At 37.5% G+C, this 477,135-nt stretch overlaps 14 protein-coding genes and 4 long non-coding RNA genes across 35 annotated transcripts; 7 read left to right on the top strand and 11 right to left on the bottom strand.

Annotated features, from left to right (window-relative positions):
* Positions 1-1,564: 1,564 nt before the first annotated feature.
* Positions 1,565-7,198, bottom strand: LOC117983312 (lipase member H-B-like). Of its 3 annotated transcripts, XM_069499308.1 has the most exons (7): positions 7,104-7,198; positions 5,089-6,386; positions 4,479-4,654; positions 3,835-3,965; positions 3,059-3,240; positions 2,390-2,542; positions 1,565-1,927 (listed from the first exon to the last, which is right to left on the bottom strand). In XM_069499308.1, the coding sequence occupies exons 2-7, from the start codon at positions 5,174-5,176 to the stop codon at positions 1,581-1,583; spliced, it is 1,077 nt and encodes a 358-aa protein (XP_069355409.1). In that variant the 5' UTR covers positions 5,177-6,386; positions 7,104-7,198; the 3' UTR covers positions 1,565-1,580. The 3 variants fall into 3 exon arrangements, with proteins under 3 accessions (XP_069355409.1, XP_069355410.1, XP_069355411.1); XM_069499309.1 differs by lacking the exon at positions 7,104-7,198 and having other exon boundaries at positions 4,864-7,053; XM_069499310.1 differs by lacking the exon at positions 7,104-7,198 and having other exon boundaries at positions 5,906-7,053.
* On the top strand, positions 7,119-35,452 carry Hgsnat (Heparan-alpha-glucosaminide N-acetyltransferase). Its single transcript, XM_034969813.2, has 10 exons — positions 7,119-7,510; positions 11,116-11,246; positions 13,817-13,932; positions 22,514-22,670; positions 23,604-23,808; positions 26,506-26,673; positions 27,791-27,912; positions 28,365-28,534; positions 32,778-32,964; positions 33,819-35,452. Exons 1-10 carry the CDS (start codon positions 7,325-7,327, stop codon positions 34,111-34,113), a joined length of 1,737 nt encoding a protein of 578 aa, XP_034825704.1. The 5' UTR covers positions 7,119-7,324; the 3' UTR covers positions 34,114-35,452.
* LOC138402434 (esterase FE4-like) lies at positions 19,381-21,561 on the bottom strand. The gene is made up of 3 exons (XM_069499054.1): positions 21,346-21,561; positions 20,022-21,256; positions 19,381-19,627 (listed from the first exon to the last, which is right to left on the bottom strand). The coding sequence occupies exons 1-3, from the start codon at positions 21,529-21,531 to the stop codon at positions 19,399-19,401; spliced, it is 1,650 nt and encodes a 549-aa protein (XP_069355155.1). The 5' UTR covers positions 21,532-21,561; the 3' UTR covers positions 19,381-19,398.
* A 4,606-nt stretch (positions 35,453-40,058) lies between the features above and the next one.
* CrebA (Cyclic-AMP response element binding protein A) lies at positions 40,059-173,886 on the bottom strand. Of its 2 annotated transcripts, none has more exons than XM_034969815.2 (7): positions 173,493-173,886; positions 65,198-65,396; positions 50,156-50,346; positions 49,094-49,241; positions 45,599-45,783; positions 45,201-45,344; positions 40,059-45,002 (listed from the first exon to the last, which is right to left on the bottom strand). In XM_034969815.2, the coding sequence occupies exons 1-7, from the start codon at positions 173,553-173,555 to the stop codon at positions 44,814-44,816; spliced, it is 1,119 nt and encodes a 372-aa protein (XP_034825706.1). In that variant the 5' UTR covers positions 173,556-173,886; the 3' UTR covers positions 40,059-44,813. The 2 variants fall into 2 exon arrangements, with proteins under 2 accessions (XP_034825706.1, XP_034825707.1); XM_034969816.2 differs by having other exon boundaries at positions 45,599-45,780.
* A 1,546-nt stretch (positions 173,887-175,432) lies between these two features.
* LOC117982778 (TBC domain-containing protein kinase-like protein) lies at positions 175,433-188,528 on the bottom strand. Its single transcript, XM_034969180.2, has 13 exons — positions 188,172-188,528; positions 187,502-187,754; positions 186,745-186,961; positions 186,020-186,282; positions 185,228-185,471; positions 184,579-184,740; positions 183,384-183,561; positions 182,672-182,878; positions 182,147-182,334; positions 180,125-180,208; positions 178,211-178,335; positions 177,591-177,762; positions 175,433-176,607 (listed from the first exon to the last, which is right to left on the bottom strand). Exons 1-13 carry the CDS (start codon positions 188,362-188,364, stop codon positions 176,482-176,484), a joined length of 2,412 nt encoding a protein of 803 aa, XP_034825071.1. The 5' UTR covers positions 188,365-188,528; the 3' UTR covers positions 175,433-176,481.
* A 2,588-nt stretch (positions 188,529-191,116) lies between these two features.
* On the bottom strand, positions 191,117-192,601 carry LOC138402498 (uncharacterized). Of its 3 annotated transcripts, none has more exons than XR_011236868.1 (4): positions 192,315-192,601; positions 191,983-192,099; positions 191,734-191,808; positions 191,117-191,243 (listed from the first exon to the last, which is right to left on the bottom strand). It is a non-coding gene; the product is annotated as an uncharacterized lncRNA (long non-coding RNA). The 3 variants fall into 3 exon arrangements; XR_011236869.1 differs by having other exon boundaries at positions 191,746-191,808; XR_011236870.1 differs by lacking the exon at positions 191,734-191,808.
* Positions 192,602-199,960: 7,359 nt separating this feature from the next.
* LOC117982777 (uncharacterized) lies at positions 199,961-205,458 on the top strand. Of its 5 annotated transcripts, none has more exons than XR_011236854.1 (8): positions 199,961-200,087; positions 200,168-200,367; positions 201,296-202,665; positions 202,733-202,941; positions 203,014-203,208; positions 203,286-203,735; positions 204,090-204,336; positions 205,168-205,458. XR_011236854.1 is itself a non-coding variant. In XM_069499259.1 (7 exons), the coding sequence occupies exons 2-7, from the start codon at positions 200,175-200,177 to the stop codon at positions 204,193-204,195; spliced, it is 2,523 nt and encodes an 840-aa protein (XP_069355360.1). In that variant the 5' UTR covers positions 199,961-200,087; positions 200,168-200,174; the 3' UTR covers positions 204,196-205,458. The 5 variants fall into 5 exon arrangements, 1 of the variants encoding a protein (XP_069355360.1); XR_011236857.1 differs by lacking the exon at positions 204,090-204,336 and adding an exon at positions 203,908-204,018; XR_011236856.1 differs by having other exon boundaries at positions 203,908-204,336.
* Positions 205,459-206,470: 1,012 nt separating this feature from the next.
* LOC117983094 (synaptotagmin-5-like) lies at positions 206,471-272,015 on the bottom strand. 6 transcript variants are annotated; one of them, XM_069499287.1, is made up of 9 exons: positions 271,645-272,015; positions 228,811-229,166; positions 222,670-222,813; positions 217,203-217,435; positions 211,755-211,984; positions 210,557-210,764; positions 209,930-210,156; positions 209,086-209,231; positions 206,471-208,555 (listed from the first exon to the last, which is right to left on the bottom strand). In XM_069499287.1, the coding sequence occupies exons 2-9, from the start codon at positions 228,964-228,966 to the stop codon at positions 208,409-208,411; spliced, it is 1,491 nt and encodes a 496-aa protein (XP_069355388.1). In that variant the 5' UTR covers positions 228,967-229,166; positions 271,645-272,015; the 3' UTR covers positions 206,471-208,408. The 6 variants fall into 6 exon arrangements, with proteins under 6 accessions (XP_069355388.1, XP_069355386.1, XP_034825449.1 ...); XM_069499285.1 differs by lacking the exons at positions 228,811-229,166; positions 271,645-272,015 and adding exons at positions 254,912-255,246; positions 258,327-258,345; XM_034969558.2 differs by lacking the exons at positions 228,811-229,166; positions 271,645-272,015 and adding exons at positions 254,912-255,246; positions 255,652-256,040.
* On the top strand, positions 263,472-308,751 carry LOC117982780 (venom dipeptidyl peptidase 4-like). Its single transcript, XM_069499333.1, has 18 exons — positions 263,472-263,717; positions 285,368-285,434; positions 291,698-292,022; positions 293,393-293,487; positions 295,234-295,311; positions 296,551-296,818; positions 297,638-297,807; positions 300,498-300,589; positions 300,893-301,025; positions 302,024-302,116; positions 302,816-302,955; positions 303,788-303,995; positions 304,776-304,957; positions 305,442-305,636; positions 306,627-306,784; positions 307,257-307,342; positions 308,058-308,183; positions 308,596-308,751. The coding sequence occupies exons 2-18, from the start codon at positions 285,390-285,392 to the stop codon at positions 308,689-308,691; spliced, it is 2,490 nt and encodes an 829-aa protein (XP_069355434.1). The 5' UTR covers positions 263,472-263,717; positions 285,368-285,389; the 3' UTR covers positions 308,692-308,751.
* Positions 281,303-282,316, top strand: LOC138402453 (uncharacterized). Its single transcript, XR_011236830.1, has 2 exons — positions 281,303-281,396; positions 282,221-282,316. It is a non-coding gene; the product is annotated as an uncharacterized lncRNA (long non-coding RNA).
* Positions 281,390-283,382, bottom strand: LOC138402452 (uncharacterized). Its single transcript, XM_069499081.1, has 2 exons — positions 282,762-283,382; positions 281,390-282,181 (listed from the first exon to the last, which is right to left on the bottom strand). Exons 1-2 carry the CDS (start codon positions 282,969-282,971, stop codon positions 281,867-281,869), a joined length of 525 nt encoding a protein of 174 aa, XP_069355182.1. The 5' UTR covers positions 282,972-283,382; the 3' UTR covers positions 281,390-281,866.
* A 44,436-nt stretch (positions 308,752-353,187) lies between the features above and the next one.
* Positions 353,188-365,650, top strand: Tmlh (Trimethyllysine hydroxylase). Of its 2 annotated transcripts, none has more exons than XM_069499303.1 (8): positions 353,188-353,351; positions 359,933-360,032; positions 360,600-360,712; positions 361,310-361,530; positions 361,914-362,089; positions 363,444-363,668; positions 364,599-364,732; positions 365,275-365,650. In XM_069499303.1, the coding sequence occupies exons 1-8, from the start codon at positions 353,270-353,272 to the stop codon at positions 365,409-365,411; spliced, it is 1,188 nt and encodes a 395-aa protein (XP_069355404.1). In that variant the 5' UTR covers positions 353,188-353,269; the 3' UTR covers positions 365,412-365,650. The 2 variants fall into 2 exon arrangements, with proteins under 2 accessions (XP_069355404.1, XP_034825087.1); XM_034969196.2 differs by lacking the exon at positions 353,188-353,351 and adding an exon at positions 359,513-359,586.
* Positions 365,651-384,080: 18,430 nt separating this feature from the next.
* Positions 384,081-384,740, bottom strand: LOC138402500 (uncharacterized). Its single transcript, XR_011236872.1, has 2 exons — positions 384,593-384,740; positions 384,081-384,272 (listed from the first exon to the last, which is right to left on the bottom strand). It is a non-coding gene; the product is annotated as an uncharacterized lncRNA (long non-coding RNA).
* Positions 384,741-427,591: 42,851 nt separating this feature from the next.
* Positions 427,592-437,298, bottom strand: LOC117983180 (cytochrome P450 CYP12A2-like). 2 transcript variants are annotated; one of them, XM_069499051.1, is made up of 11 exons: positions 437,164-437,298; positions 436,445-436,469; positions 436,275-436,377; positions 434,938-435,068; positions 434,384-434,505; positions 432,526-432,642; positions 431,578-431,856; positions 430,412-430,583; positions 429,899-430,111; positions 428,197-428,368; positions 427,592-428,047 (listed from the first exon to the last, which is right to left on the bottom strand). In XM_069499051.1, the coding sequence occupies exons 1-11, from the start codon at positions 437,220-437,222 to the stop codon at positions 427,893-427,895; spliced, it is 1,548 nt and encodes a 515-aa protein (XP_069355152.1). In that variant the 5' UTR covers positions 437,223-437,298; the 3' UTR covers positions 427,592-427,892. The 2 variants fall into 2 exon arrangements, with proteins under 2 accessions (XP_069355152.1, XP_034825550.2); XM_034969659.2 differs by lacking the exon at positions 436,445-436,469 and having other exon boundaries at positions 436,275-436,396; positions 437,164-437,237.
* Positions 437,299-439,308: 2,010 nt separating this feature from the next.
* LOC117983332 (cytochrome P450 CYP12A2-like) lies at positions 439,309-446,149 on the bottom strand. Its single transcript, XM_034969846.2, has 10 exons — positions 446,046-446,149; positions 445,422-445,543; positions 444,594-444,724; positions 443,946-444,058; positions 443,498-443,614; positions 442,953-443,231; positions 442,436-442,592; positions 441,732-441,944; positions 440,105-440,276; positions 439,309-439,469 (listed from the first exon to the last, which is right to left on the bottom strand). The coding sequence occupies exons 1-10, from the start codon at positions 446,105-446,107 to the stop codon at positions 439,309-439,311; spliced, it is 1,527 nt and encodes a 508-aa protein (XP_034825737.2). The 5' UTR covers positions 446,108-446,149.
* A 5,141-nt stretch (positions 446,150-451,290) lies between these two features.
* Positions 451,291-455,084, top strand: LOC117983333 (carboxypeptidase Q-like). The gene is made up of 3 exons (XM_034969847.2): positions 451,291-451,561; positions 453,455-453,584; positions 453,687-455,084. The coding sequence occupies exons 1-3, from the start codon at positions 451,359-451,361 to the stop codon at positions 454,776-454,778; spliced, it is 1,425 nt and encodes a 474-aa protein (XP_034825738.1). The 5' UTR covers positions 451,291-451,358; the 3' UTR covers positions 454,779-455,084.
* Positions 455,085-458,865: 3,781 nt separating this feature from the next.
* On the bottom strand, positions 458,866-468,113 carry LOC138402468 (uncharacterized). The gene is made up of 3 exons (XM_069499160.1): positions 468,104-468,113; positions 460,210-460,291; positions 458,866-459,295 (listed from the first exon to the last, which is right to left on the bottom strand). The coding sequence occupies exons 1-3, from the start codon at positions 468,111-468,113 to the stop codon at positions 458,866-458,868; spliced, it is 522 nt and encodes a 173-aa protein (XP_069355261.1).
* Positions 468,114-469,902: 1,789 nt separating this feature from the next.
* LOC117983335 (uncharacterized) lies at positions 469,903-476,895 on the top strand. Of its 2 annotated transcripts, none has more exons than XR_004673675.2 (2): positions 469,903-470,011; positions 476,120-476,895. It is a non-coding gene; the product is annotated as an uncharacterized lncRNA (long non-coding RNA). The 2 variants fall into 2 exon arrangements; XR_011236851.1 differs by lacking the exon at positions 469,903-470,011 and adding an exon at positions 475,433-475,567.
* Positions 476,896-477,135: the final 240 nt, after the last annotated feature.

Raw genomic sequence — 477,135 nt, 5'->3', positions numbered from 1 at the left:
AATCTCATGAAAAATATTGAAGTGGGATTCCTGAGTCCTCCTCGTGCGAGAGAGACAGACTCTTTTATGGAGTGGAGTGGACCAGAGCAGAGTGCAACGATTCTTTTATTTATTTTATTTTATTTATTAGGGCCACATACAATACATTAATTTAACACAAACTACGACACTTATAAACAATCACAGGCTGATAAATATATTTATAAAATGTGTACACAGCATTTGCAAAATATATTGACAAATAAAAAGAACTTAACTAACTACTTAACTAAACAAAACTTTTGACTTGATAAATACATAACAACTTATCTATTCCGTACAAAATGACTCCTCACGTGCCATTTTAACTCTATGGGTCAACTGTCGTGTCTGTGAAAGTGCAGCTTTATTTAATTTGACATTCAGTTGAAATTTAAAGAGAAAACATATCATGGAGGAAATTTAAAGGGTGCGTGCAGCGGCCAGCTATGTTAAAGTAAATACAGCTTACTTAAGCTTATAAGAAACTACGAGTTGTTCCAGCCGTGTTAATAAGTGTTGGCACGTACAACACATTCGCACATTGCGCTTGTGTAGTGTCTATGATTAAGCGCAAGTGTCATGATAGTGTCTTCGTCTCTCTCGCAAGCGGTCAGCTTATAAGCGTGACAGAGAAAGTTATTGTTTTGTTTTTATTGTAAAATCGGCATCCGGATTCGATCCGAGTTTTCTAGATCTGAATTTTATCGGTTTTGGATCGGATGTAGTGTGTTAATAGCCTAATAATCGCGCACGCAACCTAGTTGTACGTACACACTCGCATAGTTAAAGGTAGACTGAATGTTTAAAAAAATCTTGTATATAAATAACTTTTTAGATAGTTTTTGTATGAAATACCTAGCATGAATTATATCCTCTAACAGAAACATAATAAGCTATTTGTTGTATATTAAACTTATATATTATTATAATAATTATTATTTGTATTTGTACGTTTAATAAATTTCTGATGTATGTACTTCTCGTTTTATTTTTTCGCAGCCAAAATTTTTACATCTGCAATTTTTCTGTAGGGTTACCGAGACTGAGATGGCTCGTAAGGTAGGGCGCGAGTTGCGGGAGGGCGACAGCGACGTGGAGATTCTTGTGAGTCCACTGTGATCCTCCCGCAAGGATCCTATCTCACGAGCCATCTTAGTGGTACTGTATAATTATAGGTAGTAGTTGCTAGCGGCATACAGTCCAGCTGGTTTAACTTTGCATCGAAAGGTCTGAGCAGTCGAGGACGTTACACATCTCTTACGAATTCTATATACATATCATATATCCATATTTCAATGATATTAATTCCATTTCCAAATATAATAAATTATGTATTTTTTTTTGTTAAATAAATCTTTTTTTAAAAAGGCTTTCGGTTGAGCCCCTACACTCGCAATGCAATAATGGCAGCGCTAGCAATGCGATGTGCGCTCTTAAAACGCGGACACATGACAACAATTTCAGACCTTAGGCCCTTAGTTATCTTCAAATAAAATATAAGGGCTCCTTTTTTTCTTCTGAGGTACGGAACCCTAAAACAGCATAAATGTAAGATTTACTCATACAACAATATCCTCATCAGGGGTGAGGTTCAATAAATAATGATTTGCGGCAAACTTTCTCGGTTTTAGACCCTTTTCCCCCAGATAATACGGATGCGATTCCATAGTAGGTAGATAGTAAAGTCCTGGTCTACTGAAGTTCGTCTTTGGACCTAGCACGTTGGTTTCTATGTGTTCCTGGTAGCAGTTCCCGCGTCGCACGTCGGCCAAGGACGAACAACGAACTGCTAAGAATTTGTCTGTCTCGTGATTCGCTATGATCCAGTAAATGGCTGCTCGTACATGACTGCACAGTTGGAGGCAGGGAAGTAGGTAGTTCAACTCCATTGCAGGCTGGAATTCGCCTGGAAGAGAAACAGAGATATTGAAGTCTTAAAAGTAGCTAAAGTACCTTCTCTAAGGACTGACAAATACAGACGGAGTCGAGTGGAACTGATTCTTTATGATATCACCTTAAACTCAGCTTTATGCACTTTGACATACGGTTGAAATTAGTATGCTAAAAACTAAAGACGGAAGAGACTGAACGCGTCGTCGTTATGTTAAAGTGAATAAAGCTTAGCTTGAGTTGTTATCGAGAAAAACGCTGCACTTAGCTCTATTCTGCTCTGTAGGTAAAGTCTTTTACTTCTGGTTGTAAATTTTAGAACTTGAGAAGACTCTAAAGTTCCAAGGCAAGGCAAGGCTTTTCAAGAATTTGTTGAAATCTAGGTCACTTTTATACTTTAATAATTTCTTGTATTACTACAACTTCTATTAGCCGCTTTGTACATGCTGCTTTTTGTTAAGTTTCACCAAGTCTTTACCTCCATTGATATAGAAATCCACGTGCCCGACAGGTTCAGGCAAGCCAAATCCGTCGATGTTGGTATGAACCGCGTCCACTTTATGAGCCACGTCCGAGTGGATCCGCTCTCCGCGTGGCAGGGTGCGGAAACATGGTCCAGCTGGGTCAAGACCTGCATGATATGTTTACATAAGGGACTTGATAGTTTTGTCAATAAGAAAATAGACTTGATATATTTTATCAATAGGAATTTTTAACAATAGGTTCGTCATTATATTCATCATTATCAACCAATAGACGTCCACTCCTGGACATAGCTCTCTTATAGGGATCTACACGCCCACGGTCTTGCGCCACCTGAATCCAGCGGCTTCCTGCGACTCGTTTCTTCATCTAGTGGGGACTGGGGACCCTAGGTGGACAAATTCGCTGCTTGAGTGACGGCCTCGCTTTCCGGTGCGAGGTGGCCATTCTAGCACACTGGGACTTCAACGTCTATCGGTTTTCCAAACTATGTGCACTGCCCATTGCCTCTTCAGCTTCGCCACTCGTTGAGCTATATCGGTTACTCTCGTTCCACTACGGATCTCATTTCTTATTGGATCACGTAAAGAAACTTCAAGCATTAGCCCACTGGGTTAATCTGAGCTCTCTTATGAGGATTCTTTTATATAGGAAAATTACTGACCAGTTAATTTAGCAGGTTTGTAATGTGTCAGCTCGTGGTACCGAATCGCGGCATATGAGGCGATGTGTGCGCCCAAACTGCCGCCGAGCAGTTCCAGCTTACGATTTGAGAGGCCTCTTGCCGTCAACTCGGCCAGAAACTCTCCTAACAGGTGTCCTAGCGGCTTCGTGAGGCGAGCTGCACTGTCGACGAGAAGAAAAGTTAAAGCCAGGTACGAATCTAACGGAAAATCACGCTCGAATATCCTCTGGTAGGTAGGTACTTTTAAATACGGTTTTTAAAAACTAGTTTTTCAGTTATAGCCAAAAACATGGGAATTTAAAAAAATGATCTTTTTAAAAAATAACGTAGGACTAAGGTTATAAGTTACTTTTTAGTTTGGTCCTACGAAGCAAGATTTTTTAGAAACATCATTATGATCATCAACCCATCGCCGCGCCGGCTCACTACTGACCGCGGGTCTCCTCTCAAAATGAGAAGGGTTGGCCACAGTCCGCCACGCTGGCCAAGCTGAGAAATCTAAGGCATGCTGGTTTCCTCAAGATATCATTCTTCTATCTCTTACCACCTTGCATACAATCATTTTTTTAGTTTTAGTTTCTTTGTTTTTTGTCATGTTATGTATTATTTTTTGTGTGCAATAAAGTATTTCTATCTATCTATCTATCTATCTATCTATCTCTTAATTCTTCTAGTTAATCTCTTCTTTCTTTCTTCCTTAGTAGATTTCTTGTAGTTAATCGCTTTTTAGATAGAGAACGGCAGTATAGAATTACATAGGATAGCTCCGATGAAGGATGGGATAGATTTCCACAATGATGACGTTGTTGCCGCGATCAACGTAAGTGGTAGCCAATGCCCTCGAAATTGGTGAGAATGATGCGTCTAAGTAACCGCTTACGAATACCTGAAATTAAAAAGAAAATATTAGGAAACTAAGTAACTACCTAGGTACCTACCTACTAAGGTTTTGAAAAACGGTCTAGTATATTTTTATTTTTCCTATTAAAAGTGAGGTTAGGTAGGTACTAGATTTACAGTATCGCTCCACATTTTGGTTTTTAGAGCCGTTAGCACGTATTCGGGAACGCTAAACGTTGATACGTGCTTTCGACTGCCCGGTTCGGGGCTTCGGGGTTGAATTACTATAGAGCCAAATTCCATAAACGTCAATCGTCATCCAGAACAAACTATAGATAGTAGGTTCTTAAGTCGTCCTATTTGGGTTCCTAAACATTTTTCGGTAGTAGATAGGTATCTCCGTATCTACCTAAATAATATGTACGACAAAAATAAATGTTCTTCGCATACGTCGATCTGATCAGATCGATATTGGGACCGGATATTGAAGCTACGATCAATATAAATTCCTCACGAACTTGCCTAGTACTAATTAAACTAATTTCCAAATCGGGCTAACCAAGGTTTTCCTTTTTTTGAAGTCGAGGTGTTTCGCCACACAGCCTGCCCCCTGGTGGCTCAGCGGACACGTCACTTCCTTGCTGCCCAGCCAACCGCTGCTCGGCCATAGCGCGACAACGGTTAAAGAATTTCTTGTTTTTTGTGATAAGGTGGTGTTTTTCGTCATTCCTGGACCTGAAATTATGGTAGGTAAGTAGTTTTCTTTAATTATGATAATATAATCCTGATTTTATAATATAAACGCGGCTCCTAAAAGTCCGATCCACGACAGTAAACAACCGTTTATGTAACTACGTGTAAGAGCTGACCTAGCTCTTACTGCTTTTTAAGGTCAGAGTTTAATTTTGAGTAGGTATAGATTAATAAATAATATCTCATCATACGTCCATCGCTTTATAACGGTCTCTTGAAGAGACTACAATTTGCGTAGATCTGTCTTTGTGCCAGTTCCGTCCAGTTGCTCCCTGCGACTCCTTTGATGTCATAACATGTCTAGTCAGGCTGGTGGGTAAGTCTCTCAACGTTCCTTCTTCTGATGGGTTTTGATATTTTCACACCAAAAAGAACGCTATAAAAACTAAAAATATTACAATCACATCAATACATACATTCCGCGAGAAGGCCGGTAGGAGTTCCCGTGTCGGTCACAGCCAGGATAAACCGACATAACCACAGAATAACAAAAAACGATTTCATAACGCTGATATAAATAAAAAATCTCAAACCGCGCGATCTTTAACGCACGGTACGCAAAACTGAGCATCTAATGAATGATGAAGTTTCTTATGAGAAGGTCATGAATAATTTTCGTAAGGCCTGCGCCTCTAGTTGCATGTAGTTGGGCTAATTAGGCCCATTCACACGCAAGCTGTGATCTGATGAGATTCTAATTAAGTACTCCGTTCTTCCCTACACCGACTTACTTAAACTTTTGTATTACCATAGGGCCGCAATGGCTTCAAATGACATTGCGCCGTTTTCCAGCTTATTGTGAAATGAAAGGCGTTCTTGAAGTTGCGTACTACGTTGCCGTTGCGCGTTTTTTATCCGACTGCGCAACGCAAAGGTGTGGTTATGTGTTCATCAGTTTTTATAATATGTACCTACTTGTTCCTTTGTGGCTCTCTAGAGGCAGGGTAGATCGATTTTAATGATTCTTACACCAACAAATCTTGCGAGTGCTACTAAAGGTACCTATCAAAGCAGACCTGATGCAGTGCAAACCGCAGATTCAGGTTTAATAACACCAGCAATCATGCGCGTTGCGCTTTATCGATACTTTATAAAATGAAAAGTTTCAAAAAATTGCAGAAGGTTTTTCTCCTTTTTCGTCCGTGTGAAACGCAAGTCATGCTGACAGCTGCAGCTCTACCTCGGGTTATATACAACAGCTTAGCTTAGTATTCAAGTCAGACGTAGGTATACCTATGCGTCAAACTGCGAAAGTTTCATCTAAATTGGTCCAGTGGTTGTTGCGTGATGCACGCACACTCCAGGTACCTTACCTACCTATTAATTTAATAATAGGTAGATAAGTAGGTACATTGAGTTTCATGCTGGTTCTTCTCGGTAGGCACTTAGCATACCTACAGATTTCCGAACTAGTTCTGATTCACTTGATTCAGAAGCACTTTGTAAAAGTTTATTTCTACACAGAGTAGAGAAATGGAATGGCGAACCGCGAATAACAAACCCAAACTGAGTAACTCAATCTGGCTTGGCACGTTTTTCTATCAAGATCAACTATTCACTAATGACAAGTGTAACTTGAATCTAGATTGATTTCCACCGCTCGCGCTCGGGAAACTTGCATCACGCGTAGGGTTACCAGGCGGTAGGAATTTTCCTGATTTGCCCATGATTTTGGGATTATGTCAGGAATTTGTACAGAATTTCAATATATCAGCTAATATTAAAAATAACGCATAGCATAATAATCTAAATTATATAAAAGGAACAGGTGACTGAGTGACTGACTGGAAATCAACGCACAGCTCAAACTACTGGACGGATCGGGCTGAAATTTGGTATGCAGATAGCTATTATGACTTTGGCATCCGCTAAGAAAGGATTTTTAAAACCATAAAGGGGTAAAATAGGGGTTTGAAATTTGTGTATTCCACGCGGACGAAATCGCAGGAATAAGCTAGTTTAAGTATATACTTATTAACTTAATATATTATAGTACTAAGCCACATGTAAAAAATATATATTACATTAAAAATATATAAATATATATTTTTTGTCAATATATATATAAATATATATATATTGACAAAAAATTGAACAGTGGCATGAATGATGATTGTTTAAAGTTAAAAGCGCCTATGACTCTAATGAATGAATCTTATTGCTTCCAAATGTAAAATATGAAGACAACTGAAAATCAGGATTTAGTGATTAAAAAATCAGGAATTTTTCAGCAAAAAAAAAAACGGGAATTTTTCTCAGAAATCCTCTTGTTATTATTGTTACACTTTATTTGTGCCACCACAAGAAGGAAAATAACAGGACAAAAACCGTGTTCAGGGATATCTGGTTACCCCAACCGCGAGCGAACGGCGAACCTCATCACAATGTGCAGTGATTTTTTCCAGCGAGTGGTAGAAAGCCAATTATTTACTAATGTGTAAGCGCGAGACGCGGGCACCGGTTGTACCGGGCCGGCAGTACAAGTCCGAGCCTCCACTCACTAAGACGCCAGGCAGAAATGCAACCTGCTAATTGCAAGATCGAATGATGACTGAGTCGCCGATTCATTTCGAAACTTAAGTGATCCGTGTACAACTGTGATAATATATGACTGCTTTTCTTTAAAATAATTCCAAAGTTGAACTGAAGAAAATGAATGAAACAGTGACAGACGCTTGGATGTGGCTTCGGGAAGTGATGGGATCGTGGCTCGAGGACTCTGGTGCGGAGGAGCACCAGGGTCTGAATATGAGCACGCTGAAAATTGACGAAGCTTACATAGTAGGAGTTTCTGACCGGGACGTCGGCGTCTATTCAGTTTCAGATGATTGTTTTCGAGTAAGTACCTACTGTAAGGTTTAAAAACAACTGTCATTTTTAAATGAATTGCAAGTAATCGTTAGCCGTGGCCATGGTAGTGCTAAAAAAATTACGAGACATCATCTAGTTAAGGCTTGGTTCATTTTTTGCGCAAAGGATCAGCCTAGTTGTCTAGCGCGGAAAGCAGCCAGTATTCTTGGCACCACTCCATGAGCGAGCATGATTTTACAGTAGGTAATTAGATAAGGCTAGCTTTAGGTTTTACTGTAACATTTTCAGTTAATTAGAATATTACCTATGATACTAACCGAAATACCTACTATGAATACATACATACTCACTGACTAATTAATAACAAAATCATAAGACTTACGAGGAGGTATGATGAGTCTTACGTACTTAGGTAGGCTAGTAGGTATATTTTGTAAAGGTTATAGGAATCCGCTTAGAGCTAAGCTTTAGGAAAATCCACACTTAGGGAGCAAAATTGAGCCCGAAATCTCGTTTTTAACCACGGGAAAATATTCTAGTTCCAAAAGCTATTTACCACCGACAAAGTCGCCGGCAACCCCTATTAGATACAAAAGTATTGCTATAATTAATAATACCTATAGTTAAAATACAACATCTACAACATACTTATTACTATACTAGCTTATGCTCGCGACTTCGTCCGCGTGTACTACACAAATTTCAAACCCCTATTTCACCGCCTTAGGGGTTGAGTTTTCAAAAATCTTTTCTTAGCGGATTTAGTCATAATAGTTATTTGCATGCCAAATTTCAGCCGGATCCGTCCAGCAGTTTGAGCTGTGCGTCGATAGATCAGTCAGTCAGTCGGTTACCTTTTCCTTTTATATATTTAGATTAAATTAAAGTAGTAAAAGTTTAACATTGAAAGTTCGCACGCAAATAACATTCGAACTTTTGGACGCGCGTGCAAGTGCAAGGTCGGCATGAGTTTATATTTTTGTAAAAGCACATTCTCAAACTTAAACAAAATAACATTTAATAAAATAATATTTTTGATAACCGTGAAACCTAACTTAAACATAACATAATGTAATATTGTTAAAGGCATATGTTCTTTCAAGTGGTTACGAGTAGAGTACCTAGTAGATAGGTACATTTAGAATCTAGTCTCTAGAGGTAGGTAAGAAAGTCTACATACATAGATAGCATCTTTCGATTAAAAACTTGTCTAAATTGCTAAAGCGATTTTGCATTTAAGTAGGTATGTAGGGTAACTTAGGTAGATATAATATAAAACTAGGTAAGTAGATTTTATTTATAAGAAGCGTATTTTCCTCATGTGTCCTTGGCGATCTTTTCCTTCAGGCGCAAGGAAAGAAAGACAGTCATTATTACCTAGTCCTGGGTAGTAGGTACCTACATTTTTCATTAAGAGTTTCGCTAATAAATCATCTGATATTTTCCTCGCAACGTACCTATCTTTTAGACAAAGGCACTCGAGCATGTCAATATAACGAGTCTTTTGGAACATGCCACAAACAAACATGTTAGTCAACTCTCAAGTGGCATTGATAGAGGCACTAAATCGAAGGTCATAGGTTCGAAAACCTAGATATAAATAATTGCGTAACGGATGTTTCATTTTCTTCATTAAATGAAAATGCTATAAATAAATATAACGTCACTCAAAAACAGTTTCACGTATGAGTAAATATCTACGTAGGTACTTAAATTTTTCAGCGAAGCTGAAAGCAAAAACTTACAATATAACTAGGTACCTACTACCTACAGATTTCTGGCCCTTCCCTGTACGCGTTCTAAAGTCCAAATCAGTGCAGTTGGTTGGTAGATATTTCACCAACGAGCTTTTTAGTGAGGAGCTGTTATCGAATTAACTAGGTAGTAAAACTTTGCTTACAGTAGATAGCTTTAGCTAGGAAATCTTAATTTTAAATAAGTAAATCTAGGGACTCCAAGGAATTATCTGTGCTCTTAGATATTTCATTAAGACTCTTGATGCAAAAATCTAGCGAAAATATTAAATAAGGTCATATAAAAAAATCAAAATAAACCTTCATTTTAATTTTTTCACATATTCATGATACATTTAGTTACTCAATTGTTGTTGTGTAGTGTATGTATATGTAAAAGTAAAAAATATACTATGCTGTACTCTATAGGTAGGTACATTACCTAAAATCTACAAACGTGTACCTACCTAGTTTGTAGCAATTATTCATTCGTAAATAACGATTTCTTAGTCCTTCATCACGCTTGTGTGGTTTTGAAAGTTTTATTAGTGTTTGATGCACACACGCACCGCCTATATCATCATAATTCTAAGACCTATGTTTATCAACATTAGTAACTACTGAAAAGATTAATCTTTTATTAGGTAGGTACATTTCAAAAAAGGCTTCTAATATAATCTTGTACAATATAACGCAAAGTCCTATTTTCTTGTTACTTAGATACATAAGCTCAAAGCTTTTTACCCAAATACCTATTGCAAATAGATTTTGGTTTCGTGTTATTAAGTAATTAATACGGCTAAGTATATTTACCTGACTATTTTGTAAATCCTTGTATTCTTATCAAATAAAGATTATGATTCTGACTATCTTGATATCAAGGTTAATAATTGCGATTCGAAATGTATTACAGGGCTAGAGGGCATCGCCCTCAATTACCTATTGCGTGCCAATGACGACGTGTCACGGGAATACCAGGGGAAACAGACTACATTTTACAACCCCCCTACATTGCGTTTTGATTTATAATTTAAGTAGCTTATGGTCGCGACTTCGTCCGCGTGGACTACACAAATTTCAAACCCCTACTTCACCCCCTCAGGGGTTGAATTTTTAAAAATCCTTTCTTAGCGGATGCCTACGTCATAATAGCTATCTGCATGCCAAATTTCTGCTCGGTCCGTCAAGTAGTTTACTGTGCGTTGATATATATCAGTCAGTCAGTCACCTTTTCCTTTTTAACCGACTTCATATATATTTAGATTTAGATGGTACGGAAACCTCCGTGCGCGAGTCCCATTCGCTCTTGGTCGGTTTTTTTCGTATTTGTGTCATGCATTGCGATCACGCTATTGTTCTCGTCTGGGAGAAATTACTGTGCGTTATCGAGATACGTGCAAGTGATGAAACGACCGACTACCTAACTGTTACAATAAACTCTATAGACAAACATAGAAAATTTTCAATATTCGATGAGATATGATACATCATCATACACGCCCAAGAAATTAAGCCTGAGCACAAATTATAAATTTCCTAATTGGTTCATCAGGTAATCGAACCTGGGACCTACATAAAGAACAGCCTATAGCCCTAAGCATAGCCCCCAAAACCCCCCCAAAAATACACATAAACACAGAACCATAAAAAGAATGTTACCCATCCCAAACAAAACTACATTAAAGCTTTCATAACACTAGAAGAGCTTTAATATTTTGAGACCCGTTATTGTAAGCATACCTTTTAGGTAGAGGCTTTTACGTTACCTTTGCAATATTAATACCTAATCAAATGTTCTAGTAGGTAGTATAAGTAATTTGAACATTTTACGCGTCGAGGATGTATCTAACGCCTGTGTCTAACAAACAAACTTTACTGGATCACTTATTTTTATTGCAGTGTCCATTTGAGCTTCAGAAAAATATATCGGCCGGATCAAGAGGATGGTGGGTTGTGAATACTGCAAGACGATCTACGTTGAGGGTGTACGAAGACGTCACAGACGAATACATGACTGTTAGAAATACTTCGTAAGTTGAATGATTATTATTTATTTATTTAAAAATACGCCATATCAAAATCATCTGCTTAAGAATAATTAATTAAAAAGAACTCTTGTAATAGAATAGACTCAACTCTTGAGCATAGGCCGTAGGAGATCATTCTGAAATTTGGTGGTCTCAAAATTAGGAGCTTCCAGTATTCCTTAGGAATCCATGGTATTACTTAAGTGTATGATGTATCTATTGCCTTTTCATGGCTCAACCGCTGTTCTGATCATGCCGAAAGGCATAGACAGTATGCGTCCTGGAGACGGTTTAGTTTCTTTTTAAGTTACCTTAAGTTGCTTTTTAACTAAAAACAACCAAAATTACCTACTTATTCAGTAGAAAATAAATAGGAAAAAGTTTTCACGCCGAAGAAGTCGAGGGTAAAATTAAACTGTACATATGGCTTCTTATGATACAATCTTATTAAAGTGATCCGATAGTTCACATTACATGAGGTACGATAATCATAAAAACATCACCACCATTAAAAAGTTTATTATTTTGTAACATTGTAGTATTAAGCACTTAGATGGAAACGATTGATGAAACATAAAACGGTAACAGAATGCTGAGCATTGAATATGTAAATATAACATGTAAATTGAAAAACTTTCATTTCTCAATGTAAACAGTAAAAGACGTGATCTTTCGGTAAAATCTTAGGAATGCCAAGTTACTGGACAGCTGTTACGTAAAGATACAGAATTGTGGGTAAAAAATAATTATTATTTATGTAACTTTAAATAATTATTATAATAGCTGTGACTTCGTGTGTATGAATTACTTTTTTAAAGTGTCTTCTCATGCCAGTCCTTTGCTTTTCAGGGATAAAAGTATCGGATGCGAATTTATTACTTATACTCGTTTTAACTAGTAGGTACGAGTAAATGTAAATTTGTATAAATTATATTAAAAAAAAAATATTATCTAGTTTCAATACCAGAATTCTATATTAGGTATCCCTACTACCAGTAGGTACATAAAGAAGTTCCTAAACTTAGGTCAAGAGAACTCAAAAATAGGCAAGTAAGTAACTCCCAGAATAATAGGAAAAATTCTGACTCACTCAAGACTGACTCATCAACGCCCTGCCCAAACCCTTCGACTTAGAAAGCTGAAATTCTGCACAAAAGTTCGTTTTTTATTGTAGACCAGGAATAGGGCCGGATTCACGAGAGCGAAGACGCGGGCGGTCACTAGTTTAGACAAAAAGATTTACATTATTTTGATGTTAGGTATTCTAAACTCAGAAAAAATCTAAATAGATTTTTCAATTGTCACTGGTTTACCATAATATTTTTTTACTGCCGTAAACTATTACTCATAAGTATGAAGAAGCTTTTAGATGCTAATGAATTACACACGGTCATTGTCTTCATGAACAATTAACTCGTTATAATATTTAGTAGGTAGAGTGTTTTTTCCCAGCTCTCTAAGGTCTTTGGTCAAGTGACGCTGATATTTTCCACGATTAAAGAGTTTATTGGTTACTTAACTACCTACTTATCTAGTCTTTCCTAGTTCCTGTATAATTAAATAATTATCTGCGCTAAATGGCAAATCTTGCTTTATTGCCGAATACTTCTCATTATTATGAATACAAAAGAGTGTTTGTTTGTCCTTCAATCGCTCCGCAACGGATTTGAACGAGAACGTGATTTTTTTGCAAACCTTATGATTGACATTTATACTTAGGCTACTTTTTGTCCCGCAATATCGCAACAAAGAGTTTTAAAAACCTAAATCCACGCAGGCATCAGCAAATTACATTTAATTTTTAATCCGCAATCGAATTGTTGTTGCTGTGCTCGACATGGACGAACTTGCTGTTTGAATTCAACGTTAATGCAACTAAGTAAGATCACTTATTTCCTTACTTCCACTTATGTCTATAAGTAGGTAGGTACTTAGTGAAAACAAGACTATGAGCTTCACAGGAGTCACAGGGAGCTTTGACCGGTTACGTTGCTTCAGTGTGGGTTGACAGGTTTATATCCAGAATATTAACCGATGTACAAGTACTTGTTATATCTGTAGTAGTACTGGCACAGAGATCTTTTGATACTATCTTCACTGAAGAAGTGCAATGCTTATAAAATATGCTAATAAAACTAGAATTTAAAAATATAAATAATAATTAATAGTTTAGTCTGATGTAGAGTCGATGGATTATGATATTTTTATGACCTGCTAGGACGATGAGTTCTAAGCGTTGCACGTTGTTTAATTATTATTAAAGAAATCTATGATATTGACCTATCAATATTTATTTTTACCATAATTAGGGCCCTACAAAGTCCTTGTTTTTACTCAAAACTATAATAGTGACGTCGCGATATAGTTTGTCTATTCATATTATGTTGTCTTGCTTTAAATTAGGGCGAAATTTTCAGCCTATGCTTTTAATGAGTGTCAATTATTATTATTAACATGTAGTTTTCTTAATTGTTAGTCATTTAATAAGGAACAGCACATTTATTTAAGTGGTTTGAATTTAAAGGTCGTTATCCTATTTGTAGGAATTTTTCTAAACACACTTTTGTTTGCAGAGGTTTGCTATGTCAGCTGAGACCGAACCTGGGACAATTCGGCGTGTACACACTGAACGCGACCGGCGTAGGCTGCGACATACGGACTTCCAAGGAACCTGTCGATATTTATATGCGTGAGTATTATTATAAGTAGATTTGCCCATTATTTCTTAACGAGTTTCCAAAAATCTTTCACGAGGTATATGTGGAATTCTAACTTCTCATGCATGCAAATTGTGGATTCAGCTCCCTTCAGCGCTGTTCCCGCTAATCATTGATACTTATGGGGTTATTCAAGGGGTTGATAAACGTTAGCAGATTACAAGGAGCCTACAACAATCGGCAATGCATTGGCTCCTTTGATTAACCACTGAAAAAGGTCGTGTAAATTATATGTGCAGAAAATTGTTGGAAAAGTTTTGTATGGAATTTTGTTTTGTCAAAATTTGTATTTCCTTACGTAAACGTCCAATTTGGTACCTATATTTCTGCATACTTTTCTTTTAAGAAAAAACTGTAAGGGGAATCAATGAAACTTAAGCTTTCAAAGACGGGAAACTTAAAGTTTGCGGGTATAAAAGAAACTGAAGCTTTCCGTTTTTCTAACTCTATTTTAGGTACGTATAAACATATACCATAACTGCAGCACAAGTCAATCGATTATTTATCGATTTATCGACGTGAACTCAAAATAGTTGACCCCGATAAAAATGAAAGAGATATGTTTGACAATAAAATATATTTTCCTGCCCCATTTGAAACGGACAACCATGACACACTAACAATAATCGGTGTCCTTCTTTTTGAGCTCCGATATAAGCACCTGCTATTATCTTATACGAGTATCGCTCTTCTTTGAAGAGATTTACCTGAAGGTTAGAGCAGTTATTTTCAACATGTTCATATAAAAATCACTGTATTAGGTACAAAATATAAAATAAAGCAGGCACTCCCGACGTGTATGTCTATTTGAAGCTATAATCTCAAAAACATCGAAAATTATTTTATTGATATTTAACAATACTATTTAGCTGCATTATTAGTATCTATGTATATTAATAGCTGCTAGTGCAGTAGTAGCAATAGTAGATTTTTGGTTTTTATCACTAGAATATTAACTTATTTGCATCGTGGGTTAAGTAGGTATAGGACCACTTCTATTTTTCAAGAAATAGAAATTGAAAGCTTTTTTGCTCAAATAAACTTTGACAAGTAAGTACTTTTATGATTCACGTGCTGGTAAATCGATCCTGTCCTAATTTAAATAGTTATAGATATTATAGTTATAGATATTTTACTAACAAATAGGTTTAAGTTTCGTGTAATTACTAACACCAATATGATCCTTGTTGGTCGAAATAAAAACATTTTTTTTATTTTTATAATTTTATTTAAACCATCAAGTGATTCTATTTCTAAAAGAGTTTGGATTTAAAGGTCACAATTATTCATTTATACTTACCCTGCGGTAGTAAAGATTTACTTAAAATCAGCAAAAAACATGACATTGACATATTTGCTGATTTAATTTGGCTTTACGAAATAGATACTTTGTCGTGTTAAGAAAAAATTCTGGCTACAATCTTTGTTCAATAGATAGTATTGTGTAAAAGTAGCTAAATGGCTCCTTTTTCTTGGCTGTTGTCTCATCTGTTACTAGTAGGTATACTGTCTTAATTACTATCTTCCTCGGCCAGATTCCGATCGATTTCACTAGAGCTCAGCGATTAAGTTTTTCTCATCATAAACCGGTCAGTGCTATAGACATAAATCTAAGTTTAAACTTGACACTAAGTGCGGTTCGTTGTTTTGCAGATGATTTAGTTTAATTTTTAGGCCTCGATGAAGGTGAAACGACTTTCTTAGTAGCTCGCTGATTGTAGATTAAAATTCGTAGTTGATCAAGGGATTGAATACACATCCATCTCAATTATTAAGCCTCAATAGCTCAAAGGTTATAGGAGCGGACTGAAATCCGAAAGGTCGGCAGTTCAAACCCCACTCGTTACACTATTGTCGTACCCACCAAGCACAAGCTTTACGCTTAGTTGGAGGGGAAAGGGGAATGTTACTCATGATTAACATGGCTAGATACATATGGCTATATACATATATCACACACCGGCTTTACTCACGTATTTGGTCGACGTTAGCCCGACTAGACTAAACACTTGAGTTAGCCAGTGTGTGATATAGGTATGTTTAAACACTAAAACGGCTAATATTGTTTAAAAATCTATCTAGTATTATATGTCCAGTCCAAAAGTGTGTCTGCATGTTTGTCTTCGCCAATTAATAATTAATTTTAATAACCGATTTTTAGTTATAACGAAGCAATAAAAACTCTGAAACTAAGTAAGTATATTTTAAAACCGGGGAGGATATAGAACTTTCACATAATTTAAAAACCTTAGGGTAGGCAGTTGTTTTATGCCTCTACATTTGCATGCCACTGCTCATAGAAAAGTTACAGAACTAGAAATGAGTAGAAGTGCCCAATAGATGTGCGTGTAGTTCAGCTTTACCTATTAAATTGGCCAATTTATTTCTAATTTCAATTTTCATCTACAGTTAGGTAAATTGATCAGATGAAAACGTTTATGTGCACGATACACTTCTTGGCTTAAAAAACAAATAACCTACTTTAAAAAGGAACACAATGTTTTCATCAATGCCATTTTAATAACAGATTACATAAAATGCCGTTTTAAGCTTGCTCAAGTTCACCAAAACAGTGTCATCCAATCCAGCTGTTGATTTACCATACGACTGTATTGTGTACCGTTATTTCTGTATGCAAATTAATCCGGCCAAGGCACCTCGAATATAGCTCTGGCATATTATTATGTTGACCTTCAGTTATATGAACTTACACAGCGGTTCATAAATAAGTCCTTTCGTTGGAGATGTTTACAAAATGTGTTAGTTTCCTGTCAATAACAAGAATACCAGGCAAGAGTCAGACTGTAAATCCTAATAGATTATAAATGTAAAATTATTGGGGAAGTCTGGCTGAACACTGAGTGAAGTGGAAGCACTTGGTTCAGTAGAAATATCACAGAGTTTGAAGGCAAAAGAAGCATTGAACTGGATGTAAACTCAAAAGAACTCAAAAGCAGTCCACCATCTAATATAACTTACAGTAATGTAGATGGTATCCTATCATGTCCTGTGGACGCTTATTCCGCGCCAAAATAGGGTAACTACATCAGCCACATCAAGGCACATATGAGCGAAACCCTTAATTGTAGATAATAATAAATTACTTATTAATATTATGAACAGAGATTCAGTCGCTGTTGCCGGACTCAAGAATGGTATCATCAATAATTATGTGAAAGTTTGGAGGTTTGATGTTTGTTGCTGTTTCACGCCACAATGACAAAACCGAATTGGGTGTTTGAAATAGGGGTTAGCTTATACTCTGAATAAGAGCTGAATACTAAGAGCAAGCTTAACACCCTACTATTTATCCCGAAAAATCAAAGAGTTCCCGATGGATTTTTAAAACGCTGATGAAGTCACGAGCATTATCTAGCAAAATATAAATTTCCAAATTGCCCCTGCATGGGATTCTAACCCGGGCCAACATCTCACTTTTATATTTATCAATACCTACAACCTTAATAGCGTACCTACTCTTTTCGCTTCATCTCCAAAGAAAATCACTAAAAAATCTTGTTGCATCGAGAAAATTAGAACACTTGCATTATGTTAACCATTTTTCTCACATGACGTATAATGATGGCTAGGTATCGTAAGTATTTATCTAAGTACTTAACTACTTACTGATGCGCGATGAAATAATATCATAAAAATACCAATAGTAAGTACTTCAATGGGTATTTCGCACTGGATTGCAAGTTAAAGATGGATTGAGTCATGTTGCAGAAACGTTGGGTGCGTATAAAACAATAGGCGTGTTTTGTAAAAAGTGATTCCAATGTTAATGGTCTCAAGTCACGCGCTAAGGGTCGGAGAAAATTGTGAAAATCTGGCGGAACTAATACCAAACATTAGATCTAGTGAAAGTACTAACTAACTTCTAGGCTGTGATATTGTTATAAAATCTTTTCCAGCTTCTTCAGATTGTAATTTCCACAGAATTCTAAAAATGGTATCTCATGTGTTCAATAATAGGGATAATTGTTGTCAATTTTTGGCTTACTCATAGAGAAATATTTAGGAAGCATCTAACTCAGTTCATAAGTCTCAAATTAAACTTTAACTATGCAAATACGTCTGCACAAGCTCACGCTCCTATAAAGCACTATACTACTCGTATGAAGAAGAAAGAGGAATAGGTTATTATAACAAATTGCAATTCTGTCATTGCTATTTTTGTACGGAAACAATTACTGCTGTCTGTGAATCCAAATGATAAGCGGAATTCAAATCATTATAATGATTATACTTTCGACATTATGAGGTCAATAATGAACTATTAATAGCTTCCAACTTCCTACAGGAAAAGCGAACGCTAACCATCTAACCAATAAATTGATTTATCGCTCTTTCGCTTGTCATCCAATTCAATTGTACAACTCTTCGAAAGAATCCAATAACATTTACAGAACAATGATCGATCCATACGGTTCATTGTCAATTGTACTTGGTATCTGATATCACCATACTAACGTTAAATTGGCTTACAGTTAAAGGGAGGTACGGGTCTCGTTGTCCTAAATCTTTTGTTCCGTCGACTTGGAATTATTTGATGAACATCATCCGTTAGATACGGCCCAGAATACTAAGGAACGCTTAAGTGGTTCACATTTATTGAACTCATCACTTGAGGATGTTTTCATTAATTCAGATAACGATAGAGACGACTTAAGGTATTACGCAGTAATAGGCGATGTGAATATAAGTTCCATAATTCGACTCTTAGATCGATTTGGGAATATTAATTTATACATGAACTGGCTTCGGTCTGGTCTACGTCTACTGAATACCCGGCTGAGTTTGTTGTGGGCTCTTCTCAGACCTGGGCGCGTTTGGAACCCTCGTAGCTTTAGTTTTAAGTTTGCGTTATAATTATCACCACTATATCTTACAAATCTAACACTATACCAGACAATCAATAATAGTAATTTATTACCTATTTTGAATAAATCATTTGACTTTGACTTTGACTTTGACTTTGACTTACTACCCTACAGGCAAAGTCGTTATTCCGGTACAAAATACGAGTAGATAATAATATCATGGTTTTACTAGCTCTGGTGTAGCCCAATACTTACTTAGTTTGTTTTTAATTTACTGCATAGTACCTATTCTTCGATGAATGATATAGTAGTCGTACACCCGTTCCAGCTTTCAGGTGCTTGCATTTTAGATTACAACGTCATCTTTACTGATTGATTGATATATCAATGTATACTAGGTAAACAGCTGTACCCGCCGCGCAGTTGAATCTAAAAACTTGAGATTTAGAGTATAGGTAGGTATAAGGTAGGTTTTCTCTGTGACGTAGTCCCCCACTAAGTACGGATTTTCAGTTTCACTCGTGTAGTTTACCAGAACAAATATTGGTAGGTAGTAGGTACTTAATAAAACGGCCGACAACAATCAGTCAGTTTATTATACAGGCTCGTAAATTAGTTTGAGAGGCAATTAATTGTTGGTGAATTAATTAATTTACACTGCCGCAAAAGTTTGTTGTATTTTCCGTAAGCTAAATAGAAGAGGTCCCAAAATGCCATTCTGTCGTGGTTTATTCTACGTTCGAGATGGATGTTGGAGTCAATCACCATGTAAGGTCTGGCATCGGCAGTAACGGGGCTCCATATTACCGGTAATAATTCGCTTGTCCGTGGCGTGGGATTCCTAAGACATAAAAATCAATAGTAAAATTGTAAAGTGGTAAGTAGGGTTAACGATATAAACTTTAATTTGGTGCATAGTAACGTTTTTCAATGATCTACATTAAAAGTGAGTAGAAGAAATACCATTTGTAATTTTTAAAAACATTGAATGTAGGTCAGAAACCACTAAAATATAAAGTGAAATCAACCAAAAAAAAAAACACTCAGAAATATTCCATCATCATCATCATCGTCAGTCTGTAGACTACCATTGTTGGACTGCCTTTCCTAATGAGTGACACCTCAGCTTTCATCATCAGTCACTTCTCACCACCCTCGTCATAATAAAATGTTCCATAATAAAGTTGAAATTATATCTTAATTAAAAACTAAAAACTTAAAATTTTATTACTTACCCAAATTTTATGAAATTTCCCCACAACGTTGTTATACGATCACTTATCAATTGATTGTTGTAATTCATTTCAACTTTAGTATTCAGCATTTGGAACAAGAAAGGTAATTCTTCTGAATTTCCAGCACCAGTTTCTTGTTCATTTTCAACGAAACTAAACTCGTATTCATACACTGGACTCGCATTCTCCTTTAGTAAATTAGTGATTGTTCTCTGCACAGGATGATTGTACACTATATCGGAATCAAAGATTTCCAAATTCGATTCTACTAGTTTTGAAACAGGCTCATCACCGATGTAGAAGCGTTTTATAATTCTTACAGCTTCTTCTAATTGATCTTCATCGAAATTAAAAATATGTCTAATTACTGCGTCAAATGGATCGCCTTTGAAGTAATCATCACCATAAATGCTTGATAACTTCAAGTTTTCTCGACTCGTGTGTCCAATTAAGATTGGTGTATTACGCACTTTTCTCTGATTGGTCAGCGAATATGGGTCATTTTCAACGAAATTATCGATCCCACTAAAAGATTTTTCTCTGCAAGGTTTCAGTTGCAAATTCAGATCCACTGCAGCAGCAGTAACTAAATCGTGAGACGCTTGTGTAAGGAAACTCAAAGCTTCATCATTATTTGTTGTATTTAAACCCAAATATCTGGCAATTTTGATTGCTGCATCTACATCAGCCTCGACAAACGTTCCAACATTTTGAGGGGTACCGCTCTGTGCTATAACTTTGTTAAATACTTTTTGTTTGTCCGAATATAGATGCAGTAAGGCAGATGTTGCGCCTGCTCCTTGGCCAGCTATCGTTATGTTATAAGGGTTACCACCAAATGATGCGATATTTTTTCTAATCCATTGTAAGGCTTCGTATTGATCTTTTAATCCTTGATTCCCTGGCACAGCCGGAATATCAAGACACATAAAACCGTAAGGTCCCAAACGATAGTTGACAGTTACCACTACAATGCCTTGTTTCACGAAATTGTCTGGACCGTATTCTCCACCAAAGCCCACACCAAAGTTACCTCCGTGTATCCATACTAAAACTGGCAGAGGATTTTGTGAGCTTGCGGTTATTGGTGAGTATATGTTCAGTCGTAGACAATCCAAAACTTCAGTACCCAGGGACAAAACGTTGGGATCGTGAATAGTTAATTGGGGACACTTAACCTGTCCGTAGTAAGCGTTATACACATTTATTCCGAAACCTGGGTGGGGTTGCGCTGGCTGAAATTACGTGAAAATGTAGATATATTAATATATAATTGGTGAAAAGTAACAATTGAGGGCTCACTTTAATGAAATAAAAATCTTACACCAAAAGGGTTATTGACATCCACTAGAGCGTATGGTATTCCTAGAAACGATGAGTAACTTCCATCGCTTGATTTCGTACCTCTCACCAGTCCTTGTCCTATTATAACAAGTGGATCTATTCTATTGTAATATATACAATTAACACTAATCACTAAATATGAAACGTAAAATAAAGTAACTTTCATTTTTAAAGAGCCATGAGATTACAAACAATATTAGGCAAGTGCCACTTTCGTGGACAGCTTCAAGAATGCGCTATCTATAAAGAGTTTTGTGATAAGTAGTCAGATGAACTTATCTGTCACACCTAAGATCGATTTTCATCTCCGTTATCAAAAGAATTGATGATTGTTGTAAGTAGGTACTCTTGTGATGATTACAAAGGTATCGTCATTGATAACCAAAAATGATAAGCAGACTTTATTGATATTATTAAAAATTACATAGGTATCGACGCAACTAATATTTCCTAAAACAACCCGTGATATAAACTCTGGTCTTTACCATCCGTCCGCGCCGTGTCCGTTGCCGCAATCGATGCACGTTCTTTTACTCCATAGGTTAGGTTTCTTGAAGCCTCAAGGTGCTTGTGTCCATGCATTGATGTTGTCTGTTCTTAGTCATTTTACCGTCATAATGTGGCTAATTCCATTGTACACAATCTCTAAACTAAACTAAAATGGCATGTCTAAATCTAATGCTATCCCTTTCATAATGTTGCTTGGGGAAAAGGATGGCACTAAATTTAGACCTGTTAATTTAGTTTAGTTTAGAAATTGTGTACAAGAGAATCGGCCCCACTCTACACCCAATATGCAGCCACTGTTGGACATAGGCCTCTTTTAAGTAGCGCCAAAGTAGCCTTGGTTAATTAATTGAATTTGATTTCTCATAACAAGTAGCTGGTAAAGTTGATTGATAACATAAAATCATAACCAAGTAGTTGGTAAAGTAATACCATTTTTATAGGAAGGTACCTCGTATATTAACCGGAAACATGCCGAGGAATATTGAGGATGTAGAGATACTTACTTGAAAAAAGCTGTGATGGTGAAACTATATCCAAGTACCTAATTACCTCCTCATCCACCAGATCAAGGGGCTAATATGTCGTACATACTCTCTTCTCTCTAAATCCATAAACTTAGTTCGTGTGTTTGGTTTCAGCTCTACTCCTCCTGCTGGGAGTGCTGATCGGGGCATGGGTACTATACGGAGTGCTAAAGCTCATCATGTCCAGAGTGAGGCGTTCAGCCAAACTGCGCTATGGAGACAAGGAGTTAGCTATACAACAGAGATTGCGAGCCTTGGACACATTCAGAGGGTAAGTGCTTGAAGGTCATTCCAAAAAACCTTTTGCCTAAATGCGTTTAAACATCGTAATAACTACCAGAGTGTTCTGCAAAAGTACTTGTAAGTATAAGAAGTACGTACATCATAGTTTGAAATACCGACACACCAGCAATCCTAGGATACACCTACTTACTGACTCAACCAGGCAAAATTCGTTTTACTAGCTTAGCATCACAGAGTACTAACTATTACGGAAGTAGATGTAATTATTTGTAAAAATTAATAAAAAAATTGCTCTCGCTACTTTTACGGTCTATTACGGAAACCACCAAAGTTTTGTCCATCCGATCTTTCTAGTTTCTATACGTGGCTGAGACGTGAACCCTCAGACACGAATCTCAACGCTCTGGAAATGTGGTGCTATGCTCACTGGACCTCACATTCGTAACAACGTCTCCATACTCAAAGAGTTAGAAATAAATCAGAGGCTTTCGTTGCTTGTACTTGTGAATGCCCAATTTCTTTGGGCACATTACGAGAAAGAGAGGTGTCATCGAACACTTCCTGGTACAACGTGCAAGGTCGAGTAGAGGGCACACGTCCACGTGGTCTTTCCCCGACTAGATGGATACATTCCGCAACACTGTCTCTGTGTGCACGTAATGCCACCAACAGAAGTCGCTGAAGCCGCAGTGAAAGAGAGTTCATAGCCACAACCACTCTTCCAAGAGGAAAGATTGGGAAGATCTAATGATCAGATGTTTTTTTATTGAGTGTACCATACTATTTTACCGCTAATTCACTAAGGCATGACTGTTCGTCAGAAATATCACAACTCACATTCAACATTTGCTTGAAAAAATTTGGCATGTTGTTGGTCAGCAAGGTTCGCTGTCCTGAACCACCAGTTGTCCTATTTATGCCTGAAAAATGAAAAAAAGAATTGATTTTTTCCTCTCCTTAGGATTGCAATAGTGTTCATGATATTCGTTAACGACGGAGCCGGTGGATATTGGTGGATGGAGCACGCCACTTGGAACGGTTTAGCTGCGGGAGACCTGGTCTTCCCGGCCTTCCTGTGGATCATGGGGGTCTGCATCCCACTCTCGGTTAAAAGCGCCTTCGCTAAGGGCGTGCCGAGGTGGAAGATTGTTCTACATATTATCAGGGTAAGTTTTTGTGGCTATAGTCAGTAACCGAACTATTTTAGCTAGTCTAGTGTTAGGCCAAAAATCTTTCTGCTCTTGGCTAATTTTCTTATATTTATATAGTACTACCTACTCTGTGGCTAATACTACATAAAGCTTTTAATTCCGGCTTTTCACTGGCCTACAAGCCACGGCGTGGCGCGAAAGCCTGAAAATTCCCCATGAATGGCGCGAAACAAACATCCACTCTCGTTGTAGGAACTTTGACATGCTACGGTTTGCGCCGCCTGAATTCAAAGGCTGTGAAGAATAATTTATTTATCAGGTTATTTTATACAAAATTCAAATAAGTACCTACCTAACGTAGATTTCTTATTAGGTACGTAACATTTAACAAAAAATCCCTAGAAAACCTCTAGAAATCGCAGTTGTATACCGGACACATCAATAAAAAGCCAACAATTTTTCGAAACTTCACTTTGCAGTTTTTAATTGGGTACTTAATCTTTTCAGTGGATGATTAATAGATATTAAAAAAATCAATGAGCACATTAAATATATAATATAACTACATATTTATCCAGTTGAATAAAATGGGGTAGGTAAGTTTTCAATATCAAGGGAGGCCTTGGCCGTGTCTATAGTTACCACCCTACCGGCGAAGCCGTACCGCCAGGCGATTTAGCGTTCCGGTACGATGGCGTGTAGAAACTAGAGGCGTATGGGTTTAATGAAAACTACCGTACCCTTTCCAGGTTAGCCCGCTTCTATCTTAGACTGCATCATCACTTACCGCCAGGTAAGATTGCAGTCAAGTCAAGGGCTAACTTGTATCTGAATAATAATAAAACAACTTCCGTTTAAAATATTACGCATAATACTGACGTGGACTGACGATATTCACGGGCCGCTGCGTTTATGTAATAAACTGGTTCTGAAAGGTTAACCGACTCGTCTACCCTTATATTGTAAACAAAATAAGCCGTTGAACCAGTACGCGAATCTCGTCCCGTTTGCGCTTATGTAATATAAGCGGTTACTGCGGTGCACTCCGGTAATGATTTATCACAAACTCCTCTCATAATATCATCGATTTGAGAAAGTACTTACTCACTTTCTAGAAAACGGTAACGTTTACCAGGAAATTGGAGTGGTAATTTGTAACCATCAGTTTACAGTCATTTTGCAACAAATCAATGGCAGATTTCTCATCACAATAATTTAAAAGTAGTGACTTCTCCAACACTCTTCCTAGGTACATAATATATTACATATCTTCTATAACATACTTCTGCTTTAAATATTATATACTTACCTACGCGAAACGCCACAGCTATATTACACAAACTTACATGCTTAAATTGTGTACATGAAACCTCAGGAACAATCGAGCATATCAGGTGGGCAGTGGCGTGCACATAATTCGAAGCTAGGGTAGGCAGTTAAGTTACCTTTTTACTGAGTGTCATGATGAAAAATGCGGGCGGAGCTATTTCAACTTGGGTAAGCAGTGCTTTTATGCCTCTATGAACTGCTCGCCACTGCAGGTGGGTTAAGTATAGGGTGTAATTAATCAAGCATTCCTACTTCCGTGGGTGTAATGGTTCAAGAGCCCGTAAAAGCCTTACCTAAGTCATAGTAAAATAAAGGTTCTTAGCAATTAAACTACAGGAGGTGAAAACATTTAGCTACCATGAACCCTGAGTCGCGACGGCTTTGAAGGACTCTAGAAAAATGCATAATAATATGTTGTGAAAGATTTTCTTATGGGGGTCAAATGGGGATCGAAAGGTTGTTTCATATTTTTGAAACGTGGAAAAATCGAAATTCGATGCAGACAAAGTTAATGGCTGCCATTAAGTTTATTCATCTTCTTTCATTTCTTTTGCGGTTTAGGTGAAGCTACCTAAAATATTCAAGTCGAACAGTCGTACAATAGTTAGGTACTTACATTATAAAATTTCGTCAACCTATTTAAATTCCGTATTTACAATCAAATGTCTCACGCAAGTACCTACGCGTGTTTCATACAACGAGCGATTTTAACTTTTCGCAACACATTATTATTTCATTGGAAATTCTGCGCTTGCGTGCATACTATCGTGCACTCTCACAACTACCCTTGGCGATTACGAAGCGATTATTTCGCATCGCCTTTCATCCATTACATTATTTGCTGTTGTAGTTAGAGATGAGAGATTACTTTCTTCAATGTATATCTTACATAGGTAATTTGGAGACGGCAGCGACGGATGCATTATGACGGTCATCCATATTGACCTAGAGAAATGAGTGGACTTGCCTTGGTTTGACTTTGATTGGGTAAATAAGGCTGGTCTGGTTATTTTAGACTGACGGTATCAAGAGAGATTCTTGTTGTATCTTCTCGGTAGGAAAGGCATTTCGAACCGATGCGATGTGATGCTCAATTTTCGCTCGAGCGTTGCATAATTAGCAACTAAGCTCGGGTCAAACCACACGCGTGCAAATTTTAAAAATAAAGCCGGATTAAACGTAGGTACCTACTGTTGGTTCGCACTACGGTAGGTTCATGATTTTAAGTAAGGCGGCTAGTGTTACACATGAAAATGCTTTTCAAGTGATTATTCACATGCTCTCTGTGAAATGATGGATATCACTACTATGTAAAGTTTTTATTTATGTTGTTGTTTTTTTATTGTAGAGTCAAACAAATCATTTACAGGAATTTGTTTCCAGCGTTCCTTCATGATGTTCCTGCTTGGCATAAGTATGAACACAATCTACGGGTCGAACATGCTCGGCGAGCTGCGGATATTCGGCGTGCTGCAAAGGCTGGCGGTGTCGTACCTCGTCGCCGCCGGATTCTACGCGCTTACCGCGCCCAAGTATTATACACCGCCGAGGGTGAGTATTTATTCGGTCAAACTGGCTTAAACTGAGGAGAAACCCGCATTACGCAGGAGGAGCCAAATAGCACGTTTGTCTAGACTCTAGATCCTCAGTATATGACGCACGATGAGTGTATCCAGGCAGGTCGATTCCAGAAAACATCCATCAATCATTATTACACTCGCAATTGTTGTGGTTGGCTAAGTTTATGGTATTCTTCCAATCACTCATACACATGTAAATTCAGCCAATCACAACCATTGATATTGTAATAATAATTGATGCAGTTTCTCCGCAATCAAATAGTTACCTAGTAGGTGTTTGATGGGAGTGATGTGCGGCCACAGAGTTTCGTACACCGCACAGGAACTGCAGAATACCCTGAAGACATAAAGGTGCTTCAATTTTTATGAATAAAAGTCGTAGTCTATTGCCAGGTTTGTCTGCAGCCGACAAGTTCATTCCGCTCTCCCTTATAAGGCCAGTCGTAGGTATGCTCTTCCGCTATGCGATTGTTTTCACTTTTCCCTCAATGGATTTTCCTTGTGGTATCCACTCTTTCAGGGAATAAGTGACACAAGGAGTGGCTAATCCACATCCACTTGTGACGTCATGTTTTATATCAATCCAAATCATATTATCATGATAGGCAAAAAAAGACTTTAGGGTGCATTGCCACCGAAGCGGAGGACAGTGCAGCTAAGCGGAGACAAGTAATTTCGATTAGATTATTAATAAAAATATCGTTATCCAACTAAAACCTGATTGAGTCATTTGAACACATCTCCGTTACATTCCACATCAGTTGGAACGCACCCTTGCGGAGATATCATCATCATCCTCCTGCCGCACTACAACTCTTTGTAGGCCCTTTACTGGCCTCCTCCACAGTCTTCTTCCCTTTATCGCGGTCTTTCGTCTCCTTCTACATACTCGTATGTTAAAGGTGATCTGGAATTGACTTCTATGTCGAAATTCATACCAGATGATTTTTTAAGCAAATCCAACGATGAACCGTCCCCTTTTTTCCAGGCTTGGGAACACCCCTGCAGTCAAAACAGATCTTGATAACTATTGTATTCACCACAACACAAAATAGTTACGGAAATATGCTTAATTATGATGTTTCCAGGGTGCATGTGGCCAAGCCCTGAAAGATGTTTTGTCGTGCGCTTGGTGCTGGGTGCTGGCCGGCGTGCTGATCGCGGTGCACAGCGCCATCACCTTCATCATGCACGACCCTGACTGTCCCACGTGAGTATTGCTATTCGTAATGCTACTAAGTATAATAAATCTATTCTGTGACGCAATCTGCTAAGTATCCTCTTCTGTTTTTGTTATAAATTGTTGAAACTGAAAATCACATATAGTTTTCATATATTTTTTATGAAAGCTAGTCTTGCTAAATGGCAATGCCTTAGAATACGACAGTGGTTTTGAAATTACGCTGCGCACGCATGAAACATTATAAAGGTTCAAACGCATTTGCGCTGCGCCGCGAGACGCGGCTGCGCCTTGCCCCATACAAACTCATATAAACTATGTTTGCCGCGCGCGCTGCGTCACTCAAGTGCGCTTTGCTGCATACAAACTCTATATGCCGCGCCGCGTCGCGCAGCGCAGCTCAAGTAAGTTGTCCCTGACCGTAGCGCACGTCATATAAGTACTTAGGTTGTAAAATACTAAATAGCTGTTTTTTTTTTGAGTGGATACCTAGGTCCTGGCGGTAAACATGACGAGTGGGTGGCGCCGAACTGCAGCGGCGGTGCGTCGGGCTACATCGACCGCTTGCTGCTGGGCGAGAGTCATCTCTATCAACACAGTGACGCAAGAAACGTATACGGTGGACCACCGACGGACCCGGAGGGATTGTTAGGTACCTATTAGTTTATTGATGCCGATGCCATCGGCTGATAGTTAAAGTAGTTCCTGTTACATTGCTCGATAGCTCGGCATGTATCGATTCGTCATCGATCCACGATCGATAGCTTTTTAGGAAGAATGGACCAAACGATCGTCAAGAACGCGAACGGTCGGTGGATCGATCATCGATAGTGGATCAAATTATTGTATCCATCGATCGATAAGTCAAAGTTTCCTGATCAATGGTAGGCCGATCAACATCGGTAGAATGGATGTAGTAACACCCAAAATAAGTAAGGACATACATGTTATAACCCGTGGATCACCGATAATGTTGGTACGGATGTGGGTAGATGTCTTCTCTATAGAATGTTTCTCTACATAATCTCAGACCAATGAATAAAATCTACCTGGTCCAAGAGCATAAGTTAGATAGGTACGCCTTGACCAGCCATGTCCCCAGTGGCGTGCACAGAGTTCGAAGCCAGGGTAAGCATTAGTAAGATAGGCCTTTGATACACCTTATATAGACCTACTGAATGGCAGGTCATAAAGAAAAATGGGCACTGGTCATTTCAACTAGGGTAAGCAGTACTTTTATGCCTCTATGAATTGCACGCCACTGCATGTCCCTGAGTGAGCAAATATTAAATTAGCTCCATCATGTGTAAGCGGTGATAGCCTAGCTAGTGGTTATGATGACGGCCTCATAGTCGAGGTTCGATCCCGGGCAAGCACCTCTAACTTTTCAGAGTTACATGCGTTTTAAGCAAATAAGTAGGTATCACTTGCTTTAACGGTATGAGGAAACCTCATTCTGTGAGGAAACCCCTGCTCAATAGTGAGCCGGGCGATGGGTTGATGATGATAATGATGATTATTATTATTATGATTTATGTAACGTAACGTAATATTAATAAGAGTAGGTATTAAACATCCATTATTAAGTGTGTAGGCGTGTCAATGTTATAATAGGTTTTACTGTCATAGATTCCGTGAAAAGAAACGTTGCATGAAGGAAGCTTTACTCTGTGAAAAGAAGCCATCTTGGATTAGCCGGCAGAGTTGGATTTTGACAGACACGCGTAGGTTGTCTGATTCAGAATTCACTGTAGCCTTTTTATTAGAATTCAGATTAGCTTAGGTAATTCGAGATAGGTAGCTTTTAGCGTGAATAATAATGATATTTAATTCTGTGATTGTGATAATGTAGAATGTTTGTGTTAAATCGTAACCTTAAAGTAATTCTAACCTTTAATGCTATCCGGTGACTTTGTCTGCAAAGCACTATTAATAATGTTCGCGTAGTTGTTAGACGAATATGGAGTATTAATTATATTGGTGAATATTAGAGTAATTCGTGAGTTAACGGTTGGCTCAGTGGATAGATTATTATAATGACATCCGTTAAGGTTATTTCTGCAAACGCTAGTAATTTAGAGTGTAATTGGAGATATACCGGCAGTTGAGATAATAATTAGTTTAAAGTGATAGTTTAGTGTGATAGTAATTTGCAGTTAACTTTGATAGTACCCGCTTTAGAAACGTATAACCCGTTTGGTTAAGAATCATTGATGACTCTTGTGTAGGGTAGACACTACCCTACACAAGAGGTAGGGTAATCAGACAATGAGTTTCCCATTAGATCGAATAGCTTGCATTCTGGTGGTTTCGAGGAAACCGGGCACGAGCTGGCGATCCCTTGAGTGGGATTCGCGTAGGTATAGTGTGGCGATTGCATACCTGGATGATAGTGTTCGAGGCGCCGTAGCGCACGATGCTATGGCGTTCGGTATGTAGACGCGCATAGAGTGGATAAGGTAGAGCTATTGCGATATTGCGAGTTAGTAAAGAGGAGTCAAAAATATGATCTGGTTTAGATAGTGAGTGTCAATGCAATGATTATTTTAAGAGTGTTCATGAAGTTGAGATTGATGATTGAGCTAGTCGCCACGCGAGTTTCTTGCTGGCTCTTCTCGCGGTAGGCTGTAGCATTCCGAACCAGTGGTAAATTGTCTTTAGATGATCAGATAAAGAAATGGCTAGTGATTTGATTCAGAGGTTGCAATAGCAATTGTGCCCTAATCACATGATGCGATGATGCTATGATGATGATGATGATGATGATGATGATGATGATGTTGAGATTAGGTTAGAGTGAGGTGAGGGGTCGCTGTGAGGGGTGGTTGGAGGCGACCTAGGTAGGGTTAGGTTAGGTTTACCTCGTTACCTTGCGTTGATAGTTTCCCTGTGCTATACATGAGAGTTTCCATGATAATAATTGAGGATAGTCCATGTAATTTGATAACACAAGAATATCGTTAGTTCACATATGCGGCCTGGTTCATTTTAAGAAAGTAAATCCCGACTCATCCAATAGGTTGTTTAAAGTGCTGAGAACTAATTGTAAAGATCATTGATTAAAGTACCTAGTGGGTAATTACTACGTTCTGATACGTTCTGATGTCGGCTGAGGATTAATAATAATAATTATCGGTCATTCTCCTTCCTATTTCTGATGTACGTGCCTAGCGCGCCTACAAGTGTTATGATAACAAGAAGGCCGGCTAATTTTGGTTGTTTACTTTTCCTCCACGCTTCGGAAGCATTTGTTTTTTCGTTGAACGCGGATGTTAAATAATGTTCGAACATTTGTTATAATATAATTTAATTTAATTTAATTTTTTATTACACTTTAAAGAGCTAGTAGGTAAAATGTTCAATTTCTTGGTTTGCTCAGATTTAGAAAATATAAAGATACTAGTTGAAACCAGTAAAATGCAGGTCAAAATTCAAAACATGAATGTCATCTACTGTCTCCTTACTAACTTGCGCATTTACTTTTTAGGGTTCCGTACCTCAAAAGGAAAAACGGAACCCTTATGGGATTACTTTATTGTCTGTCTGTCTGTATGTCTGACAGAGAAACCTATAGGCCTACTTCCCGTTGACCTAGAATCTGAAATTTTTTAAGTAGGTCGGTCTTATAGCACACGTAAGGGGAAAAATCCGAAAACCGTGAATTTGTGGTTACATCACAAAAAAAAATGTGTTCATAAACAAATAATTTAGTATTTTCAACTTTCAAAGTAAGATAACTATACCAAGTGGGGTATCATTTATGAATAGGCTTTACTTATATGTACATTCTAAATCAGATTTTTATTTATTTTTCTGCATCATAGTTTTTGATTTATGTGCAAAATGCAGCAAATGATAAGCATTTCCAACGTAACTTAATTTATGATTACTTTGTAACTACAATTTTGGTACATGAAAAAAAAAATGTCGAAATAATACGACTGCAGTACGGAACTCTCGGTGCGCGAGTTTGACTCGCACTTGGCCGGTTTTAAATATTGATACCTATCTTCATTGCTAGTACTATCGAGATAATTACGATAAGAAAATTGACAAGATTCCCAGACGTTTCCGTAGATAAATATTGCTGCATTTCATAAATATGACCTCGCTTCGATAACATTTCTTTAGACCACACCCAGTGATCATACAGTACGCGGCCAAAAGTGATGAACATCGATCTTTAGAAGGAGACAGCAGATTTGTAGAGCACTGTCTCGGTCGTTGAGACCGAAAAAGCGTCAGGGTATGAGTGACAGAGACAACGCTCTACAAAGATGAAATGTCATTCTAAAGGCCGATATTCATCATTTTCGGCCACGTACTGTACCTACGAGTAGGTTGGTCTTTAATTTTATTTCAATTTGATGGTTAGGTAAGTAGAATAGTAGGTACGCGACAGTCGGATGGCAATCGGGGTATGGGGTAATCGCTCACCCGCACGTCACCCGCGTTCGCCCGCACTGAGTTAGCGCGGGGGCTGTGTGGGTGTGCGGGGTGTTTCCTCCCAATTGCCACCTCGAATTGTAGCGTACTATATATTGCCATATAATTATTATATTGATACGTCATCGTCATCATCATCATCATGATCAACTGACCGCCAGCCCGCTAATGAGCATGGGTTTCCTCTCAGAATATTGGTAAAATCTTTTTTTGGACTGAATGACTGACTAGGGTAAACAAGTAGCTTCTCTTGCAAAAGTCTATCTTTTTTACCGCGAACTTACACTTAAGTAAATCATAAAATTACTTACGACTTACGAGTGAAAATCTGACTCCAATGCGCCTGGCAAATCGCGTCGCTGGCGCGTTTCTACTGGGATTCTGCGATTTGTTTATCTTTCAAGTCAGCTAAGGAAAACTAAAGTGTTCATGCTTTCCCTTATTTTCAGGTTGCCTGACCTCAGCAGTACAAGCTCTGTTGGGCGTGCAAGCGGGAGCGACGGTGTTGCTGCAGCGGTCACACAAGGCGCGCGTGTCTCGCTGGCTGGCCTGGGCACTCGTCTTCGCGCTGGCTGGGGCTCTACTCGCTGGCTTCTCGAGGGAGCATGGCGTGGTGCCTATTAACAAGAACCTGTGGTAAATATCACCAAGTTGCTACAGCGGTCACACAAGGCGCGCGTGTCTCGCTGGCTGGCCTGGGCAATCGTCTTCGCGCTGGCTGGGGCTCTACTCGCTGGCTTCTCGAGGGAGCATGGCGTGGTGCCTATTAACAAGAACCTGTGGTAAATATCACCAAGTTGCTGCAGCGGTCACACAAGGCGCGCGTGTCTCGCTGGCTGGCCTGGGCACTCGTCTTCGCGCTGGCTGGGGCTCTACTCGCTGGCTTCTCGAGGGAGCATGGCGTGGTGCCTATTAACAAGAACCTGTGGTGAATATCTTAGTGTTGCTGCAATATTCACATAAATTTCGTTTTACTGACCGTTATTTACTTCATCATCAACCCATCGCCGACTCTCTACTAAGCATGAGTCAACTCTCAGAATCAAAAGCTTTGGCCATGTCTACCACACTATTCAAGTTCAAACTGGCAGACTTTACATAGGAGGACATAATATAGGGAACTCTCAGGCATACAGTTTTCGTCACGATGTTTTCCTTCATCGTTGAAGAAATTGATATTTGATTGAAAAAAATGCCTCTATGCCCCTATGCCCTAATGGAGGCATACATTCAGCATGCTTATTACCGAGATACAAAAAACTAAGAAGATTATCCTATCTAATCCAATTCATCAGTCTTTCTGCGTCCACTGCTGGACGTAGACCTTTACAAGAGCACGCCACCAAACACCAAACAAACACGCTTCCCGCCTCTTTCTTCAAGTCATCAGTCCAGTAGACTGGAGGTCGTCTTACACTGCGCTTACCGGTACCTACGCGCTCTCTAAGAAATGAAGAATATGTAAAAAAAAAATTCGTTCTCTTTTGCAGGTCTATGTCTTTCGTTCTAGTAACAACAGCGGTTTGCCTCGCGCTACTCAGCATCTGCTATACATTCACGGACGCGTGGCGCCTGTGGGACGGAGGACCCTTCAGGGCTCCAGGGCTCAACGCTATCGCGCTGTACATCGGCCACTCGGTGTGCGCACACCTATTCCCCTTCCACTGGAGAGTGCCAGAGATGAGCACGCATGGAATACGCCTGGTAGAAGCGGTGTGGGGAACAGCGCTGTGGGTTATTATTGCTCATATAATGGCGAAGAAGAAAGTTTTTATCTCACTCTGAGTTATAGTTATCCCAGGTGACCGTGGGGCAGTTTGCGTGAATAGTAAGCTCTTGCGGGTTTTAAGGAATTGCAAGAAAGACGCCCGGGTGTCTCCTAATCAAGAGCGTCTGCCAAAGGTCATTGGACAAATTGAGCAGACGGACGCGCCCGCTAGTCGCCCCACTGTCAGATGGACCACAGCCTTATAGCTTCTGTTGCTTTAATACTAGGTACCTAACCACTCGATGCCTTTAATTATGTTCATCAAGGATATTTATTTATTTAGGACACCGATTGTATCATAAAGTTTCATACATTAGTTCGAATTTCGAAACAGGGATAGCAACGTTATTTATAGCATTGCTATATTATAAAGCTTGCTCGTCGAGCATGTATTTACGTGGAGACCCAGCCTAACACTGCCAGGATAAAGTGCTACTACACTTTTCATCCAAGATTTTAATGTCCTGACCGAATCCCGCCTAAAAAAGGGGGATTAAACATTTAATATCCATATTCTCTAATTCATAAGTTAGTTGGTGCTCTTATTTTGGTGCCTTACTTTAACTTAGGTACAACGGCTTGCAAAGTTATTTAAAATTTTTAGTCATTCACAGTAGCACACAATCGAGCAATAAAAAAAACTGCGTGACTTAAAAATTGAATAACTATTTTGTAATGTCTATGTCCATATTGTACGAAATAGACAATTAATTTGACGTGGCGTGATTTGAGAAAAGTATATAGGTCATAGAGATATAGGTATTGTAATTTTGTTTTTAAACATTTCAACAAGAAATGTGAGAAATGTCGCTGTAAAATATGTGGACTAGAGACTCTTCAGAGACAACAAAATCTAAATGTAATATTACTTAGGTCTATAGTTAAGAGACAGGGTTGTCGACATTGTAGATACTTAAAAGATTTAGATTAGGAAGTAATAGGATTTTAATTTAAAAGAAATAGTATTTTTAAACTAAATCACAAAATGACAACCCTAGTTTAGATTTTTAACTATAAGGAACACTGTATAGTCTTTGACGACACACACAGTAAATAATTTTACACAAAAGACTGAAAGTTATTAAAAAAAGGCGTCCTAATTAAGTCTAAGAAAAAAAATTCTAACTAGCGAACATGCAACTGTCGTGCAAAATACGTAAATTGCTTAGCTAAGTTTGTTATTCTTCTACAATATATATCTAATTATTGTATTGATAAAGATCTAGTCTAAATTAAATATTTTATACCTTTCAACTATAAAACTATTATAATTTGTAAATGTAAAAAACATTAAAGCGTGCTATTAATAAAAATAGTGATGATTTTAGTGCCTAGGTACCTACTTTGTTATTTTTTAATCCTATTCTTTGAGTTGAGTAGGTACTCCCGGGACGCGAGGGCCAGTTTTCATCCAAACGGGGCGGAGCGGAGATGGTTCAGTCGACCAATCAAAAGCCTCAATAGCTCAACCGGTAAAGGAGTGGACTGAAAACCGAAAGGTCGACGGTTCAAACCCCGCCCGTTGCACTATTGTCGTACCTACTCCTAGCACAATCCTGACGCTTAGTTGGAGAGGAAAGGGGAATATTTGTCATTTAACATGGCTAATATTCTTCATAAAAAATCAATAAAAAAAATCAATATCTTTAAAAGTTGACGTGATATTTTTCCACGTTAGAATCTGATTGGCCTACGGGTAAGCGCAAACGGAACTTAGCGTAAGTTTTCAAAAATGAAACTTGGAAGTGAACTTAAAAAAATTCAAAATTTGTTAGAGATGTCAAAAATTACTTACGACGTTTGAACATCCATTATTCTGATTATACTAAACTAGATGATGCCCGCGACTTCGTTCGCGTGGGTTTAGGTTTTAAAAATCCCGTGGGAACGCTTTGATTTCCTGGGATAAAAAGTAGCCTGTCACTCTCAGTCTTAAACCCATGCAAAAAATCAGATCGATCCGTTGCTCCGCTGCGACGTGATTGAAGGACAAACCAACAAATAAACACACTTTCATGGTAGTGATGATAATAGTTTACGCAATAGATGACTGATATACCTACCTGCTGGGCGATTCCAGAAAACCGAGAGCCCTACCTATTTTTTTTATATTTTATATCTAATTAGAACGGCAGTGCCACTTACACTAACTAGATGATTAATAATAAATTTAAATACAAATAAAGGTACAAGAAAAAAGACATAAAATACAAAACGATAAAAGATCAAAGAATTTTGAATATGTACGCTGAGAACATTGAATGACATATTCATGCAATGCTCTCAGCGTACTTCAGTAACTCCCGTACCAGTATTATAGACCCATCATAAAATGGGTCCCATTGAGCATTATTGTCCAAAAGCGCGTTGAATGATGCTAATGAACGGGGTATAGGTGATATAGATCTAGCAACAGTGCGATGATGTGGGACCACGAAAAGTTTATTTTTTCGTGGACGAAGATTACTGTTGGATTCAGGGACACGTATGCGACACAGTTGGTCATGAAGTTCTGGAGCATTAACATCTCGCAAAATTTGACACATAATTTTCAGTTGGTCACAAATGCGTCTGACCTCCAGGGAGTTGAAACCTAAGCAACCTAACAAAAATTTGGTTGGGTATAGGAAAGGGTAATATCCTTGGACGATCTAACCTAAGGACGCGCCTCGCATGATTATTCCCCTCTGTCAATAGTAATGGATTTTTAATCCACTGCGTTTATAAACACTGTTTGCGGAATCGATTTTGTCATTGTCAGAATCGTTTTCGATGTGTGACGACGTCTTACACGCTGGGTGAAAAATGCCTGTTTGTGCCGTTAGTGAGTGCAAGAACAAATCAAACACATCAAATTTACAAAAAGATGGAATTTCATTTCATAAGTAAGTATTTTTGGTGTAATAAACGCTTTCTATAAATTAAATTACATAAATTATTATAATAAAATAACAATCGAGAACTTTACCGATTCAGTAATTGAGTACGTAATAATTCGGTAGAAACGAGTCACACTTCTCACGAGACTATATTTTGTTTTTTCTAAACAATTGCAACCCTCGTTATATACAAATTAGGTTAAAATTTGAATACGCGTGAACAGCATGAAATTACGTAGTAGTAAAAATAACACTAGTCTCGTGGGAAGTGCGGTATACTAAAGACGGAGAGCCAGCGCCCAAAAAACTGTTTGAATTTACTAAGGCTAATTTTTTGCGCATACTGACCAGCTCTGTCCCCATATTCTGCTGACTAACCATTACAACTTTTATTATATGCAATATACAAGTTATATAACAATTTTCAGCCTTAGTAAATTCATTTTATTACCTCGCAGGTACGACACCTTTGATAGCGCACCTGAGTCACTGTTCTCAGGTTCACTTGACTGACCGCAGTATGTTTGTGTACGCAACCATTCTAATGAACTATAAAAAAATTAGCCTTAGTAAATTCAAACAGTATTTTGGGCCCTGGCTCTCCGTCTATAGTATACCGCACTCCCCACGAGACTATTGTGTTATTTTTACCAAATTTTTCAGTATTAGATTTAATTGCATAGGACATAAGGTTCGATTTTTAAGAATCATGTGATAGTGATTGCGGTTCGATTATCGATATCGATGAAAACATTTTCTTTATTATTAACGACTAAATTACCGTCTTCAAGTCAAGTAAAGAATAGTTATTATTAATTACCACAATTTTTTCGCTACCTATACTTGTAATAAAACTGGTCGATTTCTGTGATTTCACGTACTTAATACATTTAAAAAAATATTAAAGCAACGCAATTTTAGTGATAGGCGAGAAACGGGGTAGGGTGTCTCTGAACTGGGTAATTTGTAGCTAAAAGGTGTACCTTTCTCAAGGATGAGGATTAGGTAATAATTTATCATAATCGTTTTATTTTTACAGATTTCGATATTTTTACAGAGAGAATCGCCAAGAATATACATAACATTAACCTAATGGTAAATAATGACGTGTTAAAAATAGAAGAGGCCACCGTGTGTGTTTACTAATTTATTTTCATAGTATCATATATGTCTTATGGAATTTTGCTGTGGGGTAAAAGCGGCAGGTATTGAGAAAATTTTTGCATTGCTAATTTGTAAGGGCAATACGTGTAATATTTAATAACTTACATTTAATTTTTTTGGACAAAGAGTACACCATATTGGAATTACCATGTAAACCCAATGTGCAATAAATAAATGATTGATTGGAAAGAAAAAAACATTTTATTGATTGATATACCTACTAATTATGTTTGGTAGGTTTTTGCGCGGTCAGGTTTATTTTGTATTATATAATAATATAAGTCATTAATAAGCACATTTTCACTATCGAAATTTTAAATGAAAATTTCGTTATATAAAAAAATACAAAAGATTAAAAATGATATAAAATAAGTAAAAAAGTATGTGCATATTTTTTAAATAAATATTTTTCTTATTTTTACGTTGCATTATTAGTTTTTGGGATAATTACCTATTAAGTGAGGTGAATGTATGCAAGAATACGCTACGCTGACCAAACACTGGTTTTAAGTAATTAAATACGAGTAATAAATTCTTACTTCTACTTTTGTTTCTGAAAAACTATCGATATATTTTAAAATATCGATACGGTAGCATCGCAAATCAATTTGACTGTCTTACACTCGTAATGTCTTTGTATGTTGATGTATATAACTTATTAGTGTGCGTAAAATGTAGTAATGTTGAAGATTTAGATATGTGTGTGTTAATAATGACACAAAACTTTGTTGAGTCAGTGTGTCAAGTTGTCTATGTAGTGTTTCCTCGTCCCGCACCAAAAGTGACAGAAATTTTTATTCGTAATATTAGGCGCGTTACAAGTCCATAGGTTAGATCGTCCAAGGTAATATCCATAGCAACGTTTATACAGGTATCTTAGAAAGGCCTTTTGTACTTTTTCTAATATAAGTCCGTACTTTGCCTCGTACGGATGCCAGACACAGGTGCTTGTTTCGAGCTTGCTTCGGACTAAGGCGTAATATAGTAATCGTATTACCAAAGGACTATGGAACTCCCGAGAGTTGCGTAGTACAAATCCTAATCTTCGAAATGAGTCAGCTGCTACGGTGTTAATATGGTCATGGAAGGTCAATTTTTTATCAAAAATTACGCCTAGGTCTTTCACGTTCTGTACTCTGGGAATAGGGATTCCATCCATTTTATAATCATGTATCAAAGGATACCGAACTTTACCAAAGGTCATAACTGAACATTTGTCACGATTGAACTCCATTTTGTTCGCTTTACTCCAGTGATATACAGCTGTAAGATCGCATTGCAACTTGAGACAATCTTCGATAGAAGTAATTTCGAATATAAGTTTTAGGTCATCTGCATATAGCAAGCATTTTGCATATATTATATAGTTTGATAGCTTCTAGCTATATGACGTGATCGCAATCACGTCTGATTGGTTGATTACAATCGAATCGTCACACTGTCAACTGTCAAACTAATGTGGTAGGGCCCCAGATATCTCTGAGTTCACGCTATCAAAACTTGAAAAGTTACCCAAGCGTTACCTACCCTTGGCCTTAGAGCGATCTCGCACCCATCCGATCCGACTCCATAAAAATACGGATATAAAACATATCTACGTCATATTATGTCATTAAAGCTAACATACAAATAGATCTATGACAACTTCTCTCTCGACTCGGATCGGATGAGTGCGTCACCGCCGTAGCCCGTAACGCACGCTGCTAACAGTGAATGCCCGTATAGTGCGTAAATGAGAAAGAACTCGTCATATTTGCCCTATTTTTCAACTGACATCTCAAAAGTAAGATTTAGTAAGTAAACCGTACTTTTGTCATGAAAGTTCACACATCTAGAGCAATTACGGAAGTCCTTTTTCAAAATTTACGCACTATAATTACTTCGATAAAGGTTGAAAAAACAAAATAAAACGATCGATATAAAATATCCGACGCTTTATTAGCTCAAAGGTGACAATAAAATCCGCAATGTCATTGGAAAATAAAATAAAACCATCGATTCAACAAATCTTGACTCAAATTAACAGTGAATAGTTTTAAAACAAATAAAACTATCCATAAAATTACACCTCAATATTAACAAGCCGACACGGCCTAACAGTGTCTATAGGACTGAGGACTTATTAGAGTTTTTGTAGCATCCATTCGAAACTATGACCCCACAAAAATATTGCCGTATTACCTAATAGGTCTGTAATCAATGACATGGTTATACCACATACATGTTATTGTTACGTTTAAGGAGTAAGACAGAAGATACAAAACGCGTGAAAGAACTTGTGGACGAAAGCGCTCTATCAATGTAACCCAAGTGTTTAGATACGTAGAGGTACCTAGTATGTAACATAATATTATGTACTTTTTTCATAATATATACCTATAATATCCTTTCCTGCAATATACTAATATAATTAAGCACATATAAGATCATCGTCAATCGAAAACTTGCTATCGATAAAAAAAAACCGGCCAAGTGCGAGTCAGACTCGTGCACGCGACGGTTCCGTACTACATTCGAATTTTTTCGACATTTTGCACGATAAATTTAAAATATTATGCATAAAAATAAATAAAAATCTGTTTTTGAATGTATAGGTACAGCCCTTTCATACGATAACCCACTTGGTATATTATCTTACTTTGAAAGTTGAAAATACTAATTATTTGTTCATGAACAACATTTTAATTTTTAGGGTTTCGTACCTCAAAAGGAAAAAAGGAACCCTTATATAATCACTTCGTTGTTTTTTGTGATGTAACCACAAATTCACGTTTTTCGGATTTTCCCCTGCCTTTCATGATTAGAGGTCAACTGGAAGTACCTACCCTATATGTTTCTTGACAGACAACAAAGTGATCCTATAAGGGTTCCTCTTTTCCTTTTGAGGTACGGGATCCTAAAAAGAAATCAATCGCTGTAAGTATATTTTGTATGAAGAAAACATTATTGCATTTATCAAATTTTTATTTTACTAATTTTTGCAAATGTAATATACCTATAGATTTTTATCTCGAATAGATGCTACGATATAGTCACCCAGCATGCGGAGCCTACATACTTAGTAAATGTATGTTTATTTGTTTGGCATTTCTTTTACATTAATTGTCTTATATCGTAGGTATATCGATTCACAAGAACGCGAACTGATTACATAAATTGATAAGTTAAACATATCATCTAATTTTAGTAAATTCATGTATAAGTAGTTTTCCATTTAAATCACTCTTTTGTAGACGGTAAATGCCATTATAGGAATTAAAATACATTAATATAAAAGTTAAATATTTTCTTCATTATATCGTTTTAAATATAGAACTTCTTTAAAACCGCAATACATTATTTTACGTTCGATAAATCGATACTTAGTATATTAAGGTTAAATCAATCAATAACTGATAGGCAGGCACGCTTTGCTGTTTCCATGATTAAATTTTACAGTTACGCTAACTTATACGGCTAATCTAACATACATATACATAACTTACGACAGACACATAAAACAGTGTTTATATTATAATATATATTTCAAAAAATTTATTAGAAAAAATCTCTTAAAATATATCTCAATAAATTCTTTTAAAAATCCCACTTTCGTGCTGGGAGCGATATATGATAATATATTTAGCACAATATAAATATATTTATTATTCTCTTAAGTCTAAATAGGAAGAACTTCTAAAAATGTAAAAGAGAACATAGTAATTGCACACATAGTATATAAATACTGACACGAAAATATGCCAATATTCAATGAGATGTATAAACATTATTTTTGAACATTAAATACGTCGCCGAAATTTTCCCGACGTCGAATAAGAAGCTAAAAATAAATAAAGTCTAAGTAGAAATATGGAAAGTTTTATAGTAGGTACTTATAGAATAGGTACAATAGGTTAATTTAATTGAATGATCCAATAATTTATCCAAAATACAATTTCGGAAAAATTTCGGCAATGGGGCCGATTCTCTTGTACACAATCTCTAAACTAAACTAAAATGACACGTCTAAATCTATTGCTATCCCTGTCAAAATGTTGCTTGCCGAAAAGGATAGCACTAAATTTAGACGTGTTAATTTAGTTTAGTTTAGAGATTGTGCACAAGAGAATCGGCCCCAATACCTATTTATCTCAACGACTAAGTATAATAAATTATGCTTTACGATAAATTCTTTTAATATGAGACACAAATATAAATACAATTTTAACAGGTATGGTTTGTACAGTGATTTAAGATACGTTAAATATCAGTATAAGTACTCGAGCTCACTTTAAGTCACTCATCGCGAAATGAAAGTATGGAATGTTTAGTACACAAGAATGTTAGTTCACAAACATGGCCGCGCGCTGTTACAAAAATTAATTAACTTTGCATTATATTCTGGCAAGACCTTAAACAATTCAAACAAACTGCTTTTAGAGATTCTATACATAAACTATTTAAGTAATGTAATGGACTCCTAAACCAATTTAGGCGCTTAGAATATAATATAAAAAGTGATAACATTAAATTGTCATATAGTAGGTAAGTTGTATAGTGTTACGTTATTTTCGCCAAAGGCATGCCATTATATTTTGTACTCGTATCTATAGAGCGCAATTAACTTGAAGTGGATACAGCTATCGTTTCATTTCGAGAGCCTCCACAAAGAGACCTCGACCTGTTTCTATGAAAGACTAGATATTACCGAAAAACATTTTTCATAAAAATCGGTTTCATTAGATGCATACAACTAAACGTTATCTTAAACACATGATAAAATCTCTAGGACGATACACATTTCGCTATAAATGCAAATTCATGGAATTCAATATTAACAGATAAGACTCGCGCATTGCGATCGTCTTAAATAATGATTATTATGCTACTAAGATTCCCGACAACATCCTGTCGGGATGATACGGCACGCGATTCATGTAGATGTTTCGATCACTAAATAGTGAATAAGGAGGAAACTCTACAGTTTTGCCGCATGCCTATTAACTACTGTTTTAAATCACAACAATCGATATAAAATTATAAGACCAATAACAGTAGCGTGATCAATAGAGCTCTAGGAAATTATTATGAAGAAAGCGAAACGCTCGCCACAGCAGCGATGCGCGGCTTGAGCCGAGCGTCCAATAGGAGCGGTCGAAACGCGTCGTACCGCTAAATCCAAATCTAGATTTGCCCAAAGGACGCAAGACAAGGTAACAATTATAATTCCTTAACCTAATTGCATATTTTAATAAAAACACGCATGAATTAAAACTTATTAATATGCCGTTTGGCAATTTTTAAAATATATTACGAGATTTCAAACAACACGCGTAAATACCTAGCGACATTTATCTAAGACCCAGTACTGATCCCTGTCGAGTCACCCGAAGTGATCGAGGACGAGCTGAGTTGTAATAAAAATAAATATCTAATGTGGCACTCGAACGTCGGTATACCTAAAACCAAAATGTAGGTATAGCATGTCATATCCAGCACCACAGAGTAACGATTTACTAACAATACAATGAGCAACCATTCAAACTAACAATCCTTTGGATACCAACGCAACGGGTCGTGGTAAAATGTAAAGTTACATCCAAAATATACAATCGATAAAATATACACTCCTTTGTAGGGGCATCATCGTTGTCACTGTTCGCTTCACATAATATAAATATAGGAACTGTGAGAATTCATTCCTACCAGTTCTCACAGCCGTTTAAGCTTACTTTCTGCAGTTGTTCGACCACTAGAACCGGGTATAATACTGTTAGTAGGTCCAATTTTGAAGACTGAATACTCTGAATAAAATGATGTTACAAAATCAAAACGTATTTCTAAACAAACATTCTTCGCATAAGTAATAATTTAAATCATTTTTGAAAATGATATTCATATAATGAAGATTGATTACTTACTAAAGTTGCCGGTTCTAAGGTGAAAAGTGATTTAGTTACAGCTACATTAAAGATAGGGGTTCCTTAGTGCGTATAAACGTAATTCATAGACGCTTGGTACGCTAAAGGTATATATAGTAAACGGCACGGATCTCGAGGCATTGGATACTTGCGCTCATGCCCCTGTTGCTCTATAAGGGGTTGGTGTGTGCGCAGCAGACTGTATGAAGATGCGGGAGGCAGAGAATGACATAATATTACATCCAAGAAATTGCATCACAAAACGAGGGAGAGGATGCAAGAGATTGCGTGCATTATTGCGTGTACCACAGGATGATGCATGAGCTATTGCCAGCGAACATGAGGCATGCACATTGCACACAGGCATACGTCTGGGTAGTTGGCGCATGCCTCTAACGTAAGTTGAAAGCAACTACACTAGTTAGACCTATTGAAAGTCAAAATAATATGAGCTCTGCGCATTCTGGGTCATGTATTTAGTTTCTTGACGAGTACTATCGCGTTGGTATAACGTGCAGTGCGTTTGTACTTACGAGTAGTACTACATATTCAGCACACTATATGTCGACTTCTGCATTTGTACTGTGTGTATGCTCTGCGTTTATACGCACCAAGGAACCCCTACCTTTACCAGTAATATCGTCAATAGCTATCATCCATAGCAGAGCGAGGGCAAGTGACGTCAGAGTGTCTGCCCGTTGGGATGTATCCTGCAGATTTAAGTCCCTGTGCAAGTGCGAAGTGGCGTCAAGCGAGTCGCTTCGCTTGAGGCCGTCACTTTCGAGCGCCCCGAGTGACGAGCGCCTGCAAAGCTGCTAGTTGGCTCAGAAGATTCGCATTCGTCTGCTCTAGGGAATCTACCCTTTTCCTGTAGTCTGAATTCTCTGACGCTAATATTTCTACTTTCCTCTCTAATTGGTCCATGTATTCCTTCTTCTTGCGTCTGCTTTCTTGTGCAGATATCTGTGGTTAACGAAAAGTGACGGTTAGATTGTTTTCATCCTAACAAGTTCCCTGATAAATCCCAGGAATTACCATTATTTAATAGAATATCAGTTAAAATATCTATCACCCAGTTAAGATTTTTTTAGATGCACTTAAATGAAAATCTGATAATCTTGGCATCGTCCAACCATTTTAACGAGGTATGAAATATTTCACCTTATTTTTTATTTTCCTCCTGATCTTCTTTAGAGATTTCTCCTCGGCCTTGGTGAGGGGTAGGCGCGTGGGCACGGGGTAGCCTTCGGCCAGTAGTGTGCGTTTCTCTTCCTCTGTTAGAATGAGCGAGCCCGTTGAACCTTTCTGTAAAAAAAATTAAGAAAAAAACGTAAGATGACGACAATCATGCCTGCCGGCAAACAAGCACAATTATATAGAGAGGATATATATATTTAAGGCAAAGGTTTTGAATGTCCAACAAACTACTTAACATCTATCTATTTACTCGCTTCCCTGTTTCTAATACGCTTTCGATATGGAATGACCTTACTGCCGTCTGCCATCCGTCCTTCATACAACTTTATGCGCTTTAAAGGGTCTATGGTCTGTCCACTCACCGGCTGGCTGCTAATGAGTGGTGTGTTGATAGGCTGTCGCGAGTGGTGCGACACGTAGAGGTGGTTGCGTCGCGTCGGAGGTGCGGGCGCGGCGGGCGTGGCTCCCTCGTGTGCGGGCGATAGTGCACCTTCACTGTCTGATGATGACAAGGAGGACGGCGGCGTGGGCGGTAGGTTGAACCCTGCTGGCAAAATGATTCAAGCAATTAAATGAATTGCTGACTTAGGTCTGTTTTTAACGCCGCGCAGGTTAAAATGCAGCTTAAGCTTAAGTATTGGTTGTTCGTTGAACATACATTATTACATATATATATATAACATATCGCACCCCTAGATGTAAAGGTCACTAAGTCAAAAAACCAAAATGTTCAGAAACGACGAAAAACTGATTTTAGGATATCCATGAAAGATACGGAAAATCTAATAATACATTCGTAAAAGCAATATTTCCTAAAGCTTGTTCAACTAACTTATTTGTATGTTATCTGTTAAAAACCCGAAATAATCGAGATTTTTTAGTTACTCTAGTTTTGTAGCGGTAGTGAGCAAGTTTTTTGTGCAGTAAGTAGAATTAGCTTACTTTATGTGAAATGAAAATGAGTTATATTACTTTTCACCTCAAAATTGAGATAACTTTTTGTTGGAGAGTTTTGAGTTACGCCATGAATGGGTGATAAATTTTAATTTTTATGCAGGTGCACTAGAATTAAAATGGTTGAAATATAGCAGTAACAAATGTAAAGAAAAACAAAACTGTTATATTTTTACTGAATGAGTAATAAAAGCTGACTAACTGACTATCTGACTGATTGACTGATCTATTAACGCTCAGCTCAAACTACTGGACGGATTGCGAGCAGGTATTTTTTTTAGTTGATCCTGTGACTAGTACAGCTTTCCTGAAATGCTCGGAGTTTTGGTTATATTAACCGTCCCTTTCTCCAGTTTCCTTAGTTTCTTCTTACTCTGGACTATTTGTTCTTTTGCTAGAGTTTCTACACTTGGAACCAGATTGTGATCCTCATGATCAGGGTGGGTAGTGTTATTTTCATTGGGTCTTGAAGCAATATTATTTTGGCCTAGATTCTGAATTTCGCAATAAGATCCAGTAGCGTTCTTTCATCATTTGAGCTACTACAGCTTGAGGTTGAGCTGCTGCTTGAACTACTGCTGGAGCCACTACTTGAACTTGAACTGCTAGACGAAGATGAAAGGGAGCGAGTTCGTGATATTATTATTGGTGAAGTAGAAGATTTACGCACATGAGAGAAATTTTTGAATTTGTATGAATGGTGTAATGAATGAAGATAAAAGGAAGCGAGTTCTTGACGTTGTTGGTGAAGTAGGGGACTTACACAAAGGAGAGATACTTTTTTCTTTTGGGAATGGGGTTTTCGTAGTGCGGGTCTGCGTCAGAATCGTCGAAATGAACTGGTGAGACAACATACTGATGTTTCAACTTTTCGTCGTCCGTCAGCGTTTTTAGGCTGCTCTTCAAGATTTAAAGAAGATTCTAAAATGCTCGGCGATGAAACTAACCATTCTTCAGCTGGCGACTCAGGCTCTTACGCTCTATTGAGCATTTCTATATTATTATGAGGGGATGAAATACTTCTTAAAACATCCATTACTACTGGCAACTCAGGTGCATTACTCTATTTAGCATTTCCATACCAGGCTACAAAAGCGTTCTTGGAACGTCCAATGGAACTGCCAACTCAGTCTACCCTACCCTATTCAGCACTTCTATACCATGAGATGGAAGGATTCTTCTATCATCCAATGCTGCTAGCTGGTCAAGATCCTGTTTTTTGTGTTTATCATTTCTAACATGAGTTTACCTGCACTTTTTTGTCCTAAAAATGAACAATCATGTAAAGTCAACCAACTCAAAAAATCCAAAAATATCACGTCCTGCTTTTCGAATCTTTATAACGAATAGAAAATCTAATTCTAAATGTCATAATGATAACCTTTTATCTATTAAAAGTACGTTTTTGACTAACCAGGCCAAGATAAAGGAAGTTAAACTTTCCTTCAACAAAACTACCGTAAGTCGGAATTTGATTTTACTGTCATGTAAATCTCAGTAACATGAAATATCAAAAAAAAAATCGCAATAAAATATCACCAAAACAACGTAACTCAAAATGACCAATAATTATTATAAATAAAATTTCAGTAAAACATAATTAACTCTAAATAAAAACGAATTTAATGGTGACTTACATTAGTAAATTTCACGTAAACTCCTGTAACTCAAAATGAGCCACTATTCAAACGTCATCCACCTTCGTCGACCGGAAGACTACTCAAAATGTCGGAGTATGTTCGCGCTGTTGAGGGGAGGGTCATTCAAGTAAACCTACGTTTTGGACCATTATTCGATGACGGTTGAAGGTATAGTTACGTGAGTTATATCGCCGTGTAGGTATTCAAGTCAGGAGTTTGAAAATGCCACTAACTCAAAACACGCACTTTTTGACTTAGTGACCTTTTCATCTAGGGGTGCGATATATATTGAAGTAAGTGTAACGTAACTCTGTGACGAAAATGCACGTTCATTGTATGACAGTGTCGTGTGGGCGGTACTTAGGTGCACGTTGGGATCTCCTAATTTACTCGCGAAAGAATACTCATGCACTAGTAAATGAACGCCGAATACTCACGAGGTATTTAAGTATTGCACTGCATTCACCTTGACTAGAGTGTGCTATATTTAAAACAAGTAAGAAACGTACTCGCCTTACACCTACTCCTTAGTCCTACTCCTTACTCCTAGAAACTTATGCTTTGTGAAAGTCATGAAAAAGTCCAAATAAAATCAACTGAAATCGCGATAGGTCGAGATGGCAACAGGGGAATGAGGCGGGGGGACGCCCCGCTCACCCGCACAGCACCCGCGTTTGCCCGCACCAAGTTGTGCGTGTGTGCGGGGCATTCCCACCCCGATTGCCATCTCGACCTGTCGCTTACTATACAAAGTCGTCGAGCGTTCTCGATGGCGTGCTCTAATTAAAAAGTCTTGTACCTGAAGCGCGACAACGCGGACCTTAATGGAGAACTTGTTATTCAGAGTTGCCGATCAGTAGCTACTTATTGCAATTTCCTTTAAGCGAAAAGTTTTAGAATTGTTACCAGAGACTTAACTTACCGATTAACTATCGATAGAGCTAAGTTGAAATTGTACGAAGCTATAAGCAATATTAATGTTACTGAAAAATGTTTAGATAACGTAAAGAATAACGAAAGAAAAAATGGGACCTGTCTTTAGTCTTATTCCTTATATATATATATAGTATAAGTCCCGCAAATTGCTATTGCGCTGGAACCATGTCTCATTAACTTCAGTCTACTGCTGACGTCACTAAAATGGCGGCCACGCGCCTTAGCAATTTACGGGACATATATTATGTAGCAAGGCTCATTTGAGGATGTTGTCAGTCGCGAGAATAAATAGTTGCCTATTATCTTCAAAGAGAGATCTGTAGGTACCTGATGTGCCTGACGACGTGACTTTGATGGAGAGCTTGTTGCTGTTGAGCTTGTTGGCGATGCGCGGCGCCGCACTGAGCAGCAGCTGCGGCACTCCTGCTGCCCCTACCTTTTGCAGCACGGCTTGTGGCATGTGAATTGTACCGGTCTGGAAATGAACAACATCGAATTAATACAAAACTTTCGTTGTTCCTTTTTTAATGTGTGTGTGCGTGCGTGTGTGTGTGTGTGTGTGTGTGTGTGTGTGTGTGTGTGTGTGTGTGTGTGTGTGTGTGTGTGTGTGTGTGTGTGTGTGTGTGTGTGTGTGTGTGTGTGTGTGTGTGTGTGTGTGTGTGCTTAAACGGAAGGCCGATTTGAATGCGATTTCTTTCATATTCGAAAGATTATTTAATCGAGACGGTCAAATTAGTAAAATTAAGTGCATTTAAAGTTTAATTAATGATTGCAAAAAATGGATGCCGAAAAGGGTTGTTAACATACCGTCGATTCTCGCTTGTCAGACCACATTTTCGTGAAAATGTAGAGCGTGTTACACAAGCACTGTATAATTACAACGGATCTTACAGGTTCCATAAAAATTTGCGCTTTTTAAGGTTGATTTACGGAGAAAGTCGCGAAGTAGTTGGCTATTTGAACCGTAGTAACCTTTTCCGATTTCGTCAAGTCATTATGGGCCTGATGGAGATTGGGCTTGGAATCACGACTGCGTTTCACATGTCAATTAAATGTGAAATCATCTTCAGTTTTTTTACGCGCTAGGTAGGTACCTATTTATTTTTTCTATAATAGATGGTGTGACAAATCCTAGAGGATTGTAAAAAAAAATTGCATTTTATTTGTGGCATTACATTTTTCAATCAATAGAAAAGAATCAGAAGTTGTTGCTACCTACTTATTATAAGCTTAATCGTGGGCTTGGCTTTTTAATTCAGCGCTATAATGGACTTCGAGGTTCACGCTTCCGACTCTGTATTCGAGTGTCACTGCTGCTCTACCCATCGTGGTGTTTGGTAGCCAAGCTTGCTAAGTTTCTGTAGAGAGCAGGGGAAGGTGGCTACCTACCGTGTGGTCAATGACGTAATCGACGTGTGTGACAGGCGTGCCGGGGGTCGGTGAGGGCGGGCAGGAGGAGGCGGGCGACTCGGGCTCGGACTTGGGTTCAGCCTTCACCTCCGGAGGCGGGGAGTCACTCGACCGCCGCCTGCTCCGCCACGCGCTCGCTGGTATCGCTGGGTAGCATTCGTCTTCCATGTCTGCAAGGAAACGAAACACGAATAAGTTTCAATAATCCTGGAAATCTGATAGCACTAGCCTGTAAAGATGGGCGTTATTGGCTATTTCTGGTAACAGTTAATCATCAGTTATTTAGTTTCAATACCAATATTGATAACCGTTGCCGAATATCGGTATCAGAGTTGTGTTTCAACTAATTTAATATGCGCAACGCGCAGCGGTTTCCGTAGTAGTAACTAAGCTAGCTGCCGCATCAATACCGTCTGTATAGCTAGCGCGCGCATATTCACTAAAATAAAACCAATTTTACTTTCATGAATATCGTGAAGTAATCACAACCTTAAGTTCATAGCAGCAAAGTTTAATTATAATGATCATTGACATAGGTCAAACTATAATGGACGCCTGCACGAATAGTTTGCCACAATCCAGTTAACCAAAAACATTTCACGAAGATTGATAAACCAAAGAGGACCTTATCTCTATTACTCTAAGGCTAACTGTATTAAAATTGATAGATCAAAGTGTAATGGACAAGTACTTGTACAGTTAAGCCTTAGCTTAATAGAGATAAGGTCGGCTTTGGTTTATCAAGTTCTTAGTTACTAAGCCGGTAGCCAATAACCGCTCCTTCTCAGCTTTCAGTGAAAAAAAGAAAGAGAAGGCATAATTATTGCGTTTCTAGTTACCAAAAAACCAAACAATGCATTGTCAGTTGCCAGTTGGCAGCGTTGCGTTGTCAGGTGGTTCGTCATAGATGTTAGCTGATAACCGTTGTTAGCTACGACAATAACGCTATGGTACGCTATAGGCACGGCAGCGGTTTTCAGTTAAGTTAAGCTATAGCGGACACATGTCTACTAGCCTGAACTAGGTACTTAATTGCGGAATTGTTTTTGTTGAATAAATAAAAAATGTCAAGTCCAACTTATAACATAAGTATATAAACGCAAACGGAGCAAAAAAAATTTCATCGATATGTTGAAATATTGGCCATAAAAGAATGTAGATATATACAAACAGTAGACGTCCAGTCCATGATCCTATCGCTAGACAGATTGACCTTAACCTCAAGAAGCCAAAGTTAGTTAGCAGAACTGAGATGACTGACGTCCACGTATCAAGAGTTGCGCAAGAGTTTTGTTACGAGACCTGATTCGGGTCGGTCATTGGTCTGGGTAAAGTCTATTTCTCTTCCTGGGAGTAGACATTCAAAAATCCTCCCATCTATCCTTCTTATATGCTGCTTTGTTTTAGTCCGAATATCTATTAAGGGGCCAGGGACTATCAGGAACTGTAAATGACCAATATTTTTTGACATTGATCAATTGATCAAGTTTCAAGAACCAGTTACGAAAGCTCAATATGGAAATTTTGTATTCGACGTTGAAACAAATACTAGGTCATGAGTATTACGTACGAAAAATTCGATCACTTATGAAATGTGCCGCTAACAGCTAACTGCAAGACCTGCGTAGAAGTTTCGGTATCGAATCGTGTAAGTAACTTCCTCTTGATACGGCTTAAGGTCTGGACACACAAAGCGCGGCGGTAGCAGCGTGTCCAAAACGCATTTGAATGCAATAAGCTAACTCATAGTTCTATGAAATGCGTGTGTGTTTCGCAGGTTATACAAGGAACTGTTGGCTAGACAAACTTTGGATGTCGCTTGAGCGTCTAGCCTCTCTAGCAGAAAGTGTATCTCAATATAATATCAAGCTTTTCTAGGGCAACGTTTGTGGAAGCATTCGGACGACCAACTTGCAAGACATCTCAGAGTGTCATGGAAGCCTAAGTTGCTAAAAGTCAGACGCTTGGCTGCTGAAAAAATCTAATCGCTTAAGTGATAGGCGATAGTAGCTAATAGGCGTTCAGCTTATCAAGCGTCAGTCTATGTGATCTTAGCCGGTCTCTACTGTGAACACTGAATCAGTTCCTTGCATTTCTACTTCTAGGAACACTTATGGAAAGATCTATAGAGCGCACTCTGACTTTGCTTAGACTTAAGACAGAGATAAAACGAGACAGATCACAGATGTATATCTCTCACATAAATCTGTCTCGTATTCACTCAATCTTAAGTCTGAGCAAAGTCAAAGTGCGCTCTATAGATTTTGGTCTTTAGTCACGTTGCAATGGCGCCGCTGCCGTCTCATGGTTTATTTGTCCAAGCCTTCAAGTTTCTGAGTTATGCTGTGCGCCTGCGCAATCACGTGGAACTCATGTTGAAACGTTTCTGTCCAATTGCATGCTAAATAATACTTTTTGTGCACGTTACATGAATAGGACAGTCTGAGCGTCGATGTCTTCTTACCGTTTTTACAAAGTGGACCAATTTTTGAATTTAAAATATCTTAAGTGGTAGGTAGGTAACTAGGTACTCATAATTTCTTTTTACTTTCTTTTAGAGAGAATATTACTTAGCTATTGTACCTCAGATTACTATTTATAAAGAAAAAGGTGATTGACTGACTCACTGACTGACTTACTGATCTATCAGCGTACAGTTCAAGCTACTGGACGAATTGGGTACGTATTATGCATATGCATGCAGTAGCTATTATGACAGTGGACATCTGCTAAGAAAGGATTTTTGAAAATTCCTAAGTGGTTAAATGTGGGTTTAATGTCGTCCACGCGGACGAAGTCGCGAGCATAAGCTAGTTTACACATAGCTCTTGAAAAATCAAGCTGGAACATAGTTGAAGCAATTTGTCTTGTTCGAAACTAGAGTAATAAAACCGCCCAAGTGGCAAACCTGTCCATTGTAACAAACGATTATACAATTAGCAGATTATGGTTAGTCAGTAACAAAACTACATAGTTAATTAATGAAGTCGGTTAATAAATGAGCTACTCAGTCTAGTGACGTAACTGCGAACATTACGCAGGGCCACAATCTTGTCATTCATGCGGCCGCTTTGTGCAATGCGACAGAAACTAAACCATGTATAATAGTTATCTTGTTTTATTATTTTATATCTTTTTCGCGTATCTTCCATTTTCCGGGATAAAAGTAGCCTATGTCACTCTCCAGGTCCTTTACTATATTAATGCAAAAATCACGTCAATCCGTTGCTCCGGTGCGAGCGACGTGCTTGAAGGACAAACGAGCAAACCAATAGACCAACAAACAAACACACTTTCGCATTTATAATAAGGATAGTGATAAAGTCTTCAAAACATAAATAATAATATTGAATGTGTGATGTATTTATTTATGCGTAACATGGGGCTTGTCTGAGATTCACCAGGGCAAGCGTAACTGAATTGGTTAGAATTAAGAATACTGTACTGTTGAAGATGATATTGTCGATAAAGCACATCTCGCGCTACGTGTGGTGCACTATTCTCGGTGGTTGATGGTGGTGGGTACCATTCTTATTTTAAGCTATAGATATAGCTTTTTTCATGTATGCGCAATTATTGTCGCGACTCTTCTCGCATCGCTTGCCATGCTCCATGACTCTTGTCGTATCGCCACAGCCGTGACCCCGCGGTAATGACAAATGCAACTGTTTGATAACAGCGCGTTATATTCAATTACAGATAGAAACGTTCCCGCAGACATTCTGTTGCATCATTTAGTACACTAGTACCTACTGCGAGTTGTAACTTGTAGCTGGTACAAAAAACAGGAACGTGTGGTTAACTCCTCCAACATAAATACACTTGCCATAGAGGATATGATAATAATATTACAAGAGATTCGACCACAGACCATCACCTATAGACGCCTATTTCAGTCTATATTACTCTATGGACGCCTAATAGCCGGACACCCCCGATCGCAGCTTAGGCAGTTGCTTAGCATAAAAGTCGGTCCATGCCCGTTCAGTACCCTCATTTCGCACATTGTCTTGATTTCGTGACTTTTGAGTCCACCAATCACAACAAAGCATTCTCCCCTACCCCCGCCAACATTTTACGATTTTATTTTCATGCAAAACCTTGTATATGCGTACTCTTGAGGTTGAATTCTTTGTGGGTTCGACCAAGGATAGACCCGAACTTGGTCTATGTAGTTAGTAGTAAGTAGTAGTAGTAGACCTTTCAACATGGGCCGTCGTGGTCATCATCTCTTTATTCTGTTGCATCATTTAGTATACTAGGTAGTAGGTACCTGTTGCGCGTTGTAGCTAGTACAAAGCAGGAACGTGTGATTAACTCATCAAACTTAGGTGTACTATTAACAACTACCTATTTCAAGAACGATGATTACCTACTTGATTAATCTGTTAGAAAGTGTAAATCCTTGATTGTAACACGTAATGAAGTGTACTGATGCGCAAATTACCCGACTACAGGAATCGCTATCAATAGTATGAATGCGATAGTGTGTCTGCTTGTCTGTCTATTGAGTACCTTTTCACGGCTCATCCGTTTAAACGATTCGGACGAAAAATACACAGATAGCCTGTAAGCCGAAGTCAGATTGTCAAAGATTTCCCCACAGGGTTTTTAAGAATTTAAATTCACGCGGACGAAACAGCTTATATAGTAAGTAGGTAGCTGATAAGTTTAGCAGTCTATGCATGTCTGTATGTTGCATTAAGTAAGTATAGGTATACAATAAAGAAACATACCTACATGCACACTGTACGGGCTGTGCAGATCCTTGAATTCTTCAAAGAAGAAAGAAAAGAGGTAAAAATCTAGGATTGAAATTAACAATATGACTTTTACCATTAAGACTTGGTTTTACTGCGAAATCCTAGGATTTACCATAGTTCAGGTTTTAACAGTAGCATAATGATGAAAACGTGTAGAGTATTGACTGTATCTTATGTCTATGTATACTGGATCTATGTCAATACATAGACCCAGTTCATTGACCGCATATCGCCAATAAATACATCACAGTCGTGTCACGAGCCTAACGAATCTTAATATCTATTTAGGACCAACGCCAGCAAGATGAATAGCTATTAGTTATTAGGTGGCTATAATTAATGTTATTTTGACATACTGCCTAGTAGTGGTCATTGATTTAATAGACAACATTCTTCATAGATTGGGCAATCTTCAAAATATACTACTTAAATTAATCGAAAACTGACTAAAAGATGCATGGGTCATAATAAATCTAACACTGTTTTCAAACCACTCCGAGCGCTTGCGCTTTTCTCTAATATCATACTAATATCATAAATGCGAAAGTGTGTCTATCAATGTGAAGAAATTTGGTGCAGAGATACCTAACGTCTACCCCGGAGACGGGTATGACTACTTTTTATCACGAAAAATCACCGAGTTCCTACGGGATCACGCGGAAGTTAAAAGCATTATCTAGTCTGCTGTCATTATATCCGCTCAATTTTTGTTGATAAGAACCACTAAGAAACCAGAAGAAACCACGCCACTCCACTATAATGTGTCTCTAGCCATACTAAATGTATGAAACCGATATGTCAGAAATACCTATTATAGACCATAAGTTATACCTAATTGGATTGAATCTGATGTCTTGTTTAGCCAAGCTACATCAAATCTTGACTAAAATCGTCGCTTTACGAAAATTTCGCGCTGCAGACCATGGCTGCAGAATGTGACTTCGTTGCTATAGAATTGCATCTAGAAATTGGCCCGTTTATGAGCACTTCATAACATCCCTTTACCTTGCAAATTGCAACTCTTGATCTTGCATAATATTGTATTTGACATTCGAGGCTGATGACTTCAATGATATCGCTTTCATCATGCCTAGATAAACGCGTCGTCTCGTGTCTCGTCAAATGGGAGACATCACTACATCGAAGCCCCCAGATTACGTTACCCAAATTGCTGTTTGCAAATTGCGCCAAGAACCTAATATTACCTACTGAAAACCTTAGCAACCCGAGCAGTGCGACCAATCACAATGTTTTCTCACGGCTGTTGCATCGCTTTGTCGATGCAGAATCTCCAACAGAGACCAAGCCAGCCGCTGAATAAGCCAAGAAGCCGTGTTCGCCAAGGTACATTCGTCGACCGCGGTGGGCCAACGTTAACGAGAGGCTTTACGCGTTTCAATAATTTGCAGTGGCATTATCAGAGGCAATAACAAACACTCCGCTTCTATAAATAAGCCTTCACGAGTAATACGATTTATAAGTGAATATGAAACATAATATTATCCGAGTGTCTAAAATAACTCGCCTAAACTAAAATGAGGAGTAGCGTCTGTATGTAATGTTTTTGTGCAAGCGCTTGTATAGATCTGAAATGAGGTGTCATTGGCTTCGTTTTAGAACTCCTCGTGTCAGTCTACAATACCATGACGTCATGTCAATTCCAATATGGCGAATGTGACAGACCATGACATTCTAGTCAAGTACCTATAGAATAAACCTTCAAAATGATATTGAAAACCCACCACAAAAACCGCATTCATACACTATTGAAGTTTATTCTGAAGATCGGGGCGGGGGAGGGGGGGGGGGGGCGACACGACGACAATAGGTGGACGCAGGAGAGCACAGTCTGGTGTCCACACTACAATTAACGCGTCGCCGTGGCAGGCCCCGCACGCGCTGGCGCGCAGATCTGGAGGAATTTGATGGCCTTAGTGCGCTCTGGACGCGTCTGGTCGCTAACAGGGATTGTGATGACCTCTGAATTATTAGAGCTAGGAATACCTTATAAGCAATATTAAACAAAAAAAAAGGTACGCTTTGTTTTAGCGTGCCTGCCCACTGAAGCGGAGCGGAGATGTGTTGAGCAGACCTTGGACCTCCAGATAATCAGATTATCGGTAATTTACATGATATTTTTATTCCGTCATCTGATAAAACTTCTTATTGATTAAATATACACATTTCCACGCTCCGCTCCGCTTCAGTGGACAGGCACCCTTAGTATGGTACTTACATATACCGGGTACTTATGAATTTTATAGAAAGGAAAGAATTTTATAAGAGGAAAGTTTATTTATACAATTCAGGTTTGCTATTTCATAGTAATTAATTATTAGCATTATAAACTTGCTGCCGTATTAAGAGGCCTTTCACCAAAAACGGGTGTAATATACGTCTACTTAGTAACGTACCTATTCATGATCGACAAGTAAAGAGTAAATATGTGCGGGCTTCTTATTTCGGCTGAAGTTTATTTGAAAATATTGCTTCCCTTCTCCTTTAACCTTTTCCTCCTTTCTTCCTTATAAACGGTATCTTAAAGTAAAACATACGTTTTGTAAGCATGTTACCTTCGTAGTAGAGTAGGTAATTAAAGTAGTAAGAATGTAATCAGTTTAGTCGTAACAAAAAACTCTTCCGATTTCTCCTACACTTAAATAAAATCGATTCATGAAAAGCAAAAGCGTTACAAATTTGAGTTGATATCGTTCACTTTTTTAGCACAAAAACTGTTAGGAGATGTCGGAATGTATCCAGTATCTAACCTAGAGTGGGAGGAAATGATAATTCGAGAGTTAGCTGTGGATGTGTAGTGTAGGTACCTACATAAAAGCAAAATCATGTTCAAATGCTATGAAAAATTGGTCAGATCGTATATCAAAATAACAACATTACAGCTCGATGCATAATTCGCCGCGGCGAAAAAATCAAGCTGGATTATGAAGCAATGAATTACCTAAGTGTACAGTACTCAGAATTCTCTCATAACAGCCAGTGAAAAAGATAAGTGCACAGGGAGTTAAATTTCAGCCCGATCCGTCCAGTAGTAGTTTGAGCTGAGCGATGACAGATCAGTCAGTCAGCCAGTCAGCTTTTCCTTTTATATTTTTTATTATTTATTTAAAACATTGATTTTATAAACAGCTATTTGAATTAACAAAGATAGTAGTCTGGCTAAATAGGTTCGCCACGTGATTTAAAGTTACGAGGTGTAGCCTGTAGGTCACGTGGATCCACCGTAATCTGTGCCAGGTACCTACCTATCTAGATTCTAGAATAGATACGTAATTCGGATGCATTTGCCTTCAAAAATGAAAACTCTTTGACTATGCCTTGCTTGCTGCCGAAAATCGAAATTAATAATCAATCCTATCTGTCATCTGCCGATATGATTAGCAACGTACGAACTTTTTTGACAATTAACAACGTCGCTAAGTAACTTATCGACAGACTAGCTTATGCTCGCGACTTCGTCCGCGTGGACTACAAAATTTCAAAACCCTATTTCACCCCCTTAGGAGTTGAATTTTCAAAAATCCTTTCTTAGCGGATGCCTACGTCATAATAGCTATCTGCATGCCAAATTTCAGCCCGATCCGTCCAGTAGTTTGAGCTGTGCGTTGATAGATCAGTCAGTCAGTCAGTCATTCAGTCAGTCAGTCACCTTTTCCTTTTATATATATAGATTACGCACAGATTGATTATTATTATTTTGATCAACCAAGGAGAAGAGATTCGTTCTCTGTAGTGAGCCGGTGATAGATTGATCATGATGCGATGATTGTGAACCAAATGTAAATTAAACCTCATGTAAATTGTGTTCCCAGTAGATAGTAGATTTCAATATAGCATTTCAGCATTGCTCTGAGGGTTTGATCCGATGTCGGAGTGAGACGTACGTTGAGTGTATTTTAGATAATTTGTATGGGGTTGTGTGATTTGATTTGCTTGCCCTGCATGATTAGTAGTGTGTTAAAATATTATTGTTCCTTACCGTTCCAACAAATAGCTCAAAAGTTGTAGGAACGTGGTCACGTTAGCGTTATAGCGATATGACGTTTGACATTTATGGGCACTAGGTAGTTCCTGGCTGAGGAATTCCCAAGGAACAATGCAGTCATACTGGTATCCAATCCGTGAAGTTAGCTGAGTCATTGCCTGCAAATATAACATTAGGTACCTACTAAGGCCGCTAAGCATGGAAATGGTTGGAATCCAACCGCAGTGCACGAAGCGCATTGAATTTTAATTGAAATCCAAATTGAGCCATCAAAATGTTTGTACTTTTAAACCAAGGAATTCTCCATGCCAATTTATTTCTTAACTTTCAACGAACAGTAAATTACCTTTGACCTTAAGGTCAAGTACACAAAAATATAAGATGTAATGTATAAAGATATCCTAGCTACTCATACAACCTTTAGGAAATTCTTAAACCAATATAGTCGTTTGCATTTTTTGTTAATTAGGTACCTACCCAAAATTTAGTGGGTACCTCTACCACTCTTGGTCGCGCGGCTCTGTCGTTTCTATAGTAAACGACAGGTCAAGATGGCAATCTTGGTACGAGGCGGAAGGACCAGGTTAGCGCGGGGGCTGTGTAGGTATACGGGGCGTCCCCAACCCCCATCTCGACCTGTCGCGTACTATATTATGTGAATGTTACAGATAAAAACTCTGATTTAGTCAAAACTACTTTTAACTGAAAAAAAAAACCAGTCAAAACTAGTTTGACGAACGACTTGCCTCAAAAGTAGTTTTGGTTGAAATTCCGGTAAAAACTCCTCGCTGGAATAATTCGTCATTAAGTTCATAAATAATGCATATTATAAGCATAAAAATGTGGCCCAGAACGAAATCAGAACTCCTCGACTCCACGCAGTCTTGCCTGTTTTATTTACACGGTCTAGTGTTTTTGTAAAGCGCGAAGCCAGAAGGAGAATGAAGGAGCTACGAAGTGAGTCTTCTGGCGTAGCTCATTTAAAAACAATCTAGTTAGCGGTAGGATACGACTGCGTAGGGCCGGGGGACACAAGATTTAAAATCACTTTGACTGTTTTTAGTGAACCGTACTTTTATCTAGTATTTTTCAGTCAAAACCGGTTTTAACCAAGGTCGTTTGTCAAAACTAGTTTTGACTGATTATTTCAGTTAAAAGTCGTTTTGATGGTAACATAATTATTTATCTGCTAGATGATGCCCGCGGCTTCATCCGCGTGAATTTAGGTCTTGAAAAATCTTTGCCCGGAATGCAAGCTATCTGTACCAAATTTCATCGAAATCGGAACGGGTGGGCCGTAAAAAGCTAGCAGACAGACAGAGAGACAGACAGGCACACTTTCGCATTTATAATACTAATATGGATTGCATATTATTGTTATTATAATGCAATTTTGAAGAATAATTAAATTATTAAATTAAAAAAAATTATAATATCTCTCTAAACACGAGGAAGAGGTCAACTACTAATTAGCTACGGTATGACTTCATCCATTAAGTTTCAACCTCTAAGGTATTGTCATTTCTCTTTGGTGGTTAATTCTTTCTAGTCATGCAACATAAGTTGTAGCATTTCCTTCCCTGAAGGGCAGAGAGCACTTAGTGGTAAGGACAATCTACGGTAAGTACCTATTGTTTAGAATCCAACACCTTCTATAAATTAAAAAAAACCGATAGGTTTAGGGTAGGAACTAACTTTAGACGTACTTGTATTATAATCAATCCAAGCATGATCTTGCTCTGCAAGATGCCAAGCTATTAACGGTTGGTTTTTTTTTAAATTCAGATACAAGTTTGAAGTTAGCCCTTGACTGCAATTTCACGTGGTGGTAAGTGACGAGGCAGTCTAAGATGGAAGCGAGCTAACCTGGAAAAGTATGGCAGTTTTTAATAAACCCCTTGCCCCTTTGGTTTCTACACGGTATCGTACCGTAACGCTAAATCGCTTGGCTGTTGCCGGTTGGGTGGTAAATAGCCACGGCCGAAGCCGCCCACCAGACCAGACCAGAAATTTAGAAATTATACAATTCCAAATCCCTGCCAGGAATCGAACCCGGGAACTCCCACTATTAAGACCACAGCGCTCACCACTGCGCCAGGGAGGTCGTCGAAAGGTTTCGATTTAGACCATAGAGCAGAACATAGCTTTGTTTCTGCTCTATGATTTAGACTCATTACAAGCGCTTACGACAGGGAGGTCGTCAAAATTACGATTTGGTCAGCTCAGTAACCAATATTGTTTTGTCGGCCTCACTGTAAAATTGTAAATGGTCCACGATAAATATAAATTTCTGTTATCGTTTTAATTGCAATAATATCATTTCAAGTACTGACACCGATAATATTATTGATACAAGGAATTCCTGAATTTAAGGAAATAACCACTTTTTTTTTTTTTTCTTAAAAAAATTAAGTATGGTTTTTCCCTTCCATCCAAGATAAAAAGAGATAGAACATGAAGCTTATATAAATAGATGACGACAGTAAATATATTTTTATACATATTTGAGGTTTTTAACGAGACTTTCGGATACGAATCTATAGAAAATCCCGGAAATAACTTTCTTGTGACCCCACAAGTTTTAAGTTGCTTATCAAAAGCTCTTTGTGTTGAGCTCCACAACGGTAACTTATCTAACGGTTGTGGAGTGTTTTTTCTCAAAATATTTTTAAACAATGTTATCAGTGTGTGGAGCCCCTACAGCGCAGTGTGAATGCACCCTGCGTGCTACACGAATATTATTTAAGCATCCATAGACATACCGACTTCTAATTATAACGGATTAGATTGGCAGCGGACTTGTCTGAATGGCGGGGTGATTACGTATCTCGCGACAGGCTTGCGTGAGGGGTACATCTCGCGATCATTGCTGTCAAATATCATACGTTACAGCGGCTAGAAAGAGAGAGAGAGAGAGAGAGCAATAGCCACAAATCAAAATAAGAAGAAGAGAGACAGCAAATGAACTGTCGCATTGCTACTGCTGTCGCGTTGCTGTCGCTACTGCAACGTTTTACGTAATCACCCTGCGTGTCAGTTCGATTCAGTCCTGCGACTATATTACTAAGTAGACTATTCATAGTGTCATGTCGTTATCGAACTTTTTCAGAGTAACGTCGGTATTTTGATTGGTTTTGCAAAAATGGACTTCTTCCAGATAATCGTTACGCGGAATTAGGTCACACGAGCTCTAAATATACCTACGATATGACTTGATAATGTATGTTTTGCACGACGTACCTAACCTATACCATTTCTGACTAAGTGTAAATCTTGTAGTTTTATTATTAGGCAGGGCACTATTGCAACTGGTACGATAGGAATCTACAACTTTTCGTATTTTACTAACCCACTTACACGTTGAGCTAAATCGAGATTTCAAAATGTATAGATATGAAAAATGTAAGTACATACGTAAATATTCATAATATTGTTACTTCTCATTTATTTCAATGACGATTTACAAAGCTTCAATAGCTCAACGGTTAAGTGAGCGGACTGAAATCCGAAACGTCACCGGTTCAAACCCAACCCGTTGCACTAATGTCGTACCTACTCCTAGCATAAGCTTCACGCTTAGTTGAAGGGGAAAGTGGAATATTAGTTATGGTAAACATGGCTAATATTCTTTAAAAAACAAAATAAAAGCAAAATATTACACTTCGTAGGTTGGCTGTTGTCTGTTGGAGTTGGAAGTTGGTACGTCTATAGAACGTTATAGTAACACGATCGACATTGTGCCTTGTTCACACGAAAGTTGCGCTGATACGAGATAAACACGATGTCATTACCGTCATTGTGTGGCAGTTATTATTGTACACGAACGAGAAGAACTACCTAATTAAATTGTTATTTATAACTAGCTGTTGTACACCGGTTTCGCACGAGTAGTCTTACCTATGCGATTATTGCACATATTCCTGATATTTCATGTGCATATTCATAAGTTTTTTTTAAATAAAAATGGCGAGCAAACGAGCAGGCGGGTCGCCTGATGTCAAGTGATTACCTACCGCTGCCCATGAACATTTGCAGTACCAGAGGAACCACCAACGCCTTTCAGGAACTTGTTGGTCCGCCCCTTGAATAGTCCCATGTTATAATCTAATGGGAACACCACCGAAGGGAGTTGATTCCATATATAGTTTGCATAGTTCGTGAAAATGTTCCAAAAGATAGAAAAAATTAAATCGCCATGCAATCCAATAAAAAGGAGATAGTCCATTTCGGATATTCTTGTACCAGATATAGGTACCGTGAAAAGCGGAAAATATAGAGAGTTCATTAAAAATAAAATCAATTAGAAAATCATAATAAATACCCAGCTAAAATAAAAAATGTGATTAAAAGTGGCGATAGCCTAGGCCCTAGTGTTTAAGACGTCGGTTTTTTCGAAAGGTCTGGACTGGAGTTCGCTCTCGGGCACACATCTCTAGCTTTTCAGAATATGTTTTAAGAAATTAAAATATCAATAAGTGCTTTATCGATGAAAGAAAACATCGTATTATAAAACCTGTATTCCAGAGAGTTCTCCATAATGTTCTCAAAGGTGTCAGCATGGTGGACTATGGCATAGCCTCTTCTCATTCTGAGAGGAGACCCGTGCACAGTGGCCCGGCGATAAGTTACGATGATGATGACGATGATGATGAAGCGAACACAATGCGCATAAATTCCTTTTTTACACTATTTTCTTCTTATTGAAGACTTGCGATTGGCCAGGACTTTGTTGGCGCAGGTAAATAAAATTTTGATGAAGAGTAGGAGTATGTAGGTATGTAAGAATTAGGCAATGATGAAAGCGAAACGAATCTAGTGACGCCATGTTAGTTTTGGATCATAACAATAGCGATTTAGTTTCATAACATGAATCTGTGATCAGCTGATCACTTTCTACTGGGATGAATCATTGTATGTAGGTAGTATAATCATTTTTTTTAGCGAGAATGCAGCTTATACAATCAATTGCAATGATCGTTTAGCCATAAATGATACTGAGAAGTTTAATGTATGGTACAACTTGGTAAAGCAACGTTGACTAAGCTCTGTTGTTGGAAGGGTGAACCTATACGATAGGTAGGTACTTATACCTACATATTTGGTAATTGTAATTAGCTAAATTTTTCTTGTGTAGGTACTTTCTATTACTACCTGCGTTAGTTTTCCTTAAAAATTAAAATAAATTTAGTGTGCCTCTACGTCTTATTTTCCTATTATTTCAGTTTCGGGAAATCCAAGCATAAATTCACAATAATAAGAACAATACAATAATAAAAAGTCCTTGGTAAGCCAGGAAAATTACCAAGTTTAAATTAGTATTTTTCCTAGCTTTGGTAAGATAATTTGATATTGCACGTAAATTCGTTACGAAAAAACCGTTGAATAAACCACTCGCTAAGCAAAACGTGATTAAAATAAAATGACGTCTTTATTTGATCGATGCTAAGAAAACACCATTTGTTTCTGCATGCACTCACGTAACGTAGTGTGCAGCGAATTTTATTGAATGAAACTGTAAAACTCACGGCCTACGATACAACATTTTATGATCTGCCAACTGATTCTCTAACTCAGTGTCTAACGTTTAATTATAGCCACCGAGCTCATTTGATATTTAATTTTAATCCGTTGAAGGTTTTCTACGAAAAATATTTTAAAATTACTCAGTGCAGCAGCAATGTCAAATGAGCTCGGTGGATATCAGTCAATGTTAGATACTGAGTTAGCGAATTACCCCGCAGATCAACCTGTGATTTATGTGATCGTTAGATACAGCCTTTTCCGGGAATCGAACCCGGGACCTCTCATTAATGAGACCACAGCGCTTAACCACTGCGCCGTCAGTTCTCTATAATGTTCCATCAAAAGTGTGTGAAGTTGCCAATCATATTATAACCTAAACACTTCTCATTCTGAGAGGAGGGAGACCCGTGCTCGGAGTGGACGGGTGACATTATTTTAAGAAACCGGCCAAGTGCGAGTCAGACTCGCGCACCGAGGGTTCCGAACTACAGTCGTATAGTATCGACATTTTGCAAGATAAATTAAAAACTATTATGCATAAAAATAAATTAAACTAAATAAATTAAATTAAATACCATAATATAGGTTTCTTGACAGACACGACAGACAGACAACGAAGTGATCCTATAAAGGTTCCTTTTTGCCTTTTGAGGTACGGAACCCTAAAAAGGTTATAACAGTGTCGTTTGTTAGTGGTCTCCACACTAGGTATTCAAAGAAATTGGCATTCACCGTCAACTTTGGTGTTTGGTGAGGCAGGTGCGGACTCGACGTCTGAGTGCAGGCTGTACGAGTGCTCTGTCTTGATGGGCGCCGCGCCCAGCGCCGCGTCCGTCATCAGTCTGTCGTGCAGGATCACGCCGATCTTGGAGTCGCGCTCGATCAGCCAGTCGCTCATCTCTGTGTCCTCGTCTATCACATCTTGCATATCCTGTCGATAAAAGAAAAATCATTTTAAAATGTCTGATTGGAGCCTTTTGGACGGAAAACGTCATCAGGGTTAGTGGATATAAATATAGCATAGCACGTCCCAGGGAATACCAATTCCCACGTGCTGTCTCGTTAACTCGTAAAGACGTCTTCGTACGCGTGGATTATTAAAAATCCCGTAGGAGATTGGCAAAGGCTACTTTTTATCCCTAGAAATCTCTTCGATTTTCCGGGACAAAAAGTGAAAAAAATCACGTCAGTCTGTTGGTCCGTTGCGGCGTTATTGAAGAACAAACCAACAGACAAACAAACTTTCGCATTTATAATAGGTATGGGTAGTGATAATTTGACTACATAATACCATTAGCAGGGAGATTTCTTCTTGTACCCCTATAAAGAAGTGAACAGACTATAATAAAAAAAACCAGCAAAGTGCAAGTCGGACTCGCGCACTAAGGGTTCCGTACCATTATCTATGGGATCCCCGTTAAATATTTATTTTATTCTGTGTTTTAGTATTTTGTTGTTATAGCGACAATCTGTGAAACTTTCAACTGTCTAACTATCATGGTTCATGATATACAGCCTGGTGACAGACGGACGGCCAGCGGAGTCTTAGTAATAGGGTACCATTTTACCCTTTGGGTACGGAGCCTTAAAAACCAAGCTTATGGTAGGTATTAATTATAATATTATTATTTTCATCCTAACTTTTCGGATGGGAGTTACCCGTAGGCCGCGTAGCACCCGCTTACTCGTAACCGTAAGTAAGCTTTAGGAAACTTGTCTACCGTGTAATTTCAGGAATTTTGAGAACTAATTAAATACTCGTAGGTTATGGTGGGTTATGATGTAATCTAATGCTAATTAAGTACATACATCAAAGAGATCGTAACGATATTCCTACGAAATTCATCAAGTTTTAATTAGACGAGTGATTCGAAGCTGTGTGAAATATCCCATGGAATTTCAAACGTAAATAACTATTGAAACATACCCAATAGGAACGTACCTAATACCTACATAGGTATTATTATGTAATGGCGGAACCACACTTGATCGTAAATTCGCATTCGGATACCTATGACATTTGGGGTATTGACAATTAGAATTAGAATTTGTTTATTAATCACTTGGTACACAATCAATTAATTTACAAAACCACTATAATAATTAATAATCAGTAAAATAATATGTGTAAACAAAAACAACACAATCGATAGAACTGCATTAGGGAAACACTGCGTCGCAATTCTATCGCCCATCCCTGGAGTAATGAAACTTGACACAATTGATTAAAGTCTAAATATAACTATTTGCTAGAGATATCCAAAAAATAAATAATAAAACAAAACATTAAAATATATAACATTCATTAGATTAATCAAAGTAAGAGCTAAAAATTGAAGAACAAATTAACATGCAACAACAAGTAAACACAAAACAATGTAAAGGAACAATAGCGGTAATTCATCATTATCATCATCATCGACCCATCGTTGTCTCACTACTGAGAACGGTTCTCCTCTCAGGACGACAAGGGTCCATCACGCTGGCCAAGTGCGGATTGGAGAACATTATGGAGAACTATCAGCGGTAATTCGGTTATAAGCAAATCTCTAAGCAAAATTAAGTTGACTGGTTCTACCTGGTTGACTAGTAGGTACCTAATTTTTATAACGATAATAAGCTCGTTCATGGCGTCAATAATGGGCCTGGGGCCATAAATAAACTAAAAACTGCCCTTATAAAGAAGGTGTTAGGTGAAGTCAATCCGGGTAGTGATTAACGACCAAATGTAATTCCCCCATAAGTATGACGTGAAAAATCTCAGGCACGCTTCAAAACATACGAGCACGAGGTCAATAGCACGAGCTATGAATTCGCGCGTCTCTAACTCTGATTCGCTCGACCCTCACCTTGGCCGATTGTAAATAGGAGCCGCTCAAATAGTGGAGCAAAGACTGGAGGTAAATATAGACGGAGATCTCGCGAACATGAGTGAAGCCAGCGTGTGACAGACAGCAAAGTATAACATAGACACAAATCACATTTAAATTGTATCTCACTTACGCCATGCTTTCTTATATAATACTAGGTGATGCCCGCGACTTCATCCGCGTGAGTTTCGATTTTTAAAAATCCCGTGGGAACTCTTTGATTTTCCAGGATTAAACGTAGCCTATGTCCTGCCCTGGGATGCAAGCTATCTCTGTACCAAATTTCGTTTAAATTGGTTAAACGAACGGGCCGTGAAAAGCTAGCAGACAGACAGACAGATAGATAGACAGACAGACAGACGGACAGACAGACAGACATACACACTTTCGCATTTATAATATTAGTGGGTAATAGGTATATAAGTATGGATTAGTATGGGTGAAGTAGAGTCAAATTTGACGTCATCACAAGATTATTCCGCGTGTATTCCAAGTCACGAAACTGCCCAATTTTCATAATTTGAAAATATTAAAGTAGGCAGTTTCAAAGCTGGCTGTGCGGCAGTCAAGCGGAAAACATCGGAACGACAGGACGTGTGAACGGAGGGCCGTATTTTCAACTTAAATCAATCGACTACTTCCTCAGATTCAACTGTCACGAAAAGAGCTGAAATGTATTTTCACATTGTCTTTTAAAATTTATTCCCCATTTAAGACCATGACCTTGTGGCGACTCTAAGTTTTAAGTCATTTGTAGGATTGCTAAGCGTTTGTAATTGTGGGTTTTAATTTTGAATATAGGAATATAATTATAAATTAAAACATTGTAAACATTTGTAACAAAACGGCATTGCTGCGCCTGCTTCATATTCTGACGCCCCGTTTAGGTGCAGTCTATCTTTTATCCTTAGTTTGAGTAGTCGAAGCGAATTTAGTTAAAGTCAATGTATAAACGCTGACGCCCGCCAAACACGGTCGCCGACCCCTGCCAACGCCCGCGGACTTCACGATGAGCCAAACCACTTGATAACGCCTAAGGTGGACGACCACTGCCTTATTTGTATTGCCGTTTAGATTGGTTGGTAAAAGCCTTATTGGAATGTTTGTTAGATTCTTTGCTGGATTCTTTGATCATGTATAACTAAACTAATAGACCCTGCGAAGGCTACGAATAATTTTTTGTGTTCATAGAAGGTTCGGAATGCGGACCCGTCGCGTCAATGTCATAGACCTACCAGGCAAAAAATGATTATAGAAATGTTTGTAAAGAACATAATTCTATAGAATCAATAGATTTATGTGGAACTACTCCACAATGAAAGTTTCCTTCCCTTTTTTTTTTTAAATTTTATTTATTTATTTACTTAATACTTTATTGCACACAACACAAGTAAACAAAATAAAAACATACAAGGATTTTAATCTAATAGCTGTAGCATGCAAAGGTGGCCTTATCGCTAAAGCGATCTCTTCCAGGTAGGGTTGCCAGACGTCCGGATAAAGCCGGACATAGGTAGGCTTTTTGATTGCGTGTCCGGCCAAAATAAACGGTGTCCGGCTTGTCCGGCTTTTGTTGGGCTTTTTACATTTCGCTAACGAGCGTGGCCGAGCGCAGGCGAGTCGACTGTCGGTCGCTCCCGCAGGCGGCAGTGCTGCCTGACAACAAGATTTATGACAATAATAATAAAAAAGCTTGATTTGACATACAATTTTTTTATCGTCAATAATACTAAGACACAAAATCCTCAATAATGTAGGGTGTCCGGCCTTTCTACCCAAATGTCCGGCCAAACTGGCTGGTCTGTCCGGCTATTAGGTTTGGCGACCTGGCAACCTTACTTCCAGGTAACCTTTGACGGAAGGAATCACGAAAGCACGGGTTGGTGCGGCAATCGAAAATGGCCCTAGGTATATTATATTACTATAAATTAGACTACATACACACTACATACTAAATAGTACACAAATATATATAAATATATACCTATATACATATTTCTACCATTACTATCTACCATTGTTACATGTATTCTAGCAAAATAAAGGATTTATTTATTTATGATTAAAATTTTCAAATTCGGCGTATTGCTTACCAGTACATAGGGGGTATTGTCCTCTTGGTCCACGCCTCTTGGCCACCGCTTGTGGGAAACACCGACTTTTACACTTAGGAACGTGATGCTAATTTCAATTACAATCGCCATGGGGACTATTCTACACTGTTGTAGAATAGAAATCAAAAGGCGCTTTAGTTAAAGTGAGGAATTAGAATCACAATCGTATTATGTTGTATACCTAAATGAATATATATATATACCTAATATGTATAGTGTACACACTTATATTTATTTAGAATGTTATACGTAGTCCAGAATACTGGTATTGGTGAGATCATAGTAAATTCTAACTTGCGAGCTAGTCTGGAAGGGGCATGGCCGAAACCTACTTACCTACCTATATGTTCTTTACTGCCTGTGTTCACTGCATTAAATTCACACCCCAAAAAGTGACCCCAAACCGATTTCTGTCTCTACGCGTAATTGTACCGGAACTCTAAATCGTTTGGCGGAACCTCTTTGCCGGTTAGATGGTCCTTAGCCACCGCCGAAGCCAGCAGCAGACCAGGCAGCATTGTAAGCATTTAAATAACTATATTAAAATCAACCACGTTGGAAACCCGCGATATTTCATAAGGATCAACGCTGCTCTGATCACAATGTACCATATAATAAGTATACGTATTGAATCTATTGCTGAAGTTTTCAGTATTAAGTACCTATTGAAATAACTGTCACAAGTGGGTATGTATTGTTGTTATTTCTACCTCCAAATTCCTAAGCGATTCGTAACAGTTTGCAAAATAATGCTATGATTCACCAAAGACAATTCGTAAGAGGTCTACATTCATGCAGTGACTATGTTTGGAAAGTTACAAAATTGGTGAATTTTTAATAGATAAAAGTTTTTTTTTTTTTTTTTTTTTAAAGTATGACTACAGAGTCAATAGGGCCCAGGAGGGCTAACATGGAAGATGTGATTTTTACAATGTGACAATTGCAAATTGTTGTAAAAGTAAATGTCTGTATTTTTTTTTATTTTTTTATGGTATCCACTACTACTGTGGTTGCTACAGATGTATACAGTGCGACAAGGCTCTCTTGGCATTTGAATGACATTGACAGGGGGGCGCTGTTGGAGTACAAGGTTTAGAATATTCAAACAAGAACAAAGGGGACACTTGAAGGCAACAGTTAGTTCGGATTTTCGCCATGCGCCAAGATAGCCTTGTCGCACTGTACATAAGCTATATTGAGAGAGACAATGTCAAACTTTGGTGACACGTCTTTCAACAGCTGATCTCTGATAATACCCTTATAATACTACTTATACATATTTATGTAATACATCCATGATATTCTTATTATGTACTTACATAGTATTATAGAAGATCACTGTGGCTTTTCGATAGATATAGAAATAAGAAATACTTACTCATGAAATCGTGAGATACCTACTAAGTGAAATGCATTTTCATGCAAGTCTTTGACAGCTCTTCGTACAAAACTGCAGTTAAGAAATGTCTAGCGTCAACGAAATAAATGAGAGCAAATAAAAGTGATGCTAGCAATATTAAACAATAGGTAACTAATGAATCAGTAGTTTAATGTAGGTAATGAATAGTTTAACAGATTTTATTCGATTAAGCACTAATAAAATATGCTTATAAGTTGTATTAGGTTTTACATAATATGTAGGTACTTTACTTATAATATTTATGTGTATGTAATATTAAAAGTAAACTGGTAGGTAATTGAATCTATAGCTATTGAATTATAATACTAAACCTCAGTGTCTACATATTATAGCCGACATCGACTTAACATGCTCTCCGAGTAGCGAAAAACTTTAAATCTGGTAGCACAACACAAGTTAGATGAATTATTGCAATATACCTATGTGTTGTCTATCGAACACCCCTGCATATCGATATATGCAAGGATGTCGCAACTTACATAAGTCAGCAAACTAGTTTAGCGCCGCGGCGGACCTTGCATAATAATAGCACTGCCGCAGATAACTATAATGTCACTACAACCCAATTTCTGCAAAACTCTCACTCAGAAATGTTTGCAATCGATTTAATAGCAAATACGCGGCAGAAAATAACATACATCGACCTTTAGAAGGAGAGCGGATTTGTAGAGCGTTGTCTCTGTCACTCATACCTACATATATGACGTTTTGTCGGTCCCAACGACAGAGACAATGCTTTGCAAATCCGCTATCTCCTACTAGAGGTCGATGTACATTATTTTCTGCCGCGTACTGTAATAGATCAATTAGATCTCATCATCATCATCACTGTCAACCGATAGACAAGCCATGGTCTTGCGCCGCTTGAATCCAGCGGCTCCCTTTGACATCCATCTAGTCCGTCTTCCAACGCTGCGTTTTCCGGTACGAGTTCACCGTTGTAGCACCTGGGGACCCCGACGTCTATCGGGTTTTCGAACTATGTGCCCTGCCCATTGTCACTAATTCAGCTTCACAACACGTACTAGATCTTATACTAAAAGAGAAAGCCCTGATTCACTCTCTGACATAATATCAATGCCAAGCACAAACCCTTGGACCTAGAAAGCTGAAAACGCGGGTGGTCGCTAGTTAGACAATAAATAATTTAATCGGTTGAACATCGGTCTGAGAGCAACAAACGTGGAGTTAGTTGAAAATTGGTTTGAGAGTAAACAATAGATGGATTCAAATGAATCGATTTAGAGCAAACAAACAACGTTTTGTATTTATGAAACGATACAGCTGAATATCGATATTTTAGTATAAAGGTCAACAATTTTCACAGTGACCTTTTAAAAACCTATTGGCATATTGTGAAAGTCAATCCTTTCAAAAAAGTTCAAAAATCATAAAAGAAAAACAAAGAAAAAACATTTTCTGAAATTAAAATGTACGAAGGCGCAGTGAACTTCTGAGAAACCCATCAACTCAGTTGATTTTATAGGATTTCCTGTTTCTCAAGAATAGGTACCTCTATACAAGCTTATTTATGGTTATGAATGCTATAAATTTCGTACTTAATATTATATGATATACGACCTGTAAATATTGCTCGCTAGCATAGGTAAGTATTTAGAATTTAGTTAGTCTTCTAAAATTAATTTTGATTGCTGACTTTATATTATATAGGTACACATTTTGAGATGACTATTTTATTAAGTACTTGTTAAGCAAATAACCAATTGGGGTCATATTGTTGCATTAAACACAGAAAATCTGCTAACACCTATTTGTAAGTTGTAACACAGATTTTCTGTTAACTTTTAATTCTTGAAAAAATAATTAGTTTTTTTCAATTTTTAAAGTAAGATAACTATACCAAGTAGGGTATCATAGGAAAGGGCTTTACCTGTACATTCTAAAACAAATTTTTATAAATTTTTGTGCATAATAGTTTTTGATTTATCGTGCAAAATGTCGAAAAAATACAACTGTAGTACGGTACCCTCGGTGCGCGAGTCTGTATCGCACTTGGCCGGTTTTTTACCGGCGGACAATATTAGTAGGTAGGTATATATCTACCGTCTCGGTTCAAAGGAATGATTGTACCAAGAATAAGCCGGAAAAATTCAATAGATAGATAATTCGCTCGTTAGTTCGAATTTGAGTCAAATCTTAAGACGGGCGGATAGCTATCGACATTATAATCTGAATCGAGCTAAGAGATAGTCATTGTCCTTTGTTACTTTTACTGACCACGATGGCCACACAAAATAGACAGTACCGTTATAACAAACAGAGCAATTTAATCAAAATATTTCATCGATAGTTCTCAACAGTGCTCAAGATTCGCGAAAATTCTCAATACTTAGCTAACTCCACAACAAGTCGTAATTGAAAACCACGACTGCCACCAAAAACAAATTAAAAAGTATTTTTCACATTTGAAAATGGCGCCCTATTGAATTTTTTCCAAAAAAATTATACGCAGTGTCACTCGGGATGATGTGGATTTTAACGATAGCCCATGCATATTAATCTGTTCAGGCATTTAGTTATGGTGAAATAAAGAAACTAACATACATCACACGAACCCTGAAACATTACACTCCTTTTTTTGGGCAGTCGTGTAAAAATGATAAACATTTGACATTCTAAAAACAGACTTGCATCGACCTACTCGCCTTCAAATTAAGCAATGCTAATTAAATAAAACCAGTCAAGTGCGAGTCAGACTCGCGCACTGAGGGTTCCGTACTGCAGTCGTATTTTTTCGACTTTTTGCACGATAAATCAAAAACTATTATGCATAAAAATAAATAAAAATCTGTTTTAGAATGCACAAGTAAAGCCCTTTCATATGATATCCCACTTGATATAGTTATCTTACTTCGAAAGTTGAAAATAGCAATATTTGTTCATGACCACAATTTAATTTTTTTTTTGTGTGATGTAACCACAAATTCACGGTTTTCAGATTTTTCCTCAAATGTCTGCTATGAGACCTACCTACCTGCCAAATTTCATGATTCTAGGTCAACGGGAAGTACCCTGTAGGTTTCTTGACAGACAGACAGACGGACAGACAGACAACAAAGTGATCCTATAAGGGTTCCATTTTTCCTTTTGAGGTACGGAACCCTAATTAAAGAAACAATAATTATACACTATCATTCCTTTGCTTTATGTCTGAAATATACATCGTCAATAAATACAAATTACTTGTGGATTCTCTATCGAAGTCGTGCGAGAAGATTATTTCAATACATTTTGAAGTAATATTTAATTGGACGGATCCGACCTCTAACTAAATAGCTGGAGGTCGTACAGTAATAATTACTATGCTATTTCACAGTGCGCCAGTATACGTTGCACGTAAAAAATTGAAGGTTAACTTGATTGTTTACATGCGTTGTGTTGGGATAGGTCTGCAACTTACATTGATGTTGGAATAGGGCAACTTACGACCGAAATAAATAATCAATCTAGATATAATCTGTAGTAGCCAGTAGGTAAGTTATTTGGCAACGTTGTTCGTCAAAAATTGTAATTGTAAAGTAACTTATCGATAGATTATAGAGATTACAGATTAATTAGTTAGTTATATCAATTGAGTGTTAATCCGTAATACCTATTTTAAATCCGATAATGTATAGTCTATTTGTTGTTAGTGTTAGACGGATAAAAACTAGGTGATTTTATTATCTGTAGCAGGCTCTGCGGAGTAGCATCTAAGCGAAACGACACACTGAACGGGCGCGTAGAACGTGGTGTTTGCTCTTGTGTTGATATAAATAATAATTACTATGTGAACAGTGAATAAAAGCCTTCTAAAGTATATCAAAGTGGTTTGTTTCCTTTCTAATATTAGTTAAATGGGGACAGAATAGCTTGCGTCCTGGAGAAGAACAAGGAAACAAGTCTGTTTACATGTGCGCTACTTTGTTATTGTTCTTGGAGATCAAAATGTCTTACTTGGAATAGGGTCAAAAAGGCTTTAAGAGCTTTCTCATTACGTTCAAACAGCGGAATCTTAAATAAGGCATATCTGCTGTTCTGGAAAGCATATCGCTGCTTTTTGGCAATTCTCTCATACAGTAATAATTCGAAAGCACATAAATTTGTAGCATCCAAAGCAACATAACATGAACTTTAATGCTATGCGAACACGACTGTTTTTACAATAACGCATAACTGATGCTTTACTAGTCGCGGCATCCACACATCCTGCTCACGGTCCTTTATCACCTCTACACAAATTCTGGATTCTGTGATTCAAACCATGCCCTTTTTGGACGTCTATTGGTAGGGGAGCCCAAGAGAGGATTTTGGGATTTACTCGAGCGCGTCAGATTAAGACAAGGTAAGCTAATTAGATGCAGAAAAGTGTGTATTTCATTGATCTGGCAATTTGAGCGTGACTAAGGAAATGGGAGAGTCACAAAGTTTCAAAAATCGCCCATTTGATTGCGTTAATTTTTTTTTTCTTTTCTTTTTTTTTAAATTTATAGACTCGCGCTTGGCTGCAATTAGACCTGGTGGGAAGTGATAATGCAGCATAAGATGGAGGGACCCCTTCTACACCTTCGCACGACCACCGCCACTATGCAAACCGGCAGATAATTAATATTTTTGCGATAAAAAAAACACGTGGGGCGCATTATATATCTACTATTAATAAAAATTTAAAATATTTCTTTGTGAATTTTTTTTCATTTTTGAAAACCTGTACGCGCTCTCCCCACTAGTGAAAGGGGTTACATCATATTAAAACCTTTTTTTTCTGTTTAGCACCTAATATTCACAATCCAATAGGTCCCCACGACGCTCGAGTAAATCCCTGTTCAGCCTCTTGGGCTCCCCTACTATATTTGTTGCCGGTCTCAAGTGAATGTCTCGTGAAATATCAACCGGCAAGCGCAAGGAATGGGAGCATTTTTTATGAGATCTACTTTCACCGTCCGATAGTGGATTCGTTTATTTCGTATCCGGTTCAAGTACCGTTTGTATCGGCTATTATTTTGACAACCTCTCTCACGCTGCAGAGCCTTCAAAGCAGTCTTGGATTCGATTCCCAGTAAGTGTCTTGATTTTCAAATCGCAGATTGCCTGTGCTTTGGCTGCGACTCTTCCATGAGATCTGGATGGAAAGATGTTGGAGGATATATAAAGCGAAGGGTGGATGCCCGATTACGGGTGGATATACCCTGCGTGAAGTGGCAATGGGCAGGGCACATAGTTCGTAAATCCGATATACGTTGGGGTCTCAAGGTGCTGGAATGGCGACCTCGCACCGGAAGACGCAGTTTTGGAAGACCTTCCACTAGGTGGACGGACGACATCAGATGCGTCACGGGAGGTTTCAGGCGGCGCAAGACCGTGGCGCGTGGAAGTCCCTACAAGAGACCTATGTCCAGCAGTGGACGTCTCTTGGTTGATGATGATGAGGTAGTTTGGAAAAAGTCTACTTTGCAGCGAATTTGAACCTGAGGGCGAGGCCAACATTGCAAAGAAGCCTGAAGCTTCAATGATTCTCTAAGAAAGAAGGACAAATTCTTGAGAACACGTTCCTCAAATTACCTAGCAGCGCGCGGCGACCATATCGGCAAAGCTATACAATACAGCTAAACTAGCTAACTTGCCCTAGCTAGAATTTCTGAAATTTTCACGCAAAAAATCAAGGTTTAATCTCAGCAAGTATGAGCTGTGTATGTCTTCTTTTTAGATATCCCAAGCTTCGCGTAACACTAGGTGTGAAGTAATAAAAGGTCGAAAAAAGGTCAGCGAAAAGTCAACAGAAGGAGGTAAGCGGTGAAATTTTGCATGAATTGAGATTCGAGATGCGTTTACTGTTAGGGACATCAGTGATCACGATTTACATTTTTATGTGGCAAGTGTGCAGCGATTGAATTCTGAAAGGAATGTGAAATGAACATGGTCATAAATATAGCCTAAATAGCTCAATGGTTAAAGGTGCGGACTGAAATCCGAAAGGTCGCCAGTTCAAACCCTACCAGTTGCACTATTGTCGTACCTACTCCTAGCACAAGCTCCACGCTTAATTGGAGAGGAAAGGGTGGAATGTTAGTCAAGGGCCATCCACGGCTAATATTCTTTTAAAAAAATTGTGATGCTCGCAACTTTGTACGCGTGGATTTATTTTAAAATCCCGTGGGAACTCTTTGATTTACCGGGATAAAAAGTAGCCTATGTCACTCTCCAGATCTGTAACTATACCCATGCAAAAAATCACGTCGATCCGTTGCTCTGTTGCGACGTGATTCAAGGAAAAGCCAAGAGACCAACAAGTGATTGTAAAATACAAAATTTATTTATCCCTTGTCCCTCCTTTACCGTACTACCACCTTGGATGAATTAAGATTACCACAGAAAACAAGAAACCTTGAACGTTGGCACCCTAGTGTGGTCTACATCTAATCTACTCGTACGAAGCGTTTTTCCTCAACGCTTCTGATAAGAACCGTTAAGGGATGGAAAGCTCTTCCGGCGTCCGCTTCAAGACAAGAGTGAATACTGAATAGGCATCTTCTAGGCAAGCTCACTCCAACCTACACCACATCATCGCTTTTTTATGAGGCATGATTGTTGTCAAACACAAGCCAATCTCACAATTAAAAAAAATCTTCAGCCAGTCTTCTGAAGTTTGTCCTTTACCTCTTTAAATGTAGATAGTATGAACTTACCCTACGTAAGCGAGTGCCAGTTTTGTTATCAACTCATCGCTGGCTCACTACAGAGCACGTGGGCTTCTCTCGGAGTGAGAAGGGTTTTGGCCATAGTCTACCACGCTGGCCATGTGCGGATTGGTAGACTTCACACACCTTTGAGAACATTATGGAGAACTTTCAGGCATGCAGGTTTCCTTACGATGTTTTCCTTCACCGTTAAAGCAAGTGATATTTAATTAATTAAAACGCATATGACTCATCATGAAAGTTAGATTAGGTGCGTGCCCGGGATCGAACCCCGACCTCCGATTAGACGGCGGACGTCCTAACTTTACAGTTACACAATTCATCGAAGCTCATCCTAGAACGCTATTCGTTTAAAGATTCCATTGTAGAACACCATTATGCCTTATTAAAGTCGCACCGTTGCATGCATAGTGCATATGCTATCGTGTGATGCAACTTGCAATATGTGGACCATTTCATGCACTCAAAATAGGTCACAGAATAATAGAATGGCTTGACTGCTTGAGAAATTCTCAGTACAGTGTACACACAAACTAAATGTGTTTTGTATTGTGCCAAGCGATTTTGTTATTTGTTCTTAAAGCTTAAGGCATATTTTCGCAATGTTTATAGCTAGACTATTAATTTTGACTGTATTTTGCACGCTTCTTTAAAAGCATAACAGTGTCCGTTAGTTAGTTATAGAGAGGGGAAAATGTTTGAGTTGATTGCCTTAGTTCAATAATACCTAACGCTACTGTTTGATGGATTTTTTGTATGTCATTTTAGCTTTAAGTTGACATAATTTATTCTGCGTATGTACCTACTAGGTAAAAGGTATTTAGATCTTAAGTAAATCGTAGACTACTGTAGTACAGTAGCCGGCAAGAAATATTGTACATCGATCTTTAGATTGAGATTTCGGCTTTGTAGAGCGTTGTCTCTGTCACTCATACACATGTGACTTTTTGTCGGTCTCAACGACAGAGACAACGCTCTACGAAACCGCTATCTTTCTAAACGTAAATGTACAATATTGTACATGTGTGTATAAGTCATGCGAAAAACTTACTAAAGTAAAAATAAACCAAAAAAAAAAATAGCCTATCAACGTTGAGCAGTACCGAAAATAAGATTCCCTCGAGATATTTTATTGAGTTAAGGCTACACACAGAACTAATTTAGATACGATATAGAACTAAGGCTTGTCTAGACAATATAGACTGGAGGAATAATTATTGCTTTAAACGCTAAACAAACTCTATTACTATTCCATATCGGTAAGTACTTTCTTATGAAATTGTCCTTGAAGACGAAAGCTTTCCTGAAGTATATTCAGTTGTAGATCAATTATCGATTTTGCCAACATAATAAAATCAAGACTTACGGGCGGTTACGCACTCATCCGATTCGAGTCCGTGAAAATACGTTCCTTTTTGTTTTGTAAGGGAGCTTATGACATTTATGTCGTAGATAATCGCGCTGGTATTCTCACGGTTGACGGATAGAACTCGGATGACGGAAGTGCAGTGTTGTAATCGCTCTTATGCTTGGTGATGAACTCTACGTGATGAAATCAGGAATAAGGATTAAGGACATCTATCTGAGAGCCAGTGTAACCGACATAGTTCAACAACTCAAAGTTGGCGATAAAGTGGCAATGGGCAAGGCGCATAATTCGAAAATCCGATAAACTGACGATGTACACAATTTTAATGGACATATTTTATATTTCAGAGCTTACCTACTACTCAGTCGATAATACTTAGGTCCTATTTGTGATAGATTTAAGTTTGTATACGACTTGACGTGTCTCTATGTCTTATACTACGTTTGTATAAGACAGAGACACATGAAAATACCAAGATAATATACCAAAATAAGAATTGAAAGCGAGTATAAAATTACATATTACCAGGGTGGACAATCCTTGGACAAAGCAGTGCCAACCTTTTATCAATAAATAAAAATTATACTCGTCACGCGCCATTTAATTTTTTTGTGTCAAATTTCATGTCAAAAGTACGATTTTAGTCCTTACTTAAAAGGGGTACCGTACCGTTGTACGGACTATAATTATTGAAAAATAGCTTTATAAACAAAGGTGGGTATGCCGCAATTTTTAGCGTTTTGATAGTCTGGTTATGTATTGTACAAAAGTCATATTATCTCTCTGCATCTCTGTCTTTTTTTATGGCAAAATATTGCAAAAAACCAATTAAATAAAATTCGTTAATTTTTAAAGATAATTATTTTTCAAGAAACTAATCGTTAAGGTAAACACTAAATAATCTTTAGGTTACAGTTACGCCACAAGCGTAACTAATTTAATGTAAATTAGTTATATGTAATTACATTCTAGGCAATTAATGGTTTTCAAATATTCCAATTAATTGGTATTCATTGACAATGACATCAAAGTTATTCCATGAGTGGAAGCTATAGTACGCGACAGGTGAAGATGGCAATCGGGGTGGGGACGCTCCGCACACCCGCAAAGCACCCGCGCTAACGTGACGTGCGGGCGTGCGGGGCATCCCCCCGCCTCATACCTCGATTGCCATCTCGACCTGTCACGTACAATGTGTATATATATATATATATATATATATATATATATATATATATACACACATTGTACGTGATATATATAGGGAGCGTTGGATGTGTGACGTCACACCGTGAAATTAGTCTAGACACCTATGACGTCACGAGCGTAGCACCATCTATTAAAATGGAAATGTGAAAATTACGTAGGTGTAGGGTAGTGAATAAATTGTGCTAAAAGTGTATTTTGCTTGTCCGGAAGAATACCTAACGAGACCTAACGTCATAAATTAATAGAAATTTATGTCTAGAGCCTAGAGCTAAGGGGTGGAAAAATTATAAAGTAGGAAGCTCATCATCATCATTCCAATCCGTTGCCGGGCTCACTACTGAGCATAAGTCTCCCACAATATGAAAAGGGTTCGGTCATGGTCCACCACGCTGTCCAAACACGGATTGGTAGACTTTAAACACCTTTGAGAACATTATGAAGAACTCTCAGGGGTGCAGATTTCTTCAGGATGTTTTTCTTCACGGTTAAAGCAATCATGCATGTTTCCTTACGACGTATGGCTTAATATTATTGTAAATTAAATATTTGAAAAGAGCAGCCGCCGAGTTTCTTGCTGGTTCTTTTCGGTAGGAACAGCATTCCGAACCAGTGATAAATTATTTGGTCTATTCAAAAGTGTGAAATGAAATAAGTTGGCAAAATTGGGCAAAAGCGCATCACTCGGTCAAGTCAAAAGGCAGCATGGCGGCACGTCTACGCCATGAATCTATTATTATTCATGGTTATTCATGGTCTACGTCAACTGCGCTGGTCTCTCCGCGTAGTAGAGAGTCTACAGACCCTATATACTTCCACGTTTCATTGATAAATCGAATCTCCTTCACTATATCCAATTTTCTAGATAATCCAGTTGCCTTCGCGGACGAGAAACACCAATGCGGTTTCTACGCCTGAACCAGAAAAGCTATAGAAATTCCGTAGCGGAAAATTATTTTAAATGTCACAGTCGCGTCGCTTGTATTCCGTAATGGAATTTATTCATGGAAGATATCCTCATCTTTATTCCAGTATGTCGATTAAACTGCGCAACTTTGTGTTTCATATAATACGCATAAAATCAAACTTTCTGTACCGGTAACAATTTTATTATAAGAAGAAGAATTTATTTATCTCTAGGATTTCACTTGACTGTAATTTCAGTTTGAGAACATTTGAATCGTGCAAAATACAAAAGTTGACACGTATCAAATTCACAAGAATCCAATAAAAGTCGCTTTATAGAATTTTCTATATTTATTCGCAAACACAGAATAATATATTATATTTTCAACTATGTATGTTCCAGCTCGTGTTTGAAGTGTGACTTCTCATTAATTTCAGTGAAGGCTACTTGGTCCTTTCTTTTTCCTTAGGGGCCCTTGGCACTTCACTACTCATATTATAAATGCGAAAGTGTGTCTGTTTGTTGGTTTGTCCTTCAATCATGTCGCAACGGAGCAATAGATTGACGTGTTTTGGATGGGTATGGTTAAAGACCTGGAGAGTGATATAAGGCAACTTTTTAACCCAGAAAATCAAAGAGTTCCCACGGAATTTTTAAGCACCTAACCACGCGGATGAAGTCGCAGGCCTAAGCTAGTCTTATATGTTTCGAGACCTTTTTTACTAAACAAAACCTTCCAAATAATAGAACATCGATACTAAAACTAGATCATTTGGTCCGGCCCACGCTTTCGCACGATTCATTGATAAATTAGATCCCATTCCCATACAATTTTCCAGCTGTACAGTTTCCTGGATGCAGACGACGTTACGCCGACGCATAATCTAAATTGCCCTTTAGATAGTAAAACCACTTTTTAAATGTCACTTGGTACAGTTGCGTAGAAACTATTAAGATAATTAACTTAAATCCATAAAATAAATCTATAATGATATCAAGAGCTAGCAAACAACATTATTTATTTGTTTTGTATGTATTGTTTTCCACTATGGCCAAACCCTTCTCACTCTGAGAGAAGACCCGTGCTCTGTAGTGAGCCGGCGATGGGTTGATCATCATGATGATGATGATGATGATGATGATGAATTGTTTTCTAGATCTAACTACACTGTGCGCCTTCAACTTGCGTTTCAACTTCCGCTAGACGCATGCGCTAACCAGAATCTACCTACGCCTGTACGCATATTCACTGGCAATAGTAACGTTAAACTTAAACCGCTGATATCAAAACCACAAAACTTAGTGAAAGTACTTTTCACCCCGAGCTTACACCAGGGCCAGCACGGGGCGCGACGTGACGTCATGCGGCGCCAACGTCGGTCGTCGCGGCGGGCGGGGGCGAGGTTTCGGTTTTCAATTTTCCACGGCCGTGCCGCCGTCCGCCGCTGCGACAGCCAATAAGTACCAACGAATGCTTCTATTCTACTGTCTCATCTAATTCTACGCTTAGATCTTTTAAACTACGCAACAGATTTTAAGACGGTTTTCACTTATAGATAGTGATTTAAGAGGAAGGTTTATAATATATAGTCTAGTTTTCTGTTAATTTGTTGAAATATGACGATAATTGTTCAAGATGTCGTAAGAAATCAAGCCGACTGAGAGCTTTCATTGAAAGTGGTGTCTTATTCTTTTGAAATGTAACAAAATAACCACACTGACACCACATTAGTACATTTTACCCGTTTAGGTACATTGCATTACATAGCACCCGTGCGTAGCCGGGGCGGGTCGCTAGTATCTTACATATTATCATGTAAAGTACTTTTCGTCCCGAGTGTACACCCCATAACCCTGGCACAGGGCGCGACGTGACGTCACGCGGCGCCGGTGTCGTCACGGCGAGCGGCGGGCGGAAGGCTTCGGTTTTCAATTTTCCGCGCCCGTGCCGCCGCCCGCCGCCGCGCTGTGACAGCCGATAACTACTGTATCAACTTTAAGTTCAGAGTTTGCTTACAAACAAGTGACAAAACAGATAAACACACTTTCAGTCACACCTGCACCTAAGGTTGATACAAGTAAAGGCACTGATTTTACGAAAACAAATAAACAACTATGTTACAAGTGCGGCAAGGGTAACCATTCCTTTAAATTTTGCAGGACAGTTCCGAAATTTATTAGATGTTTTTCGTGTGGACGTCAGAACTTTACAGTAAAGACATGTCCAAGTTGTAGTAAAAAGGCGATTAGTAAACCCGCTCCGGACAAAAATTCAAAAAACTAATTAGTAAGAACTGTGCAGAGACACAAGTAAAGAACTTGGTCATTAACAACAAAACATCCCTTTTACCTGACACAGTTCTGTATTCAGTGGATAAACGAGACTTTAGGCCACATTTAAAGGTTTTTGTTGACGGTTTTGAGATTACAGGTTTACTAGATTCCGGTGCTTGCGCGTCAATTTTGGGTAACCAGGCGCACAAGGTTTTTTGAGATTCGGTTATAAACTGCATAGCAGTATTGATACCACATTTTCAGTGGCAAATGGAGACAAACTTGATTGCATGGGTTATATGTTTATTCCGATTACTTATAATTCCGTAACTCACATAATAAAATTTTTTGTAGTACCCTCTATAATAGCGGATGTTATTTTTGGTTGTGACTTTTGGAAAACATTTCAGTTAGCCCCTGGCATTTTTGATAATTTAGAATTAATTAAGGCACCTTCTCAATTTTACAATATTTGTGCGATTGATAATGAACAAATTCATACCATCACTTCTTTTGAAAACTTATCATCTCAACAGAAAGAATTAGCCCAATCTGTAGTAAATAAATTTTTAGATATTTCTTCAGAGAAAATTGGATTGGGTAGAACAAAATTAATTGAACATGTTATTGACACCGGTGATGCCTTGCCAATAAAAATAAAACAATATCCACTTTCTCCCGAAAAGAAGGAAGCTTTAAGTAAAGAGTTAGATAGGATGCTGGAAATGGACGTAGTTACTCCGAGTGAAAGCCCTTGGAATAACCCAGCAATTTTAGTGAAAAAGGCAAATGGAGACTGGAGATTTTGCCTAGATTGCAGGAAATTAAATTCAGTGACAAAGGGGGATTCATACTCAATACCGTACATTCCACAAATTCTAGATAGCTTGAAAGAGGCAAGGTTTTTATCATCGATTGATTTAAGTTCAAGTTTCTGGCAAATTCCATTAGCTAACGACTCTCAGGAAAAAACCAGTTTTACAGTTCCTGGTAGAGGGTTATTCAAATTTAAAGTCATGCCGTTTGGCCTATGCGGTGCACCAGCACGACAGCAGAGGTTAATGGACCAGTTATTTAATCAAAATTTTTGTAGTGATATTGAAAATGGAATAGTATTTTGTTATATAGATGATATTGTTATTTGTTCTGCTGATTTTGAAACCCATTTAATTTTATTAAACAGAGTTCTGGATAAACTAAAAATGGCTCAACTATCCATAAATTTTGATAAATGTAATTTTTTTAGGAACTCTTTGAAATATTTAGGGTATATAGTAGATGAATTTGGTTTACGCACAGATCCTGGAAAAGTTGCCGCAGTTTTGAACTTTCCGACCCCAAAAACTGCACAGGAGGTAAAGATTTTCCTAGGCACTTGTTCTTGGTACAGGCGCTTTATTAGGAATTTTTCAACCATCGCTGCACCACTCAATAGACTAACGAGTAAAGGAAAGAACGCACCTAAATTTGAGTGGAGCGAACAGGCAGAGGTAGCATTTAATACATTGAAGAATGCGTTGGTAACCGCACCTGTTCTTGCGGTACCGAATTTTGAAAAACCATTCAAAATACATTGTGATGCTTCTGCATATGGTGTTGGCGGTATGCTAACGCAAGAAACCGATGGTTGCGATCATCCCATTGCGTATGTCAGTAGGAGCCTAAATAAAAACGAAAGGAATTACAGCGCGACGGAACGCGAGGCTCTAGCTGTGATTTTTGCAGTGGAGAAATTTCAGGCTTATTTTGGTTCCAAGCCAGTCACAATTATCACAGACCATGCATCCCTAAAGTGGTTCTTAAATTTAGAAAATCCCTCAGGACGACTCGCCAGATGGGGTTGTAGATTATCACAGTATAATTTTGTTATCGAACATAGGAAGGGTTGTGATAATGTAGTTCCGGATACCTTGTCGAGACTCATACACGTAGATGTAGTTGGTGATCGTAATGATAACTCTAGTCAACAAGTTTTGGTAGATGACTGGTATGACAAAACATTTAATGGCTGTAAAATCAATCCAGCAAATTTTCCGAATTTTTGTATTTTGAACGATAAACTATATCGTTACAGTAAATGTAAATACCAGCTTCTCAGTGAGTTCGACTGGAAAGAGGTAGTCCACAAGAACGACATCCTTAGAATTATGCAACAAAACCATGCAGATGCAACTGCAGGTCATTTTGGTGTGTTCAAAACTCATCGCAGATTATCCCTCAGATATTTTGGCGTGGTATGTATAAGGACGTGGTTGAGTACGTTAAGAATTGTGATACTTGCTCTGCGTATAAACACACGACATCAGCCACTCCAGGTCTGCTAGGGAAGCCTAAAGTCTGCGAGAGACCTTTTCAGGTCATTTCGGCTGATTTAGTCGGACCTTTGCCTAGGTCTAAATCAGGATTTACATTTCTTTTTGTGGTGACGTGTTGTTTTTCGAAATATACAATGTTGTTTCCGTTACGGCGTGCCACAGGTGCCGCTGTTGTTAAAGCGCTAGAGAATTTTGTATTTTTGAACCATAGTGTTCCAGAGACTGTGATTGTGGACAATGGGTCCCAATTTACAGGATCTGAATTCCGTAATCTCATTAAGCGTTATAATATTCCGAAATTACACTACACACCACTGTACACTCCGCAAGTTAACCTTGTTGAGAGGTACAATAAGGTTGTTATGACTGCTGTAGCCGCTTTTGTGAAAGATAACCACAGGTCCTGGGACGAAAACCTGTACAAGGTCCAGTTCGCCATAAACAGTGCGGTTAATGAATCCACTGGATTCTCCCCGTTCTTCCTTGTCCACGCTAGAGAACCGGTTTTAAATGGTTCCTTCTATAAGGACACGGATAAGGAGTACGAGGCCGGAATTCCAAGGGAGGAATACGCAGGAAAGTTTGGAACTTTGGAGGACATATTTGGTCAGGTTAGGAGAAATTTGTTTCAGGCTCATGCAGAGTATGCAACGCATTACAACTTAAGGCGTAGGTCTGCAAGCTATTCTGTTGGGGATATAGTGTGGAAAAAGACCTATCCACAAAGCGACGCTACAAATTTTTTCGCAGCTAAGCTGGCACCTAAGTATGAAAAGTGCAGGGTTGTCAAGGTTTTGTCACCTTTGGTTTACGAACTAGTTAGAGTAGCTGACAACCACCCAATAGGCACTTGGCATATTAAGGATATTAAGAAGTAGATATTTGCCATTACTTAGTTTGGTCTAAACTGTTTGAATATTTAAGTTATCAATATTCAATTAGGAATTTGTATGAGTGTAGTGATGTTCTGAGTTAACAGTTACATTACCATGGTTCAGTTGAGGATGAATGTAGTGGATGTATGTAGGGATGAATATGTGATGATTGGAATGCTTGTGGTAGACCAACCGGTTGAGAAAGTAAAAATGCAAATATCGTACTTTGGGGATAACGAAAGGGGGGGGGGTTTTGTGTTTTGTTTTCGTTTTCCTTCTAGATAATGGATCATTTCTGTTATTTTTCCGATTCTGTTCCGAGATCTATTTTCTAGGAGAGTTATTTCGTTTTTTTTTTCTCATATTCCGATTTTGATTCGGTTTTATTTTTCCGAATGGGATAGAGAACGGTTGCCATATAAGATGGACCCGTTCACAACCAGTTTTTCCGTATTTGTTGAGTAACAAATATTAAGATGGTAGTTTAAAAGAGTGAACCACCGTAGGCCTAGACGCATTCTGTCAGTCAGCTGAAGAATGATGCCAAGATGTTTCCACTCAAGTGTCTTAGACACCATGAAGTTTTTTTGTATATATTCTTTTTAGAAGTTAGGGTTGTGTAGTTAAGTATAAGGTATAAAACCTTACACTGTTTTCAGTATATTTATTTTGTTAGACAATTTTCCTTGTTAGTAGTAGATGTGCGTTCACGCGTAACTTCTGTGTTTTTTTTTGTTTGTTTCAGGCAAATTGTTAGTAGTTGTTGGATGACGCTGAGGGCAGCGTGGTTCAACCTGTTGAACCTTTTCGTAGGAGGGGAAGTATTGTGACGTTGTAAATTTTGAACTACTAATTAGCGTTTCGCTTTTAATTAAAATCTATTTTGTTCAAAGTATGTTGGTGCCACCTAGCATCAAGGTGCAGAACTACGCGTGGGTCGATGTTCAGAGTTCATTCGAGCCACAATAGATGGCGTTTGCTTCGTTGTCAATTGTCGTAAAAATAAAACAAAATAATTAAATAAAACCATAATATCATTTGTTTATTGTTAAGTCATTAACAAAACGGTTCTTATAATATATCCTTAGGTTCCGCAAATATTCAAAAATGAATTGGCTTTATGATCAAACTAACTGGGAGCGGCCACACTCGGGTTGCGTCTGGCAACACCGATAGGTGAGATTTAGAATTTTCCTGGAGTCAACATGTGAAGACGAATTTTTTTCGTTCCAGGAAAATCTCACTTCTTTTCGCCCATGGCTTCGCCTGGAAAAATACAATAGTCATAAATTTTAGTCATCCTAACGTATTTTCAATGTTCCATCAGTTATGGTGAGTGAGAAATCAAGTAGTGTGGATTCGACAAAATGGCGGTTTGGTTAGAGAAAATCCTAATTTTATGATTTCATTCCAGTTCCAGTTATTTTATCTTCCCAAATAAATGAGGATGATGGGTTGTGGGTGGACTTCTGAAAGCCATTGGTGGCCAGGAGTTCAATAGGTGAGTTGTGTTTGATCGGGAAAATTCCACGTGTCGAAATTTTCACACAGCACAAATTATAATCTTGTTTTTCTTTGTTGCAGGGTTTACGTTTACGTTTTTAATTTTACGATTTAGTTTACGTTTACGTTTTTAATTTTACGTTTACGTTTTTAATTTTACGTTTACGTTTTACGTTTAGCTTCAGTTTTCCGTTTTAGTTTTCCGTTTGCGTTTTCGGTTTTCGTATTTATTTCTTTTGCACATTCACGTTGACAACTTAATTGCTATGGATAAGACTTGGTGAAAATCTTTGTAATGAAACATTTCGGTTGTGAAGAATCAAATAAATTGAGTTTTGGATCTTGGCCGATGCCGTCCAGCTACCTTGCAGTCTTCGCACCTACAAGTAAGCAAATGTTTGTATCCTGCAACAGTTTAGTGAACCTTCTTAGTGTATGTGTACAGTAAGAACCCTGTCTTTACTACTGAGCTTTTATTTTGAAACAATTTTATGAATTTTACTGTGTCATTGTCTATTCCATGCCAATGGCATCTTAAATTTAAAACATAGATTTTATGTACTATCTACCTAAGGCATTCTAATGTATCTAAATTAAGTCTTGGCCTTAAGCTAGAATAACTAAGTATTATTAGCCATCACTATGTATTAAGCGACCCCGGTAAAGGTTACATTAAAAACAATTTTGCCTAACATCTAGCAAATTTCATTTATAACACCTCATATACATTACAAGGGAGTCGACGGCTAGCTTCTATTCTTAACTAGGTAGATAGATCAAGTAAAATTATTTTTTTTTTCCTCTAATCTTTGTAAGGTGGTAGATTATTCCGTATCCGGGTATATTTCTATTCCGCCCAATTTATCACCCTTACAAATGGCAACTCAGTTAAGCAATGTTTATTACTAAACTGAAGGCAAGATACAAACATTTGCTTACTTGTAGGTGCGAAGACTGCAAGGTAGCTGGACGGCATCGGCCAAGATCCAAAACTCAATTTATTTGATTCTTCACAACCGAAATGTTTCATTACAAAGATTTTCACCAAGTCTTATCCATAGCAATTAAGTTGTCAACGTGAATGTGCAAAAGAAATAAATACGAAAACCGAAAACGCAAACGGAAAACTAAAACGGAAAACTGAAGCTAAACGTAAAACGTAAACGTAAAATTAAAAACGTAAACGTAAAATTAAAAACGTAAACGTAAACTAAATCGTAAAATTAAAAACGTAAACGTAAACCCTGCAACAAAGAAAAACAAGATTATAATTTGTGCTGTGTGAAAATTTCGACACGTGGAATTTTCCCGATCAAACACAACTCACCTATTGAACTCCTGGCCACCAATGGCTTTCAGAAGTCCACCCACAACCCATCATCCTCATTTATTTGGGAAGATAAAATAACTGGAACTGGAATGAAATCATAAAATTAGGATTTTCTCTAACCAAACCGCCATTTTGTCGAATCCACACTACTTGATTTCTCACTCACCATAACTGATGGAACATTGAAAATACGTTAGGATGACTAAAATTTATGACTATTGTATTTTTCCAGGCGAAGCCATGGGCGAAAAGAAGTGAGATTTTCCTGGAACGAAAAAAATTCGTCTTCACATGTTGACTCCAGGAAAATTCTAAATCTCACCTATCGGTGTTGCCAGACGCAACCCGAGTGTGGCCGCTCCCAGTTAGTTTGATCATAAAGCCAATTCATTTTTGAATATTTGCGGAACCTAAGGATATATTATAAGAACCGTTTTGTTAATGACTTAACAATAAACAAATGATATTATGGTTTTATTTAATTATTTTGTTTTATTTTTACGACAATTGACAACGAAGCAAACGCCATCTATTGTGGCTCGAATGAACTCTGAACATCGACCCACGCGTAGTTCTGCACCTTGATGCTAGGTGGCACCAACATACTTTGAACAAAATAGATTTTAATTAAAAGCGAAACGCTAATTAGTAGTTCAAAATTTACAACGTCACACTACTAGCGATTGCTTCCATTCTGTTGGCTGATCTAATTCAACAGGACCTCTTATAACGTTGATATATTTTGTTAAAAGCCATAAATTTTTGACCAAATAACGTTGCAAAGAGTAATTTATGAGAAACTGATAGAGTGACTTAACAACGTACATCTCCAATCTCTCGGCTTAGAAACTTGAGATTTTGCATGTACCTACAATAGTATCTCTCTGTGCTACAGCGTAGATCTTTCCTCCAGTAATACTGAGATCTATAGCTTAGCTCAAGTTTTACTCAGTGTTAAGTTCGTTTTAACTAAGCCGAATATACTCTATAAATTTCAGCCTAAGAAAGATTTTTATGAAATTCCAAGTGGATCTTTAAAAAACGGTAGTACATGTATGTTTTTTAAATAAAAATAGCCATCAAACAAGCAGGTGGGTCACCTGATGTTAAGTGATTTATTTATTGTATAGTACTGCTGACCCTAGTACCTAAGTACTTAACCACAGAAAAATTCCTAGAACTATAACCTAGAATATGTAAGTGCAATAAAAATATTTAATACTAAAAATATAATCTACCAACTTAAACGAATATTATACCATAAATTATGGTATTATTCATTACTCTAACCATATAAGTAAGTAACGTCAAATTAAAAATTATTATAAATAGTTTACTTAATTTGTAACGAATACCTTTACCGACCCTACATATACCTTACATGAAACATTTGAAGCATTTTTTAATAATTTAATATTATAGGTATTGAGGTGTGTTTTTGTCCTAATTGAAATATTTTATAAATTCACTAAAGCTAGTAAGTATAAAATAACGTGACTTCGTCCTCGTGGACTACACAAATTTCAAACCCCTATTTTACCTCCTTAGGGGTTGAAATTTCAAAAATCTTTTCTTAGCTATGTGTACGTCATAATAGCTATCTGCATGCCGAATTTCAGCGCGATCCGTTCAGTAGTTTCAGCTGTGCGTTGATAGATCAGTCAGTCAGTCAGTCAGTCACCATTTCCTTTTATATATATATACATAGAAAACTTTCATTATAAACCATGGGGTAATTTCGACACAAACAAAATGTTAAAGGCCAGGCGACAAGGGTTGTTGATTTTTTTTAATTAGTAAAGTGTTTCTATCGATGTTGATTTAAACTAAATAAAATGGGTTATATTAAATTAAATTAATCGAAAGTATAATGTTACAACTTTACGCTCTTATTTTGTTTTGACTTTTGATAAGTTTATGAAAAGATTATTTTCTGTTTCGCTAAGTTTGGAAGCCCTTAATTGTATTATGTATAAATCCGACTACAAGAATTTTGTGACAGGTATTATAAGTCTTTAATGCTCCTACAACTGTGTAATACAACACTCATAACACATTTACATTATTTCTTAAATATCCAGCTTGATATTTCAGTTTCGCTTCTATTTACCTACTCTATTTTACTTTATTATTGAATTCTTACACTAACCCAATATACTAAACACTTTCTTTGTATAGTCCGCGACAGATCAAGATGGCAATCGGGGTATGAGGTGGGGGGACGCCCCCCTCATCCGCACGTCCCCCGTGCTCGCCCGCACCGGTTCAGCGTGGGGGCTGTGCGGGTGTGCGGGGCGTTCCCTCCCCGATTGCTATTTCGACCTGTCGCGTACTATACTTCTATTCTATCCTATCTTCTGCACAAGGTATCTATATACCTAGTACAGAAGATAGGATAGAATATCTACTACTACTACCTACTACTATCTACTATACTACTATCATATAGGTAGTAGGTACTATTTACCTATAGATTATACAGATTGAGCACAAAAGATTTAGCCACATAACAGCTGAATTTAGACGATGAGAAGCGACACAAAATAGGGGTCTATTTGTGAAAGCGATATCCGATTTTATACCAACTCACCCTACCTACACCATTTCAACACCAAAACGATAAATAAATCGCGTTATAAGTAAATGTAGGTATATTATGCAAAGTATTATTTTAGAGCCTCAATAGCTCAACCGGTAACGGAGTGGACTGAAAACCGAAACGTCGACGGTTCAAACCCCGCCCGTTGCACTATTGTCGTAAGTACCTACTCCTAGCACAAGCCTGATGCTTAGTTGGAGAGGAAAGGGGAATATTAGTCATTTAACATGGCTAATATTCTTCGAAAAAAATAAAAATATTATGTCACCGTTTATACATAATAGAAACAATGATAACGATGGTCGTAGCACGTAGGAAGGAAACTGTTTTATCAACGGAAACACATCTCTGAAAGTTTAATTATGTAAATTATGTAAACGTGCTAATCTTAGTCAGCGCACTTAACTACTTATTTATAGACTAGCGACCGCCTTCGCTCGGTAAAAATATAGCTAAATCCTCTTTAGTTCCTATCATGTCGCAATTTTGGGAAATCCGGTCTTACTCTTTGTCTACATTTTAAACGGAATTCGGGTCCAAACGGCTTGAACTGGGCGTTGATCATCAAAACCATACTGTCAAGCGATTTAAAACTCCCAATATGAAGAATTTTAGAAAATACTTAGGTCTGTAATATCTAATCTCTTCTAAGCCTGTGTTAAATATATACTAACCAACATTGTATCGCGCAAAACCAGTATGAAATACAAAAACTAAAACCTCCGGCACACCTAATCAATGCTTGTAATAACATAGTTGCACACCTAATCAGAACTGTTTCTTGTCAGTGTGTCATACATCAATAATATGCTATGTCCCGTATTGCAATGTGAAATAGTTGTCCGCCTAGTATTAACGGTACCCGCATGCCAGCCTGACGTAATGCGAACTCGTACGCGACAATTTGCGTGAGTAGCATGCACGGCTTTTCAATCAATTCAAGTCAAAGCACACACGATATCCAGCATCAAAGATCAACACTTTTCAGTTACCAAAGCTTTCGATTTAGAAACTTTCTGCGATGGATCATGGTTTCAGTATAAAGTGTTGTAGGAGCACATCGCAGAGGATAATTTTGCTGTACTATTTGCGTGAGCCGCATACACGGCTTTCAAAGCACATAGTATGATATTCAGCATCGGCAATCGGAGCTTTTTCAATAGCGATAGTTGTCGCGTTCGCAATCGCGTTGACATCGAGTGTTTTCAACTTGAGCCACAAAAAAGTGAAATAGTAGTACAAATTGAGCTGATCAGCCTTACTTTTGTTATTAATTTTGGCATCAGAAGACAAAATTGTACATTTGCCCCTAAGGTATAACTTATTGTGAAGGCAATGAATTTCAAACTCTTTGCTATCATGTAATGCCCCATTTTCTTGACCTCTTAACATAAATTCACGCGAGTATCTACACGAGTTTGAGATAGCGGGGCAATTTTGTAATATCATTATTATGACAACAACAGTAATATAATGTTTGCGGCAATTAAGTTTTGTTTATATAGATTATAGACTTTTCACAGTGCAACATTGAGGCGTGCCACAGGGCCGCATGCTTGAATAATTTATCATTAGCAAGAAGACCGGCAGACTGTTGTCAACTCTACAGCACGCTCTTGTCTCTGCGGCCGCATTCTATTTGTAACATGCCGCATTGTCGCATGTGTTGCTTTGGCGTAAAACAGCCTTATTTACCGTTAAGTCACGTGGTTTATAAATATTTTTACGGCTGAATCTTACAGCTCATGGCCCGAAATATTCAGTTTGAAAATTACGCTGTGTTTCTGGTCTTAGCTCAGCATACACAATACAGGGTCATAGAAACAATCAATTATTAGGTAGGTACAGAAAGAACAGGTTTTTTTTTCAACATTATTCAAATGAGTACTAAGTACGATTCCAAAATTATTAATTGGTAGAGTCGTTAACCTCTAGTGTATGAAAGTAAATTTGAGACGTTGACTTTGATCGATCATTAGTTTAATTATGTCTTTTTCACGTGTGGTTAATGGTACACTCTAAAATACCTACCACAACTAAGAAAATAAGCCGTTTATCATTTAAAAAATAAAACAAAGTATTTATTAAGTGCTGTTATCTACATATTATATTATTATCTCAAACACATTGCGTAACCCAGTGAGGTGTTACATTACTAGAGATCGTGATGTCCCACAAAACGGCCCCCAATTTGACTTGTCATTTTTTTTATTTAGATACAAGTTAGCCCTTGACTGCAATCTCACCTGGTAGTAAGTGATGATGCAATCTAAGATGGATATGGGCTAACCTGGAAGGGGTATGGCAATTTTTATTCAACCCATAGGTACCCCTTTGGTTTCTACACGGCATCGTACCGGATCCCTAAATCGCTTGGCGAGTGGCGACACGGCTTTGCCGGTATGGGTGGTTCCACCAGACAACAAAGCTAGATGTGCTTTTTGTCATACAGTAAATTGGCGCTGCTTTTACTCTGTCTGTCAATAATATCTCTATCTCGGACATACAGAGGATGGCCAATTTTTTAATGGCCGTAAATAATAAAATCAATCCTATCTGTAATCTGTCGATAAGTTGGTAATGTTGTTATTTCTAAAAATTGTACAGCTCTTTTTGAAAAATAACAATGTTGCTAAGTAGTTTATCAACAAATCGGTTGTTTTTTTTAAATTATTAATTATTTACACCCGTTAGTGTGAAAAAGAAGCCAGGATAAAAGAAGAATATTAAGCAGCTTCTCAATATTTTTTCTAGGGCCGTCGATATGGCTGGTGCATAACAAGTTCCATAATTATTCACATCTGCTCACCACGCTCTGTCCACAACCTTCCTCATTCTTCATTACGTCTTTTTATAATTCGGTGGAAACGGTTTTTGACACCTGATATTTTTGGTCTCTATTTCCAGATAGCTCAATGGCGTAATCAATACAGAAAGATAACACCGATATAAGTATTTACATTAAACCCGAGTGAAAATAATGTCGCAAGAAAGGTAAATGCTCAATTGCCGCGACCCGGTTTCGAGTATGCATACATAAATAAATAATTTACGAGAATATAGTGCACAAGTGCCCTTATGCATGTGTTATGGTGTTTTGACATTTATAGGGTAAATAATAGGGAGTAAATTAGCTTGTATTATGTATCTGTTTATAGCCGGAGAGGCGGTGATTGACTTAAGTAGGTAATTAAGGAGCTCATTGGCAAGAGCTGAGAGATGTAAATATGATTACATTATATTATCTCTACTACAGGTAGATTCGGGTTTTTAAAACATAACGGTCTTACAACAAAAAACCGGCCAAGTGCGAAACAGGTTCGCGCACCGAGGGTTCCGTATTTACTTTAGAATTTTTTCGACATTTTGCACAATAATTCAAAAACTATGATGCATAAAAATAAATAAAAATCTGTTTTAGAATGCATAGGTGAAGACCTTTCATATGATAACCCACTTGATATAGTTATCTTACTTAGAAAATTGAAAATACTAATTATTAGTTCATGACCACAATTTAATTTTTGTTGTGTGATGTAACCACAAATTCACGGTTTTTAGATTTCCCCGAATGTCAGCTATAAGATCTACCTACCTGCCAAATTTCATGATTCTAGGACAACGGGAAGTACCCTGTAGGTTTCTTGACAGACCGACAGACAGACAGACAGACAGACAGACAGACAACAAAGTGATCCTATAAGGGTTCCGTTTTTCCTTTTGAGGTACGGAACCCTAAAAATTAAGCAAGGTTTAAGTGGTTTAAACAGACAATTAAAATATTTTTTTACAAAATTTGGTACTGAGTTACCTTGGATCCCGGGGACGGGCTACTACAGATAGGCTACTTTTTGTACTGGAAAATCAGAAGTTCCCACGGGATTTCTAAAAACCTAAATCCATGTGGGAGAAGCCGCGGGCATCAGCTAGATTAAAAATAAATCTGAAGAATGGGCAACAGAACAGCTGAGTTAAAATTAAAAGAATCGGACATATCGAGGTGCATCTGTGTGAGTTTTCTAATCTGTAAATGTGGTTGTGGGCACTGTCGCTATGCGTACAGTTCGCGACAGATTGAGATGGCAATCGGGACATAAGGCGGGGGGACGCTCCGCACAACCACACGTCACCCGCGTCCACCCGCACCGGGTTGGCGCGGGAGCTGTGCGGGAGTGCGGAGCGTTCCCTCCCCGATAGCTATCTCGACCTATCGCGCACTATACATAACAATCAAAAACCCCGATAGCCCACTATCATCATCATCATGATCAACCCATCGCCGGCTCACTGCAGAGCACGGGTCTCCTCTCAGAGTGAGAAGGGTTTGGTCATAGTCTACCACGCTGGCCATGTACGGATTGGTAGACTTCACACACCTTTGAGAACATTATGGAGAACTCTCAGGTATGCAGGTTTCCTCACGATGTTTTCCTTCACCGTTAAAGCAAGTGATATTTAATTACTTAAAACGCACATACTCCGAAAAGTTAGAGTTTCGTGCCCGGGATCGAACCATCGACCTCCGATTAGAAGGCGGACGTCCTAACTACTAGGCTATCACAGCGCACTATATCTTGGACTATGTATGCGTGCTCGGTATGTGTACTAGGTGGCCCAGATTACCAGTCGGTGACATTGCGCCAGTTGCAGTTGTCTGTTTAGTGTTTACTATTGTGATAACGGCCGTCATTACAAGATATTTATTTATAGTAGAGATGCGCTGAATGTTCGGCCGAATTCGGTACATTCGGCATATTCTTCATGTTCGTATTCGGCCGAATATTCGGTAGATTTGCCGAATAATTACCGAATATTTAAATTATTGTAAATATTTAAAAAAGAACATGGAACCCTCACTACACTACACTCACTCAGAGTGAGAGGGGTTTTGGCCATAGTCTACCACGCTGTTATTAAGAGGCTTTATTCCTGGGACAACTAAGCAACTTTAGGCATTCACCCGAGGTTTTTATTTGTTTACCTGAACGGAACATACTGAGTGCAGTGTAGTTTAAGAAAATAATTTTGATCGTAACCTAATTTTGAAACGGATTATTTTAATCAATATTTTTGAGAATGTGGTGTTAGTGTTAGTAAAGTTTTAATTTTTTAAACATTAATATATACGCATTATAGATTAAGTACGAGTAGGTTAACTAATTACTAAAGAAGTGTGGTATATTCCGAAAGTTATATTACAAGCTCCCTTACTAAACAAGCGTTTTGACATCTGATTCAAAGTCGCTGATTTGACTAGTACCACAGAATAATATAATAGTGCTAGTACCTAGTCATCAGTGAGTCAAATCATCATCATCATCAGATTCAAAACCATGACTTTCTGCCCATTTAAAAATATAACATGAAACAATACATAACATAATATGAAAGTGCCTTGATTGTTGTTCTTCGTCTTACAAATCAATACACGAGGAATACACAGATACATGGAAATTACTGTAAGTCGGCTTTACGTGTAATCGGATTGAGTGGTCCTTACGTAACGAAAGGCAGAAGTAGAACGGTCACCTATAGGTATACAGCTTAGTTTTTAAGTTATTATTGGAATATTTTTTAGAATCACGTATTTTCTTCGAAGTCGCGGTGATTTTAGAAGAGAACATTTTGAGCGTCTGATGGTAGTAAAGTAAATCATAGGGAAGAATAGAGTACAAAAGAAAAATATAAACGAGAATACTAGTGTATATATGTATTTTAAATATGTTAGGATTAAGTATGTATCTTTATTTTCTATTTTATATTCAAAGCAAAACGGGATAAATTTTATTCCACTTAACTCAAATTGGATGGAATTTCTAAAGCGTGTTATTAGAAACGTATGCAAAATCTAGTTATTCGATAGAAGTTTAGAGATTGTCTCGTAACGATAGGTATTTAATACATTCTCTTCTGCCCTTTCACAAAAGACACATTTAATCGTTACTCAATTTCTAGGAAAGGCTGCTGTTTCTCTTGATATTTCAGTCGTGAAAGTCGGGGCTTATGTAATCTGTATGGTTTGAATTCTGAACCAGCCATTGTGAAAATGACCGTTTTGACTTAGACGATTCATTCCGAACAAAAAGTTAGAAGCAAAAGAATCCGGGTAATCGAACCGGACTGATAAACGGTAAATAAATCGATCAGCTTGAAGGCTGCTTTGTATACTTTCTATCCGTCTATATGTGCGTTTTTTTAAAAGAATATTAGCCAAGTTAATTGCTGACTAATATTCCCCTTTCCCCTCCAATTAAGCGTAAAGCTTGTACTAGGAGTAGGTACGACAATAGTGCAACGGGTGGGATTTGAACCGGCGACCTTTCGGTTTTCAGTCCGCTCCTTTAACCGTTGAGCTATCGAGACTTAAAGGAGGTTTTATGCATACTATGAAGCACGTGTCAGAAGGGCCGAGAGAATTCTGTAGCGCATTCCTACAGTTCGCGACAGGTCAACATGGTATTCGGGGTATGAGGTGGGGGGACGCCCTGTACACCCGCACGTCACCCGCGCTATCCCGCACCGGGTTAGCGCAGGGGCTGTGCGGGTGTGCAAGGCGTCCCCACCCCGATCATTGACATGTCGCAAACTATACTACATACAGCATATTTTGGCTAAGAAGGAATACCGACGACGACGAATAAAATTCATACAATAACAAGATTCCTAAGAGCCATATTATAACATTAATCAAGCAGATTTAAGGAGGGTAGGTATAAGTAAATAGCCAGAATCTGAGCTATTTAAAAGTTACACGCCTTTTCTCCGCTCTCTTTTAAATTCCACATATTATGTACCTTGAATAATAATTATAATAATTTAATATCTGACGAAAAATAATGAGTTGCGCAGTCTTGATCTGAATTACCCAACTTTTTGCTTTCTAGAATTTCAGATTTTAGAAATCTGCAATGTTAACAGTTTTTTTAAATAATATTAAGTAGAATAATATTATTTATGTGCTACTACAAAAGCGCAAACTACGGTAAATGCTAGGATTTTCCAGTGAAACCTAAGATTTACCATATTTTTATGGTAAAAGTGCGAACTGATCTGTGTTAATAATTTCGGACTTTTACCAGAGTGCAGGTAAAGTCAGAAATTAACGATTATATCACAGAAAAGTTGGGACTGTTGCCATTAAGGTTTGGAAAATCTGAATTTACTGGAAAATTCTAGGATTTATGGTAGTTCGAGCTTGTACAGTAAAATAATGTACAGAATCGTATAACGTATTGGCACTTGGCGAAAACCCTTTAGTTCAAATATAGGACGTCAATGTAAAACCATGTGTAAACCTCCTTATCCTAGTTCGCTAAAGAGACTTCCAGTTACCTAAAGGCAAGATGAATATAATTATATTTCTTCAAATTTAACATAAATCTGCTTATCACTACTACAAACAATCGAATGCATCTGAACAGGCAGCATCTATTCTCTTAGACCAAATCATTCATAGCGCATCACCTGCATAACTGGTATGGCGAAAAACCTGTTAGATTCGAGCTTTTCTCGTCCCGTCCCTCTTTTGCGGGGTATTCCACAGGTGGTTGTCTGTGATCCGTCTCTTTCTGGCATGGTATTTGTGTTCAACGGGATGTCAGGGCCCATCACTGACCGTCTCTTATGAGATTCTGAGCACGTACACGCTCAAGGCGAACCTTTTCTTTGTCAGGGTTACCGCTATTTCTAAAAATAACTGTCAATGCTAAAGGTACTGTTTCTTTTTTATCAGGAGATTCAGGGGAAGAAAACAGGTTATAATATCGGACTTCTACTCATTTAGAACTTTCGAACCAAAGGTATGTTACACTAGTACTACATAGGTATCATATCGCCAGTCCACTATACTAAACACTGTGGCCCTACCGCGGTTGTTTGACAGCTACAATGTCACGATCGCAATCATCTCTGATTGGTTAATGCTCGCTCACTATTGGCCACAATGCATTGTTGCAACAAGAATCGCACAAATTCAGCCAATTAGAACAATTGAGATTGTAATAATGATTGATGCAGGTTTTAGACAATCGCCCTGCAGGTCTCCTCTCTTAATAAGAAAGGCCTATAAGGCCTCGCTGGCCAAGTGCAGAGTGGTAAACTTCACTCACCTTTGAGGACATTATAGCGAACTTTCGGGCACGCAGGTTTCCTCACGATGTTTCATATCTGATAGTTTAATATTCTCAGTATCGTAATGATTTTAAGCTTACTTTGTGGTTTAACGACATATTTCGGTCGTGCTCACGACGGGGCCACACCCCGTGCAATTGGGTTCAAATATCGACAAATAAAAACGCCAAATTAATCGTGGTATGTGCCCGTTATCTACATTAAAATATGTCTTAGGTATCGTTTTCAAAAATGAAAGCTCCATTCCAACTTTCCATTTATTTATGCATGTGACATCCCTGTTCTCATTGAATAAGACATTTAAGGACGGTAGAAGGTAAACATACACTATAATTAGTTATTTTTTCACCGTATCTTTTTACTGAACTCAGGCTTTTCGTTCTTCCGCCCTCCTTCTTAAAGGTTAACAAAAATGCACGGTATTTTGACCTCTACTTTCGTCTATAGCTGCAACGTATTACCTATATTCTTAAAGACTAGACTAGATCCATAAAAATATGTTTTCTTAAAATAAAACTCAATTCGAGAATATAATCAGGGCGCGGGCGTCGTCGTCGCGTAGTCTTGCTGGTTATATACTTGTACTCGCCAAAGAATTTGAATCTTTGTTTAAAATTACCATAATATTTTATTAATTTTAGTGAATCATAATTATCCCAGTAAAATACATAGGTACCACTCAGGTTATCATTGGCACCACGCCCAAGCCACTGGCTATTTCCCGTATGGATTAGGTACCAGGCTTAATCGTAGGTCTAAATAAGTGCCAGGTAATGGGTCCCCTGGTAACTCCTGATGCGTCATTATCTAAATATATAAAAGGAAAAGGTGACTGACTGACTGACTGATCCATCAACGCACAGCTCAAACTACTGGACGGATCGGGCTGAAATTTGGCATGCAGATAGCTATTACGACGTAGGTATCTGCTAAGAAAGGATTTTAGAAAATTCAACCCCTAAGGGGGTGAAATATGGGTTTGAAATTTGTGTAGTCCACGCGGACGAAGTCGCGAGCATAAGCTAGTTCATTAATAAAATAATTAACTTTTGAAACAAACCTGACAAAAATGCAAGAATGCTAAGCATTGAAATCTAGAAATTTAAGACAAGTTTGATAGGTATGCGAGGTGTATGCGAGTCTGTAATAATAAATCAATGTTCGAAACGCATAGGTATAGTAAGCGGTGCATTCACTATAGAGACTGTAGAGTGTAGAGTGTAGAGTGTAGAGTGTAGACAGCCATAGATGCAACCTGTTGGCATAGTAATTATATTTAGACACGGCCTTCGCCTTCTGTTACTATAGCGGGCGATTCCACTTTTTGCCCGAGACTGAGAAAGCGAGGTTCCCAGAGCCTTGTAGGAAAATAGTCTCATACATTGTTTTATAGTCTGTGTTACTTACATAGGTAAAACGATTAACGGAGTATTTTAATGTTAATTTTATTTGAATTCACGTGTTTTTGGGTTTTTGCCTTATTTAACAGTTAATTTCTCGTCGCTTTGAAATAAAAGGATTCCTGATTAACGGATGTACATTTTATGCTTCACGGTTGAACCGATTTTGGTAGAGAAGATTATATTATATTAGATGATGCCCGCGACTTCGTCTGCGTGGATTTAGGTTTTTTTTAAATCCCGTGGGAACTCTTTGTTTTCCCGGGATTAAATGTGTGGTGTGTAAGGCTATGTCCTTCCCAGGGATGTAAGCTAACTCTATACCAAATTTCATCAAAATCAGTTAAGTTGCTAGGCCGTGCAAAGCTAGCAGACAGACAGACAGACACACTTTCATTTACAATTTTGAATAAATTATTTGACTTTGACTCTGTGGAATGATAATGTTATGCACCTAGCTACGGGTAGAATTATGAAAACGAACAAAAAAGACGTGTAATGTATGGTACGAATAGGCACAAGCTGTGGACAACTTGTGATTTAATAAATTACAAATATGTAAGTATAATTATGTACTTACGAATTTGGAATTTGCGTATAATCCGTATTTAATAAAATAATCAAACTGACATAAACTACTCAAAACCAAATAAAGGCCACACGTAAAAAGACGTAAAGTTGTAAGTAGGTGGGTAGACTATTAGGTGCTTACTACAATTTTTTGGTTATCTATTTTTTTTTAATTAGTGGCCTTAGATACCACACCTATACCTAATATGAAACATATTAGATAATTTTACCAATAATCTGTACTTTCTTTTTAATAAAAGTTTATTGACTTGCCAGGACCTGATGTTGTCAATTTTTTTCGAAGCTAAATGATTGTCAATTAATTAATTAAATTGGAATGAGCTGACAAGTGGTACCGACCGGCGTTTCTCAACTTGTTACCTAACTCCTGAGGCGGTGCTCGGCCAATTTAAGCGATTGAGCGAAAAAAACGTCTAACAAAAAGCGATCAGCCAACTCGCAAAGCAAATCGTGATAACGTTTAACAGTTAACCGCTTATTGAAAGTGTAACGGTACTCACTCGCGAATAAATGCCATAATGTATAGACCAAAAAGCGGTTACTCCCTTGAAAGGGGAGACGTTACACTTTTTAGGGTTCCGTATCTCAAAAGGAAAAAGGATTATTGGATTACTTCGTTGTCTGTCTATCGAAAACCTATAGGGTACTTTCCGTGATTCCCAATGGGTTGATCATGATGATAATTTTGTGATGTCGCGTTGAAATACTCAATTTTCCTTTTTTTTGGTTGAGGCGTCTACTCCTCAGCGTGATGCTCGATGAGTTGGGACGAAAGAACTGTTGAACTGTAAATAGGAGAACATGTGGGGGGGGGGGCTACATATACGAATTTGGAAAGAAATAACGTGTTACAAATGACTAGAGATGTCGGAGAGTTATTCAGTTATTCAATTGGGTGAGTGATCAAATAGAGAAGCGTGTAGGACGTAAAGTGTTAATCTGCTCCGTCATGTATTTTTAAAACAACTAAGTATTCTGAATGTTTACCTACTTATTTTTTTGCGTGACAAACTGAAAAGTAAATAACGGAACACTCATTGTATCTATTATTATTTTCTCGGTACTCACATTTAAATAATTAATTAACACCATAAAAACCTTTTAAAACGAAACCAGTGTTTGTTTTATGTACCTCTGTTCTGTACCTCAAAAGAAAAAAAAGGAACACTTATAGGAGGACCACTTCGTTGTCTGTTTGTCTGTCTGTCTGTCTGTCTGTCGTGTCTGTTAAGAAACCTATAGGGTACTTCCCGTCGACCTAGAATCATGAAATTTGGCAGGTTTTATAGCACACTTCATGGGAAAAATCCGAAAACCGTAAATTTGTAGTTACATCACAAAAAATTACAATGTGTTCATGAACAAATATAATTAGTATTTTCAACTTTCAAGTAAGATAACATACCAAGTGCGTATCATATAAAAGAGCCTTATACCCGTATATTCTAAAACAGATTTGTATTTATTTTTATGCAAACCTAATAGTTATTGATTTATCGTGCTAAATGGCGAAAAAATATGACAGTAGTACGGAACCCTCGGTGCGCGAGTCTGACTCGCACTTGGCCGGTTTTTATTTAAGTACGAGTCTGTGTATTAAATAAACATAGCATAATAGGGAAAACTTACAATGTTTATTTGCATTTAGCGCCGACCAACGACCCAGGACGTTCGACGCCGTGACTCACACCAGTAACTTTGTCTGTACTTACCTGCAAAAAAAATGATTTATATTACTTTACTATTATTATGTATACTAGATAACACATAATAACAAAACAGATAAGGCTAAGTAAACGCCCACACATCAAGAGAGTTATCCTATTTTAAGTCTTCATTACATGGTTGTTGTGAACTACAAAACCAATTGAGATGTAATTTACAGTGTAACCCTGTACAGGAGATCAAAAATTTAACAAATAGCTTATAGAATAGAATAGAAATCAATATCTTTATACCACATAGGTACCTATACCTATTCATTTTACATGGCGTATAAAATTCGTGCTCGGAGATAATTAAGACACCATTCCACGCGGGCATGATTTGTATAGTAATTAGATAAGGCTAGTTTTAAGTTTTATTGTAATATTTTCTCATAAAAAAAGTATAAATAAAAAAAAAGATGCATTCCATCTCACAATGGTAACTTTCACTGATCTAAGTTGCGGTAAATCATTGTCAAAGGACAACTAAACCAATATTTTCCACTTTCACACGCTTTACGCTCAAGCCCTTGCGTTCCAATTGATTTAGAACACTGTTTACAGTAGGTACTTAGAAAATAAATAATTTTTTTAACGTAAACGACCTGAACTGTATCCGCTCTTGTGGGAACGCGTAATTGCATTTTTACCAGCGGAAAAAAGTTGTAAATCTGTTAAACATTTAATTAGAAACCAACTGCAAGTCGGACTCGGAAAAAAGTGCTTCGTACGATGACGTACGAACGTGATTTTTTTGCTCGTTTTTGCTATATCGATAACGCCAACAGGTAGACGCTTGAAATATTCACAGAATATTTAGTTATAATAATATATTCACTTTAAAAATAAAAAGTTGAATTAAAATAAAACAAATACTTAAGGGGGGCTCCCATACAACAAACGTGATTTTTTTTGCCGCTTTCATAGATAATGGTACGGAACCCTTCGTGCACGAGTCCGACTCGCACTTGGCCGGTTTTTTTAAATTCGCATGGCAGCCATTTTGAAATTCGCCATCATGGTTTTTTATTATTTGTTGTTATAGCGGCAATAGAAATACACACTGTTTGGAAGTTTCAACTCTCTATGTATTACGTTTATGAGATACAGCCCGTTGATAAACAGACGGACGGACAGCGGAGGCTTTGATAGGGTCGACTATACCCTTCGGGTACGGAACTTTAAAAACTACAAAATGATTTATCAACTTCACTTCAAAGTCAAATTATTTATTCAGAATAGGTAACATGTTACGCTTACTGATAGTCAAAATTGTTAATTTGTAAGATGATAATTAATTACGTACTTCAAACAAAAGCTACGAGGGTTCTAAACGCGCCCAAGCCCACTTTAAAACAAATATAATAATGTAAATATTATAGAGCGTGCCCCTTACTTTGTTCACTCTGTGCGGATTGCAATTAGCTAGCAACTTGTACGAGTATTATTTCCAACTCTATTAGAGATAACTTCTTAGTCGCAAAGTCCGTGTAAACACAACATTACAAGTCTACATTCAGTTCGATGATTCATCAAACAATGTGACCTATTGGTATACTGTAGTGTGACCATAATATTGTCATGTAAGTATAAGTTATGAGATATATATTGCTCCGTATAGGGTTTAAGTATTACATTTGAAATGGGGTCAGTATGTAAGGTCAGAATCGCAAAAACTCATACAGGAAAAATAAATGCTTTTCTGTGGTTACTATTACGCTGTTCCGGCATACTAAATAAATCCATATTATAAATGCGTGTGGCTCTTACACCTCTCTTAGTATGTAATACATATTCTTGTGAATTTCAAGAATACTCAGAACGACGCACTTTTGCGACGCACTCTTTCCTCAATCGCATCTGTCATCAATTTAATACGCTTCATCAGAAAGATCGACAGCTAAATATTTTTAATTCTACGACAACCTGCTTTCGTCGTAACGTCATTATCTCCCTAAGAAAGGGAGCTAATTAATCAGTTTGTAATGAGACGTAACCGATTTAACGTGCTAATTCCTTATTACATTTTGCTTTACTTTACTGCCTTTTAAAGTCATAACATCATTGTACCTAAATCTTTTGTACTAGCCAGTTGTTAACGTTTATGCTATGTGTCCTTTAGTTATAAATCCTTTTGTATGTAAATACTTGTGTATGTGTAAATGTTGTTGGTTAGTCAAATAAAAAAAAAAAAAAAAAAAAAAAAAAAAAAAAAAAAAAACAGAAACACTTTCCTCAACGTCTATCGGTTTTTCGAACTTAGCCATTGCCCATTGACACTACAGCCAACAGCTTCGCAATTCGTTGAGCTATGTTGGTTGCTCGGATTCCACTACGGATTTCCTTAATATTTCTCATTTGATCACTTAGCGATAGTCCAAGCATAGCTCTCTCCATACTAAGTACATAATAAAAACTTTTCACTGACTCATATTTTTCAAAAATGGGATCCAGCGTGTGTTTATTTTTACTTCAAGGTAACACGCACTTATGTTGTATAGAAGCAGGCGTTACTTTGCGAAAATCCATGATATACAATGAACCAACACAAATCCCAAAACACACTCCGTGTTTTGTGTGTTAATTTAAGTGGTGCTGCGTGGTGGTGGTGCGTATTGCTTGCCTGGTGGCTGCTTTTTCCTGCATATTTAGAAGTGGGAGGGCGGGCGGTGCATGTCGCATGCTGCATGTTGCACCATACAGATTCGACCTGTTTCAGCAGATTTTGGCAAATTAAGCTTTTGGTTCATCGCACTTATATTTTCATGACAAGAAAAAGTGTGCGTTTGCGAGATTTCTACATCCAAAGCCTCAAGTTTACGGAAGTATTATTGTAAGTGTAGTATTGTAGCACATAGCGTGTACACATTACATAGAAGACGGAGATCCGGTCGATTGAGAGCATTGCTCAAGTGACCGCTGCACTTGACAGCCGCAACTATTTCTAATGCATCTGGACTAATGACTACGCATTCTGATACAAATAACGCTTTTGCATAACATCCTAAAGTAGGCACAAGTGTGTATAAAGGTATCAAGTATAAAGAAAGGCAGGCAGTCGGTTTGCAGTGTGGTAAACTCAAAAATTACCGCGATTTTTTTCAAATTTCTTCGCTAGATGTTGATAGGTAAAGGTAAAGAGAGAACAATCTCTACAATCTAAATATCTTAGGAACGGCATGGACAACATACCTTATAGCTATGATTTTCGGAAATAATCACTAACCGTATTATAAATGCGAAAGTGCGTTTGTTTGTTGGTTTGTCCTTTAATCACGTCGCAAAGGAGCAATGGATCGTCGTGATTTTTTGCATGAGTATACTCGTAGTTACAGACGGAGAGTGACATAGGCTACTTAACCGGAAAATCAAAGAGTTCCCACGGGATTTTAAAAATCTAATTCCACGCGGACGAAAGTCGCGGGCATCAGCTAGTAATACATATATTATGGATTATTATATATAATGGATAACATGTCTGACACGAGGGGGAATGCCGTCAAGGCGCGGTGTACGGTGTGAAGGTCGGCCACCTGTAGGACGTCCAGTCGCTGGCCATACTTTCTACGATCTTTATATGGTTATATTATATTAATCATTTTTAGGGTTCCGTACCTCAAAAGGAAAAAGGATCCCTTATAGGATTACTTCGTTGTCTGTCTGTCTGTCGTGTCTGTCAAGAAACCTACGGGGTACTTCCCGTTGACCTAGAGTCATGCAATTTGGCAGGTAGGTAGGTCTTACAGCACACGTAAGGGGGAAAACCCCAGAACCATAAATTTGTTATCAACATCACAAAAAATATTTGTTCATGAACATATAATTGGTATTTTCAACTTTCAAAGTAAGATTATCCTATACCAAGTGGAGTATCATATGAAAGGGACCTGAGTACAGATTTTTATTTATTTTTATGCCTACCAGTTTTTGATTTGTCGTGCAAAACCGCTTTGAGTACCTATTCAAGTCAGTTAGTTATTCTGACCTATTAACCCGTACGGAATACCTGCGATAATATACAAGCATAATCGTAATCACATTAACAACAATTGTCTGTTATACACGTGTCGCGACTATCATCTCGTATTTATCTGGTTAACCCTTTTAGTAACCAACCGGATCCAATTGGAATCCAGGTAAGTCCAGCACAAGCACCGTTTTGTCACAACCTGCTAACTAAGGATGGCGGATGTATTTAAAAATAAGACGGCTTATAACTAGTTTTATGAATGAGATCATACCATAGACAGTACAACTGGTAGATTGTAGATGTAGACATGTGGCTTTGGCAAATAAATTTTAAGTACTAATTCAAGAATTATTCCTTTCTATATCGATGGGCATTGGTTAAACGAGTTTACAAATCTTTTATATAATAAATTAAGTGGGCTCTTCTCAGACCTGGGCGCGTTTGGAACCCTCGTAGCTTTAGTTTTAAGTTCGCGAAAAAATTATCACCACTATGTCTTCTTACAAATGCAATAACTGACTATCCAAAAGTGTAATTTATTACCTATTTTGAATAAACCATTTGACTTTTGACTTTTTTTAAAGGAAAAGCTTACTGACTGACTGATTGACTGACTATCTACTAACGCACAGCTCAAACCACTGGACGAATCGGGCTGAAATTTGGCATGCAGATAAGCTATTATGACGTAGGCATCCGCTAAGAAAGGATTTTTGATAATTCAACTCCAATGGGGGTAAAATAGGGGTTTGAAATGTGTAGTCCACGCGGACGAAGTTGCGGGCATAACCTAGTATATATTATAGTGATGGTTTCCGTTATTTTCGATTAGGGACGAAGTCAATGGGTACGAGCTGCGAGTCTGCCTACTCGGGCTGTTACCTTCAACTATTATATGTATAAAAGGCCAAGGCCTTGACCTCTTGCCTAGGGCCTTGCGGTGATGAAGTATCAGATCCATAATATTATGTCCTCTCACTGCACTTTTGGCGATTCACTAGCCGACATGCCATTTGATATTTCACAAAGTTTTCGCTGTTAGCATTAACCATAAATATATTATGGAGTACCCACTTCTGTTATCTATGGGAGAAACACATCGATATTGTATTTACACAAGTTTAAAAATCTATTAAAAGCATGCTCTTAAAAAAAGCATATTATACAGTGGAAGACTATGTAAATGATAAGAAAGCTTGGATTTGACTCGCTCCAACAATGCCACGGGGCTGCAATTGCTTGTACAGTATGGTATAATAATATTGTAAATTGATCACTCGAAAAGAGCAACCGCCGAGTTTCTTGCTGGTTCTTCTAGGTAGGAACGGCATTCCGAACCAGTGGTAAATTAAACTAGTTAACGATTCAAAAGCACTTGTAATAAGTCTACTTGAATAACATATATTCTATCTGTCTGTCTATCTATTGAATATAGCTTTCGGAAACTATAAAAACTCGCATTAGAGTTAGTGTTATCGAAAAAGAAAATAGGTTTACAGTGACCCACAACTAACTAAAGGCTTCTCATAAGATTATGAAGCTTACCTTTGTGTTATGGAAAAAAATTAATCACAAAAAACGTGATTGTTGTGAAAGTGGCATTTATTCTGTTCAGTGACCTTCATGCCATATAGGGCCTGAAATACTTGAAACATGTGGGTAATTTACATGTAATGCCGTTAAATAGGTTGTAAAATACATAGTAACTACATACGAATTGAAGACTTCGGGTTATGCAGATTTGGTGAATGTTTTGTTTAGCGGATAGTGAATTAATTATATTAAGCTTGTTATTTACCTAGGCAAATTTCAAATAAGATATTCATGGAGCTTACAAAGTTCAAGAATTTTTAAGAGCTCTTTTTTTTATATCTACGAAATCGTGATTTAATAAAAATAGAGTTCTTTCAGGAGTTAATTAAGCTAGAGAACAATAGCAAAGCCTAAATAATAGGTAGGTACGTCCTATTATTAAATAATTGAAATTACTAAACTATATTCATACTATTACCCACTGCTTGAAATCGAAAGAAAGTTGAGGTGTAAAGTAGGTAGGTACTACAAAAAGCACTAACACTGACTTGCACAGGGTTCTACTTCTATTCCAAGGTAAAGTAAAGTTCCAAGAAAGATATCTATTTTTCTTTTCAGGCAGAGCACAATGAAAACTGAGCATTAAGCAATTTCAACATAGGTAAGAAGTGATTTTACACCTCTATGGTTTGTTATAAATCCGGAAAAATATACAGCTTAGCTATTTCCACGGGATTTTAAAAATACCTTAAAATACGAGGACGAAGTAGCGGGCAAAGCCTATAGCGCTTAGAATCCGGCTATTTAATTATGCGGTAACAAATAAAAATCAAGCTTAGACAATGATTTTCATCATAACCTGAACATAATACTTAATAGAATTGACAGTAGAAGCATTATTTCTCACGTTGCTGATGTAAGCCAATACGATAAATTTCACAATCACCAAACTGGGTTAAATAAATCGATGCACAAGCTTTGATTTACCGAACAAACAAAATTTTGTGTATCGCTCAGCACCTTGCAAATCTGCAGGCGTTACGAAATATTTGTAATATACAAAAAAAAAAAAAAAAAAATACAAATAAATGCCCCAAAAAAATTGCACACAGTAGGTTTGTAGGTAACAAATGCGGCTAATTCTATATTATAAGTAAGTACTAGCTTACGCTCGCGACTTCGTCCGCGCGGACTATACAAATTTTAAACCCCTATTTCACCCCCTTAAGGGTAGAATTTTCAAAAATCCTTTCTTAGCGGATGCCTACGTCATAATAGCAATCTGCATGCTAAATTTCAGTCCGATCCGTCCAGTAGTTTGAGCTGTGCGTTGATAGATCAGTCAGTCAGTCATTCAGTCAGTCACCTTTTCCTTTTATATATTTAGAAGACTAGATGATGCCCGCGAGTTCATCCACGTGGATTTAGGTTTTTAAAAATCCAATTGGAACTCTTTTATTTTCCGGGACAAAGTAGCCTATACCCTTCCCCGGGATGCAAACTATCTCTGTACCAAATTTCGTCAAAATCGATCAAAATTTTGTAATAATACATATTGTGAACCTATTTGGCTGCATTCTAAAATGTAAAGGCTCCCCCACACAGGCGCGTTATTATAGGTCGATCATATCGCATGCGTTATTGCGATATCTGTTTTCAGTACATTTTGTATTAGGATGGTCATGTAGTTACACACTGCTGCGATAATAACGCCGCAATGGAAGTAGGACGTATTATCGCAGCAGTGTGTAACTACATGACCATCCTAATACAAAATGTACTGAAAACAGATATCGCAATAACGCATGCGATATGATCGACCTATAATAATGCGCCTGTGTGGGGGAGCCTTAATGGCTTCAATAAGCGTCGACTACACTTTTACCTTTTTATGACTTCGCATTTGCAACTCTGCACGTTTGACCTCGATCCCTGATGGAAAGTGATGATCAAGTCGACGACACATTCAGAAATCGTGCATTAAGTTCACAATTTATTTAATTTCCTCATTAGTTTAAGATGACTCATAAACAAAAGATAACCAAAAAATAAACAAGACAACCAGTAAAACTAGTATAATCCATACCAATATTATAAATTCAAAAGTATGTCTGTCTGTCTGCTAGCTTTTCATGGTCCATCCGTTTAACCAATTTTGATAAAAGGTCAGAGTTAGCTTAAACTCCGGGGACGAACATTACTACGGCTACTTTTTATCCCGGAAAATCAAAGAGTTCCTACGAGATTTATGAGGGGGTTTTTTAATCACTACCCATATAATAAATGCGAAAGTGTGTTTGTCCTTCAATCACGCCGCAACGGAGTAACGGATCAGCGTAATTTTTGGCATACATATAGGTAATTAAAGACCTGGAGAGTGACATAGGCTACTTTCTATCCGAGATGGGATTTTGAAAACCTAAATCCACGCGGACGAAATAATAAAACATTTAATTTTGTTAGTTTTGTTTAATTTTACCAAACAAAATTTTTATTTAATTTTACCAGGACCACCTACAAGTATCAGGTGAAGTTTTAAAAACGTTATACGCTTTGAAGTAAAAAAAGAAATTCACTTTCACGTGTTATAAGCCCGTCAATATTTCAGTCACGCCACGGCAACACGTGCACTTAGCGGTAACGTGCACTATTGAGGCGATTATGTTGTTATCTGCACTGTAAATGTATCAGTGCACTTCATCATTACCAATAAAAACCAGCCAACTGCGAGTTAGACTCGCGCACTGAGGGTTCCGTACTACAATCGTATTTTATCGACATTTTGCACGATAAATCAAAAACTATTATATTACCTAATATATAATAAATAATAATCTGTTTTAGCATGTACTAGTAAAGCCCTTTCATATGATACCCCACTTTGTATAGTAATCAGCAATATTTGTTGATGAACACATTTTAATTTTTTTCTTGTGAAGTAACCACAAATTCACGGTTTTAAGATTATTCCCCTCATGTCTGCTATAAGACCTACCTTCCTGCCAAATTTCATGACGGGAAGTAAGTGCGAGTCAGATTCGCACACGAAGAGTTCTGTACCATCGTACAAGATTAACACTATAGATATACCTACGTTTTAATTTTATTTTATTTGCATGGCGGATATTTTTATATTTTTATTAGGTAAAGTAGGTTAGGTTTGGGGCAATAGAAAAACACACTCTGTGAAAATTTTAACTCTCTATCTATTACTGTTCATGCGATACCTACAGCCAGCTGACGGACGGACAGATGGACGAACAGCTTAGTTGGCAACCTTCGCGTACGGAACTCTCTGTAATTTATTGTTTTTGTTATATTATATAGAATTTGCAAGCAAATGATCAGGTTGTTAAAATATAGGTCTTCTATTGAATGACAAGTTAGCATTTGATTTTATCTCATAATTACAATGTGCGACATCAAACCAACGCGGCTCCTAGAAATTATGTTAATACTAGCTGATGTCTGCGACTTCGTCCATCCAATTCAATCTTCGGATCCAAACATCCACACTTTCACATTTATAATATTAGTAGTATTAGGATTGTTTAGTGTTTACACTACATTTACTACGAATACCTATGCGCACGTGAGTTAATTATACAACTACGCCCTTTAAAATAAGTACTTACATGTAAGTAAGTCTGTCTATAGTTGTAAATATTCATGTTTTCACACCCGGTCACAGGCCTATTCGCATACCGTGAGCGTTCTACGTAATTTGCGAAGAATTTTTAATCACTGTTTTAAATACCAAGGCTCCCTAGTTATGCTTGAACTGGTGTATAATTACCATTATCTATAAATACTAGACATAAAATTTTATTATTCATCAATCTTTCAATTTTCAACATTTCCTAAACTAAAATACCTCTTACCCAAATTGTAAATAATGCGAAAGAATGTTATTATGTTGGTTTGTCCTTCAATCCGCAACGGAGCACCAGATTGCCGTGATTTTTAAAAACTCGGAGAGTGACATACTCCTCCGGAAAATCAGAGAGTTCCCACGGGATTTTTAAAATATAAATATATGACCAGCATATTTTCTTAGGGAATTTTGTGCAACTGCAACTTCAAAGCCAATCTCAAATAGAAGAATGAAGTTCTTGCACAGTTCTTCATACTCATCATAATCAGGCTGTGGATCTCCCTGTTGGACATAGGACTTCCCTACTGAGCGCCACCACACTCGGTCCTCAACTTCCTTCCTTCTCCTTCTCCTTCTCCTTCCTCATCCAGCCACTTCCCTTCTTCTTACTCAGCTCAAATATCGTGAGTCCATCGTGCAGGGCGTGTCCCACACTACGCTTGCTTATATTACGGTCTCTACTCTAGAACTTTTCGGTTCCAATGACCATCGCCCCTTGCGGATCTCCTAATTTCGGATTCTCCCTCTGGCGAATTCCTCTTTTCTTAATCAGAAGAAATCTCGAGTTTGTTTAGTTGTACTATCTTCAAACCATACCTACAGACATACTGAATGGAATCTTTACCTACTTAAATTGTCATCCCCTTTGTAACTCTGATATCTGTACGGAATTTGCATGCAGTGTTTACTTTTAAATGATTTAACATAGTTGTGCATGATAGAAAAACCTATGTATTTATTATAGTTAGTAAGTTTTATGTTAAAATCGCTAGTAAACCATTCAATAAAAAAAAAAAAAAAAAAAAAACTTGATGATGGTTTTGGTAACAGCTTGTTAAAACAACTCATCTAGCCATTCCATCATCACCCAACAAAACCACGGACAATACAATCGATCTCAATCGAATTCGATTGTCTAGCTAGTGAGACTGCATACAATTAAAACATAGGAATTCTGGGTCGATTGCGTCATGTAGAAAGTACTGAGTAGGTGATAAAATATACAACGAATCACCGACTACTACGTATGAGGAATTCTCAGAGCCAAGAATGAAGAATTTATGCGTCAAGATGCAGTCGATACGCGATTGTTGGCAGATTGTTTTATCGAGATTATGTGACGAGACGATTAGAATTCCGAATATCTGGCCTAAATAAAAACGCAGTCGTTGCTTCTTCGTAAGTCATACGACTAATGATTGCAATGATAGGCAATGTTATTTATAACTATTGAATTCAAGGTGCAGTAATTGCAACGCATTTTCAAGATTTTATTCTCGTCACAAATTGATTTTGGCTACTGTAAAAGACTATCTTTCTGACTATCTGATTATCAATCTTAATTCTTAACTAATCTTTGACTTAAATTGATAGTAGTTTGTTTTGTATAGTAAAATCAGGAATGCCAAGACAGCATCATTGAGTATTTTGGCTGAAATAAGACCGATTATGTTTTCATAATAATTTCCAAATGAATTTTAGGCGCAGTTTAAGTTCAAAAGCGCAGAATAGCAAAACCAACTGTTATTATTTAATTGAAAAAAAATCCGCTCTAGCTAACATTCATTTCATAAACGTTGTCTCTTTGTACATAAATTACACTGTTACAATAAATAATAGGACAGAAATATGTATACGCTCTATTAATTAGCAATACAGTTGATTTCCATCCTACAATGTTGGCGATATAATCAGATATTCATTACTTGGTCTACAATCTACCCGGCCGGACATAATAAGTTGCAATTTACTAGGTGGTTAATATATTACATAAGTTAGAAACATTAATGAACGTGTTTAGCATTAAAACACGTTTATGCATACTTTTATGAAATTGATTAAAATAATATTAGACATACAACCTCATAAAACTATGTTGATATTTCATCTAAGCAACATTTTACTTATTCCATTAGATTGCCTATGATTATGTGATTAAGAGTTTTCTCTATTCCATAATTATCCGAATCCGTGATTTTTTTTAACTCGACTCGGATATCTTATGTGATAACTGATGGCATCTATGTGAAGGTATTTCGAACTAGTGCAGTGGTAGATGCATTTGATGATTTAATTGGAGTACTTGTAACTTGGTAACTTGAATAAAAAACCTTTCTTTTCTATTTATGATTTTTAAAGCTTGTTACGCACTGCATCCGATCCGAATCCGAGAAAATTCAGATCTCGAAAACTCGGATCGAATCCGGATGTCAATCTTACACTGCGTCCGTTTCAACGGATATTGCTTGTGTATTTTTGCAACTATCGCGCATATGACGCGCATATGACGATTCGGATTCGTAATGGCCGCAATACGCTAGCGTTTTCATACAACTATGAGAGTATTACTAAAAAAAAGTTTTATATGAGAGTACGAAATATACCATCGTGTGAATTTTCACCCTATAGCCGTGAAGCTATTGGGGTGCCAATAATACAATTATATCGCGAACGATTGCCTATAGGTATACAATTTCCGTATTAGACTCATTAATCGCACTTTAAGCCGGATCGGACGCCGAGCCGGATTACGAGCAACCATTACAAATACAATACAGAAGTGGTTGGCATATAAATGTATATTATGAAAATAAATGAGTAGGTAAAGACTCTTATCATTTGACTTTAGTTTCAAAAAATGATATTTTTTGAAACTAAAGTCAAATTATTAACGTAGATCCAAAGTTTGGCACAGAGATAGATTGGGGTAATAATATTATGCGGTATACTATACCATAGTCCTTAGTTTACCAGAAAGCGCCAAGTTCCAAGGTCTTTTTTCCCCGCTGGTAAAAATGCAATTACGCATCCCGCACAAAAACGGGCATGTGAACTCACTGGCAATTACAGCCTTCAGTATAGCCACTAAAAAACTCAGCGGTATCGTCCGCGTCAAGTATAGGCGGCTCAGGATCCCGGATATCGGATGCGACTGAGACGTCTTGACGTTGAACCGGCACAGGTTTACACCCAATACCTAAGGCGGGAGAAGGTGAGCATAATGTCTCCTTCTTCAACTCCCAAGGTCATGGTCGCACTGGTCCACTAATTGTGCCTTTACCCTAGTTAGGTACACCACGTATGAGTAGCATATGTGCTATAGTTATTCATAATTGCAAAAGCCACGCTCTCAATCGTGAGCGGGCCCCGAATGCTTGCGCAAGAGACTCAATATTATTGTCTGCCAATATTAACACGACCAAGTGACAATAGTTTACGAAATAAATGGATCCGTAGACTCGTGCATATCGTTAGATCACACATAACAGACGTGAATGCGCTGGTGAGAGCTTCGACATTTAGAAGCAAAAATTGCCAAATAGATACATCATCATCATCACCAACCGATAGAATTTCACTGCTGGAGGGGGGAGGGGGTGATCTAGCTATGGCACATTACACAAGTAACTTAGTAAGTGCTCTGCTTGGGCGAGAGGGACTATAGGGGCCACGCTAGTTGCATATCTGTAGTTTTAATATATATCTGTGAAAAAAGTCAACCATTCTCTAACAATAACTAAGAGGGTCATTCAATAAGTAAAGAGACAAATTCTATAATTTTAAAACTATTCAATGAATGTGTACAATCTTTTCAGGGGTGTTAGTTGATAACCTTGGGATATGCTCTGATCAGCTATTTCATCATTTTATGTCAACATAACCTCAAAATTTTTAGTTCACCATGGCAAGTCCACTAGAAGATTGCACCTTAGATGAGTAGCGCTCAGTCATTAGATTTTTAATCGCAGAAGGTGTAAAACCAAGTGAATTTTTTTCTAGAATGTTGATACAGTACGGTAAAAGTTGTATGAACCGTGCGAATTTTTACAAGTGTAGGTGATGAACCCCGATGTGGACGTCCAGTGGAAGTTTCTGATCCCTCGTTGGAATCGAGGATTGACGGACTTATTCGTGATAACAGAAGAATTACTGTTGAAATGATAGCTGAGGAAGTTAGTAAGAAGTAAGTGTTGGAACTGTTCACAATGTCATTCAGAACAATTTCAACCGTTTTTGAGCTATAGCCATTAGTCTATTTACTTATTGAATGACCCTAGTATAAAGCATAGTACAATAAAATGTAATTCACATTTCACATGCGGAGCGCGGATGTAGCAGGCAGCAGCACGGTCGAGTGAGCAGATCGCTATCAGATGAGTTTCTGATAAGATTGCGGTAAACGGCTCAGCGTGGGAAAACGTGCCACCACCGTTTGGTGGAAAGTGGAAAAGTGTGTGCATCACACGCCGTGTTAAATTAATTATTACGTAATGCACTGATCATAAAAATTTAATTGGTAGTGCAGTTAAGGGGACTCAGTTCAGTGCTTTCTTCATACAAACGTAGGAGGGAAATTACAACAATATTCGATATTGTACGCACAAAACTAAGAATTATATCGATTTATCTCGTCATTATCTAGGTTTATTGATATATAAAATATTGAAAAAAATATTGATTTAAAAGTTACGAGCCTCAAAAGATTCCTATTTTAACACTAAATTAATGACAACTTTGGGCGTAAATAAATAAGATTAGGGATATGAAAATTCTAAAACAATTTATCATTAGACGTAGTTTATTTATTCATTAGTTGAAATAATTTTACTTTGCAAACATAAATTCAGCAGTTTTTTATCAAAAATACTTTTCCTAAACCCTTTTCGCGCGCTTGATTTCAGTGAAAATCATCGTGCCTCTCAACTTTCTCATATAATGTCAAGTGAAAAGCAAACATGTTACCCACGTGCGCTGCCAATTTAGGTCAAGCGTCCTGCGTCACCTTAAATGATTGAGAAGTTGAAGAAAATATAGCATATGGAATTGGAAACCTGCAGCCACCGTGCAGCATTCCGTACCATTGTACTTTTATGTACAACACTGCAAGTTAATGATGGACAGCACCATCTACATGTGCTTTAATAAGCTAATTATTTGTTTCTGAACACCTTTTTTTTGGTGATAGTAACCACAAATACTTGTGCCTAAGACCTAGGTCATGATGAGTAACGGTAAGTACTCTATAGGTCTATAGGTTTTGATTCCCTTGTCTTGATAGACACGACAGACAGACAGACAACAAAGTGATCCTATAAGGGGTACTTTTTTCCTTTTGAGGTACGGAACCCTAAGAATGTATTACGTAACTCGTATTTGCGAACGAGATTGACTCTTGAATTGTAACTTTCAAAATGTCAAATAATTTATTCAAAATACGTAATATATTACACTTTTTGATGGTCGGTTGTTGGATTTGTAAGATGATATAGTGGTGATAACTTTTACGCGAACTCAAAACTAAAGCTACGAGGGTTCCAAACGCGCCCAGGTCTGAGAAGAATCCACAACAAACTCAGCCGGGTATTTATTTATTATACTTTTACTCGAGTAGTAGGTAGGTAATTAGGTAGGTAAAGGTGTGAATACCATAGAATTTGCCATTGCTTACATTTCCAGTTTGAAGTTCTGGCACGATGGCGGTCGTTGATCTCCAAACATGCGGGTCGGTTATTCGCCATGGTCGGACATTATGTCTATTGCCAGCTTCAAATGGGATTTTATGATTGTATACCTATTTAGAATTCAATGCCTTTTGAAATTAATATTGTAGCTTCAATGGAAGTTTTTATAAATATGTACCAATAATAGATTTGTAATAAGGAATAAGGATTTAGGGATAAGGAAGGTTTATAAAATCTGCGGCGAAGCACAAAAGGATGGCTATGTGTTTGATCTATATGTGTGTCCGTTCCTATGTCCAATCGTAACTGTTCAACCGCTCAACAATTTTGATAAAATGATTAGATTAGATTCGTCTTGATGGATAAAATTCTTAAAAATCAAAATGGCGGGTTTATGCGTTTTAATGTGCGGGCTAAAAAGATGCATTGCACACCGCAGTCAGGGGGTATTTTTTGAAACTTTTTAAATTACTTGTTTGTTGCAGTGAAGTGATAAAGTTTTTCCTATGTTCTCCGGAACGGAACATTCCGCATTCGCAACAGCGGGAAAGCGTAAAATATCTATCTATCCAGTTTCCCGGCCGGCGTAGTGCGTCACACGCCATTGGTAATTACATCTCTCTCATATTATAGCTATTGAAATAAAAGGTGACATAAAATTACAGACAGTGAATATCTTTAGTTGTTCTTTAGGGTTCCGTACTCGAGGGGTGCCAATTTATAGTATACTAGCTGCTCCGGCGAACTTCGTACCGCCTAACAGTCGATTCTTTTTCAGGATTTTTTTGAATTTTTCTCTCCGTAAGAACCATCCCCGCACTTCAAGGAATATTATCAAAAAATAATTAGCGAAATCGGATCAGCTGTTCTCGACAATTGCGATCAGCAACACATTCAGCGATTCATAGACAAGATGAGTTTATATTATCAGGAAATCGAAATGAAATTGCAACTACGCATTTAGGTATGTGATTTTTTTATTAATATCAGTGCAAGCCAAAACCGTTGTTCGCGCGGTTGCTACTCTGTGATAAGCGAAAGTAATGCCTATTGCAGTTTGCATGATTAAAATAAACCGTACGAAATACGAAAATAATTGAATTTTCATTACTTATAAATTATTTACCGTGACAATCTACAGGAATTCAATATAATAATTCTATGAATAATCCTACATCTGTGGACCTGTATGGTACTTCAAGAGTGACGACATACTACAGAGCACTTCGTATCACATATATAAAGAAGATTCCTCCTACATCAATGACGAAGAGCACATAGAAATACACAAACTGTAAATCATCAAAGGTGGGACAGAAAGTCTAGTAGGTATAAGTACTCACGTTGATTTCTATTAAACGGTTACTTTTACCGTGCCTTGTTGATTACATCGATTCGTGTGAACTCTACACTTGAACTTTCTCCTAAAAATTTGAGTACCTCATCATTATTAACTGATAGTGTGTATGTGCTGTGATAGCCTAGTGGTTAGGACGTCCACCTTCCAATCGGAGGGCGGGGGTTCGATCCCGGGCACGCACCCGAGTATTAAAATATCACTTGTTTTAACGGTGAAGGAAAACTTCGTGAGGAATCCGGCATGCTTGAGAGTTCTCCATAATGCTCTCAAAGGTGTGTGAAGTTTGCCAATCCGCACTTGGCCAGCGTGGTAGACTATGGCCAAAACCCTTCTCACTCTGAGAGGAGACCTGTGCTCTGTAGTGAGCCGGTGATGGGTTGATCATGATGATGATTAATTGATAGACGTCCACTGCTGGAGATAGGGACTTGCGTACACCACGGTCTTGCTACGCCTGGATCCAGTGGCCCCTTGCGACTGGTTTGATGACGTCTGCCCACCTAGTGACGCTGCAGCGGTTTCTGGTGCGAGGTCGCATTGCAGCGGAAAGTCACTCAACGTCTAGCGGTCTTTCAAACGATGTGTCCTGCCCATTGCTACTTCAGCTTCGCAATCCGTTGAGCTATGTCGGTTACTCTGGTTCCTACAGATTTCCTCCCTTCGTCTTCGATTTAGTTTAATTATAAAAATCTACGATCCACGGGGTAGACGAGTAAAAAGTATTTTTTAGGAAAGAAGGGGCTATAAACATAAACAAGCACAACTTTGTGGTTAATTCAAAAATGGTACTGATTCTGATCATAACAAAATTTTATAGTATTCGCGCATCCTTTTCTTACTAATGTAATACGAAAAGGACAGACACAGTTTGACAGGTTTAAATTTAATTTAAAACTGTCAAACTTCGTGATCTTAGCTGCCAGTCGCGAGCCTGTTGTTTTTGTAGCGTGCACTAAAACTTAGGGTCTTTAAATGTAAAATTCATGTTTCGTCCTTTTTTAGCAATATTAAGGAGAAGGAGATGCAGATACCTACTCTAAATTTAGTTTAGAGAAAGACAACAGATTCGGCGCCATCTGATTTAAAGGGAGAGACACTGCACAGTGCACCCCCTGCCTCATAGATACAGTAGACTGATACAATAGATACGTAGAGGAAAACAAGGAAACATAAAGACCGGTAACAATGTGTTATGTGCAATTGTAGTGTCGCGCGTCCTTGAACATAAACGAGCAGATAAGTGTTCAATTTAACGGAGGATTCCGCAAATACATTTTTCATAGCTTGACATAAAAGTAACTGGTACGCATACCTGGTAATCAAAAAGAAATTATTTTGTATCGCTACTTAGACACTTGTCCGAATGTCGACAATTAGAGCCTCAATAGCTCAACTGGTATAGGAGTGGACTGAAAACCGAAAGGTCGCCGGTTCAAACCCCGCCCGTTGCACTATTGTCGTACCTACTCCTAGCACAAGCCTGACGTTGGAGAGGAAAGGGGAATATTAGTCATTTAACATGGCTAATATTCTTTACAAAAAAAAAATTAGTGTGAAACCAGTTGGGCTAAAAACTAGAAACGAGTTGGCGAGCAACGAGAAGCGAATATGGTAGTTTTGGCGCTGGGCTATATGAGTGTTTAACACCCAAACAAATGCGAGATAATTCGTAAACATACATTAGTTTTAGGGTTCCGTACCCAAAGGGTAAAACGTGTTACGTGACCCTATTACCTAGACTCCGCTGTCCGTCTGTCACCAGGCCGTATCTCACGAACCGTGATAGTCAGACAGTTGAGATTTTCATAGAGGATGTATTTCTGTTGCCACTGTAACAACAAATACTAAAAAATAGAATAAAATAGATAAATATTTAAGGGAGCTCCCATACAACAGACATGATTCTTTTTTTACGTTTTTATAGATAATGGTACGGACTACGGAACCCTTCGTGCGTGAGCCCGACTCGCACTTGGCCGGTTTTTTTTAATGCTAAAGCCGGTTACTAACTATACGTACATCACAACAATATGGTAATGGCATTATCAGCGATATAACCAAACAGGTTCCACTAAAAAGGGTTATTCACCTCCCAATTCTTGAACTATGGAGTTTTTAGCAGTTCAAATTCTAACTAAACCTGTGTTTATTTTATATACCTAGGTATTTTGTTAACTACCGTAACAGGTCCGATTACATTTTACGAAGCGTATATATTTTCAAATTGAAAACTAGCTGACAATACCTAAGTAAATAATACCCGGCTGAGTTTGTTGTGGGCTCTTCTCAGACCTGGGCGCGTTTGGAACCCTCGTAGCTTTAGTTTTAAGTTTGCGTAATAGTTATCACCACTTTATCTTACAAATCTAACACCATACCAGACCATCAATAAGAGTAATTTATTACCTTTTTTCAAAAAATCATTTGACTTTGACTTTGAATAATAATATACCTAGTACTTATAAGTAAATATTTATAGGTATACCATTATATTTAGTAGGTAAGTACATTTTAGTCCAAACTTTTTGCGTATGGGTAGCGTATGAGTAACAGGGAGAACGCTCTACAAATATGAAACGTAATTCTAAAGAACAATGTTCATCACTTTCGGTCGCGTACGGTAGTTCAATGCTTTACGTATTTCAATTATTATCGGAGTGAAATAGCAATGCTAATTTACCTTTTCACCAAAATTCAAATTCGCCAAAGATTTAATCAAGGAGGGAGAGCGGTACGTGTAAGTTACTTTAGAAGTTTAGAGCAATATCCTTCGACAAACAAAACACGTTTGGTTTGACTAAACTAACTCATATTTACCAATACCTACCCAAAGAAGATTTTTAAATAAAAATGGCGAGCAAACGAGCAGGCGGGTCACCAGATGTTAAGTGATTACCGCCGCCTATGAACATTTGCAGTATCCGAGGAACCACCGATGCCTTTCCTGAATTTGTTGGTCCGCCCCTTGAATAACCCCATGTTGTAATCTAATGGGAACACCGCCGAAGGGAGTTTATTCCACAGTTTGCATGTGCGTGAAAAAAAGGATCAGGTACAACGGGCGGTCGAAGTGCACCAGGCACGCAGGTGGTGAGGGTGAAATTGCTTGCGGTGGCGTGCGGTGCGGTTTTAGAAAAAGGAGGGTGGAATGAGATCAAACAACTCTTCAGAGCACTCCCCATTACAGAGGCGATAGAACACGCATAGAGAGCTGGGCTATTTCATGGCTTTTTAAATAATTTCAAACAAGAATCGTCCCATGAAGCTGTCTAAATTAGTATGATACTGGACATCAAGTTGTAATACAAGCAATATGATAATGATGATGGATCTTGTTTAAGCCAAGCTCAGCGGCTTAGGGAGCAGACTGAAATCGAACAAAAAATCGAAAATACGTAAATGGCAAATTCCTACGGACTTTCCCAATGCCCGTCTGCCTACGTCAATGTGATTTTACGAATGGTGCACACAGATCAGAGTTACTGTGAACCGAGGGCGATAAACATGATAATGAGATGCCACGAGTCACGCCCGCATGTGTGATACATAATGACTGATATTATTGTGAGCGAATTGCTTTGCTAACATTCTACATTGTAAATTATGTGATTTGAATCGTGTTGCACTTGTAATAAGCCCCACACTGCGAATTTTTTCCGCGCGATTTTTTTCTGCAGAATTCTGTGACATAGAAGTGGTATGAAGGCGTTCGCGCTTATTTTTAACCGACTTCCTTCCAAAAAGGAGGTGGTTCTCAATTCGGCCCGGTTTTTTGTGATTCAGGAACTGCGGATGATATAATATTATTTTTGGTGCCTAGCATAGACTTCACCACCCAAATTCGGATCCCAACTCCTCAATCCTGATGCTGCAAGGTACAGCACTTCCAAACTATAGATTCAGGAGCTTTTCCTGGTGAAACAATATTGTAAATGCCGAGCATAGACTTTGTTATTAAATTCCAAGTCCCAACTCTTCAATCCTAATGCTGCAAGGTACTGAACTCCTAAGCCGTGTGGATTTGGAAAGTTTTGCTGGTGTTTTGTTGATATTTTAGATACCAAGCAACTTATAAGCTTGAAAAAAATAATTAATTAAAAAACCGACCTAAATACCTTCAAATTCAAAGCAAGAGTGAATAGGCATCTTCTATAAGCAAGCGTACTCAAACCTAGCCTAGACCTCATCTTTTTAAGCAAGATTATCGTAAAGCGCAACCTGCCATGCAATAAAAAAACTGTCGTGTCACGGAATTTTGCGAAAAAATCGCGCGGTGGAAACTCGGAGTGCCGGCTTTCCCTTACAGTGTTACGAGCTTCGATACATAATTAACAAGATAATAATATAATTATGATGATCTCTGCCAATCCTCACTTGGCCAGCGCGGCGGATTATAGCCTATTATAATGAACTCAGCCGTCAAAAAGCGCCATGAAGAAGTATACTTATGCTGCCGACTTTCTCAGCGTGGATTTGGGTTTAAAAATTCCGTGGGAACTCTATGACAATAATAGACCTTTTATTTTCTATGACTTTCAGGGACAAAAAATAACCTATGTCATTATCTAAATCTTTAACTACTTCCATGCAAAAATCACGTCGACCCGTTGCTCTGTTGCGGCGTGATTGATGAATAAATCCACAAACAAACACACTTTCACGTTTATATTATCTAATAAATAATACGTGTGATGATAATATTTCTCGGAAAACGTTTTATTGTAACATACATATTAATTGATTATAAATATGTTTACTTATCTTTGACTTATCTAATTAGTAATTATAATGTATCTACATAGACATTAGTTCCGATAGAATGTACCTATCAGGATTTTATCATAATATTTATATCTTTTATGGACATGAAATTCGCCGCAACTGTGGTATTCGCCTTTTTTATATAATAACCAAACGAGATTTTTACATATTTTGTCAATCAATTAAGCCAAAAAAACTATCAAATAGTGTATCAATCATCAAGTAGGTAGGCTATACTTATTAAAAGTTTTTAAACGTAAATGCAGTTAGACGTTTTTACGTACGTGGAGATTTGCGACAGTAAAATGCTTAAAAACGATTGTAAAGGTTCCAAGAGTTTAACGATGGGTAATTAATAATATAGTCCCAAATAAAATACCTATAGCAAACCAGTAGGTATCTACTTTGCAATTAAGATGCGTTACGCGTTCGTCGAAATTTCCTCGAGGTCGTTGACCCGAAACGTGACGTGCCAACTATCGGCGTGACATTGACATTGCACATAACTACCGACAGTCTATAGTCATGGTGATAACTTAGCACCTTATCGTTTCGACATAGGTGTTACTTATCTTTGGCTAAATCTGCTCATTTGCTCAACGGTAAAGATCGGAGAGAATTCCGAAAGACTACAAGCTTTAACGTCAACCAGACTAGCTCTATCATCTAGTCTAGACTATCATCATTGCCGGCTCACTACTGAGCACAGGTCTTCTCTCAGAAGTGAAGAAATGATAAGGGTTTGGCCATAGCCACGCTGGCAAATGCAAAAACTGGCAGACGCACACCTTTGAGAATATTATGGAGAACTCTCAGCCATGCAAGTTTCCTCACGAAAACGCCCATAATTCCGAAAAGTTGGAGGTCACCGGACTCTCCAAGAGGAGGCTGACGTCTAATTAATGACAAAAAAAAACAGTATTAAAGTACTTACAAATTTTTCTTTTGCTAGAACTACTTAAATCCATAAAAATGCTGCGGCATTCATACCACTTACCTGAAAAAGAAAAAAAACAACATTTGAAAAGAGAACATCGCAAACAATTCCAGCATGAAAATTGAAAACTTATCGCTGAATTTCCGCCATTCAGGGTAAACTTTACTCGAATCGAGTAAATGAAAACATTACGACGTACAATGGGCTATTTTATTGTTCGCAATGTAATAAAACACGCAAGCGACATTTTATCACAATAGCTGAAGCATTGAACATAAATTCGCGTGCGCTTTTTTTGTGCCATCGTAAATTCTTGGCTGTTTGTACGCGAGAGCGTACAATGGCAGGCAATTAGCTGCTTCTCATGAATAAAAGGCACGCCGTATTGAGCTGTATCTCAATTAATTAAGATCGTATATGGTGTGAACTAAAAAGATAATCAGTTTGTTATTGTGTTTTTGCATGTAATTTTGGCACCTTTTTACGTGACATGTACATATATGCAGGGTTTTTACACGTGGAGAGATGCGATGTGAGGCCAAGTGTCTACTAGCAAAAAAGTTGCAGAAGTCGAATTGCAGAACTTATTTTCTAACTAAAACTAGCAGAATGTGACTTGCTGCGAGTGTTTTGTGGCTGAGTGCAAGTTGCCAGAGCTGACTTTTATTCACTTTAAAAATAAATAATTAAATTAAAACAAAACAAATATTTAAGGGGGCTCCCAAACAACAGGCATGTTTTTTGCTGTTTTTATAGATAATGGTACGGAATCCTTCGTGCGCGAGTCCGACTCGCACTTGGCCGGGTTTTTTCGTGGGGAAGTCCACATGGATACTTCTCTACTCTTTCCGAATAAAACCCCAATCCCAACCTCTGTCGGATGAGGCTAGGGCTCTGTTACAGTTGTACAAGAAGGCCTTAAAAAATGTAGTACCTAATAATAATAATTATAACAGCGTAAGTGTATAAGGACATCTGGTGACATTTAGCCGAATTAAATCAAGTGTGACCTTTTGAAAGATGACCCTGTCTCGACTCTCGACAGCGCATGTCCTGTCTGTCATCTCATTTATAAGATGAGTCGTCACAAACAAAAACGCCATACTTTAATAAGCAAGGGTTCCGTACATTTAATTTAATTTATCGTAGAGCCAGCGTTATTATTTTCATAATTATTTAGTAACAAAACATTCGAAAAGAGTTGGAACTTGGAATGATTTAATACATTACTCGATCACATAGGTAAATACGTACTAAGAATAGGCAAAGAAAACACATTCGCAAGATAACCAAAATACAAAAGCCATTTTCTACAACTTTACTTACAAGATTATGAATATGGTCATGAGTCATAAGTGATAACAGCCGATTAGATTATACTCATAATACAACCGTTATTAATTAAAGATTCTCATAATTTATCATGCTGGTTCTTATTTATGATTATGAGATGGATCGCCCAATAAATTCAATCTTGATAAATACATAAATATAATTTATTATATTAACAGAAAGACATTACTTTTTCCAACGATAACGACAACTCATAAGTGACAGACTTACAAATATAGAACGCTTTTTTATTCTTTCTTTACTTTAGATGTAATGAGTTTACATACAAGTATATCACGTTCTAATACGCGCCCTTAAACCATTACATCGCAAACAACATAGTGTGCCCGTAACTTATTACAGTGTAATATAAACACGCCCTTACATCGCGCCCTTAACCTATTACATTGTAATATAAACACGCCTTTACAATTTTCTATCAATCAATAAGATTAAATAAAACTCTCGAAAATATTTGATTATAAAAATAAAATAACTATAAACTAGTTCTACGGCAAACACACAATATTCCTATTAGGTATATTATGCCCTATGCCCCCTTAATCAAATATCTTCTTCAGACATAATTCTGATAAAAATGTTTCATTTTAGGACCATGTAAACTTTTTGTTAAAATATCTGCAATGGCATGACATATACAATTATTTACATCTGGTTGCTTACGTGATCTAAGGTTATAACGTGGTTCAACCCTTTCCACAACGTTTTTGGTCTCGTCTTGAATATCAAACATTTCTTCATTGTTTTCAGTATCATTGTTATTATCAACTGTCTTAACAATGGTATCAACTTTATCGTCTTTATTATCATCCTCTTTAGGATTCTCTTTTGGCACAGACTCTTTTTGTCCCTCGTCCAGATATATAGGAACAACTGTGTCCTTTGTTACTATATTATCGTTATCACCAGGAAAAGTATTCTCTAAAAATTTAACATCTCTATATACATGAACGGTTCTCGTCTTTGGATCCATCAACCGATAACCTTTAGTGTTATTAGGATATCCAACAAAAATCGTAGGTACTGTTTTACTGTCCAATTTTTGTCTCTTTTGTTTCGGTATCAATCCGTAAGCTAAACAACCGAACACCTTAAGATGACTTAGATCAACTTTCTTTCCTGTCCATAACTCCTCCGGAACACTATCTGTTACAGCCTTAGTAGGACTTCTATTTTTTAAATATACAACAGTATTTACAGCTTCCGCCCAATACTTCTTATTTAAATTAGCTTCGCATAATAATGCTCTTGCCTTTTCTATAATCGACCTATTTGCCCTCTCAGCAACACCATTTTGCTCAGGTGTGTACAGGACCGTCGTCTGGTGCTTAATACCTTCAGACTTTAAAAATTTATCAAATAATCGATTACAGTACTCAGACCCATTGTCAGTCCTCAAACATTTAATTGATTTGTTCATCTCTTTCTCTACTTCCGCCTTATATTCGCGAAATTTCTCAAAAGTTTGACTTTTATTCTGCAGAAAATATACATGTGTTTTCCGAGTAAAGTCATCGATAAACAGTAACATGTATCTCGAACCACTGAACGACGGCTCTTCCATCGGACCGCAAATATCGCTATGCACTATTTCCAAGATATCCCGTGCTCTAGTACCTTTGTTCTTAAAAGGACTCTTACACGTCTTACCTTCAATGCATGGGATACATGGTTCTATCAAATCATTTTGTTTAAATTCAATTCCATTCACTAGGTTTTTTAACTTATCCATATATTTTTTACTCAAATGTGCTAACCTTCTATGCCAAAGATTCGATAAATTTTGACTTGACAATGTCACGTTCAATGACAAGTTTTGATTTTCTTTTAATTCGAAAATTCCACCAACATCCTGACATTTGACAATTTGTTTATCCTCTTTCGTTATGATACAACCTTTTTTGTTAAAATTCACAACATAATCTTTTTCAGCTAGCTTGCTCACAGAGATTAAATTCATGGACAATTCGGGAACATGCAAAACATTATCCAATGCAAGTTCTGTATTTGCATTAATCTTAACATTAGCACTCCCTTTACCTTGGATTGATAATTCTTCCCCATTTGCCACTCTTATTTTCTTATCCGCCTGCTTTTGATAATTGGATAAATTATTTAAATCGTGGGTCATATGGTTTGAACATCCACTGTCAATGTACCAACTCTTCGTCTTTAATGGCTTCTTGTCTACTGTAGTCATGCAAATCGACGCAAAATTATTTACAGTTCTAATTTGCTTCTTTTCATTGCATTCTGATGCTTTATGGCCTGGTTCATGACACTTAAAACATTTAAAAACTTTTGACTTATTTACCTTCGAACATCTATTCGATTTCGATTTTTGGGAAATCGTGCCCGATTTGTTCGCCATCAAAATATTCGACGATGTATTTCCACTTGACTCATCTCGTTGTCTATTCGCCTCTTGTATCAATTTAGTTTTAATTTTCTCAAGAGTCAGTTTTTGTCCACTGTTGTCTACAGCCATTATAAGGGGATTATATACTTCACTCAACCCGCTCAGCATAATAGACACTATCCAGTCATCATCAATTGGAGCATCGATATCATACAACTGATTAGACAAAAACATTATTTCCGAGATGTACTTCTCCATAGACTCGAAATTCTCAAGTTTACATTGCCAGAGTTTCCGTTGTAACGTAATACGTCTTCCCCATCCCTTGTCTTCATAAGCTTTACATAGGCAATCCCAGACCTCTTTTGCAGTCTTTGCTCTATAAACATGCGTGAAGCAATCGGGTTCAAGTAAAAGACAAATTGTTGCTCTTACTTTTGTGTCCACTTCTATCAGGTTTTCTTTCGTTTGTGTACTCGCTTGACCTTCATTCGCTACGACCCACCACCAGCCTTTCAATTCAAGATAGTTCTTTACCTTAAATTTCCAATAGGCAAAGTTTTCTGAGCCTCGCAACTTTTCTATGTGGCCGCACAAACCTGAATTAGACTCATGTCTTTCTACCATGATTGAATTTTCAGAGCTTCTAGTTTTAGATGTGAAGGCTCATAACCTATTTATGATCAGGAGGTGGATCGCCCAAGAAATTCAATCTTCGTAAATACATAAAATATCATTTATTATTTTAACAGAAAGACATTACTTTTTCCAACGATAACGACAACTCATAAGTGACAGACTTACAAATATAGAACGCTTTTTTATTCTTTCTTTACTTTAGATGTAATGAGTTTACATACAAGTATATCACGTTCTAATAGTTCTCCTAAAATATAATATCATCCAACCACAATAAAACAACAAAACATATATCTACCAATTACAACCCGGGTATCTTTAAAACAAGAGTGAATAGGCATCTTCGAGGTAAACGCGTCCCATCTTAGGCCACATCATCATTTTCCATCAGGTGTGTTTGTGGTCAAGCGTTTGCTTATAATGAATTAAAAAATATATAGGTATATACCTACACGAGTATAGATGATGGTCGCGACTTCGTCAACGCAGATTTAGGTTTTTAATAATCCCGTGGAAACTCCTTGAATTTCCCGGATAAAGAAAGTCGAGGTGTATCCATCTCCGTGGTGTTAACTATGTACCAAATATATTGTCAAGATCGGTGATGACAATGGCCGATGGGAGCGTCAAAAGGTTACAGACAAACAGACAGACAGACGCTTTTTCGCATTTTTAATATTAGTATAAACTAGCTTATGCCCCCGACTTCGTCCGCGTAAGCTAGACCAATTTCAAACTCCTATTATATCCCCCTTGGGGGTTGATTTTTCTAAAACCCTTTCTTAGCGGATGCCTACGTCATAATAGTTATCTGCATACAAAATTTCAGCCCGATCCGTCCAGTAATTTGAGCTGTGCGTTGATAGATCAGTCAGTCACCTTTTCCTTATAAATATTTAAGACTAGATGATGCCCGCGACTTCGTCCGTGTGGAATTAGGTTTTTAAAAATCCCGTGGGAACTCTTAAATTTTCCAAGATAAAAAGTAGCCTATGAGATGCATGCTATCTCTGTACCAAATTTCGTCAAAAACGGTTGAACTGTTGAGCTGTGAAAAGCTAGCAGACAGACCAGACAGACAGACAGACAGACACACTTTCGCATTAAAAATATTAGTATGGATATGTATATAGATAGATTATAAAAATGTCAAAGGATCTCCAAAATGTCCTGTAGCGTACATCCGTTTGGGGTATAATTGACCTCACGACAGCGGTGTCGGGTTAAATTATTCTTTCAACTGATAAAACTCTCGCTTACCCACTAATATGCAAACATGAATATTATATAATTTAAGATAATATATTTATCTTTTCTTTATCAATATCATTTATATATTTATTTTTGCATTATCAATATATTCAGACTTTTTTATCGCTATAATTTTTGTTATAGCGATCTTGCTTGAGTTCGTTTACGAAATAGGTACGTAGAGTATAAAATATTATATTGTGGATATAGTTTGGCCGCTATTTATTTGAACCTGCGTATCTTACTTACTCAAGTACTAAATCTACTCTTATTACAAGTTCTCGAATTAATGTCATGCATAAATGATAAATCGTAGTTTCTCTCAAATTTTATAACTACGATGGAATGAAGATAGTAAAAGGGAAAGAGTTTGTGAGTGCATGTTATTCATTTTCCTGAAAATTTACAAAATTTCTTGCAGTAGGTTCACTTATTAAACATTATTTTACGATTAGGCAGGGCATCACTCTGCGGTAGTCAGTTTTTAATTTTTCTCTTGCAATTTATATCGACAGGACAGCAAATGTGTACCTAAGCTAATAATATCTGCGAAATTGTAATTTTTATTTTTTATGCTTCTAAGGTTTTCCTCCTTAGCGCCTAGACTGTGTAATGTGGGTACTTACGCTAATGCATATAATAATGTTACTTAAAAAGTACTAACAAGTGATATAGATTATATAAGTAGGTGTCTGATTAATGCATTTTTACTTTTCCCGATATGCTCAAATTTTACTTAATGAAACGAATGAAAATTTTACTAATTGAAAACGAGTCCTGCAGCGATCGTCATGAATATTATATAAATTAAAGCCGGTGTAATAAAGCACTATCTAGAAACAAGTATACATATGTAAGACTAGTCAACTAGTCAATATAAATTGACGCTTTAAAGCTATTCCACTTTCTTAGGACTCTGACTCTCCCAAACAAGAGCTACATTCCGTTCGCAATTTTGCGAACAGCATGTACCAAGAACAGATATAAAAATAAGTAGCATACCCGTTCTAGGTAAATGTTAAAGACATCAGCTTTGGTTTTTGTTTTACTAAGCGTAAAGCTTGTGCTAAGAGTAGCTACGACGAACGGGTGCGGTTTTAACCGGCGACCTTTCGGTTTTCAGTCCGCTCCTTTAAGCGTTGAGCTATCGAGGCTCTATGATGGCTCTCATGTTTGCAATGATGAGAAGCCGGTGGCCTAAGACAACGAGCAATGGCTCAGATGATAAGTATATGACTTTGGTAATCGTTCACGCCACAGATAAGGGTGGTTCACGCACACGGCGAAATAAAATTATCAACATTTAAAAAAACCTTTGTTCAGTAACAACGCTAGTGAGTATTTTTTATTAAATGAACAACGATAATTTACTTTTTTTTTAAATTCCAAAACAAAGGATTCTAAAAAACTCTTTAAAACAACTCTTTAAGTATAAATTTTTTTTTTTTGTTGTTTTTCAGAATTTTTAAAAATATTTATTCCGTTTAAAAACCGTTTTGCAACATACACTTTTTTACGTTTATCCGCAAAAGTGGTCCATTACTTGTCATTCAATTCAAGTTGAGCAGATACTAAATTCCGGAATTAGCAACCTTGCGGTGCGTAATCCTCAAACAGTATTTATTGTGCGAGACAGTGTCGACGACCTCAGGATGTCGTAATCGTAATTTCAGGTTGAAACAGTTTACAACGTCGCATTTTTGTTACATCGCGCAATGTTAGCAGGTAGGTGCCCACCTACTCAAATAACTAGTTTAATAAGTGTAAATTAATGGAAATTCGTCTAAAAAGACTTAATTTTGTCCAAACTTTAAAAATCATTTATTTGCCAGAATATTTGTACAATATGATGATACAAACAACAAACTTGTCGCACTGTAGTGTTACTCCGTAGGCGAACATTCAGCAAATCTTCGGCAAACATTCGTTGGTGGGGCCGGCGTCAATAGTAAAATTCGACATTCGCAAAATATTCGCCAAATTTTCGTGTTAAGGCGGCAATTTTACAACGGAAATAGGCAGCAATTTCGGCCGCATCAAAGGAAAAAATTCACTGTAGGTAAATTCGCCAAACATTCGCCGAATCCCGAATGTGGTGGCTCCACTGGCAACGGGCTAGAAGATTTGTCGTTTGGCAAACTATCGCCAAACTAGCTCAAACTCGAAACATTCGCGCAGTGGAGCCACTCCGTTATAAAAATGCATTTACAAATCACTGTTAAAATAAATAACTGCAAATAAGGAAAGAAGAAATAAACGTTGACAAAGCGCCTGTATGTATTTTATTTACTCTAATTTTATTTAATCCATACTAATATTATTACAAATGCAAAAGTGTGTGTGTCTGTCTGTCTGTATGTCCGTCCGTCTGTCTGTCTGTTTGTCTGTCTGTCTGCTAGCATTTCACGGCCCATCCGTTTTACCGATTTTGATGAAATTTGGTATAGAGATAGCTTGCATCCCGGGGAAGGACATAGACCGAAAAATCGAAGAGTTCCCAGGATTTTTAAAAACCTAATTACTCTAATTTTATTTAATCCATACTAATATTATTACAAATGCAAAAGTGTGTGTGTCTGTCTGTCTGTCTGTCTGTCTGTCCGTCCGTCTGTCTGTCTGTTTGTGGGTCTTTCTGCTAGCATTTCACGGCCCATCCGTTTTACCGATTTTGATGAAATTTGGTATAGAGATAGCTTGCATCCCGGGGAAGGACATAGACCGTAAAATCGAAGAGTTCCCAGGATTTTTAAAAACCTAAATCCACGCAGACGTAGTCGCGGGCATCATCTAGTTGATAATAATTATTACTTAAGTCAAACCAAGTGTGTAAGATAAGAAATGAACACAACAGCTCTAACGTATTATCTCACAATGTTGCATAAAACTGCAGCCCAAGCAGAATCAATGCGGCACATGTTTTCCACGGCTTCGACAGTGTTGCAGCACAACAACATTTATATCTAGCTAGCTTATGCCCGCGACTTCGTCCGCGTGGATTACGCAAATTTCGAACCCCTATTTTACCCCCTTAGGGGTTGATTTTTCAAAAATCCTTTCTTAGCGAATTCGCATTGGGCAAGAGCGTGGCGGACTATAGTCACGCCTAAAACCTTCTCATTCTGAGAAAAGACTCGTACTCAGTAGTGGGGAGTTGATCATGGTGATGATGATGATACGATGAAAATAATACATTACAATGCTACGAGCATTTAATGTACCTACCTACTATTTTAAATAGATAAAATCAGCCAACCTTCACCTCGCAGGGGTAAGCGTTCTTATAAACTTTGGTAAAGCCGCGAAAACAAGTGTACCTAATTTGCACGTGCAAAATAGCTGTTTCAAACAACTGATAAACTTTATTGTAAACCGTAATTTTCGGAACTCTGTCTTTATCTTATCTACTTCTTTTTTGTATTAATATTCCTTTAAAACTATACTATATAACTATATTTGTAAGAACCTACTATTATAATTTTATTTTTCACTGTGCTACTACGCTAAAAAAACTTTAAAATAACCTCTAAAACCACCTTCGCGTTATTGCCTTTCTAATGAATGTTTGGGGCAAATAGGTTGGATGGTTTCAATGTCTATAACGAACAACGGTAGAACAAATCTGCATGCTAAATGTCAGCCTCAGTCAGTATAGAAGATTGGAGACATCATAACCTGAGCTTGAGTTATGCTGCGTCTCTACAAATCAAAGTAACTAGTAATTATTGAGCCTCCTCAATTTTTTTGTAGTTGATAGCCCGTTCACATCCTGTCTGCTGATTTTCAAATATGTTTAGTATTGTAAACAAGCTAACACGGGCTGAGACGTCCATTATTAGGTTATTGACGTCGGATCACGGCACGGCCTAATCACCCGCGGGCTGGCTAACGGCGTAGTCATTTATCACAATTCACAGATGAAGAGATGACTTTTTCTTCGAAAGTTGGTGGCATTTTTGACGACCTAACACCATAGTGAACTAGAGTGAGTGAGCTATCGGTTTGATCCTGAATCGATATCTGTCAATCTGTGAAATCAAAGATTTAAAAATATTATAATATTTTTAAACTCTTTGTCATACACAAACTTCAAGAACGTTTTGAGGAGTTCCTCAAAATATCATCAAGGGATGATGAGTAAAGGAAACCACTTAGACCAGCCATACACGGACAGCTTGAAGCAGTCAGGATGGACTGCTTCAAGCTGCGACTGCGTATTGAACTACAGATTTCTACGTACGTACATACACGAACCGCTCAAGCAGTTGCAACTGCTTCGGGCGGTTGGGCGGTCAAGCAGTCACCAGGCATACACTGACTGCTCGAGCTGTCGACCGCTCTCGCGCAGTTACCTCCGCCCGCGCTCCTCATTCCACATTGAAATTGCTTGAAGCTTGAAGCTGCCATCGCTTAAGCAGTTATGCTAACTGGTCGATGGCAGCTTCAAGCTGTTGACTCTGACTGCAAGAGCGGTCCGTGTATGTTGATCACTGGCTAACCGCTCGAGCAGTCCGTGTATGGCCGGCCTTAGATTTGTGTGTACAATTCAGTGTAAGAAGTTTACAAGTGGCTGAATTATTTACGCATTTTCGATTGATACTCAGCTGTAACACTGAAGAAGTATTAAATCAATATGTACCTACTGTACTGTTCTACGTCTGTCTAGAGGAGACTCGACAAAACCTTTCACACACGTGTACGTTCATTAGAAACTTTAGCGAAAATTTCTATTCCATTTATAAGGGACCTTGACCTAGGACCTTGTTTATGGAAGGAAAACGAAGAGACGTAATAGTTTAGTCTCGTGTTTAGAGTGAGGAGGGAACTACTACTATTACTACTACTAAGTGCGCGGTGCGGCTGTGAATCCTTCACAAGGGCGCGAAATTTCGGGTTCTTTAATTTAGCGTCCAAAGACCAGAGTCGAGTTGGTCAAAGACTAAAGTCTTCAAACAGTGCGCGTTGCCAGTGATGACATATGGATCCGAGGCATGGTCGCTAGCTATGAGCCTCATAAGAAAGCTCAGAGTCACTCAGCCGGCGATGGAGAGAGCTATGCTTGGAGTTTCTCTACGTGATCAAATGAGAAATGAGGAGATCCATAGGAGAACTAGAGTAACCGATATAGCTCAACGGGTTGCGAAGCTGAAGTGGCAATGGGCAGGGCACATAGTTCGTAAAACCGATAGACGTTGGGGTCCCAAGGTGCTGGAATGGCGACCTCGCACCGGAAGACGCAGTGTTGGAAGACCCCCCCACTAGGTGGACGGACGACATCAGACGAGTCGCAGGGAACCGCTGGATTCAGGCGGCGCAAGACCGTGGCGTGTGGAAGTCCCTACAAGAGACCTATGTCCAGCAGTGGACGTCTATCGGTTGATGATGATGATGATAAAGTAAGGAGGCTCGGCAGTGAGACATCAATATGAACAGGTACTTTACTTACAAGCTACAAGTTATAGCTGGCGCTTGACTAAGTAGTTGCACGGATGACATCATAAGAAACAATTCTGATAATATCCATTATTGTTTTTGTATCACCACCAGGAAAATAGGGCTTAAAACCGCGGGGAAGACCAATGTTACGAAGAATTAAACAGGCAAAACGATCGTAATTGATAATAATGCTAAAGATTGCGAGTGGTAAACATCATGAGAAGGTCGGTGAATTGAATGATAACCGACGAGTTTTCAAGTTGCTTTCGCACGAGAAGATTTACATACTAGGTGATGCCCGCGACTTCGTTCGCGTGGACTACACTTTCAAACCCCTATTTTACTCTCTTAGGGGTTGAATTTTTAAAACCATCTAGCGAACGATCCGTCCAGTAGTTTGAGCTGTGCGTGTGCGTTGATACATCAACGCGTCATATAGCGTGTAATATAACGGAGAAAGTAATCGATGTGAAAGGTCTTGAACTTGACATGGTATTTGAGGCACTGTATGCGTAATTTAGTAAAACTGCCATGGCACTGTCTTAGCTCGCTTCTACATAATATGTTAGACTGCATCTTTAGGCACTTACTAATACCATGATTAACATGATGTGAAATTGCAGTCAAAAACCTTGTCATTTTAAACATCCATGGCTCTCTAGATCCAGACAGTTTCGATCTAAATTTTTGGGTGACTTTTTAAGTGGGTGGAAATTAATAGCAGCCTATTTGATTGTTTCTATATTTTTCTTTACTTTAATAGAAAAATTACAGTTCGCCGTCTGTCTTAGAATATGTTGCCTTATGACTGATTATTTATTTTCCGAACTTGTTTGAAAAAATGCGTACCTATTCGACATTGTTCAGCCAATCTAATTTCGAATAATGTAATTTCTCCATTAAATTCATACCTACTAATATTGTAAATGCGAAAGTATGTCTGTCTGTCCTCTGTCACGTTTATTAACTAGTATTATATTTCTGTTGAATTTCTTTGAAAAATCTTTTTGGTCTTTTACGATAAAGATCTGGACAAAACAAAAAAAAAACTCAAAGTAAAAATCCACTAGTACCTAACAGTGAACTGTTAACATACTTATGCTAAGGCAATATATCAGGCATGTTATACGTTGTACATACATTTCTTAGCACAAATAATTTTTTTGCATGTGCGTCTATATGGGAGATCTTCGCTATAATGAATGGCATTTATTCACATGTTGCCGCTAATGTTGGAGAAAGTAAAGTGAAGAGAGGCAACGATCTAGTACAGGTGATGACTGCGATAAGATCTCTGTTGCTATCTGCATTCGGCACTATAATATCAGCACAAATATTCAGATATGTATATATATCTCTTCTCGAAATAGAACAAAATTGCAATCCGCATTTATCAGTGTCAGCTTTTAACAAATTCTGAGTTAGATATACGAAATATCTTTTTAATTTAAATTAACATACAATAATGGTATTCACACTAATTCATGATTAGGACAATGATATTTAAGATCTCATTTTTAAGCAAAGTCAACTTACTGTTGCTCTACGATATTCACACTTTATGATTATGACAATGATACTTTTAATCAACTCGCTGTTGCTACGAAAATATTTAGTTTGGTATCTTCTTATATAAAAGGAAAAGGTGACTGACTGACTGACTGATCTATCAACGCACAGCTCAAACTACTGGACGAATTTGGCTGAAATTTGGCATGCAGATAGCTATTATGACGTAGGCATCCGCTAAGAAAGGATTTTTCAAAATTCTACCCCTACGGGGGTGAAATAGGGGTTTGAATTTGTGTATTCCACGCGGACGAAGTCGCGAGCATAAGCTAGTTGTAAATATAATCAGCACGGCAGAACTGCTATGAAAGCATTGTAAAAAAAATAAGACAAAAATTAACCTTCGTAGTGTGTGCAGTGATTTTGTGCGGGTAACGGTGATCTGAGAGTTGGAATGCCGCTCCAACAGGTGGTTACAATGTATCCCATTCAGACACACCGTCGACTTGGCGATATGACGCTTTTATATGTATAAGAAAACAGCTATAACAAACTTTGATACAACCTTTGTAGGTGTTAAGCAAACAATAACCCGTTTATTGCCCGTGGTACTACCAATCGTACTACGAGTAGTAACACGGGTAATGCGATTGCCCGGGGTGCTACTGCAGTTGATAGTAGTACCACGGGAAATAAAAAAAATCCCGTGGTACTACTTTGAATCGCAAATTGAAAAAAAATAAAAACACAATCACAAATCTTTTCGTTTTACAACGGGCTGGACTTACTTGTACGTTTAAAAGAAAATTACTAGCATAGTAACAATAGTAGTAATATAGTTATAACATAGGTTAAGATGGTTACTAACATAATATTGTGGGCCTTTGTTGTCCGACAAAATAAAGATTATTTATTTATAGTAAACCAAGACACCCTTATTCATAGTATTTATTATAAGTATAGATTATTTTCATGCCTGTCTGTATGTCAATAATTTTATACGGAACTAGCTTATGTCCGAGACTTCGTCCGCGTAGACTACACAAATTGTAAACCCCTGTTTCACCCTTTTAGGACACTCCCTAAAAGGGACCCTAATTTTCAAAAATCATTTTTAGCAGATGTCTACGTCATAATAGCTATTTCAGTCAAATCCGTCCAGTAGTTTAAGCAGATAGATCAGTCAGTCAGCTTTTCATTTTATATAAACAAGGAATATACGTAAGGTGAAATCAGCACAGTTATAAACACAGTCACAGCCGCGGCGCGTGCGAGAACTGACTCCCTTGAAAAAGGACCCCGGATGGGTTCGAAACTAGTCGGGCTAACGTCGACTAGACACGTGAGTACAGCCGGGACAGATATGATTTATAACAGTTATAAACACTTATAGCTATATACTTAGGCATGTGTTTAACTTATGAAAATAATCATTATGTTTTAGGAATAAAATTAAAATTTCGAACAAATAGAAGAAATAAAGGATAAAACTCCAGAATCTTAGTATTATTAGTTCAATGGTTCTAAGAACATAAATTAAAAGATCCTAAGTTAAATTAAAGTACAGGGTACATAGAGTTACAGGGTAGTATGACAAATGGGTTCATAAAATAATTCTAGTTTCTTACTTATTCAGTACCAACCTATAAAACAGAGAAATCTCAAAAGCAATTTATTACTGAATACAAATTACAGATATCTACGTATAAAACGGGTTTTATCAAAGCAGTACGGGGAATCGATAAACACTTTAATTTTCCACTTGCTGCTTTTGATTGTAAATCAAGTTAATTTTAATACAAAGTATTTGAAACATGGATTTTGTGATGAAAAATTATGTTATAATGGATTATTGAAATAAAGAACATTTTAAGAAGTCAATAGCACAGCGATAAAGAAACAGATTTTGTTCCTACTTAGGACGATTGTAGACTGTACTATCTGATTTTGCAAATATTGTAAACTGAATATTTGAAAAGAGTAACCAGCGAATTTCTTGCTGGTTCTTCTAGTAGGAAGGAGGGCATTCCAAATTTATTTTATTTGAATGAAAAATCTTTCTATTTCTACTGTGACACTCTTATAAGTAGGTACCTACTAGGTAGGTATGAACGTGCAATGCAAAATTTAAGGTACGTGGTGTTAAAAATATTGCCATAATTGATTATTAGAGAAAGAAGTACTTAATAGAAGGTAATATAGGTTTAAAAGTAAAGTATCGAAACTACGAGTACAATTTAATGCACTTGAATCGAAATAGTATAATCAAAAGTGTTACTTTCTTATAAATATTACATTATCAAGACACATTTACTGTCGCAATTATTCGTATCAAAAAGATAAGATTAAACGTTACGAAGCTTTCGACAAATCGTGACATACTTCGATCAGACAGATACCTACTTTCCGCTTACCTACCCAAGGGCAAACTTGTTAACAAAAAAGTAATTAAAAATAACAAAAACCTGACAGCATAAATCCAAAAGTATAAAAGAAGACATAAACTGCAGTAACTATTTCGATCGAAAAAACAATATGGTGCCTAGTGAGCGCCATATTGTTTTTTCACAATTTTAACATATTTAGTAACCCTCGGAAGATTGAGACAAATCGTTTGGTATAAGAATCATCAAAATCGGTCCACGCGTTTAGTCTCTAGAGCGCCGCAAAGGAACAAACAAACATTATATAGACTGACGACTAGCGATCCGCCCCAGCTTCGCATGGGTGCTTAAAATAAAATAGGCATAGCCTATGTCACTTAGGAAGAATGTAGCTTTCTATTGGTGAAAGAATTTTCAAAATCGCTTCAGTAGTTCATACAAACAAACTTACAAAATTTACCTCTTTATAGTATTAAGTATAGGTATAGATGAATACATAACACTCTTCGCGTTGCGCATTCGTGTGAAAATAATACAGTCTAGTGTTATAAGAACGAATTTCCAAAGATTCGAGCATTTTCTTAAAGTACGCGGCCGAAAGTAATGTAAATCGACCTTTAGAAGGAGATAGCAGATTTGTAGAGCGTTGTCCCTGTCGTTGAGACCGACAAAACGTCATATAGGTATGAGTAACAGAGACAACGCTCTACAAAGTCGAAATGTCATTCTAAAGGCCGATGTACATCACTTTCTGCCGCATACATATAGAGAGAATTATCATTGTAAAGGTTTAAAGTGAAGGTTACACAATCAAACTCAAGTGTTTACGAAATTGGGAGTTTTCGATTACAATCCTCTTCTTGTTTCGAACTCGTTTAATTAGGATAGGTTACTAGCCTTCGACATTTATATCCAAGTCAAGTTTTATTTTCCTCATAATTATTTCCTGAACCGGCCTAGCCGCTATTTATTTGAATCCCGTCAGGATCAAGGATGTCTACATCATTATATGGAACTTACTTGCCAAACTTTGTGTTTATCTTTGTATGCGTTATAATTTCGAAGATTTTGTTTCGATATTAGGTAATCTCCATTTCTTAGGAAAATTTCTTTATGTAGTTGAGATACGCACGCTAACCCAATCTTAGCCTCAAAAGCTTCAATAGCTCAGCGGTTAAGGAGCGGACTGAATTCCGAAAGGTCGGAGGTTCAAACCCCTCCCGTTGCACTATTGTCGTACCTACTCCTAGCACAAGCACTACGCTTAGTTGGAGGGGAAAGGGGAATATTGGTCATAATTAACATGGCTAATATTCTTTTATAAAAATAAAAGTAAACTTTGTCTGTTACCTTTTCACGGTTCATACCAATTATAGAGCTTTCATTCTAGAGTCTAGACATATTATTGTACTTTTTACTCCATAAAGAAAAAAGGGTTTCTACGGGAATTTTCAAAGTTAGAACTGACGGGCATAGCTAGTTTTGTTCAAAGATTGCCTATTATAATTCGCAGGCAAATAAACATAATATAGATAAGTCCACTCGATGCTAATGTAACCAAGTGGCGTCATATGATTAAAGGTTTGAGTTAGAAACCGGAATCGATGGCTGCTTGCCGTGATGTACCAGTCACGAAGAGTGTAGAAATATGAATACAAAATGCCTGTCTATGGTTTTATTGTATGTATTTTGATATCTGATGCCGATAGTCGATTAAACTTTTCGGAAGAACAAGCATTAGGTACTCACGTACGACGCAGGATATTGATATTTATCTTTGAGTACAAACTATAGGGATCGCCAAGTATCCTTGACTACATTAAAAGGGAATCTCTGTGCAAAATTTCATCTATGTCTAAAGGGTGGACGCTGATGAGTTAGGTCAACAAATCAGGACTTTACTTTTTATTTATTTATGTACTAGCTGCCCCAGCGAACTTCGTACCGCCTAAAGTTCGATTCTTTTTCAGGCAATTTTTTAAATTTTTCTCTCCGTAAGAACCATCCTCGTACTTCAAGGAATATTATTAAAAAAAAAATTAGCGAAATCGGTTCAGCGGTTCTCGAGATTTGCGATGAGCAACACATTTAGTGATTCATTTTTATATTATAGAAGATAGAGATTTAGATCAGAGATAAATGTTAATATTTCCGGCTGAGATCTACATGTTCCTATGATCGCTACAAAAATGTAATGTTTTTTTAAAAATTCACTTAGGTTTACGCCTCCACAGTAGTTATCTTAAACAAATCTTCACTTTCGTGATATTTTACCAGTAATCCTTTTACTGATATCTACAGAACGTGACAGTTCACAGTATACGTAGTATTCTTACTAGATCTAATCACATTTACATCAATGTATAGTTATTTTAAATTTAATCACGTAAAGGGCTAATTCACACGCATTAGCTGCATCGCTGCGAGTCTCTTCCGGGTACATTCTCCACTTACATACTAATGAGGACAAGATTTTGATTGAAACATGACTCGGGGCACGACAGCTGTGTGAGTTATTCGAGTTAATTCTAAGTTAGTTCCTTCTAAGTTAACCCACTTCTATCTTAGCATCATGTTTTATCACCAGGCGAGATCATAGTCAACAGCTATCTATACATTATATAAAAAGACTGGCTGACTGATCTATCAACGCACCGCCTAAATAGCTGGGGTTAAAGCTTTTAGCTTGAAATTTTGACAGCAGGCCACCTCTAAGGGGGTCAAAATGGTGGATGAAAGTTTGTATGAAAAACCGTAATTTTTAAGTTTTACCAATGAAAATCAATGAGCAGAATTAACGAAGTGTGTTTCAGGATTTTTGTAACTTTCACCCCTTCACCGATTTTCCAAAATTCCACTCGAGCGAGGCCGGGGAATAATACATAGTAGTAACTTACTGAAGTCAGAGATGAGCTATTTTAAAAGCGGTCAAAGATGATTGTAATTTAATTGTACCTTCAATTATTGTCTTCCATTCCAAGGGAAGGTTATTGCGGATGTCAGTATTTTTAGACTTTGATGTCTGATCCTTTTGTTTTCACGATATTAAATTCGTGGGCGGATTTTTTTTTATATTGGAAAAAGAAGCTCACAAAACGATTGGCTTTATGAAAATAAAAATACTAAATTGCTAAGTTGTTATAAAATTAGAAACAGAATTTATGCGTGGATGGTTGGGCTATTTTTAAAACGCTTTTATTAGGTATATCTACTTACTAAAATGAAGAAAATTATAGAAGAAAGAGTTTTATAACCTCTTTGATAACGATTAAATATTAATTGATTTATTTAGGTATCATATTATTATTAGGTACAATACTTACGAACATGTTTTCGTAATAAATACCTAACTCATCAATAAGAGGAATAGTTTAGAGAATTCATTTCGAAGACGAAATAATAAGCTAGTTGTTGGATAAGTGGTATCTAACAATAACTTGATTGGTCGAAAACACACGTCTTCGCTTCAGTAAAAACGCACCCTTACAATCAAATTTACCGGTAGATATAGATATTAATATACTTCTGGCAATAGGCAGGTCATGTCTGTCGCAAAACCCCGACGGCCGATGGGGCAGAGGTGTTCTAGAGTGGAGACCGCGTACCGTTAAGCGCAGTGTGGGATTACTTCCTGCCCGCTGGACCGATGACCTGAAGAAGGTGGTGGGGAGCGGATTGATGAGGAAGGCGGAGGATCGTGTTTGGTAGCACGCTCTAGGAAAGGCCCATGCCCAGCAGTGGACGCATATATGCTGATGGATTGGATTGGATACTTCATAATGTGGTCCAGCGGAAGTAAAATTAAATTTGTAAATGGAACATTAAATTGCAATAAACAGATGATTAGATAACGTCGAGTTACGTCTTCAGTGATCCAATTACAATGTTACAACATAACTAAGAACTAGATTTTACTAGACATAACCTATTTCATTTTTCCGTTCCGTTAAGTAGGTAGTAAGTAGTAGAGAAATAAATATCTATTATTATTAGATATCACTTGCATACCAGTGAAGGAAAATATCGTGTCGAAACCTGCATGCCTGAAAGTTTTCCATAATGTCCATCGAAGGTGTGTGAAATTATTTAAAAAAATCCTTGAATTGTAGGTAAAACATTATTATAAAGATTATAAAAAGGCGTGTGAAGTCTGCCAATCAGCGCTTGGTCAGCGTGGAAGACCTAAATCCTTCTTATTTTGAGAAGAGATCCGTGCTCAGTAGTGATCAGGTGATGAGTTGAGATGATGATGATGTTGAACAGATTATTAGGCACGCCATAATTCTATATCATCAACCTAACGGCACTAGACAGCGAAGAAAAAGCAAAAAAATGCGATGGAAAAAATAAGAAGGCGCTAGATTTGCCAAAATATCGAGACACGATTCGACTTCTATTAATTTAAAGCCTTTGGAGTTTGGACCAAATTACCATAATGATTAACATGTGATTAACATAACAGGATCTGCGCAAGCGATTGGCATTTTTGTGACATTTCGGATCGCACGATTATGTTACTACGAGAAATAGAAGATTAATTTTATTTTAAAATTCTAGAAGGTATCAAAATTAACATTTACAATTATAGTAGTGAGTTGAAGACACTGAAATGGACTTTTACAAGTATACGCTGGAAGAGGTGTGTCATACAAAATTACAGATTTTTCCTGATTCGAACAATTGTATCAAAACGTCTTTGTGTTGACGCTATGTTGACAAATGTCTTCATCACTAACGTTTAGTTCCGAGTAGGTACGCTCACTGCTGCTATCAGCGCCAAAATGCGCTAAAGATCAAGTTGCTTCAAAAACAGGTCGGCAATCCCAGGTCCAGCATACCTATTTGTATTAATAGAGGTCAGTGGTTGATGATCATTTAAATGGTCTAAATTAGTAGATTTTTATATGACTTTGATACTGACCAGACATAACAAAATGCTTGACTTACAACTTTACAAAATTAGACACTTTATTTACCACTTGTTTTACATCAGCAGCCTGAGCCCAATAGAATAGAATAGAAAGATTTTTAGGGTTCCGTACCTCAAAAGGAAGAAAGGAACCGTTATAGGATCACTTTGTTGTCTGTCTGTCTGTCTGTCCGTCGTGTATGTCAAGAAAATCTATAGGGTACTTATCTATACTTCCCGTTGACCTAGAATCTATAGGTAGGTCTTATACAGAATAAATATGTAGGTTTCATAACACAAATACATTTGGTGTGATTGAATTTAGTGAACTCTCTTACACTCGTCATTACTGCTCAATTTAATGAACCTTGTGGAGCCCCGCCCCCTTAAAGAGTGACATAATTTATGAGCCAGTTATTAGGTTCCGTACAAGGCAGCTACCAGCGATGACTAACCACTTACCGGCAGACTAGAGCAGTCAGTCGCCATTGTCGACGCACCATCGATAACGCGACCACGGACGTCCGTTGCGGCCCTAATTCGGGCATCCCGTAATACGTGACGGCAAATATTTTATTAACTAGCTGATGCCCGCGACTTCGTCCGCGTGGATTTAGGTTTTTAAAAATCCGTCCGGAACTCTTTGATTTTCCAGGGTAAAAAGTAATCTTTGTCACTCTCCAGGTCTTTAATTAAACCGCATGCAAAAAATCACGTCGATCCGTTGCTCCGTTGCGACGTGATTGAAGGACAAACCAACAAACAAACACACTTTCGCATTTATAATATAGGTAGTGATGTAGCCATATCACAGTTCACGACAGTTATGGAACTTCTAACGAACCACCGAGGCTTCGACGTCACTGGCAGGTGTCAAATGTTGTACATTTGACGCAGGTAGCCCTAAAATACCCATTTTTTTGGATTTTAGTCTAATATTTGACATATCGTCCATTCAGATTTCAGGATCAAACCTTCCTTCACTCTAGTTCACTCTGGCCTACATATAGCTCACGTTTTAAACCGCATTGAATATCAAAAAGTTGCGAAAAGTTGCGCCCACACCAATAACGTGTAGTTTGGTCAACACATATGGCTATATAACAAGAGGTATTTTTATAGGAGTGGGACGAGTAAAAGACTCAAAATAGTTAAAAAACAAGCATAATTCCTACCTCTGAGCATCCTCAACTTAAGAGGGACCATATTTGAGAGAAAAAACGCATTTGTACAATTTTCGATTCGAAACTCTTTTATAGCGACAGGCGGAACAGGAAAAAGTCAATACTCTGAACAAAATCTCTATTTTAATTTAATAGAGTGCGGGGTCACTGACCCTCTTCACAGGTGCGGGCGAAGTCGGAGAATGTGACCACTTTTTGCTCATCACTGGATACAGTTAGTTATCAAGTCAATGCAATGGCGTGGGATTACTAGAACTTATACCTACCAAATTATTGAAACCTGTAGCTTACAAAGAGCATATGCCAGCTCGGTAAGGTATTCGGGAGGTCGGAGATACGATTCCTGGCCTCTACTTCAACTTATGTGCGTTTTAACTTTTAAGCAATTAAATATCACTTGCTTTAATGGTCAAGGAAAACATCGTGAGGAAACATGCATGCCTGAGAGCTCTCCATGATGTTCTCAAAAGTGTGTGAAATGTGCCAATCTGCACATGGCCAACGTGGTAGACTATGGCCAAAACCCTTCTCACTCTGAGGAGACCCGTGCTCTGTAGTGAACCGGCGATCATGATGATGATGATGATTAACAATCGCAATCATCTCTGATTGACAGTTGACGACAATGCACAGTTGCAGCAAGAATACCATAAATTCAGCCAATTACAGCGATTGAAATTGTGCTACAATTTCTTCAATGATTGATGCAGCTCTATTGCAATCGATCAGCTGTCTGCACGAGCATAACGGCCTTGGCACAACACTATTGCATCTTGCATTACGATGCAGTGTTTGACAAAACACTGTCTCGCAACGAAATGGTGAAGAAAGAGGGATCGCACTGAGGGATCCGTATACAATCGTATTTTATCGACATTTTGTACGATAAATTAGAAACTATTATGCCCAAAAATAAATACAAATCTGTTTTAGAGTTCACAAGTAAAGCCCTTTCATATGATACCCCACTTAGTATATTAATCTTACTTTGAAAGTTGAAAATAGCAATATTTGTTCATGAACACATTTTAATTATTTTCTTGTGATGTAACCACAAATTCACGGTTTCTACATTTTTCCCTCATGTCTACTATAAGACCTACCTTCCTGCCAAATTTCATGATTCTAGGTCAACGGGTACCCTGTAGGTTTCTTGACAGACAAACAGACAGACAGAAAACAATCTATCCTGTAAGGGTTCCCATTTTCCTTTTGAAGTACGGAACCCTAAAAACAAACAAATGTTTGAAAGTTACAGCGAACGGGAACGGCCCTATCCAACTCAAAACATTATAACGCAACTTTCGAGGTAACGGGCAGAGTACCGGTTACAGACGGTCAAAAACCGTGACGTTGATATTGCAACTTGAAGAAATTGTAGATACGCCTTTCGCTTAGGGCTGGCGCACTACGATGCAACAAATAATTTCAATTCAATTCAAATTTCTTTATTGCGAATAAGGGTAAACAGTGTAGATATTACAAAACAAAAAGGTACAGCCAAATTCTGCCTATTAGCATGCAATATGTTATGATATACCTAACAACGTGTACATAGTTTTGATAAAATTAGTCACATTAAATACTTAGTCACAAAAAATACAAAAATAAATGATAATGTTACAAATGTCAAAAATTAAAATAAAACTAAAATTTATCTACAAGGTTTATATTAATCGAGTAATGTCTTTTCTAACAGTAGTTTTTTCAATTTTATCTTAATTGAAGGAAGTTCTCGCGTCTTAATTATATATTTGGGCAAGTGATTATACAAGAGTGGCCCAGTGAAGAAAAAACTTTTGGAGAAATGAGCGGTTCTACTAGGAGGAATTTAAAAAGATTTAACAAAACTCGACTACGGTTTGCAGTTTGCACTGCTATCTCATGTCTGCCATCTCATTATATGAAGTAACTAGCTTATGCTCGCGACTTCGTCCGCACACACACTAGAGTCTAGACTACAAAAATTTCAAACTCCTATTTTACACCCTTAGGGGTTGAGTTTTCAAAAATCCATTCTTAGCGGATGTCTACGTCATAATAGCTACTGCGTGCCAAATTTCAGCCCGATACGTCCAGTCGTTTGAGCTGTGCGTTGATAGAAACAGATTTTTATTTATTTTTAGGCATAATAGTTATGGATTTATCGTGCTAAATTTCAATAAAATACGATTTTATAGTACGGAACGTTCAGTGCGCGAGTCTGACTCGCACTTGGCCGGTTTATTTCCACATTCAATCGAGAAATGACGAACTAAGAAACTTGCATCCGGGGAAGGACATAGGTTATTTTCATCCCGGAAAATCAGTTTTCCCACGGGGTGTTTAAATACAGATTCACGCGGACGAAATCGCGTTCATCATCTAGTTGTTTATGAACACATTTTTTTGTGATGTGACGACAAATTCATGGTGTCCGGATTTTTCCTCTTACGTATGCTATAAGACCTATCTACCTGCCAAATTTCATGATTCTAGTTCAACGGTTCAAGTACCCTATAGTTTCTTGACAGACACGACAGACAAACAGAGAGACAACGAAGGGTTCCTTTTTTCCTTTTGAGGTACGGAACCCTAAAAATACTCAAACAGTAAAAGCATAATCAGTGTAACTCAAAACAGATTAATTTCTTTAGTATAGACTGATCGTCATTACTAACTCATTATACCAAAACACAGCCATTGATAATAAGTAAACAATGCTAAGTTAATGACGTAACGTCATAGCTGCAGCCACGGCGACCTATAGCCAATTATTTCCATGGAAATGGGTGATGGTCAGCGCCTGACCTGGATAAACGTCACAAAGCAGTGAAATTGAAATTATAAAAGGCGTTTAGAACAAATAGAGGCGTTGTTGTTATTTGCAACTGAAATTATAGTTACCAATCATTTACCGATTTAATCTTAGTAGGTAGGTACAAAGAGCAACCGCCGAGTTTCTTGCTGGTTCTTCTCGGTAGGAAAGGCATTCCGAACCAGTGGTAGATGCATTCGACTATTCGAAAGTACTTGTAAAATTTTATTCGAATAAAAAAGATTTTTTTTTACACTTTAAAAGTGAGAGTCGAATTTTTTTTCTCGTTTGTCACCAAAAGAAAACAGATGTATATTATATTCATGATAATTTCTTATTTCTCCAAGATTTCTCATCTCATCCGATTTGGTTTTTTTTGCAACGAATGAATATTTTATAATTTTTTCTTTTAATTAATTCGAAGGAAAAGATATACCTATTTTAGGGCCTACGCAGACGAGGGACTATTGTCCGTGGAATACAATAGTCCCTCATCTTTTACTACGGCGGTGTTTCGTCGTACTATTATATTAGTCCATCGTGTGCAATATGCGGTGCAGTTCTTAGTGAACTATTTTTGTCCTCTCTCGTCTGCGCAGGCCATTAAGTACCTATCATCATTTGTACATTTAGATAGCAACAAATTATTGTAGCATTTACATGACGTCATAGAACAGCGGTATGCATGGAACTGGCATTGTTGCTAAATAGTTCAAGATGTTGGCAATTATGTAACGTTGTGTTATCAGAACGGTATTTATGTCGGTAAAGATAAAATAATAAGCACACGTCAACTGACAAGGACTCACTGATGTATGGGTAGATTCCCACCTTCCAGCACTAGGCTATCCTTTCGACTTTCTTCTTCTACCGACGCTTCTCTTTTCCTCAATTTTGCCCGTCACGATGGTCTGAAGGAGACAGTACAGGTCTTGTCTGAGAACAGGTCCCAGATGACTAACCTTTCTTAGTGTGTTGGTCAAAGTTAGGTCTAGTCTTCAAAACCAGCGTGCGTTACAAGACTTCGTCCTTTTTTTAGTTTTTGGACCTAATTTATTCCCATTTTTCGGTAGCACCACATTTCGGAAGACTAGTTTTTCTAACTATATGTACTTTTCTTAACTTTAAGATACTACGACTATAAATTACTAAATTTCCCTGCCGGGAAACAACCCCGGGACCTTTTATTTATTACTCTAACCAGTGCTAGGTCCTCAAGAAGTACAAAGAACTGAACTTGTGACAACTCAAATACTGAGGCACTTACTTCTGATGCGACGTTGACCTATTGGAGCTAATTAAATATGCCCCAGATCTTTAGCCGAGCGATCGACAAGGCGGTTTGACGTTTAACAGTAGGTAAGGTACCTATAAATTATGTCACACTGCTCGGAGGCTGCAACCCGCCGCGCCGCTGCAACCGGTAATATCGATGCCGTTTAGATACGAGATCGGTTAAGAAACACTTAAGCAATATTAATCAGTCTTTTTTTAAACTCCTCGAGATATCTGGTGCACTTTACTAGTGTTTTTATAAGACAAAGTACTAAATAAAACCCGATTACTGCTATTAAATATCACCAACTACGGTGGCGACTGAATCAACATGACGAATAGTTAGTCTTTAGTTTATTTAACGTGCTTATGCTTAGGTGTAAATCTTGTGTTAATTCAACAAAAGTAGAAAAAGATTTTTACCTAAAAAATCTTAGGTAGCCTGCCCCACAAACCGCGTTGAACTAAACTGAGATTCTTATGAAATTTTAATCGTTGATAGTATAGGTAGATATGTAGCTAGGACCTGCCTGTGTTACGAATCAAAGATATTTTGTAACTTGTCGAAGAATTCGTTACGCATTAATTATTATTATTCGATTGTTGTGACTTGATCGGTAATTACAATTAGAATCTCATGAAGTGTTTGTGGGGGAAATCACTGTGCCAATTATTACTATAAAACCCTGGTAATACGAACGAACAAAACGCCAGCGTGTTTGATGTGGCTCCTAAAGGTTTTAATAAACCCAAACCACGGAAGGAAGTTAGTATAACATTCCGTCTGTTACGTATCCCAATACAAATTATAGAGGCAAAAATCTCAGTGGACGCTAACCATTTTGAGTCACCAACCAATCACAAACATGTTTTCAACAAACATTCGAAATTCAACTTGTTCTGACGAGATTCTCGCAAGAAACTTACGAGTATGTCGAACACTGTATAGTACGTGACAGGTTTTGATGGCATTCGGGGTGTGAGGCGGGGGATGACACGCACACCCGCACGTCACCTGCGCTCGATTGCACCTGGTTAGCGAGGGGGGCTGTGCGGGTGTGCGGGGCGTTCCCCTAGATCCTGTAAAATGTCGCAGCAGTCACGCGTTGTGTCTGTTCAAGGCTTAATTTCACATACTTATATATCTTGTATGAGTCGGCCATGCATGCCGTACTATCTATTGGTATCTGTTGTAGTCACACGCAATCAGAATAATTATACAACAAATTACAACTTTTCTAATGTTTTGTTTAAGGTTTTGTTACTGATTGATTGAAAATCACATTTTTGGTCACACGAAATTTTCATTCAATTGCCCCGAAATTATCTCGTTTTAACTATAAGTCTAAGGCTGAATATCTCGGATAAAGTAGCTATTAAAGAAGAATAAACGTAGTTAACTAAGAAAAGGTACAAGATACTACTACGTAGTAAGGCCGATAAGGAAAATAGGCAACCAAAATAAAAGCGAACGAGCTCAAGCACCGACCTAATCACGCCTTTCACACAGTTGTAAACATGTTAATTAAACACAACCTCTACCTTGACCTACAAAAACGCGCGGTTCTCAAGTAGCCTTAGATAATAATTCAGTTCAATAGGGGCACTGCACTGTATCTGAGAGCACACTCCGCTACATACATTTTTGAGAAAGGTCTCGCTATATATTTTTTCCTCCTCTTTATTCTAGCGACTATGTCGCTTCGAAAGTTACACAAAACCAAAATCTTACCCACTAATCTTTAAAAAAAATTAACTAGCTTATATTTGACCTAATCATCGCATTGTTACTAATTAAGAGCCTCAATAGCTCAACGGGTAAAGGAGTGGACTGAAAACCGAAAGGTCGACGGTTCAAACCCCACCCGTTGCACTATTGTCGTACGGCGTACCTAGCACAAGCTTGACGCTTAGTTGGAGAGGAAATGGGAATATTAGTCATTTAACATGGCTAATATTCTTTATAAAAAAAACTTATTGTGATGAGTTGATGACTGATGATTAATTTGTATTTACTTGAAGTTCTAACCATGCTACGGACACAATGTCGGGACGCATTAAGCACGCTACGTCGCGTGCCCTATTTACTTTGTTTCCAATACCTATTATGTACGGCCAAAAAACTTATGAAAGAAATCTTAACCTGCACACTCAGTAATCAAGCAGCCTTATATGAGCAATGTTGGCGTGTTAGGGACACAATGTCGGGACGCATTAGGCACGCTACGTCGCGTGCCCTATTTACCCTGTTTTGTTTTCATTGCACTGTGTGGGCCGGACGCGTGGGAGCCATCAGACGACTGGGATAAAATTACTACAGACAATTTACCGTAACATCAAATTGTTCTATTTTTGGGACTTAAGTTTCAGACCAGGATAAATAATACAGACCTACTAGTTAACGTTTTAGGTCCATAATATTACGAAACTTACCATATCACCTTTAAACAGTTAATTTTATCAGAATCTACATTCATTTGATACCTATGCATCTAAATATATAAAAAGGAACAGGTGACTGACTGATATCCCGGGCCCATATCATCAGGGTTATCGGGTATGTAGATAGCTATTATGACGTAGGCATCCGCTAAGAAAGGACTTTTGAGGGGGTGAAATAGGGGTTGGAAATCTACGCGGACGAAGTCGCGAGCATAAGCTAGTCTCTTATGTATATTATGATCTGAAAGCCAGTAACTACTCTTGGGATAAGAAGATGTTTGATTTTGGAAATTTTCTGTTTTTGTCAGTTAATTGATACCGGGAATCAACAGGTCAAATGTTTCAACATTTGAATTAGGTGGGGGTTTCCTTGTTTATGTAAATGGAACTTCAAATAATATGATGTTATCAGTGCTCGGAGACTGAATACGTGGGTATCTTGGGTATTGACGCTAATCTTTTACATGACAACACTTAACATATACCTAACCGACCCGTGATGATTGCTCTATTTTTAGGTAAGTAAATAAACTTGATGTAATTTGTTATTCTTCCAGATACATTTCTCAGAAGTACAAGTATAGTACTTGTACTTCTGAGAAATAGATGTGGAAGAATAACAACTTACAGTAAGCGGCAGAAAGTAATGTACATCGGCCTTTAGAATGACATTTTGGTTTTGTAGAGCATCGTCTCTGTCACTCATACCTATGTGACGTTTTGTCGGTCTCAACAACAGAGACAATGCTCTAGAAATCTGCTATCTCTTTCTAAAGGTCGATGTACATTACTTTCTGCCGCGTACCTACTGTAAATTTGTTGTGATAAGTAGGGTCTACACTAAGTAGTTAAGTACGGCAGACTTGCTAGACTTTGCTTTACGTGGCGAGTGGGTAGGTAAAGGGTAACGGGGTGAGAGATGAGGACGCAACTGAGGCAAACCCAAGTCCTTTGTTTGGGGCAGAGCGATGGTGAGTAGCATCTTCAAAAGCCGCACTGCTGGACAAAACAAATGCTTGCAAGAATGCTGCGTATCCAGTGGTTTGAAGCCAGGGTAGGCATTTAGGTAGGTTCCTACTTACTGGCGTCATATTCCTCATTGCTGAGAGTCGGAACCCTTTTCATTAATCACATAATGCTAGGAATTTTCTTGGGATAATGATGCGATGGGTTCCCAGATTCTTACGAATTTTTACTGGCAGCCGGCAGGTCGATGAAAAATAGCAATTTAATTATTTGCAATAGACCGTGTGGATACAATATTTGTGCTGAGCCCCGGTAAATAATTATAAATGAAAGTCCGATAAGTATATTTAAGTTTGAACTGTGGATACAATACTTGTGCTGAGCCCCGGCAAATAATTATAAATGAAAGTCCGATAATTGCAGTGTTTACATAAAATGGATATTGCACTGATTTATTATACTGATGGTTACACATCACTTCCATAACCTGATTTTCATACTTTGAGTAACCAACTAAACTATCAGCATAACAAAATATTTACAATTTGCGACCGTACAACAGTAAATTTTCTTACGGTAAACAACATTTTCTTCACATTTGCCTTGATTATAAAACTCTATGTGCACGTAATTAGCTATAATGTAATGCTGCTTTCTTATAACTTTCCACGATAAGCGAGCTGTGCGAGTCAGGCGCGCCCGGCTCCACCTATGTCCATACGGGATATTACTTCACGTTTGTTTGAGAAACTGCCTCCATTCAATCTCCCATGCTTCGTATGCACATCAACTAATCCATTTTTATTTACCACTAGCTGATGCTCGCGACTTCGTACGCGTGGATTTAGGTTTACAAAAATCCCGTGGAAACTCTTTAATTTTCCTGGACAAAAAGTAGCCTATGTCACTCTCCAGGTCTTAAACTATACCCATGCAAAAAATAACGTTGATCTGTTGCTCCGTTGCGACGTGATTTAAGGACAAACCAATAAATCAACAACCTAACAAACAAACACACTTTCGCATTTATAATATGGGTAGTGATTTTAGATAACTAAAGTGACTGGCGTTTTAATTAATTAAATATCACTTGCTTAAACGGTGAAGGAAAACATCGTGAGGAAACCGGCATGCCTGAGAGTTCTCTATAATGTTCTCAAAGGTGCGTGAAGTCTACCAATCCGCACATGGCCAGCGTGGTAGACTATGGCCAAAACCCTTCTCACTCTGAGAGGAGACCCGTGTTCTGTAGTGAGCCGGGCGATGGGTTGATCATGATGATGATGATGAAAGTGACTGTTTGATAGACTGAGCCGGCGACGGGTTGATCATGATGATGATGAAAGTGACTAACTGTTTGATAGACAACGCATAGTCTAAGCCGAAGGGCCTAGAAAATTAAAAAAAGAGGACAAAATTCTTGAACCTGATGGATGCACTAAGTATTTAGAAAAATTCCAGCGGGATTTAAAAAAAACGTAAATCCAGATGAAGTCGCGGGAAGAAGCTAATAATATGTAAGTATATCATGAACTTAGTATACCGTACCTACCAGCAATACTAGCAACCTTTAACTAAAAAGCCGTTAACGGCAAAAATAATAATTTTTGAGTTATCGCCAAAAAAAAAACGTGAAAATTTTCATAAACTAATGTTTCTAAAAATAATGCAATGTGGGACTAAGGTTTTTAGTTTTATAAGGAACACCCACTACGAAAGTAAGTTTTTCAGAAATTCTACCTAAGCTAAGGGAGGATCAGCTAGAGTTAATTCAAAAAAATTACATTTTGTTTTAAATAGAGATAGCAAGCATTCAAAGACTGCGTGTCTTCTGTCTTTGAATGTCCCGGTTGTGCCGACCTAAGGACAGAAGCGCTAGGATCGACCGACGCGGAGGGTGTGAACGCCCGTAACCTTATATCGCGGATGCTGTCGAGCGAAGATGCCTGGCAACGATATAGCAAAATGCTGAGGGCTATAATGATAAGAAGAGAGCAGAGGGAAAAAGAAGAAAAGAGGAAGATAGAAATTTAGGAGGTCAGCACGAAGTAATGCTTACGCAGTTCCGTGCTCACCTTGGTAGGCATGGGGAGGTTATTTTAGTCCGTGCGCGTCGGACACACCCTGCCAGCAGGCAGAAGTCCGTAGGGATTTTTTCCTCCCCCGAAGAAAAAAAAAAAAAAAAAAAAAAAAAAAAAAAAATAGCAAGCAAACGAGCAGGCGGGTCACCTGATGTTAAGTGATTACCGCCGCCCATGAACATTTGCAGCACCAGAGGAACCGCCGATGCGCTGCCGGCCTTTTAGGAATTTGTTGGTCCGCCCCTTGAATAACCCCATGTTGTAATCTAGTTGGAACACCGCCGATGGGAGTTGGTTCCACAGTTTGCATGTGCGTGGAAAGAAGGATCTGGCACAGCGGACGGTCGAAGTGCACCAGACACTTAGGTGGTGAGGGTGAAATTCCTTACGGTATCGCGGTACGGTTGTAGAAAAGCTTTACATAAGTAAAGCCATTATACAAATTATTATTTATCGTTCTCAAAATGATGTCGGCTCGGGGCCGACCATGCAGCGTTTCCCCAATGCAATAGAAATCAGATAAACTGCCGGTCGGTTCCGATCCACTGGTGATGCGTTAACGCGATTGCTTATTGAATCTAAATTCAATAGCATAACAACTGGCTTTTACTGTCCAATGACTACAATCATTGCCTAATTAGGGTAGACGGCGGGCAGTATGGAGTATTCTTGAATCTTGTTCGACGTAGTGACGGCACAAGGTCTACAAGTAAACGGACTTTCATCCATTATCTAGATCTTGTGCTATGTCCAACGACGTGGATTCGTTAAAGGGGTAAGATACGTCTTTATACCGTTGAGCTATTAAAACTTAGGTACCTACCGCAACGAACCTCCGCCGAGTTTCTTATTGGTTCTCAAATTCTAATATGGGTACCTTCAAGTCAAGAGTGAAGAGGCATCTTCTCGGTAAGCGTGCTCAGCTCCAACTTAGGCTGCATCATCACTTACAGCCAAGCGCTAGTCTATATAAAAAAGGAAGGGCATCCCGAACTGGTAGATTAGCTAGCTAGAAGTTGATAGCTTTACTTTTTTGCACGATTTTTGCTCAGGATAGCCGTCCCATACATTTACAAAAACCTTTTTCACCGGTGGCCCGCCGCCGCACGCACGCACCGTCTTTACAATGTAATAAATTGAAGTGTCAAAGCCACGGGCATGACTCTTGTTTGTGTTTGCCAGATGCCCGGTGTAAACACGGTTCAGGTATTATGTAGTAGGAGTATTGTGAACGCTCATCGCTCGTTTCCGGTGTGACGTCATCTCTCGGATGTGGGGACAATTGGAGAGATTGCATACTTGTTGACAAATCTCTACAATTTGGACTAACAAGTTACTTACAGTACGCGGCGGAAAATAATGTACATCGACCTTTAGAATGTGATTTCGGCTTTGTAGAGCGTTGTCTCTATCATTCATAACTATTGTCTCTATCACTCTGACGTATTGTCGGTCTCAACGATAGAGACAATGCTCTACAAAATCTCTTTTTAAAGGTCGATGTTCATTATTTTCTGCCGCGTACTGTAATTAATGTTTTTTTAGATAGAAGCAGTCGTTACTTTGGGGTCCTATATATATAAGGAACCACAAGCTTATTAACTCAGTATACCAAATCCGCAAAAACTAACAAATATGTATCTACCTATGGTTCAAATTAAAATGTGCTACATGTGATATTCACAGTCTGCTATTTTCTGTTGGTACAAATATCCCAGTGATAAAAGTAGGTGTAAAATATCAATTTTATTTATAACATAGTACATACCTAATGACAGTGAATCTAGTGGAAGCATGTGCAAGTCAGAGGAACTCTTATCTGGCTTCAGAAGCCAAATGCATTGTTAATGCACGAGATCATTGACATACTCAGCTAAGACTATTAGAACCAATGCAGATGCATCCGACTATTCGTAAGTACTTGTAAAAGTTTATTCGAATAAAAAAGATTTTTATTTTATTTTTATTTTTTAATGGATTGATTTATAACTCCATCAGTGGTTAATTAATATTATACCTACTTGTTCAATTAACATTTTTGTTCACAATTTTTAAGTGAGTAGGGACGTTAGTCTACGTGAACCACTGACCTCTAGTAACTAATACAAGTACACTGGACTTGGTATTGCCAACCGGTTTTAGTAGCAACTTGATTATCGTCATTTTGGCGCTGCAGTTAGCTTCATATTATGAGCATATTTGGAACCATCTCAAAGCTACAGTACGCGGCCGAAAGTAATGTACATCGACCTTTAGAAGGGGATAGCAGATTTGTAGAGCGTTGCCACTGTCGTTGAAACCGACAAAACGTCATATAGGTATGAGTGACAGAGACAATGCTCTACAAAGCCGAAATGTCATTCTAAAGGCCGATGTACATTACTTTCGGCCGCGCACTGTAAATGTTAGTGATGATACATCTGGCACCACCTTGTCAACACGAGAACCATTTCACACTAAACTGACAATTTTAATTCCCGGCACAAAAATAATAACAATCATTGTGTATGGCACACTTTGTCCAGCGTAAGTTTTTATTGAGAAGGGTATTGAAGACACTTCTTACAAAACAATTAAGTACTAAGTAAGTACTGCTTAATGTATTTATGTATATTGTATAGTCCATCTCCATAGCAGGAAAATTATCGTAATAATATTAAGTGTAATGTACTTAGTTTATCCTCTTCCAGCAAATTTATATTATTCTATCAAGTTTAATATAGTACCTAGGTAAATAATTTAATTAATATCTGCTTTGGTCATATTCATAATTAAAAAATCTATTTATTTGAGGAGAAACTGGCTGCCTGACAAATCAGGGTACAGTCACAGAGTAATGCCTTGTTAGAAAAGTTAAACGCTTGTTAGTGCTTAGTAGAACACTCATTTTGATTAACAGTCTGTTAAACCATTTGTCTGGATGTTAAATTAACAAACAGTATGGCAAAATTGGGTCTGAGGATGTTATGTTATTGTCTCTCCTATACCTACACCTACAGTAGTATAGAACACACCGCTGGCTCTCGAAATAGAAACTAAAGATTTTGTACTTACGTAAGTTTTCTCTGTAAAGCAGATTACAATACCCATAAGAAAATATTTTTGGAAATTCCACTGGTGGAAGCTGCGAGTAGTCAGCTAGTTTTCAAAAATTTATGAAACGAATGTTGGTTAATTACTAAGGAAATGTTCCGATAAAAGGAAAGAATAGAATATGGATTGCATTTACGTTGCAACCTACAACGTAGGTACCTAATTAAAAAACCGGAAAATATTTACTTAAATAATACTTACGTATATGTAAATTAACTCACAACTTTTAATCATAATTCGTATCCAATTGAAAAGTAAAATCGCAGTTTTGCGAAGGCTTGCGTAACTGTAGGCGAATCGAAATTAGTCGCATGGTGGTTGAGAGCACGTGTAACTTATCAGCTCCGCGTTGATTCGATACGTTTCCATAAAAAATTGTATGTTATCGACATCCAATCTACTCGCACGAAACGTTTTTGCTCTGTTTCTGATTCGAACCGCTAAGGTTTGGAATGCCCTTCCGGACGGTTTACTTACTCTGAGCTTAAGTACCTTCGAGGCAAGAAGAACAGACATCTTCTAGGCAAACGCACTCCGACTGAGGCCTCATCATTACTTTCCTTAAGGCATACAGTACTAAAAAAAGTCTACCACAGCGAAACAATCGAAATCGTCATACAAAATACATAACTCTGAAAACCGTTTGAAACTGCCTCACCCTTATGCTAATTCTTCTTTTACTATCGAGACATTCTACAGGCAATAAAGGTGTAAAAAATCTTACGTCAAATTATAAAGTTTATTTTTTTATATTTTTTTCGAAATAGTATTACAAATCACATTATGCACTGCCAGACACTTGTGTCGTGGCAACCCCTGCCAGACGCTTTTACCTGTTATCTCGCAAAGCCACCATGCTCCAAACTTCACAGTCGCTGATCGTTCCTTCCTGTGTTGGGGACAATACGCAGATAAACTTTTAGCTTTTTAAAATAATGAAGGTCTGGCACGCGCTAGCTCTTAGTCCATTATCTAAGGCTATTTATAAGTAACGCCTCCCTACTTACGTAATAATTTTGAGTTATCTGAATACAACTCCAACCGATCGGCAATACTGACTACAATGTAGAGAAAACTGGATGTCAACATAGGGCAGCGCGTGGAATCCACGCGACTTTACTGTATATGAATATTATAAAACTGTCTCCCACTATGACTGAATTTTAAATTTCGTACCTACTGAGTAAATGTTGGAATGTGTATGAAGACGAACCATATACTATTATTTGAATATAATTTCAAGAATTAACTTTTAGGTAAAGTAGGTAAATAAAATATATTATATTGCTAAATAAAATACGCTACGTAATATTACGTTATCAATATACGAAATAAGTGGATTATTGGACCGGGTGCGAATAAAATTTATCGCCCGATAACGCCTACAATTGAGCGTTTTTGGTACCACATAAACAGTATTATGCTTTTATTTGACTTTTCCCTAAAGAAATTGTAAATTGGTAAAACAACGATGTTTTACTTTGACCTTTGCTATGTTTACTTTTAATGTTATTTTATATGTTCATTGTTATTTTCACTTGACTTCGTCTGCGTAGATAACGGATATAGGTTTTCAAAAATCACGTGGGAACTCTATTTACGTAAAAGCTATTTCCATTCTAAATAGTCAAATCGGTTCAGTCATTGTAGCGTAAAGAAGTAACAAACATCCAAACTTTTGCATTTACAATATTAATAAGAAGTTTGTAAATTATGTTAATATTTCTATTATTTAATCTACATAGTTATCTGACACGGGCCACAGATTTTGACACTGCATTGATCTTCCGGCGGCTTTATTTATGCAAGCTTGGCACGATCATAAAAAAACGATATTAAATGTGGCCAGTCGATCGAAATCGGAAGTGATATTGAGTTGATAGAAAGACTGTGAAAGTCGCATTTTTGACGTCGGACGTAACTCCGTGACGCTGCTGTATCCGTATTACTTACTTACCTACTGCTTACAATTTCTTATTTTATACAACTTCTTTAGTAAAATGAGAATTTTTAATAGAAAATCCATACTAATATTGTAAATGCGAAAGAGTGCCTGTCTGTCTGTCTGCTAGCTTTTCACGGCCCAGCAGTTTAACCGATTTTAATAAAATTTGGTACAGAGTTAACTTACATCTCGGGGAAGGACATATGCTACTTTTTATCCCGAAATATCAAAGAGTTCCCACGGGGTTTTCAAAAACCTAAATCCACGCGGATGAAGTCGCGGGCATCAGCTAGTATTTTATAAAGATGTTTTTAATTTCGAAGTTACGAACGACGCCACAAAAACATCTGTCCAAACTTCAAACAGGTACAAACAACAAACTTTGCTCCATAGTACATTGCTGTGACCTTCCTCCTCCTTCAGGCAAGTGTCGGTAACAAATGAAGTTTTTTTTATTCAGAGGTTAACTTATCGCAGGTTTGAGGTTAAGACAGATTAAAAATTCATCACCTCAATGACAGTTACGTAAGAGCGTAAGATAGGTACTTAAATGATAAGTGATAATATCTACAGTACGTACGGCGTTTCACATTAAGTAAATTAAGTAAATACCAAAATAGATAGGAACAGAAGAATGGCTCCGGCTGAATTCAATTTTATTTATCTACATTCGAACGAAGCGTTAATTAGCAATAATAATTGTAGCGTGTGCAATAGAATAATATTTTTTAAAATCAAAAAGTAGGGTGATTAAATAAAACTAAATCTTCCCATCGAGTCACCTAGATTTCTACCTCGATTTCTAATTGATAAAAAGCTTGCAACCAGTGTGACTCGATGAGAAAAAACTCCGTTGAGTTCCCAACGAGTCATACTGTGACACGATTGAGTGCGACTCGTTGCGAACCCAGCGAAAGGGCCGTGCAAATTCACACAAGTGGACTCAGGCTGAGATCTATAGAGCGCACTTTGACTTTGCTCAGACTCAAGATTGAGTTAAAACGAGACAGATTTATGTGAGAGATATAGCTCTGTCTTGTTTTAACTCTGTCTTAAGTCTAAGCTAAGTCAGAGTGCGCTCTATAGATCTCACCCTCAGACATTTCAGTTCGCTCGGCCAATTTACAGGAATATCAGGGGCTTGAAATAACGAAGAACTTTAGGAAAGTAGGCATGCAAATTCAGAAAATACAATTTCATCATAATGAACGTTTCAATTTGCGGGGGCAAAGTTGTAAGACCACATTTGCGGTTTGGCGAACGAACAATTTTTCAATTATCTAAAATTGAGTGTTAGTGTCGGTTCACTTGCTAATTTCAAAACAGCTGGAAATGTGCTACCTAATTGAAAACGCATTACTGCTAAATGCAATCTTGGTGATTTGAATGGACAGTTCTAGTTTTGGTATTTAGTTAATTTTATAAAGCCTTTAGCTATGGCTGGTTTCTTACCAGCAAAATCTTGGTGATTTGAATGGACAGTTCTAGTTTTGGTATTTAGTTAATTTTATAAAGCCTTTAGCTATGGCTGGTTTCTTACCAGCAAAACAATACGAGTAAGTCCGCACTGGAAAAGTACACCGCGCGATTTTTTTTCCATAGATATGTTACGGAATTCTGCAGAAAAAATTGCGCGATGGATATTCGCAGTGCGGGCTTGATTTAACTACTAGACTTTTGTTATTGTGAAAAAGACCAACCAGGATGTACCATCTTGACTGCCGTACTCAGAGTAGCTTAATCGTTACTTAAGTTTAATTAAAACGATACAGAGCTATATATATATATCTCACATAAATCTGTCTCGTTTTAACTCAATCTTAAGTAACAATTAGCGACTCTGAGTGTGGCTGTAAGAGTTAATTATTTACCAGCCGCCATGATACGAGAAACAAGTGGAATTATTATTGGATCAGGTGAGGTCGATCGAATATTATAATTCCGGTTACACACTAACTTTGAATTTAATAATCTAAGTTTTAGCTTGGTACAAGCAAAGGAAAGAATCGCTAATTTTCCTTACAAACGCCTTCACAACAGGTTTCACTTAGGTACATTTCGCCCAAGTTATTCGAAGCCCTATATTTAACCGCGTTACAGTAGAACAGGCTGCCCGAAAAGCCAAATCGGATATCATTAACTGTGCCGAGAAAAATGTGCCGCTAGACAGTGCTAATGGCGAATGACAATTGTTCGAGCGACTCTCTAAATTCGTGATATGTTCGAGCGATCCCAGGCGCTGATTTTAATTAAATTCTCGGCTTTATGTGATAGATAATAAGAGCTAGAGGGTCGGTAACATGCGAGGTTCACGGTGAGTTTGCGGCACGGTGAGAGGAATGCAAACGATCCGCCTTTCACACGGCACGAAACCAGACAGGGTTGCACGCACTGTTGCCGACCGAAGCAATGTAGTTAACTATAGCTGGTACGTTCATTTAATCTACTAGTCGATACCAGGCGTGTGCTACTACGCTAAAAACTGAAAAAATAAACTCATAGCTAGCTCGCCCCACCCCGGCTTCGCTCGAATGGAGTTTTCAAAAATCTTTAGGGGTGGAACTTCCAGAATTTTTTCTAGAGAAACCTACTGTCAAAAATTTAAATTTTTAACACATCGGTTTACGCTCGTGTTGATATAATCAATCAGTCAGTCAGGTATATACATAGGTAAGTATATGTAGAGATCAGCAGAGATTGAGGGAAAGCCATTGACCATTGTGTGGTGTGCTGCGGCACATAATATAGGAAAGTTAAAGGTTGAAACTAGAACTTCGTGTGTATAGTCGTGCATCCAATTACTAACTTTATTGGAACAGCGAATGTTTCTTAAAACAACGCATTTCTTATTTTTTCACATCACTCGCTCGACAATGCCTTATTACAGACCTGTTATCTAAAGGTAAAGTACGTGATAACATTCCTATGACAGGAAGCAGAAATTAAATTCCCGAAACAAATTCTGTTCCTAAGTTCCTCCTTCTACGAATTTTTATAGTTCATCAACTATTGCTGTATCGCTTCGACGTAAGATGGCGTCCCTTTCACTCGCCAGAAACACAAACTATAGAGTAAAGACATGATTATTGAAAATTCCCTCCAAAGCTTATCTGCAAAACGTTATAAATTATATTGTCGTGTTATTAAAATGTCGGGGTTTGACATTAAAATGTCGATGGGCGACGATAATAGCAGCAATAATTTAACTCCGGAAACTATTAATGCTCAAAGTGTAATAAACGATTTGCTCCCAGAAACTTCTAAAGACAGATAGGTAGGTTTTTAAGCACACGAAGATTTTGATTTTATTGTCTCGCGAGGTGTGAAAAGTAGAGTGTTGAACTTGGGGGTATTACTGTCTTAGTTCTTAGTCTTGGGCGCCGCGCTTCACTCAGGATTCTAGATGACAACACCCTCGCTACGCTCGGGAGGTACTCTTAAAATCCCTCGTTACGCTTGCGATTTATCCCGGCGCCCGTGACGTAAGACATTACGTCACGGGCCCCCATGTTGAATAATCTACAATTATTACTCCTCTTAAAAAACTTGCTTAAAGATAGGTACCGCTAAGTTGTGGAACGCCCTTCCGGCGTCCGCGTTTCCTAACTGTATCCGTGTATAACTTGAACGCCTTCAAGGCAAAAGTGAATAAGCATATTCTACAACCGCACTCGGTGCTCCAAGCCCTTATTATTGTTGTCCATGCCATAAAAAAAACTTCAAGTCTTAATTAAGTTACTATGTTGCACTATTAAGTAAGTAATTAAGTAAAGTAAATGAACAAGTAGATGCTTACTTAATAAAAAAAACACAACCTCTGCCCTGCCTTATTGATTTTTGTCAAAAAAATTATAGCCAGTGTCACTCGACATGATGATCAACATCCAAATCTGTTCAGGTATTTAGCAGTTAGTGGAATGAAGAAATTCACATATACATCTAAATATGTGTAAAGGGAAAAGCTGACTGACTGACTGACTGATCTATCAGCGCACAGCTCAAACTACTGGACGGGCTGAAACTTTGCGTAGACATTAGCTTAGAAAGGATTTTTGAAAATTCAACTCCTAAGGGGATAAAATAGGGGTTTGAAATTAATGTAGTCCACGCGGACAAAGTCGCCAGGATACCGCTTGTACATTATATTTGCCCAAAAAACACATTGCACTCCTTTTTAGGGTTCCGTACCTCAAAAGGAAAAACGGAACCCTTATAGGATCACTTTGTTGTCTGTCTGTCTGTCTGTCCGTCTGTCTGTCAAAAAACCTACAGGGTACTTCCCGTTGACCTAGAATCATGAAATTTGGCAGGTAGGTAGATCTTATAGCTGACATTTGGGGAAAAATCTGAAAACCGTGAATTTAGGGTTTGATCACACAAAAAAAATTTAATTGTGGTCATGAACTAATAATTAGTATTTTCAACTTTCGAAGTGAATCACTATATCAAGTGGGGTATCATATTATGAAAGGTCTTCACCTGTACATTCTAAAACAGATTTTTATTTATTTTTATGCATCATAGTTTTTGAATTATCGTGCAAAATGTCGAAAAAATACAACTGTAGTACGGAACCCTCATTGCGCGAGCCTGACTCGCACGTGGCCGGTTTTTTTGGGCAGCCGCGTAATAAATGGAAGGTAGCCAAAATGTTTTTGCAGGTCAAGCAGCAATCAAGCCAGCAGTCAAGCTCAAATGAGACGGAATGAGAGCAACCGTATGAAATCCGGTTCACGTACACTTGACGGAACATTGTAAGGAGAAAGGATTTAAGCTGCACTTTTAAAAAAACGGCCAAGTGCGAGTCAGGCTCGCGCAACGAGGGCTCCGTACTACAGTCGTATTTTTTCGACATTTTGCACGATAATTCAAAAACTATGATGCATAAAAATAAATAAAAATCAGTTTTAGAATGCACAGGTGAAGCTCTTTCATATGATACCCCACTTGATATAGTTATCTTACTTCGAAAATTGAAAAAACTAATTTTTAGTTCATGACCACAAATCATTTTTTTGTGCAATGTAACCACTAATTTACTGTTTTCAGATTTTTCCCCTAATGTCTGCTATAAGACCTACCCACCTGCCAAATTTCATGATTCTAGGTCAACGGAAAGTACCCTGTAGGTTTCTTGACAGACCGACAGACAGACAGACAACAAAGTGATCCTATAAGGGTTACGTTTTTCCTTTGGAGGTACGGAACCCTAAAAATTAAATTAACAACCGGTACTCATACTAATTAATTTATTGTATGTATTTACTTGCGAACTTATAGGTAGTAGGTACGTATTTCATTTTATTTATCTTGAAAACTAGTAAGCAAGGTACAAATTCATGCTGAAAAAGTTTTCCAGTAGAAATGTTAAAACCAGGCATGCAATATGTTTCGTGTAATGAGACGACTTTTTATCTCATACAGAGGAAGAAGAGCGATTTTGAGCTCAGGAGTTAGGCCGGCTGTATTGAACCCATGGGATTACTATTAACAATGGCGGACGGTGATTTCCATTTTTATGAAAAGGGCGTGACGGATACAGGATACAAACTACCTACAATAAGTCATATAGATAAATAATAATATAATCTATACTTCATAGTTCTCGAGAGAGAGCCAGCGCGTGCCAGACCTTCCTTATTTTATAAAAGCTGAAAGTTTCTCTGCGTATTGTCCTCAACACTGGGAGGAACGTTTGTTTGGATCGGTGACACATCAGAAACCCCAACCTTTTCCTTCTCATAATATTATTAATGTTTATTAATATTTAAGTATTATCCATTCTTATTATTAATGCGAAAGTGTGTCTGTCTTTCTATCTGTCTGTCTGCTAGCTTTTCACTGCCCACCCGTTAAACCGATTTCAATGGGTACAGAGATAGCTTGCATCCCGGGGAAGGACATAGGCTACTTTTAATCCCGGGAAACCAAAGAGTCCCCACAGGATTAGAAAAACCTTGATCAACGCGGACGAAGTCGCGGGCATCATCTAGTAAAGTAAATATAAGGTCGAGCGATGCAGTATTTCAACAGCGCTATAGGTAACAGAAGAAAAATACAACTTTATAATGTCAAAAGGCCGTCAGTAAACCAGTTGTAAACTGGCAACCCTGATTATATTGAAATACATCAATTTGGTAAATTGTAACACTTTGATCCAAATAAATAATTAATTCATGACCTATTTACGTACGCGTGTTTTATCTAACATTTAATTATGGGGCATTATTTTTGTGGAACCTATGTAAAAAGGTATTCAATTCAATTCAATTCAAATTTCTTTATTGCGAATATGGGTAAACAGTGAAGATGTTACAAAAACAGAAAGGTACAGCCAAATTCTGCATATTAGCATGCAATATGTATGATATACCTAACAACGTGTACATAGTTTTGATACTTAGTCACAAAAAATATATAAATAAAAGATAATGTGGGTTCAGATGTTTTTAAGTAGTTAAGTCTGGGGGAATCTTAAACCAGGGTAGATAAAGTAGACCTGAAGTATTATAAATGGTACTAGTTGTTATACATCATCACTTACCACTAGGTGAGATTGCAGTCAAGGGCTAACTTGTGTATGAATTTAAAAAAATTGTAACTTATAAGTCCATGTCAATAGGTGTATGTTATCAATACAATATAGTTCAGTAGAGGAGGCCCATTATGAGCGTCCAACAATACCACAATACCTACCGTTCGGTGCACTTGTATCCACAAATGTATCAACAGCATGTTTTCGCGTCTCGATACATCGTGAGTGACGCAACCCAGCACCAAAACACATGTATTATCAGTGTATTATTATACTGTATAATGTATGCAATATAAATAATTGTGTACCATTGTTTAATCTTCACGAACAACGTGAATATCTTTCGTAAGTATTATAGATCTTAGCTCTCCGATTATCTAATCACTAACAACCTTAAAAACCGGCTAAGTGCGAGTCAGACTCGCGCACTGAGGGTTCCGTAATACAATCGTATTTTATCGACATTTTGCATGATATATCAAAAACTATTATACCTAAAAATAAATAAAAATCTGTTTTAGAATGTACAAGCGAGGCCCTTTCATATGATACCCCATTTGATATAGTTATCTTACTTCGAAAATTGAAAATACTAATTATTAGTTTATGACCACTATTAAATTTTTTTTGTGTGATGTGACCACAAATTCACGGTTTTCAGATTTTTCCCCACCACCTTTTTGACCCACCTACCTGCCAAATTTCATAATTCTAGGTCAACGGGAAGTACCCTGTAGGTTTCTTGACTGACAGACAGACAGACAGACAGACAACAAAGTGATCCTATAAGGGTTCCGTTTTTCCTTTTGAGGTACGGATCTAGTCATTTAATTGATCTTCTTATTCTTTGTTGAATCAACTTGTAAGTACCATACCTTAGTGTATATTATAGGTAGTCTAAATTCTAAAATATTTACATACACAAAAATACTTAACTAGGTATTCTGTCAATAAAAAACTTATTAAGTAACTTGATAAACTTCTAATTAAGTAGACACTATTAAGTAAATGCACATTTATTACCTAATGAAGGAGAAAAAAGCCTCTAAAAAGTTTATTGAACAACATTTAGATTATTGTTTAAGGTAAGCACGATTTTTAAAGTAAGTAATGGGGCCGATTCTCTTGTACACAATCTCTAAACTAAACTAAATTAACAGGTCTAAATCTGGTGCTATTCTTTCCCGCAAGGAACAATATGAAAGGGATAGCAATAGATTTAGACGTGCCATTTTAGTTTAGTTTAGAGATTGTGTACAACGGAATCAGCCACAATGGTGTATTAAGTAATAATCATTAAGTAGGTAGGTACTTGAAAGCCTATTTAAATGACTTTCATTCAGATTTTCAGATTAGCTTCTTTTGTATTCCTAACTACCTTAGTAGCTACACGAATAAAATAGGTACTTACCTATTTCGAATTTAAACCTGACAGTAAATTAGCTGCGTGTAAAAAATAAACTATTAGATGTGGCACCGGTATATCGACTCTCAGAACGGAAATTCGATTAGCATCACAATGTAGCGGACTCCCTCAACAGATTACAGTAACACTTACGTATAATAGTAATCGTTACTGCCGCCCGCACTCACTACGAGAAGACGTTCAGGATATTATGCGATTCTTAACTTTTATTGTAATGCAGACAGGCTACTTCGCTTTATGGGACCTGTTACACTGTGGAAGCTGTGATTGGCTAGGACGTCCGCCTTCTAATCGGAGGTCGGGGGTTCGATCCCGGGCACGCACCTCTAACTTTTCGGAGTTATGTGCGTTTTGATTAATTAAATATCACTTGCTTTAACGGTGAAGGAAAACATCGTGAGGACACCTGCATGCCTGAGAGTTCTCCATAATATTCTCAAAGGTGTGTGAAATCTACCAATCCGCACATGGCCAGCGTGCAATGATTACTACCAACCAGTGGCGTGCACAGTGTTTGGAGCCAGGGTAGGCATTAGTTAGGTAGGAACCTGTTTACTGGCAGGTCATAATGTAATTTGCATTGAGCTATTACAACTGGGGTAAGCAGTGCATTTATGCCTCTATGACCTGCAAGTCACTGCCAGCGTGGTAGACTATGGCCAAAACCTTCTCACTCTGAGAGGAGACCCATGCTCGATAGTGAGCCGGTGATGGGTTGATCATGATGACACTCGGCACTCTAGCCGAAGACAACAGCTTATCATGTCATCATAATACCTACATATTATGACTACTACTGATGACTTCTATGATTACGAATATTTTTATGCTGGTAAACTGTAAAGCCACATGCTAAATCAGTGATTTACTTAACAACAATAAGTACCTAACTACTTATCACAGGTAACTAGGTAGGTACATAGAAAAACTCATTAAGTAATCCATTATTATTTTTGGAACTCATAATATTAAGGAGTAGAAGCAGGTCATTCATTAGCATTTCGGGTCTTCAGAGTTAACCCATTAAGTAATCACTCAACATAGCTTGCTTTATTTATATACCACCACGCTGATTGCTATGAGTTCTTGAAATATGACTATCCACAAACATGTTAATATGGCTAATAAAAACGTTCGCCAATCGCCGGGCCTCTTAGTTCAACGCACCAGGTCGTCGGCACCACGGTGTACCGTACGCTACCATAAGAAATGAACGTTGCGGCAAGCAACTATATTATACCCACATGTGAAGTGATCTCAACTCTGAACAAAATGTTCTGAATTGAACACTTCCCCATTTGGGCGGGTTGTTTGCCTTTATCACCAAAAAGTTACGTCATTGGAGGGAAAACGAGTTACAGCGCACAGGTGCCAGATTAGCGTGCAAAACGTGATCAAAATTACTAAATAGGTACTAAGTAATTTTTCAGTAACTGATAGGGCATTCCGAACCAGGTGGTAGATTCACTTCGACGATCGCTAAAGGTTTGTTTGAATAAAAGACAAAAATTATATACCTACTTATGTACCTGTTACTATCTACGACGACTATCAGGATTTCAGTCAGCTTTACGCCATTAAGCTAACGAGACCTAATTAAGACAAGGTTATGTTAATTAAATGTTCCAAAATAAGTAAGTAGGTACCTAATTACAAAAATATATATTATAAAAACTGAATTAAATCCATTAGGTACCTACTCAAGTACTTAGTTAATATTGTAAAAGCATAACGATGTCGATATTTGATAATAAGGCAATAAATAATATATTTTTATCTTAGATATCGCTTTTAATGACGTAGGATCGACTTTATCTATCCGAGTAGATAGGAACCACAGAATACGAAATAAGGTTCCTAATAGACGCCAAGCTCACTCATTTATAAAAAATTATTAAAAGAACATATAATATGATTACATACATACTTATATTTAGCGTGTTTCTACAAGCAGCCTCCCAATTGTGTAAGAATAACCATTTCATGGCTATCGCAATCGTCAAGAAATTCTGCCATTTGATTGGTTGATTCGCTGTTTACATTTTTTCACAGCCAATCAAAGGGCAGAATTCTTGACGATTGCGATAGCCATGAAAAGGTTATTCTTACACAATTGGGGGGCTGGTTCACATTAGATCGGATCGACAGTTTTGTTGCTGGTCGATTGTCGGATCTTCCCAATCACGAACAAAATTCAGTTTTAATTTATCGAATCTCAAATCGAACGAAAATTTTGGAAGAACGCCCGATAAATAATATGTCGTTTCTTATAGATTTATCGGAACCCACTAACTACTATGTGTTCTATTGGCCGCGTACTGTACAGCGTATGAATCATACGTTAGACGCTCTAATATGCCGTTAGAGTTGAGACCATAGTTAGGAGGGCAGGCACTAAAGGCGATTTTCCGGATACAGGGATCGTAAAAGTTATGAACAGGTCGCCTCAGCAGAAAAGACCAAAGGCAGACCAAAAAAGCGTTGATGGAAAGCGTAGAAGACCTAAGGAGAATGTGTAAATAGTAAATATACACACCGGAGAAGGTAGACGAAGGGCCGTTATAAATGGAAGAAGACTGCGAAGGAGCCCAGGACCCACAAAGAGGTGTAATGCCGCGCGAGGATACATCCGACATACACGTGTATTTCCAATCTAATGTGAACCAGCTCAATAACACGTACTGATGTCTCACTACACATCACAGTGACAGTCACTTCTATAAGTACAATTCTGAATTCTGTGGTAGGAACAGGAACCTCTATAAGGCGTAAAATTTAATTCCTCACGCGCCATTTTAACTTTTTAAATAAATAAATAAATAAATAAATAAATAAATAAATAAATAAATATATAAAAGTTTATTCAGCTCACAAAACAAGAAAAGACAAAAAAAAGCAAAACATACTAACCAAATGTTACAAATTAAAAAATTAAAACTAGGTTAGCCAAATTTCATGTCAAAAGTACGATTTTAGTCCTTATTTTAAAGGTGAACCGTACTTTTGACATGACAGTTGACCCATAAAGTTAAAATGGCGCGTGAGGAGTCATTTTGTACGGACTATAGTACAATTTCGCGAATCGCAAGCGCAAACGATCCGCGATCAAAGGCGAAAAGATAAACGATTTCAATTCATGACATTGGTGTATTTATAAACATAACGCAGGAATGCAATTAGGTTTTACGTCTGTTGCACTGCATTCTTGAGGTTTTATCAGGGTTGGCAATCGGCATGTTTAAAATATCCTACACGAAAATGCGGAAATCAAACAAGCATTCAAGTTTTCATGCTAGGTAAATAAGCGCCTTAGAAGAGGGTAGGGATGAAGAAATCATCTCAGGGGTCACGAGTCTCCTCCCAGAATGAGAAGATTTTAGGCCATAGTCCACCACGCTGGCCAAGTAAAAGTGCGTATTGGCAGACTTCACACACCTTTGAGAAAATTATGTGATTATGGAAGAAAGTTATTAGTACTACCTATAAGTACCTTATATAGTACCCTATAAGTACCTACCTACTTAGGTATTTTGCTTAAAAGCTGAGGCACAAATCTCCGAAAAGTTTAAGATTCCTGACCGGGGCAAAACCCCGGACGCCCGAATAGCAGGCTGACACCTTAACTACTAGGCCATCAGCACTTTATGGAAAAGCGGAAGTAGGAATGTACTAATGTAGGTACCTACCTACCTTGATAGGTGCAAAAGGTTTTCCAAGTCTTCAGCCAAAAATGATTTTCCTAGCAGGAAAAATCTAGATTTAAGTAGGTACCTACTTAAGTAGATACCCGGTATGTAGTTACCTACTAAAAGTATTACGAACCTACTTAACTTACCTATCCATGGCGCCAAGAAATGACAGGAGACGAAGATAGGTAGGTCTTTTTGTCTTTATCCGAAACAGTTCAAAAATAGACTCTTTGAGGCCGGTAAGGCCACAGGTAAGGCGTAGTTTTCATACTTAGTTTAGAAATACATATGATTTTTTTAAACCTTTCTCGGCCGTTACCAATTTCCTTTTGCAATGCTAGTAAGTTAACGGTGGGATTTCAAAACAAGCTCTAGGTATTAACTACCTATCGCAGCGCTGCGCCAATCATGAAATGTTATCATCAACCGTTATTTATCGAAATTCGATTTGATCTTATGACTTTATAATCCGTTCGCAGTTCGCACATTCGCGAATTTCGGTGCGATTCAAAACATTATTGCTCAGTGATAAGAGATAACAAGGTCAACTTACCGGGTCGATGTCCGCGTCCCAGACATCCTTCAGGTCGTTGGAGATGTCGAAATAGCTCTCCATGTCGGGGCCGAGTTACTTCGACGGCCTCCGACCAGCACTAAGGGAAAACTTCACTGAACACAGCCAGTCACGCTTCTACCACCTTTCCAAGTTCGAAACTCGGAAGGAATGTAAAGTAAACTTGCACCACAACTTTGTCAATATCAAAAATATACTTTCTTCGAAATAACTCACTGAATCGATCACAAGTTAAGACTTTCAGAGATTAGGTTTCACTATCCCATTTGTTTTTCCAATACGGGCTGTTATCGTGTTTCGTGAAATCTCACTGCACGCGAGGAATGTTTTGGAGAGCGTCAGACCGTGTAACAAACGCACACGACGGAGTACGGCCGGCGAATGAGAGGCGCCGCGCCGTTAACCGCTTGCCCCCCCACCCCACTGGCTTCCATTCATAACGTGATAGGGGGTTAAACATGGCCGGGAGTAGGGTGCGGGGGTGTAGTTAACTCTTTCAATAACATGATAAGACCTTATCATGATAAGGCGAAACAATTTTATTGCGAGATCAAATAGAATAACTTTATTGCAACAAACCATGAAAGAGATGATTTTCAAGGGAACAGAAAAGAAGAATAGAGCTTGCTTGGGTGCAAAGGCTACTCACTGAAGTAATCTTTCACAGGCAAAGTAGGTAGCGTCCGCGACAAGTCAAATGGCAATCGAGGTATGAGACGGGGGAGACGCCCCCGCACACCCTCACTTCACCGCACCGGGTTAGCATGGGGGCTGTGCGGGGCGTTCACTCTTCGATTGCCATTTCGACCTGTCGTGTACTATACCTGCAATCTTTTTTGGGTTTCGTAGCCGAATGACAAAAAACGGAACCCTTATAGATTCGTCAAGTCTGTCCCTCCGTACCTATGTCACAGCCACTTTTCTCCGAAACTATAAGAGCTATACTGTTGAAACTTGGTAAGCAGATGTATTCTGTGAACCGCATTAAGATTTTTACACAAAAATAGAAAAAAAAACGGCCAAGTGCGAGTCAGACTCGCGCAATGAGGGTTCCGTACTACAGTCGTATTTTTCGACATTTTGCACGATAATTCAAAAACTATGATGCATAAAAATAAATAAAAAACTGTTTTAGAATGTACCTACAGGTGAAGACCTTTCATATGATACCCCACTTGATATAGTCACTCATTTCTAAAGTTGAAAATACAAATTATTAGTTCATGACCACAATTTAATTTTTTTGTGTGATCTAACCCTAAATTCACGGTTTTCAGATTTTTCCCCTAAAGCCAGCTGTAAGACCTACCTACCTGCCAAATTTCATGATTCTAGGTCAACGGGAAGTACCCTGTAGGTTTCTTGACAGACAGACAAACAGACAGACGGACAGACAGACAGACAAGAAAGTGATCCTATAAGGGTTCCGTTTTTCCTTTTGAGGTACGGAACCCTAAAAACCAGAAATTTTGGGGTTCCCCATCTACTTAGAACTGAAACTCAAAATTTTTTTTTCATTAAACCCATATGTGTGGGGTATTTATGGAGAGAAACTTCCAAAGTGGTAAAGATGTGTCCCCCCCCTATAGAGCGCACTTTGACCTTGCTCAGATTTAAGACTGAAGAAGAGTTAAAACGAGACAGATTTATGTGAGAGATCTAGCTCTCTCTCGTTTTAACTCTGTCTTAAGTCTAAGCCAAGTCAAAGTGCGCTCTATAGATCTCACCCAGTTTTCTGCGATCTGTTTTTAAGTTAGCTTCACACTGCACTTAGCACTATCCTCGAAAAAGATGCCGGGTTCGAATCCAGGGCATTTCTTGAATTCCAAAAGATTCCATAAATTATGGCTCTTAGATAAGTTCAAAAATTATACAAAAATACTTACGTTTTTCAGGAACTTTATTTTGATTACAAAATTGCACCACAGATCTTAATTTATTTCGCTTGAACTACTTACAATAAGTAAAACATTTAGCTACTTCTATATATTATGTACATACAATAATATTATAAATAAATGCTTAAGTTACATAAAAAATAATTGATCATTTAACTAATATATTATTACTTATTATACTTACTTAACTAGTAATATCTTAGATTACTTAATATTTTTCAACAACATCATCAATATAATAATATGTTCATTCAAAATCAGTTGACTTGCCATATAGTATATGCAAAACCCATAAAGTTTTATCACTGTTATCAGTCTCCAATTTCAAACAAATTATAAACTGAACGCAACGTTGAGAATCTATGCATCGCCGTGCAGCATGAACCCGCACGCCGCACCGCACTTCACCAGGTATTGATTGACGAACCAATCGCGCGGCCGAACAGACACGTCGGGCCTCCTCACGCATCACTGCATGCGAATATAGCGCATGGAGGTTATTTGTGGCACTTCTTCGGCGGTACCACGAAGAGGGACGGCACGTGTGCGTACAGCGTACACACTTCACCAGGTATTGATTGAAGAACCAACCGCACGGCGGAACAGACAATCCGTCGCGTCGTCCCGCGGCCGCCTCACGGACCACTGCATGCAAGTATAGTGCATGGAAGTCATTTATAGCAGTTCTTCTTCGACGGTACAATGAAAAGGGAGGACACGTGTGCGAAACCAGGTGATGATTGACGAACCAATACGTGGCCGTACAGATACCCCGCCGTCACGCCTCACTTCGTAAGGGCGTTTGTGCACTCATCCGTATTCGGTTCCTTGATTCTTCGAAGTGGCCATCATATAATTACGTACATTCGATTCGTATTTTTTTCACGGATCCGTAAAATCACGGATGAGTGCACCAGCGCCCTAACACTACATACAAGTTAGCACACGGGAAATAATTTTTGTGTGTTCTTCTTGGGCCCACGCGCGTGCAGCGTTACCAGGAATTGATTGATCCGTCGCGCCTTATTAGTCACTTCGTATCACTACATACAAGTATAGAGCCGGGGAGGTTATTTCTGACCGTTCTTCTTGGGAGGCACAGTGAAGAGTGAGGGAACGTGCGCGTGCAGCGCAGACACGCCGCCGTGCAGCACGCACACGCGCGCCGCACCGCACTTCACCAGGTACTCACTGAACTGCAGAAAAAAAGGAATATTTAATAGTTATTTATGCAACTGTTGTATAAAGAGGGGCATTAAAACACGAAAGTCGATATAACACTCCTGTGAAAAAGAGACAGCGCTATACTGCTGGCATAAATCTGTCTCTTTATGCCAGCAGTATAGCGCTGTCTCTTTTTCACAGGAGTGTTATAATGAAATTCAGTACAACATTATAACACTCGTTTGGATGCTTTAATGGTTATTAAGATATTGGGTGTTTTAATGTTGGCAATAAGCTAACTGTTTCAGAATCTTTTATAGAGTATTTAAAGCATGGGTGTAGATAAAAAAATATTTGATGTTCAAACTCAAATTCTATCAACGTTGTGGCAGATAATTATTATGGTAGTCATACAAAACGAAAAGGAACGTATTTTCACGGACTCGGATCGGATGAGTGCGTAACCGCCGTCAGGGCCGATTTTTCAATCGTCAAATAACTATTATCTAGAGAATAAATGTGAGGTTTTGAGAGTTAGTGTTAATAATTTTATCAGCCCCTTACAAATAGCAAAGGCGTCACCACAAAGCTTGCGATGCGATGGACAGAGCTAAAGGTCCCAACGCACTTACGCTGCGCTACGCGACGCAACGCGGCTCGGCAGCGCCTTGCGCCATACAAACTCATATAAACCATATTTGCCGCGCGGCTTAGCTCACGTGCATATAAACTACAGTTGACGTACAGCGTCGTGCCGGGTCGGTTATTAAATGACTAATATTCCCCTTTCCTCTCCAACTAAGCGTCAGGGTTGTGCTAGGAGTAGGTACGACAATAGTGCAACGGGCGGGGTTTGAACCGTCGACCTTTCGGTTTTCAGTCCACTCCTTTACAGGTTGAGCTATTGAGGCTCTATGGACTTTGGACCATAATTCAGACCACTGAAGTCAGCTTGCGACCAGCAGTTCTCATATTAATATCTAACTATTAGTTGAAAAAAACAGGGTAAACTCACTAATTGCGCCGTCTCGTCCTCAGCGGAAGTGACCACTATGACCTTCTTCGTCTTGATCGCCTCAGTCAAGGTCTTGTACGGCTGCAGACCGAGCGACCTCAGCTCATGCTGCCCAAGATGCACCCCGCTGTACGGCACGTTGATACTGCCGTCTATGCAACTCTTCTCGTATCTGTGCAAGGGAAATATGCGTGGATTCCTAACGAGTCACACTCAATCATGTCACAGTGTGACTCTTTAGGATCTCATCGAACTTTTCGTTTCAACGAGTCACACTGTTACATGATTCGTCATCATCGTTATGATCAACCCATCGCTGGCTTACTACAGAGCACGGGTCTCCTCTCAGAGAGTAGGGTTTTGGCCATAGTCTACCACGCTGGCCATCTGCGGATTGGTAGACTTCACACACCTTTGAGAACATTATGGAGAACTCTCAGGCATGCAGGTTTCCTCACGATGTTTTCCTTCACCGTTAAAGCAAGTGATATTTAATTAATTAAAACGCATATAACTTCGAAAAGTTAGAGGTGCGTGCCCGGGATCGAACCCCCGACCTCCGATTAGAAGGCGGACGTCCTAACCACTAGGCTATCACAGTACAAAAAGTATTTACTTACAACAAATTAGACCTGATGTCGACAACACAGCATTTGTCTTGACATACCAGCGAGAAGAAATCTGACAAACTGAGGTGAGGACAGATCTCTGTCAGTAGTACTTCCATAGGGACCTCGACGATATCCTAAAGAAAGAAAGAATGAATGAATGAAATATACTTTATTGTATTAGTCCCACAAATTACTAATACGCGTGGGGGCCATTTTAGTGACGTCAGCACTAGACTGAAGTTTCGAGCTGACGTTTCGAAATGACGTCAAAATGACGTCATTTCGATGTTAATGAGACATGGTTCCAGCGCAAAAGCAATTTCCGGGACTTATACATCATTGTAAAAAAGAAAGATATAAAGTAAATAAACAACGCAAATAGAAGCACAATACGGTATTTGACAATTAGTCAAATCAGTAACTTTTATTAAACGTCAAAAGATTCTATGAAATACTAGAATGTGACGTCACATCATAATGAGTTAATGACGTACTTTTTTAGTTTAATCGATAATTTAAAAAGGTTATTACACTTGAAACTAACAAAGGACGTGGATTTAACGTATTTTGGAAGACCCTCTATTTAACTATCGCTGAGAAATCATTTATTTTTGATATAGTCAAATACCCAATTAGCGAGTATATCACATCGCTACCATGGCAACCATGATGAGGAGGATGCATCTTCACCAGCCACTGGCAGTCTATGTATTCGTAGATTTTGGTTCTTAAAAATCCCGTGGAAACTCTTTGATTTTCTAAAACTAAAAGTAACCTATCTCCTTGCAAACACAATAGATCGGAGACGGGCGCAGTGATGCAGGGATTCAAGAACCTGCACAGCCCCAAATATAAGAAGAAGTCAAAGTCAAAGTCAAATGATTTATTCAAAATAGGTAATAAATTACTCTTTTTGATGGTCAGATGTTGGATTTGTAAGATATAGTGGTGATAATTATTACGCAAACTTAAAACTAAAGCTACGAGGGTTCCAAACGCGCCCAGGTCTGAGAAGAGCCCACAACAAACGAATAACGAAGAAGATCCTATCTCCTTCCTCGGGACGCAAGCAACCTCCGTACGAAATTTCGTCAAAGTCAGTTGAATGGATGGACAGTGGAAAGCTAGCAGACACATAAACATACATACCTTCATTATTAATACCTACTTATATATAATAGGAATCAAATCCGGATTAAAATAATAACTGGTTAAATTTCAACTTTACCGATCTTACGGATTTTTAAAATAACACACAGACAGACGGATTGAATGGACGAAACTATATATTAAGGCTTGTTTTATTACGGAACTTTATAAACCTCAAGTGTTAAGTAAATTGAGCTAAGAATATTAAATTAAAAGCATTATCCAATAATACCATTTCCATAAAGAGATATGTTTATTGCATTATAATATTTGAACCATAAACATCCAAGCGTACTAAATGCTAATAAACTCTAATAGTCCGTCAATTAAACCTGTCCATTGTCCAATCACCATTAAATTAAACAACAAGTACTTAACATATTCGCAGTATTGTTTCCGACTAACGAGTTATGACACATGCAGTAAGCGGCAGAAAGTAATGTGCATCGACCTATAGAAGGAGATAGCAGATTCGTAGAGCGTTATCTCTGTCGTTGAGACCGACAAAACGCCATATAGGTATGAGTGACCAGTGGCGCGTAGGACATATAGGCATAAATGCACTGCTTACTCCAGTTGTAATAGCTCAATGCATATTTTTCATTATGACTTGCCAGTCAGGTTCCAACCTAACTAATGCCTACTCTGGCTTCAAACCCTGTGCACGCCACTGTGAGTGACAGAGACAACGCTCTACAAAGCCTAAATGTCATTCTAAAGGCCGATGTACATTATTTTCTGCCGCGTACTGTGCGAATTCTTATCGAAACTTACCATTGGATCCTTTATTTCTGGTTCATTTGTAAATCTTCTGTAGCCTATACTTCGCGGCGAAGCTCGACACATTTCTATCGAGTCCTATGTAAAACGACATATTCAATTATTATTATACTAGCTGATATAAGTCCCGCAAATTACTATTGCGCTGGAACTATGTCTTATTAACATCGAAATGACGTCATTTTGATATCATTTGACGTATATTTAAGTAAAAATATACCATCAGCTCGAAACTTCAGTCTAGTGCTGACGTCACTAAAATGACCACACGCATTAGCAATTTGCGGGACTTATACCTGCGACTTCGTCTGCGTCGATTTAAGTTTCTAAGTCCTGTGGGAACTCTTTGATTTTCCAGGATAAAAAGTAGCATATGTCACTCTCCAGTCTTAAACTATATCCATGCAAAATATCACGCTATGCGTTGCTCCGTTGCGGCGTGATTGAAGGACAAACCGACTAACAAACACTTTCGCATGTATAATATGGGTAGCGATAGCTAAATAACTATTTATTAAATTAACAATAAGTACCTATAGTGACCCCATTTTTATTTGGGCCTATTTATAGGGTTCCGTACCTCAAAAGGAAAAACTTAATCCTTATAGGATCACTTTGTTGTCTGTCTGTCTGTCCGTCTGTCTGTCAAGAAACCTACAGGGTACTTCCCGTTGACCTAGAATCATGAAATTTGGCAGGTAGGTAGATCTTATAGTTGACATTAGGGGAAAAATCTGAAAACCGTGAATTTAGGGTTAGATCACACAAAAAAAAATGTGGTCATGAACTAATAATTGTATTTTCAATTTTCTAAGTAATTTAACTATATCAAGTGAGGTATCATATGAAAGATCTTCACCTGTGCATTCTAAAACAGATTTTTGTTTATTTTTATGTATCAAAGGCTTTGAATTATCCTGCAAAATAGTAAAGAATATTTTCTCAGGTCGTAGAAAAAGATTTTGGTTACGCTTACGGTTCTTCGAACAAGTACCTACAGGGTGATTGTGCATTTTGTTTTCTCGGTCGTTAACCACAAGTATATAATTATGAATGCTCAAGCCATTAGCTAATATTAGCATATTAATTCAATTCCACGTGAGTAGACTGTAGAGTAGAAGTAAAGAACGTCACTATTATGTTTTTATCTAAAAACACATCATGTTAGAGTGTTTTAGGGCCGTTATTTTAAAATGCTGGAGATTAACTTCTTAATAATCTATTGATTAACCAACTTCTTTATTAAATAACTGAATAGTCCTTTCTTGTCATTCTGACTTTTCGTTTCTAAGACCCTATAAGATTTGATTTGGAAAGATTTTCAAGAGATTATTTTTGAAGAAAATACGTTGATGTCCTACCAACCTATGTCCTATACCTTTAGACTTTTCGTTCCTTATAATTATTATAAAAACCTATGAGATTTGCTTTGGAAACATATTCAATAGTTTTTTTGAAGAAAACACCTATAGGTACCTTTTCAAATGCAAACTCCAAAGCTAAATACCAATCCAGACTTGCGCACGCGCACGAAACGTGCACAAAACGCGCATCGAACAGTATCTAAGCGTCACTGTCTCTGTGCGTACATGTATGTCCCGAACGCGAATCATGTTTGTACTCACTCTCAAAAACTCACGAACATATGAAGGCCGCGACTTGTAGGTACAACATGAACGCGAACCTCTCGCAAATCTCTCGTGGACACGTCACACATTATGTTCTTATGATGCGCGTTGTGTGCACGTTTCGTGCGCGTGCGCAAGTGTGGATTCATATTTAAGTTAGTAAATTTCAAAAAGTCATGTCATATCTTATAATATAAAAATGAATCACTAAATATGCTGTCGCAAATCTCGAGAACAGCTGAACTGATTTCGCTAATTCTTTTTTTATAATATTCCTTGAAGTACGAGGATGGTTCTTACGGAGAGAAAAATTTAAAAAATTTGAATCGACTGTTAGGCGGAACGAAGTTCGCCAGGGCAGCTAGTAAATAGTAGGTAAGCATCTTACCTTGACACACTCTCCAATATCAATCTCGGGTAAATCAGAAAACAGTAAAATGCACTCATTGAATCCAGACTCCAGAAGGGTAACTCTCAGCTGCCGTAGAATCCCAACTCCCATGAAAAGGGGTAAAGACGTTCCTTCTACTAAAAGCGCGTCCCATAGATGGACGATTTTATGGAGGGGAAACACATCTAAAACAATAAAATTATACAGGGTGTAACCAGAACGCTAGCAAAAACGCGTCGGTTCATTGTATATTAAGACTAACTGATGCCCGCGACTTCGACCGCGTGGATTTACGTTTTTCAAAATCCCGCGGGAACTCTTTGATTTTCCGGGATAAAAAGTAGCCTATGTGTTAATCCAAGGTATAATCTATCTTCATTCCAAATTTCAGCCAAATCCATCCAGTAGTTTTTGCGTAAAGGAGTAACAAACATACATACACACAAACACACATACTCACTTTCGCCTTTATAATATTAGTGTGATGAACTTTGTCTGTTGCTCCACAAATTCTATACTTACGAGAAAACATGGTTAGGAACCATGGTATAGCGAACAGTTCAGGTACGAAGTTGATTTCGTGCAAGTGCGTAGCTAACTCCGGTTCGTGGAAGGCGGTCATTTGCCAGAACTTGGCTAGATACTCCTTGATTACTGCGCTGTTGTCCTTTAGGAAGAACTTGTGAAGGAACTTAGGTACGAACGCCGAGAGACAGGCGAAGGCACGTGCTGGGAAAAATTAACAAATGGCACTTTAAGAAATGTTTTAATGTAACCACAATCCACATAACCCATAATTTCAATAGGTTTTAAACAGGGCGCGCCCGCGATTTTTTTTATTGTCATCAAGGGTTCCGTGCCATCGTTCCAGAAATAACACTTTAGCTTTTTTAATTTTTATTATTTGTTGTTCTAGCGGCAATAGAAATACACATTCTGTGAAAACATCAACTGTACCTATTACGGTTTACGAGATAGAGTCCGCTGACAGACGGACGGACGGACAGCGTAGATTTAGTAATAGGGTACCGTTGGCACACTTCGGGTACGGGACCCTGAAAAGAGTGGCGTTGGAGGACGCCCGATAGAAGCGAGGCGTGTGTGTTTTCGAGATAGCAATGTAGCCTCACGCTGATTGATCGGGAAGTTATCGAAGGCAAGGACGCTATTTCTCGATTTGTTCCTACGCTATAGAAGCTTCGCTTCAAAAATTGGCGTGTTCAAATTGGCTTACCTTCATTACAAAAATTGAGATACAAGAACGGGGCAGTCAAGGAGTCCAATCCTTGCCAATACACATACTGTGGGTTGGTCAGCAACCAGGCTTTTAGTAACCTCTTGAGGGTCTTATGTCCCGCGGAGCCGCATAGTAGCCAGCAGTATTGGTGACATCGCGGTATGTCCACATCAATCTAAGGAAACAACATTTAAATATACTTGCACGCAACGTTATGCTCATGTCAAAAATCTCAAGATTTTTTTAACTATGTGGGAACCCAAAAAATACCTACCTATGTCTCTATCGTCTTTGTCAGGTGGGGGCTTTCACTACCGTCAAATTATGTTTGGTGGTTCAATCGGTTATAAAAATAGATGAGATGAATAGCCAAGTAAAATGCTGCAAATAATGTTAATGATTTTTTTAATGCAATCCTGATCCATGTTGTGAGATCAAACTGGACTACCAAATTGGCAGGTCCTGTACCTTCAAGTCAAGAGTGAGTAGTATATCTGCTAGGCAAGTGCGCTCCATCTTGGGCTGCATTATCCCTTTCCAGCAGGTCTGATTGGAGCTAAGCGCCAGTATGTAGATTAAAAAAATACGCAAAATATATGCAGTACAAACTCAAAAGATTTATTTATTCCTCACTAGAAGTGGAATGTCAATTTCTTCTTATAAGGAGAGAACTAGAAGTTTAGGGCGTAGTATTTCTGCCTGTCTATCCGTAGGCGTGGGGGTCTCCTTGTCAATCCTCTCGTATTGGTGTCTTCTATGTCCCCCACTATTCCCAGCAAAGCGGCCCACACCAGCCCCCACACTAGAGACGGAATCTCGATCTCTCCGCGAACGAGAAATTTCGCGTGTAGTATTCATTCAGCGTGGGAGTCTCCTTGTTAATCCTCTCGTATTGATCTTCTATGTCCCCCACTACTCCCAGCAAAGCAGCCTATACCTCCTCCAACACTAGAGACGGAATCTCGAACTCTCCGTCATTCAGAGCGAACGAGAAGTTTCGCGTGTAGTAGTGTAGTATTTCTACCTGTCTGTCCGTAGGCGTGGGGGTCTCCTTGTCCATCCTCTCGTATTGGTCCTCTATGTCCCTCACTACGCCCAGCAAAGCGGCCCACACCTCCCTCCACACTAGAGAAGGAATCTCGATCTCTCCGTGATTCGGAGCGAACAAGAAGTTTGCGTGTAGTATTTCTACCTGTCTATCCGTCGGCGTGGGAGTCTCCTTGTCAATCCTCTCGTATTGGTCCTCTATGTCACCCACTACGCCCAGCAGAGCGGCCCACACCTCCCCCCTCACTAGAGGCGGAATGTCGATCTCCGCTTCTGCTCTTATATACTGCGTTGTATATGGGTAGCCCTGGACGAATAAAAGACCGGTAGAGTGCGAGACGGGCTCGCACACGAAGGTTTAAAATAAGGACTACATTTGGACAAGGCTATCTTGGCGCGTGGCGAAAATCGGAACTAACGTCAAGTGTCCTCTTTGTTCTTATTGGAATACTAGCTTATCCTCGCGACTTCATCCGCGTGGACTACCCAAATTTCAAACCCCTATTTCACCCTTTTAGCGGTTGAATTTTCAAAAATCCTTTCTTAGTGGATGCCTATGTCATAATAGCTCTCTACATGCCAAATTTCAGCCCGATCCGTCCAGTAGTTTGAGCTGTGCGTTGATAGATCAGTCAGTCAGTCAGTCACCTTTTCCTTTTATATATTTAGATTATAAGACTTTGATCTCCAACAGCGCCCCCTGTCAATGTCATTCAAGTGCCAAGAGAGTCTTGTCACGCTGTAAAATTGTACTTTTGACATGAAGTTTGACGCGTGGCGCGTACTGTACTTACATGCAATAGTCTTTCAAACCATAGTAATCTATAAAACTGGTACTCCGTATCTCTTTCTCTTATAATCTTTGGTAGAGCGACTGCATCATAATCCCTTTTCCTCTCGTGCATTAACGGGTAGAAATCCTGTGGTGGAATGTGGCTTAGGCGATTCTTGAGTAAATCCAAACTGTATTTAGCTATTCGACGGTCGAATAATGCTCCTGTCTTTCCACCAAGGGTACATCCGTCTAAAAGGATTGCTCTGTAATACATGAATTTGTTTTTATACAAGCAGGATTTTAAGCAGAAATGAAATGTTATCCATTAATATTTAACAAAGAAAAGCTGGTTTAAAATACAATAATTAAACATAAGGAAAAATTACATAGTGACTACCAATATTATATTTTCTACCTCAATTGGCACAACATACTTAAATAAAATTAATGAAGTTTTTAAACTGCTTCAAGCTTTCCTACTACAGATTTTAAAAAAATTATGCCAAAATGGGTCATATTGTGTAGGTACTGAATTTTGTGCTTGCAACGTGGATTTAGGATTTTTTTTAAACCTATTGAAATTAGTTACTAGGTGATGCCCGCGACTTTGTCGGTGTGGATTTTGGTTTTTAAAAATCCAGTGGGAACTCTTTGATTTTCCTGGATAAAAGTAGCCTATGACCTTCCCCGGGAACCAAGCTATCTATGTACCAAAATTCGGTTAGGCGGATCGGCCGTGAAAAGCTAGCAGATAGACACTTTCGCATTTATAATATTAGTATGGATGGATATGGATGTTATACATACTTACATAGGCATAGACAATATGGGAGGGCTATTTTTAATCAGTCCATTCTTTTTCAACTCAGCCTGTATATCCCCTCCCGTCAACTGCCACCAGTAATAAAGGTACTGCAGCTTACATCCCATTAAGCCACGAGGCTTCTTAGTTTCTAAAGGAGTTTGACTATTCATTTGTGATAACTCATCAAAAAGATCCGCAAACGTTGTTCTCTCACTTGGGTATATTTTTAAGCATTTCTCTATAACATTTCTTATATTTTCAGGGACTTTCTGAAATAAATTTTTATCTCTACATTACTACATTGTATGCAGAATTAAGGTAAAATCGAAAATATAAAATGTATCTCTAACGCACACTTTCGCTATTTCTAAAATCGGATGAAAAAATTTGTAGGTACAAGTCATAATTGAAAAAATTGAAAATACGACTGCCTTACAGCCGCCATATTGAATTTGTATTTTCGTGTCAAGGCAGAAACAAATTTTTGGTGGATTTCAATAAATTCAAAAATAGTGCTGCATTATATTTTACTATTTTAATATCTTTAAAAAAAAAAATAGTCATATTATAGTTGATCCTCATTATAAAAGAAGTTTTTTTTAAGCTATAGACAAGCCCTTGGCTGCAATCAGACCTGGTGGCATGTGATGATGCAGCCTAAGATGGAGTGCGCTTGCCTAGAAGATGCCTATTCACTCTTGACTTGACGGTACCCATATTATGATTGTTACCTTATAGGCTTCGTAACAGTCATGTTCCCTAGCTATCCTTTCGGCTGGGTTGTTAGCATGCACCAGTGTCAGTATCCTCCTCAATATGGGGCCAGGCTTCAAACTGTTCCACAGCTTTCCAAAACACATTTCAAGAAGAATGATACCGAAGGCCCATATATCTGCTGCCGGACCACCTCCATTCAGAATTGTTTCTGGACTTAAATATCGAGGTAGACTGGGAATATTTTTAGAAAAAAATGTAAGATTAAGACAGTCAGTATGCAATAACTTCCAAATAGTACAACACATAGATGTGTAAACTGTAAATCAATTGGATGTGCTGGTTAAACTACCTTGACCCATGTGATTTTTAAGCAGATTTTTGTCATAGTAATAGAGTGTGTGCACCTTCATACAATTTTTGTCTCAAAGAATTCTGCAGGACAAATCGTCCAGTAGAACAGTGCGGGCCTACCTTTACTAGAGGCAGGTTTGGAAAAACAAAACATTTTCCGTTTAAAACATGTTTAAAACTGTTTAAAAATAAAACATCTTTACAACAAGCATTTTAAACCATTTACAAACATGTCTGAATTGTATTATTGCCTCTGTGATGCTGAGAGCGTATTTAGCCATCGCTCTTGGTTATTTTATCATAAGAAAAAACATAGAATGAAAGGATTCACTATCTTCAGGAATTGTATACAGCGATAAGTCTAAGATTGATGTAAAATTTATTAATTTTAATGTAAAAGAAGTGAAGAGTGACACTCACCCAAGAGGGAATGGCACTTCATTTCCCCCATTAGTCATATAATACAATCCATAGTTGAACAACTTCACCCTCCCAGTACTGTCCAACAGTATATTGTCCTCTGACAGAGTTTGGTGTGTTATCTCATTTTTATGAAGAAACTTCATTGCGTTAGCTACTTGGACTGCTATGTTGATAACTTCATCAAAGGAAAATTTGGATGTGTACTCTGATAGGGACTTCCCTAGTACCTCAGCGACGACTATGATTCTTTCTGTAAATAAAGAAATTTGATTATTTTTAATTGAGAAGAAATACCTAAGCCTTTATATAGTAATAGACTAGCTGACCTACTTCAGCTTCGCTCTGATGAAATTTTTGAAAGGGTATGTGATTTGAAGTCGGGTGGTATTTTCAAAAATCCTGAAAAACTTAATTTTTTATGCCCAATACAAATTTTCATGGACATAACATGAAAAATGACTGACTTTTATAAAAACTTTCTTAGATTTAAAGATCAGTCAGTCCAAGTCTATGTAATAGTATAGACTTGCAAAATGATTTTTTATCACACTACTCATAATGCCAGACAGTGGTAATTGTAATGACGGAATGGACTCACAGCAGCTGTCTGAAGGAAGTTATGTCAGTTGGCACAGCAACATTATTTTTATTTCAACTAGTTACTTACCATGTTTTCCTCTAATAATATCCAGATATGTACAAAGATTGGGATGCTCAATCGTCAACAATCGCTGAGACCTCCCGAGTATGGTCACTGAACTTGGTGTTAAAGGCAATCCGTTGCTCCCACAGGTTTCTCCTGGATGATTCTTTGCGAAGAAAGTGCATGCCGCAAACTTATAGTTCTCGTCTTCAGTCATTTTATCGCTATATTATGAGATAGGGGCGTAAACTTGTACAGTAAATTGCTAAATCATAAATTACTAGGTATCAAATAGAAACACATCCTTAAATAAAAGTATAAGATGTTATTTATCTAAAACTATAATTATGTTACCGAAGGTGATTTAGACCCCGTTATTTACTAAACTAGCGGCACGCTATGATGGCCGGTTTGACGTTTGTCCGCTCATGAAGTTCCGTATTAATTGATAACGACTTTGAAGGAAATAATTGTATTACTTTATTGACGATAGTGATGTGCAGAGATTCATAAATTTTATCGAATGTAGTTTTAGGTTTAGGACTCAAAATTTATTTATTAAATTGATTTCTTAAATGTATACAAGTGTAGAAAAATCAGTTTGCACCATTTAAGGGGTGAATGTACTTGTGAATATGAACAATTTTCACTATGTGGACAAACCTCTGAAATCGCAAAAAAATATCAATAAATTTTTAAAAATGGAATCTAATACGATCGTCACATAGGATCGCTGGCTAGCACAACTACTACCTCCGGCAAACTCGCGTCAATGCTCAATGCAAAACAAAGCAGTTTCGAATTGACGTTGCTTCGAAAAGTATAAACTGTCAGTGCAATGCGATTGTGATATAGTTTTGACCTGGCTTTGGATTTCAAATATTGATACTGCATTACTGTTGACCCTTGCTCGTTAATTTGGACTCTGTTCAAGCCCTTTGTTGTGGATTTCGTCGATATGACCGAACGTACGCAGAGAACTGTTCTAAATAGTCAGACACGTGAGTTCCTAATACGCCTTCGTAACTATTTCGATCGTGAAGCTCAAAATGGAGGGCCAATTTTACCTATAACGTCAGTGGTTGAACGCGTAGCTGATGCGCTTAATATTGGACAACGAACTGTTAGACGGATAACTAAAAAAAAATATGGCGAGACTGGCACAGAAGAAAATAAACTTCACACACCAAAAAAGAGAAAACGAGCAAAACCAGTCGTAGGCATCGATAGCTTTGATGCCGATGCTATCCGAAGACATGTTTACGGCTACTATTTACAGAAGGAGTATCCAACAAGAAAAAAGTTGGTGCATTCACTGAAGGAAGCTGGATTATTCTTCGGTGGGGAAAGTTCTTTAACGAAGATTTTGAAGACCATTGGATTTCGATACAAAAAATGTAACAAACGCAAAATATTGATGGAAAGATTTGATATAGCGATGGCAAGGTATACTTTTTTACGGCAAGTGAAAGAAATCAAAAATTGGCAAAATGTTGTGTTCTTGGATGAAACATGGCTTAATGCTAACCATACTGTAGGCCGTTCTTGGAACGATGACACAGCAGCATCTACTTCCAAAGTTCCTGTAGGAAAAGGATCGCGACTTATAATTTGTCACGCCGGAACCATCAACGGGTTTGTCGAAGGTTCTCTCATGGCTTTTGCGTCAAAAACCACTGGAGACTATCATGAAGACATGAATGGAGAAAAGTTTACTGAATGGTTTACCTCAATGTTGTGTAGCCTCCCTGAACCATCTATTATAATTATGGACAACGCCCCATACCACTCGATGCAAATTGACAAGCCACCTGCCCAATCCCAAAAGAAAGCTGATATCGTCGCATGGCTTCGTAAAAATGGCGTAGATGCAAACATGAATATGTTAAAAGCGGAATTAGTACGTCTTTTAAAAGAAAACAAACCAACCAAGATCCGATACGTCATTGACGAAATAGCATTAGAACATGGGCACAGAGTTATACGGTTACCGCCTTACCATTGTGAGTATAATGCGATTGAGTTGGTGTGGGCTCAAATTAAGGGATATGCTGCAAGACACAATACAGAACCCCCATTTACCACAAAAAAAATGCTAAAATTATTAGAAGAAGCTTGTGAACATGTGACTAAAGGAGACTGGGAAAAGGTTGTGAATAGAACTGTTAAATTAATAAGGGAAGATTATGAAAGAGATGTGAAAATAGATAATATTATAGAAAACGAACATATAATTATTAATGTATGTGATGATAGCAGTGACGACAGTGAAAATAGTAGTATGGACGAATCTGATTAATTATGGCCTTTTGTGGCACCTTTTTCGGTATCTTTTGTATTCATATGTTTCTTGTGTGCATATAAAGTATGTATATTCATTTTCGTTCAAATATTCAGTTCGTTCAAATAAATTAAATAAACATATACATTTTTGTTTTATTAAACCTATTTAATCAGGTACAAAAACAAAACTTAATTGTTTTTTGTTCGAGAATAAATTGACATTCCACATCACTATTGTAATGTGTCAAACCGGCCATCATAGCGTGCCGCTAGTGTACATATATTTTTCGAAATCGAAATGAAAACACAAAATTACCACCACGGACCACCGATAATATACCACCACCACCCATAGATAATATACCACCACAGATTAATAGGGATACTACGTATCAGATGGCTCACGGGCAAACAAATTTTGACACCCTTGAAATGCAGCCCATGATTGGTCGATCATCTGTCAAACTCTATTTTGCTATTTCTCTACTAACCAATAGGATCAGATTATTTGAGCCAATAGCTTAGCAAGATATTTTTTTAAATTGCCTCCTTTACGCGGCTCTGAATTCTAGTTTTGGATTTTTTTCCTGCAGCTTTAGCTTCCTGTATTATGAACTTGTTTTATTACCTAAAGGGTTTTTTACTTAAATAACCTAAATTAATCAATTCTAAAAATAAAAAACACATTTTATTTCAAGACATTTATTTATTTTCTTTTAAATCTTTTTTTAAATTTGTTATATGCATGTATATATATGTATATATCTTCTGAGTATTCTACTAATCTTCTTTTAGGAGTAGATGGCAAGGGTTCTGAAAAATAACAGTTTGGTTAAGGTAAATTATCAACATTTTATTAAAATCAAAACATAAAAGAAATTTTGATGTATATATTACTAGATGATGCCCGCGACTTCATTCGCGTGCATTTAGGTTTTTAAAAATCCTGTGGGAACTCTTCAATTTTGCGGAATAAAAAGTAGCCTGTTCCTTCCCCGGGATGCAAGCTATCTCTGTACCAAATTTCATCAAAATCGGTTGAATGTTTGAGCCGTGAAAAGCTAGCAGACTGACAGACAGACACACTTTCACATTTATAAGATAAGTATGGATGGGTAACACACCACGATTAATTTGTTAATTGTTATACACATTTAAATATCTCATTTAAGCTTAAAAACATAATCTAGTAATAACTTATGAATGAAAATTTTGACCTGGAGTTAACACTGATCAATGAAAAGAGCAGATACCCTTATTCCTGTGGTTACTAGATTAAGGCTATTAATAAATAGATGATTACCTGAGGAAATACTTTGTTGACAATCTGTAATCGAGTATTCTTCTAATTTTCTTTTAGAAGTAGTGGGCAATCCTTCTAAAAAATAAGTTTAATGAGTACAAATAGGCAAACATCGATAAAAAAGCTTGATATAGTAAGTTATTTAAAACACTCCTTGGTAAATAATCTTTCAAAGTTAGCAAAGGAACGACCTATTAGTAATATTATTATGAATATTGTTTCAAATAATAATAAATTATATTTTCTCACCTAAAAGCTCATTTTCACTTGCTGATTGTGATGTTTGCAGCTGTGTACAATAGTTGTGGTCATTATATATATTTTTGGAAGCATAATAATTATGATCAAGGTCAATCTTCTCTGATCCTGAAAGTAAATTAAACATTAATCATTTTAAAATTAAAGGCCAAAATTAGTGCTACGCAGTGGTAAGATGATTCAGGCATAAAGAAATACATTTTCTTCGGTTTGATTGTAAAATGTATGCTAAAGAAGGTTGTGATACATTGGACAAAGCAACTGGACTGTGATTAGAGGAATGATATCAACAATATACAATACACAAAGCCATGAAAACTTACTAGTACAAATTTCTTCAGAATCATGCAGTGGAATGGATGGAGTACCACTGAGGATCTCAGATTGCAGGAACAAAGTAGGAAATGCTGTTACTGCAAGACGAGATTTTTGTGTCACAAAACGGTTTTCAAAGTGCGACACACTTGAGACTTATTTTTAAGATCTATTGTACTTTTACTTCGCAAAACATCATAATTTATATACTTAAGCCACTTTTTGAGTCTTTTCTCACACAGCACACTGGAAACTTATGTAATATAGCGTCTTTTCGCGTACTATTACAATCGGGAACACAGCACCACTAGAACAACAACTGATAACAAAATGGCGTCAGGCAGTGAACGTGTGTTATTCTTCTTCTTCTTCTCTTAATATATGGCTTTTTCCAGTGCCATGTCAGCACAATGCACTTTGCCAGTCTCAAGTAGCTTGAAGGAGACACAGAGGAGATTGGCCGGTAAAAATGTGCAGTTAAGATCTTAAACTGTTTACTGTAATAGAAGGGTTAATTTATTGTTAGTACCATAATATAACTATTACATATAATATTACAACTGGGATCACATAGACAGACACACACATGGGAAGGTCAACAGAGAGACATAGATACACAAATTATAGCTTTAGTTTGTTAATTTTAAAAAATTTACATAGATACTTAATATAAGGACTATACACTAACATTAAAACACATTCAACATTTAGAGGGCGGGGAATTTTAGGAGGGAGGATATCGTAAAGTTTAAAGGGGAGTTTGGGACAGGAGAAGAGTATGTGGGAGGCTGATCCTTCGTCTAGACCACATTCACACAGGGAGTTGTCACGCACTCTTAATTTTGACAAGTGGACAGGGGTGGAGGCATGACCAATTCGTAGACGGCTTATAGTAGAGGTAACCCAGCGATCCGATTTTTTATGAAAGAAGAACCAAGGCCGTCGTGGAATGTTAGGTTGGATAGAAGCATAATGCTTACCCTTGATAGAAATCGATTCAGCATATTTTGAGTTCCAAGAGCTTTCCAAATCAGTTTTTGCTAGGGAACGGAAATCTTGGGGGTGGTTTATGAAATGCTTCATAGTACCCATTTCGATCGCAAGTTTAGCGCTAGCGTCGGCAGTCTCATTGCCGGTGATTCCGGAGTGGCCCGGGATCCAGGCCAGTGTAACATTTAGGCCTTTCTGTTGGCATGCATATAAAGCCTCCCTGATCCTAAACACGATAGCTACTCTCACCCTACTACGGAAAGGGTTATCCTTAAGAGCTTGTAGGCAGCTTAAGGAGTCAGTCAGTATTAAGGCTTGTCTTATGTTATGGGCTTCAACGAAAAGGACTGCTTCTAAAATGCCAATGGACTCTCCTGTGAATACTGAAGTTTCTGGGGGACACTTAAATTGAATGCTAATTTTGTATTTTGGAATCCAGCATGCTACACCAACGCATCCATTCTGGGATAGTTTTGAGGCATCAGTATATATTGTGAGAGAATCAGGCCAGTCGTTTTGTAAGATTTCATTAAATTTATGATTGGCCTCATTTGCATCTTTATGGATACCTACATTTACAATTGGGAGTTTACCAGTCAAGCTTTTATAGGGGGAAGAAAACAGAGGGAGTCTGGGAGATGAGTCAATTGGATGAGGTAGGGAAGTAAATTTGAGGAAACTTTTTAAAAGAAAGGGTTTATCCTGGTTGGCTCTGACAACACAAGACAGCTGTCGAAGGCTGTCCAATAAAGGGTGCGAGGAAAGCTGCAAAACTTTGCTGATAAAGCGGTCACATAAATACTGGCTTCTTATTTGCACTGGGGGATCAACACATTCAGCTTGTAATGTATTGGTGGGGGAAGACTTCATGGCGCCTAGTATAATTCTTAAGCATTTGTATTGAATTTTGTTTAGCTTTTCTGTAGCCGCTTTGTTAATAGGATCTAAAGTAAACAGGCCATAGTCTATGTGACTACGAACTATGGCATTGTACAAAAGTTTTTGGGAATACTGATGGGATCCCCACCACACCCCTGATAGTGCACGGAGTATGTTGATACCATTTTCACATTTTCGGCTTACATATTGGGCATGAGCTGCACCATTGAGTCTTGAGTCAAGAATCAGACCTAAGAATTTAGCTTTATTTTCAAGAGCAATGTGTTGATCATTGTAAACAATATTGGGGTCTGGAATGATTCTTTTCCGGGTGAAAATGACGGCCTTACACTTATCGGTAGACAGAGACAGACCATGATCGGATAACCATTGGCCTAGATAGTACAAAGCAGAGTTGAGACTTGTCGAAATACTCTCCATGGAAGTTGAGCTAACGTAGAGAGCAATGTCGTCAGCATATTGTAGAATGTTACAGAAATTTACGACAGATAGTTCGAGATCATGAGTGTAAATGCTATAAAGCAGTGGACTGAGGACCGAGCCCTGAGGGAGACCTTTCCAGATGGTTCTGGGGGGAAGAGAAGATGAAGAAGTTCTCACCAGAATGTTTCTGTGTGAGAGAAGATTGCAAATGATACGTGTAAGTCTCGGCGGGACACTCAGCTGTTGCAACTTGTGCCTGAGCATTGGGAGAAGGACATTATCATATGCCGACGCTACGTCCAGGAAAACACCCACTAGGTACTCTCCTTTAGCCAGGGCTGTTCGAATATCCGTCGTAATGATTCCAAGGCTATCCATTGTGCCAAGACCCTTTCTGAAGCCAAATTGGGACCTGGCCAATAAGTCTCTACTTTCCACTATCCATTCCAACCGGTTTTTTACCAAGTGTTCCATAACTTTAGCCAAAGTGGACGAAAGAGCTATGGGACGGTACGAGTTGGGGTCTAGGGGGTCTTTGCCAGGTTTCCGTATTGGGATTATGACTTGAGTCCTCCATGGTTCCGGGATGAATCCTGTTAATAGAAACCTGTTTATCATATCAAGGTAGCAGTATTTCGCCTTATCATTAAGATTTACAAGGAAGGAGTACGGAATACCATCATTTCCTGGGGCAGAATCCTTCAGTCCGGAGAGAACTCCCTGAAGCTCAGCAAAGGTAAACGGGGCATCCATTTCATCGGGTGATGATAAAGGAGTAAGAGTAGGGAAGCTACTCCCACAGGGGACGTAGGGAGGGGCGAGCTTATCTGCAAAAGCTTCCAACCAGGAGCTTGAATCATTGGATGGTGAGTCGTTAAGCGACTGGGAGTTTCTAAATCTTTTAATCTTATTCCAAACAGAAGAAGAAGGATATCGAGGGTCTAAGGTTTCACAAAAAGATACCCAACCAGTTTTTTTCTTCTTAGACGTAAGTCTCCTAGTTTTAGCATTAATACGCTGGTATTCCAAAAAATTACTCCGGGACATATTCATCGTGTAGGAAATTTCTGCTTCTTTACGTTGTTTGATCATTTTTGTACATTCATCATCCCACCAGGGGGGTGATGAGTAGAAATCTCGTTCAGTTTTTTTGATAGTAAAATGGAGGTCGGCTGATGATTTTAAAATTTTGACAAAGTTCTCATAGTAAAGTTGATAGTCTCCATCGTCCTCCAGGCAAGGGAGGGCGTCAATAAGCATGTCAACAGTATCAGCAAATGCAGGCCATTGAGCTTTAGAGAGCTTATGTTTAAGGAGAGGGTTAGGATTTATGACTGGGATGGACCTGCGGGCCAAAGAAAGAAGGACAGGGAAGTGATCACTGCCATGCGTACTTGTGAGGGTTTCCCAGGAGATAAGTGAGGCTAGGGAGGGAGAGCAAAGAGATACGTCTATGGCAGATTTTGGGTTTTGATCTGGGTATACTCTTCTTGTCGGAGAACCGGTGTTGAGAATACAGACATTAAGCTCATCAAAGATTTCCAACAAGAGAATAGCAAACCCATCACATGAATGAGATCCCCACGCTGTGTGGTGAGAATTAAAGTCTCCCATCACTACAACAGGGGGGGGGAAGAGCTGCAATGATAGATTTAAGTTCTGGAATAAGTGAAGGAAGGGGATGTGGAATATATAAGGAAAGAAAGGAAATGTCAAGGACTCTCGCAGCTACAGCATTAATCTGCTGACTGTGAGGGGGAAGGGTTATGGAAGAATAGACGAGGGAGCGCCGGATAAGTATGGCACTTCCTGCATACCCATCATCCCTGTCATCCCTAAGACAAGCAAAACCTGAGACCCTAAAATGGGAACCTGGCCTTAGCCATGACTCAGAGATGGCAAGAATAACAGGTTTGTATTCATTTATTAATAGAGCTAATTCATGTTTTCTACTGCGCAGGCTTTTACAGTTCCATTGCATTATTTTCACTAAGTCCGTTATAGTATAAGTCCGTTGTAGGAGAGAAACGATTTTGAATAAAATTTGGGCTGCGTTGGGCGGTGATGTTTGATTATTGAAATTTTCTATGATATTTACTAAAGATTTAGTTAGGATGGAGATTAGGTTATCATTGTCACTGGTGTTATGGGTAAAACCCTGATCATTATTATTTATGGCAGAACCATTATTGACGGAGGAGGGGGGTGTACCAATGATATTTTGGTGAGCTCGCCTGTCGTATCCCTTTGCTACGGGTGCTCTGGGGCGAGGACTACGGGTAATGGTTTCCCGGTAGGATCTAGGAGAGGTAGTATTGTGCTGTGAGGGGGTTTTAGGACTAGGCCTGGGAGTATATGTAGGAGGGGCAAACATTTGCTTCGTCATTTCAGCATAGGATGGCCTACTAGGGGGAAAACGGGATGAGGCTTCACTGTAGGAAATGTTATCTTGGGACATGGCCTTTTTGATAGCTTGTTGTCTGTTATGTTCTGGGCAGCTTTTATCTGTGGCTAGATGCTTACCCGTGCAAAGTACACACATTGTATTGTCCGGAGTGGTTTCACAAGAATCACCAGTATGTGGCTGTGTGCATTTAAAGCACCTAGGCTTGGAGCGGCACTGGGTCTTTATATGCCCAAACCGGCAGCAGTTCAGGCACTGTATCGTAGGGAATATATAGGTTTCTACTGGGAGTGATGTGTGATAGGAATACACTTTCGCAGGGAGCATCTGCCCCCTGAAAGTAACAACAACCGACTGGGTCGGGATCCAGGCCACTACGCCATCTACAACTTGTTTTCGGTTCAGTCGTCTTGCCTTAAGAACTTCCCCACAACCAGAGGGGAGCTCGAGGGATTCAACGAATTCGTCGAGGTGCCAGTCAACTGGTACACCTCGAACCATTCCCATCCGAGTGACGTTGAATGTCGGGATATAAGCTTTAAATTCTGCTGCTTCAATTACTGGGTTGGTGAGAAAACTATTCGCAGCTTCTGCACATGAGAACTCTACCGAGACTTTATTGCGGCCGGCGCTTTTCACTCCATCGTTAACTATGGATCGGATCTTGTTTTTAAATAAAAATTGACCAAATTTAATTGCCCTGAGCGCGGTGCCAGCCGAGGGATCAGCTACAGCTCGGGAAACGTAGACAATAAAGGGGCCTGAGTCTGTTTCTAGGTACTTCGAGGGGGCTTCGGAAAGAGACGGGTGGGTATAAATAGATTGGACCGAGGGGTGTGCGGTTGCGGGGTCAGGTATAGGTTTCTTTGCTGCAGACGGGGGGCTTTCATCAGATGGTCGTTTACGGCCCGCTTGGGGGACCGATGTTGAGGGCAGCGGGGTAGTTTGTACTTCTACATATTCCCCTGGGTCAGGAGGAACGTGGAGGGGGTCGTCGTGCATGCTTCCACAGCCTGGGAGCTCCTTGGGACAATCACAAAACAAATATGCTTACCAACACCAACTATTACACTAAAAAAAGCACAAAAACTACACCAAAACTCTCACTAACACGTGCGTCCGTCAACGCTACGGGCAAAGTCCTTAATCAACGTGTGTTATTGTATCGTTCTGTGGTCGAATCTGTCAACTTCTATTTTGCTATTCGCATTTGTAAGGGAACGGAATTTGTATGGCCGTGAACCGCCCGTGTATACCACCCACCAAAGACCTGTGCCAAAGACCAACCAGTCAGCTGTCATCACACCATAGATTATCTACTATATCATCACACCTATTAATCTATGCATCACACGCTATCACGCTGTCATCATGCATTGTCACTATTGTCAGTGTCAGTGTGACGCAGTCCCACATAGAGATAGTATACAGTCCCATTAAAACGTAGTGATTATTAAATTATTATACTTACTCTTTGGAGACAGTTAGAGGTTGGAGACTATCTCTCTTTTCCGCTTAGCATAATATTATCACCTAAAGCGGAATTTATTTTCAAAATAAATTCTGTCCAATTTTCTATACAGTTGTATAGAAAATTGGACAGAATTCCAATACAATTGTAAATTATACAATTTACAATTGTATAGAAAATTGGACTATATACTAATCCAATAGAATTTATTTTCGCATAAAATTAAATCTCAAGCGCACTATCATGTTTAATATGCACGGGCCTTTGGAACATCTGTGCACAGGTGGTGCAAGGGTGGTGCACAGGCTGTGTCAGTCTCAAGGTCAGTCTCGTATTTATGGTTAGCGTAGAAAAAAAAATTAGAAAGTAGGTAAACTGAGCTAATGTTTCCACTTACGAGTTAGGTTTTACCCTAATTTTATAAGAATTATTCACAATAATAAATTAAATTATTAGCGCATATTATACCTAATTCCATACTTTCCGTACTAATATTATAAATGCGGAAGTGTGTCTGTCTGTCCGTCTGTCTGTCTGCTAGCTTTACATGGCTCATCCATTTAACCGATTTTGATGAAATTTAGTACAGAGATACCTTGCATCCCGGGGAAGGACATAGGTTACTTTTGATCCCGGAAAATCAAAAAGTTCCCGTGGGATTTTTTAAACCTAAATCCACGCGGACGAAGTCGCGAGCATTATTTCTAGTTAAATAATATAAAGTTGTCTCACGTTTTTAATATCATTTTCATTTCTATATTTCAAGTCTTGTGGCGAAAAAGATGTAGGTACCTAATCTAATCGGTAAAATCTTATATTATGGAAATAATATTACATTTTTCTTCCTCCCTTTTTAAATTAATTAATATTAACAATAATAAATATTATAAGAAGTAATGCATAGCCAACTAATTATTATTTATATCTATAGAAATATGCATTTTCTAGCATTTTTCTTTGATAAGTCTATAAAACTACAAATTATACATTGTGTGGATACAAAAAACTGGCCTACATCTGAAGTTCGATTTGATCCTAAATTACCCTAACAGCTCAGTCAGTCAATTGTCAATATAAAAACAAAGCCTTAAGTCGTTCTTATAATCTAACTAGCTGATGCCCGCGACTTCATTCGCGTTGATTTAATTATTAAAATCCCAGTGGGACTCTTTTGATTTTTCGGGATAAAATAAGCCTGTCTGTATGTCACTCTTAAGGTATACCCTTGCAAAAAATCACGTGGATCTGTTGATTCGTTGCACCGATTTAAGGAAAAATCAAAAAATTAACAAACAAACACACTTTCGCATTTATAATAAGGGTACTGAGGTGCTGATAATAAGAGTACTGATATTAGTCGTTTTGCCCCAAAAAAGAGGCAAAATCCCAAAAATGGAAATACCATGCATCAACATGGTCATGACGTTGGTACCTATCCTTAATCCTACTCTTTATTTTTGTCTATGGTTTAATTTGCAAGATACAGAAACTTCATGGATTACTCAATATTTTTTGATAATTTTTAATATCAATTATTGATAATAGTGATCATTTACTAATTTCTAGTGAGTCAAATTGGTACTATCTAATTAGGTAGAGTGTGAATGATTATTATCTCAACTTAAACTACTAACTACTACTTAAACTAAACATCCACATTTTTCTATTGCAAGATTCGTGATGGCTTGCATTGAAGCACCTTCCGTAAATGCTGATTCGGAAATGGAAGAGGGTGAAATAGTGGACGGGGCCGATGACCTATCGGATATATCTTCAGAAGAAGAGTTCTTGCTACGACAGCGGCTGCAAGTGTTGGAAAATTATAACAATGTTTTGGAACGCAAGGAGGCTAAACGGACGTCATTTGGGTCAGGTATTTGTGTAGGGGTATACCTACAATTAAACCAATGATACTTATTTGATTTACTAGTTTACACAGTAGGTAGGTACCTTATCAGTAGCTTAGCAGTGAGTGAAATTTATGAGTGGTCTTTGCCATGTTCCAGTAAAATTAAAAAAAAAAAACAAAATGTAGGAGTCGGTGGTGGAGGCGAGTGGTATAGGAGGATACACCCGCTCCCCATTACCCCAACCACTTAATTCGTGCAGTTGATTACTAAAGCAACCCCTTCTTGAAGGTCAACTCGAAATCTCCAAAAGTTGGTTGATCAAAACATGCAGTGAGAAATAATATAGTTAATTTTAAAACATCATAGGTACCTTTCCTTCCAAATTGCTAGCTACTGGCCTAGCTAAACTAAAATATTATAAGGTAAATAATTATACTTTTACGTCAGTTGGAGATTGCTGCCAGAATATGAGGAGTATCATAATTTCCATCATCATTCTTTTATTATAATTTCATTGAACTGGCCTTGGACAGTGCTTGGCAAATAATAACTACTTACAACTGTGTACACATAGTTAAAGACTTCCAACAAAATTATGAAAATGGTTGCACATTTTTAATTCAAGTACAGTTTTTATATTATAATACTTTGTATAAGTATCTTAATAGCATGCAAATGAGCAGGCGGGTCGCCTGATTGTAAGTGATCACCACCTCTCATGAACATCTACATCACTTTTGTTTTGCCAACCTTAGTTTATTTTTGTAGTTAGTCCAAATATTTTAAGAACTTACAATATTATACTAAGATGTTTTTCTGTTTTATGGCTGTTTATTTTCATTGAATATCTAATAATACACTGTCTTAGTCTAGACAGCTATGGTATAAAATGGATTTTAGGTACACTACGTAGAAGAATTTTGTATTATCAATCTGATGTTTCTGGTGCAGATGCAGATAATGGCTTTTCCAAATTGACTTTAAGGATACCAAGAGAACAAAAAACTAAACCACAACAAAAACATAAGAGATCAAAACAAACTGTTAAAGAAAGCTCAAAGATTAAAGAGCACAGGAGAAAAAATCACCGTATTAAAAAGAAAATTACAATCATCAGTGATAGTGAAACAAGTGATGTTTCAGAAGATGAGTACAGAAACAAAAGACGTAGGTTAGAAGATGCAGTGTCTTTAAGCAAGGTAAAACATGACACAACAACATTAAAAGACCGTATTACTAAAATGCTATGTGGATCCAAAGCTGAAAGCCCTCATATTGAGGTTCTTACTAAAATATCTGAGAGTCCAGAAATACCTAAAGATGATTTATTTGAAATAGAAAATAATAATGAACAAACTAACATAGTTCCTGAAGAAAAATTACAGGAAACATCTGACCTTGTTGAACCTTTACATGTTAGTGCAGAAGAAGATATAAAAGATAAGCCAAATAAAAGTCCACATGATGTAGTTGATCCAGGAGTTATTGAAACAAAAGAGGATTCACATAGTGATGAAGACCTAGAACTACTACGACAGCTGGCATTAAAAACAAAGACTGTAAAATTAATATCAAATGAGAAAATATCCACTGAGATCAGACCAGCCATATTATCAGAAGACGAAGATAGTGACACTGCAGAGTTGAGAATGATTTGCTTGAAATCTGCTTTTTTGAAAAAAGCTATTGAAATAAAGCAAAAGCAGAAACTACAAAAGAGACTTTCACAGTCTTCTATTGTGCCAGATGATTTTGATATACAAAAAGCTGAGAATGATATAAACGTGGATAATAATACAGACATTGAGTCTGTTGATATGGATATTGGATCTGATGCTGAGGACAAAGGGAAGATTATTAATGATTGCCTTAATAAAAATGAGATGAAATCAAACAGTGCAGAAGGCGATAAAGCAATTTCTGGAGAACATAATATTTTAAAAGATGAATTCGACGATGATGAAGATTTATTGAGAGCAAAGTTATTAACTTCTCTAAGTAGAAATCTCCCCAATCTTGTGGAGTTAAATGTAGATACTGTTGTAGCTAAACCAGACACTAAGTCTGAAAACACTGCAAAGGAACAACCAAAACAAGAAGAAAAAAAGTTTATCATTGAACTAGGGGAATCTGATTCTGAAGGTGAAAATGAAGCAACGAAAAATTTGACTAAAATGCATATGAAATTATCAGAACAACAGGAGTTCCAGAACAAATTAGATCTCTTCTTAAAGTCGACGCGAATGGAAGTTGAAAAAAATAAATTGCCAGATGTTGTTCAAGAGCCTATACAAAAACCACCAGAAAAGTTTGTCGCCAAGGTTAGAACTAAATCCAATGAGTATTTTAAAAGTATAAGAACGAATTGTAAATTTAAAATCTTTTTAGGCTATGAATCATTTGCCGAAATGCGAGCAGATTGAGTACAGAAACCTAGTCAAGAGAATGGCTGAATTAGAAAAACTGAAACAAGCTAGGCAGAACACATTTGCTAAAACTCCAATTGTTAAAGAAACTCTAAAGCCTAGAAATATGTCACTAGAAGCTTATAAAATAGCTTATGCTAAAAAAATAGAAGATAGAGTCACCCAGTCGAGGTAAAATACTTTCTGGTATTTTAAATACTGTAAGCAGTCTCGATATTAAACATAAAAATATTTATTCCACAGGAAGAAGATTGCAGAGGAATCAGAAAAAATGCTCAAATTAAAGGAAGAAGCTACAAAATTATCTCAGCGATATAAAATTGTAGCTACCGAACTTCGTAATATCGCTACAGCTATAACGATAAATAAAAAGCAACAAAGAGTGGTACATAATGCTTTATCTAAAATAAGGCATCAGCATCAAATGCTGATTAAAAGGTATATTTTAGTATTAAGTATCAAACAGTTTTCCTCCCTATAAGATATTAACTCATGAATTAAAATATGATTTTCAGCTCACCTACAAAACATTCCAGCAACCAAAACATACAAATTGGTCGACCACCTGACAAAATTATGACTACAGCTAAATTGCAAAAAGAAAATGATCCATCAAAAGAAGAACACAAAAATCCTGCCATTTTAAAATCAGTTAAAGTTAGTGTCGTTAATAATCTTAGCAACGATAACGTGGTTCATCCAAGACTGTCAGTTCAACTAGATATTAGTAATAACAAGAAAGTCGTCAAGATGCCAAAGAGTCCACTAAAAGACAGAGTAGTCGACATTAAAAGGATAAGTCCTGAAAAAACTAACAATGATTTAGAAAATGAGGAATTAGTTAACATGTCAATAGCGAAAAGAGAAACAGCAAGAAGAAGAAGTAAAGACGAGACTGAAACATATGTGGTTTCGACGGATGTAAATGATTATAAATCGCCATTAGATTCTTTGCAGTGCAAAAAGTAAGTAAACAATTTCTAAAATATAACAGTAACTATGCCAAAAATATAAAGGAAAAGATTTTTTATTATTATTGAAAACAAAATTTATTTCGGTAAATATAATTATAATAAATAATAGTAATTTCGAATTGACACATAAGTGTTTATTTCCGAATGTTCTTCATTTCATTAGGTATGCTAAAAAAACGAGAATCTATATACATTCGAACTATCGTAACCGCGACTGAATGAATAATATGTGGATGGCCGCATGCGTACGAACATCGGCGGCCTGCGCTGCGATGTAAGTATGCATAAAACTGTCCACGGGTGTTGTCAACTCTTCGTAACTGTTCTAAACTGAATGCTTTTCAGCTGGGAGGAAGACCCGAACGGCGTCCTGTGCCCTTTCGAGGTTGGCGGCAGTTGCAGGGACCCCGATTGCAAATACCTCCATCCCAAATCCCATAAAATCGAATGACGTCACACAAAACACACACACGTATGCAGACACTGCCGTACATACACAAACACTCACACTCGACACTTATTACCCGTGTTTGTCTTCCTCCTTCTGCATACTATCCTTTATATCTTCAATCGCCTATGGATACCATTACGTGTAAAGTATTTATATGTATTTTTTCCCATATACATAATGCATGTCCAGTAGTCCGCCATTTTCTTATTATTTTATGAATTTTTAAATTTCATTTAATTATGAATTTTGTACTAAAGTAATTCCCATGACAATTTCTTTTATGATATTTTAGTGAAAGAGCTTGGGTAAAGATCTTGGTTACAAATTGCTCATTTTGTTCTATGTTACAGTACTATCCCATTTGCATAGGTAGATAATGATCATCCTATACCATCAATAATAATATATAAATAATTGTTAGAATATTATGTACAGTACAGATAATGATTTCTGCTGGTGCTTAAGTTGAATCGAGGCTCAAAGCACATCACGGCTGAGTCAAAGATTTCTTAAATGTTACAGAAGAAACTGAACTTTATCTCCCTTACGTACAGTGCAAATTTATTTTGATAGGAGCGAGTTTTTGCTCAAATCTACTAATATTATAAAGAGGTAAAGTTTAGTAAGTTTGTTTGTAAAGGTCAATCTCTGGAACTACTGAACCGATTTTGAAAATTCTTTCACCAGCAGGTAGGTAGGTACATCATTCCTGCTGATTAATATAGGCTATAACCTAAGCTACCTGTGCGAAGCCGGGGTGGGTCGCTAGTAATAAATAAATACCGTAGGTACCTAGTGGAGAAAAAGTTCAGTTTACTTTGCAACATTTAAAAAAAGACGCATCGCATGGTTTCGTCTGCCGTAACGTACATAGCCTTTATTTGCACTAACAATATTTTGGAATCGAAATCAAAATAATAATTAATTCTGTATTTTAATTTTGTTTATTTACATTAATCTATGCCATTCTAGTTGCTGTCGACAGTTGGACGACGTTGCTTCAGGAGTGGTAAGTGACGAAACTTTCTAGTGATCTAAAGTAGTGATTTTATAGACAAGCGCGCGTCTATAAATTAAAAAAAAAACTTGACGTTTTGGTCCAGTGTCGCCGGACCCCGGGTCGTGTCCAGATTTAAGGGTAAACTGTGTTTGTGGACTATTCATATCGAATTTAAGTTATTTATGATAATTCGTTTACTTATAAAAAAATGTACCTACATGGTGTAAAATAAAAGATTTATTAATAAAGATTTTTAAAATATTGTAAAATCGTCTTTTATTTACATTACCTACTACAATATAGTATCCTGATAATATTTATTCTCTAGTTTATTGATCTACGGCCGAAATTAAATTTGTATTTATTTGTATTAATTTATTTTTTTTGACTTAAATAATCAATCTATCTGCAATCTACTAAGCAACGTCGTTACAATTATATTTGGTCAAAATCTACCTACGGCGGTGCTTTTCGACAGATAGATTGATATAATTTCGGCCGTAATCAACAAATAGGTCGGATGCGGCTCAAAGGATCAAAATGAGTTATTATGGTCCTTCGAGCCAGATCCTCATATTCAATCTATAAAAAAATGTAATAAGACAAACTGGTTCAATACACGTTGGCTGAGTGTTGAAGCTGAGACCCCAAGGTGCCCCAAGCGTCCACGCATTTGCTCGCAATCCGCCTGCTAATCAATACATAGAATCTGTCGTACTTTACGTAAGGATAATAAATCTATTAATCAATAAGGTACCTATAGTACACGATAGGTCGAGATGGCAATAAATAAATAAAAATATTATTTATTTCAGTTAAACTTTTACAAGTAACTAGGATGTACCTACTTTTGAATCATTAAATGCATCTACCACTGGTTCGGAATGCCTTTCCTACCCAAAAATATCAGGAAGAAACTAAACTCGGCGGTTGCTCTTTTTTCAAAAATTTGATATACAATATACCTACCTATATACCATACAAAAGCAATTGCAGTCCCGCGCATTGCTGGAACGAGCTCCAGGTCAAATTCCACGTTCTTTCCGCTCTTCCTCAATCGGGTTTGGGACGCCCTAACCCGGTGAGGAGCGTCCCCTCCTCATAGGTACCCTGATTGCCATCTCGACCTGTCGCGTACTATACGTGCCATCCAGATTCCAGACTCATACCTACACCGAACACGCATAATATCCTAGCCTCGGTATACGCTAGTCAACTTGATGGATTCTATATTGTAAAGTTGATAGGAATCAAATAAAATAACTGGAGTACAAAGAGACATTTTATTTCGGACATTTGTAAAATAAAATACCAGTTTAAATACTTCTTCCATCACAATGATACATTTATATAGACAAAAATACGTATATTCTGGAATCAAATTCGATATAATAATAAATCTTACTCTTAAGTAAATAAGAATCACAATGAAATGACTAGATAGATACAAACAGGTATTTTGGTACACACCATAGAATAACTGTGGGCGTAGATGAAAAGGAATTAATATTATTAGTGTAGGTATGTATATTTTTAATAATATATGTATTAGAATATAATTAAATATTATTGTACCTACTTATTAGGTTATTAAATTGTCACATTTTAAAATTGTACCTACTAATAATTATACTCTTTTTTATAAAAATATCTTAAAAATTCATAAGATTGTTTGGTGTTTCCAAAGCTCAACTAATCCGAATCGATCGGGTCGATTTACTGTAAGGCCGCGTCCAGACTACAGGTCCATCACCATCTGACATCACAATATTTTTCTAAAAAACTGCAATAATTTTCTTAGAAGACATACCTACTTAACATGCAACAGACAACGTTGAGCTGATGTATTAGGTATAGTGCGGACGCGGCCTAATAAAATAATTTTAAAGGAATTCACAAGGGTACCTATAGGCATATGTATACAAAACTTTCAAAAACGTACAAAAGAGCCCACAGTTAAGGACATTACAGACTTAATATAAAAGGGAATACGAAGGTGTAGAACTACCTATTGTAACCTGACAGATTCTCGAACAGTTCTTATCCAAAGGCAATAATAATATTGCCTCATAAAGGAAGAGTTATAGAAATACAACACCGTAAATATTATGATCTTATTAACACGTTACAGGAAATAATCTATCTATTTATAATAACGATATAGATTAAGTACCTAAGTACTTAGATATGGAATCACAATAATATTATTATATATAAATTATACCTAATAGCCAATAGGGGAGTATCACCGCATAGCAAAACCAACTGCTGTCAGCTATAAAAAAAATTAGACTTCCCATAAAAAATCTTTCCGGTAGGTATACTTATTTCAAATTTTATTTGAATTTATTATTATCTACGCAATATAACGTATTGCGGTGGGGCTGTTAATATTTGTGCGAGCTTTAGGGGCACCTATCCACTAAAGTGGGGATGTTTTCAGTAAACTGACGTCGACGACATCAAACGAGTAGCAGGGCAAGGAGTCGCTTCAGGCGGCGCACGACCACAGTGTATGGAATTCCCTACAAGAGACTTTGTTATGTAATAGTGGAAATCTTTTGGTTGATGACGATCATGACGACGACCTTTCATTCGTTTGACAGGTTTTAGAAATACGGGATCTAGATTATTAAAATAATCCGTTAATGCGTATCATACCTACTATTTGATACATAACCGGTCCAAGCTGCGACTACAAAAGTCGCAGCTTGGACCGGTTAGTCCCGTGCGTGGACGTGCGTAATGATATCGGCGGGATCTATCTGGGCGTGTACCACATGGCGACGTGAAGGTTGTTGTAATACGGGACCAAAAGTTTGCTATGCGCAGTTGAAGGGTCAGTCCCGTGTGCGTTAATGCTATCGGCGGGATCTATCAGAGCGTGTGCCACATGACGAAGTAAAGGTTGTTGTAATACGGGACCAATAGTTTGCTTTGTGCAGTTCAAGCCTCAGTCGCGTGTGCGCTAATGATATCGGTGGGATTTATCTGAGCGTCTGCCACATGGCAGCGTGAAGGTTGTTGTAATACGGGACCAATAGTTTGCTATGCGCAGTGAAAGGGTCAGTCCCGTGTGCGCTAATGCTATCGGCGGGCTCTGTCTGAGTGTGTGCCATATGGCGACGTGAAGTTTGTTGTAATACAAGACCAATAGTTTGCTATGCGCACTTGAAGCGTCAGTCCCCTGTGCGCTAATGCCATCGGCGGGATCTATCTGAGCGTGTGCCACATGGCGACGGCCTTGCGCGTCTCCTGCGCCATCTGAGCCCAATGGCGGCCCTCCGCCGCCGGCTCGGCCGCACCTACGCAGCACCAGCCCACCACAAGCGCGCTGCTGCCGCCCGTCACCACGCACACCTGTCGAACAATTCAATGTTAGGTAGGTACTGTAAAACGCCATATTATAACAATTCCCCTTTAGGGCGATTTCAGACTAGTTTTTATGCGCGTATTATCTACGCTCATTTTGACATACGCACTTAAATGCTACGATTTGCGCTTATTTAGAGTGTTCACTCGAATCAGTGGGTTACTCAGTAGCAATATGGATTCCGACGAAGAAATGGCTTACGTGCATACCTACGTGCTTAGAAAACGTGTCTATACGCTAGTACCTAAGTACGAGATACGCTGATTCGGACGCGATGTATTAGCAAAATGAGCTTAGATATACCTAGTAAAATACCTACGCGTAAAAAATGCTGAAACTGCTATGTGGGGTTGCTCTTTTAAAAGTTCTAGTGGGTTCTAGTAAAACAATATATCCTTTTTCAAAAATTAGTTTTTTCAAAAACGAGTCTTACAAAAGGTTTTGATTCTAATACGTCATTACCTAATCAAAATTAAAAAATAAAGCTTTACTAAAAACACCTCGTAAATTGTCTCACCTCAATGGAAGCCTCATGTAAATTAGGCGAGGGTAGGCTGAAAGAGAGCGCCTCGTTCCACACGGGGTTGTTGATCTCTTTTCTGTTGGTCTTCTTCTTCTTGACCCGTTTCCCGTTCACTAGCAAGTACACTTTCACGTAAACATCTGAAAGCAGGGAAAAATACTAGGTATTCAAATTCATGGCAGAAATACTTTCAATATCTAAAACCGGCCAAGTGCGACTCAGGCTCGCGCAATGAGGGTTCCGTACTACAGTCGTATTTTTTCGACATTTTGCACGATAATTCACAAACTATGATGCATAAAAATAAATAAAAATCTGTTTTAGAATGTACAGGTGAAGACCTTTCATATGATACCCCACTTGATATAGTTATCTCCCTTCGAAAGTTGAAAATACTTATTATTAGTTCATGACCACAATTTAATGTTTTTGTGTGATCTAACCCTAAATTCACGGTTTTCAGATTTTTCCCCAAATGTCAGCTATAAGATCTACCTACCTGCCAAATTTCATGATTCTAGGTCAACGGGAAGTACCCTGTAGGTTTCTTGACAGACCGACAGACAGACAGACAACAAAGTGATTCTATAAGGGTTCCGTTTTTCCTTTTGAGGTACGGAACCCTAAAAATAAGTAGAAGTCCGGGAGACTTGAACCACTTTTTATTTAAAACTAGCTGATGCCCGCGACTTCGTCCGCGTGGAATTAGGTTTTTAAAAATCCCGTGGGAACTCTTTGATTTTCCGGGATAAAAAATAGCCTGTGTCACTCTCCCGGTCTTTATCTATACCCATACAAGAAATCATGATCATGATAAGGGTACTGATTAGGTACATACCCAAAGCATCCTTTCCTTCTTGTGGCGGCAATAAATTCCTCGCCTTCAAGACCACGACAGTCAGCCGTTCCGCTGAAGGCAAGTAGGAGAGAGACAGCAACAATTCCTGCAACTCCTCTGGCGGTCGCCGTTCCCGGGATAGCTCTGCCCAGACCTCTGCGCCCCCGGCCACTTCGACACGAGACAGAGGTACCTTGGCAGAACCCATTACTTCGTTGCGAGAGAATCTGAAAATCAGAATAAATATTATCAATCTACGCGGACGAAGTCGCGGGCAACAACTGGTATTGCAATATGTAGAAAGAATTTTAATTCTAGTTTTTCTTCGTGATTTTTTTTAAAATGGCGATTCAAAGTCGCCACTAGCGATGCTGTCACCTGAACAGCTAAGTTAGCGGCACTGTACCTGTCATACTTAATCGAACACTTGGAGCAATAGCGTATTGTCACTAAGCTTATCGTGTGACACGGGGAACTTGAAGTGCTGGTCGAAGAAGGGGATCGCCTCGTTTCTGTGTACCGGTGTCTGTCTCACGCGGGTGTCCACTTCGGGCAATAGACTGACTCGCACGTGGGGGTCGTTGAAACCCCCGCTTCGTAGTTGGCTAGGTCGTGAAACCCACTTACCTGTCATAATCAAACACTTGAAGCAATAGCGTCTTGTCACTAAGCTCATCGTGTGACACGGGGAACTTGAAGTGCTGGTCGAAGAAGGGGTTCGCCTCGTTTCTGTGCACCGGCGTCTGTCTCACGCGGGTGTCCACTTCAGGCAATAGACTCACTCGCACGTAGGGGTCGTTGAAACCCCCCGCTTCGTAGCCAGCTAAGTCATGAGCTGAAAAGACATTAGAATACTTTCACGCAAAGCTCACAATAGTGTATGTGGGCAAGTTATGAAAATAATGCCTCATTCCTTAACGTCTTTAATTTATGTGGCTCCGCCCCTTAGCCTATATGAGAAGATCTAAAAATAGCTCTTGTTTCATGCAACATTGGACTAGCTGGCACTTCGCAGTTCTAGTTTTCCCGACTTAAGCAACGCAGAAGAGCTAGACCAGAACAACTTCCATGTTTTATATCAATTCAGTTCAAAGCCAACAGCCGAAAAATCTGGTCATAAACTTGTAAAAATATTTGCTCAACGTGAAAAAGTAAAATAAAAAATTTGCTGACCGCACATGCCTGATAATGCTCGTGTTAAGTCTCTGAATAAACAATGCCTGTACAAACTTTCAGGCTTAAATGGATTAGCGAGGGAATTATATTTATTTACGTCTGAAATATAAATTCGTGTAGTGTGTGGGTACCTACAATAATAACGTGAATTTAATTATTATAACATGTACCTACCTACTTATATTTAATTTTATAGGTACCTACATTTTGTTTTTTCTAGTTTCAGTAGGTACCTACGTGGGATCATTGGGATGGGTCAATTTACTAAGTATCATTACTTAGGTCATATTTTAAACCTTTTCCGAATAGGTAGCTATACGATACAGGGAAAACCTACATGTACATTGTACATACATGTACTATGTACATAGATAAATTTCTCACAGACGCAGCTGTTTAAGCCATATATGATTATTGAGAGATAGCTATAGTCCGCGATAGATTGAGATGGCAATTGGGGTATAAGGTCTCGCACACCCGCACGTCACCCGCGCTCGCCCGCACTGGGTTACCGCGGGGGCTGTGTGGGTGTGCGGGCGTTCCCTCCCCGATTGCCATCTCGATCTATCGCGTACTATAAGTACCTAAGCTTTTGATGATTTTTAGCGTTTAAAGTGTCGTGTAATGAACTAAATTAATTGTAACGAACCTTCAATCAAATGTACTTCAAGATCGGATCTATCGAAGTCGTATTTGAGGCGCAGATGGATCCTGCCAAGCGAGGGCCCGGCGCCCTCTAGCTCGATGACTAGAGGCGCTTCTCTCTTGGTGTAAAGGTCTGGCTGGAGGGCCCCTAGAGCGCTGATCGCGGCGCCAGCTCCTGGACTTAGTGGGACTCCGCTACTGTTTTCTACTAAGGAATTGCTTCTGTCTATTCTTCTGTAAAAAAAAACAATAAATTTTTTTACAAGAACTTTTGAATCGTCTAATCTACCACTGGTTCGGAATGCCTTTCCTACCCAGAAGAACCAGTAGGTAAAATAACAAAATGTTAAATAATATAATAATGTACAGACCTATCTTTAACTAGCTGATGCCCGCGATTTCATCCGCGTGGATTTAAATTTTTCAAATACCCGCGGGAACTCTTTAATTTTCCGGAATAAAAAGTAGCTAGATAGATATAAGAGATAGATTATACCCTGGATTAACACATAGGTGTTAATCCAGGGTATAATCTATCTCCATTCCAAATTTCATATTATGCAGTATGATCAGTGATATAATACCACCAAAATAACGCGAAAAAAATTCGAAAGAAAATTTAAAAAAATCCTTTAAGTATTTTGTAAAATTTCACGATAATATGTTGCAAATAAAACACCTGACTGACGCTATAGATCATTGAACGTTCCATAGTAGGTCATTGGGAGTCAATACCTCGTCGTAGGCGTGACATTGACCCGAGCTTTGCACGCTATACATTGCGGGTTTGAAAAATACTAAATCACTAAAACTACAAAATGAAGCAAATGGTTGTTGGTATTGGATTGTGTTTAGGTAGTAGGTATAAGTATAACAATAACGCTAAGTTTTTGCTAGCGTTATGGTTAGATCCTATATAATTCAAATTATTGGTGGCTACAGCATGCAAGTGGGAAGATTAATTTGTTCAGGAGCTTTTCAAGTAGATAGATAAGAATAATAAATTAGTTATTAGGTACATGGAATATCAAACGTTTGTATCACGCTGCAAGTCATCAAGCCGTAATGCGGCCATTAATATTTGAGCGGTTTATGTGACGGAAATACACAATTCACGGGCTCAATAATGTAGGCACGACGTGCGGCCTTTAATATTTCAGTGGCACGTGAAATGGTGACCTCGTGTTGACATCTCCATTTGACGACGTGCTTACTAAAATTGATTAGATGATATGATATGAAATGGTTACTCAGCCAGGTAGTTATAAGTAGTATGCGCCGTCGAAATGGCAATCGGGGAGGGAACGCCCCACACACCCGCACAGCCTCCGTGCTAACCCGGTGCGGACGAACGCGGATGACGTGCGATTGTGCGGGACGTCCCCCGTCTCATACCCCGATTGCCATTTCGACCTGTTGCGTACTATAAGTATAATATCTATAGATTGGTATGTTTAGTACAGTTGCCGACAAAAACATTGTACATCGATCTTTAGAATGAGATTTCGGTTTGTTTTGTTTCTAATGGTCGATGTACCTACAATATTTCTTATAGTACATTACAGTTCAGGCCTGAAATAAAGCGATTACTGGCCGCGTATTAACGGAATGCCGAGGCGAAGCCGAGGACTAGGATAGTGATTTTTAGGGTAGGGAGGATAGGTAGGGAGGATAGTGATTTTTAGGGTTCCGTATCTCAAAAGGAAAAACGGAACCCTTATAGGATCACTTTGTTGTCTGTCTGTCTGTCTGTCTGTCTGTCTGTCAAGAAACCTACAGGGTACTTCCCGTTGACCTAGAATCATGAAATTTGGCAGGTAGGTAGATCTTATAGCTGACATTTGGGGAAAAATCTGAAAACCGTGAATTTAGGGTTAGATCACACAAAAAAAAATTGTGGTCATGAACTAATGATTAGTATTTTCAACTTTCGAAGTGAGTGACTATATCAAGTGGGGTAGGTATCATATGAAAGGTCTTCACCTGTACATTCTAAAACAGATTTTTATTTATTTTTATGCATCATAGTTTTTGAATAAAATAAAATAAAAATTATCGTGCAAAATGTCGAAAAAATACGACTGTAGTACGGAACCCTCATTGCGCGAGCCTGACTCGTACTTGGCCGGTTTTTTAAACTAAACGAGGATGGTAATCGCTATTTCGGCCGAGACTTGTATAGTACCTACTTTTCTCCCATTTGCGAGGAAACAATAAAAAATTAATTAAAGAAACAAGGTTTAAATTCATATGAAAATTTATAATAGGTATATAATCTAGGTAAATAAATAAATAGGTATTATATCTACTAGTAAAAACAATTAATAGTAAAAAAGTCATAAAAAAAAAAATTACAAGTATACCTAAAGATAAGACTACAAAAAATCATTAAAAAATAAAAATAAAATAAAAAAGCTACAAAAAATTAAGTAAGTAAGTACCTATAGGTACTGCTACAAAAATGATTTACTTATGCTAGACTTTGTGCTAGTTTTATGATTAATTGGAAGGCTTCAGATTTCAGAGACGCTTTGCTATTTTTCTGAATTGATATCAGTATTAGTTACTTAATTGTATCGTTGGGCATAGAAGCGCTAGTGGTTGAAAGACTTTCTAACTAGGTAAGTTCAAGTAATGAGTTACGATGTAGAAAGAAGGCCAGGGTGCGCAAATTGAGTTTATATCAATTTGGAGGGGGACATACCCGACTCAGTGATTCTCGCGAGGCTGGGTACCTACAGCGTATCTCTTCACAACCACCTTTTGCATAATAATGTAAGTATAAACATCAGAATCTAAATCACAGTAGATATCACAAGGGTGGGCTGAGATATAACCTACCTACTATTACTATATACTCTAGCCTATGCTCGCGACTTCGTCCGCGTGGACTACACAAATTTAAAACCCCTATTTCACCCCCTTTAGGATTGAATTTTCAAAAATCCTTTCTTAGCGGATAGCTATTATGACGTAGGCATCCTACGTCATAATAGCTATCCGCATGCCAAACAGCCCGAACCGTCCAGTAGTTTGAGCTGTGCGTTGATAGATCAGTCAGTCAATCCTTTTATATATTTAGAAGAAGAAGAAGATATAGGGTACGCGACAGGTTGAGATGGTAATCGGGGTATGAGGCGGGGGGACGCCCCGCACACCGCACGTCACCCGCGCTCGACCACACTGGGTTAGCGCGGGGCCTGTGCCGGTGTGCAGGGCGTTTCCTCCTGGATTGCCATCTCAAGCTGCCTACTTTGAAAAATAAGTAGGTAAGTACAATCATACAAATAAATAATAATAAATAAATAATAAATAATATATGTACCTAACATATTAATATCATGATTGGGTTGTTGGAAAGCTTGGGTGCTCAAACTGTGTTTAAATCAATGTGTAAAGAGGCGGGACACGCCTGCTACAGATTGATTCTCGCAAATCTCCTACTCATGTGCTCTAGGGTTATCAATTATTATGATTAATAATGACCTTTTAAATAAATATAATTAATATTCAAAAGTGTTTTTCTGACTATCTGCCTGTTACTTTCAGCGCTCAACCGTATAACCGATTTTGACGAAATGTGGTACGGAGATAGCTTGCATAATGTATAGATAGAAATACTTTTTTGCACACAAAACATAAGATAACCAAGAAAAATAACAAAGAAACTAAAAACTAAAAACAATTGAATGCTAAGGCGGCCTCTGACGGCAAAAATCAACACTGCCTGCTCCACAGGAGACACAGAGCTGCAAGATGCGCCGTTTTCAGTACTGAAAATACAAATGGCGTCAGCAAAATAAGTAAAAATGCACTGCATGCGCTTTATACGGCGCTTATGCCGTATTTTTCACTTTAATCAATCTTAATACTTTTTCAATGCTTGCTGGTTTGTGGTAACCTTGAGAGGAGGAAAATTTTGCGTACATCCGATATTTCGCTGTCGATATTTGAACAAGTTGATGTCGTTTTAGAAAAAGGGAAAGGTGTGAGTGATCTCAGTTATCTTCTTATATGTGAGCAGAAACTTGTATTCTTGCATTTAGTATTTGCGTCGCTGTAGTGAGATGAAAAGTATGTTTCGCACGGCTGCAAAATTATTAGCTCCTTGAATACTACGCTACGCTCAGGATTCTATTTTTAATCCTTCGCTTGTTCGCAATTAAATACAAACACTCACGCCAGATAATAACTTTGCATAACTATTTGTTATGCAACGCTATTTAATGCTTGTTGGTTTGTGGTAGCCCTGAGAGGCGGAATATTTTGCGTATCCGATATTCGCTGTCGATATTTGAAGCTATATCTGCGCATAATGAGACTGTGAGACCGCCTTTGTTGGTGTCGTTTTAGAAAAGAGGAAAGATGTGAGTGATCTCTGGTACCTTCCTATATCTGAGAAAAGACTACGCTTTCTCAATGGTACCTATCTAAAATTGAATCAGCGGTGAGCTGAAAATCTAATAAGCGAAGACTGAATTCTGTTTTGTGTGAGCGCAAAATACTACCATATTTGTAGCTAAAGACTAATTACATAATATACACCGAATAGTCTCTGATAATATATATGGCACTTTTAGTTTGGCTCGTAATTCGTAATATTTCTACTTATTCTTGACTAGACAGACAGACAGACAGACGAATAGACAGACACACTTTCGAATTTATAATATTAGTGTGGATAATAATAAGGGGTATCTACATGACGTATCTACTAGAGTCACGATAGCCTTGTGGTTAAGACGCCCTCCCCCTATTCAGGAGGTCGGGATTTTAATTCCAGGCACGCACCCTAACTTTTAACCTATGAGCGCTTTAAATATCTTAATCGTGAAGGAAAACATCGTGAGGAAACCTACTTTTCTTAGAGTTCTCCATAATGTCCACAAAGGTACGAGGCCAGCGTGGTGGACTGGCCTAAGCCCTTCTCATTCTGAGAGGAGACCTGTGCTCAGTAGTCCGAGTGCCACCGGCCGGCGATGGATTGATGGTGATGATGACTAAAGATAGAATAGTAGAATAATGGTTTTAGCAACAATACTAATCAGGGCCGGCTTAAGCATATTCGGCGCCGGGGAGCGAAAGTCAGCCTGCCCCCTCCCCCTCTTCTCTTGTCAAACAAAAAAGGAAGAGGTCTGAAAGAGTGAACAGCCGCAGTTACAGTTTTTGTGAGGTCTTTGGCTCATGGTATAGTTCCTAGGGTCAACTGTAATACACAACTACCACTGTTACACTGGGTAACTGTAATGTAACAGGTCGCATTGCCTCAGTAGGTACCTATCGAAGTTTATGGCGGTCGGCTTGCGCCCCCTAGGACTCTGCGCCCGGAAAGACGGCCCTGATACTAATTGCAAGTAAGTCTCGAGTGACAGAGACAATGCTCTACAAAGCCGAAATCTCATTCTAAAGGTCGTTGTACAATATTTCTAGCCGGCTACTGTATAGGGCTTACCTTGGCGGCATCAACAATGGGGACAGACATCGTGGCGGTGCGTGTCTTGGACTAGGAGGTGCGGGGGAGTCAGCCAGCGAAGCTAGCGACCCGTGTGCCATGGGCGCTCCTCTCACGTCTAAGGAGGCTGCCCGAAGTGGCGAAGGCGAACGCGGTATACCAGTCACGCCAGCTTCTAGCGTTCTGCCATCCGGAGCGAAGGTGCGGATTGCGGGTGATGAACCACGGTGACTCTGTAATGAGATTTCTTGCATTAGTAGTCTATTATTAGAGTCTTTACAGTAGGAACGGCATTACGAACCAGTAGGTAGTAGATTTTAACTGGGGACTCTCCGTCGCTACGTTAGTACTATTATAATATTCTATGCCGTCGCTTACTCCATTCAAATTTCAAACGTCTTATCTGAATATTAAGCAACCAAAGTCTATAAAAATTTGTAGACACATTCAAGAAATATCTATGTCTGTGGTTTTCTAGATTTGTCTAAGAATATTTAGTTTTAAAGTTATAAGAACGGGCTCAAAAATTTGTAAGTATTTATCGTTCAATTTGTGTCGTTTTTCTAGACAGCTATATTTTCTAGACGATACAAAATTGCCTAATTGAAGTACAAGTTTATTTGAATAAAAAATCTGTCCAAGTATTTCTATCTTACTTTTTGAAGTCGAATCCCGGGATCGAGCCCTCAACCTCAGATTAGGTGGCAGACGTCGTAACCACTAGGCTATCACAGCATAGGTACTATACACATTATTCGTTAACTTTTTAATTAATTCCGGATTTCTAGTTAAAATGTTACTCTCAGGCATATAGTTTGGAGCTGACTGTTTGTCGGAGTTAGCGCTCAGTATAATATGTAATTTTCAATCTCACAGTACAATTTCCAGCACACAGTAGGTATGCAGTTTACGGCAAATTACTCGCTCTACGAGTAACTTGTTCAGTCTGCCACTGATTTCAGTCGCAAACTATTCTTAAACCCGTTATTTCTGACGACTGTTTTACACATTTAAATTCACAAAGATCTCAACATGGTAAGTTTGATAATATATAATTAGGGTTCCGTAAACCCAAAAGGAAAAACGGAACCCTTATAGGATCACTTTGTTGTCTGTCTGTCTGTCTGTCAAGAAACCTACAGGGTACTTCCCGTTGACCTAGAATGATGAAATTTGGCAGGTAGGTAGGTCTTATAGCTGGCTTTAGGGGAAAAATCTGAAAACCGTGAATTTAGGGTTAGATCACACAAAAAAAATTAAATTGTGGTCATGAACTAATAATTAGTTTTCAATATTTAAGTAAGATAACTATATCAAGTGGGGTATCATATGAAAGGGCTTTAGCTGTGCATTCTAAAACATATTTTTATTTATTTTTATGCCTCATAGTTTTTGAATTATCGTGCAAAATGTCGAAATAATACGACTGTAGTACGGAACCCTCAGTGTGCGAGCCTGACTCGCACTTGGCTGGTTTTGTTTGTTTTAGGATTAGTTACGAAAACAAAATACGATGGGCGAAAGCTTTTCTGTCAGTAAAAGGTCTAAGCACATCGATGGTCTAAACGCATTTACGCTGCGCTGCGCGACACGACCCGACGCTATTGAGCTAATTTTCTATCAAAATAAAATAAATTCAAATACTTGAGCACTTACTTATTCAACCCTTTTTTCACATTTAGGATGATTACAGATTAACCTTAATCCGCTTTTTTACTTAAAATATGAATTATTTGTTTTACTAATATAATCTAATATTATAAATGTGAGATTTGAATGATTGTTACTCCTTCAAGTCCCACTGACTTAACCGTTTTGGCTGGAATTTGGAATGGAGGTAGCTTATACCCAGAACTAATACCGAAGCTATACTTAAGTCTTATTTTGGAAAATCAAAGAGCCCACGTAATTTTTAAAAACATAAATCAACGCGGAAGAAGTGGCGCATAGTTATTTTCTTCCAAAAACTTTTCTTGATATTGAATCATCAAATCTACCTTTATTATTTCTAGACAGACCTTCTCCTTTCTGAACTAAGTAAGTACAGTGGTTTTCCTGCAAAGCGTGGACTTACAATTTTGTTATGCGTCACGTTATGTTGCTTTGCTAGGAAAGTGGTGTACGTATACCGGGCTTATTATAAAGTCGAGTGCAGTCACTGAAACCTTTCAAGCTGGAAGAGTTAATAGGCATCATCTAGGCAAGTGTGCTCCAACCTAAGCCTCGCGCGTCATTGTTTTTTATTATAGATTTGTCATGTCTGTCTGTCCGTCCGTATGACACAGCCACTTTTTTCCGAAATTACAAGAGCTATACTGTTGAAACTTGGTAAATAGATGTATTCTGTGAACCGCATTAAGATTTTTACACAAAAATAGAAAAAAAAAAACAATAAATTTTGGGGTTCCCCATACTTAGAACTGAAACTCAAAAAAATTTTTTTCATCAAACCCATACGTGTGGGGTATCTATGGATAGGTCTTCAAAAATTTGAGGTTTCTAATATCATTTTTTTCTAAACTGAATAGTTTGCGCGAGAGACACTTCCAAACTTGTAAAATGTGTTTGGGATAAAAAGTATACCTTTCCTTCCCCGGGATGTAAGCTAACTCTCTGTAGGTACCAAATTTCGTCAAAATCGGTTAAACTCTTGGGCCGTGAATAGCTAGCAGACAGACAGACAGACAGACAAACACCCTTTCGCATTTACAATATTAGTGTGGATGTGCATGGAGCTTTAGTTGGTAGTTCCTACGTACATAACTCAGTTGTTTATCTACATTTCGCTTTTGACCTTTTGCACAAAACATTTTCTCTCAAAGCAAGCTAGAATTTGTCCAGGCCAGTTTCCAGAGAGGAATTATTTGGGGGAAAAATGCTGTCGCTTCTCTTTACAAAGATTTTAATTAAAATTGTAGCGGTTAAGTTTTCTTTTTTGTTTTGTTGCAGTCAAAACTTGAAAGCTGAAAATCTTTCTCTTAGGAAATAGCACAGCTCAGCTCCATCACCTTCCTTTCCCTCACCAGAGGTTTATAAAAATCTTGATGTTATAAACTTAATTACTATTAAAATATATTCGCTAACTTGAGCGATACCTATGGCATGATAGTTTTGGCATGGAGGTCTACTCTATATCTACTCGTGTAATGGAGGCGTCGTGTTTTTGATTTCTTAATTATAGTCCGTATATAATGAGAACTCACTCGCCTTTTTAACTCTTATGTATCAAAAGTACGGTTCGCCTTTACAATAAGGACTAAAATCGTACTTTTGACATGACAGTTGACACACAAAGTTAACATGGCGAGTGAGTTCTCATTTTGTACGCATTATATCACTTGTTGAATTGATTAGGAATTGATTAATTGAGTTTGACGGTTGATATTATTACATCCTTGTAATTTGTATTATGGAAGTAATGTGGAGATAAGAGATAAAAAAATAAGTCAATGTCTATCTTTTAGAAAATTAAGATGAATTAATACGATTGAGCCAGGAAAGGAAGTCGATCCTTCTACTTTCCGTAGACAAATAAAATACTGCTTTACTCAATTTACTTTCGAGAGTCTGTTCTATCGTATATTATATCCAGCCGACAGTGATCTAAATCTACTTACCAATACGAAGGAAAACTTAGTTTCGAACAGGCAGGAATATATCTACACTTCTATACCTACTAATAAATAAAATTGCAGTGTCTGTCGGTAATATTTAAATAACTACCCCAATTTAAGCTCATATGCTGAAAAGCTAATGAGTTTCCACGGGATTTTTAAAAACATAAATCCACGCAGACGATAAACTAACACAAAACACTATGAACTATGTCTATGCTATTTCGCAGACTATAATATATCAAATTTCATTTCAAGACAAACTTCAACAAACAGGAAGTGGAAGGAAAAAAGAGGAGAGGACGACCAAAGAAACGGTGGATGGATTGCGTGAAAGAGGATATGCGTGAAAAAGAAGTGGATAATACCTTGACGAATGACAGGAATGAGTGGAAGAAGAAGACATGTTGTGCCGACCCCACGTAGCGTGGGATAAGGTAAGGAAGAAGAAGAAGACAAACTTCAACAAACAAAATTCAACGCAATATCAAACAGCGAACTTTCTATGCATAATATAACAACTACACACAATTTAAAGGAAAACATGTTCCGAGAACTTGAACGCTTTTCGTGGAAGTCTAATGTGGTACTATTAAGTATTCTGTGCTCGTATAGTCATCATCATCATCATGATCAACCCATCGCTGGATCATTACAGAGCACGGGTCTCCTCTCAGAGTGAGAAGGGTCTTGACCATAGTCTTCCACGCTGGCCATGTGCGGATTACTTCATACACCTTTGAGAATATTACGGAGATTTCTCAGGCATGCAGGTTTCTTTATGATGTTATCCTGCACCGATAAAGCAATTGATATTTAATTAACTACGAAAAGTTAGAGGTGCGTGCCCGGGATCGAACCCCCGACCTCCAATTAGAAGGCGGACGTCCTAACCGCTAGGCTATCACAGCTCTACTTATAATACCTACTTATAATTAATAAGTTCACCAACTAACGTCGTTCTACTAACACGTATTTTGTAAAGTAGGTACGCATTAATTTATACTGGCCTACATCAGAAGATAGAGTTATTTTAATCCTACTTTCAAAACGTAGAGTAAGGTATAACCATGGATTTAGTAAGTAATAATTCTTAGATATACTAGGTTCTAGTATATATTGAAAAGAGAAACCGCCGAGTTTCTTGCTGGTTCTTCTCGGTAGGAAAGGCATTCCGAACCAGTGGTAGATGCATCCGACTATTCGAAAGTACTTGTAAAAGTTTATTCGAATAAAAAAGATTTTTATTTTTATTTTTTATTTAATCGATAAGAAGAATATTTAGATTATCTACAAAAAAACTTATCACTAAAAAAATTATATTTAAAAAATATACGGCGTCCAAATAGTCATTTTTGGGCATTGTGCCCAATACAATGGCGCTATTACCTCGCTGAATGGCAAGGCCTAATCGTTGACCGAAATAAGCAGTTTTTGGGACACGACGTTTAAATTGTTTTAGTTTAATTACTTTATAGAAAAAAGATTTGTTAAATGTTATTGATAAAATAACACTTAGCAGCTAAGGGCGACGTTGCTCTTGGAAAGTGAAGATCCTTGCAGCAAGGATCGGTACCGTACGGGTCTTGCTTAGCGGCTGAACTGTCTGGTATTCAGCAGGTATCTTATCTATGTTCACAAGGCCGCGGATCCACCAGTAAGTTTTACTCACGTAAGTAGCTTACATTATTAACTTACGACAAATTTACTCATGTAAACGCTCCTAAAAGCTGTACATAAGTAAACTAGTTGTCATTTAATTACGTATAACTACTTCAAGAGTAAAACTTACATGTGTAATTGCGGCATAACATTGCTTTAGAAGTTACAACTGTCCAAATTATGACACTTACTGTAGCTCTAGAGGTGCCGCTGTCTAGACTGCTCTGGGACGATATGGAAGGGGTCCTCGCAAGTCTAGCGTGTGGAAGAGAGGATGCCGTACGGGTCTCGCTAAGCGGCTGAACACGGCATTGCTCTTTCGATATCAGCATTTCCTGTAACAATTACAATGAATCTTATAAGTAATTGTGTTACAATATAAAACAGTACTGTGATTAACTGACAATACAAAGTTTATGCCAATGGATCTAGTTTGTTCACACATAAGTTATCTCTATAAGGTTATGATTACACCCTTAAGTTTTACTCACGTAAGTAGCTTACGTGATTAACTTACGACAAAACTAATGTAAATAATCTTATAAGTAAATTTTCATTAGTAATTTTTTTGTAAATTAGTTACATAAGCTAGTTACGTAAGTAAAACTTACAGGTGTAATCGTAGCCTAACTTAAGCCCGCACTAAGGAGGTCACGGAAATCAAACAATAATTGAAAAAGTTTAGTCTTTAGTACATCGTCCTGAACTCGTATTTTTTAGGCCATAGATAGGTATTTTAGTCGAGCGAAATCCTGGCGTAGGCACTTATAAAATATCGCTTTCTTCAACAAAAAAAAACTGATGCATACAAAATTCCTTTAAGTGTAGATCCATTAAACATAATAAAAACCTAATAAAACTCAAACTTTACTGATCTATAAAAATCAATCTTTTGTCAATGACGTTCGCGCATCGTTCATCCGGTTGCATTTAAACTTTGTACAGTTATTTTTCACGAAAGAAGAAGATTACGAATGCAGGCATTAATTATAAATTTAAACATAGGTCGGTATAGACCTATGTTATTAAGAAATATGTACATTTACATATTAAGAAATTATTATTAAGAAATGTACCTATGTACATTTCTTAATTTGATGGCAAATATCAATTAAGTCATAAGTGCATTGGGTAAACATCGTAACACCAGCAGACCACACTAAGGGGTGGAGAACTGAAGCTAAGTGAATAATGAGCCTCGCCAGACGGGCGTGAAACATGAGGGACCTGACAAGCAACGCGACGGCGATGATATCCTTGCATTATTTATTACTTTGGTAAAAAAAGCAACCAGGTCGACTCATAGCTACTGTAGTCTTCAACAATTAATTAAGAGCTCCTACCTAATGCTCGCTACTTCGTCTGCGTGAATATCGTTAGCAATTTTATATGTGATAGCTGTATTAGATTTTTTCTTATTTTCTTCTTCTGGCTTTACATAGATTAGCCAATATCAGATTATTTTTTCTGTTTAGTAATAAAAAATCTTAGCTAAAACCGCTGGGTATAGATACTCGAGATTTGGCTGTAGGTTTTCTCTGTAATGTAAATCCCCACTAAAAAGGATTTTCAGAAATCCCACCTGAGCGAAGTAAAGGCGGGTTAGCTAGTGTACCTAATGTATTTGATACAATGTTCAGATAATTATTACATTATTACAGTATTATTTAATTTTATTTAGATACAAGTTAGCCCTTGACTGCAATCTGACCTGGTGGTAAGTGAAATCTTAAGGCATCGTACCGGACGGCTAAATCGTTTGGCGGCACGGCTTTGTTGGTAGGGTGGTAACTAGCTGCGGCCGAAGCCTCCCACCAGACACAGGTAGGTTAAATTAGAGGCAAACTAAAACTACGCTCGGCTGACAGCTCTATTTAAAATATATTTTCATTTCTGTTTTGGACTGAATAACATAACATTATAACATTTTCGTTGAAGTTTTGTATAATGAATATAAATGTAATAAAAAGAGGTTAATTTGATTTATCTGGTTTATGTATGTTATTATTTAATTAATAGTTTGAGTAGGAGGAGTTTTATACATCGAGGATGTATTAAAGTTATGGTCTACGTGAGTGCTACGCCGTAGACCAAAGTTACATATTTTTATTTCGCTATATGAAAAAATAGCCCCTTGTATGCCCCTTGTCGATTTTATCTTCGACTTTTATACAAATTCACCTCAATCCATTGCTCTGTCGTGACGCCGTAGCGATGGTCTACACGTGTGCTACGCCGTAGCCAAAAGTATTTTTATTTTTTCTATGACAAAATAGACTGCGTAAGTTCTACTACCCACTTATGATTCCCAAACTAACCTAGCCGGCAATAGAACCCGGTATTTCCTTCTCCCATGACTACGTAGTGCTTAGCATGAGCCAGGTTCGTCATAATAGATGTATATTTTTTCTTAAACTAGCAAGTAACAATCACAATCACATCTGATGAACTGATATTCACTCAGTATTGCCAAAAATGCATTGATGCAGTAAAAAAACCATTAATTCAACCAATCCTTGACGACCTCCCTGGCGCAGTAGTAAGCGATGTTGTCTTGTTAGTGGGAGGGTGGAGGCTATTCACCACCCTACCAGCAAAGCCGCACTGCGAAGCGATTTAGCGTTCCGGTACGATGCCGTGTAGAAACCAAAAGGGGTATGGTTTTATTAAAAACTGCCAGGTCAGCCCGCATCTATCTTAGATTGCATCATACCACCACTTACCACCAGGTGAGATAAAGTCAAGGGCTAACTTGTATCTGAATAAAAAATAATCACAACGATTGAGATCAATGTGATCAACACAAAATTTATGCTATGCGCCTTAGCTACCCCTGTACCGTGAAAGATAGATAGATTAACTCTACGGCACATGCTTAAACAGAAAACCAATATACAAGATATAAAGAGACTACAGAAGGGTGCAAAAGATGAATAAAACGAGATTTATGATTCACGCGAGAAGTGTTTATTCTTGAATTTATATTGTTACGTATGTGGTTTCCAGCCCTTCTTAGGATATTATGAAGCAGTGTGCTTAGTATGACATTTTACATACCACTCAACGTTGATGGAATTCGATATATCCAAATAAAATATCATCAAAGTAAAATGGACCTAAAAATCATTGGTTTAAATTCAAAACTTCAGTGTCTCTGATTTTAATTTCACAACGGTTTCGCTTAGAGCATTACCTAGGCCTATAGATATAGGTATAAACAAACTTGAGCATTAAAAGTAAAACAAGGGAAATAAGGTCCATTTACTTTAAGACTGGTGTTAGTAAGTGTTTTGACTATTGAATGCTATCAAGGTAGTTGGTGAGATGTACAATCTTATAGGTAGGTACTAAGGCCTCAGAGTGTGCCAAACTCCCAACGTTCCTTGCGCGACAATACAAACCAACTTGAAAGACACGCGGTTTCAATAAAACTGTCTATTTCGCTTCCTTTGCAGGTATAAAAATAAGACAAAACGAGTTTTATTACCACACTCCAAAATAAATTTGAAAGCACTCTGAAATTCAATAAAATGAAATGAAATACAATATGAATGCAAAAATGTGTGTATATACGTTTTTAGGGTTCCGTACCTCAAAAGGAAAAACAGAACCCTTATAGGATCACTTTGTTGTCTGTCTGTTTGTCTGTCTGTCTGTCTGTCCGTCTGTCTGTAAAGAAACCTACAGGGTACTTCCCGTTGACCTATTATCATGAAATTTGGCAGGTAAGTAGATCTTATAGCTGACATTTGGGGAAAAATCTGAAAACCGTGAATTTAAGGTTAGATCACACAAAAAATAATTAAATTGTGGTCATGAACTAATAATTAGTATTTTCAACTTTCGAAGTGAGTGACTATATCAAGTGGGGTATCATATGAAAGGTCTTCACCTGTTCATTCTAAAACAGATTTTTATTTATTTTTATGCATCATAGTTTTTGAATTATCGTGCAAAATGTCGAAAAAATACGACTGTAGTACGGAACCCTCATTGCGCGAGCCTGACCCGCACTTGGCCGGTTTTTTTATATGAGGTTTACACCACATATTCCAATGCCGATATTAAAGTACGCATTTTCATCATTCACCATAGGCACACGCTTGGCCACAATCACACCTGATGGAAAGTGATGATGTGGCCTAAGATGGGATGCGTTAACCTAGAAGGTATAAGGAAGGTTAGGTAAGGCCTATGCACACTTGTATTAAAGATACCCGCGTTGTAATTAGTAGGAAACACGGATCGCGGAACAGTATTCCAAACCTTAGCCATTTTATATAAGATACCTTTTTATTACAGCAAACTGAGTACAACCTCGCTAATGTTATCTATACAGTATTGTAACTCGGCCGTATGTTTGAAATAAATACCTACAGCAGCGCAGTACGTAAACATGCGATAGGGCTGCCCGCCTCCGGCATTTTAATTACATTTGCTTACTTTGTGTTTAAATATGAACTTGTCATTTGCCTACTTTGTGTTTAAATATGTACTTAAATATGTACTTGAACTTATTTTTAGTGAAAAAATCGCGCGGTTATTAAAAATACAAAACACCGCGTCCGTTCGTCACTGCGGCACAGTCGCGGCACTGGCTGCACCGCGAGCGCACCGCGAGATCGAGGCGCGTAGGTATAGCTCGCGTTTCGTCCGTTTGTATGAAGATGGAATACTGCATAGATAACATTACCGTGGTACAACAATCACTGCAACACACTTTTGTCGCAACTTTTTCAACTGCTTATCAATAAATGGCCCGCGAGAAAATTATCCCACTGATGTGCTTGGGCTACTAGTAAAATAGTACCTACTATAATATAAGAACAAGAATTTATTGTCACTAAATCAAAAATCACAACCTATATTAAAAAAATGCGAAAGTATGTTTGTTTGTTGGCTTGTTCTTCAATCACGCCAAAACGAAGCAATGCATGGATCGATGTGATTTTTGATGGATATAATTAAAGACCTGGAGATTGACTTTTATACCTACTGGAAAATTAAAAAATACTCACGGGATTTTTAAAAACTTGAATCCACGCGGGCGAAGTCTCTAACGTTTCAGCTAGTTTATATACTATGTGAAAAGAGAAATTGACTGACATATCAATGTGTGATTATTCAAATGATATAGATGTAGATTTTCTTTATTACGTAGTCCCCCATTAAGAAAGGAGTTTCAAAAAGTCCAACCGAGCCAAGTGGGGGCGGGTCCGCAGGCATACCATAAACACGCGAACGAATTCGTGACTAATAAGTAGTAGGTATTAACGACACAAAGAACTAACGCAGCACAGAAACCCTTACCTTCAGTAACTTTACAATAAAAGACCGGCATTACAAAGCAAAAGTGTTTTTCTTTGTATGTGAAACACAACAGGTAATTAATTAGAAAGCCCAGGCAAATAGGAAACCGAGGAAATAAAAGTATGGGAATGGATTAAGGCAGTTTTACATTTTTCTTTTTTTACATCACCATTGTTGTGCTCCGTTTTTCAACTTGAAATCACCTTTTATGCCCGCAATATTAAAGCGATTTCATATAACCCTATAGACCGTGACAGGTCGAGATAGCAATTGGGGATATGAGGCGGGGGGACGCCCCGCACACCCGCACGTCACCCGCGCTCGCCCGCACCGGGTTAGCGCGCAGGCTGTGCGGGTGTGCGGGACGTTCCCTCCCCGATTGCCATTTCAACCCATCGCGTACTATAGAAAGTGATAAAGGAAAAGCAATACATTTTTCAATCCAATCAATATCGCAAAATGACCTCCGGGCGATGTTCAGAATAAAGCTTACTAGATGATGGCCGGTACTTTATCCGCATGGAGTCAGATTTTTAAAAATCCTTTGGGGAACTCTCTCATTTTGAGGACAAAAAATAGTCTATATCCGTTTCCAGTGTACAATCTAACTTTATATCAAGTAGACGATGTCCGCAACTTCATTCATGTGACTTGTGAGATGTGACATGTGATTTTTAAAGTTCTGGGCTTATGTCAGTATACGGGTCTTTAACTATATTCATGCAAAAAATTACGTCAATCCCTTGCTCTGTTTCAGCGTGATTGAAGGACAAACCAACAATCCAAAGACCCTGGCCCAACTCGAGCCTTTTATGAGCAGCACACAGCGCTAGGGCTTGACAAACTCTAAACTTAAGTTCTGGTGTATACTTGTCATCGAAGCTGTGAATAGAGTTGTGACTCTGTCCACTACTCGCACTGGAAGTCCTTTCCCGTGCCGCCATGGACTCGAGCCGTTTATGGGCAGCCCACATGCCGAGAGGGCCTAACTGTAAACTTAAGTTAATCTGGGGTATACTTACATTGGGACTTCCATGTGACTTGTCATCGCCGAAGCTGTCAGTAGAGTTGTGACTCTGCCCACTACTCGCACTGGAAGTCCTTTCTCGTGCCGCTCTTGCCCAGGACTCGAGCCTTTTATGAGCAGCCCACACACCGGGAGGGCCTAACCCACTCATTTTTATTCTCTTCTCATTCTCCACAAAAAGTTCGCAAAGGTTGTAATCGTTCGTAGATTCAAAAGTCAGAATACACTAATTGGGTAGATAACGCATCACTTTAAAAATTCACCATAAAATAAATTGAACTTCTTTACCATTATTTAGTTAGGTCGTTATTAGTGTTTGCTAAGGTCAGATTTCGTTGTGCGATTTTCTGTCTGTAAAATAGATATTCTCTTCTTATTCTATCAGATGTTTTAAAAATATGTGTGTAAATAAAAAGGTTAATGGGCAACTAGAATTCTTTTACTTTATTTATTTTGTGCTAAAAACTTATAAGCTACAACATAAACGTTGAAAGGACATTCACAAGGACAACTTGTCTCCTAGAAATATATAATACGCGACAGGTCGAGGTGGGGATGCCTCGCTCACCCACACAGCCCCTGCGCTAGCCCGGTGCGGGATAGCGCGGGTAATGGTGTGCGGGGCGTCCGCCCAATCATACCACGGTTGCCTTCTCGACCTGTCGCACACTATTCCGAGGCAAGTTTTCTTGAATTTTATAATTCTGATTGAATTTGGAACAATGTTATTATTTAATATGTAGGTTTCAGATCTAGAACTTTTTTGAATTACAAACCCTCTTAAGCAAACCAAATCAGGGGAATTTGTTTGTCTGCAAAGGTTATTTATTGGTATCTACCTATAGTACGTTGGAACCGCCATATTGGTACTCAAAGAATACATAATATAGTACAATGTTTACGAGTAAAACGAACATAAAAGTTTAATACTCGTATTTTTGAATATGCACGGAAGGTAATATCCGGACTCCGGAGCCGTCGAAACGCTTTTTAAAATTCTTTCGTAATAGAAAAGTTTCCGCTTTCACACAGGCTACATAACATTATATTTTACTAGATGATGCCCGCGACTTAGTCCGCGTGGATTTAAGTTTTTAAAAATCCCGTGGGAACTCTTTGATTTTTCCGGATAAAAAGTAGCCTATGTCCTTCCCCGGGATGCAAGCTATCTCTGTACCAAATTTCATCATAATTGGTTGAACGAATGGGCCGTGAAAAGCTAGCAGACAGACATCAGACAGACACACTTTCGTATTTATAATATTAGTATATGGATATCGATATGGATAAGATTCGGATGATGCAAAAATCTAAGTAGGTACCTAATACAAAAATAATTAGCTTATCTATACTTAATTATGCACTTAAAAAGGTGGACTTTCTGAAAGTCTGAAGGTTTTTATTAAGTCGCGCTAAGTTATGTTACTTAGCGCGCGTTACTTTACTAAGAGTTTCGGTATTCTAAAATTAATATACTTAAATAATTAAACTAAAATTAGATAGATAATTTTTTTTATTGCTACACAACACATTACATACAAAAACAAAACAAATAGAAAAATAAAGTGTGCAAAGGCAGTCTTATCACTAAAAGTGAATCGTCCAGACCTTTGTATGAAAATCTATTTTTTTTTAAACTTTTATTCACAAAATCTATTGACATATAAACAAGCTTATTATCTATAATAATGAAGATAATAAGTAGGTGATTGGTGGACACAAACGTAATCCATAAATACTAATATTATAAATGCGGAAGTGTGTCGGTCTGTCTGTCTGTTACCTTTCTGTCACAATCCATCCGTTTAAACTTTAACTGATTTTGATGAAATTTTGTACAGAGATAGCTGGCATCCTAGAGACGGTTTGCGTTTTATCCCGGACAGTCAAAGAGTTCCCACGGAAGGAAGACTTAATTTAATTCTTTATTTACATCTACATGATTTGCATCCTTAGTTGGCACCCTTTATCCTTATGTAGACTTCTCTATGTGATCATAGCACGTAAACTAATATAGGAAATCCCTACAAGAGACCTACGCGTATGTCCACGTATGGACATCCAACGGTTGAAAAAAAGCTGATTCATTATAGTTAAAGTTTAAACTTCCTATTCTAATATTAGTATTGAAACTCTCACGACTCAAATAATTTAACTATTTGGTAGTTAGACACTCAGTCAAGTTGAGATGTTGTTCCAAATAACTAAAGAAGTTCTGTTAGGGTATTCATTTGAATTTGGGGTTTAATTAAAATTTCTATTTCGGTCTACGGTGAGTAGATACTCACATTGAATTTTCTATTACTAGTAGGAGTATTAGTAAGGTGAAGAAACTATGGAATATTTAGAGCGTCTGGCTGTCATTATAACTAACTCTTGAACACTATTGTATGGCTAAACTTGAATTAGCAAAACTTAAAGTATTTCCCCAGGGTCAGGTCTCGTTTCGAAATTGCAAACTATTTTGCATTGTTTTTAACTAGCTGTTGTCCTCGGCTGCGCTTTTCTATACAAACTCTGGAACTAGAGAATTTTAATCAAAGATCATCATGATCATCATCATCATCATCATCATCATGATCAACCCATCGCCAGCTCACTACAGAGTATGGGTCTCCTCTCAGAGTGAGAAGGGTTTTAGCCATGGCGCGCGGCCATGTGCGGATTGGTAGACTTAACACACCTTTGAGAACATTATGCAGAACTCTCAGGCATGCAGGTTTCCTCATGATGTTTTCCTTCACCTTTGAAGCAAGTGATATTTAATTACTCAAAACGCACATAGCTCCGAAAAGTTAGAGGTGCGTGCCCGGGATAGAACCCCCGACCTTCGATTAGAAGGCGGACGTCCTAACCACTAGGCTATCACACTCACTATTACTTAATACTTAATTATTATTATTTGTAAAATATTTACAATATTTGTTTTTCTTCAAACTGGATTTTAGAAAACTAACTCCACGCGGACGAATGTATTGCATCCAAACCATCGATGATCCAAACTAAGATTACGGAAGAAATATACTTTTCGATGTGACTAAGACTAGAAAACAAACAATCTGCTAACAAAGAAATAAATCTAAAAATATTAATATAACAATATTATACAATAATTTAAAATTGGATATTTGAACAAAATTGCACAGTCCCTCTCACAGAGAGAATTAATCACATATAATTTTTTCGATATATTCAATTAACTCATGCGGTTTTGGAAGCATAATTTAATTTTAAGTAAAACTAGATGATGCCCGCGACTTCGCCCGCGTGGATTTATGTTTTTTTAAAAATCTGGCGGGAATTTTCTGTTTTTCCGACATAAAAAGTTACCTAACTCAATTTTCGGGACGTAAGCTATATCTGTATTAAATCCATTCTACTATTATAAATGCGAAAGTGTGTCTATCAGCTGTCTGTCTGTTTGCTAGCTGTCCCTGGCATGTAAGCTAACTCTGACTATATATAACTGAATAACCATAGAAAAAAGGAATAAATAAATATAGAAAAAAAGTTGCACCAATATACTGTTTTCCGTGAATTCAACATAAAAATAATAAATGACTGACTTGAATTTGAAAAATTTTAGCTTAATAAATATTACTACGGACCCAACTTGGCGTTTTGGACGGACTCAAGTTTCCGGGATAAAATATATTGCTTGTAACGCTATCCTTGAGATATTTTACAAGTAACGGGCGTGTAGATGAAAATACTTTGCTTTGGAAGCGAGAAGATAACTGGATAATGGAAGTAGGTACAAGCAAAAATGCTGTTCGGCAACATTTTTAACATGATAATGGTGTTATTTATCCCATAGAATACACATAAATTATACCAATGTACTCTGTGGAATACACTAGAGTACTAGGTCCAGTTGCATGACAGTCAGCCAAAATTAGGTATCGTTAAACTTTGAACACCAGTAAAAAGCAAAATAGGTTGCACGTCAAATATTCATACCTCTTTATCCATAATTATACTGATATTATAAATGTGAAAGGGTATAATAGAATAATATTATTATATAATTAAAACTATATTTTTATATGCTTAAAAAAGCAATGCTAGTGCTGAATACTACTTGTAGATTAATATATTTCCGTAACATCTTCGTCAAAAATGCGATAGTCTATCTGTCTGCTAACTTCTCACGGCTTATTTAACCGGTTTTGACGAAATCTTGACGTATAGCGAAAGTTAGCATCCCGGGGCATAGGCTATTTTTTATCCCGGAAATTCAATAAGTTTCCCCGAGATATTTAAAAAATCTAAATTAACGTAGAAAAAATTGCGGGCATCATTTGTTTGGTACAGAAACAGCTTGCATCTTGGAGATGGACATAATATAGACTATTTTTCCCGGAAATTCAAAGAGTTTCCAATGGATTTTAATAACCTAGATCCACATGGACGAAGTCGTGGGCATCATCTAGTGTTTCCGTATGTTACAGGTATGGTCCAAAGTTAGCAAATTCTAATGTGTGCAATCCATTTCGCTTCTATTTGACGGTCAGAGTTTTAGCTGTACCTAACCGTAACGTAACTTTAACCAACTGTCATGCAACTGGACCTTGAATGTATAAAAGTTGTGCCATCCTTTTCACAATGTTCTCTGTGCAAATAGATAGCCTAGAACTGTGAACTTAAACGTGACCATGAAAAACATCTAAAAATTTATAAAAACACGTTGCGTGTGCTTGCAGACATAACGTGGGCGTCGAGTCACTGCGTGGGCGCCGGAATACTACGTAGCGTACGTAAGCGTGGGCGTTTGTTTACGTTGTAGCTTTTATTATTCTCCAATGATTTCAGGATAGAATGTGACTGCAAATTGAACATCAGTTTTGCCCTCCACTTTTAATATGGGTACCTTTAAGTCAAGAGTGAAGAGGCATCTTCTAGGCAAGCGCGTGCCATCTTAGGCTGCATCATTACTTGTCACTGGGTTGCGGGGACGGCCAAGTGCTGGTAAAATAAATCATCTTGGTCTATTAACACCTTCAAACTGAAGTCTTGTACTCATTGGCCTAACGCCTATGGCCAATGCACCCTACGAATGCGTACAGGGCCACTTGTCGTGTATTTTCCGCGAGTCATCAGTGAGCCAGCGCTGGCGGAACATTTTGGCTCATTAACGCATCTTACTGAAGTCTTGTACACATTGGCCCAACTTTCATGGCCAATACACTCAAGGAATGTATAGGTACAGGGTCACTTGGCGCATGTTCCTACTTTACGAGTGGTCAGCGGCCCAACGTGGGCAGGATTTTAGGAGTTTTCACCATTTCTTGATAGTGTCATTTACACATTGTGTCAACACTTTTCTCACTAGCCAATGTGTAGCTATCTACTGGAGCATAATAATGTATGTTGTGCGATCAACTTAAAACATTAACACGAAAATACACGAGTAACTTACTAAAACATTTACGAGAACAGCTCATAAGTATTAAGGTGAGATTAGAGAGGCTTTTTAAATCCTTAATGCCGTCAAGCCTTAAGAGCAAAGTAGGTATGCCGGAAAATTAGTACCTACTAGAATTTTAATTTTAACAGAAAAAGCTTGCTTGAAGTCTTTGAGTTACTATGGAAAATGTATTAGAGAGCCAGGCTTAAAAAAACCGGCCAAGTGCGAGTCAGACTCGCGCACCGAGGGTACACCGATTTCTCTTAAATTACTGGACCCATTTGGATGATATATTATACAAGTTACGCTCGCGACTTCGTCCGCGTGAACTACAGCATTTTCCTTAAGGGTTGAATTTTCAAAAATCCTTTCTTAGCGGATGCCTACGTCATATAGCTAGCTACCTGCAATCTGCATGCCAAATTTCAGCCCGATCAGTCCAGTAGTTTGATCTGGCTGTTGATAGATCAGTCAATCAGTAACCTTTTCTTTTTAAATGAAATTAAGATTTACTTAATAGACGAAATTCAGGCTTCAGAGTTTCATCAACTAGCTAAAATGATATGTTAAAATGATTTTTATGTTTATGACTTCAACTCTGTATGATTTCAATTACAGATGATTATAACTTCCTTTACTTTTGAAAACAGAAAACTAATAATACTTTTACCACACCAAATTGTTATTTAGGTACAATAATGTCAAAGGAATAGTCAAAAACTGATACACTTACTTATACACTTGGGTAACGAAGTTCCCGTGATATGAATTTTCTCCGAAAACCGGAGTTGCTCGATCGATTTCGACACCCATGCCGTGAATTTAGTGAAAATTGTCGGTCTCGATAACGTGTGAAAATGAATATTACTTGTACGAGCAAAACACTTACAAAAATTGCGTGTAAAATACAGTATTTTCTGTTTTAGTGTGTCAATATTTAACTATGTTCAAGTAAAACCTATTCGATAGACGAATTCTTGGACAGAGTACTAATCCAAACTTCACCTAATTAATTTTAGTAATCTTAACTTTTTCACCGTTCATCATATTTGATTATTTACTAGATCATGCCCACGACTATTCGTGTCGAATCAGGTTTTTTAAGAATCGTGTGGGAATTCGTCGATATTCCGGCGTTAAACGTACCGTGTGTCCAGTCCCCGGGGTACGAGCTATCTCTGTACCTTATGTCAAAATTGATTAAACGGGTTAGCCGTGAAAAAGTAGAGTAAAGACCTATTAGAATTACATTAATAGTAGGTATGTATATCAATGATCAACCCGTCCACTACTCCACGAAGGGTTTAGGCCATAGTCTGCCGCGCTGGCCCAGTGCGAATCGGCAGACGTCGCACACCTTTAATAACATTATGGAAAACTCTCATAAGCATGCAGGTTTCTTAGCGATGTTTTCCTTCCGTTAAATCAAGCGTTAATTAACTGCTTAAATTGCTATGTAGGTAGTTAGGTTCCTAAATGGATAACATTAATGGTATAACATTATGGTATGTCTATGGATCTGATTTATAGTCTGTTGTGTCCCATAGATAAACAAAGGCATCCAATTATTTCACCAATTCTATTGCTAGTTAAGCTAGTTTTTGTTATTTCATCGAGTTCGTCATTATATTATCAAACGATTCATAATATATTCCTTAGAAAGCGATAAGAAGAAGTCCACAAGAAACTCTGCAAAGTATCTCGGTATACCTACTTAATAAAATGGTGCGCAAAAATATAATAATGAATGATTAATCTCCTTATAATGAAGCAGCGTTTCGTGTCCCTTTGTAGTAAAAAAGAGGCTGCTTTAACCCCGGAATCGAGTAAACCGAGGCCAAATGATGAGCTAACTGTTGCTTCCCCGCTCCCGGGAAACATCATTTCTCTGGCTTGCGGATTTATTAAAAAGTTTTTTTATATAATTTATATAATTTGGTGACTGTTGTATACGTATGACCTACTTAATATAAAATATTGTATTGCTTGGAGTAGTTTACAAATTGATATAATAAAGCAGTCACTATCGAGCAGCTGGTCGTTTCACTACATGGTGACAGCGGTGGGATACGAACCCACGCCCTTTCGGACTGGTCTTAGAAGTGGTATTGAATTTAATGCCAACTTAGAGTGATTACCTGTTGCTTTTCAATATGCAGCTAAGAGCTTTTTATCACCTGATAAACTTTAAGATTTTGACAGAAATCCAGTACAAAAACTGTCAAAGATAGATAGTTTGGCGGCTTTACTCAGTAGAATTTGTTTTCCGATCCTGTGGTAGTGTCCCGACGCATCATCATAAGTGGCACATGTTGCATATATGAAATAAGCTTTTCATAATATATTCCTATCCTCTTTAGTACTATAGTACGATAGGTATACCTAGTAATAAAGTCCACTTTTAATCAAGCTATGTTATTAAAAATATGTAGAGCAAGAATGTCGTATCGATAACATGCTATAGGTACCTACGCATCACGCATAAATTCTAGTTCAATCTAACGTCCCAATAACAATTTCTTGTTCAGTTTTGACTCGATTTACGAGTACTTAACTTTGTTATTGTATGATTCGATCAAGCCAATTGTACGCATCAATTCTCAATAACATACATCGATACTAATCATTTAAAAGCTACACGCTACTACGCTAGTTCAACTAAGCTTTAACGCCCAAAACATCAATATATTAAAAGCTTAATTTAAGTACAGATTAGGAGGAGTAGCGAAGTGTTTAAGCGATTATGATTTGGGACAATAATAGGTAGTATACAAAACGTGTTGTGATTTTTACTAATGAGTGTTAATTAGTCTGTTAAACTGAAAGCTTAGATTAACACTGGTTTAATTTAACTAAGAAGTAATTATATAAAGGGTACACTAGAGGTATAATTGAATACACACGTATAGGGTAGGTATGTGCTATGGGCGGGCGGCGCGCGACCCGTTCCGCGACTCGCGCAAACTGCCGCCGCCCGGACCAGTGTTGCCTTGGTACGGAGTCTAGGGTTAGAAATATAAAAAGTCGGATCTTTTTCCGAGAGTTGGAAGTGCGTTTCAAAAATTTAAATAATTCTTATAACTTGCTTTATCGGTGAAGAAAAACATCGTAAGGAAACTAAGAATTTTCCATAATATTCTCAAAGGTGTGTTGAAGTCTGCCAGCGTGGTGCACTATGGCCTTCTCATTCTGAAACCAGTTCTCAGTAGTGGGCCGGCGATGGGTTGATCATGATTATGGTTCAGTAACAATTTGCAAAAGGTTTACTATTTTGCCTTTGAATCGGCATATGTTTCGCGGCTGGTATCCCCAAGGGCGGCGGCGCATTTCGGCCGCGTCACTTTCTCTGTACGCAACAGGTACGGAAGGTCATGCAGGGAGTCTTGGGGAACAAGCCTCGTATTATTACTCCATTCAATATCCTACGAAGAATTTTCTCTTTAAGGGATCATCATCATCATCATCATCAACCAATAGACGTCCACTGCTGGACATAGGTCTCTTGTAGGGACTTCCACACGCCACGGTCTTGCACCGCCTGGATCCAGCGGCTACTTGCGAATCGTCTGATGTCGTCCGTCCACCTAGCTAGTGGGGGTCTTCCAACCCTGCGTCTTCCGGTGCGATATTCCTTAAGGGATAGGTGTACAATTAAATACTGGTCAAGTGGCTCTCCAACGTCTCCAAGGGTACGATTCTGTAGCCATTGTAATATTATATTATACTAGCAACCCGTCCCGGTTTCCCACGAGTGCAATGTAGATACTAATGGGGTGTCAATGGGGTTATTTATTTTGTAATATTTCAAAAGAATAAGACAGCATTTTCGGTGCAAGATCTAAGTCTTTCGGCTATCTAGAGCAATAATATCATCATATTTTAATAAATTAAGAGAATATAAAACTGTACGCAGGTATGAACCTTTTTCTATCTATTGATGAAAACGGTATTAAAATCGGTTGCGTACCTAGTTTAAAAGATCTACCTAAGAATACAAAGAGACAGACGTTGATTTTCCGGGATAAAAAGTAGCCTATGTCCTTTCCCGGGTTGCAAGCTATCTTTATATCAAATTTCACCAAAATCGGTTGAACGGTTGGACCGTGAAAGGCTAGCAGACAGACAGGATACTTTCGCATTTATAATATTAGTATGACGTTTTTGTATGGATTAAGGACAAGCCGTCAGTATTCGGACGCTTTTCATCAGAAATCCAATACCCATGACGTACGCTATTCCATACATCGTTGATATTCGGGGAATGGCCTGGTTTTGAGGGCGCAAGTTATACACGAAACCGTATTAATTAACGCGTAGCTGACCAATCTACCAATGTGAGGGCCGTAAAGTTCAGCGAAACTTATGCTATGTTATTTTGTTGTATTCTGTGGAGGTACTAGGGTCATGGAAGCTTTTGGCTAGAAGGAAAGAATTGAATTTGAAAGGAAAGAAATGATTTGAATTTGACTCGATTCCTAAGTAGGTGAATTTAGAAATTCATAATTTCTAAATTGGATGAGCAATCATTTGGTGTAAGGCTGCAGCCATAGCCAGTTACTATCCCATCGGCAGAACGAATACACGATTTAGCATTTTTCTTTGTTATAAGTTTTTTATTGCACATGCAAATACTTGTATAATGTAGACAAATATAATGTAGGTAAATATGGATCCGAGACATGGTCGCTAACTATGGGCCTCATTAGAAAGCTCAGAGTCAGCGGGCGGTGGAGAGAGCTATGCTTGGAGTTTCTCTGCGTGATCAAATCAGAAATGAGGAGATCCGTAGGAGAACTAGAGTAACCGACATAGCTCAACGGGTTGCGATGCTAAAGTGGCAATGGGCAGGGCACATAGTTCCTAAAACCGATAGACGTTAGGGTCTCAAGGTGCTGGAATGGCGACCTCGCACCGGAAGACGCAGCGTTGGAAGACCCCCCCCCCACTAGGTGGACCGACGACATCAGACGAGTCGCAGGGAGTCGCTGGATTCAGGCGGCGTAGTTTACGGCGATTACTGATATGATACCACAAGAAAAACGCGAAAAATAATTAAAAAAATATCCTATACCTATATTTTGTAAAAGTTCACGATATATCACTACCCATATTATAAATGCGAAAGGCCGGCAACGCATCGGCGGCTCCTCTGGTGCTGCAAATGTTCATGGGCGGCGGTAATCACTTAACATCAGGTGACCCGCCTGCTCGTTTGCTCGCTATATCTATTAAAAAAAAAAAAAAAAAAAAAAAAAAAAGTGTGTTTGTTTGTTGGTTTATTGGTTTGTTGATTTGTCCTTCAGGCACGTCCGTGCCTCGCACGGAGCAACAGGTAGTCGAGATTTTATGCATGGGTTGGGTATAGTAAGACCTGGAGAGTGACATAGGATACTTTTTATCCCGTAAAATCAAACAGTTCCCATGGGATTTTCAAAAACCTTAATCCACGTGAACGAAGTCGCGGGCATCAGGTAGTTGCAAATAAAACATCTGACTGACGCTAGAGGTCAACGAACGTTGCGTAGGTAGGCCATTACGAGTCAATGCCACGTCGTAGGAGGGACATTGACTCCAGTTTTGAACGCTGTACATGGCGGGTTTGAAAAATACTAAATCACTAAAACTACAAAATGAGGCAAAAGTGATTGGTATTGGATTGTGTTTAGATAGTATAACAATAACGCAAAGTTTTTGCTAGCCTTTTGTCTTTTACCGCCTGGAGAGATCACAATCATAGAAATTTTTTAATCGGAAAAAAGGTAAGACCAAGCCACATTGAATCAGGCTGGGTGAATTTATAACTTCTAAATTGGTTAAATTCTGGTATATCCACCATAGGAGGGTGTTTCCGTCGTGGCTAATTAAAGCTCTACCGGCAAAGACATAGATACCTACCTACCTCCAAACGCTTAGCATTGCTAAATCGCGTGGAAACCTCAAATCAAATGGTTTCCATTAAAATAAATGTGTTTGTAAACATTCGACGTTGTAGACTTGAACTCTTTACATGCGTTAAATACAATGAAATGTATTCGTAACGTGCCTTTGTTTATCGAAGCTTCTAGAGTGTTAGGCGAGAGGGCGCTTTCGATCCGTATACGCTCCTCAAATATTGGCGAAATCAATCAAACAAGCCGATGTACTTACTATTTTCTTAAATAACACGATTTCTACTCGGATTACATGAATTGACCAAAGTTGAGTAAGTATAATAATAATAATTGTTGTATAGAAGCAGGCGTTACTTTGCGGAAATCCATGATATACAATGAACCAAAAGCTTAATTTGCTATAATCCGCTCAAACAGGTCAAATCTGTATGGCACAACATGCAGCATGCGACATGCACCGCCCGCCCTCCCACTGCTAATCATGCAGGGAAAACCAGCCACAAAGTAAGCAATACGCACCATCACCACGCAATAATAACAATAATGTCTTCCCGACCGAATTTCAGCCATGGCGGTCAATCTCTTTAATCAACATTAAGACTTTTTTGAAGCATCATATCATCGGATCTTATAACCAAGAGAGGTTGTCCGAAAACAGGGAGTTTGTTTGTTCTTGGGGTACCTTTTGTGTATTCGCTTTGCAGGTATGACGAACTGTAGGTGTACTGCTCAAATATTGATAGCCCGGTCAGTAGACGTGTCACCGAATTAGGTCACTCTTCGAATTTCAATGGACGATACATTTGCGTCACGATATGGTACGAGTATTTATTAGTAACTAGCTTATGCTCGCGACTTCGTCCGCGTGGACTACACAAATTTCAAACCACTATTCCCCCCCTTAGGGGTTGAATTTTCAAAAATCCTTTCTTAGCGGATGCCTACGTCATAATAGCTATCAGCATGCAAAATTTCAGCCCGATCCATCCAGTAGTTTGAGCTGTGCGTTGATAGATCAGTCAGTCAGTCAGTCAGTCAGTCAGTCACCTTTTCCTTTTATATATTTAGACTAGATGATGCCCACGACTTAATTCGCGTGAATTTATGATTTTTATAATCCAGTGGGAAATCTTTGTTTTTCCGGGATTAAAAGTAGCCTAGATGTACGACCCCGGGATGTAAGCTGACTCTGTACCCAATTTCATTAAAATCGGCTAAACTGTAGATACGTTCAGTATTTATCATGATCTGTATCACAATTTGGATGGAGAGAAAAAATTAAGATTAGCTCACAATAATCGATTTTATGATTTTCAAATGTGATCTGAAACGAAGCCTTACTTTCGAAGGTGTTTTTACTGACATACTATACCTATTAATTCTTATCAAAATAAAATAGTTGATCATCTGAAATATTCAATTAAGACCAAAATTGGCCTTTACATCATTTTATTCAGAATAATATCTTAGGAGATATCACATTTTTTTTTAAATATCGTAAAATTAAAGCAGACAGATATACATACTGTCGCATTTATAATATTAGTATGGCAGTATGGATTATTAATCTGCACCCCTCACTGACACCACATTATCTACATTGCACCCATGCAAAGCTGGGGCGGGTCGCTAGTATATAATAAAATGGCTTGTTTTATGCCTTGTTGTTCAATCTACTACTGTACTTTGTGTGTGTTGTGTGGTATTGCAGTTTTATGAAAATTATTTTTCTTTCAATGAGCATTTTTGTCTTTGAGTGTAACACACTATAACATCATATTTACCTGTAGCCGTCCTTGCGCACACCGCGTCCGATAGAATTCTGGCCCACTGGATCATTTTGTCGGCCAAAACGGATTCGGATGAATCCGTAAACCGTTCCGAACGACTGTGTATACGTATCTGTCGCGACTGGTCGACCGCGGTTTGCGGACACGTACGACAATTTTAAATCAAAAACAGTAGGTATTATACTTAAAAATTTTATTTTATTATCAAAGTAATGTATAGCTTACCTACTCGTACATAATAAGCAGAAGAGATTATGCGGGGCGTTTTATCTTTACGATCCATAACGAATCCATAAAAATTGAAAGCGTATATAAAACTGTTTATGGTTACACCAAACGACGATGAAAAACGTAAGGGTGCAAATTTTCTGATGTTTTCAAAATAATCGAATTTTTTGACCTCGGAAATACTTTAGGAGTACGACCATACTATTGTGTTGAAGTGTGTTGCAATCTGGTAAGAAAATCAACCATCAGAGCGCGTCTCAAGCGAAACGCTCCGGCAACATAGCAGCCATATCTCGCGTTACAACTACAAGTACCTACAACACATCAGATCCACAACACACTAGAGTGATCTGTTTACACCTTTAGGCGGTGTGTGGCAATAGGAGGATCACTCCACAAATATACATATTTAAATAAATAGCGACTCTTGATACGATACAATAAAGTGCAGTTTAGCTCACCCAACGCTACTAAACGTCTGTTTTTCTATCATGTAAAATCTGCGCCAAGCAATATGCCGTATTTCATTGGTGTATCTACATTTGGTTTTAGTCGGTGTTAGATTGCGCTTTACTGTGCTAACGAATTTTGCCGATGCGACTTATAATAGCGGTGCAGTAGGAAAATGGTCCCTTACACACGGTACCCTACATCCAATACTAATGTTATAAATGCGAAAGTGTGTCTGTCTGCTAGCTTTTCACGGCCCAACAGTTGAACTGATTTTGATGAAATTTGGTACAGAGTTAGCTTACATCCCGGGGAAAAACATAGAGAACATACTTTTTATTCCAGAAAATAAGAGTTTCCACGGGATTAAAAAAAACATAAATCCACCCAGACGAAGTCGCGGGTATCTAGTTCAATATAAGTGTAACTATATATCGAAGGATAAAGTAATTGAATAAGTTCATACAAGTTGTGTAATTAAAGGGCGCCGACGTGGAACTTCCATTAAGGAGCTGTGTATACAGCAGGCCTCACACGGCCTTTACTGACCAATCAATAGTTTTAGAACAAAGAAGTGCCTATTTGGAAAATAGAAAAGGCATAAGTGTTCGCATTAAGAAAGTAGATTACCGATACAGAATCGTTAAGCGTTTCAATCGTGTAGAAAAGAAAAAGGCACCATTTAAACAACATCACATCACTAATTTACTAGTTAGACAAAACTAAGGGCTCTAAAGTGTACTTATAAATATTACAAACACAACGTAATCTTCTTAAATATATAAAATGCAAAGGTGACTGACTGACTGACTGACTTATTGTACCAAATTTCATCAAAATCGGTTGAACGGATGGGCCGTGAAAAGCTACAGACGCACTTTCGCATTTATAATATCAGTATGGATGGATATGGATTTAATATTTTAACTGTTTAAAAGTTACTGATTTTCGAACATTAAAACTACATGATTCAAAAATAATGTGGAGTGATCAAACTGCTCCTGATATCTAGGTCTATAAAAATTGCGTGGTAAAATCACGCAGAGCGGGCTTGGGCATAGTGATAATGAACAGAAGCGTGACATGGAGGAAGGATTCAGGGCCATACTCGGACTTCGAAAGTCAGTCACCCATCCAGTTGCCGAATCGGGTCAGCATAGCTTGACCAGCAAAATCAAATGATATCTATGAATTGTCGAAACTAGGTCAAACTACTCTCAACTAACATGCCACTAATAAAATCATGGCGGCATCGCAGCTTATTCTCTGGACAATCTCGTAACGTCAGACGAAGTAATTTATTTTTTTACCCACAAAAATGGCTTCCTAAACACATTCCCTCGAGGGAAATGTAATAAAAGTTACGTGTGACATGTAATATTACGTTCGTGACAATAATCTAACTTTGATAAAACCTCTCGCCAAATGCCGGAGGTTGAAGCAGTATCTTCCTGAAATATGAATTCAGAATTTATTAATTATATTCTTACTCGACTAGACGATGCCCGTGATTTCGTCCGCGTGGGTTTAGGTTTTTAAAATCCCGGGATTTTAAAAACCTAAATCCACGCGAACGATGTCGCGGTCATCAGCTAGTTTATAATTGCTATATGAGTAGTACGTGTATGTATGTCCTTTTAAAGAAAGTACATCGAAGCTTATCAACACGTTTAATGCTTTTACGTCGTTGAAGCAAGTTAGTGGTCGGGCGCCAGACGCGCAAGTGGCTTATTACGATAAACTCCCAGCATCGAGAAACTTTTAAAATTCAGTGCCTTTCTTAAAATGACTTAAGTTTTATAGCCACAGTTTTTACGATATTGGAGTAAAACGGGAAACGAGATGGTTTTGCGGGGATAACAGAAGTGATCTACTTAATATATTCTGCTGTTTTTAATTTAATTACCTAATTGTATTGTAAGATTTATGAGCAATGCTTTTGAGCATTTTACCTATGATCTTTCGTACGAACTATTTTTATTTGATAAGTTGCTAAAAATCAGCGATCCGTGCGCTGGCCAGCCAGCTACCGCGAAAAATTTCTACGTTAGTACATAAATAATAATTCAATGGATACTGTTTGGGCTTGCGTCTATAATATAATCAATTAAGGACATTTTGAGAAAACACCGTTGAAAACTTGCTGAAAATAACAGACGAATTATAAAGTCATAGGTATAAGTCCCGCAAATTGCTAATGCGCGTGGCCGCCATTTTAGTGACGTCATCACTAGACTTTTCACTAGAAGTTTCGAGCTGATGGTAGGTATATTTTTTACTTAAATATACGTTAAATGACGTCAAAATGACGTCATTTCGATGTTAATGAGACATGGTTCCAGCGCAGTAGCAATTAGCGGGACTTATATAAGCCTAATTCGAGTAGGTATACAAATAAATCTTATGTTAGACAGGTAAGCGAGTCACAGTCAATTTGCTACTAAATCACATATAAAACAAAAACGTAGTACCTCCAAATGAAATACAAACAACATAAAAAATAAATCTTGGGGTACAATACTAAAGGGCAATTTCCAGTGTACGCTAATAAAGAATAGGAACTTTGATAGTCAATACGTTGTTCACACAAAAATTCAATGAACGCAATAATGAAATAATTTACCTAAATAAACCAAAACTAATAATATTTTTACGCAAAACAATCGGAGAACCGCTTTCCTATTCTGCTTAAAAATTAACCTTGACCAAACCTAGCGCTATTTAGCAGCTCAAGTCGAAGACTGGTATTAAACAGTTTTTTAACATTTTTTAAATAAAAATGTCTGTGATTTAGAAACAATTGCATCTTTTTAATTTTATTATTTTATTTAAAATTGGTGTCTTCTACTTTATCCAGGCTTATCATTGAAACGGCAGAAACCACAGAACCGATTTCGAACGATTTTTGCAGGCAAAGAGGGATCTAGGTTTACATTAGATATATCCCGGGAAAGTCTGAATCGTATTCCTCATTGCTGGGTGTCGTAACCCATTTCTATTATTCACTAGCTGCCCCGGCGAACTTCGTTCCGCCTAACAGTCGATTCTTTTTCAGGCAATTTTTTAATTTTTTCTCTCCGTAAGAACCATCCTCGTACTTCAAGGAATATTATAAAAAAAGAATTAGCAAAATCGGTTCAGCTGTTTTCGAGATTTGCGATCAGCAACACATTTAGCGATTCATTTTTATATAGAGAAGATATCATAATAGAAGGAGTTTTCTCAGGATGACAATGAGGTGGGTTTCTTATACGTAGGTATGTGTTTGGGGGATATGCATAAGGGTCTAAGCTACTTTATATCCCGGGAAACTAAATGGTTCCAACAAAATCATAAAAATACACGTGGACAAAATCATGTGCACAAACAAGCTAATGAATATACAAGCTTAGCTAGCGGTGGATTTTACGCTTGGAGCTCTGAAACAAAATAATGGAGTACGCTCCGGCGGCTGTAATCAAAGGCTAAAGTCAACAACCCTTTGGAGACTCGAAGTGCCGTTGAGTACCAAAGTGTTTTATGTTTTTAACAGGCTTTTTTGCATTTTTAGGGTTCCGTAGTAAACAAGGAAGGAATAGTTTCGCCATGTCAGTCCGTCTGTCCGATTTTCGATTTGTAGATCCGTTTGTAAAATGTATGATGTTTTAAAGTGCTAATTTTTATTAGAGTCATGTGTGTCCCCCCCCCCACCAGCCAAATGGTAGGAATATAGGAACGTGAAAAAATTCACAGCAGTAGTATATTATAATCAATTTTAAAGGAAAACTATCATGGCTATGTTGTGACTACGGAACCCTACACTGCGCGTGGCCCGCCACGCACTTGGCCGGTTTTTTTAACTCTATGACAGAGAAGTTATGAATTAAATTGTATATTTATGAGGATAATAGCTGGTGTGTTTGTTATTGTTAGATGTATTGAACTGTATAATCTGCAATTTCGTCCGCGTAGATTTAGGTTTTAAAAATCCGTGCGAACTCTTTGATTTCCCAGGATAAAAAGTAGCTTTTGTCACTCACCAGGTTACAGGAAGTAGGTATTTATAATATTTTAGAGGATTTGTATAGACAAATAATGGTTGTGTTTGAACTTTGATTCGATGGTAGTTCAAGCTTAGCTTTTTTTGTCGATTTTCGGTTTTTAGACATGGCATTTCTTGCGCTGCGCTGATGTCGGTTGCGCGTATGCTTGATTTGTGCTATTTGTATTTCATTAGTAGCTCGAAGCCAATGCCGTAGTACGCTACGATTTTCGTAGGCGCACATGACGTAGTATGAGCGTAGAAAATCTAGTAGAATAAAAATATCAAGCGCCATCTAGTGGCCACTTAAAGGATCTCAGTTTTGTCTTTCACCGCTAGGCTTTCCGCTAGGCTTTCACTTTCCATGAGGTTTTCACTTTACTTATTTTGTTCACGAAGCTTGCTGAAGATGGAGCTACGTGTATTACGCAATAGAAAACAGAGAAAAACACGTTATTTCAATGAAAGGTTCGCCTCCAATACACGGGAAGTGGCAGCACTTAGGCAGCACTACCGATCTGAGCTTTATATAGTAGGTACTAGACAACACATGGTGGAAGTTTATTAGTCAGTTTATTTGTTACTTTTTTTACGGCTACAACACCGAACTGCCCCCCGAATGTGGAAGAATAACCATTTCATCGCTATCGCAATCGTCAAGAAATTCTGCCCTTTGAATGGTTGATTCGCTGTTTACATTTTTTCGCAGCTAATCAAAGGGCAGAATCTCTTGACGATTGCGATAGCCATGAAACGGTTCCGTAAAACGGGGTGAATAGGAATCGAGGTGTGAATAGGGACAAAACTGGGAATGAGATTTGAAGGTAAAAATAATACCCAAAACAGCTTAGAATTTTGGTAGCATTGTTTTTCCCTATAGTAGACTATTTGATCTTTTAGTTGGCAACACTGAACCAGAGACAAATTTACATTAAAATAACGAAAGCGTCATTGCAAAAACGTTGTTCAAAACACGCTAAGCCGTAGGTCTCAAAACTTTGTTTACTTTGACGAAGTACGAGAATAAAACAGTACAAAAACTATTAGAAATCATTAAACATTTATCTAAGAGGCGTCACAAAAGCAGATTTGTCTAAATGTTACATATTTTTCTGTAAAAAAGAAAAATTGGAAACCAAGTGGTTTTGGCTTTGCCATGGGGATTATAGGTACGGGAAAGGGGTGGATAGGAACGCTATACTTACTGAATTGGAACGAATCAAGGTTAAATAGGAACAGTAAGGTTTATATAGGGACAGGGCTGTCACTTTAAATATTTAATAAAATTGTTCAAAAACATTCTTCCTTTTTGTGTAGTCGACTAGTAAAATTTTGTTAAATGGCATTTTACTGTTTAATATTGATAAATAAATAAATAAATAAAAATTTTTTTTTATTCAATTAAACTTTTACAAGTACAGGTAACTACACTACTTGTGAAAGTTTAATTAAATAAAAATAATTTTATTTATTTATTTTTGAATCGTCAAACCACTGATTCGGAATGCCAGCAACCAGCAAGAAACTCGGCGGTTGCTTTTTTTTAAAGATTTGATACCTACTATGCCATGTTTAATAACATATAGCCTATGTTACTTCTGAATAAAATAGCTATAGAATATAGTGAAAGAATTCTTAAAATGAGTCCAGTAATTTCAGAGTTTATCGATTACAAACAAACAAGTCTTCACTTTCCTAATCTAAATATATAAATGGAAAAGGTGACTGACTGATCTATCAACGTACAGCTCAAACTACTGGACAGATCGGGCTGAAATTTGGTATGAAGATAGCTATTAAGACAGGCATCCGCTAAGAAAGGATTTATGAAAACTCAACCCCTAAGGGGTTGAAATAGGGGTTTGAAATTTGTGTCGGACGAAGTCGCGAGCATAAGCTAGTTATGTAATATTAGAGGATAGACTAACTTGTGTTTGACAACCCTAACCTTTTTTCCCTATTCACCCCCTTGCCATTCCGTTACACCCCGGATCAAGTATAAATAGGGACAGCATATATTTTGATTAAAATATACCAGTAATTTATCATTATTTTATATTTTTTGGATGATTCCTTAGAATTCTTACAACCGGAGATGCTTACAAACAGTTAAAGCATCATAATTTGTACCAAAACATCCGTAAATTTCAATGCGAAGTTAGATTTCGTACCTATTCACCCCGTTTTACGGTTCTTCTTAAACAATTAAGGGGCTGATTCGATTTTTTTGCACATTGATAGCTGACAAAAATATAGACCACTCAGCGAAATATTTGAATGTCACGAGAAAGCTGCAACAATTGAAAAATACACTAAGTATTCTACGAAGCGACGAGTAGCAGCTAGTTATTTATAGATGGACTAAAATTTTAAGTTTTCAGAGCCCTCATTAGGGACAAGCAGTGCACTCATAGTAGCGTATATGCATATAGGATACAGACTTAGCAGACTTGAAAGAGTTTGTTAGGTAAACAAAAATATGTTGTCATATTTACATAGGTAGGTACCTAGCTATGAGAAATTTATAAAAAATGTAAGTATATGTATTTCAGTATCATTTTCAGTGTGTAGGTGTCTTGCAATAAACATATCCATACTTTACATTATTATACTTTATCAAATACATAAATCCACTCGGACAAAGTCGCGGGCGTCATCTAGTACCTACCTAATATGCCGAAATCAAGTTGCAGAGGTTACTTTGCAATTAAAAACTTGCTGAATTTGACATGCTTTGAGTGTTTACACAGTGCGAGTGACTCGCTAGAACTGATTTCTGCAAGTAATTAAAAAAAAGGAGGAGGTTCTCAATTCGACTGAAAAATGGAAATTTTCAGTCGAATACAAATTAGCCCTTGACCGCGTCACCTCGTGTTGATGCAGTTTAAATACAATACAGATGCTAGCTATTGAGTTCAGATTTTTGCGTTTCAATCAGCAAATGTCATAGTGAGTAGATCGAAATATTTTAATGTCACGAGAAAACTGCAACAATTGAAAAAACGAAGCATCAATAATTAGCAGCCTCATATGGTGATAGAAGGGTTGGCTCATTTTTGGCGCAACGGATCAGCCTGGCTGTCCAGCGCGGAAATGCAGCCAGTATTCTTGGCACCATTCCACGCGAGCATGATTTGTATACTAATTAGATAAGGCTATATTTAAGTTTTATTGTAATATTTCCTATTAAAAAAAGTTAATCTTTCTATTTCTATTATTACTCACATGGTTTCCTACAGACGATTAGGTATACAGATAGCGTAGACTGGGTATCTTTTTCACTGGAACTCATATCAAAGTTGTAAAACTATTCGAATTACCATTTGCTACCCTAGGTCGCAATATAAAAGTTGCCTAGGTACCTGAACAGTTCTAAAAATACTTACGAATCGCGTTTTGAACGGGGTTGAATACAATTATTTTCTCGGTCAAGGCGAGCTCCGTGAGTTGGACCAATCTATTTTTGGACGAAAAAGATTATTTTCGTTATTTCCTAAACGAAACTGTTTTTGACTTACCTGTCTTGTAGGGTTCTGTAAATCTGTAGTTTTCATGTCCGTTCATCGCGGGCTTAAGCTTAGTCCCTACTAAGTATGGAATGGAAATACAACACTGATGAGCATGCATCTAATCGATGATCCATATAGCCCTATTTACTAGTGCGGAATGAAATTGATTCCATGTTGGTTTTGTACATACGTTCAGTCCGTGCATCTTTATTGCTAGGAAGAAAAACAACTCTTAAACCGAGCTCTTTAAGGTGTAAAATGGATTGGAATTTTGTTTTCATACAGACCTTGCAATCAAATGCTTCCCTTCTTGCTATACAGTACAGTACGCGGCCAAAAGTGATGAACATCGGCCTTTAGAATGACATTTCATATTTGTAGAGCGTTGTCTCTGTCACTCATACCCATATGACGCTTTGTCGGTCTCAACGACCGAGACAGTGCTCTACAAATCAGCTGCCTCCTTCTAAAGATCGATGTTCATCACTTTTGGCCGCGTACTTTTTATTATTTTCTAACTTTGTATTTTTTTCTCAGACAGCAGACTCTTTCAAGGCTTCTAAAGGGGATAGATACCCCCTTTAGTATGTTTCAATTAAAAATCTATAAGTACTTAATACAGTAAAAACTTGTATTTAAGCTTGTATTGTAAGCTTTGGATTCGATACGGTCGAATGTCAATTATCCTTAACTTATGCCCGCGACTTTGTCCGTGTGGACTACACACATTTCAAAAATCCTTTCATAGCGGATGTCTATGTCATAACAGTTATCTGCATGCCGTCCCGTCCAGTAACTTGATCTGTGCCTTGATAGATCAGTCAGCCAGTCAGTCAATCAGTCACGTTATCATAATATTAAGATAAATTTAGTTTTGCGGTTTCGAATAAAATGAATTTCTTTATGAGACGGTTGATTATCCATTATTCCATACGAATATTATAAATGCGAAAGTGTGTCTGTCTGTTTTTCACGGCCCAACTGTTTAACTGATTTTAATCAAATTTGGTACAGAGGCAGCTTACCTATATCCCGGGGATGGACATATGCTACTTTTTATTCCAGAAAATTAAAGAGATCCCACGGCATTTTTAAAAAACGTAAATCCACGCGGACGAAGTCGCGGGCGCCATTTTGTATTATATAATTTAACCTAATAATAACCATTTTGTTGTATCTTTGTTTTGGCGTCTGAAGCGCACTTAAACGGTTTTATTTTTATTCCAACAGAGAAAGTTTGTTCTATAGAAATTTATATAATTATAGAACGGTTGAGCAGCAAATAAGTAAGATTGACAGACAGAAACAATTTTGTATTTATAAAATTACCTAGTATTGATAGAACCTCCGCTTTTTAGGGTTCCGTACCTCAAAAGGAAAAACGGAACCCTTATAGGATCACTTTGTTGTCTGTCTGTCAATCTATCTGTCGGTCTGTCAAGAAACCTACAGGGTACTTCCCGTTGACCTAGAATCATGAAATTTGGCAGGTAACTATAGGTCTTATAGCAGACATTCAGGGAAAATCTACAAACCGTGAATTTGTGCTTACATCACACAAAAAATTAAATTGTGGTCATTAATTAATAATTAGTATTTTCAATTTTCGAAGTATAAGATAACTATATCAAGTGGGATATCATACTAAAGGGCTTCACCTGAGCATTCTAGAACAGATTTTTATTTATTTTTATGCATCATAGTTTTTGAATTATAGTGTAAAATGTCGAAAAAATACGGAACCCTCGTTGCGCGAGCCTGACTCGCACTTGGCCGGTCTGTTGAAGTAAGATAATACGACTTGATTAGGATTGACTTATGATTGACCTTTGCCCTTATCGCTACTTGGTAAGCAAAAAGCTTGCGGCGATGTATACCTACCTAGATTATGTCAATTTCCACGCACAGAAAATTTATGGACAACCAACTAACCGCTCATTAAAATGATGTCAGTTTGTAACTTGTTTTTTAAGTTCTTAACATTAGGTAAGTATGTAGATAAAACTTTTTAACAGACTTCAAATAAAAATCAGCCAAGTGCGAGTTAGACCTCACTGTTTTAGGGATCCGTATATAGATGTAAAACAACCGATTTAAAGCGTTTTAAATAAAATGTTGTCGTTATAAACCCCAAATAAATCGTTTTAAACGGTTGAACACTCGCCTACAAAAATTAAAGAACTGTGTTTTACACATGGGTTTTATTAGTATGTATCAGTTATTTGAATGTATGTATAACCCATAAACCAATAAACCAACAAACAAACACACTTTCACATTTATAATATGGGTAGTGATTTGCCACGTTATCCGGGGTTAACTGAGTTAGATCCTGGTTTATTCAATTTACCTACTAAAAGCCAGTTGTAGGTATCTAGGTATACCTATCAGAGCGGTCAGTTACGGAACGAAAACAAAAGCAAAATTGTATAAGGTAGCACAAGTCAGGGTTTGTTAATTTAGACCTAAATCGTGGAGGTATGAACACAGACTTCTGCAATCTACATTGCTTTTTAGGGTTCCGTACCTCAAAAGGAAAAAAGGAACCCTTATAGGATCACTTCGTTGTCTGTCTGTGAGTCGTGTCTGTCAAGAAATCTATAGGGTTGGTAGGTCTGGTCCCGTTGACCTAGAATCATAAAATTTGGCAGCTAGGTAGGTCTTATGGCAGACGTAAGGGGAAAAATCCGCTCGGTAACTATACCAAGTGGGATATCATATGAAAGGGCTTTATTTGTACATTTTAAAACAGATTTTTATTTATTTTTGTGCATAATAGTTTTCGATTTATTGTGCAAATTGAACCCGAGTACGGAACCCTCGGTGCGTGATCTGACTCGCTCTTGGCCGGGTTTATGTGTTTCAACGCGGCATCGTACCGGAAATCGTTTGACGGTACGGGAAAGCTGTACCGATATATACTATCCACGACCAAAACGTCACAACCTGAGTATAATGCCTATAAATTTCCAAATTGACTCAGCTGCGGATCGAACTTGGGACCACCCATAAGACCACAATGCTCACCAATGAGCCAGGGAGGTCGTCAAAAAACTTCGTCGGCTTGTGTAGTTTCTACACGTTGTCAGTCCTCAGGGGTCTTCGCCGTACCGTGTAACTATTTGATAATAAGATTGTGTCCGAATGCCGCCTTGTGGGTAATAAGAACGTAGATATTTATATAGGCAATTGTCTTTTATTGTTTTTGGCTCTTGTAGGACTTCTATGAGTTTCGCAAAACTAAAAATAATAACGGCGTTACGCTTACGAAGAACGGCGAAATGAAATGAGTTTGTTTATTTTATGTAGGACTGTTATCTTATGATTTAAGTATATCAAGACACTACCACTACCAGGTAAAAAAATATTTTCGCAAATATATTTTTTACCATATACATTTTTTTACATATACGGTGAAGGAAAACATCGTGAGGAAGTCTGCTTGCCTCAGACTGAGAGTTCTCCATAATGTTCTCAAAAAGGGGGTGTGAATCTGCATTTGGCCAGCGTGCTAGACTATGGCCTAAACCACTCTCATTCTGAGGGGATTGGTAATAGGTTGATGACGATGAGAAGAAGTGTCGTAGAATTTATTACTTCAAAATTGTACGCTTGTAAGCATGATGTCACACGAGTAGACCTATATCTACTCGTGTGATGATGTTTTCTACCAATCCGGACATGGCCAGCGTGGTAGACTATAGCCAAAACCCTTCTCACTCTGAGAGGAGACCCGAGCTCTGTGCTAGTGACTCGGTTATGGTTTGATCATGATGAAGTATGACATTTTACAAACGTCGGTTCAGCATTAATAAATGAATCTTTATTCCAGAAAAGGGCTTTTAGTCAGAGCCAGATCGCAATCCGCAAGAGATGAAAAGGTAAGTCTACAAGTATAAATATTTAATATGATTTACTAAAATATTAAGTTTTGTACCTTGTACCTAGGTACTTTCTTCCATTAGAATCCTAAGGCCGACCGCACTTTAGATTCGTTTTCGTATGAATTTGAATCGTGCGAACACGTACGAACTACGAACACGCACGAATAATTCAGGCCTTCTATGGGACCATTCCGAAAAGTTCGGGTTATTTATATGTAGATAAATTAATTAACTTGGTTTACGGACACAAATGTTTGTGGCATCAAAGTGGGATTAAGATGAGAACAAAGAAACAAAATATCTTGAAGATTCAGATTATTCATTACGCACCTGAGAGGAAATCACAAAAACGAAAACAAAACAAATTCCTGAAAGCCTGACAACGCATTGGTGGTTCCTCTGGCACTGCAAATGTTCATGGGCGGCGGTAATCACTTAACTTCAGGTGACCTCGCCTGCACGTTTGCTCATCATTTTTATTTAAAAAAACGATGACACTGCCAATTTGACGAAAAAAAAACGTACCTAGATATTCAGTGTGCGCCCTCAAATACGTTTACGCACGATACAAATTCGCATCCAAAGTAAGGTTTACCAAACATACAAAAGAGCAACGTTGGATATCAAAAAAAGTCCTAACTATAGGTAAAGTAAATATATTACCTTAAAATTATTAATAGGTACCTAGGTAGAAGTTGAGCAATAAGTCAAAAATAGAGTTTGTTGTGGGCTCTTCTCAGACCTGGGCGCGTTTGGAACCCTCGTAGCTTTAGTTTTAAGTTTGCGTTATAATTATCACCACTATATCTTACAAATCTAACACCATACCAGACCATCAATAAGCGTAAATTATTACCTATTTTGAATAAATCATTTGACTTTGACTTTGACTTAGAATTAAGTATTAAAAACTTACATTTTGTCCTACGTCCATCGGCGCAAGAAGTGGAGGCTCCATCTTCTTTGGCCTCTTGAACATAAACAACAAAGCTGCTATGATCAAGACTGTTCCAGCGCCTCCCATAGCTCCTAAAGCCGCGCTCCAGGCATTGTTGTTCTCTGCCCACGCGTGATTTGTTCCCGTACGGGCTTGGGACATTAAGACCTGTCTTTGGGCAGGCAGGATTTCCCCATTGAAAGTCTTGGGAGTTGATCCAGCGTGCCAATTTTTCCAATAATGCTCCATACTCCCTTTTTTGCGGCCCTCCCAATGTACCCCACTCGCCTGACTCCGCTCTGCCCACAGCTTATCTGTTGATAACGAAATTAGTTACAGAATAATGTAACATCGATCCGGCTTCGCCTGACAAATTGCGTGGTTTTATACGTACTTCTTCCACTTCATTAAAACTTTAGTAAGACGAATTACATAAAAATAGGTGGAAAAACAGTGAATTGCGCAAAAAAATCCGCCCAGTCCCGTCATTTCATTATGCAGATTGCAGAATAATTTAAACAGTTATAAATCCACTGACGCGAAAAGCTCTTAGAAGTCCAATCACATTACAGCTTTAAACTGCAATCAAAGTTACCTACTCCAAGTTGTACGGCTATGTACTTAAGTAGGTAGAGTTTGGTTTCTGTATATGAAAATGCTGCCATATGGTAGCTGAAAACGCTACGAAAAGCCGTTTTGTTGTGGAAAATACTACGTACCCATTAATAGTGACGTCCTGCTGAGCGAGTTCGTTGCCTGGTGATACGGAATAACGTTGTCGAACGTCCAAGAGACACGCGGGTTGGGCGGGCGGGCGCGCACGACTGTTCGACGCGGCGTTCTCTTATCATTAGACTTGTTTACATGAAATCGTGATCTGTGTCGCGAATCGCGGTGTTGACTTTATTGCGACGAACTCGTGTTGGCGAGTCGAAGATGGTTAGCCTCAGCTATGAGATATGTGGAAATCCTTGGAAGAGGCTTTTACCCAAACCATACATAATATAAATTTTACATTACGTGTGTAATTGGTATTATTAACTACCTATAACTACATACATAATTCGTTGAAGACACAAATTTCAAACCCCTGTTTTACCCCCTCAGGTAAGGTTGTACCTATATAAATAGCGACTGGCCCCTGCTTGCTCGTACGGGTAGCTTGTTACAATTTTCGTAGGGATCTCTAATTTTTTTTTTAAATTGATGGATGAGATGAAATAAAATAGGCAGGTACCTACCTACATAGCGTATGTCACTAAGAAATAATGTAGTTTTCTACAGGTGATTTTTTTTTCAAAAATAGTTTATTAGTTCCAGAGATTACTTCCTACAAACTTAAAACTTTACCTCTTTATAATATTGGTATGGATTTGGGATAACATCATTCAGTGTTGTTTAGTCTGTAGTTAAGTGGCTATAAAGGCTATATTATGCCCTAGCACTCATTTGAATGGACTAATTTCATTGCCGCTATTCGTATCTGATGAAAGATCTTGGTTTTTGATTAAAAGGCTTTCAGCCAGAGCTTCTGTTTTATAAAGAAGGTTCTAGCTGATGCCCGCGACTTTAGGTTTTTAAAAATTCCGGGAATCTCTTTGCTTTTTCGGGATAAAAAGTAGCATGTCATTCTCCAGGTCTTAAACTGTACCCATGCAAACAAATCATGTCGAACTGTTGCTCCGTTGCGACGTGATTGAAGGACAAACCAACAAACAAACACACTTTCACATTTATAATAGGGATAGTGATAATAGGGGTGGTGATTAGTCTTGAAGTATGGATACTGACGTGAAACTCAAAGTTGATTAAATTATACCTAGAATAAAACCCAAAGTCTGCGGTCTATGGGGTATATAACGTATAGAGAGGATGATGTCACCTAATAGAGGAGTTAATGATGTTTTTTTTTTTTTTTAAATAGATATAGCGAGCAAACGAGCAGGCGGGTTACCTGATGTTAAGTGATTACCGCCGCCCATGAGCATTTGCAGCACCAGAGAAATTAAAATTAAATAAATAAAAATGGACACCACAAAAAAAAGACTAATAGGAAGACTTAGGAAAAGATGGATGGATTGCATGCATGAAGACCTATGCAGAAAATTGGAAAGCTCGCATCATGTTAGAAAAAAGACTAGTTTGACACACAGAGACATTGGCTAGTAAGGTAAGTAAGGAATTCAATCCCTGAGGGGGTAAAATAGGGGTTCGAAATTTGTATAGTCCACGCGGATGAAGTCGCGAGTATAAGCTAGTGGGAAATAATTAGAATCACCGCCTTTGAATACGAACGGCATCCCGTTTGAGAGCTACGATTCTACGATCAGCACACAGATCCGCAGACAAAGGTTCCAATACGTTTGCGTCGTTGGTCAAAAAGAAGAAAATATAAGAAGGAAGGTAGTAACCGAAAAGACGATTACCAGAAATATGGAACACGTCTAGCAAAAATATTATTTAGGGCACAAATATTTGGAACATAAAACAATTTGAAGGCTCGACCGTAGTTAGGTAAGTAAATATCTAACGAATGAACAAGTCTTAAGAAGTTTTGGTACCTACCTAGGTATAATGGAGACTTTTCTGCCTTAGTAAGGAGGCCACGCAGGCCACAGGCGGTTCGTAATTGCCTATGACGTATATAAGCACCTACCCAATATCTATGTAGAACATGTTCGCTAAAAAAATATTGTCCTGCGTAATTTTTTAGGGTTCCATACCTCAAAAGGAAGGGTACCTCGCAGGGGCACGTCTGTTATCGGTTATTGCAGACCGAGCACAATTATTATGAGCAGATACAGTGCCCTGATAAATTAATTATTCAATGGCAACATTTATCTCCCATGGCTTTTGCAATGCTTTGTCGGATCAGAGGTAGGTAGGTACTTATTTTGTGGAGAAAAACTTGTGCCATACTAGGTATATTATTATCGGTGATAAAACGCGAGACAGCTTTGTCGTTGTCATTGCGCTTGGGTGGTTGGAGGTAGAACATATAGGAACTTCAGTGATATGGATATGATTATCTCTACTTGGAACTTGGAAGTCGCACCCCGTCACTCCTGCTTCATCGCTGCTAGAGCTTTTTTTACAACGCCATCTACCGGATAATTCTCGTATTAGCAGGTATTATTGTGACAGAACTGAGAGCTGCGATAACAAGTACAAGCACAATTTATTTTATGACGTAATTTGTCGTTAGAATTAAAGATGTCGCTAATTTTAACCAACCTCAAAAAGGAAAGGCAGACCAACGCAGACAGATTTTTAGGGTCCTTGCCAGCACCAATCTTAAGGTAAGCTTATATGGGCAACTGAAATTCCATAACTCCAGGCAATTTTGTCAATTATGTCGTCACAACAACATGAAGCAATTTACTGCAATACCTACCTGAAAATTTCAGCAGTGTAGTGAAATAATTGCTCGAGATTGCTCCAGACTATCCAAATGTGTTGCCAAGCAACAATAGCTAAAAATCGACCATTATGCTACTTGAACTCAATCTTATTGAAATATGTAGGTAGTTTAATACTTTAATTCAATATTACACCTGTACAAAATAATAAAAGAGATAATTTAATAATAATCTATTATTATTCAGTTTTAAATAATTAAATATCACTTTGTTCTTACTTCTTACACTAATTTAAATATTTACATAATATTCACACATTGTGGCTAATTCCTTTGTACACAATCTCAAAACTAAACTAAAATATCACGTCTAAATCTATTGCTATCCCTTTCATAATGTTGCTTGCGGAAAAGGAAAGCACTAGATTTAGACCTGTTAATTTAGTTTAGTTTAGAGATTGTGTACTAGAGAATCGGCCCAATTATCAGTTGTTTTATGTCTTCTCAACATTTCTATTGAAGGGAAACTGGTTTTTATATCTCTGGACACCCAGGGTTACGAATGCTGAAAAGAAACAAAACATTAAAGCAGATTTATTTCACACATGTGGCTAAGACTACAGTATGCGGCAGAAAATAATGTACATCAACCTTTAGAAGATCACAGATTTGTAGAGCAATGTCTCTGTTGTTGAGACCGACAAAACGTCATATAGGTATGAGTGACAGAGACAACGCTCTACAAACCTGAAATTATAATTTTTTTAATTGGTTGATTTTTACAATAAGATCATAATATGTCTGGACTCCAATTTTAGCTAACTAACAAAGCAATTACTCTTTTATGGCAGCTAAATATCTGAATTTTAGGAGCTTAGGCTTTTATTGAGCTACTCAAGCAGGGTCACCGGATGTTAAGTACATAATTACCGCTGCCCATGAACCGCCAATATTGTGCCGCCTTTCAGAAATTTGTACTTACTTATTTTAATAGTATGTTCTAGTATGTCAAACTTCTAGAATGCTCTGAAGTTCTTGTTTGTGCCGGTGCAATAAACACTAAGCCCTTTACCCCACCTCGTATTAAATACACAAGAGCTCACGGTGCGAGCGTGTATACTGTATGCTCTGTTTCTACTCCAGGTGATACTTGTTTAATACTAGTGCGACGCTACTCGTCAATCGTCACGACTTCAGAGTATTCAAGAAGTTTGCCATTGCCACTGAGTCTGTAGTTTGTAAATTATTACACAATAGGTTATGTTATGATTTTATTATAGTAGCCTGCTATGCCAGAGTTGTATTTAAAATGTTGAATTACCAAATGAGATCGTAGATATAACAATTTTCCCAGGCAAAGTCTTGTTTTTCCAGGCCGCATTGGCAAGGTAAGCGCCAATACCGACGAGACCGATTGAGCCGACTATTCTGCATGCTGTGCAGTCTCGTGGCCTATTCTCTATAACTTTTGGCATTTTCGCACTTCACAGTACCTGATAGGAGTTTGGATTGATTTTATCGGTCTTAAAAATTAATGTTAGAAAATGTTAACACACAAATCAAATGAATCAAGAAGTCAAAATATGTCAATACTCAATTGCCAATGTCATAATTACTGTCAAAAGTGTTCTGTCATCAACATCGATGTTCGGATATTGCGTTCAGAAACAAATATAATTTTTTGAATAAAAAGAAGAATATTTTTTTTCTCTATTTCTTGTTTGCTGTAATTTTTAGATTATAGTGATTTTAGATTATAGTTATATACTCAATTTATATGAACTTTTTAGGCTAACAGCCGTACTCAGAGTCGCTTAATCGTTGCTTAAGGTTAGTTAAAACGAGACAGAGCTATATCTCTCACATAAATCTGTCTCGTTTTAACTCCATCTTAAGTAACGATTAGCGACTATGAGTACGGCGGTAGATCTCTATTTAAACTTAACCGTAGAAATAAAAAAAAAATTAATCGAGAAAGGTTTCTAAAGGCGGGTTCTTAGATGAAGGGCGAGCTATTTAAAATTTTTGTTCTGAGATTTAAACTTAGAATTCCAGATTGAAGACCTGAGTGTGGACTGTCCTGGAAAAGCGGCAATGAGAAAGATGCGAACGTACGTGCATGCAAAGTGCAAACTGAAACCTTATCACACCATACCATTATGTAAAATGACATGTGCAGAAAAGCTATGGCGAATTCATATTTTGATGTTACAGGTCAGTTATTTTTCGTCACAACCTACCTAACGAATCACACAATAGGCTACTTGACTCATTTTCTAACTTGACTAATTTCGTCCAATAAATGATTATTTATTATAGTATTTTGCTTAAGACAACGAAATATATCAATAACAATTATTAAAAACGCAGGATGGATATATAAATCCAATTTAAAAAAATACAGTTTTTATTTCTATTTGAAACTCAGAAAACGCTGTCAGCCATGATGTGACGTGTGTTAAATATGTAAACAAACAAATGTCATCCCTATTGACTAACGTAGTATCCATATATATAAAATTTCAAGTCCTGACTAACTTATATATCAACGCACAGCCTAAACATCTATACGGCTGGTTCTAGATACATGAAATTTGGTGGGTGTATTCTTTGTAGGTAAAGAGAAGGTATCCACTAGGAAAGGATTTTTTGAAATTCCACCTCCTGAGTGGGTTAAATGGGGGTTTGAAATTTATGAAGTCCACGCGGGCGAAGTCACGAGCATAAGCTAGTTTTTATATATTTCTAAAAACTCATAGTAAACGTAAAAAATTATCGTTTTCTCTTTATAAATTGAATAAGTTATTAAGTAAGACTTACAACAAAGTGATCTTTGCAAAAATAAATTTGGGTTGCAGTCGTTAGTGATATAGGATCCCTTTAAGCAAGTCTTCGCGTGTTACGTATATTTATTTTACTGGGCACTCTAATCCACAACTTTCCTGTGGTCTTTATCGATGCGTTTTTACATTCTCGGATGATACAATAACGATAATTGCTATATTTTTCATGTAAACTAGTATAGAAGTCATGTTTATTAAACTTTGGTAGGTTATGCTGTTGTTTACAAATGCATGACGTCAGAGCACAGATAATCTATCGACCAAACATGGCCGACAGTGTTTTCACCTGTCTATGAAAAATATATTTTTAAATTAAAGTTTTACGGTTTTTAGGGCGCAAAAAAATATAGTGTTAATTTTTTTGATCTAATAGGACAAATATTAACCATTTAAGACCTACTTAAAAAAAGTGTCAACTAGCCTATTATTAATAATATTATAGGTACCTACCCACTTATTATTTATTTTTCTTCGCTAATGAGAAATTATTAATCTCACTTCTCAGTACCTAATGAATGAGGTACTCACGTACAAAGGGTTTTGTAGTAGGTATTGCTTTCTTTATCACAGTTTTTATGTTTATACCAATAACGGTTCAGAGAAAAGTGAAGTGAGTTTTATTTCGAAAATAATATGGTCTTTAGGTCAAATTGGTGGGAATACCCAATTCCCTCTCAGTGGGAAACAGATAAAAACCTAATACAATACTATGTACGTATAAACAACAGTGATACCTACATTGTCCTACAACTAACGGGCTTCGGGGAAACACCCAGAGGTCAAACGATAGTAAGTGTGACTATGAATTATTAATATGTAAGTATAATAATTTCTTTTGTGTTTATTTTTGGGGTTCCGCACCTCAAACGCAAAAAGGAACCCTAAAAGAAAAGGATCACTTAGTTGTTTGACTGTATGTCGTGTTAGTCAAGAAACCTATAGGATACTTCCCGTTGACCTAGAATCATGAAATTTGGCAAGGTAGATCTTATAGCACAAGTAAGAAAAGGAATAAATCCGTTAATCGTTAATTTGTGGTTACATCACAAAATAAAATTAAAATGTGTTCAACAAATAATTAGTATTTTTAAAGTAAGATAACTATACCAAGTGGGGTATCTTATGAAAGAGCTTTACCTGTACATTCTAAAACAGATTTTTATTTATTTTTATGCATAATAGTTTTAGATTTATCGTGCAAACTGCACAATGTTGAAAAAATACGACTGTAATACGGAACCCTCGGTGCGCGAGTCTGACTCGCACATGGCTTGGTTTTTTGAATAATTCATTACTTTGGTAGGTAATTAAAATTATTTTTTCAGGTTTCCGTACACAGACGTTTTTCCGTAGTATGTTATCTCTTAAAGCATTATTAGAACTTGTAATCTGCGGTACTCTTAGTATAACAAGCCCGTGAAGCAAATGAATGGAGCGCGCCTGATAGAATATTCATAGCTTGTTAAAGTATAAGGCGCTAGTTCAGCTAACCTCGTTCATCTTACACAACGCTGCAGTAGATTCAGAGCTTTGACGAAAATAACTTACTTTAGGAGAGTTTTAATTTATTCTATTAAGTACCTAGTTGCACATTACTAAAAAAGCTGTGGTAGCCTAATGGTTAGGACGTCCGCCTTCTAATCGGAGGTCGGGGACACCTCTAACTTTTCAGAGTTATGTGCGTTTTAAGTAGTTAAATATCACTTGCTTTAGCGGTTAAGGAAAACATCGTGAGTAAACCTGCATGCCTGAGAGTTTTCCATGATGTTCTCAAAGGTGTGTGAAGTCTACCAATCCGCACATGGCCAGCGTGGTAGACTATGGCCAAACCCTTCTCACTCTGAGAGGAGAACCGTGCTCTGCAGTAAGCCGGCGATGGGTTGATCATGATCATGATGTAGAGTACTAGATTATAAGTCTGCTCCTAGAACCAAGTATTCAATACTTGCTTCCCGAATAACGGCTTTTCAACATCAACGCGCGTCGTTGTCGGTCGAATGGATTTTTTTAAAGAATATTAGCAATTTTTATCGTGACTATAACATTCCTTTCCAACTATAAGCGTAAAGCTTGTGCTAGGTGTAGGAACGACAATAGTGTCGCCGACCTTTCAGATTTCAGTCCGCTCCTTTACCGTTGAGCTATTGAGGCTTTTTTGCTATGGAAACACCAAAAAATTAACTGAATTCCCACATCCCAAGGTTCCAGTGAATCTGAGACAAACGATTAGGTAAATTACCTCAAGTGTACTTAGCACATGAGTTTACACTCTACGTCTACAGCGTCCGTTAATGAATCATGACTGTGGACCGTAGTACGGCGGCAGTCTCTCGTTGACTTCCCTGCGGTAAAGTACCGATTACCGCACTCTCGGAATGTTTGTAATGTTTACAAATACGCCGTGCACAATGGGCGTGTTTATGCCTTAGAGGAGAAAAGTTTTACCGAAAAACTTTTATTGAGTCTTGATTAAAAGTTTTAGTTAGATAAAGTACTAGTTTTATAAGATTTTTCAGTGCTGTGTTTGTGTCTTGTGTTACAAAATGTTACAAATAAGGAGGCTTTAGAGGATAACTTTTTTAAGGTTAGTGAGTCTCTACATAGTATATAAAATAAAGTCGCTTCCCGCGTCTGTATGTATGTATGTATGAACGCGTAGATCTTTTAAACTACACAACGGATTTTAATGCGGTTTTCACCAATAGATAGAGTGATTCAAGAGGAAGGTTTATAGCTATAGACTATAGTTTAATTCTCAAAAAATTAGAGATTCCTAGAGAAATTGAAATAATGTGCATTAGGTTGGAAAAAAATCCTCTCATTTGAGAGTTTCCGAGGCAATGACACTTCAATGACCCCACATTAGTATCTACGTTGCACCCATGCGAAGCCGGGGCGGGTCGCTAGTTAGTTTATATAATAAAACTAGCTTAGGTATGCTCGCGTCTTCATCCGCGTGGACTACACAAATTTCAAACCCCCATATTACCCTTAGGTGTTGAATTTTTTAAAATCCTTTCTTAGCGGATGCCTACGTCATAATAGCTATCTGCATGCCAAATTTCAGCCCGATACCTACGTCCAGTAGTTTGAGCTGTGCGTTGATAGATCAGTCAGTCAGACAGCTTCTTCTTTTTTATATTAGTAGGTATAGATGATAAAAGCTAACGTTTGCATGATTCTCATCTACTAGTGATCTAGACTAGTGCAAAAAGAAGGTATAATATAGAAAACAGTCACACATTAGGTATACAATGTAAATAGTACATGCAATTACGTACGCACGTAGGTATTATCTTTCTTTATTTGCGCATTTTTGCGGTAAATTGCTAGATAACAAAGTAGGTAAGGACGTACAAGCAATTATCTTATCCTACATGATCCGCCCAGTTTCACTTGAGGAAGAACACTTGAAAGAATTTTTGAAATCGGACGGATTCGGTAGGGACAACCTCCCTGGCGCAGTGGTGAGCGCTGTGGTCTTAATAGTGGGAGCTCCCGGGTTCAATTCCTGGCAGGGGTTTGGAATTTTATAATTTCTAAATTTCTGGTCTGGTCTGGTGGGAGGCTTCGGCCGTGGCTAGTTACCACCCTACCGGCAAAGCCGTGCTGCCAATCGATTTAGCGTTCCGGTACGATGCCGTGTAGAAACCAAAGGGGTATGGGTTTAATAAAAACTGCCATACCCCTTCCAGGTTAGCCCGCTATCATCTTAGACTGCATCATCACTTACCACCAGGTGAGATTGCACTCAAGGGCTTACTTGTACCTATCTAAAAAAAAAAAGGTAGTTTTGAAGATTACCTTCTATATCCAAACATACAATCTTTTGCGTCTAATGTTAAAAATTAACTATTACAATATAATTATAGTTAGTTTTAGCTACATGTTTAATCTGATGGGAATTATGGTATATCGCGAGGTCTCAGTTTTCTCTAATCTGTGGGGGCGAACCACTAGTTACCTATAAAATAGGCCAGTAGGAATGTTAAAGCTATCTGGTAAAAAAATACGGCGTTTTAAGTCCTAACCTAATCAAAACAAGTGCTCTTAACATTTATAACAAGGTACTTGCATCATTTCAAGGGTATTAAGTGCCATTCTAACTTGTGTACCCACATCTAATAAAAAGGGCAACCACACACGAACATCGGAAATAAATTCCTTTTTTTTTTTTTTTTTGTTGTTGTGCCTTATCATGCGATCAGTCGATGGACTATGAGCAGATTGGTTGGAGGACTGGTTGGCGTGATTGGAGACAACTTCCCCAGCGGGAAAACTCCATGGGTCTCAGCTAATTATCCAGTATATGCTTTCTCTTTAGTCGACGAATCGCCTGCGGCATTGTCAACTGCACTGCCAGACGATTTGGATGGTTAGTAAGTCTTGTTTTGTAGTTGCAACTATAGCTTCTAATCTCTTCCTTTACTGTGTTGATATTTAAGTGCTCATGGAGTTCCGATATCTGCAAGAACCATGGCGCGTTGGATAGTTGTTTCAAAATGTAATTTTGAGCTCTTTGTACAATTTGAATATTGGAGTCACATGCTGATCCCCAGAGCTCAATGCCGTATGACCATATCGGCTTTATTATTGTCTTGTATATCAGGAGCTTGTTGTCTAGGGAAAGCCTGGAGTTCCTTGAGAGCATCCAGTACAGTCCTCTATATCGGTGATAGATCTCATCCCTCTTGGCTTGAACATGTTTTTTCCAGGTGAGCCTTCTGTCTAGGTGCATGCCCAAGTATCTAACACTGTCACATTGCGGAAGCTGATTGTTCCGCAGTGAGACTGGAGGACAGTTTCCTCGACGAAGAGTAAATGTTATATGGACTGACTTTGTACCGCTAGCTTTTATTCAAATAAATTCCTAATTGAACAGACTTCTTACTGATACAGCTAGGTACCTACTTTTAGTTTCGTAAAATGTGGAATGTAGAACGTACGTATGTAAATTGTACGAATCGCGAGAAAATGATAGAACCATAAATTCAAATTGAATCGATCATTTCATTTTTGAAAAATTCCAATTGATTGACTATGCGGTTTTCCGCATAGTCAGTCAATTAGAAATCTTCTGAAATCAATAAAAACAGTTTTATTTCAAAAGTAATCCAATTTCAAGACTTTCTTGAGCCGAATATAATGTTTAAATTTTTGATATGTATTTAAAATGATAATATTGTTTAAAGTTTTAAGGAATATACTGACACTCGGTGATACTGACTTACTTGATTTTTACCCAGGATATGCGTTTTTCCTTTGAGAAGGCGTTAAAAGTATAAAAAGTATGATTGAGAAAAACTTTACTTAGGTAGGTATGCGATTTTTGAAATGACCGATTAAATTTAAGTTAAATAGCAGCACTACTCCCTAGGCGCTAGACAGATAATCCTCAGGGCATTTTGTGCACTCATCCGTAAAATCACGGACTCCGTAAAAATACGAATCGAATGAGTACGTACCTATAACCGTTAACCCTTCTATCATCTGAGAGGATCCTGTTTAGTGAGATCGTAGTCTAGGTTAAACATACACACACACATACATATGCTGTGAATCACCTACTAGGTATTTTTACTAGTTAATTGACTTTTATATTTTCATATTATTATATTATTATAAAGCTTGTTTAAATTATCAAACGTACTGTTATAAATTTATAATTAATATCTATTTAAGTAATCTGTAAAAAAATGTAATCCTATTTGGCCTTATTTTCAGTCTGTTATTATGTAAAATTATATTGTAAAAATATCGCTGTTGATTGCAAAAAACTAATTAAAAAAAAAGGCAAAAACTAAAAATCTAGCCGTCCTTATTAGCTAGTAGGTTGATAGTTAAGAGACACAACTTTATGCCTTACTAACAAAAAATATTTGTTGAGTAGCTTTAGATGCAATAGATTGACTCGTTTGTGGCTAACCTTACAGGAAGTTACGTGTGTCATTCATAGATACTTACGCCTAACTTACGAAACACATTAGCGGTACCAGTTTCGCCACAGAATAGGTCCTACTCGCACCATAGAAAGAGTATCGTCCGTGGTGGGGTAGGGCAGATATGTTTCTCTGGTATATTATAGTGTGTTATCTATGGACATATTGTCGTCGTCGTTCGAGCTGTGTGCGCGGTGCGTGGCGGTTCTTTTTTTTAAATCATACACCGTGGGAAGCTAGTACTAAGCAGATTGACAGGAGTCAAGACGGAGACCGTGTAACCAGAACGCTAGCAAAAACGAAGACAGGTGATAGTACTGATGATGACTGATATGATACCATAAGAAAAACGCAAAGTTCACAAACGTTGCGTAAGTAGGCCACTCGGAGTCAATGCTGCGTCGTAGGTGGAGCATTGATCCCAGGCATGCTATACATTGCGGGTTTAAAAATACTAGTAACAATAACGCTTTAAGCAAAGTTTTTGCTAGCGTTCTGTTACACCCTGTATATTATTGTTGGATTGGAGCATGTTGCTACTATAAAGCGCCCGATCTAGTGCAACATTTATATCGCTGGACGTGACAAACAATAGTGAGTAGGTATCAATAGCGGGTCGGCCGTCGGCGTATGCCCTACATTCACATCTTTACCTTGATCTCGCTCTTGTGTGAAACTAGAGCTACATTTTCACTTTTAAATAGGCATTCATCATCATCATCATGATCAACCCATCGCCGGCCCACTACCGAGCACGGGTCTTCTCTCAGAATGAAAAGGTTTAGGTTGTAGTCTGCCACACTGGCCCAGTGCAGATTGGCAGATTTCAGACACCTTTGAGAATAAGAATATACCTAAGGCCGCCTTAAAATTTGCCGCAGTGCCGCGTGAAGGCAGCGATGCGGCCGCGTTGCTTTGTAAATCGATATAATTTCGATCGATGAACTGAAGCGCGGCAGTCGCTCGATTTTTAGGGTTCCATACATCAAAACGAAAACCGGCCAAGTGCGAGTCAGGCTCTCGCAACGAGGGTTCCGTACAACAGTCGACATTTTTCGACATTTTGCTAGATAATTCAAAAATTATGATGCATAAAAATACTTAAATAAAATCTGTTTTAGAATGTATAGGTGAAGGCCTTTCATATGACACCTCACTTGATATAGATATCTTACTTCGAAAATTGAAAATACTAATTATTAGTTCATGACCACAATTTAATTTTTTTGTATAATGTAACCATAAATTCACGATTTTCAGATTTTTTTTGAGATTTCCCCGAATGTCAGCTATAAGACCTACCTACATGCCAAATTTCATGATTCTAGGTCAACGGGACCTGTAGGTTTCTTGACAAACCGACAGACAGACAGACAACAAAGTGATCCTATAAGGGTTCCGTTTTTTCTTTTGAGGTACGGAACCCTAAAAACGGAACCCTTATAGGATCACTTTATTGTCTGTATGTCTGTCTGAATTTTAAGGCACCCTTACAGAGAACTTTCGCGATAGAGTGAATATACTTAGGTGGCCATATTAATCTAACGTATTCTCTCCAGTTGTTATATTCTTGACATAAAATCCGGTTGAAAGTTAACAAGGTCGTTACAAATTAGATAAGTGGCTTTACTCAAGTTACCTAATTCAAGGAGATCTCTGATGTAATTAGAAGCTTCCCTGATGAGCGAAGTAATAACGGATTCTCCTCCAATTACCTTTAAACCGACAAGTAATAGCGTATATCTTTAGTTCGGAGAGAATATATTTGCTTACATCAAAATTAATTAATATTATGAGAAACATTATGTTGAGACGAGAATTCGCCTTATCTACACGATCCATATATAATCTACAGGTCATCTTCATTATCCATCACTATTTATTGGTTTGTCCTTCAATACGCAACGCAAAACATTTTACGCAAAATAATTTTTTCTGTGCCCCGTAAAAATTCTATTTTATAATAATAATTCGATTTTCTACGTACAAGCCTTATATTATAAGGGGATGCAGAACAAACTTAGGAGAAAACAACGTATTGATTAGAATATGTCGCGAACATAATAATCTTTTTAAAACTGCGAAAAATATGATAATAGATCCTCATTCACTCTCCTTGCAGCAGTACAAAAAAATGCTGCATCAGTATATTGATGCAGCATTATAAACTCGTATGCTTCTTCGTAATTTTTCTTATTTTTCTTGTTTTATGTAATATTTAGTATTTAATATTTAGTACTACTGTAAATTGCAGTGTTTTTATTTTTTATTTTTTCATATTTGTATCCTTAGCTTTAAGTTAACTGGTAATCCCGCACTTGCAAACTTTTAAAATGCATGCCGGTTTTCCAGTAATTGGGTGTACACTCTAAATTTTTTCTCTGTGAATTGTAATTGTTATTTTATAATATGTGTACTATCTGTTGGCAAACCAATAAAAAAAAAAAAAAACACATCGCAACGGAGCAACAGATCGACGTGTTTTTTGCATGTGTACCTGCTCGTAGTAAATGATCTGGAGGTGTTTTAGCCAACTTCTAAAAAAGAAGAAGGTTCTCAATTTGGTGTGTTGTTATCCTGGAAAATCTTTAAAAATCTAGATCCACGCAGATGTAGTCGCGGGCATCAGCTATGCGCGGGCATTATGAATGCGAAAGTGTGTGTGTGTAAGTCCGTTACCGTTCATGGCCGAAATTTGACACAGCTTGCGTCTTGGAGACTGACATAAGATACTTTTTATCTTGGGAAATCAAAAAGTTCCCTTTTCTCACGAAAGTTTTGAAAAAACATTAAAGGTGCAGTCCATATAGATTGATGCTTAGGTAGGTAAATCATCATCATCATCATGATCAACCCATAGCCGGCTCACTACAGAGCACGGGTCTCCTCTCAGAGTGAGAAGGGGTTTGGCCATAGTCTAACAACGCTGGCCATATTGTGCGGTTTGGTAGACTTCACACACCTTTGAGAACATTATGGAGAACTCTCAGGCATGCAGGTTTCCTCACGATGTTTTCCTTCACCGTTAAAGCAGGTGATATTTAATCACTTAAAATGCACATAACTCCGAAAAGTTTTAGGTGCGTGCCTGGGATCAAACCCCCGACCTTCGATTAGAAGGCGGACGTCCTAACCACTAGGCTATTACAGCTTTTACTAGGTAGGTAAATACCCTTCATATTAGCGGTTTGTGGATAACGTTATGTTATTCAGACAGTTTCTCCTATTATAATAAGACCATGCTTATTACCTAGGTACCTAGATGCATGATTCCCACGACTTCGACACGACGATTTAGGTTTTTAAAAATCACATGGGAATTTTTTGATTACCTAGGTATCCGAGAATGTATTCTATGTCTCCAGTATGCAAGCTATCTTTGTATCAAAATATACGATGCCTGCGACTTTATCCACGTGGATTTAATTTTTTTAAGAATTTAAATGCAAAAAAAATAAATTACGAGACATTTCACCGCGATTAATAAGCCTCATCTAGTGACAGAAGGGCTAGCTCATTTTTTGCGCAACGGATCAGCCTGGCTGTCCAGCGCGGATATGCAGCCAGTATTCTTGGCACCATTTCACGCGGGCATGATTTATATAGTAATTAGATAAGGCTAGCTTTAACTTTTATTGTAATATTTTCAATAAAAAAAAAGAATCCCGTGGAAGTGCTGATTTTCCGGGACAAAAATAGCTTCTCCCCGGGATGTACCTACCCCTTACCTTATCTGTACCTTGAAATGGGCCGCGAAAAGCTAGCACACAAATAGAACAGACTGGTACACACTTTTGCATAATATTAGTATAGTACAGTACGCAGGCGAAAGTAATGTACATCGACCTTTAGAAGGAGATAGCAGATTTGTAGAGCATTGTCCCTGTCGTTGAGACCGACAAAACGTCATATCGGTTTGACAGAGACAATGCTTTACAACTACAATGCCGAAATGTCATTCTAAAGGCCGATGTACTGTAGTTTGTATACGAATAAAGATGACGTGTGTAAGAGTTTTTTATTTATTATGTTGTTTATTATAGGTACTATACTTAGTTTCTTCAGAATGAACAATGGTCTGTAATGATAACCTCATTTAGGATTAAGTGGACCTTTCAAAGGAGAAGCGATACAAAGATAATATTATCAGGATAATCCTGTTATGGAGAGGAAATAGCTCCATTCGTAAATCCGGTTTCCACAGTTTGGTAGTGACCCCGCTTGTATTCTTTCCGCCAAGAAGTCCCCTTTTACACTGCCTCTTCTCTTTCAGAGCACTCCCCTCACACCTTCCAACAGCATTGGGATCCTTGGAGTCCACATTTTGAGCGAGGTTCAATTCCGCGATCATTTGGAAAGCAAGGCCAAATTAGCCTCCAAAAAGCTTGGGGTGCTCAACAGAGCAAAGCGGTACTTCGCGCCCGAGCATAGGCTCCTACTCTATAAGGCGCAAGTCCGCCCTCACATGGAGTACTGCTCCCACCTTTGGGCTGGAGCACCCCAGTACCAACTCCTTCCATTTGATCGGATCCAAAGGCGGGCTGTTCGACTTGTGGACGATCCCAAACTAACCGCCTCGTTGGAAAGCCTGGAGCACCGCAGAGACGTTAGCTCTCTATGCGTGTTCTATCGCCTGTATAATGGGGAGTGCTCTGAAGAGCTTTTTGACCTCATTCCACCCTCTTTTTTCTACAACCGCACCGCGCGCCACCGTAAGGAATTTCACCCTCACCATCTGGGTGTCTGGTGCACTTCGACCGTCCGCTGCGCCAGATCCTTCTTTCCACGCACGTGCAAACTGTGGAACCAACTCCCATCGGCGGTGTTCCCACTAGATTATAACATGGGGTTATTCAAGGGGCGGACCAACAAATTCCTAAAAGGCCGGCAACGCATCGGCGGCTCCTCTGGTGCTGCAAATGTTCATGGGCGGCGGTAATCACTTAACATCAGGTGACCCGCCTGCTCGCTTGCTCGCTATATCTATTAAAAAAAAAAAAAAAAAAAATTCTACGCGTAGGGTTGTCACAGTAGACGAACGATTATTTATATCCGACCTACAAATGGCTATTGTATAAGAACAGAAACGTGACGCGAAGAAAAAATTGATTAAAGTATACCTACCTACTTACCTAGTGCTGACTTCACAACGATTATTAGGTACTAGCTGGTGCCCGCGACGTCGTCCGCGTGAAATTAGGTTTTTATTACATCCCGTGAACTCATTGATTTTTCCGGGAAAAAAGTAGCCTGTGTCACTCTCCAGGTCTTTAAGACGATAATTAGATGATGCCCGCGACTTCGTTCGCGTGGATTTAGGTTTTTACAAATCCCGTGGGAACTCTTTTATTTTTCTGGATGAAAAGTAGCCTATATCCTTTCTCGGGATGTAAGCTAACTCTGTGTGTTTTGAAAAATATCACTAAAACTACAAAATGAGGCAAATGGTTATTGGTATTGGATTGTGTTTAGGTAGTAGATAACAATAACGCAAAGTTTTTGCTAGCGTTCTGGTTATACCCTGTATCTTGCTATCAGAAATTAGCAGTAAAGCTAAAATAATGACAATAATGAAAAAGTTTCCTTGTTGCTGTTTTAAAAGGAGTTTTGTAAGTGACAGCCCTATCAGTCTAAGAGAAGTGCTTAGTTTCCGTTCCGAGTTCGATAGTGACTTCCACGGGTACTATCAACTAGGTACTCGTTGATATGTCAGTCAGTCAGTGTGTTACGTCTAATCCTCAAGGTTACATGGGGTCAACGACTTAACGACCCAATGACTCCACTTGATAAATGGATCAGTTGTACTGGGTAACGGTAAATACGATAAAGCTTAAACCTGACTTATCTCAAAACGCAAACACGGATGAACAGCTATTTTTATAAATTATACTAGCTCGCGACTTCGTCCGCGGGGGCTACATAAATTTTAAACCCCTATTTTACCCTCTTAGAGGTTGAATCATGAATTTTCAAAAATTCTTTCTTAGCGGATGGCTACGTCATAATAGCTATCTGCAAGCCAAACAGCCCGATCTGTCCAGTAGTTTGAGCTGTGCGTTGATAGATCAGTCAGTCAGTCAGCTTTTCCAACAAGATGAAGGAAATCAGTACCTACCTACCCTTATTCAGTACCCTTATTATAAATGCGAAAGTGTGTTTCTTTGTTGGTTTGTTAATTGTCCTTCAATCACATCGCAACGGATTGACGTGATTTTTTGCATGGGTATAGATAAAGACCTGGAGAGTGACACAGGCTACTTTTTCCCCGGAAAAATCAATGAGTTCCCACGGGATGTAATAAAAACCTAGTTTCACGCGGACGACGTCGCGGGCATCAGCTAGTACCTAATAATCGTTGTGAAGTCAGCATTTGGTAAGTAGGTAGGTATAATTTAATCAATTTTTTCTTCGCGTCACGTTTCTGTTCTTATACAATAGCCATTTGTAGGTCCCGCGCGCCTGGTCGCCTTACGGGCCGCTCAAGAGTGACCTGAATAACTAATGGCAACACGGAATATAACACAATAACAATCGTAACTCCGCAACTACACTTGCGTAAAACGTTTCCAATTGTTGACTAATTTGATCGAAATCCGTTTCGTGCTGAGTTTCGAAGACACGAGGTCATTTAGAATCTTTAGAGACTGATTCTTGTAGAGTCAATACCTATACTTACTGGTACTTACTTCACCATCATCATCATCAACAGGCCTTCCTAAAAGAGCACCACACTCGTTCTTCAGCCTTCCTCATCCAGCCACTTCACGCCAACCTCTTTATATCGTCGGTCCATCGTGCTGGAGGGCGTCCCACACTACGTTTGCGGTAGTAAACGCGGTAAACGCGGTCTTCACTCAAGGACTTTCCGGCTCCAACGGCCATCGCCTATACGACATGACCTGCCCACTGCCACTTCAGCTTGCTAATAGATTGGGCTATGTCAGTGATGTTGGTTCTCCTGCGGATCTCCTCATTTAGGATCTTATCGCTCAGGGAAACTCCTAACATAGCCCTCTCCATAGCTCGCTGAGCGACTTTTAATTTATGAACAGCGCCGTTTGTCAGTGTCCACGTTTCAGCACCATAGGTGAGGGGTACTTAAGTACGTACCCTACAAGTATCAAAGAAGTAGGTACACTCAATTAAATAAACAAACTAGATTTTGCCGATAAAAGTGGTCAAGTCAAGGCGCTTTTTGCGGCTTATGGAAGTACATAATCTGCTGAAAATCTGGATACTCTTGCATAAAGCTTCTTTAAGTTAGCTATGAAATGCTTAAATACTTTCGCGTTTACATTTGGACGCCTCTCGTGGGAGCCAGAGCCTAGGGACTGTTATTAATCATACCTATACTCAGCTGCTCTTAATTGTAGCCTTAATTGCTGTTAGTTGTTGGTGTTAACTCTAAAAATCAAAGAGTTCTGGACCACAAGATTTTAATAACCTATATCCACGTGGTTTTAAGCTAGTAATAAAAATTCAAAAAAAAAAACCGAGTGTAATAACCAAAAACACTAAAAAGTAAAAAATAATTCAATTTATTGCCGAATATAAATTATTATGTATACAAGTGTTATTGTAGTTGAATAATAATCTTTTTGGAGCCGGTGCCAATTATTAGCCGCACGAACCGTCTACCTATTTATACTCTTCATATTGTTTTGAGACTCCACATTGGCACCTCATTGGCACCGAGTCCGACTCCAAAAAATATTAGGTATTGTCGAATTACATTATGTACATGGGACCTACAAATTTTGCACAGAAATGCAAAATTTTGTTCGAAATTCCTACGGAATACGGAATAGGTATAGAGGATTTATATCATTTTCGCCGACCGAAGACGCGGGTGGTCACTAGTCAGTAAATATTTGTTCCTCCATCCCTAATTATTATCGCAGATAATATTAGTCGCGTAGATACGTTGGTAATCTATTCAGTAAATAAGCAATGTAAGACGGTATGAAATAAATGATAACAATCATTTTTATCAACTGTATTAAGATTATATTATAAGTAGGTATACCATTATGTAGGTTACCGCTGAAAGATAAAAACAATAAGTATAAAAATGATAGTTTTATTTTATAATACTTACTTACCTAATACGAATACATAAAACTTTGTTGAACTTAAACTGATGTTTAAAATTAACATGCTAAGATAAGTAGGTATTATAAAAATATATAAAATGACATAATATTATTATTATTAATGCTCTATACATAGCCTAGAGTAGCTCCTAAAGCCAGAGTCAGTTTTAAATTTGCTAAAATAATGCTAGTCTTGGCATTATTGCACTGGCTCCCATGACACAGTTTTTACTTCTTTGGGAGCCAGTGGTCAAAATTTTTTTTTTGTGACAAATATTTTTTTTTTACTAGCTGACCTATTACCTTATAGACCTTACCTTACCTTATATATAGACCTTATTTTTAAAAATATTTCTCTCAGTAAGAACCAGACCCGTACTTCAAGGAATATTATGAAAAAAGAATTAGCGAAATCGGTTCAGCTGTTCTCGAGATTTACGATATATAGAGATTTTTATTTATTTTTATCTAACTTGTTTATAAATTTACAGGTCAATACAACAAAAAAAAACTATATATAGTATATACATACAGAAAAACTTATCACTAAAGAACGAATACCTACCTAGTCCATCTTTGGCTTTTCTTTATTACTTTTCACTACAGTAATTGTATGTACAACATTGGTTCCTACAAGTAGTAGGTAAAAATAAACAATGAAATATTTAGATAGGTTCCTACAATACATCAATTTCTATTTCCGCCGTGAACTCGGTTGCTACAATTTCCCGCCTTCATTTCCTCGCCATATTTTCAAGGAAACCACGATTTATTTTCCTTTAAGCGTATTTCTAGAGGATTTTATGTATCCAAATCACGATTGAGAAAGTTTTCGTATAACCTCGCCGGAAAGAAAATTACTTTTGGAAATTGACGTGGCAATAGCCTGTCGCAACAGAACTCTGTCGCAAGAATGTTGTGACTTGTATATCTCTATCGTAATTCAAGATGGTATCCCTATGTAGTCCGTAACAGGGGGGACGCTCCGCAAACCCGCACGTCACTCGCGCTCGCCCGCACCGGGTTAGCGCGGGGGCTGTGCGGGTGTGCGGGGCGTTCCCTCCCCGCTTGCAATTTCAACCTGTTGCGTACTTTTAATGTTAACGTGTCAGCAAAAAAACCAGCCAAGTGCGAGTCAGAACCGCGCACCGAGGGTTCCGTACCTACTACAGTCGCATTTTTTGTCATTTTGTACGATAAATCAAAAACTATTTAGCATAAAAATAAATAAAAATCTGTTTTAGAATGTAGAGGTAAAGCCCTTTCATATGATACCCCAGTTGGTATAGTAATCTTACTTTGAAAGTTGAAAATACTAATTATATTTTGTTCATTAAAATATTTTAATTTTTTTTTCGTAATGTAACCACAAAATCACGGTTTTCGGATTTTTCTCATTACGTGTGCTATAAGACCTACCTACCTGCCTTTGATAATTCTAGGTCAACGGGATGTACCTACCCTCTAGGTTTCTTGATAGACAGACAGACAACGAAGTGATCCTATAAGGGTTCCGTTTTTCCTTTTGAGGTACGGAACCCTAAAAAGCAAACCAAGTTATAAATAAAATTAAACCAAAAACACAACTAAGGACACCTTTGTATGATTATAATGTACTAATTAGTGTAAATAAACTAGGGAGTAACCATGGTCGTACTCTTAGAGACGTTATAAGTATCTACTTTAAAACCTTTTTGGAATTAACTTTCGCATATAAAACAAATGTTAAACTAAGTGCTTACATCTGCTTCATACCTACTCGTTTAAAATTTAGTCCCCAAGTTAGGCACATCTGATCTTAAAACTTTTTGGATTTAAGGGAACTTTTTACACTTAGTAAGAAAACGAGTAAGATGTATTCCCCTACATAAATGTCTCGATTTGACTGAGCAAAGTCACGTCTACTCGATAGATCTCATCCCAAGTTGGACTGCACCACCTGCACCAAGGAGCTACCGATAGTAGGTATAGCAAAGTTTGGGACGGTGCTCCTACGAGGAGCACCGTCCTATACTAATGTAACTAATTAATAAATATAGGGTATTCCTAAGCACATAATAAAACACAATAGTCGTAACTCGTAATAGGAAAGAGGAAAGCCATTGTTTTCAAAATGGAAGCAAACAAGACATCAAACGATTGTTATTTCAATTCACAAATACATACGTACCTACCTACTCGTTTGTTATTTCACTAGGTATAGCTTTTCTGAATAGACCGCGTTCCCTAAGATTTTTTTTTTGTTTTTCTGCTATGAAGAGTATTTCTTTTTAATAAATAGTAGTCCCAATATTCCAATAATATTAATAGTAGGTAAGTGCTGGAATGGCGACCTCGCACTTGAAGGCGTGCAGCGTTGGATGACCCCCCACTAGGTGGACGGACCTCATCAGACGAGTCGCATGGAGCGCTGGATTCAGGCGGCGCAAGACCGTAGCGTGTGAAAGTCTCTGCAAGAGACCTGTGTCCAGCTGTGGACGTCTATCGTTTGATGATGATGATGATGATGATGATGATGATGATGATGATGATGAGTCCCAATATTTAGCAACTAATTAATGTTTGCAATTTAGAAAAGGTCTGTAAATTATTGACAGCTACATTGTGATTTTAAAATCAATCACCTCTGATTGGCTCATACTCTCACTATTGACTCAGAATACATAATATTACAAAATCATTTTGTGGTTAAAATGTACAAACAATTACCATGATTGAAATTAACACAATAGGTACGTATTAATTACAACTTTTGTGCTAAATACTCCAATTATACTTTTTCGGCGGTTCCAAATTTCAATAGCCAGCCAGTTATTGGACACAGATGACAAAATTATTTCGAACTATTTATTTGCATGGTCTTATCAAGACCTTCCACATATTATCTGATTAGTGATCATTTAATTTCATTATCATTACAAAAGATACCGATATCTTAATCTCTTGTAGTACCACTAAATTAAATGTATACCTATCAATATTTAGTTCAGCGGGATTTTGCCCGCGGGCTGGTGTTTGAATTTTTTTTTGTGGTAAGTTTTTTTTGTAGCTTGTAGGTATATTAAGTTTCGAATATTTTGCCAATATATATTTTCGTTGCAATTACAAAGTCTCTTAATTCTTATAGTTACTTAGGAACGTCTATTGTAATTTAAAAATATTTTTCGGTTTTATTTTGAATCAGCTATTGTAAATTCAAAATTATTATAAGGGAAACGTTATCGAATATTATAATAATAGAGAATTATGGTAACAGAGAACTGTCCGAAATAATTTTTCGCCGACGTCGTCATCGTCGATGGATAGTCTCTGTCGTCAACTGATAGACTTCCACTGCAGTACATGGTCCCTTACTAGCAACTTTCATGCATCTTGGTCTTGCGCTACCTGGATCCAGCGTCTCCTGGCAATTCATTTGATGTCTGTCTACTTAGTGTGTAAAAAAATTGGAGATATTTCAAAACGTGCCACCCAGAGCAAGTGCTAAATCTCTCAAAATAAAATCCTGAATGATATTAGCACTAAAGCTTCAATAACTAATCCACTAAAAATTGTTATAAAGTATTAGCCCTTATATTTAAGTCTTTAGTTTTGGCTCAAATATTTAGATTATAATCTCAAACGTACCGCGTGTTTTTGATTAAATATTAATTATTGAGGCTATCACAGTGTAGGTAAATCAAGCCTACTGCCTACGTAATTTGCCACACGAGGACGCCAACTCGAAAGACTGACGCACCGCCCCGATCTTAACTTCATAGTTATAGCACCTGACACACCGACTCGTTACCCAATGACCGACAATTCAACAGACAGACCGGACATACTCGACATAGCTCTTCTAAAGAACATCGCCCTTCAGGTGAGTCCTTTGGAGGTGCTGTCCGAGCTAGGTTCAGACCACCGTCCCGTCCTAATGCGGCTAGGACCCCCGCCCACCGCGGCCCCCCCGACCAAAACAGTCATTGACTTCAAGAAGCTCTCAGAGCATCTTAAGTCTATAGACTCTGTGCACATCTCTCAAATCCCTGACATTATAGGTAGTCTAGATGAAGCGCATGCAGCCTCACTGCACCTTACTAATCATATCCGCGATGCTCTAAGCGCCTGCTCCCGACAGATGCCGAACGGTTTCACCCGTCGACAGTTGCCGGACGACGCCAGAGAGCTCATCACCATCAAAAACGCTAAACGTAGAGCCCATGACGCATGTCCTAACGCCGACAACCGGAGAGAACTCTGGCGAGCCCAGAGGGAGGTAAAGGCTCGCCTTGCCGAACTCCGCGACGAACAATGGGACAGGAAGCTGAGTGAGCTCAAGCCATCGCATGTAGCCTACTACAGCCTGGCGAGAGCTCTCAAAGCCGACCCTGTCTCGGCCACTCCTCCGCTTTTACGTCCCAATCAACCACCCGCCTTTGAAGATGTCGATAAGGCCGAATGCTTGGCTGATAGCTTAGAAGCCCAATGCTCCCCGAGCACCATCTCTGTAGACAAGTCCCACATAGAACTAGTCGAAAACAAACTAGCATCTATCTTCTCTTCCGCCCCAGGTGGCGATCCAATCCTCCCGACGAATAGCGGCGAAGTTCGTCAAATTATCAAAGAATTTCACGCCAAAAAAGCCCCAGGCCCCGACTCTATTAATAACAAAACACTAAAGTTACTCCCCGATGTATTAATCAACCTCCTGGTTGTCATTTTCAACACCCTCATGGCGGGATGCTCCTTCCCCGACAGGTGGAAAGAAGCTACCGTTATAGGCATCCCCAAGCCAGGGAAACCTAGGAACCTCCCTACTAGCTACCGCCCCATTAGCTTGCTCAACACCCTTGGCAAGGTGTATGAGAAAGTCATCCTTAATCGACTTAGGTCCGTCGTAGAGGAGAAAAACCTCCTCAACGACGAGCAATTTGGCTTTCGAACCAGACACTCATGTGTTCATCAAGTGCACCGCCTCACGGAGCACATCCTTCTCGGTTTCAACCGATTCAAAACGAGAGGTATCCCAACGGGAGCCCTCTTCTTCGATGTAGCCAAAGCCTTCGACAAGGTGTGGCACGCCGGCTTGATCTACAAGCTTTACCATCTAGGCGTGCCCGAAAGACTCGTACGTTTACTACGAGAATTTCTCACCAATCGAACTTTCCGCTACCGTCTGGATGGAACCCTATCCTCCCCAAGACCTCTTCGAGCAGGAGTCCCTCAGGGCTCCCTGCTCTCGCCACTTTTGTACGCGCTGTACACCAGCGACATTCCCAGATCCCCTCATGTTCATATAGCCCAGTTCGCGGATGACACCGCTCTATACAGCTCCGACTTAAACTACCGGAACGTTAAAGCTCGACTCCAAAAGGCAGTCAGTAGCCTAGGCCACTGGTTCCGCCTTTGGAGGATAGAGGTTAACCCGGAGAAAAGCGCAGCAGTGCTCTTTCAAAAGTCCAAAAGGAAATCACAATACAAACTTCGACAGACTGAAATAACTCTTTACGACCGCCCCATTCCCTGGCAAACTAATACCAAGTACTTGGGTGTAACCTTTGGGTGCGTCCACATCTGGCGAATGTGCCGCGAATGTGCAGCTCGCGAGCCGTTTGCGAGCTGCCCGCGAGCTGCGCGCGTGCATTTTTGTTCGTGAGCCGCTCCTGCGCCGCCCGCGCGCAGTTCGCGCGCAACCTATGCGCCGTACGCGATCAGCGAGCGGGCGGCGCGCTAGCGGCTCGCGTCTTCCTTCCGCCCGCGCCTCAAGCCCCGCGGCCCGCACCCCTCCGCTCAGTTCGTTTCTGATTACTGGAGGCTAAGTACGTGTTGTCATGGAGTGGACGGAGGATAATTGTTTACGCTTAATTGAAACATATAAAAGATTTCCAGTTTTGTGGGATCCCAAAGATCAATATTACTATAGAAAAAATCTAAAAAATGATGCGTGGAAAGAAATAGGTGCTATAATGGGAAGCGATTATGAACAATGCCGTAGCAAACTGTTAAGTCTTTTATCTTCTTTTAGAAGAGAGAAAGGAAAAAGTAAAAAAAGTAAAGGGACAGGGAAAGGTGAGTAAAAACTACTTGTTACTTTTTGTGTTTTATTTTATTAATTAAATTGACTATGTAACTAATATTATTCTACATATATTTTTAGGTGCATCCGAGACTTACAAAAGTAGATGGTTTGCCTACGACGCTTTTTCCTTTTTAGCTGATCGGGATAAACCAAGGAAACGTTTAAATACTGTAAGTAATTAAATCAACAATATTTATCTTGAAATGCAATACGGCCTTCATTTACACAATAAGAAGCAATCTCATCTCTTATTTCGTTTATTTCTCTGGAATATCTTATTTGTGGTGTTTGAATATTTGAAAGAGATGTGAAATTAGGTACGGATTGATTGATGTACATATTAGAATTAGTAGTATAAGTATTGGTGGCGTTCAGTTTCAAATAATTATGCAAGTGAATAATACTCATAACGACCACTTCAGCAACTTCTGGTTTTAATATCATGGGTTTTCTAAGTACCCTAAAAATGGATGATGCAATGCCAAATGCACTTTCAACAATTCTGCGAGCTCTGCTTAATCTATAGTTAAAAATACGTTCCGGAGTGCCTTTACTGTGGTTACCGGAGTATGGTTTCATCACATGTTTATCTAGAGCAAAAGCGCTGTCAGCAACAAAGAAGTAGGGTATCGCTTTAGTCCTATAAGGTAATGCTTGGTAAATTTAAGGTGCCATTTTGCATCATCTTGTAGAACTCTGTATCTTTGAATATCCCTCCATCAGATATACGCCCCTGGCAACCAACATCAGCAAACATAAATTTATAATCTGAGTCTACCAGTGCAAACAGAACAATACTAAAAGTAGATTTGTAATTATGATATTCAGTTCCACTTTTCGGAGGTGCCTGTATGACTATATGTTTACCGTCTATTGCGCCAATGCAATGGGGCAAATGCCATTTATTTTCGAATCCTTTACTCACTTCTAGCCATATATCTGGTCTCCTTGGCACCTGAATAATAATAATATAAATATAAAAACATTATTACAGGAACAAGCAGATACAGAACAAGATAAAGTGGATGAGGAACAGGTACAAGATGATGGAATAAATACTGACACCGAAAGCAACCTGTCTTTTATTGAACCTCCGCCGCCCAAAAAGAAAAAATCGACGGATGATAAAATCGTAACTGAAGCCCTACAAGTTTTAAAGACTGCTACAGAAAAATTGAGCGATAATTCCAAGTTGTCACAAGAAGTACATTCATTTATAAATTTTATTGGAGCCAAAATGGAATCTTATTCACGTTTAACAAAAAATATGGTTCAAAAGGCAATATTTGATGTCATAATGAAAGCCGATTCTGGGTACTATAATTATCAACCAGATGTGCAAGGTTATACAACTTATTCTCAAAGTGCTTCTACGTCCAGACCGCACAGTCAGGAAAGTAATTATTCGACAGAAGATACGAATGACAGCCTCGATGATTTGTTTCAATATTAATACTTTCTTTTCGTAAACTTATATGTTGCTTATAAAAAAGGCTATTTGATTTTTAAATAAAAATAATTGGAAAAATACTCACACGTACGTTTTCCTTTAAACACTTGATAATCGCCAAACACACTTCAGGAATAATAATACTTATACTTTGCTTAGAAATTCTAAAAAGGTACTGCAAGCTTGTGTAGGAATCTCCAGTGGCCAAGAATCGTAATGTCAAACTTAATTTATTTTCAACTGAAATTGGTAGCCTAAAATGCGTTTCCTTTTTAGCAATCTTGAAACTAACCATATGTAGAAGATTTTGATATAATTCTGGTGACAATTTTAAAAAATTGGCATAGTGTCCGCTTAATTGATGGCTTTTCAACTCCGCTACTATATTCTGTTTTCTTTTAAAAATAGGATTTTGCCACCAACGCCGTTGTCTCTTTTTTTTTCCTTTTTATCAGTAATATAATAGCTAATGATGCAGCAATTATATTAAAAGCACTAGTGTCGTCCGACATCTTCGGAAGTACTGAGCCAGTAAACGGAACTGTAAGCGCGAGAATTGAGTGCGCGCAGATCGCGCGCCGCGCGCTCGCCTTTTACGAGCCTTGCATGAGTTGCGCTAGAGGCGCACCAAACCATTGCCGTGACTGCACGCGTGCAGCTCGCGGGCAGCTCGCAAACGGCTCGCGAGCTGCACATTCGCGGCACATTCGCCAGATGTGGACGCACCCTTTGATGACAAGATGAGCTTCGCCGCGCACATTCGTAGAGTCCGCAAGAACGCAGCGTATGTGCTCTCCCGGCTTTACCCCATGATTTGCGCAAAGAGCAAAATGTCACTTCGACATAAAGTCACGCTATACAAAACGTGCATCCGCCCAATAATGTCTTATGCCTGTGTTGCATTTGCACACCTGCCGCCCTCCTCTCTCAAACCTCTCCAAGTCCTACAGAATAAGTTTATGCGTACGGCCACTGGCTCCCCGTGGTACATGCGCAACGTGGACCTCCACAGAGACCTCCAACTCCCGACAATAGCTCATTACTTTAAACAGCTTTCCAAAAATTATTTTGAGAAAGCCATTAGACACCCCAACCCCCTAATAGTTGAGGCAGCGACTTACACCCCTGACCGAAACGACCCCCCCAGATAAAAGACGCCCTAAGCACGTCCTTAACGACCCCGACGATCAAATCATGACCGACAATGCACCCTATCTCGTAGGGCTACACAATTCAACCTCATCACAGCGTCTTCGCCGGCGAAGACGAGGTCCCCGATTTCTAACGTCACCCGGACGTGGGCTCACGCCACGGCCTCGGGGGCGTACGGACTAACCAACAAAACCGACAACTCCACCCATCCCAACGTCATCCTAAGCCGTGGTCCGAGCCTCACAGGAGGCGCCCTTAGGAGGACGTTGCCCCCCGACCTCTCGAATTATTTCTTCGAGCCCTAGGGCTCACCCCCAGGCGGAGCTTCGCGCTCGCCAACCCCCCCGGTGACGCTGTAGCGGCCAATAGGGCCTACGCAGCATAGTCAATCCGAAACAACACAAAAAAAAGTAATTTTTCTTGTAATAAAAGTTATCCATTGTAAAATCTTTATCGTAATAATCTGTAACTATTATGATAACTGATTAGATTGGGAAATTGAGATTGATAAATTATGTAAATTCTCCAATTTGTTAGTTTTTTGTCGTAATTGAGTAAGGCTAATTTGCGCTATAGATAAGTTGTTTTACAAAGTAAGATTTTTTAAATCGTTAGTCAAAGCAAACACATTAATCAGATAGATAGATTCTGCGAAAGAGGAGGAATTAAACGAAAAGGTCTCATGTTTTCTAATCATGTTTTACAATAATATGATTGTATATAAATTAGGTTTAGGTTTAAACAATTTAATTTATTACCCAATATATTATATATACAAGAGTTATATAAACTTAGATCGAGATACAATGAACTCCATTGCATATAATTACACTGACTTGTTTCTTGTTTTTTTTTTTTTTTTTAGCTAGCCTTATCTAATTACTATATAAATCATGACCGCGTGGAATGGTGCCAAGAATACTGGCTGCATTTCCGCGCTGGACAGCTGGGTTTAAACTAAAACGTAAAATATTTCTTTCGACTATGAAGGCATAATATTTTAGGATTTGCCTGAATTGTCTAACTCGTTAATAAAAATGATATAAGTATTTTATTGTTATTTATGACTTCCCAACTGATAGAGAGATTAAAAATAATTCTTGAGCCAAACGATAGCATAATATTTAATTAACTTACTGATAAATAACCGAGCGTTTTCGTGTATTGCAGATAATCAGGGGGCACGGCAGTGCCCCCGCCAAGACGAGCTAAACTAAAGGTTATACATTTTCGGAAGAGATCTAGATTCTTTACTCATGTACAATGTTGGGGATTATAAATCGGCTTCAATCACGTTGCAACGGATTGACGTGATTTTTTGCATGTATATAGATAAAGACCTGGAGAGTGACATAGGCTACTTTTTATCCCGGAAAATCAAAGAGTTCCCACGGGATTTTTAAAAACCTATTTCCACGCGACGAAGTCGTGGGCTAGTATAATATAATATTTAGATACTTCGTGATAGTTAGGCTATATGGTGCGGTATTTAGTAATTATGCCTTATCTGTCTAATTCGATTATTTTGTTGACTTGCAGGTGAACTGAATACCACCTCAAAATGGCGCAGGGCAACTCCTCAATGGAAATGGGGACCAGTGACCAGGTAAAATCTCCTTTTATACTATTATTTATAATTATTAGTAATTATTGATGAGTAAGCCCTTATCTGCGATCTTATTAGGGTTCCGTAGCTCAAAAGGAAAAAAGGAACCCTTACCTATAGGATCACTTTGTTGTCTGTCTGTCCGTCTGCCCGTCTGTCCGTCTGTCCGTCTGTCCGTCTGTCCGTCTGTCCGTCTGTATGCATAATATATATTTATTTTTATGCATAATAGTTTTTCATTTATCGCGCAAAATGTCGAAAAAATACGACTGTGTACGGAACACTGGGTACGCGAGTCTGACTCGCACGGTTTTAATATACTGGTATAAGTTGATCGATAATAATAATCTGTGATGAGGTTGTATATCCCCCGGAAGTGTGGTGGTCGAGGCGTATTGAGCGTCAAGACCATGCATAACCGGGAGATAGCCAACCTCAGAACCTACTTTGAGACGATGAGGGGGTCCCCCATGCATAGAGAGGTCATAGAATGTGATAAAGGACTCACCCCACTATCCTTAGCCCAAACCGAGTGGCAGAAACCGATGGTACTTAGCACCTCTGACCGGGAGGCCGTATGGAGGGAGAAGGAGCTGCACGGACGTTTTTTTAAAGCTCTTAATGAGCCACACGTAGATAAAAAAGCGTCCGTGCAGTGGCTGCGCTTTGGTGACCTCTTCGGGGAAACCGAGGGTTTTGTCTGTGCGATACAAGATCAGGTGGTCAAGACGCGGAACTACCGAAAGTACATTCTGAAGGATGGCACTCACGACATCTGTCGAGCTTGTCGCCATCCCGGCGAGTCACTCAGACATGTGCTTTCGGGATGCTCAGCGCTTGCCAACACTGAGTATCTGCACAGACACAACCAAGCAGCCAAAATCCTTCACCAAGAGCTTGCTTTGAAGTACGGTCTCCTGGATGAGAGGCTGCCGTATTACAAGTACACACCGGTGCCGGTACTCGAGCGCGACGGAGTCCGGCTCTATTGGGACCGGTCCATCATCACGGACAGGACTATTCTAGCGAATAAGCCTGACATCGTGGTGGTGGACCGGGCACAGTCGAGGGTGTTTTTGGTGGACATCACCATTCCGTATGACGAGAACCTCGTGAGAGCTGAGACGGAGAAAAAGCGCAAGTATCTCGATCTGGCTCACGAGGTTTCCGACATGTGGCATGTGGAGTCCACTGAAATCATCCCAATCGTCATATCTGCGAATGGGTTGATCCCAGTCAGCCTCGCTCAACATCTGAGGCGACTGGGTTTCCGTGGCAGTTCGCTCGCAGCCAGGATGCAAAAAGCGGTCTTGCTGGACTCGGCTAGGATAGTCCGCCGATTTCTACACCTGTCGCCCTGACCCCCGGCCGTTTGGTCTCCCCTGCCGGGGTGTAATCCTCCGCCCGGTACAAATATGTATGTATGTAATGTTTATGTAGGTTTATTTATTTTTATGTATGTAAGTATATTATAACTCCTTTGGCTTTTATATGTATCTATTTTGTACACGGGCGTGAGAGTAGATGTATATCCATAATAATAATAATAAATAAGCCTTTTATTACTGAAAAAGGTACAAATTTACAATATTATTACAATTCTCAATGTGTAATTAGATACATGCTTTTAGGTATAAGTACATAATATAGTTGCTTATAGTTACAGTAAACAAGTTGGTTTGCAATATTTTCTGGTTTTTGTTTTATTTTATAGAACACAATTTATGAATTTATTAATACATCTGATTATTTTTCCGACCCAAATGTCGACCAATAGAATTGCACCATTCGACGTCACGTGGTACAACCTACATGGTATTATACTGATAATTTTTTGAAAATTTTCTCTGGTAGTTGAAGTCCACACGTCAAACTGACAGGTTGAATTCAATTGTGAAAATTGGAGATTTTGGCCGACATTTGGGACGGAAAAATAATCCCCCGAATACCACACGAGCTTCAAAATTATCTGGCATTTCCCTCAAGGTTCCCTGCAAACAAATAAAGTCGTCAAGTTTTTCAGGTTAAAAAATCACGAGCGCGAAGCGCGAGTGATTTTTTAACCTGAAAAACTTGACTCCTTCATTTGTTTGCAACGAACCTATCGGGAAATACCCGATAATTTTGAAGCTCTTGTGGTATTATAAGTGAATATTTAAAATTTTTGATACTAAATCACAATTTTTAAAAATTTGAAAAAACATTTATTTTTATTTTTATGGTAAGCTTAGACTTATTATGGTATCTATTATTATTTGCTATGTATAAAAGTTGTATAATACTAATTTACAATTCAAATTTTTATTATTTTTATCATTTATAACAATATTTATATATAACAATTATCTTGTTTTTTATTATATAATTTATTATTATATTTTTTTTTTACTATGTAAAAAAGGTAGGTACTATGTAAATCTTACATTGCATAATATATTAATCTGAATGTTCTTATTTATATAGTGTTATGCCCATTGAAATTTAAATACAATTTGATGAAATATTACTATTCTATAACTGACAATAAAAATTAATCACAAGCAATTCTCTTTCATAATAAGTAAGTATATAGGTTATAGAATTTATAATTGGCATAACGTTCCACATACAAGTAAAAATAATGTTCTTTATAATTTTAAGAAAATATTTACATACATGCATATAGGTACAGTATTGTGTGCTTGTAAGTGAAGATCCTTTTTACACCACAGTTGATTCCTAGTTCGTACTTTCTAGTAGTAAGTAGTAATATTATAATAGTGTGTAGTTAGTATCTAGTAAATAGATAACTATTTTATTATATTTAAGATGACCTAATTATGACAAGTATATTTTTTAATTCCATGTATTAGAGAGTTAAATACAGGTACAAGAACTTACAATGTAACTTAAAATAATGGCAATACCAGTATAAATAATTTATTAAGTTTTTAGTAATCCTATTTAAGTAAATATTTTTTAACTATGGTAAGTACTGTGTTCTGCTATTTTCAGTTCGCCTTTTAGGCGAAGGCCTCCTCCTGTTGGTAATATTTTTCTTAATATTATATGTTATTACTCTTAGTCTTCTAGACTTTCCATTTTCACCATCAGAAGGGTTGTAGTCTAGCACTCCCACGGTGACCAGCCGGCTTGGGAGGCAGAGAGGGGCAATCTTAAGTTTAAAGTTATTTTTGCTTTTGAATTTTATGCTGTTTTCGTGACATTTTGTTATTTTTGTTGAATTTTACGTTATGATGATTTGTCTCCAAAGGGGAGGATATATTTATTTTATACGCAGAACTTTTAGAAAGCAATTCTTTTTGGTTTTCTAAATAAACTATTTTGTCATATTTCAACATTGCGTTTCTTCCTTGTTTTCTTTCTTCTTCAAGAGTTTTCCTTAATTCTTTCCTTTTTTCCAATACTTCTTTGGGAAAATCCTCCATTATGTAATAATTTGTTTCTTTAAGACACTTTTTCTTTTTCAATAATTCTATTTTTTTCCCCACCGAAGACAAAACCACTATGACTGGTCTTAACTTATTTTTATTTTTACCCATTCTTCCTATGTATTCTATGCAGTTTTTATCAAAATTTAAATTCATTTTGCTGTTAATTATATTTTCTTCTAAATCTTGGTAGGTATTTTCTTTTTCCTCGATGCCAAAGAATATTAAGTTTTTTCGTCTAATATATTTTTCCAAATAATTAATATGTTGCTGCTGCTTATTTATTTTTTCTTCTAGTTCGTTATATTTCTCCAAGATGACTAAGAATTTCTTATCAATATGATCACTTATTGCGTTTGTTATTTGTTCTTTCATATCTAGGAAGTCCTTTTTTTGCGAGTTAAATTGTTCTTTAATATCCTCTAGCAAGCGCGAAACACCTTCCATTGTTATTTTTTATTTTTATTTTACTCGTGGAATAGTGCCTAATGTGAAGTGATCTCAGATAATTATTTTTTCCTAAGTAGGTTATTTTTATTTCTTAGCACTTTCTCCTCGTAATAAGACGTATTGCTCCCGTAATTTTATTTAGGTAGGTAGCTAATTTTATAAGATTTAAATTTTAAATGTAGGTATGTAAAAATAGTATCTGTATTAGTTGAGGCCGGAATCGAATTCGGTGCTTTTTGTACTCGTCATTGGTCGAACATTCAACTCAACACTTCAATAGATTTAGGATATTTGCGGCAACAAGCAGGTAGGTAGGTAGGTAGGTGTGCAGTGCCGTTCTTTGTTTAATGCGAGAAACGAATATTTTTATTCCAATTAAGTATTTTCATATATTATAATCAAACTTGGCACAAGAGATAACTTCGTAGGACCTATTTTATTGTTGTGGTTTACATTAGGCATTAGTTTACCTTGTAATCGGCAAGTTTTATTGTTGCACATCGAACATTGGCGCCATGTTGGTACAATCGTCATGCGTATAAATACACTTTTGCACTTTTCGCGTATTTAACGGACACTCACACATACGATAACATTTGCACGCAATTATTGAATATAGATCTTCAATTTATTACAATAAACAGACTAAGTATTGCACTTTAACTATTTTCTATTCACATAAATTACGGAGCTGATGTCACTGTGTTGCGCTGCAGCGCCCTCTTCCTAGATTAATAGGAGATAATAAACATAGCGTAGTTAGTCTAATTAATTACTAGCGACCGTTGACCGCTATCGGCTTCGCAAAACTATATATCCTTTTTTAATACCCTACCCCGTGGGGATTTCGAAAAATACGACCTGATTTTTTGTCCACAATAAGGGACTCTCTGTGCCAAATTTCAGCTTTCTAAGTCCGGGGCTGGGTGTTGTTGGGTCAGTCAGTAAGGAGTCAAGACTTGGCTTTTTAATAATATGTATTTTGATTAGAATTAAGAATGTAGACAGCTGATTTAGCTAAAAGTATTTATTAAGCACTTGCTTTGTTTATAAGTCAAGTGGATAACCTCACTGATAAGCGATAACGTTGAATTCTAAGTTCTCAGAGAAGAAACTGAAGCTAATAAGTAACTAATTGTTCAGTATTTAATACAAATTTGTACGTAACGTACGTAGTTTAGAAAAAATCACAAATAATGAAATAAACTATGTAGTTTGTTTGCTGAAGAAAGTTTGCCTAAATCGTAGACAACCACTTACATGAGCAATTAATGAACAGTACATATCTAAAATAATTCAAAACAAATATATGAAACATTATTTAAAGGTTAGTAACTGAGCGTTTAAACTATCGTGAGTGATTTCCATCCATACGTATATTATAAATTTAAAATTATAAATGCGAAAGTTTGTCTGTCTGTCTATCTGTCTGTTTGTCTGTCTGTCTGCTAGCTTTTCACAGCCCAACAACTTAACAGATTTTGATGAAATTTGGTACAGAGTTAGCTTACATCCCGAAGGACATAGGCTACTTTTTATCCCGGAAAATTAAAGTTCCCACGGGATTTTTAAAAAACCTAAATCCACGCGGACGAAGTCGCGGGCATCATCTAGTTATATATAATATCTCCCTGAACTGACTCCCTTTGAAAAAGGACCCCGGATGGGTTCGAAACTAGTCGGGCTAATGTCGACGAAACACGTGAGTAAAGCCGGGTGACAGATGTTAGTAACTATGTTTAAAATAACAATTTCTTTCCATGTCATTTCAAACAAGTCCTGGCAGTGTTCTGAAGTGATAGTTTATCTTCGAAACTGTTTCGTTAGATAAGAATTATCTTATAGGTAGTAGGTAGGTACGTCTCTATTTTCAAAGCTAACTGGTTCCGATGATTTCGTTCGCAATGAATTTTTGTAGATAGTTGAGGTTTTTATTCTGAAGGTAATTTCTCTTCCTTCGTGGAAAGCCTTTTTCCGCAGTAAAAGACAGTCTGTGCCCTGTCCGTCTCCCGAATACAATCTTTATAGTTTACAAATGATGTCCGGTAAAGGTTTTTGTAAAAAAATTACGTAATCATAAAACTAAAAAACCCGACTGCTAATAAATAGAGACTGGTAAATAACTGAAAAGCAAAAAACAAGCTTTGCATTTGTATAAAATAGAAATTGAGAAGGTCATAAACATAAATGTTAGAAAATGTATGGCAGGCGGGGGCATTACTTAGTCAACTACCTTCTTAGGTTTCGCCATGAAAATGCAATAAACAGACATACAGATTACAGACAGACACGAGTTTATAATGTTACATTGAGATTGGATATCAGTTTTCGATTGATAACTACTTCAAATTTTAGTAATCAAATCTCTATTGCTCTAACCAGGTTCTGGTTGCCAGAAAGAAGTCAAGGAAAACCAGATATGCGATTGGTTTCGTCGCGATGTTGGTTGCGATAGGCGTGGTTATCGCCCTTGTAGTGGTTCTCTCTGGGAACGAGGGAGGTGCATCGCCACCAACACCACAACCGATCATAACAACAGAGGGCCCCATTTTCCCGACAACAATTTCAACAACTCCTCCAACCACAACAACATCGACAACAACAGAGGCGCCGACAACATTGCCGCCTCCACCGCCAGAAATTGAGTTGGAAGATATTATCAATGGAGAATTCTCTCCGCCTTTTTTCAATGGAACTTGGGTTTCAGGTAAGTGTGTTTGATTATTACCTGCAATAGAAACAAATACCTTATATCTTAAATATTTACCAAATAAACTCGTTAATGGTGTAAATAGGTCTAGGTAAAAATAAAAATAAAAAAACATAAATTCGCAAATTACCTACTCAATGATCGATAAGCGAAACGTAAGCTTGCGGTAAAGATTACGGCGGTTTTTTTTCGCGACTCGCGTCTGTTAACTAAACCGCCGCGGTCTTGTGATGATTGATTTACCGACAAGCCATCGAAACGGTAAAGCTCGTACATCGATGCATTAACCGACGATTTTTATGCAATCATGAGAAAAAGAGCAGCTTCAGTGATAAGCAGAATCCGAGGTAGTTCCAACGGTATTCTGAAAACCTTATCTGAAAAACTAGATAATCCATTAATGAGACACTGGGTTGGTTTGCAGTTTGCACATGCACTTTCAGTGTCTCATGGGCGGTACATTCCTAGACAAATAAAATGGTGCATAAAACAGCCTACTTACTAACATAGTAAGTAGGCTTTTCTCAGACCTGGGCGCGTTTGGAACCCTCGTAGCTTCAAAATAAACAAAGCAAAAAAAAAATCTCAGAAAAAGAAGTCTCTAGACAGTTAACGGAGGCCAATGAAGCCTTCGATTTCATGAACTTAAGGTGACGCAGGACGCTCGACCGAAATTGGCAGCGCACGTGGGTAACATGTTTGCTTTTCACTTAACATTGTATGAGAAAGTTGAGAGGCACGATGATTTTCACTGAAATCAAGCGCGCGAAAAGGGTTTAGGAAAAGTATTTTTGAGAAAAAACTGCTGAATTTATGTTTGCAAAGTAAAGTTATTTCAACTAATGAATAAATAAACTACGTTTAATGATAAATTGTTTTAGAATTTTCATATCCCTAATCTTATTTATTTACACCCAAAGTTGTCATTAATTTGGTGTTAAAATAGGAATCTTTTGAGCCTCGTAACTTTTAAATCATTATTTTTTTCAATGTTTTATATATCAATAAACCTAGATAATGACGAGATAAATCGATATAATTCTTAGTTTTGTGCGTACAATATCGAATATTGCTGTAATTTCCCTCCTACGTTTGTATGAGGAAAGCACTGAACTGAGTCCCCTTAATATAAGATATCATTTTCATTATTGAATATCGCCGATTATCCGGTTTCAACTTAAGAAAGAAGTTTTATTTTGAACTAGATTATTCCCGCGACTTCGTCCGTGTGGACTACACTTTCGAACCTCTATTTTACCCCCTCAGGTGTTGTTCCTTTTATATATTTAGATTTATATTTGTTGCTATTTATATTTAAATTTTTTATACTAAAACTTTAATAGCAACTTGTTTATATTTAATTGCAGGAAGCGAAATATTATTCAGGGATTACAATGGCCACCTAATGCTATATGATGTTGACACCGATAGTGCTACGACTCTTATTTCGAACGATTCTCAGGTAAAATGAACATGTTCCTTAATACTAGCAGTTAGGAACCATGATTACTGAGTAGGTCAGACCCCGTTCACATGGCATTATTAACACCGCACGTTTTCTTACAGGGTAAATCTTCCGAATAAGTAGTAGCGCATATACTTCTAGAACCGTCCACACGGTTAAATTTGTGTGCATTTTTATTTGAAGTACAAACGTGTGAACGGTTTTAATATGCGTATAAAATGTTTTATACGTATTCGGTAAGATTTGTATTTTATCCTCCAAAAAATTTACCGTGGAAATGCCGTGTGAACTGGATCTCAAGGGTCCATATTATTGTTTGAAATTAATTTAAAAATAGATCCACACGAAAGTTTCGTGTGGCTTATTATTGTTAGATATTATATATTTTCATTAAAAAAGGATTTCAAAATTAACTAATTATTTTCAGTGCTTTGAAGTCAGTTCAATTTTTTAAGAAACTTTTATTAAAATGGCAGAAAGCTGAAATTGAAGGGATATGGCAAGTGGCAACCACAGAATATTATTCTATGGCCATGTCATCCCTAAACGCTACTTCGTAATAGTTGAAACGGTATTTAGAACCAATTCGTAACATTTGTCAAAATCAATTATTAATGTAATTGTAGCCTAAACTAGATTAGTCCCTAGTTTAGCGTAGTTTATACTTTATGTATCTACGCCTTGAATTGAACTCAGTTAAGTCAAGTTTGCGAGTTCAAGCTTAATATTAACTTAGATTGTTTGAGTTGATAACTTCATTAAAAGTTATGATGCTGGAAAGTTCCCTACGAGAGATATTTAAGGAAATAGGTATTCTTACAGTAGCTTCCCAATATATTTACAATAATATAATTTTTGTACGACAAAACATTCACAGTTACAAAAAAATCAGTGATCTCCATGATAGGCAAACTAGAAACAAAAATAAGCTAGCTACTCCTGCGCTCCGCCTCTGGAAGGTGCGAAAGTCATTTGTGGGAATGAGTGTAATATTTTATAATAAAATTCCACAAGCAATTTTAGACTTGCCTTTACACAAGTTTAAAAAATGTGTTAAAAGTATGCTCCTAAAAAAAGCATATTATACAGTCGCAGACTATGTAAACGATAAAAAAGCTTGGATTTGACTCGCTCCAGCAATGCACGGGGCTGCAATGGCTTGTATAGTACGGTATAATAACATTGTAAATTGAAAAATTAAAAAGAGCAACCGCCGAGTTTCTTGCTGGTTCTTCTCGGTAGGAACGGCATTCCGAACCAGTGGTAAATTAAACCTGACTATTCATAAGCACTTTTAAAAAGTTTACATGAATAAAAAAACATTCTATTCTATTCTATTCTATAGTTTTATGTAATCTCCATTAGGCAAACAGTTGTCTATCTTGTCGCAATATTTGAAGAGGAGTGATTTGTGATGGCCAACTTTACAATTTATTATTAACTAGCTGATGACTTAGGTTTTTAAAAATCCCGTGGGAACTCTTTGATTTTCCAGGATAAAAAGTAGCCTATGTCACTCTGGTCTTTAACTATACTCATGCAAAAAATCACGTCAATCGGTTGCTCCGTTGCGACGTGATTAAAGGACAAACCAACAAACAAACACACTTTCGCATTCATAATATGGGTACTGATTTAAAGTATACGTCACTCGCATTATTGTAATCAGCCTTGCAGTTCCAAACCTTGATATCGATTATCGAGTGCCACTCGATTTGTAAATATTTTTGTTTAATCTTTCAGATATTGCAGCAATCATTCCGAGTGACGTCACTGTCACCCGACGGCAACTATGTGGTGCTTTCCTACAACGAAGTTTCGGTAAGATAATATAATCTTCCGCCGTAGGTACTCAGAGTCACTAATCGTTACTTAAGATTGAGTTAAAATGAGACAGATTTATGTGAGAGACATAGCTCTGTCTCGTTTTAACTAAACTTAAGTAACGATTAAGCGACTCTGAGTACGCCTGTATTTTCAACTCGCGACTTCGTCCGCGTGGACTATACCTACTAATTTCAAACCCCTGTTTTACCCCCTTAGGGGTTAAATTCAAAAATCCTTTCTTATCGGATGTCTACGCCATACCTATTAGTTGTCTGCATGCCAAATTTCAGCTCGACCATCCAGTGGTTTGAGCTGTGAGTTGATAGATGTTTATAATATAAATAGATTAATTAGATATTTATAACACTAACTTCTAGTGTTAATGTATTGTGCCTACATATTTTCGTTACGCTAGAGCATTAATTAAATGTAACAGAACTCATTTTCTAGTCTAATTAGTGCCACTAACTCCCTTTAGATTACCTACTATAAAGCGAGCTAACTCATTTAGGTCATTTAATTCAACGTTATAATGCGATGTAGGTCATTCAAATGATTACCTACTACTTAGGTACCTATCTAATTTAAATAAGTAGAATTTTTATACAGTACCTACTCGGCCGAAAGTAATGTAGGTACATCGACCTTTAGAAGGAGATATCAGATTTGTAGAGCACTCTCGCTGTCGTTGAGACCGATAAAACGTCATATATAGGTATGACTGACAGAGACAACGCTCTACAAAGCCGAAATTGTCATTCTAAAGGCCGATGCACATTACTTTCGGCTGCGTACTGTAAGATATTTTTGTGTCGATACTGTATTAATAAAATTATTCATTTACGCCAGATTAACTCGCAACATTGAAGCATGCCACAGATCCGCATGTTACAATTATTTAAAAGTAGCTTATGCCCGCGACTTCGTCCGCGTGGACTACACAAATTTCAAACCCGTATTTCACCCCATTAGGGGTTGAATTTTCAAAAATCCTCTCTTAGCGGATGCCTACGTCATAATAGCTATCTGCATGCCAAATTTCAGTTAAAACGCACATAACTCCGAAAAGTTAGAGGTGCGTGCCCGGGATCGAACCCCCGACCTCCGAGTAGAAGGCGGACGTTATAACCACTAGGCTATCACAGCTATGATGATGATGAACCCCAACCTCAGATGGCGACTCTGCCAGGATTCAAACCTAGAATATTCTGATTCCAATATTCTCTGTTACAGATTTACAGACACAGTTTTACCGCTCGTTACACAGCTGTGGACCTTCACACAGGTCAAGAGATCCACATCGTCCCTCCTGGGGTGGCACCCGTGAACGCGACGCTGCAAAACTTCGTATGGGGACCGACGGGGACGTCCCTTGCCTTCGTTTATGAGAACAACGTCTTCCTGCAGTACAATTTGACGATAACGTCTCCACCGGAACAGTTGACGACTACGGGACTAGAAAATGTTGTTTATCACGGAGTTCCTGATTGGGTGTACGAGGGTAAGTACCTAATATGTACCTACACTTTAACTTTCAATTTGCGGTGCGTAAGTCGACTGAGCAATCATACCTAATCATAGGACAATTTGATTATTTTTCCTTCCACTTCCAAATAGGACAAGGTTCTCGACTCGGCGCATATAGTTATAGGGTTCCGGGCCAATTGGGTAATTAAGAAACTTAATCTGTCAGGAATCTAACCCGACATCTTTATTTATAAGGCCACAGCGTATACCACTGCACCAAGGTTTTGTCTGGTGGGAGGCTTCGGCCGTGGCTAGTTACCACCCTAGCGGCAAAGCCGTACCGCCAAGCGGTTTAGGGTTCCGGTACGATGCCGTGTAGAAACCAAAGGGGCTTGGGCTTAGAAAAGCTGCCATACCCCTTCCAGGTTAGCCCGCTTCCATCTTAGACTACATCATCACTTACCACCATGTGAGATTGCAGTCAAGTGCTAACTTGTATCTGAATAAATAAAAAAATAAAAAAGGACATCATCTCAAATGTCCGGTACCTATTTAATTATAAAATACCTACTATTCAAAAAGGAAGAAAATATAAATAAAACTAGCTGATGCCCGTGACATCGTCCGCGTGGAATTAGTTTTTTAAAAATCCCGTGGGAACTCTTTAATTTCCCGGGATAAAAAGTAGCCTATGTCAGCCTCCAGGTATTTATCTATACCCATACAAAAATCACGTCAATCCGTTGCACCGTTGCAACGTGATTGAAGGACAAACCAACAAACTAATAAACCAACAAACAAACACACTTTCGCATTTATAATAAGGGTACTGAAGGGTACTGATTGTTTCCAGAGGAGGTGTTTGGTTCCAACAATGCCATCTGGTTCTCGAGCAATGGCGCCAAGGTGGCGTACGCGACGTTCAACGACACCAAGGTCCGAGTGATGAAAATCCCGCACTTCGGCGTTCCCGGCTCTGTGGAGTATCAGTACACAAGACACCGGGAGATTCACTATCCTAAGGTAACATCATCTTCGTCAGCGTGTGGACGTCCACTGTTGGACACATGTCTTGCCAACCAACAAAGTTTGGTTCCAACAATGCCATCTGGTTGTCGAGCAATGGCGCCAAGCTGGCGTACGCGACGTTCAACGACACCAAGGTCCGAGTGATGAAAATCCCGCACTTCGGCGTTCCCGGCTCTGTGGAGTATCAGTACACAAGACACCGGGAGATTCACTATCCTAAGGTAACATCATCTTCGTCAGCGTGTGGACGTCCACTGTTGGACACATGTCTTGCCAACCAACAAAGTTTGGTTCCAACAATGCCATCTGGTTGTCGAGCAATGGCGCCAAGCTGGCGTACGCGACGTTCAACGACACCAAGGTCCGAGTGATGAAAATCCCGCACTTCGGCGTTCCCGGCTCTGTGGAGTATCAGTACACAAGACACCGGGAGATTCACTATCCTAAGGTAACATCATCTTCGTCAGCGTGTGGACGTCCACTGTTGGACACATGTCTTGCCAACCAACAAAGTTTGGTTCCAACAATGCCATCTGGTTGTCGAGCAATGGCGCCAAGCTGGCGTACGTGACGTTCAACGACACCAAGGTCCGAGTGATGAAGATCCCGCACTTCGGCGTTCCCGGCTCTGTGGAGTATCAGTACACAAGACACCGGGAGATTCACTATCCTAAGGTAACATCATCTTCGTCAGCGTGTGGACGTCCACTGTTGGACACATGTCTTGCCAACCAACAAAGTTTGGTTCCAACAATGCCATCTGGTTGTCGAGCAATGGCGCCAAGCTGGCGTACGTGACGTTCAACGACACCAAGGTCCGAGTGATGAAGATCCCGCACTTCGGCGTTCCCGGCTCTGTGGAGTATCAGTACACAAGACACCGGGAGATTCACTATCCTAAGGTAATATCATCATCGTCAGCCTGTGGACGTCCAATGTTGGACAAAAAAAAAACCGGCCAAGTGCGAGTCCGACTCGCGCACTGAGAGATCCGTAATACGATTGTATTTTTTCGCCATTTTGCACGATAAGTTAAAACTATTATGCATAAAAATAAATAAAAATCTGTTTGAGTATGTACAGGTAAATCCCTTTCATATGATACCCCACTTTGGTATATACTTTGAAAGTTGAAAATCCATACTAATACTAAATATTTGTTCAAGACTAGCTGACCCGGCGAATTTCGTACCGCCTAACAGACGATTCTTTATTTTTTTTAATACAATGGTTAAAAATTTTCTCTCCGTAAGAACCATCCTCGTACGTCAAGGAACATTATAAAAAAAGAATTAGCGATATCGGTTCAGCTGTTCTCGAGAGTTGCGATCAGCAACACATTCAGCGATTTATTTTTATTTAGAGAAGAAGATGTAACCACAAATTCACGGTTTTCGGATTTTTCCCCTTACGTGTGCTATAATACCTGTCTGCTTGCCAAATTTTATGATTCTATCTCAAAGGGAAGTACCCTATAGGTTTTCTTGACAGACACGACAGACAGACAGACAGACAACCAAGTGATCCTGCAAGGGTTCCTTTTTTCCTTTAGAGGAACGGAACCCTAAAAAGTAGCAAAAAATAACTTGCAGTTGACACAGTGCACTGTGCAAGTGACATGCCATAGCTAATTTCTGCAAGTTTTATTGCTTCCTAGATGATGCCCGCGATTTAGGTTCTTAAAAATCCTGTGGGAACTCTTCAATTTTCCGGTATAAAAAGTAGGCTCTGTCCTTCCGCGTGATGCAAGCTATCTCTGTACCAAATTTCGTCAAAATCGGTTGAACGGATGGGCGGTGAAAAGTTAGCAGACAGACAGACACACTTTTGCATTCATAATATTAGTATGGATATGGATGGAACCTTGGCATTTCGTAAAGCTAGAGTTATTTTTAAGAAAACATGGTGTATACCCTTTCACGCTTCGAGAGATTCAATCAAGTGCCGTAGAGCGTATTTTTGTTTATTGTCAGTGCTTTTCTTTTACTGTATCATAACTTTTATTGTACCCTACCTAATTATAATAATAGGTATCGTAAAATTTTTAATGACAAGTTTTTTCTATATGTATATACCTACTATATATAGTTTTCTTTTGTATTTAAGTTGCAATATTAAATTATATGTAGGGTATCGTATAGGTAGTAGGTATCTATAATAATATAATATTACTGTAGAATCATAGATCACGGACAGACAGACAAAGTGATCTTATAAAGGTTCCTAGGGAGCCCTAGTGACTGTTTTTAGGGTTCCGTACAACGGAACCCTAAAAACAGTCACTTTCGTTAGTCCCCATGTTGTAAACTAGGCTAGCAAATCATCATCATGATCAACCCATCGCCGCCGGCTCACTACAGAGTACGGGTCTCCTCTCAGAGTGAGAAGGGTTTTGGCCATAGTCTACCACGCTGGCCATGTGCGGATTGGTAGACTTCACACACCTTTGAGAACATTATGTAGAACTCTCAGGCATGCCGGTTTCCTCACGATGTTTTCCTTCACCGTTAAAGCAAGTGAAATTTAATTAATTAAAACGCACATAACTCCGAAAAGTTAGAGGTGCGTGCCTGGGTTCGAACCCCCGACCTCCGATTAGAAGGCGGACATCCTATGATCCTAACCACTAGGCTATCACAGCTGACATACATTATGATATTACAAGTTGTGTGTTTCGCTTTTAGTCTGGTACCACAAATCCAACAGTGTCAGTCACTATGCGGGACATCGCGAATGGCATTGATACAACTTTCAATGTGCCCACAGATCTACAAGAGTAAGTTTTACTACCTAATCTTCTCTTCTAAATGTATAAAAGGAAAAGGTGACTGACTGACTGACTGATCTATCAACCCACAGCTCAAACTACTGAACGGATCGGGCTGAAATTTGGCATGCAGATAGCTATTACGACGTACGCATCCGCTAAGAAAGGAGTTTTGAAAATTCAACCCCTAACAGGGTGAAATAAGGGAAAAAAGGGTTTGAAATTTGTGTAGTCCACGCGGACGAAGTCGCGAGCATAAGCTAGTTCTTAATATTTTAGTCACGTTACTTACTTCATTTTTTTCCTTTTCAGACCAATTTTGAAAACCGTATTGTTTGTTGGGAGCGACAGAATCGCTGTTATGTGGACCAACAGAGTTCAGACATCACTGAGAATCGATATATGCGTGGAGGCGACTCAAGCAGTACCTGCTACTTGCAATGCTGTAAGATTTACTCGATTTTAAGTATAGCATAGAATAGAATAGAATGGAATAGAATGGAATAGAATGGAATAGAATGGAATAGAATGGAATAGAATGGAATAGAACGGAATAGAATGGAATGGAATAGAATGGAATGGAATGGAATAGAATGGAATAGAATGGAATAGAATGGAATAGAATGGAATAGAATGGAATAGAATGGAATAGAATGGAATAGAATGGAATAGAATGGAATAGAATGGAATAGAATGGAATAGAATGGAATAGAATGGAATAGAATGGAATAGAATGGAATAGAATGGAATAGAATGGAATAGAATGGAATAGAATGGAATAGAATGGAATGGAATAGAATAGAATAGAATAAATTTTATTGCATTAACTGTGTAGGTGCATTAGGTGTTATACTTGTTATAAAGTTCTAACAGTTTGCCACTTTGTGGCGTGCAATACTAGTCACAATATTTTTTTAAATATAGTGTAGATACATCTCATCATCATCATCATCAACCAATAGACGTCCACAGCTGGACATAGGTCTCTTGTAGGGACTTCCACACGCCACGGTCTTGCGCCGCTTGGATCCAGCGGCTCCCTGCGACTCGTCTGATGTCGTCCGTCCACCTAGTAAGGGGTCTTAGAAGATATAGTACCTACTTAGCATTCTTTAAAAAAATTACTCTTGTGACTTAAAAAGTAGGTAAGTACATGAGGGCGCTATAATAATGGGAAAATCATAATACTAAATGCTCAAGTTACGATGCCATATATTATGTGTATTATCCATACTATAATATAATAAATGCGAAAGTGTGTCTGTCTGCCTGCTAGCTTTTCACGGCTCAACAGTTCAAACGATTTTGATGAAATTCGGTACAGAGTTAGCTTATATCACGGAAAATTAATGAGTTCCCACGGGATTTATAAAAAACCTAAATCCACGCGAACGAAGTCGCGGGCATCAGCTGGTTTTTTTGTATTTTTTCCTATATTTTCAGATCTTTACGTATACAGAAAGCGATGGCTGGATAGACAACAATCCTTTGCTTTTCAACACTCAAGGAAATGCGTTCATCACAATTTTGCCAGCAGTAAGTACCTATCATTATGTAAGTAAATAGGCATTAGGCACGTCATACAGTAAATTATTATAATTCTAACCTATATAAGTATTTGTTATTTAATTTAATGATTACTTATCTGATCATAGTGATAGTGATAAATGATAATCAATCCGAGATCAACACTTCGATTAAGTTATTACACTATCACGACACCTACCGTAGGGTTAGTATGACATTTAGATGATTCGAGCGTTATAAGTAACAACTAATAAAAATTAATAAGGTAGATTAAAGTGAACCTAAGGGTCCTTGTTTTTAAGTAAAGATTTCAGTACCACCGATTTCAATTTCGCAAGATTTCCGCTTGGAACACTGGCTGTACGGGTACCTAGATGTATGATTGAAGGTCTTTGGCAGAGCAGCATCGCTCCAAGTGAAGAAAACATTGTGTGATCTAACCCTAAATTCACGGTTTTCAGATTTTTTCCCAAATGTCAGCTATAAGATCTACCTACCTGCTAAATTTTATGATTCTAGGTCAACTGGAAGTACCCTGTAGGTTTCTTGACAGACAGACAGACAACAAAGTGATCCTATAAGGGTTCCGTTTTTCCTTTTGTGGTACGGAACCCTAAAAACAAGGCAGTTATGGTCCATTTCACTTAAACCCCAGACCCCAGATCCCACGTTTAACAATATTGCTAATCCTACTGCTTATGAATTCAGGCGGTAGGTGGTGTTCGATACAAGCAAATCGTGCAAGTGACGCGGCCCGTGAACGGCGCTGGGCTGTGGAGTTTAGCGAATCGAGTTAATACTGCACACACCGTCGGCGAAATATTACTTTGGACTGATGACGATGACATGTGAGTAAATCAATGCCCAAGCATCCACTAGTGTAAGTCCCGCAAATTGCTATTGCGCTGGAACCATGTCTCATTTACATCTAAATGACGTCATTTTGAAGTCAGCCGAAATAAAAATATACACTCAGCTCGGAACTTCAGTCTAGTGCTGACGTCACTAAAATGGCGGCCACGCGCATAATAAGTAATCGCCAGTGATCGCCAGAAATATTTTTTTAAAAGTTTTTAAAAAAATATTTCTGGCGATCACTTGTACAGTCTACTATGCTAATACTCTTGCAAGTTACATTTATATGGAAAAACTTGTGGAAATTATTGTCAGTATAAGCACAGAATAATGTAATAGTACTACTAAGTCAATGCCAGCTAATTTTTGCAAGGAGATTTTCCAGTGGACACTTGGTCTTGTACTAAATATCCTTATCCTAAGTAAAAGTATATGTCTGCACATGGATATGTACTTTTCCTAAAGTACGGGAAGTGAAGACATGACTGACGAACTAATGTCGCAGCAGTACAAACTTTCGTGCTGTCGCAACTCACTTCGTACCACCTTTAGACCAATTCATAAATAAATCACCCACTGCGCAGGTCTAATCAACTTTATAAAAACCACCAGGCTAGCATAAAACGCTGGCGTTTACATGATAAGTTGCACAAAACATTGGACTATCCAGTCTAGTCAAACTACTCTTTCTGAAAAATGCGTAGAAGTTTCGCTTCTTTCATGTGTTTTTTGTATAGTCTCTTTGGGTTTGATATTGGTCCCATAAAAGCCAGAGATAATAATCAATGTATCAAAGTAAGAGACAAGGTAAATTGACTATTTCAGCTGGTACAAGGCAACCGGTGTGACAGACAGGGCTGAGCAACACGTTTACACTGTAAACTCTTCGGGAGAGGTGTCGTGCTTTACTTGCAACATCAGACGCCCTGACGGCAAACAGTGTCTGTTCAATGACGCAGACATCAGCCCCGGCTCCCGTATCAGCGTTAACTGTGGGGGACCTGATATACCACAGATCTTGATTTATGACAAGGTGAGTCCAAAGTTTCTTTAAAAGTATTCAGTAATAGTTCAGCAACTACCAAAAGTCCTAGAGAAAGGCAAAGGCACAAGACAAGAAATAAAGTCAAAGTGATATAATTATTTGGTGCTTTTCTTGCAATATTAAGCGCCCTGGTGGTAAATAGTTAACTGGAATATTACTGAGCTTTCCAATTGAAAGCAAATTAAAATTTTGTTTTATAGAATCGAAGAGTGACTAAAATGGCGATAATGATCTTAAATCTCAATATATAAAAGGAAAAGGTGACTGACTGCCTGATTGACAGATCTATCAACGCACAGCTCAACCAACTGGACAGATCGGGCTGAACTTAGGCATGCAGATAGCTGTTATGAGTTATGACGTAGGCATCCGCTAAGAAAGGATTTTTGAAAATTTAACCCCTAAGGGGGTGAAATAGGGGGTTGAAATTTATGCAGTCCACGCGGATGAAGTAAGCGAGCATAAGTTTATGCTCAATATAATAACTGCTGAGAAATTTTTCCAGAGACTATTCTGGTAGAGACTAGAATAGTCTCTACCCAGTGGCGTGCAGCTCATAGAAGCATAAACGCACTGCTTACCCTTATTGTAATAAATCAATGCTTATTTTTCATTATAACTTGTCGTAAAATAAGTTCATACCTAAATGCATACCCTAGCTTGAACTCCTGTGCACGCCACTGTCTCTACCTATGGTATCTCAATTCGCAATAAGTAAATGACTGATTTTTTGATGTTTTGTTTTTTAAACCCTATTCACATTTTCAGAATGGTACTCTGTTATCAGTATGGGATGACAACTCGAGAGCCTCGGATTTGTTGGCGTCACACACTATGCCAGTGACCATATATCACACAATTCGCGGTGTGGAAGCGATCGAGGCTGACGTGATGATTCAAGTGCCACCAGACTATGCCAATCGCACTAATTTGCCACTTTTGGTATATGTGTAAGTAATTTTTGGTAGATACATTTAGTTGGCGTTTATTTGCCATTCTAATATTTGCCAGCGACGTCCTCCGTGTGAATTTATAAGTTTTTAAAAATCCCGTGTGGGATAAAAAGTAGCCTACGTCACTTCTTCAGGTCTTTAAATTCTTGCGAAATCACGTTATCTGTTGCTTCGTTGCGGCAGGATTGAACGACACGCCAACAAACAAACACACTTTCGCATTTATGGGATTAAAAATATTTTTGGAATCATCGATATGATACGGTCGATAAATAGTATGAGATTGAATTACCTATTTCAGTATGCTACAAAAACATACACTCAGTTACTAGATCGCATGACCTTTAAATCTGTAGTCCAGAAGATATGTGAAGTTTAAAGTCAGCATTATTGCGTTAAGTTCTGATCTAGGATGAAGGGGAATGTGGCTTTTTTTTACAGAATCAACATAATTAATATGCTTTAAAATTATCTTTTCCAGTTACGCAGGTCCAGACACATCATTGGTCACAAAGCAATGGACCCTCGACTGGGGAACCTCTCTGGTCAGTCGCTACGGCATCGCAGTTGCGCGTATCGACGGCCGTGGGTCCGGCTTGCGAGGAGTCGACAACATGTTCGCTGTCAACAGGAAACTTGGCACCGTTGAGATCCAAGACCAGATTGCTGTTACCAGGTATCCTGGAATTTTTATACTGTTATCCATGATCCATTACATTAAGGAATGCTTTCTGCCGGAATTGTCAGGGATAGTAAATGTTTGAAAACGGTAGACGATTTGAGATAGTGCTGATAAAATTATAAAATATGCGACATCGACGTCATGTGGGGATTCGCCAACATGTTCGCTGTCAATAAAATCTTGGCACCGTTGAGATCGAAGACCAGATTGCTGTTACCAGGTATCTTGCAATTTTTGTACCGTCCACCGTTATATTAAAGAAATCGTAAAGTTCTGTCGGAATTGTCAGCGACTATAAATGTTAGAATGCGGTAGATAATTTGAGACAGAGATGACAAAATGAATAAAAAGAACTCATAACCGATGGCTTGCGCGGTTCATGTTCGCTGTTGACAGGAAGTTTGGAATCGTTGAGATCGTGTTGAGATCGAACCAAATTGCTGTCACTGAATATCTTAGGATTTTTTTTGAAAATTCATTTAAGCAATATGCGGAGAACCGTTTATTCTAATACTACAAGAGCATACTCAAGAAGAACTTTTTTCACATAGAATAAAAAATTAGAGTGAAATTTGTGTATCTTCGTAAACACACTTCTCTTTCTGAGTGACTCACATTTCTCCGTCTAAGTGTAAGCTTTTTAGGAATTTATGGAAGGCCACTTGAAAGTTTTGTGATGGATTGACGATTCCTTTGGTGCAGCAAACGTTCATGGGCGACGGACGTCACTTACACCCGTATTCACAATCATTACTATGATCGCACAGTGTGCTCGAACGCATAGTGTGGATTCCACCAATCAGATTATCGAAAATTGACGTGACAAAATAATCTGATTGGTGGAACCACACACTGTGCGTTCAAGCACACAGTGAGACCTCATAGTAATGATTGTGAATACGGGGGTGAATATCACGTGACTCAGCTGCTCGTTTGCTGGTTATTAATATAAATAAATTAGATGTTTAATTCGCTGTCGCGCAGGATCCTGCATCAGAACCTGCAGTGGCTGGACGCCAATCGCACGTGCATCTGGGGTTGGTCGTATGGCGGCTACGCGGCTTCCCTTGCGCTGGCTCGTGGCGGTGACGTATTCCGATGCGCCATCGCCGTTGCTCCCGTCGTGGACTGGCGATTCTATGGTAAATAATATGTGCTTTGTTTTCCTCGCTGTCCCGTAGGGTCTTGCATCAGAACCTACAGTGGCTGGACATCAATTGCACGTGCATCTGGGGTTGATGTCCGTGATTTCGTCCGCGTGGATTTCTTCCCCCGTGGGAACTCTTTGATTTTCCGGGATAAAAAGTAACCTATGTCACTATCCAGATCTTTTAACAGGTTAATTCGTTGCTCCGTTATAGCGTCTTTAAAGGACAAACCAGCAAACCAACAAACATAGACACTTTCGGTGTTCTGTATTAAAAGTTCAACGAGTACGCGACAGGTCGCGATGGTAATCGAGGTGGGGATGCCCCGCACACCCGCACAGCCCCCGCGCCTCCACTCCGATTGCCATCTCGACCTGTCGCGTACTAGATCTCGCCTCGGTGTCCGTCCGTCTGTTAAAGCAGTTTTCTTTTACTTTTTCACTGAATCTGTTCATGATTGTTTCAGACACAATCTACACGGAGCGGTACATGGACACTCCGCAAAACAACGTTGCGGGCTACACCAACTCCTCGCTTCTGAAAGAAGATGTGGTGAGTGTGAAGTTTGCTGTTTTGCCGCTAGATGGCCTTATTTTTTACAAAGTTGCCCGTCTTATTTTTTTTTGTTCGATAACAATTAGTGCATTTTCCCTTACTCCAGGTGTGATCGCAGTCAAGCGCTAATAAACATAATTAAAAAATTGAATTTGTACAAAAACTCTGAGAATATTAGGTACAGGAATATGGATATTTACTTGGATGCTAACTAGAGTACTTATTCGCATATGTTTCTTACTAATGTTAGAAGAACAGGACAGACAAATCTATTTTAGTTTAGAAATGACATACCTTGTAACGTTAAGTTACAGTTAGTCAAGTAAGGTCAGGTTAGGTCAAGGGTCTTGAGCGTGGTCGTTAAGTAGCACTAAGATCTTAAGTTACATAAAATTCTGTTTCTGTTCCTTTTTAGGGTTCCGTACCTGAAAAGAGCGCCAATTACTATTATTAAACCTCCGCTGTCCATCCGTCCGTCCGTCTGTCGGTCAGCAGGCTGTATTTCTTGAACCGTAATAGGTAGAGAGTTGAAATTTTCACAGTAGGTAGGTATGTGTATTTCTATTTTATAACAACAAATAATAAAAATTTCAATACGGTCGCCATGCAAATTAAAAGAAATTAAAATGATGCAGAACCCTTCGTGTGCCTCATTTAATTTTAATTGAATTTAATTTTAATGAATTTATTTATAAGTTAATTCTATTTTTAGGTGGAGGCATACAGGAATAAGAGTTACTTCCTCGTGCACGGGACTGAAGACGACAACGTGCATTATCAGCACGCCATGCTGATCTCCAGGCTACTGCAGCGGAGGGACGTCTACTTCCACCAGATGGTTAGTGGTGAATTTAGTATTATTGTAAGATTCGAATTGTACGGGAGCGGTGAGCAGGCTCGACCGTACCAAAGGGAGATCTCCCACCGAGCGATTGGTTGTGCTCGGTGGCGCCAGCTGGGCCGACGGTTGTATCTTGAAACTTCTTTATATAGTCCCAGAAAACTCCGTTAGTGCGAGTGCTGTCGGCGGTATATTTGTTCGGGACTACGTCATGAAATGTTATCGATTGAATAGCGCCATCTAGTTGCATCAGTGGCAACCGCCACAAAATCTTCTGTTATCATCACCGAGCACGACTTTTATATGCCATGTAATATGAACGTGACAATTAAATGATATAGTGTAACTGAGTGTGGCCTAATTATTATATTGCACCAAAATTTATTTTAATTTGGTTTTTTTTTCTCAGAGTTACACAGACGAAGATCACGGCTTGGGCGGAGTGAGGCCGCATCTCTACCACGCGCTCGAGAAGTTCCTACAAGAAAACATGTTTTCGGTGTAATAGGACACTATTATGAATAAGTGAATTTCCTTAAGAAGAATTAAAGTTTTTTAAAATTCATTCCAGTGGAGTACATATCGTTATTGATAAAGTGTAATAAGCCTGTATAGGCGTAACTGCCTGAAACTTTGTTTAGTCTGGTTTTTACATGGTATTAACACGCACGTTTTTAGAACAGCAGTATAGTATAGCAGTACAAAGAACGTGTGAAAGGTTCTATGGTACGTATTCGGTAAAAATTATCCAGCAAAAACGTGCGGTGCAAATGCCGTGTGAACGGGGTCTGCGATAAAAGCACGTTAAGTATGGCAGTTTAATTTAGACCAGTACCCTTTATCAGTTTCTACGCGGCATTTTACTGGAACGCTATATCGCTAGGCCTTTGCTGCTTGGTGGTAGGGTGGCAACTGGAAAGTAGCCATGGCCGAAACCTCCCACCACACGATATAAGTGAATTTAAAAATTACGAGTTTCTCACTTGCTCGCGAATCAACCCGAGGCTTTGCACACAAAGACTTTTTAAATTTTATTTTTTCCCACTAAAAAAGGTAACGTATCTTACGAATACTCCCGAAATTAGATCAGATATAATTACTCATAGGTACCTACCTAATATATGGTTAATAATCCATCCTGTACCTCAAAGTACTTAATAGGTTACTTTTATGATAGGTAGCTATAGTTTCATAAACATTTAAGACTTTCATTAGGGCAAAAAAGACCAATCCAAATCTGAGAAAATTTGATCCGAATGTCAATAGTAAGTATACCTTCTGTATCTTAGATTCGGTCCTGACCTTGTTCTAATCCATACTTCCATACTTAATATTATAAATGCGAAAGTGTGTTTATCTATCTGTCTGTCTGTCTGCTAGCTTTTCACGGCTCAACCGTTCAACCCATTTTGACGAAATTTGGTACAGAGATAGCTTGCATCGCGGGGAAGGACATAGGCTACTTTTTATCCCGGAAAATTAAAAAGTTCCCACAGGATTTTTAAAAACCTAAATCCACGCGGACGAAGTCACGGGCATCCTCTAGTTCTAAATAAATAATGACATCCGAATTTAAAGGTATCTACATTTTCTTCGATTGGTATTTTCTTGGATTCGGTCAAGGAATGATTCGGAGAAGTGCATAGTCGCCCTTAGGTCCAGTTATATGACAGGCAGTTAAAGTTACGTTTCGGTTAATTTTAAACTTTCACCACCAATAAAAAGCAAAGTGGAGTAAGATAAGTGTAATAGTTAAAGTCCATATCTGTAAGATTACGGTTACAGATAAAATTTTGGTCCATTGTTGACCATGACTTTTAGGCACGACAGACGGAAACGTTTAAGTGCGGAAACTAGCCCAGAGCGAAGAAGACCATGACTTTTGCAACCCATTATTGCTTTTGTTGACGGTAAAATTAACGGTGATCGTAACTTTATTTTTTTTATTAACTTTACGTTAGTATAAATACGTTAACGTAAAGGTATGGAAATCACTCACGATAGTTTAAACGCTAAAAAAAGGTAACCGTAACTTAAATTAAACCGCCTGTCATCATTTATCAACGGAATCTTAGGATTTATAAAGTAAGTTATGTGCTATCTGCCTGGCTAACTTGGAAACATCCTTAGGTAAGGTAGAGCTACTTATTTCTAAAGTAAAATGTATGCACAATTTTGAAAATAATAATATTCTCCTTAATATTTTGCTCAAAAATAATATTATTATCGTACCAAGCAAATTTATTTGTTTTTGAAAATATTATTAATTAAGTAGTACATAATTAAATGTAAATAAAAAATAATATACTACTATCTATATTTATTTTTTAATGTTACTAATTATTGATGTTGCCAAATATAATTATGTACCTAATCAATATGAAGACAGGGTTGTCACATGAGTGTATTTAATATTCAAATAATATTGTCAAGTAGGGGTGATAGAAAATATCAAATGAAGTAAGGACTAAAAACTGTATTAATTCATCATCCCTAAGCACAATAGGGTACCACTTTTTTGTAAATATTTGAATTTTAAGTACTAAATGACTAATTAATATATTTATGTGTTTTTTTTAATATTGTTTTTTATTTATTAAAATACATCCCGAACATTATTATCAATCACTACCCATATTTTAAATGCGAAAGCGTATTTCTTTGTTGGATTATTGGTTGGTCCTTCAATCACGTTGCAACAGAGCAACTGATCGACGTGATTTTTTGCACGGGTATTGTTAAAGACCTGGAGAGTGCCATAGGCTTTTTATCCCGGAAAATCAAAGAGTTGGATTTTTAAAATATAAATCTACGCGAATGAAGTTGCGGGCATCAGATAGTAATAAAATAATAGGCTACTTGACAATTTTTTTAAGTTGGTCTTAAATGGTTAATATTTGTCCTATTATATCAAAAAAATTAACACTATATTTTTTTGCGCCCTAAAAACCGTAAAACTTTAATTTAAAAAAATATTTTTCTTAGACAGGTGAAAACACTGTCGGCCATGTTTGGCCGATAGATTATCTGTGCTCTGACGTCATGCATTTGTAAACAACAGTATAACCCAGGTTATACTGTTGTTTACAAATGCATGACGTCAGAGCACAGATAATCTATCGGCCAAACATGGCCGACAGTGTTTTCACCTGTCTAAGAAAAATATTTTTTTAAATTAAAGTTTTACGGTTTTTAGGGCGCAAAAAAATATAGTGTTAATTTTTTTGATATAATAGGACAAATATTAACCATTTAAGACCAACTTAAAAAAATTGTCAAGTAGCCTATTATGAGCAGGTGTGAGAACTCAGCCTGAGGTTCTCTAGGAGCCTACTTATCGTCTGCAGTCGACACGTACGTTAAGTGTGCACGAACGCTCACTGAACAGTAGTCATATCTGGTAAGTAGGTACCTAATACTTAAATACTAAAAGAAAAAAATAAACTTTGTGTTTTTTTGTACTTATAAGAAGAATAGGTAATACTATTGATTAAACAATGATTGAGATAAGTACAAGAAAGGGCTAGGCTAGGCCTAAAGGTCAAAGTCATAATGCTGTTTGCGCTCCACGCCCTCACACTAAAAGCATATTCTACCAGTCCATTAGCTCAGACTTCTTTTTTTATTCATTATATGCAAGTAATCTAATAAATACAACTTACTTACTGTGAGATTTTATACTAATGTTATTTAAAGTGCTTAACTGTCTGTTTCTGAAAGCCATAAAGCAAAATAAGAAGAAGAATCTGTCTGTTTGAATCGCGGACCGATCTTGACGATAGTCAAAGCTGGTACAAATTGTTTGCTTAAAATACAAAAATCATAATCTTAATATAATAAATTGTAAGTATGCACATATTATTGACTAGCTGATGCCCGCGACTTCGTCCGCGTTGAATTGGATTTTTTAAAAATCCCGTGGTAACTCTTTGATTTTCTGGGATAAAAAGTAGCCTATCCAGGTCTTAAACTATACCCATGGTAAAATCACGTCGATCCGTTGCTCCGTTGCGACGTGATTGAAGGACAAACCAACAAACAAACACACTTTCGCATTTATAATAAGGGTACTGATTGGTAAGTATTTACTGCTTACGATTTTTTTTACAAAATTCAGTATAGGTAGGTGCGTTCTGTGAGGTCCAATTGGCAATAACATAACTTAGACCGCGATTCGCGAGCCAGTAGAAAATCGAATATTGGATTGGGTTTAATTTGCATGAAACATTGCATTGGTATGAATCATAATACATACTACAGGAAACAGGACCTCTTAATGTCGGTGCCAATAGTTTCATGAATGAACTTTATTTGCTTTTTCGTATCCGAAGGGTGACACCCTGTCCATCGTGTACCATCGTTAAAAAATAACATTTTTTTATAATAATATGTACCTAACCACAAATTCACGGTTTTCGGATTTGTGCTATAAGATCTTTGATAACTCTGGCCTTGGTTTCGGTATGTTTATGATATTACCTGCCAGATTTCATGATTCTAGGTCGAGAAGTAAGTAACTACCCTTTACGTTTTGATTCGTTTGACTGATAGGCAGACAGACACATAGACCAGACAGACAACGAAGAACTTTTTTCTCTGGAGATACGGATCCCTAAAAATAAGAAATGTTCTGCGATTTAGAGATACATACCTACCTAAATATTTACATATTCTATAAAAAATATCAAGAAAAAATATCAAGGAACTCTCATCAAATAAAACCCGACCGAAAATTATAACAGATCCTGGTATAAAGCAATCCAAAAACGTCCCAGTTTGCGAAGTCAAAAGAATTCCTCCCAACATTAATGTCAAGCTATCGGACAATTTAAGAGTCTCGTTATAAGAATGCAGAGTCATTTTCCGCACCTTTCATTATTTTTAGTGATCCGCACTCAATAATGAAAAACGGAACACTGTTGTGGTATATTTGTCCGTCTGCCTATCAAAGCCGTTCGAAAACTACTATAACTACTAATATCTAAAGCTGAAATTATTTTAATAAGTTCGGGCGTTCATGCACTCATCCGTATTCGGTTCGTATCCATGATTCTACGTAGTGGCCGTCTTACAAATACGTACGGAACATTGATTGTGCAAGAACAATTTACAATTGATAACTCAAATGGCCGGTTGAAAGAAAAGTCTTTGTGAAAGTTGACAAAAAAAAGCACCCAGCATTCTTTAACAAACGGTTGTTCCAAGAAGCGTTTCAAGTTTTGACAATTTTCTGGGTAATTAAACGTCCAGATTAATTAAACTTTTCCCATTAACTTTGTACAAGAGACCGGATTCATTTATGAAGAAAAATTTTCTGCAGTGACACAAAAATTAAGGAAACTTTCTTAATAAGCTTGAATAGTGCAGCTATTTTCGCAGAATATTATGCTTCTTTTAAATTATTATCCCCATATTATAAATGTGAAAGTGTGTTTGATTTTTGGTTTGTTAGTTTGTCCTTCAATCACGCCACAACGCCACAAGCAATGGATCGACGTGATTTCAGCACAGATCCATGCTAAAACGCGTTGTTATAAGCGAACACATGCCTTGAGGTAAAAATGTAAAAATGTTGAGTTTTAATTTTATATTTAGTTAGTAAAGTGTACCTAATTAACATTTAGAGTGAGACTGTGCTGCACGAGCTCTAAATAAATAATTGTCAACTTCCTATGTGACCCGTTGTTCTTTATTTTAGTAACGTAAGCTTCCCTAAGTAGCACAGAGTAAATCTGCTAACGTTTTTGTCCCCTCAACGCACGGGCACAAATGTTAGTGTTCTTTAACTATTTAAAGACTAGAGACACAAGCTAATTTTTATCCCTGAAACTCAGAGTTCCCACAAGATTTTTAAAAATCTAAATCAACTCGAATGAAGTTGTGGGCGTCAGGTAGTTTATTATAATCATTAGCAAATGAGAAAACTGATTAACAGGTAACTACTGTTATAAAATAATTGCTATTCAAAAAATAATTATGGTAATTCACAGTATTGGAGCATGCCAGGGAAGGAACTTGCTTCGTGATTTCATGAATAATGTATTTGAAGCTTTTATTTCTTGTGAATTTCTAAGTTTTATTTTGTCCAGTTACGTCGTGTTTTGTATAAAAATGTCTTTGTCAAGAATACAAGAAAAGATTATAATCATCGTGTCTTTGATGTAAAAATATCTAAGTCAAACGGTACGCCCTGAGTTCAAAAAAACTGACCAGGTGCGAGTTGGGTCTCGCACTTTTAGGGATCCGTAGGATATTAGGATACACATTTATTATGCTTTAGTCAGAGCTTACAAACTACTTTATGAATCTTCGTTTTCAGTATTCGTTGGTTAATTACAATAATTAATGGTACTTACATAATACTTATACAGAAATTTTATATTTCTACCTACTCAGCTAGTCTAGTTTTTGTGACAGATCGGTCACAAATATGGTCTAAAACTGATAACTTTGACGGCCTCCTATTTCTATATTTTTAAAGATATTAAGGAATAAAAATCATTTTTGCTCTCTACTCAGTATCTAGACAGTGTATCCCACATGCTAGGGTAAGAATAGTTTTTTTTAAGTATGGGAACCCTTAATATTGTTTTCACATCTTCATACAAAACTAGAAAACGTTTATCTGAAGATATCAAAACAATAGAGAAACATTATAAATACTATCTGTCCCGGCTTACTCACGTGTGTAGTCGATGTTAGCCCGACTAGTTTCGAAATGAATAAACATTAAATAAATAAAAGAAAATAGAGAAACATTATTAATTTATACGGTGGTAGTACCTAGAAGCCCCAGTTTTGGGTCAATGTTCTACATCTACACCATATACTTCTTCACCATAAATTTCAGGCTTTTATTTTAACTCATTTTTTTAAAATTATCAACATAGAGAATGTTTAACAAGTCCGCTTTAAGACACAGCAAAAAATACCTCGAAGGTTAAGTGAAGTGTGCCATTCCGTCTACTTATCAATACAATAAATAATTTCATTGTTTATAGTAGCACTTATTACGATATTAAATTACATTTACTTCAAAAATGGGGATCATTAGAATTTGTTAATAAAATAGGATAAGTTCTGTTCTAAATTTATTATCTAAACTATACATTACGAGCTAGAGACCCGCGACACGCGGATAGACAGACAGCGGAGTGACATTATTACGGCTCCGTTTCACCGTGATTCTACCTTTGGGTTACGGAACCCTAAACCTTTCGCAGATTCTGCCTCGACCTCTTTCGGGTATTCTGCACATAAATTTCTCATATTGACACAGCGTACCTTTTCACGGTAAACCCTCACATCTTTTGTTGTACTCTGCCCAAATATTATTACGAGGATACAAAAATGCCAAGCTAAGATTTATCGAGAGCTAAGGTCACTTTGCGGGAAGAATACCTAATCTAAATAAGTAGATAAATGGAAAAGCTGACTGACTGATCTATCAACGCACAGCTCATAATATACTGGACGGATCGGGCTGAAAGGCATGCACCTCCGCTAAGAAAGGATTTTTGAAAATTCAACCCCTAAAGGGGAAATATAAGCTTGAAATTTGTGTAGTTCATTCTCCGGAACGAAGTTGTGGGTCTAAGCTTGAATTTTATATGAAACATCTAACGGGTATGTAAAAGTTAGGTTCTCAAAAAGGAAGCAACTTACCGTGCTTTCAAACTTTCAAAATGTGAATCTTCAGGAGAATTATCAAGATCACTTGGAACTGCTTTACACTACACTCTAAGGCACTGTAATTATTGGTCAACTAAGAGTTATATTCATGTCCACCATCATGCAAAGAAAGCTCGCTTTCTTTGGACATTTATAGAGGCCCAATTTTATATTAATTCATAAGAATATGTAGTATTGGAATGGAAGAATAATTACAGGCCACATAGCTCCAGGTTGCCAAACACGCAAATAGTTGGACGAGAATATCAAATGTGGATACTAGATAGGCTTAGTTACCCCAAGTTAAAAGAGGCGGCTTTAACTAGAGGAGCTTTTCGTAAGCTCTTCGTGTATTGACCGCCTAACTTAATTTTGAACTAGGGCACGAGATGATGATGAACGGGTATGATATCCGTTACGCAGAAAATATTAACATTAATCATTACGATATCACAAATCTAGGTATTAAGTTACCAACTAGCTTTTGAAAATGCCCCCGACAAATTATCCCGAAAATGGGCTATTCAGTTTCTCAGAAATACTTTTCAATATATAGGTTAATTTATTAAATTTAGAAACAAAAATATAGTAAGTGTAGCTTATACACAGTTACTTACGTAAAATTCAATAATAACCTAACAATAATATCTTTTTAATTGAGTTACTTAATATAATATTCTTCGTTATCTGGCGTACCTACTTGAGAGTGATTTTCAGTTGAAAAGCCTTTAGACCCGCTAATGGTCGCATTTTGTCGAAATTCGAAGAAAACGTAATTTTCCTTTATGATTCAGAATTCTAACTTCGGGAAAGAAACTCATATACTTATTATTATTTGCCCTCAAACTTAGCGTAGATATTGTCGTTTGTTAAAATGCTTCATTATTTGTGACTTAAAACGTACCCTACCTACAAAATCGTATCAAAAGATTCGATTGAAAAGAAATTTTTGTTTTGTATCTTTCTTCACTTTGTATTTTTCACTTATTGAGAACTTAATAAAGCCCGCAACTTCGTTCGCAATACTATAAAGCGAAAGATTTGTTTGTATGTAATCGATCAACTCTGAAAGTACTGAACCGATTTTAATAATTCTTTCACCATTTGCAAGCTACTTAATTATCCATAAGTAACAGAGGTTATAATATCATTAATTATGTATACCTATATAATACATATGCAAGCATGTTAAATTTCACCCGAGTGAAGCCGGATGGATCAGCTAGTTTATAATATTACTTAGTAAGATTGAACTCGTGACCTTTAGGTACTAGTATCACACCGAATAATCGTAATAAAATAAAAATGTATCGTTCGTAAAATGAAGTCTAATTTGAATAAAGAAAAGAACCTATAAAATGTACTCCACGAAGATTTTACTGAGCTTGCGTTTTATTTAATCCAATTTAGCGAATAAAACTGTTTAGGTTGATAATTGAAAAACACTGTTAGGTTTTTAGCTACCCTTTTTATTTATATTTAAATGCCCTTGGTTGTCGTCAGCCAAGGAGATATCCACTGCTGGACGTAGGTATCTTATAAGGATTTTCAGTACTTTAACACATCCTGTTCTTATGTCTTTTTTCTATCAGCTTCCTGTGTCTCGTTTGATCTTGTCTGTCCACCTAATGGGAGTCAGCCGACATACGTCTAAACCTACCGTCTTTCTACGAGAAATACAGTGATACCGAATTTATACAATTAATTTGCCAGCATTGTATTTTTAGGAGGGACCACGAGTTCAAAAATACCCGTGGTATAAGTTCCGCAAATTGCTGATGTGCGTGGCCGCCGTTTTAGTGACGTCAGCACTAGACTGAAGTTTCGAGCTGATGAAAATGTCAAAATGAAATCATTTCGATGTTAATGAGACATGGTTCCAGCGCAATAGCAATTTGCGGGGCTTATACCTTCCTGGGACGGAGCATAGATAAATAGTGAAGATGTCCATTGTCCAATGTCCAATTGAAAATAATTTAATACGGTGGCTCAGTGTATAAGGCCCTTATACTAGATGGTGCCGACAAATCGCTTTTCCAATGCCTTTATACGCGTCGTCCCATCCAATAGGACTTTTCCTATTAGAGTACACAAGTATTCAAGTATTCTTCTCACAGCAAAATCTCCCATTTTCTCTAGATGTTCCTCTGTATTATGTCCAAGAAAAACTATTTACTTTACCTTTTAAGACCCCTGTAAACAAGTAGTATTTGTAAATAATTTCACCTACAGTACACCTACAATCCGAGGCGGAACTGTGTTGACTTTTAATATAAAATGTAGTATTTGCCGAACACATTGAAAAGATCTCGAAAAATAATTTAGGTAGGTACCTACTCTTTATAATATCTATGATTATTTTTGTAGAAAACTGTTACTTTTAAATCTCTCACGAACAACGATGAACCAAATAATCGTCTACAGAGAGATTAATAGACAGCATCCAATTATCCTCCTTATATTACAAGGCATCCAAAAGTACTCCCACCTAAGTTAATTATCTTACTATTGAGTAAGAAACTTTCAGTTTAAGATGACACACATAAATCGAACTTTTAGTTCCCAATAAATCTTATCCTTTTCCAAATAAACTAAATTTGTCCTCATAGAACAGGTTAGTAGGTACGCTGTCTACCCCTATCCTACATTAGATGTATACTCGCGCCTTACAAAATGAACTTATGGACTAAGAGCCAGCGCATGCCAGGTCTTCGTTATTTTATAAAAGATGAAAGTAAAAGATGAAAGAAGAAATTTGAAGATGATACTTTGACAATTTTTTTACTTCTTTATCACCTGTTATCTCCCAAAGCCACCATGATCCAAACAAAGTGTTGCCAGTGTTGGGGGCAATACGCAGAGAAACAGCCTCAATAGCTCAACCGGTAAAGGAGTGGACTGAAAACCGAAAGGTCGACGGTTCAAACCCCGCCCGTTGCAGTATTGTCGTACCTACTCCTAGCACAAGCCTGACGCTTAGTTAGAGAGGAAAGGGGAATATTAGTCATTTAACATGGCTAATATTCTTTATATAAAAAAAATCTTTCAGCTTTTATAAAATAACGAAGGTCTGGCACGCGCTGGATCTCACTCTATTACAGTTTACAAGCTTTCTCTGCTATGATAAAATTACTCGCTCGTGAAGTTATCGACAGAATTGAATTTGTTCTGAGAGAACAAAAGACGGTTCGTCGTTGAAACAATTTATTATCTGTCACTATACATTTGAACAGTGTTGTGCATTCGCCGGAAAACTGGGCCGGTAAACCGCTGAACCGTGGCAAATATTTTAGATTTTGTACGTGTTTTATGATAGTTATATTTTTGTTTATTGCTGGTACCTACATTGTAATAATATCTAGATCAGAGTTATTTTTTCTTCATTTATTTTCGAATATTTTTTGTAGAAAAAGCAGGAAAATTGCTTTTTAATTTTAAGCATTGGAAAGAAGCTTCTCTTTTCTATATTTATTAATTTACTTCTTGAAACTAATGGCTGCTACTACGTCTACGTGGATTTAGGTACTTATTATGAAATTTTCATGGAAACTCGGATTTTTCAGCATGAAAGTATCATAAAAATCATAATATGTCTCCAAGATGCAAGTTGTCCCTGTGTCGTATTTCGTCAAAATCGATTAAGTCTGAGCGCCGAAAAAGTAACAAAACGGAAACACTTTTTTGCCCTGACTTTCAGACAGGTAGGTATTAATAGCTGCCGATGGTATTAATAGCATATAGGTATTGAAAGCTGTGATAGCCTAGTGGTTAGGACGTCCGTCTTCTAATCGGAGGTCGGGAGTTGGATCTCGGGCACGCATCTCTAACTTTTCGGAGTAATGTCCGTTTTAAGTAATTAAATATCACTTGCTTTAACCTTCTCTCTGAGAGGAGACCAGTTCTCTGTAGTGTGCCGGCGATGGGTTGAATATGATGATGATGAGGTATTAATAATCCTTTACAATACCTACTAGGTTTTATGTATGCCGTTTGACTAACGTAGAGACATTATTACTACATCTATCTAAATATATAAAAGGAAAAGGTGACTGACTGACTGACTGACTGACTGACTGACTAAGGGGGTGAAATAGGGTTTTGAAATTTTGTAGTCCACGCGGACGAAGTCGCGAGCATAAGCTAGTCTAAATATATAAAAGGAAAAGGTGACTGACTGACTGACTGATCTATCAACGCACAGCTCAAACTACTGGACGGATCGTACTGAAATTTGGCACGCAGATAGCTATTATGACGTAGGCATCCGCTAAGAAAGGATTTTTGAAAATTCAACTCTTGAGAGGGTGAAATAGGGGTTCGAAATTTTGTGTAGTCCACGCGGACGAAGTCGCGAGCATAAGCTAGTAATCAATATGGACGAAAAATACACTTATTTAAAATCTACCACAACGTAAAGGCAGCAAGTACGTAACTATGAATGTAACAGACAAATAAACTTCGCAAACAAACTTTCCGTGCAGCGAGGAAACCCTGAAAGTAATGGCGTTCTATTTAGGAAAACGTTGGCTTTCCAAGGAACGGCTACGAGTTACAAAGTAAGCCTTTTGAAATCCCCGATGGGGGTCGTCACAAGCCCGGCGGGGCGCGCATTTGCGATAACAACCGCCATTGAAAATCTGAACGGTATTATAGAAATGTAACAATGCAAGTCACGTTAGGGCGATATTATTTAGAGATTGGGCTCGGATTGTGCTCGAAATGTAACCAAACCTTTCCTGCGGATTGCTTACAGGCTTATGAGCAAAATTCTTTTAGGTTTATGCTTGTAAAATAGGATCGCTTGATGCTCGTAAATGTTCAAGCCAAAAGTTACAGTCATCATCATCATCATCATGATCAACCCACTTCAGAGCACGGGTTTCCTCTCAGAGTGAGAAGGGTTTTGGCCGTAGTCTACCACGCTGGCCATGTACGGCTTGGTAGACTTCACACACCTTTGAGAACATTATGGAGAACTCTCAGGCAAGCAGGTTTCCTCACGATGTTTTCCTTCACCGTTAAAGTGAGTGATATTTACTTACCTAAAACGCACATAGATCCGAAAAGTTAGAGGTGCGTGCCCGGGATGGAACCCCCGACCTCCGACTAGAAGGCGGACGTCCTAACCACTAGGCTATCACAGCTTTTACATACATATACATATATACTTATGTAGTTACAGTAGCCGGCAAGAAATATTGTACATCGACCTTTAGAAAGACATTTCGGCTTCATAGTGCGTTGTCTCTGTCATTCATACCTATGAGCTATGTGACGTTTTGTCGGTCCCAACGACAGAGACAACGCTCTACGAAACTGCTACCTATCTCTTACTTAAAGTCGATGTACAATACTTATTGCCGGCTACTGTACCTAGGTAGGTTATATTTATCGATCTGATCAGAATTTGATGCAATTTAAGGTAAATATAGCTATTTATCTTACCTATATCATGTCGCTAAGTGGTGATAGCCTACTAAGTATTCGGAAAGTCGGGGTTCGATCCCTGGCAAGCACCTCTAATTTTTCAGAGCTTTGTGATATAACTTACCTAGGTACAGTAGCCGGCAATAAGTATTGTACATCGACCTTAAGAAAGAGATAGGTAGCAGTTTCGTAGAGCGTTGTCTCTGTCGTTGGGACCGACAAAATGTCACATAGGTATGAGTGACAGAGACAACACTCCATGAAGACGAAATGTCTCTTTTTAAAGGTCGATATACAATATTTCTTGCCTCCTAATGTACATAACTATTGAAAATCTGAATTTCCCTTGCTTTAACTATGAAGTAAAATATCATGAGGAAACTTGCATGTCTTATAGTTCCCCAGTGTGTTAGGTTTGCCAAACCAACGTGGCAGACAATGCCACGCTGGCCCAGTGCGGTCAGCCTTCTTATTCTGAGAGAAGACTCGTGTTTAGTGGTCTGCCGACGACGTGTTGATCATGGTGCTGATGTTGATGTCATTAAACCAAGAAATAAGCCTAAATTCATCAGAATCTGATGTTCTACAACTTTCCAAAAGTTGTAGAATATCAGATTACCTATCTACTTATAGGTTGATTTTACATAATATGAAAACAGGTAAATGCAACGCATTTTTGAATACTGAAAATGCGCGTGATGGTGTCAGCACGATTCGTACGCATTGGCGCATCGGAGGAATGCTGATCAACAGAGGTCGGCGTTGAAACATGAGTTTTAACTACGCATTTTTACGGTGTGCCTAATGCTGCCAACGCGCCTACTCGAATTATTATTTTCAGTACTTACCTCTTTTTAAGCTATTTATTGAGAAAATCCTAAAGTTCCATTTGCTAAAGCATTCTATCGAGGGATAGGGTATGTAGGCTTTTCAAGACCCGGCCACAATTTACAAAGAAAGCCATTTAAATTCCCGATGGGGATATAGCCTATCTCACTATGTATTGTATTGGAAAACTTGGTAAGAATAGGGGTTTTTCATCGTTCTCCGAGTGTGAGTTACATAAATATAAAAAGTTTTGAATTCGATCGCAGGATTTTTAAAAGTATGTATTTTTTCCTTGTATTTTTTCATAAAGGTTTATGGAAAAGGAAAGCTTCTTTTTAAGTTTTATACTTTCAGCTCCCGATGAAAGGTTCTCAAAACGAAGCTAGGAACAACAGTAAGTCATATAAATTTCTATAAAGCTAATATTTATCTTATTCAAACAAATTAAACTCGGCAAGGGGTTCGGGCAGCGATACAAATGTTTTACTAGATGCGGCGCTTTATAATAACTAAATGTTCCACCGAACATCGGTGCCCGCACTGATGTTAATTGCAATCCGCTTTAGACGTAGTCCGTTTCTACGAACATATGTAGATAAGTTAGAACAGACTATAGGTACTAAAGCTACCTATATCTACGCGAATAATAATAATTTAGAGTTACTTTAATTTTCAAAAGACAAGCGTATTACGATGCGGACAATGATGTTCGTTAATCGTTGAAACATTGTACAATGAACCAGACGTTTATTTTGGTATAGTCCGCTGAAACAGATCAACATGGTCAAGTATGGTGCAACATGCAGCATACGATATGCATCGCCTGCCCTCCCACTGCTAAACATGTGGGAAAAGCCCATCGCGTTATGTTGCGGAATCATGGATTTCCGGAAATTAACGCCTAATAATATTTGGAACATGTTGTAAAGCGCCACATCTAGTGGAATAAAATATAATATAGTGCTGGGTTCGGGATGATGAAACAAAACGCTTTTATCAGGAGCGCTGCTCAAATTAATAGGCTACAGGTACATCTAAATACATAAAAGGAAAAGGTGACTGACTGACTGACTGACTGATCTATCAACACACAGCTCAAACTACTGGACGGATCGGGCTGAAATTTAGCATGCAGATATCTATTATGACGTAGACATCCGCTAAGAAAGGATTTTTGAAAATTCAACCCCTAAGGGGGTGAAATAGGGGTTTAAAATGTGTGTAGTCCACGCGGACGAAGTCGCGAGCATAAGCTAGTTTATATCCATAGGGAGTTCAAGATTTTATTTCTGTTGAAGGTATTCCAATGTAGTTCTGACTGAATGATTTAAATAATAAAATTATGGGCCGGCTTTGGCTGATATTGTACCTAGATCCACAATTTACAATGAAACTCTGAACATCACTACCCATATTATAAATGCGAAAGTATATTTGTTTGTTCGTTTGTTCGACGTGATTTTTTGCATGGGTATAGTTAAAGACCTGGAGATCGACATAGGCTATTTTTTTCCCGGAAAAATCAAAGAGTTCCTAAGGGATTTTTAAAAACCTAAAACCATGCGCACGAAGTCGCGGGCATCAGCTAGTATTAATATAATTGAACCCAATCAAATAAAAAAACTCTTTGCTCACTACTACCTACTACCCTACGAATAACAATAATGGTTATTGATTAACATTAACAATCATAATTAGGTATTTGACTACATCAAAAATAAATTATTTCTGAGTGATTATTAAATAGAGGGTCTTCCAAAATACGTAAAATTCACGTCGTTTGTTGGTTTTAAGGGTAATAACCATTTTAAATTATCGATTAAACTAAAAAAAGAACGTCAAATGATTGTGACGTCACACACCGGTATTTCATAGAATCTCGCATACTAAGCGCGCGTTTTGACGTTTGATAAAAAGTTACTGATTTGACTAGTTGTCAAATACCGTATTGTTATTCGTAGCTAAGTAGGTATGTACTACCATACCATACACCACTACTGTATAGAAAATGTGGAAAATATTTTAAACCAAAACAGATACCTAACTACCTTACGAGTATTTCGTTTATTTTATATTGGAAGAGAAAATTTGGATATTTCCTCAGGGAAACGCGAAAGCCGGCTTTAAATATTATGAGCAAGCTTTCACCTAAATGGATTCCGAGTCTCGAGATAGCAACGACATTACTATTATTCGCGAAAATTCGTACATAAAATAAATAACTGGTTAAGAAGCCAGGTGGTACATATTTTATTTAATGTTTATAAGGTCGACGGTTCAAACCCCGCCCGTTGCACTATTGTCGTACCTACTCCTAGCACAAGCCTGACGCTTAGTTGGAGAGGAAAGGGGAATATTAATCATTTAACATGGCTAATATTCTTTAAAAAAAATAATCTCAAACACGGCTTTACTCACGTGTTTAGTCGACGTTAGTCCGACTAGTTTTGAACCCTTCCAGGGTCCTTTTTCAAAGGGACTCAGTTCGCGCACACGTCGAAGTTGAGACTGCGCGCCGCTGCCCGTACAGCCTGCTATACGGGCAGCGAAATTATCATGAGTGATTTCCATTATACATATCTCACACCCGGCTTTATTCACGTGTTTAGTCGACGTTAGCCCGACTAGTTACAACGTAATCCAGCACTTTCAAGAAAAGTAATATTTATGATTTCATTTGTAGGCATAAAGTGCAACTTATTCGCGAAGTCTTCGGCATGTCCCTTACACTCAGTATTAAGTATCAGCTTTAAATTAAAAAAAAAATGTAACAGAGCGATGATCAAGCTCGGGATTTAACTATTCACTTATTTCTTACTAGAGGATGCCCGCGACTTCGTCCGCGTGGATTTAGGTTTTTAAAAATCTCGTGGGAACTCTTTGATTTTCCGGGATTAAAAGTAGCCTATGTCCTTCCCCGGGATCCAAGCTATCGCTGTACCAAATTTCAACAAAATCTGTTAAACGGGCCGTGAAAGGCTAGCAGACAGACACACTTTCGCATTTATAATATTAAGTATGGATTTTTGAAATGTATGAAAAAGGCCGAATGCCATATCAACGAATAGTCCAAACCACTCGGTCTATAAACTTTTAAGATATTTTCTTTAGATTTCAAGTTAAGTTTTCACTCTAGGCCTCCACTAAGAAAGGATTTTCAGAAACTCTACATTTTACTCGAACAAATTCGATAGCATAAGCTGGTTACTGATAAGAACGAAGAATATACGGCGATAAGCAAAGTTTGATAAATGCGCTCGTACCAATTTCCAAGTTGTGCTTCCGTAATATGCCAGCAAGTGTTCAAACAAACTTCGACATGGCCATGATAAGGCATCTCCGGATATTAAAACTGCAAGCGATCGCGTGAAAACTTATTCTCGTAGATTCATGTTAGCGTTACGAAGCGAATGCAATTTTACAAATCATTATCTAATTTTACCTACTACCGTAGCTTGTCTACGGTCTGCGGCTACGATAGTAATTAGCAGGTAGGAATTTGTTAGTTAACTTTTGTTTTCATCAAAAAACCGGTCAAGTGCGAGTCAGGCTCGCGCAATGAGAGTTCCGTACTACAGTCGTATTTTTTCGACATTTTGCACGATAATTAAAAAACTATGACGCATAAAAATTAATAAAAATCTGTTTTAGAATGTACAGGTGAAGACCTTTCATACGATACCCCACTTGATATAGTTATCTCACTTCGAAAGTTGAAAATACTAATTATTAGTTCATGACCACAATTTTTTTTTTGTGTGATCTAACCCTAAATTCACGGATTTCAGATTTTTCCCCAAATGTCAGCTATAAGATCTACCTACCTGCCCATGATTCTAGGTCAACGGGAAGTACCCTGTAGGTTTCTTGACAGACAGACAGACAGACAACAAAGTGATCCTATAAGGGTTCCGTTTTTCCTTTTGAGGTACGGAACCCTAAAAATGAGCATGGCCCCATCGACCTCTCGGTTATATGGGCCGAATCGCTAGAGGGCGCCCGTTCGGTATTTGCTCTTGGCGTTTTCCCGGGGTGCCTTCTTGAAACTTTACAAATTATTTTAAGTTTCCTCCTTGTCCCTTATATTCACTCTCCTCGCTTGGGGCTAGACATCCCTAGCGCAGCTGAGATCCCCGCTGCTGCTCCTAAGGGAGCTGCTACAAGGGGAAATTTTGGTATAATAAATACTTGAGATGACTAACAATTTTATTTTGATAAGGATTAATACTGATTCAGTAACAACACCTTCGAAATTATAGCTTTGTTTATAGACCACCTTTGAAAATCCAGCATACATTTTTGTTCGTTTAACACTTACCTACGCAGCGCACGCCACGGAAACTCTAAACTAAACTAATATATGAGACGATTTTCTGCGACTTATAAAATTCTCGTAGGGATTTCTAATTTTTTTGAACATAAAATAAACTTAGACTATATTTACTCGCTGATAGTGTAGCTTTCTTCTATGGATGAAAGAATTTTGGAAATCGGTTCAGTGGTTTTTGAGTTTATCCATTACAAACAAACAAACAAATCTTTCCTCTTTATAATATTTTAGTTAAGTTTAGATTACACAATATATTTAGGTAATTTCAGTCTTCAACAAATAAACAAGTAAATGAACGCTTCATTTGCGTGTTTCTGTCAGTTGATGTGAAGTACGTGACTATCTCTATCCTCCAAGGCCTTCGCCGAATCCGTCTGCTAAATGGAGATGTACTGCTTTTAGCTGTTATTCACTGGGATAACTTCGTCAGTCAATTAGTGTCTTGTACCTAGTGGATCTATGTTTCAGCTAAATGTTAAATACCGATGTTTTGCTTCTTAGAATGTAGTAATATTTTTCATTCATTTAATGTTCTCAATCTCTACTACTAATAGTACTAGGCAATGCCTACGACTGTTCGCGTGGATTTAAGTATTTTCAAATTCCGCGGGAACATTATGATTTTTTGGGATAAAATTAGTCTTCAGCGGGATGCAAACTATCTTTGTACTAAACGCCAATATCGGTTCAATTGTTGAGCTGTAAAAAAGATAACAGACAGACGTAGTCACATATATATTCGTGTTAATAAAACTAGATGATTCCGGGTCTTAGTCTGTGTGTGGATTTAGGTTTTTGACCCCGTGGGATATCTTTGATTTTCCCGTATCAAAAGTAGCCTCTGTCCGTATCCCGTATGCAAAGGAATCATAGTGTAAACAGATACATTACCAATCCTCTTCCACTTAATTCTCCATCCACTGCCCTATTCACTAAGGTCGGTGATCCTCAATAGGTTAGGTCCGTGTCAATGAAACTGAGACGTGTACTTGAATAAATCACTTTACTTGCTCTGTATCTAGATACTTCTATTATCACAATATTAGGGATATCCTTAGGTATTACTTGGTAAGAAGGCCGATTCCTGTTATTTTTCGATTCTCCATAATTATTATTTTTGCCCGCGTCCCTCTGACGCACCCCTCGCGCGCCACACCATGGCTGCCCCCGTCAGTGTTGCCAACAATAGTAACCGCCTCTGCGTACCAAAGGGCCGTGAAAATGTAACAAACGACAGACAGACACGCATGGAAAAATTGTATAATTTTGTATGACTACTAAAGTACTAGTGTTGTTGTAGGTATACAGTGAATTTTCAGACTCGAACACGCAAATGAAGTGACTAGTACGCGACAGGTCGAGATGGCAATTAGGTTGGAGACGCCCCGCATACCCGCACAACCCCGGTGCGAGATAGCTCGGGTGACATGCGGGTGTGAGGGGCGTCCCTCCGCTTCCTACCCCGATTGCCATCACGACCTGTCGCGTAGTATACCTAGGTACGTAACCAAGGTACGTGACTACTTATCTAATTCTAGGGGTTCTCAGAATCAGTCTGCTAATTGGAGCTGTATTTATGAAATTTGTGCTTTTAGCTGATATTAAATAAAATAATAAACTGGCAATTATTGTTAGTATTTATATTTAATATATATACGTTTATGAATAGGTGTGCACCATCACTGAAAATCTTTGGGTTTTATGAGACATATAAATTACTTAGCAAAAAAAAAGGTCGGCATAGTGGAAATATGAGAGTTAATAATTTCACGCCCCGAAACGGCGACGGGTACCTACATATACTTTTTCATTGAAATTAAAAGTTCTAACAAATGGTTTTGGCGTCGTAGCTCGTTATCTAAAAGTTAATAATTGCACCACTTTATCTGTATAAGGTCTGAAAATTTCTGTGTCAAAAAACAGGGTTAATAAAGTTTGAAAAACAGGAATGTGATACTTAGAGTCACAATTATGTTTATGAGCATATTTCCCAGAATTTTGTTTTTGGTCTTGAAGGTTTTATCATGTTAAGGGGTGGTTCCAAAATCAAATGATGTTTAATGACCCGGTGCGGGATAGCGCGGGCGCTGTGCGGATGTACGGGGCGAGGGGGATTCCAACATCAATGACGGGGCGTCTCCCAGCTGACGTGATTGACTGATCTATCAACGCACAGCTCAAACTACTGGACGGATCGGACTGAAATTTGGCATGCAGATAGCTATTATGACGTAGACATCTCCTAAGAAAGGATTTTTTTTTTTTTTTTTTTTTAAAGTAAACTTTCAACCATACATTTTTTTTTTTAATACAATAAAACTTAAAGCTAGCCTTATCTAATTACTATATAAATCATGACCGCGTGGAATGGTGCCAAGAATACTGGCTGCATTTCCGCGCTGGACAGCCAGGCTGATCCGTTGCGCAAAAAATGAGCCAGCCCTTCTGTCACCAGTTGAGGCTATTAATCGCGGTGAAATGTCTCGTAAAAATTTTTTAGCACTAAGACTCCATGGCCCCAGGGTCTCCACGGCAAACGGCACAAAAATGTAACTCTCTATAAGAGAGGCATACTTGCGCCGCTTGCCGTTTTCAGCTGTTTCTGCTGCGGCTCCCGGTCTTGATGCTGTCTTCCTGATATGACACGGGGCCAATGTGTCAACGCAAGTTGCGTCCCACATTAGCGCCCGTCCCCGTTCCCAGGGAACCAGCGTCAATCCATCAGGTCTCTTGCCATCATCCCGACTAATCCCTGCCGGCTCAATGAGCGCAGGAATATTTATGGTGGCAAGAGCTCTTTTAATTGTATCGTTAAGAGAGCCATGCCTAAACAGCCTACCGGAGCTCCTTTGGCAAAGGAGGAAAGAAAGGATTTTTGAAAATTCAACTCCTAAGGGGCTAAAATAGGGGTTCGAAATTTGTGTAGTCCACGCGGACGAAGTCGCGGGCATAAGCTACTTTACTTTATACTTTTTTTTTTGTGTGTCCTCTATTCTTTCCTCCGACATGATGGTCGGAGACTTTTGATAGTTGACATACTTTATACTTTACTATACTTTACTTTATACTTTACTTATCCTCGATTGTGTGATATGCTTTTTTCAGGAGCATACTTTTTAATTACTATATTATACCTATATGCTGTACTTCACTTTTAAACGTGAAAAATAACTTAAAAGTAGCATAACTTTCTTTATCTTGTGTAAAGATCCTTGTAAAACAAGAGATAACTTCTCAAGATCTCAGTCCCAGCCTTGACTCTTGCGGACCCTTTTACCGAGAACAAGGGTAATGAAATGGTGTAAGTACAAACTAGACCGATCCATTTGACTTGTAAATGTTATTATTGCCGAACTCTCGCTGAAAACCGTTGTCTTTCTTGTTTTGAGGTTAATGATTGCTAAATAATTCCTAGGTTTTGTCTAATAGGTATGAATGGTAAACTGACTATTTTTACTAACTATGATCTTGGGGCCATTCCACAATACTTGCAATGCTACATCGCATTGCAAGAACGCGTCGCACTTTAATGCGATTCACATGTAAATTATCACGATACCTACTAGTGCTAAAATTAATTATTTACCTAAGAGCACTGCTAAAAATATGCAAAAAAAAAATTACGAGACATTTCACCGCGGTTAATAGACTCATTTGGTGACAGAAGGGTTGGCCCATTTTTCGCTCAAAGGATCAGCCTGGCTGTCCAGCGCGGGAATGCAGCCAATATTCTTGGCATCATTCCACGCGGGCATGGTTGGTATAGTTATTAGATAATATTTTCAATTAAAAAAAACATGGTAAAACGTTGAGATAGTAAAATGTCTCGTTCTAAATCTAACGGCTCATCCTTATTGAAGGTTCAAATTAATCTTCAAAGATGAATTAATGAAGATCCGGGAGAGAATTGAAATAACGATGGACTCAGAATAGAACCAATTATAATAATAATAGAGTGTTGGGTTGAACCGAAAGGAAATGAAAATTTTACAGGAATAATTATTTGTGATGATTTCTAATGCCTTTGTTATATTTTGCTAATGGTTAAATATTTACAGTTCATTTTATCGTTAACAGTGATATAAATTTATTTGATCTTTAATAATTTCCTTACCGAAAGAGAAATGAAAAATTGGAAACAATAATTTTATTTAAGTTTATTTATCTAAATATATATATATATATATATATTTAATTAAATATCACTTGCTTTAACGGTGAAGGAAAACATCGCTAAGAAACCTGCATGCCTGAAAGTTCTCCATAATGTTCTCAAAGGTGTGACCAATCCGTACATGGCCAGCGTGGTAGACTATGGTCAAAACCTTCTCACTCAGAGAGTAGACCCGTACTCTGTAGGGAGCCGGCGATGGGTTGATCATTATAAAATCTATGTATATATAAAAGGAAAAGCTGACTAACTGACTGACTGATCTATCAACGATTGAGCTGTGCTCAAACCACTGGACGGATCGCGCTCAAATTTGGCATGCAGAATAGCTATTATGACGTAGGCATCCGCTAAGAAAGGATTTTTGAAAATTTAAGCCCTAAGGGGGTAAAACAGGGGTTTGAAGTTTTGTGCAGTCCAAGTGGACAAAGTCGCGGGTACAAGCTAGTTTATTATTAAAATTGCTATTCTAAGCCGCAATTCCCCCTTAGAGACTTACCTAATTGGAGCTGAAAAATGCAGTGCAGCGTCTATTTATATTAACTCAAAATTAGCTTTATTATCTTTGTTTTACGGTTGAAAGTGGTTCAAGATTTGTAATGCATAGTATATAACGTATAGAAATTTTGAAGGGCCTATTATCTTCTATATATAAAAATGAATCGCAAAATGTGTTGCTCATCGCAAATCTCGAGCTGAACCGATTTCGCTAATTCTTTTTTCATAATATTCCTTGAAGTACAGGGATGGCTCTTACGGAGAGAAAAATTAAAAAAAAATCCTGAAATAGAATCGACTGTTAGGCGGTACGCAGTTCGCCGGGGCAGCTAGTTATTTTATAATTGTAACGTCGATGTTAGACCAAAATCAATTATACCAACAAGCACGCTGCTCATGTTGGCGTGGCGCCAAATAGGTTTTGCTATTAATTAGTCAGATCACCTACCACACGTTGTTGTGGTCAGATAAGCATTTAATTTAATGCTTGAAAAGTATTGTGAACAATTTTATTGTACAAACCTTCTTCAATACTCGTACTGCCACACTGGAACCACTCGATTCTCAGCTTATTTTCAGTTTTCATGGGAGCAAGAAGCACTGACGCGGAGCTGGGCAGAGTAGAGCGGAGAAAAGCAGTGAAAAATGGCAAATGTATCCGTTGAAGCGATGCGGAGTGGAGTGGAGCTAAGCTGAGCTGAGCAGACTAGAGCAGCTGCATTTAGCCATGTTCCGGTCAGTCAAATTTGTCTACCCTACCCGCCCAGTCGCACCATCCCGCCGACCTCCACTTCGTGCCTTTCGCTCAGTACCACAGCCTGCTCGATTCCGTTCTCTCCGACTCGGGGTTATATGTTCATATATTTTATTTAAAAGTCCGCTCAGTTCCACTCCGCTCCATTTACGTTGTTTTCACTGATGCGGAATGGAGATTTCGAGTACTGTAATTGGCCAATTCACGGTCTACTCCGCTTCACTCCGCCCAGCTCCGTGTCAGTGGAAAGGCACCCTTATTCATGTCCCGCTTGATTAGCTTCGTTTAGCTCTACCAGAGTGAACTAGCCCTACCGGTATCCACACTTATTAACCGTGTGCGGACAAGCCGGTGTTTCGGTAGTAGTAATAGGTATTTAAATCAGTTCATTTGTATGGAATGACGGGGATGTGCTATATACGTACCTCGAGTTATTCCGCTAAATAAAAATTTGAAAAAGTGCAAATTCTACGCCGATGTTGTTGTGGGCTGTTGGTTAGGTCTAATGGGCATAACGAACTGACGAAGCGAATTCGGAAAGTAGGTTAGGGGTTAATTTACCACGAGCGACGGTCCGCCACATACGCGTCAAAATGATTCGCTTTGTTACCCTTTCATACATAATTAATGACCCCCGGCATCGCACGGGTGGACTCACCTATTGTATAAACTAAATCCGAATGTGTTTATACATAAACCTAAAACTTTCTCGTAAAATGTTGGAATTAATGGTGGAGAGATGTAGAGAACCCTTGAACGAAATAACTGCGCGTAATCGCTGGCATCAAAACACGTAAAATCTCTACATAGTATAAAATAAAGTCGCTTCCCGCGTCTGTATGTATGTATGTATGTATGTATGTATGTATGTATGAACGCGTAGATCTTTTAAACTACGCAACGGATTTTAATGCGGTCACCAATAGATAGAGTGATTCAAGAGGACGGTTTATAGCTATAGTTTAATTCTCAAAAAAATAGACATCCTTGGAGAAATTGAAGTAATGTGAATTAGGTCGGAAAAAATCCTCTTATTTGAGAGTTTCCGAGGCAAATACACCTCAATGACACCACATTAGTATATACATTGCACCAATGCGATGCCGGGGCGTGTCGCTAGTGCTATATAAAATGCTAAAATATTTTAAACTAATGCACTCACTCGTGGAAAAATTTAAGTAACCGTTCGGTTGCTTAAATGTTTACAAAACATTGCTTACGGTGCATTTCATCATCATTTGTATTAGTTTTTATTAAAACAGTCGCTTACCGTGTCGGCAAATGTCTCGATTTGAGGTGAGAGAGGTCATAGCAAGAACGATCGAGTTACGCGTCCCATATTGAAATTACCTATAAGTCCCGCAAATTGCTATTGCGCTGGAACCATGTCTCATTAACATCGAAATGACGTCATTTTGACGTCAGCCGAAATAAAAATATACCATCACCTCGAAACTTCAGATGTTCAGTCTAGTGCTGACGTCACTAAAATGGCGGCCACGCGGATTAGCAATTTGCGGGACTTATATCTAATTACCGAATACAACGACGTCATAATTACAATTCGTGGCTTCCAAAGGCTACCAAGGCCGAAGCTAATCAGCCCAATACAATTCCAGAAATGCAGCAAAACGTCGAACAACATGGTTTCTAATTGCGTACATTTCGGATCGCTCTGGCATTTCAGGGTTCCGTACCCGAAGGGTGCCAACGGTACCCTATTACTAAGCCGCCCGTTCATCTATCTTGTCTGTCAGCGGGCTATACCTACTATCTCTTGAACCAACTAATAGATAGAGGGTTAAAATTTTCACAGATGTGTATTTCTGTTGCCGCTTTAACAACAAATGGGTAGTACAAATTTAAAAATGGCCGCCATGAAAAAATAAAAGTGTTATTTCTTGTACGGCGGTACGGACTACGGAACCCTTCATGTGCGAGTCATATTCGCACTTAACCGATTTTTTATAATGAATGAATCGCCGATATTTTTTGTCCGTTCTGTTGGAATATCAATTGCCATTTTCTGAACAGAAGGGGAATAATTGGTAACTTATAACGAGCGGATGAATTCGCTTTCATGCATGAAAAACTGTGCAAGAAATATTGTACCCGGGAGGAAATATTGTACATCGAGCTTTAGAAAGAGATAGCGGTTTCGTAGAGCGTTGCCTCTGTCGTTGATACCGACAAAACGCCACATAGTTATGAGTGACAGAGACAACGCGTGCGTATTTCTTTTATTGATATTATCATCATAAACTCATCGCCGACTCACTTATGAGCACGGGTTTCCTCCCAGTATGAGAACGGATTGGCCATAGACAACAACGCTGGCCAAGTGCAAATTGGCAGACTTCATACACTTTTGAAAGCATTAAGGCGAACTCTCAAGCATGCAGATTTTTCTTTACGAGTGGAGAACTCTCAGGCATGCAGCTTTCCTTACGATGTTTTCCTTCACCATTAAAACAAGTAATGTTGAATTGCTCAAAACGTGTCTGAGATTGAACCCCCGACATCCCAAAAAGAAGGTCGATGTCGTAACCACTAGGCTATTACCGTTCGCCACTTAGCTTACGAGGCAGTTAATAATGTAATCTCATCTCAAGCAATATTAATTAGTAACTTAATGATTATTATAATTACGCTAGTAGATACAAGAAATACCAGCTCTTATTAAGCTACGTCTAATCAAGTAAATTACAGATTTATGGAGAAGTATTGGACCTAAGGCACTTGTCCCACCGCCGATGAGCAAGAAACTGAACTAGAAAAGAAGCTTAAAACTAGAAACCATCTGGCGACCAACGAGAAGTGAGAAAGCACAGAATCACTCGGCGGGCGATGAGACAGCTATGCTTGGAGTTTTTCTACGTAATCAAAACTACAGTAACCGACAGAACCCAACAGGTGTGGCAACTGTCAGGGCACATAGATGTTGATGATGAAAAGCGTATGGGTAATCGGGATAGCTTTGTCGTTGGGCTTTGAGTGAGTGTACCTACGAGTGTAGAGGGAGCGATTACTCGAGCTGGTTGCACGGATAGGCGGCCAAGAGATAAACAATTCATGCTGAAACTGCGCGAAAACTTTGACCACCAAGAGAGCGTCACCGAACGACTTTTACACTTTTTGCTGCGACAAACTTACAAACCGTAAACAAACGTAGAACCGGCAATCAACTATTTTTTTATTATTTATCTCTTTTATCGACTCGGAATCATATATATATTGGTTGTACATTTCTGGAGCGGGAAAATAGTCAATAGCTAGTCGTTGGCGTTGGGGCAAGAGCCTTATGAAGAAGTATTGGATCTAAGACGAAGGTTAATAAATCTAGTCAAACGAATCTCATTTGTATTCCAAAGCAATACAAACAGTTATCCTTTGAGGGAAAGATAAATAATTCGTGCACATAAACTATCCGTCGATCGTTAATTGAATGGATGGAATAATCTAGTTAAGAAAATGTAAATGTAGCTTTTGTTGTTCCATTGGTCTGATTGAAATCTGAAAAGGGATGATGTTAGTTTAGTATGCTATACTAGCAGACCCTTCCTGGCTTCGTTCCGATGTGATAATGACGATGATGATTAACCCATCGCTGGCTCACTACAGAGCACGGCTCTCCTCTCAGAGTGAGATGGGTTTGGCTATAATCTACCACGCTGGCCATGTGCGGATTGGTATACATCATACACTTCTGAGAACATTATCAAGAACTAAGTACTCTGGGAAAGCAGGTTTCCTCACGATGTTTTCCTTTACCGTTTCCTTTACCAAAGCAAGTGATATGTAATTACTTGGCGGGAGAAGGCTTGTAGTTTGCGCTGTATATTGAAATGTCATTCACATAGTTTCTCATTCTTTCTGCCTGTCCATCCGTCCGTCAGAGACATGAGCTAGCTATCTCCGAGAGAAATAGCGTGCATCCCGCAGACAGACATAGGCTACTTTTTATTCCGGAAAATCAAAGCATTACTTTCCACGAGATTTTTGAAAACCTAAATCCATGCGGACGAAGTTGCGGGTATCTTAAGATTAATTCACTCAGCTGCTCAGCTTAACTAAGTAGCTTCTTTACTTGATTAAATATAAACATAAAATTACATGTTATTATTACTAGTATGTCGATAATTACCTGGAGCTCGATGTAATTACCAACATACACATCATTATAATAAAAGCATCATTATAGCACAGAGAATGCCCAAACAATATAATAAGCAATTGTTTATCTTGACTAATAAGAAGCTTCTTTTTCGAGATAATAAAACAAAGCTCCCATTACAAACGGTGTCAAGATTAATAGCCGTTTAATTTTGTTTGTAATTACTTACTTAATTTATAGAGGATTAATTTGGTTGGGATTAAATAAAATTTATTCTATTCAAAATACTTCGGGAGGATTTTACCGATTAGCGATGTTTTATTTTATCCAATTTATGATTTTATGTTTCTATATTAAAGGGTCTGGGCAAAGCGACAGGCATTAATTCAAAGCAATTAAGTAAAATTAATAATTAAAAACTTTCTTAATTTATTTACAAATTGGATTTTTTACGATGCCGTGAGAAGTTTTAGTTTGGGTTTTGGCAAATGAAATGAACTTTTCTTATGGCCAGTTGCTCATCAGACGATTAAAATAAAGTTACCGTTAAAGTTAAACTTCCACAAAACAAGATAAAGTTTAAAACTAAAATTTTACTACTCTTCTCAATAATTTTAATTTACATTTATGAAATCAAAATTTTCTCCTCTTTCAACTTGATACGATAGCATAAAAAAAATGTCAGAGAACCAACGTTTTTACAGCATCCGTAATATTGAGTTTGTTCGAAAAAAACATAGCTTATATCATACGGACCACGATAACGAATCAATAGATACCTCATTCATCAAAATCGGCACATTTCATTCACATTGTCACGGTGGAACGTTTAACGTCATAATATTGTATTGTATAAAACAGGTACATACCACAATTAATTAGGCGATTTTCAACTGCCGACATTTCCACGGTCCCGTCGCGTCGTCGTCGTGACTACGATTCATGCAACTGAATCGAAGCGGCTTCGCCGCAGTTTATTTTGGATAAACTTATTTAAATAAAAAGCAAAGTTTGCACAAGCAAAGGTTGCACAAGTCACCTTTATGGATATGGTTTGGTTATTTTATTTAAAATTTTATTCCAAATTAGATGAACAACTGTGAAGCTGTGGTAGCCTAGTGGTTAGGACGTCCGCCTTCCAATCGGAGGTCGGGGTTCGATCCCGGGCACGCACCTCTAACTTTTCGGAGTAATGTGCGTTTTTAAGTAATTAAAATATCACTTGCTTTAACTGTGAAGGAAAACATCGTGAGGAAACCTGCATGCCTGAGAGTTCTCCATAATGTTCTCAAAGGTGTGTGAAGTCTACCGATCCGCACATAGCCAGCGTGGTAGACTATGGCCAAAACCCTTCTCACTCTGAGAGGAGACCCGTTCTCTGTAGTGAGCCGGCGATTGGTTGATCATGATGAGATGAACAACTGTTCACCAAAATCGTGCACTGACTTGTGCAACCAAGTGAATTTATTGACAGTCCAATTTAACTTTCACACTAGGTAACCTTAGCTTAACAGCGTGAGGAACAACTGGCCCTTAAAGCTTCAACTTTATGATTTGGTAAAGAGATCTAATTTTCATAAAAGCAAATAAAATTCTTGACTCATGACTTATCGTCTTTCACAAGTTTAGAAATTCTCCCAATAAAGTTCATGTTATATTCGAATTCCTCTGTTATATTAAAACCAAATGCGGATCATGATAATAATATACTCGTAGAATAGAATATTTTTAATGGAGGTCGAGAAAACTCACAAGCCATTGAAATTGTTTATGGACAGTCTGAAAAGTTTTATTTTGTGTATCCTTTTAACATGAGTGGGGGCAATTGCGCAGAATTTTTTCTGCCTAGTTTTGAGGTCCTTCACTACCCACATTCAGAATCCATAGAAAAATAATGAGCATACTGCTACGACGCAGTCTACACTAATATTATAAAGAGGAAAACTTTGTTTGTTTGTTTGTTTGTTTGTACTGAATAGGCTCAAAAACTACTGGACCGATTTTAAAAATTCTTTCACCATTCGAAAGCTACATTATCCACGAGTAACATAGGCTATATTTTATTTTGGAAAAAAATAGGGTTCCGTAAGATATTTGGGTTTTTCGGACACAAGGTGTAAAAAATCAACCAGAAAAGTTACTTATTTTGCGTACGCTGCCTAAACTATAAAAGATAGAACCATAAAATGTTCTAATTAATTGTAGATCTTATAAATATCTACAAAAAAGTCCGCGACACACTATACCCATCTATGTCGAGTGAGGCACAGCAACCATTTTTTTATTTAAAAATCTTGAATTTTTTTTGGACTACATTTAAACGCGTTTATTTTACGATCATGCTATTAATCCTTATCAAAATAAATGATTTCATCACTAAGAACAGTTTATGGAGATAATATTTGGTCTTTGAATGATTAAAATTGGACGTTTGGTTTTGAAGTTATGGCGAAATTAAAATATTACGATTTCTGCTGCACGGCCCGTTGTATTATATAAAGAGGTAATGTCGTTAAGTTTGTTTGTAGGGGGTAATCTTTAGAACTACTGAACCGATTTTAAAAATTCTTTCACCAGTAGAAAGCTACATTATTCCTGAGTGACATAGGCTATACGGGATCTTTAATATGAAATAAAATGAAATGAAAAATATTTATTCCTTGTGCTTATGGCGCTATGACAAATCAAGACTCTGCTCGTGTGACTCTACCACCGAAAAACAATATTATACTTGCCGGATAAAATCAACAATTTAGGATAATACATAGAAAAATATAACAACATATCAGCATTTCACGTAGGTACATAGATATACAGTCATAACATTTTTATTTATCAGATTCATAAAATCATCTCTATAGATACCTACATAAAAAATACAAGGCACACTTTTTATAAGTTGTAATTAGACTCATTCTAAAATTTATTTAATTTATTATCAAGAAAAGCTCTGGAAACTACAAATTATAAAGTAAAAACGAAAAACGAAAAGTAATTATATTTTTGTTAGTAGACAAGCCTGATATTTTAATAAGCTATATCAATTTGCGTATCTCTGCGTATAAATTCTTGTGAAATGGGTTCTCCGCCAACCGCTCTCATCAACTTTATTAAATTTAATGAGGTTTACTCAATATAAGCTACCGTAAAAAATAATATTGCTCTAAGATTATAACGCAAGATATTATTTGGTGCTAAAACAATTTTTGCGGAGGGTTTTTTTCGAAAGACGAGCGAAATCTAAGCGACCAATCTAACATTTTGTTAACATGATCATATTTCTTCATAAAAATAAGTTAATGTAGGATTTTTAAAATCATGTTCTACATCATGATCTAATTTACATTTTAATAGGTATAACCAATCTTGATGAACACTTTCTTACCATTAAAGGAGTTGAAGTGCTTTTACGTTTTTTAGGTAAATAAATAAGTAAACAATTATTTATTAGTGATAAGTAGGTACACATTAGTTACGAAAGCGGCAGCCAGAAGGATTTTTAAAGGAAACGAAGATAGACTTTTACTAACTTTATTCTAAGACCACATTTTAATCTAACCTAACGTCTGCACTCTGCACCAAGGTTAGATGCATAGTTTCTCATTGTGACGATCTAAATCTAATCTAATCTAACCTAACTAAGAGACTGCGTCGAGGTGTGACGACAGAATGGCCCTCTTCACAACTCTCACTTGGTTTAAATAATGTAGATGAATCCCAATTAGTTGGAGTCACGTATTGCAACGAGGTAATTTCTTGCTGACGGTGCGCTGGACTCATGACCTAGTGACTTGGACTTCGATGATGATTTGCCGCGCAAGTGATATGAACTAGGTTATCTCTAGGATATTATGTAACACAGTACAAAATAAGAAAATTTATAAGCAACAAACAGAGATCATACAACATTGTATTTGTGATTAGGTATTTATTTCAACTAAGAAGAACAAAAAATATGGCGGTGCTAGTTTCTGTTAAAACACACAGCTAGAGTACGTCCCTAGGTAGGTACGTACGTATTTTGAAAAGCACGTTAGACCGTAGGTCCCAGTCATTATCACTAAACATCTGTTATATTTTTATAATTATTGTTAACCTATGCATTGAATTCGGACTCTAGTCGAGTCATAATACGCGGCAAGATTTTTAAGAAGATGTTATCCCAAAAAATGTTCCCTTCATAGTTATTAGTGTATCACGAGCGTTTATTATTATAATAGCGCACGTATGGATACATAATGTTAATATAATAATATTATGTATCTATAATATAATAATATTAATATATATCATAACATTTATACTTGTAACTGAAAACTTACAAATATTCATGGAACCTTACTTACAAAATCGGCGTTTTAACACCTGTACAATACAGGAATCGACACATTAATGACGACTAAGGGCCTTAAGAATCCTTAATAACGTCCGTCGTCGCCTCGCCCAGTCTTTGAAGGTTTATCTAGCCTTTGATATTAAGTTTAAATTGGATTCCTACAATAAATAACTCAATTGGTATCGATATTGGAATTTACTAGGAGACGAAATTAGAACAGAGGTGTGTAAGATATTGAAAAGCTTTAATTACAAAACTATTATTCGTAATAAATGAAATGTTTCAAACAATTCTGTGTTTTATTTAATAAATAATAGTTTATAAATACTTTTTAGCTTTCCCGACCTCTGTTGCATTGCCTCTCACACATCACCTAGTAGGTACGTTGATGGTCAAGAAGTCAAGAAATCTTTACGCAAGTGTCAACAGCAACTATACAAAGTTTCAACTCAATCGGATGGCGCAAACACATAGCTAGATAACGAACAGAATAGGGTGACGTAAAAACAATAATATTTATTCGAAAAGACCAAGAAATTATTTACATTATTTTGAAAAAGACGAAGATAACTTGTAACTTTTTTAACTTATTGTGTTATCTTCATCATCATTAAAAATTATAAAACTAAGTACTTAGGTAAAAGCATATTAAATAAAATTAAAAAATATAAATAAAACAATAAATAATATTTGTGTGTAAAATGTTAATATTTAACTGAGCTGATAGTGTGCTAATAATACGAATGAATACCTGTATGAATGAATACAACCGTATAACTTGTTAAAATAATATTCGAAAAAGTAACAAAAGAATCAAAGGTTGGCTTCACAGCTGAAGTGTCAACTTGGCTGAATTTACGTGAATACATAAATCTCAGCAAACGTGCAGGCAAGAGTAAATCTTTCAACAAATTCATGCTATTCGCTTTTATGCATTGCTTTAGGATTAAGAGCTTTTTCACATGTGAGAATGACGTGCTTTCATTCATTCACCACATTTATGAATCGCTCTGTAGAAAATTGGTACCTACCTAAGATTTTCTTGCAAATATAAAAGTTCCATTTGAAAGAGGTAAATACAAAAATCTCGGTTGAATTTTAGTTTTTCTTTCGGGTTTTAGATGCAGAACAAAGGATAACCACACATCATTGACCATACCCTACCCCAAGCTTCACTTATTTTTAGGGTTCCGTAGATAAATGGCAAAAACAGAACCCTTATAGATTCGTCATGTCTGACTGTCTGTCTGTCTGTCTGTGTGTATGTCACAGCCACTTTTTTCCGAAACTATAAGAGCTATACTGTTGAAACTTGGTAAGTAGATGTATTCGGTTACCCGCATTAAGATTTTTACCAAGAATAGAAAAAAAAACAATAAATTTTGGTGTTCCCCATACTTAGAACTGAAACTCAAAATTTTTTGACACCTTACGTGTGGGGTGTATCTATGGATAGGTCTTCAAAAATGATATTGAGGTTTCTAATATCATTTTTTTCTAAACTGAATAGTTTGCGCGAGAGACTTCCGAAGTGGTAAAATGTGTGTGTGTGTGTGTGTCCTGTAACTTCTAAAATAAGAGAATGATAATACTAAAAAATATATATGATGTACATTACCATGCAAACTTCCACCGAAAATTGGTTTGAACGATGTCTAGAAAGTAGTTTTTGATTTATCGTGCAAAATGTCGATAAAATACGATTGTACTACGGAACCCTCAGTGCGCGAGTCTGATTCGCACTTGGCCGGTTTTTTTTAGAGCAGGATTTAAAAAACAGTTGAAGCAAGAGGTTGGAATATACTCTCCTCTTACCTGACTTCTCCGCGTGGAACTTTTTACATTACAGCTAAGTACCCATATAGACTTGCGTTTGACAGCAACACCAAATTATAGGATTAAGATTCTGGCAAAGAATCTCTCAGATTTAGGAAACGTGGCAAAACGTCTTGTCTCTAGTCTGCCGGAGTTCCAATAGTGTCAGTACCCGTAGTACAAGATTTTACGTCTCACTAAACCAAACCAAATTCGAGAGTCGAAATACTTCCGCGTTACAGTAAACTGGATCTTAATTGCCTTGTTTTAAAGCTCAAGTTTGTCTACACTTCTACAGCCAGCGCTCCAAGCGGAAACATTGCGAAATTAAAATCAGTGGCATTGAATATTTGACTTCAATTCAAGACTGTTTAGGTCTATTTTACTGTAACGCGGAAATATTTCGACTCTCGAATTTGGTTTCGTTTAGTGAGACGTAAAATCTTGTACTACGGGTACTGATTGAGAAATTCATAATGGTTCTGGTATTAAAGGCTCTACGACTATATTTACTCATATGCGGTTCCGTTATGAGATTGTGCAATAAACTTTCGTTAGTACTACTTAGTCCCAGTTTACACCTGACTCTGCTAATAAAACTGTTGTTGTTCGCCTGCGAGGCTCATTATGTTCCTCTTATTAGTTAAGTAATTAAGTGTTAAGTATGTTGAGTTAATTAGAATCTTTACTCTAATAACTTTACACAATTAAAACCTACCTAAGGAACATAATCCATTATAATACCATCCATTCTTCGCTATTATTTTAATGCGAAGGTACCTATCTGTTTCCTACCTTTTCACGTCTCATTCACGTTTCACATTTTAAAAGTTTGTGAAGTAGTAAAGTACTTATAATACCTACGCTACATCCTTCGTTGACGGGTAAGGTGATGATTAAGTTACAAAAAATACCGGTTAGGTACGTGCTAAAATAAAGCTACTAGTAAGCACAAGTAATTGTACGGATACTTTCAGCCAGTTTCAACAGAGAAAAATAAATGAAAGAGCACAAAACGTGCGATGGATAATTCATTCCGGTCGTCGTCGGTTAGTGGCGTGTAATTCATTTAGCGCTGTATGCGAAACCTAACTGTATTCCACTATACTTACATATTATATTGGAATTTTACTACGCTCCCGAACGTCAGCTAAAAATGGCTACAAGTTAAAACTAGTAGGTAGATACAGAAAACCATTTTTTTTAGATCAAGTTCAGGAAAAAGTTCCGGTTCCGCTCCACTGTCTGCTATGCACTGCGCCTAAGATATAAATTCCTGAATTGTATTTTGCAACTTCATTGTCACCTTGTTTAAGGAAGACGTCCGTAGAACTGGACCGCAGGGTGTGGAAGTCTCTGCAAAAGAGATTTCTTTTGACATAGATACTTTCAGTCAGTTTCAACACAGCAAAATAAATGAAAGGGCACAAAACGTGCGATGAATAATTCACGCCGTGTCGTCGGTTTGTGGCGTGTAATTCATTTAGCGCTGAATGCGAACGAGGATCACCATATAACTGTATTCCACTAAGTATATAGTGGAGTTTTAGCACGATCCCAAACGTCAACTAAAAACAGCTATAAATAAAAATATTATGTAGATACAGAATTCAAAAACTTTTTGTTCAACTTTACCAAATACATATAAACATACCAGAAGTAAATTTTAATATTAGTCACGACGCGCACAGGCTTATTGAGAGTTTTACCTTTCATAATAACCTACTGCAATATTAACTTGATTAGGGCCCAATTGCTATTGCGACCACTCAATCAAAAATGGCGACCTAAACACAAAAAGCATTTAATAGACGGTCGAGTCCCGCGTCAGAACGAGACATAAATACGGGTGGTTGCAACCACCCGTATTTATACAATCGAATCCAGATGGCTGCCTCGTCGCAATAGAGCACGCCACTTCCATTTCAAAAGGCGCCAAATACAAAAATGCGATAACACAAAAAAATTATAAATACGTCGAGATGGCAATCGGCAGGGAACGCCCCGCACACTACACAGCTTCCGCGCTAACCTGGTACGGGAGAGCGCAGGTGACGTGCAGGTGTGCGGGGCGTCCCCCCGCCTCATACCCCGATTGCCAGCTCAACCTGTCGCAGACTATACCTACCTTGCATTTTTTGTCAAAGCTATGTTATTACAACGACCAATCCTACAAAAACCATAGCCATTATCTATCATTTATAACACTGAAATATCGTCCTTTATATCGAAATAATAACTATACAAAACCGCAAATTAGTTACCAGTAGGAAATACGTGAACACTTAATAGCTACCATATATCAACTACATATTGTGCTACACTATCCAATGTGTTATGCTTTTCAGACATATTATACGAAAAACCAAATTAAGCTCTATACTATTACAATAGAGTTGAAAATCTTGTATCAAGTTATAGTAACAAGTTTGCCGTACCTACATTACCAGATTGGTAACTGCCATACCTATTTGGTAATAAATAATGCACTAGAATTGGATGTACAAGGATTTGGCTCTCAGGCTCCTCAGGAAAATGACAATCTATATTGTCAGCATCCGCTGCCGGTACCGAATAAATATACCTAATTAGAAAAGTACAGTGCCATGGCAACACAAAGACTAGACATAGAGAAAACATTGAATCAATCGAACAACCATCAACCACGAATTACCACCTGCAAGCTACCTGCTGTCAGCATAAGTGTGACAGAACGGAAAGAAGAAAGAATCATACGTAGGTAGGTATACGATCGTATGACATACTTCCTCTGAGTGTGCTTTGATAATTCTCAGATTTTAATTTGAGTAAACACGTTTATTACCACGGAACAGAAAGAACAGTGGAAGTGCAATTCACCAAAATGACTATAGGAACCGCTGTCGCCAAACTCATACAAATATACCGATAGTCATATATTGCACTACAAAGAAACAAATCATTTGATTTGTCGTTTAAGTTTAGTCAAAACTAGCCTACGTCACAGATTTGGAAATAAACCCTGACGTTCTAGAAATAAGATTTATTTTGCTTTAGCGGAAGAACGTATTTACGAGCTATAGTCACACTCACGTCACACTAGATTCAATTGTCCAATTAATTCCGCTACTTGACCATAGATGGCGGTAATCTAAGTAGTAGCAATTATAAACTTAATTACTTTAAACATATGGTTGACATTTGCGTGATCGGTCGGTGATTTTTTTTCCTACTCAGTTAAGGCTGCACCACGTAGCTCAATGAATTACCTATCGATATCGATAGATACTCGTTATTTTGTTCATTCGCAAAAATAAAATTAAAAAAGGTAATTATAAAATTGAATAAAAGTGCTGGTATGTATGCATGCCACTTACAAGTATGCACAATAAATACTGCAACGTATGAAAATAGATAAATTTTATTTATTGCCCTTGAAATAAAACATATTTTTAATTTTAATAAATGGTGTATGCGAACATTTATGTATATATTTTTCGACTATTGCCTTCATCAAATCGGTAACGTGATTAGACGCAGGAATCTCCGAATCACTTTGTCTTTTTGAAGAACCTGGAGTGACCACATTTATCATTTTGTGGCTGAAACCAAAATTAAATTTTGAGAATAAATCCGTACTAATATTATAAATGCGAAAGTGTGTCTGTCTGTCTGTCTGTCTGCTAGCTTTTCACGGCTCAACCGATCAACCGTTTTTGATGAAATTTGGTACAGAGATAGCTTGCATCCCGGGAAAGGACATAGGCTACTTTTTATCCCGGAAAGTTGAAAAGTTCCCACAGGATTTTTAAAAACCTAAATCCACGCGGACGAAGTCGCGGGCATCATCTAGTACCTATATAAAAATGAATAGGAGAAAAATTAATTAGTGTGTTTATGAATTAAATTTTATATTTAGTCAGTCAATCTTCATACAAAAATATAACTAAGAGGTGTGTTGTTTTGTATTATAATATCAAGTATTTTCAATACTTACTGAAAGTAATAAAATAAAACAAGGTTATTTGATTAAAAGACTTAACGATTTTCATTGATGGAAGCGCAGTAGGTTTCGTATATCTATATCCTTTATTTGATATTATAAAATCGACTTCTAAAAAAATGTTCAGAGCATATCATGCTTGATTTGGTTGGCATCCAATTAACTCTACCCGTTGCATCTATCCATTTCTCTTTGATGCTTGCATCTTTGGGAAACCTAAAAATATTTTAAATGAAGGTTAGAGGAACTACTGATGTCTATTTAGTGATCAATGCAACGTCTCACTCATTAATAAATTATAATTATTGCGTTACTATTTATTTATATCCTTGTATCGATATCAATCGATAAATTCAATATTCTACTTGGCCACATCACTATTTGAGTAGCGAACACGGAGCGAAGTACTTTCGGAATAGAATCAATCCAAAATAAACTTTATCTTAATTGTTTAAGGTTGATTTTGACTAACCATTCTATTAAATATTAGTAAATTGAAATAAATTAAGATTTATTGGAAAACAATGAAAATCGTACTTACCGATAATACGAAACACCTCCATTTTTAAGATTTTATCTCCTACTATCATTTTTACACTACAAAACGGCAGTACGGCATTGCTAGGGCAATATGAATTTGTCGCGAGACTACCGACTCCACGCGATGTTAGAACGCGACTGGGATCAGTTAAGCGTAACTACGCTTAATTGTGGCACGCGTGCCACGCCTACTTAGCACTTCCACTGTTTTTTCTGTTCCGTGTTTATTACATTTAATAGTAGGTACCTTTGGCAAAGTCAAAGTACGCTCTATGCTCTACGGTCTACCCTATAGTATCTCAGCCAAATCTCTGCCTACAAGAGTCATACGATCGTATCTGATAGTCTATCAGCCGCACTCGCTTATCGTTACTTAAGAGACGCTTATCGTTACTTAAGGCATTCCTTATCCATACTAATTCATGTCTTGAGTAACGATTAAGCGACTCTGAGTGCAGCCGTATGTTCTTACGGTCTAAGTACTTATTAAAATTCATTAATAAGAAATATTTAGTAAATTTGTTTTGAGAAAATTCTGAAATAGTCACCTTTTCTAATCAGAATCAAAAGGTACCATAATTTTCTTGCTTGGCCTTGAAAAACTGTGCTACATCTTCTCTATATATAAAAAAATTTATCGCTAAATGTGATGCTGATCGCAAATCTCGAGTACAGCTGAACCGATTTCGCTAATTCTTCTTTTATAATATTCCTTGCAGTACGAGGATGGTTCTTAAGGAGAGAAAAATTTAAAAATCGCCAAGTTCCCACGGGATTTTTAAAAACCAAATTCCACGTGGACGAAGTCGCGGGCATCAGCTAGTCTATATATAAAAATGAATCGCTAAATGTGTTGCTGATCGCAAATCTCGAGAACAGCTGAACCGATTTCGCTAATTTTTTTTTTTGTAATATACCTTGAAGTACGAGGATGGTTCTTACGGAGAGAAAAATAAAAAAAATTTAAGTATTAAAAAAAATAAAGAATCGACTGTTAGGCGGTACGAAGTTCACCGGGTCAGCTAGTAGGTACATAATTATTATTATGTTCTGTTTTTATTCGCCCTTGACATTCAGGGTGCATAAGCTGTATTGTGAATGTCAGTGGCACCTAATGAGCTGTAGTAACATCGATTAGCCCCTATTGTTGAAGCGACACGGCTGAGTGAGAATATACGAGTGGCTAAGCAAGCTTTTCTATGTAAGGTTTTACAACAAGAGATAAATCATTTTTTAGAGTTCTGTACCTCAAAAGGAAAAAAGGAACGGTATATATATATAAGGTCACTTTGTTGTCTGTCTGTTCGTATGTCCGTCGTGTCTGTCAAAAAACCAATACAGTACTTAGGTCTTGTAGCACAAAAAAAGGAATAAATCTGAAAAACGTGAATTTGTGGTTGCGTCACAGAAAAAAAATTAAAAACTTAAAGCATGAAAAATATTATTATTATGTGCCATGCCCTTTGCCACTTCAGTTTCACAACCTATGTCAGTTGTCAGTCACTCTGATTCTCCAACGAATCTCCTCATTTCTGATTTGATCACGTAGAGAAAAATCCAAGCATAACTCTCTCCGACCGATGAGTGACTCTGAGCTTTTTTTGAGACGACCATGTTTCGGATCCATATTATATCACTGGCAACATGCACTGTTTGAAGACTTGATCTTCAAGTACTAAAGAATTTTGGATGATAAGGCATATCAAAGCTTCCCGAACACTTCTTCCCGGATAAAGCACCGAAAACTTCCTAACTCCGGGTCTACTGAAAAATTTTAACAGAAAAACCCAATACTAACTATTTTTTGGCCCGTACCGCGGAATGCGAACCCAAGAGATACAATACATCACTTGATGCAAACATACTTACCACGAGACCAACGAGGCGGTCTGGAGGTTTAAATATTGAATAATTGATGACCTGTCGTTCTAGATATCTTTAAGAAACAGGTAGTCCTGGGTCTCTGGGGCCTCCAAACATTGAGATATCCTCTTTATTTAAATCCCAAGTCAGACCGAAATACAGTGTGTAATTAGTACGCTAGCAAAAACGAAGGCAGGTGAAAGTGATGAGGATTGCTAATAAGATACTACTAAAACCAATTTTTTTTAAAGTTCTGTATCTTTCAAAGTTTGCAATGTATTGCAAACAAAACATCTGACTGACGCTAGAAGTCAACGAACGTTGGGTAGATGCCGCAGAGTCAATGCCGCGTTGTAGGCGGAGCATTGACTCCAAGTTTTGCACGCTTTACATTACGCGCTTGAAAAATACTAAATCACTAAAACTACAAGTAAAAGGCAAATGGTTATTGGTATTGGATTGTGTTTAAGTTTAATAGCGCTATGTTTTTACTAGTGTTCTAATTACACCCTGTATATTCGTTTCAGAGTTGGAGGCTCCCGTAAAAATTGAAGCGTGGAAAGGTTATAAGGATTGATCCTGTAAAATTAAATAAAAACAGTCTTTATAACTTTCTCACAAAGAAGAGCCCTTTGTGAGAAAGTTGGAGAGACATCAAACAAAAAATTGAAAAGAGCAATTACTGAGCTGCCCGTTTCAGGTAGAAGGGCGGCCGTTTCGAAGGTAAGTTGTAGAATCAGTCACAAATCACCAGAACTAAAAATCTACAAGCGAACTACTTAGTTACTTAGCAAACAAATAAAAGCTTGATTTAATTTGGATTAATTTAGGTCAAAAGCTCTTAAAAGCAATTAATCCGTAAAATTTATTCACAAATCCAATTAATCTATGTCCAAGTCCTATTAGTTTCAAAACACTATTTAGTACCTCTAATTTGTTTAATTCGAGTATTCTATTAATTTCAGGGAAAATTCTGCATTGTTTTTTAAATTAAAGAATATTTCAGGAATAATCTATTTTTCGGGTGCGAATTTAAGAATATCTTCAATAAAACAGATTCTGAGCTTAGCTGAAAACTGTGTTTGAACACTCAATGTAACATTTTTATATTAGGTATTTATTTCCGAAACAAATTCACACAGTGATCTAAGTCTTTTAAAGTCGTGAGTAGGTAAGTGTGCTTCAACCAAATCTTAAATTTCGATAAGGCATGATGGTCATTAGGTCTTGTAATTAAAAAAACAAACAATATAAGATAATTCATACTAAGTTATATTAAAAATGCTAAAATATTGTCTGGCTGCCTGTCTTTTATCTTTTCACGGGCCACCGTTTACCCGATTTTGACGAAATTCTGCAGGGACATGAATGGCTCGCATCCCGGAGACGGGATTTTAAAAAACCTAAATACACCCGGATGAAGTCGCGGGCATCATCTAGATATTTTACGTGTACGTAAAGTTAATTCAAACATCGGATTTACATTACTGATTCTAGTCAGGTATGTAATTTGAAATCAATCTGCGTAAATAAAAATACCATTAGAAAAAGTGATGGCCTCAGGAAAATTGTGTTTGGGCGTACCTACGTGGTTTAATCAGTAAATACTTTTGGTAACTCTTTTATTTTGTAATGAAATCGTCAAAAAACACTTCATGGCAAAGTTGGGCTGTCAAGTGCCAAGCGATTTAGCATTCCGGTACGACGCTATGTGGAAATCATAGACTTATGATAGAGATAAACACATCACTGGTAGAAATCGATCAGGGCTAAGTATAGTTTAACTAAAGTGCCATACTATACTTTTCAAGTTAGCTCGCTTCCATCTTAGATTGTATCGTCTTGTACCAACTGGTAAAATTCCAGTGAAGTAATAGATAACTTACTTATCAATTTGTTGTCGTGAGAGTCATGATTTTTTTTTTCGTAGAGTCTTTGTAACGAGACATCAAAATTAACATTAGTAACTGTAGAATTAAGGGAGCTAGGTATAGGTACCTATCTACGGTGACTGTTAGCGACTAGCACTAGTGCGAGTTTGCACATCTCCACAACTTTTATACTAATAATGCTCGAGTTACCAGACCAGACCATACTGTCTAACAGAGAGATAAACAGACAGCAAAATGATCCTATAGGGTTATTTTTTCTCGGGAGATACGGAAAAAAATCACATTGTGCGTGGCCACGGTACTTTAAAACAGTTGTACGTTGTAATGTGTATTCAGGCATGGATTCAGGCTTAAAAATTATGTGTTCTACATAGAAGAAGGTAGGTACCTAGACTTTTTACACAGGGCTCACCTTTTTTGCTCAGCTGCCGGTATATCGTAGATCAGAGACATCCGTTGCCCTAAAAAGGGGTCATACAAAAAGACGAGGGTAAGACGTACAGTTTCCTTTAGAAGAAAATGTTTCTTGCGTTATTTCTTCCACTCAATGATGATGCGCTCATAAAATTTCTTTCAGGAAAAGTCACGTAGCAGAAATAAATTATTATCTACTACTGAAAATAAATAGAGTGCTTTCACTAAAACGTGTTTTACGAGTATTCTGTTTTATTAGGTTTCACGGGCTTTTACACACGACTTGATTTGCGTGGATTAAGGCATTTTTATTCCCTTTATTTTCCCGGTATAAAAATATCCTCCGGATTAGTTTAGTCCGTTGAAACCGTAGTTAAGTAATGGAAGCATTGATATAGGTGTCATCATCATCATCAATATAAGAAATGGGTGTACTAACTTAAGTAATAATCAGCCAAACATTGTACTTTCGGATTTATGTACCTACTAAGTATAGACTAGCTGCAGGTATACGCGACTACATCCGCATGGTACCTATTAGGTTTTTAAAAATCCCGTGGGAACTTTTTGATTTTCCGAGATAAAGAGTAGTCTAGTCTTTAACTATAGGTACACATCCAAACAATCATGTCGATCTATTACTCCGTTGCAACGTGATTGTAGGAAACACCAACCAAAAACAAACACTTTCGCATTTATAATATTATGAGTAGTGAAGTGAAGTATAGTATGAGTATATATGCAAGTATATAGGATTTAAGTATATACTATAGGTATATGCTAGATGATTCTCGTGACTTCGTCCATGCAGATTTAGGTTTTAAAAATGTCCCACGGGAACTCTTTGATTTTTCGGGATAAAAAGTAATTTTTGTCTGTCCGTCTCTAGGATGTAAGATATCTCAGTAACTTACGTATGGGCCGTTAAAAGGTAACAGACAGACACACTTTCACATTAGTACGGATATGGGTTATACTATGATACCTCAAGTCCAAATTCTGAAGTCGCTAAGTTTATTATCACAAGAAATGAACATTATATTACCTTGTGGCCCGTCGTAGGCCGGCTAATCCCTTCTGGGCTACTGGGAAACAGAAGTTGTTCGAGAATAATTATTGTATTAATCAAAAGTTTCGGTGAGGTTTCGTGTAGTTTATTGAGGATATTAATAAGTAAGAAGTATGTATATCTTCTGGGACCTAGGTTCACACGTTTATTCGATAAATTGCAACATCGCCAGAGTAATCGAAATAACAACGGGTTGCAAAGCTGAAATGGCAATGGACAGGGCACATAGTTCGAGGAATCGGTAGACGTCGGTTTTGGGGTCCCGAGGAACGTTTTTAGAATCGAATAGAATATATTTTTATTCAAGTAAAATTTTACAGTTAGTGCTTTTGAATCGTCAAATGATTTACCACTTTTTCATGTCAGATGTTACTTCTCAACCATGAATTTTTTTTTTTTTACTTTACTTTTGTAGATAACATTATTTATTCCTTTTTACCAATTTGTAAGATAACTACCAAATACCAGATTACCAAATTGTAAGTTTTTGGGGTAATCCAACATCAATAGTTTTTACCAGTTTGATATATTATGTCAATCAGTCTAGCACTTCCTTTTTTACATACCTATACAGAAAAAGACCGTAGATAGAAAAAGACAGACACAATATGAACTATCTATTTACAGAAAGCTCATAAAAATTCTGTTACGCAAGGAAGAATGTTGATATTCTATTGAATAACAATATCATGGTCTGCTGAGTTTCCGATATAGGATATTGTCAGTTCCATAATAAGAATGAGTTCTTCTAACACGATATTGGGTTTCAAGGAAAGGGTTATTTTATATTTTTCTACTACACAGAGGCAATGCGGCTCTTTAACATCCGATACTATGCATTTTTCTCGTTTACAATAAAGTCTTTATGTCTTGTTTAAATGAGACCCGCGACTTTGGTGACATTTTCACAACGCGTGCGGATTAAGTACATAATTAAAAATTATTTATTAAATATGAAACAATAAATTTACTGTCAAATTGAAGCAGCCTGTATACGCGTTATCTAGTATATGGGACCGAGCTATGCCGAAGTGAGCCGGGCCGCATTGCGTTGGTCTCGGGAGAATGACTTTTATCGCAATATACCGTCAAGTCATTTTATCGAGATCGGTGCTGTGTGGCATGGTGCATTTTGGCGTGGCGAGGTCCAACTCGTATGCAGAAACTGAAACTTGTTTGACACGTACATATTTTATTTTAAAACTACCTACATTATATGCACAATGTACCTAGAATAAGTAGACTAAGTAGTTACTAACGACAGAGGAATGTGCAGTGCAGTGCTCAGACAAGCCGCCAAGCGCTTATACGAGCACGAAGAAACCAATATTGTGTTCTTTTATTTTTGTGTGTGGAAATAAATTATAAATTATAAATTAATGCGACGTTGCCGCGTTACTCGCGATTTTAATTTTCGCGACGACGACGACGCGTTGCATTCGCTGCTGTTAATTGTAATAGGTAAGTATGTCATGAACATTACTTTTGATACCTTGTTGCCTGTTGGCTAAAATACAATAAAATAAATAAAGAGCATCGATACCAAGTACCCCTTAAATAATATATTATGTCTCAGAACTGGAATTAAAATAAGAAAAAGACAACACCGCTGAAGTGTTAGTGTAGAGTGAAATAGCAATCAATTGATTATAATATTATGGATAACTGTAATAAAAATAATCATGAACGGCAATAAAGGGATATAAAAGGCATCCGAGCAAGGAAATAGATTATTTTTCCATTACATCATATTTGCTTGATGGCAAAATTTCTCATCATTTTTCCTGTGTCCAATAAACGGAATGAAGGTATTTTACGAGCACCGATAAATCCGATATAACGTCAAATTCTATTACTTGTTAGTGGTAAATGAGAATTTGTTCTTATTAAACGCTAAAAGATATTCTCTACTCTCTACTGTATTGAATGATATTTACGAGAAATTGCTGTTTCAACTATTTATAAAAAATAAACCACAGTAAAAGAAGTCACTCGCCACACATGTGCTACACACGTGCCACACACGCGCCACACACGAACTACACAGTACACACGCCTCACGTGGTGTCCTGCGTGAGCGACGAAAACTACGCGACGCGAGCGACGCTGCGAACGCGACGAACGCCATCAACTCAACGGCATACCATGCTTGCGGCCTATAGGCGTCCCGCCGCAGACTGCCATATAGGCCGCATTACGTCGCGCGTCGTGTCACATCGCGTCGCATCGTATTCGTCGCTCACATAGGACACCGCCTCACACAGACGCTTAACAGACGCGTAACAAACGCGCCACACAACCGCCTCACATGCGCCACAAACGTTCTATACAGTGGCGTAACTACCTATGGGCTACAGGGGGCCCTCGAATCCTTACCAGAAAATCTCGATCGAACTAAAGTTTTGAAAATTTCTCCCATTTTCAAAATAAATATGATAATTCGAAAGTTTCTAGGGAATTCCCCTAAATTCTTTCTGTGAGTGTATTCGTATATTTAATATTTTTACTTGATACAACCTAACCAGTTTAGATAGCAGTGGGGCCCCATTTTTAATTTGCCCCTGGGCCCTTGGTTACCTAGCTACGCCACTGGTTCTATAGATCTACCAGATGCGCTACACATCAGGCGCGTGCATCGCCTTTGGGACACGACGTAAAAGCTTTCGTGTTCGATGCCCATGGATGGCAGCGCAACTCAAACGCAAGCGACGCAAATTCGTAGTCTTTACATTACCAGAGCATTGTAAAAACTTATAGTACGCGACAGGTCGGGATGGCAAACGGCGAGGGAACGCCCCGCACACCAACATAGCCCCCTGCTGACCCGGTGCGGGCGAGCGCGGGTGACCAGATTTCGTAAAACCTGCATCAATACAATTAATACAATTAATACTGTAAAAGAGAGATTTTTTTGTATCATAGTAAAATGTATTACCGTTATCTGAAAATATCTAAAGCCAAAAATAATATGATATGTTTTATTTAGGATTTTCTTCTCGTATCCATGAAAGTACGCCCGTCTCCTCTATTACGTAGGCATAAAATGACGCGAAATTTCAATTTAGGGTAAAACAAAATATATTTTACGGGGAAATAGAACGTGTTTTCTTATAAGTAACGACTTATTTGAGCTCAGAGCCTTTGTCGGGGAGATAAGTTTTATCTTTTCCTTTTAATATTCAAAATTACAAAATTCGTTTTGATAGCCTGTAATTAGAATGTGTTTTCATAGCATATTATACCTAATGTGTGTACAAACTAAAAAGTGAATTTGATAAAATTGAGACATAATTGGGTACAAGTTTTTGGGGTTCCGTGTCCGAAAGGTGTGATAAAAATTTCAAAATGGCCGTCATGGAAATTATAAAGCACATAATCTTGTACGATGGTACGAAATCATTCGGGTGCGAGTCCAACTTTCAAGTGACTGGTTTTTTAAAGATAGCATAAGTATTTTTACATCCCTCCTCAAACTTGGCTTTTCCAAGCGTTTATTTTCACACACTAACTGTGCACTATAAAAATTTAAGCCTCAATAGCTCAACAGGTAAAGAGTGGACTGAAAAACCAAAAGGTCGACGGTTCAAACCCCGTCCGTTGCACTGTTGTCGTACCTACTCCTAGCACTCCTAGCACAAGATTGATGCTTGGTTGGAGAGGAAAGGGGAATATTAGTCATTTAACATGGCTCATATTCTATTAAAAAAAAAAAAAAAAATTGTCCGCGGGAGAGAAGACGAGGTCCCCGATTTCTAACATCGCCCGGACGTGGACTCACGCCGCGCCCTCGGGGGCGTACGGATTAACCAATAGTCCAACAAATCCACCGATCTCAACGTCATCCTAAGCCATTTGCGTCATTTCGTAGTTTTAGTGATTTAGTATATTTCAACCCCGCAATGTCGCAACAGCGTGCAAAGCTCGGGTCAATACCCCGCCGACGACCGCGCGGCATTGACTACGAGTGGCCTACTTACGCAACTTTGACCTCTAGCATCAGTCAGATGTTTTATTTGTAATATATTGTAAACTTTTACAAAATATAGGATTTTTAAAATATTTTTCACGTTTTTTTTATGGTATCATATTATCAGTAACTATCAGTACTATCACCTGTCTTCGTTTTTCCTAGCGTTCTGGTTCATCATCATCATGATGAACCCATCGCCGGCTCACTACAGAGCACGGGTCTCTCCCAGAGAGACGGGTTTTGGCCATAGTCTACCACGCTGGCCATGTGTGGATTGGTAGGCGTTCTAGTTACAACCTGTATATTGAAGGGTCGTCGCGTCGTGGTTTGTCATTTACCACGAGATCAAAGGCGTCAGACTACTGTGTCTCTTCTTATACTGTGTCAGTTGGTATGTGACAGTGACGTGACATACGGGACAAGGTTATTAAAGGCACTTAAGATAAGATAACAATTAAAATTAATAACAGAATAATAATTTGCTGTTAGTTTACTACGTCGAATATGCCTATTTTTTTCAAAACAAATTGTTATTACTAATCTACTATCGTTAATTAAGCAGTCAACAGCTGTCCAAAATATTTTGATAATTTGGTTCAATTATTTACATATCATATAAACTAACTCATTAAAAAAAATTATGATTACTTATCAATAACAGTTTCGGAAAATTACGGTCCTATTATTATTTTAGCAATTATTTGTTGATCACATCACACATCTTTGACAACATTATGGAGAACTCTCAGGCATGCAGCTTTCCTCACGATGTTTTCCTTCACCGTTATAGCAAGTGATATTTAATTACTTAAAACGCACATAACTCCGAAAGTTAGAGGTGCGTGCCCGGGATCGAACCCCCGATCTCCGATTAGAAGGCGGAAGTCCAAACCACTAGACTATCACAGCTTCAATCTAAGATCGTATTATTATTATTATTATAATAGGTACAATCTATATATATAAAATTCAAAGTCCTGACTGACTGACTGACTGACTGACTGACATAGATATCAACGCACAGCTTAAACCGCTGGTCCTAAAGACATGAAATTTGGAGGGTCTATTCTTTGTGAAGAGTAGGTATCCACTAAGAAAGGATTTTTCGAAATCCCACCCCTAAGGGTGCCTGTCCACTGAAGCGGTGCGGAGCGGAGATGTGTAGGTATAGTTGACCAATCAGAAAATTGTCAGATGACGGAATAAAATTATCACGTTATTTACCGACAATCTGATTGGTCTGTTCATCACATCTCCGCTCCACTCCGCTTCAGTGGACAGGCACCCTAAGTGGGTTAAATGGGGGATGGAAGTTTGTATGAAAGTCGGTCATTTTTCAAGTTATTTGCATGAAAATTGGTATTTGGGTTTTACAAATGAAGAAATACGTGTTTCAGGATTTTTTTGGAAAATTTGCCCATAAGGGTGGTAAAATAGGGGATGTAAGTTTGTATGTGAAGTCAACGCACAGCCTAAACCGCTGGTCCTAAAGACATGAAATTTGGAGGGTCTATTCTTTGTACAGAGTAGGTATCCACTAAGAAAGGATTTTTCGAAATTCTACCCCTAAGTGGGTTAAATGGGGGATGGAAGTTTGTATGAAAGTCGGTCATTTTTCAAGTTATTTGCATGAAAATTGGTATTTGGGTTTTCGGTCACAAATGAAGAAATACGTATTTCAGGATTTTTGGAAAATTTGCCCATAAGGGTGGTAAAATAGGGGATGAAAGTTTGTGTGGGAAAGTTTTACCTATTGATATTATTAATCACTTAACATCAGGTGACCCGCCTGCTCGTTTGCTCGCTATATCTATTAAAAAAAAAATTAACTTGAAATTTGGAAAGTAGGTTTTTTCTTGAGGTTAGGTGTCAGCCGAGAAACGGCTATGAGAAAATCCCCCCCCTAAAGGGATGAAACGGGGGTTGGAAGGTTATATGTGTTATTCGGTGCTGTTCAGGGTGCGCGTCCTGATGTTTATTTCTGAAAAAAAAAATGCCATTTGTTTCCTGTAGGCCACGCGGGCGAAGCCGCAGGCAGAAGCTAGTAAAATAATATTTTAAGTTTTGTTTCCGTTATGATATCAAGAATCTCAGCTTTGACGAACGTTCTCGTTTACAAATTAAGTTTATAGGTATCTAAGTATAGTAGGCGACAGGTCGAGATGGCAAGGGGGGATGGACTGCCCCGCACACCCGCAAACCCGTGAGGGCGGGAGACATGCATGTAAGCGGAGCATCCCCCCGCCTCATACCCGCCATCTCGACCTGTCGCGTAATATACCTACCTACCTACGCAAGCGATAATTTTAAAACTTTTTCTTCGCCATAGGAGCGTCATTTTCACGCCGCGTGAGTCATTGATTTATAGCAGTGCGTATCTCCTGAAATTTATGAGCGGCCCGTTAAATTTTCTAAGATTCAAGACGTATTTTAAAAGAAGAACTTACCTAAGTCATAAGCGCAAAGTGAAGGAAAAAATTACATCTGACTGACTGACTGACTGATCTATCAACGCACAGTTCAAACCACTGGACGGATCGAGCTGAAATTTGGCCTGCAGATGGTTATTATAACGTAGACATCCGCTAAGAAAGGATTTTTGAAAATTCATCCCTTAAGGGGATAAAACAGGGGTTTGAAATTTGGGTAGTCCACGCGGATGAAGTCGCGGGAATAAGCTAGTAATCTATATAATTATATAAAAGAAAAAGCTGACTGACTGACTGATCTATCAACGCAAAGCTCAAACTACTGAACGGATCGGGCTGAAATTTAACATGCAGATATTATGACGTAGACATCCGCTATGAAAGGGTTTTTAAAAATTCAATCCTCGAAGGAGTAAAACTGGGGTTTGAAAATTGTGTCCACGTGGACGAAGTCGCGGGCATAAGCTAGTAATTATTAAGTTGGTACTTTGTTTTTGAATCGCTTCGCATCGTAGAGCATAACATGACCTTAGCGGCTAGTATGAAGAGATATTTGATAATTGTAGTTACAGGGTGTTTGGTAAAACATCACCATCTCGTTATTAGGTTGTAGGAGAGGTTAAATGCTTTCTAAGATCACTGAATACATATGGAGCAAAATAGTCCCTTTTTTGAATTAATGATCATTTTATGTTTTTCGGAATTTCGGAAAAAGACGCGGATTCATTTCTTTAAAATTTATTTTAAAAAGTAACCCACCATAACTTTTTTAATATTTCTAGGTAGGTAGGTAGGTAGGTTTCTAGGTAGGTAGGTAGATAGGTATCTCAATAATTAATTAAGAGTACCTACTAAAAAATCCTTTAAAAAAAAGGATTTAGTTACCTTGACAAAAGCTCTATTTTTCTTCACAAAAATTATAATAGCATTGCAGATTAACTTCATACTCTTACCGCCGTACTCAGAGTCGCTAATCATTTCTTAAGATTGAGAGAAAACGAGACAGATTTATGTGAGAGAAAGCTCTGACTCGTTTTAACTAAACCTTAAGTAACGATTAAGCGACTCTGAGTACGGCTGTTAGTTATCTAACAACATACATCAATTTAGGGTAAATTTAAATTAATAACTTTTACATCCTGTATACTGAGCAAATGACCCTTATGATAAGAGAGCTTGTATAGTTATTAGTTAATGTATTTTAGCACAATAAATATTGTGATTTCATAATATATAGTCCATTTACTTGAACGAGTCGTATATAGCAACTAGGTACTCCGTAGCCGAAGGATGTCTGGTAAGCTAATTATTTTTAACTAAATCTCATTCGTAATCAAGTAGTTTTGCAATATTATTGTAATAGATTAAATAATAGTATTTTATAAAATAACAAAATAATAATTTTTCAACACTCAATTCAAATATCAGGGCGATTTCTGATTTAAAAAAGTAGTATCGTAAAAATCGTATATTTTTCTATACACTAGTTCATAGCATAAAATAAATTTCAGGGGAAATACGCGATTTGTAATTTTTACAAAAAAAATAAAAATTGCTGAATGGACGCAGAAAAATATAATTTGTTGTGTAAATTACCTATATAGGTATGATTCGCAATAATATATTCAATTAAATACTTTCAGCTCTACAATCGGTAAATATTGAAGATAGAGCTTTAAAAGTTCTCTTCGATGATGGGACGTCATTAGTATTTGAAGATTGCTGGTTAAGAGATCATTGCAGGTAAATACTGAGAGATGATGATGATGAAGATGATGAAATACTCATCACTTAACCGTATTATTATAAATGCGAAAGTGTGTGTTTGTTGGTTTATTGGTTTGTCCTACAATCACGTCGCAACGGAGCAACGGATTGCCGTGATTTTTTGCATGGGTATGGTTAGAAACCTGAAGAGTGGCATTAGGCTTCTTTTCGTACCGGAAAGTCAAAAACTTCCCACGGTACTTTCAAAAACTTAAATCCAATCGGACGAAGTCGCGTGCATCAGCTAGCACTTTTCTATAAAAAATGGAATCTTTATAGAAGACTAGCTTCCGTGGAAACTAATCCCGTGGAAACTATTTGATTTACTAGCCTATGTCACTCTCCAGGTCTTTTTCTATACCCATGCAAAAAATCACGTCAATCCGTTGCACCATTGCGACGTGATTGAAAGACAAACCAACATACCAATCAACAAACACACTTTCGCATTTATAATAAGGGCACTGAGGTACTGATTATGCGAATACGTAGTATACTTACCTAAGTACATTACCAACATTATTTCTATTTTATCACTTGTAGGTGTTCCGCATGTTACCGTACAGATACATCCCAAAGAACTCAACATATACTAGACATACCAGACGCAACTATCAATAGCGTGGAGTTTGACAAAAGTGAAATTCTAATTACATGTAAGTTTTAACTACAATAAGTTAGTTTTAACTCACGGCCGAAATTAATAAATAAATTATTTATCAATCCTATAGATCATCTTAGTAATCATCGATATGTCCACTTAGCTACGTTGTTTGTTATATATTTTATCATAAATTGTATGGCAGTTGATTTCGACAAATACTTAACATGTTACAAGTAACTTACCGACAGACAGATAAAATGTTTATTATTAATTTTGACAATTAGATGATACGCTGAATAACTTTATAATTTACTAGATGATGCACGCGACTTCGTCCCCGTGGATTAACGTTTTTTAAAATCCCGTGGGAACTCTTTAATTTTCCGGGATAAAAAGTAGCCTATGTCCTTTCCCGGGATATAAGCTAACTCTGTACCAAATATCACACAAATCGGTTGAACGGTTGGGCCGTGAAAAGCAAACAGACAGACAGACAGACACACTTTCGCATTTATAATATTAGTATGGAGTATAGATATTTGAAGTCACTAAGGCATTTTGATTGATAATAGTTTACAATTTTTTGTATTTCACACATTTTTTTAAATAAGTATCTTTTTATTGTAAGTACCTATTTAATATTTTTCAGGGAATGACAATCATGAGTCAATTTATAAGTCTGAATTTCTATCAGAGTTTGACTACAAAATTTGGACTAACAAAAGACGACCTAGGCCGTTACTCTGGCGTGGAAATGAAGTGGCTAATAAAGTAGCGAAAGTCCATGTCGACAAGTTTCTTGACTCTGTGGAAGGTGCTAAAGCAGTCTTTACAAGTCTCGTAGATTATGGAGTGGCACTTATTGAAGGGGTAAGCAATATTTGTAACTTCGCTACCTGATGCCCGCGACTTCATCCGCGTGGATTTACAATTTCAAAATCCCGCGGGAACTCTTTGATTTTCCGGGATGAAAAGTAGCCTATGTAACACTCCAGGTCTTAAACTATACCCACGCAAAAAACACGTCGATCTGTTACTCCGTTGCGACGTGATTGAAGGACAAACCAACAAACTAAAAACCAACAAACCAACAAACCAATAAACCAACAAACAAACACACTTTTGCATTTAAAATAAGGGTACTGATTGCGCCTACTTCTTAATGCAGTCTCCAACAAAAAGGTTTAAAGGTAGGGTACATTGGCGTAACTCATAAAAGTGGTATACTTTACTTATTTATATTTACCCTTCAGGTGGGGGTGTCGCTGGAGGCAACAGAGACAGTTTGTAAAGCTCTGGGCGGTATACAGCACACGTTGTTCGGGGGGATGTGGACGATCTCCAACTTAATGTTGCATGCTGACACGGCTTACTCCAACGTACCATTGGCGGTGCACAATGATAACACCTATTTACATGAAGCCGGTGGGTAAGTACCTGCTCCAAGAACTATTGTTATGTAAACGAATAGGAAGTATCATGAAACTTGTGAAAGTATGAAGAAATGGTGTAGAAATAAACGGCTCTTGTGCACGTCTTTTCATCATCAACAACCGTAGACGCCCACAGTTGGACATAGGTCTGTTGTAGGGAATTCCACACGCCATGGTCTTGCGCTGCTTGAATCCATCGGGTCCCTGCGACTCGCCTGATGTCCGTCTACCTAGTGGGCGGTCTGTGCTTTCCGATGCGAAGTCGCCATTCCAGCACCTTGGAACCCCAACGTCATTTAGTGCAGAACAAATCAATCATATGCATAGCAAAGTCCTGACAGACATTACCACCCAATCTGCCACTCAATGCCGTGTGGAAATCGATTAGTGTTGCTATACCACTTCTAAGTTAGTCCGCTACCGCAGAGTAGGTTATGAATTATGATATGATACTACATAGGTATTAGGTACCACCTCATAATGAGTAGAGGCTATGGCGAAGCCGTCTAGACAGAGCAGTCATACGCTAAGTGACAAAGGAGCGACTCGAACTGGCCTACATAGTTAGGGTCCTATATTGAAGGGGGGTAAGGGGGTGCACTAACATCTTAACACACCAAATGTCAACCTCACCTGCACGCGGTGCCCCCTGCGAATCAGCGAACGAGGATATGACGACCGAAGGATGGCGGGATAACCATTCCAAATGGCTTGGCTTTAAATAACACAGACCAGAGACGGGCAGCAGCGTCACTGGTGCGAAATGGCCTACAGCCCTGCGCTGACCAACCCGCCTGCCCAGCGTGGTCAGTATAGGCATTACTTCTAATGAGCAGCGCCAACAGACAAAGGCCCCCAGTTCCCGGCAGCCCTGCTATTCCCGATTACGGTAAGGTGGTGGGGAGCGGGTGGATGAGGAAGGCTGAGGACCGTGTTTGGTGGCGTGCTCTTGGAAAGGCCTATGTCCAGCAGTGGACGCAAACAGGCTGATGGATTGGATTGGATGGAAGGGTCGTCGACCGTGGTGGTCGTTTGTCATTTACCACGAGATCAAAGGAGTCGGACTAATGCGTCTCTCTTTATACTGTGCCGCCACTATCTTATAGACTGCATCATTACTTACAGTTAGACAAGGCTCCCTTGGCACTTGAATGACATTGACAGGGGGGAGCTGTTGGAGAACAAAGGCTTAGAATATTCAAACAAGAACAAAGGGGACACTTGACGGCAACGTTAGTTCCAATTTTCGCCACGCGTCAAGATAACCTTGTCGCACTGTACCACTAGGTGAGATCGCAGTCAATAGCTGACTTATAATAAAATAAAATAAAAAATTCATTGGTATTTTAGGCTTCAAGTTTTTCATTGCTTAGAACATTCCAATGGAACTGGCGGAGAATCAATCCTCGCGGATGGATTCTATGGAGCCTCACAGCTAAAGAAGGAGTTCCCAGAGGATTACGAGTTCTTGACCACCTTCGACGTGGAAGCAGAGTTCTTAGAGGATGGTCATAACTTCAGATACGCAGCACCGGTCATACAAGTAGACAAGTTGAAGGATCTTAAGCAAATAAGGTAATTAGAGTGAAACGTTAGTTGTATCGATTTTGTACAGCAACGGTTACCCATTGAATATTTAATTTCATTCATAATAACCGTTACGCAATACCGATAATGTGTTTATTAATTCAGAAATTATATGGCCGTGACAGACAGACGGACGGACAGTTAATGCTAATTCACACAAGTAAGGCAGGAACAAAGATGTTTGATCAAGTGAATAATAAACTGTCTGACAGTACTTTTCTGTTCCGTGGACAGTACCTATAGCTGAAACCTGGATTTAGAAACTTGAGATTTTGCATATACTTAGGTACTAATTAGGTTCTCTCTATAATAAAGAACACCACAAAATAACCCATCTTCTAGGTAAACGCGTTCCATCTTAGGCCACATCAACACTTTCCATCAGGTGTAATTGTGGTCAAGCGTTTGCCTATAATGAATTAAAAAAAAGATTTTGAGAAATTTCAACCTTAAAATTTGAATCAGGTACCGTCAAACCGTACAGGTACAGTAAACCCGACGTCGCAGGTAAAAGCTAATACTTAGATATATTCATTTTGATAAATTCAACTAACGATGGGGCTGGCATGTATGTCACCTCCCAAAGCCCATTAATATAAATATCAGATAAAAAACCAGAAACTATACGGCTGTGACAGACAGACGGATGGACAGGCGGACTTGCAAATGGACAATTACAAATTCACCCACCAAGGAACCCACAAAGGACTCGTTTGGTCGGTAAAAGAATAAGGGTTCTGGGTCTAGAAACTTGAAATTTTGTATGTATGTAGGTTGGAACTCCAATGAGAAGCATTTTGAGAAATTCCAACCTAAAAATTTTAATCAACGCACCCTACATTGCGTCGTATTTGCGTACATTACATCGCGTGGCAAAGTTAGTAAATAGGTACATAATATTGGTATTAATCTTGATAGATTCAACGTCTACGATCGTACAGCGATGGCATTCTCCAGCCGGGAGGAATGCCGGGCGTATTACCGCTCGTTGCGGAATTTGTCAAGATACTATGAAAATCCGGAATGCCAGTGGAAATTTAAACTTGTGCCAGGTAATGTTTGAACTTTGAATAACAAAGAACTATCGAATTAAATAGCTGTGATATCCTAGTGGTTAGGACGTCCGCCTTTTCGGAGTTATGTGCGTTTTAATTAATTAAATATCACTTGCTTAAACGGTGCATGGCCGGCGTGATAGACTATGGCCAAAACCCTTCTCACTCTGAGAGGAGACCCGTGCTCTGTAGTGAGCCGGCGATGGGTTGATCATGATGATGATCGAATTAAGGCTAGAATAGACACAACGCGTCCATCTTGAAGTACCTAATATGTAGGTGGCCTTCCTACATCAATGCCCTAATACAAGGAATTATGTGACTTGACTTAGCTAAGCGTACTTACTTTGACTTTGCTTAAACCAACTTAAACTTAAGAAAGAGTTGATTTTCTGCCGTATTGCTGCCATCGCGATATTAAATATAGTTATTATTAATTTGGTCGTTAATTGAGTTTCTTTTAAGGCTGTTATCAAATATTGGACGACCCGTAGTACTTTTATTAGTTCAACGAATACTTAAATCTTTATTGTTTTCAGGTCTAATATTGGCGTTTGACAATTTTCGTCTTCTACATGGCAGAACAGGGTTCACAGGAGATCGAGTTCTTAGCGGGAGCTACGTCGCGCGCTCTGATTGGCTTGATAAAGCGCGAGCTTTGGGTGTTATCCGCTAACACGTTCCCTTTCAGCTATTAACCTAAATTTATTTCTCTGTTGAATTCTTAAATAAATACCTATTAAGTATACCTACCTAGTACCTATCTAGGTATAATATAAAAGGAACACGTGACTGACTGACTATCTATCAACTCTCAACACCAAGTACTGGACGCATCAGGCTGATCCCCCAAATTTAATAATAAATTAATAAATTTAGTGTTTTTTTCATAATGTAAAATAAAAGGCAATAGTACTTATGTTTTTTTATTTAGATACAAGTTAGCCCTTGACTACAATCTCACCTGGTGGTAAGTGATGATGCAGTCTAAGATGGAAGCGTGCTAACTTGGAAGGGGTATGGCAGTTTTTATTAAACCTACACACCCCTTTGGTTTCTACACGGCATCGTACCGGAACCTAAATCGCTTGGCGGCACGGCTTTGCTGGTAGGGTGCTAACTAGCCACGGCCGAAGCCTCCTACCAGACCAGAACAGAGATTTATCCATACTTAATATTATAAATGCGAAAGTGTGTCTCTGTCTGTCTGCTAGCTTTTCACGGCTCAGCCGTTCAACCGATTTTGACGAAATTCGGTACAGAGATAGCTTGCATCCCGGAGAAGGACATAGGCTACTTTTTATCCCGGAAAATTGAAGAGTTCCCACAGGATTTTTAAAAACCCCTGCCGAGAATCAGACCCGGGACTCCTACTAATAAGACCACAGCGCTTACCACTGCGCCAGGGCGGTCGTCGAATATAGTTTCAACTTACGACCTTTCTCTCAGGTCTTAACTTAATAAGTATAATGTTGAATTGAGCCTAAAATATATTTCACATTTTTTTTTATTGTGTGGGACATTAATAACTTCGCCTCGCAGGCCGCAGCCGGACAAAACAGCACCGTTGTATAAGGATTACATGTTATTAGCAGATTAGTACGGAATTAATTATATTACATACACACACGATCTTATTAATGAACATGGATAGGGCTCGTGGCACTAATCCATAGCTTATCCTTTTCTCGCCTCACTCCATTATCTATGTATTATGTTTATTTGACAGTGAAGAATTATGAGAGTAGCATGGGAGCATACATGGGAGTAACTAAGAATACGAGTATCATAAGAATATATTTTTTATTTTCCGAATATTTAATTTAGCGAAAATTTTGGGACCAATTGTTGGGGTTTTCTGTCGTAACTTTCCGGGAGAGTTCTGACTGGAGAACTGCTAGTTTTTAGGAGCCAGGACTCCATTAAAGTTATTATATGTACCTAACCAAGTTTTGATTAACAAATATTCAATTAATTTTAATATTATCTCAAGACTTTAACCACCGCCATTTCGAAAAGCAGATTGTAAAAGCCTGCGGAATTTGATCGCCTGCAGGAAGACGCTCGCAGCCGTAGATTGAGTAAAAAAGCTAGATGAAAGTACTGTGCACGACGTAACGATGCACGACGTAACACGACAATTATTACCATTGTTTAGAAGTCAATATTTGTATTAACCGATTAACAATAATTGTATTCAACGTTTTTATGTGAAAACAAGTAAATAGCTAATGAGAAATATAATGACGCCACGAATTCTCAAAGTTTGTTTTGCAACTAAAGTTGTATTTCTTGTATGTATTCTTGGAAAAAATCGGTTACTCCATAAGGGACAAAAAATAGGTTAGCTGCGTCTCTGCTTATCACATTAGTAACTTTATGTGTACTCTCTTTTTAGTGTGAATGAGAAAGCAAACGTTCCTTTATCTAGCTTTATTACTCTATCTACGCTCGCAGAATTTGTAGTTTTGCTTGCCCTCTGCATTGGCCTTTAGCCAGCTAAAATAATAATTCTAGACTTTGGGCCAGCAGATGGCAAAGTAACCACAAAAACTCTGAAACAAAACCAATATTACGAACGACAACAAAACTTTTATTATTATGAAAGCAAATTTCATTATCTACTTTAACAAACTTTTGTCGTGAATATTTTAAAAAGTTTCTCCCGTCAAAGCGTTTGTGCCCAACTCAATATTAAGGCATAATATTTTAATAAATTCATATCGAGGCTTTTATTAAAAAAATCTGTTTATGTCATATACACAATGAGTACTTACCTAGAGTAGTTATATATACCTAGATTGGTAGTTATAATTATTGCACTTTTCAATGATAAGTTGACCTCGGGTTCCTAGTCGGGTATATGTGGGACGCAGGCACCCATTTCTAACTTTTCGAGCTATGTGCGTTTTAAGTTTTAAGCAACGAAATATCACTTACTTCAACAGTGGAAGAAAACATCGTGACTTTACTCAGGTGTGTGAAGTCTGCCAATCTGCACTTGGCCAGCGTGGTAGACTTAACCAAACCCTTCTCATTTTGAGAGGAGATCCGTGCTTGGCATGAGCTGGCGGTGGGTTGATGATGATGATAATGACGTATTTAACCTCGAAAAAATTACAACAATAAGGCTCGGAACAAAGGTTGATTACATCAAGTGTTACAATTTATTGGCCACTTTATCCGGAGCAACTCCGAGCAACACCTGCCCTGCACTCGTGGTTAATGAGCTGTTTCCAACCCCCCAAGATTAGTAGCTGCAATTCCCGACACTTGGGTATCTACTACTATTATTATTATTAGTACTTATTATTTTCCTGCTTCTTCTTGTACATCTTGTACAGGGCAAAAACGTTTTTAATTTTAGCGGACACTGTGTCGTGTGCTAGGGAATGGGAATCACGAAGCGTTGTTATTAATCTCACTTTTTCTCTCTAAAATGTAATTATACTAAACATTTTTTAGTTGTAGGTAGGTTCGAGGTCCCTCTTCTAAACATATATTATTAGCTGATGCCCGCGACTTCATCCGTGTGGCTTTAGGTTCTTAAAAATCCCGTGAGAACTGTTTGATTTTCCGGGATAAAATGTAGCCTATGCTACTTTCCGTCCTTTCAACTATCTCTATGCCAAAAAGCAAGGCTTAGTTAGGGCGTGTAGGAAGGACAAACAAACACACACACTTTCACATCTATAATATTAGTAGAGATATAGATAAAAGGGCAAAGGTGACTGACTGATCTATCAACGGACAGCTTGAACTACAGGACGGATCGGGCTGAACTTTAGCATGCAAATAGTTGTTATGACGTAGACATAGGCAAAGAAAGGATTTTTAAAAATTTAACCTATAAGGGAGTAAAATAGAGGTTTTAAATTTGTGTAATCCACGTGGACGAAGACGCGCGTTAAAGTATACAGCAACTTTTAATAAAAAGCTGTGGTACGAGCAAAGGATATTTAGATAGAGTATTTTCATCCTGTCTTATTATAAATAAATACTGCAAAAACAGTTTATTTTTATTTATTTTAAGAGTGTTTGGTCGCTTATGTGACTACGTCGCTTCGTAAAGATTACATAAGGGGGGAGACAGCTTCCGATCGTCTCCCAACAGTTCTTGCTGATCTTCATCGCTGGAACCGTGACCGTAATCCAGGCAAGCGGAGCTAATGGTGTCCTGTCCCACGACACGCGCAGTCCGCAGTCAAAACCGCGGCGCGTGCTCGAACTGACTCCCTTGAAAAAGGACCCCGGATGGGTTCGAAACTAGTCGGGCTAACGTCGACTAAACACGTGAGTACAGCCGGGACAGATATTATTTATAATGGAAATCACTCATGATATTTAATTACTTAAAACGCACGTAACTCCGAAAAGTTAGAGGTGCGTGCCCGTGCCCTATCACAGCTTTCTGTAGGTCTATTAGATGTTTAATCAGTTCCGAATTCATATAGCCGTGATAATAATAATGTGTAAGTCATTATGTTATCCGAGCCCATTAAACCCTGATATTAAATCTTAGCTTGCCATTTTAGTATCCTCGTAATATTTGGGAAACGTTCAACAAAAGATACGAGGGTATTCGTGTGGGGTGCGGTGTGTCAATACGGGGAATTTATGTGAGCACACAAGGTTTGAGTGGCTGAGTGGAAATCTGCTAAAGGCGTGTTTTCGTTGGCACTGTTTGCAGTAGATACTCTCGTACTAAGTATTTAAGTTAGGTAGGTATAGTAGATTCAGTATTAACTGACGCGTTTCCACTTGAACGTAAACAATAGGGGGTAATAAACCAAACACTCTAAGATCCCATTCCTTTTTAAAGGAGCTGGTTCAACCTTATACATTTTGTTGCAAATCCGTAATCTTATTGTTATTGCTAATGACGGTCTCAGGTGGAAACACGCCAATTAATATTGAATGCACTATGCCTACCTATTTATGATGAAAATGTTTTGATCAAAAATTTGGTTTTTATACAATTTTCTGTATTTTCTTTTAGTCTATCACACTTAAACGTATATTTTTAAATGCATAAAGGTACATTTCCACTGAAGTGGAGACAAGTGGAGCTGAGAGGAGCCGTGTGGGCCTTCAGCATAAACGCACCCTAATCATGCAATAATAATTTATGAATTTAACAATGGCTTATTTACAGGCTATAATATTATGACATCTTGACAAATCCAAGATGGCGGATATGACAAAATACTATGTAAAAATAATCTGTCAAGTGCTAGTCCGACTCGGACTCGAAGAGTTCCGTATCATCGTATAAGATACCTATAACACTACACTATTTTGTTTTAATTTGCATGGCCGCCATTTTTTCATTATTTAGCGGCAATAGAAGTATACACGTATTACGTAGATATAGTCCGCTGACAGACAGACAGACAGACAGATGGACGGACAGCGGTGGCTTAGTTGGTTATTAAAATAGAAGTTTGTCTTTTGTCGAGTGTTATTGAAATTAACACAGATAATAGACCAGATAGATTTTTTTAAAAGAATATTAGCCATGACCCTTGACTAACATTCTTCTTTCCCCTCCATTTAAGCGTGAAGCTTGTGCTAGGAGTAGGTACGACAATAGTGCAACGGGTGAAGGTTGAACCGACGACCTTTCGGATTTCAGTCCGCACCTTTATCCGTTGAGCTATTGAGGCTCTCAGATATTATCATAGCATCACTGCGACGGGTGTTACCTAACTTAAATCAGTACACCTGGTACCAGAAATGATTTAGTGCAATATACTTGGCGCACTAAGCTACAATACCGCCACTAATCATGTTTACTACGATGGGTCAGGAGCACCTGCCTTTCGATTTATCAATGTCATCCAATCTTAATGTACCGTGAGAATCGTTGATAAATATCTGTATAGTTCGCCTTTAGGTCTTTATAGGGCATAGAAATAGAATTTTCTCGTAAAATATGAATGGCACACGAGCACGCCATGTTTCCACCGTGACCTTCGACCTTCACCGACATTGACCTCAGATTTGAACATCAACTTTGAAATTGATCTTGTCGTAAACTTTTATAGTGTTTTTACCTACACTTCAAGGAAATTACTAAATAATTTTTGATATGTATTATATTTAAAACTAGCTGCCCTGGCGAACTTCGTTCCGCCTAACAGTCGATTAAATTTTTTTAAATTTTGGTCTACGTAAGAACCTTCCTCGTACTTCAAGGAATATTATAAAAAAAGAATTAGCGAAATCGGTTCAGCTGTTCTCGAGAGTTGCGATGAGCAACACATTTAGTGATTCATTTTTATATTATAGAAGAAGATTATTTTGTCGTAAATTGTCTAAGAAACTACCTAAGTAAATATTTAAAGAAGCCGTGAATTCGACTAGCTTTTGGCCGCGACTTAGACCACGTGATATACTCAATGATATTAGAATCTTCTAATATCATTGGATATACTTAATTAATTAATTTATAACCTATAGCTGTCAGAGATACCTAATGTAGTGTCAGTGAAAGAATTTTGGAAATCGGAAAAGTAGTTTCGAAGTAGTTTAAAGTAAATTCCTCATACAAACTCACAAATTTTATTTTTAGGGTTCCGTACCTCAAAAGAAAAAACGGAACCCTTATAGGATCACTTCGTTGTCTGTCTGTCTGTCACACTTGGCCTGTTTTAAAAAAAAAAATATTAGTACTTAGTAGGAATCATGGACTAAGAGTCCGCAAAGGCCAGAACATCATTATTTTATAATTAAATCTGAAAGTTTATATGCGCATTGTCCCCAATTTAGTAACGATCAGCGACTATGAAATTTGGATCATCGTGGTTTTGGCAGATAACAGGTATTAAGGTGGAAGACATTTTATGCCCGCGAAATTCAAATTTAACTTGGTTTTTCGCAATTTGTAAACTTATATGACAAAGTAGGCTTATGGCATTCACTAACTAATTTCTTAAACTGGACACTTTCAAGTAAAGATTTTTATATAAACCTGTGAAGATGATATTGCTAGGGGCGAAATTTGAATGCCATAAGTCTACTTTGTAGCATTAGTTTACAAATTGTGAAAAACCAATTTAAAAGAGATTGCCCATTTTCTTAGGAGCTTTGCCCCCCCCCCTAATATAATTGTTATGTCACCATGGTTTTAATTATTTTGTAGGCAAATAATTAACTCTTTATATTCTGCAAACGATTTCTATTTATTCACCCTGGTTATAAAGAAATCTTATTTTTTATATTGCTGATATTGAGGTTATATTTAATTAATACTTCTTCAAAATAAATGCATGTTTACGATTCTAACTGTAATTGTGGATATTTTCAGTAATAGAGTGAAAAAAAGTCGTTATAAAACATAAGCGTAAAAAAATAACACATTTAAAAAAAAAATAAGTTTTGACACGACGCCACAAAAGAGGGACCGTTCACGGGCGATCTCGGGCCTTGGGCGTGTCTTGGGCCTTAAAAAAAGGCATTACTTATTAAAGTTTAAGGGTGTCTGGTATGGCAGGGGGTTGCCATGATACTATGGCGTGATTTCTTATACTATCCCGAAGAAGAAAAAAATTACATTTGATACTTTGACACAAGATTTTATACACAGTATACAGATTTTTTACCTGTTATCTGTCAAAGTCACGATGAACCAAAATTCATAGTCGCTGATCGTTCCTCCGTGTGAGATACTTTCAGCTTCTCTAGTCATCATCATGATCAACCCATCACCGGCTCACTACAGAGCACGGGTCTCCTCTCAAAGTTAGAAGGGTTTTCGCCATAGTCTACCACGCTGGCCATGTGCAGATTGGTAGACTTCACACACCTTTGAGAACATCATGGAGAACTCTCAGGCATGCAGGTTCCTCACGATGTTTTCCTTCACCGTAAAAGCAAATGATATTAATTTAATTAAAACGCACATAACTCAGAAAAGTTAGAGGTGCGTGCCCGGGATCGAACCCCCGACCTCCGATTAGAAGGCAGACGCCCTAACTACTAGGCTATCATAGCTTCTCTATTAATAATTTGTTTTTGGAAAGCTCTATTGGTAGTCACTCGAACGAGTAAATTGAAATCAATGTACTCATTACCTCAAATTCGATTCAAGGTTTTGTAATATTGATAACATTTCTGAAATCTTTTATTTCGATACAATATTAAGAATTCCACCAAAAGACGTCAATTTAATATTTACGAAGCACAGGTAAAACGAAGATAAGGTATCTGATGACGCGTAAATTGTAATTTTAATTCTTTTATATTTTTCGCTTTTTCAATATCTACAAATCTCCTACCTAGGTACCTCGTACTTTCATTTTTATGTTACTCTAAAGCTGTTGGTGGTGACTGACCCAGTACTTATGTACCTACATTTGAACGTATAACAATAATATGTTCATCATCATTATCATCAACCGATAGATATCCACTGCTGGTCTCTTGTAGGTGCTTACACACTACGATCTTGCGCCGCCTGAATCCAGCGGCTCCCTTCGACTCGTCTGATGTCGTTCGTCCACCTAGTTACAATTCAACATGTTACAATGTGAATATTGCTATAGTCAGTAATTACCTCGTTGGTCAGTAATTGGTTGGTTGGTTAGCATTTTCGACTGCAGATGATGAGGTCCTGGGTTCGATTTCCGGTTCAGGCAAATATGCATTGGGGGTTTCTGTCAAGAAATCCTGTCTTAGTTACCAGTATTATAAACCTTTACCGATAAATACTATTTTCAGCTCTATAACCAAGCACCATTTGCTGTGTGAAGCTGTGCGTGTAGGTAAAGAGCGGTAAAATCGAGAAATCGTAGGTATAACAAGTCTATCTGTTTAATAAGACTATAGTCTCACCCCAGTGCCTCGGAGAACATGTAAAGCCGTCGATTCTGCGCCTGATTTCTCTCCGGTCGTGTTGTACTTCCGTCCCATTGGGCTTTGAGAGTGAGGGAATAGATAGTACACCTGTATTTTCGGTTGGCACACACACTTGCTGAGTCTAACCGAATGGCTCTATTCGGCACGTTTCTGCTGGACTCCAGGTAATTTTAGGCCATACGCCATTTTTCAGCTGAATTTTTGTAAAAAACTGTAAAAGGTTTTGTGAATCACTTCCTTTTCACTAGTCTGAAAGAATGAACCCAAATAAAACTAGTTCCCAGAAATGTTTTTCAGTGAAGGAAAAACTCAAGAAAAAAGTTTTTGTCGTAAAGCATCAATCTTCATCGAAACGCTGAGGCAAGGAAGATTGACAGTCTGAATTGATTGAAAGGAATACCATTCTGTGGATTATGGTATTATACTGAGACTTCTTTGTAGGTCCCTACCTAATATTTCTTATATTAACATAGATTTTTTTATATTATTTGTTGTTTAGCGGTAATAGAAATACTCCATCTATACACTGTGAATTTCGACTCTCAACCTATTACGTTTCATGAGATACAGCTCATACAGCCCGCTGACTGACGGATGGACAGGCGGAGGCTTAGTAACAGGGTCACCACCGTTCGGGTACGGAACCCCGAAAAATCACATATACCTAACCGGCAGACGTAATGTTTTGACTGTTCACTACAACTTGACACCTGACGTTATGTTGGCACCATTGCAAATCACACAATAATAAACCCTAAGTTCTAAGGAATAAAGCAAACAAAGCAATGATGCCAACATAACGTCAGGCGTCAAGTTATACTGAACGGTCAGTAGTAGCATTCTTTGCCAGTCTACATCCGGATCTACAAAAAAAAGTGTAGGCGTGACCAAAAGAGGAAAAGTGGAAAGAACGCAATTAACAAACAAATACCACAGCTTTCACATGGAGGAACTTTTAATTTGCGTTCAATGACTGGCTGAGCAAACGTGCTTAGAAAGAAAAAGTTCGTAATGTTTCTGTCTGGCCATCCATCTTCATCTGTGGACTAGAGCACTCGGACAGAAAGATTGACAGCTCTAATTGAACGGAACGACCTCCATTCTTGTCCTTTAAATCTGTTACTGTTACTGGTATTTTTATATATATATATATATAAGAAGAAGAAGAAGAAGAAGATAATGTAAAGCTAAACACCTTCATGATTATGATTTTTACTAAACAATTTCATTACAGTGAAATAACTGTGTATATGGTACCTACTTAGTTATAGCTGTCAACGGGGGCAGAGTACGGAAACAACGGAAAGAATTTTTAACAATTTTATTAATTTACCGCAGTCCCCGTTGAAGGGGAATAGATAACGGGGACAACGGGACTACATGTCTCTGTTTTGTTTTTGATAAAAATATTCAAAACACCGACTTCCAAAACACAAAGTAAACGACTTACTACAAAGTACAAAGTAAAAAATACTTTTTGTTTCTACACGTTTATGTAGGTGTTTATGAAGTCGGGCGAGCATAATGAAAGAAACTAGAAATCAAAGCGTGAAGCTCGCCCGACTTCAACACACATATTCTATAGATACGCGTGTAGAAACAAAAGTTATTTTTTTACTTTGTAGTGGTTTTGGAAGTCAGTTTTTTTAATATTTTTATTTTACTAGGTTACGATTCCCTTCCTGATTGTTTTACCTAATGCATGTCCACGTCAACCGATAGTTAATACATAATATTCTATTATAATCGTCTGTAAATAGTCTCAGTGTTACTATACGCGACAGGTCGAGTTGACAATCGGGGTATGAGGCGGGGCTCTGAGGCGGGGGGCCTGCACGCCCGGGTTAGTGCGGGGCTGTGCGGGGGCTGTGCGTTCCCTCTCTGATTGCCATCTTGACCTGTCGCGTACGATAGTTTGTAGGTCAAAGGTATTGTTCTGAGGCAAAGTTATCATCCAAATAACTTCGGATGAGGAATAAAAAAAGACAATAAAATATTAATACTTTAACAAAATATATTTAGCTTATTGATAAAACTTAATCAAATTATAATTAAATTTACCTAATCAACACATAAAAATATTTTAATATCAAATTTTGGCATTATAAAGTACACTTCACTGTTTGTATGATTTTTATTTTCATTTTTATTTATGTATTTATTAGTAGGTATATTGTGGCTAATTCCGTTGTACACAATCTCTAAACTAAACTAAAATGACACGTCTAAATATATTGATATCCCTTTCATAATGTTGCTTGCGGAAAAGGATAGCACTAGACTTAGATCCGTTAATTTAGTTTAGTTTAGAGATTGTGTACAAGAGAATCGGCCCCAATTAATTAGCAAGTTTTGATTTGAATCTACTATTGTAGATTTTTATTTAATGACGTTAAAAAGTTTAATATAACGTGAATTAATAATAATGCATGATTTTTTTTTGAGTTGTGTTTTTACTTAGGTAGAGATGTTTAATCAAATAAAATATTAAGACTGAACCTCTTAATCTATATATCGATACCTCTGGGCTCAAAGGTCGTAAAGGACATTTGGTCGAAAATGACTTTTTGACACTGCTTTACTCAGTTTTTAATTCTCTATCGATCTGTATATTCCGTTTCACGAAATTCGTAAAAAAAATGCCTTTACGACCCACATAATTTGGCACGTTAAACGAAGTTTACCGTGAAAATATGGGTGTAAGTAACACTTGGTTACCAGAGTCTACTCCTTTTGGTAGTAAAGCAAAGTATAAAAAAAACCTTTGGGCGTAACATACAAATAAATTATCAATTGTCTTATACCACCTTAGATGGTTAATATGACACCTTAAAATTTTGGACGTAAAGGACATCACGTTTACAAATTGTCTTGTACACCCCTACAATTTAAAATAAAAAAATGAAAGCGTCCTTTGCTACCTAGTTTCATTTTAATAATGCACTTTCATTTGCGCCCTTAAGGGCGTAAATAAACAAAAGTAGATGAGAAATAGTCCCATAAGTCCTAGAATATGCTAGGTACCTAACTTGATTAACCCTATTCATGGCAGTGTGCATTGTAATGCACAACACACTTTAAAAAAATCCTGACACTACACGAAACCTTTTTTAATTTTATTTTTTTAATATTGTATTAGTTCATACACTACTAAATTACAAAAAAATATAAATGCGTTATTTGAAACATCATATTTTCAGCAGAACCTGAAATGATAAACTGCATGTCAGTGTCTGCGCGAAGTATAAATATTGATTTTTATTACCTACTATTCTTGTCAAATTTTTGAAATAACCATACAAAATTATATGAACAACAATATTTTATATCGATAAATGTCAATATTATGAAACAATTCCAATGGTTTTATGATGTCATTTTTACATATAATGTATCTTTAAATGTACACTACTCGCTCGACTACAAAAAGCGTTTATTACAAATACTTCAGATTGGCCAACATATTAACATCTTTCACTGTTATCTAATATAGGTGCTGGCTCAGCATCAATTTACACCTTTTACCTTACAATCCACAATTGCAATTTTGCAATTGTGGATTGTAAGGTCTACATTAAGCTTTTGGTTCATTGTATATCATGGGCTTCCGCAAAGTAACGCCTGCTTCGATAGAACATATAATTTTGGAGGGTTTATTCGAGTTTTCCAGTGATTTTAAACTTTTAATTTCAGACAAAATTATATCTATGATAGTACTAGTACACCAAACAAATTTACACATCTCGCAGAAGTAAATAGTAGAAATATTTTAGCAGTAAACAAGGATATTTATCGGAATTTACATGATTGGTCGCAGAATTCCTGTAAGATGAACATAGAAAAAAGAAGTATAATTACTTTTGGGCATTTTTTATTTAATATAAATGACTTTTTTCTAATTAGGTTAAGATACCTAGTACAAGCAAGTACTTTATTAATCTTAGAATTAAAGTAAGTAAATTGTAATAAGAAAGATTATATAAATACTGTATATTTTAATGTATATAACGGGTACATACCACAATTAATTTTTGTTTTTATTTGTCGACATTTCAACCCAATTGCACGGGTCGTGGTTACAACGGGACAGTGGTGCTGCGAGAGATGAAGTTCGAGTTGTCAAGGGCAGTAGCGAACTAACCTCTTTCTTGTTCTTTTCGCTGGAACTTCACGAGCTGTCCGGCAAAATACACTCACAGCGTCACTATTAACTTTCGATGTGGTTCGATGCTGTCTTGATTTGCATAATTCTACCACTGGATTCCACATACCTACTTGCTAGTTTAAAACCATCCTCACGATTGAAATTCTGGTGTTTGCGAATTTCAATCGCTTCGCGCACTAGTCTAGGTATATAGTGGAGGTCTATGGAGAGAACTCGAGGATTGTGGAGTTCAATCCAATGTTTTGTGCCTGGCTGTAGAATATGCTCCGCGATCGCAGACTTCTGAGGATCGTTGTTTCGCACCGCTTTGAAATGTTCTAATACCCGAGTTGCTATGGGTCTCTTCGTTTGACCAATATAGGAGCCCCCACAGCTGCATCATGCCGATCTTATACACACCCGGACATTGGTATGGCCGCCGATCCTTCGTTGATAGCATCAAATGGACAATCTTTTGTAAGGGAGTAAACACGATCTTAATGTTGTATTGTTTTTTCAATAATGTACCTATTTTATCAGTTACTCCTTTTACAAAAGGTAGGTAGGCCATCTGTCTTTCCCGTACCCGTACCCGTTAAATACATTAAAATATGTCGTTAAATGACGAAATAAGCTTAAAACCATTAGTTAAATACTTTATATTTACCTGTGCTAAGTTGTATAAGCTAGTGTGAAATGGAACAACACGTAAAAGATTTGATAACGAATACAGGGAACTTCCATGCGATTATGAGCTACTTGAAACCTTGAACGAAACAGATAAAGAGGATGATGAAGAAAGTGAGAAGGAAGATGAATAAATAAATCATCTTATGTTTATAAAGTTGATTTAAGAAACAAGTGAAACTAATTATAACATTAAAGAAGAGAGTGGATAAAAAATATTTAGTTACCAAAATATTAATTTATAAGATTTATTGTAAGGCTTCGTGTTCAATTCCAAATAAATGATAGAGGTTTGATTAGAAAAATACGTTTTATTTGAACAATATGTTATTTCATTATTATTTTTAGAGAAAATATAATAGTTTATGCATAATTACATACAAAATTACATAATGCGTTTAATACTTAACTGTAATTATTATTTTATTCTTACAGAATACCTTAGCGGGTGATCCTTAAGAACCTAAAAATTATTACACATGTCGGTTATGTTAGAAATCATGTTATAAATATTAAAATTTGTAGAGTTAAATACTATGGCCATAATTAATAGAGCGCATTAAATATAATATGAAGGAAACATTCGTCTTCGAGTTATTTTTCCTTCGTGGGCTCCTTACATCAGAAGCAGGGATCGATCGGCTGAACGCAGGTAATAAGTGATTTATTTTATTGTGTGAATAAGTCTAAAGCGATTTGAAAATTGAGATGTTTTTTTTTGTGTTTTAAACCTGTTCATTAATATCCATTTATGGAGTTAATTATGGAAATACCCACCACCTTCAAAAGATAATTTACGAAAAGGAAAAAGGAACAAAATGAAACTTTGCTGAGATAGGAGTGATTTTTTTTAATCTACCCGTATTTCATCGATTTCCATGTTTTGATCTTTCCGTGTTACTAACGTCTCTAACCGATCTACGTAGCTAACCGATTTTCAAACTATAAATAATTAAGTATGTTAAAATCTAACGCAATAACATCTATTTCTAAGTAATGTGTGTTTTTCATCTACCCGCATTACATTGATTTACATGATCAAAATGTTTATTCGTCTTTTTTTTCTTTCGTTCTTTCATATCGAGGACGACGATGTGCCGCAAGCCTCAGCCTGGAAGTGCGGCCAGAGACGCAGTCGCCGGTGTGGCCGGAGTACAGCCGGGAACACGGCTGGCAACGCGGCCAGAAGCGCGGCCTCCACGCCGCGATGCGACTGGGAGCGCAGCCGGCAGGACAGCTGGGCGGTGCGGCCGCCGGTGCAGCCGGGAGCGCAAACGTCGGCGCGGCCAGAAGCGCGGTCGCTGGTGCAGCCTGGAGCGCGACCGTTGACGCGGCCGCTGGCACGGCCAGGAGCGCGGCCGGGAGCACGGCCGTCGGCGCGGCCAGAAGTGCGGCCGCCGGCGCGGCCGGGAGCTCGGCCGTCGGTGCGGCCGGGAGCGCGGCCGTCGATGCGGCTGGGAGCGCGGCCGGGAGCACGGCCGTTGGCGCAGCCGGGAGTGCGGCCGGGAGCGCGGCCGTCGATGCGGCTGGGAGCGCGGCCGGGAGCACGGCCGTTGGCGCAGCCGGGAGTGCGGCTGGGAGCGCGGCCGTCGGTGCGGCCGTCGGTGCGGCCGTCGGCGCGGCTGGGAGCGCGGCCGCCGGTGCAGCTGGGAGCGCGGCCGTCGGTACGGCCGGGAGTGCGGCCGTTGGCGCGGCCGGGAGCGCGGCCGTCGGTACGGCCGGGAGTGCGGCCGTCGATGCGGCTGGGAGCGCGGCCGGGAGCACGGCCGTTGGCGCAGCCGGGAGTGCGGCCGGGAGCGCGGCCGTCGATGCGGCTGGGAGCGCGGCCGGGAGCACGGCCGTTGGCGCAGCCGGGAGTGCGGCTGGGAGCGCGGCCGTCGGTGCGGCCGTCGGTGCGGCCGTCGGCGCGGCTGGGAGCGCGGCCGCCGGTGCAGCTGGGAGCGCGGCCGTCGGTACGGCCGGGAGTGCGGCCGTTGGCGCGGCCGGGAGCGCGGCCGTCGGTACGGCCGGGAGTGCGGCCGTCGGCGTGGCTGGGTGCGCGGCCGTTGGCGCGGCCGGGATCGCGGCCGTTGGTGTGGCCGTCGGCGCGGCTGGAAGCGCAGCCGCCGGTGCGGCTGAGAGCGCGGCCGTCGGCGCGGCTGAGAGCGCGGCCGTCGGCGCGGCTGAGAGCGCGGCCGTCGGCGCGGCTGAGAGCGCGGCCGTCGGTGCGGCTGAGAGCGCGGCCGTCGGCGCGGCTGAGAGCGCGGCCGTCGGCGCGGCCGAGAGCTCGGCCGCCGCGGTGCGGCTGGGAGTCCAACCAGAGCAACCGAGGGAAGCAGAAAAGTCTGCTAATTCCAATGGTGATAATTATGCATCGATGTAAACATGTTAATATGAGTTATATAGATTTCATGAGGCTCATGAGTTTTGTAGATTTATCAATGATCAATCTCCAAAACTGCATTATGATGAAAATAAAACAATCTCTAAATTTGATTCAACAACAAAAGTTAATGAGTGCACTAAATAACATACCACTTTTGCATTCCCGACTCAGATCATGTTAAAAAAAAAATAGTACATGGTAATTACAATCGATTAATCGCAAAACCTTAAGGGCTTGTGTGGATCTTGTAGATTTGCTTGGGTTTTCGAAAGACATGGGTAGGGACTAGGGAACATAACAGTGGAAGTACCCATAACCCAATGCATAGACTCAGAACTCTCACTCGATGATATTTTATGACACCCGATAATTTGTTTTAGTTTAGTTGAGTCTCAGAGAACAATATTATTTAAAGCATTGTCTTTTTTTAAAGATTTTGATGAAGGGATTAATAAATTAGAGAAATCTTTCACTTATTGGATTATGCCATATTAACTTTAAATGAAAAAAAAATGACATTTCTATTTATTTTGATATATAAATATAAGTAATCTATGAAAAAATCTTGAACTAGTACACTCATTAACCAAATTCAATCAATCAATTAATAATAGTACAGATAGTGAAGAGAATAAATAATTATAATAATATCTACATTATTAGCATTATTAAATGTAGTATCTCTAACGGAAAAATCAAGGGATCAAAGGATATTCCAAGCATAAAGTTAAGGGGATGTCAAAATGAACTTCCAGGCATGAACCGAGGGCATGTCCGAAGAAGTTCCAGGCATTAAATTAAGGGAGTGTCTGAAGGAACTTCCAGCATGAAATGAGGGTATGTCTGAAAAAGTTCTAGACACGAAATTAAGGGCATGTCTGAAAAAAATTTCAGGCATAAAATTAAGGGCATGTCTGAAAAAAATTTCAGGCATAGCATTAAGGGCATGTCTGAAAGAACTTCCAGCATAAAATGAGGGTATGTCTGCAGAAGTTCTAGACACGAAATTAAGGGCATGTCTGAAGAAAATTTCAGGCATAGAATTAGGGATGCTTAAAGAAAATGTTAAGCATTATTTGAAAATTGAATTATATGAGTAGCAGGGAGCTGCTGGATTCAGGCGGCACAAGACTATGGAAGTTCCTACGAGATTTAAAAAAAAAAAATTAAAAAAATTATACAAGATAGATAGATAGAATTAGTAAATATGTATGAGAATTTTATTTTCTCTGTGATTTTATTTAAATCAGTGTAATTTTAATTAATGCTTCAGATTATGATAAATTAAATTATTGATTGGTTATTTTTTTTGCGACACAAGTTCTCAAGTTCTAATTATGTTTCGTTACTCAAATACTAAAGTTATTACTTTATTCATGTATCAATCCATTCTCATTTGATTATTGTAATTCTGATTTAATTGTTACAGTTTCACGATTAGTTTAATCCTGTTTTAAATGTATAAAACAATATTAAAGAAGCTAAAAATCTTGAGTAAGATTAAGATGAATTAAAATCTTAGTAATATTAGTTAAATAGATCTTAAATAATCTCAAGGATTTTATATTTAGTTCAGTTAGTTGGTAATAAAACATTTAGCTGGTATAATAAGCTTCCAGAAGACATATTGGAGGTGTCTCTCAACAATGTTCAAAGTCTTCATAAAACGTAAACTTATAAAAAAAAAAATCTATTACAATAATACCTAAAATACTATTTGAATGATAAGAAAGCTTGGTTGGGAATGAGTTGCTTAACAGCTTTGTGTTAGTTCTAAGTTATTTTGTAAAGTGGTGATAATAAAAAGAATACCCGGCTGAGTTTGTTGTGGGCTCTTCTCTTCTCTTCTTTTTGTTTTAAGTACGTATTAATTATCACCACTATATCATTTTACCAATTCTGGATAAACAATTTGAGTTTGAGTTTGAGGTAGTCAGGGTGTAGTCTCATGAAAGCAAAAGCACAGTGGACATAAGTACATTATGTGAAAATAGAAGGAAATTCTACTTAAATTTTAAATTCTTTACCACGCTCTTCTCACTTAATTCAAAGGTGCTGAAATAATGTCAATTATAGTTAATTATCTACTTATGCAATTAAAAGTTTGAGGACAAACTATGATTATCAGAATGGCCGAAATGTTAGAAATCATGTTATAAATATTAAAATTTGTAGAGTTAAATACTATGGCCATAATTAATAGAGCGCATTAAATATAATATGAAGGAAACATTTGATTGAATGTAGAATATTGCAACCTAAACCTTATGTGATTCATTCAATCAAATGTTGTTGACAATACACATCCCTAAATTGCATATCTATTTAAAGTAACTTACTTACTAAGTTTGTTAATCGTTAAAATTAATACAATTATTTATCAAAGTAGTATTACATATATTTGTTTGTTAACATAATAATGACTTTAATTAAGATACGTTGAAAACGAATCTTAAGGAATGAACGAAGGTAACTTCACGTCATTTCGATTAATGTCTGAGTTCATTCATGATAAACGATATAAAAAGCCGTGTGGCCGAATAGGCAGGTAGTTCTGTAATGAAAACCGACAAATAAACTTGTGAAATCGTCTTCGAGTTATTTTTCCTTCGTGGGCTCCTTACAGTTACTTCCTTATTTTGTTCAGTTTTGTGCAGTAAAGTAGATTTACGCCCTTAGGTAATATCATAGAATGATAATTTGTAGGGTGTAAAGGACATTTATTTTCAAATTTATGGTCGTAAAGGAAATCTATTTCAGTAAATACAGCACTAGGGCAATTTTTGAACACTGCCGAAGAAAACACTATAAATTCTAAGCACTTTCTTCCTAGGTTTCATTTAAATAGCTAAAGAAACGAAGATGCTAGAGAAAAAAGAATTTTATTTTTTTCGTTTTTTGCTTCTCCTGAAAAGTAGCGTTTTGTCCTTTACGACCTTTGAGCCCAGAGGTATCGATATATATATTAAAGGAAAAGGTGACTGACTGACTGACTGACTGACTGACTGACTGACTGACTGACTGACTGATCTATCAACGCACAGCTCAAACTACTGGACGGATCACGTTGAAATTCGGCATGCAGATAGCTATTATGACGTAGGCATCCGCTAAGAAAGGATTTTTGAAAATCCAACACCTAAAGGGGTAAAATAGGGGTTTGAAATTTGTGTAGTCCACGCGGACGAAGTCGCGAGCATAAGCTAGTCAAATATAAAATAAAATTAGCATCAGTCTTTTTACACATGTATAGGTAGGTACTCGTAACTATCTCTTTTTTTTATCCATGCATATCGATGACGTTGTGATTCCTCCTACCATTTCCAATATTAATCAATTTGGAACCTCCACCTCCTCCGCCGCTGCCCAAATTATGTACTTCATTGCTGTTAAATTGCCCGTTTCCGATATTTTTAACGTCATCAAAACCACCTTTATAGTCATAATCATAGTCGTTTCCATGATTGCACCCGCGACGACCACTGTAACATAACATGAAAATAGTTTTAAAGAATGTGATAATAATTAGATATCGAGGGGCCAAGATAACGGTTGTCATGTCATACTGCACTATAGTTCGTTACTTTACTAGTGATGATCTTTTACTGAGTAGATCTATGACTGGAAGGCGGAGGCTATAAAAAATTCGTTGCAAAGTGACCTTGGCGGCTCGGTCCATGCGTGAGTTTATTGTTGAGTCCTTTTATTTGATAAAGAAGGAACCAAGGCAGCAGACGTCATAACCACTAGCCTATCATAACTTCAGTCAGTCATATAGGTATTTATGATGATTATCACTTACCTATGACGCGCTGGCTTTGCTTGAACTGAAGCCAACACAGCGATGATACAAAGAACTAACACAGACTTTCGCATGCTGACTATTTATACCTACGCACTGATCAATAAAATTGTTTTTGCTTTACTTGTATGTTATGTGATATGTCACACGGCTGGTTAAATACTGAATTCCATTTCGCTTACTTATTTGTTTTATACAAAATGATGCAGAGAATTTAAGAGTTGACCTCAAAATCAGAAAGATCAAAGTATGTATCTCAATTTAGTACCTACTCGATTCTGCAAAATCAATTCAGTATTCCCAGAAAAGATAGCGGGTTTTACAAATGAATCGTTATAATTTATATCTCATGAGTAGGTACGGTCTGGTTGTGATAAGGGGCGTCTTGCACTCTCACACAGATTTATCTTCTTTTTTGTTTATATGTTCTGGGGTCATTTTACAGTAATGTTTACTTATCTACTATTAAAACGTTGTTACTGGAAACAGTAGGTACAACATTTTATATTTTCTGTAATTTTTTTCCTTATATTCCGTAAAACTGTGAAATCTGTCTCTTGCTAGCCATCCACCCTGAATTCGCACCCCGAATTATTGATGATACAAAATTTTCATTCGCTTTCGCATCAACTTTCGCATTTACTTACCTTTGGAAGATTACTGACTGGTTAATGATACGCCAATTCTATTCTGTTGAAGATTATTTAAATGTTTACTACCTAACTTATTTGACATAATTATCTTATTACTTATTTTGACTTAATAGTAATATTTCAAACTGCTCTTTTTGACATTATTTAGATTATAATAATTATGATTTACTCATTTTTATTAAATGCAAAATGGTAAGAATTTATTAATAATGAATGAGATATTGTATTATATTAATGATTGTGTTGCAATAATAATAAGGATTCCTATTAATAATTCTATTTGTGTATTAAGATTTTTATTAAGGTCTTAACTACATAGGTAATTAGGTTAGTACATATCAGCAGTAAAGTATTCCACATAAGAATATAAAGGTTCACTTTTAAGAGTTTCAACTTGAACTCAGAACACATAACGTTGGCAAACATTGGGAATCGAGGATTTACGCCGCACGGGTTATCGGGAGCGAAGACAGACAGCGATGCGCGGGGCCGCGTCGAGGCGTTGTGTGCGCGCCGCGCTGGTTAAAGCGTAATAGCGCTCGGAGCGTTCATTGCTGAACTAGCGTTGCGTGCGGCATCGCGCGCGTCGGTCGAGACGGTGAGTGTGCGCGCTCGTCGTTGCGTAGTGGCGCTCATAGCGTGCTCTACTCAAACGGCGATGTGGAGATACAAAATATAATTTACTTATTGTAACTTATGTGCTGGGGCGACACATGAGGTTTATAATAAAGAATACTAATTTGAGAATGGGACCACTTTGAGTACAAGGATACATTTCTTATATTATAGGGCGATACTTTCTAAAGTCTGAGAGCGATTTATGGTTGAACTGACAATTTGGCTGCTTAGGCGGAGAAAACCGCGCGTCCCTCGGGATGTGTTTGGTGAATCTTTGCTTGAGATGGCTTTCAGTGTTATTAGTGAACTATCTGACATTCTTCTGAAGACTTATATCATTCCGTGGTGATTGCAAACACTTACAAGGTACATAAATGCTGAAGATGGGATTAGGCCTGTGGATATAGTCTCCCTCGCTTCGGCGTTTGTATCGCAGTGCGCCTGGCTCTGTTTGGCGTCTGACTATCAGTTAGATGTTAGATAGGGATTAGGCCTGTAGATGCCATGGTGAGCCTTGTTCATTCTTGACAATAGTTTGCTATGTTTGAATTTGTGATTACATCGGCGTGCGTTCACACATAGTGCGAACGTATGTTAATGGGGTTGCATTCAAGTATAGTGGATGTTAAATTGAGTTGTAGGCCCATGTACTAAATCTGCAGTGAGCCTGGCTCGTCTTTAGGATTTAATTACATTGGAAACTAGAATAGGATTGGCTAGCGATGGCAGATCATACGGCTATTTCTGGTTTTGTCTTGTTCTGGTATCCTGTGTTTACTTTTGAATTATTTGCTGGTATGCGTTGGAGCGCGTTGGAAGACGCTTATGCGAAGGAGACCCAGTGCCTTTGATGCTTTGTGATTCTTATATGAAGGAGAACCAAGTATCTCGGGCTTTGTGAATCCTTTGCTGAGTTGATTCTAGCATGCTTTAATAGCTACCAATCACAGTGGGCAGGTAATGCTGCTGTACTGTTTGTACTCTGACATTCGTTGGAATGCTTAACCACCTTGTGGTGTTTACTGAATACACGCACAATATAAATGCAACATTATTATACCAATACATAAATATTGAAGGTTGGGTTAAGGCCTGTGGATATTCCCGCAGTGAGTCTGACTCTCCTTGAAACCTATTAACAGGTCTGTAGTGGGAGAGCACCACTCTAAAAATGCTGTATCAGCTATGGCTGCATCGTGGGATCATAAGAGGCACGCACTTCTTTCTAAAGTATGCTTGCATACGTTGCGCCGTTTATCAAATGATGACGTTGTGGGGGGGGGGCTACTGTTCGTTGGTATTTTATGTACTTAGTGTCATAGGATACTAAGGGAAGGCAGAAGCTCACCGTACATGGCGCGGAGGGGCTATGTACCATCATTTACTTTTTAATTCCCCAAGTAAATGATGCCATCCTTCCAAGCTTCTATCCCAAAGGGGTTAGTAGTTTGGAGAAGTCTTCAAATTCGCGAACTCCGTAAAGTCGTTGGCTTGATAAACGCGGTTCAATACGTGAACGCACATTTTGAATTGCACCAGAACGGCATTTGTCTTGTCAGACATACTCGAATGCCTACTTCCAATACGCGAACTCCGTAAAGTCGTTTAGGCCTGATGAACTCATTATTTCCGATACTCTAAAAGTTCTTGGTTTATTATGGACACAACATTTCAAGGGGTCTTACTGCTATACGATACACGTTATCAGTGCAAAAAATCACGCTGATCCGTTGCTCGATTGCGGTATAATTGAAAGACAACCCAATAGCCGATTAACCAACAAACAAACACATTTTCGCATTAGCAATATGGGTAGTGATGCGAAAGTGTAATAATAATAATAATAATAATGATAAATGTTTTTAACTCAAATAAACTTTCACAAGTGCTTTCGAGTCGTGGTCGTAAGGCCTGGAGAGTGTCATAGGCTATTTTTGATCCCGGGATTTCTACGTTCGCATTTATAATATTGTGTGTAGTGGTTCATCTACACATTTAATTATCTCTAGTGCTGGTACCTACTTACATGATAAATTTCGCAAGTCATTCATGTCAAGACCAGAAACAGACGTATGCTGTACAATAGCGTCGTGGGTCGACAAGCAATGAAAAGAGCACGGTAGTCGCTTGCGAAGACAGATGTTTATAAGGGGAATTCTATAGCTTAGAATTCTGCGTCCTACGTAGGTATTTATGGAACTCAACAAGCAGGTTTCAGTTTAAATTTTCTCCGCTAGGCGGAGTTTTTTGAAAATCCTTTCCTACTTAGTTGTAGCTCAGAATAAACGATAGTACAGTTATAGAGAAAGCCTACATGCCAAATCATTCAACTGTACTTTGATATATCAGTCAGTCAGTTTATCATCTTACAAAACACTGGATGATGCCCGCGATTTCATCCGCGTTCATAAGAAACAAAATTAAGCTTACTGCATCTCTACAAATGCGCTATCTCCTTCTAAAGGTCGTAGTGCAAGACCGGGTCGTATGCAAGTCCCTACAAGATACCTACCTATATCCAATAGTGGACTTCAGTCGGTTGACGATGATGATGAAGTTAAATAATAAAAACGCTTCAAATGATACAAATGTATGTTACTCTACGTTTCATTGATTGTTACGTATGTATATTATACACCGAGGTATTTGTAGACCCAAGGTTAGCACCAAGAGGACTTCATAATTAGTTCCATTATAACCTCATCGGAGTGTGTACAGACCATCAACTACGTTCGGAACTACGTCAGGGCAATTTCAATGGTCCAAGTCAATATAGCCTCGAAAGTTTCGAAATTGCTTACACAAGTTTCCCTATAAGTTTGTTTTCACTAAATTGTTTGTATACTTACTAGATTTCCTTAAGCGTTTACTTCTAGCATTAAATAAACAAAGTTTTGAAATAGAATTATGTTTTGATCTATTCAAAGTTTTTAGTTGACCAAAGTTTACCTAATTTATACAATACTAGATGATGCCCGCGACTTCGTCCGCGTGGATTTAGGTTTTTAAAAATCCCGTGAGAACTCTTTGATTTTCCGGGATAAAAAGTAGCCTATGTCCTTCCCCGGGATGCAAGCTATCTATGTTTCAAATTTCATTAAAATCGGTTGAACGGATGGGCCGTGAAAAGCTAGCAGACAGACAGACAGACACATTTTCGCATTTATAATATTTCGAATTCATTAATTATTCAATATTCAATATTTTATTCAATATTTCGAATATCCATACTAATATGGATATCCGAAATATTGAATAAATATTATGCAATGAAATATTCCTTTTAGGTCCTCATTTGATAAGGCAGTAACTATAGAACCACATCCTGGGTATCAAGTACTCATAGGCACCTACGTAGTACCTTCACTGTAGCTAAATGTGTTTGTTTGTCGATCTGTCCTTCAATCACATCACAATGGAGCAATGGATCAACGTATTTTTCTTTTATATATGGATAATGGATATAGGCGGAGAGTGACATAGATTATTTTTATATCGGAAAATTTTAGTTCCCACGGGATGTTCCCACGGGAACCTAAATCCACGTGGACGAAGTTGCGAATATATATTTAAGTAGTAGGTACGTATAATATAATTTGATATAAGTTTTTTTTGTTTATTTGTAAGATTAGTAATTATTAATGTACATAATTTAAATAGTAATTACCTACTGAATAAGAATAATTAATATGACTTACTAAAATAAATGAAATTATCATATCTTTTTAAAATAATTCAATAATAATTATTCTCTAATTTATTTTATAATTAAATAAATTCTTGTTGATTTTTTGGTTTATTTAAAAATGAAAATTATTGCAAAGATATGTTGTTAATAACGACTAGCAATAAGAATTTGAAAACAAAATGTAAAATGAAGAGAGAAAATAAACGGCTTATTTATTTATTTATTTAGTAGGTACGTAAGTATAGTTAAAGTGTACCAACGTGCCTAAAATTGTATTTATCTACTTAAATAGCCGCTAGTATAATGGTACAGCAATTTTTGGACAGCGTTTCGGCACATCAGCTGTTACTTCCGGCGAAATTCGCAAGTTCATTTCCTGCTAGTAGCAATAAGCTAACATTGGCTCAGGCCCAACGACAGGATGCAGTTTGGCTAATTGCAGCTGTGTTCGTGCTTGTTACTAAATATTTAGCACTGTACGTTGTACTAATTCCCAAATTTCAGTGGACTAGGTTACTTATTTACGTAACCAGACTATACTTAATCTGTTTTGTTTGTCTATTACTTATTTTAAAAGTAAAAGGCAATATAAAAAGTAATTATTTGATTTTACTTCTACTTAACTTTGATTTTTGGAAATTCGGTCCCTAATAGGGGATGAATTGTATAAAAGTCCGTAATTTTTTAGACCCCCTGCTAGATGGACGGACGATATCAGACGAGTCGCAGGGAGCCGCTGGATTCAGGCAGCGCAGACCGCGGCGTGTGAAAGTCCCTATACAAGAGACCCATGTTCAGCAGTGGCCGTCTATCGGTTGATGATGATGATGATGATGTATATGAGTTTTATTTTCAGCATATAAAAATTCTTGTGAAAAGTATTTTCAGCAGCATGAAGGATAAAGACTGTACCGAATTTGTTTATAAAGGTAATAATATAAAAGCTCTACATATTTTAGAAAGCACAACGCGGTTCAAGCAAGTAAAAGATTTTCATAAAATAAAAGTGCTTTTTTTTCTGTTGAAGTAGAGAAAAATCTTTTCATAAGGTCAAGCCTCGGTGGTATATGATAAAGCTTTATACAAACACAATGCGTGGCGAGCAGCCAGAGACTACTGCTGCTAAAGACTAAGTTCATAACAGCCCTTGCGGCAACGCTTTCTCGCGGCTATTGAAATAGGTACTGAATGAAAATCCACGGAAAGTCGCACAAAATTGTGCTTGGGTAGGATGTTATACTAAAGTGCATAATAATTATCACCATTCACTAATTCTATAGTATGTTCTTTGTTTTAAGTTTCTATATCAGTAATCTAGTACAGTACAGTATAATATCTCAGTAAAGTATAAAATTAAAATCCATTTGTTCTTAGGTACACTTACAATGTATAAATTGTGTTTCCAGATTAGTTCAAGATCCTTTAATGTAGTTTGATGAAAGCCACAAAGTTGACAAATACGGTAAACGTAGGCCAAATAGTGGCAGTTCACATTCGCCAAATGCATTGGCCATGTGTTAATGCTTTGAACTCACTGCGGCGCGTCATGTTTGGCCAGGACTCACGCCAGTTACGTGATGTGAGCTTTAATTAAAGTTACTCCGCTGCAGACAAAGAACTGTGATATAAGAGGATTTATTCGTAATGCAATACGATACATACAGCTTGCATACAGCGGATTACTCTACCTCTTTCATGGATTTAATTTTAATTGTATCATACACGACTCTGAAATTTTATTTATAAGCTCCTGAAAGATAAATTTAATTAAAAACAATTTTATATGATGCCCACGACTTCGTTTGCCTGGAACGTTAAATCTTTTGAAAAACCCGTGTGCACTCTTTGACTTTCTGGGATAAAAAGTAGCCTATGCCACTTTCTAGGTCTTTAACTAATTACCGCCAACCATGAACATTTGCAGTATCAGAGGAACCACCAATGCGTTGCTTTCAGGAATTTGTCGGTCCGCCCCTTCAATTACCCCATGTTGTAATTAAATGGGAACACCGCCGATGGGAGTTGATTCCACAGTTTGCATGCGCGTGGAAAAAAGGATCTGGCACAACGGGCGATCGAAGTGCACCATGACACCGTGGCGAGGGTGAATTGCAGTTTTGTTTCTTTTTAAAAATAAAGAGAATGTTCTAACTTATAGATTATTAAGGTAGTTCCCCCTAGGGCCCATAATTTCCATCCAGCCGGTATACTTGTACGTCTTGTCAGTAAAACATGTCATCTTTATAAACCCACTCTAGTAAAAGCAAAATAAAAGCGAATCTATCGTCAACGTTTCACCCTTCTCGCATCAAATTCCCACGACTTCGAAGATTTATGTATTCACATAAATTCAGCCCTGTTGACAATTTTCTTCTCTTTGATTCCTTTGTAAACGGTTTTCAACACTATTTTCCTTTATACGACTACGAAACTGTTATTGCTTATTGCATGCTATTACACACGTTTTGTGTAAATATACATAGATCCATTTCCATACTAATATTATAAATACGAAAGTGTGTCTGTCTGCTAGCTTTTCACGGCCCATTAGTTAAACCAATTTTGACGAAATTTGGTACAGAGATAGCTTGCATCCCGGGGAAGGACAAAGGCTACTTTTTATCCCGGAAAATCAAAGACTTCCCAATTCGTAGGCAAAAGCTTGTACTTATTTAATGTTTGTTTATTATCTGAGTATGAGTTTCGGTTGGCTATGTCACAAGAAGTTGTGTAGCGTCATATCGTTTTCGTTCATCCTGAATAATTGATGTGACAACGAGGACACGTTAAGCCAGCCCACTCAAACTAGAGCCGACCACTGCAGCTTAGGATTTATTATAGTGACATCTGAAATACTACTTCATATTTTATTCTACTATATTCACAATAAATAATAATAATTAAAGTAAAGAAAAATAAAATATTTTTAATTTATTTAATTTATTTTTACAACGTTTCATAATTTCAGTTAGATTTTTGACACTTTTTACTCACCCCTACACATTCACACACACTCTCTTATACATATAATCACACTCTCACATACACTCTCTTTCTCTCTCTCTCACACACACACACACAGACACACACATACACATACACACACACACACACACTGTGCACCCTAGTTTTCTTTTACATGTACTTACTAAACTATCTAGGTTCATACGTTTATTTAAATGTGAAATAATATTTAACCGTTTAAAAAAAAATATTTTTTTTAGATAACCGAGGGAGAGGGCTGGTTATCCTTAATACAGATCCTAAAAATCTAGGAAGGATATCCAGTTCTAATCTTGTAACATTTTTAAAATTTTATATGCTTACGCCAACAAGCACGCAAATTGTTTAAGATACATACATGGATTTGCAAGATAATTGAAATAAACGTTTTCCTTATTTATTAGTACCTCAAAACTTGCTCTACGTATACCACTTTTGGGAAATTATTGAAATGTTAATCCTTATCCCTTCACAACAATCATAATCACGTATTTTGCTAGAATTGTACTCATAAGTCATAATGAATACTAATAACTTGTTACCCAAGAGGTAATACGGGGTGTAACCAGAACGCTAGCAAAAACTTAGCGTTATTGTTATTCTACCTAAACACAATCCAATACCAATAACAATTTGCCTCATTTTGTAGTTTTAGTGATTTAGTTTTTTACAACCACGCAATGTATAGCTATAGCGTGCAAAACTGTGGTCAATGCCCCACCTACGAAGTGGCATTGACTCCAAATGGCCTACTTACGAAACGTTCGTTGACCTCTAGCATCAGCCAGATGTGTTATTTGCAATATATCATGAACTTTTACAAAATATATGACTTTTTTGGATTTTTCACGTTTTTTTTTGGTGTTATCATATTATTAGTAATCATCAGTAGTACCTGTCTTCGTTTTTGCTAGCTTTCTGGTTACACGCTATATAGTGCGCGACAGGGCGAGTTGGCAATCGGGGTGGGAACGCCTCGCGCGGGTGACGTGCTGGTGTGTGGGATGTCTCCCCGCCTCATACCCCTTTTTTGATTGCCATCTTAACCTGTCGCGAACCTAATAACAATTCCTAACTTTATTTTTCTATAATGAGTTCATTATGTGAATGCCAATCATGATTATTTCACCTGCCTTTGAAAGGCATTTTTACGTACCTATTTAATTCAACAGCAATGAAAAATGCCTTTATTTTAACACATTAATTCTGATGTTTACTCAAAACAGTATAATCCTTATCTTTCCAGTCTCTTCACAAAATCCCTTACAAAGCAGACATTAATAAAATAATACGAAACATTTATTTTCAAGATAGGATTTACTTTTGTTGTACAAATTATGAATTCAGATTTCTCGAACCCTTTTATCCGGAAGAAAAATTGCTTATAATAGAAGTATCAGCCAGCTCGCTCGGACCCTAATTTTTTACCTTTTTACGGAGCTAAAAGCCGAAGGACTTTTCCTTGCTGTTAGGGAACTTTTATTGCTTGGCGTAAAAAAATAAAGGGTATGATATTACTTATGTATGATAGATCTATGGTTAGTTTCAGATAGCGTATGTTATGATAGGTCTACGAAGGTTGAGGTTACGTAAATCTTTATAGACTTTTTATCAGTAGATATTTACTTTCTACATAACTCAAAGTATTCGATCGTAAAATTGTGGTATTAGCAAGGCATACAGGCATGTAACCAGAACGCTAGCAAAAACTTATAGCGTTATTTATTGTTATACCTACTACCTAAACACAATCCAATACCTATAACCATTTGCCTCATTTTGTAGTTTTAGTGATTTAGTAATTTTCGAACCCGCAAAGTATAGCGTGCAAAACTCGGGTCAATGCCCCGCCTATGACGCGGCATTGACTCCTAGTGGCCTACTTACGCAACGTTCGTTGACCTCTTGCGTCATTCAGATGTTTTATTTGCAATACATCGTAAATTTATACAAAATTATAGGATTTTTCATATTTGTATCATATCAGTAATCAGTACTATCACCTATCTTCGTATTGCCAGCGTTTTGGCTACATCCTGTATATGTCACAAAACAAACTGCTGCTAAGGCAGACATGTTCTGGAGGAGAGGTTATACCAGTTTGCATAGTGTAGGACGATGGACCGACAATCCCAAGAAAGTGGCGGAAAGCGGTTGGATGAGGAAGATGGAGGGCCATAATATTATTTGGTGGTTCCCTCTCGAGAAGATCTCTTATGGAACTGATTGGTCCATTCTATATAAAGATCATTATTTTTTACTATAAGGATATTAAACTGATTGACTGATGTACACTGTAGCTACATCGCAAATGGCTTGGTCTAGGAACTTGAGCTTCTGTGAGTAAGTTCTCTAAGTAACGTAGACATCTAAATAAATAAAAGGAAAAGGTGACTGACTGACTGACTGACTGATCTATCAACGCACAGCTCAAACTACTGGACGGATCGGGCTGAAATTTGGCATGCAGATAGCTATTATGATGTAGGCATCCGCTAAGAAAGGATTTTTGAAAATTCAACCCATAAGGGGATAAAATAGGGGTTCGAAATTTGTGTAGTCTACACGGACGAAGTCGCGAGCATAAGCTAGTGAATGATAAAACCCAAAAAGATTTTCAAAACCCAACCACCGGATGCGGTCGCGCAAAAGAGCTACTTAGTAATAATAATATAACTAACGGATAGGTACGTGATCATTAATAGATCATGCATGAAAAAGATCGCAATCGCTCTAATTCTAGTACGATTTCGTGTGGAATCCAATAAGGGATATGGTTATATCCCTTGGCTATACCTTTTTCAGGTTAACAGCCTATTCCAAGAATTTATTATCACTTATTCTGAAATGTGATACAGATTTTCCGTGAATTTTCGAAGATCGTATTTGCGCGGCGCTGACGTTAACGTGTTGCATTTTAGAAGCTAGGAGGCTCCCCCGGGCATTGTAAATAGCTAGGAGTAGTTGTTAAGTTAAGCTAGTAATATGTACTAACATAAGTTATGATTGTTTCCGTACTAACACTATAGGTTGTATAGGTATGCCGGAATTAAAATAACTTATATATTTATTTTAATTAACGTGCTTTGCAAAGTTCTTTGTCGTCGTATCGTCACTCTCCATGCATGCTCTGCATAGAGGGCTGTTGGTAAAATCTAGAATGAAGAGGTGTTTGTTTAACGAACAGTGCCCTGTTATCGTGGCTATACCTACAACTGTCCTGAGTTCTATAAATGACTTTACTATGATACAAAAATAAATACAAATTTTTGTACGATTGAATCCTTAAACATAAGTATATTGTGTACATATTCATGCATTATAAATTATAATTCATAATGTATGTGCTCATAGTGTATCAGGGTCGAAATATCGATACCAAAATAAGGTGTATTATTTTTATTATCGTGGCGGGTACGTACCTACCCGTTACATACATAATTTAAGTTATTGAGAGAATTTCCATGCTGAAAGAGTAGTACTAACTACCAGATCAAAGATAATTTTGATAATATTAGGTATAATAAATTCTCAAAATGACCCTGGTCGGAATCGATCCTCCCATTTATATAAATATATAAATAAAAAAATAAAAAACACGACTATCACATTGAACTTTTATCAAAAACTTTAGATACCTAACTTTAGATACTTTAGATAAGCGGTGTACTCAGGATGATGTAAGGATTCTAATGATATCCCATACATCCAAATCTGTTCAGGCATTTAGAAGTTATGGTGGAATAAAGAAACTTATGTACATACATACCAACATATACCCTAAAAACATTACACTCCTTTTTTGGGCAGTCATATAAAAACAGTGCTCACTATCAAGAATTCTGGTCACTTCGCCGGTCATTTGCAATATAGACGGCACCACAGTCCACATTATCACGTCGAAAATCAACAAGTCCCTTTCCTCTAGGCACGAATACTTGAGCGGATGTCCTCGTAATTCGGGATATATCCCAAAATTTTATTACATACTCGTGCCGACACGTACTGTCATATTGTAGGGTGAATAGCGCCAATAATGCTCCAAAGAGTATTCAATTAGGGATTAGGAGAGACCTTTCTTCTTATTTATGGGATCCCCTATTCTCAGATATGAAGATTATGGTTATTTCAAGTTCAAATGCTTCTAACGACTTCGTCCACGTGGATTTAGATAATTTAAGATCCCAATGTAGTTTCTCATAAAACTTTTCTTAGTGGGCTCGTGGGAGTCTATGGAAACCTAACCGTGGGATCTTTTTAATTTCCCGGGATCAAAAGCTGTACATGTCGTTCCCCGGAATGCAAGCTATCCCTGTACCAAATTTCATTGAAATCGGTTAAACGGATGGGCCGTGAAAAGCTAGCATATAGACAGACAGACACACTTTCGCATTTATAATATCAAGCATGGATAGTATGGATATAAAGTAAAAGCAGAAACTTATTAGAATTCAACTCCTTATTCGCCATTGTTCAGTCACGAAGCATGAATGTCTTAGGAAATTAAGTTTGACTGGTCTAATTTTGCGGTTCATTCTAAATTGTTACCATTGTCTGTAATTATTTTTGGTCAATTAAGTTTCTCGAGGATTTAAATTAATGAAATTTCTCGTTCATTGTCTAGTCATTCGCTTTAGATGTATCTACATTGTAAAACCTTAACACTCGAGTTGTTGATTTTTATAGGTGAATACTTAATAATAAAATTTTATAAGTCTAGCGCCCATTTTGTTTTGATAAAATAAATCATCCACTGACTTAACACTTTAGGATATACCTACCTACCTAACGATAACGAAAACAAGGCTCGCTCGTAAGTACCTACTTAAGTAAAGGAATATTGTGGCAAAATTTGGAAAAGCCTTTTTTCTTCGTTTGTGCATGCGTCTTTTTGATGCAGACTGTATTGTATGTCTTTCTACGGTAAAATCGCAAACGTACAGTCGTAAAGACCGTTCATCATTATCGATCAACCCATTGCCAGCTCACTACAGAGCACTCTCTCAGAATGAGAAGGCTTTGGTCATAGTCAACCACGCCAAGTGCGGATTGGCGGACTTCATACACCTTTGAGAACATTATAGAGAACACTGAGGAATGATATTTTCCTTCACCGTTAAAGCGATATTTAATTTCTTAAAACGCACATCCGAAAAGTTAGAGGTGCGTGCCCGGGATCGTATCCCCGACCTCGCGAATAGTAGGCGGACGTCCTAACCACTAGGCTATCACGGCTAAATACCGTTGTCTGAGCTATACAGTTATTGATCTTTATCAATAGCATTTTGTACTAGGTAGCTACTTATACAAGACAATTTCACGTTCCATTAGCAATGCTCAAAGTCTCGAACCGTTATCAACATAACGGCGATGTTAACACCCCGTACAGCCTATAATCCCGCAGTATGAGAAGAATTCTGGATAATACGACACTTACGCTTGGAATTGTATCATTTATCCGCCGTTGGTATTTCATTGTACGTGTAATTTAAAGAATAACGCACTTTGCGAGCCAATTTAGGAAGCTATTGCGATTGAGGAGAATATAAAACGTATGTTTAACCGTCTAATACGCGATTTGATTTTTGATCCACTTTTCCGGAAAAATCTCCACAGAAAATAACTAAGTTGCTAACTGGATAGCGATAACGTTGCTTAACTTTATATAGCTACCCCTTTTTATTCTTGAGTTTCTGCAGATCTTGTGGATTTCTATAATCTTTTCTTCAAGGAAAAAACAAAACTGAAGCTGTCGAACTAAAGTGGCCTCAAGAAGAGACTGAAATTCCGACCGCTCTTTTAGTTAGGGACATTTTTCACCAAAAGCCCTTCCATAAATAACGATCAGGCGACTATAGCTCCCGGTTTCAAGCAACTGCGCGAATTTATTTCCTTCTCTTTAATTATTTCGTTCCACATTATTTTCTCATAAGTACTAAAATAGGTACATTTTACCGGAAAAAATCTCTACATAATAACTAAGTTTCTAACTTGGTAGCGAAATGTTGCGAAACTTTATACCCCTTTTTATTCTTGAACTTCTGCAGATCTAAGTAGTGGTTGTCTCTAATCTTTGCTTCGAGGAAAAAAACAAAACCGAAGCTATCGAAGTGAAATGGCCTCAAGAAGACACATAAATTCCGATCGATCTATTAGTTGGGGGACATTTTTGAAGCAACTGCGCGAATTTATTTCCTCCTCTTTAAATATTTCATTCCACATTATGGTCTTGGTAGGGAATACTGAATAAGAATACTGGTGAATAGAATAGAATAGAATAGAATATGTTTTTATTCAAGTAGACTTTTTACTAGCGCTTTCGAATTGAAACTGTGATAGCCTAGTGGTATAGACATCCGCCTCCTATTTAGAGGTCGGAGTTTCGATCCTGGACACGCATCACTAACTTTTCGGAGTTATGTGCGTTTTAAGAAATTAAATATCATTTGCTCGTTGATTTACGTGATTTTTTGCACGGGTCTATACCCGAAGACCTGAAGAGTGACACAGGCTACTTTTTATCCCGGAAAATCAAAGAGTTTCCACGGGATTTTAAAAACCTCAATCCACGGACGAAGTCGCAGGCATTCGCTAGTATCTAATAAAATAAAAATAAATATTATTTTGGCACAGAATTGAAAAGTTTTTCCTTTTTTGAGAGTCGGTTATACCTAAAAGGAAATCCATACAAGGTTTCATATGATGAAACATTTCATTTTCTTAAAGATCCGAGGAAGCGTTCAATGCAGCAAGCCTTCAGCAAGCATACAATGGCGTAAAAATTGGAACTCATTGAATCTGAAAAGTAATTTATAAAATCACAATGTTCAACATTTTCCTATAATTTCTACGCTGATGAGAATTTATAATTAAAACTAGATCGTATAGTTTTAATGCTTTTGTTTCTCTTCAACTAAATCAACGAGCTCATTCGATGTTAAAATAATATAAAATTCCATTGCATTTCTCAATAAATTCTTCTTAGAGTAGTTTTAAAACAAAATTACGGAATAACTTAGAGGTAAAACTTTACGGCGCTAAATTTTATTCCTCCGACACCTTTTACTACCGTGCTATAAAATGCAATATATTATTTGGACTGCCAAAGGTAGTAGATACATATAGGTAGGTAGTAGTAGATACACAAAGGTAGTAGATAAATTTTTTAAATTTTCAAATTTTAGCATTTAAACTATCGCGAGTGAGTTTCATATTATATTTCCATTTTATTAATTTTATATTTTATCATAATATTAGATACTAGCATATTCCTGCGACTTCATCCGCGTGGACTACACAAATTTCAAACCCCTATTTTACTCCTTTAGGGGTTGATAGATCAGTCAGACAGGCAGTCAGTTTTTCCTTTTATAAATTTAGATTATTTAATAGCCTTCAGCAATATTAGATTAACACCGCTGAATTATGAATAAGAAATAAAAATAGTATGTGCTGACTACACTACCACCAGTGCCCTGTTTATCAAACATTACAAGTCTACAAGCTCACAAGTTACAAGTTACAAGAACTTTTTTACAAACTCTTGTAAATTATGTTTATCAAATAATTTCACAAGACTTGTAGGATTTTACAAGACTTGTAGAACTTGTATTTTAAATTTATAACACTTTATTTTTGCTAAATTGCAAAATAATTTTTCAACCGTAATAAATGTCGATAAAATAGAACGTACGGTACCAGTACCAGGTATAGGCTACTTGACACTTTTTTTAAGTAGGTCTTAAATGGTTAATATTTGTCCTATTAGATCAAAAAAATTAACACTATATTTTTTTGCGCCCTAAAAACCGTTAAACTTTAATTTAAAAATATATTTTTCTTAGACAGGTGAAAACACTATCGGCCATGTTTGGCCGATAGATTATCTGTGCTCTGACGTCATGCATTTGTAAACAACAGCATAACCTTCCAAAGTTTAATAAACATGACTTCTATACTAGTTTACATGAAAAATATAGTAATTATCGTTATTGTATCATCCGAGAATGTAAAAACGCATCGATAAAGACCACAGGAAAGTTGTGGATTAGAGTGCCCAGTGAAATAAATATACGTAACACGCGAAGACTTGCTTAAAAGGATCCTATATGACTAACGAATGCAACCCAAATTTATTTTTGCAAAGATTACTTTGTTGTAAGTCTTACTTAATAACATATTCAATTTATAAAGAGAAAACGATGATTTTTTACGTTTACTATAAGTTTTTAGAAATATATAAAAACTAGCTTATGCTCGTGACTTCGCCCGCGTGGACTTCATAAATTTCAAACCCCAAGGGGTGGAATTTCAAAAAATCCTTTCCTAGTGGATACTTTCTCTTTACCTACAAAGAACACACCCACCAAATTTCATGTATCTAGGACCAGCTGGTTAGATGTTTAGGCTGTGCGTTGACATATATGTTAGTCAGGACTTTAAATTTTATATATATGGATACTAGTTAGTCCACGCGTGACATAGGGATGACATTTCTTTGTTTACATATTTAATGACGTCACATCATGGCTGACAGCGTTTTCTGCATTTCAAATAAAAATAAAAACTGTATTTTTTAAAATTGGATTTATATATCCATCCTGCGTTTTTAATAATCGTTATTGATATATTTCGTTGTCTTAAGCAAAATTCTATAATAAATAATCATTTATTGGACGAAATTAGATATGAGTCAAGTAGCCTATTGTTAAAAATATTTTATTTTTTCAAATAATTTAATTTTGTGTTAAATAACCTATTTGTAAAACCTGTTGCTTCTTATTTTATTTACCTACCTACTTTTATTTATTCTATTTCGGTACATCAACAGGAAGTACCTACACAAAAAGTTTAAATTAAAAATATTACATTCTTTTTCGTGAATTAAGGTTAGACTTAAAATTTGGAAAAATAGATAGACTTCAAAAATTTTCGCTATTCGAATTACATTGCAAAAAATGGCGAAATCTGATTCGAAAGTTACAATTATTCTTCAATTAAGTAATTCGTGACAAAAAAGATATTTTATTTGGCGCATTTACTGATAAATTATCTAAAGACCAAAAAATAGCAGAGTGGAAAGAGATACTATTGCTATGTCAGTCGTTTGGACTTGTATCTGCCGAAAAAGATTATGCCAGCATACTCGTATGTATATGAGACACGTTTTGGCCAAATTTAAAAAGAGCAACATGGATAAGTTTAATAAAATTACACCTTTGAATTATTTTGTAGTTATTTTACCTATTTACTACTACGTACTAGATAATTTAATTATTCTTTTATACAATATCATACTTGCATACAACTTGTAAAATAAATTAAGAGTCAACGGAGGCTCTCCAACTTTTTCGTTACAAGTTACAAGCTACAAGTTACAAAGGCATTTTTGATGAACAAAACCACAAATACAAGTGTTAAAAACACTTGTATTACAAGTGATATTACTTGTAGCTTGTAGTTTACAAGTGTAGTTTTGATAAACGCATTCTTGTAAAAATACACAAATTTACAAGAGAAACGCTTGTAATACAAGACTTGTAACGTTTGATAAACAGGGCACTGGTCTGTAAAGGAAAAGCTGCATCATTAATCATTGCTACTAACTCAACTGTTGTGATTAGCTGAATTTATTGTATTCTCGCTGCAATAATGCAATTTTCAACTAACATAGAGAGTTTCGTTGACGACCAATTAGAGGTAATTGTGATGGTGACACTGTAGCCTTACGCCTTAGCACTACCTAAGGCGCTAATGGGCATTCTAAACCTGAAAAACAACACTGACAGAATTACGGATGATAAATATTTGGACCTAAACACATTCGTTCATTAGTTAATTACCACAAAAATGTCAATGATAATAATAATTGTTTATTGTCCTGTAGCTTTTGTTTCATTGTAAGATTTCGGATGACAAAACATCACATGTTAATTAAGGACACATATACAAAAGGCTCGCTCTGTAGGGAATTCGGGGACAAAAATATTAACATAGTGACCCTGATTATCGGAATTAAGTCATCGCGTGACGAGGACGGTTAATTGAAAACAAACATCCCGTGTAAACTTGAGCCGAGTATATTCCCTTAAACACACAAATGAACATTTTAATTAAATGGAAATAAACCTAAAATAGTGCGTATATTACTGAAGACGTTCTAACTTCTAACTACAACGTTCTAGTTATTAAGTATCTGAACCATAGCCATAACCATAACCTTGAGGTTAAATCTAAGATTCACTTATTGAATGCTAGTAAAAGTCAAAAATAACGATAAGTATTTAGATTTTATTTATTTTTATACAGATACAAGTTAGCCCTTGACTGCAATCTCACCTGGTGGTAAGTGATGATGCAGTCTAAGATGGAGCGGACCAACCTTGAAGGGGTATGGCAGTTTTTATTAAGCCAATGCCCTTTTGGTTTCTACATGGCATCGTACCGGAACGCTAAATCGCTTGGCGGCACGGCTTTGCCGGTAGGGTGTTAAATAGTGTTAGACGGATAAAAACTAGGTGATTGTATTATCTGTGGCGTGCTCTGCGGAGTAGCGAATCTATGGGAAAAGTCACTCTGAAATGGCGCGTAGAAAGTGGTGTTTGCTCTTGTGTTGATATAAATAACAATTACTATGTGAACAGTGAATAAAAGCCTACTAAAGTATATCAAAGTGGTTTTCATTCTAATACTAGACACGGGCGAAGTTTCCCACCAGACAAATAGATATCACAGACCAGTTCGAATTTCTACCACTGAGGCTTGGTAAATCTCGGGGTTTGCTGGAAAATGTTAGGTTTTGCGGGTAAATTTTAGGATTCACCGAAGCTCGCTTAGCTCATCACGTGGCGCGCTGCTGCGATTCCTGCGACGCGCACGTGAGGAACCGCCTGAGCGGGAGCAGAGAGCATGAACTTGCTCACGTTCTTTATAACAATTTTGAACCATAATGTGCTAACGTAATGTAACTATCGTATGCTAGTATATGCTTGCAAATATGTCAAGTATGTAAAAGCTTAGTTTAAGTTGAGCGACGTCTGTGGGCGACGCGCCTTAGCCCGTCTGTGCACTCATCCGTGATTTTACGGATCCGTAAAAAAAATATGAATTTAATGTAGGTATAGTACGCGGCCGATAGTAATGTACGTCGACCTTCAGAAGGAGATAGCAGATTTGTAGAGCACTGTCTCGGTCGTGTAGACTGACAAAACGGCATATGGGTATGAGTGACAGCGACAACGCTCTACAAAGCCGAAAAGTCATTCTAAAGGCCAATTTACATTACTTTCGGCCGCGTACGTATGATGGCGACTTCGGAGAATCACGGATACGAACCGAATACGGATGAGTGCACAAACGCCCTTACGCTAAAACAAAATCTAATTAGTGTAACAATACTCATACATGCCATCTAAATGCAAATCCGTAGCGAACAGCTTATCAGTTTGAAAGCTTATTAAAAGTTAGGATGGAAATACCAATGGAAAATTTTGTGCCAACTTTGTTTTATCAGCTACAAACTTGTTAATCTCGTATTACTATGTAGGTATTACGATTATGCCTACTTAAGACGAATTATTGGATTAATTTCATGATCATCGGGTTCAGACGGGCTTAGCCACAGTCCACCACACTGGTCAAGTGCGGATTGGTAGAATATGTATTAAATCATTAAATATCACATGTTACGATGAAGGAAAACATCATGAAGAAACATGCATGCCTGAGAGTTCTCCATATAATGTTCTCAAAGGTATGTGTAGTCTGCCAATCCGCACTTGGCCAGCGATGGTGGACTATGGCCAAACCCTTTTCATACTAAGAGGAGAACGGTTCTCTGTAGTGAGTAGGTAGATGATGAAGTAAAAAATAAATTTATTAAATTGATTGCTACGTGTTCGTAAGCACGAAGAAATAAATAGAAAACGGTTTTTCTCTAAACGCTTATTGACAGACCTTCCACGATGAAATCATCTAAAAGTAAACGAAAGATAAATAAAAGCACTCGCTATACAATTCAAATTTCTCAATCAAAGGCAATATTTAATTTTCCTTTGAACAAACAAACAATATCACGAACGACAACAAAACTTTTATTAGCAAACTTTTGTCGTTAATATTTAAAAAGTTTGACGGTTGTCACTTTTGTGGCTAGCTTTCATGCTAATGCCTTAATTTTTGCCATTTTTATCGTGGAAAATTTATCAAATACTAGCCGATGCCCGCAACTTCGTTCGCGTAGAATCAGGTTTTTTAAAAATCCTGTGGGAACTGTTTGATTTTCCGGGATAAAAACCAACAAAAACACTTTCACATTTATAATACGGGTACTGATTGGTTTGTTGGTTTGTCCTTCAATCACGTCGCAACGAAGCAACGGATTGACGTAACTTTTGCATGACTATAGCTAAAGACCTGGAGAGTGACATAGGCTACTTTTCATCCCGGAAAATCAAAGACTTCCCTCAGGATTTAAAAAACTAACCCACGCGAACAAAGTTGTAGGCATGAGCTAGTTTATTATATTTGCTTCTGAGATTTAATGTTTTCTGTGACTTTAAACTTCTTTCGAGTAAAGAAACTAACTCTATCATTCGTCATTCCTGTATCTTGAAACAAAATAATCTCCCAGCAGAATATACCTACCTAAAAGATTCCATCATGGGCAACCCGTCACCGGCCAATTACTGAACACGGGGTTCTTTTCAGAATGAGAATGGTTTAGGAAATAGTCTACCACCGCTGGCCCAGTGCGGACTAGCAGACATTAAAAGTTTACACATTACATAAGACTGCTCACTAATGACTAAACCAAAAGTTTGGCGTAGCGTACGTAACTTCCACAGATTCCGTCTATAGTGCGCGACAGGTTGAGATGGCAATCGGGTTGGGAACACCCCGCACACCCGCACAGCCCCCGCGCTGTCCCGGCGCGGGATAGCGCGGGTGACGTGCGGGTGTGCGGGGCGTCCCCCCGCCTCATACCCTGCTTGCCACCTCGACCTGTCGCGAACTTATACATCTCCCGATTTATAGCGGAGTTCACGTCTAACAACACCTGTATACGAGGTTAATGATTGTTGTTATTATATTTCCCAAGATTGCTGGCTCTAACAACTTGTTCTCCGAATGATTTGCTACTTAGTTGCGATATTTACAAAGTCCGCATAATGTTAGTATTTAGAGGCTTATACACAAACTAGCTGATGCCCGCGACTTCATCCGCGTGGATTTACAATTTTCAAAATCTCGCGGAAACTCTTTGATTTTCCGGGATAAAAAGTAGCCTATGTATTAATACAGGGTATAATCTATCTCCATTCCAAATTTTATCCAAATCCAACAAATCCAAATCAAACATCCAAACATCCATCTATCACATTTATAATATTAGTAGGATAACTTGCTACTAGAAAATCGGTAGTGGAATCTATACATATAAAAGGAAACGCTGACTGATTGACTGCCTGATCTATCAACGCACAGCTCAACCTCCTGGACGAATTGGGCTGAAATTTGGCATGCATAATGCAGATAGCTATTAATTAATCCATAGAATATAGAGAAGAGATAGAATATATAGAAAGACATCCGCTAAGAAAGGATTTTTGAAAATTCAATCAGTAAAAGGGGTAAAATAGGGGTTTTAAATTTGTGTAGTTCACGCGGACGAAGTCGTGGGCATAGGCTAGTTTATAAAAAATCTGAAATACACATACTCGTATTTCTTTATTTAGCCCTAATACCAATTTTCATGGAAATAACTTGAAAAATAACCGAATTTCATACAAACTTTCATACCCTTTTTTAACACCCTCAGGGATGAAATTTACAAAATCCTTTATTGTTGAATGGCTAAAAAGAACCTTTTGTCACAATTTCAAGTTTCTAACCCCAGCAATTTATTCTGTGCGTTGATAGATTAGTCAGTCACTCAGTCAGTCAAGATAAGTTTTTTATAGGTATGTAGGTATACCTAGATTGTTAAATGCAACCTGACGTGTTATTGATGTCTCTTTACTAAAATGTTTTAAGAATAGAATAGAATATATTTTTATTCAAATAAACTTTTACAAATGCTTTTCAATCGTCCAAATAATTTAGCAGATAGTTTTATCCCTGGATACCTAAATTGTAATGTAACAAATTATTTAGCAACTGGTTTCATTCATTTACACACACCGACAGATAGACAGGCACATTGCAAAGCGTCAATTTACGCATTACGAGAAATATTTACACGTTAAAAGCTTTCTATTGAAAGAAGATTACGCCATCTTTTCGTATTCCACAGGGATTTTAGAGCTTTGGAAAAGTAGATTTATACATTTACGGATTCGCAACATAAAATCTGCAGTAATCCCAGGATACAATTTGTTTACAAAATCTGTGATACGAATAATACCAAAGTAGGTACTTAAGGTATATTTAACCTGAAACTATACTGTGAGGAGTAATGAGATATTATTTTTATTAAGGTAGGAATCAAACTGGTAGAAAAAAGTATATTTAGGAAGCTCTAATGAAGCACTAATTGATGAAGGATGATTTAGGTGATGATGCCTCTAATTTTTGGAAAACCTCAGATTTTGGAATAATATAAGCTCCAGAAAACGTAAAGGCAGGGAGGCTAGCTAATGTACTCGTAGATATAGGAATAAATACAAGCATTAGAAATATATAGTTTTTTTTCAACGTTGGGGAATGCATTTACGTATCCCTCTCGTTCAACGGGGAGAGAAGGTATGTCTTACCAGCCGAGAGGCGACCGGAATACCCACTAAAACCTAACGGCGCGGCGCTCCTGCACGCGTCGCCTGAAGACTGGGTCACGGGAACACCGAAACATTTCTACCGGGACTTTGCCAGCGACGTTCACCGAGGCGGACCCTCCACCGGGGACCTATTAGCTAACTTACACTTATTATAGCTTAGGTACTGCTATATAATAATCCAATAAAAATAAAAATCATATCCATGTAGAATGGATGCTTGTTATATTGGCTGCAGTGCCATCCAATTGTTTGCCCTAAAAATAAAAATGTCACAAAAATATTATTATAATTTATTATCCTTGATTCTTCTGGAATGTGTGTGTGTGTCTAGTGCAGTGGACAAACCCAAAATATTGCCAGTTTTACCATTATATATTATAAAGTGTCTTTAGTAGGTAAATTATAAAGTTAAAGTGCTTTTACTTCAGGGTTAATGTTTGTGGAGAACTTGAGATGCAATTCCAAATGCATTATCGTGGAACTACGACAGTATTTCCAAGTTGGCGCTAAGTTAGTTTCGACTTTCGGTTATTATAGCTAAGATGAGTCTCGCTCGTGGAATTATGTGTTAGGGAACTTGCAACTAATAGGGATGCTGCCTATGTCAAAAATAAATTATTTCTCAGTGATTATATTTTATTAAATAGAGGGGTTTCCAAATTACGTAAAACGTACGTCCTTTGTTAATTTTAAGTGTAATAACCATTTTAAATTATCGATTAAACTAAAAAAGCCATAGAGTTATGATAGACAACCACATCACTGAAAAAAGCACATCAAATAATGTGACGTCACATTCACGTAAGCACGTGTTTTGACGTTTGACAAAAAGTTACTAGTTGGCCACATCCCTGTTAACAAAATCTGAACTCTAGTGGTTGACACCAGCAGCCTTAGTTTGATGCCAAGACAATGATTTCTCGCGGGATTTGAGTTGTAAGTCTTGAGCCCATTCATCTGTAAGTTTTGTCCTTTGTAGACCGTGTTTCAAGATGGTTTCAAGTTTCACGCACACGTCAGGCAATGTCAGCGTCGTCAGCGTATTTATCTCAGACTAAGAATAAGGAGACTTGGCATTAAGATAATAATACCTTGTTAGAGCAAGCTAGGTGTATAGAAAAGCTCTGAAGAGTGATAGAGACATAAACACAGTTTTTTGTCTTTGTCATAGTTTAGCTTGTTTTTGTTGGGCACGTCGTAGTTTGTGCCCAACAAACCTCTGTGATAGTAATTTATTGCGAATATTACGAGTTTTTATTTAGTTTTCTGTTTTAAATTTAGTATTGAAGGTGTGTAGAAGCCATTTATGTTGCATTGCTGTGTAAAAGTTGTAGCGAACGCAAATTATGAAACATAACCTTTCATACGTAAGTATTATTTCTTTTGTTGTTTTGTCCCTTTCGGGTATACGCGTTTGACAAGTCTCTTGATTCTTAGTCTGAGTATTTATTTATGTACATTGGGTATTGAGATTGACACATGTTGACTCAAGTGACGAGAGGCTAGGAAATTCTTATATTATCTTGCGTTTCAAGTGTTTGTGTGTTTGTATGTCTTACTTACACACCCAAGTTTTTTCGATACTTGGGTGTGTAAATAATGATGTCCTGTCACATTATGACAGCGCTCGGCACTTGTTCATGCTAAGGGTGCAGTTGACACCGACCGTGGCCGGGGTTAGAAATGATACGCATAGTACTCGGGAGATCGAGATGGCAATCGGGGAGGGTAACCCGCACGTCTCCCTCGCTATCCCGCACTGGGTTAGCGCAGAGGCTGTGCCTGTGTGCGGGGTATCCCCACTCAGTACCCGTAGTACAAGATTTTACGTCTCACCAAACCAAACCAAATTCGAGAGTCCGAAATACTTCCGCGTTACAGTAAAATGGACCTAAACAGCCTTGAATTGAAGTCAAATATTCAATGCCACTGATTTTAATTTCGCAATGTTTCCGTTTGGAGCGCTGGCTGTAGAAGTGTAGACAAACTTGAGCTTTAAAACAAGGCGTTTAAGATCCAGTTTACTGTAACGCGGAAGTATTTCGACTCTCGAATTTGGTTTGGTTTGGTGAGACGTAAAATCTTGTACTACGGGTACTGATTGCTATGTCGACCAGTCGTGAATTATAAGGTAGCATTTCTATTTATGTATTTAACTCACCACACCACTCACAATCGTTTTAGAACACTTTCACAAAATTAAAGTTGAAATTCAAAAACTTAAATATGTAGTACAATAGGATGAAGAGTATCAGCTCAGGAATAATTTAGTAGTTCTCAACCTTTACAAGACAGGAAAGACAAGCGATTTTGGCGAGAGTTCGGAAATAATAACATTTACAATTCAAAATGGCGGTCTGGTTTGTTCGCCATTTCATTATCCCGGATCGGTGAAAAAAAAGGGTCGGACGGAAGTCAAGGTTAAGTCATATAGATCTTCGTGTAAAACTTTTGAAGTGAAAATTTCTTTCTTTGAGTGATTTTGGTATGGGTAAAGACTTCATGGCTGCGTCACTGATATGTTAAAACTTAACTATTGTTAATTTGCAAATGAAGAAATTTTAACTTTTGGTAGGTACTACAACAGCTAATTGGATTACAAAAAAAATAAAAACCGACTTCGTTACATAAACACTAAAAATTGAAAAATAATTTAATTTATTACCGAACATATTATGTATACAAGAGTTAATATAGTTCCATAATAATACTTTTTGGTGCCGGTGCCAATTAGCTTTAGCTGCGCGAATCGTCTGGACTTCATATTTTTATGGGACTCCACAATGGCACCTCATTGGCACCGACCCCAAAAAATATTATTATGGAACTATATTAACTCTTGTATACATAATATATTCGGTAATAAATTAAATTATTTTTCAATTTTTAGTGTTTATGTAACGAAGTCGGTTTTTATTTTTTTTTGTAAAAAAATTTTATTTCACAATTTTTAGTGGCCCCATGGAATTATGCTATGACTGGTTAAAAATCTACTGTTTACTAAGCTATTACACTGATCGCGAACAATTTACTCTTATCCGTTGAGGAGTTCCAGTATCTATCTTCGAAGATGTTCATCAGATCTTCACCAAATTGAAATGGGACCAACTTTGAAGTATACCCTTTCAAACAAAAAAAGAATTTTCAAAATCGGGAGTAATCGGGGAACATACATAAAAAAAAAAAAAAAAAAAAAAAGAAAACCTCCTCCTTTTTTTGAAGTCGGTTAAAAATCCAAAAGAAAGAAAAATTGCTGTGATTTTCACTTATGTTAACGATCTCCACTGACTGCTATAGTTTTTTAATATTTCACAAATTGATGCTTGTATCCCGTTTTCAAGTAAACTTTCAGTAATATTATAACGATTTATTTTCAAGGAGGCAAAGAACACGCCATATTATGGGTTTAACCATACTCTACCACGTTGGCCAAGTGCAGATTAACAGACACAACAGTCAAAGTTTCCCAACAAAAAATTAGATGGCGGAGTAGGCTTGTAAGAGTATTCTCTCCGTATATCAAGTTTCTCATGTATCATTATATTATTAATTCAAGCAATTTATAAATCCTTATTGAAGTACCAATATGTTAGTTTGATTTCTATAGAACATGATTAAACCTGAAAGCAATTTATTTTTATGTTCAGTACGATTTCATGTTCAACTAATTGGACGTATTTTCAACGTTCCATTCCAAAATCAAGTCAAAATTGAGATAGGTATTATACTTACTTATTATTATGAAAATCCTGATTATAGCTCAGTAATAATAACGGTAAAATGACATGTCTCATCGCAAAATAAATCTCCTGATTCTTTTGCGAAGTGATAATTTATGTTTTTACGTCCAATTAGAGGTACGAGATGCATTGCAAACTCCATCTAGGGCTGTATATTCATACTTGTTATAAGAATAAGAATTCTTACTTCCTGCATCCATGGTTATAAGTTCATCATTTGGTACTTTTAAATTGTCCAGCACATAGCTGGCACATCGGCACGGCAAAGATAAAGGCAAAAGTGTCTTGTCGGTGAACGTAAAGAGAAGTTGACGTTAAATATTTCTTTGCCGTCCAGCGGGGTGATTACGTATCTCGCGACAGGCTTGCGACAGGCGTAAATCTCGCGATCATTGCTGTCAAACTTCCGGCTAGAGTGAGACAGCAATAGCCACAAAGAAGAAGAGAGACAGCAAATGAACTGTCGAATTGCTACTGCAGTCGCTTTGCTGTCGCTACTGCAACGTTTTACGTAATCCCGTTCACCGGTGTCCCGTCGCTTCGAAGTGTCTGTCCGTAAAAAGTGCCAAATAAATGAGGCGTCTTCTTGGCCGGTACTTGTAACTTTGTACTAAAGTTACAAGTATTTTCTGATGCCCCAAAAATTACTTCAAAACAAAACCCGCGTCGCGTCGGCAAGACGGCAAGATTAAAAGTTTTGCATAATGACAAGGGCGAACAGATTAAGGCCTTCTGACACCAAATTTCCTTTCTATTGTAAGTAGGTCGGGGAAATTTACCACGAAGTTATAATAATTTACGATATACCAAAATGAGAGTCTGAAGCATCTTTTGTATTGCTTTGAATATTCAAGTTGAGTTTTTAAGTTAAGTGGGAGTAGAAATTCTAGGAAATTCATATTCCAAGGAGTAAGTGGAGATATTTGAATTTTGAACGTACACACGCGATAGAAAAAAAACAAGTATTTTTTCAGAGTAAATAGGTACTCTGTAGTTGATCGGTCATTCTAATTATACAGTTGTCCTACAATAGCTGTGTACATTACATACCTATAAGTGGCATGTCACAAAGAAAACGAATTCGTATATCGTGGAAATTCAACCCCCACGTCGATTTTCTAAATTCCACCCGAGCGAAGCCGGGGCGGGTCAGCTAGTTATATCATACACAGCCACAATATCACTACCTACATGTTTTCAAAATTTGAAACTCGCATTGAACACAAGAGGTGCGCAAACAAAAATTGAAGTGCTCAAATTGAAACGGTCGAACCGAATGTTTGCTACGTGACTGAATTTAGCAAAACCGTCTACTGTGAATGGGCACCGTAAATTATATAGATTGCCTTATTTCCAGACAAACTTTGACTAAGAATTTGCTCAAGAGTCTTTAGTTACATGCACATTTGCTGAAAATAATAGATCGGATAATATCAATTTAAGATTTACGGTACTTATTTAATCCGTACCTCAAAAGGAAAAACGGAACCCGTATAGGATCACTTTGTTGTCTGTCTGTCGGTCTGTCGAGAAACCTACAGGGTACTTCCCGTTGACTTAGAATCATGAAATTTGGCAGGTAGGTATGTAACTTTTATAGCAGATATAAGAGGGAAAATCTGAAAACAGTGAATTTAGGGTTACATCACACACAAAAAATAAAAATGTGGTCATGAACTAATAATTAGTATTTTCAATTTTCGAAGTAAGATAACTAAGTATATCAAGTGGGATATCAGATGAAAAGGCTTTACCTGTGCATTCTAAAAGAGGTTTTTATTGTTTAATGTCGAACAAATACGAATGTATTACGGAACGGACTGACTCGCACTTGGCCGGTTTTTACTAAGGCCATGATAATATAGGTATAGTTTTGTTATTATTCTACTTTATTGCAAAGCTTAAATCAATTTATCGTATTAGATGAATCCATTAAGATTTTGCATAGTGTTGGTATAGAGATACTTAGTAAGTGTTAATTAACAGTACGATGTTCGCGGTTGTTTGATCAAACAAACATGTTTGGAGGATTTGTGATGATGGATTCAGTACATGAACTCAATACGTAAGTTCACTAAATAATATTATGGAACATGTTAGCTGAATGTAAGCTTGATGAGTAGGGCTTATTGGATTACTACGATACTCCATTTGGCATTTCTAACTAGAATCTCATACCTCTTAGGCAGCTCTTACACAGTCAATTTAGATCGCGATCAAGTAGCTCTCATCGCGATCACGGATTGATGGATTGCGCTACAACATTACACATTCAATCTTGATTTCGTCAGTCCGTGTTATCCTATCACCGCGTTCCCGGAGAGCCCGTTGTGAGGGTGGCTGGGGTGGGGCTACGGGCAGCGGCACGCGCGGCCCGCAGTTAAAGCCGCGGCGCGTGCGCGAACTGACTCCCTTGAAAAAGAACCCCGGATGGGTACGAAACTAGTCGGGCTAACGTCGACTAAACACGTGAGTACAGCCGGGACAGATATTATTTATAATGGAAATCACTCAGGGTAGTTTAAACGCTAAAATGAATTTATTAATTATCTTGTTGGATTAATTCAACGCATTTAATGTGTACTTTATTTTGCATCGGTTTTAAAAGAATAGACGGCAAAAACTAGGTGATTGTGCTACTCTGTGGCGTTGTTCTGCGAAGTATTTAGTCTATGTGAAATGTCACTCTAAAATGGCACATAGAAATAGGAGTTTGGTCTTGTATACTATCTCTATGGGTCTTGTGCTCTTATAATTATAAATAATGACTATGTGAACAGTTGAATTAAAGCCCTCTAAAGTATATCAAAGTGGTTTTCCTTCTATTATTAGGTACCTAATATTTTTCTAATTTTGGTTTTTGCTTATGTATTGGTCTTATGCTCTTATAATTATAAATAATGACTATGTGAACAGTTGAATAAAAGCCTTCTAAAGTATATCAAAGTGGTTTTCCTTCTATTATTAGGTACCTAATATTTTTCTAATTTTGGTTTTTGCTTATGTATTTTTAAAGTTATTCTTAAGGAAAATCTTGCTCAGATTTTTCCTAAAATACAAGGCCAGTTTCATCACTAAAACGGAGACCAACTTGAAATGTCTTTCGTATCTATTCTTGTAAAACCAGCCAAGTGCGAGTCAGGCTCGCACACTGAGGGTTCCGTACTACAGTCGTATTTTTTCGACATTTCGCACGATAATTCAAAAACTATGATGCATAAAAATATATAAAAATATGTTTTAGAATGCACAGGTAATGCCCTTTCATATGATACCCCACTTGATATAGTTATCTTACTTCGAATATTGAAAATACTAATTATTATTTCATGACCACAATTTAATTTTTTTGTGTGATCTAACCCTAAATTCACGGTTTTCAGATTTTTCCCCTAAAGCCAGCTATAAGACCCACCTACCTGCCAAATTTCATTATTCTAGGTCAACGGGAAGTACTCTGTAGGTTTCTCGACAGACAGACAGACAACAAAGTGATCCTATAAGGGTTCCGTTGTTCCTTTTGAGGTACGGAACCCTAAAAAGGGGATCCTTCGCACCCCAACTAGGGACGTGTTTCATCTAAAATCAAGTTAATAAATTTTATATGTCGCAGTCGACCCCAATAAACTGAATAAAATGAAAAATAGAGCTTTTGCAACTGTAATCACAGTAGCAGTGGCCATATTTTTCCCAATGGAATCTGATAGTATGTGTCACGTACGAGTATAGAAATAGTTTATTCTGTACACTAGAAAATTTTCAATTTCAAAAACATATTTCAATAAAACAATCTGTGAAGAGAAATGTGAATTTAGTGAAGTGAAAATGAGATTATTTCACTAGGGAAAACGATATATATGCGAGAACATGACACAAGTCTTCTGTTTCAAGTGGGTAATCTAGTAATAGAGCTGGATACGTGAAAGTTGTTCTATATCATCATCATCATCAGCCTGTGGAAGTCCACTGTTGGACATAAGTAGGCCTAGATATATCATATGTATAGAAATCATTATAAAAGAGAATAATTAAAAAAATCATGATTTTTATTTATTTTTAACATAATTAATTAGTAACGTTACGCTGTACGGAAAGCGAATAATGAGGTCACAATGCGTAAACGACAAAAAAAACAATTTTTAATATAAAAATAAGAGTAATTCCTGCGGAAAAATATTTTTAATGTAAAAAAAATTAAAAACATTTGTCGTTTACGCCATGTGACGTCGTTAATCGCCTTTATACAGCGTAACGTTACTAATTAATTATGTTAAAAATAACGATTTTTTTAAAATAATTCTCTTTCATAATGAATTCTAGACCAATAAACTATAGCTATATAAAAAAAAACACATCACATCATTTTATTACTGTCCAAGAACCTATTGTAGAATTGGTAGCGGGAAATAAATGGATGAGGAAAGCGGAAGACCATGTGTGGTGGCACGCACTCAGTAGGGGTCCAGCAGTTGACGCAAACATGCTGAGTGATTGAGTTGTATAAATTAAATAGTTCCTCAATATAAAGTTGCATTCACACGCTTTAGATTTTACACAAGCCACAGAATTGAAGTGAGTAAAATTGTGAAGTGGTCGGGGCTTAAAGTAAAATGGGTCAAATCGAGTGCGCTACGTGGCTGAACTAACAAACTTAACCCCTTCACAGAAACTACTGTAATTCTCGTCCATTGTTAAAGCTAACGGCATCTATACTGAAGGATCCTATAATATTCTCGTTCAAATTTGTCATCAAATCAATGACTGAGAGAATGGCAAGGCTGATAATAGTCCTTAAGTGATAATGGATCAAGTTTTCTTCTTAATCTAAATCCTAGTCTTGTCCTACAAGATACAGGAGTCGTTGGATATACAGGTGGCGCAAAACCGTGGCGTGTGGAAGTCTCTACAAGAGATCTATTTATATTCAGCAGCGGAAGTCGGTTGATGAAGACGACATAATATCTAAGAGCCCCCACTAGTTGGATAGACGAAGTAACGGCAGAAGATCGTGTTCTGTAGCGATTTTTCATGTTCTGTAGCAATTTTTCAAGAAACCTGTGTCCAGTTGTGGACATAATCTAATATATTTATATAACACTTATTTATTTAACACTAGCTGATACCCGCGACTTGGCCGCGTAGATTTAGGTTTTTAAGAAATCTGTCGAAACTCTTTGATTTTACGGAATAAAAAGTAGGCTATGTTACTATAACACTACCCATGCAAAAAACACGTTGATTCGTTGCTCCGTTGCAGCGTGATTGAAGGACAGATTAATAAATAAATACATATTATAATACCTAAATATGGGTAGAGATGATAAGTTGATTTGGCAAATCAAGTAGGTATCAATTAGAATTAATTCAAGCGTTTCACGTGACTTTGAACGTTTATACCTAAACTTTAAGTTCGATAGTTTGGAGGAGTCTCATTTGTTATCGAGTCACGCATCAACGCCCCTGGCGAAAACAAACCCACGTCCCGGGATAAAGGCCCACTAATTGTTCCTAAATGAGATTTGTAGCAAATGGCCAAAAAAATACAAGTATCTTCTAGTAAACAGGGGCGAAACTAATTTAGAAAGGAATCTAGGATATTAACGAGTCTAGTTGATCATTTAGAGTTAAGCTGCATATAAATTGAAGAGCATCAGATGCGATCCGATAAACGTCCACCGCTGGACATACGTCTCTTGTAGGGACTTCCACACGCCACGGTTTTACGTCGCCTGAATCCAGCTCCCCTGCGACTCGCCTGATGTCGTCCGTCCACCTAGTGGGGGGTCTTTCAACGCTGCACTTTCCGCCGTGTTGCCATTCCAGCACCTTAGGACCCCGACACCCCGACGTTTATCGGTTTTTCGAACTATGTGCCTTGGCCATTGCCGCTTCAGCGTCGCAACCCGCTCTTTAGACTATAAGTAATATATTAAGACCTTTGTAAACTACCCATATTTAGCAAATAAAATAATAAAAAAAGAAATTAATAATGATCGCACCATTTTAATTTGTTAGCTAGGCTTAGACTTGAGTGTTATGAAATCACACATACGACCACAGTATTAGGGATGATATATGCTAGACCGTGCCGGGCCCAAGTCGTACCACGTCCGAGGCACGGATTGCAATCTTGTACGAAGAAACGTAACACGGACGAGGCTCGAATGACTCGGATAAGGCACGATCTGATGTTCATACAAATTCCCAATCTGGTACCTTGGACGCGGCATGGCTCGGGCCCGGCGCGGTTTAGCATTAATCATCCATTATTCTGTGCATACGATGCTTAATTAGTACCTATGTGATTAGAATTACTGACATAATAGAGAAATCATTAGAAAATAAGAAAGTGTGTTCTATAGTCTTTTTAGACGTAGCGCAAGCTTTCGATAAAGTGTGGCACGAAGGGCTTATCTATAAACTCAGAAATATGCTACCAAAGTCATTTGCAGATATTCTTGAATCATACATCTCAAATAGATGGTTTAGAGTTCGTCAAGAAGATGCGTATTCTGAACTCAAGGAAATTAAAGCTGGGGTACCACAAGGAAGTGTCTTAGGTCCGTTCCTGTACTTATTATACACCTGTGATATTCCAGCACTAGAAAATAACACTATTGCAACATTCGCTGATGATACTGCCATAATAGCAACTGGAAAAAGTCACGAAGAAGCAGTAGAAAAAGTTCAAGCTGCCATAAATAAAGTCAACGATTGGACTATAAAGTGGCGAATTAAGCTAAACGAGTCGAAATCTATGCATATAGATTTTACCAATAAGTTACCAAAATATCACCCAATTTATCTAAATCGGCAACTTATTCCCTACGTAAATACAGCGAAGTACTTGGGTATGACGCTTGACGCAAAGCTTCGATGGAAAGCTCATGTTAAAAAGAAACGTGAGGAGTTAGAATTACGCTACAAAAAAATGTATTGGCTGCTTGGAAGGCATTCCACGCTCTCATTACATAATAAACTTATGCTATACAAGCAAGTTCTGATGCCTGTATGGACGTATGGTATACAACTCTGGGGGTGTACTAAACCGACCAATGTTCAAGTAATACAGAGATTCCAGAACAAAGTACTCAGGGAAATAACAAATGCACCCTGGTATGTAAGAAATCACGATCTCCACAGGGACCTTAAGATAGAGTTCGTAAACAAAATCATCCAAAAGTACGCAGAAGCTCACCAACATCGACTTCGCCATCATGTTAATTTGGAGGCTGTGAAGCTTCTAGATAACATGGATATCAAAAGGAGGCTCAAAAGAACCAAGCCGTTCGAATTAGTGTTAAAAAGTACATAAGTGCAGCGTTTGTGTAATAGTGCTTGTGCTACTTTATTTTTCTAGGTCACAAGAACATAGTGAACTGTAAACTGTACGTGTTAGAATAAACTAAGGACAGTTATTGGACTGTAAATTAGATTTAAAAATTAATCATAAGTAGAAGTTTAAGCTAGAGAGCCATGGAAAGGAGCATGCTAGGCCTAAAAATAAAGGACAAAATTAGTAATAAATCAATAAGAAAAAAGACTAAAGTTATTGACGCGGCAAAACTAGCATGTCTCCTTAAATGGCGGTGGGCAGGACATATTGCGAGAGCAACTGATGGGCGATGGACTGAGAAAATACTGTACTGGTATCCACGCGACGCGCGCCGGCCAAGAGGCCGACCGCGACGTCGCTGGTGCGATGACATCACTGAGACGGCAGGCAATACCTGGACCAGACTAACGAGGGACAGAAACGAATGGAAAAGGATGGAGGAGGCCTATGCCCGAAAATGGGCGTTCCAATTGCAATGACATTACAAGACGTTATTTATAATTTAAAAAATACACTAAAACAGAACATAAATAGAAATGGGTACTAAGACATTGAAATTATGAATATACTTAATAATAAATTTTGACATAAGTACTATAAATAAATCAACACTATTAAAAACTAAATATTGACTACTTGAATTGACATAAAAATAAAATATTAAATAATAAGAATAATATTATAGACTGATTAATATTGTAATACCTGCTTTATCTTTAACTATTGTGTTTACTATAGTCATATTTTGTCATGAATTGTACAAATAAAAATGCTTGTACCAAATGAACTATAAAAATTAATGTAACTTTTGAATTATCGATTGGAAATAAAGGCTTTATTTATTTATTTTATTTTATTTTAGAAGTTTAAGCTAGAATAATATTACTTATTAGCCCATAGGCTAGATGGTAGTAGTAATAAAGCTGCCATTTTATAATGGTGCTTTATGGTAGGAAAAAAAAAAAAAAAAACCTATGTGATGAGAGAGATAAGTATCTTTTCATCTCTGTGAATGTATGTCAGTGGTATATTTACCAGTGAAGACATTTTATCTTTGTGAAACAGTTCCATTTAAGTGGGTTTGCTGTGACATAATTTATGTTTATCTATATCACGTTCAGTGTTTGTCGACGTAAAGCGTCTTATATCCATTGAATTATTATGTACGTTCCCCAAAGCTTAAATACTACAGTATAATATAATACATAACACAAATATTATAATACTGTTAAATAAGCTGTGGTAGCCTAGTGTTTTTTTATAATGCTATGAAAAAACATAGTTCATTGCAGTGGTATAATGTTAGCAACCCTTTTCGACAAGTAATATTTATTTAATCTTTGTTAATTAATTAATTTACACTTCACAATGAAAACAAGGAGCTATAATTAATATGAAACAGAACAAGTAGGTACTTCGTACTGTTGTGGTTGTGTTGTTATGTGTACCACACTTAATTAAGAGCCAACACAATCCTTCATTTGCATTTTAATAACTTGGTGACATATTCTTTTATGTTAGCGTAAACAAAGAGAATGGTTCAAAATGTACTTTTCTTTTTAATTCTACGTTATTTTTTTAAGAATAGATAAGTAAAAGGTTTGTGGTAAGCAGCAGCTTGCGACCTAGGGATAGATATAGCCTGTTTTTGTCCCGAAAAATCAAGGATTTTTAAAAACCTAATGCCACATGGACTCATATATTTAGTACAGAGATAGCTTGTATCGCGTATGCGGATTTAGGCTGCTTTTTATCCCAGAAAACTGAAGAGATCCCTTAGGATTTTTGAAGAACCTAAATCCACGCGGACGAATTCGTTGGCATCAGCTAGTAACTAATAAATTATACGCAGCCATAAATTCGCTAATAGGTAAAAAAAGTATTTCAAGTGAGTGGTAAAAGCTGTGAAAGCATTTTACATGCTGAGTGCTTTTTACGACATAACGTCCGTTTTAGCACAATCCGAGCGCGGAAAATTTTAAAAGACTCTCCTAAAATGCTTTGTGAAATTCTTATCCATGGAATACTTACCTTCTTACCTACTAAGTATATTTTTTGTAGTCTTTGTCATTTTTACGCGTGATTCAGTTATGGTACAGTTCAAATAACCAAATGAGCTTAATTTGAGGTAGTTATTTCGAAATTACAGACAGTCACTTCAATTTCATTTGTTAGTAAAGAAGTATAGATACACCTGTACAAACAATAACTCAAGGTCTTGTGAAAATAAAACTAATGCTACGATTAAGTAGACATAGTCGTACCTACCTTATATTAAAAATCCAACACATCCGAGAACCTTGCAGCAGATACTTAGTTCCAAATATCATCCCAGTCACGAACTCCGGCGGGATGCCAAGTTTAATTTACTGCTACTTAGCCCAGCACTTTACCACGACTATTTATTTTACTTAATTGACCTGATTTTCTTTACAAATACCAGCGATATAAATGTTCAACTAGATACGGCGCTTCATAGTAACGGCACGTTCCAACGAACATCAGTGTCCACACTCCTGTCAATCGTAATCAGCTATAGACTTAGCCTATTTCCTACTAACATAGGTAAGTATAAAAAGACTACAGGTACTAACCTGTACCCAAAAATACCTAATTCAATTCAATTCAATTTCTTTATTGCGAATTTGGATTAGTTTAGTTTAGATCTTAAAGATATTATTAATATCTTTAATACAAATTACATTAAAAATACGTCATACACTTAAAATACAAAACTACAAATACCTTAAAATATTTTTTGTTTTCTAGTCATTTCCTATATCTTGTCTGTTATGTATTCGTTAACAGAGTAATACTTTTTTTCACTAAAAAATTCATTAATACGGCTTTAAACGTTGGAACTTCAATTTTACTTATATCTTTGGGTAAATGATTATAAAATATTGGCCATGTACAGAAGAGACTTTTTGAGAAGAGAGAACTTGTAAAAGCGGATTACGATTGACAGGAGTACGGAAACCAATGTTTGTTGAAACATGTAGCCCCGCATCTAGTGGAACATTTATATCGCTGACAAATACAGAAACCCTAATAAGATCAAATAACAAAGTGACTCACGCTTTTCGTTGAGTGCTTCTAATGAGGCAGGACTCGAAAATGCCATTACTCAAAGTCAAGTTATGTTTATATTAAGCAAGGAACTGTAATAATTAAATTACTCCCTGTGTTTGATGTACGTTTCTAAAGCTTCGAAGCAATTTAAGCAACCTCAGCAACCTCAACTTACGATAAAAATAAATAAATGATTGAAAATTGGTTTATTTCAGACCTTGGCTCATCTATCTATCTATATATACAGTGTTATTTTTAACTCAGTCAGTGTTTTAGGAACCTTTAAGTCTTTTTTTGTAAAAAAAATTTTAGAATACGGTCTACTCAATTTTTTGGTCAAGCGTAGGTAAGTTGTCCATAAAAATAAATTAAATCAACTAAAATTGCATAGTAGCAGAACGTTTAATCATTTGGCAGTGCAGCTTTGCTGGTAGTGTGGTCTAGTAAAAAAATAACCCCTCGACTCCTACCAGAACAGACCAGTGTTTGTCAGGAATTGAATCAAGCGATCATCTTCTTACAAGCCACGGCACTTACCACTGCGCCTCAAAACACCTGAAGAAAGCATTTTCAGAAATTCCAAACGAGCGAAACTAATGCAGGTCAGCTAGTCACTGAAGCATACCTCGATATTCCATTATGACTCTTATTACCATCAACAAAAGAGCTTTTACTATTTCTGATCATTTCTCAGTTGCTAAGTGTTCTCTCGAGAATACATCCAGTCAATATTTACCATCACCTCGACTCGGAACGTCTGGACTAATGGCTCGTCCAAGTCGTCTCATCAAAGGCACTCAGCGAAAAACGTGACTCACTTTGTCACGTACTCTCTGTAGTTTCAGTATAAAGTTCAATTTGTCATAACTATTAAAATATAAATTACTAACTAATGGACTAGTTGATATGTAGATTAGGTTTTTAAAATCCCGTGGTAACACTTTGATTTTCCGGGATAGAAAGTAGCCTAACTAACGAATAAAACACTGAATTCTCTATTTTTTTTGATTTAAGAAATTTTTAAACTGAATAACTCAGTTGGATGGAAAAACGAACTTTTTTCAAGTAGATAGATATACACTAAAAATATATTTATTAAAACAAACCGCTTAGAGTTGAGTAAAAAGTAAATAAAGCATAATTAATCTGCCTCATCTTTTACAAATAAACCTCACAACCACTATTTACTGTCCTAAACATGTCTGAAATAAACTTTTACACTGCTAAAGTTACATAGAAGAGAGACTTTCAAATAAAAAATCAAGAAGCGTAAACCACAATCTGGGCATTGGCACAGTTGTAGAGGGCATCACACAAATTGTATGTTATGTGGTGTCAAAGACATCACTACCCCTATTTTAAATGTAAAAGTGTGCTTGTTTGTTGGTTTGTCCTTCAACCACGTCGCAACGGAGCAACTGATCGACGTGATTTTTTGCATGGTTATAGTTTAAGACCTGGAAAAGGACATAGGCTACTTTTATCCCGGAAAATTAAAGAGTTCCCACGGGATTTTTAACATCCTAAATCCACGCGTACGAAGTCGTAACGTAAGATCCTTGTGAATCAAGGAAATTATATTGTAATATTATCCTACACTACACATAATAATATATTCCTCTGTAAAGTTATAAATAACTAACTGATACCCCCGATTTCTCTCGTGTGGATTTACATTTTAAATATCTCGTGGGAATTTTTAATTGCCGGGATAAACATTGCCACGTCCGTCTCTGTCTCCAGGAATCAAACTAGCGTTGTGCCAAATTTCATCAAAATCGGTTAATGGGTTTTGTCGTGAAAATGTAACAAATAGACTTATTTTCGCAATTATTAGTAATCCATACCGGATTTGGATACAGAATATTAGTAGGAATATAAATCTTAGTATACCCAGAGCAGTCTGTAATTCAAAGTTATGGATATCTACCTGATCGGACCCGGCGAGAATTTCCGAAAATCCTTTCATTCATAGTGGTGGCCTATATTAAGAGAAAGCCTAAAATCTCAAATTTCTGGATCCAACGAGCTGCACGTTAAACCGACCTTTTATACATAAACTAAGTAGTTTAATTATAAACTGGCATTGTCCGGGTTGATTTATGTATTTAAAGTTTCCATCGATGTTTTCAAAATCTTTTCTCAGTGAGGGTCTAGTTCTATGTTACTTAGGTATAGAAAGAACCTAAATATGCAAAATCTCAAACTAGACCAAGCAGTTTCAACTTTAGGTTGATATGTTAGTCAGTCTTTTACTATCCCGAGTTTTATAATATCTTTGATATACTAAGGAGACAAAAACAAAAGGAAGTCATTTAGGGTGCGGAATCAATTAAGTATAGCTTATTATTATGGACTCCTCTCACTCCCCCTGGCTGCCTGTTCGTTTCACTAACTGACAACTTTGTCCCCGCCCTGCGAAGCCTTATTAAATTACTGACAGTAATTTAATTAGGAGTTTTCCCTATTACATTAATGTCTATTAGAAACCCATTAAAACGATCGCAAGTTTGGTAATTATTACGAAATTCTCGCTTCAGTTTTTATTGCCTATTGAAAGTCTTAAAATAAACTTTCAGAAATTATTCACATTTAATTACATACCTAACAAGTAGGCGCATAAAAGTTACTTTTTTGTACCCGATTAAAGATTTTCAAGAAATATATCATGAGTTCAAGAGTCCCTACTGCCTACTAACCTATATATTAAAATAGTTGCGTAGATAGTGTGTTCTTTTCTGCTATGAACTGGACGGGTAACGGACTTAAGAGTTCAATTTTAACGTTTTTTAATCCTCCGTGCTCAAAAGAGCACGATAAACTGTCAATCTCAGTTATCGATACTTACATACTAGTATTATAAATGCTAACTAAACTACTACTCTTTCACGGCTCATCCGTTCAACAGATTTTGACGAAATTTGGCACAGAGATAGCTTGCACCCTGAGGAAGGACATAGACTACTTTTTATCCCGGAAAATCAGTGTTCCCACGAAGTTTTTAAAGACCTAAATCCACGCAGACGAAGTCGCGGGCATCATATACTTAGTTATCAATAATATCTGATCGAAATAATCACTGTAAACCTGAGTTTCCTCTAGTAGTTCATTCTAGATAATATATAGCACGCGACAGTTCGAAATGGCAATGGGGAGAGAACGACCCGCCCACCCGCACAGCCTCGCGCTAACCCGGTGCGAGCAAGCGCGGGTAACGTGCGGGTGTACGGCGCGTCCTCCCGCCTCATACCTCGATTGCCATCTCAACCTGTCGCGGACTACAAGTAGGTAATAGGTATACCTACCCATAACAAGAAACAGACTAATGCTGGATTTAAAACGACGCAGTCAGAATTGTTTCCTTTATACGCACTCGGTGCTTTATTACACGAGTAATTTAAACAAAATTACCCTCTTAGGGGGAGAGTACGCGAGGTAATCGTCCATGAGGTGAATATAAAATCTTTATTAAGATGCCTTTTCAACCGACGACGTTCAAAGAGGAGTGTTATCAGATAAGAGTTTTGGTTGTTAAAAAGTCTACTATCGCTGGATCTGTCACTACCATTTTGTTACATTACCACTTTACTGTAGGTACCTACTTATCATAATATTTAAAGACAACAATTTCGCGTGCTCAAAAAATCGATATACCTAACTAGGCTTATCGCAGTCGGGTAAAATATGTCATAAATCATAATTAACTGCTACATAAATGTTAAATATTAATATATTTCAATTTGTGCAAAATTTCGAGAAAAGTTTCCCACCCTTGATTGGAAAGCCAGAAAGTAAGAAATTATTCACAACTTGAAATAAAGTTGTTATTCGGTAAATTTGTTTAGCTTCCTTTAATTTTGTTATAATAATTATGTTAATCCGAATAACTGATAAATCATTATTATTAGACATATTTACTGTGGATCATATAATTTTCAAATAAGTAATCCTTTCGTCTACCTTGTACCTACCGACGTAGTTTGACAGCTACGGCAGTGTGACGCGATTGCAATCATTTCTGATTGGCTGGCACTCTTTCGCTATTGGCTAAAATGCACTTTGGCAGCAAGAATACCATAATTTCAGCCAAACATAACAAAATTATTCTCTACGAGATTGAAATCGCAACTATTTGACTGTAGAACGCGAGGGGTTTCTGCCGCGCGAGAGTACGCGATTGGTTTACGAGTTACCGCTTTTTCCCCACTACAAGTATGAGTATCATGGCAATAACGGTGTAACGTGGTGGACGGGTCACGGGTGAGGTGGCCACTCCGCCACGTTTATGTACAAGGGTCCTACTCAACAATGGCCTACGTGAACCGTAGTAGGTGGCTCAATGAAACATGGGGTTTGTGCGTGGTGCCACGTCACAACGGACCCTGTTATTTTTGAAGTATTAATTAAGTATAATATCATTTGAAACATCCGCGCATAGGTACGTATACAGACGATACAGGTTGAGGTAATGTATTCAATTTCGAGGTCCGATGCCCCAATCACCTTATGCTAATACTAACACCACGCACAGAGGGCTATGTAAATGATTGTTATGGATATCTGAACCGGCGCTTTGCATATATAAACAATGCGTCCATTCTATATTGGCTGTTATGTCTAGAGCTACGTTTTAACTTTTAGGTAATCATCAGTACCTATACTATACATAGCAGAAAGTCATTACGTACAGTGCGACCGTTTACATCGGCTTCATCAATGACATTCTATAGAATGTCATTGGGCTTCATCAACCGATAGATGTCCACAGCTTGACATAGGTCTCTTGTAGATTTATTATAATATGTTTTAATCCTTGTATCGAGATTCCAAGATTCAAAAGTAGTTTAAAAGGTTTTAAAATTTTAGACTATTTTAATATCACGAAATCTCGCGTTTTGAAAAAAATAAATGTAATTATCACAAAAAAAAATCGTGTAATTAATGCAATAAACTAGGTTACGATGTTTCATTTTGACTACCAGTATCTGAGGAATTAGAGGTAGCGCACCATGACTCGGTACTTGGATAAATATATCTACCATCGATGGTTTCTACTTATGTGCGTTGAAACCACCCAATCGATGTGCCCAATCGATGTGTGGAAGAGCATAGAGAAGGCAACAATGCGGAATAAAATCAAATAATCAAACTCAGTTAAACGGAGGAGTCGTGAAAAGGTAACATATAGACAGACACACTTTCCGCATTTTATAATATTATTAGTATGGATTTAAACACGCAATTTACTACTGTCGCTATTTAATTAATAAAAACGAATTCATCTTCAGCTATATTAAAATCCGCGGTTTTTGTTCTCCTCACTCCTCCGCGCCTGTAGGCTGAGCATAATATTCGAAAGCGGCGCGACTTCTCAAAATTAAAATGCGGTAGACCACCATCTTTAATAAACTCACAGACAGATATTTTCTTAGCGATGGATTGAGACGGGTATGTTAAAAATATCTGTATCTGGTAACAGACTCGCGCACCGAGAGTTCCGTACTCAGGTAATTTTTTCGACATTTTGCATGATAAATCATAAACTATTAAGTATGCATAAAAATAAATAATAATCTGTTTTAAAATGTACAAGTAAAGCCCTTTCATTGTATGATACCCCACTTGGTATAGTTATCTTACTTTGAAAATTGAAAATACTAATTAATTATTTGTTCATGCACACATTTTTTTTTAATGATGCAACCACTAATTCACGGTTTTCAGATTTATTCCTTTACTTGTGCTATAAGACCTACCTACTTACCAAATTTCATGATTCTACGGTTATATGTGCCGAATCGCGGGAGGGCGCCCGTTCGGTACTTAGGCTGCCTGTCCACTGGTGCGGAGCGGAGCGGAGATGTGTTGAGCAGACCAATCAGATTGTCGGTAAATAACGTGACATTTTTATTCCGTCATCTGATGAAACTCTGATTGGTTAACTATACACATCTCCGCTCCGCTCCGCTTCAGTGGACAGGCACCCTAACTCTTGGCGTTTGTTGGACAGACAGACAGTGTGCGGGGCGTCCCCACCTCAATTGTCATCTCGACTTGTCGCGTACTATAGTTTAGCGTCGCATCGGTGATATTTTAATTAATCAAACTCAAAAGGTAATAAAAACTACTATTAGTTGGTAATCTAAATATTTAAAAGGAAAAGGTGACTGACTGACTGACTGACTGAATGACTGCCTGATCTATCAACGCACAGCTCAAACCACTGGACGGATCGGGCTGAAATTTGGCATACAGATAGCTATTATGACGTAGGCATCCGCTAAGAAAGGATTATTGAAAATTCAACCCCTAAAGGGGGGAAATAGGGGTTTGAAGTTTGTGTAGTCCACGCGGACCAGTCGCGAGCATAAGCTAGTTTTCTAATAAAAGCACAAGAAAAACTCTAATAAACATGATTAAATATCTTCAAACGTAAAATTATAGGGTTTGATCAAATGATTGACAATGCTCGTTCTTGTCGGTACTGGCGGTGGTCCAATCCATCCTACTCGGAAATTCTCTATAATTTTAGCTATCACAGTCTCCATTTCAAGTTCCGCTATCCGTTTACCTGTAAAAGAGACGTAGCGGTATAGGTTTTATTTTACTATAAGTGTAGAAGTGGGCCGATAAGGTGACGTCTTATTTTGGCAGAATATTTCGTATGTTACATGGGCGCAACTGTAACTCCAAGCGGGTTGAGTTGTTATTTAAATTTACCTATACAGCTTCTTGATCCAAACCCGAAGGGACAGTACACGAACGGGTGAGCTTGGCCGTAGTATAATGGATCATTTCTGTTGACAATCCATCTCTCTGGTATAAACTCCTTTGCGCGTGGAAATTGCTCCTCCCGCGAGCACAAATATTGGTTTGCAAATATCACAAACATCTGTAACAAGAATATAATCACCTTTACTCAAATCGGAGAAATAGCGAAAAAATTGTACCGAGACGCAACGTGGCATGATGGTTCAAATGGGACGCTTTCATTTAACTGTCTGACCGAATCGCAGCCAGACATCGAGTGAATTTATGAGCACTGAGATAGAGAAATGTCAGATTGTTGCAGAAATATAGGCACATCAGTTCCTGAAAAAAAATGAAAGACAATTTTAGTTAAAAAAATTACGACAATCGGTATAAGTCCCGCAAATTGCTAATGCGCGTGACCGTCGTTTTAGTGACGTCAGCACTAGACTGAAGTTTCGAGCTGATGGTATATTTTTATTTCGGCTGATGTCAATATGATGTCATTTCGATGTTAATGAGACATGGTTCCAGCGCAATAGCAATTTGCGGGACTTATAAGCTATCCTGTCGTAAAATTTTCAACTACAATTGTATTTGATTTCTAAACACAACTCAGTAGTTATAATGTTTCACAATATCTAATGCGCAACGCATATCGGCAGCGCTATGAATGTCTTGGTAACCCTGTTGGATTCCTGGCGTAGTGGTAAGCGCTGTGGTCTTAAAAGAAAGTCTCGGTCCCGGCTCGATTCCCGGCAGGGGCAATTTAGGTATTTGCAATTTTAAAGTTGGCTCTGGACGAGTTTCATGGGAGGTTCCAGTCTCTAGTAGTTGCCATCCTATCAGCAAAACCAAGCTATTTAGATACGATGCCGCGTAGAAACCAATTAGTGGGGAAAAAATAACTGCCATACCCTTTCAGGAAGTACTAGTTCTAAGAAGGCTAAGCTCTCAGGCAATAATAGTAGCAGATAAAAATCCAACTCAAGATCGAGTTGGAATTGAGACTTGAATTTCCACGAGCGTAAAATTTTTGTCTTTACGGCCCTAGTGATGAAATCGAATAGAACCATCTTTTTGATTACAACATAAATTCAACTTTATGTACGTTGACAATTGACATACGCATGAAATTGACTAGGCTGAAAACAAAACATGGAAAAGGGTGCGCGGTGCACCTGGATGAGCTTCGCCTAAAGTAAATAAAGTTTAGTTTAAATTATTATCAACAAAGCTTTTAAGCCTAAAGGTGCTGATAGACTTGAGCATTCACTTGTAACAGAACATCGAGCATTCGCCGTTTTTATTTTTGCCGAACTGAACAACGAGCCGAGCCAAGCATAGAGCCAAATATTGCTACGAACATCTTGAGAATTCTAGCGAACGCTCTATTCGATGCTCGTCAATTCTTCATGAAGATATCAGACTTGACGGTTGCATGTGCTGCATTTATACTCATTGGTTATGTTTTAAATAAGAAAAGAAAAATAGAAGATGATGGCAAACTAATCTGTTTCGTCTTAGACGCAAATCTGCTCGATAGAATGCTCGCTAAAATGTTCTCGTATTTTTCTGTGATGTAACATTAGCACGAATGCTCATTACAAGTGAATGCTCAAGTCTATCAGCACCTTAAGCTCCACTGTGCTGGTGTGCGGTTTTATCTTACATTTTTCGGTATTTTGTATCCCATCACATTATATTCCTTCGTGGTTTTCCTAAAGTTTCCTCCCACTACAGGCATTAATCTGAGCGATTCTTTGATGCATGCTTTAAGATATTGCTTCTTTCCATCTTTAGACTTGATCTCCTCTCTTAATTTATTTTGTTTCTCCGGGTTTTGGGCTAGATGCAGTAAAGATGCTATGGTGGTATTGGCTGTCTGAAACAAAGATGTGATGTTTTAATTTAAGTCATTATAATATTTATCTTATAAAGGCACTAAATTAAATTAAAATTTCGAAGTAAGATAACTATATCAAGTGGGGTATCATATGAAAGGGCTTTACATGTGCATTCTAAAACAGCTTTTTATAAATTTTTATGCATCATAGTTTTTGAATTATCGTGCAAAATGTCGAAAAAATACGACTGTAGTACGGAACCATCGGTGCGCGAGTCTGACTCGCATCTAAATAGAAGGCCAACGTCTTAACCACTAGGCTATCACCGCTATACTTACTGTATCAATAGCCGCGAATAACATATCGCTTGCCATGATAACTGCAACATTGTGATCGATTTCAAGTAACTTTACCAAAATCCCTTTTTCTTTGTCTTTATCAGGATCTTTTTCTTTATTCTCACAATTTTTTAATTGTTCGATAGCCTTTTCTACGAAATATTCATTAAACCTGAAAGATTGTTACATAAATAGTAAATCTTATTACAGCAGGCACTATAGGTAGGTATATCATCATCATCACCAACAATAACTGATAGACGTCAACTGCTGAATCCAACGGCTCTCTGCGACTCACCTGATGTCGTCATTCCACCTCTTTTTTATCGCTGGGAAATGCATGCATGCATTACATAAATTCCAATGTGTTATTTTTAGCAACACTATTTTAGTCAGATTTATATACGAAGCTATAAAGCAATTTAAAACAAACTTGTTTTGTTTGAATTTTATAAACCTGTTTAATGAATTCTTCAATGAATCAAAATAGATAGGGAAAAAATATTAGAACCAAAAATGGCAGGTAAATATAAAATTGTGAAAAAAAACTCGAAAGTGACCTCGAACCAGCAGAAATGCCGTACGCACAGGCTAGTGATAGGTATTTGCCGTATTACCTACTACGCAGAGGAGCTTATTTTGCTCTAAACATTTTCACTTTCTAGGTAGTGTGTGAAATTTGAGTAGTACTAGCATTAAGTCTAGTGAATTACTATTGTTTCTCACGCTTTCGAGTAGATGAATATTTTTTATTATTCAAGAAAATATTTTGAAATTTTATCTCTATACTTGCTTATGCTCTCGACTTCATCCGCGTGGACTACACAAATTTCAACCCCCTATTTCACCCCCTTAGGGGTAGCATTTTCAAAAATCCTTTCTTAGCGGATGCCTACGTCATAATACGAGTAGCTATCTGGATGAGAAATTTCAGCCCAGTAGTTTGAAATGTGCGTTGATAGATCAGTCAGTCAGTCAGTCACCTTTTCCTTTTATATATTATTTAGATTTCGATTGTACTACTGAAGGAAAATCGTCCTGCCGCGGGAAAACAACCATTGAAATTTCAATCCGTATACCAAATAGATAGTAATTAATAAAGTGTTAGGCTGTAGGCAAGACTACTATATATATAACAGGTAAAGTAAGTAAATCGGCATAATTACTTTGTATGTTCATCAAAACACTTCATTGCAGCTTTAAAGACAGGCGTTGAAATATACTTCCAAAGACTAGGCTCGAAGTCCAGTTTCTCGACTAAATAGAACACGTAGTGAGTAGCGTTGATCAGTCTCTTTACTGGGGAATCTTTTGGAAGGTTTGGATCAAAGCAATTTAGTCTAGATCCTAAAGCAACCACGCCGATCGCTTCCATCGCCCATAGAGTCATCTCTGTATTGAATTTGGCGTTAAGCATGTTCTTTTCGTTACGTTTTGATCTAATCCTGAAACAACATTATTAGTTAGTTTACTTTACTTAGATTATTTTTCATTTAATTTTATTTTATTACGTTCTAGTCTCTGTATATCTGCTTGAATTACATTCTGCATTCGAAGCACTGGTTAATTAACTTCAAAGTTTGGAACATCGGCGCAAAGTTGCCTGTCTATCGATACCTATTCTATAGAATACCGATAATATATTATTATTTAGGACAGTATGCCCAAAAACTTTTTGACCTGATTCCTCCTTCACCTTTCGACTATCGTAATTCAGTGCATCATCAAGATCTACACCCGTACTTATAGCACAAAATTCGACACGTACCTACCTACGAAGCGATTTGCCTCCTCGTTCCCAATTCGTACCGCTAGGATGTAGAGCGCCCGTTCAGCATCGCTTTTCTCATCTCCACTTTTAATATACCTACCTAGGTACCTTCAAGTCAATACTAAATAGGCATCTCATAGGCAAGCGCGCTCTATCTTAGGCTGCACCATCACTTGCAGCCAAGCGCTAGTCAATAAATGAAAAAAACCTTGTTCCTTCACATTGCTGGCAGTACGTCGTGCTGCCATTGCGCGTTCTGTTTGTTCAGCTTTTAGATATTCTTATTATAGATACGAAAGCGGAAAGTTTCATGGAATATGTTAATGTTGTTAGAAAATAAAACCTGTTAACCATGTCTCCCGCCACTTGATTGAGAGCATCAGTGTACATTTTTATATTTTTTGGCTGCAGCAATATTGGGTTTACGGTGGATCGAAATTTCTTCCAGGGCTCTCCGTGTCTGAAAAATAATATATTTATTGTATTCTATTTTTATATTTTGTACTATTTTATTTTATCGTTGATCGGAAGAATCGCAGTCTCCAAAGTGTGCTTCGCCGAATTTGCATTTCTGAATTAATTTACTTCAAATAATTACACTAAATATAATAATTAAATTGTAAATATTATATGCTCCAAAGCTGAACAAATACTTACATTAGTCAAGTATCAAGTAAAAATAAAATTATTATATAATATTTTCCCAGCTGTCACAGAGAAAGAGAGAGCCTGCTTGATTTTGCTCTACATTTTTTTTACATGACAATTATTATGGCGATAACGGCGAGATATTAATTTCAGTTATGGGGGTCTTGGGATGTTAACAAAGTAGGTACAAAACAGGTAGATCGAACTGTGTGTTATTTCGGGTCGACAGAACCGCTACTTTAGGATCATCGCAGAGCGGAGTTTTAACCAATTAGATTATAACTAGCGACCCGCCCCAGCATTCGCATGGGTGCAATGTAGATAGGTACTAATGTGGTGTCATTGAGGTGTCATTGCCTCGGAAACTCTCAAATGAGAGGACTTTTTTCCGACCTAATTCACATTATTTCAATTTCTCTGGGGATCTCTATTTTTTTGAGAATTAAACTATAGCTATAAACCTTCCTCTTGAATCACTCTATCTGTTGGTGAAAACCGCATTAAAATCCGTTGCGTAGTTTAAAAGATCTACGCGTTCGTACATACAGACAGCGGGAAGCGACTTTATTTTGTACTATGTAGAGATAATGGAGACATAAGAAAACTCCAGCGAACGAAAATTTTCACGGTTTTGGATCAAATAAATCAGCGCCACCTCTTATAGATACTAATGAACGACCCGTTTGAAGTCCAGACGTCACTGAGGTTGCATTGGTGCTAAAGCACCACTGAATCGGTGCCATTTTGTTTGTTCAATAGCCCTGTTCATACGAAGTAATATATAAGTCAATGGTTCTAACTAACCTAATGATTACAAGAACGAAGCTAACGTTTGAAATGCATTTTAAAACTTAATTTTATGTTTCGCGTCATTACGATCAGCAAATACCTAACATACTTATTTTTAAAAAGCTTAAAAATTAAATATCTAAGCAGATCTATTAATGACGTAAGAATTATTTAATACTAAATGATGCCCGCGACTTCGTCCGCGTGGATTTAGGTTTTTAAAAATCTCGTGGGAACTCTTTGATTTTCCGGGATACAAGCTATGTCTGTTCCCAATTTCGTCGAATTTGGTTGAACAGATGGGCTGCGAAAGGCTAGCAGACAGACAGAGAGACAGACAGACTTTAGCATTTGTAATATTAGTATGGATTCATTTGCGCAAGTGATTCAGGTAATTACATTTTAATTTGCACCATTAATTCAGAAAATGACTTGTAATTACGTACGCAAACGGAGATACTTGCGTCATCTAATTATAATGTGCATCATAATAATCTTAAGAGAATTATGGCATACTAGCTGATGCCCGCGACTTCAACCGCGTGCATTTAGGTTTTGAAATCCTGCAAAACTCTTTGAATTTCAGGGATAAAATGTAGCCTATGTCACTCTGCAGGGTTTTAACTATATCCATGCAAAAAATCACGCTGATCAGTTGTTCCGTTATGGCGTGATTGAAGGACAAACCAATAAACAAACACTTTAGCATTTATAATATGGGTCAATATTAAGGGTAGTCAAACTTATTCAGTGCTTGTACATACTCAGTTATAAGGCCAGTTGTCTCTTCCCAGGGATTGTTTTTCCTCGAGTAGTAAAATTTCCTGAAGTATTCTAACACATCGAAACCCGGACGGACTGGCATCTCATTTTCGTTCCGGAAAATCTGCAATTTCGAAGGAAAAATTAACCTTGAATTTTTGAACATTGAGGTACTGTATAGTATGGAGGTATGAAATGGCCTAACTACCAAGACATACGCAACTCTATTAAAGTGATCGCACACAAAGAAAACTCGCAAGGCGCAGGAAAGCCAAAGCCGCATTTGCCAGTCTGACTTAAACATACTAGTTTGTTGTGAGCTCTTCTCAGAACTGGGCGCGTTTGGAACCCTCGTAGCTTTAGTTTTAAGTTTGCGTAATAATTGACGAAAAATTGATCTTTTTTCGTAGCTGGTTACGAAAAGTTGGATACCAATTGTGACAGAACCGTTTCAAGTTAGCCTGCTACCATCTTAGACTTATCATCATCACTTACTACCAGGTGAGATCGCAGTTAAAGGCTAATTTGTAAGGGAATAAAAAAAAACAGAGCTTACATTTAACGCAACGTCTGGGTCGTAAAGGAAGATAACTGGTGACATGCCGATCCCTCCTTCCACTCTGACGAGAGGTCCGTAGTTTTCGTATAATATCTGTGCTAGTTCCACTTTGCGATTGTATAGTAAACCTTAAAAAAAACGCACTCAAACAGTGTTTAAATTTTTCCATTATTGATATTTTAATTGATTTTAGACTTGTTTCGTGGTTTAACGACCTATCTATACTTAATATTATAAATGCGAAAGTGTATCTGTCTGTCTGTCTGCTAGCTTTTGACGGCCCATCCATTCAACCGATTTTGACGAAATTAAGTACAGAGATAGCTTGCATCCCGGGGAAGGACATAGGCTACTTTTTATCCCGGAAAACCAAAGAGCTCCCATGGGATTTTTAAAAACCTAAATCCACGCGGACGAAGTCGCGGTTAAATAGTTAAATTAATTTAAATAATAAAAGTTTAATTAATAATAAAAATGTTCTGTTGTAACCGCGGTAAGGATCCATGTAACTGGGTTGTGTAATTCATACTATTTGTAAAGAGGAAAGATTTGTTTGTTTGTAATCTCTGATAAGTTCTGAAACTACTTTAACCGATTTTATTAATTCTTTCACCATTAGAATAGAAATTTTGCAGAAGTAACAAAGGCATAACAATATTACATATTATACAAATATCTATAGATATAATATAGAATTTAATTTGAGCGAAGCCGGGCGGATCAGCTAGATAACAATAAAAATAGCGTGGTACGTATCAACGCGTTTAATTTACTTTAATAGCTGACTAGCTAATTTCCGGCTGCACAAAACAGGCATTGCAACGCATACGTTGCAATGCCTGTTTTGTGCAGCCGGAAATTAGCAGCAGTATTTGTACTTTGATGGTCTATGAAAAATCTTTACGCAAAGAGCCAACAATAACTACACAAAGTTTCAACTGAATCAGAATGTGTGTTGGTTTGTTGGTGGGTCCTTCTCGCACGACGTGATTTACATGGATTTAGTTAAAGGCCTGAAGAGTGACATAGACTACTTTTTATCCCGGACAGTTGAATTCTCAAGGGGCTTTAAAAAAACCTAAGCCCATCATGGACGTATTCGCGGGCATCATCTAGTCACGAGCGAATCTTAGTAATTAATGTGAAAAGTTTGGATATTTGGATGTTTAGGTATTAGGTACGCCTTCACGCAACAAGGACTGTACCGATTCGGTTGAAATTTGGAATGTTGGTAACTCTTTTTAATATCGGAGACTCAAAGAATTTCATCAAAATCATGTAGTAGCTAAATTATCAAGTAAATAAGTAGATAAATTATAATATATGTAGACTACCTCCAGGTAAAATAAAATGCAGAATCTGTCCAATAACTGGTAAAGTTGTAGGTCCAGGGATATTTTTCCATGACTTAGTCAATTTGTCCTCACTTACGTGTGTACTGTTTATAGAAATTGACCTGTAATCATTAACTCATATAAGTCAATTTGTCCTCACTTACGTGTGTGAATGCACTGTTTATAGAAATTGACCTGTAATCATTAACTTATATATTACTTCGTATGGACAGGGCCATTGAACAAACAAAATGGCACTGACTCAGTGGTGCTTTAGCACCAATGCAACCTCAGTGACGTCTGGATTTCAAACGGGTCGTTCATTAGTATCTAAGAGGTGGCGCTGATTTATTTGGTTTCCAAAACCGTGAAAAATTTTATTCGCTTGGGCATATCTTGTTATTTATATCGATGCCTGTACTTTTTCTATTCATCAAAAAACTTACATATTGTAGGGAAAAAAATATTTTTAATGAAAAAGGTTTTATAAAATTAGTAAATTACAAAATTGAGATTTAAAAAAAATTCCACAAATTTATTTAGTTAGTGCGTCTGATAATAATTACTACTTTAGTAGTATCTAGTAAGATTATAGAAATAATAAAAGAGCGTAGATTTGACCTGAAGCTCGTTCCAGCAATGCTCGGGGCTGCAATTACTTTTATGGCATAATATTGTACTATTTTTGAAAAAAGCAATCGCCGAGTTTCTTGCTGGTTCTTCTTGGTAGGAAGGTAATTCTGAACTAGTAGTAGATGCATTTGACGATTCAATAGTACTTCCAAAAGTATAATTGAAAATATTTTTATTTTATTTTAATAAAAGCAATAATAAAAGAAATTTTGTAAAACGTAAAAAAGGTAAATATAAATATTTCCTTAATTCTTACCTTATAATCTGGTTTTTAATTACAGTCCAATTAATTTTTTTATTAATAAACACGTTCATCTCACTTTATAATATTTAAATCACCAAAAAAAGTTACCGTATGTATCTCCTACTAGTCACCTATCGTGTGTACTCGTATCTACTCGTTACACAAGTTGTGGCTATTTATATTGTAGGTGTTCCGAGTAAGAGCCTCAATAGCTCTTACGGTAAAGGAGTGGACTGAAAACCGAAAGGTCGACGGTTCAAAACCCCGCCCGTTGCACTATTGTCGTACAGCTACTCCTAGCATAAGCCTGACGCTTAGTTGGAGAGGAAAGGGGAATATTAGTCATTTCACATCACATCACAAAAAAAAAACTACAACATTGTAACTTCGATTATATTTTATCGATGATTATTTAGCTAGTAGTGTAGTTAAACTGTAGTAATTAAAAGCAGGCAGGATTTATAGTAGGGGAGCCCAAGAGGCTAAATAGGGATTTACGCGAGCGTCGTGGGGACCTATTTGGTTGTGAAGATTAGGTGCCAAAAAAGAAATAGATTATATTATGATGTATATGCCCTTTCACTGGTAAGGTAGAGCGTGTACAGGTTTTCAAAAATGTAAAAAAAAATGTTACTCAAAAAGCGCTTCAGATATTAATAGTGTATGCGCCCCACGTGTGGGTGTTATCGGAAAAATATTAATCTGCTGGTTTGCATGGTGGTGGTAGTGCGTACGAAGGGGTAGAAGGAGGCGCTCCATCTTAGGCTGCATCATCACTTGCCACCATGTCTAATTGCAGCCAAGCGCGAGTAAATTTGAAAAAAGAAAAAAATAGAACCAAAAATATTTATCGTCAGATATTGAGAAGGGATGTTAAGTGAACCCACAAGTAGCTCCTATTGAAATGACTGACGATTTGGACGCAACCAAAAGTCATGGCCGATGTTTGAAACTTTGTGACTCTCCCATTTCCTTCTATCACGTTCAAATTGTCAGATTATTGAAATGCTCACTTTCATGCATCTAATTTACTTCCCTTGCCTTTATCTGACGTGCTCGAGCAAATCCCAAAATCCCCGCTTAGGCTCCTCTACCATTATACTTTTTGTTTTAATTTATGTGTGACTTTTTTGTTTAATATTATGTGTGACCCCCCTGGCGCAGCGATTAACTCACTCAATGAACTCTAGACAATTTTACTCAACATGCTAGGGCATGGAAAAAATATTTTTTTAACTCGTTTTTCATGTATGAGGAGCTCTCCTGAAAATAATTTAATTGAATTTCTTATTTAATACTAGCTGATGCCCGCGACTTTACGTTTTTCAAAATCCCGCGGGAACTCTTTGATTTTCCGGGATAAAGAGCCTATGTGTTAATCAAGGGTATAATCTATCTCCATTTTAAATTTCATCCAAATCCGTTAAACCGTTTTTGCGTGATTGAGTAACAAACATCCAAATATTCAAACATCCAAACATCCACACTTTCACATTTATAATATTATTAGGAATTAGGAATTAGGATATTAGGATTAGGATTAGGATTCGGTTTTGGGTCAACGTTCTACACTAAATATCTACCAAAATTTTAGGTTTGTTACTTATTTCATCTACGAGCTAGAGACCTGATACGCGGACAAACAGACAGACATCAGAGTGACATTAATATTACTCCGTTTTTACTCTTTGTGTACGTTGCCTCAATAAAGAAATTATTTATTTATTATTATAATTACTAGGTATACCTACACTTAACTGTATCACCGGACCATTTAATAATATTATTATGTTGTATTTTTCCACTACAGCATTGTAGAAAGTTTCAAGGCAACGACGTAATTTGTTTCACTCGTGGAACCTTATTCGATAATCATTATTATAATAACTAATCTTGAGGTACAGAACCCCAAAAAACTCTCATAAAAAACAGTGGAAATAAAAAATAACGTAGAACTATTATTAGAATAATTATTGTACTTAGTTAGGTACTTAGTTTTAATTGTTTTTATACAACTTAAAGAATTTTAGCGTTTAGACTACCGTGAGTGATTTCCATTATAAATAATATCTGTCCCGGCTGCTCTCACGTGTTTAGTCGACGCGACGTTAGCCCGACTAGTTTCGTACCCATCCGGGGTCCTTAACTTAAAGTATTCTAGATGTTTGCGTCTTTAAAGATAAAATTGTAGGGTCCAAGAAAGAAGTTCAGGGTACTGGATCGTGTCCGCGTCGGTGGTGGTCCGAACCATTCTACTCGGAAGTTCTCTACTATCTTAGCTACGATAGTTTCAAGCTCCAGGTCAGCTATGCGTCGACCTGCTCAACAAAACCAATAACTTATTATCAGTATCTTTATGTCATTAACATGCCATATAATATAACGCATAAAATTTAACTCCTCACGCGTCACTTTAACTTTATGTATAAAATTTCATGTCAAAAGTACGATTTTAGTCTTTATTGTAAAGGTAAACCGTACTTTTGACATGATAGTTGACGTACAAAGTTAAAATAGCGCGTGAGGAGTCATTTTGTACGGACTATACGTACCACGTACAAACCTACGTACGTTCTAGTATCTCTAAGAAAGGATTTTTGAAAATTCAACCCCTAACGGGGCAAATAGTGGTTTGTAATGTGTGTAGTCCACGCAGACGAAGTTGCGAGCATAAGCTAATCCCGACTATATAATATAATATTATAAAGAAGTTTGTATGTGTGTGTGTGTATGTTTGTTACTCCTTCATGCAAAAACTACTGGACGGATTAGGCTGAAATTTGGAATGGAGATACATTATACCCTGGATTAAGCCATAGGCTACTTTTTATTCCGGAAAATTAAAGAGTTCCCGTCGGGATTTTGAAAAACGTAAATCCACGCGGACGAAGTCGCGGGCATCAGCTAGTATTATTATAAACATTTTGCTTATTAAGTACTAAGTATTTTTTACCTATGCAGCTCCGCACTCCGAATCCAAAGGGGGTATAAGAAAATGGATGGGCATTTCCATAGTATAGAGGGTCAGATTTGTCAACAATCCATCTTTCTGGTATAAACTCTGTAGGCCTTGGAAATTGTTCCTCCATCAAACACAGCTGTTGGTTACCTACTATAATAGTCATCTACAAATAAAATTCCTTTTTAATTCAAATATTTGAATTTAAGCTATTTTAAATTCATATTCTTAATATATAAAAGGAAAAGATGACTGACTGACTGACTGACTGACTGATCTATCAACGCACAGCTCAAACTACTGGACGGATCAGGCTGAAATTTGGCATGCAGATAGTTATTATGACGTAGGCACCCGCTAAGAATGGATTTTTGAAAATTCAACCTCTAAGGGGGTGAAATAGGGGTTTGTTTGAAATTTGTATAGTCCACGCGGACGAAGTCGCGGGCATAAGCTAGTCTTATTATAAAAAATGATAATCTGACTGACTGACTGATCTATCAACGCACATCTCAAACTACCGGATGGAACGGGCTCGAAGGCATGCAAACAGCTATTATAATTTATCACGTAGACATCCGCTAAGAAAGGATGTTTGGTGAAAATTCAACCACCTAAGGAGTTAAAACAGTTTGATATTTGTGTATTCCATCGCGGGAATAAGCTGGTTAATATCATAAATGCTAAAGTGTGTCTGTCCGTCAGTCCGTCCGTCTGATCCATATCCCTTATAAGTTAACAAGTTATCATGTTACACAGCGTCATCATAATTAATCTACCAACAGACGAGATCACAAGCAAGGGCTAAAATACGGTCTTGGACTGTAGTAATAAAATGATGTGTTTTTTGAATAGTGATAGTTTATGGGGCTATTTTAAAAATCATGATATTTATTTATTTTTGACATAATTAATTATTAACGTCACGCTGACGCTGCAATGGAAAGCGATCAATGACGTGACAATGCGTAAACGACAAATATTTTACAAATTATTTTTTAACATTTTGACGACCTCCCTGGCGCAGTGGTGAGCGCTGTGGTCTTATTAGTGGGAGGTCCCGGGTTCGATTCCTGGCAGGGCTTTGGAATTTTATAATTTCTAAATTTCTGGTCTGGTCTGGTGGGAGGCTTCGGCCGTTACCACCCTACCGGCAAAGCCGTGCCGCGAAGCGATTTAGCGTTCCGGTACGATGCCGTGTAGAAACCAAAGGGGTTTGGGTTTAATAAAAACTGCCATACCCCTTCCAGGTTAGCCCGCTATCATCTTAGACTGCATCTTCACTTACCACCAGGTGAGATTGCAGTCAAGGGCTAACTTGTACCTGAATAAAATAAAAAAAACATGAAAAATATTTTCCAACCAGAAATGACTCTATTTTTATAGTTAAAAAAAAAGAAAAATAATTTTCGTTTACGGATTGTGATGTCATTATTCGCTTTCCGTACAGCGTGACGTAAATAATTTATCATGTAAAAATTCTCTTTAATAATGAATTCTAACCCCATAAACTACCACTACCTATACAAAAAAATCACATCATTTTATTTCTACAGTCCAAGACCCTATTGACATCGAATAAAAACTAAACAAGTGTTTTATTTATTGAGCAGTGGCTTACATCTTCGGGTATTCTATAACCCAAAATATCGTGTTTTTTTGTAGTTTTTCTAAAATTCCCACTAACAATAGGAATTATTCTTAAACTCTCCTTGATGCAAGCTCTGAGATACGGATGCTTTTCTTGTTTCATCAAGACCTCCGCTCTCAATTTCTCCTGCTTTTCAGCGTTTATGGCCAAAAGGTAAAGTAACCCCAAAACGCAACTGGCAGTCTGAAACTCAAAAAATCCTTAATAAAATCACATGCAAGTATAATATAATTTACACTCTGTTCTAAAAGTGGATATATTGTATTAATCAATCAATAATTATTATTAGAAATTGATTTTGCATTCTTCATTATTTTGCAGCATTGAAGTTGATATTGGAAAAAGTAAAAAAAAAATCGACTCTCTTTACGATTAGGGTGGAATCCTGAAGTGAACACTTTTTTAACCATTCACCAAGTTACCTAAACAATTCAACAATGCAACCAAAAAATCGACTTTATATTTTATTCACATTCGTTGACATTGTTTGATTATACGCGTTCATTCATCGTTCGTATGATCGAATCGGAACTTTGTAAGTAGGTACAGCTATTGTTGGCACTTGCGTGACAATTTCTGACAAAGTACCATCAAGTGGCAAAAAGCGCGTACAAAACTAGCGCGCGAGTAGCATTGCAAAACATGCTAAACATTATAGTAAGAATATGTATTACCGTATCAACGCCTGCGAACATCATATCGTTAGCCATAGCCACTGCAACTTTGCGATCGATTTCAAGCAGTTTTTCAAGTATGCTTTTGTCTTTACCACTTGAGTCTCCTTTCAATCTCAACTGGTCTCTAGCCTCATCTATAAAAAACTCGTTTAACCTAAAAAAAATTTAACTTGAAAGCATCGTTCCGTTAGATTCCGTTCTGTTAGACTGTTAGTTTGAATGATCGAACAATCCGAAAACAAAAGTCTATTCGGCTGCTTGGTTTAAAAGATTGCAAACGTAATATAATATTACATTTTGAGACTGTTCTGAAAAGTCAGAAGTGCTTGCCCGGGATCAAAAATTCCCGAAAGTAGGCCGACTTCTTAGCTACTAAAGCTTCTTTTTCTTCTTCTTCTTCGCTCTGGGCTGATTTCGCACTTAAACGTTTCCGCCTGTTGTGCGTGCATTGCCCCAACAACTGAGGCTATTAGATACCGCTTCTTTTGTTCGTATAGATTAAATGAAAACTTACTTCATGTGGTTCTCATATATCTTCATTCCTTTGTTGAAAGCGGGCGTTGCTATATATTTCCAAAGACTAGGTTGAAAATCTAGTTTTTCTGTTGCATCTAGTACGTCATGAATGGTGGCAATCAGCCTCTTAGCAGGAGAGTCATCCGATAAGTTAGGGTCGAAACAATTGAGGCGACGCCCGAGTGCTACGACCCCGATAGATTCCAAGGCCCAAAGGTTCAATTCCGTGAACAAATTACCTTCAAGCGTATTTTTCTTGTTACGTATTTGCATCATTCTGTGAAAAACATACATTTATAGTATCTTTGGACTGAAGGCCAAGGCAGTGTCCACAAGTAACTGACACAATTTCTTCTCAAAAGTCGTCTTTGAAAAGGCAGCTAACCTAACCATACCCATGCAGATAATCATCGGTCCGTTATTCCGATGGGATTTGATTAAAGGATAAACCAACAAACAAACACAATTTCGTATTTATAATAAGTGATATGGGTAGTGATGGGCAGTGACATCTTAATATAATATTATGAAAGAAGCACTAACCTTTGAATCATATCATCTGCAACTTCAGCCATGATATTGGCGTATTGTTTGATCGGTTTTGGTTTCAACATCACCGAGTTAACGCTATATCGTAATTTTCTCCAAATTTCGCCATTGCTGCAATATATTTTTTTTAGTTTAGATCAATTAATTTTCAATGAAATGTATCTGACTATTTTCTGAGCTATAATTGTTTACATGCAATATATTACTTGCAAGCAAGTATATGCGTCAAAGTTTGTTCGCTATTTTTTTGTCACTTGCAATTGTAAACTACAGTTGCGCGGTTTGCTTTCAAGTTCAAACTATTTACATGCAACCTGCAGCTTGCACGTAGGTTTACTCAAGCTGCATGCAACTTGCTACTTACATGCAAAACACTTGCACAATAAGAACGCGGCTAAAGTGCAGCTAATGCATAAAATAAAATAAATGTTTGAATACTAACTCAACAATCAATCCAGAGGAATCGTCTTCGCTCTCGGTATAGTAATGTTTTCTATGATATAAAATGGATTCAAAACCAGGCCTGTACGGCAACGGGTCTTCTTTACGAAACAGCTAAAACATGAAAGTACGAGTAATATTTTTGTCACTAGTTTAGGTATTTCCTATACAATTTAAACAGTAGAATTCTTATTACACTCAGCGTCAAAGTTACGGTCTTAAGTTGATGAAATAGTTGTACAGCTTTACTTTTTAAGTACATGTACACTAATGCTGAGATCTATAAAGCATACTTTGGCTTTGCAGACTTAAGTTTCAGTTAAAACGAGACAGGTTTATGCCAGCGATATAACGTTGTCTCCTTTTGAAAGTATCTTAAGTATCAACAATGTCAAAGTGCGCTCTTGCTCTTAGGCTTTCAAGTCATTCTTAATTAATCTACTAAGTACTAGCTGATCCACCCTGGCTTCGTTCTGGTAGAATATCTGAATAGTGAATATCATTTCTTAGTGGGGGTCAACAATATTGAGAAAACCTTCATTCAAATCAAGTTTCTAGATCATTTGTAGACTACACAATTTTAGCTAGACGTTGATATATTGTCAGTCCGTTGTTCCTTTCTGGTTAACAATACCTATTTGAAACTTACAGTTATTGCAGCCTCTGGATCAAATATGTAAATAATTGGCTCAAATCCCAAATTTCCGTCAAGTCTGACAATAGGTCCGTAATTTTTATACAATAACTCTTGTAACTCAATAGTGCGTTTGTGCAGCCATCCTTTAAAAACAAGGTGCATAAGCTTTATAAAGCTTTTTATTAGGTTTATTTTTTATTTTTTATTCAGATACAAGTTAGCCCTTGACTGCAATCTCACCTGGTGGTAAGTGATGATGCAGTCTAAGATGATAGCGGGCTAACCTGGAAGGGGTATGGCAGTTTTTTATTAAACCCATACCCCTTTGGTTTCTACACGGCATCGTACCGGAACGCTAAATCGCTTGGCGGCACGGCTTTGCCGTTTGAATGACAATTATTATGGTTCCATTGAGCGTCTCTGATGATGGTGTACGGCAGGATTAGATATTCAAATTTGGAATCATTCGCCTTATTTTCAATAGTATTTTTCAAAATATACTTACAATGACAAAAGAGCTTGGTGTTAGAAATGGAAGGTGGGTGTTGGAACTTGGAACTCCCCAATAGCAGAGTGTATATAATCCCCAATAGTATAAAATATGATAGAATGGTCTTGTATTTAGAGTTATAGAATAGAATAGAATAAGTTTTTTTTAATTCTAATAAACTTTTCAAGTACTTTTGAATCGTCCAATACATCTACTACTGCACTGGTTCAGAATGCCTTATGCATATTTTGTTTTCACGATCATGTTTCAATCTTGTTTAGTAAATTAAAAAAACTTAAAAAACATTTTGTACTTTATGCTTATAAGTAAACTATAAGAACTGTTGTTACCTCCTGGAAGAAAATGAAGTAATTGTCCAATTATGGGGAGAGATAAAGGTCCTGGAATCTCATGCCACGGCTTGATTTGGTCTTCAAACTTTTTTAAAACTGTACTATTTATTGCAATCATTCTGAAAAACGATACGATAAAAATGATATCTACTAATAATTATTTGGTTAAAATAATATCATAAGTAGTAATAAGAAGTGTAGTTTCACTACTTGTATTTTAACCTCATCACCATCACCTCACCTCATCGTTGGTCCATCTCAGCTGTATTGCGCAGCTAGTTTCCTCTCAGTATGAGAGGGCTTAAGCCAGAGTCCAGCACGGTGGCCAAGTGCAGGTTATTTTCATATTATTAATTTAATTTTTTGGAACTAACTGATTCCCGCGACTTTGTCCGCGTGGATTTAGGTTTTAAAAAATCCCGTGGGAAATCGTAGAAAATTACAAAAGCTTTACGTTTCAAACCAATCTTTGGGTTTTCTAGTTTAAAATACTATAAAATATGTAAAGTAATATACTAGGACTGCTTCCTACATACTTCGAACTGCATTGCACTGTTTATAATAGGTACCTATAGAATATTAAAATATCTACTCAAATGAATAAATCTTATACATCGTTACCTTATACATTGTCGCCTTCTTAAAGCCGCTCTGTTTGCGAGGATTTGTTTTAATTTGTACATATTAGGTGGAAAGTATTTAAAAAAATGACTTAATACACTCCAGGAATTTCAAATAGGTAATGTGAACAAAGTTATATTCGAGCTTTCATACTAAGATATCTTTTTGGATACACCGTTATCTAAATAGAATGCAAAAGTTATCATTTTCTTGACCTTTCTTGTTTTTATGTGACAATACAATTATTTAAATGTATAAATATAATATTGTTATTAACAAAACACCAGTGCACCGCGGTTCTTATTTTTCTCTGAAGGAACGTGGAATAGCTGTTACAAATTTTATTTCTCCCCTTTTATTTACCTCTTTTATTTTCATAATATTATTATCTTATACTTTTACAAATAACAAAATTATGTAGGTAGGTTGGTACACACTAAATAAAACTTTAATACTGTTTACATATATTATATTTTACGACAACCAGAAATTTATTTTATCATTAGGTACAATTTTATTGTAATAATTTAATCTATACTAATAAATAAAATCTTTATATAAAACACAATAAATGTTTCTACCTATGTCCGTTTCAGACTTCAAAACCATCCAACCGATCTGTTCCAAACCAGTTTCATTAGAAAGGCAATAATGCGAGGATAGTTTTGACCAAAAAAAAAACGCCGGGTATCCGCCAGGTAAAAACAAAATCTAAATGTCTTTCAATACAAAGTAATAGGGTCCCTGGAAGTAAATTATAGCACTCGTTCGTGTTCGTTTTGGTGGCGGTCCAGACCAACCCAGCTTAAAGTTTCTGATCATCTTAGTAGTGAGAGTTTCCATCTCCAGAGCAGCAATACGCCGACCTGTTAATAAAAACCGATCAAAATTCAAATGCTATTCAGACTCGCATACGAAAGGTCCCGTACCACCGTACAAGATACACCTAAGTAGAGCACTGCAAGTTAATGACGGACGGCGCCATCTCTAGATGATTTAGTAACTTATTTATTTTTGTGTGATGTAACCACAAATTCACGGGGTCGGATTTTTACCTGTCAAATTTCAGAATTCTATGTCAACGGGAAATACCGGTTACCCTAGAGGTTTTCTTGACAGACACGACAGACAGACGGGCAGCCAGACAGACAGAAAACAAAGTGATCCTATAAGGGTTCCTTTTTGTCCTTTTGATATACGGAACTCTAAAAATGGTTAAAATTAGATGCTGCAGACATAATAGATCTATGGTGTGTTTCTAATCAAAGAACTCTAAATAAAGTAATAGAACTGGTAACTGTTTTTGAAGTACTGAACTGTTCTGTTTCTAGAATTTGTATTTTTTAATATGGGACCGCATGTTGTCTGTATTATTAAATAAATAAAAAAATCCGTGGGCACTATTTGTAGTAGCTTGTCTCACTCTCCAGGTCTTAAACTGTATCCATGCAAAAGTCGCTTCGATGTGTTGCACCCTTCGCGCCTCTCTACACGCCTTCTCCACTCCTGTCCCGCTGGCAAGTTAGTTTGATATGTTACGGTTAAAAGCCGAAAGTACGGGATACAAGCTATCTCTGCCCAAAATTTTGTCATAATCGGTCAAAGGAATGGGCTATGGAAGCTAGCAGGCCGACGGACAAACTTTCGCATTTAGTATGGATTGTTATACCAAGTGTCCGCTAGCAATAAAACTTGCAGAAGTTAGCTCTGGCAAGTCATTTGCATGTCAAACATACTGTGTAGTGCACAGATATGTCCAGATATGCAACTAGCGTGGCCCCCTCAGTCCCTCTCGCTCAAGCAGAGGTACTTACTTGTGAAATGTTATTCCGTCTATTTTACGTTCGCTTCGGATATTGTAGCCTAGTATACTGCAACCCACCATTGCAAAATAACTTCAAAAACAAAAAACAACAAAACGAATCAATTATTTATTTACAATACTTGAGTCAACATAACCTCACTTTACGTTGTTTGCCAAAATCTCACGTAAAATACATTTTGGCAAACAACAAAAAAGTGGCCATGGTGATAAGGACAAAACATAATCATTTTGTCACGTTCTAATAAGAGCTTAAAAATGCATTTAGCTATCTCGCTCTAACAGTAAGTGTTACAATAGGGCTACTTCTAATAGTCCTCGTTCTGAGGTGTAGTGTGTAAACAGTGACACTTAATTTCTGCAAGAAAACTTGCCAGTGGATACAGGCTCATTTATATTATATCTGTCATCCTTGTTTTACCTCCTGGAAGAAAATGTAGCATCTGTCCAACAATAGGCAGAGATAAGGGTCCGGGAATCTCACGCCATGGCTTTATTTTGTCCTCCACCTTGTTGGCTACCGTGCTATAGAAATACATTTTTTAAACCTAAATATATATGAAACGAAAAGGTGACTGACTGACTGATCTATCAACGCACAGCTCAATTTACTGAACGGATCGTGCTGAAATTTGGCAGCTATTATGACGTGGGCATCCGCTAAGAAAGGATTTTTGAAAATTCAACCCCTAAAGGGGTGAAATAGGAGTTTGAAATTTGTGTAGTCCACGCCGACGAAGTCGCAAGCATAAGCTAGTTCAATAATAAAATAAAACAAAAATTAACACAGGATAGCATACAAAATAATATGTAGTACCTACCTACCTACTAATAAAGTTAAAAAATTTACATCAAAAATATCTTAATCATCAAGTCTATTTTTAAGTTTCTATGATTCATCCATCCATTTCAATATGTCTAAAATATATTAATTACCTTAGTTGTAATCCTTTCAAAGCCTTCTTTCTGACGAAGATTCGCATTATGGTATACATCTTGAAGTACTTAGGTGCAATTACATTTTACATTTAACATAAATACGTAGCGCTTCCAATCGATGCACGACCTACACTAAAATATATAATGTTCTTATATTATTCAATCAATTTTCATACTTATAAGTTACGAACGCAGCGAATTTGCATATGCCCTTGATTTTTTTTTGGATTAGGTACCTATCTATTAAAATATCAAGTTTAGCAAAACGATAATGATTATAGATTTCAATAAATATCTGGTTTTAAAATATTAGCGGTATAAAATTCTTAATGACTCCTGGTTATATCGATGTAGCAAAGACGTTTAAATTATTTTAAATCAAAGAAGTACCTACTTAAGTGGTTAAAATAATAATAGTAATATTTTAATGACATACGTAGTACCTACAACTTGTAGCCTGTAGGTTATACCTGAAAATTCAGTGGAAATGTTCACGTCGAAAAATGCGTAATTTTTTATAAAAAGGTAGAATTGAACATCAATCCGTTGCACAACGGTGCGGATGATGTGATTTTTACATGGGTACTATAGATAAATACCTGGAGAGTGACATAGGCTACTTTTTATCCCGGAAAATCAAAGAGTTCCCACGGGATTTTTAAAAAACCTAATTCCACGCGGATGAAGTCGCGGGCATCAGCTAGTACAAAATTATCTTATTTTCGTCAAAATCGGTTGAACGGTTGAGCCGTGAAAAGCTAGCAGACAGACAGACAAACACACTTTCGCATTTATAATATTAAGTATGGAAGTATGGATGGTTGTTCCGCGCCGTAACCTTACGTATTCTAAGCATTAACTTTAACTTAACGACATTGAAAGGAAATAATGATTGAGAATCAAGCTGTAGGTACTCGGTCTTCAACGGATGTGCACTATTTGCAAATTGCAATACCATTGTGATGTTCGGATCAAGGAAACGCGTTTATCTGAACAGCGGGCGTTTATTAAATCTAACGTTTAGTTATTAGTTTAGTTAGTTAGTTAGTTAGTTTTATCTATATATAATTCAAAGTCCTGGCTGACTGACTGACTGACTGATTGACTTATACTTATATCAACGCGCTGGTCCTAGAAACATGAAATTTGGAGGGTGTATTCTTTGTAAAGAGTAGGTAGGTAGGGATAGAATTTCGAAAAATCCTTTCTTAGTGGACTAAGAAAGGATTTTTCGAAATTATATCCCTAAGGGGGGTAAATAGGGGATGGAAGTTTGTATGAAGTGTTGTGTATTTTTAAAGTTACATCAATGAAAATTGGTATTCAGTGGAAAATTTTTGAAAATTCTACTGCCAAGGGGGTTAACCTATTTAACCCCCTGATGAAAGATTGTATGAAGTCCGTCATTTTCAAGTCATTTCCATGAAAATTGATAAGATATTTTCGGTTATAAAATAAAAAATACGTAAGTACCTATTTCAGGAATTTTGCAAATTCTTTTTTACCCACGCCGATTTTCTAAACTCCACCCAAGCGAAACCGGGGCGGGTCAGCTAGTTCGCAATAAAATTTATATCATGCTGCGATTGAAACAGTAATAATGGCTTCACATACATCACTCATCATCAGATTAGCAATAAGTCACTCTGTTAATCCCCGATTTCAAGATGCGTTTATATTATTATGTGTTCAATTATTATTTTAGAAAACGCGAGACAGAACGTGCTTTTTTGCGAAGCAGTTGAGATTTTTCTTGGACTCAACGCACACTGGCAGAGTGGAGTGGAGCCAAGGTGCAGCATCTTTCTAGATAACAACTCAAAATAAGCTTGTATAGCGCGCAGCTATAATGCATATTATATAATATTACATAGTATCTATTATGTTCTTTTCATGTGTACTTCTATCTTCTTCTTGTACCTGTTCTACTCCCTTTACAACCTCTCCTATCTTCTTCTTGTACCTATTCTACTCCCTTTACAACCTCTCGGTACTATTATATCTTCTGTGCTCTCGCACTGCCAAGGGTCGAGATCTCTCATAGAGATATAAGTTCTTCCCTGTCTACTTCTGCTCTCTTTTTCTGTTTACTGTAAATGTTTTTGGTAAAAATAAAAAATAAGCGCGCCGCGGGTCCTTTAAATCTCCTCCGTGTTTTGTTTTCAGTACTTATACCAATGTCTACAATTATAGGTACTACCTGAGATACAGGTTTTGCAAACTTACTTCAGGGTCCCTGGCACAATTTTAAAAAGACCTTTTAAAACAAATAAATCATTTCATTTCAAATCATTTCATTTCAATCATTTCATTTCATTTCATAGGTCAAAATAAGTAGGGTCTACATAAAGCCAAGATTAAGTAACTGTTATCAGGTAAGAATTCATAAATACCAAAGCTAAACTGTTATACTTCACAGAAATATAATAAAAACATTTGAACGGAAACAATTATGTCGACCTTTTATGGTGAATAGAACGCATAGCCCGGTCGATCATTAACTCGCAACTGACCGTCAAGCTAGGACGCATGAGTCATTAAAATTGCATAAAATGTTTCTTTTGGTGTCCAAAGTGTTTGTTCTCCTCATAATTTCTCATGTACAGAGTGTTCCTAAGAAAGTGAAGTCGTACTCGGAGCTAAAATCTTGTGATATCGGCGACTTGGCAGATGAAATAGCCTCTTATGATACGGTCGTCAAAGATATAATAGATTACGTCGTAAGCGGTCCTTTCAAAGGGAAGACTTATGATGAGTAAGTAATTTTGTTTCTTGATGCTTACGATACGTATTAAGGCGCTGTGGGAAGCTAAGTTTCCTTCTCTCTCGCACATTCTAACTTTTTAATGATTGTGAAAGAAAGAAAGAAGCCTCGCGGTTTAGAGGGACAGTGCCCTTGCAGCATCAGGATTTAAGATTAGGGACCTAGAATTCACATATTAATATAAAAATATTACTACATAATGTAGTAAATCGAATCTTTAAGAAGAAAGAGCAACCGCCGAGTTTCTTGCTGGTTCTTCGCGGTAGTAAGCGCATTCCGAACCAGTGCAGTGGTATATGCATTTGATGATTCAAAATTACTTGTAAAGTTTTCTTTGAATAAAAATATTTCTATTCTGTTATATTTATGTTACCAAAAAAGTAGATTTATGATGCTTTTGTAATGAAAAAGTTATTAAAAAAAAAGTTTAATATAAAATATATTAAACATAAACAGGATTCTTTCAGGATAAAGTGCATATAATTCTATGAAATTGTTGTAATATTTTGAACACGTAAGATTGAACTATGTACCTACCAGGTCAGACAAATTTGACAACGAATAAGCGCTGCATGCCGGGTTACTGTATTACACCTCCAAATTAAAAATTGTATTCACAGTACTGTTTCACACAGGTACATACTACTATTTTGTATTTTGTAGGGCGCTTTGATACATATTTTGTTTACGTGAAGGTGAAGCATCATGCGCGCTTGATTTTAAAGTTTGTGATTAGTGTTATTTTGATATACTTAAGTATAATAAATTGGGGTTAATGATTAATAATTCTAATAAGTGTAAGTTAATATTGATTTAGTTTCAGTTGGTAATTCAAACATAAGAAATGGCATTAAATTCACATAATTAAGTAGATGTTTAGATTTTAGCTCATTTCGTAAAAAAGAACAGGCATATTCCTTTCGAATACAAATGACTGTTCTGGCCTTGTTTTCTATTTATTACATTTGTTTTATGTGTTAGCGATTGTGTTGGAAATCTCTTTGATGATTATCTTTTAATTTGACTGAAACTAAAGACTATATATTTTCATAATAATTATGACGTGAATATTATTTTATTAGATAACTCGTGAATGACCACGTGTTAGGACTTTATGAGATAAACTGATTAGATAAAGAAGAGATCTTCTAGTCATGTCTTGCTTAATCCATCATCTTTCGATCAAAAGTTGATACTGATAGATTTTTTTAAATCGATAAGATATTCGCGCGACGAAAGGGCCTCATCCTATCACAACATCACAATATTTTCAAGGCATCGGCGGCAAAATGAGTTTTCGCGCCCGAATCCTTTTATCTTTTTTTATTATTTTTGTAAGTGAGGCAAAAATTGTACCAGAGTATAGTCCCGCCTGCAAAAGTTTACTAGGCGAAGATTTGATAAAGGAAATAGGTTCATATAGGCATGTAAAAGATGAGATATTTCGATATGTTTTGGATGGTGACTTTAAACGAAGAACTTACGATGAGTGAGTAAATTATTATAAGCGGAATCTGTCGACATATTTACTTGTGTTTGACATGTATGTATGTATGTCCGTTCCTATGTCCGCTTGTAATTACCGAACGGCTCAACCGATTTTAATAACTGGTACCTACATCATTAGATTCTCTCATTAGGCTCTGCTGTTAGTAGTTGAAATGAAATAAAATGAAATGAAAATCTTTTTTATTCGTATAAACTTTTACAAGTGCTTACGAATAGTCGGATGCATCTACCACTGGTTCGGAATGCCTTTCCTGCATTTCACATTTTCGTTACATCAAACAATCGCAACATTATAAATAGCTGGTCGTCTGGCCGGTTACTTAATATAATATTGATTTTTTTTGTTAGTAAAATTATTGATATTTTATTTTTCAGACTCGCGAAATTTGTAGATAGGTTTGGAGCTCGTCCATCTGGGTCCAAAGTTCTCGAAGATTCTATTGATTATATGATTCAGCTAACTAAGGAGGAGGAAATGAAACACGTTATTACAGAAGATGTAGAGGTAATAAATATTGTAATCTTACTTCATTTTTTATTTTTAGTAGAATCCCTAATTTTAGTGTTTAATTTAGTTTAGAACTTTTAAAAGAATTTACTTTTACAGGTACCACATTGGATAAGAGGAACAGAAAAATTAGCTATGGTTCATCCCAGAATAAAGGATATGGCGTTATTAGGTCTCGGGAAAAGTATAAGTACACCACCAAATGGCATTTCAGCAGAAGTGGTAGCTGTGCATAATTTTGACGAACTAGAAAAAATGGCAGATAAAGATGTGGAAGGAAAAATTGTTCTGTATGACCCAAAATTTACAACTTATGGTGAAACTGTTGTATACCGGTCTCAAGGTGCTGCAAAAGCCGCAGCAAAAGGAGCGGTTGCATCGTTAGTTCGATCTATTGCCCCATTTTCTATAAATACACCACATACAGGATCACAATATTATGACGAAAAAGTTAAAAAAATACCTGCAGCTGCCATATCCCTTGAAGATGCAGATTTAATAAGGAGAATTTATAATAGGAAAGAAAAAATTGTCTTAAATATAACAATGTCATCATCCCTTGAAACAAAAATTTCAAGGAATACCCTTATTGATCTCAGAGGAACAAATTATCCTGAAAAGCTAGTGATCGTTTCCGGCCATATTGATAGCTGGGATGTTGGACAAGGAGCGATGGATGACGGCGGTGGTCTTTTCGTTAGCTGGGCAGCACCCGTTATTTTAAAACGTCTTAACTTAAGACCAAAAAGGACACTTAGATCTATTTTTTGGACAGCAGAGGAACTCGGCCTCATCGGTGCCTATGCATATGAAGAAAAACACAGAAAGGAACATCAACATATTAATTTTATAATGGAATCAGATGAAGGCACATTTTCTCCTAGAGGTTTAGCAGTAGCTGGGACTCCAAAAGCACGCTGTATTGTGGCTGAAATTTTGAAACTTTTTGAATCTATAAATGCCACAACACTAGTGGAATCTGATAGTCCTGGATCAGATATTGGTGTTCTTATTCAAAAAGGCATTCCAGGAGCCAGTCTACATAATGCTAACGAGCGCTACTTCTGGTTTCATCACACCGAAGGAGACACCATGAATGTGGAAGATCCAGATGAACTTGATTTATGTACTGCCTTTTGGACTGCAGTGGCTTACATCATAGCTGATATTTCCGCAGATATTCCTCGATAAGAATGTTGTAATACAATTGTCAAAATTGAAAAAATAAAAGTTGTGTCATGTGGTGTACTACCTACTAAAGAAATAACTTTTAAAAAATATCTTTTAATTTAATTTAATTAATGTACCAAGTTCTTAAAAGTGGTCAGGTACCTACTTGCAGCCGACCTAATCCATCCAAACTATCTATTTACGATATATAAATAAGATTTAAGTATACTATTGTTCTCTAAATAGTCTGTGATGTTTTTTTGCTTTTTTAAAATAAAAATTTAAAGCTAGCCTTCTGTCTAGCTAGCTATCTAATTACCTACTAATTATGCCCATTAATAACATTAATATTAAATTATCATTCCTAAAATTGACAAAATAAAGGCCCTATAAACTGATTTTGTATGAGGCATTACTATATAAAAATAAAGTTTAGTCTAGCAATAAATTTTCATTGCGATAATAATATTTTCAGAACGAAAATTCTCTCAACTTTGCCCATTATTCAACGGGGATTAGCATAATTTTGTTCAGGGCACCAATTACTAACTCCTATTATATCCTTTGCCTAGTAAAAATTAGTTAATTGTACTTTTGCTTGGTAAAAAAATCTGCTGTTTCATACCAACATGTCAGTATCACTTGAAAAAGTATATGAACAGCTCGGCAACAGAATTTTTTATTTTTAGGTTTCCGTACCTCAAAAGTAAAAAAGTATATGAAGTCAGGCGTAAAAATCAAAGCGTGAAGCTCGCCGGACTTCAACACATTTAATACATTTTTTTAGGTTACGATTCCCTTTCTGATTGTAGAACCTTTACTAAATGCATGTTTGTCGTCAACATCCACGTCAACGTCGTCAACTAATAGTTAATATTATCCACTGCAGCTGAACATAGGTCTCTTGTAAGGACTTTGGGACTTTGGGACAACACCCACACGCCACGCCGCGGTTTCGCCCGCCCGTCTAAGCCAGCCGCGCCTCCCTGCAACTCATTTGATCATGATAATTTAAATCGTCTCAAGATACCCGATCTCTTTGAGGAGAGATCGTGTTATGTGGGATTTCTACCCACTAAAGCCCCCTCAGTGTCATCATCGAAACAACTTCGGATAAGGAATAAAAAAAAGAAATAATAAAATATTAATAATAGGTATTTTGGCTAAATTTAATTAGCTCATTGATACAACTAATTCAATATTATATTACCTAATTAAATTTACTCAAGCAACAAATAATAAAGATATTTTAATATATAAAAAAAATTGCATATTTTGACACATGTATGTAGGTAAGTATCTCTTTTGATAGAAAGTTTATCCATACGTTCCTTCTATAAGTCCCGTAAATTGCTATTGCGCTGGAACCATGTCTCATTAACATCGAAATGACGTCATTTTGACGTCAGCTGAAATAAAAATATACCATCAGCTCGAAACTTCAGTCTAGTGCTGACGTCACAAATGGCAGCCACGCGCATTAGCAAGTTGCGGGACTTATACCATTTCCAATGTTATATTTTGGAACCTCCGCAGTTACCATTACTACATCCTCCGCCGACCAAATTATGTATTGCATTATTATTATCAGAACCACCTCCATATTCATAATCATAGTCTTGTCCATGACCGCACCCGGCAGGACCACTGTAACATAACATAAAAAGTTTTTGAACGAGCGAAGCGAGGTCTTTGAGTCTACTTGAGTGAAATTGCACTTGTCCGTCTGGCAATCTGTCAAAGAGCCTTATAATATAACTTCTGAATCACTGAACGTAATACTATTACATCAAACTGATGGCCTTCAGCCGAATATTGTAAAAAAGCTTTATTTCAATGGGGGTTCTTCACTTCTCATACGAAATGGGGAGGGGGCTTTTAAGTGGAGATTGAATTCGACGCTATATATGTCAAAAATGGCAGCATATTCGAAAATGAAACTTGTGTTTAATTTCAGTTAAATCCTGTAATTGAACAATAAATACTAGAATTAGATAAATATTATAAAGAAACGAAATTGTTCATTTTTAATGGGTATCGGTATTTTTAACATAACTTCACAATAATATTAATAGATGGTGCTGTTAACATTATAAAACTATCGGGAATTATGGGATACCGTGAGGTCTTAGTTCGTGGCGAACCGCTAGTAGGTAATAGGTATAGAATATGATAATAATTAGGTATCGAGAGGCTAAGATAACGGTTGTCTATTGTCACTATAGCACATGAGTAGATAAACCATAGTTCGTTACTTTACTAGTGATGTAAATGTATCGATATTTTAGAGCCGATCTATGGGAGGAGGGCGGAGGCTAAAAAAATTCGTTGCAAAGTGGCCTTGGCAGCTCAGCGTACCCCTTGCGTGAGGTTATTGTTGTAACTATAAACATGGAAAAAAGGGTCAAGTGCAAGTCCTTAATAATAAAATTTATGTTATTTATGATGGTTATCACTTACCAAAGCCCTGGCTTCGCTTGAACTGAGGCCAACATAGCCACAATACAAAGAACAAACACCACAGACTTTCGCATGCTGACTATTTATACCTACGCACTGATTGGTAAATGTTTTTAATTTACTTGTATGCTATGTGATTAAGTCAGATGGCCACTTAAATAGGTACTGAATTCCATTTCACTTGCTTATTTGTTTTATACAAAATAATGCTGAAATTCTTGCTGAGTTCGAGATCATAAAGGACAAAGTACCTCGATTTATTACTCGGTTCTGACAAATAAATTAAATATTCCCGAAGAGATAATGGACTAAGAGCCAGCGCGTGCCAGACCTTCGTTATTTAATAAAAGCTGAAAGTTTATCTGCGTAATGTCCCCAACACTGCGCGGAACGTTTGTTTGGGTCATGGTGGCTTTGGGATATAACAGGTAATAAAGATGTAAAAAATCTTACTTATGTCAAAGTATAATGTGTAATTTTTTTTATTATTTTTTTCGGATAGAAGGTATTAGAATACATGACATGCATTGCCAGACTCTTCGTGTCACGGCAACCCCCTCCCAGACTCACTTAAACTTTATCGTTCCTGCCAGTGTTGGCGACAATACACAGAGAAACTTTCAGCTTTTATATAATAACGAAGGTCTGGCACGCGCTGGCTCTCTCTCTCTATAACGAGTTTTACATATGAATTGTTACCTCATGAGTACGGTCTTGTTGTGATAAGGGGCGCCTTGCACTCTCACACAGACTTATCTTCTTCTTTGTAAATAATATTATATTCTGAGATCATTGTACGATAAAGTGTCCTTATTTACTGCTAACTAGCTGATGCCCGCGACTTCGTCGTCGGCGTGGATTTAGGTTTTTAAAAATCCCATGGGAACTCTTTGATTTTCCGGTATAAATGTAGCCTATGTCACAAGTCTCCGGTCCACAGGTCTTTAGCTATATCCATGCAAAATAAGCAAGTCGATCCGTTGCACCCCTCGCGCCTCTCCAAGTCTCTACCCGCCATCTCCACTACTGTCCCGCTGGAAAGTAACATACCGATTTCAAATTCCGATGCAAATAGGAATGTTAGTAGGATTTGGAATCAAGGGGCATCGCGTCGGTTTAGTCGTTCCTCTTTCTAACCGACTTAGTAGGCCAGTTTTAAATCATCACGACTTAAGGATGTGATTCCTTACAGCATCAGGGCTGAGGAGTTGGGTCCTCAACTTCAAAAAGTCTTTGCTGGTAGGTACCTCCAATATCAATTTATTACCGTCAGTTTCTAAATCCCAGAAATCCCATCAACTTTTGTATTTAGATCCCGTAGAGCTTCAGGATTCAGGAGTTGGAATCCAAATTTTTTATAGGACAATGTCGCAAAGCTTCTCCATCGATTAAAAAAAATACTCAAATCGGTTCAGTATCGGAGAATAGGTGTTTCGAAATTACAGACAGACACTTCAATTTTATTTATTAGGTATAAATTGTCAGGACAAGGTTTGTATAAAAGAACATTTCTGGAAAATCCACGGGAAAAGGCAGTTCTCGTGGGACGCGGACGAAGTCGCGGGCAACAGCCAGTATATTAATATAAAATATTATACGTTTACGCATTGAAATAGTTAATCCTCTCGATATAGGATTTTTATCCATTCTAGTTCATCCATATTCTGTTAGTGTTGCCAAAGCCATTTCCAATGTTAGTGATTCTGCGAGCGCCCCCGCCTCCTCCGCCGTACAAATTATGTACTTCGTTATCGTTCTCGCGCCCGTTTCCGATATTATAAGTGCTCCATTGATAATCGCCGAAACTGGAACCACCTCCACCTCCTAAACCACCTCCACCTCCGAAACCACCTCCACCTCTGGAATCACCTCCACCTCCGAAACCACCTCCACCCGCGAAACCACCTCCACCTCTGGAATCACCTCCACTTCCGAAACCACCACCACTTCCGAAACCGCCTCCACCCCCACCGTAACCGCCTCCGCCTCCATAACCGCCTCCACCTCCGTAACCGCCTCCACCTCCGTAACCGCGTCCACTCCCGTAACCGCGTCCACTTCCGTAACCGCGTCCACCCCTGTAATCACCGCAACCACCAACCATTGAGACACATTAAATTGTAATAATCTATATACATAAAAGGCCAAGGTGACTGACTGACTGATCTATCAACTACAACCAACGCATAGCTCAAACTACTGGACAGATCGGGCTGAAAGGTATGCGGGATAGCTATTATGACGTAGATATCCGCTAAGGATTTTTGAAAACTCAACCCCTAGAGGGTAAAATCGAGGTTTGTTTGTGTAGTCCACGCGGATGAAATTGCGGGTATAGCCTAGTATATAAATATATAAGTGATAACCCAGTAATCTAACTTTTCGGAGCTATGTGCGTTTTAAGCAATTAAATATCATTTTCACACCACTTGCTCTAGAATGCCTTATTACAGACCTGTTAGCTGTAGTATGTGCATCATTCCTATAACTTAGCCGGGTTGTAATGTTGTACTGAAATCCATTACGCCTTAAGGGATGTAATGTTGTAAGAAATCCATAACGTCTTAAGCGATGTAATGTAGCCAAAGCAAATTCTGTTCCTTACATAGCTAATGTTGTCTCGCTTCTACGTTAATTTTATTAATTAATTTTTTGTTTATTTTTTATTCAATCACCTACAAACATAAAAATACAATACTCAAGATTTTTATTTATTTCAAATAAAAATGTCGAGTGAAACTATTATAACTAAAAGTTAACACCATGACGTTGAAATTAATTTTATTTTTTATACTCTTTTTTTTTTAAATTACATTTAAGATTATTTTTTTACTGTTGAACACCATTAGCAAGTGATTTCGCTAGGCAAGTGGCAACCTATTTGCAATGTATCAATCTATACATTATCTAGCATATTATATTCTATATCACGATTAAATAACAGATGAGGGTAGATATTTCTAATGCGGGATCATAGACCATTATGACTTACCAACGTGATGGTTTCGCATGAATCATCGCTAACATGGTGACAACGGACAGAAGAAAGATCATTGTGTACTTCTGCATGTTAACTATTTAATTGATAACTGTTCAATATTTTAATTTCTAAGAATTTGTACAGGACCTACGTAGCCATTAATGAGTTCTAGAATACTGTATTCCATTTCATTTTGTTAGTCTTTTTATATTGTAAATTGTGGGATTCACGTTAAACGTACTGAAAAAAGTGCAAAAGGCCAAGTAGGTACGATAGCATTTTTATTTTTCCACGGTTATTCCATATTATCAATAATTTATTATTTTCTCAGAGGCTAACAGCGGTTACGCATTCATCCGATCCGAATCCGTGAAAATACGTTCTTTTTTGTTTTGTATGGTAGCTTATGACATATGTGAAAATTCTTAGTATCAAGTAGATTTGCAAAAATTCAACATGGTGTAATTTAGATTTTTATTGTAGACTAGCTGACTCGCCTCGACTTCCCCCAGTAAGACTTACCTATTCAGCTGTTCATATTATTATGACTCTTTTGTTCAAACACTATTCATTTCTCGGAACAAACTGGATGCTCCGCAGAAACGTCAAATTGCTATGTTTAACAAGAATTATAATTGGCGTTGAGTTTTTAGGGTTCTGTACCTCAAAAGGAAAAACGAAACCCTTATAGGACCACTTTGTTGTCTGTCTGTCTGTGTGTCGGTCTGCCAAGAAACCTACAGGGTACTTCCCGTTGACCTAGAATCATGAAATTGGGCAGGTAGGTAGGTCTTATAGCTGACATTCGGGGAAAATCTGAAAACCGTGAATTTGTGGTTACATCACACAAAAAAATTAAATTGTGGTCATGAACTAATAATTAATATTTTCAATTTTCGAAGTAAGATAACTATCTCAAGTGGGGTATCATATTATGAAAGGTCTTCACAAGTCCATTCTAAAACAGAATATATTTATTTTCATGCATCATAGTTTTTGAATTATCGTGCAAAATGTCGAAAAATACTACTGTAGTACGGAACCCTCGTTGCGCGAGCCTAACTCGCACTTGGCCGGTTTTTTATTGTCTCTCAAAAGTACAAAAAGGTCAAGTACGATAACATTAACTATTCCTGGGTTCCTCCAATATCAATTAAGTATTCCCTCAAAAGATAAAAATAGCTATCAACTTGAATGTTATGAATACCGACCTAAGTAATATGCATTTAAGTTTTTTTTTAAAGAATATTAGCCATGTTAAATGACTAATATTCCAACCTCCTCAACCTCTCCAACTAAGCGTTACGCTTGTGCTAGGAGTAGGTACGACAATAATGCAACGGGCGGGGTTTGAACTGTCGAACTTTCGGTTTTCAGTCCACTCCTTTACCGGTTGAGCTATTGAGGCTCTAATTAGAGGTTAGTTTTGTTTTAGAATAGAATAGAATGTTTTTTTATTCATGTAAACTTTTTACAAGTACTTTTTTGCACTGGTTCGGAATGCCGTTCCTAGTGATGAACCCTTAAACCTATCCTTTGAACTAGTTAATGCCTGGCATGCGTTACAATTCCGCTTTCTACGACCTAAAACTGTATGTTGATGCAACCTTTACGCAAACTTCGACAACACGCCATGTACCTACAAAGTTTCAACTCAATCGGATGAATGTACCGTACCTATAGGAACACAATAATTACGGGACAAACAAACATTCATTTATAGGGTTCCATAGCGCATTTATAGACGCGCGCTAGACGATACTTTCTACCATTGACTTCACTCCAATAAGATAGGCAGTAAAAGATAACAGACAGACAGACACACTTTCACATTACTTTATTTAGTTTGATTAGTAGATTGATTATCATTTTAGCTAAACAATTTACTAGCCCGGTCAAGTTAGTTCATAAAATATGGGTAAAATTACAATAATTCGCATAGAGCTGAATATTGGTGCGAATGTTGGAATTTGGGAACACCATTACAAATGAATTGTGTAAAATCCCCATCAATTCTACATTTGCAAAAATATCATAAAATTATAGGTCAGACAAAAATTTTAAGTACCTATATCATGATATTATCTTTAAAAATTAAGTATTCTTACACTTGTTTCCCTAAGAATCAACAATTTTAAGATATAACGAATCATAAAAGCTGAAAAATGTCATGCATAATATTTATGACAATGGCCTCTATAGGTAATACATTACTGAGCCGTAATACAACTTCTTCAACTTTTTGAGTCACTGTATCTCCCAAGGTGATTCTTAGGGAAAAACCAAAACTTCTTATCAAATTGACCCCTTGTGTTTTCACGTACTTAGAGTCAATCTCACAATTCATATAAAAGAATTTATGTAATAGACTAGTAGGTACAGTATTTTCAATCGCATTCGTTGACACATTCGCCTCTAAAATATCTTTAAATGGTAAAAAAAAATTAAAATGCAGAAGTCTCTGTTGTTTATTCTTTGCATCGTCATTCTTTCAGCAATAATGGAAGTGAAACCAACACCAGCTCAATATACGTAAGGACCTACTAACAATTTTTATTTTATTTTGTTCAATATCCTTGGACGTCGACCTCACTTGTTAGTAGCGAATAGCGATGCTACAGTAAGATGGGTCTTTGTGTCTTTGCGCATTTAATTAAAAGTTGTTTGAAAATAAAAATGTAAAAAATGGGTGAGTGCGAATCGGCTGCATAATATCACTACACCAATAAGATATAGCAATAAGTACTAATATATTGTAAGTTTAAATATAACATTTATTTTAAATATATAATTTAATAACGTTGCTTTATTTTTTCAACAGCTCGTGCAAAGTCACAAGAACAATTGGAAAGGGGAACAACAGTACAAACGACGTACGTGACATATCACAATTCATAACATCCTGCGGAGGTAACGTCGACCTTATCATTGGAGAGGGTGACAATAATCATAACATTATAGGCTAATTTTGAATAATAGGTATACCTATATTAGAATAGAATAGAATAGAATAGAATAGAATGTTTTTTTATTCATGTAAACTTTTTAAAAGTGCTTATGAATAGTCAGGTAGTTTTAATTTACCACTGGTTCGGAATGCCGTTCCTACCGAGAAGAACCAGAAAGAAACTCGGCGGTTGCTCTTTTTAATTTTTCAATTTACAATGTTATTATACCGTACTATGCACTTCACAAAGGAAACAAATATTTGTAAGAGCACTATAAAGATAGAGAATCTAAAGTAATTTATATTTTGTGTACTTATTCCAAGTATCAAAGGATCATAATGTTACTTAAGTACTAAAACCTACTTAACCTTTGTTATATAAGCATGAGTTGACGAATGCATGTAAAAATTAAGAAAGTAATATTAATTTTCTAATCTACTTATTGTAATTTGTAAAAGGTTAAGTTAATAAAGTGTCTTTATTAAAACGAACGAAGCGAATGCTCACAGCTAATTCGTCTTTGCATTTTGTTACACCTTAAAAAAACTACTTTTGTAGTAGATTTTAAATTTGTGACAGTATTGTTTCAAAATATACTATTATCATTATTTAGTCTTCATTTATTTCCTTATCTTACATACATATTTTGCTTATTTCTAAACTAAACTAATACAATTTAGTTTCTTAACCTATTGTTAGTATATAGTACTATGATATAGTTATTTTACAGATAATGATCCCTTATTGGGAATAGGCCTCAAATAATATATTATGTATAAAAAATAATTATACTTAATTCAAGAAACATCTTTCATAATTTACATTTAATCCTGGGCTGCCAGCTGCATGCTGTGCGTAACCGTGTTTAGTAACGGAATGTAATTGTGGAAAAAAGAATAAATATAATAACTAACATGACTTACTGTAAACGTCAACATGTTACAAATGACTTGAGAAAAATACAAAAATATTATTATGAAAAACCTGTTTGATTTACGTACCTACTCCCATAATTTAAATATAAATTTTTGAATGTGAATACTAATGAGTGAAATTGAGTGAAAACTTAGAAAATTTGTTGTGACGCGCCGGTCTATCATGTATCCTTACTGAATATTTATAGGTCTATGACTATTTTTAAATAACAAATATTGAAAACAATCCATACTTATAATATTATAAATGCGAAAGTGTGTCTGCCTGTCTGCTAGCCTTTCACGGCCCATCCGTTCAACCGATTTTGATGAAATTTGGTACACATATAGCTTGCATCCCGGGGAAGGACATGGGCTACTTTTTATCCCGGAAAATCAAGGAGTTCCCACGGGATTTTAAAAACCTAAATCCACGCGGACGAAGTCGCGGGCATCATCTAGTAATTCATAAAGAAGATTGTTGTCTGCTGTGCCCAAAATAATTTTTTTTGGGGTTTTCTTTAATGGTTTCAATTGCAATGTCTATCTAGCTCACAAATGAAATATTCCGTACACCCAAAATAATTCTGTTGTCTATAATTATTTACGGAACCCTAAAATAGCGAGGCCTGACTCGCACTTGGCCGATTCTGTGGAAACTATCAGTTTTTCCGGGATAAAATGTAGCCGCTGTCTGTCACTCGGGTGCAAAGCTATCTCGATACAAAATATCATCAAAGTCGCGGTCAAGAAGATGGGCCACGGTAACAGACAGACACACTTGGACATTTATAATATTAAGTATGAATTATTATCGTTATCATTTAAGCTAAATGAACTACGAGTAAAAACCAAAACTTCTTATCAAATTGACCAGTTCGGTTTTCACGTAAGTACCTAGTACCTACCTAATCTATGTACATATATTCAATCTCACAATTCCTATAAAAAGACTTTGTGTAAAAGAAGTAATACACTACTGTTAACCACATCCGATGATAAACATCTGCCTCTAAAATATCTTTAGATAGTTAGAAAAAAATTAAAATGCAGAAGTCTCTGTTGTTTATACTTTGCATCGTCGTTCTTTCAGCGATAGTGGAAGCGAAGCCAACACCAGCTGAATATTATGCGTAAGTAACATTCTTTTTTCTATGATATGAAATGTGCATATTTCATACTCTGCAGATTGGTTCGAAACCTAAACTTCCCGGACAGTTTTACAACTGTCCAGAAAAGTAACTATGATAAGTTTGAAAACAAACTTTTACAAGTGCCTTTGAATCGTCAAGAGAATCTACCACCGCTACTTCGAAATACCTTTGCTACCGGTAAAAACCAGCAAGAAACTCGACAGTTGCTCTTTTCAAATATTCACATTACCCCGCCAAATGGCCAAACTACTATTATGCTGGCTGAGGTAAAAATGGTTGAGGACAGATCAGATTTAAGCTACATTGAAAATTATTATGGTCTACATCGGATAATATAAAAATAATATTATATCTATAAAAAAAAATATTAAAAGCTTGAGGCTTGGTTTCAGAAACTTTAGAATATTTTGTCGATATGATCGATACGAACGTCTCAGTGCTTTTTCCTTACTTATTTCACTAACTAATATTATACGCCCAAAACTAAGCATGATTTATCTGTAATAAAATGTGCTGCGCTTTTATCCGATAGATACAGATATTAAGTCTCCTGTAAGGATCTACACAGAACCGGTCTGGAGCTTTTTTTTATTCTATTACGAGTTAGTCCTTAACTACGATAACACTATACTAATGAGGTATAGTGAAGTGAGTGAAACCGTAAGTAACTTGCGCACCTTTCAAAATTTCAGTAAAATAACAAACTGTAGGTACACTCGTGCGCACAGTGTTTCATTTGACCAAAAAAATTTCCCTCTTCTGTTTTCAGTATTAATCGATTAAGGGATGCATTTTAAATGCACGAGTAGAACACCCACGTGTCAATTTCAAATACTTTTTTTTATAAAAAATATTGAAATTTGAGTGATATTTTCATGAAAAAAAATTAAAAATATTCTTGAAACTTAACTATCCAAGATATTTATTTCAGATAATTATAGGCTGATGAAACATCATTGGGCGCATTTTTTTCAATTACTATTTTTGGAAAATTACCTCTGGATACCGAGTAATTTATTTTTTTCAGATTTTCGTTTTTATTTTTTTTCTCCTTAAAAACTCAAAAGTGGGACTTGTGACTAGCACTGTAAGATAGCTCTTAATAAGGCCTATCACTGATAAAAAAACCACGTTCCACTATTGCGGCCCTTGGGAGGAATATATCATTTTATTCTAAGGTCAAATAATACAACATAGGGTTGTCGCTAAAGGTTAACTTCTTTTTGTATGAATAAATATTGATATGAATAAATAAGCTGTCGAGAAATAACGGGCAGTCTTCATCATCATACGATGGATCATCATCATCATCATCATCATTGATAATATAAGTAGGTAAAATTAAATTTTTTCTTCAGATATTCTAGAGGAAACTTGTGATGTTTGAAATTTAACATTAATTTGTAGGTTGAAAATGCTATCTCTACCTCAACTGACGTTACTGGACCTCTATATGCACAGTTTAACCGGTGATGTTGTAAATGCGTTTAGTTACTTTATTCCTTCAAGACCTGGACCTTTTTATATGGAACAGCATTTAATTTGCCACGGACCTTTTCCGATATAATATGATACTGAAATATGCACTATCAATGAAAAAGCACTAAAATATGCAATAACGCTATGAAAATAGCTTTATATGCATTTGCATATGCAAACATGCAAATGCATATATTTCGATGTTTAGTAGTTAGGTTCTAAATGAGATAAAATATTGTAATATCGGAAAAATATAGTCCAAAAATAAAGCGAGAAAAGGTCAAATAGAGTGACAACCCTAACACAATTTTTTGAAGTGTAATTACTCCCAAAGGCCGCAATAGTGGAACGTGGGTTTTTTATCAGTGATAGCCCTTATTAAGAGCTATCTTTTAGTGCTAGTCACAAGTCCCACTTTTGAGTTTTTAAGGAGAAAAAAAATGAAAACGAAAATCTGAAAAAAATTAATTACTCGGTATCCAGAGGTGATTTTCCAAAATTAAAAAGTGGAAAACATGCGCCTAAAGATGTTTCATCAGCCTAAAATCATCGGAAATAAATATCTTGGATAGTTAAGTTTCAGGAATATTTTTAATTTTTTTTCATGAAAAGGTCACTCAAACTTTAACATTTTTTATAAAAAAAAGTATTTGAAATTGACACGTGGGTGTTCTACTCGTGCATTTAAAATGCATCCCTTAATCGATTAATACTGAAAACAGAAGAGGGAAATTTTTTTGGTCAAATGAAACACTGTGGTGCGGTATGCCGCAGTACAATATTTAGATAGGACAGGCTAGCTGTAAGTTTAATTACATATTATAATATTTTTATTATATGAGTATAAGTATTATTAATGATGCTTAATTTTTAACAGCTGCTCCAGCTGCAGGACCAACGTTATTATCGGACAAGGGAACTACAATACAAACACGCTAAGCAACACACGAGCAATATTATCTGGCGGCGGAGTCGATCTCAGCGTTGGAGTGGGTAGCCATAATCTTAACATTGTAACCTAGTAGGTTATACCTTATGTTATGAACTTCACTTAACATTGTAACCTAGTAGGTTATACTTATATTATGCAATTCACTTAACATTGTAACCTAACAGTTTATACTTATATTATGCACTTCACTTAACATTGTAACCTAGTAGGTTATATCTAATGTTATGAACTTCACTTAACATTGTAACCTAGTAGGTTTTACTTATATTATGCATTTCACTTAACGTAACCTAGTAGACTATACTTACTTATTGTAATTATGAACCCATAAATACTTACTACATACAATACTTATATTATGCATTTCAGAAAGAAAAAAGATTTTTTGTGCACAATAAATACAAAATTTTCTTCAGTCATTATTTATTTATTATTTACAATGCATCTATTTTAAGTAACAGAGAATCATAATACCTACTTTAAACTTAATACCTAGTTAAGTACTAAAACCTACTTAATTTTTGTTATATTGTATGAGTTGAGTGTTGACGAATGCACGTAAATATAACGAGAGTAATTAGGTATTAACTTTTATTAAATATTAATCTAGGTATATATAAATATAATGTATTTTTAAAAGTTTAAATTAATAAAGTAAAACTTATTTGTCAGCAGGAGCGTATGTGAGTACTCATATGAGTGTTTGCATTTTCTTACACCTTTAATAACTCGCGCAATGAGGGTTCCGTACTACAGTCGTATTTTTTCGTCATTTTGCAGGATAACTCAAAAACTATGACACATAAAAATAAATAAAAATCTGTTTTAGAATGCACAGGCGAAGACCTTTCATATGATACCCCACTTGATATAGTTATCTTACTTAGAAAATTGAAAATACTAATTATTAGTTCATAACCATAATTTAATTTTTTTGTGTGATGTAACCACAAATTCTAAATTATCTTAATTATACTTTAATAATTTTCTTTGGTTTTCTAGCAAAAATTAACTATTATACATAGCTTTTAAATCTACCTACTCGTTTTCACACTCTTTTATAATTTACATAATCTTGTAACATGCTTTTTTCAGGAGCATATTTACTTATAATAGATTTTAAACTTGTGTAAAGGCAAGTCCAAAATAGATTTCGGAATTTTGTTATAAAAGGTTACACCCATTCCCACAAATGACATTTGGACTTTCCTGAGGCGGAACATAGGAGTCGCAAGGTTATTAAGGTTTCTAGTTTGCATATTAAGTAATCAGTTTAAGTTTCTGTCTGTAATTTTTACACTGTACCATAACGTCCATAACAGCTGAATCACACGTTTTTAAATTTTTTGTCTGTCTGTCGGTCTGTCTGTCTGTCTGTTTGAACGGGCTAATCTTTGGAACGGAACCTATTTTGACGGGACTTTCACTGACAAGTACAAGATCAACCAAGAAATCGTGATGACAATAGACTAGTAGGTAGGTACTTTTTTAACCAAATTTTAAAAAAGGAGGAGTTGTGTTTTTCTACCTATGTACACCGAAATCTCCGATTTCTGAACCGATTTTTCCCATAAAAATTAAGATTACAACTCCTCAACCCTAACCACCAAAACTGATGGGATTTAGAAACTGTCGGTAATAAATTATTGATATTTATTTTTATATGTATTTTATTATTTTTACCATGAACGTGACGCTGTACGGAAGGTGATTAATGACGTCACAATCCATTAACGACAAATATTTTTCAGTTTTTAACGTAAAAATAAAGTAATTCCTATTTATAAAAAAAAATTTATGTTAAAAAATTGAAAAATATTTGTCGTTTATGCCTTGTGACGTCATTAATCGCTTTTTGTACAGCAGCGTGACGTTGAAAATTAATTATTTTAAAAATAACTAAAAATCATGATTTTTAAAATTATTCTCTTGAATAATGAATTCTAGTCCCATAAACTACCGCTATATAAAAAATCACGTCATTTTATTATTACAGTCCAATACCCTATTATACCTATATCGTTATCATTTTAGCAAAACGAACTACAATTATGAATTATGAATTATTACAAGTAAAAACCAAAACTTCTTATCGAATTGACCCCTTACGGTTTTTACGTACCTATTTATATTCAATTTCACAATTCATATAAAACGACTTTATCTAAGACTAGGACAGTATTGTCAATCCCGTCAGTTGATACCATCACATCTACCCAAAGAAGTTGGAAGTACTACTAATCTACCTCTTAAAATATCTCTTTGAATAGTAAAAAAAATTAAAATGCAGAAGTCTCTGTTGTTTATTCTTTGCATCGTCGTTCTTTCAGCGATAGTGGAAGCGAAACCAACACCAGCTGATGCGAAGTAAGTACCATATTTTTTTTAATCTACGGCACCCTAAAAAGTAGTCTATTTTTTCGTCCCTCTGCATATGTTTTAGTAGTGATTTGCTTCTTAGCAAAAAATTGTCAAAATGGTAATAAATGGTCAAAATGGTAAAAATGCCCTTCGGTGCGATTTTCTCTGTCCGTCTATCCGTCTGTCACAGTCGATTATTTCAGTACCTATCTATTAAAGCTATCGCCATGAAGTACCGTTTCCCCGCCTTATTTCCGGAGTGTAATCGAAAAAACATAAATATTTTCCAAAAAAAATAAAATCAACGCTCTAAATAGCAAATTAACTTTTTTGTAAAGATTTATTGGTAATTTCGAAAATACTATGATAGTAAAAGCATTCGTTTTATTTTTCCTGTAAAATAAACATAAATTTCTATTGAACATAATGATTTCAGATTTTTCGATTGGTAGGAACCGTAAAAATACAATGAAAAAGCTTTTTTTTTAAAGTTTAATTATTATAACATTTGTTTTACATACTAGCTCATGCCCGCGACTTCGTCCGCATGTACCTACTATACAAATTTCAAACCTATTTTACTCTCTTGGGGTTGAATTTTCAAAATCCTTTCTTAGCGGATGTCTCTACGTCATAACAGCTATCTGCATGTTCTTTAGTCCGATCAGTCGAGTAGTTAGAGCTGTGCGTTGGTAGATCAGTCTGTCAGATTTTCCTTTTATATATTTAGATATAATTACTAACGATGCTTAATTTTTAATAGCTGCAGCAGCTGCAGATCCACCTTAACTATCGGAGAGGGGGACTACAATACAAACACGCTAAACAACACAAAAGATATGTTATCTGGTGGCAGAATGGACGTTAAAGTTGGAGTGGGTAACCATAATACTAACAATATATATAAGTAGGTTATACTTATTTACTCACTTTCAAAAAATATTTGTGTACAACAAAGATAAATGAATATTATTATTTACAACGGGTATATTTCAAGTTTATAATACTTACTTGAAACTTAAGACCCAATTAAGTAGGTACAGTAGCCGCCAAGAAATATTGTACAGCGACCTTTAGAACAAGATTTCGGTTTCGTAAAGCGTTGTCACTGTTACTCATACCTATGTGACGTTTTGTCGGTCTCAACGACAGAGACAATGCTCTACGAAACCAAGATCTCTTTCTAAAGGCTGATGTACAATTTTATTATTTATTTATTTATTGTCTCCCGGCTACTGTACTAAAGCCTACTTAAATTAATTTTGTTGTGTAAGTATGAGTTGACGAATGCATGTAAATATTAAGAGAGCACCTAATATTGATTTTCTATGTATAGTATAATTTATTGTATAGTATTTAAATCTATTGTAGTTTGTAAAAGTTTAAATTAATAAAATATATTTATTAGGACGAACGAAGCGATTGCTCATAGCTCACGTGTTTGCATTTTGTAAAAAAAACCTTTTATAAAAAAACTACTTATATAGCTGTAGGTTTCAGTTATATTTCAAGGCCTAAAATGTGCTTTGAATTATTATTATTTTCTTGAAAAATAACTTTTTCATAATCTACACTCCCTTCTACAGGCTATATGTAACCGGGTTCAGCAACGGAATGTAATTGTGGAAAAAAATAACAACTTACATACTGTAAATGTAAAAATGTTACAAATATGACTTGAGCAAAATACAAAAAAAAACTATGAAAATGATGTTTGATTTACCTACGCCCATACTTTAAATGTAATGTTCTCAAAGATGTGTGTGTTACTGGGGAATTTTTAAATGCACGTTGCAGCATACTGACGTCTCAAATTTAAATCGTTTATTCAAATTGGGTACCTACTTACAGTACACTCTCTTTAGCTATGGTTATCTCATACCAATATGGAATAAGGACACACCATTATAGAGAGAGACCTTCCAGTCCAGACCAGATTTTATAAAGGTGTAAAAATCATACGTCAAAGTATAAAGTCTATTTTTTTGTATTTTATTTGGAATAGTATTACAAATCACGTCATGCATTGCCAGACACTTAGTGTCGTGGCAACCATCTGCCAGACACCCTTAAAGTTTAACAATTTATTAAAGTTGCAAGGTGTCATACTTTGACGTAAGTTTTTTGAACCTTTTTACCTGGTATCTCCCAAAGCCACCATGATCCAAACTTCACAGTCCTCAGGAAGGTCAGGTTAGGTCCACAGGTCACGATATCATTCCTCAGGGACGAACAATCAGCGACAATTAAGAAAAGCGCAGAGAAAATTTTAGCTTTTATAAAATAACAAAGATCCGGAACGCGCTGGCTCTTAGTCCATTATTTTGTGGCGTTATTTTTAGGACCTTTTTGAAGCACTTACCTATTGCCAATGCTTAGAAATTGGGGAGCATCTGAGATTTTGTTATGATGTGATATGATGTTTATATGATTTTGTTATGTCCCTAATTAGCGACCATGTCTGGGATCCATATTATGTCCAGAAACTTTAAGCTTCTTTCAAAATCAGCGGTAAAGGGCTACGGGGAGGCTATGTCTTCCTTGCCACACTCCTTGCTGCAATTAGATCAGCCTCCTAGTTTGGTCCTGTATACGGACTGATGTGGAGGCCTTTTAGTGCAAACACTTCAGCGCTTGGATATACCAGTGGTCGATCCAGTACTCATCTCTATAACGTTCCAAGGTTCCACCGAATCGAAAAAAAATCATAGTCCACAAACGATAAGCAAAGTGGTCGATTATGCTCTTCATTCTTCTGTTTAATCTGCCTCAACGTATGGATAGTAGATGTGGTCTGGTACTAAAGCTTTTTCGGAATTCGGCTTATTCGGGGGGCTGTAAGTCTGTAAAGCTGAAAGTCGTCAAACATACGAGCGAGACGATTCATGTTGACTCTCAGGAACAACAGACATAGCTCAGAAGCGAGATGGGCCTACAATCCTTCAACAAAGTATTATCGCCGTTTTTGAGAATAGAACCACCACGCACCTGTGGTGGTGCTCTCGAATGCCTTTGGCGTTATGCCTTTGTGAAACATGAGATCAGACAATTGCTGAAATACTACTCCCTTCGGGGTGAATTTTCAAAAATCCTTTGTTTTGACTGACTGATCTATCAACGCACAGCTCAAACTACTGGACGGATCGGGCTGAAATTTGGCATGGACATAGTTATTATGATGTAGGCTTCCGCTAGGAAAGAATTTTTGAAATTCAACCCCTAAGGGGGTAAAATAGGGGTTCGAAATTTGTGTAGTCCACGCGGTCAAGTCGCGAGCATAAGCTAGTCTACATTAAAACGTGAAAAATCTTCTCTCTCTCTTAAAACTTGTCATTATATTTTCTTCTGTTCTTTGTTTCAAGACATTATAAATGTAAAATCATTTATAATGTATTGAGAAATCATTTATAATCATTGCATCAAGACCGGAGCCACAGCAGAAACAGGATGAAAACGGCAAGCGGCACAAGTATGCCTCTCTTATCGAGAGTTATATTATTGTTCCGTTTGCCGTGGATACCCTGGGGCCATGGAGTCTTAGTGCTAAAAAAAATTACGAGACATTTCACAGCGATCAATAGCCTCATCTGGTGACAGAAGGGCTGGCTCATTTTTTGCGCAACGGATCAGCCTGGCTGACCAGCGCGGAAATGCAGCCAGTATTCTTGGCACCATTCCACGCGGACCTGATTTGTACAGTAATTAGATAAGGCTAGCTTTAAGCTTTATTGTAATATTTTCATAATAATTTAATAATAAAACTCTCAAAAGGTTAAAAAGGCCACCCAGGGTATGATACTCGTAACATTAATTATTTCTGGGTTTCTCCAATATCAATTAAGTATTCCCTCAAATGATAAAAATAGCTATCATCAACTAAAATGTTGTGACTACCTATTACCTACTATTCAAAAAAATTCCTCCTGTAAAATTTTGTATGAAACTTTTTTTTTTTCACTAATAGTTTCGTACAGAAGACAATGATTCCTTTAGGGCAACACATGGAGGGAGCTGATGATTGAGGATTTTGGAGGCGGGTGAAGGGCACGCTTAAGGTATTGAAGATAGGTGGGAGGTGCTCGAGCAAATGTCATTTGAAACCTCATCCAATTGCCAAAAATTTGAAAAAAAATTCAAAATTCCAAAAAAAAGATGGCCGCCATACAAATTTCGTCGGCGTCCACCTCGGAGGGTATGAAAGATGGAAGAGTGGTTTTTAGCAATTGATGATCAGGATCCGAAGGTCTACTCGATGGATGGAAAAAAAATTCAAAATGGCGGAATTTATTTTTTCATACAAAATGTAAGACTTTTTTTTATTATTCAAAATAGCGAATATAAATCTCGAATAAAAAGCAGCGAGCAAAATACTAGTTACCTACTATATAGGTATTTATTTAGGTTTGTTTTAATTTCAACTAGGTTATGCCTGGCATGCGTTGCAATGCTGCTTTGTATAAACCACTGTACATTGATGGTACTGGCACACGGTACCTACTGGTGCAACTCATACGGATCAGTGCCCCTTGATTGACCTTTAATCTTAAAACATCGTATTTTATTATTTTATGTAGGCTTACACCCCCCAGTCATGATCGGCTCTGCGGTTGACCCGTCAAAAACTAAGAAAACAAGCAGACAAACAGAGTCACTTTCGCATTTATAATACTAGAGGATGCCCTCGAATTCATTAACTTATAATACCCGTAGGAACTCTTTAATTCTCCGGAATAAAAATGTCTATGTATATGTGCCTAAAAAGCTGTGATAGCCTAGTAGTTAGGACGTCCGCCTTCTAATCGGAGGTCGGGGGTTCGATCCCGGGGCACGCACCTCTGACTTTTCGGAGTTATGTGCGTTTTAGTTAATTAAATATCACTTGCTTAAACGGTGAAGGAAAACGTCGTGAGGAAACCTGCATGCCTGAGAGTTCTCGATAATGTTCTCAAAGGCGTGTGAAGTCTACCAATTCGCACATGGCCAGCGTGGTAGACTATGGCCAAAACCCTTCTCACTCTGAGAGGAGACCCGTGCTCTGTAGTGAGCAGGCGATGGGTTGATCATGATGATGATATGTGCCTATGTTTTTCCATGGGTTGCGAATTGCAATCTATCTCTGTACCAAAGTTCATCAAAATGGGTTAGAGGTAAGACGGATGGGCCGTAAAAACATAGCCGACAGACATGAGACAAATACACTTTCACATTTATTTTAATTTGTATAGGTTATCATGAGTTTTTGGATATTCGATTTTATTGATTAGGTACTTTAACCGCTATTATATTTTTAACAAAACAAGCTACGGGTAAAAACTAAAACATCTTATCAAATTGACCCCTCCTGTTTTCACGTATACATAGTCAATCTCAACATTCATATATAAAGACTACTTACAATGAGATTAGTACAGTATTGTCAATCGCATCCGCTGATACACATACTGCCTCTTAAATATCTTTGAATAGAAAAAAAATTAAAATGCAGAAGTCTCTGTTGTTTATTCTTTGCATCGTTGTTCTTTCAGCGATAGTTGAAGCGAAACCAAAACCAGCTGATGGATTGTAAGTACCACATTTTTATTATTCAAAAGCCCATGACTGCGATCTCATCTGGTGGTAAGTGAGGATGCAGTCTTAAGATGGAAGCCGGCTAACTTGGAAGGGGTATGGTATTTTTATTATGCTCATACCCCTTATCGGCTTATACACGGCATGTACCAGAACGCTAAATCGCATGGCGGTACGGTTTTGCTGGTAGAGTGGTAACTAGCCTTGGAAGAAGCCTCCCTCAGACATGTAGGTGCTGCTCGTGTGTCCAGCAATTCTCAACGACTCGCCTCAGAATTGAGATGGTCAAACTAGGAGGGATATGCTGCATTGTATCACTATAGGTTAAGTTAAGCGATTATATGTATTATATAGTTCTCGTCTATCTTTATAATATATCTACTCGTATACCTTTGTTAAAATTTTAGTATCAGACTGACGCCAGCATTCTTGATATATTGCCACGCGGGCAGTACCTAATTAGGACAGGCTATAGTTGTAATTTAAATTTCATTATAACATTTATTTTAAATATAAAATTTATAACGATGTTTTTATTTTTTACAGCTTGTGCAAAGTCACAAGGGTTATTGGAAAGGGGAACAACAGTACAAACGACGTACGTGACATATCACAATTCATAACATCCTGCGGAGGAAACGTCGACCTCATCATTGGAGAGGGCGACAATAATCGTAACATTATAGGCTAATTTTAAACAATAAGTATACTTACTCATATTATGTACTTTACAGAGTAAAAGTTATTTGTATGAGCACAATAAAGATAGATGTTTTTTAAAGTCATTTACTTATTAATTATTATTTACAATATATTTCAAGTATCAGAGGCTCATAATAGTTTAAACTTAAACTTAGCTGTTAGTTAAGTACTAAAACCTGACTAATGAGTTGATGAATGCTTGTAAAAATTATGAGTGTTCTATTAATTTTCTAATCTGTATTTCAACCTTTTGCGATTTGTAAAAGTTTCAATTATTAATAAGGTATTATACAAATGAAGCGAGTGCTCATAGCTCATAGAGGTGTTTGCATTCTGTTGAGTACACCCTTTATGAAAAAGTACTCAAGCTGAAGATTTTAAATTTGTTACAGTATTATGTTCCCAGGCTTAATTGTTTTATAACTTATTATTTTCAAAAAATAATATTTAGGTACAATAAAAATAAAATAAAATCCATAATTTACATTAAAGTCATTGGCTGCGGGCTGCATGCTGTGCGTGCAAATGTAATTGTGGGAAAAAGATAACAACTAACATACTGCAAACGTAAAAATGTTACAAATATGACTTGAGAAAAATACAAAAAATATTATGAAAAAGCTGTTTGATTTACCTACACCCATTAATTTAAACAGAAATGTATGAATGCGTTAAAAATAATTTAAGTACTTAGGTACTTTAATATTTTTCTTTTGCTAAATGTAAATGGATTCTGGTGTTCAACTAGATGTTTTGAGAAACATATCATTTGTTGAACCATAATTACTAAGCAGTTTATCTAGTAGATGATTTTATTATTACCTACTTACATGCTTAGTTATATAATAAGTTAACTTTAA

This window comes from Maniola hyperantus, chromosome 6, assembly GCF_902806685.2.
Source record: "Maniola hyperantus chromosome 6, iAphHyp1.2, whole genome shotgun sequence".
NCBI classification, from domain to species: domain Eukaryota; kingdom Metazoa; phylum Arthropoda; class Insecta; order Lepidoptera; family Nymphalidae; genus Maniola; species Maniola hyperantus.
Note: the sequence above shows the minus strand (reverse complement) of the source record. Positions and strands in the feature narration are given on the sequence as shown.

Coding starts and splice junctions, on each gene's coding strand:
- LOC117982777 (XM_069499259.1), top strand. CDS start 200,175: ATGGCTTGCATTGAAGCACCTTCCGTAAATGCTGATTCGGAAATGGAA. Junction 200,368..201,295: donor ACGGACGTCATTTGGGTCAG/GTATTTGTGTAG, acceptor TTTCTGGTGCAG/ATGCAGATAATGGCTTTTCC. Junction 203,736..204,089: donor GATTCTTTGCAGTGCAAAAA/GTAAGTAAACAA, acceptor AATGCTTTTCAG/CTGGGAGGAAGACCCGAACG.
- LOC117983312 (XM_069499308.1), bottom strand. CDS start 5,176: ATGAAATCGTTTTTTGTTATTCTGTGGTTATGTCGGTTTATCCTGGCT. Junction 4,655..5,088: donor TACCGGCCTTCTCGCGGAAT/GTATGTATTGAT, acceptor CCATAATTTCAG/GTCCAGGAATGACGAAAAAC. Junction 1,928..2,389: donor GGATTTCTATATCAATGGAG/GTAAAGACTTGG, acceptor TTTCTCTTCCAG/GCGAATTCCAGCCTGCAATG.
- LOC117983094 (XM_034969558.2), bottom strand. Junction 210,765..211,754: donor TGAAGTACATTTGATTGAAG/GTTCGTTACAAT, acceptor ATGTCTTTTCAG/CTCATGACTTAGCTGGCTAC. Junction 208,556..209,085: donor TACATGAGGCTTCCATTGAG/GTGAGACAATTT, acceptor ATTGTTCGACAG/GTGTGCGTGGTGACGGGCGG.
- LOC138402468 (XM_069499160.1), bottom strand. Junction 459,296..460,209: donor CATGCGAAACCATCACGTTG/GTAAGTCATAAT, acceptor CGGTGATTACAG/GGGTGGACGCGGTTACGGAA.
- CrebA (XM_034969815.2), bottom strand. CDS start 173,555: ATGGAGAGCTATTTCGACATCTCCAACGACCTGAAGGATGTCTGGGAC. Junction 45,784..49,093: donor CACGTCGTCAGGCACATCAG/GTACCTACAGAT, acceptor TCATTTTGCCAG/CAGGGTTCAACCTACCGCCC. Junction 45,345..45,598: donor CACTCATTAGCAGCCAGCCG/GTGAGTGGACAG, acceptor TTTTTTTTACAG/AAAGGTTCAACGGGCTCGCT.
- LOC138402452 (XM_069499081.1), bottom strand. CDS start 282,971: ATGGTTAGTTTCAAGATTGCTAAAAAGGAAACGCATTTTAGGCTACCA. Junction 282,182..282,761: donor GTTTAAAGGAAAACGTACGT/GTGAGTATTTTT, acceptor ATTATTATTCAG/GTGCCAAGGAGACCAGATAT.
- LOC117983332 (XM_034969846.2), bottom strand. CDS start 446,107: ATGTACAAATTAAAACAAATCCTCGCAAACAGAGCGGCTTTAAGAAGG. Junction 445,544..446,045: donor AGAAGGCGACAATGTATAAG/GTAACGATGTAT, acceptor ATCGTTTTTCAG/AATGATTGCAATAAATAGTA. Junction 442,593..442,952: donor ATATATGAGAACCACATGAA/GTAAGTTTTCAT, acceptor AATTTTTTTTAG/GTTAAACGAGTTTTTTATAG.
- LOC117983333 (XM_034969847.2), top strand. CDS start 451,359: ATGTTTCTTTTGGTGTCCAAAGTGTTTGTTCTCCTCATAATTTCTCAT. Junction 451,562..453,454: donor AAAGGGAAGACTTATGATGA/GTAAGTAATTTT, acceptor TTTATTTTTCAG/ACTCGCGAAATTTGTAGATA. Junction 453,585..453,686: donor TTATTACAGAAGATGTAGAG/GTAATAAATATT, acceptor TTACTTTTACAG/GTACCACATTGGATAAGAGG.
- LOC138402434 (XM_069499054.1), bottom strand. CDS start 21,531: ATGAAAGTTACTTTATTTTACGTTTCATATTTAGTGATTAGTGTTAAT. Junction 21,257..21,345: donor ATGTCAATAACCCTTTTGGT/GTAAGATTTTTA, acceptor ACGTAATTTCAG/CCAGCGCAACCCCACCCAGG. Junction 19,628..20,021: donor GGAAATTTCATAAAATTTGG/GTAAGTAATAAA, acceptor TTTATGTCTTAG/GAATCCCACGCCACGGACAA.
- Tmlh (XM_069499303.1), top strand. CDS start 353,270: ATGCGACGTTGCCGCGTTACTCGCGATTTTAATTTTCGCGACGACGAC. Junction 360,033..360,599: donor TGGTTAAGAGATCATTGCAG/GTAAATACTGAG, acceptor TATCACTTGTAG/GTGTTCCGCATGTTACCGTA. Junction 363,669..364,598: donor AAGGATCTTAAGCAAATAAG/GTAATTAGAGTG, acceptor TAATCTTGATAG/ATTCAACGTCTACGATCGTA.
- LOC117983180 (XM_069499051.1), bottom strand. CDS start 437,222: ATGAACGTGTTTATTAATAAAAAAATTAATTGGACTGTAATTAAAAAC. Junction 434,506..434,937: donor ACCCAGACGTTGCGTTAAAT/GTAAGCTCTGTT, acceptor TCGAAATTGCAG/ATTTTCCGGAACGAAAATGA. Junction 431,857..432,525: donor GCGGGAGACATGGTTAACAG/GTTTTATTTTCT, acceptor ATGTTGTTTCAG/GATTAGATCAAAACGTAACG.
- Hgsnat (XM_034969813.2), top strand. CDS start 7,325: ATGAATGAAACAGTGACAGACGCTTGGATGTGGCTTCGGGAAGTGATG. Junction 23,809..26,505: donor TTGTTCTACATATTATCAGG/GTAAGTTTTTGT, acceptor ATTTGTTTCCAG/CGTTCCTTCATGATGTTCCT. Junction 27,913..28,364: donor CACGACCCTGACTGTCCCAC/GTGAGTATTGCT, acceptor TTTTTTTTTGAG/TGGATACCTAGGTCCTGGCG.
- LOC117982778 (XM_034969180.2), bottom strand. CDS start 188,364: ATGACTGAAGACGAGAACTATAAGTTTGCGGCATGCACTTTCTTCGCA. Junction 187,755..188,171: donor TATTATTAGAGGAAAACATG/GTAAGTAACTAG, acceptor CTTTATTTACAG/AAAGAATCATAGTCGTCGCT. Junction 176,608..177,590: donor AGGACGAGACGGCGCAATTA/GTGAGTTTACCC, acceptor TTTTTTCTGCAG/TTCAGTGAGTACCTGGTGAA.
- LOC117982780 (XM_069499333.1), top strand. CDS start 285,390: ATGGCGCAGGGCAACTCCTCAATGGAAATGGGGACCAGTGACCAG. Junction 302,956..303,787: donor TGGACTGATGACGATGACAT/GTGAGTAAATCA, acceptor TGACTATTTCAG/CTGGTACAAGGCAACCGGTG. Junction 304,958..305,441: donor TTGCCACTTTTGGTATATGT/GTAAGTAATTTT, acceptor TATCTTTTCCAG/TTACGCAGGTCCAGACACAT.